At 45.9% G+C, this 576,716-nt stretch overlaps 3 protein-coding genes and 1 long non-coding RNA gene across 4 annotated transcripts; 1 reads left to right on the plus strand and 3 right to left on the minus strand.

Moving 5' to 3' along the window:
* Positions 1 to 94,592: 94,592 nt before the first annotated feature.
* CEBPA (CCAAT enhancer binding protein alpha) lies at positions 94,593 to 97,262 on the minus strand. The gene has a single exon (XM_073659769.1). The coding sequence runs from the start codon at positions 97,115 to 97,117 to the stop codon at positions 96,242 to 96,244; it is 876 nt and encodes a 291-aa protein (XP_073515870.1). The 5' UTR covers positions 97,118 to 97,262; the 3' UTR covers positions 94,593 to 96,241.
* A 33,005-nt stretch (positions 97,263 to 130,267) lies between these two features.
* PEPD (peptidase D) lies at positions 130,268 to 420,236 on the minus strand. Its single transcript, XM_073659770.1, has 15 exons — positions 420,105 to 420,236; positions 409,495 to 409,678; positions 408,678 to 408,805; positions 378,782 to 378,845; positions 361,729 to 361,776; positions 352,178 to 352,239; positions 330,373 to 330,417; positions 264,073 to 264,148; positions 263,535 to 263,581; positions 215,880 to 215,948; positions 212,877 to 212,954; positions 159,622 to 159,770; positions 135,436 to 135,620; positions 133,391 to 133,582; positions 130,268 to 130,759 (listed from the first exon to the last, which is right to left on the minus strand). Exons 1-15 carry the CDS (start codon positions 420,119 to 420,121, stop codon positions 130,607 to 130,609), a joined length of 1,497 nt encoding a protein of 498 aa, XP_073515871.1. The 5' UTR covers positions 420,122 to 420,236; the 3' UTR covers positions 130,268 to 130,606.
* Positions 131,574 to 212,080, plus strand: LOC141175826 (uncharacterized). The gene is made up of 3 exons (XR_012253065.1): positions 131,574 to 131,658; positions 210,255 to 210,359; positions 210,813 to 212,080. It is a non-coding gene; the product is annotated as an uncharacterized lncRNA (long non-coding RNA).
* A 71,071-nt stretch (positions 420,237 to 491,307) lies between the features above and the next one.
* On the minus strand, positions 491,308 to 506,714 carry LOC141175950 (uncharacterized). Its single transcript, XM_073659941.1, has 2 exons — positions 505,659 to 506,714; positions 491,308 to 492,700 (listed from the first exon to the last, which is right to left on the minus strand). The coding sequence occupies exons 1-2, from the start codon at positions 506,382 to 506,384 to the stop codon at positions 492,659 to 492,661; spliced, it is 768 nt and encodes a 255-aa protein (XP_073516042.1). The 5' UTR covers positions 506,385 to 506,714; the 3' UTR covers positions 491,308 to 492,658.
* Positions 506,715 to 576,716: the final 70,002 nt, after the last annotated feature.

Consider the following 576,716-nt stretch of genomic DNA (forward strand, 5'->3'; position numbering starts at 1 on the left):
ACAATACCTCCCCTGCATAATAAATACCCCCCTGCACAATACCCCCTGCATAATAAATATCTCCACTGCACAATACCTCCCCTGCATAATAAATACCTCCCCTGCACAAGCCCACCACATAATAAATTCCTCCCTGCACAATACCTCCCCTGCACAATAAATACCCCCCTGCACAATATCCCCCTGCATAATAAATACCCCCTGCACAATACCTCCCTTGCATAATAAGTACCCCCCTGCACAATACCTCCCCTGCACAATACCCCCCCTGCATAATAAATACCCCCCTGCACAATACCCCCCCTGCATAATAAGTACCCCCCTGCACATTGCCTCCCCTGCATAATAAATACCCCCTGCACATTACCACCCCTGCATATTAAATACCCCCCTGCACAATACCCTCCTGCATAATAAATACCCCCTGCACAATACCTCCCCTGTATAATAAATACTCCCCTGCACAATAAATATCTCCCGTGCACAATACGTCCCCTGCATAATAAATGCCCCCCTGCACAATACCCCCCCTGCATAATAAATACCCCCTGCATAATAAATGCCCCCCTGCACATTACCTCCCCTGCATAATAAATACCCCCTGCACAATACCCCCTGCATAATAAATATCTCCACTGCACAATACCTCTCCTGCACAATAAATACCCCCTGCACAATACCCCCCCTGCATAATAAATACCCCCCTGCACAATACCCCCCCTGCATAATAAGTACCCCCCTGCACAATACCCCCCCTGCATAATAAATACCCCCCTGCACAATACCCCCCCTGCATAATAAGTACCCCCCTGCACATTGCCTCCCCTGCATAATAAATACCCCTGCACATTACCACCCCTGCATATTAAATACCCCCCTGCACAATACCCCCCTGCATAATAAATACCCCCTGCACATTACCCCTGCATAATAAATACCCCCCTGCACATTGCCTCCCCTGCATAATATATACCCCCTGCACATTCCCTCCCCTGCATAATAAATACCCCCCTGCACAATAAATACCCCCCTGCACAATAAATACCTCCCCTGCATAATAAATACCTCCCCTGCACAATGCCCCCCCTGCATAATAAATACCCCCCTGAACAATACCTCCCCTGCATAATAAACACCCGCTGCACAATATCTCCCCTGCATAATGCCCCCTGCATCATAAATAACCCCACGCATAATACCTCCCCTGCATAATAAATACCCCCTGCACAATACCTCCCCTGCATAATAAATACCCCCCTGCACAATACCCCCCCTGCATAATAAGTACCCCCCTGCACATTGCCTCCCCTGCATAATAAATACCCCTGCACATTACCACCCCTGCATATTAAATACCCCCCTGCACAATACCCCCCTGCATAATAAATACCCCCTGCACATTACCCCTGCATAATAAATACCCCCCTGCACATTGCCTCCCCTGCATAATATATACCCCCTGCACATTCCCTCCCCTGCATAATAAATACCCCCCTGCACAATAAATACCCCCCTGCACAATAAATACCTCCCCTGCATAATAAATACCTCCCCTGCACAATGCCCCCCCTGCATAATAAATACCCCCCTGAACAATACCTCCCCTGCATAATAAACACCCGCTGCACAATATCTCCCCTGCATAATGCCCCCTGCATCATAAATAACCCCCCGCATAATACCTCCCCTGCATAATAAATACCCCCTGCACAATACCTCCCCTGCACAATACCTCCCCTTCATAATAAATACCTCCCCTGCATAATAAATACCTCCCCTGCACAATGCCCCCCTGCATAATAAATACCCCCCTGAACAATACCTCCCCTGCACAATACCCCCTGCATAATAAATACCCCCCTGAACAATACCTCCCCTGCACAATGCCCCCTGCATCATAAATAACCCCCCGCATAATGCCTCCCCTGCATAATAAATACCCCCTGCACAATACCTTCCCTGCACAATGCCCCCTGCATAATAAATACCCCCTGCACAATACCTCCCCTGTACAATACCTCCCCTGCACAATAAATACCTCCCCTGCATAATAAATACCTCCCCTGCACAATGCCCCCTGCATAATAAATACCCCCTTGCACAATACCTCCCCTGCACAATGCCCCCTGCATAATAAATACCCCCTGCACAATACCTCCCCTGCATAATAAATACCTCCCCTGCATAATAAATACCTCCCCTGCACAATGCCCCCCTGCATAATAAATACCCCCCTGAACAATACCTCCCCTGCACAATACCCCCTGCATAATAAATACCCCCCTAAACAATACCTCCCCTGCACAATAAATACCCCCTGCACAACCCCCCCCGCATAATACATACCCCCCTGCATAATAAATATTTCCACTGCACAATACCTCTCCTGCACAATAAATACCCCCTGCACAATACCCCCCCTGCATAATAAATACCCCCCTGCACATTACCTCCCCTGCATAATAAATACCCCCTGCACAATACCCCCCTGCATAATAAATATCTCCCGTGCAAAATACCTCACCTGCATAATAAATACCCCCTGCGCAATACCCCCCCTGCACAATACCCCCCTGCATAATAAATATCTCCCCTGCACAATGCCACCCTGCATAATAAATACACCCTGCACAAACCCCCCCCTGCATAATAAATACCTCCCCTGCACAATACCTCCCCTGAATAATAAATACCCCCCTGCACAATAAATACCCCCCTGCACAATACCTCCCCTGCATAATAAATACCCCCCTGCACAATAAATACCCTACTGCACAATACCTCCCCTGCACAATAAATACCTCCCTTGCACAATACCCCCTGCACAATAAATACGCCCCTGCACAATACCCCCCTGCATAATAAATACACCCCTGCACAATACCTCCCCAGCACAATAAATACGGCCCTGCACAATACCCCCCTGCATAATAAATACCCCCCTGCACAATACCTCCCCTACATAATAAATACCCCCTGCACAATACCTCCCCTGCACAATAAATACCCCCCTGCACAATACCTCCCCTGCATAATAAATACCGCCCTGCACAATACCTCCCCTGCACAATAAATACCCCCCTGCACAATCCCCCCCGCATAATAAATACCCCCCTGCACAACAAATATCTCCCATGCACAATACCTCCCCTGCATAATAAATACCGCCCTGCACAATACCTCCCCTGCACAATAAATACCACCCTGCACAATCCCCCCCGCATAATAAATACCCCCCTGCACAATCCCCCCCGCATAATAAATACCCCCCCTGCACAATACCTCCCCTGCACAATAAATACCCCCTTGCACAATACCTCCCCTGCATAATAAATACTCCCCTGCACAATAAATATCTCCCGTGCACAATACCTCCCCTGCATAATAAATACCCCCTGCTCATTACCTCCCCTGCATAATAAATACCCCCTGCTCATTACCTCCCCTGCATAATAAATACCCCCCTGCACAATACCCCCCTGCATAATAAATATCTCCACTGCACAATACCTCCCCTGCATAATAAATACCTCCCCTGCACAATGCCCCCCACATAATAAATTCCTCCCTGCACAATACCTCCCCTGCACAATAAATACCCCCCTGCACAATACCTTCCCTGCATAATAAATACTCCCCTGCACAATACCTTCCCTGCATAATAAATACTCCCCTGCACAATAAATATCTCCCGTGCACAATACCTTCCCTGCATAATAAATACCCCCCTGAACAATACCTCCCCTGCACAATGCCCCCCTGCATAATAAATACCCCCCTAAACAATACCTCCCCTGCACAATACCTCCCCTGCATAATAAACACCCGCTGCACAATATCTCCCCTGCACAATGCCCCCGGCATCATAAATAACCCCCCGCATAATACCTCCCCTGCATAATAAATACCTCCTGCACAATACCTCCCCTGCATAATAAATACCCCCTGCACAATACCTCCCCTGCACAATACCCCCCTGCATAATAAACACCCCCTGCACAATATCTCCCCTGCACAATGCCCCCTGCATCATAAATAACCCCCCACATAATACCTCCCCTGCATAATAAATACCCCCTTGCACAATACCTCCCCTGCACAATGCCCCCTGCATAATAAATACCCCCTGCACAATACCTCCCCTGCACAATAAATACCTCCCCTGCATAATAAATACCTCCCCTGCACAATGCCCCCCTGCATAATAAATACCCCCTGAACAATACCTCCCCTGCACAATACCCCCTGCATAATAAACACCCCCTGCACAATATCTCCCCTGCACAATGCCCCCTGCATCATAAATAACCACCCGCATAATGCCTCCCCTGCATAATAAATACCCCCTGCACAATACCTCCCCTGCACAATGCCCCCTGCATAATAAATACCCCCTGCACAATACCTCCCCTGTACAATACCTCCCCTGCACAATACCCCCTGCATAATAAACACCCACTGCACAATATCTCCCCTGCACAGTGCCCCCTGCATCATAAATAACCCCCCGCATAATACCTCCCCTGCATAATAAATACCCCCTGCACAATACCTCCCCTGCATAATAAATACCCCCTTGCACAATACCTCCCCTGCACAATGCCCCCTGCATAATAAATACCCCCTGCACAATACCTCCCCTGCACAATGCCCCCTGCATAATAAATACCCCCTGCACAATACCTCCCCTGCACAGTGCTCCCTGCATCATAAATACCCCCTGCACAATACCCCCCCTGCATACTAAATACCCCCTGCACAATAACTCTCCTGCATAATAAATACCCCCTTGCACAATACCTCCCCTGCACAATGCCCCCTGCATAATAAATACCCCCTGCACAATACCTCCCCTGCACAATACCTCCCCTGCATAATAAATACCCCCTGCACAATATCTCCCCTGCACAATACCTCCCCTGCATAATAAATACCCCCTTGCACAATACATCCCCTGCACAATAAATACCCCCCTGCACAATACCTCCCCTGCACAATGCCCTCTGCATAATAAATACCCCCTGCACAATACCCCCCCTGCATAATAAATACCTCCCCTGCACAATACCTCCCCTGCATAATAAATACCCCCCTGCACAATAAATACCCCCCTGCACAATACCTCCCCTGCATAATAAATACCCCCCTGCACAATAAATATCCCCCTGCACAATACCTCCCCTGCACAATAAATACCCCCCTGCACGATACCTCCCCTGCACAATAAATACCCCCTGCACAATAAATACCTCCCTTGCACAATACCCCCCTGCACAATAAATACGCCCCTGCACAATACCCCCCTGCATAATAAATACCCCCCTGCACAATACCTCCCCAGCACAATAAATACGCCCCTGCACAATACCCCCCTGCATAATAAATACCCCCCTGCACAATACCTCCCCTACATAATAAATACCCCCCTGCACAATACCTCTCCTGCACAAAAAATACCAACCTGCACAATACCTCCCCTGCACAATAAATACCCCCCTGCACGATACCTCTCCTGCACAATAAATACCCCCCTGCACAATACCTCCCCTGCACAATAAATACCCCCCTGCACGATACCTCCCCTGCACAATAAATACCCCCTGCACAATAAATACCTCCCTTGCACAATACCCCCCTGCACAATAAATACGCCCCTGCACAATACCCCCCTGCATAATATATACCCCCCTGCACAATACCTCCCCTACATAATAAATACCCCCCTGCACAATACCTCTCCTGCACAAAAAATACCAACCTGCACAATACCTCCCCTGCACAATAAATACCCCCCTGCACGATACCTCTCCTGCACAATAAATACCCCCCTGCACAATACCTCCCCTGCACAATAAATACCCCCCTGCACGATACCTCCCCTGCACAATAAATACCCCCTGCACAATAAATACCCCCCCTGCACAATACCTCCCCAGCACAATAAATACGCCCCTGCACAATACCCCCCTGCATAATAAATACCCCCCTGCACAATACCTCTCCTGCACAAAAAATACCCCCCTGCACAATACCTCCCCTGCACAATAAATACCCCCCTGCACAATACCTCCCCTGCATAATAAATACCCCCCTGCACAATACCTCCCCTGCATAATAAATACCCCCCTGCACAATACCTCCCCTGCACAATAAATACCACCCTGCACAATCCCCCCCGCATAATAAATACCCCCCTGCACAATCCCCCCCGCATAATAAATACCCCCCCTGCACAATACCTCCTCTGCACAATAAATACCACCCTGCACAATACCTCCCCTGCATAATAAATACTCCCCTGCACAATAAATATCTCCCGTGCACAATACCTCCCCTGCATAATAAATACCCCCTGCACAATACCCCCCTGCACAATAAATATCTCCACTGCACAATACCTCCCCTGCATAATAAATACCTACCCTGCACAATCCCCTCCGCATAATAAATTCCTCCCCTGCACAATACCTCCCCTGCACAATAAATACCCCCCTGCACAATACCTTCCCTGCATAATAAATACCCCCCTGCACAATAAATATCTCCCGTGCACAATACCTCCCCTGCATAATAAATACCCCCCTGCACAATACCCCCCCTGCATAATAAATACCCCCTGCACAATACCCTCCTGCATAATAAATACCCCCCCTGCACAATACCTCCCCTGCACAATAAATACCCCCTGCACAATACCCCCCTGCATAATAAATACCCCCCCTGCACAATAAATATCTCCACTGCACAATACCTCCCCTGCATAATAAATACCCCCCCTGCACAATACCCCCCCTGCATAATAAATACCCCCTGCACATTACCTACCCTGCATAATAAATACCCCCTGCACAATACCCCCCTGCATAATAAATACCCCCCCTGCACAATACCTCCCCTGCACAATAAATACCCCCTGCACAATACCCCCCTGCATAATAAATACCCCCCCTGCACAATACCTCCCCTGCATAATAAATATCTCCACTGCACAATACCTCCCCTGCATAATAAATACCGCCCTGCACAATACCTCCCCTGCACAATAAATACCAACCTGCACAACAAATATCTCCTGTGCACAATGCCCCCCCTGCATAATAAATACCGCCCTGCACAATACCTCCCCTGCATAATAAATACCCCCTGCACAATACCTCCCCTGCATAATAAATACCCCCCTGCACAATACCTCCCCTGCACAATAAATACCACCCTGCACAATCCCCCCCGCATAATAAATACCCCCCTGCACAATCCCCCCCGCATAATAAATACCCCCCCTGCACAATACCTCCCCTGCACAATAAATACCCCCCTGCACAATACCTCCCCTGCACAATAAATATCTCCCGTGCACAATACCTCCCCTGCATAATAAATACCCCCTGCACAATACCCCCCCTGCATAATAAATACCCCCTGCACATTACCTCCCCTGCATAATAAATACCCCCTGCACAATACCCCCCTGCATAATAAATACCCCCCCTGCACAATACCCCCTGCATAATAAATATCTCCACTGCACAATACCTCCCCTGCACAATAAATACTCCCTGCACAATACCTCCCCTGCATAATAAATACCCCCCTGCACAATACCCCCTGCATAATAAATATCTCCACTGCACAATACCTCCCCTGCATAATAAATACCTCCCCTGCACAATGCCCACCACATAATAAATTCCTCCCTGCACAATACCTCCCCTGCACAATAAATACCCCCCTGCACAATATCCCCCTGCATAATAAATACCCCCTGCACAATACCTCCCTTGCATAATAAGTACCCCCCTGCACAATACCTCCCCTGCACAATACCCCCCCTGCATAATAAATACCCCCCTGCACAATACCCCCCCTGCATAATAAGTACCCCCCTGCACATTGCCTCCCCTGCATAATAAATACCCCCTGCACATTACCACCCCTGCATATTAAATACCCCCCTGCACAATACCCTCCTGCATAATAAATACCCCCTGCACAATACCTCCCCTGTATAATAAATACTCCCCTGCACAATAAATATCTCCCGTGCACAATACGTCCCCTGCATAATAAATGCCCCCCTGCACAGTACCCCCCCTGCATAATAAATACCCCCTGCATAATAAATGCCCCCCTGCACATTACCTCCCCTGCATAATAAATACCCCCTGCACAATACCCCCTGCATAATAAATATCTCCACTGCACAATACCTCTCCTGCACAATAAATACCCCCTGCACAATACCCCCCCTGCATAATAAATACCCCCCTGCACAATACCCCCCCTGCATAATAAGTACCCCCCTGCACAATACCCCCCCTGCATAATAAATACCCCCCTGCACAATACCCCCCCTGCATAATAAGTACCCCCCTGCACATTGCCTCCCCTGCATAATAAATACCCCTGCACATTACCACCCCTGCATATTAAATACCCCCCTGCACAATACCCCCCTGCATAATAAATACCCCCTGCACATTACCCCTGCATAATAAATACCCCCCTGCACATTGCCTCCCCTGCATAATATATACCCCCTGCACATTCCCTCCCCTGCATAATAAATACCCCCCTGCACAATAAATACCCCCCTGCACAATAAATACCTCCCCTGCATAATAAATACCTCCCCTGCACAATGCCCCCCCTGCATAATAAATACCCCCCTGAACAATACCTCCCCTGCATAATAAACACCCGCTGCACAATATCTCCCCTGCATAATGCCCCCTGCATCATAAATAACCCCACGCATAATACCTCCCCTGCATAATAAATACCCCCTGCACAATACCTCCCCTGCATAATAAATACCCCCCTGCACAATACCCCCCCTGCATAATAAGTACCCCCCTGCACATTGCCTCCCCTGCATAATAAATACCCCTGCACATTACCACCCCTGCATATTAAATACCCCCCTGCACAATACCCCCCTGCATAATAAATACCCCCTGCACATTACCCCTGCATAATAAATACCCCCCTGCACATTGCCTCCCCTGCATAATATATACCCCCTGCACATTCCCTCCCCTGCATAATAAATACCCCCCTGCACAATAAATACCCCCCTGCACAATAAATACCTCCCCTGCATAATAAATACCTCCCCTGCACAATGCCCCCCCTGCATAATAAATACCCCCCTGAACAATACCTCCCCTGCATAATAAACACCCGCTGCACAATATCTCCCCTGCATAATGCCCCCTGCATCATAAATAACCCCCCGCATAATACCTCCCCTGCATAATAAATACCCCCTGCACAATACCTCCCCTGCACAATACCTCCCCTTCATAATAAATACCTCCCCTGCATAATAAATACCTCCCCTGCACAATGCCCCCCTGCATAATAAATACCCCCCTGAACAATACCTCCCCTGCACAATACCCCCTGCATAATAAATACCCCCCTGAACAATACCTCCCCTGCACAATGCCCCCTGCATCATAAATAACCCCCCGCATAATGCCTCCCCTGCATAATAAATACCCCCTGCACAATACCTTCCCTGCACAATGCCCCCTGCATAATAAATACCCCCTGCACAATACCTCCCCTGTACAATACCTCCCCTGCACAATAAATACCTCCCCTGCATAATAAATACCTCCCCTGCACAATGCCCCCTGCATAATAAATACCCCCTTGCACAATACCTCCCCTGCACAATGCCCCCTGCATAATAAATACCCCCTGCACAATACCTCCCCTGCACAATACCTCCCCTGCATAATAAATACCTCCCCTGCATAATAAATACCTCCCCTGCACAATGCCCCCCTGCATAATAAATACCCCCCTGAACAATACCTCCCCTGCACAATACCCCCTGCATAATAAATACCCCCCTAAACAATACCTCCCCTGCACAATGCCCCCTGCATCATAAATAACCCCCCGCATAATGCCTCCCCTGCATAATAAATACCCCCTGCACAATACCTTCCCTGCACAATGCCCCCTGCATAATAAATACCCCCTGCACAATACCTCCCCTGTACAATACCTCCCCTGCACAATAAATACCTCCCCTGCATAATAAATACCTCCCCTGCAAAATGCCCCCCTGCATAATAAATACCCCCCTGAACAATACCTCCCCTGCACAATACCCCCTGCATAATAAACACCCCCTGCACAATATCTCCCCTGCACAATGCCCCCTGCATCATAAATAACCCCCCGCATAATGCCTCCCCTGCATAATAAATACCCCCTGCACAATACCTCCCCTGCACAATGCCCCCTGCATAATAAATACCCCCTGCACAATACCTCCCCTGTACAATACCTCCCCTGCACAATACCCCCTGCATAATAAACACCCCCTGCACAATATCTCCCCTGCACAGTGCCCCCTGCATCATAAATAACCCCCCGCATAATACCTCCCCTGCATAATAAATACCCCCTTGCACAATACCTCCCCTGCACAATGCCCCCTGCATAATAAATACCCCCTGCACAATACCTCCCCTGCACAATGCCCCCTGCATAATAAATACCCCCTTGCACAATACCTCCCCTGCACAATGCCCCCTGCATAATAAATACCCCCTGCACAATACCTCTCCTGCATAATAAATACCCCCTTGCACAATACCTCCCCTGCACAATGCCCCCTGCATAATAAATACCCCCTGCACAATACCTCCCCTGCACAATACCTCCCCTGCATAATAAATACCCCCTGCACAATACCTCCCCTGCACAATACCCCCCCTGCATAATAAACACCCCCTTGCACAATATTCCCCTGCACAGTTAATATGGCCCCCCATCTTCGGTGTCTTCAGCTCCACATGAGCACTTATCACCATTGCAGTTCCCTCCTGTGGGCGCCGGCTAGTGACCTGATCATGCTGCTGACATTGCGGTCAGAGCTTTAGTTTGCAAGTACAATGACTGGGAGCTGTCACCTTGACGCCCGCTCAGAGAACGTCCGAATCCCGGTTCGGGGGCGGCAGAACGCTGCTGCCAGGGGAGACACCTCGGACCGCCGCATTAGGCGGCCCGACAGCACCCCCCTGCCGGCCGCGCCCGGGGAACATGCGCCGCCTGCCCCCCCCCCCTAGATACGCCCTTGGTCGTGTGACCACATAAATGTGATCTGCATATGTGACACCCCAGGGGTCTGGTTGCCACAGTGATAGAGATATTACGTCTGAGAGCAGGTGGGAGGTCTCTTGGTCAGGGATCCTATGCATGCCACACCTCCTGCCCAGTCCTGGGAGGGGAAGAACTTCCCCTATATAAACCTAGGGCTGAGGCAGGGTTAGTGAGTAGAGAAGAAGTAGAGACAGAGAAAAGAAGCAAATATAGGAACAGAACATCAGGAGCTCTGTGGGAGCAGTGTTACAAGGAGTCAGGGGCTGGCAGCTGCAGAGCTCGCCCTTACTGAGAAGATTTCTTACCGGACCCGGAGTCCGAGGCTGTGGGGACTAACTCCTACCCAGCAGCAGAATCCGTCAGGCAGGGGATTCCAGCTCCTCTGGCCAAGAAACCCGAAGGCACGGTCACACGCGTGGGACCAGCACCGCCATCGTGGAGCGGAAGCCATTAGAAGGCCCCGAGTCACCGGCCATACGGGTGAGCACCACACGGTACACTCAGGGACGTGGGCTACTTTTACCCGCCTCTAGCAAGGTAGCCAGAAGAGTACAGTTAGTTGGGAAGGCCTACAACTCCGCCTGGCCAGGGGAGATCCCATCTGCTCAAGGACTGACCAGGCCCCGATTGCTAGCAGGTACTCCGGGAGGGTCTATCTTTGTCACCAGTAAAAACCCTGAACTACACCGCATCGTCTCTGAGTGGTTCCTGCTACCCCCATCATCCACGTCGGCTGCCCTGAGGCCATACCCCTCCCGTTGGGGGTTATACCATCCACGCTGCACCATCCTTCCACCGGCCTCAGCGGTCTGCCCTGCAGCGGCAGCTCCATAGCTGCATTCAACGGGTGGCGTAGTCATCCACCATCTACTGCTAATAGACTGCCACTTAGTCTGACTCCCTGGGCACGGACCGGGTCACCGCCACGAGACTACTACCCCCATCTGATCCGGCTCCGGGTAGGCTCCCGCGTGCTCAACGCTGCGCGACTCAGGCCCAGGGGCGCGTCAACTTTTGGCGTAGTCGGCAGGATTTCGTGCCCGCAACCACCGGGTACTGCGTGCCTGAAAAAGAGACTTTTAAAACTTACCATCCGTGAAGTTTTCCCGCCATCCGGCGCCATCTTCAGCCTTCTTCCCGCCATCCGTGAAGATTCCCGCCATCCGGCGCCATCTTCCGCCTTCTTCCCGCCATCCGTGAGGTTTTCCCGCCATCCGGCGCCATCTTCAGCCTTCTTCCCGCCATCCGTGGAGTTTTCCCGCCGTTGGCCGCCATCTTGAAGACGCCGCGCGGGAAGAAGAGGGGCGTGGACTCCGAAAGCGCGCGAGAACTGAAGCCCCGCCTCACGTTCGGACGTTGCGTAAGGTCCTGGAAGGAGCCCAGCAGACGCCGACGCAACGGAAGGTCCTCAACCCTGACGATCCACTGCGGAGCCGCGGCCTACGGAAGAGGATCATCGCAAGGTAGGCTACGGTCCACTAGGGGGGAGAAGGATGTCAGATACGGAGGAGAGCTTCACCGCTTCAACCCCCGCCAGCGCCACCGCTGTTGCGGTCATGCCTTTCACCATGCCCTATATCCCGGGGGCAGCCTGACTACCCCAGTACTCAGGGGAGTCACATACCCTGCAGGACTTTAGAGAAAAACTGGATAGCCTCTTCCAGGTGTACCCCCTCACAGAAGAGCAAAAAGTAAGCATCCTGGTGGCCCAATTAACCGGGGCAGCCCAAAGGGAGGTAAAGTCCTGGCCACCTGGGGGGAGGACTGTCGCAGGGATACTAACCCGGCTGAGGGACACCTTTGATACCCGCACCTCAGCCGAGATCAAGCTTAGATTCTACGGGTGCAAACAGCGGGCACATGAGAGTATAAGGGACTATGCCCTGAACCTACAAGAGGCCCTGAGAGCCATTAAGCAGACCGACCCTGACGGCGTGGGAGACGAGGACAGGCTGTTAACTGAACAATTTATAGAGGGTTTATATTGCAATGCCCACCGAACCCAGTTGCGGGCAATGGCCTTACAGGACCCTCATCTGGGATTTGCACAGTTCAAGGACAGAGCCATCCGGGTGCTCCGAGAACCGGCACCAGGTGGCGTTGTGACCCACAGACGCCCCACTACCACTTACCACCAGGAGGCGGCGCCCTTGTCGGCAGGGCCTGTGGGAGCTGATGCGCAGGCTTTGAGCAATGACCCGGCTCCAGACCTGCACCATCAGGTCCAAGAGCTAGCTAAAAGCGTTGCTGCGCTAATCCGAACTGTGCAGTCTTTACAGGTTTCTACTCCAGGGAAGATCCAGCTGGCATCCGGACCGGAGGACATCCCGTGGCGTCGACCAAGGAGGACCCCACCGGCCAGAGGAAGACCCAGCGACCGATACAACGAGGACGGACGACCCATCTGCCGCCGCTGCAATCAACCCGGACATATGGCAAGGTACTGTCCTTTAAACTGGCACAACCTAGGGTAGAGGGCCAACCCCTAGGAAAAAGATCACCAGGCCCATCGAACTGGCGCGACAAATATGTGGGAGGACGTCCAGTCTTACCCGTGGTACTGGATGGCATTCCTATGAGTGCCCTGCTGGACACCGGGTCACAGGTCACCACCATCCCGTACGTGCTCTTCAAGCAGTACTGGAATGACTCGGATATCACCCGCTACCCTGACGACGACTTGAGTATCATCGCCAGCAATGGTCAGCCCGTGCCACAGATCGGATTTAAAGAGGTGACCATTAAAATTGGTAGAGTTGAACTGGCAGCACAGGGACTGATCATTGTAGACATTGACAAACACGAGAGTCACCCAAAGATAACTCTAGGAACTAATGTAATTGAAAATTGTCTTGCAGAGGTGATTTTCCTTTTACAGCAGGTTGCCAAGAACGCCAGCTCCGGCGAGCAGCGAGTGCTCCAAAAAGAGATCCGGGCACTGATGCGACGGCAACAGGTGGAACTCTCCGGCGGTGAGATTGGTAGCGTGAGAATGTGTGACCCTTTCCCTATTGCCATGCCCCCAAAAAGTGAAATGATGATTTGGTGCCGGGCAGCTATTGGTCTGAGAGGTAGAGATTACCAGGCAATGGTAGAACCAGTTTACTCAGACAGTAGGCCCACCATCTTGACAGCACGGGGGGTGGTTAATGTACGCCATGGGAGGGTGCCCGTTCGCATAATCAATATCGGGAAGAGGGAAGTGTACCTGCCCCGGTATGCCACGCTAGCCAAATTATATACCATTAACTAAAATGCTATACAATCTGTGGAACCCTTGCCTCCATCTCACCCGGAGGAAGGTAACGGCTCTAAGAAAACAATGGAGGACTGGTGTCAGCAACTACATTTGGGTACTGACTCCACTCCCTCACACCAGAAACAGGGAGTCTATCGGGTGGTTCAAGAGTACGAGAGAGTGTTTAGTAAACACCCGTTAGACTTCGGGCGAGTCAAGGGGGTAGAACACCACATCCCCACGGGAGACCATCCTCCCATAAAAGAGAGGTATCGACCCGTACCCCCTGCACACTACCAACACGCCAAGGGGATGCTTAGAGACATGAAGGAGGCTGGGGTGATCAGGGATAGCTGTAGCCCCTGGGCAGCTCCACTAGTCTTAGTCAAAAAGAAAGACAACACCATGAGGATGTGTGTAGATTACCGGAAAATCAACCGTATCACACACAAGGATGCGTACCCCTTACCAAGGATAGAGGAGTCTTTGGCTGCTTTAAGATCTGCTAACTTCTTCTCTACCTTGGATCTCACTAGTGGGTACTGGCAGGTTCCTGTAGCAGAGGCGGACTGGGAGAAGACCGCATTCACCACCCCGATGGGACTTAGCGAGTTTACCTGTATGCCGTTCGGACTCTGCAACGCACCAGGAACCTTCCAACGATTAATGGAGTGCTGTCTGGGCCACAGAAACTTCGAGACGGTCCTGTTGTACCTGGACGATGTCATCGTATATTCTAAGACTTATGAGGACCACCTGAAACACCTGGCGGAAGTGTTCGAAGCTCTGGCAAGCTACGGCCTAAAGGTGAAACCCTCCAAGTGTCACCTCCTGAAACCAAAGGTGCAGTACCTGGGACACGTGGTGAGCGCTGACGGAGTGGCTCCCGACCCGGATAAGATCACCGCAATTAAGGAATGGCCAAGTCCCTCCAGTGTAAAGGAAGTGCGGCAGTTCCTCGGGTTGGTAGGCTACTACCGCAGGTTCATCCCCGGTTTCACCAAAAAGGCAGCTCCTATGCAGGACCTCCTGATAGGCCAGTCCCGGAAGGCCAAGAACCAGAAGCCGCCCTTCAGATGGGAGAAGTTGGAAGAAGAGTCCTTCCGCCAGCTGAAGATGGCCCTCACGGGGGATGAAATCCTGGCGTACCCGGATTACAGCCAGCCCTTTATCCTCTACACCGACGCAAGTAACATCGGGCTAGGAGCCGTGCTGTCCCAGATCCAGCAGGGGAAAGAACGAGTAATCGCTTACGCTAGCCGAAAACTGCGACCCACCGAGAGAAACCCTGAGAATTACAGCTCATTTAAGCTAGAGTTCCTGGCAGTGGTGTGGGCAGTCACCGAACGCTTTAAGCACTACCTCGCTTCTTCCCGGTTCATCGTGTACACGGATAACAACCCGTTGACACACCTGGACACGGCAAGACTCGGTGCCCTAGAGCAGAGATGGATGGCCCGTCTGTCCAACTACGAGTTCACAATCAAATACCGGGCAGGACGCTCCAATACCAACGCGGACGCCCTGTCCAGGATGCCAAACCTACCGGACGTAGGAGAAGATCCAGAGGGACTGGAAGAAGTTGAACTCCCCGCGTTCCACCGTCATGGGACTATCCAGTATTCCCATCGGGTAAAGAGTAAGCAAGCCGCTACGTTTAACCCCTTGCCTCACTACAACTGGGAGGAAACGCAAGACAGTGACCCTGCCGTCCGACTGGTGAAGGAGATGCTGACTCGGCCAGAGGCTCGCCTTGACCCAGACGCTCCGGAGGAAGCCAAGCAACTATGGGCTGAGAAGAGTCGACTGTTCCTTTACAAGGGGAAGTTGTGCCGCAGAATGGTTAACTCCCGGACGCATGAACTAATCTGGCAAGTAGTGGTGCCACGAAGAGACGCAGCCATGGTGATGGAATCATACCACGACGGGGCTGGACACTTCGGATGGAAGAAGCTGGAGTTCCTGTTGCGCGAGCGGTTTCACTGGGTAGGCATGAGGGGAACCATCGAGAGGTGGTGCAGAGACTGTGGCCCGTGCAACCTAAGAAGGAAGGACCGTGCCAGCCAGAAGACTCCCCTGCAGTCCATCGTCACCCGGCAGCCGTTGGAACTGGTAGCCTTGGATCATGTAAAACTGACCCCAAGCAGAAGTGGCTACGTCTACGCACTAACCATCGTGGATCACTACTCCCGGTTCTTGGTTGTCGTCCCCGTCAAGGACTTAACAGCTCGAACAGCAGCTAGAGCCTTCCAGCAGCATTTCTGCCGTCCACACGGGTACCCGGACCAAGTGGTGACAGACCAGGGACCTGCCTTTGAAGCGGAGGTCTTCCAAGAATTCTGCACTCTGTATGGCTGCCGGAAGATAAGGACAACACCCTATCATCCGCAAACTAATGGACTTTGTGAGAAAATGAACAAGGTGGTAATGGATCTTCTGAAAACGTTGCCCTTGGAAGAACGCAGTCTGTGGCCTGAGAAGCTGCCCGATCTGGTGGACCTATACAACCACATCCCGGTAGGTTCCACCAACTGTACCCCGGCTTACCTAATGAGGGCGAGACCTGGTAAGTTACCTGTTGACCTGGAAATGGGAGTCCTGACACCCGAGGACACTTCACCAGAAGCAGACTGGGACACAGAGAGGCAGCAGCAGTACCGGAGAGTACAGGAGAGTGTGGAGCGAAGTCTCTGTCAGGCTAGGGAAAGACAAGAGAAAACTTACAACCAGTATGCTCCCGCTGTTCCCCTGGTACCCGGAGAGCAGGTCTTGAAGAGAAAAAGACGGCTCCACAAGTTGGACGACCAGTGGGAGAAGGACCCGTACACCGTACTGCCCTCAAGCCACGACAACCCAAAGGTCTGTACCATCAGTAAAGACGGAGGGGAAACCACAACCATTGTATCCCGGGATCACCTGAAGAAGTGTCCCGAACAGCTACGGAACCCTGAAGAGGAACAAGAAGACCCTCGACCCGTAGAGGAAAGGGAAGACATGGTTAGTACTGTGCTCGGAGACTTCCCTCGGTCTTGGACTCAAGTCAATGGCGCAGTTGTGGTACCCGTACTCACCTTCCTCCAACCAGCATCCCAAGCACCTACGGAGCGACAGGTAGAGCTGGAAGAGCAGCCGGTCCAGGAGGCAGAAGACTCCACACAAGCAGAACAGGAGGATCAACCCTCTGCTTATAGTGAGCCTGCCGTACCCCTAGTGAGCCAAAGAGCCGGTAGACAGCTGCCCAGTTTACCCTTGACAGTTCCTACACCCTGTAGTTCAGGGCTAGACAGTCAGCTCCGTAGGTCCACTAGGGCCACTAGAGGCCAGTTACCCGCAGGTTGGAGGATTTGAAATGTATAAATTGTTTTATTTGTGGTTACCTGTTTTTCTTGTTGCTTGTGTATAATTATGTGTTTCTAGTTGTTTATAGGAGTCTTTGGTGGATTTACCGGGAATCCTGTGTACATAGTTGGAGCGTAACCCAGGACGGACTAAAGACTGTTAAGGACTCGGGGTAGGACAGACCCCTACCTGGTTACGTCTCCCTGTTTTGGTGAAATGGACACCTTGCTTTTCTTCAAAAACTGCACCCGGTTGCGGACACGCCGTGACCATCTTTATATGTTTTTCTTATTGTACTATTATTGTTTATACCTTGTTATGTTTTTCCAAAAATATGTTTAGTCCCGGAGTACTAAATTTCACTAGGGGGGAATGTGACACCCCAGGGGTCTGGTTGCCACAGTGATAGAGATATTACGTCTGAGAGCAGGTGGGAGGTCTCTTGGTCAGTGATCCTATGCATGCCACACCTCCTGCCCAGTCCTGGGAGGGGAAGAACTTCCCCTATATAAACCTAGGGCTGAGGCAGGGTTAGTGAGTAGAGAAGAAGTAGAGACAGAGAAAAGAAGCAAATATAGGAACAGAACATCAGGAGCTCTGTGGGAGCAGTGTTATAAGGAGTCAGGGGCTGGCAGCTGCAGAGCTCGCCCTGACTGAGAAGATTTCTTACCGGACCCGGAGTCCGAGGCTGTGGGGACTAACTCCTACCCAGCAGCAGAATCCGTCAGGCAGGGGATTCCAGGTCCTCTGGCCAAGAAACCCGAAGGCACGGTCACACGCGTGGGACCAGCACCGCCATCGTGGAGCGGAAGCCATTAGAAGGCCCCGAGTCACCGGCCATACGGGTGAGCACCACACGGTACACTCAAGGACGTGGGCTACTTTTACCCGCCTCTAGCAAGGTAGCCAGAAGAGTACAGTTAGTTGGGAAGGCCTACAACTCCGCCTGGCCAGGGGAGATCCCATCTGCTCAAGGACTGACCAGGCCCCGATTGCTAGCAGGTACTCCGGGAGGGTCTATCTTTGTCACCAGTAAAGACCCTGAACTACACCGCATCGTCTCTGAGTGGTTCCTGCTACCCCCATCATCCACGTCGGCTGCCCTGAGGCCATACCCCTCCCGTTGGGGGTTATACCATCCACGCTGCACCATCCTTCCACCGGCCTCAGCGGTCTGCCCTGCAGCGGCAGCTCCATAGCTGCATTCAACGGGTGGCGTAGTCATCCACCATCTACTGCTAATAGACTGCCACTTAGTCTGACTCCCTGGGCACGGACCGGGTCACCGCCACGAGACTACTACCCCCATCTGATCCGGCTCCGGGTAGGCTCCCGCGTGCGCAACGCTGCGCGACTCAGGCCCAGGGGCGCGTCACATACTTGTGGTCACGTGCTGACTAGACTCTTGCACTTCTCTCAATTCTTCGCTTTTGTTAGAGAGAAGTCAGATAAGACTAGTCAGCACTCGCCAATGAGGACGAGGAATACAGGGGAATCGTGACAGTGTGCGCATCACACACTATCACAATTCACATTGAGTGACTGCAGACTTTTCTTCGTAGACCGGACCATGTATCCTACAGATAGTACAACAGTATAATAAGACTGGAAAAGTAAAGATGTCAATGATCAACAAATCCCTTATCTTCATATAATAAACAGGGAAAATAAATGAATATGACACCAATCCAGACTATACATGGGGCTCATCTTGTACTTGTTCTGGAACTAAACATTTTTGGCTGTGCCCAGTGCTTTCTGCGCAGCTCCTGTAATATTTGGGCAGACTGATGACCCTCCGACCTAGCTAAATATTTAAACACTTACCAAGATAACATGTCAAGGTCGGTGAACCAGGAAACTCACGTCTCCTCATTTTTTTTGTGTTTTCTGTACCAAATGTGTTTCAGATGAACTGCGTTTATAAACGGGTGAGCAGGGTAACGATCCAAGTCCTCAATATCCACCGGAAGTCCTATATTAATTTTTTATTAAAACTAAGAAAAGTTTTATCTGTTTGAAATTCAATGAGGGTCTGACCACACCCATGATGACATCATTCATATGTATAGACCACTCCTACGATGACATCACACAGCTACATAAACCACACACCCAAAGTTTTTTCACAATGAATATGGAAGAGCGTTGCGGACAGACTTTATAGGGGGGGGGGGCTGCACTTTTTTTTGTTTTGAGCACAAAATGAGTTTGCGAGTGACATTATCTGTCCACAGAGATCGGATACTCTGTAGCCCTATGGACACCATATTATATGAGCATTATATCCTGCAGTGGAACCTATGGCCACGCTCTGCACACTGGCTTACAGGCTTGTCTGCAAATATATATTGTTACCCGTGCACAGACTCAATGTATCAATAACCAGAAAAAATACAAAATATTTCCTATGTTCTGTCAATTTATGACTCACACTAGTTAGTATGTTCCAGGAAGATGCCTGCACCTGAAAACATAATATATATTGTTCTTTCACACAAAACTCCTGACTACACGTTACTTTATCCTCGGTTCACCTGGGCAGCCATTTTTAATTGTTTTTGAATGGAGCCAAAAGCCCCTTAGACAGTAAACAGGAGCATGCACTGAGGAGTGGGGGTCATTGCAAAATCAGGAGACACCGCTCCTGGTGCAGCTGCACTAGCACATGGCAGCGCTCCCTCCTGTTTGATTTCAATAATTGTGAATATACCCTAAGTCTACAAGGACTATATTGACCGCAACCCAATGTTCGCTGGGTGTCGTTGCTACATTGCAGTGCAATACAGGTGAATTGGTTCGGAATTTTTGCAAATTGCTTGTTGCAGTCGCTCTACCCACTGGGTCGCAATACGACCTTATTCTCTTGTATTGCGCTACGGTGCAGCAGTGACATTTACAGTGGCATGTAAAAGTTTGGACACCCCTGGTCAAAATTATTGTTATCATGAACAGTTAAGCAAGTTGAAGATGAAATGATCTCTAAAAGGCCAAAAGTTAAAGATGACACATTTCCTTTGTATTTTAGGCAAAAAAAATATATATATTTTCATATTTTATATTTTAAAAATTACAAAAAGGAAAATGGGCTGATGCAAAAGTTTGGGCACCCTGCATGGTTGGTGTGATGTTCTTTTCCTAATATTCTGTGCCCTATTTTCTCCACACATACCTTTGATCATTGTGGCCAAAGAGTTCTAGTTTAACCTCATCGGTCCACAGGACTTGTTTCCAAAATGTATCAGGCTTGTTTAGATGTTCTTTTCATACTTCTGATGCTGAATTTTACGGTGAGGATGCAGGAGAGGTTTTATTTTGATGGGTCTTCCATGAATGCCATATTTGTGCAGGTGTCTCTGAATAGTAGAACAATGTGTTAGGCATCAGGTGTGTGCTGGATCTGAAATTGGGTCAGAATCATCATTGGATTCTGTGGTCTCCCATTCATCTCCAGCTGGGCCAGACACTGCTCAGCATTGCTGTCGGTCCCATCGCCTAACTAGTGCACAAGATCTACAGGTTGTCTCTTGGGTCCTTGTTCCTAGTAGCATTAAGCATCGGCTGCGGGAAGGAACAGGGCTGCTACAGCCTAAGTCCAGGGTGCACTGCACTGAGCATGCCTGTGACATGGCGGACCGTGATTGGTGGTTTGGTGTCAGCTGATCCGGTGACCTGTCACCGCCTGATTGGTCGCGGGTGAGATCATCAGTAGTGCGACCAATAATGCGACTGTGGGCAGGGCTTAGTCTTTAAATAGCCCGCCCACAAGTATGGCGGCGCGCTCTGATCATTGAGCTAAGGTTGTGTTCATGTGTGGACGCTTGTATGTTTGAGCTCCACGTGCTCTCTTGCTGCTTTAGCTTCGAACAGGCAGGTTTAGCTGGGGATAGGCAGTCTTAGCTGGAGGGAGGCAGGTAGTTCCGCTTGACAGTCTGGTTCCGACAAGGGGGTCGCTATACACCCCGAGCAGACTGCAGACTCCGTATTCCTGGCACCGCTTGTTAGTCACGTGGAGAGTTACTCCGCAGTCCGGTCGCACACCGGCTGGGAGCACGTATACGCCGGCGTGAGCCCCACACACTTCTTAGCGCCTGCTGCGTAGCCTCTGTGCAGTAAACAGGGCTACGGCTACGTTATTTGTCGCACATCTCTCGTGCAGTTAACGGAGATAGTGCGAATCCCTTTTCCAGTCTCGGTGTGCAGTAACACTGGAGGGATTTATATATTAGTTGGTTGTTTTACCTTCTTACCCGGAAGGTGTTCGGCCGCAGTCTTCTAGGCTGCATCGCGGACCCCGGGTTCGGTTGCTTTCCGTTATTAATAATGTTGTTTGCAACCGTCCCCATAACACAATGTACCACAACTTCAGAGTCTGCTAAATCTTTCTGAAGGTTTTTTGCAGTGAAGCAGGGGTTCTTATTTGTCTCTCTAGCAATCCTACGAGCAGCTCTCACTGAAATTTTGCCTGGTCTTCCAGACATTGTCTTGACCTCCACTGTTCCTGTTAACTGCCATTTCTTAATTACATTTCTTCTTATAGCCTTCTCCTGCTTTGTGGGCCTCCACCATTTTAATTTTCAGTGTGCTAGGCGGCTGCTTAGAAGATCATTTCATCTTCAATTTGCTCAACTGTTCACAATAACAGTGATTTTGACCACCAGGGGTGCCCAAACTTTTATAAGCCACTGTAGCAAACTTTAGTCACAACATCCAAAGGCAAAATCACCATGTAGCTGCAGCCTAAAAGTAAAATTGTGCATTTGGTTCATGCAGTCAGATTTGCTGAAAAAAAAATTGTGTTTTGGCTGCTTCCTTCCAAAAATCAGCACTGCCCCTGTCTGACTGTGCCCCACGGGGGTCTCACTGAGCCCCACAGGGGCCTGACTGCACTCCACAGGGGCCTGACTGCGCTCCACAGGGGCCTGAGTGAGCTCCACAGGGGTCTGACTGCGCTCCACAGGGGCCTGAGTGAGCTCCACAGGGGTCTGACTGCGCCCACAGGGGTCTGACTGCGCCCCACAGGGGTCTGACTGCGCCTCACAGGGGTCTGACTGCGCCCCACAGGAGCCTGACTGAGCCCCACAGGGGCCTGACTGTGCTCCACAAGGGCCTGACTGCACCCCACAGGGGTCTGACTGCGCCCCACAGGGGTCTGACTGCACCCCACAGGAGTCTGACTGCGCCCCACAGGGGCCTGACTGCGCCCCACAGGGGTCTGACTGCGCCCCACAGGGGTCTGACTGCGCTCCACAGGGGTCTGACTGCACCCACAGGGGTCTGACTGCGCCCCACAGGAGTCTGACTGAGCCCCACAGGGGCCTGACTGTGCTCCACAAGGGCCTGACTGCGCTCCACAGGGGTCTGACTGCGCCCCACAGGGGTCTGGCTGCACCCCACAGGAGTCTGACTGCCCTCCACAAGGGCCTGACTGCGCCCCACAGGGGTCTGACTGCACCCCACAGGGGCCTGACTGAGCTCCACAGAGATCTGAATGCGCCCAACAGGGGCCTGACTGCGCTCCACAGGGGCCTGACTGCGCTCCACAGGGGCCTGAGTGAGCTCCACAGGGGTCTGACTGCGCCCACAGGGGTCTGACTGCGCCCCACAGGGGTCTGACTGCGCCTCACAGGGGTCTGACTGCGCCCCACAGGAGCCTGACTGAGCCCCACAGGGGCCTGACTGTGCTCCACAAGGGCCTGACTGCGCCCCACAGGGGTCTGACTGCGCCCCACAGGGGTCTGACTGCACCCCACAGGAGTCTGACTGCGCCCCACAGGGGCCTGACTGCGCCCCACAGGGGTCTGACTGCGCCCCACAGGGGTCTGACTGCGCTCCACAGGGGTCTGACTGCACCCACAGGGGTCTGACTGCGCCCCACAGGAGTCTGACTGAGCCCCACAAGGGCCTGACTGCGCTCCACAGGGGTCTGACTGCGCCCCACAGGGGTCTGGCTGCACCCCACAGGAGTCTGACTGCGCCCCACAGGGGCCTGACTGCGCTCCACAAGGGCCTGACTGCGCCCCACAGGGGTCTGACTGCACCCCACAGGGGCCTGACTGAGCTCCACAGAGATCTGAATGCGCCCAACAGGGGCCTGACTGCGCTCCACAGGAGCCTGACTGCGCTCCACAGGGGCCTGACTGCGCTCCACAGGGGCCTGACTGCGCTCCACATGGGCCTGAATGCGCCCCACAGAGGCCTGACTACACTCAAAAGGGGCCTGACTGCGCTCCACAGGGGCCTGACTGCGCTCCACAGGGGTCTGGCTGCGCTCCACAGGGGTCTGGACTGCGCCCGACAGGGGCCTGACTGCACTCCACAGGGGCCTGACTGCGCTGCACATGGGCCTGAATGCGCCCCACAGGGGTCTGACTGCGCCCCACAGGGGTCTGACTACACTCCACAGGGGTCTGACTGCGTCCCACAGGGGTCTGACTGCGCCCCACAGGGGCCTGACTGCTCTCCACAGGGGCCTGAATGCGCCCCACAGGGGCCTGACTGCGCTCCACAGAGGTCTGAATGCGCCCCACAGGGGCCTGACTACACTCCACAGGGGTCTGACTGCGCCCCACAGGGGTCTGACTGCGCCCCACAGGGGTCTGACTGAGCCCCACAGGGGCCTGACTGCGCTCCACAGAGGTCTCAATGCGCCTCACAGGGGTCTGGACTGCGCCCCACAGGGGCCTGACTGCGCTCCACAGGGGCCTGACTGAGCTCCACAGAGCTGTCACTGCGCCCCACAGGGGTCTGACTGCGCCCCACAGGGGTCTGACTGTGCCCAACAGGGGTCTGACTGTGCTCCACAAGGGCCTGACTGCGCCCCACAGGGGTCTGACTGCGCCCCACAGGGGTCTGACTGCGCTCCACAGGGGCCTGACTACACTCCACAGGGGTCTGACTGCGCCCCACGGGGGTCTGACTGTGCTCCACAAGGGCCTGACTGCGCCCCACAGGGGTCTGACTGCGTCCCACAGGAGTCTGACTGCGCCCCACAGGGGCCTGACTGCGCTCCACAAGGGCCTGACTGCGCCCCACAGGAGTCTGACTGCGCCCCACAGGGGCCTGACTGAGCTCCACAGAGATCTGAATGCGCCCCACAGGGGCCTGACTGCGCTCCATAGGGGCTTGACTGCGCTCCACATGGGCCTGATTGCGCCCCACAGAGGCCAGACTACACTCCACGGGGGCCTGACTGCGCAACACAGGGGCCTGACTGCGCTCCACAGGGGCCTGACTGCGCTCCACAAGGGCCTGACTGCGCCCCACAGGGGCCTGACTGAGCTCCACAGAGATCTGAATGCGCCCAACAGGGGCCTGACTGCGCTCCACATGGGCCTGAATGCGCCCCACAGAGGCCTGACTACACTCCACAGGGGCCTGACAGCGCTCCACAGGGGCCTGACTGCGCTCCACAGGGGTCTGACTGCGCTCCACAGGGGTCTGGACTGCGCCCGACAGGGGCCTGACTGCGCTGCACATGGGCTTGAATGCGCCCCACAGGGGTCTGACTGCGCCCCACAGGGGTCTGACTACACTCCACAGGGGTCTGACTGTGCTCCACAGGGGTCTGACTGCGCTCCACAGGGGCCTGACAGCTCTCCACAGGGGTCTGACTGCGCCCCACAGGGGCCTGACTGAGCTCCACAGAGTTGTCACTGCGCCCCACAGGGGTCTGACTGTGCTCCACAGGGGTCTGACTACACTCCACAGGGGTCTGACTGCGCTCCACAGGGGCCTGACTGTGCCCCACGGGGGTCTGACTGCGCTCCACAGGGGCCTGACTACACTCCACAGGGGTCTGACTACGCTCCACAGGGGTCTGACTACGCTCCACAGGGGTCTGACTGCGCTCCACAGGGGCCTGACTGCGCTCCACAGGGGTCTGACTGCGCTCCACAGGGGTCTGGACTACACTCCACAGGGGCCTGACTGCGCCCCACAGGGGTCTGACTGCGCCCCACAGGGGTCTGACTACACTCCACAGGGGTCTGACTGCGCTCCACAGGGGTCTGACTACACTCCACCGGGGTCTGACTGCGCTCCACAGGGGTCTGACTACACTCCACAGGGGTCTGACTGCGCTCCACAGGGGCCTGACTGCGCTCCACAGGGGTCTGACTGCGCTCCACAGGGGTCTGGACTACACTCCACAGGGGCCTGACTGCGCCCCACAGGGGTCTGACTGCGCCCCACAGGGGTCTGACTACACTCCACAGGGGTCTGACTGCGCCCCACAGGGGTCTGGACTGCACTCCACAGGGGTCTGACTGCGCTCCACAGGGGCCTGACAGCTCTCCACAGGGGTCTGACTGCGCCCCACAGGGGTCTGACTGCGCCCCACAGGGGCCTGACTGAGCTCCACAGAGTTGTCACTGCGCCCCACAGGGGTCTGACTGCGCCCCACAGGGGCCTGACTGCGCTCCACAGGGGTCTGACTACACTCCACAGGGGTCTGACTGCGCTCCACAGGGGCCTGACTGCGCTCCACAGTGGTCTGACTGCGCTCCACAGGAGTCTGACTGAGCCCCACAGTGGTCTGACTGCGCCCCACAGGGGCCTGACTGCGCTCCACAGGGGCCTGACTGCGCTCCACAGGGGCCTGACTGCGCCCCACAGGGGTCTGACTACACTCCACAGGGGTCTGACTACACTCCACAGGGGTCTGACTACACTCCACAGGGGTGTGACTGCGCCCCACAGGGGTCTGACTACACTCCACAGGGGTCTGACTACACTCCACAGGGGTCTGGCTGCGCTCCACAGGGGCCTGACTGCGCTCCACAGTGGTCTAACTGCGCCCCACAGGAGTCTGACTGAGCCCCACAGTGGTCTGACTGCGCCCCACAGGGCCTGACTGCGCTCCACAGGGGCCTGACTGCGCCCCACAGGGGCCTGACTGCGCTCCACAGGGGCCTGACTGCGCTCCACAGGGGCCTGACTGCGCCCCACAGGGGCCTGACTGCGCTCCACAGGGGCCTGACTGAGCCCCACAGTGGTCTGACTGCGCTCCACAGGGGCCTGACTGCGCCCCACAGGGGCCTGACTGAGCCCCACAGTGGTCTGACTGCGCTCCACAGGGGCCTGACTGCGCTCCACAGGGGCCTGACTGCGCTCCACAGGGGCCTGACTGCGCCCCACAGGGGCCTGACTGAGCCCCACAGTGGTCTGACTGCGCCCCACAGGGGCCTGACTGCGCTCCACAGGGGCCTGACCGCGCTCCACAGGGGCCTGACTGCGCTCCACAGGGGCCTGACTGCGCCCCACAGGCGCCTGACTGCGCTCCACAGGGGCCTGACTGCGCTCCACAGGAGTCTGACTGCGCTCCACAGGGGCCTGACCGCGCTCCACAGGGGCCTGACTGATCTTAAAGCAGCCAATGACTCCTCTATCCTTGGTAAGGGGTACGCATCCTTGTGTGTGATACGGTTGATTTTCCGGTAATCTACACACATCCTCATGGTGTTGTCTTTTTTTCTGACTAAGACTAGTGGAGCTGCCCAGGGGCTACAGCTATCCCTGATCACCCCAGCCTCCTTCATGTCTCTAAGCATCCCCTTGGCGTGTTGGTAGTGGGCAGGGGGTACGGGTCGATACCTCTCTTTTATAGGAGGATGTGGTGTTCTACCCCCTTGACTCGCCCGAAGTCTAACGGGTGTTTACTGAACACTCTCTCGTACTCTTGAACCACCCGATAGACTCCTTGTTTCTGGTCTGCGGGAGTGGAGTCAGTACCCAGATGTAGTTGCTGACACCAGTCCTCCATGCGCATCACACACTATCACAATTCACATTGAGTGACTGCAGACTTTTCTTCGTAGACCGGACCATGTATCCTACAGATAGTACAACAGTATAATAAGACTGGAAAAGTAAAGATGTCAATGATCAACAAATCCCTTATCTTCATATAATAAACAGGGAAAATAAATGAATATGACACCAATCCAGACTATACATGGGGCTCATCTTGTACTTGTTCTGGAACTAAACATTTTTGGCTGTGCCCAGTGCTTTCTGCGCAGCTCCTGTAATATTTGGGCAGACTGATGACCCTCCGACCTAGCTAAATATTTAAACACTTACCAAGATAACATGTCAAGGTCGGTGAACCAGGAAACTCACGTCTCCTCATTTTTTTTGTGTTTTCTGTACCAAATGTGTTTCAGATGAACTGCGTTTATAAACGGGTGAGCAGGGTAACGATCCAAGTCCTCAATATCCACCGGAAGTCCTATATTAATTTTTTATTAAAACTAAGAAAAGTTTTATCTGTTTGAAATTCAATGAGGGTCTGACCACACCCATGATGACATCATTCATATGTATAGACCACTCCTACGATGACATCACACAGCTACATAAACCACACCCCCAAAGTTTTTTCACAATGAATATGGAAGAGCGTTGCGGACAGACTTTATAGGGGGGGGGGGCTGCACTTTTTTTTGTTTTGAGCACAAAATGAGTTTGCGAGTGACATTATCTGTCCACAGAGATCGGATACTCTGTAGCCCTATGGACACCATATTATATGAGCATTATATCCTGCAGTGGAACCTATGGCCACGCTCTGCACACTGGCTTACAGGCTTGTCTGCAAATATATATTGTTACCCGTGCACAGACTCAATGTATCAATAACCAGAAAAAATACAAAATATTTCCTATGTTCTGTCAATTTATGACTCACACTAGTTAGTATGTTCCAGGAAGATGCCTGCACCTGAAAACATAATATATATTGTTCTTTCACACAAAACTCCTGACTACACGTTACTTTATCCTCGGTTCACCTGGGCAGCCATTTTTAATTGTTTTTGAATGGAGCCAAAAGCCCCTTAGACAGTAAACAGGAGCATGCACTGAGGAGTGGGGGTCATTGCAAAATCAGGAGACACCGCTCCTGGTGCAGCTGCACTAGCACATGGCAGCGCTCCCTCCTGTTTGATTTCAATAATTGTGAATATACCCTAAGTCTACAAGGACTATATTGACCGCAACCCAATGTTCGCTGGGTGTCGTTGCTACATTGCAGTGCAATACAGGTGAATTGGTTCGGAATTTTTGCAAATTGCTTGTTGCAGTCGCTCTACCCACTGGGTCGCAATACGACCTTATTCTCTTGTATTGCGCTACGGTGCAGCAGTGACATTTACAGTGGCATGTAAAAGTTTGGACACCCCTGGTCAAAATTATTGTTATCATGAACAGTTAAGCAAGTTGAAGATGAAATGATCTCTAAAAGGCCAAAAGTTAAAGATGACACATTTCCTTTGTATTTTAGGCAAAAAAAATATATATATTTTCATATTTTATATTTTAAAAATTACAAAAAGGAAAATGGGCTGATGCAAAAGTTTGGGCACCCTGCATGGTTGGTGTGATGTTCTTTTCCTAATATTCTGTGCCCTATTTTCTCCACACATACCTTTGATCATTGTGGCCAAAGAGTTCTAGTTTAACCTCATCGGTCCACAGGACTTGTTTCCAAAATGTATCAGGCTTGTTTAGATGTTCTTTTCATACTTCTGATGCTGAATTTTACGGTGAGGATGCAGGAGAGGTTTTATTTTGATGGGTCTTCCATGAATGCCATATTTGTGCAGGTGTCTCTGAATAGTAGAACAATGTGTTAGGCATCAGGTGTGTGCTGGATCTGAAATTGGGTCAGAATCATCATTGGATTCTGTGGTCTCCCATTCATCTCCAGCTGGGCCAGACACTGCTCAGCATTGCTGTCGGTCCCATCGCCTAACTAGTGCACAAGATCTACAGGTTGTCTCTTGGGTCCTTGTTCCTAGTAGCATTAAGCATCGGCTGCGGGAAGGAACAGGGCTGCTACAGCCTAAGTCCAGGGTGCACTGCACTGAGCATGCCTGTGACATGGCGGACCGTGATTGGTGGTTTGGTGTCAGCTGATCCGGTGACCTGTCACCGCCTGATTGGTCGCGGGTGAGATCATCAGTAGTGCGACCAATAATGCGACTGTGGGCAGGGCTTAGTCTTTAAATAGCCCGCCCACAAGTATGGCGGCGCGCTCTGATCATTGAGCTAAGGTTGTGTTCATGTGTGGACGCTTGTATGTTTGAGCTCCACGTGCTCTCTTGCTGCTTTAGCTTCGAACAGGCAGGTTTAGCTGGGGATAGGCAGTCTTAGCTGGAGGGAGGCAGGTAGTTCCGCTTGACAGTCTGGTTCCGACAAGGGGGTCGCTATACACCCCGAGCAGACTGCAGACTCCGTATTCCTGGCACCGCTTGTTAGTCACGTGGAGAGTTACTCCGCAGTCCGGTCGCACACCGGCTGGGAGCACGTATACGCCGGCGTGAGCCCCACACACTTCTTAGCGCCTGCTGCGTAGCCTCTGTGCAGTAAACAGGGCTACGGCTACGTTATTTGTCGCACATCTCTCGTGCAGTTAACGGAGATAGTGCGAATCCCTTTTCCAGTCTCGGTGTGCAGTAACACTGGAGGGATTTATATATTAGTTGGTTGTTTTACCTTCTTACCCGGAAGGTGTTCGGCCGCAGTCTTCTAGGCTGCATCGCGGACCCCGGGTTCGGTTGCTTTCCGTTATTAATAATGTTGTTTGCAACCGTTCCCATAACACAATGTACCACAACTTCAGAGTCTGCTAAATCTTTCTGAAGGTTTTTTGCAGTGAAGCAGGGGTTCTTATTTGTCTCTCTAGCAATCCTACGAGCAGCTCTCACTGAAATTTTGCCTGGTCTTCCAGACATTGTCTTGACCTCCACTGTTCCTGTTAACTGCCATTTCTTAATTACATTTCTTCTTATAGCCTTCTCCTGCTTTGTGGGCCTCCACCATTTTAATTTTCAGTGTGCTAGGCGGCTGCTTAGAAGATCATTTCATCTTCAATTTGCTCAACTGTTCACAATAACAGTGATTTTGACCACCAGGGGTGCCCAAACTTTTATAAGCCACTGTAGCAAACTTTAGTCACAACATCCAAAGGCAAAATCACCATGTAGCTGCAGCCTAAAAGTAAAATTGTGCATTTGGTTCATGCAGTCAGATTTGCTGAAAAAAAAATTGTGTTTTGGCTGCTTCCTTCCAAAAATCAGCACTGCCCCTGTCTGACTGTGCCCCACGGGGGTCTCACTGAGCCCCACAGGGGCCTGACTGCACTCCACAGGGGCCTGACTGCGCTCCACAGGGGCCTGAGTGAGCTCCACAGGGGTCTGACTGCGCTCCACAGGGGCCTGAGTGAGCTCCACAGGGGTCTGACTGCGCCCACAGGGGTCTGACTGCGCCCCACAGGGGTCTGACTGCGCCTCACAGGGGTCTGACTGCGCCCCACAGGAGCCTGACTGAGCCCCACAGGGGCCTGACTGTGCTCCACAAGGGCCTGACTGCGCCCCACAGGGGTCTGACTGCGCCCCACAGGGGTCTGACTGCACCCCACAGGAGTCTGACTGCGCCCCACAGGGGCCTGACTGCGCCCCACAGGGGTCTGACTGCGCCCCACAGGGGTCTGACTGCGCTCCACAGGGGTCTGACTGCACCCACAGGGGTCTGACTGCGCCCCACAGGAGTCTGACTGAGCCCCACAGGGGCCTGACTGTGCTCCACAAGGGCCTGACTGCGCTCCACAGGGGTCTGACTGCGCCCCACAGGGGTCTGGCTGCACCCCACAGGAGTCTGACTGCGCCCCACAGGGGCCTGACTGCCCTCCACAAGGGCCTGACTGCGCCCCACAGGGGTCTGACTGCACCCCACAGGGGCCTGACTGAGCTCCACAGAGATCTGAATGCGCCCAACAGGGGCCTGACTGCGCTCCACAGGGGCCTGACTGCGCTCCACAGGGGCCTGAGTGAGCTCCACAGGGGTCTGACTGCGCCCACAGGGGTCTGACTGCGCCCCACAGGGGTCTGACTGCGCCTCACAGGGGTCTGACTGCGCCCCACAGGAGCCTGACTGAGCCCCACAGGGGCCTGACTGTGCTCCACAAGGGCCTGACTGCGCCCCACAGGGGTCTGACTGCGCCCCACAGGGGTCTGACTGCACCCCACAGGAGTCTGACTGCGCCCCACAGGGGCCTGACTGCGCCCCACAGGGGTCTGACTGCGCCCCACAGGGGTCTGACTGCGCTCCACAGGGGTCTGACTGCACCCACAGGGGTCTGACTGCGCCCCACAGGAGTCTGACTGAGCCCCACAGGGGCCTGACTGTGCTCCACAAGGGCCTGACTGCGCTCCACAGGGGTCTGACTGCGCCCCACAGGGGTCTGGCTGCACCCCACAGGAGTCTGACTGCGCCCCACAGGGGCCTGACTGCGCTCCACAAGGGCCTGACTGCGCCCCACAGGGGTCTGACTGCACCCCACAGGGGCCTGACTGAGCTCCACAGAGATCTGAATGCGCCCAACAGGGGCCTGACTGCGCTCCACAGGAGCCTGACTGCGCTCCACAGGGGCCTGACTGCGCTCCACAGGGGCCTGACTGCGCTCCACATGGGCCTGAATGCGCCCCACAGAGGCCTGACTACACTCAAAAGGGGCCTGACTGCGCTCCACAGGGGCCTGACTGCGCTCCACAGGGGTCTGACTGCGCTCCACAGGGGTCTGGACTGCGCCCGACAGGGGCCTGACTGCACTCCACAGGGGCCTGACTGCGCTGCACATGGGCCTGAATGCGCCCCACAGGGGTCTGACTGCGCCCCACAGGGGTCTGACTACACTCCACAGGGGTCTGACTGCGTCCCACAGGGGTCTGACTGCGCCCCACAGGGGCCTGACTGCTCTCCACAGGGGCCTGAATGCGCCCCACAGGGGCCTGACTGCGCTCCACAGAGGTCTGAATGCGCCCCACAGGGGCCTGACTACACTCCACAGGGGTCTGACTGCGCCCCACAGGGGTCTGACTGCGCCCCACAGGGGTCTGACTGAGCCCCACAGGGGCCTGACTGCGCTCCACAGAGGTCTCAATGCGCCTCACAGGGGTCTGGACTGCGCCCCACAGGGGCCTGACTGCGCTCCACAGGGGCCTGACTGAGCTCCACAGAGCTGTCACTGCGCCCCACAGGGGTCTGACTGCGCCCCACAGGGGTCTGACTGCGCTCCACAGGGGTCTGACTGTGCCCAACAGGGGTCTGACTGTGCTCCACAAGGGCCTGACTGCGCCCCACAGGGGTCTGACTGCGCCCCACAGGGGTCTGACTGCGCTCCACAGGGGCCTGACTACACTCCACAGGGGTCTGACTGCGCCCCACGGGGGTCTGACTGTGCTCCACAAGGGCCTGACTGCGCCCCACAGGGGCCTGACTACACTCCACAGGGGTCTGACTGCGCCCCACAGGGGTCTGACTGCGCCCCACAGGGGTCTGACTGAGCCCCACAGGGGCCTGACTGCGCTCCACAGAGGTCTCAATGCGCCTCACAGGGGTCTGGACTGCGCCCCACAGGGGCCTGACTGCGCTCCACAGGGGCCTGACTGAGCTCCACAGAGCTGTCACTGCGCCCCACAGGGGTCTGACTGCGCCCCACAGGGGTCTGACTGCGCTCCACAGGGGTCTGACTGTGCCCAACAGGGGTCTGACTGTGCTCCACAAGGGCCTGACTGCGCCCCACAGGGGTCTGACTGCGCCCCACAGGGGTCTGACTGCGCTCCACAGGGGCCTGACTACACTCCACAGGGGTCTGACTGCGCCCCACGGGGGTCTGACTGTGCTCCACAAGGGCCTGACTGCGCCCCACAGGGGTCTGACTGCGTCCCACAGGAGTCTGACTGCGCCCCACAGGGGCCTGACTGCGCTCCACAAGGGCCTGACTGCGCCCCACAGGAGTCTGACTGCGCCCCACAGGGGCCTGACTGAGCTCCACAGAGATCTGAATGCGCCCCACAGGGGCCTGACTGCGCTCCATAGGGGCTTGACTGCGCTCCACATGGGCCTGATTGCGCCCCACAGAGGCCAGACTACACTCCACGGGGGCCTGACTGCGCAACACAGGGGCCTGACTGCGCTCCACAGGGGCCTGACTGCGCTCCACAAGGGCCTGACTGCGCCCCACAGGGGCCTGACTGAGCTCCACAGAGATCTGAATGCGCCCAACAGGGGCCTGACTGCGCTCCACATGGGCCTGAATGCGCCCCACAGAGGCCTGACTACACTCCACAGGGGCCTGACAGCGCTCCACAGGGGCCTGACTGCGCTCCACAGGGGTCTGACTGCGCTCCACAGGGGTCTGGACTGCGCCCGACAGGGGCCTGACTGCGCTGCACATGGGCTTGAATGCGCCCCACAGGGGTCTGACTGCGCCCCACAGGGGTCTGACTACACTCCACAGGGGTCTGACTGTGCTCCACAGGGGTCTGACTGCGCTCCACAGGGGCCTGACAGCTCTCCACAGGGGTCTGACTGCGCCCCACAGGGGCCTGACTGAGCTCCACAGAGTTGTCACTGCGCCCCACAGGGGTCTGACTGTGCTCCACAGGGGTCTGACTACACTCCACAGGGGTCTGACTGCGCTCCACAGGGGCCTGACTGTGCCCCACGGGGGTCTGACTGCGCTCCACAGGGGCCTGACTACACTCCACAGGGGTCTGACTACGCTCCACAGGGGTCTGACTACGCTCCACAGGGGTCTGACTGCGCTCCACAGGGGCCTGACTGCGCTCCACAGGGGTCTGACTGCGCTCCACAGGGGTCTGGACTACACTCCACAGGGGCCTGACTGCGCCCCACAGGGGTCTGACTACACTCCACAGGGGTCTGACTGCGCTCCACAGGGGTCTGACTACACTCCACCGGGGTCTGACTGCGCTCCACAGGGGTCTGACTACACTCCACAGGGGTCTGACTGCGCTCCACAGGGGCCTGACTGCGCTCCACAGGGGTCTGACTGCGCTCCACAGGGGTCTGGACTACACTCCACAGGGGCCTGACTGCGCCCCACAGGGGTCTGACTGCGCCCCACAGGGGTCTGACTACACTCCACAGGGGTCTGACTGCGCCCCACAGGGGTCTGGACTGCACTCCACAGGGGTCTGACTGCGCTCCACAGGTGCCTGACAGCTCTCCACAGGGGTCTGACTGCGCCCCACAGGGGTCTGACTGCGCCCCACAGGGGCCTGACTGAGCTCCACAGAGTTGTCACTGCGCCCCACAGGGGTCTGACTGCGCCCCACAGGGGCCTGACTGCGCTCCACAGGGGTCTGACTACACTCCACAGGGGTCTGACTGCGCTCCACAGGGGCCTGACTGCGCTCCACAGTGGTCTGACTGCGCTCCACAGGAGTCTGACTGAGCCCCACAGTGGTCTGACTGCGCCCCACAGGGGCCTGACTGCGCTCCACAGGGGCCTGACTGCGCTCCACAGGGGCCTGACTGCGCCCCACAGGGGTCTGACTACACTCCACAGGGGTCTGACTACACTCCACAGGGGTCTGACTACACTCCACAGGGGTGTGACTGCGCCCCACAGGGGTCTGACTACACTCCACAGGGGTCTGACTACACTCCACAGGGGTCTGGCTGCGCTCCACAGGGGCCTGACTGCGCTCCACAGTGGTCTAACTGCGCCCCACAGGAGTCTGACTGAGCCCCACAGTGGTCTGACTGCGCCCCACAGGGCCTGACTGCGCTCCACAGGGGCCTGACTGCGCCCCACAGGGGCCTGACTGCGCTCCACAGGGGCCTGACTGCGTCCCACAGGGGCCTGACTGCGCCCCACAGGGGCCTGACTGAGCCCCACAGTGGTCTGACTGCGCTCCACAGGGGCCTGACTGCGCTCCACAGGGGCCTGACTGCGCCCCACAGGGGCCTGACTGAGCCCCACAGTGGTCTGACTGCGCCCCACAGGGGCCTGACTGCGCTCCACAGGGGCCTGACCGCGCTCCACAGGGGCCTGACTGCGCTCCACAGGGGCCTGACTGCGCCCCACAGGCGCCTGACTGCGCTCCACAGGGGCCTGACTGCGCTCCACAGGAGTCTGACTGCGCTCCACAGGGGCCTGACCGCGCTCCACAGGGGCCTGACTGCGCTCCACAGGGGCCTGACTGCGCTCCACAGGGGCCTGACTACACTCCACAGGGGTGTGATTGTACCGCAGAGGACTGTCCGTTCACCATACTCCACATCATACACCACATACTCCACGTCCTATGTGTGATACTGTGCAGCAATGATGGAGGTGTCTGTACCTCTGTGTAACATCGTATGTTTTTGTGGAGGTGTTTTAGTATGCGTTGTGAGTGCACCGAGCTCTGACATTATAGCTGACGGCCTTTTATCTATTTATATATTTAAGAATGAGGCTAAAATAACACTGGTAACAATACGAGATTTGGGACTGTTTGTCTTCAGGAATGTGAAACCTTTCAACCACAAAATTGCAAGACGAGCTGTTTACCAACTTGGCAGAAGTTGCAGCAGAGCAGCTTAGACTGACACACGGGGATCAGGCGTCCAAGTCTCTGCTGCCGCCCTCTGTGGTATGGAGGAGCTCTACCTTTAGAATTATTACCCTGTTTTCATGCCTGTCCCCCTAATAGTAATAGTAATAATGTGGCACCCCAGGGGTCTGGTTTCCACAGTAATGTAGTGTTATGTCTGAGAGCAGGTGGGAGGGTCCTTTGGTCAGGGATCCTGTGCATGCCACACCTCCTGCCCAGTCTTGGGAGGGGAAGAACTTCCCCTATAAAAACCTAGGGCTGAGGCAGGGTTAGTGAGTAGAGAAGAAGTAGAGACGAGAAACAGTCATAGGAAGAAACAGCAGACGCTCAGTGGGAGCAATACTACTACGAGTCAGGGGCTGGCAGCTGCAGAGCTCGCCCTGACTGAGAAGCTTTCTTACCGGACCCGGCGTCCGAGGCTGTGGGGACTAACTCTTACCCAGCAGCAGAAGCCGACCGGCAGGGGATTTCAGGTCCTCAGGCCCAGAAACCCGAAGGCACGGTCACACGCGTGGGACCAGCACCGCCATCGTGGAGCGGAAGCCATTAGAAGGCCCCGAGTCACCGGCCATACGGGTGAGCACCACACGGTACACTCAGGGACGTGGGCTACTTATATCCGCTTCTAGCAAGGTAGCCAGAAGAGTATAGTCAGTTTGGGAGGCCTACAACTCCGCCTGGCCAGGGGAGATCCCATCTGCTCAAGGACTGACCAGGCCCCGTTCGCTAGCAAGTACTCCGGGAGGGTCTATCGTTGTTACCAGTAAAGACCCTGAATTACACCGCACCGTCTCTGAGTGGTTCCTGCTACCCCCATCTTCCACGTCGGCTGCCCTGAGGCCATACCCCTCCCGTTGGGGGTTATACTATCACGCTGCACAATTCTACACCGGCCTCAGCGGTCTGCCCTGCAGCAGCAGCTCCTTAGCTGTACTCAACGGGTGGCGTAGTCGTCCAACATCTACCGCTGATACAGCGCCACTTAGTCTGACTCCCTGGGCACGGACCGGGTCACCGCCACGAGACTACAACCCTCAACAGATCCGGCTCCGGGTAAGCTCCCGCGTGCGCAACGCTGCGCGACACAGGCCCAGGGGTGCGTCAACTTTTGGCGTGTCCAGGTGTGTCAACGGGTTGTTATCCGTGTACACGGTGAACCGGGAAGAAGCGAGGTAATGCTTAAAGCGCTCGGTGACTGCCCATACTACGGCCAGGAACTCTAGCTTAAATGAGCTGTAATTCTCGGGGTTCCTTTCGGTGGGTCGCAGTTTTTGGCTGGCGTAGGCGATTACTCGTTCCTTCCCCTGCTGGATCTGGGACAGTACGGCTCCTAGCCCGATGTTACTGGCGTCGGTGTAGAGGATAAAGGGCTGGCTATAATCCGGGTACGCCAGGATTTCGTCCCCCGTGAGGGCCATCTTCAGCTGGCGGAAGGACTCTTCTTCCAGCTCCTCCCATTTGAAGGGCGGCTTCTGGTTCTTGGCCTTCCGGGACTGGCCTATCACGAGGTCCTGCATAGGTGCTGCCTTTTTGGTGAAACCGGGAATAAACCTTCGGTAGTAGCCTACCAACCCGAGGAACTGCCGCACTTCTTTTACGCTGGAGGGGCTTGGCCATTCCTTAATTGCGGTGATCTTATCAGGGTCGGGAGCCACTCCGTCAGCGCTCACCACGTGTCCCAGGTACTGCACCTTTGGTTTCAGGAGGTGACACTTGGAGGGTTTCACCTTTAGGCCGTAACTCGCCAGAGCTTCGAACACTTCCGCCAGGTGTTTCAGGTGGTCCTCATATGTCTTGGAATATACGATGACATCGTCCAGGTACAACAGGACCGTCTCGAAGTTTCTGTGGCCCAGACAACACTCCATTAGTCGTTGGAAGGTTCCTGGTGCGTTGCAGAGTCCGAACGGCATGCAGGTGAACTCGCTAAGTCCCATCGGGGTGGTGAATGCGGTCTTCTCCCGGTCCGCCTCTGCTACAGGAACCTGCCAGTACCCGCTAGTGAGATCCAAGGTAGAGAAGAAGTTAGCAGATCTTAAAGCAGCCAATGACTCCTCTATCCTTGGTAAGGGGTACGCATCCTTGTGTGTGATACGGTTGATTTTCCGGTAATCTACACACATCCTCATGGTGTTGTCTTTTTTTCTGACTAAGACTAGTGGAGCTGCCCAGGGGCTACAGCTATCCCTGATCACCCCAGCCTCCTTCATGTCTCTAAGCATCCCCTTGGCGTGTTGGTAGTGGGCAGGGGGTACGGGTCGATACCTCTCTTTTATAGGAGGATGTGGTGTTCTACCCCCTTGACTCGCCCGAAGTCTAACGGGTGTTTACTGAACACTCTCTCGTACTCTTGAACCACCCGATAGACTCCTTGTTTCTGGTGTGCGGGAGTGGAGTCAGTACCCAGATGTAGTTGCTGACACCAGTCCTCCATGTTTTTCTTAGAGCCGTTACCTTCCTCCGGGTGAGATGGAGGCAAGGGTTCCACAGATTGTATAGAATTTTGGTTAATGGTATATAATTTGGCTAGCGTGGCATACCGGGGCAGGTACACTTCCCTCTCCCCGATATTTATTATGCGAACGGGCACCCTCCCATGGCGTACATCAACCACCCCCCGTGCTGTCAAAATGGTGGGCCTACTGTCCGAGTAAACTGGTTCTACCATTGCCTGGTAATCCCTACCTCTCAGACCAATAGCTGCCCGGCACCAAATCATCATTTCACTTTTTGGGGGCATGGCAATAGGAAAAGGGTCACACATTCTTACGCTACCAATCTCACCGCCGGAGAGTTCCACCTGTTGCCGTCGCATCAGTGCCCGGATCTCTTTCTGGAGCACCCGCTGCTCGCCGGAGCTGGCGTTCTTGGCAACCTGTTGTAAAAGGAAAATCACCTCTGCAAGACAATTTTCAATTACATTAGTTCCTAGCGTTATCTTTGGGTGACTCTCGTGTTTGTCAATGTCTACAATAATCAGTCCCTGTGCTGCTAGTTCGACTCTACCAATTTTAATGGTCGCCTCTTTAAATCCGATCTGTGGCACGGGCTGACCATTGCTGGCGATGATACTCAAGTCGTCGTCAGGGTAGCGGGTTATATCCGAGTCATTCCAGTACTGCTTGAAGAGCACGTACGGGATGGTGGTGACCTGTGACCCGGTGTCTAGTAGGGCACTCATAGGGATGCCATCCAGTACCACAGGCAAGACTGGACGTCCTCCGACATATTTGTCGCGCCAGTTCGATGGGCCTGGTGATCTTTTTCCTGGGGGTTGGCCCTCTACCCCCAGGTTGTGCCAGTTTAAAGGACAGTACCTTGCCATATGTCCGGGTTGATTGCAGCGGCGGCAGATGGGTCGTCCGTCCTCGTTGTACCGGTCACTGGGTCTTCCTCTGGCCGGTGGGGTCCTCCTTGGTCGACGCCACAGGATGTTCTCCGGTCCGGATGCCAGCTGGATCTTCCCTGGAGTGGAAGCCTGTAAAGACTGCACAGTTCGGGTTAACGCAGCAACGCTTTTAGCTAGCTCTTGGACCTGATGGTGCAGGTCTGGAGCCGGGTCATTGTTCAAAGCCTGCGCATCAGCCCCTACAGGCCCTGCCGACAAGGGCGCCGCCTCCTGGTGGTAAGTGATAGCTGGGCGCCTGTGGGTCACAACGCCATCCGGTGCCGGTTCTCGGAGCACCCGGATGGCTCTGTCCTTGAACTGTGCAAATCCCAGATGAGGGTCCTGTAGGGCCATTGCCCGCAACTGGGTTCGGTGGGCATTGCAATATAAACCCTCTATAAATTGTTCAGTCAACAGCCTGTCCTCGTCTCCCACGCCGTCAGGGTCGGTCTGCTTAACGGCTCTCAGGGCCTCTTGTAGGTTCAGGGCATAGTCCCTTATACTCTCATGGGCCCGCTGTTTGCACCCGTAGAATCTAAGCTTGATCTCGGCTGAGGTGCGGGTATCAAAGGTGTCCCTCAGCCGGGTTAGTATCCCTGCGACAGTCCTCCCCCCAGGTGGCCAGGACTTTACCTCCCTTCGGGCTGCTCCGGTTAATTGGGCCACCAGGATGCTCACTTTTTGCTCCTCTGTGAGGGGGTACACCTGGAAGAGGCTATCCAGCCTTTCTCTAAAGTCCTGCAGGGTATGTGACTCCCCTGAGTACTGGGGTAGCCAGGCTGCCCCCGGGATATAGGGCATGGTGAAAGGCATGACCGCGACAGCGGTGGCGCTGGCGGGGGTTGAAGCGGTGAAGCTCTCCTCCGTATCCGACATCCTTCTCCCCCCTAGTGGACCGTGGCCTACCTTGCGATGATCCTCTTCCGTAGGCCGCGGCTCCGCAGTGGATCGTCAGGGTTGAGGACCTTCCGTCGCGCTCCGGTGACGTCGGGGTCTGCTGGGCTCCTTCCAGGACCTTACGCAACGTCCGGACGTGAGGCGGGGCTTCAGTTCTCCCGGGCTTTTCGGAGTCCACGCCCCTCTTCTTCCCGCGCGGCGTCCTCAAGATGGCGTCCAACGGCGGGAAAACTCCACGGATGGCGGGAAGAAGGCTGAAGATGGCGCCGGATGGCGGGAATCTTCACAGATGGCGGGAAGAAGGCTGAAAATGGCGCCGGATGGCGGGAATCTTCACCGATGGTAAGTTTTAAAAGTCTCTTTTTCAGGCACGCAGTACCCGGTGGTTGCGGGCACGAAATCCTGCCGACTACGCCAAAGTTGACGCACCCCTGGGCCTGTGTCGCGCAGCGTTGCGCACGCGGGAGCTTACCCGGAGCCGGATCTGTTGAGGGTTGTAGTCTCGTGGCAGTGACCCGGTCCGTGCCCAGGGAGTCAGACTAAGTGGCGCTGTATCAGCGGTAGATGTTGGACGACTACGCCACCCGTTGAGTACAGCTAAGGAGCTGCTGCTGCAGGGCAGACCGCTGAGGCCGGTGTAGAATTGTGCAGCGTGATAGTATAACCCCCAACGGGAGGGGTATGGCCTCAGGGCAGCCGACGTGGAAGATGGGGGTAGCAGGAACCACTCAGAGACGGTGCGGTGTAATTCAGGGTCTTTACTGGTAACGATAGACCCTCCCGGAGTACTTGCTAGCGAACGGGGCCTGGTCAGTCCTTGAGCAGATGGGATCTCCCCTGGCCAGGCGGAGTTGTAGGCCTCCCAAACTGACTGTACTCTTCTGGCTACCTTGCTAGAAGCGGATATAAGTAGCCCACGTCCCTGAGTGTACCGTGTGGTGCTCACCCGTATGGCCGGTGACTCGGGGCCTTCTAATGGCTTCCGCTCCACGATGGCGGTGCTGGTCCCACGCGTGTGACCGTGCCTTCGGGTTTCTGGGCCTGAGGACCTGAAATCCCCTGCCGGTCGGCTTCTGCTGCTGGGTAAGAGTTAGTCCCCACAGCCTCGGACGCCGGGTCCGGTAAGAAAGCTTCTCAGTCAGGGCGAGCTCTGCAGCTGCCAGCCCCTGACTCGTAGTAGTATTGCTCCCACTGAGCTTCTGCTGTTTCTTCCTATGACTGTTTCTCGTCTCTACTTCTTCTCTACTCACTAACCCTGCCTCAGCCCTAGGTTTTTAAAGGGGAAGTTCTTCCCCTCCCAAGACTGGGCAGGAGGTGTGGCATGCACAGGATCCCTGACCAAAGGACCTCCCACCTGCTCTCAGACATAACACTACATTACTGTGGAAACCAGACCCCTGGGGTGCCACAATAACATTATACTATCACCAGTAAATATAATTCTGTTATACATTATTGGGAAGCTTGGTGACAACTCGTATGGCCACCAGTAAAGTTCAGCTCAACTTTCCTAGACTTCTAATTTACAATTTTACCACGTTTTTCATTGTATCCTCTGTGTTGCACTTACCAACATTTACATGCCAAATCGCAAGTGATTTTAAGCTTTTCACCGCTTTGTCGAGGAATGTTCCTAAAGTTTGAACCGATTGCTATTTTAATGCCAGCTAGCCCAACCCTAATCAATTTGGCTGGATGTGAGCTTTGTATGTCTCTCCCAGTAATATAGGCTGGATGTGAGCTTTGTATGTCTCTCCTAGTAATATAGGCTGATGTGAGGTCTGTGTGTCTCTCCTAGTAATATAGGCTGGATGTGAGCTTTGTATGTCTCTCCCAGTAATATAGGCTGATGTGAGGTCTGTGTGTCTCTCCTAGTAATATAAGCTGGATGTGAGCTTTGTATGTCTCTCCCAGTAATATAGGCTGGATGTGAGCTTTGTATGTCTCTCCTAGTAATATAGGCTGATGTGAGGTCTGTGTGTCTCTCCCAGTAATATAGGCTGGATGTGAGCTTTGTATGTCTCTCCTAGTAATATAGGCTGGATGTGAGGTCTGTGTGTTTCTCCCAGTAATATAGGCTGGATGTGAGCTCTGTGTGTCTCTCCCAGTAATATAGGCTGGATGTGAGGTCTGTGTGTCTCTCCTAGTAATATAGGCTGGATGTGAGGTCTGTGTGCCTCTCCCAGAAACATAGGCTGGATGTTAGACGTGTGTCTCTCAGTAACATAGGCTGGATGTGAAATCTGTATGTCTTCCAGTATTATAGGTTGGATGTGAGATATTTGTGCCTTCCAGTAATGTAGGCTGGATGTGAGATTTGTGTGTCTCCCAGTATTATAAGCTGTGTGTGAGGTCTGTATGTCCCTCTCAGTAATATAGGCTGGATGTGAGGTCTGTGTGTCTCTCCCAGTAATACAGGCTGGATGTGAGGTATGTGTGCCTCTCTCAGTAATATAGGCTGGATGTGAGATCTGTGTGTCTCTCCCAGTAATATAGGCTGGATGTGAGATCTGTGTGCCTCTCCCAGTAATACAGGCTCGATGTGAGCTCTGCGTGTCTCCCAGGTGCTGTTTGTAAGACAGTAAAATTGCAAGTGTTCCCTAAATATCCTATATATAAATGCAATTCAATAAGCCTAATTTTCATTCCTTCACTCCAGAGAGATGCCCTCAGATCACTAGTTCAGTTACATGACAATTAAAGAATAAAAGCCCCTTTTATACTTTGCACTTCTTTACCCCAGGGTATTAGTCTGCAGAGACCTCAGGTTCCCGCTGTCTCCCTGCCAGGGCGTGATACCCTTCCTGAACGATACTGAAGTGATTCACTCATAGGAATTAGCCCAGATTTGTTTAATTGCCGCAAATCTGTCATGAAGGATCAATGTTAGAAGAATACTTTTATTTTTAGAGGACATGGAGCTCAGAAGAACACAATAGGGAAAAGAATAAGGAAATAAATACAGTTTTTATGAGTAGATGCGGTTTTAGTGTCAGACGAGGCTGTTACCTGATTTAATGTGCAGGTCCCATCACGTCTGTTGTCTATGAGTTATATTTAGTGTTGTTATTTTCAGCCTATAATGCCATTATTAGGCTGTTGTGGAACTACAGGTTTCTGTATAGAGTGCCCATACATATATAATATATAATGCAACCTCCTTACTACTATATTATATCCTACAAATCTGGACTTTTTTAAAGGCTCTATAGTCATTATTTGACATTGGAAAAAAATATATATATTTACATATTTTGATTCCTTCATTCATTTTCAGACCTCCTGATATTTAGTTTGCAGGTTCAGATTTTTATTTTGTGGGAATGCCTCTCCCAGTAATATAGGTTGAATGTGAGCTTTGTGTGTCTCTCCGTAATATAAGCTGGATATGAGCTCTGTATGTCTCTCCATAATATAGGCTGGATGTGAGCTCTGTGTGTCTCTTAGTAATATAACCTGGATGTGAGCTCTGTGTGTCCTTCCCAGTAATATAGGCTGGATGTGAGATCGGTGTGTCTCCCAGTATTATAGGCTGGAAGCGAGTTCTGAGTGTCTCTCCAAATAATATATGCTGAATGGGAGGACTGTGTGTCTCTCCCAGTAATATAGGCTGGATGTGAGCCATGTGCGTCTCTCCCAGAAATATAAGCTGGATGTGATGTGTGTCTCTCAGTAATGTAGGCTGAGTGTTGGGTATGTGTGTTTCTCCCAGCAATATAGGCTGGATGTGAGGTCTGTGTTTCTCTACCAGTAATATAGGCTGGATGTGAGTTCTGTTTGTCTCTCTCAGTAATATAGGCTTGATGTGAGCTCTTTAATTCGCTCTCAGTAATATAGTATGGATGTGATTTCTGTTTGTCTCCCAGTAATATGGGCTGGATGTGATGTTTGTATGTCTCTCCCAGAGATATAAGCTGGATGTGAGATATGTTTCTCCCAATAATGTAGGTTGGATGTCAGATATGTGTCTCTCCCAGTAATGTAGGCTGGATATGAAATCAGTGTGTCTCCCAGTATTATAGGCCGTGTGTGAGATCTGTATGTCCTTTTCAGTCATTTAGGTTGGATGTGATTTCTGTGTGTCTCTCCCAGAAATATAAGCTGGATGTGAACTCTGTGCATCTCCCAAAAATATAAGCTGGATATGAACTCTGTGCATCTCTCAGAAATATAGGCTGGATGTGAACTCTGTGCATCTCCCAGAAATATAAGCTGGATGTGAACTCTGTGCATCTCCTAGAAATATAGGATGGATGTAAACTCTGTGCATCTCCCAGAAATATAGGCTGGATGTGAGCCATATGCGTCTCTCCCAGAAATATAAGCTGGATGTGATGTGTATCTCTCAGTAATGTAGGCTGAGTGTTGGATATGTGTGTTTCTCCCAGTAACATAGGCTGGATGTGAGTTCTGTGTTTCTCTACCAGTAATATAGGCTGGATGTTAGCTCTATTTGCCTCTCCCAGTAATATAGGCTGGATGTGAGGTTGTATTTCTCTCCCAGAGATATAAGCTGGATGTGAGATATGTTTCTCCCAGTAATGTAGGCTGGATGTCAGATATGTGTCTCTCCCAGTAATATAGGCTGGATGTGAAATCAGTGTGTCTCCCAGTATTATAGGCTGTGTGTGAGATCTGTATGTCCCTTTCAATAATATAGGCTGGATGTGATTTCTGTGTGTCTCTCCCAGAAATATAAACTGAATGTGAGCGCTGTGCGTCTCCCAGAAATATCAGCTGGACGTAAGCTCTGTGCGTCTCCCAGAAATATAGGCTGGATGTGAACTCTATGTGTCTCCAAGAAATATAGGCTGCATGTGAGCCTAATGTGTCTCTCGCAGAAATATAAGCTGGATGTGATGTGTATGTGTGACTCTCAGTAATGTAGGCTGAGTGTTGGGTATGTGTGTTTCTCCCAGTAATATAGGCTGGATGTGACTTCCCAGTTTTTCTCCCAGTAATATAGGCTGGATGTGAGGTCTGTGTGTCTCTCCCAGAAATATAAACTGAATGTGAGCGCTGTGCGTCTCCCAGAAATATAAGCTGGACGTAAGCTCTGTGCGTCTCCCAGAAATATAGGCTGGATGTGAACTCTGTGTGTCTCCCAGAAATATAGGCTGGATGTGAGCCTAATGTGTCTCTCCCAGAAATATAAGCTGGATGTGATGTGTATGTGTAACTCTCAGTAATGTAGGCTGAGTGTTGGGTATGTGTGTTTCTCCCAGTAATATAGGCTGGATGTGACTTCCTAGTTTTTCTCCCAGTAATATAGGCTGGATGTGAGGTCTGTGTCTCTTCCAGTAATATAGGCTGGATGTAAGATCTGTGTTTCTCTCCCAGTAATATAGGCTGGATGTGAGGTCTGTGTATCCAAGGTCCTTGTGTTTTTTTGTAGCTTGTATAATCTCAGCTTTTATCCTGCATTTATTTCCTCTTCATTTGCTTTCCTCCTTTTCTGTAGTGTTTCACTGCTTCCCCCCTATCCTCACCCTGAAATGATAGATGGTTTTCCTCACACCACTCTGCAAATCTGTGTACAATCGCCCCTTCTCCTTCTCTAACACTGAAAGGAGGAATGCAGAGAGAGCTGGCAGAGCCAGGAGTAGAGTTCTGACAGATTTGTAACATTTTTTTGCAGATCACTCAGCTACACTTATAGACACTCTGCAGCAGCAATAGATAGGTAATGTTAATGAAGACTATTTTAAGTCCTAGAATGACTGTATGAATGTGCCCTTTGCCTTTAAAGGGGATTCCCTTGAACTTAAAGGGAACTTGTCAAGACTATTTTACTACTGAAACTAGCAGTATGGCTGCATAGGTTGTAGAAGAACAATAAAACCCCTGGCAAAAATTATGGAATCACCGGGCTCGGAAGATGTTCATTCAGTTGTTTAATGTTGTTGAAAAAAAGCAGATCACAGACATGGCACAAAACTAAAGTCATTTCAAATGGCAACTTTATGGCTTTAAGAAACACTAAAAGAAGTCAAGATAAAAAATGTGGTACTTATTAAGGGTAATTTTTTTCAGACCAAGCAGAGGGAAAAAATTATGGAATCACTCAATTCTGAGGAAAAAATTATGGAATCATGAAAAACAAACACACAAAAGAACACTCCAATACATCACTAGTATTTTGTTGCACCACCTCTGGCTTTAATAACAGCTTGCAGTCTCTGAGGCATGGACTTAATGAGTGACAAACAGTACTCTTCATCAATCTGGCTCCAACTTTCTCCGATTGCTGTTGCCAGATCAGCTTTGCAGGTTGGAGCCTTGTCATGGACCATTTTCTTCAACTTCCACCAAAGATTTTCAATTGGATTGAGATCCGGACTATTTGCAGGCCATAACATTGACCTTATGTGTCATCTTTCAAGGAATGTTTTCACAGTTTTTGCTCTATGGCAGGAAGCATTGTCATCTGGAAAAATGATGTCATCATCCCCAAACATCCTTTCAATTAATGGGATAAGAAAACTGTCCACAATATCAATGTACACTTGGGCATTTATTGAAGATGTAATGACAGCCATCTCCCCAGTGCCTTTACCTGACATGCAGCCCCATATCATCAATGACTGTGGAAATTTGCATGTTCTCTTCATGCAGTCATCTTTATAAATCTCATTGGAACGGCACCAAACAAAAGTTCCAGGATCATCACCTTGCCCAATGCAGATTCGCGATTCATCACTGAATATGACTTTCATCCAGTCATCCACAGTCCTCGATTGCTTTTCCTTAGCCCATTGTAACCTTGTTTTTTTCTGTTTAGGTGTTAATGATGGCTTATGTTTAGCTTTTCTGTATGTAAATCCCATTTCCTTTAGGCGGTTTCTTACAGTTCGGTCACAGACATTGACTCCAGTTTCCTACCATTCGTTCCTCTTTTGTTTTGTTGTGCATTTCCTGTTTTGGAGACATATTGCTTTAAGTTTCCGGTCTTGAATCTTTGATGTCTTCCTTGGTCTACCAGTATGTTTGCCTTTAACAACCTTCCCATGTTGTTTGTATTTGGTCCAGATTTTAGACACAGCTGACTGTAAACAACCAACATCTTTTGCAACATTGTGTGATGATTTACCTTCTTTTAGGAGTTTGATAATCCTCTCCTTTGTTTCAATTGACATCTCTCGTGTTGGAGTCATGATTCATGTTAGTCCACTTGGTGCAACATCTCTCCAAGGTGTGATCACTCCTTTTTAGATGCAGACTAACGAGCAGATCTAATTTGATGCAGGTGTTAGTTTTGGAAATGAAAATTTACAGGGTGATTCCATATTTTTTTTCCTCAGAATTGAGTTATTCCATAATTTTTTCCCTCTGCTTGGTCTGAAAAATTTACCCTTACTGAGTACCACATTTTTAATCTTGATTTCTTTTAGTGTTTCTTAAAGCCCTAAAGTTGCCATTTGAAATGACTTTAGATTTGTGCCATGTCTGTGATCTGCTTTTTTTCAACAACATTTAACAACTGAATGAACATCCTCCGAGCCCGGTGATTCCATAATTTTTGCCAGGGGTTGTAATAAAGATACATGTTTTATGGTAATCTGAAGAGCTAGTGTTGAGAAAAAAAGGTTTGGTTTGGAGGCACAAGCAACGTTGCCTGGAATTGCATTGGAGACATGGTGATGCACTCGGAAGACCATGAGAAGCCTCCATTGCAATGAGTCCGTGCAATATTGCAACTTAGATAGATAAGCGCAACTGCTCACCTTTAACCGTTGTGTTAACAACAGGCACAACACCCAGCAAAGTATGTGTGAGATACTGGAGACTTGCTCAAGCCGGTGCGGTTATCCTCTGTATCCTTCCAAATGGAACCTCATAGTTAGTGGAAAATCGACCATGGTAACAGAAAACACCTTTGGTGCTGCAAGTCTAATACTTTACCCTCTTGGAAATACTTTTTTTGATATCCAGTACGAACGTGGAGTACCGAAGGTGTGTTCTGATACCACGGTCAATCACTGGGTATAGCACAATATTTCAGTTGTGCCCGGAGTACTCCTTATAAAATATTATTCTGCTACCTTCATAAACATAATCACACACCTCAGAACAATCTAGAGTACATGTTTATGAAGATCATTGAAAAGAACTGATCCCATGTATAACTAATCGGCCACAGATTGGACAAATCTCCGCTTTATAGAGAGATATCTGCAATTTAGGTTAAACCTGTCCATGTTCCCATCTGTATTGTTATATCATGTTCATGTTATAGACATAATGATGATAATAAGATTATCACCTGCTGATCATTACTTGCCCTAGGGGTTGATACATTGTATCCTTGCATTATAGATTGCGCTGATACTTTATAAATTAGAAATAAACATCTAATTTATAGAGATTTGAAGGTGTATTTACATCTTAAAAGTACGTTCTTTTAGTTTTTTAATCCTATAGACACGTGTGTTTGCCCACTATTTAATGATGTCCCTCGTCCTGGATTTTTCCTGTAATAATCTCTCCCATCGTGGCCCCCCATCCTGTAATAATGTCGCTCATCCTAGGCCTCTTCTTGGTATAATGTCTCCCATCCTGGCCCCTCCTGTAACAGTGTCCCCCACCCTGGTATAATGTCCCCCTTCCTGGGCCCCTTACAGGTATAGTGCCCCACATCCTGGGCCCCAGTCTGGTATAAATAACCCCTTTCCTGGGCCCCTTCCTGGTGTAATGTCCTCCATCCTGGGCCACTTCCTGGTATAATAACCCCCATCCTGGTATAATAAAGCCCCCGATCCTGGGCCTTTTCTTTATATAATGCTCCTTATCCTAGGCACTTTTCTTCTATAATGACCCCCATCATGAACCACTCTTTATATAATGTTCCCAATCCTGAGACTCTTCCTTGCATAATGCCCCCCATCCTGGGCCCCTTGTTTTAATAATGCCCCCTATTCTGGGAAAATCCTTGTATAATGACCCTTAATCCTGGTAATTCCTTATTTAATATCCCCCATCCAGGGCCAATCCTTGTATAATGCCCCCCTCCTGGCAATTCCTTGTATAATGCCCCCCATCCTGGGCCAGTCCTTGTATAATGCCCTCCATCCTGGGCTAGTCCTTGTGTAATGTCCCCCATCCTGGCCAGTCCTTGTATAATGCCCTCCATCCTGGGCCAGTGCTTGTATAATGCCCTCCATCCTGGGCTAGTCCTTTTATAATGCCCCCCATCTTGGGCCAGTCCTTGTATAATGCCCCCCATCCTGGGCCTGTCCTTGTATAATGATCTACCGCTATTTTTCAAATCAATAAATAAAAACTAGACAATTTTTCAGCTGCCCATCTCTGCTTGTCTGGCGGCATGTATTGCAGAGCAGGAAGCCGTTGGGTCTCTGCGCAGCAATAAACTTCAACTAAATATTCGCCCTCGGACACGCATTCAGCTGAAGTAGTCACTGGCGTCGGTGGTCCACCTCCTGCATGGGCCAGGTCACGGTTGCCTCCTCTGCGACTGCCCCTGGATATAACCCAGTCTACAGTAGTATACAGAGGTGGTCCGCGTATAGAGCATTACTGTGTGGTTTGAGAATGCACATAGTTTGGCAATGGATGGATTCAGTGGTCTCGTTATAAGACCACTAATAGTATGCAGCAGAGGTCAACATGGAGTTCAGTCCCTGTGGACCTGATCCATTTCCTCCCATCGTCTGGGAAGTCACCTCAGTTCTTGTATTCACCAACTAAGATAAATCTTTTTCTTTCACCACCCAAGAAAAACACACATTAAACTGTTTTCTTCTCATTAAAACATAATCAGCGTAAAGATCGAGACTCTGTGTGGGGCGGCGGAGACATTATAAAGCCACAAGACGTAAAGTTAAACTTCTGGTGTACCATGTCAGAAGATCACTTGGGGGCACATGAGGTGAGACCCTATAAATGATACCCAAGGGACCGAAGCATTTCTCCTTGAAAGTGTCCTTGATGTTCTCTTTATTGGTAAATCAGTGGATGGTTCCTCTAAAACGTCTGCATCTTCTGATTCCCTCAGTTCGCTGTTGATCGGACCACAACTATTACCCGTGATACAAATTCTGAGCTTACATGTTATGTCTGTATGTACCGCTGACTGACCAGACTGCCGAGGACTGAATACATGTAACTGGACATGCTGGCAGTTGTAGGAGAGGCACTTATATATATTTTTTTAGAATTATTACCAAATACTGATAAAGGGAGTTAGTCAGTAAGATCTACCCACCCAAACTGAAAATATAGGCATGCAGGTCTTTAATATGTAAATCCATTGACACCTTTATATCTTTTATCTGTTGCTGCATACCGGAGAAATTTGTGTTTCACTTCATATGCAAATAAGGAGTTAAGATCTATGGGTAAGACAAAGCACTTAACAAGCCTGCCTCCCCAGGTTGTTTCCCCTCCCAGTGCCAGCCTCTTTAGCTTGATTTTTGCATAATGTCTATGCGAAGTCAATCGCCAGGTAAGGAAATCAGACAATGAGCTATCAATAATGTTAGAGGCTGGTGCTGGTCAAAGAAACAACCTTGGCAATCGGTGGCTCTGTCACACCCAGAGCTCTTACCAAATCATTTGCATTTGAAATAGAACGCTAATTTCTTGTGACTACAACAACAGATAGGAGATGTACAAGTGGTGATGTATTTACATTGCAAAGACCTTCATGCTCATATATGCGGTTTTAGAGGGCGGGGGGGGGGTGATCTTACTGACAGATTCAGCTCAGTCTCTTTTTATTTATTTAGTAGATATTTTTATTTTATATACAAGATTATTGGGGTGGCCATCTTGCCTGAGCTTGTTAACAGCAGCCACGTGGACCATGGGCAGCAATTAACAGGAGATGACGCACTGACTTATAAGGGAGAATATTTTGGGCATGATCTATGTCCTGTGCAGATATCATGGGAGGAGGTGAGCTGTGACATCACTTATTGTGAATGGTGGATCCTGTGTTATCTACTGTATATAGAGGTGTTATCAGTCATTGTACAGGAGGAGGAGGTGAGCTGTGACATCACCTATTGTGAATGGTGGATCCTGTGTTATCTACTGTATATAGAGGTGTTATCAGTCTGTACAGGAGGAGGAGGTGAGCTGTGACATCGCCAATTGTGAATGGTGGATCGTGTGTTATCTACTGTATATAGAGGTGTTTTCAGTCATTGTACAGGAGGAGGAGGTGAGCTGTGACATTACCTATTGTGAATGGTGGATCCTGTGTTATCTACTGAATATAGAGGTGTTATCAGTCATTGTGGAGGAGGAGGAGGTGGTGGGCTGTGACATCACCTATTGTGAATGGTGGATCCTGTGTTATCTACTGTATATAGAGGTGTTTTCAGTCATTGTACCGGAGGAGGTGAGCTGTAACATTACCTATTGTGAATGGTGGATCCTGTGTTATCTACTGTATATAGAGGTGTTTTCAGTCATTGTACCGGAGGAGGTGAGCTGTGACATTACCTATTGTGAATGGTGGATCCTGTGTTATCTACTGTATATAGAGGTGTTTTCAGTCATTGTACAGGAGGAGGAGGTGGTGAGCTGTGACATCACCTATTGTGAATGGTGGATCCTGTGTTATCTCCTGTATATAGAGGTGTTTTCAGTCATTGTACAGGAGGGGGAGGTTAGCTGTGACATTACCTATTGTGAATGGTGGATCCTGTGTTATCTACTGTATATAGAGGTGTTATCAGTCATTGTACAGGAGGAGGAGGTGGTGAGCTGTGACATCACCTATTGTGAATGGTGGATCCTGTGTTATCTCCTGTATGTAGAGATGTTATCAGTCATTGTACAGGAGGGGGAGGTTAGCTGTGACATTACCTATTGTGAATGGTGGATCCTGTGTTATCTACTGTATATAGAGGTGTTATCAGTCATTGTACAGGAGGAGGAGGTGGTGAGCTGTGACATCACCTATTGTGAATGGTGGATCCTGTGTTATCTTCTGTATATAGACGTGTTTTCAGTCATTGTACAGGAGGAGGTGAGCTGTGACATTACCTATTGTGAATGGTGGATCCTGTGTTATCTACTGTATATAGAGGTGTTATCAGTCATTGTACAGGAGGAGGAGGAGGTGAGCTGTGACATCACCTATTGTGAATGGTGGATCCTGTGTTATCTCCTGTATGTAGAGATGTTATCAGTCATTGTGCAGGAGGAGGATGAAGTGAGCTGTGACATAACCTAATATGAATGGGCGGATCATGAATTTTCAACTGAATATAGACATGTTACTTGGTTGCAATCTTGTCTGTGATGATTATGAGACTGCGGAGAACAGGAAGCTCAGCCCACAATGAGACTCAGTAGTCAGAGTGAAAATTGCTAAACATCTGGATTTTATTTAATATAGATAGTGACTTGGAAAATGAAAAAAAACAAACAATTAAACCAATATTCTTGAAAATATGTTTAATGTAAAAACTTGACTTAAAGTAAACTTGTCATCAGGTTTCTGGTTATTAAACTGCGGCCAGTGCATTATGTCCTTCCTAATTAGGATCCTAATTGATTCCATGCGCCCCTACACTCCGGCATACCGATAATGATCTTTTTTCCCTGCTTGGTACTCGGCACTGATCATTTTTAGAGGCATGCTGTGATATAGGGGAATCCATCGTTAGGATCCTAGGACTTAAAAGATCATTTTCTGATGACACACCAGGAACTAACAGAATAATATTGGTGAAGAAAGTAGCTCTGCGTTACTGCTGCAGTTTCCAGGATGTCCCTAAAACGTGACAGTTCGACAGAAACCTTCAGATCTACGTCAGACGCTCCGAGATCTGAAAGGAAAGATTGAGCACCGAGCGCGTTGGAAATCCTCTTGTACGTCAGACAGTGGATTTTCTCTACATTCTCTCCAGCGCTGTGTAAATCTTTGCTACGTCAAGTTGAAAATTGAAACTTTTATGCAAAAAAAGTAAAAAATAAACCTTCTCCATTCATGGTTCAGTTAGATAATCTGCAGCGCTGGAAGAGGGCAAAATCGTCCGCGGCATTGTTCACACACGCTTCTTACTAGAAGTAAATGTAGATTGCTTCTGCATGCACCAAGCTTCAAGTATATGTTATCCCTTCTCAAATAGAAATTCAGGGGCATTTCTGTGGCTGACCTCCCAAAGAAAAATCCGTTATGAATATTTTTGCCAAAAATGGTTCACTTAAACCCTTACATTGCAAAAATTAAAAGCCGCGGTAACATCCGTGCAGGAAACAGGCGCCGACATATCACAGGTGTCCAAGAGGTATTGTGCATTATGAGGAGGTATAAAACTGGAAAGGACCTATATATTGTTTTTGCACAGAAGCCCTCTTCTGCCTGTGCCCCCCAGTGGCAGGAGATGTTCTCCTCAGCGTGTTCACGTGACTTCTTAAAATCCCGTACACTTCTTTGCTACTGTAAAATGCAGCAGACGAAATATTCGCAGAGTTTGTTCCTTGACTAAATACAAGTTCTTCCTTAATTTGCGCCAAAAACTTGTGTACATGCCTCGTACCAGATCTATGAGGTGGGGTGACTTATACTCTGGTATGTGCCAAAATTGCACCAAAAATATCGGTGCCAAGTAAGCCAACTAAGAAATGGATCCAACTGTGTGCGTCATCCTCTACCTGCCTGCTCTGGCTAAGTTCAAGATTCTTATAAATCTCCTCCATTGTAGAAGACTTGCATTATTACATGTCCTTGCAATGACTGATATACTTAAAGGCGCACTCTTCAAAACTGTCCCAATCTGCTTGTGCAGAATCCATTTCAGCTATGGATACGTCATACATTTCTCCGATGAGAATACCCTTTAATTTGCGTGTCATGATGAGCGGGAAAACGTCCAAAACAGAAGCAGATCCAAATCATGAAAAGTACAGCGGGTTGACAAGCGGGCATTATTCGGGAAGTCACGTGATCCCTCCAGCGTCACCGGTGTAGTAGAGCAGTAACTTTCCATCTCCTGTCTTAATTGTTGGCCTGATAAAGAATAATAAGAAGGGCTGATTATAGCAAGTTCTACCTGGCTCCGAGCGGCGGTAAATATTGACCGAGAAATGATGCTCGACCAATCCTGGAAGCTGCCCAGCTAGTGTCAGAGATTCTTTTGTGTGCCGTGATCTCCTTCCCCGTGTCAGCCGGAGAACACAATCACAGGTGTGTCTTGACTTCCTGGTGAGGCGAGAGACCTGCAGACAAGGGATGAGAACAGGACGTTCCGCAGATCAACCAGAGATTTAAAGGAATGTTTGCTAAGCTGAGCATCAGCCGCATGGCCGTTTCCATATCACTGCTTCACTTCTTGGAGTCGGGTTGCTAGGAACCTCTGTAAATACACCAGCAAAATACCAACTGGAGCCAAACTGTAGACCCTCGTGAAGTTCAGAGTCCACCACATGACCACCAATGGGTTACGGTTGTAGCCTAGTTGAACGCATCATTAAAATCTTCCTGCAGAACATATTTGCCAACTCTTCAGAGACTCCTTTAAAAAGGGTTGATCCCCAGCAAAAACACTAAAGCCCCCCTCATACTCGACCCTCTCGTTTCTTTCCTCTGCTCACAGGCAACGTCCTGGCACCAAACGGTGTCATGATGTCGATTGTGGAGGTTCCTGGGAGCAGAAATGGGGAGCGGTGAATAGGCAAACATCGGGACTGAGGCCTGTTGTTAGGCTCACCAGGTGAGGTGGATCCTCTAAGCCTCAGGTGCAGGTGACCATGTGTACCCCAGGCGTTGATGCAGGAAGGCACTTGGACAGCGAGGACTTGGCACACACAGGAATCTTAGGAGCAGCAGGACAGATGGAGTGGAACCCAAACCCAAAAAGCACAAATGGTGGAGCACACAAAACATAGGACTAGAGTCTCAATCCCAAGACACAAGTGTGTGTCTGAATGGGCCTTAAACAGATCTAGTGAGATGATGTCATTGATCCACTCCGGGTAACTTGCAAAACCCAACGTGGAGCACAACAGAGGGCAGCGGACTAAGGGGAAGGAAGTGGAGCCCGGGATACCCAGGGACAGTGGGGGTTGGCCTGGGTCTGATTATAGTGGGGTCCGGGCTGAGATCATTAGGAGTCTGGTTTGGGGTCTATATCATTAGTTATTCATTTTTGGGATGTCCTGAAGGGTGCCATATGTATTTATTGTGATATTATTTGCAGTGCCCTTTTTAAGGCCTGTGTAATAGGTGGCGTTGCTTTGGATCATATTCCTTTTTTATAGTTTTGTGCAGGTTGATGTGTCTTTACGGTGCTTTAATACCCTCCTCCGTATGGCGTACGCTGCCATGTTGTAGGCTCACGTGTTATGGGATCGTCGTCACATCACATTATGTTGCAGTTTGAACGGAATCGGACTACTCTACTGAGTTGTCTGTTTAAGCAATTACTTCTATTGCAGTCATATTACAATTTTCTTAGAAGTCTGCATTGTATTGTTCTTCTGTAATTCCTGGCAGAAGTAAATAAATATGAATAAATTGACAGCGAGATGTTACTAGTTGGGAGGATGTCTCTGCGGACTCTGGCACTATCCAATCAGTGCAGGCTGTGTATGGAAACAACCATTTGACAAAGGGAATGGTAACACCCAGTTGTCAATTGGTTTGGAGATGAACAAATCTTTTGAAACTCAAATTCGCCGACTTTGATGAAGTTTCCCCAAAAATGTGAATTGTGGCAATTAAATTTGTGTTAATCTCAATTCTGGAAAGCTTGTAATTGCTCGGAAAACACACATGGGGGATAGAGAGAGACAGTGCATAAGAATTTAGACTCTGCTGAAGAGAGAGAGAGAGAGAGGACCCCGCTGACCATAAGAGCTTACACTCTACAGGATAGAGAGAGAGAGGACCCCACTGACCATAGAAGCTTACACTCTACAGGAGAGAGAGAGAGAGGACCCCGCTGACCATAAGAGCTTACACTCTACAGGATAGAGAGAGCGAGGACCCTGCTGTCCATAAGAGCTTACACTCTACAGGAGAGAGAGAGCGAGGACCCCGCTGACCATAAGAGCTTACACTCTACAGGATAGAGAGAGCGAGGACCCCGCTGACCATAAGAGCTTACACTCTACAGGATAGAGAGAGAGAGGACCCCACTGACCATAAGAGCTTACACTCTACAGGAGAGAGAGAGGACCCGACTGACCATAAGAGCTTACACTATACAGGATAGAGAGAGAGAGGACCCCACTGATCATAAGGGCTTACACTCTACAGGAGAGAGAGGACTCCACTGATCATAACAGCTTATACTCTACAGGATAGAGAGAGAGAGAGGACCCCACTGACCATAAGAGCTTACACTATACAGGATAGAGAGAATGAGAGGACCCCACTGACCATAAGGGCTTACACTCTACAGCAGAGAGAGGACTCCACTGACCATAAGAGCTTACACTCTACAGGAGAGAGAGGACTCCACTGATCATAACAGCTTATACTCTACAGGATAGAGAGAGAGAGAGGACCCCACTGACCATAAGAGCTTACACTATACAGGATAGAGAGAGAGAGGACCCCACTGACCATAAGGGCTTACACTCTACAGGAGAGAGAGGACTCCACTGACCATAAGAGCTTACACTCTACAGGATAGAGAGAGAGAGGACCCCACTGACCATAAGAGCTTACACTCTACAGGAGAGAGAGAGGACCCCACTGACCATAAGAGCTTACACTATACAGGATAGAGAGAGAGAGGACCGCAATGACCATAAGGGCTTACACTCTACAGCAGAGAGAGGACTCCACTGACCATAAGAGCTTACACTCTACAGGAGAGAGAGGACTCCACTGAGCATAAGAGCTTACACTCTACAGGATAGAGAGAGAGAGAACCCCACAACCATAAGGGCTTACACTCTACAGGAGAGAGAGGACTCCACTGATCATAACAGCTTATACTCTACAGGATAGAGAGAGAGAGGACCCCGCTAACCATAAGAGCTTACACTCTGCAGGAGACAGAGAGGACCCCACTGACCATAAGAGCTTACACTCTACAGGAGAGAGAGGACTCCACTGACCATAAGAGCTTACACTCTACAGGATAGAGAGAGAGAGAGAACCCCACAACCATAAGGGCTTACACTCTACAGGAGAGAGAGGACTCCACTGATCATAACAGCTTATACTCTACAGGATAGAGAGAGAGGACCCCGCTGACCATAAGAGCTTACACTCTGCAGGAGACAGAGAGGACCCCACTGACCATAAGAGCTTACACTCTACAGGAGAGAGAGGACTCCACTGACCATAAGAGCTTACACTCTACAGGATAGAGAGAGAGAGAGAACCCCACAACCATAAGGGCTTACACTCTACAGGAGAGAGAGGACTCCACTGATCATAATAGCTTATACTCTACAGGATAGAGAGAGAGGACCCCGCTGACCATAAGAGCTTACACTCTACAGGAGAGAGAGAGGGCCCCACTGACCATAAGAGCTTACGTAGCGCCCCGAGGGTTCGGCCGCTACAGGGGTATTGCACCTCAACCAGAGGTGTGGTATTCCACTCCCAGGTAAGGATGGAGTATGGACCAGGGCTCAGTTAGCTGCACACATATACACTCCTCATTTCCGGGGGACAGCTCTACGGTGCTCCCATTAGTATGCAGGCACGACCGACTATATCCCTGGCTGGAGTGGGGAGGGGGGGGAACCCTAGTGATGTGGGAGCAGATAGGGGCTGGTTCCTGGGCACAGGAAGGAGCTCATTGGTTGCAGGTCACCTGGGCTCAGACACGGAGGAGGAGGTATATAAGGTGGGCACCATCTTAGTTCAGAAAAAGAGAGGAGAGAAGTTCAGTTTGTGAGGCGAAAGTGAGAGTGGAGGAGGAGGGGAGCAGAGGCTCCGCTGGAGTTCTGCTCCAGAGCCAGGCCAAGGGACACGGGCTGGGCGAGAGGGAGAGAAGGAAAGGAACAGAACAGAAAGAGAAATGAACAGAAAGAGAAAGGCCCAGGAATACGAAGGAAGAAGGGACCCTAAGGACCCAGGAAATTACGGGTGACGGGTCAGGCAAGGAAAGGGTACCGGATCCCAAGTTGGTGGAGGCAAATAATCCTCAGCCAAGAACCGGAGGTCGTGATCATATATTGGTGCGACCCCTCGCTAAACCTGCTAGGAAGGCACCATATAGGATAGCGGGAAACGGGGCCCACGTTTGCCCGCATAAATCCGCGGCAGCTGGACAGAAGTTTGGTCACTGGTGGGGCACGAGCCAGAGAAAGGACAGAAGGAGGTCCTGTACCATACTCCTGAATTGCCTGGGAGTTGACCGAGCCCCTCACCTGGTGGACGCAGCACGGCTTGGGCAGTCACTACCTGTACAGAAGTGGCTTGGAGTATACGAACTGTGAGTAAAAGACCCTGGACTGCAACACGTTGTCTTTGTGCTTCTTACTTCGCCAGCACTAACGGTACTGGGACTCCCTGCACCATCACCCCCACCATCTACCCCTCGCTGCCCTGAGGCTACACTCCTCCCGTGGGGAGTCGTACTGTTCCCTGCTGCACCCACAACACCAGCCTCAGCGGTCTGCACTGCAGCGGCGGTTAACCCTGACCGCAATCCATGGGTGGCGTAGTCGGACACTGCAAAACATAGTAGACTACCACTGGTCTGACCACCCTGAGCCACGGACTGGGTTGCCACTACTACCCCCATCATCACACTGAAGCCCGGTTCCGAGTGCCCCACGGCCCAGGGGGCGAGTCACTTACACTCTACAGGATAGAGAGAGAGGACCCCACTGACCATAAGAACTTATGTGGCGCCCCTGAGAGTTCAGTCGCCACAGAGGTACTGCACCTCACCCAGAGGTGTGGTATCTCCTTCTCTCAGGTAAGGAGGGAGTGCTGCCCGGAACCCCAACACCTGCATCCAACACTACACTACTCCAGGCCGGCTGGAGGGGCAAGATGCAATGTGTTTTCTGCTGAGCCCTGACCCTGCGTGGAGTGGGGGGAACCCAGAGGTAGGGGGAACCAGTAGTGGGTGTGGGTGGAGGAAGTAGTTAGGGGGAGCACTTTGGTAGGAGTATATATAGGGAAGCCATCTTAGGGTGGCAGATCAGTTAGTAGAGGAGAGCAGTTCAGAAGAACAGCTCAGGACAGTTCAGAGGAACAGTCCGGGAGCAGAGTCTCAGTAGGAGTTCTGCTCCACAACTAGGGCCTAGTGTAGAGGTCCGAGAGGGGAGCAGGGAGTAGGCTCCGTTCTGTGGAAGGGATCCTAGGGGGTACGGCGAGTGCGGGACGGCACCCGTACGCCCCGAATCTGTCAGAAGACAGAGGGATCGTAGGCCGCAAGAAGGGGACCGGCCCCTGGCCCAGTCGTGTACTTCAAGTCTCGGCTGGAAAAAACGGAGGCTTCTGGCTTATATAGTCAGTTGGCGAAACCGCATTCTAATCCTCGTGTGGGTCAAGCAGGTCTGTGAACTCCGACGTACAGCAGCACCCGAGCAGGATTCAGAGTGGGAAGCGCAGGGCAGGAGGGAGAGAGACCCAGCGTGAAGACGGTCTAGCTAGGAACATGAGAAAGTGGGGTTCTGTCAGGTACGCCTAACCTGCCTGAGGAAGAACTGAGCCCTTGCCTGGTGAACGCAGCGCGACGTGGGAGGCTAGCACCCTTACGGTGCACCCGTGAAACCATCATAATAACTGTGAGTAAAGACTCAGATGACTGCACCGTGCTGCCTCTGTCCATTCTTTGATCTGCGCCATCTCTCCCCCTGCACTACAACGCCCAGCGCAACCACCATCTTCCTACACTGCCCTGGAGCTTGCTCTACCTGTGGAGAGCCACACCATCCCTGCTGCCGTAACACCAGCTCCAGAGGACTGCTCCGCAGCGGCGGCTCCCTTTAGCCGCAATCCACAGGTGGCGTCACGAACACTTAAAATCCCCTATAAATATTCCCATATTTACTGACCGCCCTGGGTCACGGACCGGGTCAGCCACTGTGATATCCCCCAACCGTCATCCAGAGGCCCGGCTGCCGAGTACCCCACGGCCCTGGGGGTGCGTCACTTACACTCTACAGGAGAAAGCGGACCTCCCTGACCGTAAGAGCTTACACTCTACAGGAGAGAGAGAACCCCGCTGACCATAAGAGCTTACGCTCTACAGGAGAGAGAGGACCCTGCTTATCATAAGAGCTTACACTCTACAGGAGAGCGAAGACCCCACTGACCATAAGAGCTTACACTCTACAGGAGAGAGAGGACCCCACTGACCATAAGAGCTTACACTCTACAGGGGAGAGAGGACCCCGCTGATCATAAGAGCTTACACTCTACAGGAGAGAGAGGACCCCGCTGACCTCTTCAGCAGACTTACCCATCGACTCTGGAGGTTGAAAACGACTCTGTCGTACAAACTGTGCTCCACTGGGAACCACTGATCTCTGATGGCCGCGGTGCTGAGGTGTACAAGGTATGATAATCCGCTAGATGTCATAGCTGCAGGGCATTATGGGGAAGCCGCTTCCCACACGTCAATGCAAAATGACATTCGCCTGCTCTTCGACGCTTCAGCGGTCTGAGGAGAAATCGTCCCAGGAAACAATTTTTCTTTTTTTTGCAAATCGAATCTCAAAATGTTCAAAATTGCGTAAAACGGTGAATTTCAGCATTGATCCGCTTATCTCTACAATTGATTTATGTAAATTTTGCAGGAGAAGTAACAGAGGAATGGCACAATGTGTAGCTCCAAGAAATGCTTCAGAATTGTTATATTATGGCCAATACATATATTTTACTAAATTAGACATGTCAGGAGAGTGGATAAGTCGAATATCGTAGATCTGCGTCTGAAGTGCTCCATCCCTATATGGAGTGGGCTGAGGAGCTGAGCCTGCTCCATACAGTGCGGGTACCAGCTGTGCTACACAGCCAGAACCCAAAAGTAACTTTTGCAATCAGAGCAAAATCACAATTACTCCAATCGCAATAGTCAAACATCTCAAATGCTGCAGTCAAGGGCTTGAGAAGGTCCCCCATGTCTGAGGCCGGGTTCCATAGGAGAAGGGTAATTTCACAATACACTGCAATATTACAGTATTAAAGTGAATTGTATAAGTGATTGCAAGCTCAAGTCCCCTAAGAGGACTAATCAGAAATGTAGAAAAAATATTTGTACATAAATCTAAAAAAAAATATTGAAAATTAAATCGCCCTATTTTTCCCCAAAAAAATAAACAGCGAAATATTATTATTATTTATTATTATAGCGCCATTTATTCCATGGCGCTTTACATGTGAAAAAGGGGGTATACGTACAATAATCTTAACAAAACGAGTCAGTGACTGGTACAGGAGGAGCGAGGACCCTGCCGGCAAGGGCTCACAATCTACAAGGGATGGGTGAAGATACAGTAGGTGAGGGCAGGGCTGGTCGTGCAGTAATGTGGTGGAGCGGTGGTTACTGCAGGTTGTAGGCTTGTCGGAAGAGGTGGGTCTTCAGGTTTCTTTTGAAGGTTTCCGTGGTAGGCGAGAGTCTGATATATTGGGGTAGAGTTCCAGAGTAGGGAGGATGCATGGGAGAAGTCTTGTATGTGATTGTGGGAAGAGGAGATAAGAGGGGAGTAGAGCAGGAGATCTTGTGAGGAAGTACCGGGAGACTAGGTCACAGATGTATGGAGGAGACAGGTTGTGAATGGCTTTGTATGTCATGGTTAGGGTTTTGAACTGGATTCTCTGGGCAATGGGGAGCCAGTGAAGGGACTGACAGAGAGGAGAGGCCGGGGAATAGCAGGGGGACAGGTGGATTAGTCGGGCAGCAGAGTTTAGGATAGATTGGAGGGGTGCGAGAGTGTTGGAAGGGAGGCCACAGAGCAGGAGGTTGCAGTAGTCAAGGCGGGAGATGATGAGGGCATGCACTAGTGTTTTTGCAGAGTCTTTGCTGAGGAATGCGCTTATGCGGGAGGTATTTTTGAGTTGGAGTCGGCAGGAAGTGGAAAGGGCTTGGATATGTGGTTTGAAGGAGAGATTAGTGTCCAGGGTTACCCCGAGGCAGCGAGCTTGAGGGACTGGGGAGAGTGAACAGCCATTGACGTTGATGGATAGGTCAAATGGGGAGGATGAATGAGAAGGTGGAAAGATGATGAATTCTGTTTTATCTATGCTAAATTTTAGAAATCTGTCAGAGAAGAAGGATGAGATGGCGGATAGACATTGTGGGATTCTGGTTAGTAGGGAGGAGATATCGGGTCCAGAGAGGTAGATCTGTGTGTCATCAGCGTAGAAGTGATACTGAAGCAGTGAGACTCTGTGAGCTGTCCCAGGCCAAAGGTGTAGATGGAGAAGAGCAGAGGTCCTAGAACTAAACCTTGGGTGACACCGACAGATAGGGGCGAGATGAGGAGGTGGTGTGCGAGTGGGAGATGCTGAAAGTCCTGTCTGTTAGGTATGAGGAGATGCAAGATAGGGCCAAATCCATGGTACCAAGACATGAGAGGGTCTGTAGTAAGAGGGAATGGTCGACTGTGTCAAAGGCAGATTACAGGTCTAGGAGGAGGAGGACGGAGTAGTGTCGCTTGGATTTGGCGGTTAGTAGGTCATTGGTGACTTTGGTCAGGGCAGTTTCAGTCGAATGATGTGGTCGGAAGCCAGATTGTAAGCGGTCGAAGAGGGAATATGAGGAGAGGTGGGAGGACAGTTCAAGGTGGACATGTTATTCCAGCAGTTTTAAGGCATAGGGGAGAAGTGATATGGAGCGGTAGCTGGTCAGAGAGGATGGGTCAAGGGAGGGCTTTTTGAGGATGGATGTGATTGAGGCGTGTTTGAAACATGAGGGGAAGACACCAGTTGTTAGTGACAGGTTGAAAAGGTGGGTTAGGGTTGGGATGAAGACTGTGGTAATGTTAGGGATGAGGTGGGACGGGATTGGATCAAGTTCGCAGGCGGTGAGGTGTGACTTGGAGAGTAAAGAAGAGACTTGGTCTTCAGCAATGGTGGAGAAGTGGGGTTTAGAGGAGGAAGGTTGAGTAGATATGAGGAGGGGCTGTGGGGACTTTAGGGAAAAGCTTTGTCTGATGGTGTCAATCTTATGCTTGAAGAATGAGGCAAAGTCTTCGGCTGAGATGAGAGGAGAGAGAAGGCGCTGGGGGACGGAGGAGAGAATTGAAAGTGTTGAATAGCTGTTTAGGGTTGTGAGACAGGGAGGACATGAGAGATGAGAAGTAGGTTTGTTTTGCTGTAGTGAATGTGGACTTGAAAATAGTGAGACATTTTTTGAATGCGATGAAGTGCTCGATGGAGTGGGACCTTTTCCATCTCCGCTCAGCAACCCTGGAGGCCCGTTGCAGTTCTTTAGTAAGGTTGGTGTTCCAGGATTGTCTATTGATTATGCGAGAAATATAAAAAAATAACATATTTGGTAATGCCAAGTAAGTAAAAAAAATGAGAATAATACAATATTTAAATATTTATCCAATAAAGTGAAGCCTAAACAAAAGAAAACTGCCATTTTTTCAGTCTCGGAACTTGCAGAAGCTCAAGCAAAAAGCAAGCCCTCACACAGGTCTATCGACAGAATCGTAAAAATGCTATTGATCTCAAAAAGTCAAAATCCTGTTAACCCCTTAACGACCGCTGTAACGCATTTTCACGGCGGCAGTTAAGGGTACTTATTCCTCAGCCCTGTAAAAATGTGTCGCTGAGGAATAAGGCTGTATCGCCCCCCAGAGTCAGAAATTCCCTGGGGTCTCAGCTACCTGGAGAATATGATCAGGGACAGTTTTTACGGTCCCCTGTCACGTGATCGCTGTTATTTACGGAATATCGTCAATCACAAAAAAAAAAGTGTGCCCATGGTTGGCATGATATACATGTCAGAGGAGAGAGAAATGAAGCCCCCCGAACCACCCGTTACCTCCGCCATCCTCTGATCACCCCCTGGATCTTCCCCAACTCTCCAGCATCTTGCCGCAGAAAAAAAATGGTGGGTGCATGCGCAGTGCGCCCGCCGAGATCTGCCGGCCGGTGGCCGGCAACAACAGGGATTTTTCCCTATTGGTTAATTTTGATCACTGTGATCAATCCTATCACAGTGATAAAAATAAAATAAATAATAAATCAAACCCCCTTTTGTCCCCCCTTAGGTAAATAAAAATTATAAAATAAAAAATATACAGTACAGACCAAAAGTTTGGACACACCTTCTCACTTAAAGATTTTTCTGTATTTTCATGACTTTGAAAATTGTACATTCACACTGAAGGCATCAAAACTATGAATTAACCCATGTGGAATTATATACTTAACAAAAAAGTGTGAAACAACTGAAAATATGTCTTATATTCTAGGTTCTTCAAAGTAGCCACCTTTTGCTTTGATGACTGCTTTGCACACTCTTGGCATTCTCTTGATGCGCTTCAAGAGGTAGTCACCGGAAATTGTTGTCACTTCACAGGTGTGCCCTGTCAGGTTTAATAAGTGGGATTTCTTGCCTTACAAATGGGGTTGGGACCATCAGTCGTGTTGTGCAGAAGTCTGGTGGATACACAGCTGATAGTCCTACTGAATAGACTGTTAGAATTTGTATTATGGCAAGAAAAAAGAAGCTAAATAAAGAAAAACGAGTGGCCATCATTACTTTAATAAATGAAGGTCAGTCAGTCCGAAAAATTGGTAAAACTTTGAAAGTGTCCCCAAGTGCAGTTGCAAAAACCATCAAGAGCTACAAAGAAACTGGCTCACATGAGGACCGCCCCAGGAAAGGAAGACCAAGAGTCACCTCTGCTTCTGAGGATAAGTTTATCCGAGTCACCAGCCTCAGAAATCGCAGGTTAACAGCAGTTCAGATTAGAGACCAGGTCAATGCCACACAGAGTTCTAGCAGCAGATGTTAGAACTCTCCTGTTAGGTTTTTTCTATTATGCTGGTCACATGACCGTTTTTGCCTATTTAATCCTGCTCCGCCCTTCTGGCCTTGCTGGACTTCATTGTAATTTCTACTCTTAAGCTAGCCAGGTGCTTTGTTACCTTTCTCAGTCAGTTTAGCTAGGTCTTTTGACCTCTATGTTCTATGTTGTTTGTTTGTCTTTTGACTGCTACAATTTCTGCTTGGAGGTGTCCATCTTTCTCCCAGTCCCTAGTTCTTGTAGGGATCCCTCCCTCACATCTATAGGTCTTCGTTCAGACTAGCTGAGGACTTTAGCGGGTCTGATCGCAGGATCAGGTTCCCCGTTACATCGTAGGGATCTAGCTTAGTTCTATTGTAGGGACAGATCTCCTGTCTTTCCTTAGTGCTTGTAGCAGATCATAACAGCAGACACATCTCTACAACAACTGTTAAGAGGAGACTTTGTGCAGCAGGCCTTCATGGTAAAATAGCTGCTAGGAAACCACTGCTAAGGACAGGCAACAAGCAGAAGAGACTTGTTTGGGCTAAAGAACACAAGGAATGGACATTAGACCAGTGGAAATCTGTGCTTTGGTCTGATGAGTCCAAATTTGAGATCTTTGGTTCCAACCACCGTGTCTTTGTGCGACGCAGAAAAGGTGAACGGATGGACTCTACATGCCTGGTTCCCACCGTGAAGCATGGAGGAGGAGGTGTGATGGTGTGGGGGGCTTTGCTGGTGACACTGTTGGGGATTTATTCAAAATTGAAGGCATACTGAACCAGCATGGCTACCACAGCATCTTGCAGCGGCATGCTATTCCATCCGGTTTGCGTTTAGTTGGACCATCATTTATTTTTCAACAGGACAATGACTCCAAACACACCTCCAGGCTGTGTAAGGGCTATTTGACCAAGAGGTAGAGTGATGGGGTGCTACGCCAGATGACCTGGCCTCCACAGTCACCAGACCTGAACCCAATCGAGATGGTTTGGGGTGAGCTGGACTACAGAGTGAAGGCAAAAGGGCCAACAAGTGCTAAGCGTCTCTGGGAACTCCTTCAAGATTGTTGGAAGACCATTTCCGGTGACTACCTCTTGAAGCTCATCAAGAGAATGCCAAGAGTGTGCAAAGCAGTCATCAAAGCAAAAGGTGGCTACTTTGAAGAACCTAGAATATAAGACATATTTTCAGTTGTTTCACACTTTTTTCTTAAGTATATAATTCCACATGTGGTAATTCATAGTTTTGATGCCTTCAGTGTGAATGTACAATTTTCATAGTCATGAAAATACAGAAAAATCTTTAAATGAGAAGGTGTGTCCAAACTTTTGGTCTGTACTGTATATTTTTGGTTAGGGTTAGCCCAGGGTTAAGTTTAGCCCGGGTTAGGGTTAGCCTGGGGTTAGGATAAGCCCAGTGTTAGGGTTATGGTTAGCCCGCGATTAGGTTTAGGGGTTAGCCCAGGGTTAGGGTTAGGGTTAGCCCAGTGTTAGGGTTAGGGTTGTGTTAGGGTTACGGTTAGGATTAGGGCTAGGGTTTTGTTACGATTGTGTTGGGGTTGAGATTTTATCATAAGTAAAGAAAAAAAATGATGACGATATGGCGACTAGTGTTGAGCGCAAGTGCTTGCTACTTGAGTTTGCATTTTCTCCTGTTACCTTTATGAAAACGCAAAATTTGGGGCTGAAAAACATTTTTGTGTTTAAAAATGTGAAAATTTTATTTTTACGACTCAATGTTATAAACTTCTGTGAAGCACCTGGGGGTTCAAGGTGCTCACCACACATCTAGATAAGTTCCCTGAGGGGTCTAGTTTCCAAAATGGGGTCACTTGTGGGGGGTTTCCACTGTTTATGCACATCAGGGGCTCCCCAAACGCAATATGGCGTCCCGCTAATTATTCAAGCAAATTTTACATTCAAAAAGTCAAATGGCACTCCTTCCCTACCTATCCCTGCCGTGCGCCTAAACAGTGGTTTTACCCCACATATGGGGTATCAGCTTACTCAGGAGAAATTGCGCAACAAATTTTATGGTGCAATATTTTCCTGTTACCCTTGAGAAAATTTAAAATTTGGGGCCTGAAGTAAAATTTGTATGAAAAAAAGTTAAATGTTAATTTTTTCCTTCCACGTTGCTTCAGTTCCTGTGAAGCACCTGAAGGGTTAATAAAGTTCTTGAATGTGGTTTTGAACACCTTGAGGGGTGCAGTTTTTAGAATGGTGTCACTTTTGAGTATTTTCTGTCATAAAGACCCCTCAAAGTCACTTCAAGTGTGATGTGGTCCCTAAAAATATGGTTTTGTAAATTTTGTTGGAAAATGAGAAATCGCTGGTCAACTTTTAACCCTTATAGCTCCCTAACAAAAAAAAATTTTGGTTCCAAAATTGTGCTGATGTAACGTAGACAGGGCCGGCTCCAGGCTTTTCTGGGCCCCGGGCGAAAGAGTCTCAGTGGGCCCCTTTAACACATACCACGATTCATGATGCAGAGATACGGCGGAGAAAAAAAAATATATATATATATAGTACAATGCAAAGATTTCACTTCTTACATTACATGAGTGATATCTATTGTAAATTCCACAATAGCTCAGAAACCGGTGAATCGCTCCACACAGAAGACTGGCCCCTATATAAGGCCCCATACGGAATACTGGCCCCCATATAACGCTTTATACGGAATACTGGCCCCCATATAAGGCCCCATACGGAATACTGGCCCCCATATAAGGCCCCATAAGGAATACTGGCCCCCATATAAGGCCCCATATGGAATACTGACCCCCATATAAGGCTCCATGCGGAATACTGACCCCCATATAAGGCCCCATACGGAATACTGGCCCCCATATAAGACTCCATACAGAATACTGGCCTCCATATAAGGCTCCATACGGAATACTGGCCCCCATATAAGGCTCCATACAGAATACTGGCCCCCATATAAGGCTCCATACGGAATACTGGCCCCCATATAAGGCTCCATACAGGATACTGGTCCCCTTATAAAACTCCATACAGGATACTGGCCCCCATATAACGCTCCATACAGGATACTGGTCCCCTTATAAAACTCCATACAGGATACTGGCCCCCATATAACGCTCCATACAGGATACCGGTCCCCTTATAACGCTCCATACAGGATACTGGCCCCCATATAATGCTGCATGCAGGCTGTTACCCCCCACATAATGCCCCATACAGTCTGTCCCCCCCTTATAATGCTCCATGCAGGCTGTTACCCCCCACATAATGCCCCATACAGGCCCCCCCTTTTAATGCTCCATGCAGGCTGTTACCCCCCACATAATGCCCCATACAGGCTGCCCCCCTTATAATGCTCCATGTAGGCTGTTCTCCCCCACATAATGCACTATGCAGGCTGCCCCCCCCCCTTTATAATGCCCCATGCAGGCTGTTCCCCACCTTATAATGCCCCATGCAGGATGTCACCCCCCCTCTTTATAATGCCCCATGCAAGATGCCCCCCCTCTCTTTATAATGCCCCATGCAGGATGCCCCCCCTCTCTTTATAATGCCCCATGCAGGATGCCCCCCCCTCTCTTTATAACGCTCCATGGAGGATATGCCCCGTGCAAAATGCCCCCCCTCTCTTTATAATGCCCCATGCAGGATGCCCCCCCCTCTCTTTATAATGCCCCATGCAGGATGCCCCCCCCTCTCTTTATAATGCCCCATGCAGGATGCCCCCCCCTCTCTTTATAATGCTCCATGCAGGATGCCCCCCCCCCCCTCTCTTTATAATGCCGCATGCAGGATGCCCCCCCCTCTCTTTATAATGCCCCATGCAGGATGCCTCCCCCTCTCATTATAATGCCCCATGCAGGATGTCACCCCCTCTCTTTATAATGCCCCATGCAGGATGTCCCCCCCCCCTCTTTATAATGCTCCATGGAGGATGCCACCCCCCCCCTTCTCTTTATACAGCCCCATGCCTCCATACATTAAAAAAAAATAATCAAATACTCACCTCCCTTCTCATCACCTGCTGCCTGCTGCCCACTGCTCGGGTCCGGACTCCAGCGCTGTCAGCGTCTTCCCGCTCTGCGCTGTGACGGCTCAGGGGAGGGCGCGGTGTAAAGACGTCACAGGGAGCACACAGCAGGAAGACAGCGGATCTGCGGAGGCACGGGGAGAGGTAAGTATCCAGCTGTCGGGGCCCTGAGCAAGCGGCGGAGAAGGGCGGGCACTGACACCGCTCTCCTCCACCCATAGCCCAGCGGGGTGCGCGACCGCCAGTGGGCCCCTCTGCCTGCTCAGGGCCCCGGCATTTGCCCGGGTGCGCCGGGTGCTGACGCCGGCCCTGAACGTAGACACGTGGGAAATGTTATTTATTAACTATTTTGTGTGACTTATCTCTCTGATTTAACCCCTTCAGGACCAAGCCACTTTGTAGGTTAATGACCGGGTCAATTTTTTCAATTCTGACCTCTGTCATTTTATGAGGTAATAACTCTGGAACACTTCAACGGATCCTACTGATTCTGAGATTGTTTTTTCATGACATATTGTACTTCATGATTGTGGTAAAATTTCTTCGATATGACTTGCGTTTATTTATAAAAAAAAAAACGGAAATTTCGCAAAAATTTCAAAAATTGTGCAATTTTCAAACTTTGAATTTTTATGCCCTGAAATCAGAGGGATATGTCACACAAAAGAGTTAATAAATAACATTTCTCACATGTCTACTTTACATCAGCACAATTTTGGGGAAAAAAAAATTGTTAGAAAGTTATAAGGGTTAAAAGTTGACCAGCGATTTCTAATTTTTCCAACAAAATTTACAAAACCATTTTTATTAGGGACCACATCACACTTCAAGTGACTTTGAGGGGCCTTCATGACAGAAAATACCCAAAAGTGACACCATTCTAAAAACTGCACCCCTCAAGGTGCTCAAAACCACATTCACGAACTTTATTAACCCTTCAGGTGCTTCACAGGAACTGACGCAATGAGAAAGAAATAAATTAGCATTTAAATTTTTTCACAAAAAATTTAATTTAGACCCAATTTTTTTTATTTTCACCAGGGTAACAGATAAAAATGGACCCCAAAATGTATTGTGCAATTTCTCCTGAGCATGCGGATACCCAATATTTGGCGGAAAACCACTGTTTGGGCGCACGGCAGGGTTCAGAAGGGACAGAGCGCCATTTGACTTTTTGAATTCAAAATTTGCTTCAATAATTAGCGGACGCAATGTCTCTTTTGAGGAGCCCCTGTTGTGCCTAAACAGCGAAAACCCTCCACAAGTTGCCCCATTTTGGAAACTAGACGCCTCAGGGAACTTATCTAGATGTGTGGTGAGCACCCCGAACCCCCAAATAAAAAAAATCACAAAAATGTTCTTTTAGCCCCAAATTTTTTATTTTCTCCATTGTAACAGGAGAAAATGGACCTCTCCTTTTGTTGTGCAATTTCTCCTGAGTACGCCAATACCCTACATGTAATTGGGAACTACTTTTGAGGCACAGTGCAAAGGTCAGAAGGGAAGGGGCACCATAGTATAGTGCAGATTTTACCGTTGTGGTTTGCAGGTGCCATGACCCACTGGGAGAACCCCTGAGGTGCCAGAATGGCAGAATCTCCCCATAAATGACCCCATTTTACAAACTACACCTCTCAATGAATTCATCTAGGGGAGCAGTGAGCATGCTGACACCACATATGCCTCAAAGAATTTTACACCATTGGGCGGTGAGGAAAAAATAATTAAATTTTTACCGTCATATAAGGGCTTGTTTTCTTGCGGGACAAGTTTACGTTTTTATTGGTACCATTTTCGGGCAAATTACATTTCTGACCGCTTTTTATTCTGATTTTTGGGAGGCAGAATGAACAAAAACCAGCAATTCTGGAATTTTTTTCCTTAGTTTTTTTTTTGTTGTTACTTGTATGGTAAAATTGATAAGGCAGCTTTATTCTTCGGGTCAGTATGTTTACAGCGGTGCCACATTTATGTAATTTTTTATGTTTTTGCGTTATTACATAATAAAAACTTTTATAGAAAAAATAATTACCTTTGCATCGCTGTACCTTTTTGGCTGATGGAGCTGTATGGTGGCTTGATTTTTGTGGGACAAGATGACGTTTTCAGCGGTACCATTTTTATTTAAATCCGTCTTTTTGATCGCGTTTTATTCCACTTTTTTCCAGCGGTATGATGAAAAGGCATAGTTTCCCATGTATTTTTTCCTTTTATGCTGTTCACTGAAGGGGTTAACTACTGTGACACGTTTATAGGTTGGGTCGTTCCGGACGCAGCGATACCAAATATGTGTACTTTTTTTTGTTTTTTTTTAAGTTTTTTACATAAAAATTTGTATTTATTAGTGTAATATATTTTATTATTTTTAAAAATTTTTTTTAGAGTTTTACAATTTTTTTTTTTTACTTTTTTAAACTTTTTTACTTAGTCCCTTTATGGGACTTTAACTTTTTTCCCTCTTTCCACAGATATAATGTATTGCAATGCACTAGCGTTGCAGTACATTATACCTATGGTGAAAGCTTCTGAGACCATGCTGTGCATTGATCTCAGGAACTTTCGGTATCTTGGTGACCCGAGGGTTCGTCAGGACGACCCCGGGTCACCATTGCAACGGTTGGGCCCCCACGATGACGTCGCGGGGGCGCCGATCTGAAGGCAGAGGGAGCTCCCGTCCTGGCTGTTTAATGCCGGAGCTCAGCCACTGGCAGCGCTGAGCTCTGGCACTGATCGGGCGGGAGATGCTGAAATTTCTTTCACCTTCTCCTGCGCGATCATGTTGTGATTGACTGACCGATCACAGCGATCTGGGTGAAGGGACCGACAGCATGGGTCCTTGCACTTCTGCCCCTGCCGCTCAGCTGTCTGTGACAGCTGTCGGCACTGAACTGTCACTGCGTGTTTACATGCAGTGATAGATCAAGGCAGGGCCGGCTCCAGGTTTTTGTGCACCCCGAGCGAAAGAGTCTATGTGGGCCCCTTTAACACATACCACGATTCATGATGCACAGATACCGCAGAAAAATATATATATATAGTACAATGCCAAAGATTTCACTTCTTACATTACATGACCGATATCTATTGTAAATTCCACAACAGCTCAGAAACCGGTGAATCGCTCCATACAGAATAATGTCCCCCATAAAATGCTCCATACAGGATACTGGCCCCCTTATAATGCTACATACAGAATACTGGCCCCCAAATAATGCTCCATGCAGGATACTGACCCTCATATTACGCTCTGTACAGAACACTTGCCCCCTTATAATGCTCCATACAGAATACTGACCCTCAAATAATTCTCCATGCAGGATACTGGCCCTCATATTACGCTCAGTACAGGATACTGGCCCCCTTATAATGCTCCATACAGAATACTGGCCCCAAAATAATGCCCCATGCAGGATACTGGCCCCCATATAACGCTCTGTACAGGATACTGTTCCCCTTATAATGCTCCATACAGAATACTGGCCCCCAAATAATGCTCCATGCAGGATACTGGCCCCCATATTATGCTCTGTACAGGATACTGACCCCCTTATAATGCTCCATACAGAATACTGGCCCCCAAATAATGCTCCATGCAGGATACTGACCCCCATATTACACTCTGTACAAAATACTGGCCCCCTTATAATGCTCCATACAGAATACTGGCCCCCAAATAATTCTCCATGCAGGATACTGGCCCCCATATTACGCTCTGCACAGGATACTGGCCTCCTTATAATGCTCCATACAGAATACTGGCCCCAAAATAATGCCCCATGTAGTCTGTTCCCCCACATAATGCCCCATGCTGGCTGTTCCCCCCACATAATGCCCCATGCTGGCTGTTCCCCCCACATAATGCCCCATGAAGGATGTCACCTCTCCCCACCCTTATAATGCCCCATGCAGGATGTCACCCCCTTATAATGCCCCATGCAGGATGTCACCCCCCCTTATAATGCCCCATGCAGGATGTCACCCCCTTATAATGCCCCATGCAGGCTGTTCCCCCCACATAATGCCCCATGCAGGATGTCACCCCCTCTTATAATGCCCCATGCAGGATGTCACCCCCCTTATAATGCCCCATGCAGGATGTCACCCCCTTATAATGCCCCATGCAGTCATGTCACCCCCCCTTAAAATGCCCCATGCAGGATGTCACCCCCTTATAATGCCCCATGCAGGATGTCACCCCCCTTATAATGCCCCATGCAGGCTGTTCCCCCCACATAATGCCCCATGCAGGATGTCACCCCCTCTTATAATGCCCCATGCAGGATGTCACCCCACTTATAATGCCCCATGCAGGATGTCACCCCCTCCCCTTATAATTCCCCATGCAGGATGTCACCCTCTCTTATAATGCCCCATGCAGGATGTCTTCCCTCATTTAATGCCCCATGCAGGATGTCTTCCCTCATTTAATGCCCCATGCAGGATGTCACCCCTCATATAAATGCCCCATGCAGGATGTCACCTCTCCCCCTATATAATGCCCCATGCAGGATGTCACCCCCTCTTATAATATTATAATACCCCATGCAGGATGTCACCCCCCCCCCTTATAATGCCCCATTCAGGATGTCGCCCCGTCCTACAATGCCCCACGCAGGATGTCACCCCCTCTTATAATCCCCCATGCAAGATGTCACCCCCCCCTTAAATTGCCCCATGCAGGATGTCATCTCTCCCCCCCTTAAATTGCCCCATGCAGGATGTCACCCCCCCCCCTTAAATTGCCCCACGCCTCCATATATTAAAAAACAAAAAAACAAACACTCACCTCGCTTCTCACCTGCTGCCGCTGCTCCTGGCTCCAGCATCGCCGGCATCTTCCCGCTCTGCGCTGTGACGGCTCAGGAGAGAGCGCGGTGTAAAGACGTCACCGCGCCCTCTGACCTGAGACGTCACTGTGCAGCAGCCGCGGAAGACACCAGACCTGCTGCGGAGGCACGGGGAGAGGTAAGTATTGTAGTATTGTGCCGGGGCCCTGAGCAAGCTGGGGGGAGCGGGCGCTGGCACCGCACCGCTCACGGGTCTCATAGCGCGCAGGGGTCCCCGACAGTGAGTGGGCCCCTCCGCCTGCTCAGGGCCCCGGCACTTGCCCGGGTGCATCGGGTGCTGACGTTTGCCCTGGATCAAGGTCATGACGGGGATAACCCGTCATAGTCCGCGAACTGACATCCTGCCATGACGGGTTATCCCCGTCATTGGGCGTTAAGGGGTTAAGGGCATAAAAATTTAAAGTTTGAAAATTGCAAAATTTTCGTCAAATTTCCATTTTTTTCACAAATAAACGTAATTCATATCGAAGAAATTTTACCACTATCATGAAGTACAATCGCAGAATCAGGGGGATCCGTTGAAGCGTTCCGGAGGTATTACCTCATAAATTGACAGTGGTCAGAATTGTAAAATTTGGCTTGCTCATTAGTTACATAATTGGCTCCGTCCTAAAGGGGTTTAAAAAAACTTGGTTTGTTTTGCCGTTTTCTCACTAATATGTCAATATTTACAGAAGATATAAAAAGTCTACACACCCCTGTTAAAATGGCAGGTTTTTGTCATGTAAAAAAATATAACAAGAAGAAGCATTTCAGAATTTTTTCTATCTTTAATGTCACCCGTAATCTGCACAAATCCATTGAGTAATGTCACCCGTAATCTGCACAAATCCATTGAGTAATGTCACCCGTAATCTGCACAAATCCATTGATAAACAAACTGAAATGATTTTGGGGGGGGGGGGAATAAAAATAACAAAACAAAAATAGTGTGGTTACATAAGTGTGAACACCCTCTTATGATTGGAGATGTGGTTGTGTTCAGAATTAGTGCAATATCCAAGAAGAAAGAAAACAGCACTCACCAGCGGATGCCGGCGTAAAATCCTTTAATCCGAATTCAACATACAAAGGGTGGACAGTGGCTGGCTAGGGAGTGTGGGGGTGAGGGTTGGACGACGGCCATTTCGTCCCCTGACTGCGCTTCTAAGGGTCCAATCCAATTCAGAATTAGCCAATCAGATTTACCCTCATAAATAGTTAAATAGTAGTAAGTGCACAGCCGCCATCATTTACAGGGATTCTGATTAACCCCATAGAAAGTTTTGCTGTTCTTGGAGGATTTTCCTGACATCTTCTGAGTTGCATATTACAGTAGAAACCATGGTCCTTCAGCAGCTGACAACACAGCAAAGGGATCTCATTGCTGAAAATTATCTGTTAGGTGAAGAGTACAACATTTTTTCCAAGACATTAGATTTACCATGGAAGAGATCATCAAAAAGGGGTTCAAATTTGGCACAACTATGACATTACCTAGAACTGGACATCCCTCATCGATTGATGAAAAGACAAAAAATAAATTGGTCTGGGAGTCTGCCAAGAGGCTTACCGCAACTTTAAAGAAGCTGCAAGAATTTCTGGCAAGTCCTGGTTGTGTGCTGCCTGCCACAACAATCTCCAGTATTCTTCATACATGAGTCCTGTGGCGTCGGATGGCAAGACGGAAGTATTTTCTTACAAAGAAAAACATCTAAGTTGGCTTTGTTTTGCCATGAAATACATCAAGTCTGCCTGAAGCATGTGGGAAAACATGTTATGTCTGATGACACCAAGGTGGAACTTTTGGCCAAAATTCCAAAGCAAACACTGTGCATCACCAAACGAACACCATCCCCACAGTGAGGCAAAGCGGAGGCAGCATTATACTCTGAGGCTGTTTTTCAGCAGCTGGAACTGGGGCTTTAGTCAAGGTGGAAGGAATTATGAACAGTTAGAAAGCTCAGTCAATTTTGCAACAAAACCTTCAGACCTCTGCTAAAAAGCTGATGAAGGAGGAATTTCACCTTTCAGTACGACAACAAATCTAAGCGACCTCCAAATCAGCAAAAAAAATGGCTTCACCAGAAGAAGGTCAAATGTTTTCCGTTTTCCAGCCAGAGCTCAGACCTGATTGTAAGTGACTATCATCTGTGAGTGACCTGAAGAGGGCGCTGTACACATGAGATGCCCCTGCAATCGGACAGAGAGGGCAAAGCTCGCCAGTTCTAGATGTGCCATGCTGATAGACTCCGACCCAAAAAGTCTGAATGCTGCTAGAAGTTCAAAGGTGACTTCTACAAAGTATTAGTTTAAGGGTCTGCAGATTTATGCAACCACATTACTTTAGGTATTTATTTTTCTTTTTCCAGACTTTTTTCAGTTGAATTGTACAGATTATGGGTGACATTAAAGGTGGGAAAAGTTCTGAAAAAAACAAACCATCAATCTCTCCTTCGGCTATGTCAATGAGAAAATAAAGATGTTATAGCTCTTGAAAGTAGGGGAGGAAAAAAATAGATTTGCCTTCAAGGGGGGTCAAATGCATGTATTTGGGATTAAAGATTTTGCAATAGGGTTTCATTAAACATTTTGCAGTTTGGCTTTCATAGGCTCTTTGTTTCTATTTGCTCTTTATACATTAGTGTCTGCAGAATGAGTTAACTGAGAATCTGTTAGTGAGCTTAGTCAGTGAGCTGCTTTTGATGCTAAGTTCACACACGCATATAAAAAAATTGTCTTATTTTCATCCTGAAAAAAAGTACTGTTTTAACTGTATTGTCATCCATCTGCAATCTGTTTTTATATTAAAAGTTACAAGGCGAAATACAGTTACATTTGCAAAGTAAAAATTGCACGCTACACAGTAGATCCGTAGGGATCCGATTTTTTTTTTTTGTGCACCCATAGACGAAATATGGAGAATACAAGTGCATGCTGCGATTTTTTTTCAAGCAAACATTCAGGCCTAAAATACATTTGCAACTCATTGATGTGGTCATAAATGTGCACAAAGGAGGACAGAAAAAAACACAGATAAGAGTTTGGCCTAATTCAGATGTCGGTGATTTTTCTCGTCTGCGTTTCATTAATGGAGTGTGATCAGAGTGTGGTCAGAGTATGGTCAGAGTATGGTCAGAGTGTGATCAGAGTGTGATCAGAGTGTGGTCAGAGTGTGATCAGAGTGTCGTCAGAGTGTGATCAGAGTGTGGTCAGAGTGTGATCATTGTGTGGTCAGAGTGTGGTCAGAGTGTGGTCAGAGTGTGGTCAGAGTGTGATCAGAGTGTGGTCAGAGTATGGTCAGAGTGTGATCAGAGTGTGATCAGAGTGTGGTCAGAGTGTGGTCAGAGTGTGATCAGAGTGTGGTCAGAGTATGGTCAGAGTGTGATCAGAGTGTGATCAGAGTGTGGTCAGAGTGTGATCAGAGTGTCGTCAGAGTGTGTTCAGAGTGTGTTCAGAGTGTGGTCAGAGTGTGATCAGAGTGTGGTCAGAGTGTGGTCAGAGTGTGGTCAGAGTGTGATCAGAGTGTGGTCAGAGTATGGTCAGAGTGTGATCAGAGTGTGATCAGAGTGTGGTCAGAGTGTGATCAGAGTGTCGTCAGAGTGTGGTCAGAGTGTGGTCAGAGTGTGGTCAGAGTGTGGTCAGAGTGTGGTCAGAGTGTGATCAGAGTGTGGTCAGAGTGTGATCAGTGTGATCAGAGTGTGATCAGTGTGATCAGAGTGTGGTCAGAGTGTGGTCAGAGTGTGGTCAGAGTGTGGTCAGAGTGTGGTCAGAGTGTGATCAGAGTGTGGTCAGAGTGTGGTCAGAGTGTGATCAGAGTGTGGTCAGAGTATGATCAGAGTGTGGTCAGAGTGTGATCAGAGTGTGGTCAGAGTGTGGTCAGAGTGTGGTCAGAGTGTGATCAGAGTGTGGTCAGAGTGTGGTCAGAGTGTGATCAGAGTGTGGTCAGAGTGTGATCAGAGTGTGATCAGAGTGTGGTCAGAGTGTGGTCAGAGTGTGATCAGAGTGTGGTCAGAGTGTGGTCAGAGTGTGGTCAGAGTGTGGTCAGAGTGTGATCAGAGTGTGGTCAGAGTGTGATCAGAGTGTGGTCAGAGTGTGGTCAGAGTGTGGTCAGAGTGTGGTCAGAGTGTGGTCATTGTGTGATCAGAGTGTGGTCATTGTGTGATCAGAGTGTGGTCAGAGTGTGGTCAGAGTGTGGTCAGAGTGTGGTCAGAGTGTGATCAGAGTGTGATCAGAGTGTGGTCAGAGTGTGGTCAGAGTGTGATCAGAGTGTGGTCAGAGTGTGGTCAGAGTGTGATCAGAGTGTGGTCAGAGTGTGGTCAGAGTGTGGTCAGAGTGTGATCAGAGTGTGGTCAGAGTATGGTCAGAGTGTGATCAGAGTGTGATCAGAGTGTGGTCAGAGTGTGATCAGAGTGTGTTCAGAGTGTGGTCAGAGTGTGGTCAGAGTGTGTTCAGAGTGTGGTCAGAGTGTGGTCAGAGTGTGGTCAGAGTGTGGTCAGAGTGTGGTCAGAGTGTGATCAGAGTGTGGTCAGAGTGTGATCAGTGTGATCAGAGTGTGATCAGAGTGTGGTCAGAGTGTGGTCAGAGTGTGGTCAGAGTGTGATCAGAGTGTGGTCAGAGTGTGGTCAGAGTGTGATCAGAGTGTGGTCAGAGTGTGGTCAGAGTGTGATCAGAGTGTGGTCAGAGTATGATCAGAGTGTGGTCAGAGTGTGGTCAGAGTGTGATCAGAGTGTGGTCAGAGTGTGGTCAGAGTGTGATCAGAGTGTGGTCAGAGTGTGGTCAGAGTGTGATCAGAGTGGTCAGAGTGTGGTCAGAGTGTGGTCAGAGTGTGGTCAGAGTGTGATCAGAGTGTGATCAGAGTGTGGTCAGAGTGTGGTCAGAGTGTGATCAGAGTGTGGTCAGAGTGTGGTCAGAGTGTGATCAGAGTGTGATCAGAGTGTGGTCAGAGTGTGGTCAGAGTGTGATCAGAGTGTGATCAGAGTGTGGTCAGAGTGTGATCAGAGTGTGGTCAGAGTGTGGTCAGAGTGTGATCAGAGTGTGGTCAGAGTGTGATCAGAGTGTGATCAGAGTGTGGTCAGAGTGTGATCAGAGTGTGGTCAGAGTGTGGTCAGAGTGTGGTCAGAGTGTGATCAGAGTGTGGTCAGAGTGTGATCAGAGTGTGGTCAGAGTGTGGTCAGAGTGTGGTCAGAGTGTGGTCAGAGTGTGGTCATTGTGTGATCAGAGTGTGGTCATTGTGTGATCAGAGTGTGGTCAGAGTGTGGTCAGAGTGTGGTCAGAGTGTGGTCAGAGTGTGATCAGAGTGTGGTCAGAGTGTGGTCAGAGTGTGATCAGAGTGTGGTCAGAGTGTGGTCAGAGTGTGGTCAGAGTGTGGTCAGAGTGTGGTCAGAGTGTGATCAGAGTGTGGTCAGAGTATGGTCAGAGTGTGATCAGAGTGTGATCAGAGTGTGGTCAGAGTGTGATCAGAGTGTGTTCAGAGTGTGGTCAGAGTGTGGTCAGAGTGTGTTCAGAGTGTGGTCAGAGTGTGGTCAGAGTGTGGTCAGAGTGTGGTCAGAGTGTGGTCAGAGTGTGATCAGAGTGTGGTCAGAGTGTGATCAGTGTGATCAGAGTGTGATCAGAGTGTGGTCAGAGTGTGATCAGAGTGTGGTCAGAGTGTGGTCAGAGTGTGGTCAGAGTGTGGTCAGAGTGTGATCAGAGTGTGGTCAGAGTATGATCAGAGTGTGGTCAGAGTGTGGTCAGAGTGTGATCAGAGTGTGGTCAGAGTGTGGTCAGAGTGTGATCAGAGTGTGGTCAGAGTGTGGTCAGAGTGTGATCAGAGTGGTCAGAGTGTGGTCAGAGTGTGGTCAGAGTGTGGTCAGAGTGTGATCAGAGTGTGATCAGAGTGTGGTCAGAGTGTGGTCAGAGTGTGATCAGAGTGTGGTCAGAGTGTGGTCAGAGTGTGGTCAGAGTGTGATCAGAGTGTGGTCAGAGTGTGGTCAGAGTGTGATCAGAGTGTGGTCAGAGTGTGGTCATTGTGTGGTCAGAGTGTGGTCAGAGTGTGGTCAGAGTGTGGTCAGAGTGTGATCAGAGTGTGATCAGAGTGTGGTCAGAGTGTGGTCAGAGTGTGATCAGAGTGTGATCAGAGTGTGGTCAGAGTGTGATCAGAGTGTGATCAGAGTGTGGTCAGAGTGTGGTCAGAGTCCGTTTTTACTATCGGAGTTTGGTCCGAGTTTCATCAGTTTTTCTCAGATGAAAAAAATGAACCGATGGAGGTTTCTTAACCTTCTCATATCAAACTTTTTTTTTTTTCGACGGAACCATAAAGTTGCATTGGCGATCTTGATCTGAGAATCGTTTTCAGACCAGACATGTTTCCGTGATTTTGTGCCGACCCCTCGTCCGTGTGATCAGCCCCTCAGACACGAGCTCAATCCGTCAAAAAATTCCGGATCGAAATCATATGTGAAAAACTGCCGTCTGAATGAGCCCAGCAGATCAACGATTCTCATTGACCATGGTCCAGAAGCCTCACCGGTATCGGACCGCTGGGCACTAATGATTGATAATTATCGATTGATATTCTATTGACTATTAAAGGTCCTTTTCATGTGAGCTGTTGGAACTGGAAAGTTTACGACTGCAGCGCTGGGAGTTGTAGTTCTGCACAGGGCGCCCCCAGTCGAGTGCCGAGCTATGCGGCATAGATTTGAATTGTGGAGATTGAGATTGAATAACCACTTAGCCGTACAGTAGGAGGCCGCGTCGCACTTCCCGTTAATCATTACCCCGTCCTGAGTGGACTTTTCCCTTCACCCTTCTTTCCCTGTTTAAACAAATATACTTTTCTCCAAACTGTCACATTCCATTTTGCGGCATGGAGAGTCCACGTCTGGTGTGTGATCAGCGAGTGATCGCTGGGTAATCTTCCATGAACCCTCATCTACTCTCGCTTAACCTTTTCACTGCCAAGAAGAATAATATCCAAGGCATCCCCCCTACTACAGATCATCACAACTGCCTGCATAACCAAAGTGAAAAAAAATAGTAAATCGTCCATCCCGGTCCAGACAGGGATCTTCCTAAATGACTTCTTATAACCTGATGAAGATCCCAGTCCGGGATTGAAAACGCGTTAGGATTTTATTCCTTTTGTAATAAAAAAAACAAACAAACAATCTGTGTAACCATTTGGAAGGTTTATTTGTCAAAGAGGCAGCAAAGATGTTTCCTTCTATAAACAGAAGACTGAGCAATGGCAACTATTAACTGACGGCAATTTTTCCTAGAAAAATTGGGGGCCCCGACTAGTAAACACAGGACTTGCTAATTTAATCACAAAGGGGGGGACACAAGTTTCTTCAACTCAACATTTGGACTTCCCATAGAGAGGAGCGGCACATGTTCATTCTGGCTGAGAGGGGGGTCCTGAAGCCCCTTATCCTGGTGGGAGTCACACAGGTCATAACCCCACCCGTTACAAAAATGAAACTTAAAGTTGTGGAAAAGATAATAATGAATTTTGTAAAGACTTTTGCCTCCATTGTGGCCAGCAGAGACTTTCTGGATGTAGTTAATTTCGTAGCCGGTTATTAGCAATAAATTCTGACTAAACATCATATCAGTTACCCAGTAAACAAAAATGAAAGATTTTCTATCTCCATCGCAGACCAAGATTGTTCATATAGATAGGGGTAATTAAACGTATTAATTACAGTCTTTTCTAAAGGTACATTATGTCATTTTATACTGCTGGGTTGGGTGTTTTGGCCGACCGACTTGTTTTTCCTGTTTCCTTGATCTATAAAACGTTTTATTTAGGTTGGTATCACTGCCAGCGCTGAATCACGCCGACCTGTGCGTGTGAATCAGTGGGCACTAATACCCAAGGCCTCCTGCAGAGAAAAGGCTGCGAGACATGGAGATGGCTATTCAAAATGGCCGTGTGGTGGAAAAGAAACGGGTCAAGCACTTGGCCCCCGGTGTGGTCGGGTGGCGGACGGTGCCTTAGGGAATACACCAAAAATCAGGGGAGCAGTGCACAGCGTGTGCGCCAAGATGTATACAAACATGGAATATATGAATTTTAAACAGCATTACAGTCATATAGACCATAGTTATAAAATAGTTCTACTTTGCGCACAAATTGGCCAACTAATGTGCGCCCAGCAGCCACGACAAGGAGAACTTACTATGATGGGGTCCTGACTTTATCAGACTTTCTAAAAGTCTATAGATTAAAAGGGCAGGTAGGACTAAGCACCAAGAAAAACGGTCTTATACTATATCGATCAATTGATCTCGTATCTCTTTCTTTTATCTATCTATCTAATTTTTCTCTTTATTTTTTCTCTTCTCTTTTTCTTTCTTTTTTCTTTCTTCTTTTTCTTTCTCATCTTTTTCTGTCTTCTTTATTTTTTTCTCTTTTCCTCTTTCTTTTCTCTTTTTCGTTTTCTTTTTCCTTTCTCTTTTACTTTCTTTTTTCTTTCTTTCTTCTCTTTCTTTTGTACTTATTTCTTTTTTTTTTTTCCTTCCTTCTTCTTTCGATCATTCTGGAATATTTATCTATTGATTGCTCCGTCTAGTGGTTCGCGCACATAGCCGTATTTTCGGCCTGAGTGTGACCCGACAAAGCATCGCATCGCAATCGGACCAATGTTATTCTATGGGGTCGGATCTTTTCCTCGGACCAAGCCAGTCAGAGATAAAAAAATCACAGCATACCCGAGTTTGATCTGATATTCGGATGGCACTCAGCCATGCAAGTCAATGAGTCAGTGGAAACCATTGGACTGCACTCAGATGACATCTGAATGCAGTCCGATTTACACAGACTGACAAAATGGAGAAGATGGAGAATTTTTTTTCTCCATCTTCTACTCATCCAGAAGAGAATCGGATCACACTCTGATCCAACTGTGATCAGAGGGTGATTAGCATAATCGGACCGATTCTCTCGGATGAGAGAATATACGGTCGTCTATGCCAAGCCTAGAAATGAGCAATTGCAAAACAATTTCATCTTTTCGGTATTCTGTTTTACTTTATGGACCAGTATAGTGCAAGTAATAGCTGCAGTCCTTGCACCAGGTAACAATGTGGAGAAGCACAAAGAACTGCACACGGAGCCTGACTTTTCAGGCTCCTGTCTGAACTCCACCTTATATGCAGTATTGTGGGAAAAGATTTAATATTAATTATTTCATTCATCTCTTTTCTTTCTATCATTGAAAGTCCAGTGGGTGGCTCCATTCAATGACAGCTATGTTGTATGCGCAGACAAAGAAGTCTGTTAATCGCCAAGTAGGACCGCCCACTGGACTCCTAAATGTAGAAGGAGACAGAATGAATAAAATGCAAGTTAGGGAAGAGTCAGATGGCGTCGGACGAGGATCACAACGTAATGCTCGGACTGGCCATCTACTCTCCCGACCTGAGCGGGACAGCTGCATAGTAATACATGCTATCACGCTCTGGTCGGGAGAGCCACCAGCTAGTCCGAGCATTACGCTGCAATCCTCGTCCGAGTTATAGGTCAGTCAGACGCTTACCTTATACTGAATCTTTTCCTATTAAGCTATATATTAGTGTTGAGCGAGCATGCTCGCCACTGCTCGATACTCACCCGAGCATCTCAGTACTCGAGATGCTCGGAGCTCGCCGAGTACTTGCACGATGCACGGGCGGGAACTCGGGTCCCCGTCCTTCGTGTCTGGAGCTATTTAGAGCACCAATCATGCAGGGATTGTCCGTCACTCACTGTAAGGTCACAGCCATGGTGGTTATGGCATTACAGTGATTGCCCAAATCGATGGGAACAGTGCTCACAGTGAAACATGAAAAGCCGGCAATTCATCAGCGGCACACACCGGTACCCGACAATTTAGAACCGAAAGACTAAAGCATCACACATAGATTAGATAGATGGAAACATGTCAGTCACATATATAAGAAGTACAGTGACAGTGTTGATTACTGTACTTGTCATTTAGTGTTAAAATAAAGGATTTATTAAAAAAAATTGGCGTGGGGTTCCCCGTAATTTTAGTCTCTAGCGGATGTCAAGCAGACGGCTGGGGCAGATGTTTGAAGCCTGGGAAGGGGGTAATACCCACGGAGCTTCCCAGGCTACTAATATCAGCCTCCAGCTGAATACCTAGCCTTTACTAGCTATTAAAATGGGGGACCCCCAAAAAAAATGACGTGGGGTCCCCCCTATTTTAATAGCTAGCAAAGGCTAGGCAGACAGCTGGGGGCTGATATTAATAGCCCAGGAAGGGTGCCATGAATATTGGCCCCCTCCCAGGCTAGAAACACCAGCCGTCAGCCGCCCCAGAAATGGCGCATCCATAGGATGCGCCAATTCTGGCACTTAGCCTCGCTCTTCCCACTGCCCTGTAGCGGTGGCAGTGGGGTAATAGGGCTGGGGTTGATGTCAGCTTATAATGCCAGCTGACATCAAGCCCAGGTTAGTAATGGAGAGGCGTCTATAAGACACCCCCATTACTAACCCCATAGTCAAAGTTAAAAAAAAACACAAACACCCAGAATAAAGTCCTTTAATTGAAATAAAGACACAATTCTTTAATGTTCTAAATTAAACCATACTTACCATCACGCCCATTCCAGCTGAAGCCAACGATCTCCTGCAATGAAAGTAAAATAATAAAGCAACCTCAACCTTACCTTTCCATGGTTCCCAGGACAGCTCCAGCTCTGCTACATTGACATGACAGGCTGGATCGCAGCAGAACACTGCCATCCAGCTTGCCATGCCGCAGACACTGAGAAGCTCCTTAGTGAAGCTCCTCAGTGTCTGGCTGTGACGGCATCCAGATGAGCCGAGTTCATGTCCAATGAACTCAGCTCACCTCATGCACGTCACTGACAGCGTGGGAGAATTCTCCTGCGCATGCGGTGTCGGCAAATGACGTCACCGCTTGAGCAGGAGAATTTTCCCACGCTGGGACGGCATTGAGATGGCAGGCTGGATGGTAGCAGAACGCTGCCATCCAGCTTGTCATCCTTCAGAGACACTGCGGAGCGCAAGCATTGCGTCTCTGAAGGATGACAAGCTGGATGGCAGCGTTCTGCTACCATCCAGCCTGCCATCTCAGTGCCATCCCAGCGTGGGAGAAGACATTGGCTTCAGCTGGAATGGGCGTGATGATAAGTAGAGTTTAATTTAGAACATTAAAGAATTGTGTCTTTATTTCAATTAAAGGACTTTATTCTGGGTGTTTGTGTTTTTTTTAACTTTCACTATGGGGTTAGTAATGGGGGTGTCTTATAGACGCCTCTCCATTACTAACCTAGGCTTGATGTCAGCTGGCATTATAAGCTGACATCAACCCCAGCCCTATTACCCCTCTGCCACCGCTACAGGGCAGTGGGAAGAGCGAGGCTAAGTGCCAGAATTGGCGCATCCTATGGATGCGCCATTTTTGGGGCGGCTGACGGCTGGTGTTTCTAGCCTGGGAGGGGGCCAATATTCATGGCACCCTTCCTGGGCTATTAATATCAGCCCCCAGCTGTCTGCCTAGCCTTTGTTAGCTATTAAAATAGGGGGGACCCTACATCATTTTTTTGGGGGGTCTCCCATTTTAATAGTTAGTAAAGGCTAAGTTTTCAGCTGGGGGCTGATATTAGTAGCCTGGGAAGCTCCGTGGGTATTACCCCCTTCCCAGGCTTCAAACATCTGCCCCAGTCGTCTGCTTAACCTCCGCTAGAGACTAAAATTATGGGGAACCCCATGCCAATTTTTTTTTAATAAATCCTTTATTTTAACACTAAATGACAAGTACAGTAACCAACACTGTCACTGTACTTATTATATATGTGACTGACATGTTCCTATTAGAGTTGAGCGAGCATGCTCGACACTGCTCGGTACTTGCTACTCGGGATGTTTGGCGAGCACCGAGCATTTCCGGGTTACTCGGGCGGGAGCTCGGGTCTCCGCCCTGCACGTTTGGCGCTCTTTACAGAGCCAATGAACATGCAGGGATTGCCAGCCAGTCACTGTAATGCCGCAGCCATGTTGTTTGTGGGCATTACAGTGATTGGCTGGCCGCACAGCGTCACCTCGAGTATTTAAAACCGGGCGCCGCCATCTTGGACACAGTCGCTCTGGATCAGACGGTTTAGAGAGAGTGCTGCTGAGCTAGGGAGAGATTTATACTGCGAAATAGTTAGTGTAGGGTCTGTAAAGCCTGCCAAATCAAACAAACAGTCCTTCTGAGGACTAATATCCATCCCAGATAGACAAGGCCTTGCACGGGGATAGTTACAAGTCTGCATCTTCTGATACGGCAGGGATGACTTCTGATGGGCACACTTTTAGGCAGTGACCTGGGAGTCAGAGATGCTTCCAGGGGTCTTCCCCATGCTGGTACCATGTCTTTTCAGCACTGTATGCATGTGTCACACAGCACATGACCAGATAAGGTTGTAAAATGTTAAAATAACATTTCCCGGTGAATGCATTTGTCATGGTTGAAAGCAATACAAAAGTGCAAAAAAGCATAAAAATTGCTACTTGTGAACATAGCCCAAGGTGTGGAGGAGTATTTTTGCTTTTGGTTATTTATTTTACCTTATACACAAGTCTTTACCCTGGAAAGGAAGTTCCTTAACATATTTCACAGGAAAGCAGTTTCAGTTTCGTTTTTGAACGTTTTATTGTGAGCCTGTAAAAGTGGCTTAATACCTCTGATCACGTTGTTGACAGCAGTGACCTGGGGGTCAGAAATGCTTCCAGGGGCGATCCCCATGCTGTCCCCATGTCATTTGAGCACTGTCACTATCGTTTTGGGCACTTGTTAGGCTTTCTATAGACTGCCGGGGGTGCCGCCGCAAAAATGCTCGGGTCTCCCATAGACTAACATTGGGCTCGTTGCTCGGGTCGAGCACCCGAGTATCACGGCGAGCTCGTCCCGAGCTTCGAGCATTTTAGTGCTCGATCAGCACTACTATATATCAATCTGCTCAGCTTCTGGTGCTGTAAAACCTGCTGCCCGCAGATCAGGCGATGAGGCAAATTCCCTGTCACAGGGTAGTTGCCCATTTTATGAGAAGCTTTTAGTATGGGGTGATTATAGGACCAAAATTTACAAGAAAAAAAACTATAGGTGCAAAGTTGCAAATGAAAATCCATTCCAATAATGTGGACGGAGTTGCTTTTGCAGAATGTGCATAGAAAACACCCATGTAGTCACAAAAGTGACTGCAACCAATCTGCATCGTGTGAACAGACCCAAATTCACTTTTTCACATTGTACTGAATGATCTGTTATTTCTCCAAGTGAAGGTGTTAATAAGAACATGTTCCTTGACTACAAGCTCTTTGGAAAAGGTTTTTTATTTTATTTTGGTTCAGATGGAAGGTGATGGAGAAAGGTTGAACCTGATGGACCAAAGTCTTTTTTCAACCTATGTAACTAAATAGGTAATAACTTCTAAGTTGGCAGGGGGTCTGACCGCTGAGACCCCCACTGATTGCCAGTAGCTCCATTCACTCTTTATGGAAGTGCAGTGCTCAGCTATCTCTGGCAGAGCCATAGCTCGTTCTGGCGATCGGTGGGGTTCTGACTACTGAGACCCCTCTTTGGGTAAGTGATAATTTTTAAAGGGAAGAGGACGTTATCAGAAAAATTACACCCATAATGATGCAAAAATGAAATTTAGAGATCTCCCACCCTGATGTGCGCAGTGACAACCTCTCTATAACTAAACTATGTGCAGAATAGTTGTCGTCCGTCGATCTCTACATGGTGCAGACCGTGTAGTGGGATAATAACCACAGAATGAACATGTCAAATTTTCATAATCATTGGCCTCATTATTTCCCTATGTTGTTCCTGGAAGTGGCAGACGTCCGCTTTGTTCTCACATTCTCTGGATCTTTCTGGTAAGGACAGGTCTCGTAAAAAGGGAAATAGCACCAAGTCACGTTCTAGGCACAAGGGATATCCTGTACCACGATGAGAAGTTTATTGGGCAACTTTAAAGTGGACTTTTTTTTTGTAACCTGAGTGACCAAGCTTCCGATGTCCTCACTCCTTGTGTTATATGGTCAGTGGCCCTGGACTATGACCTGTCCAGTCTTCTGTACGCCAGTAACATCCTCTGTGTCCAGTGCTGCCACCAAGAATATCAGGGCCCCATACTGGCAAAATTTTCGGGCCCCCTTAAAACTCCGCCCAGGCTTCACCCCAGCTCCGCCTCCACCCCTCAAACCTTCCACAGTCCCATCTCTTGGAAAAACTCCACTTCTGCACCACGTCCTCACCAATCACACATTAAGAGTTCCCATTGAACACCAGATCACATACATAGCCAGCACGTTTTGTTTTATTAAGCTGCCACCACGAAAAGGTAGACTCTTCTGACCGGGCCCTACTCTACTATAACATATTAAACATTTCTTAAAATACCCAATACTCTTTTTAGGTATATATATATATTTTCTTTAAGGGAATATGTCACATACATTTTTTAAAAAAAATTACCAATAATCTCACATACAAGGGACAAATACCGCCACACCATGACCAGACCACATATTACTACCACATAGTGACCGAATATTACAATACTGATCATTAATAAAAAAAAAACACAATACTAAGGGCCATTATACACAGAAGCTCTGTTTATAGTATACAGGTAATACAGTGATTATCAGTGACATTATACACAGGAGCTATGTATATAGTGTCAGTGTACAGGTAATACAGTGATCACCAGTGCCATACACAGGAGCTATGTATATAGTGTCAGTGTACAGATAATACAGTGATCACCAGTGACATACACAGGAGCTCTGTATATAGTGTCAGTGTACAGGTAATAAAGGGATCACCAGTGACATTATACACAGGAGCTCTGTATAGAGTGTACAGGTAATACAGTGATCACTGGTGATATTATACACAGAAGCTCTGTATATAGCGTCAGTGTACAGGTAATACAGTGATCACTGGTGATATTATACACAGAAGCTCTGTATATAGTGTCAATGTACAGGTAATACAGTGATCACTGGTGATATTATACACAGAAGCTCTGTATATAGCGTCAGTGTACAGGTAATACAGGTATCACCAGTGACATTATATACTATGTACAGAGCTCCTGTGTATAGTGTATGGAATCAGTGTTCAGTTAACACACTGACTCACCAGTGACGTCTCTAATTTTAATATATTCATCTTTGCTTTTCATCCAGCGCAGGCTGACATCACTTTTTCCAGCCAGGACTCTTCTCTGCATAAAATAACATACAGTTATCTAGAGCAGCTTCCAGAGCACATTCCCCAACCTCTACACTACACAGTTGAATACAGATGTGCACCCACCATTAATATATAATTAGTTATTATGCAACACCATTTCAAATATAAATTGTAATCCACCACTGGGCCCCCACTAACTATAAATAGTCACTTTTTCCACCTAATAAATATATAAATTAATTATCACCTGTACTCTTTCCCCCAATTCATTACCAGTCACTGCATCCTCAACGCCCCCACTCTGTACCTCCCGCTCCGACGATTCATTAGATTTACATACCCCCCTGCACCCCAATTCATTGTCATTTAATGTCCTCTCTCCCACCCACTTCCTCTATTCATTATCAACTGCTCTCCCCCACATGCAATACATCATTTACTCTCCTCCACCCCGATTCCTCTTCATTTGCTCTTCCCCAACCTCAATTCATCAACATTTACTGTCCCCTACCCCCAGTATCAATACATCATCATTTAATCCCCCCACCCTCAAAATCCATCATTTTTTGCTCTCCCCCAGGCCCCTCCAAGTCATCATTTGCTCTCCCCACCCCCACCTTCTATTAAATTGCTGTTCCCCATTCCCCAACCTCACTTCATCATTTGCAGTCCACCATCCCCCTCACTTCATCATTTGCAGTCCCCTGTCCTCCTCCCCCTCTCACTTCATCATTTGCAGTCCTCTGTCCCCCCTCACTTCATTTGCAGTCCCCCCCACTTCATCATTCACAGCCCCCTCCTCCCCCTCTCACTCCATCATTTGCAGTCCCCTGTCCCCCTCACTTCATCATTTGCAGTCCCCCGTCTCATCATCATTTGCAGTCCCCCTCACTATCATTTGCAGTCCCCTGTCGCCCTCCCCCTCACTTCATCAATTGCAGTCCTCGCCCCCTCTCACTCCATCATTTGCAGTCCCCTGTCCCCCTCTCACATCATTTGCAGTCCCCTGTCCCCCTTTCACTTCATCATTTGCAGTCTTCTGTTCCCTCACTTCATCATTCGCAGCCCCCCTCCTCCCCTCACTCCATCATTTGCAGTCCCCTGTCCTCCTCCCCCTCTCACTTCATCATTTGCAGTCCCCCATCCCCCTCACTTCATCATTTGCAGTCCCCCGTCTCATCATCATTTGCAGTCCCCCTCACTATCATTTGCAGTCCCCTGTCGCCCTCCCCCTCACTTCATCAATTGCAGTCCTCGCCCCCTCTCACTTCGTCATTTGCAGTCCCCCTTCCCCTTCATCATTTGCTCTCCCCCCTCCCCTCACTCCATCATTTTCAGTCGCCCCCATCCCCCTCTCACGTCATCATTTACAGTCCCCCCTCTCACGTCATCATTTACAGTCCCCCTCCCCCTTCATCATTTGCAGTCCCCCCTCACCTCACTCCATCATTTGCAGTCCCCCTTTCCTTCCTCACTTTATCATTTGCAGTCCTCTGCCCCCCTCACTTCATCATTTGCAGTCCCCCCTCTCACTTAATCATTCGCAGCCCCCCCTCCTCCCCTCACTCCATCATTTGTAGTCCCCTCGCCCCCCTCACTTCATTAGTTGCAGTCCCCTGTCCCCCTCACTTCATCATTCGCAGCCCCCCTCCTCTCCTCACTCCATCATTTGTAGTCCCCTCGCCCCCCTCACTTCATTAGTTGCAGTCCCCTGTCCCCCTCACTTCATCATTCGCAGCCCCCCTCCTCTCCTCACTCCATCATTTGCAGTCCCCTGTCCTCCTCCCCCTCTCACTTCATCATTTGCAGTCCCCTGTCCCCCCTCACTTCATCATTTGCAGTCCCCCCCACTTCATCATTCACAGCCCCCTCCTCCCCCTCTCACTCCATCATTTGCAGTCCCCTGTACTCCTCTCACATCATTTGCAGTCCCCTGTCCCCCTTTCACTTCATCATTTGCAGTCTTCTGTTCCCTCACTTCATCATTCGCAGCCCCCCTCCTCCCCTCACTCCATCATTTGCAGTCCCCTGTCCTCCTCCCCCTCTCACTTCATCATTTGCAGTCCCCTGTCCCCCCTCACTTCATCATTTGCAGACCCCCCCCACTTCATCATTCACAGCCCCCTCCTCCCCCTCTCACTCCATCATTTGCAGTCCCCTGTCCCCCTCTCACATCATTTTTAGTTCCTCCCCCCTCACTCATTCAATCCATTTTATAAAGAAAAAAAAAGGTTTTCATACCTCACTTACGATCCCCTGCAGGCACAGCTCCGCTTCTGCTGTCCTGGCAACGGCCAGTGGCGCACGTACATGATGGCACGTATTCGATGACGTCATCGCGTATGCACCGTCATCTGACCAGAAGTCCGGAAAAGGCGGAGGGTGCTGGAACTTCGCAGCCGTTCAGGTACTTTGACGGCTGCGGAGCTCCGGGAAAGCTCCCAGTGCCGAGGTGTTCGCCGATGAAGGCAGCGCCCCGGCTCACAGCACCTTGTTATATCCTGGGGCCCAGTAAGCAGAAGCACAAGCGGAGGGGCCCTAACTGGGCCTGGGCCCCCTCCGCTCACCGGGCCCCATACAGCAGTAAGGGCAGTAATGCCCTGATGACGGCCCTGTCTGTGTCCACTGGATAGATGATAATTGTTCGGTTTGTGGAACCACCTCCAAGTACCGGAACAGAGGAATTGTGTCCCCCTTGTCCTCCTAGTTCTGTGATGGTCGCTAGTTCAAGACTAGAAGGAGGTGACTGGAGCGTCAGGATGCCAATGTGTCCCCTGTGCCATCCTAAGCTACAAAGACACCTGCATTTGGCTTTCTTCGCCAGTACCAAAGACATAAAATGTGCCGGCTAGGTCACATTCGTGACTTTCAACTCCATGCAATTCAAGAACAGGGATACAAGTCTGGCGATCAATCGCGGTCTCAATCACGTAATCCAACAGATCTAGCAATTATCACTTATCCGGTGGATCATATAGGGAGTCAGCTGCTGCTGATCCTGTAGAAAGGCAATGGTCGATATGTGACCAGAACATGGACCAAGATCACAGACAGAGCATTATAAAACTGTAAAATTGTGCAGTAGCGCAGAGTATTTCAGGAGAGGATTGTGTTGATCATGTAGTTGGCTGTCCATTCATGTAATAATGGTGGGATTTGCTTTGTGGCTTCAGTTTATAATGGAAGCCACGGTGCTGTGACAGATCCTGTCACAAAGTGGACATTGTGGCGCCCAGCGGATCCCACTGAATTATCAATTTAAGAAGACCCCAATTTTAATGGGAAGGAAATCTCTGCATCATGTACAGCAGACGCTGCACCAGGGACTCAAGTGTAAACAGAGACTTAGTGAGGAAAGGATTGTAGAGGGGGCTGGTAACAAGAGAACAGGAGAGGGAGATAAACAGAGAAAAAGTCTAATGTATCTCCTGCATGTTATGATGCAAATTACAGACGATATTGGCAGCTGTTTAGTCCAGGACGTTTCAAGCATGTGATGCTCATTCAAACTCACCTGTGGCAAGTAACAGGTGTGGGCAATATGAAAATCACACCTGAAACCAGATAAAAGGGGAGAAGTTGACTCAATCTTTGCATTGTGCGTCTGTGTGTGCCACACTAAGCATAGAGAACAGAAAGAGGTGAAGAGAACTGTCTGAGGACTTGAGAACCAAAATTGTTGGACAATATCAACAATCTCAAGTTTACAAGTTCATCTCCAGAGATCTTGTTGCCATTCTTTAGGCGCCTTCCACTGTACTTTATAATGCAAATCAGCAGGAAGGCTTAAAAAACGCCCAGAAGATGCCCAGACTTCTTTTTGAGTGTTTTTGCTTTAGAAACCCATAGCGGTTTCTTTATTGTTGACTGAAGAAAGAAATGACAGTAAAAAATATACCCAAAAACCATGGAAAAATGCTTGAAAAAACTCCAGCGGTCAAAATAATGAAGCAAGCGCTAAAGAACTACAAAAAAGCTTCCAAAAAGACACTTTAGGACAAAAAATGCTAACGTGTCCTACAGCGTCTTCCTTATGGAAAACTCTGTGGGTTCGCCCAAGCTTAAAAGAGGTCGTGTGCACATACCCTGAGGGGGGAGGTCCATGTCCACCATTTATTATTTGTCTGCATGAAATGCTCTTCTTATACCCTTAGTGTGCAGCAGCTGAGGTGTATTATGATGTTCTGCAGCAACTGAGGTGTATTATGAGGTTCTGCAGCAGCAGAGGCTTATTATGAGGTTCTGCAGCAGCAGACGTGTATGATGAGGTTCTGCAGCAGCAGAGGTGTCTAATATGAGGTTCTGCAACAGCAGAGGTGTATGATGAGGTTTTGCAGCAGCTGAGGTGTATTATGAGGATCCGCACAGCTGTGGCGTATATTATGAGATTGTGCAGCAGCTGAGGTGTATTATGATGTTATACAGTAGCTGAGGTGTATTATGAGGTTCTGCAGCAGCTGAGGTGCATTATGAGGTTTTGCAGCAGCTGAGGTGTACAATGAGTTTTTGCAGCAGCTGAGGTGTATTATGAGCTTCTGCAGCAGCTGAGGTGTGTATTTTAAGGTTATGCAGTAGCTGAGGTGTATTATGAAGTTCTGCAGCAGCTGAGGTGTGTATTATGAGGTTCTGCAGCAACTGTGATGTTTAGCATGTGATTTTGCAACAGCTGAACTGCGTGTACTACGAGGTTCTGCAGCAGCTAAAATGTGTATAATTACGTTTTGCAACAGCTGAGGTGTGTATTATGAGGTTCTGCAGCAGCTGAGGTGTGTACTCTGACGTTCAGCAGCTGGACCACAGACCTGTATAATATACACTGCCGCTGCTGCAGAACCCCTTCTCGTCCTGCGGTTTTATCCTTTAAACACTTTAAAAAAATGTTTAAATCTCCCGAAGAGAAAGCTTGTTGGTTAAGTGGTCGAGTCCTATAATGTCAAGACACTTCTAAGCACCTTACAGGAATATATGAGATATTCACCTACAGGTGCTGCAGGCAGAGTCTTCCAGAAGAGTTACACTGTTGAATCTAGCAGAGCTGAAAGTGTGACTTAGCAGAGCTGGATTTGTCAGATGCAAATAAGCAGAGTTTTGCAAAAGTGAAAATCCAATCCAATGTAGCAGGGTGAAATTTGTCATTTGCAATAGCTCAGTGATGTGACAATGTTTTATTCAATGTTTCCTATATAATTGGGGGAGTTATCACAATGCACAAAATAAATATCAATATTATTATGTAATATTTCATGTGTGCAGGTCTGAAAAGAAACCATCAGATGATTTATTTGACAACGTATATTCTTTATTTAGTTTGCAAATAAAAACAGATACGTAGTTGTGTTTCCACAGCATAATTAATAACAAATAGGTGAATTCTCCAATACTTTTTTTTTTTTATATATATATACAGAACTTTTTTAAAAATAAGATTAGAAATTAAAACTTTTTTTTTTTTAGGGTCTTTTTACACAGATTGTAATACTTTAGCACTACGGACCTGGTCAGCTAAGCAGCGCTAGATATAGACTGACCACTAAAGTTTAGATGACTGGTTTGCAACCTGTGGATCTCCAGCAGTGGCGGAGAGACAACTCCTAGCGCCTCCTGACAATCCTGCACGATAGGAGTTGCAGTTCCACCACTGCTGGCAAGCCACAGGTTGCAGATCACAAATGGGAGATGCATAAATTAAAAACTCAAGTGCACCATCTGTCAATCATCCTATATATAAAATCTATATTTTTGCAGCCAGTTACACTGAAATTTTTGTTATTTTAATGGCAAGATATAGCGAAAAAAAAAAGAAATGTATAAAGCTTAAAAACCAACAAAAGTTTCACATTCCACTGGGTCCACTTAATTTTTTTTTTTTGCAAAGGGAAGGGAGTTAGAGGCCATATTTACAGCTCCAGACGATACACTTGCCAGCAAATAGCAGCTATAGAATATTATTCAAGATTAAAATCAATCTCTGTGAGATTTGCAAAAGTAACCAAGAAATGAGAACAGTAAATAACATATATATCCAATGCAAAGTGTGGCTCTTGCATAGCATTGACTACGACATGGCCAAGGCTTGGGACCCTCATAAAGTCATTGTGCGTTTGCATTTCTATGGCACACAGGGTCAAGGCTGTAAGTATTTAGCAACAGACCCTTATGGTGGGCATGCGATGGAACTGAATACAGGGGCGGATTAATCACTGGTGCAACCTGCGCGGCCGCACAGGGGCCCATTTCCACCTCCAAAACAGGTGGAATTTTGCATTATTGGACTGCAAAGAGCCCATTGTTCTTGCACAGGGACCCTCACCTATCTGTGTCCGCCAATGACTGAATACATGTTGCATAAGTCCGAGTGGTCTCCTATGAAATGGTACCCGAAGAACATACAGCCGGGGGGCTCTGTAAGGCAGCAGGGCTCAAGGTGACATTTCTACAGTAACAGATACAGCAAATATTGGTTCTTTATAAGGCACAATAAAGGTATAAGGTGCACGCAGTATAGACCCTGTTCATACATTCAAACCCAGTCTGGCCCCGGTCATGTTAGCATCTAGGGGCCCCAAAGGCTTCCAAGCACACAAGCCATATAATATAGAAAAAAAAGTTACCGCGGTATATAAACATTTGGCCACATCCACAGCATATTCGATACAGATCAGCTCATAAAAATAGTACAAAAATATGGACAAAAAAAAATAGAAATCTATGCTGAAAATGGGAAGTTTAATAAGGGCTCTAGATTGTGCTAGCACCACATCACATCCTATAAGTTGGTTTGCAAAAGTCTGAGAAGTTGGAATCCAGGTGTGTCAGGTATAAAAAGGGGGAAGGATGGTATCCAAGTTCAAAGGAGTGTCTCTGTCACTCTTGGTTAAGGTCCATCTTGGATGGAAGAAGTGTGGACAAGTCTTTTTTTTTGGACATTATGCACAGTTGCCCATGACTTTGACCAGAGAGCTCTCTGGAAGTTGTCTGAAGATGCCCCTGAGGGTCTCCAGCTCTCTGCTCAGCTGTTCCACCCTCTTCCTCAGCTTGTCATTCTCACTGGACAGCTCCATGACCTTCTGCTGGGTCTCCACATTGCGCATCTTTGCCTTGTCCCTGCTCTTCCTCACCGCAATGTTATTCCTCTCCCTCCTCACCCTGTACTCATTACTGTTCTTGTCCACCCACTTTTTGGACTTGCCTCTGGTCTCTGAAGAAGATGAAGATGTGGAAGAAGCAGAAGACATGCCCTTGGCTGAAGAAGTCTGCAGATGATGGTGGTGGTGGTGAGGGTGGTGGTGAGGACTTGGCACAGGGGTGGGTGGTGGAGTTGGGTGGCCAGGTTGCAGGTGCATGGTGGTCTGCGCACAGTGGGCTACCTGGTATTGCAGGTGGGATGGGTGTTGGGGGGCATGGTGAGGGTACAGGGCTGCCAGGGATGCCCTGTTGGCTTCCTCCTCCTCCCTGGGCTCCTGTTTGATGACCAGAGGTCTTAAGCCAGCACTGTCCAGCTTGTTGTCCATATAGTTGGCCATGCAGCCATACATTTGGGGGTGCCCAGGTCCCTGCTGGTAGTCAATCACCCCCTTGCTTCTGTCCTGCTTGCTGCTATGGAAGAGGTCAGCCAGAAACTCGTCGTTGAAGGCTGCAGGGTCGATGTAGGCGCTGATGTCTATGGAGTTCTCGTTCTCGCACAGCTCGTTCAGCTCTCCGGTGGTCGGGGGCTCCCTGTAGGGGTATGCACCGTGCTGAGGATGGGGCTGGGCACTCATGGATGGCCGGGACTCGACCTCGTAGAAGTTGGCTAGCTCCATGGAGCTCCTATAGCCAGCCAAGCATGGTGACGAGCTCCGGGAATCCAGGGTGAGCTCGGGCAGCCTCTCGCTGTGTTGCACCCTGCGCCCCTTCCTGCTGCTGCTAATGACTGACTGCACAGTGCGCACAGCGCGGTATATATATAGTGAGCGGCCGCCGCAGCGACACCTGCTGGACACTGAACATGCCTGCTACCTGCCGCTGCGGGCACTCACTGCTGGGCTCCTAGGTTTCGTGTAGTGCACGTTTTTCTGTTTGCCCAATGCCAGTTCACACCAGTCGCATGTGCAGCTTGCACCAGTATGCCTGTACTTTGCACCAGCAGGGCTGTAGATGGATTATACATCTGCACCAGGATCGGCCGGACAGTCCGAAACTAGCAAAACTGCAGCAGAGATGCACAGTATGTCTGGGGGCAGAGAAGCCATGCGGCTCCGAGGGCGACCAGGTCGGGACAATATATATTGGAAGTGATCTTATTATGCGGCTTTTGTCCCCATAGATGAGAATAGGGATTAGCTAATAATCTATCTATCCATATCTATGTATATATCTCTCATCTATCTATCTATCCATCTATCTAATATCTATCTATCTATCTATCCATCTATCTAATATCTATCTATCATCTATCTATCTATCCATCTATTATCTAATATATATCTCTTTATGCATGTATCCATCTATTACCTATCTATATAGATATTATAAAAAGAAGGCTGCACTCCAATACAAACGTAAAAAAATTGAAAAAAAATGGACTTTATTAAGCCCAAATGGCAATGTTTTGGTTCATAGAATCTTTTTCAAGCCTTAAGAAAGGTGCTAAGAACCGAAAGATTGCTATTTGGGCTTAATAAAGTCCATTTTTTTTCAATTTTTTTACGTTTGTATTGGAGTGCAGCCTTCTTTTTATAATATCTATTATGGAACTAATTTTGAGACTTGTCTGGAGGCCTGGCCCCCACTGTGAGCAGATACTAAGTGCTGCTGTTCCACAACCCCCTATTTCTCTATCTATCTATCTATCTATCTATCTATCTATCTATCTATCATCTATCTATCTATTATCTATCATCTATCTATCATCTATCTATTATCTATCTATCTATCTATCATCTATCTATTATCTATCTATCTATCTATCATCTATCTATCTATCTATCTATCTATCTATCTATCTATCATCTATCTATCTATCTATCTGTCTATCTATCTATCATCTATCTATTATCTATCTATCTATCTATCATCTATCTATTATCTATCTATCTATCATCTATCTATCTATCTATCTATCTATCTATCATCTATCTATCATATATATTATCTGTCTATTATCTATCTATCTATTATCTAACTATCTATCATCTATCTATCTATCATATATATTATCTATCTATCTATCTATATTATCTATTATCTATCTATGATCTATTATCTATCTATCTATCTATCAATCATCTATCATCTATCTATCTCTATCCCTCTATCTATCTATCTATCATCTATCCCTCTATCTATCTATCGCGCTACCTATTTCCTTATACCTTACAATGCCATTCTTCCTCTGACACTCATCTCTATCTCTCTCCGGTTCTGTATGCCCCATTGATCAATATCAGATGCAGTTTATGACAGTTTGTTGCAGGATCATTTTAGTGACTTTAGTAATTTCAGAAGCTTCTGCCTATAAATCGTATAAGCTGATGAGGAGCCCAGAGCAGGAGCAGCTCCTGAGGGTGGATGCCGCTCAGTGTGTGATTAGTTATTATTTATAGTGCAGCAGATCATTTCACACGGTCCCTGCTCTACAACTACATTTCCATCATCCAGCAACTTCTCCTATCCTGCACTGTCCCCTGTACCAGCCTCCACCAGTAACTGCTCCCCTTTCACTGGGTGCCCCAATAACTTCTGAAAAATATTAGAAATTGAAAATCATTATTGGTTAACTGTAAAGATGGTAACAAATTGCAGCTTTCTAGACTGCGCAAGACTCTTCATCAGGATCAGTAATAACTACTGCAACAAGTTGCTGATTATAGTAATAGAACAAACTATTATTTTATCTATCTATCTATGAAAAGGAAAACAATAAATCGGCCTACTAATGCGGGTTTAGACCTCTGGATCCTCTGGCAATTAGACCCGCAAATGCCAGTACAAAAACACCTAATTCAATAAAACTTAGACAGTCCTGGCATGGAATATCTATCCCTCTATCTATCCCTCTATCTATCTATCTATCTATCTATCTATCTATCTATCTATCTATCTATCTATCTATCTATCTATCTTCTCTATCTATCTATCTATCTATTATATATATCCTCTATCTATCTATCTATCTATCTATCATCTATCTATCTATCATCTATCTATCTATTATATATATCCACTATCTATCTATCTATCTATCTATCTATCTATCTATCTATCTATCTATCTATCATCTATCTATCTATTATATATATCCACTATCTATCTATCTATCTATCTATCTATCATCTATCTATCTATCTATCTATCATCTATCTATCTATCTATCTATTATCTTTTATCTATCCATATATCTATATCTATCTATCCATCTATTATCTATCTATTATCTATCCATCTAATATCTATCTATCTCCATCTATTATCCATCTATTATCTATTATCCATCTATTATCTATCTATCTATGTATTATCTATCTATCCATATATCTATCATCTATCTATTATCTATCTATCATTGACCTATTTTCTATCCTATAGCTATCTATTTATCTATCTCCATCTATTATCTATCTATTATTTATCTATCTATCTATTATCTATCTCTATCTATTATCTATCTATCAATCATCTATCTATCTATCTATCTATCTATCTCCATCTATTATCTATCTATCTATCTATTATCTATCTATCTATTATCTATCTATCTATCCCTCTATCTATCTATCTATCTATCTATCTATTTATCTATCTATCATCTATCTATCATCTATCTATTATCTATCTATCTATCTATCATCTATCTATCATCTATCTATTATCTATCTATCTATTATCTATTATCTATCATCTATCTATTATCTATCTATCTATCTATCTATCATCTATCTATCCATCTATTATCTATCTATTATCTATCCATTTAATATCTATCTATCTCCATCTATTATCTATCTATTATCTATCTATCCATCTATCTATCTATCTCCCATTCATCCTTCTATAGAATAAGCCTTCATGTATTTGATCAGATCATTGTATATTTCTCTGCCATCTTGCTCGCTTCTTCCTTGTCTTGTGCTTTGGGTGGACATGTGTGTGATTTACAGGATCAGCCGTCTTTATATTTGATAGATGTTAAATGTAACAGGGAAATTATTTCCCCAGAGGCATAATATATATTTAAGGGGAAACTTGTTTTCCGTTCTAATCCTAATTTATAATAGAGTAATTGATTAGAGAATGTTATTCATCCATTATAGAGCGGCTGTTGGAGGGGACAATCCCAAATCCAAGCGTCTGTGTTCAGTGTGGTCTAACCAGTGTGCCATCAATGCTTATGGAGACCCCTGAGTCTTATGCTGTATGGAATTTAATGCTTTGTACAGGCTTCCTGCATATGCCAAATAATAATAAAAGTTAAATATACAAGCCCCCCACCCCCTTCGTCGCCTTCACACCACAGATATTTGTATTAGGTTTGGTGCCATGGTCTCAGCCCCCCTATCCTCCGTTTGCAGGGTTACGCAATCATTGCACCTCCTTGCAAAAGTGATGATCTAATCTTTCCCTGGTTTTACCACAGAGGGGTAAGAGAGGAAGCATTGGCTGAATGAGGGGCGTAAATAGAATTTTCTCTCTCTTGGAGTCATAGGAACAGGATATGAGAGAAATGAGATCTGTCATTCTAGGACAGGGTGAAATTACGATGCTGTGCTCCAGTGTGCGCCATTGCACCCTCATGTGTGTTCTGGGGGTGAGACCCCAATTGATCACTCACTAAAGGCCTATCCTAAGAATATTCTCCACTCCATTCCACTCTAAAAACAAAACAATAAAACCCACCTTTTTGGTTGTTTTAAAAAGCCAATTTTGCAACAATCCATTAGGGAAATCTGATTAATAGAGAAAAGTCCCCTATTAAGGACTTTAATTTTTAGGCACAATGACAAAGAGCATCCTCCCACCTTATAAAATGCCTAGAAGTGGTGGGTCCTCCAGACAGTCCATTGATTTTACTGTGCAATGCCTCATTTCTCCTATGGGTGTGCTGCAGGGGAATTAAACATCTACTGCCAGGTTCTCCTCCTACACATTATAATTGATTGCTGGGGACCGGAGGAGGGGAATATGTTTTCATTTGCTTTTTTTGGGGAATGCTTTAAAAACAACAAAAAAAAACATTATCCAAAGTGAACAGTCCCTTTAAATATTCCCAAAAGTGAACCCTCTTCAGATCTTAAAGGGGACCGTTTAGTAGAAATAATGGGAAAGCTGTGAAACAATACGTTTTTTGTTTGGATCCGATGATCCACTCATGAGTAATCTAGCATATGCAAATCAGTATGAAAGTGCACTGGGGGCGTGCAAGGAAGAAGCAAACCATGTGCACTGACACGCCCCCAGTGCACGTCCTGTTTGATTTGCATATGACTTCTAGACTAGTTTTCTGATAACTGGCACATTGGAGCTCTACAAAATAGGCCATGTTTTCACTGGGTGACAAGCGCTCATACAGCCGTACCGCTACTGCCATATGTAAAAAAGTGGTGACATGTTCCCTTTAATTATCATCCAGGAGCTCAGAGGCTGGGTCGTTAGACTAAGCCTTCACATCTATTGCTGTTTTTCATACATATTATATGTCCAGCCATAGATATGTGGTTTGGGGACTGTGCAGCCATAGATATGTGGTTTGGGGACTGTGCAGCCATAGATGTGTGGTTTGGGGACTGTGCAGCCATAGATGTGTGGTTTGGAGACTGTGCAGCCATAGATATGTGGTTTTGGGACTGTGCAGCCATAGATATGTGGTTTGGGGACTGTGCAGCCATAGATATGTGGTTTGGGGACTGTGCCATAGATATGTGGTTTGGGGACTGTGCAGCCATAGATATGTGGTTTGGGGACTGTGCAGCCATAGATATGTGGTTTGGGGACTGTGCAGCCATAGATGTGTGGTTTGGAGACTGTGCAGCCATAGATATGTGGTTTTGGGACTGTGCAGCCATAGATATGTGGTTTGGGGACTGTGCAGCCATAGATATGTGGTTTGGGGACTGTGCCATAGATATGTGGTTTGGGGACTGTGCAGCCATAGATATGTGGTTTGGAGACTGTGCAGCCATAGATATGTGGTTTGGGGACTGTGCAGCCATAGATATGTGGTTTGGGGACTGTGCAGCCATAGATATGTGGTTTGGGGACTGTGCCATAGATATGTGGTTTGGGGACTGTGCAGCCATAGATATGTGGTTTGGAGACTGTGCAGCCATAGATATGTGGTTTGGGGACTGTGCAGCCATAGATATGTGGTTTGGGGACTGTGCAGCCATAGATATGTGGTTTGGAGACTGTGCAGCCATAGATATGTGGTTTGGGGACTGTGCAGCCTTAGATATGTGGTTTGGGGACTGTGCAGCCATAGATATGTGGTTTGGGGACTGTGCAGCCTTAGATATGTGGTTTGGGGACTGTGCAGCCATAGATATGTGGTTTGGGGACTGTGCAGCCATAGATATGTGGTTTGGGGACTGTGCAGCCATAGATATGTGGTTTGGGGACTGTGCAGCCATAGATATGTGGTTTTGGGACCGTGCAGCCATAGATATGTGGTTTGGGGACCGTGCAGCCATAGATATGTGGTTTGGGGACCGTGCAGCCATAGATATGTGGTTTGGGGACTGTGCAGCCATAGATATGTGGTTTGGGGACTGTGCAGCCATAGATATGTGGTTTGGGGACTGTGCAGCCATAGATATGTGGTTTGGAGACTGTGCAGCCATAGATATGTGGTTTGGGGACTGTGCAGCCATAGATATGTGGTTTGGGGACTGTGCAGCCATAGATATGTGGTTTGGGGACTGTGCAGCCATAGATATGTGGTTTGGGGACTGTGCAGCCTTAGATATGTGGTTTGGGGACTGTGCAGCCATAGATATGTGGTTTGGAGACTGTGCAGCCATAGATATGTGGTTTGGGGACTGTGCAGCCATAGATATGTGGTTTGGGGACTGTGCAGCCATAGATATGTGGTTTGGGGACTGTGCAGCCATAGATATGTGGTTTGGGGACTGTGCAGCCATAGATATGTGGTTTGGGGACTGTGCAGCTTTAGATATGTGGTTTGGGGACTGTGCAGCCATAGATATGTGGTTTGGGGACTGTGCAGCCATAGATATGTGGTTTGGAGACTGTGCAGCCATAGATATGTGGTTTGGGGACTGTGCAGCCATAGATATGTGGTTTGGGGACTGTGCAGCCATAGATATGTGGTTTGGGGACTGTGCAGCCTTAGATATGTGGTTTGGGGACTGTGCAGCCATAGATATGTGGTTTGGGGACTGTGCAGCCATAGATATGTGGTTTGGGGACTGTGCAGCCATAGATATGTGGTTTGGGGACTGTGCAACCATAGATATGTGGTTTGGGGACTGTGCAGCCATAGATATGTGGTTTGGGGACTGTGCAGCCATAGATATGTGGTTTGGGGACTGTGCAGCCATAGATATGTGGTTTGGGGACTGTGCAGCCATAGATATGTGGTTTGGGGACTGTGCAGCCATAGATATGTGGTTTGGGGACTGTGCAGCCATAGATATGTGGTTTGGGGACTGTGCAGCCATAGATATGTAGTTTGGGGACTGTGCAGCCATAGATGTGTGGTTTGGGGACTGTGCAGCCATAGATATGTGGTTTGGGGACCGTGCAACCATAGATATGTGGTTTGGAGACTGTGCAGCCATAGATATGTGGTTTGGAGACTGTGCAGCCATAGATATGTGGTTTGGGGACTGTGCAGCCATAGATGTGTGGTTTGGGGACTGTGCAGCAATAGATATGTGGTTTGGGGACCGTGCAACCATCTGCTGCTAAATGTGAAATAAAGCAAAAAAATACCCTGATAGCTGGAGACTAGGAGTTGTAGTTCCAGCTGGAAAGCCACAGTTTAGACATAACTATAATTATTGTGGATCCCATCACTGAAAAATCCCTTTAAGGAGTCGTACACGTAAGCTAATAGTGAAAAATATCTGACAGATCTGGACAAATCTTTCCATTGATAGACGTCCATGATTGAGATGTTGTCCTAATGTCTTCTCTGCTGTCACGGAGATGATTATCTGCACAGGATGGGAATGTATCAGCGCTGACGATCATTAACACCTATGATTGCTGTGTAGATTGGGATGGAGATCCCACGTACCCCCTCTGGTCCTGCAGACAGGGGGAGAAGACCCTCTTAGTACAGAGGAGACCGGACTCCAGGGGGTGACCTAATCCTTAGTCCTGATGCACTACCTTCCTAATCTGCACTCAACAGAATCTGACCTAATTGGTGTTTGGATTAATATTATATAGGATTTAGTTTTGTCTCGTGACATTGTATAGAGGAGCAGACAATCTGTTGTATAATATAGTGGGATGCAATGACCCCATAATGGAAGCCTGCGGTAAGGTGGGAGAAAGACCGCAGCGCAAAAGTTTCATCTTTAAAACGTTTTTATTCTATTTCTTGATCTATTTGTCTGAGAAAGGGGTTTATACCCCCAAACAAGTATCTAATCTTCTGAATAAAAGATATCAAATGTATTGATGACCATTGCCTTTTCTACATCCTGGAGCGTGGTCCTACATGAAGGTCTCCATTATTCCTTATCCTCCCAAGAAGATGTATAGAGACAAATGCAAGCGCTCCCTTTTCCCCCTTTTCCTATTATTTATGTATTAATGGCACAAGAAAATTCCAGATAGTCGGGAGTTTCATTATGTGGCAGATGGGTCTTTTGAATGCATAAAGTTGGCCGTATAAATAAGAAAGCTGTTAGCGGAACGCTGGTTTGGCCGTCTATTATCTTCCCTGATCTCTCAATAAACATGCACGCTCAAATTATCTGAGTATGCATCTTCAATGTAATAGGGGTGGCAATCCAATTCCCAACACAACTGTCATCAGCTCCCAATAATCCTGTTCAGAATGCTTGTTTCCTTTGACATCTGCTATCAGGGAACAGTTAGGAGGCCCTTGCATCCATAGATCATGGATAGATCCTGCTGGACGCCCATCTAGTTTGCATGGTCTGCTTAAAGGCTATGGACACCTTTGACATAGAAGAAATTATGTTAGTGATCAGCTTTTGTTAAGAAATTACTACTATAATTGCAATCTTCGTTCATTTTCAGTCCACATTACTTGCAGTTTCCCACCTAATCCAATTTTCAGATTTTTCTCTTGTGGGAGTGTCTCTCTCAGCAATACAGTCTGGATTTTATTTATGTGTGTATCCAGGGTGCTGCTGCCTTCATTAGCTTATATAACAGCACTGTTAGTCTCACCTAATGAGGTTGATCCTCCAAGTTCAAGCTCCAGGAGGGCACACGGGCCGCGGGCATCAGTGCAGCAGATGGTTGAGGCACATAAGACACTGACAATGGAAGTCGCAGGCAGACAGGTGACATCCTGGAGACCACAGACAGGGAGCAGGGTTACAGGAAGCTGTAGGCAAACAGGAGCAGTGTCTTAGGAACACTTGGTGATCCTTATATAGGGGCAGATAATCACATGAGATCACGCCTGGATATCTGCTTATCCCGACGTGGAGCACAACAGAGTTTAACAGACCCGGGTGAGGGAAACAAAGCACAGATCCGAGACAGGTAAACAACAAGTACAGCTTCTATCCTGCATTTATTTCCTCTTTATGGGCTTTCCTCTTTACCTACAGCTTGTTTCCTCTGCCCTCCCTGTGACTGTAGCTGCTTTCTCTCCCTTTGGACATCAGTGTATAAATCTCTTCCTTGCTGCTATCTCTAATACTGATACAAGCGAGGAGGGGGCAGAGATAGCCATCAGAACCAGGAGCAAGGTTTGTTACACTTTTGCAAAAAAAAAAAAATGATTTCCTGATGACTGCGGCAGCAAAATGGTAGAATATATACAGTACAGACCAAAAGTTTGGACACACCTTCTCATTTAAAGATTTTTCTGTATTTTCATGACTTTGAAAATTGTACATTCACACTAAAGGCATCAAAACTATGAATTACCACATGTGGAATTATATACTTAACAAAAAAGTGTGAAACAACAGAAAATATGTCTTATATTCTAGGTTCTTCAAAGTAGCCACCTTTTGCTTTGATGATTGCTTTGCACACTCTTGGCATTCTCTTGATGAGCTTCAAGAGGTAGTCACCGGAAATGGTCTTCCAACAATCTTGAAGGAGTTCCCAGAGATGCTTAGCACTTGTTGGCCCTTTTGCCTTCACTCTGCGGTCCAGCTCACCCCAAACCATCTCGATTGGGTTCAGGTCTGGTAACTGTGGAGGCCAGGTCATCTGGCGTAGCCCCCCATCACTCTGCTTCTTGGTCAAATAGCCCTTACACAGCCTGGAGGTGTGTTTGGGGTCATTGTCCTGTTGAAAAATAAATGATGGTCCAACTAAATGCAAACCGGATGGAATAGCATGCCGCTGCAAGATGCTGTGGTAGCCATGCTGGTTCAGTATGCCTTCAATTTTGAATAAATCCCCAACAGTGTCACCAGCTAAGCCCCCCCACACCATCACACCTCCTCCTCCATGCTTCACGGTGGGAACCAGGCATGTAGAGTCCATCCGTTCACCTTTTCTGCATCGCACAAAGACACGGTGGTTGGAACCAAAGATCTCAAATTTGGACTCATCAGACCAAAGCACAGATTTCCACTGGTCTAATGTCCATTCCTTGTGTTCTTTAGCCCAAACAAGTCTCTTCTGCTTGTTGCCTGTCCTTAGCAGTAATTTCCTAGCAGCTATTTTACCATGAAGGCCTGCTGCACAAAGTCTCCTCTTAACAGTTGTTGTAGAGATGTGTCTGCTGCTAGAACTCTGTGTGGCATTGACCTGGTCTCTAATCTGAGCTGCGGTTAACCTGCGATTTCTGAGGCTGGTGACTCGGATAAACTTATCCTCAGAAGCAGAGGTGACTCTTGGTCTTCCTTTCCTGTGGCGGTCCTCATGTGAGCCAGTTTCTTTGTAGCGCTTGATGGTTTTTGCAACTGCACTTGGGGACACTTTCAAAGTTTGCCCAATTTTTCGGACTGACTGACCTTCATTTCTTAAAGTAATGATGGCCACTCGTTTTTCTTTACTTAGCTGCTTTTTTCTTGCCATAATGCAAATTCTAACAGTCTATTCAGTAGGACTATCAGCTGCGTATCCACCAGACTTCTGCACAACACAACTGATGGTCCCAACCTCATTTATAAGGCAAGAAATCCCACTTATTAAACCTGACAGGGCACACCTGTGAAGTGAAGATCATTTCCGGTGACTACCTCTTGAAGCTCATCAAGAGAATGCCAAGAGTGTGCAGAGCAGTCATCAAAGCAAAAGGTGGCTACTTTGAAGAACCTAGAATATAAGACATATTTTCAGTTGTTTCACACTTTTTTGTTAAGTATATAATTCCACATGTGGTAATTCATAGTTTTGATGCCTTCAGTGTGAATGTACAATTTTCATAGTCAGGAAAATACAGAAAAATCTTTAAATGAGAAGGTGTGTCCAAACTTTTGGTCTGTATTATATATATATATTTTCTTTATTGAAGTCTGTTTAGAAACTTGCTCATTTTTGCATCTAGAAATCAAATGAACAGTAAAAAAAAATCTGTGTAAAAGTGATTATAGCCGTTAAGGCCTCCGCACCCAGGTGCAGCTTGGCTCTCTGTATACTGTCGCCCTTGGCTCTCTGTATACTGTCGCCCTTGGCTCTCTGTATACTATCGCCCTTGGCTCTCTGTATACTATCGCCCTTGGCTCTCTGTATACTATCGCCCTTGGCTCTCTGTATACTGTCGCCCTTGGCTCTCTGTATACTGTCGCCCTTGGCTCTCTGTATACTGTCGCCCTTGGCTCTCTGTATACTGTCGCCCTTGGCTCTCTGTATACTGTCGCCCTTGGCTCTCTGTATACTGTCGCCCTTGGCTCTCTGTATACTGTCGCCCTTGGCTCTCTGTATACTGTCGCCCTTGGCTCTCTGTATACTGTCGCCCTTGGCTCTCTGTATACTGTCGCCCTTGGCTCTCTGTATACTGTCGCCCTTGGCTCTCTGTATACTGTCGCCCTTGGCTCTCTGTATACTGTCGCCCTTGGCTCTCTGTATACTGTCGCCCTTGGCTCTCTGTATACTATCGCCCTTGGCTCTCTGTATACTGTCGCCCTTGGCTCTCTGTATACTGTCGCCCTTGGCTCTCTGTATACTGTCGCCCTTGGCTCTCTGTATACTATCGCCCTTGGCTCTCTGTATACTATCGCCCTTGGCTCTCTGTATACTATCGCCCTTGGCTCTCTGTATACTGTCGCCCTTGGCTCTCTGTATACTGTCGCCCTTGGCTCTCTGTATACTGTCGCCCTTGGCTCTCTGTATACTATCGCCCTTGGCTCTCTGTATACTGTCGCCCTTGGCTCTCTGTATACTGTCGCCCTTGGCTCTCTGTATACTGTCGCCCTTGGCTCTCTGTATACTGTCGCCCTTGGCTCTCTGTATACTGTCGCCCTTGGCTCTCTGTATACTGTCGCCCTTGGCTCTCTGTATACTGTCGCCCTTGGCTCTCTGTATACTGTCGCCCTTGGCTCTCTGTATACTGTCGCCCTTGGCTCTCTGTATACTGTCGCCCTTGGCTCTCTGTATACTGTCGCCCTTGGCTCTCTGTATACTGTCGCCCTTGGCTCTCTGTATACTATCGCCCTTGGCTCTCTGTATACTGTCGCCCTTGGCTCTCTGTATACTGTCGCCCTTGGCTCTCTGTATACTGTCGCCCTTGGCTCTCTGTATACTGTCGCCCTTGGCTCTCTGTATACTATCGCCCTTGGCTCTCTGTATACTGTCGCCCTTGGCTCTCTGTATACTGTCGCCCTTGGCTCTCTGTATACTGTCGCCCTTGGCTCTCTGTATACTGTCGCCCTTGGCTCTCTGTATACTGTCGCCCTTGGCTCTCTGTATACTGTCGCCCTTGGCTCTCTGTATACTGTCGCCCTTAGCTCTCTGTATACTGTCGCCCTTGGCTCTCTGTATACTGTCGCCCTTGGCTCTCTGTATACTGTCGCCCTTGGCTCTCTGTATACTGTCGCCCTTGGCTCTCTGTATACTGTCGCCCTTGGCTCTCTGTATACTGTCGCCCTTGGCTCTCTGTATACTGTCGCCCTTGGCTCTCTGTATACTGTCGCCCTTGGCTCTCTGTATACTGTCGCCCTTGGCTCTCTGTATACTGTCGCCCTTGGCTCTCTGTATACTGTCGCCCTTGGCTCTCTGTATACTGTCGCCCTTGGCTCTCTGTATACTGTCGCCATTGGCTCTCTGTATACTGTCGCCCTTGGCTCTCTGTATACTATCGCCCTTGGCTCTCTGTATACTATCGCCCTTGGCTCTCTGTATACTATCGCCCTTGGCTCTCTGTATACTATCGCCCTTAGCTCTCTGTATACTATCGCCCTTAGCTCTCTGTATACTATCGCCCTTGGCTCTCTGTATACTGTCGCCCTTGGCTCTCTGTATACTGTCGCCCTTGGCTCTCTGTATACTGTCGCCCTTGGCTCTCTGTATACTGTCGCCCTGGGCTCTCTGTATACTGTCGCCCTGGGCTCTCTGTATACTGTCGCCCTTGGCTCTCTGTATACTATCGCCCTTGGCTCTCTGTATACTATCGCCCTTGGCTCTCTGTATACTATCGCCCTTGGCTCTCTGTATACTGTCGCCATTGGCTCTCTGTATACTGTCGCCCTTGGCTCTCTGTATACTATCGCCCTTGGCTCTCTGTATACTATCGCCCTTGGCTCTCTGTATACTATCGCCCTTAGCTCTCTGTATACTGTCGCCCTTAGCTCTCTGTATACTGTCGCCCTTGGCTCTCTGTATACTGTCGCCCTTGGCTCTCTGTATACTGTCGCCCTTGGCTCTCTGTATACTGTCGCCCTTGGCTCTCTGTATACTGTCGCCCTTGGCTCTCTGTATACTGTCGCCCTTGGCTCTCTGTATACTGTCGCCCTTGGCTCTCTGTATACTGTCGCCCTTGGCTCTCTGTATACTGTCGCCCTTGGCTCTCTGTATACTGTCGCCCTTGGCTCTCTGTATACTGTCGCCCTTGGCTCTCTGTATACTGTCGCCATTGGCTCTCTGTATACTGTCGCCCTTGGCTCTCTGTATACTGTCGCCCTTGGCTCTCTGTATACTGTCGCCCTTGGCTCTCTGTATACTGTCGCCCTTGGCTCTCTGTATACTGTCGCCCTTGGCTCTCTGTATACTGTCGCCATTGGCTCTCTGTATACTGTCGCCCTTGGCTCTCTGTATACTATCGCCCTTGGCTCTCTGTATACTATCGCCCTTGGCTCTCTGTATACTATCGCCCTTGGCTCTCTGTATACTATCGCCCTTGGCTCTCTGTATACTGTCGCCCTTGGCTCTCTGTATACTGTCGCCCTTGGCTCTCTGTATACTGTCGCCCTTGGCTCTCTGTATACTGTCGCCCTTGGCTCTCTGTATACTGTCGCCCTTGGCTCTCTGTATACTATCGCCCTTGGCTCTCTGTATACTATCGCCCTTGGCTCTCTGTATACTATCGCCCTTGGCTCTCTGTATACTGTCGCCCTTGGATCTCTGTATACTGTCGCCATTGGCTCTCTGTATACTGTCGCCCTTGGCTCTCTGTATACTATCGCCCTTGGCTCTCTGTATACTATCGCCCTTAGCTCTCTGTATACTGTCGCCCTTGGCTCTCTGTATACTGTCGCCCTTGGCTCTCTGTATACTGTCGCCCTTGGCTCTCTGTATACTATCGCCCTTGGCTCTCTGTATACTATCGCCCTTGGCTCTCTGTATACTATCGCCCTTGGCTCTCTGTATACTATCGCCATTGGCTCTCTGTATACTGTCGCCCTTGGCTCTCTGTATACTATCGCCCTTGGCTCTCTGTATACTATCGCCCTTGGCTCTCTGTATACTATCGCCCTTGGCTCTCTGTATACTATCGCCCTTGGCTCTCTGTATACTATCGCCCTTGGCTCTCTGTATACTGTCGCCCTTGGCTCTCTGTATACTGTCGCCCTTGGCTCTCTGTATACTGTCGCCCTTGGATCTCTGTATACTGTCGCCATTGGCTCTCTGTATACTGTCGCCCTTGGCTCTCTGTATACTGTCGCCCTTGGCTCTCTGTATACTATCGCCCTTAGCTCTCTGTATACTATCGCCCTTGGCTCTCTGTATACTGTCGCCCTTGGCTCTCTGTATACTGTCGCCCTTGGCTCTCTGTATACTATCGCCCTTGGCTCTCTGTATACTATCGCCCTTGGCTCTCTGTATACTATCGCCCTTGGCTCTCTGTATACTATCGCCCTTGGCTCTCTGTATACTATCGCCATTGGCTCTCTGTATACTGTCGCCCTTGGCTCTCTGTATACTATCGCCCTTGGCTCTCTGTATACTATCGCCCTTGGCTCTCTGTATACTATCGCCCTTGGCTCTCTGTATACTATCGCCCTTGGCTCTCTGTATACTATCGCCCTTGGCTCTCTGTATACTGTCGCCCTTGGCTCTCTGTATACTGTCGCCCTTGGCTCTCTGTATACTGTCGCCCTTGGCTCTCTGTATACTGTCGCCCTTGGCTCTCTGTATACTGTCGCCCTTGGCTCTCTGTATACTGTCACCCTTGGCTCTCTGTATACTATTGCCCTTGGCTCTCTGTATACTATCGCCCTTGGCTCTGTGTATACTATCGCCCTTGGCTCTCTGTATACTGTCGCCCTTGGCTCTCTGTATACTGTCACCCTTGGCTCTCTGTATACTATCGCCCTTGGCTCTCTGTATACTATCGCCCTTGGCTCTCTGTATACTATCGCCCTTAGCTCTCTGTATACTATCGCCCTTGGCTCTCTGTATACTATCGCCCTTGGCTCTCTGTATACTATCGCCCTTGGCTCTCTGTATACTATCGCCCTTGGCTCTCTGTATACTGTCGCCCTTGGCTCTCTGTATACTATCGCCCTTAGCTCTCTGTATACTATCGCCCTTGGCTCTCTGTATACTATCGCCCTTGGCTCTCTGTATACTATCGCCCTTGGCTCTCTGTATACTATCGCCCTTGGCTCTCTGTATACTGTCGCCCTTGGCTCTCTGTATACTATCGCCCTTGGCTCTCTGTATACTATCGCCCTTGGCTCTGTGTATACTATCGCCCTTGGCTCTCTGTATACTATCGCCCTTGGCTCTGTGTATACTATCGCCCTTGGCTCTCTGTATACTGTCGCCCTTGGCTCTCTGTATACTGTCGCCCTTAGCTCTCTGTATACTGTTGCCCTTAGCTATATGCAGTTGGAGGCTGCTACTTCTGCACCTCTAGTCTATGCATAGAGGGAGCTGCGCAGACCGAGAGTCCATTGCATAGCAGTCAGGTTATATACTACTATTTGTGTAGCTCTCAGCGAGGGGACCTTGTAGTTGAAGAGTGTCAACATCTTAAGAAGTCTACTTCTGTCCATTATAACCATTCAGTGTTGCACAACTTTGCAATGGCTAATTGAGCAAGGATAATTATTGACCTCTCGGTAATAATGCGTCTTAAGTGGATGAGTGGGCAGAACGTGGAGGTGAAACGTCCTTAGAGCGGAGCTGAATATACTCAGCCGTCCACGGCACAACTCTCCTATTGTTACTGTGTTTCCAATTCTCGTAACTGTATCCAAGAGCCCAAACCATTACAAAACACAGCTCCATAGGGATTCAACAGAAGAAAAGGCCGCCATAATGCCTCCTGTGACACAAATAACGACCAGTAGGGGGCTCCGTACTAAGATCTCCCCCTCTGCGTTATCTGCTCCCCTCCATTCATTTCTGTGGTCAGATAATAAGGGAAGGAGATAATGGAAAGAGGATATCTCTGCTGCCTCTTTACCACCAGATCAGGTGATGGAATCTGGTCTTGCACCAGTTGCAGGTGTAATTATCCTATATTTAAGCCACTACCAGCAAGGATATTACCACACACACAGGGGGTCTTGTTTTAATCTTCCTTATCAGCGCTAGTAACCAGCAACAGTTAGTATACTATGACAGGAGCAATGGGGGGAGTTCCAGATCCCTGGACTAATGTTCTGCCATTGCAACAGCGCCACCTAGCTAAATATATCCGGGTAATGTCATGCAATGCAGATGATAATTTTGGGGCTGGGAGAATAATTGGTTTTAGGCTTTCTGCACATTGTATAATCCAGAATATTTAATAATCTCACTCTTATTAATGAGTCGTAGCCAAAGGCTTGGTGAAATGGTGTCGCCAATGGTCTCATTTAATCTGAGGTTTGCTCAGTGTAAATAGGAGCTGATGTTCAGCTTCTTATCAGCGGATTCATGATCGTCTCATCGTATTTTTCCAGTTACCAGGAGACTCCAGACCGGCTCGTAATTGTGTTTGCCCAGCAAGTGGCCGTGTTGTCCTGCAGGTATCAGGTGACCCTCCAAAATTGTATATATCTCTAAGGCCAAGTTCACATGACCGTATGTGCTGTCCGTAGAAAAACAGACAGAAGACGGACAGCACTGAGCGCATTCACCCTCCAAAGTCTTGTCAAGATATTGAAATTATACGCCATCCTTCATGATCTTCGGGCTCAGCCTTCAGAAGTGGACGGCCATCTCCGGTATAATCACTGGAAGAGGCAGACACTAGGATTGTTTGCTCAGTATTTGCACATTTGTAATGACCCCCTATCAGCTGTTATCATGTCGGCTACTGGATAAGTGATGTGCGATCTGCATCCTCCTGGACTCGCTGCAATATCCTGAGTATTCCTGGAACAGGTTAATTCCTCCTTTAATTACCAGAAATGGAGCTAGTAGATTAGAAACCACAGACCTTCCATCAGATATATGGGCACGTGTCATTTTGGGATTTCTGACAGTATCTTAGAGAGGTTTTATGGCCTGGGTATATCAAATAAGGGTGCTTTCACATGGCGTTCTTGCCCACGGTCAGTGGCCCCGTCGGTGCTTGCATCCGAACCCCTTGCAAAACGGAATTCATCCGGATGCATGACTCTGTCGGCACCATTATAGTCAATGGCCCCGTGAGCGCATTCGCCTGAATCCCAATTTTTGGATGCAAGCACCGACGTGGGCAAGAACGCAAGATAAAAGGAGCCTCAGAATCATTGTAGTGACGTTTTCTTCTTTAACGGAATTTTCTACTTTCATCAAAGTGGACACCGAACACTTGCAGCGAACTAAAAAAAATAAAGCCAGATGGTACTAACCCTCCCCTGGATCATCCAGATCTTCACTGCTCCAATATTTGGGCTTTGGCTGCAGTTGTAATGTCACGACTACAGTCAATCATTCAGATCATTGGCTCATGCCATCTTTATCAGCAAAGCTGGTGACCTCAGTGATTGCCTGCAGCGGTCATGGGCAATGTAGTTGTGACATTAATACTGTAACTAAAACACAGCCCGAAGCCATTGCGGAGATCCAGCGTTGGAGCCAGGTAGGGCTAGTACCATCTCGCTTTATTTTACTTCACTCCAAGCATTTGGGGTCTATTTTATTGGCAAAGGAAACCCCTTTTATCTTCCTTGCATTGCAAACTAGACAATTTGGCATTGTACCAATTCACATCTGTTTGTAGGAAGGGCATATCTGCGATTGCGAGTGGGCACAACAAAGCTTACTGCTCACTTTTAGTACAGAAGTGGCTGCACTTTTCCATCTAAACTAATAATGGAGCCAAGTTCACTCCCGGTCGAGCACATGCGCTAACTATTCATCCACCATCTTGGAGTTGTCATTATGCCATTTTATTCAAAGTTCGTGGTCCGGTATCAATCTCTAGCCATTGACCAGTGTCACCAGTATCGATGTGAATAATCTCCTTCTCTGTATAATCAGATAATAAACAGATTACTCTCAAGAACCGTATCTTATATCAGCACCGTGTAAAGTATACTAATCAAAAATATGTTATATTCAGCCTCTTACGTGAGCAGAGAAGAATGGAGAGGGGCGGGGGGTATGTACTTCAATTCGATTCTCTGGAAATGTTGAGTTACCTGTTTGACTTGTTTCCTTCATCTGTTCATGTTCAGAAGTATAAAATGGTGCCAAAAAATGTGTGGAAGAAGGAAAATAAGGAAAAGGAGTCAACATTAACTCCTTCACTTCCAGCTTTCACTTTTCTCCAACGTCCGATGACACGTTACCTTTCCTCAGTCAAGCCAATCACTCATTATATACCTTTACGATACAAGGCTTTTCACTCGTTTATTTTTCTTTTCTTGATTTTTTTACTTATGTTTCCAAAAAGTTTAAGAAGTAAAGTTTCTACTTGTAGAGAGTGCCAAGTTGGCAAAGGAAGATTTATAGGCCATGCAATGCTTACCTGGGAAATTAACTATGCAAATAGACTATTCACGGAGGAAGTCTCCTATATGATGTATATACTGCTGTCTCAATGTTTCCTATGTGATGTAAACATCAGGCTCAGTGTCTCCTATGTGATCTATACAACACTTTTGGTGTCTCCTATGAGATGAATACAGTGCATTCAGTGTCTACTATAAGATACTATAAGATATAAGATATCCCTGGGTTCTCCGGTTTCATCCCACACTCCAAAGACATACTGGAATGTAGATTGTGGGACCCAATGGGGACAGTGCCGATAATGTCTGTAAATTGTCTGAATTGTAAAGCGCTGCAGAATATGTTGGCGCTGTATAAATAAAAACATTATTAATATTATTATATAGAGCAGTCTGTGTCTCCTCCTATGTGTTGTATATACAGTAGTGTTGCTATTTCGTAGGAGACACCGAGACTGCTGTGTATATTACTAAGAGACACCAAGACTACTGTATATAGGAGACACTGAGACTGCTTTATATACAACACAGACACCGAGAATGCTGTATACATCACATGGGAGACACTGAGACTGCTGTACATACGTCTCATAGGAGACACTGAAAGTGCTATATACATCTCATATGAGACACCAAAAGTGCTGTATACATCACATAGGAGACACTGAGACTGCTGTATACATTAAAGAAGAGACACCAAGACTGCTGTATACATCACATAGGAGACATCGAGACTGCTGTGTATATTACTATGTGATGTGTAATATAAAGCAGTCTCGGTGTGTCTCCTATGTGTTGTATATACAGAAGTATCGATGTCTCCTATGTAATGTAAACAGCAGTCTCAGCGTCTCCTATGTTTAGAAAAATGGAAGAACATGGAGCATGTATACCCCCAATAATGAGAAAATAATAATGAAGAAACCTAAATTATGTAAAATATATTTTATTAAGGCTAGTAAAAATAGGTATCAATAACACAAAAAGTACTGACAATAGTAGACTGTTGAACCGGTGAAGACACAAAATGTGACAACACAACAATGTGTTGTATATACAGAAGTCTCTGTGTCTCCTATGTGTTGCATAGACAGCAGTCTCGATGTCTCCTATGTGATGTATACATTTACAAGCGAAAGGGTAACAATATTTTGCACTTTTAACTTTCAGGCTCCATATCTTACCCTCATCTACTGCTTCGAACGTGAGACTACCATCATTTTATAGACAATCATTTTGGCTATCTCATACATAAATTTGGCTTCAAACTATTTAGCATATAATTAATAATGCAGATTATTGTCATGTCACTGCACTGTTACTGTTTTGCTCCTAAAAATCTAAATTTTACTTTTTATTATTTTGTTAGTATTTTGTAAATCTACCTTCTGAATCCTTCTGGGCATGCTCACGATCAGATTCTACACTTTCCCAAAGTTGGTGCATACTGGTTGACTTACTTGAGTATGTATACAGCTTTTCCTTCAACTCTACCCACAAGTGTTTGATTGGGTTGAGGTCTGGGGACTGTAGGGCCAATCCAGCACCTCTTCTTCATTGTCATTGAACCATTTCTTCGCCAATCTTGACATATGCTTCGGGTCTAGTCCTGCTGAAACACTATGTCGTCCTTTTCATACCCATAGTCATCGAGTATACAAAGTCTTGTAGGATACTCACAAATAGCACAGCATTGAGTACACCATCGATCCTGGTCAAGTATCCAACGTCTTTGGCCATTATCAGGCTTCCTCCACCAAACTTAACAGAGTCTTAAATTTCTCGATCTGTTAGCCCCTTTTTTCCCTTGTTTCTTCCAGACCCATTTGCACCCATCAGATCATAGTCTATTGACTTTCGTCTCATTGCTCCAAATCACCCATTTCCAATCTTCTACTGTCCACTTTTCGTACATTTTTGAAAACTAGAGCCGACGCTTCTTATGACTATATAGGAGTTGAGGCTTCTTCACCTTTTTTCAGGCCACCATTCCAGACTTGTGTAACGTGTGTCACACAGTGCTTGCATATACGACTGTGATCTCACTATTACGAAGCATAAGAATCACCTCCACTGCCGTGTTTGTTGCTCCACAACTGATAGACCTTGTGATGAGCCGACATATTCATTCTGATATTTTCCCTGGACATCCACCTCTTGGCTTTTGAATGGACGGACTTCATTTCGTATTCTTCCAGCTGTCATGGCACTCACATGATGCAGTTTGGCAATTTTCTTGGCCGAGAGTCCGCTATTGATAAGCTGGATGGTTCTGTTTCTCTTTTCTTGGGAAATCTTCATCATGGCGGCTCCTCAATTTGAACCAGTAACCTTTCACTTGTGAATCTACCAGATAACACACTGAGCTATTAGGGGATGTGAGAACAGGGTGTAATTTGTAGTATACAGGAAGAAAAAGATTTTTACACCACCAGAAGCGAAACAGTAACAATGCAGTGACATGACAAGGATCTGCATAACTAATCATATGCTAAATAGTTGCAAGTCAAATTTATGTATGATATAGCCAAGATGATTGTCTATAAAATGATGTGAGTCTCACTTTCAAAACAGTAGTGGATAGTGTGCTATGGAGCCTGAAAGTCAAACGTTCAAAACATTGTCACCCTTTTACTCATCAGTGTATACAGCAATCTCGGTGTCTCCTATGTTTTGCATATAAAGCAGTCTTGGTGTCTCCTGTGTTTTGTATATAAAGCAGTTGTAATGGGTCTGGGAGGCGGAACCTCTGAGCTACTATACAAGGGGGCGGTCCTTGTAAGGGAGCGGGTGGCGACCAGGGTAGACGGGCAGGCAGTCACAGCAGGTGACTGGGACAGTCTCTGAAAGAACGGACAGGAGGTCACGGCAAGTGACCGGGGCAGTCTCTGGATGAACGGGCAGGAGGTCACAGCAAGTGACCGGGGCAGTCTCTGGATGAACGGGCAGGAGGTCACGGCAAGTGACCGGGGCAGTCTCTGGATGAGCGGGCAGGAGGTCACGGCAGGTGACCGGGGCAGTCTCTGGGTAAATGATTGGTACGACCTGTGGCGGCAGATGATAGACGTGAGCTCCCAGGTGAGCAGGCGAGAGTCTCTGGATAATCGGGTGGTCACAGCATGTGACGGCGGAGCCTCCAGGAAGTCCAACAGACAGGTAGCAGATGAGCGCTCCCAGGTGAGCGGGCAAGAGTCTCTGGAATAGCAGGTGGTCACAGCACGTGACGGCGGAGCCTCCAGGTAGGCAAGCAGGCAGGTAGCGGAGGAGCGCTCCCAGGTGAGCGGGCAGGAGTCTCTGGAATAGCAGGTGGTCACAGCACGTGACGGCGGAGCCTCCAGGAAGGCTAGCAGGCAGGTAGCAGATGTGCGCTCCCAGGTGAGCGGCCAAGCTGGTCCATAGACAGACTGACAGGAGTAGGAAGGCAGACCGTCGGACCTCAGGCTAGCAAGCAGGTAGCAGGAATATCAGGCAGGAAACAGACAGCAAACTGGCAGGAATCAGGCAGGTAACTGGCAACGGGACCTGAGGGCTGAAGCAGAGTAGTGAACAGTGCAACAACATTGCTCGGGCACCTCCATTTTGGAGGAGGTGCCTTATATATGGTGAAGTCCTCCGGCCATTGGCCGGGGACTCCTTAGGACGGCGCGCGCGGCCCCTTTAAGAGGGAGGGAGCGCGCGCGCCCTAAGCACAGTGGCCGGGAAGGAGCGCGCGCTGCCAGCAGAGCGGGAGGAGGACGCCGGGCTCGGAGCAGAGAGGTGAGGGGAACAGCGTCCCTGCCTAGCAGAGGGCAGGGACGCCGACGCTACAGCAGTCTTGGTGTCTCCTATGTGATGTATATAGAGCAGTCTCGGTGTCTCCTATGTGATGTATATAGAGCAGTCTCGGTGTCTCCTATGTGATGTATATACAGCGGTCTCAGTGGTTTTTATGTGTTGTATATACAGCAGTCTCGGTGTCTCCTATTTGATGTGTACAGCAGTGTTGGTGTCTCCTATATGATGTATATAGAGCAAGTCTCTGATTCTCCAATGTGATGTATTTACAGCAGTCCCAGTGTCTCCTTGGTGATGTACAGTGGGGAAAATAAGTATTTGATACCCTGTCGATTTTGCAAGTTTTTCTGTGCTCCAGACTGATGCCAACCTGGAAAAGCAGTTGTGAGTAGCAACATCATCCATACGACATAACATCACACATCTCACCAAAAAGAAGCAGCTCCACCATCACATTAGGGTCTATAATAATATATAATATAAAAATATTTGATCAAATCTAGTAAGATAATTTTGAAGTTTGATAATTTTGTTCAACCCATGAATGATGTTATAAATATCCAAATGGCCTTTGGAAGAAAAAAGATTCCCGACCTGTGGTTTAGATCCCCTGGCCTCTCGCCCATCCAAATCTGTTCCCCTACTTTGCACTGATGAGGGGAAAGCACCCAAACATTTTCAATTTACCAGCAAATGTAGGTTCTGGTTTGGCTGTATATCCCAAGTCATGATCATGGCACTTTAAAGCGTTAATATTGACTTGCTGCTTCCAATAGCCGGCACTAGAGACCCAGTTATTTTTCTCTATGAAAAGGGTATTTCCGAAAAAAAAAAGTTTTGGAGAGTAGTATCTCTGGCTGATGAACGTAACAGATTAACAAGGTGTTTGCAAATGGAGAGACCTAAGAATAAAGCAATCTGTACACGTCCAATAGCTGTCGTTCTTCCAACCCCTACATACAGATATGCACTCAGTTCGGCTGAGCGTGCCCGCATTTTCAATGGGGATGTGGTGCCCCTGAGGGTTCGACCGCCACAGGGATGCTGCACTTCTGTAGTGGAGTGTAGTGTTCCTCCTCTGAGGTAAGAACAGTGTGATGGTCAGGACCCAACCTCCACATCCAACACCACACTTCTCCACCAGAGGGGGTTAGAATGCGCTAGGTGCTGCCCCTACTGGAATCGGGAGACTGGGGAACCAAGAGATAGGGGAACCATGAGATAGGGGAACCATTTAGTGGGTGAGGGTGGAGGACTCACATTTTAGTGACACTTTAAATTTCATATTTAATACAAAGCCATTTTGGTCCTTGGGTTCTTTTGACTGTCTTTGAACTGTGAAGCACTGTGATCTCCCACCCTGAGTGTGGATCCTGTGTGGACCTGCAGAGGATGGAGGCACGGCCCTCGTACCTTGGCTTTGGGTCGAGGGGCAGGCTGCAGAAGATGAACGTCTCAGCCCGGTCAAGGACCATGACCAAGAAGGCCCGGAGCTTAAGAGTGTAGCTCCACCGCAAATGGATCCCGGGGAGGATGCAGACGGAGTGGTGTACGCCACCTGTCCTCGCTAGCCTGATATATTCAGAGGGAGTCCGGCTGCAAGAGGGGTACCGGCCCCTGACACCCAACCTTGCTACTCCACGTCCTGGTCGGGAAAGCCCGGTAGGCCCTGAGGATCCCACCGGGTAACGGAAGGAGCGGAGCTGCCACCCGTGCCTTTTTTCTGAGTGAAGTTCAGAGGGAGACCCGGCCTATCTACACACACACAGACAGGAAAGGACTCGGTCTGTAGTTTAGGAACACTCTGGTGCGGGGTCCTGATCGAACACTGGACTTACTCGGAGGTTGTCGGACCTTTACTACTACTCCCCCCCTCCATCCTGCCTCTCTGCCCTGAGGCCTTGCTCCGCCTGTGGGGAGTAGTAACAACGATGGCCGCCATACCACCCTGCCTCGGCGGACTGCAGCAGCGCTGGTGGCCTTCACCAGGTGCCACAGGTGGCGTAGTCTAAATCAGCTACTCAACCCGAATAAGCCCACACTATCCTTTTAATTGTGACGGCCCTGGGCACGGAGCGGGTCCGGTCCACGGCTGCACCCCAACTCTCCATCACAGGACCCGACTCCGAATCCCCCATCTCCCAGGGTAAAAAGGGGCTTTCGAGTAGAGGCGTCACAGGAGCAGGGCAGTAAGTGTCTGCAAAGCATCTCTGATGGCAGCTTATATCCCCTACGAACAAAAAGGAGATCAGATGTTGAGTTGGCACATCCCTACATATAACATAGTGGGAAAGTTTAGCGACTTATAGACAATTCTTAGTGCCTGATAACCTTCAGAGTACAAGTGAGCGTCAAGTACAAATCCACTGGAACCAGTTTCCTTAAGAGTTATTTTAAGTTCTTATGTAGTCGACCTGAATCTCTTCCCCCATGTTTGCTTTCTTACTTTTGACTCTTCTTTCTTTTTTTGACTTTTTATATACAGATATTATATCTCTTCTATTACCTGACCATTTTGATGAGTCCTTGGTCTTTTAACAGTTCATGAAGGCCCACCTCCACCGTACCTGGTGGCGCAGTCACATTATCCTCGGTAGACATGGCCCAAAGGACACAACACCTGTAGGAATGTTTATCTTGGTCTGCTATCAGATAAGTCCTCATGTGAACTGCGCACATCACAGAGTCCTCTTCTAGAACATAGAATATCTAATAATCATTCACTTCTCAGGCATTAAAATACCTGCACATTACAACCATCAGCTTATACATTTACCAAAACAGAGAGTCGCTTTATTTTCTTGCTGCATTTTTCAGTAGTGTTTTTGCACGTGGGAAAAAGCGAAAATCCGGCCATACACATTAGATAGCTGTCTGCTGAACGATACTTCGGCCGGCAGCCATCTCTGCCTTTTCTCCTCTGTTCTCTATGATAAAGCCTCCAACGGACATCTCTTGACGGCGGCTTATCTCTCGGAGAACAAAGCAATCAGTAGTCCGAAATCTAACATGCCCCATCGACATCTCGCCAGATGATCAGTCGGCCGGTGCCCCCATACACATTAATGTCAGCCGGTATGGTCGGTTCGGCCAACATTAGTCTGTCTATGGGGGCCTTAATTCTGCTAATCAGTGGGGATCCCGGGAATAAGGACTTTAGGAAACTTTAGAAAATATAAAGCTATAGAAAACTTTTTGGAAAAAGTGTGTTAAAATATTCTCCTTTTGCAGAAGATCTCAGCCAGCACCTTGTAACTTGCCTCAGACGAGTCGCCACCAACAGCAACAAATAATAATGACTTTATTTTGTGTCTGTAGGATTTCAGTAATCTATTAAATTGTAACCAAGGTGTTGTAGTGATCGGGCAGTGACGATGACTTGGATTGCTATGTGGAAGGTGAGGCACTGTCATGGAGGCATTTCCACATGTTCTGCAGCCTCATACACAGGTAGCAGCGCTGAGCTGGTCGGATGCAGTGGACATTCAGTAGTTGGCCGAGAATACATCTTTATTTCAATAGAGAGACACGAATAAGACCTTCCAGCAATGGCTCATCTCATTCTAGAGAACATCCAACGTATCTTATCCCTCTCCAAACCCATTCTGCTGGGGAGGGGGGAGTCCAGAGGATGTGTTTTACATGATGTGTTTGGACAATTTTAGCCTTCTGTTCCAGTGAATATGTCCTTTTATTCTTCTATTGAAACCACACCGAAATGTAGTGGCCGACAGCCACACGATTATGAAAGTGACAACTATGTTTTACTGGCAAAATCATGCCGCCAGTGGATGCTACAATCATGCGGCAGCCACAATGTGTGTCCATTCGGTAAGGTGGCAGCTAGACAGGTCCGGGACAGGAGGTATGTGTCACCGAGGTGGCAAGCCTCGGCGATGTAAGATCAGGAGAAGCGGGCTCCAGCACTTATAGGGTTAAGAGGAGTTTTTTTAATGGGTCCAGGTTTTAGGAACGGCCAAAGAGTTGAGTGGGACTGACCGCTCCCTTACCTCCAGTTCAAGGACTCTGAATGGGCTACTTAAGGCAGTTCAGCTGCCTCATTAAGTGTCTGTGTGGAAGGCGGAAAAGACCTGTTATACTGGGCAGTCTATTGGGAGAGACTGACCAGAAGTTACTGTGCTTTAAACGGGTGAGCCCGTGTCTGGTGTACAGTTGACTGTTTTATTTTTACCCCCATGCCAAGGAAAGGCTGTTTTCTTTTCTGTGAAGATTCATGGACTTTAATTAATCTATCAAGTTTTGCACCAAGCTACTTTGTACCTGTACCTACCTCAGCCGCTGCCAGAGTGTCACAGGTGTGTCAGAAGTGACAGACAGTCGCCCTGCAGTTGGTTGCAGGAGATCTCTACATTTGGCATTACAGACATCTTCTTAGAGGCTGTCTCTAGGACCCAGCGGCTACCTTCCTCTGGCTAATTAACACCCTGCCTGGGTGTATAAATACCTGCTGTGTTTCAGAGGGAGGTGCCGGAGATATTCATTACTACTTGTGAAAGCTTTAGCAAGAGAAGTACTTAGTCCTCTCTGGAGCTTGAGAATGTGTGCATATTTGTCTGGAGCTTGTCTAAAGCTAAGCAATTTCCCCGTTTGTCCACCCCTGTAGTGTTTAGTGGAGACCGACCAGTGCTCATCTCCTCCCTTCCCTAGCCTTAGCCACGCGCCAGGGCGAGGCACGCGTGCGGCGATTGGTGAAGAGCCAATACAGGTACGTTAGGGGAGACAGGGTGACGCTAGATCAACCTAGGAGGTCTCCACTTCCCCCCTTTCCCTCTTCCCTTTGTGTTGCACTAAGTGTTTCCCACACCTTGTGTGACAGAGGGAGGAATCCTTAAGGTGCCGGAAGTTCGGTCTCACTGGTTTTGTATAAATTTATGTAGATCTCGTAGATGATCTAAAAGTAATTTTACTTGATTACTGACCTTTATAAACAGGCTGGCAGACACCCGACAAATGAGCTTATTCTTTGGGTGCGATACATTTGCCATTGCATTTTACCGCTTATGAAAAATCCTCGTCATTTTTAGGAATGGAAGGATTTTTAATTTGATCATTTATTTACCCATTTATCGCCCCATGTAAATAGGTGATGTGCTGCCGATACCATGATATTCTATGGGGGGCAGAATGACCATCAACGATGACTCCGTTGTGCATAGAATGTCTGTCCGCTTCTGCAAACTGACCTGGAATCGACCGCCCATCAGTTTGTATACAGCCGATTGTCTGGATCATACCGTGTGAACCCATCATTTCTCTTCTTCGACTGAATTGCTGCCATTCCATTGTGGTTTTCTGAAATTTTTTTGAAAATAATTTCCCCTTAGGAGGTAGATCTAAGAGGTAATGTTTCTTCTTGTGAAGAGTGACAAGCCAGGCCTGGCATGACAGTGTGAGGAGACTTATACGCCATGCCTTAGGAATTAGAATGGTTGTTGGAGACTTTACTAGAGAAATCTTGTCTTGGATGTTATCTTATTATTAGTGATGGATCCATGTCGCTAAAATCTCAGCGTTATCTCTTTATTCTTCGCTTGTACTCTTGTCAGATCCTAGGATTGACAGAGTGGTTACAAGATGTCCCAAGAGAACAAAGACCAAGTCATCAACGTCACAGGCTGCCTGGATGTCACCAGCGCCCACCCAGCTGTGGTCAGGTGACGTCCATTACTGCATGTTATTGTCACGTTCCAGGAGTCAACACTTTTTTTTTTGGGCAACGTAGTCGTATAAGAGGTTGTTTTTTTTAGGGGGGGGGGGGGTAGTATTTGGCCGTGATTTTTGGGTACATGTAACCTATTTAAACTTTTTTTTTTTAATTTCTGTAGTTTTATCACTCGTATACGATAATTATGGACATTGAGAAAAAAAAAAAACGTGTTTTTGGAAGTTTTGCAATTTTCTACCAGCGGCTTATTTTTTTTTCTTTTGTACTAGGCAGAAAGGAAAAAAAATGTAGATCTGAAATTTTTTTTTTTATTTATTTTCTTGTTCATCACAAGAAAATCACTTAAGAAAATAATCTTTTTATTTTTTTCTGATCGTCATATTCTGAGAGCCCTAAACTTTTTAATTTTTCTCTCTTACAGAGTAATTTTTGTATCATTATCTGTAGTTTTTATTGGCACAATTTTGGGATATATACGGTACAACTTTGTGATCACTTTTTAATTAATTTTTTCGGAGAGGAGATGAACTAAAACAGCTACTATGACATGGTTTGTATTATAGTTTTTTGTTACAGCTTTCACCGTGCGGGATGAATAATGATATAGTTGCATAGTATGTGCCGATACGAATGCGGAAACATCAAATGCGTCGTTTTTGCAGGATTGTTCCCCCCCCCCCCCCCAGACATAAACCATGTTTTTTAATTATTAAACCTTGGATTTTTATTTGCTTTACAATACTTATTAATCTACAAGGGGACTTGAAAAGTTCAGTGCATTTTGCCTAGCATGTCAGCGTTTGACTGAAAGGTAGCCTGTTAGACCCTGCCTCCATATGGATCCAATAGGCTGAGGTATGTGGCAGACACGAGAGTCAATGTTAGGCCACGGCCCCACTATCAGTATTCGGTCAGCATTTTTTCTCAGGAGTGGGAGCCAAAACCAGGAGTGGGTGATAAATGCAAAATTGGTGACTTGTTTCTATTATACCTTTTCTCTGATTGTTCCTCACCGGGTTTTGTCTCCCACTCCTGAGAAAAAATACTGACCGAATACTGATAGTTGGGGCCATGGCCTTAGGCTTCCAGTTAACATAGTAACCCATCACAGGCTGGCTCTCTTGGGGGAGTGATGGACCGACAGAAGGAGCAATCTCCCTCTGTCAATCTACTCACATGTTGCTGTCACTATTGACAATGACGCATGAAGATTTAAAGTGCTGGGATCGGAGCTAGTTCTGGTTCTAGAAGCTCCTATAGTCTGTGGCCCAGTTTTGTCAAAAAATTTTTGCAAACATTTTTGCATGCATCTTAATGAATTTGGTGCATTTTACTCCGGCGAGACCTTCATCAAGACTACTGTGCAGAACGCCAGTCTCTATGCATCAGGAGGACCTGTCTCTTTCTTTGGAGGACCCCTACACATCAGTGTGTTCATTTCAGTGAGCACTATATAAAGCTTGATTTTGGCAGCGCATTCTGAACTTTGGTGGTCCTGAGGGATACCTGATAAATAAGATGATTCACTTATAGACAGTTTAATGTTCTGAATACAACTTCTGAGCAAGTAACTAAAGCTTAGAGAAGACGTGTGGATGTCTACAAGTGTAAACCAGTTTTTGGCTGTGGGTAGAGTCCTCTGATATAATCTGTGTGTTCAGGACAGAGGTAACCTTTGACCATCCTTGTGGTTCTCCGCAGCTTAGATAGTCCTGTGTGATCTGGTCAGACTTAATGGAGGTGTGTGTGTTGCTGGCTCCCTGCCGTCCAATCCGGCCATTTCTGCTGCAATCAGCAAATGTCCTGCCAATAAACTACTTAAAAAGTTTTTTTTTTTTCCGTTTTCAAAGCAACAATCTTCCTCAAGAGATAACACTTTTGGGCTCAGGATGTCGGTGGGCGGCCATACTCTGTAATGAGAGGTCTCGGAGAATTCAGCAATGATTGTGGAGTATTCGGGGCTTCCAGAGAATGTGTCTATTTGTAGGAAACTGGAAAATTCATTTGCGGACAATGCGGTTTTATTTTTCATGTTTTCGCTCAGTTGGGTTGAATTTATTATTGGGGTTATGTAATAAAGCTGAATAGCCCCAGTCATGGGGGGTCCGTGTGGAAACGCCAGTCTGCCAAAGTCTTCTGTGAATGTTTGCCATGTAGAACATATTAAAACATCATCCCCTCTGAAAAGTAAAGATTTAAGGGTCAAGAAGCAGAAACTAAAGCTATGGAAGGAGCCGGGATAACGAGAGAGGAGTATGAAACCTATTAATGATATAGCTATAAGGTATTTTCTCACATGGTGGATTTTTAATTCAGATTTTGTATTATGGGTATAGATTAGCGGCTATGATGTCTCCCATACACAGCACACACAGACATGAGGGATTCTTAATCTCCTATCCCTATGTAGCACATGCTCCACAGCAGCGATTACATTAGACAGCAGTACTGAGCAGTGTAGCTGTGAATCCAGCACTGGAGGAGTGAGGTACTGAGCAGTGCAGCTGTGAATCCAGCACTGGAGGAGTGAGGTACTGAGCAGTGCAGCTGTGAATCCAGCACTGGAAGAGTGAGGTTCTGAGCAGTGTAGCTGTGAATCCAGCACTGGAGGAGTGCGGTACTGAGCAGCGTAGTTGTGAATCCAGCACTGGAGGAGTGAGGTTCTGAGCAGCGTAGTTGTGAATCCAGCACTGGAGGAGTGAGGTTCTGAGCAGTGCAGCTGTGAATCCAGCACTGGAGGAGTGAGGTTCTGAGCAGTGCAGCTGTGAATCCAGCACTGGAGGAGTGAGGTTCTGAGCAGTGCAGCTGTGAATCCAGCACTGGAGGAGTGAGGTACTGAGCAGTGCAGCTGTGAATCCAGCACTGGAGGAGTGAGGTTCTGAGCAGTGCAGCTGTGAATCCAGCACTGGAGGAGTGAGGTACTGAGCAGTGCAGCTGTGAATCCAGACCTGGAAGAGTGAGGTACTGAGCAGCGTAGTTGTGAATCCAGCACTGGAGGAGTGAGGTACTGAGCAGTGTAGTTGTGAATCCAGCACTGGAGGAGTGAGGTACTGAGCAGTGCAGCTGTGAATCCAGCACTGGTGGAGTGAGGTTCTGAGCAGTGTAGCTGTGAATCCAGCACTGGAGGAGTGAGGTTCTGAGCAGTGCAGCTGTGAATCCAAGACTGGAGGAGTGAGGTACTGAGCAGTGTAGTTGTGAATCCAGCACTGGAGGAGTAAGGTCCTGAGCAGTGTAGCTGTGAATCCAGCACTGGAGGAGTGAAGTTCTGAGCAGTGTAGCTGTGAATCCAGCACTGGGGTGAGGTAAACACAATAGAAAGTAGCACACCACTTGTCTAGTGTCTGTGCCTCTCTCGCCCCCCCCCCCCTCAATAGACATTAGTAAGAAGCTGTAATCTGATCCCTAAGTGAAATGGCCATCAGTTTTGATTTATGAAGGAAAGAGCCGAGCAGTTTTTCAGAATCAATGCGAAATTGAGGAAGAAGTCGCTTATAAGTGAAGAAAGAAGGCAATGTCTCTCACTTGTACGATTGATCGTTTAGTAATGAGCAGTGCGAGATCACTCAAAGTGGGTGCCACCGTGATTAATGGGGCTGACCAACAAAATCTTCAGACAAATGGATCAGACTTTAGGTCCTGTAGATTTCTGCAACAAATCTGTCGCAATCGGCCTTCCCCAATGTGTAGTGGGCAACATTTTCTGGAAAGTTGTGAGTAGTAACTGGTTTATACACTATCTGCGACACGTGTGATATAGGGAGGGTGTGTAAAGGCACAGAATAAGCGGAAGGAGGGTGTGAGCAATGGAAGATTTATTTATGGCCATTAATGACTTTCCAAGCAGTATTGCCACTTTCACCTTGATTGCTGGGGGGTCCTCCAGAGAATGACTTTCCATGTACAGGTGGGTGGCCAGGAGCACCGCAGTGCTGGGAGAAACAAAAGATGGCTAAAGCAATGCTGCAGCCCCTTCATTCCCATAAGTCGGACCCCCAGAGATCATTAAAGCCTTATTCCCATCCTCATAGATGGATATTGTCGGGATAATGAGCACTCGTGCAATTTACTACTTATTAAGATCTGTCGCCGTTCTTGAGATAGTAACACTTTTCTTTTGTTGTTTACAGCTGGTTGCCTAGGAGACCGCCCACCGCTGCTGTGTAGGTTGTAAGCTCTGCGCTGAAGCTGGCAGGGATTAGGGGGTAACAACACGCTCCAGCGATCCTGATCAGCTTCAAAACAACAGTGCTCTCAAGCTCAATATAAAAGAGCTTGTAAGCATTGTGAGTGTTCGGCTGTCTAGCACCAGTGGTCGGTCTCCTAGGCAACAGGCTGTAAACAAAAGAAAAGTGTTACTATCTCAAGAACGGCTGAGAATTGTAATAAGCAGTAAATTGCAAAATCGCTTGTATTTACAAGAACTATCCGACAAGACCCCATTTATGACCATGGGAATAACCCTTTAAGTTGGGTATAAACTGCAGTTGGCTCCATTGGCATTTTCTAATGATCTCCTACTGAGCTGTGAATAACCCTTTATAATATTTATGGGGGAATCCTGATGGTAGATGTCCTTATAAAGAAAGATCAGGCATATTGGATTTTAACATGCCTGGTTTTTTTTTAGATAGATGAGCCGCCACCAAATTATCGGCAGAAAAGTCGTATCCTCTCCCTTTAGAGAACAAATGCCTGTGTATGGAGGAACGACAGTCGGATACCCGTTATCTAAGGTGTATGATCACCTCCATATTAATAAGCTTGAGCATTTATCTGGAGACCCCCTGTAACATCCCCCCCTACTCATGGTGCAGCGGTAACGGTAATTCTGGGCGGAGTGGCTCTTTATGTGCCACGTTTGGCTCTCTGACTACAACGCCGCAGAGACCGAGGCTGAATCCTGTGTCCTGTGTCTGCGTCCAACAAACATTATGGCTCCGCGTCAGGTCTGGAACTCGCAGCGGAGAAGTCAGATCTGTCAGGGAGCATTTTTCTGTTCTTTTTTTCCTCCAGGGTAATAGACAAAAACTGAATCTATAAGGAAAAAAACCAACGGAGCCCCTTCCATATTCTCGTATTGTTTAAATGCATTTATTTGGTAACCGATATGTTAATATATCTGAGAAGCAATAACATGGACGAATTGCCAAGATTCCCAAACTGTTCCGCCAAGAAACTGCATCCACTTAGCGAACACTGCGGCTCGTTGTACTTCACATTATTGATTGTTCAATCTCTACAAAAAGCAGAATTATTAGAAACAGGATTGGAATTGTGGCGTTTTGCTTTTTTTTTTTTTTTTTCACTTAGTGATTTGCTAAATAGAAAATGATTATTTCTTGCAGATTACAAAAGTTTATCAACAAAAAAGGCACGAGGAATAATCTGGTGGCGGAGGTTTTCCCGGAAATCGCTCACATCTCCTGGCTGGAAACCACCTTGCTGAAAGCTTTGCCCGGGTCCTTGGAGTTTGCCATGAAAGCTTCGATCTCGTCCACGGTCCGAGGAACGCAGGTCAGTAATTCCATGCCGTTGGCGGTGACGGCGATGTCGTCTTCTATGCGCACCTACGGAAGGAAAGAGGCAAATATTCCTTTACCCTCCGTACTGAAATAGAAGCAGCTGTCTGCTACAATTACCATCCAAAATCCTACTTTTAGAAGCTAGCCTACATAGTAGCCAAAGAAATCCCCCTCGAATACATTGCTTCTAAGCTTACAAATCAAATTTATGAATTTTTGCCAAAAACTTGGATTGCTAAATTCTGAATTTTTAAGGACTCTATGTGCACACATCCACCAAAATGATGACATGACACATGGGTCTTGATGTGATGATAGAGGGGCACAGGTCAGTGACCTATGTAGGACCCACCGTGAACACGAGACCAAGAGAACGCCGGAAGACTGAAGAAGAGAAGACTTACCGAACGGAAGAGGAGGACTAGACCGGGAGCGGCGACGGCGGCAGGATAAGTGAGGGGCGAGTGTGTATAATTATTTTTTTTTAACTCTTTTCTGATCCTGTGTATCAGAGAATAATAAATGGATTTTCGATTCAGGCTGAATCTGCCCAAAACGAATCTTGGGAGATTTGTTTTAACTGCTTAGATGCCATGTCTGCTACTGATTGTGGCATCTAATGGGGTGAACGGGCAGCACTGGAATTATCTCCGATCCCTGATGTATATTACAGCTAGATCCTTCTGTGCTCCTGAGAATGCAACATACAATTCCTTCCGACTTGGGAAGGTGTATAAAGTATATAGTAAAGTCATGTGTTTCATCAGGGCACACAGACGTCATGGATCCCTAAAGGCCAGAGCTGAAAGTCTCAGCTGGACCCGACCGTCCTTGTACGTTACAATTGCTTTTTCATCTACAGATACCAGTGAACACGATTTGCTTCATGCACGGTGTTGTCGTGAACCTCTCTAGGAGAGCGCTACCGAACATCTAGACTGCAGGTATTCACTTTTTATTAGGATTAAGCTTTGTTCAAAAGACTTTTATGAAACAAGAATCGTGCACTGACTCTGCAGGCGTATACCGACCTGTCCCGTCCTGCCCCGCAATATACGACTCCCCTCCAGGATACGTTATTTAGTATTAATTAGTATAACTATGTTAATTGGTAGCCAAATATTTCTTTCAGAAGAGGATTTTCTGGCAGCGGATTGTCCTCGTTACCCATTAAATAAGGTTACTGCAGGGTGGGAGCCTCCTGTTTGCCTGTAGGATGTAACATTCTGTAGAGAAGCCAACGATTGACTGAATGATTGACGCCTACACAGGGCAGAAGCCAACGTGCGCACAGGAGAAGTCAAGATCATCAGAGGTGCGAGGTCTTGCACTCTCTGGACATCTCTATTGGGTCCCTTGTGGTAATCACGTGCCGTACGTCATTCACGTGACAAGTGACTGTCTGCAACAGTCACGTGAATGATGTACGGCGCGTGATGGAAACAATAGAAGTGGATACTTTGGAGCAGCGAGGTGGGAATGCTTAAAAAAGTGCAGTTACTCTTTAAAAATGGGTTTACATGGGTCCACACGGGTGTCAATTAAAGAGTTAAATGACAGAGTTCTCCGGAGTCTTTTCACTTCAGCATCTAGAGGTGAACAGAGTTCATCGTTCTAATGAATCAGATAGGGATCATGCCCATCCAGATGATGCAATGTCACAGGACCCCTTTAAGCATGATCAAGGATTCTTGCCCCGTTTCCACTCTAAACTGAGTGTAAACTTGGTCTAGGCGTTAGACTTGATTGGTGCATGTGAACATACCCGAGCAGTTTCTATATTAGAAGGAGGTTTGCGGAAATCTCTCCAGTCACACGTATGGATTGGATGTGTAAGAAATCTTCAGCAGGTGACTATACGGCAGGAGCGGCTGTTGTTAGGTTACTGGGTAAAGCGATGCATCGCCCGCTGAATAATTCATGGTGTAGGATGTAAGAGCCAAGATCCTTCACTCCATAAAGCCGTCGCTGAGTAAAGGAGGTCAGAGCTTTTTACGAGATAAAACATTGACTTCTCGGTGGAAGAGCCAACTCCCTACAACTCATTAACTTCCCAAAGATACATTTTCCTAAACTAATTAACTCGCGGCTTGTAACTAAAAGAAGCATTTACGACACCCGCTGTGCCAAATCTCGCCAGGAAATATGCCGATGGTGGAATTCTCTATCTTATCAGCAGAATATGGTCCTGGCCGTTCTGCCCCTCGCTCTGATGAATCACAGAGCAGCTGCTCCTGATCGACTCTGACCTTGTTTCACGTAAAATGAGTCACAAACCATAAAACGACTGGACTTAAGCAAGATGTTATCAGCGTGGAGATAAGTGGACTGACAGCGCGAAGCGGGCACATCCCCCTGCCTCTCCGTAGGGCACGAGTAAGAGAAGAGGTAGCTCGCTGCCTTTCCTCCAGGTGCAGAATTTATTTGCCCCCTAATGAAAGTATCACTGACCCCGCAAGTCAGAATCGGCACTGAAAGAAGTGAAAAAACCCTTCTCCATTTTTTGATCGGTTTACATGATCCCAAACAAACGCTACTTGCCTTGTCATTGAGGGCGTCTTACACTGCCTAAGCCAACTACCAATTCTTGGCCCATGTAAATACACCCCGTACGATATCGCTGATTCCTTATACATTGCTACTGGCGATATGAAGATCACTAATTTGGTCGCTCACCCCGCCGAATGCCCTGAAGCGCTGCAGAACCTGAGCGTTGATGAAGCAGGACTGAGCGGGATTCGCCAGCGCCTGATCCAGGACGTGGTCAATGAAGTAGATCCCAGGCTCGATGGTGAGGACCATCCTCTCCTGCAGGGCCCGGGCGGTGCGGAGACTTTTCAGACCAGGCAAATCGATGCGATCAACACCCTGAAAACCAAGCAGAATATTATTGGCAAGGTACAAACGTCATGAAGTTACGCGACCCCCATTTAACATCTGATGTACATGGCCTACATAGTGCTTATCCTGATATCATGTGTGAGGCCTTCAGGGGTTAATAATCCACATCGTCTACCTATCCCATCAAATGTATTTTGTCGCAGATTTGCTGTGGATTTTACTCTCTGTACAGGAGAGCGCGGTCTGGGCGCGTTCCACGTCCCGCAGGACAATCTGAGTGTAAACAGGTTTCCTGGAAGGCGAGCGCCGCGGACATCGGAAGATGTGAACGACTGTCCAGATTGTACTCTAAATAATCCGAGCAGCCAAATGGCGGCCAGCAGGACTATCACAATATGTTCTCTTGTCACAGAGACGTCCTGGAATCCGCCGCGCAGCCCGGCTCCAAGTCCTAACAAGCAGTAAAGTATACTTTGGCCATCGGAAGAAGAACTAATCAGAGAGCGCAAACACAAAACAGAATCAGCTGTTGTGCGGAGCGGCCGGAGGCATCGCCGGCTGACAGTATTAGGGCGACTCGCGGTGACCGATGTGACGCCGCGCTGCACGCCCGACACCAGTATTAACCCACTCTGATCTCATGGAGGAGATGCTAAAGGATCTTACAGGGGTTTTCCACGGTAACTGTACCCCATGCGCTTTTATATACAGTTGTGCTCAAAAGTTTACATACCCCGGCAGAATTTTTCCTTTCTTGGCCTTGTTTCAGAGAATATAAATGATAACAAAAAAACTTTCTCCACTCATGGTTATTGGTTGGGTGAAGCCATTTATTGTCAAACTACTGTGTTTTCTCCTTTTAAACCTGACAACCAGTTGAGCACAACTGTATGTAACATAAGAAACAGAGCAGCTCCACGCCACTCCTCCGCGTTCAGTTATCCGGCTGTAGCAGTGACGTCAGGTCGACATTGCGCATCACTGCTGCAGACAATCACAGCGTTCAGTAGTTCATGGCGTCTAAATAAACACAGCGACTAAGCTCAGTGATTGGCTGCAGCAATGATGGAAGCTGTGGACATTATATCGCCGCTGCAACCAAAACAAGAGACCAGGGCTTCGGAGGAGCACTGGACCCAGCGAGGGCGAGTGCCTGCTCTGTATAAAAATGTTTGGGGTCCATTTTTCTAAAAGAGAAAAACCCATGAAGAGACTTCATTCAAGATACAGGTGTAATCAAAATTATTTAACCAATTTGCAAAAGAGCTTTTTTTTAGCGTTTCCTGAGCGTTATTTCAATGTTTTTTTAGCGTTTTTTTCCAGCGTTTTTGGAACGTCTCTTGAATAAAAAATTAACTCGAACAATGAAGAAACAGGCTGGAGAGTTTTCAAGCAAAAACACAGGAAAAATGCTTCCAGATGCCTTCTGAGTCTTCCATTGACTTCTATTATTAAGTAGAGAGCGTCTGCAGAATGGAAAACTCCTGAACGATGGTCGGATCACTGCTTTAAACGTTATTCACCCCCTGCGTAGAATCACTACTCACAGGAGTGCAAATTTGCAAATAATCCAGAGACTGACCAATCAAGAGAGAAAGCATCAAATACCTGGACTGGCTGGGGGTTTGCTGACTGTGATAAATATGGCCAGCAAAAAAGGTTGGTGGACCAACATCCGGAGCGCAGTAACAATTCTGCAAGCTGCCATTCAAAAATTGCTTGTGGTTAAAGTGGTGGACGAGTCGCTAACAGTATCTTGAGATTGCAGCTCTGGATGTGACATGATGTAATGTAAGACCGGAACTGAAAGACTTAATCTTCGCTTTTGGTTTGTCGCCATTTTTTCTTTATAAAGTGGCCGCGTTACACAAGGCACTGACCTCTGGGTAGCCTCCAACATCATGGACGTCGATGCCAAGGAAGTGACCCAATCCGTGCGGCATGAAGACCGCTCCCATGTGAGCCTTGATCATGTCCTCAACGTTGCCCTTCAGGATGCCAATCTTTGCCAGCTCCTCCAGATGGACGCGGTCGGCCAGACGATGCATATCCGGCCATGCCACACCTGCGGGGACGACACGGATCATTAGTGTTTATTCTGTATGGCTGTACACTGTGACCACAATGTCCGGGCATCTTCCCACGTGTGGACAATAAACCAATCTGTGACAATTCAGATTGCATAGGGTTGAATACTCAGACAGACATGTCAGCAGAGGCAGACAGACTCTTTTTAAAAGGTTTGTCCTCTTTGCAATAGCAATTTTTCTTAGTGTGGCCCCCCCTGAAACCTGGGAGCAAGTGTCCACTGGGGGCTTAATAATGACCTCCAGTGAAAAAGCTAGTGTTGAAGACACATGTGGAAGACAAGGGGGTGTGTCAGGAAGAAGCAAGCTAAGTGCATTGACACGCCCCCAGTGCACTTACAGCCTGATTTGCATATGGCTTCTACACCAGGTTTCTCATGACTGCCACATCGGATCTCTACTAAAAAAAAAGGTATTATTTTAATTGGCGAACAAGCGCCTACACAGTTGTACCGCTACTCTATATGGAAAGTTTCTTTTAAGAAGTTAAAGAAGTCCTGCAAGCTTGCTTCAATCAGCTTATTGGAGGGAGACCCCCTTCTCAAAAACAAAAGTTGCTATGACCCTTATGCAGTTATAATTTCACCCCCCCCCCCATCCTATAGAGAAATAATCCTACATAATCATCATCATCTGCAGTTTGGCCGGGGAGCTCTCGCCTTGTGCGTCGTCTGTAATCCATTAGGACCGGCTGCCCGCAGTTTTCAGCCTTTGACACACACAAAGTCTACAGAAGAATAAACTTTGCTCAGTAGGTGAAGGATTATTAATTTTTTTTTTCCTCTAGCATTTTCATATCTGCTCCATCAAATGGTGGCGTATAAAACGGAGGAGGCGGCGGCTGTTACGCAGCCCCCGGGTTTGGCTCCCTGTACATCTCCTAATATGTCTCAGGCTCGTTTATAAGGATATTGGGCAAGTGACTGATCATCTACACCGTGAATACGGCATTAAAAAAAAAAAAAAAGTTGAATAAAAAACAACTATGTCCGAACGTGCGGTTTTCGCTCACACATTGTGAATGGGACTCCACAACTCAGTAATGGCCATCCTCACTTTTTTTTTTCTTTACTCAGGAATTGATGTGATTTGTATTAATGTCACCGATTACGGACGTCTCCGATAAGAGCCAATATTCAGGGCGTCACGTGTTAAATTGTGAAAGGTCTCACAATGGTTTTTACTTAGTGCCCCCCATCATTATCCATGACTCTGACTACAATGAGCGATGACCCTCTCGGCTAGAGGCATGATGGGGTCGTTCCAGGGGCTTTGTGTCTCCAGACACGTCTCATAGGCCAAGTGCTGGGTTTTGGATGATTGTGCACACCGCCTTCCCCCCTGTGACTCCGCAGCATAGGAAGTGTCCTTGTACTATGGAAGGTATCTGCCCAGTCGCAGAAAAAAAATCTGCTGATGGTATGTCTGGTTAATCCCCAGCTCGCTGCCAAATGATATCGTGTGTAATGCAGGTCAGTGAACCAATGGCCGGGCCAGGGATTGTAGCTATTATTAATACTGGCCGCCAATGCAACCAGACCACCTTACCCAACACTAATCACTGGGGGGACGCGTGCTTCTCCTATACATCATGCACCGGGAACCTTTCCCACAGATCGGGAACATACGGGATTGTCACACAGTTTATAGAAGTAGAGAACATGAAATAGTCACATCTGCTGTCAGAGACCCCCATACATCTTATTTTATTGGGGAATTAGCTAATAAATTTACAGAGGGAATACAGAGTAAAGGGGGACACGGAGCGAAGGAATATGCAGTAAGGGGATGCGGAGTAAAGGGGGATGCGGAGTAGATACGAAGTAAGGGAGAATACGGAGTAAAGGGGGATATGGAGAAAGGGGGAATACGGAGTAAGGGGGATACAGAGTAGATACGAAGTAAGGGGGATACGCAGTAGATACAGAGTAAGGGGGCTACAGAGTAAGGGAGATACGGAGTAAGGGGGATACGCAGTAGATACGGAGTAAGGGGGATACGCAGTAGATACGGAGTAAGGGGGATACGCAGTAGATACGAAGTAAGGGGGAATATGGAGTAGATACGGAGTAAGGGGGATGCGAAGTAGATACGGAGTAAGGGGGCTACGGAGTAAGGGGGCTACGGAGTAAAGGGGGATATGGAGAAAGGGGGAATACGGAGTAAGGGGGATATGCAGTAGATACGAAGTAAGGGGGAATACAGAGTAAGAGGGATACGAAGTAGATACAGAGTAAGGGGGCTACAGAGTAAGGGAGATACGCAGTAAGGGGGATACGCAGTAAGGGGGATACGCAGTAAGGGGGATACGCAGTAGATACGAAGTAAGGGGGGATATGCAGTAGATACAGAGTAAGGGGGCTACAGAGTAAGGGAGATACGGAGTAAGGGGGATACGCAGTAAGGGGGATACGCAGTAAGGGGGATACGCAGTAAGGGGGATACGCAGTAGATACGAAGTAAGGGGGAATACGGAGTAGATATGGAGTAAGGGGGATGCGAAGTAGATACGGAGTAAGGGGGCTACGGAGTAAGAGGGAATACGGAGTAAAGGGGGATATGGAGAAAGGGGGATACGCAGTAGATACGGACTAAGGGTGAATATGGAGTAAGGGGGGATGCGGAGAAAGGGGGGGATGCGGAGTAAGGAGGATATGCAGTAGATACAGAGTAAGGTGGTATACGGAGTAAGGGGGAATATGGAGTAAAGGGGGAATACAGAGTAAAGGGGATACGCAGTAGATACGGAGGAAGGGGGAATACGGAGTAAAGGGGGTATACGGAGTACTGAGATACGGAGTAAGGTGGATACACAGTAGATATGGAGTAAGGGGGAATATGGAGTAAGGGGGAATACGGAGTAAAGGGGGAATACGGAGTAAATACGGAGTAAGGGGTATACGGAGTAAGGGGGATATGCAGTAGATACGAAGTAAGGGGGAATACAGAGTAAGAGGGATACGAAGTAGATACAGAGTAAGGGGGCTACAGAGTAAGGGAGATACGGAGTAAGGGAGATACGGAGTAAGGGGGATACGCAGTAAGGGGGATACGCAGTAGATACGAAGTAAGGGGGATATGCAGTAGATACAGAGTAAGGGGGCTACAGAGTAAGGGAGATACGGAGTAAGGGAGATACGGAGTAAGGGGGATACGCAGTAAGGGGGATACGCAGTAGATACGAAGTAAGGGGGAATACGGAGTAGATATGGAGTAAGGGGGATGCGAAGTAGATACGGAGTAAGGGGGCTACGGAGTAAGGGGGCTACGGAGTAAAGGGGGATACGCAGTAGATACGGACTAAGGGTGAATATGGAGTAAGGGGGGATGCGGAGTAAGGAGGATACAAAGCAAATACGGAGTAAGAGGGAATATGGAGTAAAGGGGATACGCAGTAGATACGGAGGAAGGGGGAATACAGAGAAAAGGGGGAATATGGAGTAAGGGGGAATACGGAGTAAAGGTGGTATACGGAGTACTGAGATACGGAGTAAGGTGGATACACAGTAGATATGGAGTAAGGGGGAATATGGAGTAAGGGGGAATATGGAGTAAGGGGGAATATGGAGTAAGGGGGAATATGGAGTAAAGGGGAATATGGAGTAAAGGGGGAATACGGAGTAAATACGGAGTAAGGGGGATATGCAGTAGATACTAAGTAAGGGGGAATACAGAGTAAGAGGGATACGAAATAGATACAGAGTAAGGGGGCTACAGAGTAAGGGAGATACGTAGTAAGGGGGAATACGGAGTAAGGGGGATACGCAGTAGATACGAAGTAAGGGGGAATACGGAGTAAAGGGGGATATGGAGAAAGGGGGAATACGGAGTAAAGGGGATATGCAGTAGATACAGGGTAAGAGGGATACGAAATAGATACAGAGTAAGGGGGCTACAGAGTAAGGGAGATACGGAGTAAGGGGGAATACGGAGTAAGGGGGATACGGAGTAAGGGGGATACGGAGTAAGGGGGATACGGAGTAAGGGGGATACGGAGTAGATACGAAGTAAGGGGGATACGCAGTAGATACGAAGTAAGGGGGAATACGGAGTAGATACGGAGTAAGGGGGATGCGAAGTAGATACGGAGTAAGGGGGCTACGGAGTAAGGTGGCTACGGAGTAAGGGGGAATACGGAGTAAAGGGGGATATGGAGAAAGGGGGAATACGGAGTAAGGGGGATATGCAGTAGATACGAAGTAAGGGGGAATACGGAGTAGATATGGAGTAAGGGGGATGCGAAGTAGATACAGAGTAAGGGGGCTACAGAGTAAGGGAGGTACGGAGTAAGGGGGATACGCAGTAAGGGGGATATGCAGTAAGGGGGATACGCAGTAAGGGGGATACGCAGTAAGGGGGATACGCAGTAGATACGAAGTAAGGGGGATATGCAGTAGATACAGAGTAAGGGGGCTACAGAGTAAGGGAGATACGGAGTAAGGGGGATACGCAGTAAGGGGGATACGCAGTAAGGGGGATACGCAGTAGATACGAAGTAAGGGGGAATACGGAGTAGATATGGAGTAAGGGGGATGCGAAGTAGATACGGAGTAAGGGGGCTACGGAGTAAGGGGGCTACGGAGTAAGAGGGAATACGGAGTAAAGGGGGATATGGAGAAAGGGGGATACGCAGTAGATACGGACTAAGGGTGAATATGGAGTAAGGGGGGATGCGGAGAAAGGGGGGGATGCGGAGTAAGGAGGATATGCAGTAGATACAGAGTAAGGTGGTATACGGAGTAAGGGGGAATACAGAGTAAAGGGGATACGCAGTAGATACGGAGGAAGGGGGAATACGGAGTAAAGGGGGTATACGGAGTACTGAGATACGGAGTAAGGTGGATACACAGTAGATATGGAGTAAGGTGGAATATGGAGTAAGGGGGAATACGGAGTAAAGGGGGAATACGGAGTAAAGGGGGAATACGGAGTAAAGGGGGAATACGGAGTAAAGGGGGAATACGGAGTAAATACGGAGTAAGGGGGATATGCAGTAGATACGAAGTAAGGGGGAATACAGAGTAAGAGGGATACGAAGTAGATACAGAGTAAGGGGGCTACAGAGTAAAGGAGATACGGAGTAAGGGGGATACGCAGTAGATACGAAGTAAGGGGGATATGCAGTAGATACAGAGTAAGGGGGCTACAGAGTAAGGGAGATACGGAGTAAGGGGGATACGCAGTAAGGGGGATACGCAGTAAGGGGGATACGCAGTAAGGGGGATACGCAGTAAGGGGGATACGCAGTAAGGGGGATACGCAGTAGATACGAAGTAAGGGGGATGCGAAGTAGATAAGGAGTAAGGGGGCTACGGAGTAAAGGGGGATACGCAGTAGATACGGACTAAGGGTGAATATGGAGTAAGGGGGGATGCGGAGTAAGGAGGATACGAAGCAAATACGGAGTAAGAGGGAATATGGAGTAAAGGGGATACGCAGTAGATACGGAGGAAGGGTGAATACAGAGAAAAGGGGGAATATGGAGTAAGGGGGAATACGGAGTAAAGGTGGTATACGGAGTACTGAGATACGGAGTAAGGTGGATACACAGTAGATATGGAGTAAGGGGGAATATGGAGTAAGGGGGAATATGGAGTAAGGGGGAATATGGAGTAAGGGGGAATATGGAGTAAGGGGGAATAAGGAGTAAAGGGGAATACGGAGTAAAGGGGGAATACGGAGTAAATACGGAGTAAGGGGGATATGCAGTAGATACTAAGTAAGGGGAAATACAGAGTAAGAGGGATACGAAATAGATACAGAGTAAGGGGGCTACAGAGTAAGGGAGATACGTAGTAAGGGGGAATACGGAGTAAGGGGGATACGCAGTAGATACGAAGTAAGGGGGAATACGGAGTAGATACGGAGTAGATACGGAGTAAGGGGGATGCGAAGTAGATACGAGTAAGGGGGCTACGGAGTAAGGGAGATACGGAGTAAGAGGGAATACGGAATAAAGTGGGATATGGAGAAAGGGGGATACGCAGTAGATAAGGATTAAGGGTGAATATGAAGTAAGGGGGGATGCGGAGTAAGAGGGGGATGCGGAGTAAGGAGGATATGCAGTAGATACAGAGTAAGAGGGGGATGCGGAGTAAGGGGGAATACGTAGTAAGGGGGAATACGGAGTAAGGGGGATACGCAGTAGATACAGAGTAAGGGGGATACGCAGTAGATACGAACTAAGGGGGAATACGGAGTAGATACGGAGTAAGGGGGATGCGAAGTAGATACGGAGTAAGGGGGCTACGGAGTAAGGGGGCTACGGAGTAAGGGGGCTACGGAGTAAGGGAGATACGGAGTAAGAGGGAATACGGAGTAAAGGGGGATATGGAGAAAGGGGGATACGCAGTAGATACGGACTAAGGATGAATATGGAGTAAGGGGGGATGCGGAGTAAGGAGGATATGCAGTAGATACAGAGTAAGGTGGAATACGGAGTAAAGGGGGAATACGGAGGAAAGGGGATACGCAGTAGATACGGAGGAAGGGGGAATACGGAGTAAAGGGGGAATACGGAGTAAAGGGGGTATACGGAGTACTGAGATATGGAGTAAGGTGGATACAAAGTAGCTATGGAGTAAGGGGGAATATGGAGTAAGGGGGAATACGGAGTAAAGGGGGAATACGGAGTAAATACGGAGTAAGGGGGATGCGGAGTAGATACGAAGTAAGGGGGAATACAGAGTAAGAGGGATACGAAGTAGATACGGAGTAAGGGGGCTACAGAGTAAGGGAGATACGTAGTAAGGGGGAATACGGAGTAAGGGGGATACACAGTAGATACAGAGTAAGGGGGATACGCAGTAGATACGAAGTAAGGGGGAATACGGAGTAGATACGGAGTAAGGGGGATGCGAAGTAGATACGGAGTAAGGGGGCTACGGAGTAAGGGGGCTACGGAGTAAGGGAGATACGGAGTAAGGGAGATACGGAGTAAGGGAGATACGGAGTAAGGGAGATACGGAGTAAGAGGGAATACGGAGTAAAGGGGGATATGGAGAAAGGGGGATACGCAGTAGATACGGACTAAGGGTGAATATGGAGTAAGGGGGGATGCGGAGTAAGGGGGGGAAGCGGAGTAAGGAGGATATGCAGTAGATACAGAGTAAGGTAGAATACGGAGTAAGGTGGAATACGGAGTAAGGGGGATACGAAGCAGATACGGAGTAAGGGGGAATATGGAGTAAAGGGGATACGCAGTAGATACGGAGGAAGGGGAAATACGGAGTAGTGAGATACGGAGAAAGGGGGATACACAGTAGATATGGAGTAAGGGGGAATATGGAGTAAGGGGGGAAGCGGAGTAAGGAGGATATGCAGTAGATACAGAGTAAGGTGGAATACGGAGTAAGGGGGAATACGGAGTAAGGGGGATACGGAGTAAGGGGGATACGGAGTAAGGGGGATACGGAGTAAGGGGGATACGAAGCAGATACGGAGTAAGGGGGAATATGGAGTAAGGGGGAATATGGAGTAAGGGGGGATGCGGAGTAAGGGGGGATGCGGAGTAAGGGGGGGGGAAGCGGAGTAAGGAGGATATGCAGTAGATACAGAGTAAGGGGGAATACGGAGTAAGGGGGATACGAAGCAGATACGGAGTAAGGGGGAATATGGAGTAAGGGGGATACGAAGCAGATACGGAGTAAGGGGGAATATGGAGTAAAGGGGGAATACGGAGTAAAGGGGAATACGGAGTAAAGGGGAATACGGAGTAGTGAGATACGGAGAAAGGGGGATACACAGTAGATATGGAGTAAGGGGGAATATGGAGTAAGGGGGAATACGGAGTAAGGGGGAATACGGAGTAAGGAGGATATGCAGTAGATACAGAGTAAGGGGGAATACGGAGTAAGGGGGATACGAAGCAGATAAGGACTAAGGGTGAATATGGAGTAAGGGGGGATGCGGAGTAAGGGGGGGAAGCGGAGTAAGGAGGATATGCAGTAGATACGGAGTAAGGTGGAATACAGAGTAAGGGGAATACGGAGTAAGGGGGAATACGGAGTAAGGGGGATACGAAGCAGATACGGAGTAAGGGGGAATATGGAGTAAAGGGGGAATACGGAGTAAAGGTGATACGCAGTAGATACGGAGAAAGGGGGAATACGGAGTAAAGGGGAATACGGAGTAGTGAGATACGGAGAAAGGGGGATACACAGTAGATATAGAGTAAGGGGGAATATGGAGTAAGGGGGAATACGGAGTAAGGGGGATACGAAGTAGATACGGAGTAAGGGGGAATATGGAGTAAGGGGGAATACGGAGTAAAGGGGGAATACGGAGTAAAGGGGGAATACGGAGGAAAGGGGGAATACGGAGGAAAGGGGATACGCAGTAGATACGGAGGAAGGGGGAATACGGAGTAAAGGGGGAATACGGAGTAAAGGGGGTATACGGAGTACTGAGATACGGAGTAAGGTGGATACAAAGTAGCTATGGAGTAAGGGGGAATATGGAGTAAGGGGGAATACGGAGTAAAGGAGGAATACGGAGTAAATACGGAGTAAGGGGGATGCGGAGTAGATACGAAGTAAGGGGGAATACAGAGTAAGAGGGATACGAAGTAGATACGGAGTAAGGGGGCTACAGAGTAAGGGAGATACGTAGTAAGGGGGAATACGGAGTAAGGGGGATACACAGTAGATACAGAGTAAGGGGGATACGCAGTAGATACGAAGTAAGGGGGAATACGGAGTAGATACGGAGTAAGGGGGATGCGAAGTAGATACGGAGTAAGGGGGCTACGGAGTAAGGGGGCTACGGAGTAAGAGGGAATACGGAGTAAAGGGGGATACGCAGTAGATACGGACTAAGGGTGAATATGGAGTAAGGGGGGATGCGGAGTAAGGGGGGGAAGCGGAGTAAGGAGGATATGCAGTAGATACAGAGTAAGGTAGAATACGGAGTAAGGTGGAATACGGAGTAAGGGGGATACGAAGCAGATACGGAGTAAGGGGGAATATGGAGTAAAGGGGATACGCAGTAGATACGGAGGAAGGGGAAATACGGAGTAGTGAGATACGGAGAAAGGGGGATACACAGTAGATATGGAGTAAGGGGGAATATGGAGTAAGGGGGGAAGCGGAGTAAGGAGGATATGCAGTAGATACAGAGTAAGGTGGAATACGGAGTAAGGGGGAATACGGAGTAAGGGGGATACGAAGCAGATACGGAGTAAGGGGGAATATGGAGTAAGGGGGAATATGGAGTAAGGGGGGATGCGGAGTAAGGGGGGGAAGCGGAGTAAGGAGGATATGCAGTAGATACAGAGTAAGGGGGAATACGGAGTAAGGGGGATACGAAGCAGATACGGAGTAAGGGGGAATATGGAGTAAGGGGGATACGAAGCAGATACGGAGTAAGGGGGAATATGGAGTAAAGGGGGAATACGGAGTAAAGGGGAATACGGAGTAAAGGGGAATACGGAGTAGTGAGATACGGAGAAAGGGGGATACACAGTAGATATGGAGTCAGGGGGAATATGGAGTAAGGGGGAATACGGAGTAAGGGGGAATACGGAGTAAGGAGGATATGCAGTAGATACAGAGTAAGGGGGAATACGGAGTAAGGGGGATACGAAGCAGATAAGGACTAAGGGTGAATATGGAGTAAGGGGGGATGCGGAGTAAGGGGGGGAAGCGGAGTAAGGAGGATATGCAGTAAATACGGTGTAAGGTGGAATACGGAGTAAGGGGGAATACGGAGTAAGGGGGATACGAAGCAGATACGGAGTAAGGGGGAATATGGAGTAAAGGGGGAATACGGAGTAAAGGTGATACGCAGTAGATACGGAGAAAGGGGGAATACGGAGTAAAGGGGAATACGGAGTAGTGAGATACGGAGAAAGGGGGATACACAGTAGATATGGAGTAAGGGGGAATATGGAGTAAGGGGGAATACGGAGTAAGGGGGATACGAAGTAGATACGGAGTAAGGGGGAATATGGAGTAAGGGGGAATACGGAGTAAAGGGGGAATACGGAGTAAAGGGGGAATACGGAGTAAATAAGGAGTAAGGGGTATACGGAGTAAATATGGAGTAAGGGGTATACAGAGTAAGGGGGATACGCAGTAGATACGGAATAAGGGGGCTACGGAGTAAGGGAGATAAGGAGTAAGAGGGAATACGGAGTAAAGGGGGATATGGAGAAAGGGGGATACGCAGTAGATAAGGACTAAGGGTGAATATGGAGTAAGGGGGGATGCAGAGTAAGGGGGGGATGCGGAGTAAGGAGGATATGCAGTAGATACAGAGTAAGGTGGAATACGGAGTAAAGGGGAATATGGAGTAAAGGGGAATACGGAGTAAAGGGGATACGCAGTAGATACGGAGGAAGGGGGAATACGGAGAAAAGGGGGAATATGGAGTAAGGGGGAATACGGAGAAAAGGGGGTATTCGGAGTACTGAGATACGGAGTAAGGTGGATACACAGTAGATATGGAGTAAGGGGGAATACGGAGTAAGGGGGAATACGGAGTAAGGGGGAATACGGAGTAAGGGGGAATACGGAGTAAATACAGAGTAAGGGGTTTACGGAGTAAGGGGGATATGCAGTAGATACGAAGTAAGGCGGAATACAGAGTAAGAGGGATAAGAAGTAGATACAGAGTAAGGGGACTACAGAGTAAGGGAGATACGGAGTAAGGGGGAATACGGAGTAAGGGGGATACGCAGTAGATACGAAGTAAGGGGGATACGCAGTAGATACGAAGTAAGGGGGAATACGGAGTAGATACGGAGTAAGGGGGATGCGAAGTAGATATGGAGTAAGGGGGCTACGGAATAAGGGAGATACGGAGTAAGAGGGAATACGGAGTAAAGGGGGATATGGAGAAAGGGGGATACGCAGTAGATACGGACTAAGGGTGAATATGGAGTAAGGGGGGATGCGGAGTAAGGGGGGGAAGTGGAGTAAGGAGGATATGCAGTAGATACAGAGTAAGGTGGAACACGGAGTAAGGGGGAATACGGAGTAAGGGGGATACGAAGCAGATACGGAGTAAGGGGGAATATGGAGTAAAGGGGGAATATGGAGTAAAGGGGGAATACGGAGTAAAGGGGATACGCAGTAGATACGGAGGAAGGGGCAATACGGCGTAAAGGGGAATATGGAGTAGTGAGATACGGAGAAAGAGGGATACACAGTAGATATGGAGTAAGGGGGAATATGGAGTAAGGGGGAATACGGAGTAAGGGGGAATATGGAGTAAGGGGGAATATGGAGTAAGGGGGAATATGGAGTAAGGGGGAATACAGAGTAAAGAGGGAATACAGAGTAAAGAGGGAATACAGAGTAAAGGGGGAATACGGAGTAAAGGGGGAATACGGAGTAAAGGGGGAATACGGAGTAAATACGGAGTAAGGGGTATACGGAGTAACGGGTATACGGAGTAAGGGGGATACGCAGTAGATACGGAGTAAGGGGGCTACGGAGTAAGGGAGATACGGAGTAAGAGGGAATATGGAGTAAAGGGGGATATGGAGAAAGGGGGATACGCAGTAGATAAGGACTAAGGGTGAATATGGAGTAAGGGGGGATGCGGAGTAAGGGGGGGATGCGGAGTAAGGAGGATATGCAGTAGATACAGAGTAAGGTGGAATACGAAGTAAGGGGGAATACGGAGTAAAGGGGATACGCAGTAGATACGGAGGAAGGGGGAATACGGAGTAAAGGGGGAATATGGAGTAGGGGAATACGGAGTAAAGGGGGAATACGGAGTAAAGGTGGTATACGGAGTAGTGAGATACGGAGTAAGGTGGATACACAGATATGGAGTAAGGGGGAATACGGAGTAAAGGGGGATATGGAGAAAGGGGGATACGCAGTAGATACGGACTAAGGGTGAATATGGAGTAAGGAGGATATGCAGTAGATACAGAGTAAGGGGGAATATGGAGTAAGGGGGATACGCAGTAGATATGGAGGAAGGTGGAATACGGAGTAAGGGGGATACGAAGTAGATACGGAGTAAGGGGGAATATGGAGTAAAGAGGGAATACGGAGTAAAGGGGATAAGCAGTAGATATGGAGGAAGGGGGAATACGGAGTAAAGAGGAATACGGAGTAGTGAGATACGGAGAAAGAGGGAATATGGAGTAAGGGGGAATACGGAGTAAAGGGGAATACGGAGTAGTGAGATAAGGAGAAAGAGGGAATACGGAGTAAAGGGGGAATACGGAGTAAAGGGGGAATACGGAGTAAATACAGAGTAAGGGGAATACGGAGTAAGAGGGATACAAAGTAGATACGGAGTAAGGTAGATACGGAGTAAGGGGGAATACGGAGTAAGGGGGATACGCAGTAGATATGGATTAAGGGTGAATATGGAGTAAGGGGAGATGCGGAGTAAAGGGGGATGCGGAGTAAGGAGGATATGCAGTAGATACAGAGTAAGGGGAATACACAGTAGATACAAAATAAGGGGGAATACGGAGTAGATACGGAGTAAGGGGGATGCGAAGTAGATATGGAGTAAGGGGGCTACGCAGTAAGGGGGAATACGGAGTAAGGGGGAATACGGAGTAAGGGGGGAATACGGAGTAAAGGGGGATATGGAGAAAGGGGGATACGCAGTAGATACGGACTAAGGGTGAATATGGAGTAAGGGGGGATGCGGAGTAAGGGGGGGGTGCGGAGAAAAGGGGGATGCGGAGTAAGGAGGATATGCAGTAGATACAGAGTAAGGGGGAATACGGAGTAAGGGGGATACGAAGTAGATACGGAGTAAGGGGGAATACGGAGTAAGGGAGATACGGAGTAAGAGGGAATACGGAGTAAGGGGGAATACGGAGTAAGGGGGAATACGCAGTAGATACGGAGTAAGGGGGAATATGGAGTAGTGGGATACGGAGAACGGGGGATATGCAGTAGATACGGAGTAAGGGGGAATACGGAGTAAGGGGGATATGAAGTAGATACGGAGTAAGGGGGATACGAAGTAGATACAGAGTAAGGGGGATACGAAGTAGATACGGAGTAAGGGGGATACAAAGTAGATACGGAGTAAGGGGGAATACGGAGTAAGGGGGAATACGGAGTAAGGGGGAATGCGGAGTAAGGGGGAATGCGGAGTAAGGGGGAATGCGGAGTAAGGAGGATACGCGGCAGATACAGAGTAAGGGGGAATACGGAATAAAGTGGGATGCTGAGTAAAGGGAGATACGGAGTAAGGGGGAATATGGAGTAGTGGGATACGCAGTAGACACAGAGTAAGGGGGAATATGGAGTAAGGGGGATATGCAGTAGATACGGAGTAAGGGGGAATACGGAGTAGTGGGATACGGAGTAAGGGGGATACGCAGTAGATACGGAGTAAGGGGGAATATGGAGTAAAGGGGGAATACAGAGTAAAGGGGACACGCAGTAGATACGGAGGAAGGTGGAATACGGAGGAAGGGGGAATACGGAGTAGATACGGAGTAAGGGGGATACGCAGCAGATAAGGTGTAAGGGGGAATACGGAGTAGTGGGATACGGAGTAATGGGGAAACGCGGTAGATACGGAGTAAGGGGGAATACGGAGTAGTGGGATACGGAGTAAGGGGGATACGCGGTAGATACAGAGTAAGGGGGAATATGGAGTAAAGGGGATACGCAGTAGATTCGGAGTAAGGTGGAATACGGAGTAAGGGGGAATACGGAGTAAGGGGGAATACGGAGTAGATACGGAGTAAGGGGGAATATGGAGTAAAGAGGGAATACGGAGTAAAGGGGATAAGCAGTAGATATGGAGGAAGGGGGAATACGGAGTAAAGGGGAATACGGAGTAGTGAGATACGGAGAAAGAGGGAATATGGAGTAAGGGGGAATACGGAGTAAAGGGGAATACGGAGTAGTGAGATAAGGAGAAAGAGGAAATACGGAGTAAAGGGGGAATACGGAGTAAAGGGGGTATACGGAGTAAATACGGAGTAAGGGGAATACGGAGTAAGAGGGATACAAAGTAGATACGGAGTAAGGTAGATACGGAGTAAGGGGGAATACGGAGTAAGGGGGATACGCAGTAGATATGGATTAAGGGTGAATATGGAGTAAGGGGAGATGCAGAGTAAAGGGGGATGCGGAGTAAGGAGGATATGCAGTAGATACAGAGTAAGGGGAATACACAGTAGATACAAAATAAGGGGGAATACGGAGTAGATACGGAGTAAGGGGGATGCGAAGTAGATACGGAGTAAGGGGGCTACGCAGTAAGGGGGAATACGGAGTAAGGGGGAATACGGAGTAAGGGGGGAATACGGAGTAAAGGGGGATATGGAGAAAGGGGGATACGCAGTAGATACGGACTAAGGGTGAATATGGAGTAAGGGGGGATGCGGAGTAAGGGGGGGGGTGCGGAGAAAAGGGGGATGCGGAGTAAGGAGGATATGCAGTAGATACAGAGTAAGGGGGAATACTGAGTAAGGGGGATACGAAGTAGATACGGAGTAAGGGGGAATACGGAGTAAGAGGGAATACGGAGTAAGGGGGAATACGGAGTAAGGGGGAATACGCAGTAGATACGGAGTAAGGGGGAATATGGAGTAGTGGGATACGGAGAACGGGGGATATGCAGTAGATACGGAGTAAGGGGGAATACGGAGTAAGGGGGATACGAAGTAGATACGGAGTAAGGGGGATACGAAGTAGATACAGAGTAAGGGGGATACGAAGTAGATACGGAGTAAGGGGGATACAAAGTAGATACGGAGTAAGGGGGATACAAAGTAGATACGGAGTAAGGGGGAATACGGAGTAAGGGGGAATACGGAGTAAGGGGGAATACGGAGTAAGGGGGAATACGGAGTAAGGGGGAATACGGAGTAAGGGGGAATGCGGAGTAAGGGGGAATGCGGAGTAAGGGGGAATGCGGAGTAAGGAGGATACGCGGCAGATACAGAGTAAGGGGGAATACGGAATAAAGTGGGATGCTGAGTAAAGGGAGATACGGAGTAAGGGGGAATATGGAGTAGTGGGATACGCAGTAGACACAGAGTAAGAGGGAATATGGAGTAAGGGGGATATGCAGTAGATACGGAGTAAGGGGGAATACGGAGTAGTGGGATACGGAGTAAGGGGGATACGCAGTAGATACGGAGTAAGGGGGAATATGGAGTAAAGGGGATACGCAGTAGATTCGGAGTAAGGTGGAATACGGAGTAAGGGGGAATATGGAATAAAGGGGGAATACAGAGTAAAGGGGACACGCAGTAGATACGGAGGAAGGTGGAATACGGAGGAAGGGGGAATACGGAGTAGATACGGAGTAAGGGGGATACGCAGTAGATAAGGTGTAAGGGGGAATACGGAGTAGTGGGATACGGAGTAAGGGGGAAACGCGGTAGATACGGAGTAAGGGGGAATACGGAGTAGTGGGATACGGAGTAAGGGGGATACGCGGTAGATACAGAGTAAGGGGGAATATGGAGTAAAGGGGATACGCAGTAGATTCGGAGTAAGGTGGAATACGGAGTAAGGGGGATACGAAGTAGATACGGAGTAAGGGGGATACGCAGTAGATACGGAGTAAGGGGGATACGCAGTAGATACGGAGTAAGGGGGAATACGGAGTAAAGGGGGATACGGAGTAAAGGGAGATACGGAGTAAGGAGGATATGCAGTAGATACGGAGTAAGGGGAAATATGGAGTAAGGGGGAATACAGAGTAGTGGGATAGGGAGTAAGGGGAATACACACTAGATACGGAGTAAGGGGGAATACGGAGTAAAGTGGGATGCTGAGTAAAGGGAGATACGGAGTAAGGGAGATATGCATTAGATACGGAGTAAGGGGGAATACGGAGTAAGGGGGATACGGAGTAAGGGGGAATACGGAGTAAGGGGGAATACGGAGTAAGGGGGAATACGGAGTAAGGGGGAATACGGAGTAAGCGGGAATACGGAGTAAGCGGGAATACGGAATAAGGGGGAATACAGAATAAGGGGGAATACGGAGTAAGGGGGAATACGGAGTAGATACGGAGTAAGGGGGAATACGGAGTAAGGGGGATACGCAGTAGATACGGAGTAGGGGGAATACAGAGTAGATAAGGAGTAAGGGGGAATACGGAGTAAAGTGGGATGCTGAGTAAAGGGAGATACGGAGTAAGGGAGATATGCAGTAGATACGGAGTAAGGGGGAATACGGAGTAAGGGGGAATACAGAATAAGGGGGAATACGGAGTAAGGGGGAATACGGAGTAAGGGGGAATACGGAGTAAGGGGGATATGCAGTAGATACGGAGTAAGGAGGAATACGGAGTAAGGGGGATACGCAGTAGATACGGAGTAAGGGGGAATACGGAGTAAGGGGTATACGCAGTAGATACGGAGTAAGGAGGAATACGGAGTAAGGGGGATACGCAGTAGATACGGAGTAAGGGGGAATACGGAGTAAGGGGGATATGCAGTAGATACGGAGTAAGGGGGAATACGGAGTAAGGGGGATACGCAGTAGATACGGAGTAAGGGGGAATACGGAGTAAGGGGGATACGCAGTAGATACGGAGTAAGGGGGAATACGGAGTAAGGGGGATGTGCAGTAGATACGGAGTAAGGGGGAATACGGTGTAATGGGGATACGTAAAAGGGGAATATGGAGTAAGGGGGATATATAGTCGATACGGAGTAAGAGGGATATGCAGTAGATACCAGGGCTGTGGAGTTGGAGTTGGTATAAAATGGACCAACTCAAACTCCTAAAATATATAATAAATTGGGTACAGTAGTTCAATGCAGTTTGTGGGGAATATTTTTTCATAAGAATTTGGGATAGTTATGAAATGTCCTATAAATGTCTGTCCTATTCCTGATCTAAGGGTCTGGACTTTTAGCTGAGATGAATCTGCGCTACAGTAAATTGATCACTTAAACATGAGCCGTGTATGAGGGAGTTGGAATCGGTGTCATGGAAATTGAGGAGTCGAAGTCAGAGGTTTGTCTTACCGACTCCACAGCCCTGGTAGATACGGAGTAAGGGGGATATGCAGTAGATACGGAGTAGGGGGATACGGAGTAAGGGGGATGCATCCTGTGCAGAATTTAGTCAGCAAAAAAAGACTTGGAATTAGTTGCGGAATGGCTGCACATTCCAAGATCGGAGCGCGGTGCACGGACTGGCCGGCGGCTCTCCCGACCAGAGTGTGACAGCTTCATGTGTTTCCATGATCCAGGGACATGTATGAAGAACAATGTGAACCAGCTCCTACCCTGATGTCTCTTCCAATTAGCTCGCGTTACACCACAACGATGATGCTGAGCCGGGTCTACTGATCAGATGAGGCACCAGGGAGGCCGGCAGATAGGAGCAGGTTCATGTGGTTCTTCATACGTGGCGGCTGGACCACGGTGTCTATCAAAATGCTTTGCTTAACTCTGGAAGAATCTTCTCCGCTCTCCTGCTACTACTATAATGCGCAGTGAATTTACCGTCTGGTATTTCATATGGGACTGATTTGTTCTCGTGGATTTCACCAGATTTGTCACAGATTTTACCCGAAATCCGGGCTGAATCCCACTCCCCCACGCGTTGCAGATGTCTATGTCCGTGCAGAACATTTCTCACTTGGTGCCGTATCACTCAGTGACGACCGCTCAGCTCCCGCTTTTTACATTGTCACCACAAAAATGACAAACTTTTACCTTGAGTAATGGCTGCCGGAGTCCGGCTTAGCGGCGGTGGGAATCCATGCTCCGAGGCCTTTCCTGACTGTAATCTTTGCATTGTTTGTCACTGACCACAAGCCACATTTCAGCTGCTGGTCACAAAAGTCGTGGTGGTGTCAGACTCATATTTCTTCTTACAATACAAATGGCGGCAGAATTTATGTTCTCATTAGTGTCAGGTCTGCAGACAGAAGGTGAGAGGTCGGGGACGCAGACAGCCTTCAAGTCTTGTCTCAAACCTTCAGCCACTGGTGTGAGATAAGGACTGGAACGTGGAGCTTTCCAGCTGTCACAGGGCGTTAAAGGGCCATACGCTGATCTCAAATAATGACATGGGAGCAGCGGCGGTAAATCATTGACACTCCTCCAAAAGCACATTACCTGTGCACGAGGTCAAGTGAGCTGCAAGCGGACAATTGTAGGGTGCAGGTATTGCCATATGCATCTTCCTGATTCATGAACATAAAGCCTAATGATTCATCAATGACTTGGTGCATTTTTCTAACAGCATTTGCGCCTATTTCTGTCTACTTTTTGCACCTTTATTCTTTTAATTTGCGACTTTTTTAAAGTCTATTTTATATATATTCGCTTGTTGGTTTTTTTTTTTTATGTTTGCAAAGTTTGGGGTTTCCAGATGTTTTCAGCTGAATCATCAATTGCAATTTTTTACAAAGTCGCAAAATGTATGCACAAATGTCCTCCAGTCGCCTCTCTTCGCACCCCCCCCGGAGTGATTTTATGCACGGCTGAAAATTTTTATCAACTTTTGTAACAAAAACTTGGACGTTTTTGCGCTAAAAAAAGTTGCAAAAAAGATTTTGCGCCAAATTCATGAGCCGTTTTGAAGACTTTGATGCAAAAAAGGTCATTGAAGACCACAAAAAAGAAAAAGAACATTGACTTAAAAAAAAAAAACAAAAAAAATTGCCCAAATGATGAATCGGGTCATTTGTGTTTCAAATCCTCATCATTTTGAAGAACTCTTCTTGCTCTCTTGTCAATGAAATTTTTTTTATTAAAGGGATTTTCCAGTTTAGGAAAACCCCTGTCCCTCAGCTGCAGTTTGGACCCAGTGATGGTGATAAAAGCACAGTCTCCTCCTCTGCTCAAGCTACCAGCGCTGCAGTCAATCGGTGAGCTCACTGGCTATCAATTTGGTGCAGCTCAGTTATTAACTGCCGACGTGACGTCACCACAGCAGACAATAAAAGACACCGGGAGCAGCGGTGGAGACTCAGCAACGGACCTGGGAAGGGTGATTAAAGCGCAGTCTGTTTTTTTTTTTCAAAAAGCAAACAGCTTATGATGGACCAGGGTTTTCTGAACAGGAAAACCCCTTTAACATGCAGAGCTAATACATCTCAGAAGTGGGTATAATTGTTTTGTTTCTTCTGTGAACAACCCCCCACCATCAACAGCATTTTGTTTGTTACAATGTGTCAGCCTGGCATGTCCTGAGCTGTTCTGCTTAGTTTGATTCAATTGCAGCAAATTCTCAGCTGTAACGAGGTCAGAACTGTTTTAAGAAGACCGGTTGCATTCACTGTCAGCAAGCGGAGATCTTTACACGGCAAAAAACAGACACAAAGGAGGGAATCTTTCACTTCCTCGGTCAGAAAATTGGTGTAAAAGTCTCTAAATCTGTCAACTCCTGGTGGGATAAATTTTATTCTCTGGGGCACGTGCTGCCCCTCTTCTTCCAGGTGCCAAAAAATTACTCCAAGACCGACGTAGAATAAATCCCCCCAAAAGTGTATTAGAAACCTCCAGCACATCTCATTTAATGATGCTTGATGTTGTAGCCTCCCTCTTGTTCAGCACTTTTGGTATAGGGGGTCCTGGTTCCCCGCCCACCAACGATTGCTCCAAGCAAGTGGTGTCCGGCCCTATCGACTATAAATGGAGCCATTCTACCACTGGGTTAAAAGGATCAGTGGGGGGTCTCAGGATTTGGACCCCAACAAATTAAAAGGGGGCATAACTTGTGTGTTATCCTTTATCTTCAACAGCTCCTTAAGATTTTTGATGGTCTGAATGTGGTCTGACCGTATTTACAATGACGTAGTCGCCGAGGTTGCGCTGCGACGCTCAGCGTCCCGAGGACGGTGCCGGCTGTCGGTCCCTGGCGTCGTTCTTCTATAGAGATATCCATGTCCTGACGTAAACTCTCGCTTTGGGTTTAATTCCCCAGACTTCCTCATACACAAGGTAAAGCCGAGAGCGGGGTCATATCAGGTCACACATATATTACCTTGACAAGCACATAAAGCCGAGGTCTCGCTGCGGAGCAGGAGGAGGCACAACTCTGATCTGTGCATATAATCCACTGCTTGGGGGGTCGCCCGAGGGAAGGGGCGCAGGTCAGGTACAGACACCATCACAAATTCCCAGCGGCCGAGCTTCTATTGATATCAGCCTGATAAATATATCGTTTCCCCCACCATCAAATCTTCTTGTAATTTGCAATGTTTGCAGGGCAAAGCTACAGGGGGCTCAGATATGGCAACAGCGCCCCTGCAGGTAAAATAATGCATAACAGTCCGTAGACTAATTGGAGACCACACTCAATGCTAATTTGTTCTTAAAGGGCATTTTTAGAGAACCCCTTTACGACGAGGACAGTAAAGGATTATTCGGGGCCACTGGGAAGGGATGGACATTTTCCAGTCTTTCACAATGGGAAGGGTGTGCTCCATCTGTCAATGCCCAGATCCGTCTGTCAGCTGGAAAACTTGTTGCAAAACTCAACCGAGGACCAAGAAGCGAAAGATCTGCCAGACAATCCCCCTTTCGCTGCTCCCTCAAGACCGAAGAAAACAAATGGCCGTGTCAGCTCGAGACAACGAACGGTACAAAAATAAATATACAAAAAATGAACACAAAAGTGAATAACCACAAAGTATTCAGGATCCGACTAGTAGCAAAAAGCAGCTGACGGTGGAGAAATCGTGAAAAATTCCCCTGTTTCCCTCACTGGGTCTGTGGCAGCGAAGCACAAAGAGTCTCTGAGGTCTTTATTCCTCTTGGACCTCGGCAACGGTTGCGACATAGCCGTCTTGACCACCGAGAGAGAATGGATTTTTTATGGGATTTGTAAGACAATAAATAAGTTATGAACATGAAAAAAAGCAAAAGAAAAGGCAGGATTTCTGCGAGACTAAAATTAAAGATGTAAAGCGGTTATTATGGATGACAAGTGGTCGCGTCATTATCTACGGAGGGAATCAGGGGTGGTGGGATGAGTCCCACAAGAACACTACGGAAGGGGTAATGTCATGCAGACTTCCACGTCACGTCTGAACTTTACCCATGTGGTTGACCACCAATAAGGAGTCGATCTCTGGGATCCATTTGTGATGAGCACAATAAAGAGGCTGCAATCTGAAATCCAAGAGTTCAGACCACTTTTATTAAAGTTATATGGGGGTCTCCACCATCATTGTTGGTAGAAAGGCCCCTAATGTTCCCCTGAAAGACCAAGGCCTGTCCAGAGGGGCCGCTATGGACAACTCCACCCTTCCTTCTCTCTAGGAGAGACGTTAGTAGACTTTGCAGGAGGCGGCTGGTGGTAATAAGGTTAAACTTCCATTAGGATGAATCATGGTCTCAGAACACAAAAGACCCCATTATTATTAACATTATAAGATGTCTAGCTCTGATCACTGCTATTTTCCACATGGCCTTTTCGCATTGGCACTATCAGAGTGCATTAAATATATAACGCTTACACAATAAATTTAGGAATGTTGTGCCGCCCTTATATCCACACCAAAAAGTTTCACAAAGTTAAAGTGACAGATCTATCTGTATAATGCACATACTGGCACTACAGAAATGCAGTCAAAACCATGGTGCCAACATCCGCTCCATGGAATGATGGAAATGACAGGATGGAGACAAGTTACTGATCTATAAATGATGGAAAAATGGAAACCACATTCTGAAAACCTCTCACCGTTTCTTCAGTCAGCCTTGTGCAGAAATCCCGGCACTTACAGCCTCGGCTGCTATCACTGAGGTTATTAATGGTCGTCTGAGGAAGGTTCTGCCGCTTAATGCACTTGGGCAAATCATCAAGATCCGCAGCTGGCAGCTCCTGTCTAATCACCGACCAAGGATGTCCCAGATGTGGAGACAAGTCTGGAGACGCTGCAGCCATGGGAGCATATTTAGGCCACACAGGCTGCTCACAGTAGCACCAGCAACATGGGGCTTGGGACACTTTGGAGAAACGGCCGTACCACTGTTCCACCACCAAATCAATGTAACACTGAGCTGTTAGTGCACCTGGAATGAAGAGTAGAGGGGTCTGTTCATGTTCCTTCATGAAGGCCTCTGCATGGCGTTGCCAACGTGGTCTCCAGGTCCATCTCTATCATTGATTCCAAGACAAAAGTGGGACTTATCACCGAAGAGGACAGACTTCAATTTCAGCCTCCATTGCCGTCTTGCTCTGCACCATGATAGCCTTTGAGAGCGGTGGCTTGAAGTCAATGAAGTCTCCTTTACGAGGGAATGACACACCAGTCCTACTCCCGGGATTATGGTGCGGAGGAGAATAATGTACAGTAACCAGGCCCCTCTAGTCTTCATACCAGGTGCACTAACAGCTCGGAGTTATATTGATTTGATGGTGGAAACAGTACTATGGCCTTTTATCAACATGACAAGGCTAGACCGCATGTTGCTCATGCTCCTGTGAGCAGCTGGAGTGGCTTAAATCTGCTCCCATGGCTGCAGCGTCTTTGGACTTGTCTCCCATCGCGCACATCTGGAACGTAATGGTCATTAATTGCAAAGGAAGCTGCCAGCAGAGCATCTTGATGATTTGCCTTTCTCAGATGACCATTATTAACCTCATTAATAGCAGCCAAGGCTGAAAGTGTCGGGATTTCTACGTGTGGCGCTCATACTCCACACAGAATAAATCGAGATGACCTGTCACCATTAGGTCATCATTTGCAGATCATTACTATGTCTCCATCCTGTGATTTCCATCATTCCATGATATTTCCTTCTTGGTGTTGCGACTTCAATGTTGTCGATGAGGGAGCCCATGAATGAGACCAGGACATTCGTGTGATCACACGGAGGGACGTACTATGATCGGAGTGTCACACGCCACGACTATTACAGACCCGTCTGACAAATCACAGTACATCCGTCGATCTGCGGTTGCTCCCACCTCCCGCTGTTCCTTGCCCGCTGCGTAAAATTGAAAAAAGCTGGAAATATTATTTGCACAGAGCAGACATTTGCCAAAATCTGTACATTTTTTACTCCCAGTTTAAATTGCATCTACTGTGTAAACTCTTAAATCGTGTCCTGCTCTATCAGAACTAAAGAGAAAAAAGGCAAATATATATATTTTTCAATCTTAAAAAAAAAATTGAAAAAACTACAAATGTCAATTATAAAATAAAATCTAAAACTATATCATTAGTATTAGATGAGAGCCCAAAACAGGAGATGATAATAACGAGGCCTTTACCTGCTGCTGTTGGTCGGGGTGGACTTGTTTTTCCATATAACGACCACTCACATCTACGTAGAGGAGCCATTCATCAACCGGTAATCAAAAGAAACTGGTGACAGCCACATCCTCACCCCGAGAGTTAAGAGAGCGGCGAGGACTCTATCAGAGGCTACATGTATGTTGTCTCCATCGGCCAGGCGGTGGCCTGTTTCCTGTGACGGGCCCGCCAGCCCCACTGACAGGGCCACAAAATTTATAGCAATGGTAATCTGCACAAGACGAGTTTTCCAGCATTTTGTGTGAAGAATGGGACGACGTGTGAACAGCCGGCAGGAATCCTGCAGCGGGGAGGTAAAGCGGATCGGAAGTCACCAGCGAGAAGGATGTGCGGTCTACAGAGCAGGACGCCGAGAGAGAATTAGCTCAGAAGCGGAGGGGACACATCAGGACCCCAGTATGGGGAGCCAACGGGGTCACAGCCGCAGATATGGCAGCTCCTGCTAAAGGAACAGTCCATATTAAATATCAAAAGAGAGAAGGGCCACAAGCAACGTACAACGGTGCTGGAAAAGTGACAACCAAAATGGCTGCAAATCCAGCTGCCGCTCCTATAAAATTGGAAGATGTTATGGAAGTGGAGACGATTAAAGTGACTTTTAATTGCCGTGTATTTTATAGGCGTTGTATGAGATTACAAAAAACACAAATCTGCTTTTCACTCTTCCACAAACAGCGCCACTCCTGTCCATGGCTGTGCCTGGTACTGCAGCTGGATTTTATGCTTTACACGACGCCTTTGAGGTGATATTTTTGGGTTGTTCATTTGGGTTACACAGAGGTGCTCGGGACTCACCGGGTTTCACGGCGTTCATGATGGCACGGGAGGACTTCAGCACGGCCTCGTAGATCGCTCTCTGGTCGGCGGTGAACTTCCCGCTGGCTGGAAACGAGCAGGTAATGTCCGAGCTGTAGCAGTAATATTCTCCCCCCATATCAAACAGGCTGCAAGACAAGAAGCAAGGCCGAAACATCAGTCCTGTACATGTAATACTGGGAGACCACAAGATAGGTGATCACAAGAGATCTATTATACTGGTAATGTCATGTAATCTATTATACTACAGGTAATCCCATGTGATCTGTTATACGGGTAATACCGGGTAATCACAAGATATTATACGAGTAATACCGGGTAATCACAAGACATTATACGGGTAATGCCGGGTGATCACAAGATATTATACAGGTAATACCGGGTAATCACAAGATATTATACGGGTAATGCCGGGTGATCACAAGATATTATACGGGTAATGCCGGGTGATCACAAGACATTATACGGGTAATACCGGGTAATCACAAGACATTATACGGGTAATACCGGGTAATCACAAGACATTATACGGGTAATGCCGGGTGATCACAAGACATTATACGGGTAATACCGGGTAATCACAAGACATTATACGGGTAATACCGGGTAATCACAAGACATTATACGGGTAATGCCGGGTGATCACAAGATATTATATGGGTAATGCCGGGTGATCACAAGATATTATATGGGTAATACCGGGTAATCACAAGATATTATATGGGTAATGCCGGGTGATCACAAGATATTATATGGGTAATACCGGGTGATCACAAGATATTATACGAGTAATACCGGGTAATCACAAGACATTATACGGGTAATGCCGGGTAATCACAAGACATTATACGGGTAATGCCGGGTGATCACAAGATATTATACGGGTAATGCCAGGTGATCACAAGACATTATACGGGTAATACCGGGTAATCACAAGACATTATACGGGTAATGCCGGGTGATCACAAGATATTATATGGGTAATACCGGGTAATCACAAGATATTATACGGGTAATGCCGGGTGATCACAAGATATTATATGGGTAATACCGGGTAATCACAAGACATTATACGGGTAATGCCGGGTGATCACAAGATATTATATGGGTAATACCGGGTAATCACAAGACATTATACGGGTAATGCCGGGTGATCACAAGATATTATATGGGTAATACCGGGTAATCACAAGATATTATACGAGTAATGCCAGGTGATCACAAGATATTATATGGGTAATGCCAGGTGATCACAAGACATTATACGGGTAATGCCGGGTGATCACAAGATATTATATGGGTAATACCGGGTAATCACAAGACATTATACGGGTAATGCCGGGTGATCACAAGACATTATACGGGTAATGCCGGGTGATCACAAGATATTATACGGGTAATGCCGGGTGATCACAAGATATTATACGGGTAATGCCAGGTGATCACAAGACATTATACGGGTAATGCCGGGTGATCACAAGATATTATACGGGTAATGCCGGGTGATCACAAGATATTATATGGGTAATACCGGGTAATCACAAGACATTATACGGGTAATGCCGGGTGATCACAAGATATTATATGGGTAATACCGGGTAATCACAAGATATTATACGAGTAATGCCAGGTGATCACAAGATATTATATGGGTAATGCCAGGTGATCACAAGACATTATACGGGTAATGCCGGGTGATCACAAGATATTATATGGGTAATACCGGGTAATCACAAGACATTATACGGGTAATGCCGGGTGATCACAAGACATTATACGGGTAATGCCGGGTGATCACAAGATATTATACGGGTAATGCCGGGTGATCACAAGATATTATACGGGTAATGCCAGGTGATCACAAGACATTATACGGGTAATGCCGGGTGATCACAAGATATTATACGGGTAATGCCGGGTGATCACAAGATATTATACGGGTAATGCCGGGTGATCACAAGATATTATATGGGTAATACCGGGTAATCACAAGACATTATACGGGTAATGCCAGGTGATCACAAGACATTATACGGGTAATGCCAGGTGATCACAAGACATTATACGGGTAATGCCAGGTGACCACAAGATATTATACGGGTAATGCCAGGTGATCACAAGACATTATACGGGTAATGCCGGGTGATCACAAGATATTATACGGGTAATGCCGGGTGATCACAAGATATTATACGGGTAATGCCAGGTGATCACAAGACATTATACGGGTAATGCCGGGTGATCACAAGATATTATACGGGTAATGCCGGGTGATCACAAGATATTATACGGGTAATGCCAGGTGACCACAAGATATTATACGGGTAATGCCAGGTGATCACAAGACATTATACGGGTAATGCCGGGTGATCACAAGATATTATATGGGTAATACCGGGTAATCACAAGACATTATACGGGTAATGCCAGGTGATCACAAGACATTATACGGGTAATGCCGGGTGATCACAAGATATTATACGGGTAATGCCGGGTGATCACAAGATATTATACGGGTAATGCCAGGTGACCACAAGATATTATACGGGTAATGCCAGGTGATCACAAGACATTATACGGGTAATGCCGGGTGATCACAAGATATTATATGGGTAATGTCGGGTGATCACAAGATATTATACGGGTAATACCGGGTAATCACAAGATATTATATGGGTAATGCCAGGTGATCACAAGACATTATACGGGTAATGCCGGGTGATCACAAGATATTATATGGGTAATACCGGGTAATCACAAGACATTATACGGGTAATGCCAGGTGATCACAAGACATTATACGGGTAATGCCGGGTGATCACAAGATATTATACGGGTAATGCCGGGTGATCACAAGATATTATACGGGTAATGCCGGGTGATCACAAGATATTATACGGGTAATGCCAGGTGACCACAAGATATTATACGGGTAATCACAAGATATTATATGGGTAATACCGGGTAATCACAAGACATTATACGGGTAATGCCAGGTGATCACAAGACATTATACGGGTAATGCCGGGTGATCACAAGATATTATACGGGTAATGCCGGGTGATCACAAGATATTATACGGGTAATGCCAGGTGACCACAAGATATTATACGGGTAATGCCAGGTGATCACAAGACATTATACGGGTAATGCCGGGTGATCACAAGATATTATATGGGTAATGCCGGGTGATCACAAGATATTATACGGGTAATACCGGGTAATCACAAGATATTATATGGGTAATGCCAGGTGATCACAAGACATTATACGGGTAATGCCGGGTGATCACAAGATATTATATGGGTAATACCGGGTAATCACAAGACATTATACGGGTAATGCCAGGTGATCACAAGACATTATACGAGTAATGCCAGGTGATCACAAGATATTATACGGGTAATGCCAGGTGATCACAAGACATTATACGGGTAATGCCGGGTGATCACAAGATATTATACGGGTAATGCCGGGTGATCACAAGATATTATACGGGTAATGCCAGGTGACCACAAGATATTATACGGGTAATGCCAGGTGATCACAAGACATTATACGGGTAATGCCGGGTGATCACAAGATATTATATGGGTAATGCCGGGTGATCACAAGATATTATACGGGTAATGCCGGGTGATCACAAGATATTATACGGGTAATGCCAGGTGACCACAAGATATTATACAGGTAATGCCAGGTGATCACAAGACATTATACGGGTAATGCCGGGTGATCACAAGATATTATACGGGTAATACCGGGTAATCACAAGATATTATATGGGTAATGCCAGGTGATCACAAGATATTATACGAGTAATACCGGGTAATCACAAGATATTATATGGGTAATGCCAGGTGACCACAAGATATTATACAGGTAATGCCAGGTGATCACAAGACATTATACGGGTAATGCCGGGTAATCACAAGATATTATACGGGTAATGCCGGGTAATCACAAGATATTATATGGGTAATGCCAGGTGATCACAAGATATTATACGAGTAATACCGGGTAATCACAAGATATTATATGGGTAATGCCAGGTGATCACAAGATATTATACGGGTAATGCCAGGTGACCACAAGATATTATACAGGTAATGCCAGGTGATCACAAGACATTATACGGGTAATGCCGGGTAATCACAAGATATTATACGGGTAATGCCGGGTAATCACAAGATATTATATGGGTAATGCCAGGTGATCACAAGATATTATACGAGTAATACCGGGTAATCACAAGATATTATATGGGTAATGCCGGGTGATCACAAGATATTATACGGGTAATACCGGGTAATCACAAGATATTATATGGGTAATACCGGGTAATCACAAGACATTATACGGGTAATGCCGGGTGATCACAAGATATTATACGGGTAATACCGGGTGATCACAAGATATTATACGGGTAATACCGGGTAATCACAAGATATTATACGGGTAATACCGGGTAATCACAAGACATTATACGGGTAATGCCGGGTGATCACAAGATATTATACGGGTAATACCGGGTAATCACAAGATATTATACGGGTAATGCCGGGTGATCACAAGATATTATACGGGTAATACCGGGTAATCACAAGATATTATACGGGTAATGCCGGGTGATCACAAGATATTATACGGGTAATACCGGGTAATCACAAGATATTATATGGGTAATGCCAGGTGATCACAAGATATTATACGGGTAATGCCAGGTGATCACAAGATATTATACGGGTAATGCCAGGTGATCACAAGATATTATACGGGTAATGCCGGGTGATCACAAGATATTATACGGGTAATGCCGGGTAATCACAAGACATTATACGGGTAATGCCGGGTGATCACAAGATATTATACGGGTAATACCGGGTAATCACAAGGTATTATACGGGTAATGCCAGGTGATCACAAGATATTATACGGGTAATACCGGGTAATCACAAGATATTATACGAGTAATACCGGGTAATCACAAGATATTATATGGGTAATGCCAGGTGATCACAAGATATTATACGGGTAATGCCAGGTGATCACAAGATATTATACGGGTAATGCCAGGTGATCACAAGACATTATACGGGTAATGCCGGGTGATCACAAGATATTATACGGGTAATCACAAGATATTATACGGGTAATGCCGGGTGATCAGAAGATATTATACGGGTAATACCGGGTAATCACAAGATATTATACGAGTAATACCGGGTAATCACAAGATATTATACGGGTAATACCGGGTGATCACAAGATATTATACAGGTAATACCGGGTAATCACAAGATATTATACGGGTAATGCCGGGTGATCACAAGATATTATACGGGTAATACCGGGTAATCACAAGATATTATACGGGTAATGCCGGGTGATCACAAGATATTATACGGGTAATACCGGGTAATCACAAGATATTATACGAGTAATACCGGGTAATCACAAGATATTATATGGGTAATGCCAGGTGATCACAAGATATTATACGGGTAATCACAAGATATTATACGGGTAATGCCGGGTGATCACAAGATATTATACGGGTAATCACAAGATATTATACGGGTAATGCCGGGTGATCACAAGATATTATATGGGTAATCACAAGATATTATACGGGTAATGCCGGGTAATCACAAGATATTATACGGGTAATGCCAGGTGATCACAAGATATTATATGGGTAATGCCGGGTAATCACAAGATATTATACGGATAATGCCGGGTGATCACAAGATATTATACGGGTAATGCCGGGTGATCACAAGATATTATAAAGGTAATGCCGGGTAATCACAAGATATTATACGGGTAATGCCGGGTAATCACAAGATATTATACGGGTAATGCCAGGTGATCACAAGATATTATACGGGTAATCACAAGATATTATACGGGTAATGCCGGGTGATCACAAGATATTATACGGGTAATCACAAGATATTATACGGGTAATGCCAGGTGATCACAAGATATTATACGGGTAATGCCGGGTGATCACAAGATATTATACGGGTAATCACAAGATATTATACGGGTAATGCCGGGTGATCACAAGATATTATACGGGTAATGCCGGGTGATCACAAGATATTATACGGGTAATGCCGGGTGATCACAAGATATTATACGGGTAATCACAAGATATTATACGGGTAATGCTGGGTAATCACAAGATATTATACGGGTAATGCCAGGTGATCACAAGATATTATACGGATAATGCCGGGTGATCACAAGATATTATACGGGTAATGCCGGGTGATCACAAGATATTATAAGGGTAATGCCGGGTAATCACAAGATATTATACGGGTAATGCCAGGTGATCACAAGATATTATACGGGTAATGCCAGGTGATCACAAGATATTATACGGGTAATGCCGGGTGATCACAAGATATTATACGGGTAATGCTGGGTGATCACAAGATATTATACGGGTAATGCCGGGTGATCACAAGATATTATACGGGTAATGCCGGGTGATCACAAGATATTATACGGGTAATGCCGGGTGATCACAAGATATTATACGAGTAATACCGGGTAATCACAAGATATTATACGGGTAATGCCGGGTGATCACAAGATATTATACGAGTAATGCCAGGTGATCACAAGATATTATACGAGTAATACCGGGTAATCACAAGATATTATACGGGTAATGCCGGGTGATCACAAGATATTATACGAGTAATACCGGGTAATCACAAGATATTATATGGGTAATGCCGGGTGATCACAAGATATTATACGGGTAATGCCGGGTGATCACAAGATATTATACGGGTAATGCCGGGTGATCACAAGATATTATACGAGTAATACCGGGTAATCACAAGATATTATACGGGTAATGCCGGGTGATCACAAGATATTATACGGGTAATGCCGGGTGATCACAAGATATTATACGGGTAATGCCGGTTGATCAGAAGATATTATACGGGTAATGACGGGTGATCACAAGATATTATAGGGGTAATATCGGGAGACCACGAGATATTATACGGGTGATCACAAGAGATCTATTATACGGGTAATGTCATGTAATCTATTATACTACAGGTGATCACATGTGATCTATTATATGGGTAATGCTGGGTGATCGCATGTGATCTATTATACAGGTAATGACGGATGATCATGTGATCTATTATACAGGGAATGCCGGGTGATCACATGTGATCTATTATACAGGTAATGGCGGGTGATCATGTGATCTATTATACAGGTAATGCATGGTGATCACGTGATCTATTATATGGGTAATGCTGGGTGATCACATGTGATCTTTTATACAGGTAATGCTGGGTGATCACATGTGATCTATTATACAGGTAATACCATGTGATCTATTATATGGGTAATGCCGGGTGATCACGTGATCTATTATACAGGTAATGCATGGTGATCACGTGATCTATTATACGGGCACTGGTGAGTGATCACATGTGATCTATTATACAGGTAATGACGGGTGATCACATGTGATCTTTTATACAGGTAATGACGGGTGATCACATGTGATCTATTATACGGGTACTGCTGAGTGATCACATGTGATCTATTATACAGGTAATGACGGGTGATCACATGTGATCTATTATACAGGTAATGACGGGTGATCACATGTGATCTTTTATACAGGTAATGACGGGTGATCACATGTGCTCTATTATACGGGTACTGCTGAGTGATCACATGTGATCTATTATACAGGTAATGACGGGTGATCACATGTGATCTATTATACAGGTAATGACGAGTGATCACATGTGGTGTATTGTATGCTATGATATTTCTATCTGGGGGGCCTATACGGGGGCTTCTACCTGAACATCTCCTATCTCCTGGCCTCGGTGCATTGCGCTCTCAGCTCTGCTACATGGAGGATGTACAGGAGAATCACTGCCTGGGAGAAAAGGGCCCGGATTTTACATGAAGTATTTCATGGTCCAGTGCGATCCATGACTATAATAAGGCAGACACAATATACAGAGGTGGCAGATTTAATAATCGGCTTGTTAGTGGAGCTTGGGGGGAAAGGTACAGAAACTTAGTGCATTTTAACGCATAATGTTGCATCAAGTTTTTAACTATTTATTGTGCTTAGGAAACTTTTTACATCTCATTCGACATGGAGATGTTAAAGTGCGACAGCTGTGATAGCATGCCCCAAATAGCTGGGATTTAGGTGCAAAAAAGTCACAAAATCAACCAAGAAATGTAAGGTCATACATAGGAAAAGATGGGCCCAATTCCCCCTCCACCTCGGGCTGCTGTGATCAATTTGGATCACGTTTTAGTCTAAATATTGGACAAGATTAGGAGATCATCCCCATTACCTTATATCAGTGGACTGCAACTGATGTCTGTTAGGAAACTACAAATCCCAGAATGCCCCCACAGTTGCTGGCCCCCCCGATCCTGGTAACTGCAGTCTGCCCTTGGATGATCGGTGTCATCTCCTATTGACAGGAGCGAGTAACGTCCGCTCCGCACGACGCCTCCATCCCTGATTATCATATGAATACAGAGCCGTATCCATCGCTGTCAGCCGGCAATTATCCGGAGTGGACGTGGAGAGGTTCGCCCTTACCTTTCTGTCTGCCTCCTAAAATATCTCAGTGCCAGACTATAAAAGGAGCCGTCACCTGCTGACAATCCCATCACCGCCTACAAAGAGCTCAGCGTCCAGGATGGATGGGTGACATCAGACGACGGCTTTCTCAGAGTCGCTCCTGTTGGTTCAGCGCAACGTTATAAAGACCCCGATTTGGTGCTTCAATATTTGAGACCGATGATATTTAATCGTAATTAAATGATAACCGGTTGATATTCGGCACAGACGCTCGCTGATAAGCAGATGTGCCGGCAGTTATGAGCAGAATGAATGAGCAGTAATTGGGAAATCATTCATTGACAGCTAATGAATGGGCGAGCGGCCGGCGGAGGCGTCTGTTTAATGCCGCCACGTGCTGGCACCGTCCTCTCTGCTGTTACTAACCACAGCAAATAATGAGATCTGGAGCTGCAGCCGCTTCACCATAGAAGGTCCCAGGCAGGGTCGTTACCCTGCTATCACGGAGGCCATATATATTGCAACATGTAGCCTGGTCTTGCAGGCAAAAAAAAAAACCCAAAACGATTAATTCCTGTCTACGATAATCTGAAAGGTGTGTAAGACACATGCCAATTTTTGGGCACAAATTGGGCCAGAATTCTGCAGCCTCACGTGACGACCCACCTATAGTAAAATCATGGCGTGCTGTGAGTTATAGTTCGCCTCCAAATGTTGATTTAGATATAAAAGCAGAGTATTACAGGGATGCTATAACCAGAGAGGACTGCGCCCCCTGCTGTCGGGAGACATATATAGAAGGAGGGTGGTGACATTACTCCGTCCCGTACGTCAATCACCGCAGACAGATCGTAGATGAAAGTTACAATAAGATCCTGGCGTGAGTCACGTGACAGATGAGACGGAGCGTGAGTCACGGGCCGATGTGCTCCAAGGTGACACCACGGCACACAGGAATATCCGTGACCTGTGGGTAAGAAGTCAGCGGATCAGTCAGCGGGATTCATCCTGATACAGTGTACAATCACAGGATCCGCAGGTAGTCACTAACATTAGGGATCAGCCTCATAGATCCCATAGGAACATATCACCGTACACACCGCTCCCTACTGAGGAGTGCTGTGCCGAGAAAGGGGAAAGTTACACAGCACAGTACATGAGGAAATGGCCATTATAGCATCTCCCCAGTACACCCATCAGCAAGAACATTAAAACCACTCGCCCAATGCTGTGTAGGTCCCCCGTCTATACCGAAAAAGCTTGGATATCCCCACCCTCACCAAGACCTCTGAAAGTGTCGTGTGGTACCTGATACATATCAGTCACAGCTGTGATGCTCTGCAAGTTCTGACACCTTTCTATCATAGCTGCGATGATTTGCATGCTCTGACCCCTTTCTATCATAGCTGCAATGATTTGCATGCTCTGACCCCTTTCTATCATAGCTGCGATGATTTGCATGCTCTGACCCCTTTCTAGCATAGCTGCGATGATTTGCATGCTCTGACACCTCTCTATCATAGCTGCGATGATTTGCATGCTCTGACCCCTTTCTAGCATAGCTGCGATGATTTGCATGCTCTGACACCTTTCTATCATAGCAGCGATGATTTGCATGCTCTGACACCTTTCTATCATAGCTGCGATGATTTGCATGCTCTGACACCTTTCTATCATAGCTGCGATGATTTGCATGCTCTGACACCTTTCTATCATAGCTGCGATGATTTGCACGCTCTGACCCCTTTCTATCATAGCTGCGATGATTTGCATGCTCTGACACCTTTCTATCATAGCTGCGATGATTTGCATGCTCTGTCACGTTTCTATCATAGCTGCGATGATTTGCATACTCTGACCCCTTTGTATCATAGCTGCGATGATTTGCATGCTCTGTCACGTTTCTATCATAGCTGCGATGATTTGCATGCTCTGACACCTCTCTATCATATCTGCGATGATTTGCATACTCTGAAAACTTTCTATCATAGCTGCGATGATTTGCATGCTCTGACACCTCTCTATCATAGCTGCGATGATTTGCATACCCTGACACCTTTCTATCATAGCTGCGATGATTTGCATGCTCTGACACCTTTCTATCATAACTGCGATGATTTGCATGCTCTGACACCTTTCTATCATAGCTGCGATGATTTGCATGCTCTGACACCTTTCTATCATAGCTGCGATGATTTGCATGCTCTGACACCTTTCTATCATAGCTATGATGCATGATCTGACTTCTTCCAATCAAATGTCAAAAGATGTCTCCCAATGTGAACACATATATATATATACACGAGAGCTGGGACAACTCGGATCTGTTTTGCAGCGTTGAGTGGATTAGTTGCATCTGACAGCTTGGTTGCTATGCATTTGTGCATTACGGATTCCATAACAACCAGTCTGGCTTTCAGGGGAAGACCTAACACCCCAGCAGAATCCGAAAACCTCGGCAGTAGCTCCATGGTTCTTTATGGAGACCACCTTTAAGACACAAAATGAGTGACACAGGTGATTATTTAGATGGATATTCACAGGGTTCTTTTCATTACTTGTGACAAGACCTGTTCTGACCCGGGGCTGCTGTTTGCCGGGAGCCCCACTCGCACCCACATTTCGCCATGCACACAATGTACTTTACAGGTTTGTTTCCTATGTAACAGGACGCGGGAGCGCAGCCCTCATAATCTGCTGTACCAGATCTAAGCTTCAAGCAGAAATAACCCCGGAATGTGGTCGCTCCGGTCCGGACTCATGACCTCCTTTAACCCCACCAAAATCTCCGAGATGCGACTGTACTGAGCGAGTCTCTCCTCCGCAGAATCAAATATTAATCTGCATCCCACATCACATTCTGCAGGAACAAGACGAAAATAATCCGCTTACAATATTGATGAGGACGGCGAGCGACGGAGCCACTAATACTAGGACAACGGTAAGGCAGGGAGAAAAATGGTTTTACTACACTGGCCACCGTCTCTCAAGAAAGTCCACCCTTCATATGAAACTAATGAATACCATCGGTCAGAGGCTTAGGAGGCCTACACTACATAAAGCTGGCCTGCCCAGAATCATAATACCCTATGTACATATCTGTCAGTACAAGATATCAATCATTGTCAGTAAACTAATAGGAAATACAGCTGCTTTCACCCATGTATATTAAGGGAACTGAGTCCAGTAATTGACAGATCATTAATCTACACCCTCAAACAAAAACTTTTCGCTTTATGTCTCTTGGGTAGCTGCCCCATAGGCATGGGCGGACTATCAGTGGGATCAGCCAGCCTTCTAATGTGCATAGTGCCTCCCGACTTTCCATCAGAAGATTATGTCACAAAAAAATGTTCCCTTGAAGATAAGCCGCTGCCAGGGGAGTCTAGGAGCAGCTTTCTCCTCTCTCTCCCCATTGAAAACACCTTGGAGCCGATCACTCATCTGTATGGGGCAGTCGGGTGAGATAACAGTCGGCCCTCACATATGTATGGTCAGTTCTAGTCTCTGCCTGCATGACCCCTTTTAGGGTAAGTGCACACAACGCTGTTTAAACCCAGGCAATCCCACCGACTCTTCCTTGCTTCAGGACATGTTGGTGTTTTTTGTCCTGATTGTCTTTTTGGTCATTTCCTGAGAGCTTCCTTTGTTGTTTGTGACCATGGGGTGTTTTTTTTTTTTTTTTAGCACTTTTCCATTATTTTTAGTTAGTCTTTTTTGTTCATTTTTTTTTCCTCCACTCAACAATGAAGAAACCAATAGCAAAATGTTCCAAAAGACGCCCGGGCGTCACTCCAGCCTCCCGCTGACTTGTATTGTACAGTACGGAGGAAGAATGGACCGGTCACTTCTTTTAGCCGCATGGCGTCTTTAGAAAAACCTGAAAATAGTTTTTACCTTGCTAAAGCTTTTTCATAAAATGTCTTTTCCCTGACGAGCGCCATTAGAGCAAAACCCCCTGGTACTTTCTGGGGACCCCGAACCCTGCACCAAAAGATCTGAACTTTAATTCAAAGATAGTTTCCTCCCCCAATCTATCCCATCCCGTCTCTCCATCAGATTGCCATGTACCACCTTGTCCCCATCCTAATTACACTATCACCATACTCGCTGCTTAATCTTAATGACCATCTGTAATTAACTTTCATGTAGACAGTGGAGATCGTCACAAACATTGCCGCTAATTGGATTACACCGTGTAATCACTGATCCTTTTATTAATGAAACACAAGGTTTATATATATATATAAAAAAGTCCCTGGTATAAAATCTGTAGGTCTATGACACCAGCAAAGTGGTGGAAAATCAGTCTTTCCGGATTACTGGATGCCAGATTAAAGGAAATTAATGGAGTAAAGGAAGAGTTTGATGGTTCTCAAAGCAGCAGAACCATCAAACTCTTTCTTATATAGAAGTACTGTGGCCCTCGGCCATTATAGCGACTGCATCAGGGACTTCACCATGACCTTATGGATTTACTAAGCACAACCCAGATGAGAAAACTGCTTATAGTGCAATCCCTCCATGTAATATTCACTGTACATCAGCCGCATACAGCGATAAATCTGAACTCAGTCCCCGTCTTCTCCTACAAATGCAATCAGTCATCAGTCGCCGCGCTGTGCACACACCGAGGATTTGTAGTAATTATCCCAGTACAAGAAAATGTAACGTTTTAAAGCACTCGCTGAACAATTAGACACTACGCCAGTAATCTACGCACAAAGGAAATCTGTACAAACACTGCTCCCCTGTGGACGAACACGTGTACTGACTGAGTGTAACCGGAGTGCTGGAAGTCACACACTGTAATAGACGGCGTGTACGTATGACCGGAGCTTGTGTAATTTCACTATAACTAGGAAATATGAAGCAAGAAAAAGGCCAATATATTAAATATGAACTCTTTCTGTGTTATCATTCAAGGTGGAAGATCACTTATAAAAAACAGATGCATCCTCAGCCCTGAAACAAACAGCATTCACCCTAGTATACTAAGGAAACGGAGTTAAGTAATCAACAGACCATTATTATACAGTGCTGGCCAAAAGTATTGGCACCCCTGCAATTCTGTCAGATAATACTCAGTTTCTTCCTGAAAATGATTGCAATCACAAATTCTTTGGTATTATTATCTTCATTTAATTTGCTTGCAAGGAAAAAACACAAAAGAGAATGAAGCAAAAATCAAATCATTGATCATTTCACACAAAACTCCAAAAATGGGCCAGACAAAAGTATTGGCACCCTCAGCCTAATACTTGGTTGCACAACCTTTAGCCAACATAACTGCGAACAACCGCTTCCGGTAACCATCAATGAGTTTCTTACAATGCTCTGCTGGACTTCTAGACCATTCTTCTTTGGCAAACTGCTCCAGGTCCCTGATATTTGAAGGGTGCCTTCTCCAAACTGCCATTTTGAGATCTCTCCACAGGTGTTCTCTGGGATTCAGGTCTGGACTCATTGCTGGCCACCTTAGAAGTCTCCAGTGCTTTCTCTCAAACCATTTTATAGTGCTTTTGGAAGTGTGTTTTGGGTCATTGTCCTGCTGGAAGACCCATGACCTCTGAGGGAGACCCAGCTTTCTCACACTGGGCCCTACATTATGCTGCAAAATTTGTTGGTAGTCTTCAGACTTCATAATGCCATGCACACGGTCAAGCAGTCCAGTGCCAGAGGCAGCAAAGCAACCCCAAAACATCAGGGAACCTCCGCCATGTTTGACTGTAGGGACCGTGTTCTTTTCTTTGAATGCCTCTTTTATTTTCCTATACACTCTATGTTGATGCTTTTTCCCAAAATGCTCTACTTTTGTCTCATCTGAACAGAGAACATTCTTCCAAAAACGTTTTAGGCTTTCTCAGGTAAGTTTTGGCAAACTCCAGCCTGGCTTTTTTATGTCTCGGGGTAAGAAGTGGGGTCTTCCTGGGTATCCTACCATACAGTCCCTTTTCATTCAGACGCCGACAGATAGTACGGGTTGACACTGTTGTACCCTCGGACTGCAGGGCAGCTTGAACTTGTTTGGATGTTAGTTGAGGTTCTTTATCCACCATCCGCACAATCTTGCGTTGAAATCTCTCGTCAATTTTTCTTTTCCGTCCACATCTAGGGAGGTTAGCCACAGTGCCATGGGCTTTACACTTCTTGATGACACTGCACACGGAAGACACAGGAACATTCAGGTCTTTGGAGATGGACTTGTAGCCTTGAGATTGCTCATGCTTCCTCACAATTTGGTTTCTCAAGTCCTCAGACAGTTCTTTGGTCTTCTTTCTTTTCTCCATGCTCAATGTGGTACACACAAGGACACAGGACAGAGGTTGAGTCAACTTTAATCCATGTTAACTGGCTGCAAGTGTGATTTAGTTATTGCCAACACCTGTTAGGTGCCACAGGTAAGTTACAGGTGCTGTTAATTACACAAATTAGAGAAGCATCACATGATTTTTCAAACAGTGTCAATACTTTTGTCCACCCCCTTTTTTTAGGTTTGGTGTGGAATTATATCCAATTTGGCTTTAGGACAATTCTTTTTGTGTTTTTTTCATTGAAGACAAATTAAATGAAGAGAATAAGACCAAAGAATTTGTGATTGCAATCATTTTCAGGAAGAAACTGAGTATTATCTGACAGAATTGCAGGGGTGCCAATACTTTTGGCCAGCACTGTATACTGTCCTCAAAAAACAAACAGCATTCACCCTAGTATATTAAGGGAAGCGAGTTAAGTAATTGACAGACCATTATAAATCATCCAATATAAAAACATATCACCTATCCACAGGATGAAGGTAATAAAAGTATGATTGCAGGGGGTCTGAATGCTGGAACCCCACTGATCAAGGGTCCCAGAGTCCCCTGCGTGAATGAAGCCTTAGTGAGCATGTGAGACCACAGCTGCAGTATCTATTTATTTAGCTTAATTGAAAAATATTACAGAAAAACATTAGTAAGCGAACAGCCCAGGAAAGAAAAGGGCAGATGGAATTTAGTGTGAAAGGCATTGTCTACTAATTTGAAAAAGAGCTCCTTCGTACTGCTGCTGGGGTCCCCTGCCAGTCTTCTGGTGACCACTGCAGTCAGTCAGAAGCTGCTGATCAGTTGCAGCTGTCACCTGTCTTCTACGCTGGTAGAGATTGGAGATTGTTTTTTTGGTCTTACATGAAATGTGACCGCTGCAGCCAATCAGCAGCTGCTGATAAAATACAGTGGTCACCTGATGCCCCCCAACCAGTTGAAAAAAACTAGGAAAACGGTGGGGGCACTGGCTGCAGTCCAGAGAAGTGTAGGGGAGCTATTAGGGAAGTATTTTTTTTTCTTATTTTACATCACTATCGATTATAATCAATGCTGATGTTAAAATAAGAAAAAAAATATATATATATATTAAAAAATAATAAAAAGAAAATTACTAAAATGTTTGTAAGTAGCGGACCACCCCTTTAGTAAATGTCACTGAAGCACCTAACCACAACAGTAGAATTACCACATGTACAGTGGATATAAAAAAGTCTACACACCCTTGTAAAATGCCAGGTGTGTTATGTAAAAATCCTACAAAGAACAATAATTTCAGAACTTTTTCCCCCTTAAATGTCGCCCAGAATCTGTACAAATCCAGGGAAAAATCAACTGAAATATTTGAGTGGAAAAAGAAATAACTAAAATAATGTGGTTGCATAAATATTTGCACCTTTATTAAGGTGAGTCAGAACAAGCAAGGCATCGCAGCTATGATAGAAAGGGGTCAGGACAGGCAGAGCGTCGCAGCTATGATAGAAAGGGGTCAGAACACGCAGAGCATCGCAGCTATGATAGAAAGGGGTCAGGACACGCAGAGCGTCGCAGCTATGATAGAAAGGGGTCAGGACACGCAGAGCGTCGCAGCTATGATAGAAAGGGGTCAGGACACGCAGAGCGTCGCAGCTATGATAGAAAGGGGTCAGGACAGGCAGAGCGTCGCAGCTATGATAGAAAGGGGTCAGAACACGCAGAGCATCGCAGCTATGATAGAAAGGGGTCAGGACACGCAGAGCGTCGCAGCTATGATAGAAAGGGGTCAGGACACACAGAGCATCGCAGCTATGATAGAAAGGGGTCAGGACAAGCAGAGCGTCGCCGCTATGATAGAAAAGGGTCAGGACACGCAGAGCGTCGCAGCTATGATAGAAAGGGGTCAGGACACGCAGAGCGTCGCAGCTATGATAGAAAGGGGTCAGGACACGCAGAGCGTAGCAATTATGATAGAAAGGGGTCAGGACACGCAGAGAATCGCAACTACAATAGAAAAGGGTCAGGACATGCAGAGCATTGCATCTATGAAAGAAAGGAGTCAGGACATGCAGAGCATTGCATCTATGAAAGAAAGGAGTCAGGACAAGCAGAGCATCGCAGCTATGATAGAAAGGGGTCAGAACACGCAGAGCATCGCAGCTATGATAAAAAGGAGTCAGAACATGCAGAGCATCGCAGCTACGATAGAAAGGTGTCAGAAAATGCAGAGCATCACAGATCTAAAAGAAAGGGGTCAGAACACGCAGCTCATTGCAGCTATGATATAAAGGGGTTTTGACATGCAGAGCATCACAGCTAGGATAGAAAGTTGTCAGAACACTCAGAGCATTGCAGATATGATACAAAGAAGTCAGGACTCGCAGAGCATCACAGCTGAGACTGAAAGGTATCAGGTACCACAGGACACTTTCAAAGCATTGCAAATCCGATAAAAAAAAAGTCAGGACTCGCAGAACATCGCAGCTATGATAGAAAAGTGTTATGACACACAGAGCATTGATCAGTGTTAGAGTGATAAGAGAAGTACAAAGGACCAGGGGCCATTAATTCATATTAATATCATTGTGGTGGAATTCTTACTTTCTCCTAAATACAATCCATCTCCTGACGAGGATCAGGATCATATCTGTAAATAGAGGGAAAATGCATCTGATTTATATCCTAAACATTAACCTATGGAGAGGACTAGTGCAGATTATTAATCTATGGAGAGGACTGGTGCAGATTATTAATCTATGGAGAGGACTGGTGCAGATTATTAATCTATGGAGAGGGACTGGTGCAGATTTTTAATCTATGGAGAGGACTGGTGCAGATTTTTAATCTATGGAGAGGGACTGGTGCAGATTTTTAATCTATGGAGAGGACTGGTGCAGATTATTAATCTATGGAGAGGGACTGGTGCAGATTATTAATCTATGGAGAGGACTGGTGCAGATTATTAATCTATGGAGAGGGACTGGTGCAGATTTTTAATCTATGGAGAGGACTGGTGCAGATTATTAATCTATGGAGAGGACTGGTGCAGATTATTAATCTATGGAGAGGACTGGCGCAGATTATTAATCTATGGAGAGGACTGGTGCAGATTTTTAATCTATGGAGAGGACTGGTGCAGATTATTAATCTATGGAGAGGACTGGTGCAGATTTTTAATCTATGGAGAGGACTGGTGCAGATTATTAATCTATGGAGAGGACTGGCGCAGATTATTAATCTATGGAGAGGACTGGCGCAGATTATTAATCTATGGAGAGGACGGGCGCAGATTATTAATCTATGTAGAGGACTGGCGCAGATTATTAATCTATGGAGAGGACTGGCGCAGATTATTAATCTATGGAGAGGACGGGCGCAGATTATTAATCTATGGAGAGGACTGGTGCAGATTATTAATCTATGGAGAGGACTGGTGCAGATTATTAATCTATGGAGAGGACTGGCGCAGATTATTAATCTATGGAGAGGACTGGCGCAGATTATTAATCTATGGAGAGGACGGGCGCAGATTATTAATCTATGGAGAGGACGGGCGCAGATTATTAATCTATGGAGAGGACTGCTGCAGATTATTAATCTATGGAGAGGACTGGCGCAGATTATTAATCTATGGAGAGGACTGGCGCAGATTATTAATCTATGGAGAGGACTGGTGCAGATTATTAATCTATGGAGAGGACTGGTGCAGATTATTAATCTATGGAGAGGACTGGTGCAGATTATTAATCTATGGAGAGGACTGGTGCAGATTATTAATCTATGGAGAGGACTGGTACAGATTATTAATCTATGGAGAGGACTGGTGCAGATTATTAATCTATGGAGAGGACTGGTGCAGATTATTAATCTATGGAGAGGACTGCTGCAGATTATTAATCTATGGAGAGGACTGCTGCAGATTATTAATCTATGGAGAGGGACTGGTGCAGATTTTTAATCTATGGAGAGGACTGCTGCAGATTATTAATCTATGGAGAGGACTGGCGCAGATAATTAATCTATGGAGAGGACTGGCGCAGATTATTAATCCAAGGAGAGGACTGGTGCAGATTATTAATCTATGGAGAGGACTGGTACAGATTATTAATCTATGGAGAGGACTGGTGCAGATTATTAATCTATGGAGAGGACTGGTGCAGATTATTAATCTATGCAGAGGATTGGTGCAGATTATTAATCTAAGGAAAGGACTGCTGCAGATTATTAATCTAAGGAGAGGACTGCTGCAGATTATTAATCTATGGAGAGGACTGGTGCAGATTATTAATCTAAGGAGAGGACTGGTGCAGATTATTAATCTATGGAGAGGACTGCTGCAGATTATTAATCTATGGAGAGGACTGGTGCAGATTATTAATCTATGGAGAGGACTGGTACAGATTATTAATCTATGGAGAGGACTGGTACAGATTATTAATCTATAGAGAGGACTGGTGCAGATTATTAATCTATGGAGAGGACTGGTGCAGATTATTAATCTATGCAGAGGACTGGTGCAGATTATTAATCTAAGGAAAGGACTGCTGCAGATTATTAATCTAAGGAGAGGACTGCTGCAGATTATTAATCTATGGAGAGGACTGCTGCAGATTATTAATCTAAGGAGAGGACTGGTGCAGATTATTAATCTATGGAGAGCGTGCTGCAGATTATTAATCTATGGAGAGGACTGGTGCAGATTATTAATCTATGGAGAGGACTGGTGCAGATTATTAATCTATGCAGAGGACTGGTGCAGATTATTAATCTAAGGAAAGGACTGCTGCAGATTATTAATCTAAGGAGAGGACTGCTGCAGATTATTAATCTATGGAGAGGACTGCTGCAGATTATTAATCTAAGGAGAGGACTGGTGCAGATTATTAATCTAAGGAGAGGACTGGTGCAGATTATTAATCTATGGAGAGGACTGCTGCAGATTATTAATCTATGGAGAGGACTGGTGCAGATTATTAATCTATGGAGAGGACTGGTGCAGATTATTAATCTATGGAGAGGACGGGTGCAGATTATTAATCTATGGAGAGGAGGGGTGCAGATTATTAATCTATGGAGAGGACTGGTGCAGATTATTAATCTATGGAGAGGACTGGTGCAGATTATTAATCTATGGAGAGGACTGGCGCAGATTATTAATCTATGGAGAGGACTGGTGCAGATTATTAATCTAAGGAGAGGACTGGTGCAGATTATTAATCTATGGAGAGGACTGGTGCAGATTATTAATCTATGGAGAGGACTGGTGCAGATTATTAATCTATGGAGAGGACTGGTGCAGATTATTAATCTATGGAGAGGACTGGTGCAGATTATTAATCTATGGAGAGGACTGGTGCAGATTATTAATCTAAGGAGAGGACTGGTGCAGATTATTAATCTATGGAGAGGACTGGTGCAGATTATTAATCTATGGAGAGGACTGGTGCAGATTATTAATCTAAGGAGAGGACTGGTGCAGATTATTAATCTATGGAGAGGACTGGTGCAGATTATTAATCTATGGAGAGGACTGGTGCAGATTATTAATCTATGGATAGGACTGGTGCAGATTAATAATCTATGGAGAGGACTGGCGCAGATTGTTAATCTATGGAGAGCGTGCTGCAGATTATTAATCTATGGAGAGCGTGCTGCAGATTATTAATCTATGGAGAGGACTGGCGCAGATTATTAATCTATGGAGAGGACTGGCGCAGATTATTAATCTATGGAGAGGACTGGCGCAGATTATTAATCTATGGAGAGGACTGGTGCAGATTATTAATCTATGGAGAGGACTGGCGCAGATTATTAATCTATGGAGAGGACGGGTGCAGATTATTAATCTATGGAGAGGACGGGTGCAGATTATTAATCTATGGAGAGGAGGGGTGCAGATTATTAATCTATGGAGAGGAGGGGTGCAGATTATTAATCTATGGAGAGGACGGGTGCAGATTATTAATCTATGGAGAGGACTGGTGCAGATTATTAATCTATGGAGAGGACTGGTGCAGATTATTAATCTATGGAGAGGACGGGTGCAGATTATTAATCTATGGAGAGGACTGGTGCAGATTATTAATCTATGGAGAGGACTGGTGCAGATTATTAATCTATGGAGAGGACTGGTGCAGATTATTAATCTAAGGAGAGGACTGGTGCAGATTATTAATCTATGGAGAGGACTGGTGCAGATTATTAATCTATGGAGAGGACTGGTGCAGATTATTAATCTATGCAGAGGACTGGTGCAGATTATTAATCTAAGGAAAGGACTGCTGCAGATTATTAATCTAAGGAGAGGACAGCTGCAGATTATTAATCTATGGAGAGGACTGCTGCAGATTATTAATCTAAGGAGAGGACTGGTGCAGATTATTAATCTATGGAGAGGACTGCTGCAGATTATTAATCTATGGAGAGGACTGCTGCAGATTATTAATCTAAGGAGAGGACTGGTGAAGATTATTAATCTATGCAGAGGACTGGTGAAGATTATTAATCTATGCAGAGGACTGGTGCAGATTATTAATCTATGCAGAGGACTGGTGCAGATTATTAATCTATGGAGAGGACGGAGGCAGATTATTAATCTATGGAGAGGACTGGGGCAGATTATTAATCTATGGAGAGGACTGGTGCACATTATTAATCTATGGAGAGGACTGGTGCAGATTATTAATCTATGGAGAGGACGGGTGCAGATTATTAATCTATGGAGAGGACTGGTGCACATTATTAATCTATGGAGAGGACTAGTGCAGATTATTAATCTATGGAGAGGACGGGTGCAGATTATTAATCTAAGGAGAGGAATGGTGCAGATTATTAATCGAAGGAGAGAACTGGCGCAGATTATTAATCTATGGAGAGGACTGGTGCAGATTATTAATCTATGGAGAGCGTGCTGCAGATTATTACTCTATGGAGAGGACTGGTGCAGATTATTAATCTATGGAGAGGACTGCTGCAGATTATTAATCTATGGAGAGGGTGCTGCAGATTATTAATCTATGAAGAGGACTGGTGCAAATTATTAATCTATGGAGAGGACTGGTGCAGATTATTAATCTATGGAGAGGACTGGTGCAGATTATTAATCTATGGAGAGGACTGGTGCAGATTATTAATCTATGGAGAGCGTGCTGCAGATTATTAATCTATGGAGAGGACGGGTGCAGATTATTAATCTATGGAGAGCGTGCTGCAGATTATTAATCTATGGAGAGGACGGGTGCAGATTATTAATCTATGGAGAGGACTGCTGCAGATTATTAATCTATGCAGAGGACTGGTGAAGATTATTAATCTATGCAGAGGACTAGTGCAGATTATTAATCTATGGAGAGGACTGAGGCAGATTATTAATCTATGGAGAGGACTGGTGCAGATTATTAATCTATGCAGAGGACTGGTGCAGATTATTAATCTATGCAGAGGACTGGTGCAGATTATTAATCTATGGAGAGGACTGAGGCAGATTATTAATCTATGGAGAGGACTGGGGCAGATTATTAATCTATGGAGAGGACTGGCGCAGATTATTAATCTATGGAGAGGACTGGCGCAGATTATTAATCTATGGAGAGGACTGGTGCACATTATTAATCTATGGAGAGGACTGGTGCAGATTATTAATCTATGGAGAGGACGGGTGCAGATTATTAATCTATGGAGAGGACTGGTGCACATTATTAATCTATGGAGAGGACTAGTGCAGATTATTAATCTATGGAGAGGACGGGTGCAGATTATTAATCTATGGAGAGGACTGGTGCAGATTATTAATCTAAGGAGAGGAATGGTGCAGATTATTAATCGAAGGAGAGGACTGGCGCAGATTATTAATCTATGGAGAGGACTGGTGCAGATTATTAATCTATGGAGAGCGTGCTGCAGATTATTAATCTATGGAGAGGACTGGTGCAGATTATTAATCTATGGAGAGGACTGCTGCAGATTATTAATCTATGGAGAGGGTGCTGCAGATTATTAATCTATGAAGAGGACTGGTGCAAATTATTAATCTATGGAGAGGACTGGTGCAGATTATTAATCTATGGAGAGGACTGGTGCAGATTATTAATCTATGGAGAGCGTGCTGCAGATTATTAATCTATGGAGAGGACTGGTGCAGATTATTAATCTATGGAGAGCGTGCTGCAGATTATTAATCTATGGAGAGGACGGGTGCAGATTATAAATCTATGGAGAGGACCGGTGCAGATTATTAATCTATGGAGAGGACGGGCGCAGATTATTAATCTATGGAGAGCGTGCTGCAGATTATTAATCTATGGAGAGGACGGGTGCAGATTATAAATCTATGGAGAGGACCGGTGCAGATTATTAATCTATGGAGAGGACTGAGGCAGATTACCACCACCACCAACATCGCTCCACTGAATCATTCAGACGCAGAATGTGGATTGGTTATTTACATTGGAGAAAACTGCAAAATTCTCTTCTCAGTCACTTACACACAACTTGTATCACACACAACATGTACAACTAGAGAAGACTCTATGTGCAGACACAAGTCCACACGAGGTGCCAGCATCACTCAAAGTCTGATGACAACGTCACTGCCAACATCCTTTTGGGGGATATCAGGCCAACCAGATGTCCTCGAAATCACAAAGCCAGAAGAGCTGCTGAACGTACAGTCCATGACATAAGGCCTGAGAGAGAGGAGCTAATGAATATACATAGAGCACTGGCACCGTGGGCAAATCTAGATTCACCATGACATTTTACAGTGGCATTTAAGGCGATGTGTTACCCATCCAAAGAGAGAAACACAGCACAAATATTGTTAGAAAGACGTGAGAATTATATGCTTATATACAAGGGCAGTATAAAAGCAGTTATATTCTTGTACATAGGGGCAGTATTATAGTAGTTATATTCTTGTACATAGGGGGCAGTATTATAGTAGTTATATTCTTGTACATAGGGGCATTATTCTAGTAGTTATATTCTTGTACATAGGGGGCAGTATTATAGTAGTTATATTCTTGTACATAGGGGCAGTATTATAGTAGTTATATTCTTGTACATAGGGGGTAGTATTATAGTAGTTATATTCTTGCACATAGGGGGCAGTATTCTAGTAGTTATATTCTTGCACATAGGGGGCAGTATTCTAGTAGTTATATTCTTGCACATAGGGGGCAGTATTATAGTAGTTATATTCTTGCACATAGGGGGCAGTATTATAGTAGTTATATTCTTGCACATAGGGGCAGTATTATAGTAGTTATATTCTTGTACATGGGAGCAGTATTATAGTAGTTATATTCTTGCACATAGGGTCAGTATTATAGTAGTTATATTCTTGTACATAGGGGGCAGTATTATAGTAGTTATATTCTTGTACATACGAGCAGTATTATAGTAGTTATATTCTTGCACATAGGGGGCAGTATTATAGTAGTTATATTCTTGCACATAGGAGCAGTATTATAGTAGTTATATTCTTGTACATAGGAGCAGTATTATAGTAGTTATATTCTTGCACATAGGGGGCAGTATTATAGTAGTTATATTCTTGCACATAGGGGGCAGTATTATAGTAGTTATATTCTTGTACATAGGGGACAGTATTATAGTAGTTATATTCTTGTACATAGGGGGCAGTATTATAGTAGTTATATTCTTGTACATAGGGGCAGTATTATAGTAGTTATATTCTTGTACAGAGGAGCAGTAATATAGTAGTTATATTCTTGTACAGGGGAGCAGTAATATAGTAGTTATATTCTTGTACATAGGGGGTAGTATTATAGTAGTTATATTCTTGTACATAGGAGCAGTATTATAGTAGTTATATTCTTGCACATAGGGGGCAGTATTCTAGTAGTTATATTCTTGCACATAGGGGGCAGTATTATAGTAGTTATATTCTTGCACATAGGGGGCAGTATTATAGTAGTTATATTCTTGCACATAGGAGCAGTATTATAGTAGTTATATTCTTGTACATAGGAGCAGTATTATAGTAGTTATATTCTTGCACATAGGGGGCAGTATTATAGTAGTTATATTCTTGTACATAGGGGGCAGTATTATAGTAGTTATATTCTTGTACAGAGGAGCAGTAATATAGTAGTTATATTCTTGTACATAGGAGGCAGTATTATAGTAGTTATATTCTTGCACATAGGAGCAGTATTATAGTAGTTATATTCTTGTACATAGGAGCAGTATTATAGTAGTTATATTCTTGCACATAGGGGGCAGTATTATAGTAGTTATATTCTTGCACATAGGGGGCAGTATTATAGTAGTTATATTCTTGTACATAGGGGACAGTATTATAGTAGTTATATTCTTGTACATAGGGGGCAGTATTATAGTAGTTATATTCTTGTACATAGGGGCAGTATTATAGTAGTTATATTCTTGTACAGAGGAGCAGTAATATAGTAGTTATATTCTTGTACAGGGGAGCAGTAATATAGTAGTTATATTCTTGTACATAGGGGGTAGTATTATAGTAGTTATATTCTTGTACATAGGAGCAGTATTATAGTAGTTATATTCTTGCACATAGGGGGCAGTATTCTAGTAGTTATATTCTTGCACATAGGGGGCAGTATTATAGTAGTTATATTCTTGCACATAGGGGGCAGTATTATAGTAGTTATATTCTTGCACATAGGAGCAGTATTATAGTAGTTATATTCTTGTACATAGGGGGCAGTATTATAGTAGTTATATTCTTGTACGTAGGAGCAATATTATAGTAGTTATATTCTTGTACATAGGGGGCAGTAATATAGTAGTTATATTCTTGTACATAGGGGGCAGTATTATAGTAGTTATATTCTTGTACGTAGGAGCAATATTATAGTAGTTATATTCTTGTACATAGGGGGCAGTAATATAGTAGTTATATTCTTGTACATAGGGGCAGTATGATAGTAGTTATATTTTTGTACATAGGAGCAGTATTATAGTATTTATATTCTTGTACATAGGGGGCAGTATTATAGTAGTTATATTCTTGTACATAGGGGGCAGTATTATAGTAGTTATATTCTTGCACATAGGAGCACTATTATAGTAGTTATATTCTTGTACATAGGGGGCAGTATTATAGTAGTTATATTCTTGAACATAGGAGCACTATTATAGTAGTTATATTCTTGTACATAGGGGCAGTATTATAGTAGTTATATTCTTGTACATAGGGGCAGTATTATAGTAGTTATATTCTTGTACATAGGGGCAGTATTATAGTAGTTATATTCTTGTACATAGGGGGCAGTATTATAGTAGTTATATTCTTGCACATAGGAGCACTATTATAGTAGTTATATTCTTGTACATAGGGGCAGTATTATAGTAGTTATATTCTTGCACATAGGGGCACTATTATAGTAGTTATATTCTTGTACATAGGGGCAGTATTATAGTAGCTATATTCTTGTACATACGAGCAGTATTATAGTAGTTATATTCTTGTACATAGGGGCAGTATTATAGTAGTTATATTCTTGTATATAGGGGCAGTATTATAGTAGTTATATTCTTGTACATAGGATCAGTATTATAGTAGTTATATTCTTGTACATAGGGGGCAGTATTATAGTAGTTATATTCTTATACATAGGGGGCAGTATTATAGTAGTTATATTCTTATACATAGGGGGCAGTATTATAGTAGTTATATTCTTGTACATAGGAGCAGTATTATAGTAGTTATATTCTCGTACATATTGGGCAGTATTATAATAGTTATATTCTTGTACATAGGGGGCAGTATTATAGTAGTTATATTGTTTTACATAGGGGCAGTATTATAGTAGCTATATTCTTGTACATAGGAGCAGTATTATAGTAGTTATATTCTTGTAGATAGGAGCAGTGTTATAGTAGTTATATTCTTGTACATAGGGGGCAGTATTATAGTAGTTATATTCTTATACATAGGGGGCAGTATTATAGTAGTTATATTCTTATACATAGGGGGCAGTATTATAGTAGTTATATTCTTGGACATAGGAGCAGTATTATAGTAGTTATATTCTTGTATATAGGGGCAGTATTATAGTAGTTATATTCTTGTACATAGGAGCAGTATTATAGTAGTTATATTCCTGTACATAGGGGCAGTAATATAGTAGTTATATTCTTGTACATAGGGAGCAGTATTATAGTAGTTATATTCTTGTACATAGGGGGCAGTATTATAGTAGTTATATTCTCGTACATATTGGGCAGTATTATAATAGTTATATTCTTGTACATAGGGAGCAGTATTATAGTAGTTATATTCTTGTACATACGAGCAGTATTATAGTAGTTATATTCTTGTACAGAGGAGCAGTAATATAGTAGTTATATTCTTGTACATAGGAGCAGTATTATAGTAGTTATATTCTTGTACATATGGGACAGTATTATAGTAGTTATATTCTTGTACATAGGGGGCAGTATTATAGCAGTTATATTCTTATACACAGGAGCAGTATTATAGTAGTTATATTCTTGTACATAGAGACAGTATTATAGTAGTTATATTCTTGCACATAGGGGGCAGTATTATAGTAGTTATATTCTTGTACATAGGAGCAGTATTATAGTAGTTATATTCTTGTACAAAGGGAGCAGTATTATAGTAGTTATATTCTTGTACATATGAGCAGTATTATAGTAGTTATATTCTTGTACATACGAGCAGTATTATAGTAGTTATATTCTTGTACATAGGAGCAGTATTATAGTAGTTATATTCTTGTACATAGGAGCAGTAATATAGTAGTTATATTCTTGTACATAGGGGCAGTATTATAGTAGTTATATTCTTGTACATAGGGAGCAGTATTATAGTAGTTATATTCTTGTACATACGAGCAGTATTATAGTAGTTATATTCTTGTACATAGGAGCAGTAATATAGTAGTTATATTCTTGTACATAGGGGCAGTATTATAGTAGTTATATTCTTGTACATAGGGGCAGTATTATAGTAGTTATATTCTTGCACATAGGGAGCAGTATTATAGTAGTTATATTCTTGTACATACGAGCAGTATTATAGTAGTTATATTCTTGTACATAGGAGCAGTATTATAGTAGTTATATTCTTGTACATAGGGGCAGTATTATAGTAGTTATATTCTTGTACATACGAGCAGTATTATAGTACTTATATTCTTGTATGTAGGGATGTATTATAGTGGTTATAGTCATTCTGCAGCTCTTTATAGACATCCCCTATCAGTATGTCTTTGGAGTGTGGAAGGAAATGCGAAAACCCGTTTTTGAACCCAGGACCCCAGCCCCGCAAAGCAACAGTGCTAACCACTGAGCCACCTTGCTGCCCAGGTAATCACTGTGCGCCATTAGATATAATTGGCTTTGCTATTTGGTACCCTGAAAAAAATTTGATTTTCAATAAAATATATATTTACAATATTTTACTGACAACTCAAAACATTGTCGCCATTGCATCTCCCCAAGCGTAACTTAGATACAATTATATTACATATCAGCAATCGTCGCCAAGTCTCTAAAACGGATTTTCATTAAACGCAGGTGGCAAAAAAAAAAAAATCAAATAAATGTAAAACTGAAACTGAAGAGAGATAAAGGTCTGGGTCCTGGAGACCGCCGCTCACATTCCACTGCTCACATTTAAATACAACATCTAAATAATCTCATTAGAAGCTGCGGCTGAGATACCTGCCAAAAATAGCTTGGCAGACTCAGAACCAGGGCCTTTTCCAGGCACATTTGTCAAAAGCAATAAAAAGTCTGTGACCCAGAGCTACAAACGCACTGGAGAAGGCAGCGGCACAAAATAAAACCAGCTCCCTCCAAGAGGGTTTAGCTCTGGTTACATCGTCACAACCAGTGTTGACATTGTGATCTCATGGCGACTGAGCGGGGCCGGGGGGAGACGGGGGTCCGAATTGGAAACACTCCCGTTGTGGCATACAGTGAAAACAGATTTATGCATCGCAAGACCAAGCTTTCATTATCCATAAAACGAGTGTTTTATTTTGCAGATTGCCGACAAAAGGAGAAGGATAATGTTCTACCTGAATAATGTAAAGTGTAATAAGAAATCACAGCTGATCAGCAGCTGCCGCAAAAATCCGCAGCGCCAGCGGCGGCAAGAAGAGTTATTAAAGGGCCGTTACCCTGGATGTTAATCATGACACAGCAGAAGAGAGGAAATAAAGGTTAATATTGGTTCATTAATACGGACAGAGAATAGCAACACTGGACATAAAGTACTGGCCTCATCCATAGCAGACAGCAGACGCCGCTTCTAAAGAGTAAAGTATTTAATGCGGAAAAAGTAGGAATTTTATCCCCTAGATCTGACCAAAAAACTTTTTCGCCCATAACTGTCCATGTCAAATTGAAGTACAGAACTACCAAGAAAACCATATAACTGCAAATATTCTGAGCAAATATCTGACAAAGGTGTAACTTTTATAATCAATTCAGCTGAACATTTTCACAAGCCATAACCACTCCAATAATACGTCTTCAATAAAACTACTATAATACTACCTCCTGAGTACAAAAATATAAAATATAACTACTATAATACTGCTCCTAAGTAAAAAAAATATAACTACTATAATACTGATCCTATGTATAAGAATATAACTACTATAAATACTGCTCCCTATGTACAAAAATATAACTACTATAATACTGCTCCTATGTACAAGAATATAACTACTATAATACTGCCCCCTATGTACAAGAATATAACTACTATAATACTGCCCCCAATGTACAAGATTATAACTACTATAATACTGCTCCCTATGTACAAGAATATAACTACTATAATACTGCCCCCCATGTACAAGATTATAACTACTATAATACTGCTCCCTATATACAAGAATATAACTACTATAATACTGCCCCCTATATACAAGAATATAACTACTATAATACTGCTCCTATATACAAGAATATAACTACTATAACACTGCCCCCTATGTACAAGAGAATAACTACTATAATACTGCCCCCTAAGTACAAGAATATAACTACTATAATACTGCTCCTATGTACAAGAATATAACTACTATAATACTGCCCCTATGTACAAGAATAGAACTACTATAATACTGCCCCTATATATAAGAATATAACTACTATAATACTGCCCCTATGTACAAGAATATAACTACTATAATACTGCCCCCCATGTACAAGATTATAACTACTATAATACTGCCCCCTATGTACAAGAATATAACTACTATAATACTTCCCCCTATATACAAGAATATAAGTACTATAACACTGCCCCCTATGTACAAGAGAATAACTACTATAACACTGCCCCCTATGTACAAGAGAATAACTACTATAATACTGCCCCCTATGTACAAGAATATAACTACTATAATACTGCCCCTATGTACAAGAATATAACTACTATAATACTGCCCCTATATACAAGAATATAACTACTATAATACTGCCCCTATGTACAAGAATATAACTACTATAATACTGCTCCCTATGTACAAGAATATAACTACTATAATATTGCCCCCCATGTACAAGATTATAACTACTATAATACTGCCCCCTATGTACAAGAATATAACTACTATAATACTTCCCCCTATATACAAGAATATAACTACTATAACACTGCCCCCTATGTACAAGAATATAACTACTATAATACTGCCCCCTATGTACAAGAATATAACTACTATAAATACTGCTCCCTATGTACAAGAATATAACTACTATAATATTGCCCCCCATGTACAAGATTATAACTACTATAATACTGCCCCCTATGTACAAGAATATAACTACTATAATACTTCCCCCTATATACAAGAATATAACTACTATAACACTGCCCCCTATGTACAAGAATATAACTACTATAATACTGCTCCTATGAACAAGAATATTACTACTATAATACTGCCCCTATATACAAGAATATAACTACTATAATACTGCCCCTATGTACAAGAATATAACTACTATAATACTGCCCCCCATGTACAAGATTATAACTACAATAATACTGCCCCCTATGTACAAGAATATAACGACTATAATACTTCCCCCTATATACAAGAATATAACTACTATAATACTGCTCCAATGTACAAGAATATAACTACTATAATACTGCTCCTATGTACAAGAATATAACTACTATAACACTGCCCCCTATGTACAAGAATATAACTACTATAAATACTGCTCCCTATGTACAAGAATATAACTACTATAATACTGCCCCTATGTACAAGAATATAACTACTATAATACTGCCCCTATATACAAGAATATAACTACTATAATACTGCCCCCTATGTACAAGAATATAACTACTATAAATACTGCTCCCTATGTACAAGAATATAACTACTATAATACTGCCCCTATGTACAAGAATATAACTACTATAATACTGCCCCTATATACAAGAATATAACTACTATAATACTGCTCCCTATGTACAAGAATATAACTACTATAATACTGCCTCCTATGTACAAGAATATAACTACTATAATACTGCTCTCTATGTACAAGAATATTACTATAATACTGCTCTCTATGTACAAGAATATAACTGCTATAATACTGCCCTTACGTACAAGAATATAACTGCTATAATACTGCCCCCTACGTACAAGAATATAACTACTATAATACTGCTCTCTATGTACAAGAATATAACTACTATAATACTGCCCCTATGTACAAGAATATAACTACTATAATACTGCCCCTATGTACAAGAATATAACTACTATAATACTGCTCCTATGTACAAGAATATAACTACTATAATACTGCTCCCTATGTGCAAGAATATAACTACTATAATACTGTCTCTATGTACAAGAATATAACTACTATAATACTGCTCCTGTGTATAAGAATACAACTGCTATAATATTGCCCCCTATGTACAAGAATATAACTACTATAATACTGTCCCATATGTACAAGAATATAACTACTATAATACTGCTCCTATGTACAAGAATATAACTGCTATAATACTGCCCCCTATGTACAAGAATATAACTACTATAATACTGTCCCATATGTACAAGAATATAACTACTATAATACTAACCCTATGTACAATAATATAACTACTATAATGCTGCCCCCTATATACAAGAATATAACTACTATGATACTGCCCCTATGTACAAGAATATAACTACTATAATACTTCTATGAACAAGAATATAACTACTATAATATTGCCCCCTGTATACAAGAATATAACTACTATAATACTGCCCCCTATGTACAAGAATATACTATAATACTGCTCCCTATGTACAAGAATATAACTGCTATAATACTGCCCTCATGTACAAGAATATAACTGCTATAATACTGCCCCTATGTAAAAGTAAATAACTACTACAATACTGCCCCTATGTACAAGAATATAACTACTATAATTCTGCCCTCATGTACAAGAATATAACTGCTATAATACTGCCCCTATGTAAAAGTAAATAACTACTACAATACTGCCCCTATGTACAAGAATATAACCACTATAATACTGCTCCCTATGTACAAGAATATAACTACTATAATACTGCCCCTATGTACAAGAATATAACTACTATAATACTGCCCCTATGTACAAGAATATAACTACTATAATAATGCACCCTATGTACAAGAATATAACTACTATAATACTGCTCCTATCTACAAGAATATAACTAATATAATACTGCCCCTATGTACAATAATATAACTACTATAATACTGCTCCTGTGTACAATAATATAACTACTAGAATACTGTCCCCTATATACAAGAATATAACTACTATAATACTGCCCCCTATGTACAAGAATATAACTACTATAATACTGCCCCCTACAGTGGTGGCCAAAAGTATTGGCACCCTGCAATTCTGTCAGATAATACTCAGTTTCTTCCTGGAAATGATTGCAATCACAAATTCTTTGGTATTATTCTCTTCATTTAATTTGTCTTCAATGAAAAAACACAAAAAGAATTGTCCTAAAGCCAAATTGGATATAATTCCACACCAAACCTAAAAAAGGGGGTGGACAAAAGTATTGGCACCCTTTGAAAAATCATGTGATGCTTCTCTAATTCGTGTAATTAACAGCACCTGTAACTTACCTGTGGCACCTAACAGGTGTTGGCAATAACTAAATCACACTTGCAGCCAGTTAACATGGATTAAAGTTGACTCAACCTCTGTCCTGTGTCCTTGTGTGTACCACATTGAGCATGGAGAAAAGAAAGAAGACCAAAGAACTGTCTGAGGACTTGAGAAACCAAATTGTGAGGAAGCATGAGCAATCTCAAGGCTACAAGTCCATCTCCAAAGACCTGAATGTTCCTGTGTCTTCCGTGCGCAGTGTCATCAAGAAGTGTAAAGCCCATGGCACTGTGGCTAACCTCCCTAGATGTGGACGGAAAAGAAAAATTGACGAGAGATTTCAACGCAAGATTGTGCGGATGGTGGATAAAGATCCTCTACTAACAGCCAAACAAGTTCAAGCTGCCCTGCAGTCCGAGGGTACTACAGTGTCAACCCGTACTATCCGTTGACGTCTGAATGAAAAGGGACTGTATGGTAGGATACCCAGGAAGACCCCACTTCTTACCCCGAGACATAAAAAAGCCAGGCTGGAGTTTGCCAAAACTTACCTGAGAAAGCCTAAAACGTTTTGGAAGAATGTTCTCTGGTCAGATGAGACAAAGGTAGAGCTTTTGGGCAAAAAGCATCAACATAGAGTGTATAGGAAAAAAAAAGTGTCATTCAAAGAAAAGAACACGGTCCCTACAGTTAAACATGGCGGAGGTTCCCTGATGTTTTGGGGTTGCTTTGCTGCCTCTGGCACTGGACTGCTTGACCGTGTGCATGGCATTATGAAGTCTGAAGACTACCAACAAATTTTGCAGCATAATGTAGGGCCCAGTGTGAGAAAGCTGGGTCTCCCTCAGAGGTCATGGGTCTTCCAGCAGCACAATGACCCAAAACACACTTCCAAAAGCACTATAAAATGGTTTGAGAGAAAGCACTGGAGACTTCTAAGGTGGCCAGCAATGAGTCCTGACCTGAATCCCATAGAACAGTGGTCGGCAAACTTTTTTGCACCAGGGACCGGCTTTAAGCAAGACCAGTTTTCAATGGCCCGGTGGGGGTGGGGGCGGGGCTTTGGTCATATGTGGGTGGGGTTATGGAGGGGTGGAGCTTAGTGCATACTTATCATATAATTATGACATTTATAATGAGAATGTGATTCAACTTACCATAGGTTGAGAATGAGTGGGAGCACCAGGCTTGTTTCCCTGGATCAGTGGGAGCACTGGGCTTGTTTTCCTGCAACAAGACGGTCCCATCTAGGTCCCATCTGATGATGATGACCACTACTGCTGCTACGAATTTTCACTGTTATTTGCTTTTTTCACTTTAACCAGAAAATCTGCTGCTAGGCCGCACGACACCAGAACACAGCTACAGGAGTCATAAGGGTGGGACACCTGACGTCATATCTAGCTGCCCATTAGCATCCAGAGCCCCTCCCCCTCCAACTCGCAGCTAGCAGGAGGGGAAGGAGCGCTGGACACACATGACCTGCTTGTCCCTGCTCCTGCCTGAGCACATTCTGCGAGTAGGGCCGCATGGCTAATTATCTATTCACTGCCAGCCCCTCCTCCTCTTTTCTTATAGGCTACTGATCACATGCTGGCTTTCTCCCTGCTGATCCTCTACAACTGTCAGCGGCGCCCGCGGACCGGCTGAAAAACCCCAACGGCCCGGTCCTGGTCCGCGGACCGGCGGTTGGGGACCTCTGCCATAGAACACCTGTGGAGAGATCTCAAAATGGCAGTTTGGAGAAGGCACCCTTCAAATATCAGGGACCTGGAGCAGTTTACCAAAGAAGAATGGTCTACAATTCCAGCAGAGCATTGTAAGAAACTCATTGATGGTTACCGGAAGCGGTTGTTCACAGTTATTTTGGCTAAAGGTTGTGCAACCAAGTATTAGGCTGAGGGTGCCAATACTTTTGTCTGGCCCATTTTTGGAGTTTTGTGTGAAATGATCAATGATTTGATTTTTGCTTCATTCACTTTTGTGTTTTTTCCTTGCAAGCAAATTAAATGAAGAGAATAAGACCAAAGAATTTGTGATTGCAATCATTTTCAGGAAGAAACTGAGTATTATCTGACAGAATTGAAGGGGTGCCAATACTTTTGGCCACCACTGTATGTACAAGAATATACTATAATACTGCTCCTATGTACAAGAATATAACTACTATAATACTGCTCCCTATGTACAAGAATATAACTACTATAATACTGCCCCTATGTACAAGAATATAACTACTATAATACTGCCCCTATGTAGAAGAATATAACTACTATAATACTGCCCCTATGTACAATAATATAACTACTATAATACTGCCCCTATGTACAATAATATAACTACTATAATACTGCTCCAATGTACAAGAATATAACTACTATAATACTGCTCCTATGTACAAGAATATAACTACTATAATACTGCCACTATGTACAAGAATATAACTACTATAATACTGCCCCTATGTACAAGAATATAACTACTATAATACTGCTCCTTTGTACAATAATATAACTACTATAATACTGCCCCCTATGTACAAGAATATAACTACTATAATACTGCTCCTATGTACAAGAATATAACTACTATAATACTGCTCCTATGTACACGAATATAACTACTATAATACTGCTCCTTTCTACAATAATATAACTACTATAATACTGCCCCCTATGTACAAGAATATAACTACTATAATACTGCTCCTATGTACAAGAATATAACTACTATAATACTGCTCCTATGTACAAGAATATAACTACTATAATACTGCTCCTATGTACAAGAATATAACTACTATAATACTGCCCCATATGTACAAGTATATAACTACTATAATACTGCCTCCTATGTACAAGAATATAACTACTATAATACTGTCTCTATGTACAAGAATATAACTACTATAATACTGCCCCATATGTACAAGAATATAGCTACTATAATACTGCCCCTATGTACAAGAATATAGCTACTATAATACTGCTCCTATGTACAAGAATATAACTACTATAATACTGCCCCTATGTACAATAATATAACTACTATAATACTGCCCCCTATGTACAAGAATATAACTACTATAATACTGCTCCTATGTACAAGAATATAACTACTATAATACTGCTCCTATGTACAAGAATATAACTACTATAATACTGCTCCTATGTACAACAATATAACTACTATAATACTGCCCCATATGTACAAGTATATAACTACTATAATACTGCCTCCTATGTACAAGAATATAACTACTATAATACTGCTCCCTATGTAAAAGAATATAACTACTATAATACTTCTATGAACAAGAATACAACTACTATAATGCTGCTCCTATGTACAAGAATATAACTACTAGAATACTGCCCCATATATACAAGAATATAACTACTATAATACTGCCCCCTATGTACAAGAATATGCTTTAATACTGCTCCCTATGTACAAGATTATAACTACTATAATACTGCCCCCTATGTACAAGAATATACTATAATACTGCTCCCTATGTACAAGAATATAACTGCTATAATACTGCCCCTATGTAAAAGAATATAACTATTATAATACTGCTTGTATGTACAAGAATTTAACTACTATAATACTGCCCCCTATGTACAAGAATATAACTACTATAATACTGCCTTCTATGTACAATATTATAACTACTATAATACTGTTTGTATGTACAAGAATATAACTACTATAATACTGCCCCCTATGTACAAGAATATAACTACTATAATACTGCTCCTATGTACAAGAATATAACTACTATAATACTGCTCCTATGTACAATAATATAACTACTATAATACTGCCCCTATGTACAATAATATAACTACTATAATACTGCCCCTATGTACAATAATATAACTACTATAATACTGCCCCTATGTACAATAATATAACTACTATAATACTGCCCCTATGTACAATAATATAACTACTATAATACTGCCCCTATGTACAATAATATAACTACTATAATACTCCCCCTATGTACAAGAATATAACTACTATAATACTCCCCCTATGTACAAGAATATAACTACTGTAATACTGCCCCTATGTACAATAATATAACTACTAGAATACTCCCCCCTATGTACAAGAATATAACTACTATAATACTGCCCCCTATGTACAAGAATATAACTACTATAATACTGCCCCATATGTACAAGAATATAACTACTATAATACTGCTCCTATGTACAAGAATATAACTACTATAATACTGCCTCTATGTACAAGAATATAACTACAATAATACTGCCCCATATGTACAAGAATATAACTACTATAATACTGCTCCTATGTACAAGAATATAACTACTATAATACTGCCTCCTATGTACAATATTATAACTACTATAATACTGCCCCTATGTACAAGAATATAGCTACTATAATACTGCTCCTATGTACAAGAATATAACTACTATAATACTGCCCCTATGTACAATAATATAACTACTATAATACTGCTCCTATGTACAAGAATATAACTACTATAATACTGCTCCTATGTACAAGAATATAACTACTATAATACTGCTCCTATGTACAAGAATATAACTACTATAATACTGCCTCTATGTACAAGAATATAACTACAATAATACTGCCCCATATGTACAAGAATATAACTACTATAATACTACTCCTATGTACAAGAATATAACTACTATAATACTGCCTCCTATGTACAAAATTAACTACTATAATACTGCCCCTATGTACAAGAATATAGCTACTATAATACTGCTCCTATGTACACGAATATAACTACTATAATACTGCCCCCTATGTACAAGAATATAACTACTATAATACTGCTCCCTATGTACAAGAATATAACTACTATAATACTGCTCCTATGTACAAGAATATAACTACTATAATACTGCTCCTATGTACAAGAATATAACTACTATAATACTGCTCCTATGTACAAGAATATAACTACTATAATACTGCCCCATATGTACAAGTATATAACTACTATAATACTGCCTCCTATGTACAAGAATATAACTACTATAATACTGTCTCTATGTACAAGAATATAACTACTATAATACTGCCCCATATGTACAAGAATATAGCTACTATAATACTGCCCCTATGTACAAGAATATAGCTACTATAATACTGCTCCTATGTACAAGAATATAACTACTATAATACTGCCCCTATGTACAATAATATAACTACTATAATACTGCCCCCTATGTACAAGAATATAACTACTATAATACTGCTCCTATGTACAAGAAAATAACTACTATAATACAGCTCCTATGTACAAGAATATAACTACTATAATACTGCTCCTATGTACAAGAATATAACTACTATAATACTGCCCCATATGTACAAGTATATAACTACTATAATACTGCCTCCTATGTACAAGAATATAACTACTATAATACTGTCTCTATGTACAAGAATATAACTACTATAATACTGCCCCATATGTACAAGAATATAACTACTATAATACTGCTCCTATGTACAAGACTATAACTACTATAATACTGCTCCTATGTACAAGAATATAACTACTATAATACTGCCCCCTATGTACAAGAATATAACTACTATAATACTGCTCCTATGTACAAGAATATAACTACTATAATTCTGCCCCTATGTACAAGAATATAACTACTATAATACTGCCCCCTATGTACAAGAATATAACTACTATAACTCTGCCCCTATGTACAAGAATATAACTACTATAATACTGCCCCCTATGTACAAGAATATAACTACTATAATACTGCTCCTATGTACAAGAATATAACTACTATAATACTGCTCCCTATGTACAAGAATATAACTACTATAATACTTCTATGAACAAGAATACAACTACTATAATGCTGCTCCTATGTACAAGAATATAACTACTAGAATACTGCCCCATATATACAAGAATATAACTACTATAATACTGCCCCCTATGTACAAGAATATGCTATAATACTGCTCCCTATGTACAAGATTATAACTACTATAATACTGCCCCCTATGTACAAGAATATACTATAATACTGCTCCCTATGTACAAGAATATAACTGCTATAATACTGCCCCTATGTAAAAGAATATAACTATTACAATACTGCTTGTATGTACAAGAATTTAACTACTATAATACTGCCCCCTATGTACAAAAATATAACTACTATAATACTGCCTTCTATGTACAATATTATAACTACTATAATACTGTTTGTATGTACAAGAATATAACTACTATAATACTGCCCCCTATGTACAAGAATATAACTACTATAATACTGCTCCTATGTACAAGAATATAACTACTATAATACTGCTCCTATGTACAATAATATAACTACTATAATACTGCCCCTATGTACAATAATATAACTACTATAATACTGCCCCTATGTACAATAATATAACTACTATAATACTGCCCCTATGTACAATAATATAACTACTATAATACTGCCCCTATGTACAATAATATAACTACTATAATACTGCCCCTATGTACAATAATATAACTACTATAATACTCCCCCTATGTACAAGAATATAACTACTATAATACTCCCCCTATGTACAAGAATATAACTACTGTAATACTGCCCCTATGTACAATAATATAACTACTAGAATACTCCCCCCTATGTACAAGAATATAACTACTATAATACTGCCCCCTATGTACAAGAATATAACTACTATAATACTGCCCCATATGTACAAGAATATAACTACTATAATACTGCCTCTATGTACAAGAATATAACTACAATAATACTGCCCCATATGTACAAGAATATAACTACTATAACACTGCTCCTATGTACAAGAATATAACTACTATAATACTGCCTCCTATGTACAATATTATAACTACTATAATACTGCCCATATGTACAAGAATATAGCTACTATAATACTGCTCCTATGTACAAGAATATAACTACTATAATACTGCTCCTAGGTACAAGAATATAACTACTATAATACTGCCTCTATGTACAAGAATATAACTACAATAATACTGCCCCATATGTACAAGAATATAATTACTATAATACTGCTCCTATGTACAAGAATATAACTACTGTAATACTGCCTCCTATGTACAATATTATAACTACTATAATACTGCCCCTATGTACAAGAATATAGCTACTATAATACTGCTCCTATGTACACGAATATAACTACTATAATACTGCCCCTATGTACAATAATATAACTACTATAATACTGCCCCCTATGTACAAGAATATAACTACTATAATACTGCTCCTATGTACAAGAATATAACTACTATAATACTGCTCCTATGTACAAGAATATAACTACTATAATACTGCTCCTATGTACAAGAATATAACTACTATAATACTGCCCCATATGTACAAGTATATAACTACTATAATACTGCCTCCTATGTACAAGAATATAACTACTATAATACTGTCTCTATGTACAAGAATATAACTACTATAATACTGCCCCATATGTACAAGAATATAACTACTATAACACTGCTCCTATGTACAAGAATATAACTACTATAATACTGCCTCCTATGTACAATATTATAACTACTATAATACTGCCCCTATGTACAAGAATATAGCTACTATAATACTGCTCCTATGTACAAGAATATAACTACTATAATACTGCCCCTATGTACAATAATATAACTACTATAATACTGCTCCTATGTAAAAGAATATAACTACTATAATACTGCTCCTATGTACAAGAATATAACTACTATAATACTGCTCCTATGTACAAGAATATAACTACTATAATACTGCCTCTATGTACAAGAATATAACTACAATAATACTGCCCCATATGTACAAGAATATAACTACTATAATACTGCTCCTATGTACAAGAATATAACTACTGTAATACTGCCTCCTATGTACAATATTATAACTACTATAATACTGCCCCTATGTACAAGAATATAGCTACTATAATACTGCTCCTATGTACACGAATATAACTACTATAATACTGCCCCTATGTACAATAATATAACTACTATAATACTGCCCCCTATGTACAAGAATATAACTACTATAATACTGCTCCTATGTACAAGAATATAACTACTATAATACTGCTCCTATGTACAAGAATATAACTACTATATTACTGCTCCTATGTACAAGAATATAACTACTATAATACTGCCCCATATGTACAAGTATATAACTACTATAATACTGCCTCCTATGTACAAGAATATAACTACTATAATACTGTCTCTATGTACAAGAATATAACTACTATAATACTGCCCCATATGTACAAGAATATAGCTACTATAATACTGCCCCTATGTACAAGAATATAGCTACTATAATACTGCTCCTATGTACAAGAATATAACTACTATAATACTGCCCCTATGTACAATAATATAACTACTATAATACTGCCCCCTATGTACAAGAATATAACTACTATAATACTGCTCCTATGTACAAGAATATAACTACTATAATACTGCTCCTATGTACAAGAATATAACTACTATAATACTGCTCCTATGTACAAGAATATAACTACTATAATACTGCCCCATATGTACAAGTATATAACTACTATAATACTGCCTCCTATGTACAAGAATATAACTACTATAATACTGTCTCTATGTACAAGAATATAACTACTATAATACTGCCCCATATGTACAAGAATATAACTACTATAATACTGTCTCTATGTACAAGAATATAACTACTATAATACTGCCCCATATGTACAAGAATATAACTACTATAATACTGCTCCTATGTACAAGACTATAACTACTATAATACTGCCTCCTATGTACAATATTATAACTACTATAATACTGCCCCTATGTACAAGAATATAACTACTATAATACTGCTCCTATGTACAAGAATATAACTACTATAATACTGCCCCATATGTACAAGTATATAACTACTATAATACTGCCTCCTATGTACAAGAATATAACTACTATAATACTGTCTCTAGGTACAAGAATATAACTACTATAATACTGCCCCCTATGTACAAGAATATAACTACTATAATACTGCCCCCTATGTACAAGAATATAACTACTATAATACTGCTCCTATGTACAAGAATATAACTACTATAATACTGCCCCCTATGTACAAGAATATAACTACTATAATACTGCTCCTATGTAAAAGAATATAACTACTATAATTCTGCCCCTATGTACAAGAATATAACTACTATAATACTGCCCCCTATGTACAAGAATATAACTACTATAATTCTGCCCCTATGTACAAGAATATAACTACTATAATACTGCCCCCTATGTACAAGAATATAACTACTATAATACTGCTCCTATGTACAAGAATATAACTACTATAATACTGCTCCCTATGTACAAGAATATAACTACTATAATACTTCTATGAACAAGAATACAACTACTATAATGCTGCTCCTATGTACAAGAATATAACTACTAGAATACTGCCCCATATATACAAGAATATAACTACTATAATACTGCCCCCTATGTACAAGAATATGCTATAATACTGCTCCCTATGTACAAGATTATAACTACTATAATACTGCCCCCTATGTACAAGAATATACTATAATACTGCTCCCTATGTACAAGAATATAACTGCTATAATACTGTCCCTATGTAAAAGAATATAACTACTATAATACTGCTTGTATGTACAAGAATTTAACTACTATAATACTGCCCCTATGTACAAGAATATAACTACTATAATACTGTCTTCTATGTACAATATTATAACTACTATAATACTGTTTGTATGTACAAGAATATAACTACTATAATACTGCCCCCTATGTACAAGAATATAACTACTATAATACTGCTCCTATGTACAAGAATATAACTACTATAATACTGCTCCTATGTACAATAATATAACTACTATAATACTGCCCCTATGTACAATAATATAACTACTATAATATTGCCCCTATGTACAATAATATAACTACTATAATACTGCCCCTATGTACAATAATATAACTACTATAATACTGCCCCTATGTACAATAATATAACTACTATAATACTGCCCCTATGTACAATAATATAACTACTATAATACTGCCCCTATGTACAATAATATAACTACTATAATACTCCCCCTATGTACAAGAATATAACTACTATAATACTCCCCCTATGTACAAGAATATAACTACTGTAATACTGCCCCTATGTACAATAATATAACTACTAGAATACTCCCCCCTATGTAGAAGAATATAACTACTATAATACTGCCCCCTATGTGCAAGAATATAACTACTATAATACTGCCCCATATGTACAAGAATATAACTACTATAATACTGCTCCTATGTACAAGAATATAACTACTATAATACTGCCTCTATGTACAAGAATATAACTACAATAATACTGCCCCATATGTACAAGAATATAACTACTATAATACTGCTCCTATGTACAAGAATATAACTACTATAATACTGTCTCCTATGTACAATATTATAACTACTATAATACTGCCCTATGTACAAGAATATAGCTACTATAATACTGCTCCTATGTACAAGAATATAACTACTATAATACTGCCCCTATGTACAATAATATAACTACTATAATACTGCTCTATGTACAAGAATATAACTACTATAATACTGCTCCTATGTACAAGAATATAACTACTATAATACTGCTCCTATGTACAAGAATATAACTACTATAATACTGCTCCTATGTACAAGAATATAACTACTATAATACTGCCCCATATGTACAAGTATATAACTACTATAATACTGCCTCCTATGTACAAGAATATAACTACTATAATACTGTCTCTATGTACAAGAATATAACTACTATAATACTGCCCCATATGTACAAGAATATAGCTACTATAATACTGCCCCTATGTACAAGAATATAGCTACTATAATACTGCTCCTATGTACAAGAATATAACTACTATAATACTGCCCCTATGTACAATAATATAACTACTATAATATTGCCCCCTATGTACAAGAATATAACTACTATAATACTGCTCCTATGTACAAGAATATAACTACTATAATACTGCTCCTATGTACAAGAATATAACTATTATAATACTGCTCCTATGTACAAGAATATAACTACTATAATACTGCCCCATATGTACAAGTATATAACTACTATAATACTGCCTCCTATGTACAAGAATATAACTACTATAATACTGTCTCTATGTACAAGAATATAACTACTATAATACTGCCCCATATGTACAAGAATATAACTACTATAATACTGCTCCTATGTACAAGACTATAACTACTATAATACTGCCTCCTATGTACAATATTATAACTACTATAATACTGCCCCTATGTACAAGAATATAACTACTATAATACTGCTCCTATGTACAAGAATATAACTACTACAATACTGCTCCTATGTACAAGAATATAACTACTATAATTCTGCCCCTAGGTACAAGAATATAACTACTATAATACTGCCCCCTATGTACAAGAATATAACTACTATAATACTGCCCCCTATGTACAAGAATATAACTACTATAATACTGCTCCTATGTACAAGAATATAACTACTATAATACTGCCCCCTATGTACAAGAATATAACTACTATAATACTGCTCCTATGTACAAGAATATAACTACTATAATTCTGCCCCTATGTACAAGAATATAACTACTATAATACTGCCCCCTATGTACAAGAATATAACTACTATAATTCTGCCCCTATGTACAAGAATATAACTACTATAATACTGCCCCCTATGTACAAGAATATAACTACTATAATACTGCTCCTATGTACAAGAATATAACTACTATAATACTGCTCCCTATGTACAAGAATATAACTACTATAATACTTCTATGACTACTAGAATACTGCCCCATATATACAAGAATATAACTACTATAATACTGCCCCCTATGTACAAGAATATGCTATAATACTGCTCCCTATGTACAAGATTATAACTACTATAATACTGCCCCCTATGTACAAGAATATACTATAATACTGCTCCCTATGTACAAGAATATAACTGCTATAATACTGCCCCTATGTAAAAGAATATAACTACTATAATACTGCTTGTATGTACAAGAATTTAACTACTATAATACTGCCCCCTATGTACAAGAATATAACTACTATAATACTGCCTTCTATGTACAATATTATAACTACTATAATACTGTTTGTATGTACAAGAATATAACTACTATAATACTGCCCCCTATGTACAAGAATATAACTACTATAATACTGCTCCTATGTACAAGAATATAACTACTATAATACTGCTCCTATGTACAATAATATAACTACTATAATACTGCCCCTATGTACAATAATATAACTACTATAATACTGCCCCTATGTACAATAATATAACTACTATAATACTGCCCCTATGTACAATAATATAACTACTATAATACTGCCCCTATGTACAATAATATAACTACTATAATACTGCCCCTATGTACAATAATATAACTACTATAATACTCCCCCTATGTACAAGAATATAACTACTATAATACTCCCCCTATGTACAAGAATATAACTACTGTAATACTGCCCCTATGTACAATAATATAACTACTAGAATACTCCCCCTATGTACAAGAATATAACTACTATAATACTGCCCCCTATGTACAAGAATATAACTACTATAATACTGCCCCATATGTACAAGAATATAACTACTATAATACTGCTCCTATGTAAAAGAATATAACTACTATAATACTGCCTCTATGTACAAGAATATAACTACAATAATACTGCCCCATATGTACAAGAATATAACTACTATAATACTGCTCCTATGTACAAGAATATAACTACTATAATACTGCCTCCTATGTACAATATTATAACTACTATAATACTGCCCCTATGTACAAGAATATAGCTACTATAATACTGCTCCTATGTACAAGAATATAACTACTATAATACTGCCCCTATGTACAATAATATAACTACTATAATACTGCTCCTATGTACAAGAATATAACTACTATAATACTGCTCCTATGTACAAGAATATAACTACTATAATACTGCTCCTATGTACAAGAATATAACTACTATAATACTGCCTCTATGTACAAGAATATAACTACAATAATACTGCCTCCTATGTACAATATTATAACTACTATAATACTGCTCCTATGTACAAGAATATAACTACTATAATACTGCCTCCTATGTACAATATTATAACTACTATAATACTGCCCCTATGTACAAGAATATAGCTACTATAATACTGCTCCTATGTACAAGAATATAACTACTATAATACTGCCCCTATGTACAATAATATAACTACTATAATACTGCCCCCTATGTACAAGAATATAACTACTATAATACTGCTCCTATGTACAAGAATATAACTACTATAATACTGCTCCTATGTACAAGAATATAACTACTATAATACTGCTCCTATGTACAAGAATATAACTACTATAATACTGCCCCATATGTACAAGTATATAACTACTATAATACTGCCTCCTATGTACAAGAATATAACTACTATAATACTGTCTCTATGTACAAGAATATAACTACTATAATACTGCCCCATATGTACAAGAATATAACTACTATAATACTGCTCCTATGTACAAGACTATAACTACTATAATACTGCCTCCTATGTACAAGAATATAACTACTATAATACTGCCCCTATGTACAAGAATATAACTACTATAATACTGCTCCTATGTACAAGAATATAACTACTATAATACTGCTCCTATGTACAAGAATATAACTACTATAATTCTGCCCCTAGGTACAAGAATATAACTACTATAATACTGCCCCCTATGTACAAGAATATAACTACTATAATACTGCCCCCTATGTACAAGAATATAACTACTATAATACTGCTCCTATGTACAAGAATATAACTACTATAATACTGCCCCCTATGTACAAGAATATAACTACTATAATACTGCTCCTATGTACAAGAATATAACTACTATAATTCTGCCCCTATGTACAAGAATATAACTACTATAATACTGCCCCCTATGTACAAGAATATAACTACTATAATTCTGCCCCTATGTACAAGAATATAACTACTATAATACTGCCCCCTATGTACAAGAATATAACTACTATAATACTGCTCCTATGTACAAGAATATAACTACTATAATACTGCTCCCTATGTACAAGAATATAACTACTATAATACTTCTATGAACAAGAATACAACTACTATAATGCTGCTCCTATGTACAAGAATATAACTACTAGAATACTGCCCCATATATACAAGAATATAACTACTATAATACTGCCCCCTATGTACAAGAATATGCTATAATACTGCTCCCTATGTACAAGATTATAACTACTATAATACTGCCCCCTATGTACAAGAATATACTATAATACTGCTCCCTATGTACAAGAATATAACTGCTATAATACTGCCCCCTATGTACAAGAATATAACTACTATAATTCTGCCCCTATGTACAAGAATATAACTACTATAATACTGCCCCCTATGTACAAGAATATAACTACTATAATACTGCTCCTATGTACAAGAATATAACTACTATAATACTGCTCCCTATGTACAAGAATATAACTACTATAATACTTCTATGAACAAGAATACAACTACTATAATGCTGCTCCTATGTACAAGAATATAACTACTAGAATACTGCCCCATATATACAAGAATATAACTAATATAATACTGCCCCCTATGTACAAGAATATGCTATAATACTGCTCCCTATGTACAAGATTATAACTACTATAATACTGCCCCCTATGTACAAGAATATACTATAATACTGCTCCCTATGTACAAGATTATAACTACTATAATACTGCCCCCTATGTACAAGAATATACTATAATACTGCTCCCTATGTAAAAGAATATAACTACTATAATACTGCTTGTATGTACAAGAATTTAACTACTATAATACTGCCCCCTATGTACAAGAATATAACTACTATAATACTGCCTTCTATGTACAATATTATAACTACTATAATACTGTTTGTATGTACAAGAATATAACTACTATAATACTGCCCCCTATGTACAAGAATATAACTACTATAATACTGCTCCTATGTACAAGAATATAACTACTATAATACTGCTCCTATGTACAATAATATAACTACTATAATACTGCCCCTATGTACAATAATATAACTACTATAATACTGCCCCTATGTACAATAATATAACTACTATAATACTGCCCCTATGTACAATAATATAACTACTATAATACTGCCCCTATGTACAATAATATAACTACTATAATACTGCCCCTATGTACAATAATATAACTACTATAATACTCCCCCTATGTACAAGAATATAACTACTATAATACTCCCCCTATGTACAAGAATATAACTACTGTAATACTGCCCCTATGTACAATAATATAACTACTATAATACTGCCCCTATGTACAATAATATAACTACTATAATACTGCCCCTATGTACAATAATATAACTACTAGAATACTCCCCCCTATGTACAAGAATATAACTACTATAATACTGCCCCCTATGTACAAGAATATAACTACTATAATACTGCCCCTATGTACAATAATATAACTACTATAATACTCCCCCCTATGTACAAGAATATAACTACTATAATACTCCCCCCTATGTACAAGAATATAACTACTATAATACAGCTCCTATGTACAAGAATATAACTACTATAATACTGCCCCTATGTACAATAATATAACTAATATAACTACTATAATACTGCCCCTATGTACAATAATATAACTACTATAATACTGCCCCTATGTACAAGAATATAACTACTATAATACTGCCCCTATGTACAAGAATATAACTACTATAATACTGCCCCCTATGTACAAGAATATAACTATTATAATACTGCTATGTACAAGAATATAACTACTATAATACTGCCCCTATGTACAAGAATATAACTACTATAATACTGCTCCCTATGTACAAGAATATAACTACTATAATACTGCTCCTATGTACAAGAATATAACTACTATAATACTGCCCCTATGTACAAGAATATAACTACTATAATACTTCCCCCTTTGTACAAGAATTTAAGAACTATGGTGCTGTTACATCAAACACATCTCTCCTATCACCGCGCTGTCAGCTCTGCTGCAGAGCTGTGTCTCATTTCAACTAACACTTTTTCAGATTCCACCTTGCAGGCAGTCAGTGTGAGGGGAGGGGCAGTACAGCAGAGCTGACAACACTGAGAGGAGAGCTGCAGCTGTGTTTGTAAAAACACAGAGCTCAGCTCTGCTATACTGTGTTAGCTATGCCCGCATTGACCTCTGCAGTGAGATCAGTCATTACGTCTCACAATGTTCATTTAAAATTAGCTTTGGAGGCAGATTTTCAGGAAGATCTATCTCCAGACCATAGATCTGAACAGCTCATTAATAAACTAAGAAAAATGTCATCAGATCGCAGATATGAAGGTATCATTTTATTCAGCTTTCTATGGTCTGCGTGCCCATATAGACAGCTTAGGAGAGCTGGTCCTCCTGACACATTCCCTTTAATGAATCGAGGTCTTATCAGTTTCTACCTCTTAGGTTTTGTCTCAGCTCCAGTCCCTGCTCTATAGGGGATTACGTAAATATGAAATATTCCATTTCCTCATCATAACCATCAGATGGACATCACAGGGACATAACTGACATAAGGAGGGATCCGGATCCATCAGGGGGATACGGAGCTGGCCTGGGAATCATCGAGTCATTCAGCAGAGAAAAATAGAAGAGGAGATATTCTGTCACAGAACTGTGTCTATATTAATACAGCAGAGTCCTGGGGCGCGTGGCTGCACAGACACGTTCCCTCCAGGGACGACAGCACCACAGGTACAATGCAATGTACTGCAGAGCGAGGGACTGCTGGCGTAACTCAAGGAGCGGAAACTAAAGGAAAATCTAAATTCTTACCAGGAGCACTGTCACTGTACAATTTGGGGAAGACGATGGCAGGAGAAATGTCTGCAGGGGTGTACATAAAAGGAAGCTCCAGCACATATAGCGCTGGCAGAATGCTGAAAAAAAAACGATGAACTATGAGAAGCAGGACAAATTTAGACAGGTATGTGCACCAAAAGCAGTTTTTCCTTTGTTTGGGGAGGGAGAATGCTTTACTACAGGTAAGTATTAAGGCCTCCTGAATCCTGATACATATGGGATTGTCTAGACTGGATGCTGCTGTGAGAAGTGTTAGGTTTGTACAGGTCTCCATCTTTAGGATGGAAACATGCTCCTTTAAACTGACCGCAAGCAGAGGTACTGATATGTTAAGAGTTCAATTGCAGAAAGTATTAGAAAGTTGCCTAACTTTATGAAACTTTGTCAAAACTTTTTTTTACTATTTTACCCTGTCTCCCTAGTGTTCCTGCATATTTAGATCTGCCTGGTGGGTTTCTTCTGTAGGACCCCGACGATTCTCAGAATGGCCTCCTGCCCGGAGTGGAGCAGTGGCCGCATATACGATGGTAAAGTCCAAGTGTAAAGTGAATTCATAGAAAATCCCTTTACATATTTGTAAAGCAAACCCCCCCATCCAGTGATTACGTGTCTGAAGGCGATAATTACAGTCAGATGGTTGTAGGATTGTGCGCCGGTCTCTCCATTCATAACGACGGGGGCACAACGTGGAGAAGAGGAAACGTCTCGGGGTGGAGGATATTTGCTGAGATCTTGCAGTAGAGGGCTCTCAATTACTGTGGAAAATGACGAAGGACTGATAACAAGGCGTCTTCAGACAGCAGCACAAACAAAGGAGCGCGCCGAAATCTGAGCGTAATAAGGCGGCTCTGTAATTAGACAAGTGCTGACAGCTGCCTATAGACAGCATAGACAATGGCGGGACGGGGGATTCACGGTCGGACACTTAACTGCTCTCCGTTTCCTCACTGATCACATCTCTGCTCTTCTCCTTCTTACAGACACCTGCGGAGATATCTACTTACTGACCAGCAAAGCTCAGAAGAACAGACGAAACTTTACTCCTCTAATTACAGGACTGAATGACTGCAGACAGCGCGGAGATTGTGTGATACCAGCAGAAAGCCCAGAGACGGAGAGACTAAGTGGGAAACCAATGTAGACGATCTCCTGAGTGGTTTCCTGCCTTGCTCCCAAATCTGCTCCGAACTGCAGCAATATCAGCAGCGGATTTATCACTACATGAATGGGTGCCACCAATTTGTCACAACTCCGCTTCCTCCAATCGTCAGGATAATTACGCAATTGATGGACGAGGCCGTGGCTACTTCCACTACTAGGCCGGTTATTGGGGAACTCACAGTGAGCGTATGGTATATACACATTTGATTCCAACACATGGAACATATATAGACCTCTATGCGGTCACAGCCAACTCCTCAACAACAAAAAGAACTACTAGCTGCAGCCACCCATCGTTTTTAGAGGCCGATTGGAAACCGGTTACAGGTAGCGTATGGCTTCAGGGGTGCGGTTTACAGAGATATTACATTTTATATTTAATCCAGAAAGGTAGGCAGTGTTTATAAAAAAATATAAAAGATGATACAAAATGGGAACAAAGCAATACGGTATATACAATTACATGTCATAAAAAGAAAGAACAAAAGAAAATGACTAAACCTGATGTTGAAGGAATGGCTCTTATCTTTATGGAGGGAAGTGCTCAGATTAGGAAAATGGACCATGCTCACAGAGAACTGTGTCTTCCCGAATGAACAATGACAGATGCCCAAACTCTGATTTTTATTAGATCAAATGTGACAAAGTCACTGGCAAAGTTTTGGAGGGGAGATATGTAGCACTGAGAAGAAAAGTTGCAGTAATTATACATAGCAAAAAGGTTCCAGCACACGAGCGGGTTAATCAGCCATCTTAGTGCTAGGGTGATTAAACATCTGTAGAAAGGGAGGAACTCAGAGGATAAAATCACAGCCTTTCAGAGCATTTGGTGTGGGGAGGGCCTGGAGGCGCAAGCTCTGGAGCTGTGGTGTGCATGTCAAGGAAAGCTAAACTTAAAGCGGGCGGTTACCCGTAGCAACAAGGACTCTGCCATATGACAGTATTTTTTGTTTTCCTGTTAGGCCAGGAAGGCCGTGTTTGTGTTGCTAATAATGCTATGGCTTATGCAGTGCTCTTAATAAACCGCAGAAGATTTAAAGAGACAGTGTTCCTGTGTACAACCAAGTGACCCGATCTACCACACAAGGTTACGTCCACATACTTCCCTTGGTGAGCTCATATGGGGGCTGGTTGTGAGATGTGCTAGTTCGTTCAGAATTTTAGAGGATCCCTAACTTAGAGGATATCTTCACCCCTAGAGTTCCTCGGTGGTAGATATTGTCGTCATGTTTCTTACCGCAATTATACCTGTCTATAGAGATGAAACATGGCATGTATAGCATCATCCATCGGACAAATATTAAGTCAGAGGGCTTAGAATGGCCTTACAGTGATGTGAATGAATGCGTTATACAAGTCCCATCACTACAACGCCGAAAATACATCTCCCATAAATATCGGATTGATGCAAACCCCAATATTCATCACTGACAACTGGTTCCAAAATGTCTCAGGACAGTGCTTTGATCAGAGGAAGCTCTATCCATTGAACTTGTACTTCCCCGCCTCTGCATACATGGATCCCAGTCTTAGTGTTTTCTTTTAGACCAGATCTTGCTGTCATTACCTGGTTAATCCAGGAGGTCCATACTTCAATGGGGGTTTAATTGTAAGCTCCCTCAAACTTCCCCAGTTATAATTAGTTTTTCTCTTCCCCTGCTATAATTAATCCCATATGTTCAACGTAGAATCCTACTTCAATGGAGGTGGAAATGTTAGCTATTTCTGTATTCCCCAGCTATAATTAATCCCATATGTTCAATGTGAGGGTGATATGTCTCCTCTTCGGAGAGATCTTATAGATTTTAATTTTACTCTATGACTAAACTACAAAACGACCGGCATAATAGTAATATACAAATACGAACATATTCACAACTCACCACATGTCACCATCCTCGAGGGTCTTATCATTGGGGGCTCCAGCATGTCCATAATGAAGGACGGAGGAGTTATCACCACTGTAGGGAGGAAACACAAGGAAGAGATAATAAGCAAGAACTACTAGGATCAGCAAAATAATAAAAAAAAAAAAAAAAAAGTACACGCCTGTTCCTCCATCCCTGACCAATGGGGGCACTGTTACATTACAAACTATGGAAGGATTGTCACAGGTCAACAAGTCAATGCAAAAAGTATCATATTATAAAAGTATATACAAAAAAGGGTAAATAGATTAGTTACAGTTTACACAATATTTAACACTTGCGAAAAAAGCCACAAAACTTGACCTTCAATTTTACAGTGTTAACCCTTCGAGCGCTAGGAAGCAGCGTGCATTAGTATTAACTCCCTGGCTGCCGGAGAGCAGTGTGTTTTCGGGCGTTCAGACATGCTCCAGGGGTTTACATGTGCAAAGATAACCGGTCCCTGCGAGAGGCAGAGCCATCTATAGATACCAGACGGGTATGAATACGGCTTTACTGCTCTCTGCTCAACAGAAAGGATTCCCTTCCCTTTGTTTTTAATCTATGGAGTGCAAAAAAAAAGAAAAGAAATGAAAAAGAGATCAGTCCTGTCTCAGCGGTTACATGTCTGCGTCTATAACCTTTAAAGAGACAAGATAAAGGAGCCGTCACCGCTTTACAGCAGAGGGCTGGGAGCCTCGGATAGATGCAGAGCAATACAGGCCAGCACCGCAGGGCATCGCTCTCGTCCCTGTGTATATATTTACACCTGTAATGATAGCGGGGTATTACAATGTGCACACGCACCGCAGAGCAGCGTACAGGAGGCGGCCGCTGGGGTGAAGGGTCAGAGACACAATTACTAGATTATAATAATGGGAGGATGAGGACACCGCCGCCGCAGCTAAATATATTCTCTTTAGTGTATAAATACTGTATATACAATGTAGCAGAGCTGAGATTGTCACTTGTCCCATGTAACAGAGATTTCTCATTACAACAAAAAAAATAAAACCCCAATCTCAATCAGTGCTGAACAGTTCATGCAGCTTGTACTGAGCAGTGTGAGATCTCTGCAGACGCAAAGAGGAGGGGCGCTGAGGAGCTCTCTATCAGGCTAGGCAGGCAGACATTAGGCAGCAGCAGGGAGGTGGGACACTGAGGAGCTGTCATTCAGGTTAGGCAGACAGACATTAGGCAGCAGCAGGGAGGAGGGACACCGAGGAGCTGTCAATCAGGCTAGGCAGGCAGACATTAGGCAGCAGCAGAGAGGAGGGACACTGAGGAGCTGTCAATCAGGCTAGGCAGGCAGACATTAGGCATCAGCAGAGAGGAGGGACACTGAGGAGCTGTCAATCAGGCTAGGCAGGCAGACATTAGGCATCAGCAGAGAGGAGGGACACTGAGGAGCTGTCAATCAGGCTAGCCAGGCAGACATTAGGCAGCAGCAGGGAGGAGGGACACTGAGGAGCTGTCATTCAGGTTAGGCAGGCAGGCAGACATTAGACAACAGCAGGGAGGAGGGATACTAAGGAGCTCTCTATCAGGCTAGGCAGGCAGACATTAGGCAGCAGCAGGGAGGAGGGACACTGAGGAACTGTCATTCAGGTTAGGCAGACAGACATTAGACAGGGAGGAGAGACACTGAGGAGCTGTCAAGCCTATTCAGGCAGACAGACAGCAGCAGGGAGGAGGGATACTAAGGAGCTGTCAATGAGGCTAGGCTGGCAGACATTAGGCAGCAGCAGGGAGGAGGGACACTGAGAGGCTGCCTATTGGGCTAGGTAGACAGATATTAAGCAGCGGCAGATAAGAGGGACACTGAGGAGCTGTCAATCAAGTTTGTTGGGTTGAGAATGAGTTATAGAGGTTTTCCTGTTTTAACGCTTTATCATCCTTAGTCTAGCAGAGGGTTAAAACAATAAACTCAGATGGCACTTGCTTTTCCCTGCTGCTTATTGCTGCTTTCCATCATGGCTCTGGTCTTTGCTGACAGGCTGCAGCGGTGCCATGCACAGCACCGGTGAAATAACAGTCTGTCATCAGAGACCAAAGCTGTGGCGGAGGTCCGCTTCAGCGGTGGGGAATGGAGAGTAACATTTTGGTTTATTGTTTTAACCCTCTGCTAGCCTATGGATGATAAAAAGCTAAAACTGGGGAAAACCCCTTTAAACTATCCAAGGGTTACACAGACGTTTTGCCATGGATTTTTAAAATGAGTAAGTACACCAGCCTCATCCATTTAGTAATATATCCAGCCTATATTGTAAAGCTGGTGACCAATCCCTTTAAGAGTCAAGGTGTGGTTAAAGATAAGGGGGAAAAAAAGTACAAGTAAAAGTCAGCAAGTTAAACCAACACTTGGCTATTGAGGTCTGTAATAATTCTGGATTCACGGCTGCAGCGCTGAGAAAAGCTGGTTTTTAATCATAGGTAAAAATGAGTGATGTCTGCAATAAATCAGATTGTCTTTGTACTTTCACCTCTTAGAATCAAGTCTAATTTGTTTATCCCCTGGAAATGTCAGCGACGTCAATCTTGCAGTCAATGTACACAGCTCCTGCCCGGAGCCATGTGCGTATTCGCCGCGCGCTCCTGTGGGTGAGGCTCCTCCGTGCGCTTTGTGACTCGACGTTCGCAAATTAATCTCTCCCCAACCGGCGGTGGCACGGCTGATTTATTGAGCATCGTCCGGGCGCTGCTGGATAATCAAGAGACGTTACCGATCGGCATGGCCGGCTAATACCGCTGGAAAATGCCAGAGCCGTACCCGCTCACATGGCCAGAAGAACTGTGACCAAGCCAGTCTTAACAGGTCGTCTTTTATAATTATATAAGTATTAATTTTATAATGGGTTCAATGCAAAAAATAAAAAGCACCAAACCGTGCATTTGCCGCAATCTGGTGTGTGATATGACCGGATACAACCCAGCGTCTATATAATGCAGTATACCTGGTGTACCCCCCCCCATACATACCTGCCACATATACAGGTGTACGATGTGTGCCTCATTCCTCCACGTGCGTAGCAATAGTTTAGGAACACGCTGCAAGAGAAAGAAACCTATGATGAGAGGCGAATATAATATATACATCAAAGTATACAGGATTAATGGTGCCCATGACCCGGCCGGAGACATGGCGCCACCTCGCCGAACACTGGTGGTCAGACAATGGCTGAAAATGGGAACCCCACCGTCCACCTGTCTATGCCCCCCATATGCAGTAAAAGGGCACGTGACTCCGGGATGTCCTTCTTTAGTCCTATAACACTATAATCCGCTAATTTATCGGGAAGAAGTAAAGCGGCTGTCAGTCTCTCCCTGACGGGGGCGCTGTTTAGTCTTCACAGATAACGAGCTTTACTCTGATCCATTGTGTCATAGGTTTTCCTGCGAGCGATAGTAAATATGTGCGGAGAGTAATTAGTGTGAGATTACAGAGCGCTCTGCGGACGCCGGCTCCGAGCTGCGCACATTCATTCTTCACTGTTAATTTTGCTAAAATAAATAGCCGTGGCGAGTCCGTGTTTTGGCTGCTAATCAAAGCGGGCCAGAAGATTTCATGGAGACGATCCCGGAGGAGACGGTGGTATTGTCTTATCTGAGCACCAACCAGTAGGATTAAAATGGAGAATTTCACAGCGTTTGCTGCTCCGAGTAACAGCAGAAAGTGCAGAGCGTCGGCCGGAACTCCACCTATTCTACAGCTAGGAGCGCAGCTCTGGAGATGTAATGGGGCAGAGATGGGGCCTGGTGGTTAGAAACCCCTCAGTAACAAAAGAGGAGAGCAGCCCCCATACTGAGGAGTAACAGCAGGTGCAAAGTAAGACACCATGGCAATAGAAGAACGGACCGAGAGCCCAGGAAGGAGGAGGGTTCATGAAACAAGTCTGCAAATATCCAGACCCCAAAAAGGAGAAGGCGAAAGCCAGAATCTTACAGAAAAGGTGAAAACTATTGTGCATTGTAATCTAAAGAGATCCAAAAATGTGTACTGATAAATGTCTTCCTATATACAGTAGATAACACAGGATCCACAATTCACAATAGGTGATGTCACAGCTCACCTCCTCCCCCTCCTGTACAATGACTGATAAATGTCTTCCTATATACAGCAGATAACACAGGACCCACCAATCACAATAGGTGATAGCACAGCTCACCTCCTCCTCCTCCTGTACAATGACTGATAACACCTCTATATACAGTAGATAACACACAATCCACCACTCACAATAGGTGATATCACAGCTCACCTCCTCCTCCTGTACAATGACTGATAACACCTCTATATACAGCAGATAACACAGGATCCACCATTCACAATAGGTGATGTCGCAGCTCACCTCCTCCTCCTCCTGTACAATGACTGATAACACCTCTATATACAGTAGATAACACAGGATCCACCATTCACAATAGGTGATATCACAGCTCACCTCCTCCTCCTGTACAATGACTGATAACACCTCTATATACAGTAGATAACACAGGATCCACCATTCACAATAGGTGATATCACAGCTCACCTCCTCCTGTACAATGACTGATAACACCTCTATATACAGTAGATAACACAGGATCCACCATTTACAATAGGTGATGTCACAGCTCACCTCCTCCCTCTCCTGCACAATGACTAATAACATCTCTATATACAGTAGATAACACAGGATCCACCATTCACAATAGGTGATGTCACAGCTCACCTCCTCCTCCTGTACAATGACTGATAACACCTCTATATACAGTAGATAACACAGGATCCACCGTTCACAATAGGTGATGTCACAGCTCACCTCCTCCCCCTCCTGTACAATGACTAATAACATCTCTATATACAGTAGATAACACAGGATCCACCATTCACAATAGGTGATGTCACAGCTCACCTCCTCCTCCTCCTGTACAATGACTGATAACACCTCTATATACAGTAGATAACACAGGATCCACCATTCACAATAGGCGATGTCACAGCTCACCTCCTCCTCCTCCTGTACAATGACTAATAACATCTCTATATACAGTAGATAACACAGGATCCACCATTCACAATAGGTGATGTCACAGCTCACCTCCTCCTCCTTCTGTACAATGACTGATAACATCTCTATATACAGTAGATAACACAAGATCCACCATTCACAATAGGTGATGTCACAGCTCACCTCCTCCTCCTGTATAATGACTGATAACACCTCTATATACAGCAGGTAACACAGGATCCACCATTCACAATAGGTGATGTCACAGCTCACCTCCTCTTCCTGTACAATGACTGATAACACCTCTATATACAGTAGATAACACAGGACCAAGCATTCACAATAGATGATGTCACAGCTCACCTCCTCCTCCTCCTGTACAATGACTGATAACACCTCTATATACAGTAGATAACACAGGATCCACCATTCACAATAGGCGATGTCACAGCTCACCTCCTCCTCCTCCTGTACAATGACTAATAACATGTCTATATACAGTAGATAACACAGGATCCACCATTCACAATAGGTGATGTCACAGCTCACCTCCTCCTCCTGTATAATGACTGATAACACCTCTATATACAGCAGGTAACACAGGATCCACCATTCACAATAGGTGGTATCACAGCTCACCTCCTCTTCCTGTACAATGACTGATAACACCTCTATATACAGTAGATAACTGTTAGAACCTTGCTCTTGGGTTTTTTCCTTTGCTGGTCACATGACCTTGTTGGCCTATTTAATCCTGCTCCGCCCTTCTGGCTTTGCTGGACTTCATTGTATAACAACTTTCTAGCTAGCCTGTGCTCTGTTTCTAACTCTGTTAGTTTGCTTGGTCTACGGACCTCTATGTTCTATATATTTTGTTTGTTCGTCTGTCTGCTACTATTTCTGTTAGGAGGTGTCCCATTTTCCTCCCAGTCCTTAGTACTTGTAGGGATTCCTTCCCCACATCTATAGGTCTCCGTACAGACTAGCTTAGGACTTTAGCAGGTCTGATCGCAGGATCAGGTTCCCTGTTACATCGTAGGGATTCAGCTGAGTTCTATCGTAGGGACAGATCTCCCCTCTTTCCTTAGCTCGGGTAGCAGAACATAACAGTAAGTCCAGCCTGCAAATTCTCTAAGGAAAGATTTTTCTGTTCCATCATGGTGTCGGTTCAGGATTTGGCTCATCGCCTGCAGGGACTCTCTCTGGAGGTGGCCGAGCTCCGTCAGCACGTGAGTAACTGTCCTGGAGCACATTTCTTGGAGCCTAAGGTATGTTTGCCGGATTTATTTTTTGGTGAACACCGAGAATTTTTTTCATTTAAAAATTCTTGCTTATTGTATTTTCGTTTGAGACCCAAGTCCTCTGGGGATGAATCCCAGCGCATAGGGTTCATAATGTCACTTTTGCGCAAAGAGCCTCAGGAGTGGGCCTTTTCTTTGCAACCTATTGATACATGCTTCAGATCAGTGGATAGTTTTTTTTCTGCTTTGGGACTATTATATGATGATCCTGACCGTGTCTCATCAGCTGAGACTGAGTTGAGACGTTTGAAACAGGGATCAGGTAATGTGGAAAAATATTGTACTCATTTCCGTCGTTGGTCTACTCAAACAGGGTGGAACGATTCTGCTCTGAAAAGTCTATTTCTTGCTGGGCTCAATGAAAGGGTTAAAGACCTGCTAATTGCTTATCCTACACCTGAAGATTTGCAACAGGCTATGCAATTAGCTATACGGGTGGATAGGAGACTGCGTGCAAGGGTTAATGAGAGCAAATCCTCTGCTATGTCAGTTTCTGGTTATGAGAATGTGTGTACTAACAGTGGTGAATCGATGGAGATTGGAGCGATGGCACCTCGCTCTCAAGAAAAAGATCGCAGATTTTCTGAAGGCTTGTGTTTCTATTGCGGAAAATCTGGTCATTTGATTAAAGGCTGTGAGCTTCGTATGAAGAAAGAAAAAAAAAATGGTCAGTCATGCCCGTATTGCCTGTTTAAATTCCAAGGGTGTATTTTTAGCTGCTTCCACGATTGCTCAGGAAAAATTAATGGAATTTCGGGTGTTTGTTGATTGCGGGTCTACTCTGAATGTAATTGATGGGGGATTCTTGGAAAGACTCAATTTAAAACCCGAACCTTTATCATCCCCCATTGCTGTGGTTTCTGTGGATGGCTCCCCTTTGAAGAATATTACTCTCAAGGTCTGTGAATTTCCTCTCACTATTAATGGTGTTCACCATGAGAAATTGGATTTGGTAGTTTTGAATAACTTGCCTTCTCCAGTAATATTGGGATTGCCCTGGTTAAAATTTCACAATCCTGTACTGGATTGGTCTACCAGTGAAATTAAATCCTGGAGCCATAAATGTTATGACAAGTGTTGTAACGGGCGTATTGCAGCTTTGGATAGGGGAGAATTGCCTGTTCCTATTCAGGATTTTTGGCGAGTTTTTTCTGAGAAGGAATCGCAGGTTTTGCCTCCCCATAGAGACTATGATTGTTCTATTGAATTTGTCCCTGGAGCGACTCTTCCTAAAAGTCGTTTATTTAACCTTACTATTCCTGAGAGGAAGGCTTTGGAGGAATACATACAGACAAGTTTGGCCGCCGGTCACATTAGGCCCTCTAAGTCTCCTGTGGCGGTTGGATTTTTTTTTCTTAAAAAAAAGGACGGCGGTTTACGTCCTTGTCTGGATTTTCGTGAGATTAACAAAATTACTGTACGCAATCCTTACCCACTGCCATTGATTCCTGATCTGTTTAACCAGTTAATGGGGGCCAAGTGGTTCTCTAAAATTGACCTTAAGGGGGCATACAATCTGTTGCGCATGAAGGAGGGTGACGAATGGAAGACTGCTTTTAACACTCCTGTGGGTCATTTTGAGAATCTGGTTATGCCTTTTGGTCTTACTAATGCTCCTGCATTTTTTCAGAATCTTATTAATGACATCCTTAGACCTTTGATCGGCAAAAATGTGGTTGTGTATTTGGATGACATTTTGATTTATTTGCCGGATCTGGAGTCTCATTGGCGGAGCGTACGTGAGGTATTACAGTTATTAATGGACAATTCGCTTTTTGCTAAGCTGGAGAAATGTGAGTTCGCTGTACAGAGAATTAGTTTTTTGGGCTACATTATCTCCAGCGAAGGTTTTGAGATGGATCCGGTTAAGGTTCAGGCTGTGCAGGAATGGCCTAGACCTATTGGTTTGAAATCGATACAGAGGTTTTTAGGTTTCGCCAATTATTACAGAAAATTCATAAAAATTTTTTCTAGTATTGTCAAACCTCTGACCGATCTCACCAGGAAAGGTGCTGATGCGGTTCAGTGGTCTTCTGAGGCCATTGAAGCTTTTGTGTATCTCAAGGAGAGGTTCACCTCTGCTCCCATCCTTATGCAGCCTGATGTTACTAGGCCGTTTTTGGTTGAGGTTGATGCTTCCTCTGTGGGGGTTGGCGCAGTATTGTCTCAGGATAACGGGGATGGATTACATCCCTGTGCCTTTTTTTCAAAAAATTTTTCGGAGACTGAACTGAATTACGATATTGGTAATCGGGAATTATTGGCTATTAAACTCGCATTTGAACACTGGCGCCACTTCTTGGAAGGTGCGGAGTTTCCCGTTCAGGTTCTTACGGATCATAAAAATCTGATATATCTTGATGCTGCCAAGCGCCTGAATGCCCGTCAGGCTAGGTGGGCACTGTTTTTCTCGCGGTTTAATTTCTCCGTTACTTACATCCCTGGTACTAAGAATGTTAAGGCGGATGCCTTGTCTCGCAGTTTTTGTCCCATAGTCGGTGCTGAGAAAGAGGAGAACATCTTACAAGAAGGGGTTGTGATAGCTGCTTTGGACTCCGTTTTGGAAGATGAGATTCTTAAAGCACAGGAGAATGCCCCATCTAACACTCCTCATGGGAGGTTGTTTGTGCCTGGGACCTTTAGGAGAGATTTGTTTGTTGAGTGTCACGAATCTCGGTTGGCAGGTCATCCCGGAATCTCTGAGACCAAGAGACTGGTGGGTCGCAGTTTTTGGTGGCCTGGATGGCAGAAGGAAGTCATTAAGTGGGTGCGTCAATGTACTATATGTGCTAGATCTAAGTCCTCTCATACTCCTGCTGCGGGGTTGCTTTGTCCTTTGGAGGTTCCCAGTGCTCCTTGGACACATTTGGCTATGGACTTTATAACTGACCTTCCCCCCTCTGAGGGTTTTACTGTCATCTGGGTGGTCGTGGACCGTTTTAGCAAGATGTGTCACTTGGTTCCCTTCGTCAAACTGCCCTGCGCTAAAACTCTCGCTAAGGCCTTTGTCAAGGAAATTGTCAGACTTCATGGCGTTCCTACTGACATTGTTTCTGATAGGGGTCCTCAGTTCGTGGCTCGTTTTTGGCGTGCCTTTTGTGACAGGTTGGGTGTTCATTTGTCGTTCTCGTCCGGATATCATCCTGAATCTAATAGCCAGACAGAAAGGAAAAACCAGGATGTTGAGCAGTTCTTACGTTGTTTTGTGGCAGACAATCAAGAGGGGTGGTCTGAGTTTCTGCCACTTGCTGAATTTGCTCTGAACAATCATACATCTTCTTCTGCTGGTTGTTCGCCTTTTTTTTGTTGTTCTGGGAGACATCCGTCGTTTGGGTCGTTCTCCAAGTTGGGATCTGCCGTGCCTGAGGAGGAGAATTTTTCCGGTGATTTGGAGAGAGTTTGGACGGATGTGCGTGGTAATCTTCAGGAGGCTAACAGAAAATCTAAAGACTACTTTGATAGGAAACGACAGGAGGTTTTGTTCGCTGTTGGTGACATGGTTTGGTTGTCCTCTAGGAATCTGCGGTTGAGGATTCCTTCTAAGAAATTGGGTCCCAAGTTTGTAGGGCTATTTAAGGTGCTTCAGGTTGTCAACCAATCTGCTGTTAGGTTGGAGGTTCCTACCTCCTGGAGAATTAATCCGGTATTTCATGTCTCTCTGTTGAAAAAAGCTGTTGTATCGGATTGTGACGCCTCTGCCTCTGTTCCCCCGGTGGTGGAGGACGGGGAATATGAAATTTCTCGCATCCTTAACTCTAGACGGTATAGAGGTAGTTTGCAGTATCTTGTGGCCTGGAAAGGTTTCGGACCCGAGGATAACTCTTGGGTGAGGTCGGATGATGTTTCCGCGTCCAGACTTATCAGAGCGTTTCACAGGAGATTTCCTGATAAGCCTGGTCCTAGGGGATCCGGAGGATCCTCTTAGAAGGGGGGGTACTGTTAGAACCTTGCTCTTAGGTTTTTTCCTTTGCTGGTCACATGACCTTGTTGGCCTATTTAATCCTGCTCCGCCCTTCTGGCTTTGCTGGACTTCATTGTATATCTACTTTCTAGCTAGCCTGTGCTCTGTATCTAACTCTGTTAGCTTGCTTGGTCTACGGACCTCTATGTTCTATATATTTTGTTTGTTCGTCTGTCTGCTACTATTTCTGTTAGGAGGTGTCCAATTTTCCTCCCAGTCCTTAGTACTTGTAGGGATTCCTTCCCCACATCTATAGGTCTCCGTACAGACTAGCTTAGGACTTTAGCAGGTCTGATCGCAGGATCAGGTCCCCTGTTACATCGTAGGGATTTAGCTGAGTTCTATCGTAGGGACAGATCTCCTCTCTTTCCTTAGCTCTGGTAGCAGAACATAACAATAACACAGGACCAAGCATTCACAATAGATGATGTCACAGCTCACCTCCTCCTCCTCCTGTACAATGACTGATAACACCTCTATATACAGTAGATAACACAGGATCCACCATTCACAATAGGTGATATCACAGCTCACCTCCTCCTCCTGTACAATGACTGATAACATCTATATATACAGTAGATAACACAGGATCCACCATTCACAATAGGTGATGTCACAGCTCACCTCCTCCTCCTGAACTATGACCTTTGCTCACGCTCATTAGCTGTGTCAATACTAAACATAAGGTCTGGTTCAGCCTATTGATGCTAATGTACATTAGGATTTCCTGAAGGGACATGAAGTATGACTTTAAAATAGCCCCAGTGGACAGTGTGGAAATTGTAAGATTTACATTTTTTTTTTTTACTACAAATCTTTATTCGAAAAAAAAAAACCTTAACAAAAAAAAAATAAATGTAACATAAAAACATGATTTAAACAGTTGGCAATTTTTTTATGACATGTTTCTTAAACGATACAATTCCTGCACCACTAGAGGGAGCAAAGGAGCTTCATTATATAAAACAGTCTTCAGTGAGCTCCCCCTAGTGGAGGCTGCAGGTAGCCAAGTTTTTTTTTCATTTAAGAGCTTGTTTGAGAGTTAGAAGATCCCTACTAGGCAATTAAGAACCATGTACTAATGAAATAAAGATATTTTACTCCACCTGATCCAGGACGACACGATTCCTTTTTTACTTAAAAATAATAATAATAATTAAAATATCCTGGACAAAAACTTGAACTGTAGACAATGTATAAGAAAATTAGAGCTCGGATTGCTATAAAGACGTATAAAAAAAATGGCAGAAAATATGAAACTCCCTTTAATGAAATGACTGTGTGCTGGGCGGGAGGGAGCAGGATGCGCACAGCCTTCTGCACCAGGACGGCGCTCAGCAGCAGACGTGATATCACAGCCTTCTGCACCAGGACGGCGCTCAGCAGCAGACGTGATATCACAGCCTTCTGCACCAGGACGGCGCTCAGCAGCAAACGTGATATCACAGCCTTCTGCACCAGGACGGCGCTCAGCAGCAGACGTGATATCACAGCCTTCTTCACCAGGACAGCGCTCAGCAGCAGACGTGATATCACAGCCTTCTGCACCAGGACGGCGCTCAGCAGCAGACGTAATATCACAGCCTTCTGCACCAGGACGGCGCTCAGCAGCAGACGTGATATCACAGCCTTCTGCACCAGGACGGCGCTCAGCAGCAGACGTGATATCACAGCCTTCTGCACCAGGACGGCGCTCAGCAGCAGACGTGATATCACAGCCTTCTGCACCAGGACGGCGCTCAGCAGCAGACGTGATATCACAGCCTTCTGCACCAGGACGGCGCTCAGCAGCAGACGTGATATCACAGCCTTCTGCACCAGGACGGCGCTCAGCAGCAGACGTGATATCACAGCCTTCTGCACCAGGACGGCGCTCAGCAGCAGACGTGATATCACAGCCTTCTGCACCAGGACGGCGCTCAGCAGCAGACGTGATATCACAGCCTTCTGCACCAGGACGGCGCTCAGCAGCAGACGTGATATCACAGCCTTCTGCACCAGGACGGCGCTCAGCAGCAGACGTGATATCACAGCCTTCTGCACCAGGACGGCGCTCAGCAGCAGACGTGATATCACAGCCTTCTTCACCAGGACGGCGCTCAGCAGCAGACGTGATATCACAGCCTTCTTCACCAGGACGGCGCTCAGCAGCAGACGTGATATCACAGCCTTCTGCACCAGGACGGCGCTCAGCAGCAGACGTGATATCACAGCCTTCTGCACCAGGACGGCGCTCAGCAGCAGACGTGATATCACAGCCTTCTGCACCAGGACGGCGCTCAGCAGCAGACGTGATATCACAGCCTTCTGCACCAGGACGGCGCTCAGCAGCAGACGTGATATCACAGCCTTCTTCACCAGGACGGCGCTCAGCAGCAGACGTGATATCACAGCCTTCTTCACCAGGACGGCGCTCAGCAGCAGACGTGATATCACAGCCTTCTGCACCAGGACGGCGCTCAGCAGCAGATGTGATATCACAGCCTTCTGCACCAGGACGGCGCTCAGAAGCAGACGTGATATCACAGCCTTCTGCACCAGGACTGCGCTCAGCAGCAGACGTGATATCACAGCCTTCTTCACCAGGACGGCGCTCAGCAGCAGATGTGATATCACAGCCTTCTGCACCAGGACGGCGCTCAGCAGCAGACGTGATATCACAGCCTTCTTCACCAGGACGGCGCTCAGCAGCAGATGTGATATCACAGCCTTCTGCACCAGGACGGCGCTCAGCAGCAGACGTGATATCACAGCCTTCTGCACCAGGACGGCGCTCAGCAGCAGATGTGATATCACAGCCTTCTGCACCAGGACGGCGCTCAGCAGCAGATGTGATATCACAGCCTTCTGCACCAGGACGGCGCTCAGCAGCAGACGTGATATCACAGCCTTCTGCACCAGGACGGCGCTCAGCAGCAGATGTGATATCACAGCCTTCTGCACCAGGACGGCGCTCAGCAGCAGACGTGATACCACAGCCTTCTGGACTCCCCGTCTATAAAACCTTCATGAGCGATGACAGGCGACGCGGAGGATCAAAACCTCTACCAGGTTTTTATTTTCTTTGGAGAGTTTGGACAAGTTTCTTGCTGCAGTCGTGTCTAGGACTCGTGTAATACCGCGTGTATTATGCCGTGTGCGCCATTCTCATAAATCTTATATAGGGGTCGCGCGCAAAGCTCGGTGTTTCCTTTACAGAGTCTGTTATAATTTCCTAATAAAACATCTGAAGGTCAATTATCTTCACGGACATGTTAAATTATTATTATGTGCTGTGCCAACAGCAGCGAGCGCAGCGGGGACGATCACATTCACAGCTCGGCATCTGGATCAGCAGAATTCAAGCTGAGGGTATTCGGAGAGGAAGAAGCAATCTGCTGATGTGATGAGGATGCACCGCGGTGGCAGATGAAGGTTACCACTAATACGGAGGAATCAGGCTGGATCATGTGTGCGGCTTTTACGTTGCATCATTGGACCGGTCGCTATAGGATGAAAATGATCCGAATAGTATCAAAACAGCGACACTGCGGGCTCTCAGTCTGTCTGTAGACAATCCTGGCAATCAGCTTTTCCTCTTTCTACAGGAGAAGGTGGTGAGCTGTGACACATCACCTATTGTGAATGGTGGATCCTGTGTTATCTACTGTATATAGAGGTGTTATCAGTCATTGTACAGGAGGAGGAGGGGAGCTGTGACATCACCTATTGTGAATGGTGATCCTGTGTTATCTATTGTATATAGAGGTGTTATCAGTCATTGTACAGGAGGAGGAGGAGGTGAGCTGTGACATCACCTATAGTGAACTGAGGATCCAGTGTTATCTACTGTATATAGAGGTGTTATCAGTCATTGTACAGGAGGAGGAGGTGAGCTGTGACATCACCTACTGTGAATGGTGAATCCTGTATTACCTACTGTATATAGAGGTGTTATCAGTCATTTTTTCCTGCCTGTGATGATAATGAGACTGCCAAAAATGCTTCCTGAAAGGAACATTGAGTCTAAAAAAGCCCTAGCGACCAATGTAAAAATTGCAAGAATATTAATTTTGTATTTAATAAAGATCATGATATGAAGGGGAAAAAAAAGCCAAAAACACAAAAATCTGAATTCAACAATAGATAATTTTCTGATTCCCTTTAGGTGCTTTTTGGATATTTTATCATGCGATACATCCAGTGGTAACATACATTACACGTCAGCCCACCACGCAGCGCCTATAACTGGTTACAAGAAGATCATTGTTCCTCCAGATTCATGTCTGACACAGTACGAGACACGGAGAGAAGAGCAGCAGACGTGGACGATAACGAGATTATTGCTTAAGAAAACCCTGAAGATATAAACCTGTCACCTCGTCTGCACATCGGTGGTCTTGAGACCAGCGCGATCCTGGCATTAGGCCTCATTAGTGCAATCTATATTCCACGTCGGCGGGTCCCAGGCCGATCATCATTTACCTTCAGCAGCACTTGGATTTAAGGAGAGCATCATTAATTTATGGAGGTGATTAAAATCTTGGCATAGCACCGGTGAGGTGCGGGACCAGAGGCTTTGTAGACTATCCTCAATATAAGATCTGACTGACAGCCCTGAAGCCCCGGAGCCCCGGAGAGATGTCCCGCAATATCCAGTCCTCAGGAAAAGTAGGGAAGGGCCGTACAACCCAGCAGAAATCAAAATAAAAAAGAACAGGCGAAAAAAAACGGAGATACAATATTATCAGCCTGCGATGGATGGGACAAGTGCAGGAGCTGGAGCTACAGACGTTACTGACCGGAGCTGTCTGCCCTGGACCGAGGATTTACAGGACGCAACATCATAGGAGGCTGTCCGAGATCATTACCCACAGCGAATAAATCTATCATCAGTGCTGACAGCACAGTATGTACAGCATTCAGAAGCCGAAAAACAAGAGGGAGCCGCAGAGTAATTCTGCTCTTACATTACTGATCCTGAGTTACATCCTGTATTAAACCCCAGAGCTGCACTCACTATTCTGCTGGTGCAGTCACTGTGCACATACATTACATTACTGATCCTGAGTTACATCCTGTATTATACTCCAGAGCTGCACTCACTATTCTACTGGTGCAGTCACTGTGTACATACATTACATTACTGATCCTGAGTTACATCCTGTATTATACTCCAGAGCTGCACTCACTATTCTGCTGGTGCAGTCACTGTGTACATGCATTACATTACTGATCCTGAGTTACCTCCTGTATTATACTCCAGAGCTGCACTCACTATCTGCTGGTGCAGTCACTGTGTACATACATTACATTACTGATCCTGAGTTACCTCCTGTATTATACTCCAGAGCTGCACTCGCTATTCTGCTGGTGCAGTCACTGTGTACATACATTACATTACTGATCCTGAGTTACATCCTGTATTATACTCCAGAGCTGCACTCACTATTCTACTGGTGCAGTCACTGTGTACATACATTACATTAATGATCCTGAGTTACATCCTGTATTATACTGCAGAGCTGCACTCACTATTCTGCTGGTGCAGTCACTGTGTACATACATTACATTACTGATCCTGAGTTACATTCTGTATTATATCCCAGAGCTGCACTCACTATTCTGCTGGTGCAGCCACTGTGTACATACATTACATTACTGATCCTGAGTTACATTCTGTATTATATCCCAGAGCTGCACTCACTATTCTGCTGGTGCAGTCACTGTGTACATACATTACATTACTGATCCTGAGTTACATCCTGTATTATACTCCAGAGCTGCACTCACTATTCTGCTGGTGCAGTCACTGTGTACATACATTACATTACTGATCCTGAGTTACATCCTGTATTATACTCCAGAGCTGCACTCACTATCTGCTGGTGCAGTCACTGTGTACATACATTACATTACTGATCCTGTACGGATCCTGAGTTATATCCTATATTATCTTCCAGAGCTGCACTCACTATTCTGCTGGTGCAGTCACTGTGTACAGACATAACATTACTGATCCTGAGTTACATCCTGTATTATACTCCAGAGCTGCACTCACTATTCTGCTGGAGCAGTCACTGTGTACATACATTACATTACTGATCCTGAGTTACCTCCTGTATTATACTCCAGAGCTGCACTCACTATTCTGCTGGTGCAGTCACTGTGTACATACATTACATTACTGATCCTGAGTTACATCCTGTATTATACTGCAGAGCTGCACTCACTATTCTGCTGGTGCAGTCACTGTGTACATACATTACATTACTGATCCTGAGTTACATTCTGTATTATATCCCAGAGCTGCACTCACTATTCTGCTGGTGCAGTGACTGTGTACATACATTACATTACTGATCCTGTACTGATCCTGAGTTACATCCTATATTATCTTCCAGAGCTGCACTCACTATTCTGCTGGTGCAGTCACTGTGTACATACATTACATTGCTGATCCTGAGTTACATCCTGTATTATACCCCAGAGCTGCACTCAATATTCTGCTGGTGCAGTCACTGTGTACATACATTACATTACTGATCCTGTACTGATCCTGAGTTACATCCTGTATTATACCCCAAAGCTGCACTCACTATTCTGCTGGTGCAGTCACTGTGTACATACATTACATTACTGATCCTGTACTGATCCTGAGTTACATCCTGTATTATACTCCAGAGCTGCACTCACTATTCTGCTGGTGCAGTCACTGTGTACATACATTACATTACTGATCCTGAGTTACATCCTGCATTATACTCCAGAGCGGCACTCACTATTCTGCTGGTGCAGTCACTGTGTACACACATTACATTACTGATCCTGAGTTACATCCTGTATTATACTCCAGAGCTGCACTCACTATTCTGCTGGTGCAGTCACTGTGTACATACATTACATTACTGATTCTGTACTGATCCTGAGTTACATCCTGTATTATACTCCAGAGCGGCACTCACTATTCTGCTGGTGCAGTCACTGTGTACACACATTACATTACTGATCCTGAGTTACATCCTGTATTATACTCCAGAGCTGCACTCACTATTCTGCTGGTGCAGTCACTGTGTACATACATTACATTACTGATTCTGTACTGATCCTGAGTTACATCCTGTATTATACTCCAGAGCTGCACTCACTATTCTGCTGGTGCAGTCACTGTGTACAACATTACATTACTGATTCTGTACTGATCCTGAGTTACATTCTGTATTATATCCCAGAGCTGCACTCACTATTCTGCTGGTGCAGCCACTGTGTACATACATTACATTACTGATCCTGAGTTACATTCTGTATTATATCCCAGAGCTGCACTCACTATTCTGCTGGTGCAGTCACTGTGTACATACATTACATTACTGATCCTGAGTTACATCCTGTATTATACTCCAGAGCTGCACTCACTATTCTGCTGGTGCAGTCACTGTGTACATACATTACATTACTGATCCTGAGTTACATCCTGTATTATACTCCAGAGCTGCACTCACTATCTGCTGGTGCAGTCACTGTGTACATACATTACATTACTGATCCTGTACGGATCCTGAGTTATATCCTATATTATCTTCCAGAGCTGCACTCACTATTCTGCTGGTGCAGTCACTGTGTACATACATAACATTACTGATCCTGAGTTACATCCTGTATTATACTCCAGAGCTGCACTCACTATTCTGCTGGTGCAGTCACTGTGTACATACATTACATTACTGATCCTGAGTTACATCCTGTATTATACTGCAGAGCTGCACTCACTATTCTGCTGGTGCAGTCACTGTGTACATACATTAAATTACTGATCCTGAGTTACATTCTGTATTATATCCCAGAGCTGCACTCACTATTCTGCTGGCGCAGTGACTGTGTACATACATTACATTACTGATCCTGTACTGATCCTGAGTTACATCCTATATTATCTTCCAGAGCTGCACTCACTATTCTGCTGGTGCAGTCACTGTGTACATACATTACATTGCTGATCCTGAGTTACATCCTGTATTATACCCCAGAGCTGCACTCAATATTCTGCTGGTGCAGTCACTGTGTACATACATTACATTACTGATCCTGTACTGATCCTGAGTTACATCCTGTATTATACCCCAAAGCTGCACTCACTATTCTGCTGGTGCAGTCACTGTGTACATACATTACATTACTGATCCTGTACTGATCCTGAGTTACATCCTGTATTATACTCCAGAGCTGCACTCACTATTCTGCTGGTGCAGTCACTGTGTACATACATTACATTACTGATCCTGAGTTACATCCTGCATTATACTCCAGAGCGGCACTCACTATTCTGCTGGTGCAGTCACTGTGTACACACATTACATTACTGATCCTGAGTTACATCCTGTATTATACTCCAGAGCTGCACTCACTATTCTGCTGGTGCAGTCACTGTGTACATACATTACATTACTGATTCTGTACTGATCCTGAGTTACATCCTGTATTATACTCCAGAGCGGTACTCACTATTCTGCTGGTGCAGTCACTGTGTACACACATTACATCACTGATCCTGAGTTACATCCTGTATTATACTCCAGAGCTGCACTCACTATTCTGCTGGTGCAGTCACTGTGTACATACATTACATTACTGATTCTGTACTGATCCTGAGTTACATCCTGTATTATACTCCAGAGCTGCACTCACTATTCTGCTGGTGCAGTCACTGTGTACAACATTACATTACTGATTCTGTACTGATCCTGAGTTACATCCTGTATTATACTCCAGAGCTGCACTCACTATTCTGCTGGTGCAGTCACTGTGTACACACATTACATTACTGATCCTGAGTTACATCCTGTATTATACTCCAGAGCTGCACTCACTATTCTGCTGGTGCAGTCACTGTGTACATACATTACATTACTTATCCTGTACTGATCCTGAGCTACATCCTGCATTATAATCCAGAGCTGCACTCACTATTCTGCTGGTGCAGTCACTGTGTACATACATTACATTACTGATCCCGAGTTACATCATGTATTATACTCCAGAGCTGCACTCACTATTCTGCTGGAGCAGTCACTGTGTACATACATTACATTACTGATCCTGTACTGATCCTGAGTTACATCCTGTATTATACCCCAGAGCTGCACTCACTATTATGCTGGTGCAGTCACTGTGTACATACATTACATTACTGATCCTGAGTTACATCCTGTATTATACTCCAGAGCTGCACTCACTATTCTGCTGGAGCAGTCACTGTGTACATACATTACATTACTGATCCTGTACTGATCCTGAGTTACATCCTGTATTATACTCCAGAGCTGCACTCACTATTCTGCTGGTGCAGTCACTGTGTACATACATTACATTACTGATCCTGAGTTACATCCTGTATTATACTCCAGAGCTGCACTCACTATTATGCTGGTGCAGTCACTGTGTACATACATTAGATTACTGATCCTGAGTTACATCCTGCATTATACTCCAGAGCGGCACTCACTATTCTGCTGGTGCAGTCATTGTGTACACACATTACATTACTGATCCTGAGTTACATCCTGTATTATACTCCAGAGCTGCACTCACTATTCTGCTGGTGCAGTCACTGTGTACAACATTACATTACTGATTCTGTACTGATCCTGAGTTACATCCTGTATTATACTCCAGAGCTGCACTCACTATTCTGCTGGTGCAGTCACTGTGTACAACATTACATTACTGATTCTGTACTGATCCTGAGTTACATCCTGTATTATACTCCAGAGCTGCACTCACTATTCTGCTGGTGCAGTCACTGTGTACACACATTACATTACTGATCCTGAGTTACATCCTGTATTATACTCCAGAGCTGCACTCACTATTCTGCTGGTGCTGTCACTGTGTACATACATTACATTACTTATCCTGTACTGATCCTGAGCTACATCCTGCATTATACTCCAGAGCTGCACTCACTATTCTGCTGGTGCAGTCACTGTGTACATACATTACATTACTGATCCTGAGTTACATCCTGTATTATACTCCAGAGCTGCACTCACTATTCTGCTGGAGCAGTCACTGTGTACATACATTACATTACTGATCCTGAGTTACATCCTGTATTATACCCCAGAGCTGCACTCACTATTATGCTGGTGCAGTCACTGTGTACATACATTACATTACTGATCCTGAGTTACATCCTGTATTATACTCCAGAGCTGCACTCACTATTCTGCTGGAGCAGTCACTGTGTACATACATTACATTACTGATCCTGTACTGATCCTGAGTTACATCCTGTATTATACTCCAGAGCTGCACTCACTATTCTGCTGGTGCAGTCACTGTGTACATACATTACATTACTGATCCTGAGTTACATCCTGTATTATAATCCAGAGCTGCACTCACTATTCTCCAGTCACTGTGTACATACATTAGATTACTGATCCTGAGTTACATCCTGTATTATACTCCAGAGCTGCACTCACTATTCTGCTGGTGCAGTCACTGTGTACAACATTACATTACTGATTCTGTACTGATCCTGAGTTACATCCTGTATTATACTCCAGAGCTGCACTCACTATTCTGCTGGTGCAGTCACTGTGTACACACATTACATTACTGATCCTGAGTTACATCCTGTATTATACTCCAGAGCTGCACTCACTATTCTGCTGGTGCTGTCACTGTGTACATACATTACATTACTTATCCTGTACTGATCCTGAGCTACATCCTGCATTATACTCCAGAGCTGCACTCACTATTCTGCTGGTGCAGTCACTGTGTACATACATTACATTACTGATCCTGAGTTACATCCTGTATTATACTCCAGAGCTGCACTCACTATTCTGCTGGAGCAGTCACTGTGTACATACATTACATTACTGATCCTGAGTTACATCCTGTATTATACCCCAGAGCTGCACTCACTATTATGCTGGTGCAGTCACTGTGTACATACATTACATTACTGATCCTGAGTTACATCCTGTATTATACTCCAGAGCTGCACTCACTATTCTGCTGGAGCAGTCACTGTGTACATACATTACATTACTGATCCTGTACTGATCCTGAGTTACATCCTGTATTATACTCCAGAGCTGCACTCACTATTCTGCTGGTGCAGTCACTGTGTACATACATTACATTACTGATCCTGAGTTACATCCTGTATTATAATCCAGAGCTGCACTCACTATTCTCCAGTCACTGTGTACATACATTAGATTACTGATCCTGAGTTACATCCTGTATTATACTCCAGAGCTGCACTCACTATTCTCCAGTCACTGTGTACATACATTAGATTACTGATCCTGAGTTACATCCTGTATTATACTCCAGAGCTGCACTCACTATTCTCCAGTCACTGTGTACATACAGTGGGTACGGAAAGTATTCAGACGCCTTTAAATTTTTCACTCTTTGGTTCATTGCAGCCATTTGGTAAATTCTAAAAAGTTCATTTTTTTCTCATTAAAGTACACTCTGGACCCCATCTACACTGAAAAAAACAGAAATGTAGAAATTTTTGCAAATTTATTAAAAAAGAAAAACTGAAATATCACATGGTCATAAGTATTCAGACTCTTTGCTCAGTATTGAGTAGAAGCCCCCTTTTGAGCTAGTACAGCCATGAGTCTTCTTGGGAATGATGCAACAAGTCTTTCACCCCTGGATTTGGGGATCCTCTGCCATTCTTCCTTGCAGATCCTCTCCAGTTCCATCAGGTTGGATGGTGAACGTTGGTGGACAGCCATTTTCAGGTCTCTCCAGAGATGCTCAATTGGGTTTAGGTCAGGGCTCTGGCTGGGCCAGTCAAGAATGGTCAGAGTTGTTCTGAAGCCACTCCTTTGTTATTTTAGCTGTGTGCTTAGGGTCATTGTCTTGTTGGAAGGTGAACCTTCGGCCAAATCTGAGTTCCAGAGCACTCTGGAAGAAGTTTTCATCCAGGATATCTCTGTACTTGGCTGAATTCATGTTTCCTTCAATTGCAACCAGTCGTCCTGTCCCTGCCGCTGAAAAACACCCCCATAGCATGATGCTGCCACCACCATGTTTCACTGTTGGGATTGTATTGGGCAGGTGATGAGCAGTGCATGGTTTTCTCCACACATACCGCTTAGAATTATCACCAAAAAGTTCTATTTTTGTCTCATCAGACCAGAGAATCTTATTTCTCATAGTCTGGGGGTCCTTCATGTATTTTTGAGAAAACTCTATGCGGGCTTTCATATGTCTTGCACTGAGGAGAGGCTTCCGTCGGGCCACTCTGCCATAAAGGCCCGACTGGTGGAGGGCTGCAGTGATGGTTGACTTTGTGGAACTTTCTCCCATCTCCCTACTGCATCTCTGGAGCTCAGCCACAGTGATCTTGGGGTTCTTCTTTACCTCTCTCACCAATGCTCTTCTCCCACGATTGGTCAGTTTGGCTGGATGCCCAGGTCTAGGAAGACTTCTGGTGGTCCCAAACTTCTTCCATTTAAGGATTATGGAGGCCACTGTGCTCTTAGGAACCTTGAGTAATGCAGAAATTCTTTTGTAACCTTGGCCAGATCTGTGCCTTGCCACAATTCTGTCTCTGAGCTCCTTGGGCAGTTCCTTTGAGCTCATGGTTCTCATTTGGTCTGACATGCACTGTGAGCTGTGAGGTCTTATATAGACAGGTGTGTGCCTTTCCAAATCAAGTCCTATCAGTTTAATTAAACACAGCTGGACTCCAATGAAGGAGTAGAACCATCTCAAGAAGGATCACAAGGAAATGGACAGCATGTGACTTAAATATGAGTGTCTGAGCAAAGGGTCTGAATACTTATCACCATGTGATATTTCAGTTTTTATTTTTTAATAAATGTGCAAAAATGTCTACATTTCTGGGTTTTTTTCAGTCAAGATGGGGTGCAGAGTGGACTTTAATGAGAAAAAAATGAACTTTTTAGAATTTACCAAATGGCTGCAATGAAATAAAGAGTGAAAAATTTAAAGGGGTCTGATTACTTTCCGTACCGACTGTACATTACATTACTGATCCTGAGTTACATCCTGTCTTATACCCCAGAGCTGCACTCACTATTCTGCTGGTGCAGTCACTGTGCAAATACCTCCTATAATGTAAGGCCTCCTCATTCCCAGGACATGGCTGCTGAGGGTCTCCGTGATCCTCCTTGCTGTCTCCATTACATCTCAGGAGATACAGTGGAGTTCTCTTTGATTAGACAGTAATGGTTAAACTGAAAATAAAATAGTCATTCCTGCAGGTGAGGACGACGGTGAACAGAGAAATAATAGCAGCGCCCTCTCCTCCGCTGACCCGCTATATACCTGTCCTCTCACAATAACGCGTCCAAACATTTCCCAGAGAAGAAGTAATCCGTCTGGAGAAACGCTCCCTCGGCTCCTATAAATCAGAGGTGCGTTATGGTCAGATAAGATCATGTGCGGCCAGATCTGGATACAAGGAACACTACAACAACCTAAAGGGGGAAAATAAAGAAGCAAATAAAAAAAAGAAACTGAACAAACTTAGAAATGTGCAGTACAGAGTCTCTGGTGGGATTGTCGCACACACGTCCGGTGTACAACAACCGTTATAACACGAACCCAGTAGAAGGTAACAACAATGATTATGTCCTGACAACGAACACGAGGCAGCAAACAAAAAAGGGCCACATTGTTATTAAGTCTAGAAGACTGGGTCAGAGCGTCTCCAGAAAGGCAGATCTTGCAGGTTGCTCCTGGTACATGGTACATCTTTTGGGGTGTTCCCGGTATACGGCGGGTCTTGTGGGGTGTTCCCGGTTTATGGCAGGTCTTTTGGGGTGTTCCCAGTTTACGGCAGGTCTTGCGGGGTGTTCCCGGTATACGGCAGGTCTTGCTGGGTGTTCCCGGTATACGGCTGCTCTTGCGGGGTGTTCCCGGTATACGGCAGCTCTTGCGGGGTGTTCCCGGTATACAGCAGGTCTTTTGGGGTGTTCCCGGTTTACGGCAGGTCTTGTGGGGTGTTCCCGATATACGGCAGGTCTTGCGGGGTGTTCCCGGTATACGGCAGCTCTTGCGGGGTGCTCCCGGTATACGGCAGGTCTTGTGGGGTGTTCCCGGTATACGGCAGGTCTTGTGGGGTGTTCCCAGTATACGGCAGGTCTTGAGGGGTGCTCCCGGTATACGGCAGCTCTTGCGGGGTGCTCCCGGTATACGGCAGCTCTTGCGGGGTGTTCCCGGTATACGACAGCTCTTGCGGGGTGTTCCCGGTATACGACAGCTCTTGCAGGGTGTTCCCGGTATACGACAGCTCTTGCGGGGTGTTCCCGGTATACGGCAGCTCTTGCGGGGTGTTCCCGGTATACGGCAGCTCTTGTGTGGTGTTCCCGGTATACGGCAGCTCTTGCGGGGTGTTCCCGGTATACGGCAGCTCTTGCGGGGTGTTCCCGGTATACGGCAGCTCTTGCGGGGTGTTCCCGGTATACGGCAGCTCTTGCGGGGTATTCCCGGTATACGGCGGGTCTTGCGGGGTGTTCCCGGTATACGGCAGCTCTTGCGGGGTGTTCCCGATATACGGCAGCTCTTGAGGTGTGTTCCCGGTATATGGCAGGTCTTGTGGGGTGTTCCCAATATACGGCGGGTCTTGTGGGGTGTTCCCGGTATACGCCGGGTCTTGTGGGGTGATCCAAATATAAATGCATGTCTTGTGGGGTGTTCCTGGAATATGATAGGTCTTGTGGGGTGTTCCCAATATACGGCAGGTCTTGTGGGGTATTCCCGGTATAGGGCAGGTCTTGTGGGGTGTTCCCAATATACGGCAGTTCTTGTGGGGTGTTCTCGGTATACGCCGGGTCTTGTGGGGTGATCCCAATATAAATGCATGTCTTGTGGGGTGTTCCTGGAATATTATAGGTCTTGTAGGGTGTTTTCAGCATACAGCAGGTCAAGTGGGACGTTTGCAGTGTGCAGTTGTTAGCACCTAACCAAAGTGGTCAAAGGAAGGACAACAGGTGAACCGGCGATAGGTTTATGGACGCCTAGGACACTTTGAAGTACGTGATGATTAAAATCTCGTTCCACCCCACTGTAGAGTTACTGTATTCCAAGTTACTGAATATGTCATTTCTGATTAAGACTGAAGCACGACAGAAAAGCGCCTACAATAGACATAAGTATTAAAACTGGACCGCGGAGTAATGGAAGGCGGCGTCCTGGTCTGATGAATCACATTTTACATCAGCAGGACGGCGGAGCGTATTTGCATCACTTATGTGGTGAAGTGGTCTCCTACCCATTCAAGCATGGGAGCGCTTGAACGGAAGGAGCATAACAAATAACAGAAAGAGAACAGTCAAACACAGCCTGTGCAGCAGCTTTCTAGTAAGTGTTTAATCTCACCCAGAGCTGGATTCACAACTACACTGCTCAGTACTGCCGTATAATGTCCTCCATGCTGCTGCTGCTTCTGAACATGTACTACATAGAGACAGGAATCTCTCTTATCTATGTGTGGGAGACATCATAGCAGCTAGTCTCTAATTCATAGCTCAAATGTAAAGCCAGTAGGGGCAAAAACTGCTTAAAAATGCAGGAAACAAGCCAAAAAAATGACTGAAATACTGTCTTAATGTATACAACTTCCATGTTTCAGCGTGACATGGAGCAACAGAGCGGTATTATTTATGAATAACGGCAGAACAGACCAGGTTACATGAAGCCTCAATTTCCTTGCAATTTTACTCTACGTCCCCGGGGGCAAAAATATTTAAGCAACACAAATTAATGAGCGCGGGATGAAAGCAACAGGAGAACATTTGCAAATAGGCCGTGTCCGATTCTTACAATTACAGCAGATGAGACGCCAAAGGAACAAACGGGACAACTTAATATATATATAAAAAAAGAACCGAGACAGAAATGAGAGGCTCGGCGCAGCCAAGATGGCGTGAAGACAACCCGCAAAAGTGACGCTGTGCAACAAAACAGAAAGAGCCTGATTACCGACTTAATTAGTCAGCGAATAACAGCAAAAAAATCACAGAAATCCTAAAAGCTAAAGCTCAGCAAATCTCAAACTGCGCGTATGCAGCAATGGCGTCAGGTGTGGGATCAGAGCCAAGAATTATGCAGATGTCATATAAGCAAGGAAAAGGGGATAAAAAGGAGTAAAAAAATAATAATCTGCAAATGTGACGGCAGCCCGGAGAGGTGTATCGAGCACCAGTCTGCAAAATAACTAATTACAGCGCCGATGCCCGTCAGCGCTGACACTCCCGTCTCCGCACATCGGAGAGCTGCTCTATTACCAACAGGAGATCACGAAAAACAAAGTGACAACACGTAACAAAATGTATCAGTCCTATGTAACGGGCTGTAAAAAAGGAAAATGTAACCGCAAAACTCTGTAAAATGGCAACTAAAGCCCTGGAAGAAACAAAAAGTACTCAACGTGGGAAAGTTGTGCATGCTCGGCCCTAAGGATCACGCACACTAACGTATAGTACACCGACCGTACCGCTGGGTTCATACAAAGGCGTATTGAGTATTTCAGATTAGCAGGCCATGCTCCATGGGAAACCATATTACATAGGTCATCTCTCCTGATCGTTCAGGGATTGGCCATGTTGGATTTCAATATGTCTGATCCTTTGTTCACATGGAAGCGTTTAGGTTTTGTGTAATCGAGATGGAAGACTAACAAAAACAAAGATAATAAATAGTATAGGGGCCCTGAAACTATGGATTGTCCGGCACAGGACACCTAGTCCTGCACTGATAATTTCCTGCTCATAAAACACTGATTGTAATTAAACTACAGCAGGCAGCCAAGTAAGTGAAACATCCTAGGAATCAGGGTCTCTGCCCCGAAATTATCCGGCTGACAGATTCCCTTTAAATTGCCCTTCAATAACGCTTGGGTCAATGCTTGCTTTGATGACTGCTCATTCTCGAGCCCCTCCACACATATACATTCTCAGTTTTGAATGCGGAGAGGAGAATAAATCACTGCCAAATGAGTTTGGCGGAGGTTTATCTCCGAAAAGGAAAGGACCGGGAGCTAAAGGGGATGTCCAGTGAAATCATATCACCTATCCTTGATACCCATGTTACTGATCAGTCGATGTCCGACCACTGGGACCAGCACCGATTCGCAGAACGGAGAATTTTTATCCCAAATTGGACACTTTTATCTCCTTTTTAGATGCCTGACTGCCACTTCATTCATTCTCTATGGGGCTGCCGGAAAAAGTCAAGTGAAGCCCCGAAGGGAATGAATGGAACGGCAGTCGAGAATGTACACCTTAAGGCCACCTTCACACATCCTGATATTAAGGGTACGGGAAAAACCAGTGCTATCCGTGTCCGTATGGAACATACGTGTGGCATCCGTGTGCCGCATCAGTATGAGACATACCGGTGCCTGGGAAATAGCTGTACAGTCAGCGCTGTTCCCAGGCGCTGGATGCTGAATCCTACTGTCATCATTGTCACCTGGTCTCCCTGCAATCAGCGAGACCAGGCGAGTCTGATGACAGTTGTAGTCACCGGCTGTCCTCTGTGTATAGCGCTAACTACAACTGTCATTATTGTTGGCTGGCCTCCCTGCAATCAACGAGACCAGGCTACGCTGATGATAGTTGTAGTCAGCAGCCACCATCTTTGTCTAGCGCGTAATAAATAAATAAATAATTATCTTTAGAAATGGTGGGGGTCCCCCATCATTTTCCTAAACAGCTGAGGGCTGATGTTAATATTCTGGGAAGGGGCCATTAGCCATAAAGGTTCCCAGGCTATTCATAACAGCTTACAGCTGTTTGCTTAGCCTTTACTGGTTAGTAAAAGGGGTACCCCCTCAAAAAAGTGACGTGGGGTCCCCCTATTATTACTAACCAGCAAAGGCTAAACAGACAGCTGTGGGCTGATATTCATAGCCTGGGAAGGGTCCATGGATATTGGCCCCCTCCCAGATTAATAACACCGGCTCTCAGCTGCCCCAGAAATGGCGCATCCATAAAATGCGCCAAATCTGGCGCTTAGCTTCGGCTCTTTGCACTGGTGGCGCTGTTACGGTGGCAAGTGGGGTAATATTTGTGGGGTTGATGTCAGCTGACATGAAGCTCATGGGTTAGTAATGGAGATAAAAGCGCTCCATTTTGCCAATCGGTGCTGTCTCAGCGGTCGGACCCCCACCGATCAATAATATCCTGTAATAGATGATAGCTTGTTTTCACCGGACAACCCCTTTAAATTCAAGGTGCCCGATCGGAAGGCCACAAACACACATTTTCCGATCCCACCGAAATCAGAGGGTTCTGGGCGACTTTAACAGCTCACATAGACTTCTAAAACCTACAGCACATTGATCATGGCCTCAGTTTTCTGCACAGAGGGATTCTGCCACCAGTCGGGGGTCAATATTGGTAATATCTGGCCATGTATGATCTTTACTATGGATCTGTGCACACACGATCACAGCAGCTCCGAGACGTCTCGCTACTCCGTCACCTCTCAGACTCTCACCTTACGCCATCGCTCAAAAAAAGGAACAAAAAAGTGTAAAAAAAAAAAAATGTGTGGAGCTGCATATATACATCATCCCCGCTCCGCCTAGATTCCACCATACTAGATTTATGAAACTCTTGAGCCTGAACCCGGCCGCAACACAGGGAAATATTTCATCTACACGGATAATAATTCTCCGCTATGACGGCAGCACCGGAACAAAATTCTGATATTTTGATATTTTCCTCCCAGAATTTACAACAGAAATGAACAGTAATAAAAAAATAAACAAAAAACTTTCTATGCACAAAAAGGATTAAATCTACATCAAATTTAAAGGGGTCAACCGCAGATTCTTTATTTTAGAAACAGCGCCACATCTGTCCATGGGTTGTTTTCGGTACTGCAGTTCAGCTCCATTGCAGTGACTAGGTTGAGCTGCAATTCTTTCTATTACCTCTGGACAGGGATGGTGCCGCTTTTTTGGAAAAAAAATTGCCACATTTTCCCAATCCTTGAGAACCCCTTTCATGGGAAAGCAGTAAATTAAAGTTTTGTTTTCCCCAAAAAAGTATGCAAAAAAAACCCAAAACTTAAATTTATTGTTTTCCCATCATCTAAAGTCCTCCCAATCCCCACCTACCCAAAAAAAAGTACGCAAAAAGAGAGCTATAAATAGTAAGTCTGATAGACCTGGTTGGACTTTTTTTTTTTATATATGATTCATACTAATTTTACCACTAGGGGGAGCTGACATCTTGCCACGCTTCATTCAGAAAGAAAAAAAAAATTGAATAAATAATTAGGAAAAAATAAATAAAAAAAGTTTTACAAATTTGCATAGCAGTAAACAGCAAAGAAATTAATGATATTCTCTTTTATTTTATCCCACGCACACACCGCCACATTGACAGCAGTCAGTCTGGTGCAGTTTTGTACCACAAACCTTCCTTTACCACGAGTTATTAATGAGATTGCTGCTCTTCCATGGCAGATTGATCGGCTCGCTGTCTTATTAGCTAATCCATCTTTAATTAAAAAGCTGGCAAGAATATTTTTTTTCTTTCCTTAAGAAAGCAGAAAAACAAGGAGACAGTCTAAGACAGGAACGAAATAAATCTGCATTAAATAAGAGCAATAATTAGGATAACTTCTAATTTCGATTATGTCTTAATTGCATGGATGTTATTGGTATGAAGCGGGGAAAAAAAAAATGCTGTAATTTTTCAAATCAGCCGCATGAAGATCGTCATGTTGCAAAAATGCGGCAGATTTTCAGAGCAGATTTTATCTGTTAGAAAAATCCCTGAGATCTATGTCCAAAAACTGTACAAATCTCAAAACTGCTCAAAAACTTGGGAGTTTCTGTTCCAAAAACTCAGCAAAAAGAGTTGGTGTGCACATAAACAAAGGCTATGTTCACACGCAGCGCTTTTTTTTTTTTCTGGTGTATTTTTGCTGCTTTTTTTGGTGTGCATTACATGCAAGTTGACACTGTCAATCTAAAAGACTTAATAAAATAAATAAGTAAAAAATCAGCTTCAAAAACCACATCAGATCTGAAAACCTCATCAAAAACCACATGGATTCTTGATGTGCATTTCTCCTGAAAATCACATTAGATTTGACTGCATAGAAAAAAAAAACCTACTGAACTAAGAAAAAAATATGAGTTTGCATAAAGCAAAATCTGCCGATTTTGCAACAGATTTTTCACCGATTTCAGTGCTGAAATATCCCTACAAAAAAACAATTTTCAAGCGGAAATTTTCAGCAAGGTATAAACTTTTTGGAATCGCATCTACTTAGTTGGCACTGCATTACGGTGTGAATGCGCCAAGTACAAACCAGAACCTGTGGCCCCAATGGGAAAAAAAAAATCTACGCTGCACCATATATGATTTTTGGCGGTGCAGTCAATCTAGAAACAGAAGCCCGAGCCCAGAAGACTTTTCCAGTGTGAGGCTGTCCCATTGGTTAAACCCTGACAGCGTCTTCGTCTTTCTAAGTAACGTCTTAATCTTATATACTCTTCCAGCCAGAAGGTCATTGACCGAGTGGAACATTATCACGAGAAAAACCTGCAATCACACAACAGCTCGGCTTCCTAACATTATCTCCAGCGGTAATTTACAGCGGCGCCTGGACGCCAAATCTGCCGTGTCTGCTCTGCAAAATGTGAGAAGGCAGCAACAAATAAAAGCAGAGAATCTTTCCCTCTGGGGTCACAAAACTGCACCAAAAAAAGAGGCGAGAACAATGGACTTCCGAAACGAGAGATTTGGGGAAGACTGATTTTCCCAAAATGGACGGGATGACTATTACGGGGCCAAAAGCATTATTTATTTTTTCTTCTGTCTCAATCTTGAATTTTCCCATATTTTAAATTACGGCTAACTTTTTTTTAGCTTCCGTTTCTTACTTTTACATTATCTCATTCTTTTTTCTTTTTTTTTTGCAGTTTCCTTTAATTTTCCTGATTTTTTTCCCCCCAAAAGCCATAACTTTTTATTTTTATTTTTCCAACCACATAGCTGTAGGATTGCTTATTCCCTACAGGACGAGTTATAGTCACTGAAAAATAGGGGAAAATTCGAAGGGAAATGAAATAGTAAAAGAAAAAAAAAAAAGACATGTAAACCTGATTCTCCGGATCAGACTGATTACGTCACTATAAAACTTTCATAGGTTTTTTTTTTTTATCTTCAGTGGTAAAAATAAATTTAGAAATTTGTAAAAAAAAAAAAATAAATAAATAGGTTTGTGTCGGCATTTTCTGAGAGCGGTAATGTTTTTTATCTTCCCGCTAATAGAGCTTTGTGAGGGCTCGTTGAGCTGACATTTATATTATTATCGATTAGTGGTACATATAATGTTTTGATTACTTTTTATTGTACTTTTAGGGAGGAGTGATGATGGGAAGACAGCGATTTTCGAGTTCAGATTTTTTTGATCGGGTTAATTAATTTTATATTTTGATAGATCGTACTTACAATGAGGTGATGGCAAATACAATGATCCCTTCACTAACATCTACTAACGAATTCTCCAAGATAGGAGACGCTCAGTTGATTTATTGTTTTATGGAGATCTGAGTTAGGAGGGATGTGAGATTTCAACCTGCCACTAACAACTGGTGTCTTCCCCTCATGCTTCAAATATGCCTCTATCACACCCATCCTCAAAAAGCCCTCCCTTGACCCATCCTCTCTATCTAGCTATCGCCTCATATCACTTCTCCCCTATGCCTCAAAACTACTGGAACAACACGTCCATTCTGAACTGTCCTCCCACCTCTCCTCCTGCTCCCTCTTTGACCGCCTCCAATCTGGCTTCTGACAGCACCATTCTACCGAAACTGCACTGACTAAAGTCACCAACGACCGACTAAAGTCACCAACGACCTACTAACCGCCAAATCCAAGCGACACTACTCCGTCCTCCTCCTCCTGGACCTGTCATCTGTCTTTGACACAGTGGACCATTCCCTCTTACTACAAACTCTCTCATCTCTCGGCATCAGACTTGGCCCTATCCTGGATCTCCTCATACCTAACAGACCGGACATTCAGCGTCTCCCACTCACACACCACCTCCTCATCTCACCCCCTATATGTCAGTATCCCCCAAGGCTCAGTTCTAGGACCTCTGCTCTTCTCCATCTACACCCTCTGCCTGGGACAACTCAGAGTCCCACGGCTTTCATTATCACCTCTATGCTGATGACACACAGATCTACCTCTGTGGACCCGATATCACCTCCCTACTAACCAGAATCCCACAATGTCTGTCCGCTATATCATCTTTATTATATGACAGATTTCTAAAACTTAACATGGATAAAACTGAATTCATCATCTTTTTACGTCTCACTCATCTGACCTATCCATCAAAGTCAATGGCTGCCCACTTTCCCCAGTCCCGCAAGCTCGCTGCCTCGGGGTAACCCTGGACTCTGAACTCCCCTTCAAACCACATATCCAAGCCTTTTCCACTTCCTGCCCACTCCAACTCAAAAATATCTCCCGGATCCGTGCATTCCTCAACCACGAATCTGCAAAAACACTAGTGCACGCCCTCATCATCTCCCGCCTTGACTACTGCAACCTCCTGCTCTGTGGCCTCCCTTCCAACACTCTCGCACCCCTCCAATCTATCTTAAACTCTGCTGCCCGACTAATCCACCTGTCCCCCCGCTATTCCCCGGCCTCTCCTCTCTGTCAATCTCTTCACTGGCTCCCCATTGCTCAGAGACTCCAGTTCAAAACCCTAAACACGGCATACAGAGCCATTCACAACCTGTCTCCTCCATATATCTCTGACCTAGTCTCCCAGTACTTACCCGCACGCAACCTCCGATCCTCACAAGATTTCCTTCTCTACTCCCCTCTTATCTCCTCTTCCTACAATCGTATACAAGATTTCTCCTGTGCATCCCCCCTACTCTGGAACTCTCTACCCCAACATATCAGACTATCGTCTACCACGGAAACGTTTAAAAGAAACCTAAAGATCCACCTCTTCCAACAAGCCTACAACCTGCAGTAACCACCACTCCACCATACCACTGTACGACCAGCTCTCCCCTCACCTACTGTATCCTCACCCATCCCCTGTAGATTGTGAGCCCTCGTGGGCAGGGTCCTCGCTCCTCCTGTACCAGTCGCCGACTTGTATTGTTCAAAATTTACTGTAAGTGTTTTTGCTATGTATATCCCTTTCACATGTAAAGAGCCATGGAATAAATGGCGCTATAATAATAAAATAATAATAATGTCGTTATCCTGCCGTCCAAGTATCTGTCATTGCTGTTGCACTTTTGACCTTTTCTTGTGAATCATTTTCCTGGCGTGCACTCTATTTTTAGCACTGCCTGCTGGATGCATTTTACATGGGGCTGTACATAGAATAATGGTTCTTTTTTGGTTTATGCTTCTGCTATTTTTTCTGTGGCAGTACTGTATGTTATTTCACATGTGCAGCAAGGTACAGTATACTGCACTACTATGCGCACTGTGACTCTTTGGACTGTTGTCCTTAGGGTTCAATATTTGCTATATTTATATGTGAAGATAATTAAGTGAAGTTAAAAAAACAAAAAAAACAAATAAACCCCTAAAAAAAAATAAGAATAAAAAAAAAAAAAGAATTAAAAAAAAAAAAGTACAGTACAATAGTTTTACACTTTTAATAGTTGTTCATACTGTAAATTACTGTATTTATTAATGAAGTTAATTTTTCTTATTTAAAAACACCTAACAAAAAAAATTGGTGTGGTTTTTGGGGGTCTGGAACAGATGAATTCATTTAATGGGGAAATTTACTTTGATATAAGGGCAAATTGAGCAAATTAAACTCGTAAGTCAAAGTATTACTGTATTCTTTTTTTATTTTTAAACCGGAAAAAGGCAGGGGGAATTTTAATTTTAAGATTTTTTATATTTTAAAAACTTTATTTTTCTTACTAAACTCTAGTGGAATTGAACCTGATCACCTGGATCCTGAAATATATAGAAAGAATGATGTTCTCCTCTGAAGCCCATCAGTTTTCTCCATGAAAAGCCCATCAGTTTTCTCCACAGTCGCATTCTGCCTCTCATAGACTTACAATAAAAAGTGACGTCCAGCCCACACAGTAGACGCGGAGTGAGTTTGCAGGTCACAAATGCAGTCACGTGATGCCGGAGTGTACTGGAGAAGTGTTGGAAGCGATGAGTATATTAATGCACTCATCAAACCCACACATATGATTGCTAACAAAGGGGGAAATAAAGAAAAATACCCCACAGAAGTGGTCCTTTAAGGGAGTCTTCTGTCATCGCTAACTTACATAGGGAGGGGAGTCATGTCTACACATACTTGCCAGGAAAAGTGCACAGTACCTTTAAAGCGTGCTTGCGGCATCGTCGGGGCTCCTGAAAAAAATATCCTGGCATTTTGCGCTTGTGCTTACATATTCCTCCCTGACAAGCGCGGTATACAATGGTCTAATTGCTACAAACATTAAGTATCAGCGGGTATAATTATCTCTATTTGCAGTAATTATTATACGGCGGATTCCTGATCTGTTTCTTCAGAGTATTCCCCGCATTTATTAGTGCAGGCTGTATCCCCCTCCATTAGCATGTGATTACTCTGCAATGTTATGCCTTGTTTGTTTTCACGCGTTTCATTTCTCCGATACGTTACATAACAAGATTTTTTTTTTTGGAGTCTGCAGATTAAAATTAATTTGCATGTCTGTACAAATATAAATGTAATGGTGGTACGGAGCGCTCGCTGCTGGATTCAATGGATTAAAATCTCATTATTTTCAATAAATAAGATGTAAAACTTTTAATTACCATTTTTTTTTTTATAATATGGTTATTTTAACCTCTAAAACGCAGGAGAAAAGGAATATGTATGCCAAGACGAGAACTGCTAATATCTGCCACAGGTGTCTAGCCCCCGATATTGATATTGCCCCTCATTATGGGGAAGGGGAAGCAAGGATGGCACACAGTGGCAGGACTTTGTCAGGGGTACAGTGCACATAAATGGCATTGTCTGGGGTACAGTGCATATAAAAGGCTTTGCCTGGGATGCAGTGCATATATAAATGTCATTGTTTGGGGTACACTGTGTATAAACAGCATTGTCTGGGGTACAGTGCGTATAAATGGCTTTGTCTGGGGTACAGTGCATATAAAAGGCTTTGTCAGGGGTACAGTGAGTATAAATGGCTTTGTCTGGGTTACAATGCGTATAAATGGTTTTGTCAAGGGTACAGTGCGTATAAACTGCTTTGTCAGAGGTACAGTGCATAGAAACGGCTTTGTCTGGGGTACAGTGCGTATAAACGGCTTTGTCTGGGGTACAGTGCGTATAAACGGCTTTGTCAGGGGTACAGTACGTATAAACGGCTTTGTCAGGGGTACAGTACGTATAAACGGCTTTGTCAGGGGTACAGTACGTATAAACGGCTTTGTCAGGGGTACAGTACGTATAAACGGCTTTGTCTGGGGTACAGTGCATATAAAAGGCTTTGTCAGGGGTACAGTGCATATAAACGGCTTTGTCAGGGGTACAGTGCATATAAACGGCTTTGTCAGGGGTACAGTGCATATAAACGGCTTTGTCAGGGGTACAGTGCATATAAACGGCTTTGTCAGGTGTACAGTGCATATAAACTGCTTTGTCATGGGTACATGGAATATAAATGGTTTGTCAGAGGTACAGTGCATAGAAAGTGCTTTGTCAGGAATACAGTGCATAGAAACGGCTTTGTCTGGGGTACAGTGCATATAAATGGCTTTGTCATGGGTACAGTGAGTATAAACAACTTTGTTTAGGGTACAGTGCATATAAACGTCTTTGTCAGGGGTACAGTGTGTATTAACGTTTTTTTCAGGGGTACAGTGCATATAAACGGCTTTGGGGTAGAGTGCATATAATCGGATTTGTCTGTGGTACAGAGCGTATAAACGGCTTTGTCAAGGGTACAGTGCGTATAAACGCCTTTGTCTGGGGTACAGTGCGTATAAATGGTTTTGTCTGGGGTATAGCGATTATAAACAAGGGGGCAGTGCTCAGATGGAAAGTGGTAAAGTGGCACGGCTCTGTTGACTAACAGGGCAGGGATAGTGGTCAGGCAGGAGTACTTTCGGGGGAACAAGGAGACACAAGGTAGCAGGATTCTGTGGGGTGCGGCACTGGGGAAATGGAAAATGATAGGTGTTAGAAAGGAGGCAGGATTATGATGCATTCCGACAGGGGTTCTACTGAAGGGCCAAGAAACATTAGGTGGATAGGGGCTTTGTAAAAAAAAAATAAATAAATAAAATATTAAGTGCAAAGCTATGAGGGAAAGAAAGGGTTTCACTAGGAAAAGTGGCAGGAGGGCATCTGCCAGGGGATCTTTAAAAGGTAAAGAGCAGAGACATGGCATGGAAGAATAAAAAAACTGCTCTGTAGAGAAAGTAGGCAGGTGAGGGGACACGTATTGGCAAGGGCTCTAAGGTACCAAGAGAAAGGAGGGTCTCTGTTAAAAAAGGAGGGGCCCTGTTAAAAAAGGAGGGGCCCTGTTAAAAAAGGAGGGGCCCTGTTAAAAAAAGGAGGGGCCCTGTTACAAAAGGAGGGGCCCTGTTACAAAAGGAGGGGCCCTGTTACAAAAGGAGGGGCTCTGTTACAAAAGGAGGGGCTCTGTTACAAAAGGAGGGGCTCTGTTACAAAAGGAGGGGCTCTGTTACAAAAGGAGGGGCTCTGTTACAAAAGGAGGGGCTCTCTTACAAAAGGAGGGGCTCTAATAAAAAAGGAGGGGCTCTAATAAAAAAAGGAGGGGCTCTAATAAAAAAAGGAGGGGCTCTAATAAAAAAAGGAGGGGCTCTAATAAAAAAAGGAGGGGCTCTAATAAAAAAGGAGAGAGAATGAGAAAAACAGCTATCCTGGCATGGGCACTGTTATGCAGGAGTGGATTAAAGATACTATGGGTTCTGAACCCAGTGAACTGAATCTTTGTTATTTCTTGGCCAGAGGTGACAATATCAACTCTACAAAAAAAGTCTCCTGAATGATTTGAAATCAGGTTTCCTGCACAATGTCAGATGAGAATACACCCATTTCCACCATGTGGTGCTGGCTTGGTATTAAAGGTAAATACCTACAAGAGGTTTCTCAGAACCTCTTCCTATACATCACAAATCCTAAATCACAAACGACTCACACCCTAACCCTAAAACACTGCAACCTCAATGAAGTAGCAGGTTGCAGACAAATTTCTCATGTTTCTTTATCACCCTGGCCTTAATCGCACAGGAGTTTTACTATGCTTACATGTCTAAAGAACCAGGAAGATCAGGATGAACATTACTATATTTCTTAATATCCAGATATGGGATTGCTGTACGAAAGGCAAAAAAACCTTTTTGCCCATCATATGACTTGTATCCTGCATTTTCCCATCTGCAGGCTCTGCCTCTAATTTTTAGTGGTCTCTGAGCTAGTGGGTGTAGATTGGTGCTACGAGGTCTCCCATACACAACACACACAGGGAAGGACTCCTGCTCTCCTCTCTCTGGGTAGTGCCTGTTCAGAGGCAGCAGAAACATGGAGGACATTATACAGGAGAGCTGTGTGGCTATGAATCCTGCATTGGGGTAAGAGAGAACACTTACAAGAAAACAGCACTATTGATGACATTATTACTCAGTAGTAATAAGTAGTGTAGCTGTGAATCCAGCTCTGGGACTAAGATAAAACCATTGCTATAAAGCTGAATCACTATCTACGTATGTCCATTTGAGTTTTCCACTCAGCTATACTCCTTTCAATAGACTTCAACAGGCAGCTGTAATCTGACTACTCAGTGAACTGAGCAGGACAAATCTTAGCAGTTTTTCAAAGTGAATGCTGAATTCAACAGACAGCTGTAATCTGACCGCTCCGTGAACTCAGCAGGCTAAATCTTAGCAGTTTTTCAGAGTGAATGAGTTGAGGAGACAGAGAGGAAAAGGAGGAGAAGTGGCTCATAAATGGAGAAAGAATTAGCTGATATAGTGACTACATTACAAAGGTTTACTAATTCACTTTTTGGTAAAGTTTCTGTGACAATAATGGGTTGGAATAGGGTCACCTCTCCCTTTTTTTTTTTTTGATGAGTCTCGGCACTATTAAATATGTGAAAATGTCACAAAACTGATGGTATTCTGTGGGTTTATATCATCAGTTGCTTTTCATTACAAACCATCAATGTCGACAACGTTCCCTCTTCCCCTTCAAGGAAATTGCAGGAGCTTGGAACAAACGGTCGTCGATTTGCAGCTAAATGCACATAAGTGGTTTTGATAATTCTGCAAAAAACAAATGACTGGCCCCTTTCATCTTCTGCGTCTTATGCTCGGATCCGTCCCCGAGCTGCTGACAGGGACCAGTGACATAAATAAAACATGCCAATTCTGATATTCCTCGTGAGATTGCAGGGGCCTGTGATGGATTTCCACTCGGCAGTCAGGGCGACGGGAACAGATGTTATTGATGGTCATTAGAGACTTGCGGGCGGACGCTTACGTTCCGATCGGATTAAGTGGCTACGGAAAGGAGGAAGGGTCTGAAAAATGTCATAAATAACCTCATTTCTTAAGATGTAAGTGGAGCCGTCTGCCGTCCAAAATCACTTTTGTTCCCGTTATTTTCACGCGGAGCTTTTAATATCTTGCGTCGGCTGTCGCTAAAGTGTTTCTCAAGGTCAGTGGGCTAAGAAGTGACCGTAGGAGGCGAAGCCAAGTCCCAAAAGAGATTACAGATCTTAACGGGATGTTAATGGCACGGATAAACAAATCGGATCACATGTACTCGACCTGACGGAACCATTAGCGGCTGACGGGGAAAATTTGTTTAAAGTCCGGGTTGATGGATGGTTCTCCAAAGGAAACTGGACACAAATTAGTCGTTGGGATCGTTTGTACAAAAAAAAAAAAAAAAAAAAGGTAAATTAAAAGCCTTGTTTCCCTTTGATACCTCTCGTCAAGTACAGAAAAAAAAAAATTGGAAGAACGGATGAAAATGAAGCCGATGAAAAAGAAAAAAAAAAAAACGCAATAAATCCTCGTGCGGAGTTCTTCTTTAAGACAATTTTGTTTACAGGAGAGAAGGTTTCTTTTCTCAGTATTCTCAGCCATGTAAGTAATTTAATAGTCTGCCTTTTACATAAGAAAAAAGAAAAATATAACTAAAGCTTTCTTCTCTTTGTGACATTAACAGACCCCGGGAAATAAAAACTGAAGGTAATACATGATTTTTTCAGATGTGACTTTGTGCATAAACTGTTCTTGGCAGCGCCGGAGAGTAGGAGATTGGAACAAACAGCAGGTGTTACTATATTAAAATAAAACTGTAGCGTCGATTCAACTGTATTTAAATAAATGTTTTACATCCTCCGCAGAGACACACGTCAGGCCAAAGTCTCATTTTACATTCTGGAAAGGTCAAAAATAAATTAAGGTTTTGGAGGTAGATCCTGGAGATGTACGTGTCCTCGCACAACACCCGGCAAAATCGGGACAAAACGGCCAACGGTGCAGCCGCTTAACAGCGCTTTTTTGTTTCAGATGACTGCAGCTGCACCGGGGCAGCGAGTTACAGAAGAGGATCATTTTACAATCTGCTGCCACTAACATAAAACTTTTCTCTAAGGCTATGTGCGCACATTCAGGATTAGAAGCAGAAATTTCCGCAGCGTTTCTGCATCTCCTTTACAGGAAAAACGCTGCGCAACAATCGCACGTTTTTTACGCGTTTCTGTACATCAATGAATGGTTTTTGGAGCTAAATAAAGTTATTTGGTGGGATATTGCTTAAACCCTTGGATTACTGTCAAAACTGGGGAGAGAATATTGGTTAATTTAAATGATTAAAGAATGTGTCTGTTGTATTTCAAATAAAGTGTTTGCTCTGTGTCTGTGTGTTTATTTAACTCTTTACTTTAATTAGGTTTGGTGATGAAAGGGTCTGATTGACACCTTGTCATCACCAAACAAAAGAGCTAGGTGTCAGCTAATCCCATTCACCCAATCTTCATTAGCATTTCTATCCATGTAATTTCTAGGGCAGCTGTGAGCTGCTATTTTTAGCCTAGGAAGGTGCCATTAGGCAAACATGGTCCCTGGCTATTATTAACAGCTCACAGCTGTTTCGTTAGCCGCTACGTCCCCCCGATCAGCAGTCAGCAGCACTTTGGACGTAGCGTCTTTTTGCTGCGTCCAAAAGGCGGTGTACGCGGTGTTCTAATGCCGCACTTTATTGTCGGGTGAGACCTTCGTAATAAAACATTTCATCAACTGTAGGTCTAAAGGGATAATATACAAGGCCACGTGCTTCTGTGGTGCTGAATATGTAGGAAAAACCAAAAGGGAACTTAGGAGAAGGGTGAGGGAGCACCAGCGAGATATTATTCTAAAGAGAGATACCCCCATAGCAAGGCATGTCAATACCCTGCATCCAGATCATCCGGAAATCATGAGATTTATGGGCATCGATAAAATTCCTACCCCTCCCAGGGGAGGCGATTGGGATAAAATGATCCTACAGAGAGAAACCAAATGGATCTTTAAGTTACAGACTGTTACCCCTCATGGCCTGAACGAACAACTGTCCAATAGGTCTTTTCTTTAGCCATAGGGACAACATAGGGAGAGGAGTGTAGGGACAGCCGCCGTGGAGTGGGGGCGCCAACTTGCGCAGGTTATTTAGGGTGCCAACCTCCACTGTTAGGTAGGGATCATCGTGCTTAGGGCATCGACAGGGTCCGTTTAGATCTCCTTTCTCTTTCCTGTCATCACCTGCGGTCCCGATAGTCGTTCTCCCTGTACCTCATTTTCCTGCCCCTCAAGTCCTCTCATCCATCTCTACTTTTTCATAACTCTCTACCCATCCTTCATTTTGGGAGGTCTGTGCATCTGTTTTTGTGCACCATTTGCCTCCATCCCACTGACTTTTTGTGACCCCGTGACAGACTTTTCAATGCCATCCACTATTAGGGTGCTGTGTGATGTTAATGGGAGGTGCTGTGTGATGTTAATGGGATATATGTCATCACATCCAGCCTTTCTATCTTCAGCCTTGGTGACCACAAAGGGCTGTAGTGGGAACCCTGCCCACTCCCTTTCACCATAGCGTTGACCGTTTGGTTTAGCTTGTTGGTTGCCATCACGACTGTAGTAAGCGTCCTGCCCGATCTGTTAGCGCTGTAGTACTCGCATACCGGAAGTGACGTTTGCGTGCCACCGCCAGTTGATGCGGTCCATGCGTCGAAAGTAATGGGGCCGCAACTGGAAGTGACGTATCGGCCGCACAGGAGCGCGGCTTAATATAAAAAGGTTATACGCTGTCTATGAGCTGCGCCGCACGCCAGAACCGATGACAGACTTTGACACACCAACATTTAACTCACCTGATGATCCACTTATGTGAGGAAATGCGTCGGGAATGTGTCTTTTGCACTGCTGGAGGCTGAGTATGCTAAGGAGCCCTGGTCTGTGAGCTGATGAGAACACTGGAGGTTATTGACATCAAAGTGGTGAGACTGTTCCATTGCTATAGTGACTCTCTAAATTAACCATTATATGTCATACTCCGTTTGTTGCTTCTCTCAGCTGGTTTATTTCTATTGACCACCCATGTGTTAGTGAATTCAGTGCGTTAGTTGTTTATTAATATTTACCTGTGTCATTCAACACTCCTAACACTTAGTGAGGTGTATGTCCTATGACAGGTTGGCAAATAGTTCTTGCACTCATGGTCCCTGTGAATTTTTTATTAAGTCTCTGAGTTATTTTAGCTGTAATAATAAAAGTTATATTTTAACTTTTCTCACTACTTTCTTGCTGTATTGCACAGAGCCTAAAATTAAAAAAAAAAAAAAAAAAAAAATGGCGTGGGCTCCAGCGTCATTTTTATAACCAGCAGAGGGAAAGCCGACTGCTGTTTGTTTAGCCTTTACTGGCTAGATTACAGGGGGACCCCAGAAAAAAATTGATGTGGGGTCCCCCTATAAAATCTAACCAGAAAAGGCTAAACAGACAGCCGAGGGCTGATATTAATAGCCAGGGAAGGGGCCATGAAAACCAGCCTCTTCCGCGGCTATTAATATCACCCCTCAGCAGTCCCAGAAATGGCACATCCATAAGGTGCCCCAAATATGGCGCTTAGCCTCCGCTCTTCCCACTGCCCTGTAGTGGTGGCGAGTGGGGTTCACGTCAGCCTTGTATTGGCGGATGACGTGAAGCCCACGTTAGTAATGGAGGATGTCTATAAGACGCCCCCATTACTAATTGCGTAGTGAAGTTGTTGCCGCTTTTTCAATAAATACACAGCCAGAATAAAGTATTTTAATGAAATAAAAAACACACGGTTTTAATTTTTTTTTTATTGTACTCTCAGTTCCCGAATCACTTGATCTTCTGAAAAAAACGTAAAATAAAAAACAACCATATCCCTTACCTGTCCGCTGTCACGACGTAGTCCACGATTACCGCCAACGATTGTCCCTCGGCGATCCGTGTCACTTCTACAGCAGTGACATCAGCAATCACAGCAATGTAAAATCACTCCTGTCAGTATACATTGCTACTGCAGGAGTGAGGTTACTGGGGTTCATCAGCTGAAGATCAGCTGATCAGCCCCGGTGAGCTCACCAACAGTACTGGTGGGAACATTATTGAGAATGTTCCCACAGTGAGGTCACGTGAGCGCAGGCCCTTGTAGCACAGTACACTGCTAGGAGCGAGCATGCTCCCGGCAGTGTTACGCCAGCCAACGACCTGATCAGATCGTCAGGGACCGAGGACACCAGGGGTGCCAGACAGGTGAGTATAGTGGGGTTTTTTTTTTACTTTTTTTCTTTTCTTTTTTTACACCGCGTGGTACCTTGCTCGGCTGAGGAGACTACTGCTCCCCCAGCCACGCCGCTCTCGCTGTTATCAGCGAGAGAGGCGGTCGGATGAGAGCCCATTGGCTTTAATTGAAACACAGCAAATCCGCATGTATAGATATTATACCTGCAGATTTGTTGCGGTTCAATTAAAGTTAATGTGCGCGAATTCACGACGGAAACGCGAGCACAATGGTCATGCTGCATTTTTTTACGCAATGGTAATCCTGAGTGGAAATTCCTGCATCATGTGCACAGCACATCAGGATTACCATTGCAATACCTGGCAGATGGATTACATAGAGTTTCCGCAGCGAAAACGCATGAAAAACGCTACGTGTGCACATAACCTAAAGTAAATGCAGTCATGGAAAGTGACTACAAAACGCAGAAAGAAAAACTAACGTTTATTTACTCTAAGGGAAGCTATCAGCAGGTTTTTGCTATTTAATCCGAGAGCAGCACAATGTAGGGACAGAGACCCTGATTCCAGCGATGTGTCACTTACCGGGCTGCTTGGTGCAGTTTTAATACAATCCCAGTTTACTCTGCAGTAGATTTAGCAGAGCTATAAATGTTGAGTTTTGTATAACCCCGCCCACATCACTGATTGGCAGCTTCCTTTGTACACTATCAGCAAGCTGCCAATCAGTGGTGGGGGTGTGATTACATAGATTAGCTGGACCGCCTGGCATGGGACACCTAGTCCTGCAGGGATAATCTCCTGCTGATAAAACACTCATTCTATTGAAATTGCAACAAGCTGCTGAGCAAGTAACACATCCCTGGAATCAGGGTCTTTAAAGGGTTATTCCCAACATTGCCAGGACATCTACAGGGTAGGTGATAACTTGCTGATTGGTGGTGGTGGACAGCTAGGACCTTCACAAATCTTGAGAACCGAGCGTCGGCCATGCATACGTTCTGCCACTCCATTCATTCCCCTAGATAGCAGAGTACAGGTTAGACTGCCATAGAGAACGCCGGAAATTCCATAAAGAATAAATGGAGTGGATGTGCACAAGACCAGCCACCGCTCCATTCCGTCAAAGCATTTCAAAACTCTGTTCCTGAGATCTGTAGAGGTCCCAGTGGGCAGACCCCCACTCCAGGGTGACAGACTACAAACCCTACGTTGTCTGATCAACAAACACTAAGGGCGCAGTCAGACAGTCGTATAAATCGGACTACAATTAATGGACTGGCAAGCAGCTCTCTCGACCAGACTGTGACAGTAGCATAGAAATATATGAAGCTGTCAGGCTTGGGTCATGGTTCATAAATTGCATATTTGACAGCCGATCAGAACCACTCTCAGCTTTTCACCGGACCAGAGTATGCACTGTCCTTACATTGGACTGGAGCGTTATCTCCATGATGAAACGCGACTCAATTGGGAGCTTGGTATCGTCTGGCTTCAAAGCCCCGCAGATTGCCTGCCCGGCTCTAAATCAGGAAACTCCACTTGTTATCGAGTTACAATTTCCTGGACTCACACTGAGAAGCCATTACTTTGCCGTTTGATGTTCCGGCCACCGGCAATGTCTTCCAGCGCGTTAACTACCATACCGGTTTCTCCTCATTTCTTGGCTTTAAGTGCATAAATACATTTCCCTTTTTATTTTTTATTCAGATTCTTTGAAGGCCGATGATTTACAAAGTCCAGCTCTTAAAAAAAATACACTCAGAAAATGAAAAAGGTCAAAACTTTGGAAAACTGAAAAGTTTACAGTGATGCTTAACCTATAACCATGTGGCCACCATAGAGACATAGTCCTCAGTAGTGCCACAATGGGGGTTCCCAATTACAGAATACCCCCCTGACTAACTCACAAACAAGTGCAAGTGTCAACTAATCGTCATTTCTCCTTACACTGCAATGTGTCTGATCCTTATTTTCATAGAAAATCTGGAATTGGGAGAAAGACTGTTGGCAGATACCTCTGAATTCAGCAGATATGGTGATATGGCCAGTCTAAAGGGGGATCTCAGGCTATATAAGTCATCAACTAATCACTGAATAGCTGATAACTGTTGCATGATTGTAAGTCCCAGTACTGGGACCAACACAATATAGCTAGAACAGGAGACTTGTTTCCCCTATTCTCCCTGGCCACAATGTCGCAGCAAGGAAAAGTTGGAAGGACCATTTCAAATCTGTGTCGCTGACAATACTTTGGTAAAACTAGGATGAAACTGCATGGCGCATGCGCAACCAGACTCTCCACTCCATTCAATTCCTCCTGGCTGCGGGAGAAGGGGGAGAAGAATTAGGGACACAAGTCTCCTGTTCTGGCAATTGGTGAGGGCACAATTATGGATAGGTGATAACTTCTGTCCACCAGATCACCCTTAGAGCTTGTCTACAAAATCAAACCCTTTGATTGACATTAGCTGTATGGTGTCGTAAATGCAAAAGCTGTCTCCAGTGTTGGGCTCTCTGTCCTCGACGGTCCTCTAATGTCACACTCTAAGGCCATATAATCCACCTGAGTATTCAAGAAGATGGTGCACATGACACTACTATCATATCTTAGGACTTAGCAGACTCTGCAGTAAAGATGCAGCAGAGCCCAGCAAACATACCAGCTCTGCTTTACTGCTGGGCTCTGCTGCATTACCACTTGAGAGTTTTTTTGACATGCCCAGCTCTGCTATTCCACTGAGCTCTGCTACATCACTACAAGTGATTCCCCTGTCATGCTCTGCTTTTCCACCAGACTCTGCTACATTGCTGCAAGTTCATCTTCTGTTATACCAAGCTTTACTGTTCCACAGGGCTCTACTACATCGCTACAAGTGGATCTCCTGTTACTAGAGTCTCCGTTACTTTTTCTGGTCCACCTCGCTGCACCAACGCTTCCAGTCCGTGCTACACATCCAAAAATTCAGATTGGAGAGCCCAGCTCTGCTTTTCTACTAGACTCTGCTACATTGCTACAAATGGATCTCCAGTTATACCTAGCTCTGCTGTTCCACTGGGCTCTGCTACATAGCTACAAGTGAACCTTATGCCATATCCAGCTATGCTGTTCCACCAGACTCTGCTACATTGCTGCAAGTGAATATCTTGTCATACCCAGCTCTGCTGTTCCACTAGGCTCTGCTACATTGCTGCAAGTGGATCTTCTATTATACCAATCTCTGCTGCTCCACTGGGCTCTGCTACATTGCCACAAGTGGATCTCCTGTTACTAGAGTCTCCGTTACTTTTTCTGGTCCACCTCGCTGCACCAACGCTTCCAGTCTGTGCTGCACAACCAAAAATTCAGATTGGAGCGCCCATCTCTTTAGGCAAGGCTGTAACACTTATGTTGTGTTGTAATATTTTCTTACAGTCTAGTATATTATACTTTAGTTCGACTTTTAAAAGAGAAAGTGTTAATGCATTTATTTGAAAGCCCAAAGAGGAAGCGGTCTGTAGAGAAGTGTGTGCCTGCTATGTAAACACGCTGCTAGCTGTGAAGAACATTAATAACGCGAGATGAATCGGCGGCTCCGGTACACAGCCGCGTGGCATCTTATAAATGACGGCTCCCTGCACTCAATTACTGATCAGTAAATAAAGGCCTGGCATCTCGCAGCCGTTTACACTGTCTTTATCAAATTCTCAGAAGACTGAGGCCAGCACCCCCCTCCTCGCCCCCCTGCACCAGACGAGCTCGATTAAAGTCTAAAAGGGGTTAAATTCAGCATTGACATTGTAATATTAAGTGTGTGTGGGGGGGGGGGGGGGGGGGGGGGGGGCGTATCATCAGAAATAATTGCTCCCATCGGGACCTACACGGGTCACAGTTACTTGCACTGACTACAGTAAGGATCTGAATACGATTTTCCTGCAAACCCGGAGATGATGTCTCAGAAGTCGGGCGCTATCTGCGGAGTACGCTCGTCCCCGCCACGCGCTCCAATTATTCAACAGATGTTGTCTGGTCCTGGGGGGGGAAATTTTATTATTCAAAGATGGGTTTTGTCGTCGGTAAATATTTTTTTTTCCTTCTTTTCGCGGGTTGCAGGAATACATTCACAGCTTTCTGACCTAAATAATACACAATTAGGAAAAGCAAAGTCGTGCTGGAAGAGATGTGGTGTCCTTCATTGGAAGGCTCTGTCTTCTATTAGAGCTGCAAGCCTTAATAGGGCCTAGAGAAAGGGATTATCTGATGGGGACCCTTTAAATGTGAAGAGTAGCTTCCCCTAAAGATCTCATAGATTAACTCCCTGTATATTTAAATGGTCCCCACACTTTAAGACAACTAGAGCTCATATCATAATATGATAAATAGAAAATCTGCAAATCATTTTGTATATCATAATGTGTTACACCTAAAAAATCCCTTTCAAGCACTGGCCACTAGGTGTCTCCCTTCTGTGTTACTTGCTGTCCACTGTTGTCAAATGTAATCCATCTCTAGCAGGAGGCAATGAAAACACTTACAGGAAGTGGGAGGGGAGGTCTGTGTCTCACTACAGGAAGTGGGAGGGGAGGTCTGTGTCTCCCCACAGGAAGTGGGAGGGGAGGTCTGTGTCTCCCCACAGGAAGTGGGAGGGGAGGTCTGTGTCTCCCCACAGGAAGTGGGGGGGGGGGGTCTGTGTCTTCCCACAGGAAGTGGGAGGGGAGGTCTGTGTCTCCCCACAGGAAGTGGGAGGGGAGGTCTGTGTCTCCCCACAGGAAGTGGGAGGGGAGGTCTGTGTCTCCCTACAGGAAGTGGGAGGGGAGGTCTGTGTCTCCCTACAGGAAGTGGGAGGAGAGGTCTGTGTCTCCCTACAGGAAGTGGGAGGGGAGGTCTGTGTCTCACTACAGGAAGTGGGAGGGGAGATCTGTGTCTCCCTACAGGAAGTGGGAGGGGAGGTCTGTGTCTCACTACAGGAAGTGGGAGGGGAGATCTGTGTCTCACTACAGGAAGTAGGAGGGAAGGTCTGTGTCTCACTACAGGAAGTGGGAGGGGAGGTCTGTGTCTCACTACAGGAAGTGGAGGTCTGTGTCTCACTACAGGAAGTGGAGGTCTTTGTCTTACTACAGGAAGTGGAGGTCTTTGTCTTACTACAGGAAGTGGGAGGGGAGGTCTAGGTCTTGTTACAGGAAGTATGAGGGGAGGTCTGTCTCCCTAGAGGATGTGTGAGGGGAAATCTTTGTTTCGCTAAAGTGTTTCACAAGTGGGAGGGGAGGTCTTTGTCTTACTACAGGAAGTGGGAGTGGAGGTCTTTGTCTTACTACAGGAAGTGGGAGTGGAGGTCTTTGTCTTACTACAGGAAGTGGGAGTGGAGGTCTTTGTCTCACTACAGGAAGTGGAGGTCTTTGTCTTACTGCAGGAAGTGGGAGGGGAGGTCTTTGTCTCCCTACAGGAAGTGGGAGGGGAGGTCTTTGTCTCGCTACAGGAAGTGGAGGTCTTTGTCTTACTACAGGAAGTGGGAGGGGAGGTCTTTGTCTCGCTACAGGAAGTGGAGGTCTTTGTCTTACTACAGGAAGTGGGAGGGGAGGTCTTTGTCTCGCTATAAGAAGTGGGAGGGGAGGTCTTTGTCTCGCTATAGGAAGTGGGAGGGGAGGTCTTTGTCTCCCTACAGGAAGTGGGAGGGGAGGTCTTTGTCTCGCTATAAGAAGTGGGAGGGGAGGTCTTTGTCTCGCTATAGGAAGTGGGAGGGGAGGTCTTTGTCTCCCTACAGGAAGTGGGAGGGGAGGTCTTTGTCTCCCTACAGGAAGTGGGAGGGGAGGTCTTTGTCTCACTACAGGAAGTGGAGGTCTTTGTCTTACTACAGGAAGTGGGAGGGTAGGTCTTTGTCTCGCTACAGGAAGTGGGAGGGGAGGTCTTTGTCTTGCTACAGGAAGTGGGAGGGGTGGTCTTTGTCTCCCTACAGAAGTGGGAGGGGAGGTCTTTGTCTCCCTACAAGAAGTGGGAGGGGAGGTCTTTGTCTCCCTACAGGAAGTGGGAGGGGAGGTCTGTGTCTCCCTACAGGAAGTGGGAGGGGAGGTCTGTGTCTCCCTACAGGAAGTGGGAGGGGAGGTCTGTGTCTCCCTACAGGAAGTGGGAGGGGAGGTCTGTGTCTCCCTACCAGGAGTGGGGGTGTAGGACCTTTGCTACACTACTTGAAGTGGGGGGCAGAATGGTCTTAGTCTCACTACAGGGAGAGGGGTGGAACAGTCTTTGCTTCGCTAAAGAAATAAATGTGGAGGATCGTTGCCTTGTTACAGGAAATGTGGGAGCAGTGGTGTTTGCCTCAATACAAGAAATGGAGACAGGTCTTTATCTATCAGCTCCCGATTTCTGGTCTGTAGACCTTCATACAGGCGTAAAATAAAGGTCCGCTTATTTAGTTCCGGGTATACAAGTCATTGGACATTGTCAGGAGCAATGCATGCTGGACATTGACTGGCACGTGCACCAAAAACTGTTTTAATTTGTGGGGAATTAATGCAGCAAATCCATGCTTTTACTCTGGTTTTGGATGAAAACACAGTAACAATTTAAGGATTGTCGCTGCCTCAGTCTCAATTTCCTTATTTAAAGTCTCTTATATTTTATTTAACGTGAAATGACTTTCAGTTACTATAGTTGTATGCAATCGAGAACCCTTAAATCTATTTTTTTTCACGACTGTTTTTCCCCATGTTCAGGATTTTTAACCCTTTTTGGTGCTGATCTGAAAGTCATATTGGTTGTCAATTATTATACCGAAATCTGGATATCACTGGGAAAGTGATAAAAAAATTTTTTTAACAATAATAAAAAAAAGTAAAAACCTCATTTTCCGGAGTAAATGCTCAGGTCAATACTAACTTATCTGAATAGTTTTGTTTTTGCCGTTCATCAGCACAAAAACTGCAGTTCAGATTGTTCATAAGATTCTTTCCTGTCCATAAAGCTGGCGTCCGTAAACACTTATCTGCGCGGTAAATACGCCGTCTGTCACGTTCTCGCGCTTCAATTACATCACAAGCAGCCATTTTAATTAGAGGATCATTCAGAAACCCTTGTGAAAGGAGTCGTTGAAAAAAAAAAAAAAAGCGACGAGGCAGAGCAATGCCGCCATGGCCAATTGAGCACGATTTTTTTTCCAGATAATTGGTTCGGATATTTACTGCGCTGTTAACCAGATGCACGTGGAGAATGGCACTTACAATGCAAGCGGGACGACAAAAGAAAAAAAAAAAAAGATTGGGTAAGGCGATTGCTGGGAAAAATCAAATAAATAGTCAAAAAGTATAAAAAAAAAAAATCATATCAACAGCCATTCGTATGAGTAGATCCGAATCTTAGAGGTCTATACTTACAAAAAGGCAAATCGAGACACTGACTTAGGCTCCTGTTCACAGAGTAAGGCGTATATCGGGTCTTTACGATCAGTGAAGCCGTAATTTACTGGACATTTTAGAAGAAATGCCAAATAATCCTCACAGTGGGAGTAAGAAGTGTGAAGGGACTTGTATTGTGTGGCCAGGGTAAGGCCGCTGGTGTGTCCTAACACATACCGGAAGTATATACCCAACGCTAAAAGCATCATCCGTACCTTTCCAGCTCGTACTCCTTCATCCCGATTCTTGCTGCCTTCATAACCTGCGGACAAATAATAAGAAAAAAGTGACGCTGATGTCTCCCGCTAGTGAAATAAATCACGAAGAGGATTAAGGTTAATAAATCACGAAGAGGATTAAGGTTAATAAATCACGAAGAGGATTAAGGTTCCAACATAGTTGGAACTAAAAAAAAAAAAAAAAAAAAAAGAGGGCGATCAACACTGACCCTGCGTCAGGAGCGCTGCTCCGGCCTACAAAGTGATATATGCAACACATACTGAATGCAACATCAGTCATCGCGGCAGACAACGCGTTAGGATATCTAATGATCTCAACAGCTGCTGTACATAGAAATGAGGTATGCTGGGACAATCCTATTACCAACACATAGAAGCAACATTATAATCGATAGTCACATTTCCCCCACAGTCAATACAATTAACTAAGAAGCGGCAGACTACAAAGAGAAAGACACGGCGGGACGCGAAACGTGCCTCCCGAACAAGAAAGAAATGAGATAAGGAGCCTTACTTCTTTATGCGCCTCGCTGGAGACTCGGTTTGTGTAGCGCAGCACCTCCAGCTCCATGTCTGTCTTGAAGACGCGACTGTAAGAGAAACAGGCAAATATTAAGAAGCAGATAATAAACTTCTTGTGAAAGAGTTACTGAGGTATTGCCAGAATCACAATTCATGGAGTTTGGAGTCCTACAATTGTCACCTATTCACAAGATCGATAACGATTAGATCGGTGGAAATCAGACCGCTAAGGGCTCGTTCACACTGACTGACCAGCGGCTGTAAACGACCAATAATCTGTTACGTGTTTGCTGATCGGCGGTCGTTTAATAGCCTGTTTGGACAGGTTGCACGCGCTTCGGATCTATAGGCTACCATCATGCTTGGCAACACATGTCCTGTTTATGTCAGATTAAGTGCTGCCGAGAAGGATTATTTTTTCAGCAACGCAAAAATTAGCTTCACCAGACGAATAAGCGTTTTGCTCGTTCCTCTAGTGATTGGCCACCTGTTTACACTTCACGATTATTCGGAGTCGAGCGCTCCTAGAAACTGTAACGCGGATGGTTGAAGACCATTTATAGCCTCTGAAGGTGAGGATAGGCTTGATGCAGTTAGTTACCCGATGGCACTCCAGGGCAATCCCCGAGTCTGCAGCAGCCGACCGAAGAGTCAAAGGCATGGGTACGAAGAACAGGGGGGCGAAGGCAAAGACGTGATCAGGCAATCTGGGGTCAGGGCAGGCAGCATGGGATCAAAGAATAAAGCTGAGGTCAGACAGGATGAGTATACAAGCCAGGTAGATAATGGGAGACACAGAACAAACATACACCCACAGGATCTAGAGACAAGCAACTGGGAACCAACGATTGGGCAAAGAGTGGTGGGAGGAGCTGCCTAATAAAACCACTGCTGCCTAGGGATAGGCTGAGGAAGACAAACCCTGCAGGACACAGCAGGGTTAAATTCCTGCAGGATCTGGCCGCTCCTCCCTATAGTCAGGTGGAGACTCTCTAGGACCAGAGTGGCAGTGAGCACAAGGCAGCTCAGGGAGATGGTCTGACGCTGGGGAAGCAGAGCGGTGAACACAGTGAGTGGGGCGGCGGTGAGAAGGCGTGTGAAACCCTGGCGTGACAAATGCTTGATTACAATGATCATGCAGAGTAGATGCACCCCAAGACCCATGAAGCGGGGCACTTGTGTGTCCTCGTACCAATGGAGTGCAGTGCAAATGCGAAACTGCAGCTGCATTTATGCTCTAGGGTACCTTGGAGAATGCCAAACGCTGTACTGGACAATCTCCATAGAAAATAAATGGAGTGGCAGCCGAGCATGCGCACAGGGCTCCATTCAGACAGGATCAAAAAAGTGCCCAGTTCTTGTGATCGTTCAGACCTTAGACAATCTAGAATATGAATCGGTGATAACGTTCTCTTAGCAGAATACCCCTTTAAGTCGTCCTCATTTTGGTTTCCAATTAACTATTTAAAATGTCTGATCTTCTGGATCCCTGATCCAATAATGCAGCTCTGCGATACCAGAGTACTGAAGTTGTATATTGCATTTGTCCATTATGACCCCTGATCTCGATGTCTATGACCCTTGTACAGAAGTGGCCCCCCAGTCGGCCTAATACCATTTCCCCATTAGCCGCAGGCTACTGTGCGCGCTCTTCCCGCTCCAGCAATCTCTTTCACATTTAAGGAGCGCGAGGATGAGATTCCCAGCTCCTCTTGTGCTCTTCAAACTCAATTATTATCTGCATTCACAGCTATCAGCCGCTCCATCTCATGTCTGAGCGGCGGCGGCGGCGGCCACCCTGCAGATTACAATTGTTTTGTGTCTGAGATACGGCGGTCGGCGCCCTGATCTTCACAGTGATACATCTACGTCTCCAGCGATAGGACTTGTATCAATACCGCTGGCCTTTAATAATGGCAGATAGCAGGCTTCGTCGCTCCAGTCTATCTCAACCTGGGATTATTCTTTCTTGGAGATTTGCAGGAAGCTTCGAGCAGGTTACAGATGATATGTCGAGATTAGATGCTAACAGGATCTCCAGAAATTACCGCTATAGTCTAAATCATTTTTTTATACGACCTCTAAATCCTACATAATGCAGGAGAAGGGGGTGAGCGACCTGCAGCACTCCGGCTGATGTGTAACTACAACTCCCAGCAGGCTGACAGCCTGAAGCTGTTCTGAAACTACAACTTCGGGGTCAGCAATCTTAGGTACATGGGTCATATATTTGCGTACCTATAGGTAAGGCCAAACAGGGCGGGTTATGGGAATTGTAATGGGTGTGTGTATAGAGATTGCAGAGGTCGTCAGCTGTGTCGCACCTTGATCATCACACATGGATCCCAAACATCACTATGGGGGGGAAGAATATGATCCTGCTGTAATGAATGCAAGTCACCACTAGGGGGAGGATATGATCATACTCTAGTGAATGCAAGTCACCACTACAGGGAGGATATGATCATACTGTAGTGAATGCAACTCACCACTAGAGGGAGGATATGATCCTACTGTAGTGAATGCAAGTCACCACTAAAGGGAGGATATGATCCTACTGTAGTGAATGCAAGTCACCACTAGAGGGAGGATATGATCATACTGTAGTGAATGCAAGTCACCACTAGAGGGAGGATATGATCCTGCTGTAATGAATGCAAGTCACCACTAGGGGGAGGATATGATCCTACTGTAGTGAATGCAAGTCACCACTAGGGGAGGATATGATCCTACTGTACTGAATGCAAGTCACCACTAGGGGGAGGATATGATCCTACTGTACTGAATGCAAGTCACCACTAGGGGGAGGATATGATCCTACTGTAGTGAATGCAAGTCACCACTAGGGGAGGATATGATCCTACTGTAGTGAATACAAGCCACCACTAGGGGGAGGATATGATCCTACTGTAGTGAATGCAAGTCACCACTAAAGGGAGGATATGATCCTACTGTAGTGAATGCAAGTCACCACTAGAGGGAGGATATGATCATACTGTAGTGAATGCAAGTCACCACTAGAGGGAGGATATGATCCTGCTGTAATGAATGCAAGTCACCACTAGGGGGAGGATATGATCCTACTGTAGTGAATGCAAGTCACCACTAGGGGAGGATATGATCCTACTGTACTGAATGCAAGTCACCACTAGGGGGAGGATATGATCCTACTGTACTGAATGCAAGTCACCACTAGGGGGAGGATATGATCCTACTGTAGTGAATGCAAGTCACCACTAGGGGAGGATATGATCCTACTGTAGTGAATACAAGCCACCACTAGGGGAGGATATGATCCTACTGTAGTGAATACAAGCCACCACTAGGGGGAGGATATGATCCTACTGTAGTGAATGCAAGTCACCACTAGGGGGAGGATATGATCCTACTGTACTGAATGCAAGTCACCACTAGGGGGAGGATATGATCCTACTGTACTGAATGCAAGTCACCACTAGGGGGGGGAGGATATGATCCTACTGTACTGAATGCAAGTCACCACTAGGGGGAGGATATGATCCTACTGTAGTGATTGCAAGTCACCACTAGAGGGAGGATATGATCATACTGTAGTGAATGCAAGCCACCACTAGGGAAGGATATGATCCTACTGCAGTGAATGCAAGTCACCACTAGAGGGAGGATATGATCCTACTGTAGTGAATGCAATCCACCACTAGGGGGTGGATATGATCCTACTGTAGTGAATGCAAGCCACCACTAGGGGGTGGATATGATCCTACTGTAGTGAATGCAAGCCACGACTAGGGGGTGGATATGATCCTACTGTAGTGAATACAAGCCACCACTAGGGGGTGGATATGATCCTACTGTAATGAATGCAAGCCACCACTAGGGAGAGGATATGATCCTACTGTAGTGAATGCAAGTCACCACTAGAGGGAGGATATGATCTTACTGTTGTGAATCCAAGCAACCACTAGGGGGTGGATATGATCCTACTGTAGTGAATGCAAGCCACCACTAGGGGAGGATATGATCCTACTGTAGTGAATGCAAGCCACCACTAGGGGAGGATATGATCCTACTGTAGTAAATGCAAGCCACCACTAGGGGGTGGATATGATCCTACTGTAGTGATTGCAAGCCACCACTAGGGGGTGGATATGATCCTACTGTAGTGAATGCAAGCCACCACTAGGGGAGGATATGATCCTACTGTAGTGAATACAAGCCACCACTAGGGGGTGGATATGATCCTACTGTAGTAAATGCAAGCCACCACTAGGGGAGGATATGATCCTACTGTAGTGAATGCAAGCCACCACTAGGGGAGGATATGATCCTACTGTAGTGAATGCAAACCACCACTAGGGGAGGATATGATCCTACTGTAGTAAATGCAAGTCACCACTAGGGGGTGGATATGATCCTACAGTAGTGAATGCAAGCCACCACTAGGGGGTGGATATGATCCTACAGTAGTGAATGCAAGCCACCACTAGGGGGTGGATATGATCCTACTGTAGTGAATGCAAGCCAAAACTAGGGGAGGATATGATCCTACTGTAGTGAATGCAAGCCACCACTAGGGGGTGGATATGATCCTACAGTAGTGAATGCAAGTCAAAACTAGGGGAGGATATGATCCTACTGTAGTGAATGCAAGCCACCACTAGGGGAGGATATGATCCTACTGCAGTGAATGCAAGCCACCACTAGGGGAGGATATGATCCTACTGTAGTGAATGCAAGCCACCACTAGGGGGTGGATATGATCCTACTGTAGTGAATGCAAGCCACCACTAGGGGAGGATATGATCCTACTGTAGTGAATGCAAGTCACCACTAGAGGGAGAATATGATCCTACTGTAGTGAATGCAAGCCACCACTATAGGGGGGGATATGATCCTACTGCAGTGAATGCAAGCCACCACTAGGGGGTGGATATGATCCTACTGTAGTGAATGCAAGCCACCACTAGGGGGTGGGTGGATATGATCCTACTGTAGTGAATGCAAGCCACCACTAGGGGGTGGATATGATCCTACTGTAGTGAATACAAGCCACCACTAGGGGAGGATATGATCCTACTGTAGTGAACGCAAGCCACCACTAGGGGGAGGATATGATCCTACTATAGTGAATGCAAGCCACCACTAAAGGAGGATATGATCCTACTGTAGTGAATGCAAGCCACCACTAGGGGAGGATATGATCCTACTGTAGTGAATGCAAGCCACCACTAGGGGGAGGATATGATCCTACTGTAGTGAATGCAAGCCACCACTAGGGGAGGATATGATCCTACTGTAGTGAATGCAAGCCACCACTAGGGGAGGATATGATCCTACTGTAGTGAATGCAAGCCACCACTAGGGGGAGGATATGATCCTACTGTAGTGAATGCAAGCCACCACTAGGGGAGGATATGATCCTACTGTAGTGAATGCAAGCCACCACTAGGGGAGGATATGATCCTACTGTAGTGAATGCAAGCCACCACTAGGGGGAGGATATGATCCTACTGTAGTGAATGCAAGCCACCACTAGGGGAGGATATGATCCTACTGTACTGAATGCAAGCCACCACTAGGGGGAGGATATGATCCTACTATAGTGAATGCAAGCCACCACTAAAGGAGGATATGATCCTACTGTAGTGAATGCAAGCCACCACTAGGGGGAGGATATGATCCTACTGTAGTGAATGCAAGCCACCACTAGGGGGAGGATATGATCCTACTATAGTGAATGCAAGCCACCACTAAAGGAGGATATGATCCTACTATAGTGAATGCAAGCCACCACTAAAGGAGGATATGATCCTACTGTAGTGAATGCAAGCCACCACTAGAGGGAGGATATGATCATACTGTAGTGAATGCAAGTCACCACTAGGGGAGGATATGATCCTACTGTAGTGAATGCAAGCCACCACTAGGGGGAGGATATGATCCTACTATAGTGAATGCAAGCCACCACTAAAGGAGGATATGATCCTACTGTAGTGAATGCAAGCCACCACTAGGGGAGGATATGATCCTACTGTAGTGAATGCAAGCCACCACTAGGGGGAGGATATGATCCTACTATAGTGAATGCAAGCCACCACTAAAGGAGGATATGATCCTACTGTAGTGAATGCAAGCCACCACTAGGGGGAGGATATGATCCTACTGTAGTGAATGCAAGCCACCACTAGGGGAGGATATGATCCTACTGTAGTGAATGCAAGCCACCACTAGGGGGAGGATATGATCCTACTATAGTGAATGCAAGCCACCACTAAAGGAGGATATGATCCTACTGTAGTGAATGCAAGCCACCACTAGGGGGAGGATATGATCCTACTGTAGTGAATGCAAGCCACCACTAGGGGGAGGATATGATCCTACTGTAGTGAATGCAAGCCACCACTAGGGGAGGATATGATCCTACTGTAGTGAATGCAAGCCACCACTAGGGGAGGATATGATCCTACTGTAGTGAATGCAAGCCACCACTAGGGGGAGGATATGATCCTACTGTAGTGAATGCAAGCCACCACTAGGGGAGGATATGATCCTACTGTACTGAATGCAAGCCACCACTAGGGGGAGGATATGATCCTACTATAGTGAATGCAAGCCACCACTAAAGGAGGATATGATCCTACTGTAGTGAATGCAAGCCACCACTAGGGGGAGGATATGATCCTACTGTAGTGAATGCAAGCCACCACTAGGGGGAGGATATGATCCTACTATAGTGAATGCAAGCCACCACTAAAGGAGGATATGATCCTACTATAGTGAATGCAAGCCACCACTAAAGGAGGATATGATCCTACTGTAGTGAATGCAAGCCACCACTAGAGGGAGGATATGATCATACTGTAGTGAATGCAAGTCACCACTAGGGGAGGATATGATCCTACTGTAGTGAATGCAAGCCACCACTAGGGGGAGGATATGATCCTACTATAGTGAATGCAAGCCACCACTAAAGGAGGATATGATCCTACTGTAGTGAATGCAAGCCACCACTAGGGGAGGATATGATCCTACTGTAGTGAATGCAAGCCACCACTAGGGGGAGGATATGATCCTACTATAGTGAATGCAAGCCACCACTAAAGGAGGATATGATCCTACTGTAGTGAATGCAAGCCACCACTAGGGGGAGGATATGATCCTACTGTAGTGAATGCAAGCCACCACTAGGGGAGGATATGATCCTACTGTAGTGAATGCAAGCCACCACTAGGGGGAGGATATGATCCTACTATAGTGAATGCAAGCCACCACTAAAGGAGGATATGATCCTACTGTAGTGAATGCAAGCCTGTGTCCATTTTGGTAGAGTCAAGAGTTTAAAATCATAAAACGGATCGACTCAGACTCCTAAGATATATAATAAATTGAGTACAGTAGTACAATGCAGGATGGGCTGTAAATGTTTTCATAAGAATTTGGTAAAGTTATGAAATGTCCTATAAATGTCTGTTCTGCTTCTGATCTAAGGATCTCGGCTTTTAGTTGAGGTGAATCTGTGCTGCACTTTATGGACATGCTCAGTAGTGAGGCAGGGCTGTGGAGTAGCAGTTGTGGAGTCAGAAGTCAGGGAAATTAAGGAGTCGGAGGTTTGGCTTACCGACTCAACAGCCCTGCCACTAGGGGAAGGATATAATCCAACTGTAATGAATGCAAGCCACCACAAGTGAGAGCATATAATTCAATAGTAATAACTGCAAGCCACCACTAGGTGGAGCTTATGATCCAATTGTAATGAATGCAAGCCACCACTAGGGAGAGGATATGATCCTACAGCAATGGAAGCCAAGGGAAAATATAATTCAACTGTAATGAATGCAAGATACCAATGGGAGGAGCTTATGAGCTAATTGTAATACATGCCACCACTAGGGAAGCTTGTGATCCAACTGTAATAAATGCAAGCCACCACTAGGGTGAGCTTATGATTAGAATGTAATAAATGCAAGCCACCACTAGGGAGAGGATATAATTCAATTGCAATAAATTCAAGCCACCACTAGGAGGAGTTTATGATTTAATAGTAATGCCAGCCACTACTAGAGGGGAGGCTTGTGATTCAACTGTAATGAATGTAAGCCACCACTAGAGGGAGCTTATGATCTTACTGTAATATATGTATACCCAGCTCCTCCTAGTGGTGGCTTCAAGACCCATCATTGTAAATCTCTGCTTGCTGTCATTGAACTGGACTATACATTCCTTATACAATCAAATAACTAAAAGAAGAAATGTAGTGTTTATTGTTTGTTATAGAAAGTAGAAACCAGAGCCAGCTTAATGGACTCCAAGGGATTGGAAACTTCATCTATAAGCGCTGGAAACAGATTTCCACCCAATTCACACTCAGCTGTGTAATCTGTTTAATGCAGCAAGCGAAGACTTGGGGGAATTTATATAATAATGTAAGTTTGCAGCCAGGACGTGAACATCACATACAGACCCAAGGGATTCTTCCATAACATACAAAGGGCAGACAAATACGTCAGTCCGGGAGCAATCCCCAACATATATTGATATTTGGAATCACTTCCTCCCCACAGAATGAGCCAAGGGCTTATAACACAATAAAAGTTACCAAACACGCTAATCTCCCACCCAACCTTCACATCATCAACACGTGCGACTGACACCACTCCGGTCTTAACACGGCAGGAATTATTTCACAGTCTTTTAATTAAAAAGAAGGAAAATGATCTCACAGCCCATAATGAGCAGCAGAGGTTTGGAGGAACTCTGTAATGTGACCTTCTGTATGAGCTTTAATTGTGAGCGCGCACAGTCCACTGATCCGGACCTGGGCTCACACCTCTGACGTCCGCTGCCGGCCCCCAGATGCCAATTACACTGCTTCCTGACACCGCTCACATCTTGATTGGAAATGAGAGAGAATATATGTCACTATCTAAAAATAATTCTGGGCTTGTAAGTGTGAAATAAAGAGAGGAGATAGGACTTTGAAATGGAACGACTAATGACCGGAAATTACACAGAAGAGAAATGCTACAGCGGAATTCTTATGTACAAAGATGTGCTACTATAATACTGCCCCTATATACAAGAATATAACTACTATAACACTGCCCCCTATGTACAAGAATCTAACTACTATAATACTGCTCCTATGTACAAGAATATAACTACTATAATACTGTTCCTATATACAGGAATATAACTACTATAATACTGCTCCTATGTACAAGAATATAACTACTATAATACTGCCCCTATGTACAAGAATATAACTACTATAATACTGCCCCTATATACAGGAATATAACTACTATAATACTGTCCCCTATGTACAAGAATATAACTACTATAATACTGCTCCTATGTACAAGAATATAACTACTATAATACTGCCCCTATATACAGGAATATAACTACTATAATACTGTCCCCTATGTACAAGAATATAACTACTATAATACTGCTCCTATGTACAAGAATATAACTACTATAACACTGCTCCTATGTACAAGAATATAACTACTATAATACTGCCCCTATATACAGGAATATAACTACTATAATACTGTCCCCTATGTACAAGAATATAACTACTATAATACTGCTCCTATGTACAAGAATATAACTACTATAACACTGCTCCTATGTACAAGAATATAACTACTATAACACTGCTCCTATGTACAAGAATATAACTACTATAATACTGCCCCTATGTACAAGAATATAACTACTATAACACTGCCCCCTATGTACAAGAATATAACTACTATAATACTGCCCCTATGTACAAGAATATAACTACTATAACACTGCTCCTATGTACAAGAATATAACTACTATAATACTGCTCCCTATGTACAAGAATATAACTACTATAATACTGCTCCCTATGTACAAGAATATAACTACTATAACACTGCCCCCTATGTACAAGAATATAACTACTATAATACTGCCCCTATGTACAAGAATATAACTACTATAACACTGCCCCCTATGTACAAGAAAATAACTACTATAATACTGCTCCTATGTACAAGAATATAACTACTATAACACTGCCCAATATGTACAAGAATATAACTACTATAATACTGCCCCTATGTACAAGAATATAACTACTATAACACTGCCCCCTATGTACAAGAATATAACTACTATAATACTGCCCCTATGTACAAGAATATAACTACTATAATACTGTCCCTATGTACAAGAATATAACTACTATAATACTGCCCCTATGTACAAGAATATAACTACTATAATACTGCTCCTATGTACAAGAATATAACTACTATAATACTGCCCCTATGTACAAGAATATAACTACTATAACACTGCCCCCTATGTACAAGAATATAACTACTATAATACTGCCCCTATGTACAAGAATATAACTACTATAACACTGCCCCCTATGTACAAGAATATAACTACTATAATACTGCCCCTATGTACAAGAATATAACTACTATAATACTGTCCCTATGTACAAGAATATAACTACTATAATACTGTCCCTATGTACAAGAATATAACTACTATAATACTGCTCCTATGTACAAGAATATAACTACTATAACACTGCCCCCTATGTACAAGAATATAACTACTATAATACTGCCCCTATGTACAAGAATATAACTACTATAATACTGTCCCTATGTACAAGAATATAACTACTATAATACTGCTCCCTATGAACAAGAATATAACTACTATAATACTGCCCCTATGTACAAGAATATAACTACTATAATACTGCTCCCTATGTACAAGAATATAACTACTATAACACTGCCCCCTATGTACAAGAATATAACTACTATAATACTGCCCCTATGTACAAGAATATAACTACTATAATACTGCTCCTATGTACAAGAATATAACTACTATAATACTGCTCCTATGTACAAGAATATAACTACTATAATACTGCTCCTATGTACAAGAATATAACTACTATAAGACTGCTCCTATGTACAAGAATATAACTACTAAAATACTGCTCCCTATGTACAAGAATATAACTAAAATAACACTGCCCCCTATGTACAAGAATATAACTACTATAATACTGCCCCTATGTACAAGAATATAACTACTATAATACTGCCCCCTATGTACAAGAATATAACTACTATAATACTGCCCCTATGTACAAGAATATAACTACTATAATACTGCCCCTATGTACAAGAATATAACTACAATACTGCTCCTATGTACAAGGATATAACTACTATAATACTGCTCCTATGTACAAGAATATAACTACTATAATACTGCCCTTATATACAAGAATACAACTACTATAACACTGCCCCCTATGTACAAGAATATAACTACTATAATACTGCCCCCTATGTACAAGAATATAACTACTAAAATACTGCCCCTATGTACAAGAATATAACTACTATAATACTGCTCCTATGTACAAGGATATAACTACTATAATACTGCCCTCTATGTACAAGAATGTAACTACTATAATACTGCCCCCTATGTACAAGAATATAACTACTATAATACTGCTCCTATGTACAGGAATATAACTACTATAATACTGACCCCTATGTACAAGAATATACCTACTATAATACTGCTCCTATGTACAAGGATATAACTACTATAATACTGCCCCTATATACAAGAATATAACTACTATAACACTGCCCCCTATGTACAAGAATATAACTACTATAACACTGCCCCCTATGTACAACAATATAACTACTATAATACTGCCCCTATATACAAGAACATAACTACTATAACACTGCCCCCTATGTACAAGAATATAACTACTATAATACTGCCCCTATATACAAGAATATAACTACTATAATACTGCCCCCTATGTACAAGAATATAACTTCTATAATACTGCCCCTATATACAAGAATATAACTACTATAATACTGCCCCCTATGTACAAGAATATAACTACTATAATACTGCTCCTATGTACAAGAATATAACTACTATAATACTGCCCCCTATGTACAAGAATATAACTACTATAATACTGCCCCTATATACAAGAATATAACTACTATAATACTGCCCCGTATGTACAAGAATATAACTACTATAATACTGCCCCTATATACAAGAATATAACTACTATAATACTGCCTCCTATGTACAAGAATATAACTACTATAATACTGCCCCCTATGTACAAGAATATAACTACTATAATACTGCCCCTATATACAAGAATATAACTACTATAATACTGCCCCCTATGTACAAGAATATAACTACTATAATACTGCTCCTATGTACAAGAATATAACTACTATAATACTGCCCCCTATGTACAAGAATATAACTACTATAATACTGCCCCTATATACAAGAATATAACTACTATAATACTGCCCCCTATGTACAAGAATATAACTACTATAATACTGCTCCTATGTACAATAATATATCTACTATAATACTGCCCCTATATACAAGAATATAACTACTATAATACTGCCCCCTATGTACAAGAATATAACTACTATAATACTGCCACCTATGTACAAGAATATAACTACTATAATACTGCCCCTATATACAAGAATATAACTACTATAATACTGCTCCTATGTACAAGAATATAACTACTATAATACTGCCCCTATATACAAGAATATAACTACTATAATACGCACCCTATGTACAAGAATATAACTACTATAATACTGCCCCGATATACAAGAATATAAATACTATAATACTGCTCCTATGTACAATAATATATCTACTATAATACTGCCCCTATATACAAGAATATAACTACTATAATACTGCCCCCTATGTAAAAGAATATAACTACTATAATACTGCCCCCTATGTACAAGAATATAACTACTATAATACTGCCCCTATATACAAGAATATACCTACTATAATACTGCTCCTATGTACAAGAATATAACTACTATAATACTGCCCCTATATACAAGAATATAACTACTATAATACTGCCCCCTATGTACAAGAATATAACTACTATAATACTGCCCCTATATACAAGAATATAACTACTATAATACTGCTCCTATGTACAAGAATATAACTACTATAATAATGCCCTTATATACAAGAATGTAACTACTATAATACTGCTGCTATGTACAAGAATATAACTACTATAATACTGCTCCTATGTACAAGAATATAACTACTATAATACAGCTCCTATGTACAATAATACTGCCCCCTATGTGCAAGAATATAACTACTATAATACTGCTCCTATGTACAAGAATATAACTACTATAATACTGCCCCCTATGTACAAGAATATAACTACTATAATACTGCCCCCTATGTACAAGAATATAACTACTATAATACTGCCCCTATATACAAGAATATAACTACTATAACACTGGCCCTATGTACAAGAATATAACTACTATAATACTGCCCCCTATGTGCAAGAATATAACTACTATAATACTGCTCCAATGTACAAGAATATAACTACTATAATACTGCCCCCTATGTGCAAGAATATAACTACTATAATACTGCTCCTATGTACAAGAATATAACTACTATAATACTGCCCTCTATGTACAAGAATACAACTACTATAATACTGCCCCCTATGTACAAGAATATAACTATTATAATACTGCCCCCTATGTGCAAGAATATAACTACTATAATACTGTTCCAATGTACAAGAATATAACTGCTATAATACTGCCCCCTGTGTACAAGAATATAACTACTATAATACTGCCCCTTATGTACAAGTATATAACTACTATAATACTGCCCCCAATGTGCAAGAATATAACTACTATAAAACTGCCCCCTATGTACAAGAATATAACTACTATAATACTGCCCCTATGTACAAGAATATAACTACTATAATACTGCTCCTATATACAAGAATATAACTACTATAATACTGCTCCTATGTACAAGAATATAACTACTATAATACTGCCCCCTATGTACAAGAATATAACTACTATAATACTGCTCCAATGTACAAGAATATAACTACTATATACTGCCCCTATATACAAGAATATAACTAATATAATACTGCCCTCTATGTACAAGAATATAACTACTATAATACTGCCCCTATATACAAGAATATAACTACTATAATACTGCCCCCTATGTAGAAGAATATAACTACTATAATACTGCCCCTATAAACAAGAATATAACTACTATAATACTGCCCCCTATGTACAAGAATATAACTACTATAATACTGCCCCTATATACAAGAATATAACTACTATAATACTGCCCCTATGTACAAGAATATAACTACTATAATACTGCCCCTATGTACAAGAATATAACTACTATAATACTGCCCCTATGTACAAGAATATAACTACTATAATACTGCCCGTATATACAAGAATATAACTACTATAATACTGCCCCTATGTACAAGAATATAACTACTATAATACTGCCCCTATATACAAGAATATAACTACTATAATACTGCCCCTATGTACAAGAATATAACTACTATTATATTGCCTCCTATGTACAAGAGTATAACTACTATAATACTGCCCCTATATACAAGAATATAACTACTATAATACTGCTCCTATGTACAAGAATATAACTACTATAATACTGCCCCCTATGTACAAGAATATAACTACTATAATACTGCCCCTATATACAAGAATATAACTACAATAATACTGGCCCTATGTACAAGAATATAACTACTATAATACTGCCCCCTATGTGCAAGAATATAACTACTATAATACTGCTCCAATGTACAAGAATATATCTACTATAATACTGCCCCCTATGTACAAGAAAATAACTACTATAATACTTCCCCTTATGTACAAGAATATAACTACTATAATACTGCCCCCTATGTGCAAGAATATAACTACTATAATACTGCTCCTATGTACAAGAATATAACTACTATAATAATGCCCTTATATACAAGAATATAACTACTATAATACTGCTGCTATGTACAAGAATATAACTACTATAATACTGCTCCTATGTACAAGAATATAACTACTATAATACTGCTCCTATGTACAATAATACTGCCCCCTATGTGCAAGAATATAACTACTATAATACTGCTCCTATGTACAAGAATATAACTACTATAATACTGCCCCCTATGTACAAGAATATAACTACTATAATACTGCCCCCTATGTACAAGAATATAACTACTATAATACTGCCCCTATATACAAGAATATAACTACTATAACACTGGCCCTATGTACAAGAATATAACTACTATAATACTGCCCCCTATGTGCAAGAATATAACTACTATAATACTGCTCCAATGTACAAGAATATAACTACTATAATACTGCCCCCTATGTACAAGAATATAACTACTATAATACTGCCCCTTATGTACAAGAATATAACTACTATAATACTGCCCCCTATGTGCAAGAATATAACTACTATAATACTGCTCCTATGTACAAGAATATAACTACTATAATACTGCCCTCTATGTACAAGAAAACAACTACTATAATACTGCCCCCTATGTACAAGAATATAACTATTATAATACTGCCCCCTATGTGCAAGAATATAACTACTATAATACTGTTCCAATGTACAAGAATATAACTGCTATAATACTGCCCCCTGTGTACAAGAATATAACTACTATAATACTGCCCCTTATGTACAAGTATATAACTACTATAATACTGCCCCCAATGTGCAAGAATATAACTACTATAAAACTGCCCCCTATGTACAAGAATATAACTACTATAATACTGCCCCTATGTACAAGAATATAACTACTATAATACTGCTCCTATATACAAGAATATAACTACTATAATACTGCTCCTATGTACAAGAATATAACTACTATAATACTGCCCCCTATGTACAAGAATATAACTACTATAATACTGCTCCAATGTACAAGAATATAACTACTATATACTGCCCCTATATACAAGAATATAACTAATATAATACTGCCCTCTATGTACAAGAATATAACTACTATAATACTGCCCCTATATACAAGAATATAACTACTATAATACTGCCCCCTATGTAGAAGAATATAACTACTATAATACTGCCCCTATAAACAAGAATATAACTACTATAATACTGCCCCCTATGTACAAGAATATAACTACTATAATACTGCCCCTATATACAAGAATATAACTACTATAATACTGCCCCTATGTACAAGAATATAACTACTATAATACTGCCCTTATGTACAAGAATATAACTACTATAATACTGCCCCTATGTACAAGAATATAACTACTATAATACTGCCCCTATATACAAGAATATAACTACTATAATACTGCCCCTATGTACAAGAATATAACTACTATAATACTGCCCCTATATACAAGAATATAACTACTATAATACTGCCCCTATGTACAAGAATATAACTACTATTATACTGCCTCCTATGTACAAGAGTATAACTACTATAATACTGCCCCTATATACAAGAATATAACTACTATAATACTGCTCCTATGTACAAGAATATAACTACTATAATACTGCCCCCTATGTACAAGAATATAACTACTATAATACTGCTCCTATGTACAAGAATATAACTACTATAATACTGCCCCCTATGTACAAGAATATAACTACTATAATACTGCCCCTATATACAAGAATATAACTACTATAATACTGACCCCTATGTACAAGAATATACCTACTATAATACTGCTCCTATGTACAAGAATATAACTACTATAATACTGCCCCTATATACAAGAATATAACTACTATAACACTGCCCCCTATGTACAAGAATATAACTACTATAACACTGCCCCCTATGTACAACAATATAACTACTATAATACTGCCCCTATATACAAGAACATAACTACTATAACACTGCCCCCTATGTACAAGAATATAACTACTATAATACTGCCCCTATATACAAGAATATAACTACTATAATACTGCCCCCTATGTACAAGAATATAACTTCTATAATACTGCCCCTATATACAAGAATATAACTACTATAATACTGCCCCCTATGTACAAGAATATAACTACTATAATACTGCTCCTATGTACAAGAATATAACTACTATAATACTGCCCCCTATGTACAAGAATATAACTACTATAATACTGCCCCTATATACAAGAATATAACTACTATAATACTGCCCCGTATGTACAAGAATATAACTACTATAATACTGCCCCTATATACAAGAATATAACTACTATAATACTGCCTCCTATGTACAAGAATATAACTACTATAATACTGCCCCCTATGTACAAGAATATAACTACTATAATACTGCCCCTATATACAAGAATATAACTACTATAATACTGCCCCCTATGTACAAGAATATAACTACTATAATACTGCTCCTATGTACAAGAATATAACTACTATAATACTGCCCCCTATGTACAAGAATATAACTACTATAATACTGCCCCTATATACAAGAATATAACTACTATAATACTGCCCCCTATGTACAAGAATATAACTACTATAATACTGCTCCTATGTACAATAATATATCTACTATAATACTGCCCCTATATACAAGAATATAACTACTATAATACTGCCCCCTATGTACAAGAATATAACTACTATAATACTGCCACCTATGTACAAGAATATAACTACTATAATACTGCCCCTATATACAAGAATATAACTACTATAATACTGCTCCTATGTACAAGAATATAACTACTATAATACTGCCCCTATATACAAGAATATAACTACTATAATACGCACCCTATGTACAAGAATATAACTACTATAATACTGCCCCGATATACAAGAATATAAATACTATAATACTGCTCCTATGTACAATAATATATCTACTATAATACTGCCCCTATATACAAGAATATAACTACTATAATACTGCCCCCTATGTAAAAGAATATAACTACTATAATACTGCCCCCTATGTACAAGAATATAACTACTATAATACTGCCCCTATATACAAGAATATACCTACTATAATACTGCTCCTATGTACAAGAATATAACTACTATAATACTGCCCCTATATACAAGAATATAACTACTATAATACTGCCCCCTATGTACAAGAATATAACTACTATAATACTGCCCCTATATACAAGAATATAACTACTATAATACTGCTCCTATGTACAAGAATATAACTACTATAATAATGCCCTTATATACAAGAATGTAACTACTATAATACTGCTGCTATGTACAAGAATATAACTACTATAATACTGCTCCTATGTACAAGAATATAACTACTATAATACAGCTCCTATGTACAATAATACTGCCCCCTATGTGCAAGAATATAACTACTATAATACTGCTCCTATGTACAAGAATATAACTACTATAATACTGCCCCCTATGTACAAGAATATAACTACTATAATACTGCCCCCTATGTACAAGAATATAACTACTATAATACTGCCCCTATATACAAGAATATAACTACTATAACACTGGCCCTATGTACAAGAATATAACTACTATAATACTGCCCCCTATGTGCAAGAATATAACTACTATAATACTGCTCCAATGTACAAGAATATAACTACTATAATACTGCCCCCTATGTGCAAGAATATAACTACTATAATACTGCTCCTATGTACAAGAATATAACTACTATAATACTGCCCTCTATGTACAAGAATACAACTACTATAATACTGCCCCCTATGTACAAGAATATAACTATTATAATACTGCCCCCTATGTGCAAGAATATAACTACTATAATACTGTTCCAATGTACAAGAATATAACTGCTATAATACTGCCCCCTGTGTACAAGAATATAACTACTATAATACTGCCCCTTATGTACAAGTATATAACTACTATAATACTGCCCCCAATGTGCAAGAATATAACTACTATAAAACTGCCCCCTATGTACAAGAATATAACTACTATAATACTGCCCCTATGTACAAGAATATAACTACTATAATACTGCTCCTATATACAAGAATATAACTACTATAATACTGCTCCTATGTACAAGAATATAACTACTATAATACTGCCCCCTATGTACAAGAATATAACTACTATAATACTGCTCCAATGTACAAGAATATAACTACTATATACTGCCCCTATATACAAGAATATAACTAATATAATACTGCCCTCTATGTACAAGAATATAACTACTATAATACTGCCCCTATATACAAGAATATAACTACTATAATACTGCCCCCTATGTAGAAGAATATAACTACTATAATACTGCCCCTATAAACAAGAATATAACTACTATAATACTGCCCCCTATGTACAAGAATATAACTACTATAATACTGCCCCTATATACAAGAATATAACTACTATAATACTGCCCCTATGTACAAGAATATAACTACTATAATACTGCCCCTATGTACAAGAATATAACTACTATAATACTGCCCCTATGTACAAGAATATAACTACTATAATACTGCCCGTATATACAAGAATATAACTACTATAATACTGCCCCTATGTACAAGAATATAACTACTATAATACTGCCCCTATATACAAGAATATAACTACTATAATACTGCCCCTATGTACAAGAATATAACTACTATTATATTGCCTCCTATGTACAAGAGTATAACTACTATAATACTGCCCCTATATACAAGAATATAACTACTATAATACTGCTCCTATGTACAAGAATATAACTACTATAATACTGCCCCCTATGTACAAGAATATAACTACTATAATACTGCCCCTATATACAAGAATATAACTACAATAATACTGGCCCTATGTACAAGAATATAACTACTATAATACTGCCCCCTATGTGCAAGAATATAACTACTATAATACTGCTCCAATGTACAAGAATATATCTACTATAATACTGCCCCCTATGTACAAGAATATAACTACTATAATACTTCCCCTTATGTACAAGAATATAACTACTATAATACTGCCCCCTATGTGCAAGAATATAACTACTATAATACTGCTCCTATGTACAAGAATATAACTACTATAATAATGCCCTTATATACAAGAATATAACTACTATAATACTGCTGCTATGTACAAGAATATAACTACTATAATACTGCTCCTATGTACAAGAATATAACTACTATAATACTGCTCCTATGTACAATAATACTGCCCCCTATGTGCAAGAATATAACTACTATAATACTGCTCCTATGTACAAGAATATAACTACTATAATACTGCCCCCTATGTACAAGAATATAACTACTATAATACTGCCCCCTATGTACAAGAATATAACTACTATAATACTGCCCCTATATACAAGAATATAACTACTATAACACTGGCCCTATGTACAAGAATATAACTACTATAATACTGCCCCCTATGTGCAAGAATATAACTACTATAATACTGCTCCAATGTACAAGAATATAACTACTATAATACTGCCCCCTATGTACAAGAATATAACTACTATAATACTGCCCCTTATGTACAAGAATATAACTACTATAATACTGCCCCCTATGTGCAAGAATATAACTACTATAATACTGCTCCTATGTACAAGAATATAACTACTATAATACTGCCCTCTATGTACAAGAAAACAACTACTATAATACTGCCCCCTATGTACAAGAATATAACTATTATAATACTGCCCCCTATGTGCAAGAATATAACTACTATAATACTGTTCCAATGTACAAGAATATAACTGCTATAATACTGCCCCCTGTGTACAAGAATATAACTACTATAATACTGCCCCTTATGTACAAGTATATAACTACTATAATACTGCCCCCAATGTGCAAGAATATAACTACTATAAAACTGCCCCCTATGTACAAGAATATAACTACTATAATACTGCCCCTATGTACAAGAATATAACTACTATAATACTGCTCCTATATACAAGAATATAACTACTATAATACTGCTCCTATGTACAAGAATATAACTACTATAATACTGCCCCCTATGTACAAGAATATAACTACTATAATACTGCTCCAATGTACAAGAATATAACTACTATATACTGCCCCTATATACAAGAATATAACTAATATAATACTGCCCTCTATGTACAAGAATATAACTACTATAATACTGCCCCTATATACAAGAATATAACTACTATAATACTGCCCCCTATGTAGAAGAATATAACTACTATAATACTGCCCCTATAAACAAGAATATAACTACTATAATACTGCCCCCTATGTACAAGAATATAACTACTATAATACTGCCCCTATATACAAGAATATAACTACTATAATACTGCCCCTATGTACAAGAATATAACTACTATAATACTGCCCTTATGTACAAGAATATAACTACTATAATACTGCCCCTATGTACAAGAATATAACTACTATAATACTGCCCCTATATACAAGAATATAACTACTATAATACTGCCCCTATGTACAAGAATATAACTACTATAATACTGCCCCTATATACAAGAATATAACTACTATAATACTGCCCCTATGTACAAGAATATAACTACTATTATACTGCCTCCTATGTACAAGAGTATAACTACTATAATACTGCCCCTATATACAAGAATATAACTACTATAATACTGCTCCTATGTACAAGAATATAACTACTATAATACTGCCCCCTATGTACAAGAATATAACTACTATAATACTGCCCCTATATACAAGAATATAACTACAATAATACTGGCCCTATGTACAAGAATATAACTACTATAATACTGCCCCCTATGTGCAAGAATATAACTACTATAATACTGCTCCAATGTACAAGAATATAACTACTATAATACTGCCCCCTATGTACAAGAATATAACTACTATAATACTTCCCCTTATGTACAAGAATATAACTACTATAATACTGCCCCCTATGTGCAAGAATATAACTACTATAATACTGCTCCTATGTACAAGAATATAACTACTATAATACTGCCCTTTATGTACAAGAATATAACTACTATAATACTGCCCCCTATTTACAAGAATATAACTATTATAATACTGCCACCTATGTGCAAGAATATAACTACTATAATACTGCCCCCTATGTGCAAAAATATAACTACTATAATACTGTTCCAATGTACAAGAATATAACTGCTATAATACTGCCCCCTATGTACAAGCATATAACTACTATAATACTGCCCCTTATGTACAAGTATATAACTACTATAATAATGCCCCCAATGTGCAAGAATATAACTACTATAAAACTGCCCCCTATGTACAAGAATATAACTACTATAATACTGCCCCTATGTACAAGAATATAACTACTATAATACTGCTCCTATATACAAGAATATAACTACTATAATACTGCTCCTATGTACAAGAATATAACTACTATAATACTGCCCCCTATGTACAAGAATATAACTACTATAATACTGCTCCAATGTACAAGAATATAACTACTATATACTGCCCCTATATACAAGAATATAACTAATATAATACTGCCCTCTATGTACAAGAATATAATTACTATAATACTGCCCCTATATACAAGAATATAACTACTATAATACTGCCCCCTATGTAGAAGAATATAACTACTATAATACTGCCCCTATAAACAAGAATATAACTACTATAATACTGCCCCCTATGTACAAAAATATAACTACTATAATACTGCCCCTATATACAAGAATATAACTACTATAATACTGCCCCTATGTACAAGAATATAACTACTATAATACTGCCCCTATATACAAGAATATAACTACTATAATACTGCCCCTATGTACAAGAATATAACTACTATAATACTGCCCCTATATACAAGAATATAACTACTATAATACTGCCCCTATGTACAAGAATATAACTACTATTATACTGCCTCCTATGTACAAGAGTATAACTACTATAATACTGCCCCTATATACAAGAATATAACTACTATAATACTGCTCCTATGTACAAGAATATAACTACTATAATACTGTCCCTATGTAGAAGAATATAACTACTATAATACTGCCCCCTATGTACAAGAATATAACTACTATAATACCGCCCCTATGTACAAGAATATAACTACTATAATACTGCCCCTATGTACAAGAATATAACTACTATAATACTGCCCCCTACGTCCAATAATATAACTACTATAATACTGCCCTCTATGTACCAGAATATAACTACTATAATACTGCTCCTATATACAAGAATATAACTACTATATCACTGCCCCCTATGTACAAGAATATAACTACTATAATAGTGCCCCTATGTACAAGAATATAACTACTATAATACTGCTCCCTATGTACAAGAATATAACTACTATAATACTGCTCCCTATGTACAAGAATATAACTACTATAACACTGCCCCCTATGTACAAGAATATAACTACTATAATACTGCCCCTATGTACAAGAATATAACTACTATAACACTGCCCCCTATGTACAAGAAAATAACTACTATAATACTGCTCCTATGTACAAGAATATAACTACTATAACACTGCCCCCTATGTACAAGAATATAACTACTATAACACTGCCCCCTATGTACAAGAATATAACTACTATAATACTGCCCCTATGTACAAGAATATAACTACTATAATACTGCCCCTATGTACAAGAATATAACTACTATAATACTGCTCCCTATGTACAAGAATATAACTACTATAATACTGCCCCTATGTACAAGAATATAACTACTATAATACTGCCCCTATATACAAGAATATAACTACTATAACACTGCCCCCTATGTACAAGAATATAACTACTATAATACTGCTCCTATGTACAAGAATATAACCACTATAATACTGCACCTATGTACAAGAAAATAACTACTATAATACTGCTCCTATGTACAAGAATATAACTACTATATCACTGCCCCCTATGTACAAGAATATAACTACTATAATAGTGCCCCTATGTACAAGAATATAACTACTATAATACTGCTCCCTATGTACAAGAATATAACTACTATAATACTGCTCCCTATGTACAAGAATATAACTACTATAACACTGCCCCTATGTACAAGAATATAACTACTATAATACTGCCCCTATATACAAGAATATAACTAATATAATACTGCCCTCTATGTACAAGAATATAACTACTATAATACTGCCCCTATATACAAGAATATAACTACTATAATACTGCCCCCTATGTAGAAGAATATAACTACTATAATACTGCCCCTATAAACAAGAATATAACTACTATAATACTGCCCCCTATGTACAAGAATATAACTACTATAATACTGCCCCTATATACAAGAATATAACTACTATAATACTGCCCCTATGTACAAGAATATAACTACTATAATACTGCCCTTATGTACAAGAATATAACTACTATAATACTGCCCCTATGTACAAGAATATAACTACTATAATACTGCCCCTATATACAAGAATATAACTACTATAATACTGCCCCTATGTACAAGAATATAACTACTATAATACTGCCCCTATATACAAGAATATAACTACTATAATACTGCCCCTATGTACAAGAATATAACTACTATTATACTGCCTCCTATGTACAAGAGTATAACTACTATAATACTGCCCCTATATACAAGAATATAACTACTATAATACTGCTCCTATGTACAAGAATATAACTACTATAATACTGCCCCCTATGTACAAGAATATAACTACTATAATACTGCCCCTATATACAAGAATATAACTACAATAATACTGGCCCTATGTACAAGAATATAACTACTATAATACTGCCCCCTATGTGCAAGAATATAACTACTATAATACTGCTCCAATGTACAAGAATATAACTACTATAATACTGCCCCCTATGTACAAGAATATAACTACTATAATACTTCCCCTTATGTACAAGAATATAACTACTATAATACTGCCCCCTATGTGCAAGAATATAACTACTATAATACTGCTCCTATGTACAAGAATATAACTACTATAATACTGCCCTCTATGTACAAGAATATAACTACTATAATACTGCCCCCTATTTACAAGAATATAACTATTATAATACTGCCACCTATGTGCAAGAATATAACTACTATAATACTGCCCCCTATGTGCAAAAATATAACTACTATAATACTGTTCCAATGTACAAGAATATAACTGCTATAATACTGCCCCCTATGTACAAGCATATAACTACTATAATACTGCCCCTTATGTACAAGTATATAACTACTATAATACTGCCCCCAATGTGCAAGAATATAACTACTATAAAACTGCCCCCTATGTACAAGAATATAACTACTATAATACTGCCCCTATGTACAAGAATATAACTACTATAATACTGCTCCTATATACAAGAATATAACTACTATAATACTGCTCCTATGTACAAGAATATAACTACTATAATACTGCCCCCTATGTACAAGAATATAACTACTATAATACTGCTCCAATGTACAAGAATATAACTACTATATACTGCCCCTATATACAAGAATATAACTAATATAATACTGCCCTCTATGTACAAGAATATAATTACTATAATACTGCCCCTATATACAAGAATATAACTACTATAATACTGCCCCCTATGTAGAAGAATATAACTACTATAATACTGCCCCTATAAACAAGAATATAACTACTATAATACTGCCCCCTATGTACAAAAATATAACTACTATAATACTGCCCCTATATACAAGAATATAACTACTATAATACTGCCCCTATGTACAAGAATATAACTACTATAATACTGCCCCTATATACAAGAATATAACTACTATAATACTGCCCCTATGTACAAGAATATAACTACTATAATACTGCCCCTATATACAAGAATATAACTACTATAATACTGCCCCTATGTACAAGAATATAACTACTATTATACTGCCTCCTATGTACAAGAGTATAACTACTATAATACTGCCCCTATATACAAGAATATAACTACTATAATACTGCTCCTATGTACAAGAATATAACTACTATAATACTGTCCCTATGTAGAAGAATATAACTACTATAATACTGCCCCCTATGTACAAGAATATAACTACTATAATACCGCCCCTATGTACAAGAATATAACTACTATAATACTGCCCCTATGTACAAGAATATAACTACTATAATACTGCCCCCTACGTCCAATAATATAACTACTATAATACTGCCCTCTATGTACCAGAATATAACTACTATAATACTGCTCCTATATACAAGAATATAACTACTATATCACTGCCCCCTATGTACAAGAATATAACTACTATAATAGTGCCCCTATGTACAAGAATATAACTACTATAATACTGCTCCCTATGTACAAGAATATAACTACTATAATACTGCTCCCTATGTACAAGAATATAACTACTATAACACTGCCCCCTATGTACAAGAATATAACTACTATAATACTGCCCCTATGTACAAGAATATAACTACTATAACACTGCCCCCTATGTACAAGAAAATAACTACTATAATACTGCTCCTATGTACAAGAATATAACTACTATAACACTGCCCCCTATGTACAAGAATATAACTACTATAACACTGCCCCCTATGTACAAGAATATAACTACTATAATACTGCCCCTATGTACAAGAATATAACTACTATAATACTGCCCCTATGTACAAGAATATAACTACTATAATACTGCTCCCTATGTACAAGAATATAACTACTATAATACTGCCCCTATGTACAAGAATATAACTACTATAATACTGCCCCTATATACAAGAATATAACTACTATAACACTGCCCCCTATGTACAAGAATATAACTACTATAATACTGCTCCTATGTACAAGAATATAACCACTATAATACTGCACCTATGTACAAGAAAATAACTACTATAATACTGCTCCTATGTACAAGAATATAACTACTATATCACTGCCCCCTATGTACAAGAATATAACTACTATAATAGTGCCCCTATGTACAAGAATATAACTACTATAATACTGCTCCCTATGTACAAGAATATAACTACTATAATACTGCTCCCTATGTACAAGAATATAACTACTATAACACTGCCCCTATGTACAAGAATATAACTACTATAATACTGCCCCTATGTACAAGAATACAACTACTATAACACTGCCCCCTATGTACAAGAAAATAACTACTATAATACTGCTCCTATGTACAAGAATATAACTACTATAACACTGCCCCCTATGTACAAGAATATAACTACTATAACACTGCTCCTATGTACAAGAATATAACTACTATAATACTGCCCCTATGTACAAGAATATAACTACTATAATACTGCCCCTATGTACAAGAATATAACTACTATAATACTGCTCCCTATGTACAAGAATATAACTACTATAACACTGCCCCCTATGTACAAGAATATAACTACTATAATACTGCCCCTATGTACAAGAATATAACTACTATAATACTGCTCCTATGTACAAGAATATAACTACTATAATACTGCTCCTATGTACAAGAATATAACTACTATAATACTGCTCCTATGTACAAGAATATAACTACTATAAGACTGCTCCTATGTACAAGAATATAACTACTATAATACTGCTCCCTATGTACAAGAATATAACTACTATAACACTGCCCCCTATGTACAAGAATATAACTACTATAATACTGCCCCTATGTACAAGAATATAACTACTATAATATTGCCCCCTATGTACAAGAATATAACTACTATAATACTGCCCCTATGTACAAGAATATAACTACTATAATACTGCTCCTATGTACAAGGATATAACTACTATAATACTGCTCCTATGTACAAGAATATAACTACTATAATACTGCCCTTATATACAAGAATACAACTACTATAACACTGCCCCCTATGTACAAGAATATAACTACTATAACACTGCCCCCTATGTACAAGAATATAACTACTATAATACTGCCCATATGTACAAGAATATAGCTACTAAAATACTGCCCCTATGTACAAGAATATAACTACTATAATACTGCTCCTATGTACAAGGATATAACTACTATAATACTGCCCTCTATGTACAAGAATGTAACTACTATAATACTGCCCCCTATGTACAAGAATATAACTACTATAATACTGCTCCTATGTACAGGAATATAACTACTATAATACTGACCCCTATGTACAAGAATATACCTACTATAATACTGCTCCTATGTACAAGGATATAACTACTATAATACTGCCCCTATATACAAGAATATAACTACTATAACACTGCCCCCTATGTACAAGAATATAACTACTATAACACTGCCCCCTATGTACAACAATATAACTACTATAATACTGCCCCTATATACAAGAATATAACTACTATAACACTGCCCCCTATGTACAAGAATATTAATACTATAATACTGCCCCTATATACAAGAATATAACTACTATAATACTGCCCCCTATGTACAAGAATATAACTTCTATAATACTGCCCCTATATACAAGAATATAACTACTATAATACTGCCCCCTATGTACAAGAATATAACTACTATAATACTGCTCCTATGTACAAAAATATAACTACTATAATACTACCCCCTATGTACAAGAATATAACGACTATAATACTGCTCCTATGTACAAGAATATAACTACTATAATACTGCCCCCTATGTACAAGAATATAACTACTATAATACTGCCCCTATATACAAGAATATAACTACTATAATACTGCCTCCTATGTACAAGAATATAACTACTATAATACTGCCCCCTATGTACAAGAATATAACTACTATAATACTGCCCCTATATACAAGAATATAACTACTATAATACTGCCCCCTATGTACAAGAATATAACTACTATAATACTGCTCCTATGTACAAGAATATAACTACTATAATACTGCCCCCATGTACAAGAATATAACTACTATAATACTGCCGCTATATACAAGAATATAACTACTATAATACTGCCCCTATGTACAAGAATATAACTACTATAATACTGCTCCTATGTACAATAATATATCTACTATAATACTGCCCCTATATACAAGAATATAACTACTATAATACTGCCCCCTATGTACAAGAATATAACTACTATAATACTGCCACCTATGTACAAGAATATAACTACTATAATACTGCCCCTATATACAAGAATATAACTACTATAATACTGCTCCTATGTACAAGAATATAACTACTATAATACTGCCCCTATATACAAGAATATAACTACTATAATACGCCCCCTATGTACAAGAATATAACTACTATAATACTGCCCCGATATACAAGAATATAACTACTATAATACTGCTCCTATGTACAAGAATATAACTACTATAATAATGCTCCTATATACAAGAATATAACTACTATAATACTGCTCCTATGTACAAGAATATAACTACTATAATAATGCTCCTATATACAAGAATATAACTACTATAATACTGCTCCTATGTACAAGAATATAACTACTATAATACTGCTCCTATGTACAAGAATATAACTACTATAATACTGCTCCTATGTACAAGAATATAACTACTATAATACTGCTCCTATGTACAAGAATATAACTATTATAATACTGCTCCTATGTACAAGAATATAACTACTATAATACTACTCCCTATGTACAAGAATATAACTACTATAATACTGTCCCTATGTACAAGAATATAACTACTATAATACGGCCCGTATATACAAGAATATAACTGCTATAATACGGCTCCTATGTACAAGAATATAACTACTATAATACTGCTCCTATGTACAAGAATATAACTATTATAATACTGCTCCTATGTACAAGAATATAACTACTATAATACTGCTCCTATGTACAAGAATATAACTACTATAATACTGCCCCCTATGTACAAGAATATAACTACTATAATACTGCTCCTATGTACAAAAATATAACTACTATAATACTACCCCCTATGTACAAGAATATAACGACTATAATACTGCTCCTATGTACAGTCATGGCCAAAAGTTTTGAGAATGACACCAAAAGTATATTTTCACATGATCTGCTGGCCTCTGGTTTTTATTAGTGTTTATCTGATGTTTATATCACATACAGAAATATAATTGCAATCATATTATGAGTACCAATAGGTTATATTGACAGTTAGAATGAGTTAATGCAGCAAGTCAATATTTGCAGTGTTGCCCCTTCTTCTTCAAGACCTCTGTAATTCTCCCTGGCATGCTCTCAATCAACTTTTGGACCAAATCCTGACTGATAGTAGTCCATTCTTGCATAATCAATGCTTGCATTTTGCCAGAATTTGTTGGTTTTTGTTTGTCCACCCGTCTCTTGATGATTGACCACAAGTTTTCAATGGGATTAAGATCTGGGGAGTTTCCAGGCCATGGACCCAAAATCTCTATGTTTTGTTCCATGAGCCATTTAGTTATCACCTTTGCTTTATGGCAAGGTGCTCCATCATGCTGGAAAAGGCATTGTTGGGCGCCAAACTGCTCTTGGACGGTTGGGAGAAGTTGCTCTTGGAGGACATTCTGGTACCATTCTTTATTCATGGCTGTGTTTTTAGGCAAGACTGTGAGTGAGCCGATTCCCTTGGCTGAGAAGCAACCCCACACATGAATGGTTTCAGGATGCTTTACAGTTGGCATGAGACAAGACTGGTGGTAGCGCTCACCTCTTCTTCTCCGAATAAGCTGTTTTCCAGATGTCCCAAACAATCGAAAAGGGGATTCATCAGAGAAAATGACTTTGCCCCAGTCCTCAGCAGTCCACTCCCTGTACCTTTTGCAGAATATCAGTCGGTCCCTGATGTTTTTTCTGGAGAGAAGTGGCTTCTTTGCTGCCCTCCTTGAAACTAGCCCTTGCTCAAAGAGTCTCCGCCTCACAGTGCGTGCAGAAGCACTCACACCAGCCTGCTGCCATTCCTGAGCAAGCTCGGCACTGCTGGTAGTCCGATCCCGCAGCTGAAACAGTTTTAAGATACGGTCCTGGTGCTTGCTGGTCTTTCTTGGGGGCCCTGGAGCCTTTTTGACAACAATGGAAGCTCTCTCCTTGAAGTTCTTGATGATGCGATAGATTGTTGACTGAGGTGCAATCTTTGTAGCTGCGATACTCTTCCCTGTTAGGCCATTTTTGTGCAGTGAAATGATGGCTGCACGTGTTTCTTTAGAGATAACCATGGTTAACTGAAGAGAAACAATGATACCAAGAACCAGCCTCCTTTTAAAGTGTCCAGTGATGTCATTTTTACTTAATCATGACTGATTGATCGCCAGCCCTGTCCTCATCAACACCCACACCTGTGTTAATGGATCAATCACTAAAACGATGTTAGCTGTTCCTTTTAAGGCTGGACTGCAATGATGTTGAAATGTGTTTTGGGGGTTAAAGTTCATTTTCTGGGCAAATATTGACTTTGCAAGTACAGTAATTGCTGTTAAGCTGATCACTCATTGATATTCAGGAGTATATGCAAATTGCCATTACAAAAAATGAAGCAGTAAACTTTGGAAAAATTACTATTTGTCTCATTCTCAATACTTTTGGCCATGACTGTACAAGAATATAACTACTATAATACTGCCCCCTATGTACAAGAATATAACTACTAAAATACTGCCCCTATATACAAGAATATAACTACTATAATACTGCCCCCTATGTACAAGAATATAACTACTATAATACTGCCCCTATATACAAGAATATAACTACTATAATACTGCCTCCTATGTACAAGAATATAACTACTATAATACTGCCCCCTATGTACAAGAATATAACTACTATAATACTGCCCCTATATACAAGAATATAACTACTATAATACTGCCCCCTATGTACAAGAATATAACTACTATAATACTGCTCCTATGTACAAGAATATAACTACTATAATACTGCCCCCTATGTACAAGAATATAACTACTATAATACTGCTCCTATGTACAAGAATATAACTACTATAATACTGCTCCTATGTACAAGAATATAACTACTATAATACTGCCTCCAAGCTGTGAGGTTGTGTTTTGTAGTTCTCCTCATGTCTGGAGCAAGCCCAGGGTGGGGAAGCTCCCCAGGCAAGGCCCAGGCTTCTCGTCCTACACTGGGACAAGGCTCCCAGGCTACTTCCAATGGGAATAATACACCCAGAGTCACTGTGAGGCTAAGTGCCCACGATGCAGAAATGCTCAGGATTTTTTCCTGAGCTTTTCTGCATCTCTCTGGCAGAAAAAAACGCATGCGGATTGTACATGCGTTTTCCTGCCAGGGACATGCGGAAATGAAGCGGATATTCACTGACATTTCCGCATGCGGATTGGCAAGCGCTTTCCAAGCGATTTTAGCATCACTTGGAAAGTGCTTGTGACAACTAGGTCACACTATATAAATCCATGCAAACGGCATGGATTTATATAGTGTGACCCGAGAGAGTGGTTAAAAATAAAAAAATAAATGTATACTTACCCTCCGATGGCCCCCGGTGTCCTGCTCACTCCGTTGTCCCTTGCCGGCAGCGGTGGATTGAAAGACCTGCCGGTCAGCGCAGGTCCTTCAATCCACCGCGAAGTGCCCGGGAAGCAAGGAGGAGCGCAGCTCGGGCCGCCGGAAGGTAAATATACGTTTATTTTTTATTTTATTCTTTTTTTTACAGATTTTTTAATGGTACCTGGGTGTGGATGAGACTCTCCTCTCCTTTACACCCGGGTACCATCCGCACATTAGAACGCGCCAATTACGCAAGTACAAATGCAGTCTTGTGGAATTGGCGGCGAAAACGCAGCGCTTCCGCAAAATAATTGGTAGTGCTGCGTTTTTTTCTGCAATGATAATCCGCAGCGGAAATTTCCGCAGTATGTGCACAGCACATGCGGATTATCATTGGGGAACATGGCAGGCCTTCTACCATGCGTTTTTAATGCGTTTCCGTAGCGTTTCCGCAGCTGCAAAAACGCTGCAGAAACGTATTAAAAACGCATTGTGGGCACACAGCCTGAGACCTGTGACTGCAGCACAAAACTCCAGTAAGAAAGAAGAGGAAAAAGAATCTGTGTGTAAAGTTTTGGGAGGAAAACAAGCTCCAAGTGCAGCAAAGAAGCCAGAATTGAGTAAAGAAATGCAGCAAAGTGTGAAGCTTTGTAATTCACCTAGTGGAAGTCCAGTCAGTGCACAGCCCCAGCCGGCAGCTCAGCCTCCATCACCATCAGGTGTGCAGCTCAGCTCTCCAGTCAGTGCACAGCCTCAGCCAGCAGCTCAGCCTCCATCACCATCAGGTGTGCAGCTCAGCTCTCCAGTCAGTGCACAGCCTCAGCTGGCAGCTCAGCCTCCATCACCCTCAGGTGTGCAGCTCAGCTCTCCAGTCAGTGCACAGCCCCAGCCAGCAGCTCAGCCTCCATCACCCTCAGGTGTGCAGCTCAGCTCTCCAGTCAGTGCACAGCCCCAGCCGGCAGCTCAGCCTCCATCACCCTCAGGTGTGCAGCTCAGCTCTCCAGTCAGTGCACAGCCCCAGCCAGCAGCTCAGCCTCCATCACCATCAGGTGTGCAGCTCAGCTCTCCAGTCCGCAGACAGAGAAGGACGTCTCTGGAGAAACAAACCCTCCAGGAAAATGTCCAACAACAGCATATGGTGTCCGGCATGGAGAATTCAGGTCGCACGAGGTCGCAGTCTGGTGTCAGCGGTAAACTTGCCGCAGTGCCTGAATCCAGCAAGGTAGCCACAAATCTGTGGTGGAGGCAAGTGACAAGTCAGTATTCAGAGTCCCTGAACCTGTGGCCAAGCCTAAATCTGCGGAGACGCTGCGTGCACCCGAGCAGCAGCTGGCGGAGGAGATACCCGGACTGGTCAGAAAGATGGGTGAGTTGCAGCAGCACAAACAACTGCTGCAAATGCAGATAGACTTTATCTATAATCTGAAAGCAACTAACTCTGACAGTAACGCTGTATGTGACATGAAACTGAACTCACTTGGTGTAGAGCTGGCGAGTGTGGTGCAGGACATGGACAGTGTGCTGGAAAGTATGGGGGCCCTGAAGGAGACCTACGCAAACCGGGAACACTTCGCCTCCTATAAGCAGGACTGTGCTGTGGAGTCCAGAACCCCTTATGTGAAGTCAGAGCCCCCCCCCCAGCTGCCGGCACGACCGGTGTTACATGCTGCCCGATTCTGTTTCCAGGTCGGAAAAACACTGCAGCAGCAGGAACAGCAGGCGGCTGAGTGTGAAAGGGAGTGTACACCTCAGATTCCTGCAGAGGCACCACATGTCCTAGAGTGCCCCACACAGGAGCAGGACATTGCATATGAGACTGTTTGTGCTGATGAGACTGAGGCACAGACTGGCGCTAATGATGCTGTGCCTATGGGGTCGGGGGCTGGGGGGGATTTACAGGCTGTGATGTACGTTGTACTGTCTGATGATAATAATGCTGTTCATGATAATGTGCATGATATGGGTGATTGTCTCCCTTTACCATCTAGTGCACAAGGTGTGACAGCCCCACCTGCTGCAGACCCTATCCCTGTCAGCCAGCCCAGTGTGACCCGGCCGGTGCCCCTCAGGAATGCCTGGAGCCGCAGCGCTCCGTCCTTCACCTCCGGAGCAGGGTATACGGGCCAGACATTTAGGCGCATAAATGTAGTGCGTTTTCAGTACTTAGGTGCCAAGGAGGATCTCCCACAGCGCAGGTATGTGGTGAGAGAGCTACTATGCCGCCAGATGGGGTTTGTGCTGAATGAAATCCTGGCGGTATCTAATCTGCAGGACAGGCAGGGCTATGATGTCAGCTTTAAGCTCATGCCTGACCTGGATAGATTCTGGGCCAATTACCCCAAGTTCAGAGACACTGAGGGCTGGAATAAGTTTATATTGGTTCCCATTTCCAGGCCAGATACCGTCACTGTGAATATCACCTTCTGGAATGAGGCCGTTCCCCCACAGGACATCCAGGTGAGGCTCCAGAGACATTGTGACCTCGTCTCTGGACTCACCAAGATCAGAGATGAGGATGGTATCTGGACAACGGGGTGGAAGGTCCAGGTGAAGCTGCGGCAGCATAACAACATCACTGCCCACCTACCCAACTCCTTCTTCATTGGGAGGGAGAAGGGGGCATGTTAGTATCCCGAGCAGCCCAGAAAGTGCTTTAAATGTGGTAAAACAGGTCATCTGGCTAATGCCTGTACTGTAGTAAAGTGCAGCCTGTGTGGGGTAATTGGCCATGTCGCTGCAGACTGCCGGGACGTTAGGTGCAACCTCTGTGCTAAGATGGGCCACCCTCACAGGGACTGTCCAGACGCCTGGCACAATATCTGCAAAGCCTTCCCTGATGAGGATGTGATGGCAGGGGCAGAGGCTCAGGAGGTGGTGGCAGGGGCAGAGGCTCAGGAGGTGGTGGCAGGGGTGCAGGAGGAGGAGGATTTAACTTCAGCAGGGATACTGAACAGCTCAGGTGCCCGCCAGGTGTCCACCCATGTAACACCGGAGCAGCGGGGTACAGAGGGTGCAGAGGGGAACATGGAGGTCGTGCCTCAGGTAGCCCCCCCCTCAGCATCAATGTCTGTATCTGATGACTGGAGCGTTAATCATAATTAAAGGAAGAAAAAGAACACGTCCTCCCGTAAACCTGAGGCAGAATATGACTCTGGTCAGAGTGCTAGTAAGAAGGTCCAGAGTTCTGCAGATGTGATGGTCGTATTCCAACAAATATGGAGTTTTATCTGAGTATAATAATGATGACTATGAGAAAGAGTTGAGGAAAGTTAATGCTGAATGTGACAGGGACACAGAGGACCATCCCCCGCCAAAGTGGAAGCCCTTATCTGTGGACCCTCAGGTAGAGACTGACATGGACACCGGTGGTGGACAGAACATCTCTGATTCATGATGATGGCTGTTATTCTGCTCCTTCTATATTGTGTTGTGATGGCGGGGTTCTCATTAACACTGACATCGAGTAACGTGAATAGTATTAAGGTGAGGAGGACGAGACACGCAGTGTATGAACATCTCAGATACCTGGACACAGATGTCATCTTCCTGCAGGAGACACGACTGACATCTCTGGGGCTTTTGAGAGAGGCAGAGAGGGAATGGCGGTCCGGTCCATCTTTCTGGTCACTGGCTGTGGAGCCTTACGTCGGGGTTGCTGTGCTGTTTAACACCCATGATGTGACTGTACATAGGATGACAGAAGTGGTCATGGGAAGGTGTCTGGTCCTGGAAGTCACTATCCATGGTAGGCGACTACGGCTTATTAACATCTATGGGCCACAAACGGTGACTGACAGGATCCAGCTGTTTAATGACGTCAAGCCTTTCCTCTTCACTTCTCTTCCGGTGGTGATGGCGGGAGACTTTAATGCCATACTGACATCAGGTGACAGCTCCTCAGGTAGGACAGTGACCAGCGACGGCAAGGTCCTACATAACATCATAATGCAGGCAGGACTGACTGACGTTTTCACACAGGGAGGTCGTCAGCCAAAATTCACGTATTCTTGTTCCAACAGGAGCAGTAGGATAGATTTTGTTTTTGTGAGTCCTACTGAGGCTGTCAGCACCCTGAGTGAGAAGGTCGTCCCTTACTCTGATCACCTCGCCTTGTGCTTCTGTCTGGGGACCTCTAACCGCTCGGACATTGGTAGAGGGTTGTGGAAGCTTAATTCCAGTCTCCTAGGTGATGCCTATGTCCAGAGTCGTGTCCACTCCCTAATTCAGGTCCATCTAGACAGGGTTGATTTTTATGACAACATGGCCGACTGGTGGGAGGACGTCAAGGATGATATCAGATCCCTCTTAAAGAGACTGTCAGTTAATAAAGGGAGGAACAAGTACAGCCAGTACCTAAAGCTGCGTAAAGAATTGGAGTCACTGTTAGAACCTTGCTGTTAGGTTTTTTTTCCTTTGCTGGTCACATGACCTTGTTGGCCTATTTAATCCTGCTCCGCCCTTCTGGCTTTGCTGGACTTCATTGTATATCTACTTTCTAGCTAGCCTGTGCTCTGTATCTAACTCTGTTAGTTTGCTTGGTCTACGGACCTCTATGTTCTATCTATTTTGTTTGTTCGTCTGTCTGCTACTATTTCTGTTAGGAGGTGTCCCATATTCCTCCCAGTCCTTAGTACTTGTAGGGATTCCCTCCCCACATCTATAGGTCTCCGTACAGACTAGATTAGGACTTTAGCAGGTCTGATCGCAGGATCAGGTTCCCTGTTACATCGTAGGGATTCAGCTGAGTCCTATAGTAGGGACAGATCTCCTCTCTTTCCTTAGCTTTGGTAGCAGAATATAACAGTAAGTCCAGCCAGCAAATTCTCTAAGGAAAGATTTTTCTGTTCCATCATGGTGTCGGTTCAGGATTTGGCTCATCGCCTGCAGGGACTCTCTCTGGAGGTGGCCGAGCTCCGTCAGCACGTGAGTAACTGTCCTGGAGCACATTTCTTGGAGCCTAAGGTATGTTTGCCGGATTTATTTTTTGGTGGACACCGAGAATTTTTTTCATTTAAAAATGCTTGCTTATTGTATTTTCGTTTGAGACCTAAGTCCTCTGGGGATGAATCCCAGCGCGTAGGGTTCATAATGTCACTTTTGCGCAAAGAGCCTCAGGAGTGGGCCTTTTCTTTGCAACCTAGTGATTCATGCTTCAGATCAGTGGATAGTTTTTTTTCTGCTTTGGGACTATTATATGATGATCCTGACCGTGTGGCATCAGCTGAGACTGAGTTGAGACGTTTAAAACAAGGATCAGGTAATGTGGAAAAATATTGTACACATTTTCGTCGTTGGTCCACTCAAACAGGGTGGAACGATTCTGCTCTGAAAAGTCTATTTCTTGCTGGGCTCAGTGAAAGGGTTAAAGACCTGCTAATTGCTTATCCTACACCTGAGGATTTGCAACAGGCTATGCAATTAGCTATACGGGTGGATAGAAGACTGCGTGCTAGGGTTAATGAGAGCAAATCCTCTGCTATGTCAGTTTCTGGTTATGATAATGTGTGTACTAACAGTGGTGAACCGATGGAGATTGGATCGGTGGCACCTCGCTCTCAAGAAAAAGACCGTCGTTTTTCGGAAGGCTTGTGTTTCTATTGAGGAAAATCTGGTCATTTGATTAAAGGCTGTGAGCTTCGTATGAAGAAAGAAAAAAAAATGGTCAGTCACGCCCGTATTGCCTGTTTAAATTCCAAGGGTGTATTTTTAGCTGCTTCCACGATTGCTCAGGAAAAATTAATGGAATTTCGGGTGTTTGTTGATTGCGGGTCTACATTGAATGTAATTGATGGGGGATTCGTGGAAAAACTCAATTTAAAACCTGAACCTTTATCATCCCCCATTGCTGTGGTTTCTGTGGATGGCTCCCCTTTGAAGAATATTACTCTCAAGGTCAGTGAATTTCCTCTCACTATTAATGGTGTTCACCATGAGAAATTGGATTTGGTAGTGTTGAATAACTTGCCTTCTCCAGTAATATTGGGTTTGCCCTGGTTAAAATTTCACAATCCTGTACTGGATTGGTCTACCAGTGAAATTAAATCCTGGAGCCATAAATGTTATGACAAGTGTTGTAACGGGCGTATTGCAGCTTTGGATAGGGGAGAATTGCCTGTTCCTATTCAGGATTTTTGGAGAGTTTTTTCTGAGAAAGAATCGCAGGTTTTGCCTCCCCATAGAGACTATGATTGTTCTATTGAATTTGTCCCTGGAGCGACTCTTCCTAAGAGTCGTTTATTTAACCTTACTATTCCTGAGAGGAAGGCTTTGGAGGAGTACATACAGACAAGTTTGGCCGCCGGTCACATTAGGCCCTCTAAGTCTCCTGTGGCGGTTGGATTTTTTTTTGTAAAAAAAAAGGACGGCGGTTTACGTCCTTGTCTGGATTTTCGTGAGATTAACAAAATTACGGTACGCAATCCTTACCCACTGCCATTGATTCCTGATCTGTTTAACCAGTTATTGGGGGCCAAGTGGTTCTCTAAAATTGACCTTAAGGGGGCATACAATCTGTTGCGCATGAAGGAGGGTGATGAATGGAAGACTGCTTTTAACACTCCTGTGGGTCATTTTGAGAATCTGGTTATGCCTTTTGGTCTTACTAATGCTCCTGCATTTTTTCAGAATCTTATTAATGACATCCTTAGACCTTTGATCGGTAAAAATGTGGTTGTGTATTTGGATGACATTTTGATTTATTCGCCGGATCTGGAGTCTCATTGGCGGAGCGTGCGTGAGGTATTACAGTTATTAATGGACAATTCGCTTTTTGCTAAGCTGGAGAAATGTGAGTTCGCTGTACAGAGAATTAGTTTTTTGGGCTACATTATCTTCAGCAAAGGTTTTGAGATGGATCCGGTTAAGGTTCAGGCTGTGCAGGAATGGCCTAGGCCTATTGGTTTGAAATCGATACAGAGGTTTTTGGGTTTCGCCAATTACTATAGAAAATTCATAAAAAAATTTTCTAGTATTGTCAAACCTCTGACTGATCTCACCAGGAAAGGTGCTGATGCGGTTCAGTGGTCTTCTGAGGCCATTGAAGCTTTTGTGTATCTCAAGGAGAGGTTCACCTCTGCTCCCATCCTTATGCAGCCTGATGTTACTAGGCCGTTTTTGGTTGAGGTTGATGCTTCCTCTGTGGGGGTTGGCGCAGTATTGTCTCAGGATAACGGGGATGGATTACATCCCTGTGCCTTTTTTTCAAAAAAATTTTCGGAGACTGAATTGAATTACGATATTGGTAATCGGGAATTATTGGCTATTAAACTCGCATTTGAACACTGGCGCCACTTCTTGGAAGGTGCGGAGTTTCCCGTTCAGGTTCTTACGGATCATAAAAATCTGATATATCTTGATGCTGCCAAGCGCCTGAATGCCCGTCAGGCTAGGTGGGCACTGTTTTTCTCGCGGTTTAATTTCTCCGTTACTTACATCCCTGGTACTAAGAATGTTAAGGCGGATGCCTTGTCTCGCAGTTTTTCTCCCATAGTCGGTGCTGAGAAAGAGGAGAACATCTTACAAGAAGGGGTTGTGATAGCTGCTTTGGACTCCGTTTTGGAAGATGAGATTCTTAAAGCTCAGGAGAATGCCCCATCTAACACTCCTCATGGGAGGTTGTTTGTGCCTGGGACCTTTAGGAGAGATTTGTTTGTTGAGTGTCACGAATCTCGGTTGGCAGGTCATCCCGGAATCTCTGAGACCAAGAGACTGGTGGGTCGCAGTTTTTGGTGGCCTGGATGGCAGAAGGAAGTCATTAAGTGGGTGCGTCAATGTACTATATGTGCTAGATCTAAGTCCTCACATACTCCTGCTGCGGGGTTGCTTTGTCCTTTGGAGGTTCCCAGTGCTCCTTGGACACATTTGGCTATGGACTTTATAACTGACCTTCCCCCCTCTGAGGGTTTTACTGTCATCTGGGTGGTCGTGGACCGTTTTAGCAAGATGTGTCACTTGGTTCCCTTCGTCAAACTGCCCTGCGCTAAAACTCTCGCTAAGGCCTTTGTCAAGGAAATTGTCAGACTTCATGGCGTTCCTACTGACATTGTTTCTGATAGGGGTCCTCAGTTCGTGGCTCGTTTTTGGCGTGCCTTTTGTGACAGGTTGGGAATTCATTTGTCGTTTTCGTCCGGATATCATCCTGAATCTAATGGCCAGACAGAAAGGAAAAACCAGGATGTTGAGCAGTTCTTGCGTTGTTTTGTGGCAGACAATCAAGAGGGGTGGTCTGAGTTTCTGCCACTTGCCGAATTTGCTCTGAACAATCATACATCTTCTTCTGCTGGTTGTTCGCCTTTTTTTTGTTGTTCTGGGAGACATCCGTCGTTTGGGTCGTTCTCCAAGTTGGGATCTGCCGTGCCTGAGGAGGAGAATTTTTCCGGTGATTTGGAAAGAGTTTGGACGGATGTGCGTGGTAATCTTCAGGAGGCCAACAGAAAATCTAAAGACTACTTTGATAGGAAACGACAGGAGGTTTTGTTTGCTGTTGGTGACATGGTTTGGTTGTCCTCTAGGAATCTGCGGTTGAGGATTCCTTCTAAGAAATTGGGTCCCAAGTTTGTAGGGCCCTTTAAGGTGCTTCAGGTTGTCAACCAATCTGCTGTTAGGTTGGAGGTTCCTACCTTCTGGAGAATTAATCCGGTCTTTCATGTCTCTCTGTTAAAAAAAAGCTGTTGTGTCGGATGGTGACGCCTCTGCCTCTGTTCCTCCGGTGGTGGAGGACGGGGAATATGAAATTTCTCGCATCCTTGACTCTAGACGGTATAGAGGTAGTTTGCAGTATCTTGTGGCCTGGAAAGGTTTCGGACCCGAGGATAACTCTTGGGTGAGGTCAGATGATGTTTCCGCGTCCAGACTTATCAGAGCGTTTCACAGGAGATTTCCTGATAAGCCTGGTCCTAGGGGATCCGGAGGATCCTCTTAGAAGGGGGGGTACTGTTAGAACCTTGCTGTTAGGTTTTTTTTCCTTTGCTGGTCACATGACCTTGTTGGCCTATTTAATCCTGCTCCGCCCTTCTGGCTTTGCTGGACTTCATTGTATATCTACTTTCTAGCTAGCCTGTGCTCTGTATCTAACTCTGTTAGTTTGCTTGGTCTACGGACCTCTATGTTCTATCTATTTTGTTTGTTCGTCTGTCTGCTACTATTTCTGTTAGGAGGTGTCCCATATTCCTCCCAGTCCTTAGTACTTGTAGGGATTCCCTCCCCACATCTATAGGTCTCCGTACAGACTAGATTAGGACTTTAGCAGGTCTGATCGCAGGATCAGGTTCCCTGTTACATCGTAGGGATTCAGCTGAGTCCTATAGTAGGGACAGATCTCCTCTCTTTCCTTAGCTTTGGTAGCAGAATATAACAGTCACTGTATTCGGCAGGCGGGGATGACAAAGTGAAGATCGACCGGCTGAAATCTGAGATAAGGCAGTATCAGTACAGCGGGTATACCTCCCTGGTTCTTGAACGGGATTATGGGCCCTTAGGCGCACCTGATCCCTTTGAGAATTACAGGGAGAGGGTGGCCAAAAAAATGGTCCCAGGTCTCACTGACTCCCAGGGTGTATTGCAGGAATCTCGGGAGGGTATCCTGGGGCTGGTGAGATCTTACTATGCTGACTTGTTTCAGAGGAAAGTTTTGGATAAAGATAAGATGGCTCAATTCTTGGAGGCAACTCCAGTGCCTGATACCAATGATCTGGACTTTTCTCCTTTGATAGCAGAATTAACGGCAGAGGAAGTTAAGGCGGCTATTGATAAATTATATCTGAAGAAGGCACCAGGCCCAGATGGTATAACAGCAGAATTTTATAAGGAATTCAGAGACCTTCTGGCTCCAATCCTCGTGGATGTGTATAGGAATTGTCTAGAAAATCACCTGATGCCTCCATCCATGAGAGTGTCCTCGTTAATTCTGCTGTCTAAGGGTAAAGAGCCGAGCGACATCAAGAACTGGAGGCCGATTGCCCTCTTGAATGTAGACAGGAAGATTCTGGCAAAGATCCAGTTTTCTACGTTAGTTTGTTTGTCCCCGGCACTGTTGGCAGGCTCTCAGTTTGGCACAGTAATAGGGCGGAACATCTCTGGAGCAGTCATCTCGATACGGGAGATGTTTGAGAGATGTAAAGCTCTGCGGTGTGGGAGATATGTGGTCAGTCTGGACCAAGCAAAAGCCTTTGACAGGGTTGATCATGACTATCTGAGGGCCACTTCAGAGCAGTGAGAGTGTCGGCAGCAGAGCGGGACCCAGCGCTGGATGAGAGAGGAGGTGAGTATGATTGTTTATTTTTTTGTGGGCAGCGTGATGGGGATCAGGGGGTGCTATGCATACCAGGATGGAGGGGTGCCAAGCATACCAGGATGGCGGAATCAAGGGGTGCAATGCATACTAGGATGAGGGATCAAGGGGTGCCATGCATGCCAGGATCAAGGGGTGCCATGCATGCTAGGATGGGGATGGGGCCAAGTATACCAGGATGGGGATGAGGCCACATATACCAGGATGGGGATGAGGCCACATATACCAGGATGGGGATGAGGCCACATATACCAGGATGGGGATGAGGGCCACATATACCAGGATGGGGATGAGGCCACATATACCAGGATGGGGATGAGGGCCACATATACCAGGATGGGGATGAGGGCCACATATACCAGGATGGGGATGAGGGCCACATATACCAGGATGGGGATGAGGCCACATATACCAGGATGGGGATGAGGGCCACATATACCAGGATGGGGATGAGGCCACATATACCAGGATGGGGATGAGGCCACATATACCAGGATGGGGTTGAGGGCCACGTATACCAGGAAGGAGGGGCCATACATACCAGGATGTTTGATATTAACATAATTGGGGGACATTACCTTAATACCAGTGTCAGCTGCAGACCCCCTCCCCAATAACAGTGCATCATGACCACATTATTTGTTTACATTTTTTTTTCTATTTTCCACGTCTAAAACTTAGGTGTGTCTTATAGTCCGAAAAATATCGTAACTAGTATAATAAAGCTCCCTATGTACAATAATAAGCTCATTTTTCCAGGCTGGAGGTAACAGATGAATATCCACGTTATTGGTACCGCTCTTATACAATGCACATGCCTATATTGCTATTTTTACACCTATTACTAAAATAATGGCCACTCACGTCAGCTCCTCACTGCGATGTTGGCAGGTACTAGGAGTCTTTCCATTCTGCTTGAGTCGAACAGCCTGATAGTTTATTTATTAATATGATTTATTTAATACACTCGTTGCACAATGTATAGTCCGTCCCCCAGACACATGGAAAAGCAGCCTGCACTCCGGTACACAGCGGAAATAATTGGAACGCTTCATCTTATTTTTTGGCAAGAAACACCAGCAAGTATGAAAGGTGGGAGTTAGATAAACATGAACTATTAATTACCCCCGATCAGCTCCGGGGCTGGTTATGAAAGGTTCAGGGTCTTATAATAAATGGCACCGCCAACTGGAAATCATCAGTGTTTATGGGGTTATCAGACAGTTTTTGTATAAAGATATATAAGTAACGCCGACGTTTTCTGGATTTTGTGCATCGCCGACGTTTGATTACGGTGGGCGGTCTTGCAGCGCTCGGGACCCCCACATACTTCCAAATGCCAGGATTAGGGTACAGAATGCTAGCTCTGCACTGGTGACATCACTGGGACCTGATTGGCTCAGGTCCCAAAGAGGTTAACCCTGTGTTATCTTCTAGATGCGGCAATCAATAGCGATCGTGGCATTTCGAAGATTGTGAGAGGGAGTGGGTCCCCTCTCTCACCTCTCCGGCACCCCCCGTGACGTGATCACCCCGGGGTTTCCATGTAAATCTCTGAAATACGTGATTCAGACGGAATCCCCAGTGGAGGATTCCCTGTAATGAGGCAGATGAAGGGACCCGTGGATGCCGTCTGGCCTGTGATCCAGCGCTGTCCTTTTCAAGTGTGCATAAAAGTACCGTTGGCCACAGTTTTGTGCACTTCTGAAAAAAAGGATGACGCTGAACAGAGGCCAGACAGAGTCAAGAATAACTCTGCTGCCTCATTATAGTGAATGGATCCCACAGGGGTCTTATCTGAATCCCGTCATTCGGAGATTTAGATGGAAACCCTGATGTAAGTGCTCAGTGTAGAGCACAGGATAAATGTTATCCCAAACGTTATGTAAAATGTTCCCAATAAAAGCTTCAACTCAATCCACAAAAAAGCCTCCTACTCAGGTCCGTCATCTGTTAACAGAAATATAGGGGGCTTCCACGTTACCAGTAGTACAAAGGCTCTGGAAAAGCACTGTTTTCTCGCCCCCCAAAAGAAATCCAGTGAATTCTGACCTCCCAAATCCAAATGCCCCTCTCCCTTCTGAGCCTCAGTGTGCAGAAACCTCAGTTAGTGTCCACATGTTTGCCATTTCTGTAGTGATGAGAGCCTGCCTAATTTACAGGTGCCTGTCTCCAGAAGCACGAGCTGGGCACAATGTATGAATGTACTGGCCACTACAACGCACTGGTCACTACAACGTACTGGTCACTACAATAGCAAATTTGCAATTTTCACTCATCAGCATAAACTGCTGCTTGTTTCTGGAAAACAGCCAGAATGTCAAAATCATCATTACACCTGTAGATAAATTCCAGGGGTCACATGAGTGGGGATTCTGCTCTTGTGACACTTAGGGGCTCTGTTTATGTAGTCCGCAAACTATTCTACGATAATATTTTCTCCAAGAGTCAAATAGCGCCCCATTCCTCCCTCCCGAGTCTTGCGGTGTGGCTAAGCAGTGCTGTACAGCCACATATGGGGTATTGCCACGTTAAGCAGAAATTGTGGGACAAATTTTAGAGCCATTTTTACCCATTTCGCTGTGTGAAAATGTAAAATCTGGGGCTAAAACAAAATTTTTGTGGTAAAAATGTAATTATTTTTTCTTCAACAGTCAATGGTATAAAATTCTGTGACCCACCTGTTATGTCAATATGATGACTGCACCCCTAGATGAATTCATTGAGAGGTATAGTTTGTAAAATGGGGTCAGTTATGATGGGGGGGGGTGGGGGTTCTGCTATTCTGGCTCCTCAGGGACTTTGCCAATGTGACATAGCACCCTCAAACCAATCCAGCAAAATCTGCATTCCAATATGGTGCTTCTTCCCTTCTGAGCTTTGCACTGTACCTCAAAAGTAGTTTTCAACCACTTAATGTGACTTTGTATACTTTAGGAGAAAATGAGTAGTACAATTTGTTACGCAATTTCTTCTACTACCCTATTATTTTAAAAGTGAAAAATTTGGGCCAAACCGAGATTTTAGCGGAAAAATGGTAATTTTTAATTTACACAGCCCAATGTTATACAATTCTTTGAAATGCCTGAGGGTAAAAAATGCTCACTGCACCCCTAGATGAATTCCTCAAAAGGTTTGTTGCCAAAATGGGGTTTTTCAAATGTGACATGGCTTCCGCAATCTGATCAATCCAAAATGGCGCTCCTTCCCTTCAAAGCCCTGCCATGCGCTTAAACAGTAGTTTTCCACCACATATGGGGTATCTGCGTATATGTGGGGTAAATTCTGAGGTCCATTTTCTCTTATTACCCTTGTGGGAAAATGTGATTTTTTATTTTCACAGTTTAACGTTATAAAATTCTGTGAAGCACCAGCGAGTTGAAGGTGCTCATCACACCTCTAGATAAGTTCCTTGAGGGGTGTAGTTCCCAAAATGGGATCACTTGTGGGGGGTTTCCATTTTTTAGGCCAATCATGGGCTCTGCAAACGTGACATGGCGTCTGCTCTCCATTATAATTTTGCGCTCCAAAAGGCAAATGGCGCTCCTTCCCTTCCGAGCCCTGCTGTGTGCCCAAAAAGTAGTTTTCCCCCACATATCGGCATACTCAGGAGAAATTGCACAACAAATTGTATGGTCCATTTTCTTCCGATACCCTTGTGGAAATTTAAAATGTGGGTTTAAAGCAACATTTTTGTGAGAAAAAAGTTACACATTTTTCATTTTTTTCTGTTCCTATTGCTTTAATTCCTGTGAAGCACCTGTAGGATTAATAAACTTCTTGAATGTGGGTTTGGGCACTTTGAAGTGTGCAGTTTTTAAAATGGTGTCACTTTTGGGTATTTTCAGTCATATAATCCCCTCAAAGTCACTTCAAATGTGAGGTGGTCTCTAAAAAAAATTGGTTTTGTAAATTTTGTTGGAAAAATGAGAAATTATGAATTAATTTTTAACCCTTCTAACTTCCTAAAAAATATATATACAGTACAGACCAAAAGTTTGGACACACCTTCTCATTTAAAGATTTTTCTGTATTTTCATGACTATGAAAATTGTACATTCACACTGAAGGCATCAAAACTATGAATTAACACATGTGGAATTATATACTTAACAAAAAAGTGTGAAACAACTGAAAATATGTCTTATATTCTAGGTTCTTCAAAGTAGCCACCTTTTGCTTTGATGACTGCTTTGCACACTCTTGGCATTCTCTTGATGAGCTTCAAGAGGTAGTCACCGGAAATGGTTTTCACTTCACAGGTGTGCCCTGTCAGGTTTAATAAGTGGCATTTCTTGCCTTATAAATGGGGTTGGGACCATCAGTTGTGTTGTGCAGAAGTCTGGTGGATACACAGCTGATAGTCCTACTGAATAGACTGTTAGAATTTGTATTATGGCAAGAAAAAAGCAGCTAAGTAAAGAAAAACGAGTGGCCATCATTACTTTAAGAAATGAAGGTCAGTCAGTCCGCAAAAATTGAGCAAACTTTGAAAGTGTCCCCAAGTGCAGTTGCAAAAACCATCAAGCGCTTACAAAGAAACTGGCTCACATGAGGACTGCCCCAGGAAAGGAAGACCAAGAGTCACCTCTGCTTCTGAGGATAAGTTTATCCGAGTCACCAGCCTCAGAAATCTCAGGTTAACAGCAGCTCAGATTAGAGACCAAGTCAATGCCACACAGAGTTCTAGCAGCAGACACATCTCTTCTAAAACTGTTAAGAGGAGACTTTGTGCAGCAGGCCTTCATGGTAAAATAGCTGCTAGGAAACCACTGCTAAGGACAGGCAACAAGCAGAAGAGACTTGTTTGGGCTAAAGAACACAAGGAATGGACATTAGACCAGTGGAAATCTGTACTTTGGTCTGATGAGTCCAAACTTGAGATCTTTGGTTCCAACCACCGTGTCTTTGTGCGACGCAGAAAAGGTGAACGGATGGACGCTACATGCCTGGTTCCCACCGTGAAGCATGGAGGAGGAGGTGTGATGGTGTGGGGGGGCTTTGCTGGTGACACTGTTGGGGATTTATTCAAAATTGAAGGCACACTGAACCAGCATGGCTACCACAGCATCTTGCAGCGGCATGCTATTCCATCCGGTTTGCGTTTAGTTGGACCATCATTTATTTTTCAACAGGACAATGACCCCAAACACACCTCCCGGCTGTGTAAGGGCTATTTGACCAAGAGGGAGAGTGATGGGGTGCTACGCCAGATGACCTGACCTCCACAGTCACCAGACCTGAACCCCATCGAGATGGTTTGGGGTGAGCTGGACCGCAGAGTGAAGGCAAAAGGGCCAACAAGTGCTAAGCATCTCTGGGAACTCCTTCAAGATTGTTGGAAGACCATTTCCGGTGACTACCTCTTGAAGCTCATCAAGAGAATGCCAAGAGTGTGCAAAGCAATCATCAAAGCAAAAGGTGGCTACTTTGAAGAACCTAGAATATAAGACATATTTTCAGTTGTTTCACACTTTTTTGTTAAGTATATAATTCCACATGTGGTAATTCATAGTTTTGATGCCTTCAGTGTGAATGTACAATTTTCATAGTCATGAAAATACAGAAAAATCTTTAAATGAGAAGGTGTGTCCAAACTTTTGGTCTGTACTGTATATCTTTCAAAAATGTTTCTTATCTAAAGTAGACATGTGGTAAATGTTATTTATTCACCATTTTGGGTGATATCATCTGGTTTAAGGGCATAAAAATTAAAAGCTTGAAAATTGAGAAATTTTTGGCCAAAATTCCGATATTTTCACAAATAAACGCAAACAATATTGGCCTTAATTTATGATTTACAAAGTAGAATGTGTCACGATAAAACAAGCTTAGAATCATGGATACATTGAAGCGTTCCAGAGTTATTACCGCATAAAGTAACACTGGTCAGAATTGGAAAAATTGGCCTGGTCAGGAAGGTGAAAACAGGCTCTGGCGCGAAAGTGTTAAGAAAAGGCTGTAAAGTGGTATTTTATTATTACCATGTGTATGCAATCTATACGGGAGACAAGCAGCAGGGCTGTGTAATGCTGCGGAGCACGCACACACCGGATATATATATTGTCTACATTTATACAGCCAGAGTCCAGTCTATCTAGAGAAAAGCCGGGGGTCTGGAGGCTTTAAACTAATTATGTGCTAATTACCCGACTGATATGAGCACCCACGAATATCTCATTACTATGACAGCCAAAGGTGACACTTCGGACTTGGAAAGCCCGGCTTTGTCATTACTGATCGTGAGCTAATCCTGCTTGAAAAAAAAGAAATGGCAAAGGAGAAAAAAAAAAAAGACCCGTCTATCAGGATTTGAGGGATTAGATACATTACAATCCATTTTCACAGCAGAAATGTTAATCCCTCCAGATCTCTATGGCCCCTGGGACTATAAGACTTGGCCATAGTATGCAAGTCAGGTCCGTGGGAGACTGTGAATCGTCTTATAGGCCCTGAGACTTGGCATTGTCCATTACAAAGTATTACAACACTCGCATCACCAGTCAGCTCTTCCTCGAAAGTCATATTGGCGGTTTTGCACATTGCTACAATGGTGCAGGAAAATACGTAATTTTTTAAAAACTAGAATAACAGTGGTTCAGGCACTTTATAGGTGGCCGAAGCCCCTTCATTGGGGTCATTGTCACTCTAAGAAATCACACATTTTTATTCTTTTACTTGTCTCTGCAGGTTGCCTTAAATAGTAACTAAAAGTTGCTTTTTTTACTTATTGATCAGCGTTTGCAAAACTATAAATCTTTGTAATACACTTCATTACTTTATTTTTGCATCATTCGCTCCCAAATGCCATGCTGAAAGTGCTGTTTTAACTACCTAATTTATGTTCCTTTAGAAGCTGCTTTGAACTGCAGTTCTACAAAGAGCCTGTACTCAAACATTATGTAAAACCACTCTCCCTGTGAGAGTTTTTCTGTTCGCCATGCTCGTGCTCTGGCAGTGAAGTGTTTGTAAATTTGTTTCAGAAGTGTTTGAGTAAGGGATTCTTGCAAGAGAGGCAGTTTAAAGCAGCTTCTAAAGGAGTAAGAAATAAGCAGTTAAATCAGCACCTTAAGCACGATGTTTAGGATATAAGGAAGAATAATGAAGTAAAGGAGAGAAAGACAGAGAAAGATGCATATTAAAAAAGTTCCTGAGGAGAGGTTTTTCTTACAGCTACAGTTCAAAGCAGCTTCTAAAGAAGCAAGAACTAAACAGTTAAAAAAGCACCTTAGTCATGATGTTTAGGATATTAGGAAGAATGATAAAGTAAAGTAGAGAGAGATAAAGAGAGAAAGACATATAAAGAAGTGTTTAAAAAGATTTTTTGAAAAGTGTTTGAGTAGAGTTTTTTTGCTAAAGCTGCAGTTCAAAGCAGCTTCTAAAGGAGCAAGAGCTAGGCAGTTACATCAGCACCTTAAGCAGGGTGTTTAGGATACAAGGAAGCAAAATGAGGTAAAAGGAGAGAGACACACATATAAAAAATGTTTAGTTACTTTTTAAGGTGGCCCAGGTAAAGTGGACATAAACACAGTTGACAATATGCTAAGTCGATCAGTATTCGTTCAAGTTCATTTTACTTGGATCGATGCAATGGACAGAGAAAAATTACCATTATTACATTTATTTCACCCTCATACAGTTTGCATATTGTCAGCAACACGTTCTCAGTTTACAAGAGATGAGCTGTTGACAAGTTTTTTAGGCCACCAAAAATGATTTGATCAGCTGATTGCTGCCATGTACACACAGGCCAACGATAGGCAAAGGGGCCTTTAAACATTACATCACCATTTTTTCCCCCAAGCCATTACGATCCCCTACAACCAAGGTAATATCCAATGTTGGTTTTGTCAATTCTATTTATTATTTTGACAGCAGATTAGGTAGGATAATTATCTCAGTATCCCAAATGTCATGCTGAAAATGCTGTTTCAACTGCCCAGTTTATGTTTCTTTAGAAGCTGCTTTGAACTGCTGTCTAGAAAGAATCTGTACTCAAACATTATTTACAACCACTCTCCCTGAAAGAGCTCCTCTGCTCGCTACACCTGTACTCTGGTAGGGAAGTGTTTGTAAATACTGTCTGAGTAGGTGCTCCAGCTATGGTAGCAGTTCAAAGCAGTTTCTAAAAGGAGCATGACCTAGGCAGTTAAATCAGCACATTATGTATTGTGTTCAGGATTTAAGAAAGCAAAATAAGGTAAAGTAGAGAGAGCCAGAGCCACACACATTATAGTATATTATAATATTATATGTATATATATATATATATGTATATATATATATATATATATATATATATATATATATATATATATATATATATATATATATACACAATACAGACCAAAAGTTTGGACACACCTTCTCAATTAAAGATTTTTCTGTATTTTCATGACTATGAAAATTGTACATTCACACTGAAGGCATCAAAACTATGAATTAACACATGTGGAATTATATACTTAACAAAAAAGTGTGAAACAACTGAAAATATGTCTTATATTCTAGGTTCTTCAAAGTAGCCACCTTTTGCTTTGATGACTGCTCTGCACACTCTTGGCATTCTCTTGATGAGCTTCAAGAGGTAGTCACCGGAAATGGTTTTCACTTCACAGGTGTGCCCTGTCAGGTTTAATAAGTGGGATTTCTTGCCTTATAAATAGGATTGGGACCATCAGTTGTGTTGTGCAGAAGTCTGGTGGATACACAGCTGATAGTCCTACTGAATAGACTGTTAGAATTTGTATTATGGCAAGAAAAAAGCAGCCAAGTAAAGAAAAACGAGTGGCCATCATTACTTTAAGAAATGAAGGTCAGTCAGTCCGAAAAATTGGGAAAACTTTGAAAGTGTCCCCAAGTGCAGTTGCAAAAACCATCAAGCGCTACAAAGAAACTGGCTCACATGAGGACCGCCCCAGGAAAGGAAGACCAAGAGTCACCTCTGCTTCTGAGGATAAGTTTATCCGAGTCACCAGCCTCAGAAATCGCAGGTTAACAGCAGCTCAGATTAGAGACCAGGTCAATGCCACACAGAGTTCTAGCAGCAGACACATCTCTTCAACAACTGTTAAGAGGAGACTTTGTGCAGCAGGCCTTCATGGTAAAATAGCTGCTAGGAAACCACTGCTAAGGACAGGCAACAAGCAGAAGAGACTTGTTTGGGCTAAAGAACACAAGGAATGGACATTAGACCAGTGGAAATCTGTGCTTTGGTCTGATGAGTCCAAATATGAGATCTTTGGTTCCAACCACCGTGTCTTTGTGCGACGCAGAAAAGGTGAACGGATGGACTCTACATGCCTGGTTCCCATCGTGAAGCATGGAGGAGGAGGTATGATGGTGTGGGGGTGCTTTGCTGGTGACACTGTTGGGGATTTATTCAAAATTGAAGGCATACTGAACCAGCATGGCTACCACAGCATCTTGCAGCGGCATGCTATTCCATCCGGTTTGCGTTTAGTTGGACCATCATTTATTTTTCAACAGGACAATGACCCCAAACACACCTCCAGGCTGTGTAAGGGCTATTTGACCAAGAAGAAGAGTGATGGGGTGCTACGCCAGATGACCTGACCTCCACAGTCACCAGACCTGAACCCAATCGAGATGGTTTGGGGTGAGCTGGACCGCAGAGTGAAGGCAAAAGGGCCAACAAGTGCTAAGCATCTCTGGGAACTCCTTCAAGATTGTTGGAAGTCCATTTCTGGTGACTACCTCTTGAAGCTCATCAAGAGAATGCCAAGAGTGTGCAAAGCAGTCACCAAAGCAAAAGGTGCCTACTTTGAAGAACCTAGAATATAAGACATATTTTCAGTTGTTTCACACTTTTTTGTTAAGTATATAATTCCACATGTGTTAATTCATAGTTTTGATGCTTTCAGTGTGAATGTACAATTTTCATAGTCATGAAAATACAGAAAAATCTATAAATGAGAAGGTGTGTCCAAACTTTTGGTCTGTACTGTATTATATATATATATATATACAGTGCTGGCCAAAAGTATTGGCACCCCTGCAATTCTGTCAGATAATACTCAGTTTCTTCCTGAAAATGATTGCAATCACAAATTCTTTGGTATTATTCTCTTCATTTAATTTGTCTTCAATGAAAAAAACACAAAAAGAATTGTCCTAAAGCCAAATTGGATATAATTCCACACCAAACCTAAAAAAGGGGGTGGACAAAAGTATTGGCACCCTTTGAAAAATCATGTGATGCTCCTCTAATTCGTGTAATTACCAGCACCTGTAACTTACCTGTGGCACCTAACAGGTGTTGGCAATAACTAAATCACACTTGCAGCCAGTTAACATGGATTAAAGTTGACTCAACCTCTGTCCTGTGTCCTTGTGTGTACCACATTGAGCATGGAGAAAAGAAAGAAGACCAAAGAACTGTCTGAGGACTTGAGAAACCAAATTGTGAGGAAGCATGAGCAATCTCAAGGCTACAAGTCCATCTCCAAAGACCTGAATGTTCCTGTGTCTTCCGTGCGCAGTGTCATCAAGAAGTGTAAAGCCCATGGCACTGTGGCTAACCTCCCTAGATGTGGACGGAAAAGAAAAACTGACGAGAGATTTCAACGCAAGATTGTGCGGATGGTGGATAAAGAACCTCGACTAACATCCAAACAAGTTCAAGCTGCCCTGCAGTCCGAGGGTACAACAGTGCCAACCTGTACTATCCGTCGGCGTCTGAATGAAAAGGGACTGTATGGTAGGATACACAGGAAGACCCCACTTCTTACCCCGAGACATAAAAAAGCCAGGCTGGAGTTTGCCAAAACTTACCTGAGAAAGCCTAAAACGTTTTGGAAGAATGTTCTCTGGTCAGATGAGACAAAGGTAGAGCTTTTTGGGAAAAAGCTTCAACATAGAGTGTACAGGAAAAAAAAAAGAGGCATTCAAAGAAAAGAACACGGTCCCTACAGTCAAACATGGCGGAGGTTCCCTGATGTTTTGGGGTTGCTTTGCTGCCTCTGGCACTGGACTGCTTGACCGTGTGCATGGCATTATGAAGTCTGAAGACTACCAACAAATTTTTCAGCATAATGTAGGGCCCAGTGTGAGAAAGCTGGGTCTCTCTCAAAGGTCATGGGTCTTCCAGCAGGACAATGACCCAAAACACACTTCCAAAAGCACTATAAAATGGTTTGAGAGAAAGCACTGGAGACTTCTAAGGTGGCCAGCAATGAGTCCAGACCTAAATCCCATAGAACACCTGTGGAGAGATCTCAAAATGGCAGTTTGGAGAAGGCACCCTTCAAATATCAGGGACCTGGAGCAGTTTACCAAAGAAGAATGGTCTACAATTCCAGCAGAGCATTGTAAGAAACTCATTGATGGTTACCGGAAGCGGTTGTTCGCAGTTATTTTGGCTAAAGGTTGTGCAACCAAGTATTAGGCTGAGGGTGCCAATACTTTTGTCTGGCCCTTTTTTGGAGTTTTGTGTGAAATGATCAATGATTTGATTTTTGCTTCATTCTCTTTTGTGTTTTTTCCTTGCAAGCAAATTAAATGAAGAGAATAAGACCAAAGAATTTGTGATTGCAATCATTTTCAGGAAGAAAAGGAGTATTATCTGACAGAATTGCAGGGGTGCCATTACTTTTGGCCAGCACTGTATATATATAAAAGTTTAGTTACATTTTAAGGTGGCCCAGGTAAATTGGACTTAAACTAGCGCAATTGACAATATGCTAAGTCGATCTGAGCTCGTTTAAGTCTACTTTACCTGGACTGATGGAAAGTGGACAGAAAAATTACCATTACTACATTTGTTCTGCCCTCATACAGTTTGCATTTTGTCGGAACCAAGTTCCCAATTTACTTGGGGAGATGGGCTGTACACAATAATGATTTTTTAGCATACCGTAAACGATCCAATCAACTGATCGCCCCCATGCATAAACCGGCCAACGATCGGGAAAGGGGCCTTAAGATATTACATCACTATTTTCTTCCCAGCCCCTTTCGATCCCCTACATCCTAAGTATGTATTATTTTGACAGTGGATAAGCTGACAGACATAGTTATATAGGTTGCAAGACAAATCAATAGTGATCATCCCAGGGTCCATAGGCATTACCATTTTTAGATGATCCTATAGAATTTGATGGAATATGCTTGCAAAATCAAATTTGGCAATATGATATTAGTATGCAGTCCCTATGTAGCACATGTTCAGAAGCAGCAACATGGAGAATACTATACAGCAGTAGTTAGGAGTGTAGCTGTGATTCCAGCTAAGGGGTGTGATCAAATACTATACAGCTGTACTGAGCAGTGTAGCTGTGAATTCAGCACTGGTGCGAGAAAAAAAAAAAAAAAAAGTAAAAGCGGACAATTTCCATATTGACCTCTACATTTTGATACTGAATATACATTAGAATATTCTTACATTATTTAAGCATGGTGGCTGAAGGGATATTTGTTAAAACACAACTTGCAGTGATATTTTTCCTTTTTTTTTTCCCCACAAGTAAGCAGCCATCTATTCTAATTTTAATCAGATTTCGAAATCAAAAGGAAATTTCAGACAGAATGGAAAAGATTTAATTAATAGCTCCTGAAAAGCTTATTCAAATGAAGTCAATGTTTGCAAGCGACAGACAAAGGACCGGATCAAGTCGTTTATTTAACCCTTTCTCCATCAGCATTTTTTTTTTTTTTTTAGGGGGGGGGGGGGGATGAATAGTAATTAATTTGCAATCTTATGAATATGTATACACAGGTCTTAGGGGGAAGCGGATCATTTATTAAATAAGGTGCATGGAAATGCAATGCAATTTGCATAATAATAAAAAGTATGCAGAGTTTTATGTAAATGATTTTAGTCAAACTCTCGACGGGGGCAGAGCGATATACAATTTATTGCTGACATTTTTAAGCCTATAGCGTTTAATGAACCATTTTGAGGGCCTAAAATATTCATCGTTGTAATATTGTGTAATCTATAGGAGACATTATTCACACAACTGTCCGTATCTAAATGCAGATGGCTCGGTGGATTCTGCGAAGATTGTAAACTTAAGGCTGTAGTTGAAAATGTCACTAACGTACTAAATTACTTCTGCAGCCGAATATTGGAAATTCTGCATAATGAAGACTTTGCATCTTGGCTGATGGGAGCGAAAACACTGCGATCTGGAAACACTTGTCACAGTCTGAAGGATCCGGACAAACGCGATGCCGAGATTAGGCTTTATTGGTTTCTACCTAAAAATCTAAAAATGTATTTATACAGAGATAAACTCACACACAATGTAACCCAAACGTAACGACGGGCTCTCAATCGGCGATTTTATCGTCTGTGAAAGGATCTTAATTAAATTTGGCTGGGTCCGAAAATCTCGAAAACATCAGCCCATGTGCGGTGTTCTCGTAATATGTTGGGTCTTGTGTGGTGTTCCCTGTATACGGCAGGTCTTATGAGGTGTTCCCTGTATAAGGCAGGTCTTGTGAGGTGTTCCCTGTATACGGCAGGTCTTGTGGGGTGTTCCCGGTATACGGCAGGTCTTGTGAGGTGTTCCTTGTATACGGCAGGTCTTGTGGGGTGTTCCCGGTATACGGCAGGTCTTGTGGGGCGTTCCCGGTACACGGCAGGTCTTGTGAGGTGTTCCCTATATATGGCAGGTCTTGTGAGGTGTTCCCGGTATACAGCAAGTCTAGTGAGTTGTTCCTGATATAAGACAGATATCGTGGAGTGATCCTGGTATATGGTTGGTTTTATGGGGTGTTCCTGGTAAATGGCAGGTCTTGTGGGGTGTTCCTGGAACACGGTGGAACTTGTATGGTGTTTATGGTATATGGCTAGCTTTGTAGGTTGTTCCTGGTTAACAGCGGGTCTTTTCGCTTTATAAGAAAGGTCTGGAGGGGTGTTCCAAATATACAGCAGGTCTCAGGGATGTGCTCCCCATGTCTGATGGAGTGATCCTGAAATGCTATTAGACTTGCGTGGTGATCACGGTATAAGGTGGGTCATCTCGGGTGTTCCTGGAATACTGCAGGTTTCATTGGGTGATCACGGTATACAGTGGGTCATCTCGGGTGTTCCTGGAATACCGCAGGTTTCATTGGGTGATCACGGTATACAGTGGGTCATCTCGGGTGTTCCTGGAATACCGCAGGTTTCATTGGGTGATCACGGTATACAGTGGGTCATCTCGGGTGTTCCTGGAATACCGCAGGTTTCATTGGGTGATCACGGTATACGGTGGGTCATCTTGGGTGTTCCTGATATACCGCAGGTTTCATTGGGTGATCACGGTATACGGTGGGTCATCTTGGGTGTTCCTGATATACCGCAGGTTTCATTGGGTGATCACGGTATACGGTGGGTCATCTCGGGTGTTCCTGGAATACCGCAAGTTTCATTGGGTGATCACGGTATACAGTGGGTCATCTCGGGTGTTCATGGTATACAGTGGGTCATCTCGGGTGTTCCTGGAATACCGCAGGTTTCATTGGGTGATCACAGTATACAGTGGGTCATCTCGGGTGTTCCTGGAATACCGCAGGTTTCATTGGGTGATCACGGTATACGGTGGGTCATCTCGGGTGTTCCTGATATACCGCAGGTTTCATTGGGTGATCACGGTATACGGTGGGTCATCTTGGGTGTTCCTGATATACCGCAGGTTTCATTGGGTGATCACGGTATACGGTGGGTCATCTCGGGTGTTTCCTGATATACCACAGGTTTCATTGGGTGATCACGGTATACGGTGGGTCATCTCGGGTGTTCCTGGAATACCGCAGGTTTCATTGGGTGATCACGGTATACAGTGGGTCATCTTGGGTGTTTCCTGATATACCACAGGTTTCATTGGGTGATCACGGTATACGGTGGGTCATCTCGGGTGTTCCTGATATACCGCAGGTTTCATTGGGTGATCACGGTATACGGTGGGTCATCTCGGGTGTTCCTGGAATACCGCAGGTTTCATTGGGTGATCACGGTATACAGTGGGTCATCTTGGGTGTTTCCTGATATACCACAGGTTTCATTGGGTGTTCACAGTATACGGTGGGTCATCTCAAGTGTTCCTGGAAGACTGCAGGTTTCATTGGGTGATCACGGTAAACGGTGGGTCTTCTGGGATGTTCTTGGTATATGCCGGGTCTTGTGGAGTGTTCACGGTATACAGCGGATATTGTGGGGTGTTGCCGTAAGTGGAGGCTAGCCCATCTGATCCAATCAAAAAGGAGGGTTGTACATTTTGCTGAGAAGTTAAACCTCCTTAATGGGACATTTCTCATGTATAGTCACTCTACCTGGTGTCCTCTCTTTGCATCCCACGGGCAGATGTAGATCTGAGCCGAGAAGGCAACAAGGGGAAAAATGAAGGACATGAGGTAGGGTAACTATACAATAGTCATTTTTGGAGTCCCAATGTGGAGGTCGCTTTAACACTGGCTATAATAGAAAGGTGTCAAGACCAGCAAAGTATCAAAGACAAGATAGAAAGGTGTCGGGAAATGCAGGCCATCTCAGCTTGCCATGTATGAGGCTATGTCATAGTGACCATGCTGAAGGAACCAAAACAGGCACACGAGCATCAGAACTGGACCAGGAGCAGTAGTAGAAGACAGCCTGGTCTGATGGATCACGTCTTACATCATGTGGATGGCGGGGTGCATCACCTACTTGGGGAAGACATGGTACCACCATGCACTAAAGGTAAAAGACAAGCCGATGGAGGCAGTGTGATGATCTGCTGAGACACATTTGGTCCTAACATCATGAGGATGTGTCACGTATCACCGACCTAAACATTTTACTCCCCCCTTCCATGGCAGAATATTCCCTAATGGCCGTTGCCTCCTTCAGCAGTTTAATGCTTCTGCCGCACTTAAGGAGTTGTCTTAGGAATACGACAAAAAGTTTAAGGTGATGATTTGTCTCCAAATTCCCCAGATCTCAATCTAATTGATCATCTATGGGATGTGCTGGAGACCCAATGTAGGCCGCACCGTGCAACTTATAAGATCTGCAGCTAGCGCCTTGGTGGCGGATGCTGCAGGAAAACCATCAGAGGATTGGAGGACTTCATGCCTTGATTGGTTTTGGCTACACAATATTAGAAGGATGTCATGGCTGATCGGAGGATGTAGGGCAACAAAGAGCACTTTAAGGGATTATAAGCAATCATGACTAATCGGATGGTCGTTTCAAGATTGTTGTTTGGTAGTGAGATCCTAATAAAAGTCAGCATTAGCACGTAAACCCTGATCTACAGAGGAAAACCGGTGAAATCTGTAACAACGTAAAATATCACATAAGTTGAATCCGAACCTTGGGCATGCTGGGAGTCGACATGTTATACACCACCCAATGCTCTACCCCTCAGGCACTGCTGGATTTTTAATGAAAACCTGGTGTTTAAATGAAGCAGAAAAAAAGTATGATCAAAAGTAGAGAAAAATACAGATTGAGTAGGATGAGGAGCAGAGACATAATACCATCTACAGGATCAGATCACAACTCTGGGCGCAAGGAAGAGGCAAAAAAAAGTACGGACGCCAAGCAGCGTGGAGGCAGTGCCCTAGGATACACCATGTATACAGCAGAGAGGGTGATTTTATGGGACGATACAACAGTAATTAGAAAAAATATATATTTTGGAAAGAATAAAATTACTGATTATTAAATTATAATTACATCATATACACAGGTAACCAGGGTATTCATAGTGAATGACATCACTGAGACATGTAGCCAATTACCTAATGAGGAAGCAATGACATCACCAAGGTATGTAGCCAATTACCTAATGAGGAAGCAATGACATCACCAAGGTATGTAGCCAATTACCTAATGAGGAAGCAATGACATCACCAAGGTATGTAGCCAATTACCTAATGAGGAAGCAATGACATCACCAAGGTATGTAGCCAATTACCTAATGAGGAAGCAATGACAACACCAAGGTATGTAGCCAATTACCTAATGAGGAAGCAATGACATCACCAAGGTATGTAGCCAATTACCTAATGAGGAAGCAATGACATCACCAAGGTATGTAGCCAATTACCTAATGAGGAAGCAATGACATCACCAAGGTATGTAGCCAATTACCTAATGAGGAAGCAATGACATCACCAAGGCATGTAGCCAATTACCTAATGAGGAAGCAATGACATCACCAAGGTATGTAGCCAATTACCTAATGAGGAAGCAATGACATCACCAAGGTATGTAGCCAATTACCTAATGAGGAAGCAATGACATCACCAAGGTATGTAGCCAATTACCTAATGAGGAAGCAATGACATCACCAAGGTATGTAGCCAATTACCTAATGAGGAAGCAATGACATCACCAAGGCATGTAGCCAATCTTCTCGTGTTCAAACAATGACATCACTGAGACATGTGGCCAATCAACTAATAAGGAAGCAATGACATCTTGGGCATAAATCTGAAATAACCCAAAAGAATGAAGTAATGACATCACTAACCAATCAACTAATGACTAAACTATGACATCACCGAGGCATGCAGCAAGAGGTGGCAATGACATCATGAATTGAGTAATTATTAATAATGAAATTACTGAGCGATGTAACCAGTAGAAAATGGCGTTAATTGGTTACTCCCAAAATCACAATGTGGTCTTATAATAATGCACACGTGTTTATTCATTTGTGCCAATACAGGTCAATTTTACGTCTGCCCTGATTTGCAAATACCACTCTAGAATGGATGCCCCTCTGGGCTCTATTTACCCTCCAGTTGCCATTGAAACTTTCCTTTGCAGGATGGGGCTCTACACAGATGCTGAGAAGAGAGATATATTATAGGATGGACTATATACATCGGTCTCAGAGGAGAGATGTACTACAGAATGGGCTGTATATAGAAGGGACAAAAAGGAAAGATATACTGCAGGATGGGCTGTATATAGAGGGGACAAAAAGGAGATATATACTGCAGGATGAGCTGTATATAGAGGGGACAAAAAAGGAGAGACAGTGCAGGATGGGCTGTATACAAAGGGGACAAAAAGGAAAGATATACTGCAGGATGGACTGTATATAGAGGGAACAAAAAAGGAGAGTGAGCAGGATGGGCTGTATATAGAGGGGACAAAAAGGGAGATATATACTGCAGGATGGGCTGTATATAGAGGGGACAAAAAAGGAGATATATACTGCAGGATGGGCTGTATATAGAGGGGACAAAAAAAGAGATATATACTGCAGGATGGGCTGTATACAGAGGGGACAAAAAAGGAGATATATACTGAAGGATGGGCTGTATATAGAGGGGACAAAAAGGAAAGGTATACTGCAGGATGGGCTGTATATAGAGGAGACTAAAAAGAAGATATATACTGCAGGATGGGCTGTATAAAAAGAGGACAGAAATGAGAAATATGTTTCAGGATGGGCTGTACACAGGAAGCTGAGAGGAGAGCTATACTGCTGTATGAGGCTCTGTGTACCAGGGCTGAAATTATTTGAGCTGTGTTTGATGCCTGCAGCTCAGCACTGTTGTTGTGGAGAAGTGCAGGAGAGTTGAGCTCTGCTATAACCAGCTGTAGCTAACAATTATGGAAAACCTCAGAGGCAGCTATAGCGATGTAGATGACAGAAGATAAAATCAGCTGTATAGCTGTATAGGAGCAGAGAGTGTGAAGAAGCACAAGGTGAATTCTATAGTTAGATTAGCTTGATGATAACTCAGAGAGGTGGAGGAGGTCAGGAGCACACAGGAAGGGGGATGGGTCTGCAGCACTAAGGAGAAGCAAGAGCTGCTGGGAAATGTAGTTTCAGCAGATAAGAGACCACACATTCAACTATGTGACACTGGTTGCACAGAGGGGCAGACAGAAATTAAAAAATACAGAAAAGTACTAAAAAAAAATAAAAAAAATTAGCAAGAAAAACAAAACCCCACCACAGTGACTTCAGGCATGTGGCCCTCTGTGCCCCACGCCCCGGTGGTGTTACAGAGTGTATGAGTCAATATCCATACCTGCCACTTATTATCGATGCACGCTGACTGAATTCTCTACTCAATGAAATATATATTTTTGGAATACAAAAAAATGCAGAATCCAGCAACTCTGACAATAAAGAGCGGGAGACTCCGCAGAGTCGAGATGTGATCAAGGCTTTCGGGGTTATGGTGCAAAAATGACAGATCTGTTGACTGTGAGCGGATGTGTCATAGGGAAATCAGGGATGATTTGTGAGAGGGAGCGGAGCCTGACGGCAGGATGCAGCCGCCGTTCCCAGTAAGTAGCAGGAGACATGCCTCTGACATAGGTTACCACTAGGAATAATCTGTCAGCTGCCGTCAAACCTCTCCAACAGATTTCCCTTCCCAAGTGCATTTGCAAGGTAGTCACATAACATCTGCTTTCTTCACCTGGGACAGGAGTAGACATGAGAAATAATGTTTGATCTTTGCAATAGAAAAAAAACCAGAATATCTCAATGCTTTGCTGAAAATGATAAAAGCAGCGACCTGGAAGGTGCTGCCAAAAAAGATGCGAAAAAATGGCATTTCAGGGATCACATGGGACCCTCTCAATCTAAACAATTAGCACATTAAATGCACACTAATGAAAACCATTAGGCACCTCAATGAAAGTAAATTAATACAGTGGCTTGAGAAAGTATTCACCCCCCTTAGCATTTTTCATGTTTCGATACCTCACAACCTGGAATTTCACGTTTTTTTTTTTTTTGGGGGGGGGGGGGGGGTTGCATCAGTTCAGATAAAGAACATGCCTACCGGCACACTGGGGTCGCTCCCCTCACCCAGCAGGCTTGGGTCGCTATTTCCTGGTGCCACATTTGGATCCCTCCCCCTCCAGGCACGGTTGGGTCTAGAACACCTGCAGGCACATTTGGCTCTTTCCCGTCTGCCGGCATGCTTGGGACGCTCCCTCCTTCATGCACGCTTGGGATGTTCCCCCTAGCCAACACGCTCGGGTCACTTCCCCTATAGGCACGGTTGGGTCTAGAACACCTGCAGGCACATTTGGGTCTCCCCACCTGCCGGTATCCTTTGTTCGCTCCCCCCTGCAGGCACACTTGGGTCACTCTTCCCCCTGCCAACATGCTTGGGTCATTCCACCTCCAATCCCCTCAGCCACCATGCTTGGGTCACTAGCCCTCCAGGCATGTTTGGGTCTAACTCATCTGCCGGCAAACTTGGGCCGCTCCCTCCTTTTTGTATGCTTGTGACATTCCCCTAGTCCGCACGCTTGGGTCACTCACACTCCAGGCATAGTTAGGTCTAGCTCACCTGCCGAGATGCTTGGGTCACTCCCCCAACCTCACGACATGCTTGGAACGCTTTACTGCCTGCAAGCTTGGGTCGCTATTTCCTGGTGCCACTTTTGTATCCCTCCCCCTGCGGGCACGCTTTGGTATCTACCCCCCCCCCCCTGCCAGCACGCTTGGGTCGCTCCTCACTGCCAGCATGTTCCCCCTTACAGGCACGCTTGAGTCGCTCCTCCTGCTGGCACGCTTGAGCCGCTCCTCCTGCCGGCACGTTCCCCCTTACAGGCACGCTTGAGTCGCTCCTCCTGCTGGCACGCTTGAGCCGCTCCTCCTGCCGGCACGTTCCCCCTTACAGGCACGCTTGAGTCGCTCCTCCTGCTGGCACGCTTGAGCCGCTCCTCCTGCCGGCATGTTCCCCCTTACAGGCACGCTTGAGTCGCTCCTCCTGCCGGCACGCTTGAGCCGCTCCTCCTGCCGGCACGTTCCCCCTTACAGGCACGCTTGAGTCGCTCCTCCTGCTGGCACGCTTGAGCCGCTCCTCCTGCCGGCACGTTCCCCCTTACAGGCACGCTTGAGCTGCTCCTCCTGCCGGCACGTTCCCCCTTACAGGCACGCTTGAGTCGCTCCTCCTGCCGGCACGTTCCCCCTTACAGGCACGCTTGAGTCGCTCCTCCTGCTGGCACGCTTGAGCCGCTCCTCCTGCCGGCACGTTCCCCCTTACAGGCACGGTTGAGTCGCTCCTCCTGCTGGCACGCTTGAGCCGCTCCTCCTGCCGGCACGTTCCCCCTTACAGGCACGCTTGAGTCGCTCCTCCTGCCGGCACGTTCCCCCTTACAGGCACGCTTGAGTCGCTCCTCCTGCTGGCACGCTTGAGCCGCTCCTCCTGCCGGCACGTTCCCCCTTACAGGCACGCTTGAGCCGCTCCTCCTGCCGGCACGCTTGGGTAACTCCCAGAGCAGGTTCTCTGTTGCAGCAACGGTGATCGCCATGTAGTGCTGCACCCAACAGTAGCGACCCCACTAAATACAGGTCGCCATGACGTGGTAAGGGGCTCATATAGTCAGGAAATAGAGGTCTTATAACATAAAAATAAATAACTGCCTCAAGCCCCCTCTAAAGCTAAAATTATAAAAAGAACGAGAAAAAAAATATTAAAAGAAAAGTAAACTCTTCCTAGGATCGGTCCATGAATATTGGTATTTGCTGCAGTAAAATCCTCACTAACAATCCATGATCTCATTTACAGGAAACTAACCTCCTCACATTTTCTATATTTTCAGTTGGATGACGGAGAAGCCCCCAGAGGTGGGCGCCAGCCGCTCATCGCAATTAGCCTTTAAACTGATGACACTGCTGCAGCTCGGCAGACACGAATCCCAATTATACAACAGTATTCTGGTTCAGGAGGAATCATGGCGGTTTAATGGTCGCGGGTCGCGCAGATGACCTTCTGTTCAGCCAGACGTTATCTCACCCATCTATCTGCAGAATTACACCATAATAAAAAATAAAATAATTGTCATTCTCCTTATTTCCTTACGTGCACAGAGATATGAAATGACTCCGGGGAAGATGTCTGATAATGAAACATTTTTATCAAGCAAATAAAAGAAAATTCAGGCGGGCGGCTGCGGCTACACGGCCGGGGTTTCATTTTTTTTTTTACCGTGGATCATGTATTTTGAAATGTGGTCATATGGAAGGAAAGGTGCCAATATATTCAGTGCCATGTCCCCTGGTGGGCATCTGCTCTAAGACCCCCCCAATGGATACACGTTATTGCACAACTTTTCTTCTGCAGTGATTTTTGCAAATTTCTCATCATGCTTTATATAGAGCATGCTGAGACTAGTAGTTCCACATGCTCATATAAAAGACGACATCTATCCTTCCTCCCAACATGATCACAATGGTGGCGATAGGTTTAATTTGATCAGGGGCTTGTAAAACAGACAGCTTCAGAACGAGCCTTGGCGGGTGTGAGATTAATGGAAGTGATTACAAGGACTAGGTAATTCTACTTTTAATGAATAAACTTTTTTTTTGTTTTAATAATTTTCCCCATTATGAAACAGAACATGAAAGGTGCGGAGCCGATCACTCCGCCAGACGTTAACAGTCCCCTTGTTTGCCCTCTCGAGTTTTATCCGTTCCTCGATATCGACGCGGCTTCGTGTCCCCACGCGAGTCATTTCATATTTATTGTTCTCGTTTGTCATTTGCCAGATGGGGAGATTGTCGTGAAAACACATTAACGTGGTAAATGATTCAAAGAGCAAAAAGAAGAAAAAAAAGAAAAAAAAGTCAATGAAAAAAAAACGTGTTGGGGTATGTCACTTGTGTGCAAAAACTGCAATAAAAACTACTGCCATAGGGATGAGATGGCAGCGATGGGATGTATGACATTATACCATGATCCCTGGGGGCTAAGAAACACCCCCTGACCAGCTATATCTATTAAATGTACCCCAATAATTAACATAAAGCCACATAATTGCTTTGAATTTACATTCATGGTAGTCAATTACGATGGGAAAGTTGCAATCAAGCGATTTCCCATTCCCTGATTTGCAATTTCTAAGGCGATACAATTATGGAATTGTTTCAGCAATAATATACACACCAAAAACAACGCTTTTTAGGGTAGGTGCACGAAGGACACTTCTGCTGTAGACTCTTGAATAAGCGGCAAATTACGAAAATTGCAAAGGGTGAAATTCGCAGCGCAAACTGACAGTCAATTTACGGAGCGGACGTTCTCCGCAACGAGTGAACTATTTGTCTTACGGCCTCAGGCACAGCTTAGATGCTGTAATATGCAGGAAATTCGCCAATTAACAATGTATTCACCTCCTATTGTAGTGGATAGGAGCTGAGCTGCAGTAAAAGAGAACGGCTACTACAGCCAATTAACAATGTATTCACCTCCTATTGTAGTGGATAGGAGCTGAGCTGCAGTAAAAGAGAACGGCTACTACAGCTGTGCAACCGGCTGCGTATACGACAGGCATCCGGCTGCAGAGGGGGCTGAAAATAGCTGATCGCTGGCGGCGCCAGGATCCGATATTGGTGACTTATCCTAATGAAAAGCCATCAATATATAATATAAACAGTAAGACACGAGACGAGACTGCTATGGACAAAAGAGGACGTCAGTGGCATACCATTCCACGATCTCGGGGTGGAGAAGGGTGTTGTTCACGCTGAAGCTACAAAAAAAGAAATAGAAGTTGAGACTTCGACATTCACATAATAATAATAATAGCAATAATAATAATAAAATTTAAAAAAGACAAAAAAATTGGGGGGAAAAAAAAAGTTTCAGAATGTAGGACATCTGGAAATAAAGGGGAAACAGAAAAGTTGGCGGCTTGGTCCTTGTATGGAGCAACATTGACCTGTACCCAAACCAAGATAAGAGCCTATGCCATCCCTAGAGGGTACGACTCCACAAACACTAGAATAAGAGAGCGTAAATGTACCTCCCCTTTCTTCAACTAGGGTTAAAAAACAAAGTGATGGCATGAACCATACTGAAAAATTGGGCTTTAGTTTGATTTCTGCTGTGAAGCACACACTCAGCTATATGTGGAATAATAAAATGCATAATAATGGTTTTTGAAATGATAAATGGCCTTGCATCTTCCAACTCGACACGTTATTTTGGGACACTGGTTGAGATCCCGACCTATCATTCCGACCATATCTTATTGATCTACCAAATGACGGCAGCGAGAAAATCCCTTAAAGGGTTTTTTCAAGGTCATAAAAAATTTGGCTAAAGGCAGGTAATGTGATAAACTATTAAAAAAAAAATCTATACTGCCCCCTCTGGTGGACTTTGTGCACTTTGTATACACATGTGACCTCTGCAGCCAATCACTGCAGAAAGGTAAACAAGCATTGAGTGGCAATGTTGGAGCTGCACTTTGATAATGGGTGAGCAAGGGTTTTTTTTGGGGGTGGGGGGTGGATTACCCCTTTAAATGAAAGGTTGCAGCACTGATATGTAAAAATAATTTTCTCGCAGTCACCACTAGAGGGTGCAATCCTTGTACAGCCATTTATGGATAAGGCTGGCTAATGGTTGGTATTGTATTGAGATTGTTGCATGCAAGTTCCTAAGAGTGCTGCTAATTTAATGAGGTGTCAGTAAAATAGATTTTGGGGACTCCAATAAATGCATTCTCTCGAGAATCCGCAAACGTTCCTTTGTTCGCTAGGAGTGGTGACAGGTCCCCTTTAAACCTTAAAATTAGAACTTTCTGCTGCTTAAACCGTCAACTCAAAGAAAGCAGACAATGGGAAAATTAATATCACGGCAGGCACCGCTGTGATCCAATTTTTGAAGCTGTATTTACTCAAATCTGTCAGGCTTCAAAGAGCCGCGATGGCATTAATTACAGCACAACAACGTAGCTAAAGAGAGCCGGGCACAACCTTTATGCTGCTACCAAAATTACCCAGACCCTGTGAAAAGTGTCATTTTGTGAAGAAGCCTTATTAGGAAAAAAACACAAGGAGGATAAAAAGAAAAAGCAAAATCTGCGATTGGCGAATGATTGGCAGAGCCTGGAACGGATCAGCGGAAGGACACAGATGGTGAAGGATGGAGAAGAAATGTTTTGGATGGAGAACAGCACAGAAGTGGAATAACAGCCTGGAATGAAACGCGACGGCTAATGACAAGAGATGATTGTACGGCAGGAGAGATGATGAGGAGGATGATGAGGGTTTTCTATCTGGAGGTTCTGGCCAAGATAACATCCAGGATAATTAAAAATGTTGGAAATATTGTTCTGGGACTTGGATAAAATAATCATTTTCGGCACTTAAATCTTGCTTTTCTGATAAGGTTTCAACTCCGCTGCTCCTTGGTTACATCAAAGGAAAGCTGGACAGTGTATGGATGGAAAGCTGGGGGGCTTATCGAGGGGGAAGCTGGGCGGGGTACCGAGGGGAAAGCTGGGCGGGGTACCGAGGGGAAAGCTGGGCGGGGTACCGAGGGGAAAGCTGGGCGGGGTACCGAGGGGAAAGCTGGGCGGCGTACCGAGGGGAAAGCTGGGCGGCGTACCGAGGGGAAAGCTGGGCGGCGTACCGAGGGGAAAGCTGGGCGGCGTATCGAGGGGAAAGCTGGGCGGCGTATCGAGGGGAAAGCTGGGCGGCGTATCGAGGGGAAAGCTGGGCGGCGTATCGAGGGGAAAGCTGGGCGGCGTATCGAGGGGAAAGCTGGGCGGCGTATCGAGGGGAAAGCTGGGCGGCGTATCGAGGGGAAAGCTGGGCGGCGTATCGAGGGGAAAGCTGGGCGGCGTATCGAGGGGAAAGCTGGGCGGCGTATCGAGGGGAAAGCTGGGCGGCGTATAGAGAGGAAAGCTGGGCGGCGTATAGAGAGGAAAGCTGGGCGGCGTATCGAGGGGAAAGCTGGGCGGCGTATCGAGGGGAAAGCTGGGCGGCGTATCGAGGGGAAAGCTGGGCGGCGTATCGAGGGGAAAGCTGGGCGGCGTATCGAGGGGAAAGCTGGGCGGCGTATCGAGAGGAAAGCTGGGCGGCGTATCGAGGGGAAAGCTGGGTGGCGTATCGAGAGGAAAGCTGGGCGGCGTATCGTGGGGGACGCTGGGCGGCGTATCGAGGGGAAAGCTGGGCGGCGTATTGTGGGGGACGCTGGGCGGCGTATCGAGGGGAAAGCTGGGCGGTGTATCGAGGGGAAAGCTGGGCGGTGTATCGAGGGGAAAGCTGGGCGGTGTATCGAGGGGAAAGCTGGGCGGCGTATTGTGGGGGACGCTGGGCGGCGTATCGAGGGGAAAGCTGGAAGGTATATTTAGGGAAAGTTGGCAGGTATATCGAGGGGAAACTGGACGGCATATCAAGGGAAAACTGGGCGGGGTATCGAAGGAAAACTGGGCGGCGTATCGAGGGAAAACTGGGCGGCGTATCGAGGGAAAACTGGGCGGCGTATCGAGGGAAAATTGGGCGGCGTATCGAGGGAAAACTGGGCGGCACGGCTTCAGAACACTATTAACCTGCAGATTAATCCCATATCTGCAGATTAATATTTTTTCACGTTACAGGTTTCCTTAAATAGTTGGAACAGGGTAATTAAGGTCTACCATTGTGTCTTCTTGTTACAACAGTCTATGAACGTCTGGGAAGTGAGGAGATAATAGCTGGAGTTTTGGGATAGGAACATTGTCCCATGTCTGATATCGGATTCTTGCTGATCCTCAGTTCGGGGTGTTTGCCTGATTTTTCATTTCATAATGTGCCAAATGTTTTCTAATGGAAAAAAGGTCTGGACTGCAGGCGGCCGGTTCACACCCTGAACTCTTCTTCTGCGGAGCTGTGCTGCTGTGATGGATGTTGTATATGGTTTACCATTATCTTGCTGAAATCCTTCCCTTAAACAGACGTTGTCAGGATGGAGCAGATGTCGTTCTAGAACCTCTAGAAAGCCACAAATAAGACATGCTGACATTACTTGGAATCCTGAGCAGCCCATCTCTGCTCCATATATATCTATCTATAGAGATAACAGCATAGCCAGCAATACATCAGTATACACCTCAGATAAGATATATATCTAGAGCACAACAGAGTTCATCGCGACTTAAGGTGATGTCATCATCATGTGTTATCGATAGATTTGCATAGGACTGCAGGTAAACCTAATGAATTATTCTGCCTTACTGACTTAGCATGGCGGAAATAATGTAACTGTGGAATATCCAGCTCTGCTACACCTGCATCTACTTCCATGTGACAAAGTCAGCTCTGCTACATCTTCTCAAAAACCAAGAGAACAATAACCTGTCGGAAATGTAAATCCAATACTTGCAATCTTTGTCTTTTTCGGAGGAGTCCAGGATTATGTCTCTTGCGCTTCCGTAAAAAAAAAAAAAAAAAAAAGAGCGCGCGTCGGGCAGAAGCTTGAGACGACAGCGTTATTTCTGTACGATTCCCTCTCAATTTACTCTTCCTATTTACAGCCTCCGTATCAATACATATTTATGGGACTGTCAGCACGCGACTGTGGTCACAAGTCACTGTTATACATATTGAGTGTTACGGCGCAGGGACGGCGCGCGCTGCTCGTGTGGATTTTTTATGTATTTATTCTGACAATGTGTGAAGGATTGTCAGAGCTCCTGCTGCTCGGGACCGTGATTGACTCCGGAGCGCGGCTGTACATCACAATAATGGGATGATATCTTAATACCGGAGGTGGGGGTGGGGGGGAAATACATTAACTTAGCTTAATTTGACACGAGCAAATGTAGATGAGAACCTGCTGGGGCGCGGGATGGAGGGAAGAATCGCAATGTCTCCAATCTGTATAATGTGGCTTTGTTTGTCCTCTTCCCACCTCCCTCCTGTCCGCATGTTATATCAGGGAACATGGAAAAAAAAAACAGATGGAGACCCCATAATCAGCACAGGCGCAAAGTGGGGTGTGCAGGAAAGTTGAGCGATAACTTTGGGAAAGGTAAAGGTTGTCACCCATATACCTAAATTAGAAAACCAACTATTACCTTAATTACCTAGACACTTTAAAGGAGTATTCTGATCTTACATATATATGGCATTTCTACAGGATGTGCGATAAATGACCTGCACCTACATCTGGAGCAACAGGACTTAGTGACTGCACCAGCAGAATAGTGAGTGCAGCTCTGGAGTATAATACAGGATGTAACTCAGGATCAGTAATGTAATGTATGTACACAGTGACTCCACCAACAGAATAGTGAGTGCAGCTCTGGAGTATAATACAGGATGTAACTCAGGATCAGTAATGTAATGTATGTACACAGTGACTGCACCAGCAGAATAGTGAGTGCAGCTCTGGAGTATAATACAGGATGTAACTCAGAATCAGTAATGTAATGTATGTACACAGTGAATGCACAAGCAGAATAGTGAGTGCAGCTCTGGAGTATAATACAGGATATAACTCAGGATCAGTACAGGATCAGTAATGTAATGTATGTACACAGTGACTGCACCAGCAGAATAGTGAGTGCAGCTCTGGAGTATAATACAGGATGTAACTCAGGATCAGTAATGTAATGTATGTACAGAGTGACTGCACCAGCACAATAGTGAGTGCAGCTCTGGAGTATAATACAGGATGTAACGGAGGATCAGTAATGTAATGTATGTACACAGTGACTGCACCAGCAGAATAGTGAGAGCAGCTCTGAAGTATAATACAGGATGTAACTCAGGATCAGTAATGTAATGTAATGTAATGTAATGTATGTACACAGTGACTGCACCAGCAGAATAGTGAGTGCAGCTCTGGAGTATAATACAGGAGGTAACTCAGGATCAGTACAGGATCAGTAATGTAATGTATGTACACAGTGACTGCACCAGCAGAATAGTGAGTGCAGCTCTGGAGTATAATACAGGATGTAACTCAGGATCAGTACAGGATCAGTAATGTAATATATGTACACAAGGACTGCACCAGCAGAATAGTGAGTGCAGCTCTGGGGTATAATACAGGATGTAACTCAGGATCAGTAATGTAATGTATGTACACAGTGACTGCACCAGAAGAATAGTGAGTGCAGCTCTGGAGTATAATACAGGATGTAACTCAGGATCAGTACAGGATCAGTAATGCAATGTATGTACACAGTGACTGCACCAGCAGAATAGAGAGTGCAGCTCTGGAGTATAATACAGGATGTAACTCAGGATCAGTAATGTAATGTATGTACACAGTGACTGCACCAGCAGAATAGTGAGTGCAGCTCTGGAGTATAATACAGGATGTAACTCAGGATCAGTAATGTAATATATGTACACAGTGACTGCACCAGCAGAATAGTGAGTGCAGCTCTGGAGTATAATACAGGGTGTAACTCAGGATAAGTAATGTAATATATGTACACAGTGACTGCACCAGCAGAATAGTGAGTGCTGCTCTGGAGTATAATACAGGATGTAACTCAGGATCAGTAATGTAAAGTATGTACACAGTGACTGCACCAGCAGAATAGTGAGTGCAGCTCTGGAGTATAATACAGGATGTAACTCAGGATCAGAACAGGACGAGTAATGTAATGTATGTACACAGTGACTGCACCAGCAGAATAGTGAGTGCTGCTCTGGAGTATAATACAGGATGTAACTCAGGATCAGTAATGTAAAGTATGTACACAGTGACTGCACCAGCAGAATAGTGAGTGCAGCTCTGGAGTATAATACAGGATGTAACTCAGGATCAGAACAGGACGAGTAATGTAATGTATGTACACAGTGACTGCACCAGCAGAATAGTGAGTGCAGCTCTGGAGTATAATACAGGATGTAACTCAGGATCAGTAATGTAATATATGTACACAGTGACTGCACCAGCAGAATAGTGAGTGCAGCTCTGGAGTATAATACAGGGTGTAACTCAGGATAAGTAATGTAATGTATGTACACAGTGACTGCACCAGCAGAATAGTGAGTGCAGCTCTGGAGTATAATACAGGATGTAACTCAGGATCAGTAATGTAATATATGTACACAGTGACTGCACCAGCAGAATAGTGAGTGCAGCTCTGGAGTATAATACAGGGTGTAACTCAGGATAAGTAATGTAATGTATGTACACAGTGACTGCACCAGCAGAATAGTGAGTGCAGCTCTGGAGTATAATACAGGATGTAACTCAGGATCAGAACAGGACGAGTAATGTAATGTATGTACACAGTGACTGCACCAGCAGAATAGTGAGTGCTGCTCTGGAGTATAATACAGGATGTAACTCAGGATCAGTAATGTAAAGTATGTACACAGTGACTGCACCAGCAGAATAGTGAGTGCAGCTCTGGAGTATAATACAGGATGTAACTCAGGATCAGAACAGGACGAGTAATGTAATGTATGTACACAGTGACTGCACCAGCAGAATAGTGAGTGCAGCTCTGGGGTATAATACAGGATGTAACTCAGGATCAGTAATGTAATGTATGTATACAGTGACTGCACCAGCAGAATAGTGAGTGCAGCTCTGGAGTATAATACAGGATGTAACTCAGGATCAGTACAGGATGAGTAATGTAATGTATGTACACAGTGACTGCACCAGCAGAATAGTGAGTGCAGCTCTGGGGTATAATACAGGATGTAACTCAAGATAAGTAATGTAATGTATGTATACAGTGACTGCACCAGCAGAATAGTGAGTGCAGCTTTGGGGTATAATACAGGATGTAACTCAGGATCAGAACAGGATGAGTAATGTAATGTATGTATACAGTGACTGCAAAAGCAGAATAGTGAGTGCAGCTCTGGGGTATAATACAGGATGTAACTCAGGATCAGTAATGTAAAGTATGTACACAGTGACTGCACCAGCAGAATAGTGAGTGCAGCTCTGGAGTATAATACAGGATGTAACTCAGGATCAGAACAGGATGAGTAATGTAATGTATGTACACAGTGACTGCACCAGCAGAATAGTGAGTGCAGCTCTGGGGTATAATACAGGATGTAACTCAGGATCAGTAATGTAATGTATGTATACAGTGACTGCACCAGCAGAATAGTGAGTGCAGCTCTGGAGTATAATACAGGATGTAACTCAGGATCAGTACAGGATGAGTAATGTAATGTATGTACACAGTGACTGCACCAGCAGAATAGTGAGTGCAGCTCTGGGGTATAATACAGGATGTAACTGAGGATCAGTAATGTAATGTATGTACACAGTGACTGCACCAGCAGAATAGTGAGTGCAGCTCTGGAGTATAATACAGGATGTAACTCAGAATCAGTAATGTAATGTTTGTACACAGTGACTGCACCAGCAGAATAGTGAGTGCAGCTCTGGGGTATAATCCAGGATATAACTCAGGATCAGTACAGGATCAGTAATGTAATGTATGTACACAGTGACTGCAGCAGCAGAATAGTGAGTGCAGCTCTGGGGTATAATACAGGATGTAACTCAGGATCAGTAATGTAATGTATGTACACAGTGACAGCACCAGCAGAATAGTGAGTACAGCTCTGGGGTATAATACAGGATATAACTCAGGATCAGTACAGGATCAGTAATGTAATGTATGTACACAGTGACTGCACCAGCAGAATAGTGAGTGCAGCTCTGGAGTATAATACAGGATGTAACTCAGGATCAGTAATGTAATGTACGTACACAAGGACTGCACTAGCCGAATAGTGAGTGCAGCTCTGGAGTATAATACAGGATGTAACTCAGGATCAGTACAGGATCAGTAATGTAATGTATATACACAGTGACTGCACGAGCAGAATAGTGAGTGCAGCTCTGGGGTATAATACAGGATGTAACTCAGGATCAGTAATGTAATGTAAGTACACAGTGACTGCACCAGCAGAATATTGAGTGCAGCTCTGGAGTATAATACAGGATGTAACTCAGGATCAGTAATGTAATGTATGTACACAGTGACTGCACCAGCAGAATAGTGAGTGCAGCTCTGGAGTATAATACAGGACGTAACTCAGGATCAGTAATGTAGTGTAATGTATGTACACAGTGACTGCACCAGTAGAATAGTGAGTGCAGCTCTGGAAGACAAAACAGGATGTAACTCAGGATCATTAATGTAATGTATGTACACAGTGTCTGCACCAGCAGAATAGTGAGTGCAGCTCTGGAGTATAATACAGGATGGAACTCAGGATCAGTAATGTAGTGTAATGTATGTACACAGTGACTGCACCAGCAGAATAGTGAGTGCAGCTCTGGAGTATAATGCAGGATGTAACTCAGGATCAGTAATGTAATGTATGTACACAGTGACTGCACCAGCAGAATAGTGAGTGCAGCTCTGGAGTATAATACAGGATGTAACTCAGAATCAGTACAGGATCAGTAATGTAATGTTTGTACACAGTGACTGCACCAGCAGAATAGTGAGTGCAGCTCTGGGGTATAATCCAGGATGTAACTCAGGATCAGTACAGGATCAGTAATGTAATGTATGTACACAGTGACTGCAGCAGCAGAATAGTGAGTGCAGCTCTGGGGTATAATACAGGGTGTAACTCAGGATCAGTACAGGATCAGTAATGTAATGTATGTACACAGTGACTGCACCAGCAGAATAGTGAGTGCAGCTCTGGGGTATAATACAGGATGTAACTCAGGATCAGTAATGTAATGTACGTACACAGTGACTGCACCAGCAGAATAGTGAGTGCAGCTCTGGGGTATAATACAGGATATAACTCAGGATCAGTACAGGATCAGTAATGTAATGTATGTACACAGCGACTGCACCAGCAGAATAGTGAGTGCAGCTCTGGGGTATAATACAGGGTGTAACTCAGGATCAGTAATGTAATGTATGTACACAGTGACTGCACCAGCAGAATAGTGAGTGCAGCTCTGGAGTATAATACAGGAGGTAACTCAGGATCAGTAATGTAATGTATGTACACAGTGACTGCACCAGCAGAATATTGAGTGCAGCTCTGGAAGATAATACAGGATGTAACTCAGGATCAGTACAGGATCAGTAATGTAATGTATGTACACAGTGACTGCACCAGCAGAATAGTGAGTGCAGCTCTGGAATATAATACAGGATGTAACTCAGGATCAGTACAGGATCAGTAATGTAATGTATGTACACAAGGACTGCAATAGCAGAATAGTGAGTGCAGCTCTGGAGTATAATACAGGATGTAACTCAGGATCAGTACAGGATCAGTAATGTAATGTATGTACACAGTGACTGCACGAGCAGAATAGTGAGTGCAGCTCTGGGGTATAATACAGGATGTAACTCAGGATCAGTAATGTAATGTAAGTACACAGTGACTGCACCAGCAGAATATTGAGTGCAGCTCTGGAGTATAATACAGGATGTAACTCAGGATCAGTAATGTAATGTATCTACACAGTGACTGCACCAGCAGAATAGTGAGTGCAGCTCTGGAAGACAATACAGGATGTAACTCAGGATCAGTAATGTAATGTATGTACACAGTGTCTGCACCAGCAGAATAGTGAGTGCAGCTCTGTAGTATAATACAGGATGTGATTCAGGATCAGTAATGTAACGTATGTACACAGTGACTGCTCCAGCAGAATAGTGAGTGCAGCTCTGGAGTATAATGCAGGATGTAACTCAGGATCAGTAATGTAATGTATGTAAACAGTGGCTGCACCAGCAGAATAGTGAGTGCAGCTCTGGAGGATAATACAGGATGTAACTCAGAATCAGTAATGTAATGTATGTACACAGTGACTGCTCCAGCAGAATAGTGAGTGCAGCTCTGGAGTATAATGCAGGATGTAACTCAGGATCAGTAATGCAATGTATGTACACAGTGACTGCACCAGCAGAAAAGTGAGTGCAGCTCTGGAGGATAATACAGGATGTAACTCAGGATCAGTAATGTAATGTATGTACACAGTGACTGCACCAGCAGAATAGTGAGTGCAGCTCTGGAGTATAATACAGGATGTAACTCAGGATCAGTACAGGATCAGTAATGTAATATATGTACACAGTGACTGCACCAGCAGAATAGTGAGCGCAGCTCTGGAGTATAATACAGGATGTAACTCAGGATCAGTACAGAATCAGTAATGTAATGTATGTACACAGTGACTGCACCAGCAGAATAGTGAGTGCAGCTCTGGAGTATAATACAGGATGTAAGTCAGGATCAGTAGAGGATCAGTAATGTAATGTATGTACACAGTGACTGCACCAGCAGAATAGTGAGTGCAGCTCTGGAAGAAAATACAGGATGTAACTCAGGATCAGTACAGGATCAGTAATGTAATATATGTACACAGTGACTGCACAAGCAGAATAGTGAGTGCAGCTCTGGAGGATAATACAGGATGTAACTCAGGATCAGTAATGTAATGTATGTACACAGTAACTGCACCAGCAGAATAGTGAGTGCAGCTCTGGAGTATAATACAGGATGTAACTCAGGATCAGTAATGTAATGTATCTACACAGTGACTGCACCAGCAGAATAGTGAGTTCAGCTCTGGAAGACAATACAGGATGTAACTCAGGATCAGTAATGTAATGTATGTACACAGTGACTGCACCAGCAGAATAGTGAGTGCAGCTCTGGAGTATAATACAGGATGTAACTCAGGATCAGTACAGGATCAGTAATGTAATGTATGTACACAGTGACTGCACCAGCAGAATAGTGAGTGCAGCTCTGGAGTATAATACAGGATGTGATTCAGGATCAGTAATGTAATGTATGTACACAGTGACTGCTCCAGCAGAAAAGTGAGTGCAGCTCTGGAGTATAATGCAGGATGTAACTCAGGATCAGTAATGTAATGTATGTACACAGTGACTGCACCAGCAGAATAGTGAGTGCAGCTCTGGGGTATAATACAGGATGTAACTCACGATCAGTACAGGATCAGTAATGTAATGTATGTACACAGTGACTGCTCCAGCAGAATAGTGAGTGCAGCTCTGCAGTATAATGCAGGATGTAACTCAGGATCAGTAATGTAATGTATGTACACAGTGACTGCAACAGCAGAAAAGTGAGTGCAGCTCTGGAGGATAATACAGGATGTAACTCAGGATCAGTAATGTAATGTATGTAAACAGTGACTGCATCAGCAGAATAGTGAGTGCAGCTCTGGAGGATAATACAGGATGTAACTCAGGATCAGTAATGTAATGTATGTACACAGTGACTGCTCCAGCAGAATAGTGAGTGCAGCTCTGCAGTATAATGCAGGATGTAACTCAGGATCAGTAATGTAATGTATTTACACAGTGACTGCACCAGCAGAAAAGTGAGTGCAGCTCTGGAGCATAATACAGGATGTAACTCAGGATCAGTAATGTAATGTATGTACACAGTGACTGCACCAGCAGAATAGTGAGTGCAGCTCTGGAGTATAATACAGGATGTAACTCAGGATCAGTACAGGATCAGTAATGTAATGTATGTACACAGTGACTGCACCAGCAGAATAGTGAGCGCAGCTCTGGAGTATAATACAGGATGTAACTCAGGATCAGTACAGAATCAGTAATGTAATGTATGTACACAGTGACTGCACCAGCAGAGTAGTGAGTGCAGCTCTGGAGTATAATACAGCATGTAACTCAAGACCAGTAATATAATGTATGTACACAGTGACTGCACCAGCAGAATAGTGAGTGCAGCTCCGGAAGATAATACAGGATGTAACTCAGGATCAGTACAGGATCAGTAATGTAATGTATGTACACAGTGACTGCACAAGCAGTATAGTGAGTGAAGCTCTGGGATAAAATGCAGGATGTAACTCAGGATCAGTACAGGATCAGTAATGTAATGTATGTACACAGTGTCTGCACCAGCAGAATAGTGAGTGCAGCTCTGGAGTATAATACAGGATGTAACTTAGGATCAGTACACGATAAGTAATGTAATGTATGTACACACTGACTGCACCAGCAGAATAGTGAGTGCAGCTCTGGAGGATAATACAGGATGTAACTCAGGATCAGTAATGTATGTACACAGTGACAGCACCAGCAGAATAGTGAGTGCAGCTCTGGAGTATAATACAGGATGTAACTCAGGATCAGTAATGTAATGTATGTACACAGTGACTGCTCCAGCAGAATAGTGAGTGCAGCTCTGGAGTATAATACAGGATGTACCTCAGGATCAGTAATGTAATGTATGTACACAGTGACTGCACCAGCAGAATAGTGTGCGCAGCTCTGGAGTATAATACAGCATAAAACTCAGGATCAGTACTGTAAAGTATGTACACAGTGACTGCACCAGCAGAATAGTGAGTGCAGCTCTGGAGTATAATACAGGATGTAACTCAGGATCAGTAATGTATGTACACAGTGACTGCACCAGAAGAATAGTGAGTGCAGCTCTGGAGTATAATACAGGATGTAACTCAGGATCAGTACAGGATCAGTAATGTAATGTATGTACACAGTGACTGCACCAGCAGAATAGTGAGTGCAGCTCTGGAGTATAATACAGGATGTAACTCAGGATCAGTACAGGATCAGTAATGTAATGTATGTACACAGTGACTGCACCAGCAGAATAGTGAGTGTAGCTCTGGAGTATAATACAGGGGTAAATCAGGATCAGTAATGTAATGTTTGTACACAGTGACTGCACCAGCAGAATAGTGTGCGCAGCTCTGGAGTATAATACAGGATGTAACTCAGGATCAGTACAGGATCAGTAATGTAATGTATGTACACAGTGACTGCACCAGAAGAATAGTGAGTGCAGCTCTGGAGTATAATACAGGATGTAACTCAGGATCAGTACAGGATCAGTAATGTAATGTATGTACACAGTGACTGCACCAGCAGAAAAGTGTGCGCAGCTCTGGAGTATAATACAGCATGTAACTCAGGATCAGTACAGGATCAGTAATGTAATGTATGTACACAGTGACTGCACCAGCAGAATAGTGAGTGCAGCTCTGGACTATAATACAGGGGTAACTCAGGATCAGTAATGTAATGTATGTACACAGTGACTGCACCAGCAGAATAGTGTGCGCAGCTCTGGAGTATAATACAGGATGCAACTCAGGATCAGTAATGTAATGTATGTACACAGTGACTGCACCAGCAGAATAGTGAGTGCAGCTCTGGAGTATAATACAGGATGTAACTCAGGATCAGTAATGTAATGTATGTACACAGTGACTGCACCGGCAGAATAGTGTGCGCAGCTCTGGAGTATAATACAGGATGTAACGCAGGATCAGTAATGTAATGTATGTACACAGTGACTGCACCGGCAGAATAGTGAGCGCAGCTCTGGAGTATAATACAGGATGTAACTCAGGATCAGTAATGTAATGTATGTACATAGTGACTGCACCAGCAGAATAGTTAGTGCAGCTCTGGAGTATAATACAGGATGTAACTCAGGATCAGTAATGTAATGTATGTACACAGTGACTGCACAAGCAGAATAGTGTGCGCAGCTCTGGAGTATAATACAGGATGTAACTCAGGATCAGTACAGGAAAAGTAATGTATGTACACAGTGACTGCACCAGCAGAATAGTGAGTGCAGCTCTGGAGTATAATACAGGATGTAACTCAGGATCAGTAATGTAATGTATGTACACAGTGACTGCACCAGCAGAATAGTGAGTGCAGCTCTGGAGTATAATGCAGGATGTAACTCAGGATCAGTACAGGATCAGTAATGTAATGTATGTACACGGTGACTCCACCAGCAGAATAGTGAGTGCAGCTCTGGAGTATAATACAGGATGTAACTCAGGATCAGTAATGTAATGTATGTTCACAGTGACTGCACCAGCAGAATAGTGAGTGCAGCTCTGGAGCATAATACAGGATGTAACTCAGGATCAGTAATGTAATGTATGTACACAGTGACTGCACCAGCAGAATAGTGAGTGCAGCTCCGGAGTATAATACAGGATGTAACTCAGGATCAGTAATGTAATGTATGTATACAGTGACTGCACCAGCAGAATAGTGTGCGCAGCTCTGGAGTATAATACAGGATGTAACTCAGGATCAGTAATGTATGTACACAGTGACTGCACCAGAAGAATAGTGAGTGTAGCTCTGGAGTATAATACAGGGGTAAATCAGGATCAGTAATGTAATGTATGTACACAGTGACTGCACCAGCAGAATAGTGTGTGCAGCTCTGGAGTATAATACAGGATGTAACTCAGGATCAGTAATGTAATGTATGTACACAGTGACTCCACCAGCAGAATAGTGAGTGCAGCTCTGGAGTATAATACAGGATGTAACTCAGGATCAGTAATGTATGTACACAGTGACTGCACCAGCAGAATAGTGAGTGCAGCTCTGGAGCATAATAAAGGATGTAACTCAGGATCAGTACTGTAATGTATGTACACAGTGACTGCACCAGCAGAATAGTGAGTGCAGCTCCGGAGTATAATACAGGATGTAACTCAGGATCAGTAATGTAATGTATGTACACAGTGACTGCACCAGCAGAATAGTGTGTGCAGCTCTGGAGTATAATACAGGATGTAACTCAGGATCAGTAATGTAATGTATGTACACAGTGACTGCACCAGCAGAATAGTGTGCACAGCTCTGGAGTATAATACAGGATGTAACTCAGGATCAGTACAGGAAAAGTAATGTATGTACACAGTGACTGCACCAGCAGAATAGTGAGTGCAGCTCTGGAGTATAATACAGGATCAGTAATGTAATGTATGTACACAGTGACTGCACCAGAAGAATAGTGAGTGCAGCTCTGGAGTATAATACAGGATGTAACTCAGGATCAGTACAGGAAAAGTAATGTAATGTATGTACACAGTGACTGCACCTGCAGAATAGTGAGTGCAGCTCTGGAGTATAATACAGGATGTAACTCAGGATCAGTACAGGAAAAGTAATGTAATGTATGTACACAGTGACTGCGCCAGCAGAATAGTGAGTGCAGCTCTGGGGTATAATACAGGATGTAACTCAGGATCAGTAATGTAATGTATGTACACAGTGACTCCACCAGCAGAATAGTGAGTGCAGCTCTGGAGTATAATACAGGATGTAACTCAGGATCAGTAATGTAATGTATGTACACAGTGACTGCACCAGAAGAATAGTGAGTGCAGCTCTGGAGTATAATACAGGATGTAACTCAGGATCAGTACAGGAAAAGTAATGTATGTACACAGTGACTGCACCAGCAGAATAGTGTGCGCAGCTCTGGAGTATAATACAGGATGTAACTCAGGATCAGTAATGTAATGTATGTACACAGTGACTGCACCAGAAGAATAGTGAGTGCAGCTCTGGAGTATAATACAGGATGTAACTCAGGATCAGTAATGTAATGTATGTACACAGTGACTGCACCGGCAGAATAGTGAGTGCAGCTCTGGAGTATAATACAGGATGTAACTCAGGATCAGTACAGGATCAGTAATGTAATGTATGTACACAGTGACTGCACCATCAGAATAGTGAGCGCAGCTCTGGGGTATAATACAGGATGTAACTCAGGATCAGTACAGAATCAGTAATGTAATGTATGTACACAGTGACTGCACCAGCAGAGTAGTGAGTGCAGCTCTGGAGTATAATACAGCATGTAACTCAAGACCAGTAATATAATGTATGTACACAGTGACTGCACCAGCAGAATAGTGAGTGCAGCTCCGGAAGATAATACAGGATGTAACTCAGGATCAGTACAGGATCAGTAATGTAATGTATGTACACAGTGACTGCACAAGCAGTATAGTGAGTGAAGCTCTGGGATAAAATGCAGGATGTAACTCAGGATCAGTACAGGATCAGTAATGTAATGTATGTACACAGTGTCTGCACCAGCAGAATAGTGAGTGCAGCTCTGGAGTATAATACAGGATGTAACTTAGGATCAGTACACGATAAGTAATGTAATGTATGTACACACTGACTGCACCAGCAGAATAGTGAGTGCAGCTCTGGAGGATAATACAGGATGTAACTCAGGATCAGTAATGTATGTACACAGTGACAGCACCAGCAGAATAGTGAGTGCAGCTCTGGAGTATAATACAGGATGTAACTCAGGATCAGTAATGTAATGTATGTACACAGTGACTGCTCCAGCAGAATAGTGAGTGCAGCTCTGGAGTATAATACAGGATGTAATTCAGGATCAGTAATGTAATGTATGTACACAGTGACTGCACCAGCAGAATAGTGTGCGCAGCTCTGGAGTATAATACAGCATAAAACTCAGGATCAGTAATGTAATGTATGTACACAGTGACTGCACCAGCAGAATAGTAAGTGCAGGTCTGGAGTATAATACAGGATGTAACTCAGGATCAGTAATGTATGTACACAGTGACTGCACCAGAAGAATAGTGAGTGTAGCTCTGGAGTATAATACAGGGGTAAATCAGGATCAGTAATGTAATGTATGTACACAGTGACTGCACCAGCAGAATAGTGAGTGCAGCTCTGGAGTATAATACAGGATGTAACTCAGGATCAGTACAGGATCAGTAATGTAATGTATGTACACAGTGACTGCACCAGCAGAATAGTGAGTGTAGCTCTGGAGTATAATACAGGGGTAAATCAGGATCAGTAATGTAATGTATGTACACAGTGACTGCACCAGCAGAATAGTGAGTGCAGCTCTGGAGTATAATACAGGATGTAACTCAGGATCAGTACAGGATCAGTAATGTAATGTATGTACACAGTGACTGCACCAGCAGAATAGTGAGTGTAGCTCTGGAGTATAATACAGGGGTAAATCAGGATCAGTAATGTAATGTTTGTACACAGTGACTGCACCAGCAGAAAAGTGTGCGCAGCTCTGGAGTATAATACAGCATGTAACTCAGGATCAGTACAGGATCAGTAATGTAATGTATGTACACAGTGACTGCACCAGCAGAATAGTGAGTGCAGCTCTGGAGTATAATACAGGGGTAACTCAGGATCAGTAATGTAATGTATGTACACAGTGACTGCACCAGCAGAATAGTGTGCGCAGCTCTGGAGTATAATACAGGATGTAACTCAGGATCAGTAATGTAATGTATGTACACAGTGACTGCACCAGCAGAATAGTGAGTGCAGCTCTGGAGTATAATACAGGATGTAACTCAGGATCAGTAATGTAATGTATGTACACAGTGACTGCACCGGCAGAATAGTGTGCGCAGCTCTGGAGTATAATACAGGATGTAACTCAGGATCAGTAATGTAATGTATGTACACAGTGACTGCACCGGCAGAATAGTGAGCGCAGCTCTGGAGTATAATACAGGATGTAACTCAGGATCAGTAATGTAATGTATGTACATAGTGAATGCACCAGCAGAATAGTGAGTGCAGCTCTGGAGTATAATACAGGATGTAACTCAGGATCAGTAATGTAATGTATGTACACAGTGACTGCACAAGCAGAATAGTGTGCGCAGCTCTGGAGTATAATACAGGATGTAACTCAGGATCAGTACAGGAAAAGTAATGTATGTACACAGTGACTGCACCAGCAGAATAGTGAGTGCAGCTCTGGAGTATAATACAGGATGTAACTCAGGATCAGTAATGTAATGTATGTACACAGTGACTGCACCAGAAGAATAGTGAGTGCAGCTCTGGAGTATAATGCAGGATGTAACTTAGGATCAGTAATGTAATGTATGTACACAGTGACTGCACCAGCAGAATAGTGAGTGCAGCTCTGGAGTATAATGCAGGATGTAACTCAGGATCAGTACAGGATCAGTAATGTAATGTATGTACACGGTGACTCCACCAGCAGAATAGTGAGTGCAGCTCTGGAGTATAATACAGGATGTAACTCAGGATCAGTAATGTAATGTATGTTCACAGTGACTGCAGCAGCAGAATAGTGAGTGCAGCTCTGGAGCATAATACAGGATGTAACTCAGGATCAGTAATGTAATGTATGTACACAGTGACTGCACCAGCAGAATAGTGAGTGCAGCTCCGGAGTATAATACAGGATGTAACTCAGGATCAGTAATGTAATGTATGTACACAGTGACTGCACCAGCAGAATAGTGTGCACAGCTCTGGAGTATAATACAGGATGTAACTCAGGATCAGTACAGGAAAAGTAATGTATGTACACAGTGACTGCACCAGCAGAATAGTGAGTGCAGCTCTGGAGGATAATACAGGATCAGTACAGGATCAGTAATGTAATGTATGTACACAGTGACTGCACCAGAAGAATAGTGAGTGCAGCTCTGGAGTATAATACAGGATGTAACTCAGGATCAGTACAGGAAATGTAATGTATGTACACAGTGACTGCACCTGCAGAATAGTGAGTGCAGCTCTGGAGTATATAACAGGATGTAACTCAGGATCAGTACAGGAAAAGTAATGTAATGTATGTACACAGTGACTGCACCAGCAGAATAGTGAGTGCAGCTCTGGAAGATAATACAGGATGTAACTCAGGATCAGTAATGTAATGTATGTACACAGTGACTCCACCAGCAGAATAGTGAGTGCAGCTCTGGAGTATAATACAGGATGTAACTCAGGATCAGTAATGTAATGTATGTACACAGTGACTGCACCAGCAGAATAGTGAGTGCAGCTCTGGAGCATAATACAGGATGTAACTCAGGATCAGTACTGTAATGTATGTACACAGTGACTGCACCAGCAGAATAGTGAGTGGAGCTCCGGAGTATAATACAGGATGTAACTCAGGATCAGTAATGTAATGTATGTACACAGTGACTGCACCAGCAGAATAGTGTGCGCAGCTCTGGAGTATAATACAGGATGTAACTCAGGATCAGTAATGTAATGTATGTACACAGTGACTGCACCAGCAGAATAGTGTGCACAGCTCTGGAGTATAATACAGGATGTAACTCAGGATCAGTACAGGAAAAGTAATGTATGTACACAGTGACTGCACCAGCAGAATAGTGAGTGCAGCTCTGGAGGATAATACAGGATCAGTAATGTAATGTATGTACACAGTGACTGCACCAGAAGAATAGTGAGTGCAGCTCTGGAGTATAATACAGGATGTAACTCAGGATCAGTACAGGAAAAGTAATGTAATGTATGTACACAGTGACTGCACCTGCAGAATAGTGAGTGCAGCTCTGGAGTATAATACAGGATGTAACTCAGGATCAGTACAGGAAAAGTAATGTAATGTATGTACACAGTGACTGCACCAGCAGAATAGTGAGTGCAGCTCTGGGGTATAATACAGGATGTAACTCAGGATCAGTAATATAATGTATGTACACAGTGACTCCACCAGCAGAATAGTGAGTGCAGCTCTGGAGTATAATACAGGATGTAACTCAGGATCAGTAATGTAATGTATGTACACAGTGACTGCACAAGAAGAATAGTGAGTGCAGCTCTGGAGTATAATACAGGATGTAACTCAGGATCAGTACAGGAAAAGTAATGTATGTACACAGTGACTGCACCAGCAGAATAGTGTGCGCAGCGCTGGAGTATAATACAGGATGTAACTCAGGATCAGTAATGTAATGTATGTACACAGTGACTGCACCAGAAGAATAGTGAGTGCAGCTCTGGAGTATAATACAGGATGTAACTCAGGATCAGTAATGTAATGTATGTACACAGTGACTGCACCAGAAGAATAGTGAGTGCAGCTCTGGAGTATAATGCAGGATGTAACTTAGGATCAGTAATGTAATGTATGTACACAGTGACTGCACCAGCAGAATAGTGAGTGCAGCTCTGGAGTATAATGCAGGATGTAACTCAGGATCAGTACAGGATCAGTAATGTAATGTATGTACACAGTGACTCCACCAGCAGAATAGTGAGTGCAGCTCTGGAGTATAATACAGGATGTAACTCAGGATCAGTAATGTAATGTATGTACACAGTGACTGCACCAGCAGAATAGTGAGTGCAGCTCTGGAGCATAATACAGGATGTAACTCAGGATCAGTAATGTAATGTATGTACACAGTGACTGCACCAGCAGAATAGTGAGTGCAGCTCCGGAGTATAATACAGGATGTAACTCAGGATCAGTAATGTAATGTATGTACACAGTGACTGCACCAGCAGAATAGTGTGCGCAGCTCTGGAGTAGAATACAGGATGTAACTCAGGATCAGTAATGTATGTACACAGTGACTGCACCAGCAGAATAGTGAGTGCAGCTCTGGAGGATAATACAGGATGTAACTCAGGATCAGTAATGTAATGTATGTACACAGTGACTGCACCAGAAGAATAGTGAGTGCAGCTCTGGAGTATAATACAGGATGTAACTCAGGATCAGTACAGGAAAAGTAATGTAATGTATGTACACAGTGACTGCACCTGCAGAATAGTGAGTGCAGCTCTGGAGTATAATACAGGATGTAACTCAGGATCAGTACAGGAAAAGTAATGTAATGTATGTACACAGTGACTGCACCAGCAGAATAGTGAGTGCAGCTCTGGGGTATAATACAGGATGTAACTCAGGATCAGTAATGTAATGTATGTACACAGTGACTCCACCAGCAGAATAGTGAGTGCAGCTCTGGAGTATAATACAGGATGAAACTCAGGATCAGTAATGTAATGTATGTACACAGTGACTGCACCAGAAGAATAGTGAGTGCAGCTCTGGAGTATAATACAGGATGTAACTCAGGATCAGTACAGGAAAAGTAAATGTATGTACACAGTGACTGCACCAGCAGAATAGTGTGCACAGCTCTGGAGTATAATACAGGATGTAACTCAGGATCAGTAATGTAATGTATGTACACAGTGACTGCACCAGAAGAATAGTGAGTGCAGCTCTGGAGTATAATACAGGATGTAACTCAGGATCAGTACAGGAAAAGTAATGTATGTACACAGTGACTGCACCAGCAGAATAGTGTGCGCAGCTCTGGAGTATAATACAGGATGTAACTCAGGATCAGTATTGTAATGTATGTACACAGTGACTGCACCAGCAGAATAGTGAGTGCAGCTCTGGGGTATAATACAGGATGTAACTCAGGATCAGTACAGGATCAGTAATGTAATGTATGTACACAGTGACTACCCCAGCAGAATAGTGAGTGCAGCTCTGGGGTATAATACAGGATGTAACTCAGGATCAGTAATGTAATGTATGTACACAGTGACTGCACCAGAAGAATAGTGAGTGCAGCTCTGGAGTATAATACAGGATGCAACTCAGGATCAGTAATGTAATGTATGTACACAGTGACTGCCTACATTTTGCATATATTGACTACTTATGTGGCTCCTTTATTCGTACATCGCTTGTATGTATTATGCCTGCAGGAGGATTTGTATATTTTCATTCAGGATGCGCAGCCTCCGTATTTTCTTGTGAGTGTGAAGATAGGCGATTATTTTCTAACTGCCCTGAGTGACGCGGTATTACAGATGTTGATGCTTAGGAAGGAGTCTTGGGTTTTGTTTTCGCCCGAAGAACAGACAGGGTAAGACGATTTTCACTTACTGACTAATTCCTTCAAACGAGGCCTCTCTGCAAACACTTCCGCTGTCAGTATTAACACCGCGCTGCAAAGAAGAAGAAACAAGATATAAATAAAAGGAAACAACTCAAGAAAGAAGAATAATTGATTAAGCGGTATTATAAAACAGACAAAAGAAGCAGGGTGTCCTGGGGGAACTTCGTATCATTGTACATGTCACAAAACAGTGGAAGCAACAACAGAATTCTCCTGGGTTAGGCCAAACTCAGCAACGACCTTATACTAAAAATGGAATGAGTATGTCAGCTAGTGGAACAAAATGTTATTTATTGCAACGCATTTAAATAGAAAATGCAAAATCTTTGCAAATAATCTTAATTAGAAATCTTCTCTTTGGTATATTGAGCTGTAATTAATCTCAGTAGTAGTAACAGACCTCATACTATGAAATATGATCCTACGGCCATATTGCCATCCACCTATTCCGAGGAATCCGGTGTTCTCCTGATGATGTACGCCAACTCTTCTTGGGGACAAGCGCCAGCCCAGGAAGGGCCCCTCTCGGCGACGAGCGCCGGCCCAGGAAGGGCTCCTCTCGGCGACGAGCGCCGGCCCAGGAAGGGCTCCTCTCGGCGACGAGCGCCGGCCCAGGAAGGGCTCCTCTCGGCGACGAGCGCCGGCCCAGGAAGGACTCCTCTCGGCGACGAGCGCCGGCCCAGGAAGGACTCCTCTCGGCGACGAGCGCCGGCCCAGGAAGGACTCCTCTCGGCGACGAGCGCCGGCCCAGGAAGGACTCCTCTCGGCGACGAGCGCCGGCCCAGGAAGGACTCCTCTCGGCGACGAGCGCCGGCCCAGGAAGGACTCCTCTCGGCGACGAGCGCCGGCCCAGGAAGGACTCCTCTCGGCGACGAGCGCCGGCCCAGGAAGGACTCCTCTCGGCGACGAGCGCCGGCCCAGGAAGGACTCCTCTCGGCGACGAGCGCCGGCCCAGGAAGGACTCCTCTCGGCGACGAGCGCCGGCCCAGGAAGGACTCCTCTCGGCGACGAGCGCCGGCCCAGGAAGGACTCCTCTCGGCGACGAGCGCCGGCCCAGGAAGGACTCCTCTCGGCGACGAGCGCCGGCCCAGGAAGGACTCCTCTCGGCGACGAGCGCCGGCCCAGGAAGGACTCCTCTCGGCGACGAGCGCCGGCCCAGGAAGGACTCCTCTCGGCGACGAGCGCCGGCCCAGGAAGGACTCCTCTCGGCGACGAGCGCCGGCCCAGGAAGGACTCCTCTCGGCGACGAGCGCCGGCCCAGGAAGGACTCCTCTCGGCGACGAGCGCCGGCCCAGGAAGGACTCCTCTCGGCGACGAGCGCCGGCCCAGGAAGGACTCCTCTCGGCGACGAGCGCCGGCCCAGGAAGGACTCCTCTCGGCGACGAGCGCCGGCCCAGGAAGGACTCCTCTCGGCGACGAGCGCCGGCCCAGGAAGGACTCCTCTCGGCGACGAGCGCCGGCCCAGGAAGGACTCCTCTCGGCGACGAGCGCCGGCCCAGGAAGGACTCCTCTCGGCGACGAGCGCCGGCCCAGGAAGGACTCCTCTCGGCGACGAGCGCCGGCCCAGGAAGGACTCCTCTCGGCGACGAGCGCCGGCCCAGGAAGGACTCCTCTCGGCGACGAGCGCCGGCCCAGGAAGGACTCCTCTCGGCGACGAGCGCCGGCCCAGGAAGGACTCCTCTCGGCGACGAGCGCCGGCCCAGGAAGGACTCCTCTCGGCGACGAGCGCCGGCCCAGGAAGGACTCCTCTCGGCGACGAGCGCCGGCCCAGGAAGGACTCCTCTCGGCGACGAGCGCCGGCCCAGGAAGGACTCCTCTCGGCGACGAGCGCCGGCCCAGGAAGGACTCCTCTCGGCGACGAGCGCCGGCCCAGGAAGGACTCCTCTCGGCGACGAGCGCCGGCCCAGGAAGGACTCCTCTCGGCGACGAGCGCCGGCCCAGGAAGGACTCCTCTCGGCGACGAGCGCCGGCCCAGGAAGGACTCCTCTCGGCGACGAGCGCCGGCCCAGGAAGGACTCCTCTCGGCGACGAGCGCCGGCTCAGGAGTCCTCTCGGTGAGGAGCACAAGCTCAGGGTCCTCTAATTGGTGTGAGCATTTCAGGAGTCCTCAGTATCCATGATATTGGGTTCTTTGCCCACCTGCTGAGAACCGACATCTTTCGTACTACGTATAGTGGTAGGAAGATAGTTGTCAATCAGTGGCATCCTCAAGGTGACGGGCACCAGCACATGCTTCCTCCCGATGACATGCACCAATTCAGAAGTCTTCTTGATGACGTGGACCTGCTCAAGAGTCCTCTCTGTGACCGGAACAAGTTCAAGCCTCTTTTCAGTGACCAGCACCAGCTCAGGTGTCCTCTCGGTGATGACCACCAGCTCAGGAGTCCTTAGTATCCATGATGTGGTTTTCTCTGTCCACCTGCTGAGAATTGACAGCTTTCATCCTATGCACAGTAAAAGAAAGATAGTGGTCATTCAGGGGCATCCTCTCAGTGACCGGCACCAGCTCAGACAGCCTCCCGGTGACGTGCACCAGCTCATGAATCCTCTCGCTGAAGTACACCAGCTCAGACATACTCTCGGTAACCTGAACCAATTAAGAATCCTCTGGGTGACGTGGACCTGCTGAGGAGTCCTTTAGGTGACAAGCACCGGCTCAAGTGTCTTCTCGGTGATAAGAACGAGCTATGGCGTCCTCTCGGTAATGTGCACTAGTTCAGAGTCCTCGGGATGATGTGCAGCAGCTCAGGAGTCCTCAGTATTCATGACCTGGGGTTCTTTGTCCACCTTCTCAGAATTGACAGCTTTCTTCAAATGCACAGTAGTAGATAGATTGAAAACTATCAGTGGCATCCTCTCGGTGATGGGCTTAGAAGTCCTCCCGATGACATACCAGCTCAGGCATATTATCAGTAATGTGCACCAATTTAGAAGCCCAGTCGGTGAGGTGGACCTGCTCAGAAGTCCTCTCTGTGATTGGCCCCAGCTCAAGAGTCTTTTTGGTGACGAGCACCAGCTCAAATGTCCTCAGTATCCATGATTTGGGGTTCTTTATCCACCTGCTGAGAATTGATGGCTTTCTTTCTATGCAAAGTGGTAGGAAGATAGTTGTCAGAGGCATGATGGTAGGGAGAGAGGACCTCATGAACACCGAAGGCTCCTTTGCTCACAGTCCTGGGCTCATACAGCACCATGATGACAAGCAAGTGACAGTGCTGAGAACAGGATCTTTGTCACTACTCAGACAGGACAGCATAAACTCGGTAAGAGTTTAACTTGAAAGAGCCTCTTCAATGGCAACTTCTGACTGTTACAGGACAATATTTATTTTTTTCCTCTTTTTGTTTGGCTAATGTAAGAATATAACAATTTCCAATGTTCGGTGTAAATGTCAGAGTTTTTGTATAAATGCCACTTCAGGATTTCAAAACTTGTTCAAGGTGTTGTACCCGGGAATGGAAAATGTCACAGGATGAAGAACAAATATTGCTTTGTGTGGATGCTGCTACCGTGTGCAGACAATATAGAGGTTACAAGCGAGAAAAATACTAAAATGATTGCATCACACTGAGCACAATTACAGTACTTTATCACAGGCTTTCTATGGAGCGTGCAGCTTTTCAGCACCATGGACGGCTCCATTTTTCCCCAGGACTAATTATAAAGAGGTTTCCTGGTTTTCTATTCTGTGGATAATGGGAGTCCAGAAACTTTTTTAACTTTCTTTATGCTTCAATTACTCAGCTTTTTTTAAGATCTCTGTCTGCTGTCTGTTGCACTCAGAGGCTGAAAAACTGTCCTGCTCTTGTCGCAATGTATCAGCACCCCGATATTGTAACAAACCCTGCACCTACGCCCCCCGATTGGGACAAGTTTTCAGACTCCGGATGAAAACAAGAACATTTCGATTCACTGATGGTAAAACAGACTGGAAAAAGCTTTTGTACATTTTACAATTGCAGTAAATACAATTTACGTGTAGCTGGAAACCAGTGTAAACTATTTAGTGGGGGAAGGTTTAGACTTTAAATTAGCAAAATTGGCGCAGTTAAAAAAACGCCAACTAGAATGGCCAAAAATATATGGTGTGGAAAAAATTCTGCAAAGTAAGAAGCTTTCAAAAATTGAAGTGTTAATAGTTTCTTTTTTATTAATTAACAAAATGCAAAATGAATGAACAAAATCTCATCAATATTTGGTGACCACTCGTTGCCTTCATCACTTCTTCTTGGTCACTTGCACACAGTTTTTGAAGCGAATCGGCAGGAGGTTGTTCCAAACATCTTGGAGAACTGACCCCAGATCTTCTGTGTATGAGGCTTGTGCAGATCCTTCATGTGATCCCAGATAGACTGGATGATGTGAGATCAGGGATCTGTGGGACCGGATCATCACCCCCCAGGTCTCCTCATTCTTAATGACATTGGCCGGATGTTTGGGGCTTTTGTCCATCTGCAGAATAAATTTGGAGCCAATCTGAAGCCTCCCTGATGAAATTACATGATGGATAAGTCTCTGCCTGTATTTCTCAGCACTGAGGACACCATTGATCCTGACCAAATTCCCAACTCCATATATCGAAATGCAGCACAAGACTTGCAGGACCCTCCCAACGCACGTCACTCATACTGCAGACCATCATTATTCTGCCGCTCTCCACATATTTGGGAACAATCTGCCTTCTGTTAAGCCCAAATATTTCACATTGTGACTCCTCAGTCCACAGCACAGCACCTGCTGCTATTCTTTGCATCCTAGCTCCTATTTATTCATGCTTAGTTGAGTTACTTGGCTTTGTTTCTGTATCGAAATTATAGCTTTTTAGACGTCGTTCTTCCATGAAGACCAATTCTGGCCAGACTTTTCCTAAGTAAATGGATGTAGCTGTTCACACAGGTTGCTGCCACTTCTGAGTTGATGGCACTGCTGGACATCTTTCGATTTCAAAAGGGATGAATGATGTGTCTTTTATCTGCTGCACTAAGTTTTACTGGCCAACCACCACGTCTCCGGTCCTCAACGTTGTCCATTTCTTGAACAGCACATCTTGAAAACCCAGTCTCCTTTGAAGAGACCTTGCTAATGCAGTATAACTACCTGGTATCTTATGCTGTGCTCACTCTAGACAAGGTGACCAGAGACATGAAACTGTCTTCCGCAACCTCACCTTTTTAACAAAGTTTGACTGTTCCTCACCCAGTTTAAAGCCTCCCACACATCTGTTTCTGTTTCAGTTAATGAATGTTTTTTTTTAAACCTATGACATTTATGATCATTAACTCATACAACTGATTACAATCCTTGACTGTGCAAGTATACCAAGAAGAGCTGATGCTGTTTTAAAGGCAAAGAGTGGTCACCAAATATTGATGTGATTTACGTTTCCCTTTTGTTCACCGACTTGGAAGTTTTAATTTTTTTTATTTTAAAATGCAATTTTTGAAAGCTTCTTACTGTGCAGCATTTTTTATCCATGACTGCCTAAAACTTTTGCACAGTACTGTATAACTTTATCTGCCATTTTTTTCCTCTGATCGGTACCCCGCCGGTGTCAAAGCCTTTCTTTCCAACTGGGAAATTACAATTTCGCGGCAGGGATTGGTTTCATCGTTCACAAGTCCATACCATGGGAAACAGATATATAGACACACAATCATTGGCATCTCTGAATTTGCCCCGGACTCTGGTTTCTGATTGCATTTTGATCCACTTTCTGCTTTTTTTGATCTTTAGTCCAGAGGTAGAGATGTAGAGGAAGAGGAGCAATGTGCTGTCCTAGTGATTTCTCCACAAACAGAATTTTTTAAGAAAAGACCGGCCTGACCCCAGACTGTATATATACATAAAATACATGTCCGTACTGGAATAAAAGATGAGCCGGGACTGCTGCCGAGGCTGCGCTGCAAGCAAGCGTTAAGCAGCTGTGTACATCTATGACTTATGTGTGTGAGGGATATGTCCCCCATCGCCTGGGGGGTGACAGTCGGCTTTATTATCGAGAGCCTCTCATCTCTGACGAGTGTCAGAAACCTGTCCCAGCTGTAATATCGTATAAGCGCGGACTAATGTAACACACACCCTGCTGTCCTCCTCAGATGGAAAATCATCAGGCTCAACCAGAAAAATATAAACTATAAAAAAAGATAGTAAAATTCATAAATCTTGATTGCAAGTTCTTCATTTGAATGGTTTCTGCTCAGTTCCCTGCAAAGGCTGGGAGCGCTGCTCTGCAGGAGAAAGTGATAAATGAAGAAAGTGTGGCCCTATTATTTGTAGGATTGGAGGCTGGACTTCCAAAAAGCAATCACATATCCTAGCAATGTCGCATTCATAAATTAGATGGGAATAACCCTTAAAGGGAATCTGTCAGCAGGCATGTAAACTGAGAGCAGCATGATGTAGGGAAAAAGACCCGGATTCCAGCGATGTGTCACTTACTGGGCTGTTTCAATATGATTAGCGTTTTATCAGCAGGAGATTATCATCACAGGACTAGGTATCTTGTGCCTCTAGTCCAACTCCACCCCCAGCAAGGATTAGCAAAAATCAGCCAATCAGTGATGTGGGCGGGGTTATACAGGGCTCAGCATTCCGACCTGTACTAGATCTGCAGAGGAGAAAACTGTGATTGTATCACAACTGCTGCACCCAGTAAACTAAGTGACACATTGCTGGAATCAGTTTATCTGTCCCTGCATCATACTGCTGTCAGATTACATAGCAAAAACCTGCAGACAGATTCCCTTTTAAGAAACACTAAACACAAAAAATGAGCAAAAAAAAAAAAATTGAAAATAGAATTTTTAAGAATTCCTCCTTTAATTTTCTCGTGTTTCATGTAAATATATGAGTGTTCCAAGAGCTTAGAAATGTTCCCCTCCTTACTGCCTGCAGCAGGAGCCTCCCCCCACTGCCTGCAGCAGGAAACAAAGATCTTTAACACAGATCCCACCCACAGATCAACTGGAAATTAACCTCTATGGATTCTCTACAGGATTTCTACAATACCGTTTCAGGATCAGATAGAAAATATGGCTGGTTAACAAACAGTGAGGGCAACTATGTCTTCTTTAACCCCTTCACCCCCGGGGCCATTTTCTATTTTTGCGCTTTCGTTTTTTGCTCCCCTTCTTCCCCAAGCCATAACTTTTTTTATTTTTAGGTCAATATGGCCATGTGAGGGCTTATTTTGTGCGGGAGAAGTTGTACTTTTGAACACCACCATTGGTTTTACCATACCGTGTACTGGAAAAGGGGGAAAAAAAATCCAAGTGCGGTGAAATTGCCAAAAAAAAGTGCAATTCCACAGTTGTTTTTTAGGTTTTTTTTTACCACGTTCACTAAATGCTAACACTGACCTGCCATTATGATTCCCTAGGTCAATACGAGTTTGTAGACACCAAACATGTGTAGGTTCATTTTTTTTTAAATGGTGAAAAAAAATCCAAAGTCTGTTACAAAAAAAAAAAAAAAGTTACTATTTTCCAAGACCCGTAGCGTCTCCATTTTTCGTGATTTGGTTCTGGGTGACGGCTTATTTTTTGCGCGCCGAGCTGACGTTTTTATTGATACCATTTTGTGGTAGATACGATGTTTTGATTGCCCATTATTGCATTTTGTTGAAACGTTGCGGCTAACAAAAAAAAGTAATTCTGGCGTTTTGATTTTTTTTCTCATTACGCCGTTTACCGATCGGATTAATTCTTTTTTTATATTGATAGATTGGGCGATTCTTAATGTAGTGATGCCAAATATGTGCAAATTAGATTTTTTTTTATTGTTTTATTTTGAATGGGGTTAAAGGGGGGTGATTTAAACTTTTATATTTTTTTTTATTTTTTTAAATACATTTTTTTTTTTACTTTGTACTGGCTTCAATAGTCTCCATGAGAGACTAGAAGCTGCGATGTTCTGATAGCCTGGGCGTAGCAGAAACGCTCACTGGCTATGAGCGCCAACCGCTGGGCTGCGCTCATAGCCTCCCGGTCATGCCAACCCATCGGCGACCGACTTATGACATCCTTCAGCCGCAGCCATATTAAATGCCGCTGTCAGAGATTGACAGCAGCATTTAACATGTTAACAGCCGCGGCTGTTAGGGGCACATGACCGCTGATCAAACCAGCTGTCATGTCCCCGGAAAGGTGCGGGCTCTGGCACTGAGGGAGAGACCCGACATGTGACGTACATGTATGGAACATGTTGGAAAGGGGTAGCATAAATATTAATTTCTAGGTTTAGTGCTCCTTTAAGTCATCCGGACCTGCCTAATTGATAAAAATTACATTAGGCTGCAACTGGGAAAGCTGGGTCAGCAACATGGGATGTCTCAGCTTTCCTAGTATCCTCAACAACCTATGCTTTCGCAGAAGATAGCCTTAAACCTTTCAACACTTCCCTAAAATTATTCCCCTCCATCAGTTTTCTCCTCCATGTAAAATTAAAAATAAGCAGCCCGCCATAAAAACTGCAGAAAGTAATTACTTACCTGACTTTCCTCTCTTTTGAGAAAGCAGCGGAGGAACCAACCCCCTCCTCCTCACCCCAATACGATGAGAGGCGTTTTCATTAAAAACCGTAATGGCAAGAGAGCCATACCGGGTGTCGCTGGCAGTCATTTCATCAACATGATTTTAATAAAACGGATTTAACTACACACACTAAAAGTCATATTCACCCTGCACGCCATTTGATTGGAAATAAAAAAAAAAAAATCTTTCTGCCACCTCACTCCCCCGGCGAGGCCACAAATATCTCAAGAACACTCACTTCACGATAAAGGAAGCGGAACGAAGAGTCAGGGCTGGCAACTTCCATCAGACCCGCTTTTTTTTAGTAGCCAATTATTTAGAATAACCCTAAAATAATGTTTGTTTTCAACTTTTTCATGGGCAACATATACCATTATATGCTCCTCTAGGGCAGGATGGAGCTAGACTACAATGCCAGCCACTCAAAAACTTTAATAAGTTGCACCAAAGTTCTTTGTTTTTTAAAGAAAAAAAAAAACCTTAAACTTCGCAGTGCTAATTCATGAATTATTTGCCACCGAGTTCTTTAAAACAGAAGCTGGAGAACCACCTTTAAGACATTTCGTTCTTCAAGGCGGTCACTGACAGATTATTTTAAGAACCTTTTTAGATGATCCCGACAAAGTTACATTACTGCTGTAGACCATAATAGACACAGGGCAGCAGTGGCAGAGACTCCACACTAGACCTGGGGAGGGTGAGTAAGGCAGTTTGTATTTTTTAAAGCAAACTGCAGCCAGGAGAAAGCGGTTTTCCAAAAGCCAAAAAATGCCTTTAAAAGGACAGTACGAAACCTGTTAAAGCTGCTGAAGTACATGAGACGTGGCCTTTATCACACCCATAAAAGCTTCAGGAAGGAAAGTAAAGGCTGTGGGTTTGACCCATGGTTTCTTTCCTGAGCTTGCAAATTTATGATAAGACGATGGGACCTTTCCACCCCGTGATAGAAGCAGATTATGGAGGTAAGAAGTTAATGGTGTCAGTGTATTCCAAGGAGGTTATCTTACCAGAGTGAGCAGGACTGACAGGCTCTTGGCACTCAAGACTTTAGCAATCTGATGGAAGGAAAGGAAAATGTTAATCGATGCAAACAGCCGTCACGTAGCATTCCTTTTTAACCCGATAATACATAACGGTCCTACAATGGGCTTATAGAAGGGGGGAATGGCTCAGAGCCTGAAATAAATGTCAGACTGGTGGGGTACGACTGCTGCTACCTCCAACCATCCAGGCAATAAGATTACCAGACACCCTTTACCTATCAGAGAGGTTCAGAAATCAACATAGGTGACAAATGTTACCTCAGACATAAGATGGACTGAATATACAGCGGACAAAAAAAGAGATATACTGCAGGATGGGCTGTATATAAAAGGGACAAAAGTAGATATATACTGCAGGATGGGCTTTATACAGAGTGGACAGAAAGGAGATATATACTGCAGGATGGGCTGTATATAGAGGGGATAAAAAGGAGAGATATACTACAGGATGGGCTGTATATAGAGGGGACAAAAGGAGAGATATACTGCAGGATGAGCTGTATATAGAGGAGACAAAATTAGATATATACTGCAGGATGGGCTGTATATAGTGTGGACAGAAAGGAGATATATACTGCAGGATGGGCTGTATATAGAGGGGACAAAAAGGAGAGATATACTACAGGATGGGCTGTATATAGAGGGGAGAAAAAGGAGAGAGACTACATGATGGGCTGTATATAGAGGGAACAAAAAGGAGATATATACTGCAGGATGGGCTGTATATAGAGGGGAGAAAAAGGAGAGATATACTACAGGATGGGCTGTATATAGAGGGAACAATAAGGAGAGATACTACAGGATGGGCTGTATATAGAGGGAACAAAAAGGAGAGATATACCACAGGATGGGCTGTATATAGAGGAGACAAAATTAGAGATATACTGCAGGATGGGCTGTATATAGAGGAGACAAAATTAGATATACTGCAGGGTGGGCTGTATATAAAAGGGACAAAAGTAGATATATACTGCAGGATGGGCTTTATACAGAGTGGACAGAAAGGAGATATATACTGCAGGATGGGCTGTATATAGAGGGGATAAAAAGGAGAGATATACTACAGGATGGGCTGTATATAGAGGGGACAAAAGGAGAGATATACTGCAGGATGGGCTGTATATAGAGGAGACAAAATTAGATATATACTGCAGGATGGGCTGTATATAGCGTGGACAGAAAGGAGATATATACTGCAGGATGGGCTGTATATAGAGGGGAGAAAAAGGAGAGATAGACTGCAGGATGGGCTGTATATAGAGGGGACAAAGGAGAGATATACTACAGGATGGGCTGTATATAGAGGGGAGAAAAAGGAGAGAGACTACATGATGGGCTGTATATAGAGGGAACAAAAAGGAGATATATACTGCAGGATGGGCTGTATATAGAGGGGAGAAAAAGGAGAGATAGACTACAGGATGGGCTGTATATAGAGGGAACAATAAGGAGAGATATACTACAGGATGGGCTGTATATAGAGGGAACAAAAAGGAGAGATATACTACAGGATGGGCTGTATATAGAGGAGACAAAATTAGAGATATACTGCAGGATGGGCTGTATATAGAGGAGACAAAATTAGAGATATACTGCAGGGTGGGCTGTATATAAAAGGGACAAAAGTAGATATATACTGCAGGATGGGCTTTATACAGAGTGGACAGAAAGGAGATATATACTGCAGGATGGGCTGTATATAGAGGGGATAAAAAGGAGAGATATACTACAAGATGGGCTGTATATAGAGGGGACAAAAGGAGAGATATACTGCAGGATGGGCTGTATATAGAGGAGACAAAATTAGAGATATACTGCAGGGTGGGCTGTATATAGCGTGGACAGAAAGGAGATATATACTGCAGGATGGGCTGTATATAGAGGGGAGAAAAAGGAGAGATAGACTGCAGGATGGGCTGTATATAGAGGGGACAAAAAGGAGAGATATACTACAGGATGGGCTGTATATAGAGGGGAGAAAAAGGAGAGAGACTACATGATGGGCTGTATATAGAGGGAACAAAAAGGAGATATATACTGCAGGATGGGCTGTATATAGAGGGGAGAAAAAGGAGAGATATACTACAGGATGGGCTGTATATAGAGAGAACAATAAGGAGAGATATACTACAGGATAGGCTGTATATAGAGGGAACAAAAAGGAGAGATATACTACAGGATGGGCTGTATATAGAGGAGACAAAATTAGAGATATACTGCAGGGTGGACTGTATATAAAGTGGACAGAAAGGAGAGATATACTGCAGGAAGGGCTGTATATAGAGGGGACAAAAGTAGAGATATACTGCAGGATGGGATAAATATACTGCAGGATGGGCTGTATAGAGGTGATTGATGGATAGCTCCCGGCCAAAGATTAATTTAGTTGACAGATATCTCTCCCAATTCCCTTTAGCACAGAACACCCAGCTTTGCCGAGCACTCCTGGGTTCTCCAAGCGCTACCTGCCGAAAAAAAAAGGATAGGGTGATTGATTTCCAACCACCGGATCCTTATGTCCCCTTAATAATCTGTCGGGAAGCCCCCACACACATTATATGGCTGGCTGATCCTGCCTAAAAAGTGTGTTTGGCCGACAATTATCTAATGTGTGGGAGACCCCCGCAGATCCAGTTCATATGTGATCATTGGGTTTATGGTCGGAATATCCCTAATTCTTTCATGACAATTATTTTTCAGTGTAATTTTTTTTTCTAGTATTTTTAATTCTTTTTTTTTCTTTACACGCATTTTGGGTGGTGTGTTTTTTTTATTTTGCTACTTTCATAACATGTCTTTTTGCCATTTCTCAAGTCCACTAAAGAAGCTTATGCAAAAACGCCACCCCCGGGGAATGCTGGAGCTAAAAGTCCCAGCATGCCCTATCACGTGAAATAATGATTGCAGAAGTTTGGACCTGATTTTATATGAGAAGGGAAAATCTTTTCTCCCTGAACAGCCCATAAATAAATCGAGATGTAGGACGCACGGTGTGCTGGAGATACACGGGCCGTGCGGACTGTGCCGTGAATGCAGAGGCAGCGTCACATTAACGTCTCCATTTCCCTTTATTTACAGACTTGCTTATTGATGAAGAAATTATTGATTGACACTGCAGCAATAATGAAGCGCTTTGCCTCTCAGTAGTCGCTTGTCAGCCGACACATGTAACACACGATGAGTGATAAATCCTGCCAACGAGAGGGATATAGCTTGTAACAGAGCGGGTTATAAGAGGCCAACACCGAACGGAGTCAGAGAGCGTTTCCTGCAAGTACCGCTCAATCAAGTGGAGAAATGGAATTAAACTGGGAGAGAAAGCTGGATGATAATTTACTTGTTTCCTAAGAGGTCAATAACCATCTCTCCTAAACTCCAGAAAGGCAAGGCAATAATACAGCATTGAAACTTAGGATTGTAGTCTTGTAGTGGCCTATCCCAAGTCCCGTAGTGGCCTGTCCCAAGTCCCGTAGTGGCCTGTCCCAAGTCCTGTAGTCCTGTAGTGGCCTGTCCTAAGTCCCGTAGTGGCCTGTCCCAAGTCCCGTAGTCCAGTAGTGGCCTGTCCCAAGTCCCGTAGTGGCCTGTCCCAAGTCCTGTAGCCCTGTAGTGGCCTGTCCTAAGTCCTGTAGTGACCTATCCTAAGTCCCGTAGTGGCCTGTCCCAAGTCCTGTAGTCCAGTAGTGGCCTGTCCCAAGTCCCGTAGTGGCCTGTCCCAAGTCCTGTAGTCCTGTAGTGGCCTGTCCTAAGTCCTGTAGTGACCTATCCTAAGTCCCGTAGTGGCCTGTCCCAAGTCCTGTAGTCCAGTAGTGGCCTGTCCCAAGTCCCGTAGTGGCCTGTCCCAAGTCCTGTAGTTCTGTAGTGGCCTGTCCTAAGTCCTGTAGTGACCTATCCTAAGTCCCGTAGTGGCCTGTCCCAAGTCCTGTAGTCCAGTAGTGGCCTGTCCCAAGTCCCGTAGTGGCCTGTCCCAAGTCCTGTAGTCCTGTAGTGGCCTGTCCTAAGTCCTGTAGTGACCTATCCTAAGTCCCGTAGTGGCCTGTCCCAAGTCCTGTAGTCCAGTAGTGGCCTGTCCCAAGTCCCGTAGTGGCCTGTCCCAAGTCCTGTAGTCCTGTAGTGGCCTGTCCTAAGTCCTGTAGTGACCTATCCTAAGTCCCGTAGTGGCCTGTCCCAAGTCCTGTAGTCCAGTAGTGGCCTGTCCCAAGTCCCGTAGTGGCCTGTCCCAAGTCCTGTAGTCCTGTAGTGGCCTGTCCTAAGTCCTGTAGTGACCTATCCTAAGTCCCGTAGTGGCCTGTCCCAAGTCCTGTAGTCCAGTAGTGGCCTGTCCCAAGTCCCGTAGTGGCCTGTCCCAAGTCCTGTAGTCCTGTAGTGGCCTGTCCTAAGTCCTGTAGTGACCTATCCTAAGTCCCGTAGTGGCCTGTCCCAAGTCCTGTAGTCCTGTAGTGGCCTGTCCCAAGTCCCGTAGTGGCCTGTCCCAAGTCCCGTAGTGGCCTGTCCCAAGTCCCGTAGTGGCCTGTCCCAAGTCCCGTAGTGGCCTGTCCCAAGTCCCGTAGTGGCCTGTCCCAAGTCCCGTAGTGGCCTGTCCCAAGTCCCGTAGTGGCCTGTCCCAAGTCCCGTAGTGGCCTGTCCCAAGTCCCGTAGTGGCCTGTCCCAAGTCCCGTAGTGGCCTGTCCCAAGTCCCGTAGTGGCCTGTCCCAAGTCCCGTAGTGGCCTGTCCCAAGTCCCGTAGTGGCCTGTCCCAAGTCCCGTAGTGGCCTGTCCCAAGTCCCGTAGTGGCCTGTCCCAAGTCCCGTAGTGGCCTGTCCCAAGTCCCGTAGTGGCCTGTCCCAAGTCCCGTAGTGGCCTGTCCCAAGTCCCGTAGTGGCCTGTCCCAAGTCCCGTAGTGGCCTGTCCCAAGTCCCGTAGTGACCTATCCTAAGTCCCGTAGTGGCCTGTCCCAAGTCCTGTAGTCCAGTAGTGGCCCGTCCCAAGTCCCGTAGTGGCCTGTCCCAAGTCCTGTAGTGGCCTGTCCTAAGTCCTGTAGTGACCTATCCTAAGTCCCGTAGTGGCCTGTCCCAAGTCCTGTAGTCCTGTAGTGGCCTGTCCTAGTCCCGTAGTGGCCTGTCCCAAGTCCCGTAGTGGCCTGTCCCAAGTCCCGTAGTGGCCTGTCCCAAGTCCCGTAGTGGCCTGTCCCAAGTCCCGTAGTGGCCTGTCCCAAGTCCCGTAGTGGCCTGTCCCAAGTCCCGTAGTGGCCTGTCCCAAGTCCCGTAGTGGCCTGTCCCAAGTCCTGTAGTGACCTATCCTAAGTCCCGTAGTGGCCTGTCCCAAGTCCAGTAGTGGCCTGTCCCAAGTCCCGTAGTGGCCTGTCCCAAGTCCCGTAGTGGCCTGTCCCAAGTCCCGTAGTGGCCTATCCCAAGTCCCGTAGTGGCCTGTCCCAAGTCCCGTAGTGGCCTGTCCCAAGTCCCATAGTGGCCTGTCCCAAGTCCCGTAGTGGCCTGTCCCAAGTCCCGTACTGGCCTGTCCCAAGTCCCGTACTGGCCTGTCCCAAGTCCCGTAGTGGCCTATCCCAAGTCCCGTACTGGCCTGTCCCAAGTCCCGTACTGGCCTGTCCCAAGTCCCGTACTGGCCTGTCCCAAGTCCCGTACTGGCCTGTCCCAAGTCCCGTAGTGGCCTGTCCCAAGTCCCGTAGTGGCCTGTCCCAAGTCCCGTAGTGGCCTGTCCCAAGTCCTGTAGTCCTGTAGTGGCCTGTACTACACTCCCTGACAGAAGTTATGTGGCTTATCCATGTTATGTAAATAAAAGCTTATAACCTGACGTTAAGTTCATCCATTGGTTTTATAAATTACTCTTTTGAAAGCTGAAACCCTCCCAAATTTGGTTTCAGTTAAGAAAATAAATTGGCATCAAGGCTGAAATATTCATCATTTAATGAACACAGAATGGTCAGATTTTGGCAAGACAAAAGTATTGTCGTCTGGTCATATAATGCACCCAATCCTAGTTTACATCCTCACCAGTGCTCAGTAAATGATCGGTTAATTAGTGGGTGTGTATAAAAAGAAACTCAGCATCCCAGACCTTCACTTGAACTGCAACTTGACAACATGCCAAAAATCCACCCTGCGACTGAAGCCTTGATTATCAAGAGGCTGAAGACCAGATCCACTGCAGAGGTGGCTGGCACCTTTAATGTGTCTCAGCGTCAAGTACAAAGTATTAAAAAAAGATTTGAAGAGACTGGAGATGTGTTTGACAAGCCCAGGTCCGGCAGACCCCGCAAGACAATTGCTCAGGAGGAACATTTGTTGGTTAGAAAATCCACAGCAAGACCCTCTTCCACTACAGCAGAGCTCTAAAGGCCCCGTCACACTTAGCGACGCTGCAACGATCCCGACAACGATACGACCTGTCAGGGATCGTTGCTGCGTCGCTATGTGGTCGCTGGTGAGCTGTGAAACAGGCAGGCTCACCAACGATCAGGGGAGCAGCGACATCGTGGAAAGAATCTTTCCACGATGTCCTGCTCCTGGTTACGAGCCTGCTGAAGCAGGAGCAGGCTGGTAACCATGATAAACAACGGGTTACTAGGTGCGCGTGTGCCCCTAGTAACCCGATGTTTATCATGGTTACCAGCCTGATCGCTGCTCCCGCTGGTCACACACAGCGATGTGTGCTGACCAGCGGGAGAGCAACGACCAAAAAATGGTCTAGGACACTTTGCAGCGATCTCACAGCAGGGGCCTGATCGCTGCAAAGTGTCACACATAGCGACATCGCTGGTGAGGTCGCTGTTGCGTCACCAAAACCGTGACACAGCAGCGATCTCGCTAGCGATCTCGCTGTGAGACGGGGGCTCAACAGGCCTGGTCACCTCGAACAGTTTGTAGGATTCTGTCTCGAAATGGCCTCCATGGTCGAATCAGTGCCCAGAAGCCAGCACTAAACAAAAGGCAAATAAAAAACCGTGTGGCATTTGCAAAGTCCCACAGAAGGCTAAACAGATGGACGCTGGAAAAGTGTCAGAAGGTGGATTTCTCTGATGAATCTTCAGTAGAATTACACCACAGCCGCCGCAAATACTGCAGGAGACCTACTGGAGCCCGTATGGATCCAAAATACACCCAGAAAACAGTTACATTTGGTGGTGGAAAGATCATGGTCTGGGGTTTCATTCAGTTTTGGGGTGTGCGAAACATTTGCAAGGTGGAAGGCAATATCAATAGACTAAAATATCAAGAAGTATTAGCTACCTCTTACATTCCAAATCATAAAAGGGGTCAAATTCTGCAGCAGGATGGTGCTCCATCTCATACATCCATCTCTACAACAAAGGTCCTCCAGGTAAAAAAGATCAAGGTGCTCAAGGACTGGCCGGCCCAGCCACCAGACATGAACATCATTGAGCGTGTTTGGGGTAGGATGAAAGAGGAAGCTTGGAAGACAAAACCAAAGAATCTAGATGACCTCTGGGAGGCATGTAAGACTGCATTCTCTGCTATTCCTGATGACTTCATTAATAAATTGTATGAATCATTGTTGAACCGCATGGAAGCTCATGGAAGTCACACAAAATATTAAATATGACTAACAGCACCACAACTTCATTCACCAATGTTATGCAACATACAGTCATGGCCAAAAGTATTGAGAATGAGACAAATAGTAATTTTTCCAAAGTTTACTGCTTCATTTTTTGTAATGGCAATTTGCATATACTCCTGAATGTCAAAGAGTGATCAGCTTAACAGCAATTACTGTACTTGCAAAGTCAATATTTGCCCAGAAAATGAACTTTAACCTCCAAACACTTTTCAACATCATTGCAGTCCTGCCTTAAAAGTAGCAGCTAACATCGTTTTAGTGATTGATCCATTAACACAGGTGTGGGTGTTGATGAGGACAGGGCTGGCGATCAATCAGTCATGATTAAGTAAGAATGACATCACTGGACACTTTAAAAGGAGGCTGGTTCTTGGTATCATTGTTTCTCTTCAGTTAACCATGGTTATCTCTAAAGAAACACGTGCAGCCATCATTGCACTGCACAAAAATGGCCTAACAGGGAAGAGTATCGCAGCTACAAAGATTGCACCTCAGTCAACAATCTATCGCATCATCAAGAACTTCAAGGAGAGAGCTTCCATTGTTGTCAAAAAGGCTCCAGGGCGCCCAAGAAAGACCAGCAAGCGCCAGGACCGTATCTTAAAACTGTTTCAGCTGCGGGATCGGACTACCAGCAGTGCCGAGCTTGCTCAGGAATGGCAGCAGGCTGGTGTGAGTGCTTCTGCACGCACTGTGAGGCGGAGACTCTTTGAGCAAGGGCTGGTTTCAAGGAGGGCAGCAAAGAAGCCACTTCTCTCCAGAAAAAACATCAGGGACCGACTGATATTCTGCAAAAGGTACAGGGAGTGGACTGCTGAGGACTGGGGCAAAGTCATTTTCTCTGATGAATCCCCTTTTCGATTGTTTGAGACATCTGGAAAACAGCTTATTCGGAGAAGAAGAGGTGAGCGCTACCACCAGTCTTGTCTCATGCCAACTGTAAAGCATCCTGAAACCATTCATGTGTGGGGTTGCTTCTCAGCCAAGGGAATCGGCTCACTCACAGTCTTGCCTAAAAACACAGCCATGAATAAAGAATGGTACCAGAATGTCCTCCAAGAGCAACTTCTCCCAACCGTCCAAGAGCAGTTTGGCGCCCAACAATGCCTTTTCCAGCATGATGGAGCACCTTGCCATAAAGCAAAGGTGATGACTAAATGGCTCATGGAACAAAACATAGAGATTTTGGGTCCATGGCCTGGAAACTCCCCAGATCTTAATCCCATTGAGAACTTGTGGTCAATCATCAAGAGACGGGTGGACAAACAAAAACCAACAAATTCTGGCAAAATGCAAGCATTGATTATGCAAGAATGGACTGCTATCAGTCAGGATTTGGTCCAAAAGTTGATTGAGAGCATGCCAGGGAGAATTACAGAGGTCTTGAAGAAGAAGGGGCAACACTGCAAATATTGACTTGCTGCATTAACTCATTCTAACTGTCAATATAACCTATTGGTACTCATAATATTATTGCAATTATATTTCTGTAGGTGATATAAACATCAGACAAACACTAATAAAAACCAGAGGCCAGCAGATCATGTGAAAATATAATTTTGGTGTCATTCTCAAAACTTTTGGCCATGACTGTATATTTGCATTTTAAGATAATTATTTGTTTGAATATCACATTACTTTCTGTGGGCGACAAAACTTTTGTCTTGCCAAAATCTGACCATTCTGTGTTCATTAAATGATCAATATTTCAGCATTGATGCCAATTTATTTTCTTAACCTAAACCAAATTTGGGAGGGTTTCAGCTTTCAAAAGAGTAATTTATAAAACCAAAGGATGAATTTAACGTCAGGTTATAAGCTTTTATTTACATAACATGGATAAGCGACATAACTTCTGTCAGGGAGTGTAAGTCCTGTGGTGGCCTGTACTAAGTCCTGTAGTGGCCTGTACTAAGTCCTGTAGTGGCCTGTACTAAGTCCTGTAGTGGCCTGTACTAAGTCCTGTAGTGGCCTGTCCTAAGTCCTGTAGTGGCAGTCTTCAAATATTCTCAGAATCAACTGGACAGGAGGACGAGACGAGAGATTACATTTACGTGAGATTTTAAAAGGATATGCCGAATTTCCTTTCTAAGGACGGCAGTTAATAGAGCAAGAGACACAGAGTTGGGGAATATATAGTTTTATATGACTTGGTTCAGTATTTTCATGTAAAATGCTGCTGAAAAAAAAGACTTATAAAAAGCCTGTGAGTCCTGCTGACCCCGCCCATGCACAGTGAGTGGGCAGGGAAAGGACTCTCAAGTCCTGGCAGCATTTCATCATCTTTTACCTAAAAACACTGAACAAAACCAAAGTGAATGATATATCGCCGAACCCAGGGTCTTTTTCTCTATTACATACTGATCCTATATAAAAGACATGACAGAGTCACTTTAAGCAAGAAAGCTTTTGACAATGTAATGGTTTCCTGAGGGGTCATTACCCATCTCTCTTAGACTCCTGAAATGCAAATCAATAACATAGCATTGAAACTTAGGACTGTAATAGTGGCCGTCATCCAATCTTCTCAGAATCAACAGGACAGGAGGACGAGACAAGAGATTACATTTATGGGAGATTTTAAAAGAATATGCCGAATTTCTTTTCTAAGAATGGTATGTAATAGAGCAGGAGACACAAAGTTTGAGAATATATAGTTTTATATGATTTGGTTCAGTATTTTCATGTGTAACATACCTGGCGGCGTCCTTGCATAGTGGTCCATCTCCCACTGTGCAAGAGCGCGCACTTGATCTCCAGTCCAGAATGTCTCTCTGGCTTCCCTCCATGCTGTCTGTTTGTGTCTGTTTCTGCTGCTTAAGGGCGGCGCCCGATCACTTCCTGCTTTTTGTACCTGCTGTGGGTCACACCCCTTGTGCGTCCTCAGCCTATTGCTGTCTGTCACCTGGTATATAACCCAGCTGCTCCAATCAATCCCTGCCTGAGCATTGTGCTTCATTCAGTGTGTGCTTGCACTCTGAAGGTGCCAGGTCCCGTTCTGTGTTTCTCTTGTCTGCCTATCCTGGAGGCTGTATTTCCAGGCCTGTCTGAACATGCTCCTAGCCTGTTCCCCCCGCCTTCTAGGGGCTGATTACCTAGACCCGCTCCTGTATCTTGTCTGTCCTGTCTGAACACGTTCCTAGCCTGTTCCTCCCGCCTTCTAGGGGCCGATTACCTAGACCCGCTCCTGTATCTTGTCTGTCCTGTCTGAACACGCTCCTTGCCTGTTCGTCCCGCCTCTCTGGGGCCGTATTCCCAGACCCGCTCCTGTATCCCGCTGCAGTGTCGGTCTCTTCCGTACACTCAGTTCCAGTCTGAACTCTCTCCTATCCTTTACCTGTTTTGCCTCTATGTCCGTTCCTTTTTCTGCAGAGTCTGAACTCGTACCTAACTCCTGCTTGTTGTCTCTGTACTCCCGTTTGTGAGTTTGTGGTCCACTCGCTGCTTCACTGCGGGTGCCCTGTGGGTGTCTGGCTCTGCCTTTCCCTTCCTGTCTGTTCCGTGTGAACAGAGCCCTGTCCGTCCTGCTCTGACTCCTTGCTCACTGCTCCGGCAGCCTTGCTCCGCTCTGACCCTTTTGCTCACTGCTCCGGCAGCCTTGCTCCGCTCTGACCCTTTTGCTCACTGCTCCGGCAGCCTTGCTCCGCTCTGACCCTTTTGCTCACTGCTCCGGCAGTCTCGCTCCGCTCTTATCCTTTTGCTCACTGCTCCGGCAGTCTTGCTCTGACTCCTTGCTCACTGCTCCAGGCAGCCTCGTCCTGCTCTGACTCCTTGCTCACTGCTCCGGCAGTCTCGCTCATCTCTGACCCTTTGCTCACCGCTCCAGGCGGTCTCGTCCTGCTCTGCTCTTGCTCACCGCTCCAGGCGGTCTCGTCCTGCTCTGCTCTTGCTCACCGCTCCAGGCGGTCTCGTCCTGCTCTGCTCTTGCTCACCGCTCCAGGAGGTCTCGTCCTGCCCTGCTCTTGCTCACCGCTCCAGGCGGTCTCGTCCTGCCCTGCTCTTGCTCACCGCTCCAGGCGGTCTCGTCCTGCCCTGCTCTTGCTCACTGCTCCAGGCGGTCTCGTCCACCTCTCTGGGCGGCCTCACTCTGCTGTGTTTGTCCGCCACATCTGTGGTTCTGTTCCAGAGTCCCAGTGTGTACTGGGTCCTATCCCGCCTGTGTTCCTACCTGCTAGTGCCTTCCTGTCTGCACTCTAGCCGTGCTTGCCTGTACCCCCCTGCCTGCATACCCGCCTGCCTGCATACCAGTCGTGCCTGCCTATTCCCACCAGTCTGTGTGCCAGCCTAACCAGTCTGTTCCTGTATTCCCCTGTGTGGGTCAACAGCCGTGTCCGGGGTCTGTCCTGGAGTAGCACCTGGTCCCTCTGCTCGGTTCCTCCTTGGTGCACTGGCGTCGTATGCCGTCGTGCGACCCTGGTCGGATCGGGTGAATACCTAGTTACGCCCCTCCAGGCATTCACTCTCCGGCACGGTCCAGTGGAATCACACGCACACGCCGCTCAGCCCGGGAGTGTGCATTACAGCATGCTCAGGCCATGGTTCCCGTTGAGCCCCACGGCCTTCGCTCTCTGAGATGTTTTCCAGCGAATACGTGCATTAAAAATAAATAAATAAATTTTTTTTTTCCTTAGCTGAGTTCCAGGCGAATTACGCACCCGTCCAGATGGATCTATCAGCTCTCGTTCCTGCGGATCCGCCACGTTACTATGGGGATCCAAGACAGAGTCGTGCATTTGTGGAGCAATGCATGCTACACTTCAAGTTCTACCCTCTATGTTTTCCCACAGATCGGGTTAAGGTGGGATTCATGATGTCTTACCTAGCGGGTGATGCCTTGAATTGGATCATTCCCCTATGGGACGCACAGGATCCTATCGTCCTAGACATAATGGCCTTCCTGGTGGCCTTTCTAATGGTCTTCGATGATCCTAACCCGGAGGCTCCTGCTGAAGCTTCACTTCCCAGTATCCCGGAGCAGCCCCGATGGGTAATGTGTGTGGGTAGCGCAATAGTCCTCCAGCCCAATGAGACTACTGCCCACCCAGAATCCTCACAGGGTGACTACACTCTCCGGAATACTTCTCCCAACCTCAAGAGGCAGTCCAGACGTGCTAGACGTAGAGGCAAGCCGTCACACCAGGGTCTGTCCTCCCTGAGACCTCCTGACCCCAACCTTGAAGTCCCTACTGAAGCTTCATCTCCCTGTATCCCGGAGAAGCCCCAACGGGTAATGTGCGTGGGTAGTGCACCAGTTCTCCTGCCCGAAGAGACTGCTGCCCACCCAGAATTCACACCGGAGGACCCCCTGTTGCCTCCTGAATCCCCCGAGATACCACTTGAGGACAATTGGAGAGAGACTTCCCTATACCCTGCACCTGATACCTCGCCCGCTTCGTCCAGTGAGTCCGACCTAGTGTTCTCCGAAGCAGAGGTTACCCCTGAGTCTCTACACCCTTCCGATCAGGCGGAGGATCTCCAGTTGTCTCCTGAACCCTTCGGGGTGCTACCTGGTAGCGAATGGACAGAGATTTTCCTATACTCGGTACCTGATACCTCGGCAGCTTCATCCAACGAGTCCGACATAGTGTACTCTGAAGCAGAGGTTACCCATGAGTCTCTTCACCCCTCCGACCTGGCGGAGGACATCCAGTTGTCTCCTGAGCCCTTCGGGGTGCTACCTGGTAGCGAAAGGACAGAGATGCTCCTATACTCTGTACCTGATACCTTGCTCGCTTCGTCCAGTGAGTCCCACCTAGTGTACTCCGAAGCAGAGGTTATTCCCGAGTCTCTACACCCCTCCGACCAGGCGGAGGACCTCCAGTTGTCTCCAAAACCCTTCGGGGTGCCACCTGGTGGTGAATGGACAGAGACTTTCCTATATCCTGGATCTGATACCTCGCTTGCTTCGTCCAGTGAGTCCGACCTAGTGTACTCTGAAGCAGAGGTTACCCATGAGTCTCTACACCCCTCTGACCAGGCGGAGGACCTCCAGTTGTCTCCAGAACCCTTCGGGGTGCCACCTGGTGGTGAATGGACAGAGACTTTCCAATACTCAGTACCCGATACCTCGCCTGCTTCGTCCAGTGAGTCCGATCTAGTGTACTCTGAAGCAGATGTTTTCCCTGAGCCTCTGCACTCTTCTGACCCGGCAGAGGACCTCCAGTTGTTTCCTGACTCCTCCGGGGTACCACCAGATAACAAAGAGACAGTGACTTTTTCTCACCCTGTACCTGATAACCCGTCTATTTCTTCCTGTGAATTTGACAAGATGTACCTCGAAGCAGAGATTACCCCCAAGTCTCTGCTCCCCTCCAACCCGGTGGAGGACTTCCAGTTGTCTCCTGTACCCTCTGGGGTGCCACCTGAAAATATGTGGAGAGAGACTTCCTTGTGTGCTGTTCCTGGTACTCCACCCGTTTCGTCTGTTGCTGAGGATGGCTGGATAGGAGGTAGCATCCTAGCTAACCAGATGAGACCAGTTTTTCCTGTGGACAGTGGAAGTGATTTCCTTGAAGTGAAGGATTGGCCCTCGAATTCCCTGCGGAAGATTCTGGCAGGCCTGAAGAAGAGGGGGCGTAAGGCGGGGGGTACTGTAACATACCTGGCGGCGTCCTTGCATAGTGGTCCATCTCCCACTGTGCAAGAGCGCGCACTTGATCTCCAGTCCAGAATGTCTCTCTGGCTTCCCTCCATGCTGTCTGTTTGTGTCTGTTTCTGCTGCTTAAGGGCGGCGCCCGATCACTTACTGCTTTTTGTACCTGCTGTGGGTCACACCCCTTGTGCGTCCTCAGCCTATTGCTGTCTGTCACCTGGTATATAACCCAGCTGCTCCAATCAATCCCTGCCTGAGCATTGTGCTTCATTCAGTGTGTGCTTGCACTCTGAAGGTGCCAGGTCCCATTCTGTGTTTCTTTTGTCTGCCTATCCTGGAGGCTGTATTTCCAGGCCTGTCTGAACACGCTCCTAGCCTGTTCCCCCCACCTTCTAGGGGCTGATTACCTAGACCCGCTCCTGTATCTTGTCTGTCCTGTCTGAACACGCTCCTAGCCTGTTCCTCCCGCCTTCTAGGGGCCGATTACCTAGACCCGCTCCTGTATCTTGTCTGTCCTGTCTAAACACGCTCCTTGCCTGTTCGTCCCGCCTCTCTGGGGGCCGTATTCCCAGACCCGCTCCTGTATCCCGCTGCAGTGTCGGTCTCTTCCGTACACTCAGTTCCAGTCTGAACTCTCTCCTATCCTTTACCTGTTTTGCCTCTATGTCCGTTCCTTTCCTTTTTCTGCAGAGTCTGAACTCGTACCTAACTCCTGCTTGTTGTCTCTGTACTCCCGTTTGTGAGTTTGTGGTCCACTCGCTGCTTCACTGCGGGTGCCCTGTGGGTGTCTGGCTCTGCCTTTCCCTTCCTGTCTGTTCCGTGTGAACAGAGCCCTGTCCGTCCTGCTCTGACTCCTTGCTCACTGCTCCGGCAGCCTTGCTCCGCTCTGACCCTTTTGCTCACTGCTCCGGCAGCCTTGCTCCGCTCTGACCCTTTTGCTCACTGCTCCGGCAGCCTTGCTCCGCTCTGACCCTTTTGCTCACTGCTCCGGCAGCCTTGCTCCGCTCTGACCCTTTTGCTCACTGCTCCGGCAGTCTCGCTCCGCTCTTATCCTTTTGCTCACTGCTCCAGGCGGCCTCGTCCTGCTCTGACTCCTTGCTCACTGCTCCGGCAGTCTCGCTCAGCTCTGACCCTTTGCTCACCGCTCCTGGCGGCCTCGTCCTGCTCTGCTCTTGCTCACCGCTCCAGGCGGCCTCGTCCTGCTCTGACTCCTTGCTCACTGCTCCGGCAGTCTCGCTCAGCTCTGACCCTTTGCTCACCACTCCAGGCGGTCTCGTCCTGCTCTGCTCTTGCTCACCGCTCCAGGCGGTCTCGTCCTGCTCTGCTCTTGCTCACCGCTCCAGGCGGTCTCGTCCTGCTCTGCTCTTGCTCACCGCTCCAGGCGGTCTCGTCCTGCTCTGCTCTTGCTCACCGCTCCAGGCGGTCTCGTCCTGCTCTGCTCTTGCTCACCGCTCCAGGCGGTCTCGTCCTGCTCTGCTCTTGCTCACCGCTCCAGGCGGTCTCGTCCTGCTCTGCTCTTGCTCACCGCTCCAGGCGGTCTCGTCCTGCTCTGCTCTTGCTCACCGCTCCAGGAGGTCTCGCTCACCGCTCCAGGCGGTCTCGTCCTGCCCTGCTCTTGCTCACCGCTCCAGGCGGTCTCGTCCTGCCCTGCTCTTGCTCACCGCTCCAGGCGGTCTCGTCCTGCCCTGCTCTTGCTCACCGCTCCAGGCGGTCTCGTCCTGCCCTGCTCTCGCTCACCTCTCTGGGCGGCCTCACTCTGCTGTGTTTGTCCGCCACATCTGTGGTTCTGTTCCAGAGTCCCAGTGTGTACTGGGTCCTATCCTGCCTGTGTTCCTACCTGCTAGTGCCTTCCTGTCTGCACTCTAGCCGTGCTTGCCTGTACCCCCCTGCCTGCATACCCGCCTGCCTGCATACCAGTCGTGCCTGCCTAGTCCCACCAGTCTGTGTGCCAGCCTAACCAGTCTGTTCCTGTATTCCCCTGTGTGGGTCAACAGCCGTGTCCGGGGTCTGTCCTGGAGTAGCACCTGGTCCCTCTGCTCGGTACCTCCTTGGTGCACTGGCGTCGTATGCCGTCGTGCGACCCTGGTCGGATCGGGTGAATACCTAGTTACGCCCCTCCAGGCATTCACTCTCCGGCACGGTCCAGTGGAATCACACGCACACGCCGCTCAGCCCGGGCGTGTGCATTACATCATGTAAAATGCTGCTGAAAAGAAAGACTAAAAAAACAAAGCCTGTGAGTCCTGCTGACCCCGCCCATGCACAGTGTGTGGGAGGAGAGAAGAAGGACTCTCAAGTCCTTGTAGCATTTCACCAGATTTTACCTAAGAACTTGAACAAAACAAAAGAAAACTATAAAACTATATATCCCCAAGCTCAGGGTCTCCTTCTCGATAACATAAGGCTACTATAAAAGACATCTGGCAAAGTCCCTTTAAGTGGGAAATTTTATTCACGGCTTTTTATTTCAACCCATTTGCATCAATGAGAGAGAAGATTCTGGATTTTATTTAAATACATATTGGTGGATACAAAACTTACAGTTCATATAAAAATTATTCACCCCCAGGACTTAATATGAATTGGTTTTCCCTGTCCTAAATTATATGTCATAATAATATAATTAAAAAAAAATAATAGACTGCTTTTATTAAAAATAAATGACTGTAAAATATATATTAGTGAGGAAATCCTGTTGGAAAGGCGTTCTCAGGACTTGGAAGTAAAATCTCCGGACAGCAGGTATGCAAAGGGATTGCTGGAGTTTTGCCAAATGTCTAATTGCAACCCTGTCGTGAAAACTTGAATAAACTATAGACAGGCGACATAAACTTTACCAGAAACACTTACATCACATGCGTAATGAACTTCATCAACTGCATATTTCTGTTTAAAGTGCTCTGGAGGATGAATCCTAGGGAGCAAAGGAAAAAAAAAATCAATGAAAAATGTACTATTAAATTCTCATACTTTTTTGGAGAAAAGTGGGGGTTGTGTCTTATAATCCGATATGTATGTATGTATATATATACAGTGCCTACAAGTAGTATTCAACCCCCTGCAGATTTAGCTGGTTTGATAAGATGCAAATAAGTTAGAGCCTTCAAACTGCAAACGAGAGTAGGTTTTATGAACAGAAGCATAAATCTTACAAACCAAAAAGTTATGTTGCTCAGTTGAATTTTATTAAATTTTAAACATAAAAGTGTGGGTCAATTATTATACAACCCCTATGTTTAATATTTTGTGGAATAACCCTTGTTTGCAATTACAGCTAATAATCGTCTTTTATAAGACCTGATCAGGCCGGCACAGGTCTGTGGAGTTATCTTGGCCCACTCCTCCATGCAGATCTTCTCCAAGTTATCTAGGTTCTTTGGGTGTCTCATGTGGACTTTATTCTTGAGCTCCTTCCACAAGTTTTCAATTGGGTTAAGGTCAGGAGACTGACTAGGCCACTTCAACACCTTGACTTTTTCCCTCTTGAACCAGGCCTTGGTTTTCTTGGCTGTGTGCTTTGGGTCGTTGTCTTGTTGGAAGATGAAATTACGACCCATCTTAAGATCCTTGATGGAGGAGCGGAGGTTCTTGGCCAAAATCTCCAGGTAGGCCGTGCTATCCATCTTCCCATGGATGCGGACCAGATGGCCAGGCCCCTTGGCAGAGAAACAGCCCCCCAGGATGATGCTGCCACCACCATGCTTGACTGTAGGGATGGTATTCTTGGGGTCGTATGCAGTGCCATCCAGTCTCCAAACGTCACGTGTGTGGTTGGCACCAAAGATCTCGATCTTGGTCTCATCAGACCATAGAACCTTGAACCAGTCAGTCTCAGAGTCCTCCAAGTGATCATGAGCAAACTGTAGACGAGCCTTGACATGACGCTTTGAAAGTAAAGGTACCTTACGGGCTCGTCTGGAACGGAGACCATTGCGGTGGAGTACGTTACTTATGGTATTGACTGAAACCAATGTCCCCACTGCCATGAGATCTTCCCGGAGCTCCTTCCTTGTTGTCCTTGGGTTAGCCTTGACTCTTCGGACAAGCCTGGCCTCGGCACGGGAGGACACTTTCAAAGTCTGTCCTGGCCGTGGAAGGCTAACAGTAGTTCCATAAGCCTTCCACTTACGGATGATGCTCCCAACAGTGGAGACAGGTAGGCCCAACTCCTTGGAAAGGGTTTTGTACCCCTTGCCAGCCTTGTGACCCTCCACGATCTTGTCTCTGATGGCCTTGGAATGCTCCTTTGTCTTTTCCATGTTGACCATGTCTGACTGCTGTTCACAAGTTTGGGAAGGGTCTTAAATAGTCAGAAAAGGCTGGCAAAAGAGATCTTTAATCCACACATGTGAAGCTCATTATTCTTGGTGCCTGAACTACTTCTTAATACTTTTGGGGGACCAAACAGAATTCTTGTGGTTTGAGGGGTTGAATAATAAATGACACTCTGAATTTACTTTTAACGTTTAAAAAAAAAAAAAAAAAAAAACAACAAAAACAAAATTTGCTGCAGTGCATTTCCCACTTCCAGGCTGATCTACAGTACAAATGTCACAATGCCAAGTTAATTCCACATGTGTCAACCAGCTAAATCTGCAGGGGGTTGAATACTACTTGTAGGCACTGTATATATATATATATATATATATATATATATATATATATATATATATATATATATATATATATACACACACAGTACAGACCAAAAGTTTGGACACACGTTCTCATTTAAAGATTTTTCTGTATTTTCATGACTATGAAAATTGTACATTCACACTGAAAGCATCAAAACTATGAATTAACACATGTGGAATTATATACTTAACAAAAAAGTGTGAAACAACTGAAAATATGTCTTATATTCTAGGTTCTTCAAAGTAGCCACCTTTTCCTTTGATGACTGCTTTGCACACTCTTGGCATTCTCTTGATGAGCTTCAAGAGGTAGTTACCGGAAATGGTTTTCACTTCACAGGTGTGCCCTGTCAGGTTTAATAAGTGGGATTTCTTGCCTTATAAATGGGGTTGGGACCATCAGTTGTGTTGTGCAGAAGTCTGGTGGATACACAGCTGATAGTACTACTGAACAGACTGTTAGAATTTGTATTATGGCAACAAAAAAGCAGCTAAGTAAAGAAAAACGAGTGGCCATCATTACTTTAAGAAATGAAGGTCAGTCAGTCCGAAAAATTGGGCAAACTTTGAAAGTGTCCCCAAGTGCAGTTGCAAAAACCATCAAGCGCTACAAAGAAACTGGCTCACATGAGGACCGCCCCAGGAAAGGAAGACCAAGAGTCACCTCTGCTTCTGAGGATAAGTTTATCCGAGTCACCAGCCTCAGAAATCGCAGGTTAACAGCAGCTCAGATTAGAGACCAGGTCAACGCCACACAGAGTTCTAGCAGCAGACACATCTCTACAACAACTGTTAAGAGGAGACTTTGTGCAGCAGGCCTTCATGGTAAAATAGCTGGTAGGAAACCACTGCTAAGGACAGGCAACAAGCAGAAGAGACTTGTTTGGGATAAAGAACACGAGGAATGGACATTAGATCAGTGGAAATCTGTGCTTTGGTCTGATGAGTCCAAATTTGAGATCTCTGGTTCCAACCACTGTGTCTTCGTGCGACGCAGAAAAGGTGAACGGATGGACTCTACATGCCTGGTTCCCACCATGAAGCATGGAGGAGGAGGTATGATGGTGTGGGGGTGCTTTGCTGGTGACACTGTTGGGGATTTATTCAAAATTGAAGGCATACTGAACCAGCATGGCTACCACAGCATCTTGCAGCGGCATGCTATTCCATCCGGTTTGCGTTTAGTTGGACCATCATTTATTTTTCAACAGGACAATGACCCCAAACACACCTCCAGGCTGTGTAAGGGCTATTTGACCAAGAAGGAGAGTGATGGGGTGCTACGCCAGATGACCTGGCCTCCACAGTCACCAGACCTGAACCCAATCGAGATGGTTTGGGGTGAGCTGGACCGCAGAGTGAAGGCAAAAGGGCCAACAAGTGCTAAGCATCTCTGGGAACTCCTTCAAGATTGTTGGAAGACCATTTCCGGTGACTACCTCTTGAAGCTCATCAAAGCAAAAGGTGGCTACTTTGAAGAACCTAGAATATAAGACATATTTTCAGTTGTTTCACATTTTTTTGTTAAGTATATAATTCCACATGTGGTAATTCATAGTTTTGATGCCTTCAGTGTGAATGTACAATTTTCATATTTATGAAAATACACAAAAATCTTTAAATGAGGTGTGTCCAAACTTTTGGTCTGTACTGTACATATATATATATATATATATATATATATATATATATATATATATATATATATATATATATATATACACACCGCTCAAAAAATTAAAGGAAACACTCACATAACACATCCTAGATCTGAATGAATGAAATATTCTCATTGAATACTTTGTTCTGTACAAAGTTGAATGTGCTGACAACAAAACCACACAAAAATCATCAATGGAAATCAAATTTATTAACCAGTGGAGGCCTGGATTTGGAGTCACCCCCAAAATTAAAGTGGGAAAACACACTACAGGCTGATCCAACTTTGATGTAATGTCCTTAAAATAAGTCAAAATGAGGCTCAGTATTGTGCGTGGCCTCCACGTGCCTGTGTGACCTCCCTACAACGCCTGGGCATGCTCCTGATGAGGTTGCGGATGGTCTCCTGTGGGATCTCCTCCCAGACCTGGACTAAAGCATCCGCCAACTCCTGGACAGTCTGTGGTGCAACGTGACGTTGGTGGATGGAGCGAGACATGATGTCCCAGATATGCTCAATCGGATTCACGTCTGGGGAACGGGCGGGCCGTCCATAGCTTCAATGCCTTCATCTTGCAGGAACTGCTGACACACTCCAGCCACATGAGGTCTGGCATTGTCCTGCATTAGGAGGAACCCAGGGCCAACCGCACCAGCATATGGTCTCACAAGGGGTCTGAGGATCTCATCTCAGTACCTAATGGCAGTCAGGCTACCTCTGGCGAGCACATGGAGGGCTCTGCAGCCCTCCAAAGAAATGCCACCCCACACCATTACTGACCCACTGCTAAACCAGTCACGCTGAAGGATGTTGCAGGCGGCAGATCGCTCTCCACGACGTCTCCAGACTCTGTCACGTCTGTCACATGTGCTCAGTGTGAATCTGCTTTCATCTGTGAAGAGCACAGGGCACCAGTGGCGACTTTCCCAATCCTGGTGTTCTGTGGCAAATGCAAAGCGTCCTGCACGGTGTTGGGCTGTGAGCACAACCCCCATCTGTGGACGTCGGGCCCTCATACCACCCTCATGGAGTCGGTTTTTTACCATTTGTGCAGACACATGCACATTTGTGGCCTGCTGGAGGTCATTTTGCAGGGCTCTGGCAGTGCTCCTCCTGTTCCCCCTTGCACAAAGGCGGAGGTAGCGGTCCTGCTGCTGGGTTGTTGCCCTCCTAGGGTCCTTCCACGTCTCCTGGTGTACTGGCCTGTCTCCTGGTAGCGCCTCCAGCCTCTGGACACTACGCTGACAGACTGTTATGTTCTGCTACCAGAGCTAAGGAAAGAGAGGAGATCTGTCCCTACGATAGAACTTAGCTTAATCCCTACGATGTAACAGGGAACCTGATCCTGCGATCAGACCTGCTAAAGTCCTAAGCTAGTCTGTACGGAGACCTATAGATGTGGGGAAGGAATCCCTACAAGTACTAAGGACTGGGAGGAATATGGGACACCTCCTAACAGAAATAGTAGCAGACAGACGAACAAACAAAATATATAGAACATAGAGGTCAGTAGACCAAGCAAACTAACAGAGCAAGACACAGAGCACAGGCTAGCTAGAAAGTAGATATACAATGAAGTCCAGCAAAGCCAGAAGGGCGGAGCAGGATTAAATAGGCCAACAAGGTCATGTGACCAGCAAAGGAAAAAAAACCTAAGAGCAAGGTTCTAACAGTACCCCCCCCTTCTAAGAGGATCCTCCGGATCCCCTAGGACCAGGCTTATCAGGAAATCTCCTGTGAAACGCTCTGATAAGTCTGGACGCGGAAACATCATCTGACCTCACCCAAGAGTTATCCTCGGGTCCGAAACCTTTCCAGGCCACCAGATACTGCAAACTACCTCTATACCGTCTAGAGTTAAGGATGCGAGAAATTTCATATTCCCCGTCCTCCACCACCGGAGGAACAGAGGCAGAGGCGTCACAATCCGATACAACAGCTTTTTTCAACAGAGAGACATGAAATACCGGATTAATTCTCCAGGAGGTAGGAACCTCCAACCTAACAGCAGATTGGTTGACAACCTGAAGCACCTTAAAGGGCCCTACAAACTTGGGACCCAATTTCTTTGAAGGAATCCTCAACCGCAGATTCCTAGAGGACAACCAAACCATGTCACCAACAGCGAACAAAACCTCCTGTCGTTTCCTATCAAAGTAGTCTTTAGATTTTCTGTTGGCCTCCTGAAGATTACCACGCACATCCGTCCAAACTCTCTCCAAATCACCGGAAAAATTCTCCTCCTCAGGCACGGCAGATCCCAACTTGGAGAACGACCCAAACGACGGATGTCTCCCAGAACAACAAAAAAAAGGCGAACAACCAGCAGAAGAAGATGTATGATTGTTCAGAGCAAATTCAGCAAGTGGCAGAAACTCAGACCACCCCTCTTGATTGTCTGCCACAAAACAACGCAAGAACCGCTCAACATCCTGGTTTTTCCTTTCTGTCTGGCCATTAGATTCAGGATGATATCCGGACGAGAACGACAAATGAACTCCCAACCTATCACAAAAGGCACGCCAAAAACGAGCCACGAACTGAGGACCCCTATCAGAAACAATGTCAGTAGGAACGCCATGAAGTCTGACAATTTCCTTGACAAAGGCCTTAGCGAGAGTTTTAGCGCAGGGCAGTTTGACGAAAGGAACCAAGTGACACATCTTGCTAAAACGGTCCACGACCACCCAGATGACAGTAAAACCCTCAGAGGGGGGAAGGTCAGTTATAAAGTCCATAGCCAAATGTGTCCAAGGAGCACTGGGAACCTCCAAAGGACAAAGCAACCCCGCAGCAGGAGTATGTGAGGACTTAGATCTAGCACATATAGTACATTGACGCACCCACTTAATGACTTCCTTCTGCCATCCAGGCCACCAAAAACTGCGACCCACCAGTCTCTTGGTCTCAGAGATTCCGGGATGACCTGCCAACCGAGATTCGTGACACTCAACAAACAAATCTCTCCTAAAGGTCCCAGGCACAAACAACCTCCCATGAGGAGTGTTAGAAGGGGCATTCTCCTGTGCTTTAAGAATCTCATTTTCCAAAACGGAGTCCAAAGCAGCTATCACAACACCTTCTTGTAAAATGTTCTCCTCTTTCTCAGCACCGACTATGGGAGAAAAACTGCGAGACAAGGCATCCGCCTTAACATTCTTAGTACCAGGGATGTAAGTAACGGAGAAATTAAACCGCGAGAAAAACAGTGCCCACCTAGCCTGACGGGCATTCAGGCGCTTGGCAGCATCAAGATATATCAGATTTTTATGATCCGTAAGAACCTGAACGGGAAATTCCGCACCTTCCAAGAAGTGGCGCCAGTGTTCAAATGCGAGTTTAATAGCCAATAATTCCCGATTACCAATATCGTAATTCAGTTCAGTCTCCGAAAATTTTTTTGAAAAAAAGGCACAGGGATGTAATCCATCCCCGTTATCCTGAGACAATACTGCGCCAACCCCCACAGAGGAAGCATCAACCTCAACCAAAAACGGCCTAGTAACATCAGGCTGCATAAGGATGGGAGCAGAGGTGAACCTCTCCTTGAGATACACAAAAGCTTCAATGGCCTCAGAAGACCACTGAACCGCATCAGCACCTTTCCTGGTGAGATCGGTCAGAGGTTTGACAATACTAGAAAAAATTTTTATGAATTTTCTATAGTAATTGGCGAAACCCAAAAACCTCTGTATCGATTTCAAACCAATAGGCCTAGGCCATTCCTGCACAGCCTGAACCTTAACCGGATCCATCTCAAAACCTTTGCTGGAGATAATGTAGCCCAAAAAACTAATTCTCTGTACAGCGAACTCACATTTCTCCAGCTTAGCAAAAAGCGAATTGTCCATTAATAACTGTAATACCTCACGCACGCTCCGCCAATGAGACTCCAGATCCGGCGAATAAATCAAAATGTCATCCAAATACACAACCACATTTTTACCGATCAAAGGTCTAAGGATGTCATTAATAAGATTCTGAAAAAATGCAGGAGCATTAGTAAGACCAAAAGGCATAACCAGATTCTCAAAATGACCCACAGGAGTGTTAAAAGCAGTCTTCCATTCATCACCCTCCTTCATGCGCAACAGATTGTATGCCCCCTTAAGGTCAATTTTAGAGAACCACTTGGCCCCCAATAACTGGTTAAACAAATCAGGAATCAATGGCAGTGGGTAAGGATTGCATACAGTAATTTTGTTAATCTCACGAAAATCCAGACAAGGACGTAAACCGCCGTCCTTTTTTTTTTACAAAAAAAAATCCAACCGCCACAGGAGACTTAGAGGGCCTAATGTGACCGGCGGCCAGACTTGTCTGTATGTATTCCTCCAAAGCCTTCCTCTCAGGAATAGTAAGGTTAAATAAACGACTTTTAGGAAGAGTCGCTCCAGGGACAAATTCAATAGAACAATCATAGTCTCTATGGGGAGGCAAAACCTGCGATTCCTTCTCAGAAAAAACTCTCCAAAAATCCTGAATAGGAACAGGCAATTCTCCCCTATCCAAAGCTGCAATACGCCCGTTACAACACTTGTCATAACATTTATGGCTCCAGGATTTAATTTCACTGGTAGACCAATCCAGTACAGGATTGTGAAATTTTAACCAGGGCAATCCCAATATTACTGGAGAAGGCAAGTTATTCAAAACTACCAAATCCAATTTCTCATGGTGAACACCATTAATAGTGAGAGGAAATTCACAGACCTTGAGAGTAATATTCTTCAAAGGGGAACCATCCACAGAAACCACAGCAATGGGGGATGATAAAGGTTCAGGTTTTAAATTGAGTCTTTCCACGAATCCCCCATCAATTACATTCAGAGTAGACCCACAATCAACAAACACCCGAAATTCCATTAATTTTTCCTGAGCAATCGTGGAAGCAGCTAAAAATACACCCTTGGAATTTAACCCCTTAATAACATCTGACGTACTAATACGCGTCTGTGCCCTGGGACTTAAGAGCCAGACCCGTATTAGTACGTCATCGCGATCGCGCGCGCACACAGGCTGTGCGGGCGCGATCGCCGCCGGGTGTCAGCTGATTGTCACAGCTGACACCCGGTACTATGTGCAGGGAGCGGTCACGCACCGCTCCCAGCACATTAACCCCCGCGATGCTGCGATCGAAGTCGATCGCGGCATTGCGGGGGCAAGGGGAGGTGATCGGCGATACTCACCTCCTCTTCCGGCTTCCAGCGCAGTCTGCAAAGGCTTCCCGGGTGTTGCCATGACGACCCGATGTCGTCATGACAACATCCGGGTCACCAGAGAGCAGGAAGATTGCTTGGACATGCGCAGTGCATCTCCAAGCAATCTTCACACTGTGCACTTCTGACAGCCTTCATGGCATAGGGATGGTGCTCCATTCCTGTGCCATGCAGGCGATCAGAAAAAAAAAAGTGAAAGTCCCAGAGTGGGACAAAGTAATAAAGTGTATAAACTGTGTGAAAGTGGAAAAAAAAAAAAAAAAAAAAAAAAAAAAATGTGCAAAAATATTATAAAAAAATAAAAAAAATAATACACCAAAAATAAAAATATAATGTACCCATCAATAAATATTATTATAAAAAAAATAAAAAAAAACAATAAAAGTACACATATTTGGTATCGCCGCGTCCGGAACAACCTGACCTATAAAACTGTCCCACTAGTTAACCCCTTCAGTGAACACGGTAAAAAAAAAAAAAAAAAAAAAAACAAGCAAAAAACAATGCTTTATCACCATACCGCCAAACAAAAAGTGGAATAACACGCGATCAAAAAGACGCATATAAATAAAAATGATACCGCTGAAAACGTCATCTCGTCCCGCAAAAAACAAGCCGCCATATAGCTCCATCAGCCGAAAAATAAAAAAGTTATAGCTCTCAGAATAAAGCGATACTAAAAAATATTTTTTTCTATAAAATAGCTTTTATTGTGTATAAGCGCCAAAACATAGAAAAATGATACAAATGTGGTACCGCTGTAAACGTACTGACCCGAAGAGTAAAGCTGCCTCATCAATTTTACCACACGCGGAACAGAATAAAAAAAAAAAAAAAAAAAAAAACAATTCCTGAATTGTTGGTTTTTGTTTATTCTGCCTCCCAAAAATCGGAATAGAAAGCGATCAAAAAATGTCACGTGCCTGAAAATGGCACCAATAACAACGTCAAGTCATCCCGCAAAAAACGAGCTGTCACATGACTGTCTGCCAAAATCTGGAAAAATTATAGCTCTCAAAATATGGCGATGCAAAAACTAGATTTTACAAAAAATGCGTCTTTTAGTGTGTGACAGCTGTCAGTCATAAAAACCCCATATGATTCTGGCATTGCTGTAATCACACCGACCCGAAGAATAAAGTCGTCTAATCACTTATACCGCACAAGGAACGGCGTCAAAAATAAACTCTTGAGTTAGGATTGGGCTAGGGTTAGGGCTGGGTTTGGGGCTAGGGTTGTGCTGGGGCTAGGGTTGTGCTAGGGTTAGGGCTGGGGTTGGGATTTTTTTCAAAAGTAAGAAAAAAAGATGACGATATGGCGACTAGTGTTGAGAGCAAGTGCTCGCTACTTCAGTTTGCATCGGCTGCTCTGGTATGCATTTAGTATCGTGGGTATTTGAGTGACATGCTTGAGTCTCTGCCCCATATGCTTCGCGGCCAAAAAACTTTACGGGGATTGCCTGCCATGCACGAGCGATCCCCGCATGTTTTTTTTTGGGTGTATAATAACCGTGAAACATGCGGAGCAGGGACTCGAGCATGTCACTCGAGCACACGCTGTACATGGTGCATACCTGAGTACCCGATGCAAACTCAAGTAGCGAGCACTTGCGCTCAAGAATAATGACAACTTATTCAATATGATGACCTAATGTAAACAAATAATGTGCCGTACCTCTGGGTTCAAAATGTTCACTATACACCTTAATAAAATCTTTGAGGGGTATAGTTTCCAAAATGGGGACACTTGTGGGGGAGCTCCACTGTTTAGGCACATCACGGGCTCTCCAAACGCGACATGGTGTCCGCTAACAAATTGAATGGAAAATCGGCTCAAATTGTTAGCGGACGCCATGTTGCGTTTGGAGAGCCCCTGTGTGCCCAAACATTGGAGCTCCCCCACAAGTGACCCCATTTTGGAAACTAGACCCCCCAAGGCACCTATCTAGATGCAGAGTGAGCACTTAGAACCCCCAGGTGCTTCACAAATTGATTCGTAAAAATGAAAAAGTGAAAATAAAACACTTTTTCATTTTTATGAATCAATTTGTGAAGCACCTGGGGTTCCAAGTGCTCACTATGAATCTAGATAGGTGCCTTGGGGGTCTAGTTTCCAAAATGGGGTCACTTGTGGGGGAGCTCCAATGTTTGGGCACACAGGGACTCTCTAAATGCAACATGGTATCCGCTAACAAATTGAATGGAAAATCGGCTCAAATTGTTAGCGGACACCACATTGCGTTTGGAGAGCCCCTCTGTGCCCAAACTTTGGAGCTCCCCCACAAGTGACCCCATTTTGGAAACTAGACCCCCCAAGGCACCTTTCTAGATGCATAGTGAGCACTTGGAACCCCCAGGTGCTTCACAAATTGATTCGTAAAAATGAAAAAGTGAAAAAAAAAACACTTTTTCATTTTTATGAATCAATTTGTGAAGCACCTGGGGTTCCAAGTGCTCACTATGAATCTAGATAGGTGCCTTGGGGGGTCTAGTTTCCAAAATGGGGTCACTTGTGGGGGAGCTCCAATGTTTGGGCACACAGGGACTCTCCAAATGCAACATGATATCCGCTAACAAATTGTCGGCTCAAATTGTTAGCGGATATCATGTTGCATTTGGAGAGTCCCTGTGTGCCCAAACATTGGAGCTCCTCCACAAGTGACCCCATTTTGGAAACTAGACCCCCCAAGGCACCTATCTAGATGCATAGTGAGCACTTGGAACCCCTAGGTGCTTCACAAATTAATTCGTAAAAATGAAAAAGTGTTTTTTTTTTCACTTTTTCATTATTACGAATCAATTTGTGAAGCACCTGGGGGTTCCAAGTGCTCACTATGCATCTAGAAAGGTGCCTTGGGGGGTCTAGTTTCCAAAATGGGGTCACTTGTGGGGGAGCTCCAAAGTTTGGGCACAGAGGGGCTCTCCAAACGCAATGTGGCGTCCGCTAACAATTTGAGCCGATTTTCCATTCAATTTGTTAGCGGATACCATGTTGCATTTAGAGAGTCCCTGTGTGCCCAAACATTGGAGCTCCCCCACAAGTGACCCCATTTTGGAAACTAGACCCCCCAAGGCACCTATCTAGATGCATAGTGAGCACTTGGAACCCCTAGGTGCTTCACAAATTGATTCGCAAAAATGAAAAAGTGTTTTTTTTTTCACTTTTTCATTATTACGAATCAATTTGTGAAGCACCTAGGGGTTCCAAGTGCTCACTATGCATCTAGATAGGTGCCTTGGGGGGTCTAGTTTCCAAAATGGGGTCACTTGTGGGGGAGCTCCAATGTTTGGGCACACAGCAGCTCTCCAAACGCAACATGGTGTCGCTAACAATTTGAGCCAATTTTGCGTTAAATTTGTTAGCGGACACCATGTTGCATTTAGAGAGCCGCTGTGTGCCCAAATATTGGAGCTCCCCCACAAGTGACCCCATTTTGGAAACTAGACCACCCAAGGCACCTATCTAGATGCATAGTGAGCACTTGGAACCCTCAGGTGCTTCACAAATTGATTCATACAAATGAAAAAGTGTTTTTTTTTTCACTTTTTCATTGTTACGATTTAATTTGTGAAGCACCTGGGGGTTCCAAGTGCTCACTATGCATCTAGAAAGGTGCCTTGGGGGGTCTAGTTTCCAAAATGGGGTCACTTGTGGGGGAGCTCCAAAGTTTGGGCACACATGGGCTCTCCAAACACAACATGGCGTCCGCTAATTATTCAAGCAAATTTTACAATCAAAAAGTCAAATGGCGCTCCTTCCCTTCCGAGCCCTGCCGTGCGCCCAAACAGTATTTTTTCCCCAAATATTGGGTATCTGCGTGCCCAGGGGAAATTGCACAACAAATTTTTGGGTCCATTTTTTCTTGTTACCCCTGTGAAAATAAAAAAAATTGGGTCTAAAGTAACATTTTTGTGAAAAAAGTTAAATGTTCATTTTTTTCTTCCACATTCAAAAAATTCCTGTGAAGCACCTGAAGGGTTAATAAAGTTCTTGAATGTGGTTTTGAGCACCTTGAGGGGTGCAGTTTTTAGAATGGTGTCACTTTTGGGTATTTTCTGTCATAAAGACCTCTCAAAGTGACTTCAAATGTGATGTGGTCCCTAAAAAAATGGTTTTGTAAATTTTGTTGGAAAAATGAGAAATCGCTGGTCAACTTTTAACCCTTATAGCTCCCTAACAAAAAAAAATTTTGGTTCCAAAATTGTGCTGATGTAAAGTAGACATGTGGGAAATGTTATTTATTAACTCTTTTGTGTGACATATCGCTCTGATTTCAGGGCTTAAAAATTCAAATTTTGAAAATTGCAAAATTTTCAAAATTTTCGCCAAATTTCCGTTTTTTTCACAAATAAACGCAAGTGATATCGAAGAAATTTTTCCACAATCATGAAGTACAATATGTCACGAAAAAACAATCTCAGAATCAGGGGGATCCGTTGAAGCGTTCCAGAGTAATTACCTCATAAAGTGACAGTGGTCAGAATTGTAAAAATTGGCCCGGTCATTAACGTGCAAACCACCCGCGGGGCTTAAGGGGTTAAACAGGCAATACGGGCATGACTGACCATTTTTTTTTCTTTCTTCATACGAAGCTCACAGCCTTTAATCAAATGACCAGATTTTCCGCAATAGAAACACAAGCCTTCAAAAAATCGACGGTCTTTTTCTTGAGAGCGAGGTGCCACCAATCCAATCTCCATCGGTTCACCACTGTTAGTACACACATTCTCATAACCAGAAACTGACATAGCAGAGGATTTGCTCTCATTAACCCTTGCACGCAGTCTTCTATCCACCCGTATAGCTAATTGCATAGCCTGTTGCAAATCTTCAGGTGTAGGATAAGCAATTAGCAGGTCTTTAACCCTTTCACTGAGCCCAGCAAGAAATAGACTTTTCAGAGCAGAATCGTTCCACCCTGTTTGAGTAGACCAACGACGGAAATGAGTACAATATTTTTCCACATTACCTGATCCTTGTTTTAAACGTCTCAACTCGGTCTCAGCTGATGTGACACGGTCAGGATCATCATATAATAGTCCCAAAGCAGAAAAAAAACTATCCACTGATCTGAAGCATGTATCACTAGGTTGCAAAGAAAAGGCCCACTCCTGAGGCTCTTTGCGCAAAAGTGACATTATGAACCCTACGCGCTGGGATTCATCCCCAGAGGACTTAGGTCTCAAACGAAAATACAATAAGCAAGCATTTTTGAATGAAAAAAATTCTCGGTGTTCACCAAAAAATAAATCCGGCAAACATACCTTAGGCTCCAAGAAATGTGCTCCAGGACAGTTACTCACGTGCTGACGGAGCTCGGCCACCTCCAGAGAGAGTCCCTGCAGGCGATGAGCCAAATCCTGAACCGACACCATGATGGAACAGAAAAATCTTTCCTTAGAGAATTTGCTGGCTGGACTTACTGTTATGTTCTGCTACCAGAGCTAAGGAAAGAGAGGAGATCTGTCCCTACGATAGAACTCCGCTTAATCCCTACGATGTAACAGGGAACCTGATCCTGCGATCAGACCTGCTAAAGTCCTAAGCTAGTCTGTACGGAGACCTATAGATGTGGGGAAGGAATCCCTACAAGTACTAAGGACTGGGAGGAATATGGGACACCTCCTAACAGAAATAGTAGCAGACAGACGAACAAACAAAATATATAGAACATAGAGGTCAGTAGACCAAGCAAACTAACAGAGCAAGACACAGAGCACAGGCTAGCTAGAAAGTAGATATACAATGAAGTCCAGCAAAGCCAGAAGGGCGGAGCAGGATTAAATAGGCCAACAAGGTCATGTGACCAGCAAAGGAAAAAAAACCTAAGAGCAAGGTTCTAACACAGACACAGCAAACCTTCTTGCCACAGCTCGCATTGATGTGCCATCCTGATGGAGATCCCACAGGAGACCATCCGCAACCTCATCAGTAGCATGCCCAGGCATTGTAGGGAGGTCATACAGGCACGTGGAGGCCACACACAATACTCAACCTCATCAGGAGCATGCCCAGGCATTGTAGGGAGGTCATACAGGCACGTGGAGGCCACACACAATACTGAGCCTCATTTTGACTTGTTTTAAGGACACTACATCAAAGGTGGATCAGCCTGTATTGTGTTTTTCCACTTTAATTTTGGGGGTGACTCCAAATCCAGGCCTCCATTGGTTAATAAATGTGACTTCCATTGATGATTTTTGTGTGATTTTGTTGTCAGCACATTCAACTTTGTACAGAACAAAGTATTCAATGAGAATATTTCATTCATTCAGATCTCGGATGTGTTATTTGAGTGTTCACTTTAATTTTTTGAGCGGTATTTTTATATATATACATATATATATATATATATATATATATATATATATATATATACACATATACACACATATATATATATATATATATATAGCCCCCTTCATCCCTCATCCTGGTATATATGGCCCCCCTCATGCCTCTTCCTGGTAAGCATGGCACCCCTCCATCCTGGTATGCTTGGCACACCCTGGTCCCCATCACGCTGCACACAAAAAAAAAAACAATTATACTCACCTCACCATACATACCAGGAAGAGGGATGAGGGGGGCCATACATACCAGGATGAGGGATGAAGGTTGCCATACATATCAGGATGAGGGATGAAGGGTGCTATAATACCAGGATGAGGGATGAAGGGTGCCATACATACCAGGATGGGGATGAGGGGGCCATACATACAAGGAAGAGGGATGAGGGGGCCATACATACCAGGATAAGGGATGAAGGGGACCATACATACCAGGAAGAGGTATGAGGAGGGCCATACATACCAGGAAGAGGAATGAGGGGGGGCATGCATACCAGGATGGGTATGAGGGGTGCCATGCATATCAGGATGGGGATGAGGGCCACGTATAACAGGAAGGAGAGGGCCATTTATACCAGGATGGGGGATATTAAAAGATTTGGTGGACATTACCCCTATGGACAGTGTCAGCAGCAGACCCCCTCCACGTTAACAGGGCATCATGACCACATTTTTCGCTTAAATTTTTATTTTTTATTTTCCTCCTCTAAAACTTAGGTGCATCTCATGGTCCGGTCCGTCTTATAGTCAAAAAAATACGGTCATTTCTAAGTGATTCAACTGCACTTTGCAGACACTTGACTTATCAGCTGAGCTATAACCGTCATCTACTGTCCCATAATACCGTTAAAAAAAAGCCTCCTCCACTGGCGGTATGCGTGCATGCTCCTTACATGAACTCATGTTTGTTTGCTGAAATATTTTATCATAATTGCTCGCTTTGGAAAAATACAAATTACGCTGTAGATTTCCCACCAGCTGCGTCACCACATTATGCACCGTGCAAGGCAACCGCTTTACAGAAAGGTTCCTAATTATGTGATTGGGAACGGAGAACATTCCCTTTCTCCTCTTGTGGCAGAAGGTGAAGAAAATTGCAAATAGAAAGCAATTCTCTCTCACGGTGTGAAGACGCTGAAAATGAGGACTCAGGATTTCTTAGAATCAACAGGCCAACTACTATGACCGGTGTGAAGAATATGGAGGATATAATTTCATGCCAATTGATTGTATCATATCTGGTCCGAGATTATAGACTTCCATCAAAGTGTGAAGCTGAGACAGGACTCCTGTCTCAGCAGGTGGTCCAGCTTCAAAAGTTCCAAAGTGGGAAAACTCTCACCCCAAGCAGCCTAGCTGGTACCAAGGCCTTTCTGGCAGAACGAATCCCTGCTGAGAGGACAAGCTGCTTAACTGCTTCAAAGATCTCCCTAAGACATATGGGAGCCACAATTTCATAACGAGTTGTGGAGTTATCATACGTCCTAGCCATATACAGGTTACATTTTTGAGATCTCAGGAACGGGCCGAACGCTTGCCGGGGTCTAGACACATTCAACCACCCCAGGGTGGGAAGACCCGTAGAACGGCTAGAAGAAGCCAGGTAGCAAAGCCGTGTTTGATCTACAAGCGTAACGGGGGCCCAGCCAGATCCGATAGCGCAAAAACTGCCTCCCTATGACCTTCCGTTGGGAAGTTATGATCCGTCATAGGTTTTGGAGTTTCAGCTACCAGACATAAGGGAAGGGAAACTAGGGCCATCCCGGGGGCAGGAAAGGGAGTGACGGACCAAGGTGTTATTTTACTTGTGCCAAGCTGTGCCCCTTGTTGTCTTTTAAGGAAAGTCACGCTGTGTGTCGGGTTGGGAGAAACTGGAAACAGCTGGCACCCCACATCTACCATGTGGTTGAGAAACAACCCTGTGCCCATGTGGACAGGGGGTGTCTGTGTAAAACTGTGCCAAGCTGACATTATGTATCCCCCAGGGTGAGTGGAATGTCAAGTTGGTAAAAGTGTGGAGATCGTACCGCGGGACCCCGCCGACGTATTAGTGACGTCAGGTAAGGCTGTGAGGTGCGGTTCTTCACAACCAGCACTAATAAGACTCTAAACTGTTGCTATTCCCATTGTCCCCCTCACCAAATAATCACTGTGCTGTGATTTCCACCATTCAGTGCACGCATCATACAACTGTACACAGCCATGAGAAAATGAAGCACCCAACCTAGAGAGGTGGGAAGAAAAAAACAAAATCCCTACTGATCCCCCCATCAGCTGGCTACCTCTTTACACTGCTGTAATTCTGAACACTTCTCTCAATCTGGCCTCAGATTTTCCCAAGTAAAAAAGACCTTCTGAATTAATATCGCCCGCACAACCATCTCTGCTCTTTCATGCTTCCATACTTATTTTAGCCACTACTCAACTACCTGTAAACTATCCCCCATAGCCACCTTTAAGCCCTGTGCACATACATGGCTCACAGGGCTCCTCATACTGCACCTTTCGCACGAAATATTTACTTGCAGATGTTGAGCTCCATTATGGCTTATACTCGGGTCACATCCGAAGCTACTTCAGAAAAAAGAAAAAATCTGCAACCAAATACTTGCGTGTTCAGTCGCCACAGAGGTACTGCATCTCACCCAGAGGTGTGGTATCTCACTCTCAGGTAAGGATGGAGTTCTGCCCGGGACCCACACACTTGCATCCATTACACTTGAGGAGGGAAGGGCGAGATTGCTCCTAAGGGAGAGCACAGTCCCTGGTCCCTAGCTGGATGGTGGAACCATGTAGTGGGTGTGGGTGGAGGAAGAAGTACAGGGGAGGACTTCAGCAGGAGTATAAAAAGGGGAGCCATCTTGAGAAAGAGAGTTCAGTCTGAGGAGGAGTTCAGTCTGAGGAGAAGGAGTGGGAGCAGGAGCTCTGCTCAGAGAAGCGGGCCTGAGTTGAGAGGGCCAGGAGGAAAGGCTGGAAGAGGAAGGGAGCAGAGGGAAGGTTCCAAGAGGAACAGAGTGGATCCTAGGGGCACGGGATGTGCAGGAAGCCACCCATGCGCCCGAACCTGCAGGAACGTAGAGGGATCAGGCTGGAGAGGGGACCGTCCCCTAACTAGTGGAGAACTACAAAGCTAAGCTAGAAACCGGAGGCTGCTGTACTTGCAAGGTGCAGCTGCCAACAACCACAATTACATCGCCGAAAAGGTGGCCACAGAGGGTCCAGGGGACTGCAGGTCGCCCGACAAGATCCGAGGCTACTGGCTTGGGACACTGATTGTGAGGTGCAGGGCAGGAGGGTGAGAGCCAGAGCAGGAAGACGACAGAGGAAGGCACATAGAACGGGGTCCCGTAATGTACTCCTGAAATACCTGAGGGATTGCTGAACCCATTCCTTGGTGAACACAGGACGACGTGGGCGATTATAATCCGGTAAGTGTAACCTGAGGAACTTAACAACTGTAAGTAAAACCTGAAGACTGCGCCCCACTGTGTCCTAGAATTATTATCTGCGCCATCCCCTGCACTACAGTGCACAGCAACATCTACCTCATTAACCATCACTGCACTGCCCTGGAGCTTAGCTCTACCTGTGGAGAGCTGAACCAACTCTGCTGCGTAACCATCAGCTCCAAGGGATTTGCACCGCAGCGGCGGCTCCTTATAGCCGCATACCACAGGTGGCATCACGAACATTAAACTATAAAATCCCCTTTTATTAACCGCCCTGGGTCACGGACCGGGTCACTGCCACAGTGACATCCCCCAGCACCGACCTGCCCGGCACCGAGTACCCCACAGCCCAGGGGGCGCGTCACTTGGACTCAGCAACACAAACTGCTCAGCCTTTGGAGATGAAATTTTGGGTGAGGATACTTTAAGCATCTAAAGTGGCATTATGGCCTTTACTCCACTCACATCCAAAGCTGCATTAAGATTTCTGTTGGTTACCAAATCAACAGTCTGCTTGCAAAGCCAGCCAATGTACGGAGCATTTGCATTGTACGGATGCACTTCTGCAAATGCTGATCTCAAGTCACAACATGAATTGTGCTCTAGTCACATCCAAAGCTGTCCTGAATTTTAGATACATAATGGAAAATAATTCCACAAAGTTAATACAAGATGAAGCCAAACTGTCAATTTTTAATTTGACCGACAGCATTGCTTATCCAGATCTCCTGCCGGAGGCGCCGAAAGCTGCTCGGACTGGAGAAGGAAAACAATGCTTCCAGTCTTAGATTTTCTTGGGTATTTGCAGATTTTACGAGCAATATGAATTGTAGTCTTGTGGATTGGGGATAAAGCAGAAGTTATCAAGCAAGATGTCGCTGCATTTCTGTTCCTGACATTTAGATTTTCCTGGAAGGAATGATGTAAAAGAGTAAATATTGTCTGAAAGCCGCACATGAAGATGACCCAGGGGAACAGACGCACTCCCACTGTTGCATCTGCCGGGAAAAAAAATGTATTGAGAAGAAGGAGGCGCAGTCGTAAGATATAGAACGGGATAAGGTGACTGAGCGGCCAATTAGAGCCAAGTCAATTAGCGCCAATCAAGCGCTGGATTCCCAGAATGCTCAGAGTTTTGTCAAGTAAACAGATGGACTGTTCCTGAAATCTTCCCTCTTGTTTATATTTTGTAGCAGCAAGAAGAGAAAACAGCAGGAAATGTATACAAATTGTTGTGGAATAATATATTCTGGCCGTCAAGGGACTTTGAGGAGCTGGACCAAAAAACTAAAAACTAATCGAAGAAATTCACAATCCAAAAAGAAGGACAAAGTATGACCTATGAAACTGAACAGGTCTTTAATATTTCATCATCTAACAACTCTGTATGAAAATATACTACTGCCCTATGTACTAGAATATAACTACTATAATACTGCTCCTATGTACAAGAATATAACTACTATAATACTGCCCCTATGTACCAGAATATAACTACTATAATACTGCCCCCTATGTACAAGAATATAACTACTATAATACTGCCCCTATATACAAGAATATAACTACTATAATACTGTCCCCTATATACAGGAATATAACTACTATAATACTGCCCATATGTACCAGAATATAACTACTATAATACTGCCCCCTATGTACAAGAATATAACTACTATAATACTGTCCCCTATATACAGGAATATAACTACTATAATACTGCCCTATGTACTAGAATATAACTACTATAATACTGCCCCTATGCACCAGAATATAACTACTATAATACTGCCCCTATATACAGGAATATAACTACTATAATACTGCCCTATGTACTAGAATATAACTACTATAATACTGCCCCTAAGTACCAGAATATAACTACTATAATACTGCCCCTATGTACTAGAATATAACTACTATAATACTGCCCCTATGTACAAGAATATAACTACTATAATACTGCTCCTATGTACAAGAATATAACTACTATAATACTGTCCCCTATGTACAAGAATATAACTACTATAATACTGTCCCCTATGTACAAGAATATAACTACTATAATACTGCTCCTATGTACAAGAATATAACTACTATAATACTGCTCCTATGTACAAGAATATAACTACTATAATACTGTCCCCTATGTACAAGAATATAACTACTATAATACTGACCTCTATATACAAGAATATAACTACTATAATACTGCCCCCTATGTACAAGAATATAACTACTATAATACTGTCCCCTATGTACTAGAATATAACTACTATAATACTGCCCCTATGTACAAGAATATAACTACTATAATACTGCCCCTATGTACAAGAATATAACTACTATAATACTGCCCCTGAGTACAAGAATATAACTACTATAATACTGCTCCCTATGTACAAGAAAATAACTACTATAATACTGCTCCTATGTACAAGAATATAACTACTATAATACTAAACCCTATGTACCAGAATATAACTACTATAATACTGCCCCTATGTACAAGAATATAACTACTATAATACTGCTCCTATGTACAAGAATATAACTACTATAATACTGCTCCTATGTACAAGAATATAACTACTATAATACTAAACCCTATGTACAAGAATATAACTACTATAATACTGCTCCTATGTACAAGAATATAACTACTATAATACTGCCCCTATGTACAAGAATATAACTACTATAATACTGCTCCTATGTACAAGAATATAACTACTATAATACTGTCCCCTATGTACCAGAATATAACTACTATAATACTGCCCCTATGTACAAGAATATAACTACTATAATACTGCTACTACGTACAAGAATATAACTACTATAATACTGCTCCTATGTACAAGAATATAACTACTATAATACTGCCCCTATGTACAAGAATATAACTACTATAATACTGCCCCCTATGTGCAAGAGTATAACTACTATAAGACTGCTCCTACGTACAAGAATATAACTTCTATAATACTGCCCCCTATGAGCAAGAGTATAACTACTATAATACTGCTCCTATTTACAAGAATATAACTACTATAATACTGCTCCTATGTACAAGAATATAACTACTATAATACTGCTCCTATGTACAAGAATATAACTACTATAATACTGCCCCCTATGTACAAGAGTATAACTACTATAATACTGCTCCTATGTACAAGAATATAACTACTATAATACTGCCCTCTATGTACAACAATATAACTACTATAATACTGCTCCCTATGTACAACAATATAACTACTATAATACTGCTCCTATGTACAACAATATAACTACTATAATACTGCTCCTATATACAAGAATATAACTACTATAATACTGCTCCCTATGTACAAGAATATAACTACTATAATACTGCCCCCTATGTACAAGAATATAACTACTATAATACTGCCCCTATGTACAAGAATATAACTACTATAAAACTACCCCCTATGTACAAGAATATAACTACTATAATACTGCTCCTATGTACAACAATATAACTACTATAATACTGCTCCTATATACAAGAATATAACTACTATAATACTGCCCCCTATGTGCAAGAGTATAACTACTATAATACTGCTCCTACGTCCAAGAATATAACTTCTATAATACTGCCCCCTATGAGCAAGAGTATAACTACTATAATACTGCTCCTATGTACTAGAATATAACTACTATAATACTGACCCCTATGTACCAGAATATAACTACTATAATACTGCCCCTATGTACAAGAATATAACTACTATAATACTGCTCCTATGTACAAGAATATAACTACTATAATACTGCTCCTATGTACAAGAATATAACTACTATAATACTGCCCCCTATGTACAAGAATATAACTACTATAATACTGCCCCTATGTACAAGAATATAACTACTATAATACTGCCCCCTATGTACAAGAATATAACTACTATAATACTGCCCCCTATGTACAAGAATATAACTACTATAATACTGCTCCTATGTACTAGAATATAACTACTATAATACTGCCCCCTATGTACCAGAATATAACTACTATAATACTGCCCCTATGTACAAGAATATAACTACTATAATACAGCTCCTATGTACAAGAATATAACTACTATAATACTGCTCCTATGTACAAGAATAAAACTACTATAATACTGCCCCCTATGTACAAGAATATAACTACTATAATACTGTCCCTATGTACAAGAATATAACTACTATAATACTGCCCCTATGTACCAGAATATAACTACTGTAATACTGCTCCCTATGTACCAGAATATAACTACTGTAATACTGCTCCCTATGTACCAGAATATAACTACTATAATACTGCTCCCTATGTACAAGAATATAACTACTGTAATACTGCTCCTATGTACTAGAATATAACTACTATAATACTGCTCCTATGTACAAGAATATAACTACTGTAGCGCCGGCGTCCCTGCCCTCTGCTAGGCAGGGACGCTGTTCCCCTCACCTCCCTGCTCCGTGCCCGGCGTCCTCCTCCCGCTCTGCTGGCAGCGCGCGCTCCTTCCCGGCCACTGTGCTTAGGGCGCGCGCGCGCGCTCTCCCTCCCTCTTAAAGGGGCCGCGCGCGTCGTCCTAAGGAGTCCCCGGCCAATGGCCGGAGGACTTCACCATATATAAGGCACCTCCTCCAAAATGGAGGTGCCCGAGCAATGTTGTTGCACTGTTCTACTCTGCTTCAGCCCTCAGGTCCCGTTGCCAGTTACCTGCCAGTTACCTGCCTGATTCCTGCCAGAGTCCTGCCAGTTTGCTGTCTGTTTCCTGCCAGTTATTCCTGCTACCTGCTTGCTAGCCTGAGGTCCGACGGTCTGCCTTACAACTCCTGTCAGTCTGTCTAAGGACCAGCTTGCCCGCTCACCTGGGAGCGCACATCAGCTACCTGCCTGCTTGCTAGCCTGAGGTCCGACGGTCTGCCTTTCTACTCCTGTCAGTCTGTCTATGGACCAGCTTGCCCGCTCACCTGGGAGCGCTCCTCCGCTACCTGCCTGCTTGCCTGCCCGGAGGCTCCGCCGTCACGTGCTGTGACCACCAGCTATTCCAGAGACTCTTGCCCGCTCACCTGGGAGCGCTTCTCCGCTACCTGCCTGCTTGCCTGCCCGGAGGCTCCGCCGTCACGTGCTGTGACCACCAGCTATTCCAGAGACTCTTGCCCGCTCACCTGGGAGTGCTTCTCCGCTACCTGCCTGCTTGCCTACCTGGAGGCTTCGCCGTCACGTGCTGTGACCACCTGCTATTCCAGAGACTCTCGCTTGCTCACCTGGGAGCACACATCCTCCATCTGCCTTGCTAGCCTACCTGGAGGTTCAGCCATCACAGGTCGTACCTACCCTTTACCTAGAGACTGCCCCGGTCACTTGCCGTGACCTCCAGCCCGTTCACCCAGAGACTGCCCCGGTCACTTGCCGTGACCTCCAGCCCGTTCGCCCAGAGACTGCCCCGGTCACTTGCCGTGACCTCCAGCCCGTTCACCCAGAGACTGCCCCGGTCACTTGCCGTGACCTCCAGCCCGTTCACCCAGAGACTGCCCCGGTCACTTGCCGTGACCTCCAGCCCGTTCTTCCAGAGACTGTCCCGGTCACTTGCCGTGACCTCCTGCCCGTACACCCAGAGACTGTCCCGGTCACCTGCTGTGACTGCCTGCCTGGTCGGCACCCGCTCTCTTACAAGGACCGCCCCCTTGTATAGTAGCTCAGAGGTTCCGCCTCCTAGACCCGTTACAACTACTATAATACTGCTCCTATGTACAAGAATATAACTACTATAATACTGCCCCTATGTACAAGAATATAACTACTATAATACTGCCCCTATGTACAAGAATATAACTACTATAATACTGACCCTATGTACAAGAATATAACTACTATAATACTGCCCCCTATGTACAAGAATATAACTACTATAATACTGCCCCTATGTACAAGAATATAACTACTCTAATACTGCTCCTATGTACAAGAATATAACTACTATAATACTGCTCCTATGTACAAGAATATAACTACTATAATACTGCCCCTATGTACCAGAATATAACTACTAGAATACTGCCGCTATGTACAAGAATATAACTACTATAATACTGCCCCCTATGTACCAGAATATAACTACTAGAATACTGCCGCTATGTACAAGAATATAACTACTATAATACTGCCCCTATGTACAAGAATATAACTACTAGAATACTGCCCCTATGTACAAGAATATAACTACTAGAATACTGCCCCTATGTACAAGAATATAACTATTATAATAAAATATAGTACAGGATGTGACTCAGGATCAGTAATGTAATGTATGTACACAGTGACTGCACCAGCAGAATAGTGAGTGCAGCTCTATGGGTATAATACAGGATGTGACTCGGGATCAGTACAGCATCAGTAATGTATGTACACAGTGACTGCACCAGCAGAATAGTGAGTGCAGCTCTGGGGTATAATACAGGAGGTAACTCAGGATCAGTAATGTAATGTATGTACACAGTGACTGCACCAGCAGAATAGTGAGTGCAGCTCTGGGGTATAATACAGGAGGTAACTCAGGATCAGTAATGTAATGTATGTACACAGTGACTGCACCAGCAGAATAGTCAGTGCAGCTCTGGGGTATAATACAGGATGTAACTCAGGATCAGTAATGTAATGTATGTACACAGTGACTGCACCAGCAGAATAGTGAGTGCAGCTCTGGAGTATAATACAGGATGTAACTCAGGATCAGTAATGTAATGTATGTACACAGTGACTCCACCAACAGAATAGTGAGTGCAGCTCTGGAGTATAATACAGGATGTAACTCAGGATCAGTACAGGATCAGTAATGTAATGTATGTACACAGTGACTGCACCAGCAGAATAGTGAGTGCAGCTCTGGAGTATAATACAGGATGTAACTCAGGATCAGTAATGTAATGTATGTACACAGTGACTCCACCAACAGAATAGTGAGTGCAGCTCTGGAGTATAATACAGGATGTAACTCAGGATCAGTACAGGATCAGTAATGTAATGTATGTACACAGTGACTGCACCAGCAGAATAGTGAGTGCAGCTCTGGAGTATAATACAGGATGTAACTCGGGATCAGTACAGGGTAAGTAACAGATGCATTTATAGAGTTGATGAAGTATGGTGATTATTTTTGGAGCCATTACACATCTGATAATATCAGTGGTGAATAATCTCTAATCAACACTTCTGTCTGTGCCACCTTCCTCCACAGACTATTCGCAGGGACAGTTCTGTGTTACTCTGGTTACAGTGAGGACCGGCACCTTATTTTCGCATTGACAGAAAATTAACATTTTTAACATGAAGCAAATTAGAGGCTTGTAAACGAGGGTTGACAGCTCCACTTATCAAATGCATAACTCACCCTCATTTTTCCATTAGTGGATTACATGTAAATGCCTATTAATGGGATCACTCGCATGTCTTCATGTTAAAGCGCAGGATGCATTTCCAATCAAGCACTTAAAGATAATGATATTAAGAGCCGCTGAACCGATGCGACGGAGCATCTGTTGCACAATATGTTGCACTTTCTGAATATCTCTGATCAATGTATTGAGTCATTGTGACATTTAGAATTAATGAGAAGTAAATGGCAGCGTTATTTTAATTAGACAAATTGCGGAAAACACGACTAAGTTAATGGTTAATTTAATTATGGAGAATTAGCCCCTTCTCTCCTTACCTGCCGGACCCGGCATAAGAAATCAATCATTTATTAGTGGCAGTAACCAGGAGCGGAGCGAGAGGAATCGAGCGGCACATGCTGTTAATGTAAGTGGAATATGACCACTTCTATAATCCTAGAGAGTCCTGAGGATTAGTATACAAATCCTGCCATGTACTGAGGGCACAGAAAAGTCAGGAGTCTTGTGTGGTCACCCCTCCATTGTATAGGGGATCCGTTCTGCAACCCCCTTAGAATAGTCAGATCAGGGAGGGTTAGACATCCGGCAACCCCACCCATCAGCTGACTGCAGCACCACCGCCAGCCGGGTGTTAGTAGGGAAAGCACACTGTGTAATGGCGCGAGAGGAGAGGAGGGAGAGCGCGAGAGGAGAGGAGGGAGAGAGGAGAGGAGGGAGAGGGAGAGAGGAGAGGAGGGAGAGGGAGAGAGGAGAGGAGGGAGAGTGCGAGAGGAGAGGAGGGAGAGCGCGAGAGGAGAGGAGGGAGAGCGCGAGAGGAGAGGAGGGAGAGGGAGAGAGGAGAGGAGGGAGAGGGAGAGAGGAGGGAGAGCGCGAGAGGAGAGGAGGGAGAGCGCGAGAGGAGAGGAGGGAGAGCGCGAGAGGAGAGGAGGGAGAGCGCGAGAGGAGAGGAGGGAGAGCGCGAGAGGAGAGGAGGGAGAGCGCGAGAGGAGAGGAGGGAGAGCGCGAGAGGAGAGGAGGGAGAGCGCGAGAGGAGAGGAGGGAGAGCGCGAGAGGAGAGGAGGGAGAGCGCGAGAGGAGAGGAGGGAGAGCGCGAGAGGAGAGGAGGGAGAGCGCGAGAGGAGAGGAGGGAGAGAGGAGAGGAGGGAGAGCGCGAGAGGAGAGGAGGGAGAGCGCGAGAGGAGAGGAGGGAGAGGGAGAGAGGAGGGAGAGCGCGAGAGGAGAGGAGGGAGAGCGCGAGAGGAGAGGAGGGAGAGCGCGAGAGGAGAGGAGGGAGAGCGCGAGAGGAGAGGAGGGAGAGCGCGAGAGGAGAGGAGGGAGAGGGAGAGAGGAGAGGAGGGAGAGCGCGAGAGGAGAGGAGGGAGAGCGCGAGAGGAGAGGAGGGAGAGCGCGAGAGGAGAGGAGGGAGAGCGCGAGAGGAGAGGAGGGAGAGCGCGAGAGGAGAGGAGGGAGAGGGAGAGAGGAGAGGAGGGAGAGGGAGAGAGGAGGGAGAGCGCGAGAGGAGAGGAGGGAGAGCGCGAGAGGAGAGGAGGGAGAGCGCGAGAGGAGAGGAGGGAGAGCGCGAGAGGAGAGGAGGGAGAGCGCGAGAGGAGAGGAGGGAGAGCGCGAGAGGAGAGGAGGGAGAGCGCGAGAGGAGAGGAGGGAGAGCGCGAGAGGAGAGGAGGAAGAGAGGAGAGGAGGGAGAGCGCGAGAGGAGAGGAGGGAGAGCGCGAGAGGAGAGGAGGGAGAGGGAGAGAGGAGGGAGAGCGCGAGAGGAGAGGAGGGAGAGCGCGAGAGGAGAGGAGGGAGAGGGAGAGAGGAGGGAGAGCGCGAGAGGAGAGGAGGGAGAGCGCGAGAGGAGAGGAGGGAGAGGGAGAGAGGAGGGAGAGCGCGAGAGGAGAGGAGGGAGAGCGCGAGAGGAGAGGAGGGAGAGCGCGAGAGGAGAGGAGGGAGAGCGCGAGAGGAGAGGAGGGAGAGGGAGAGAGGAGAGGAGGGAGAGCGCGAGAGGAGAGGAGGGAGAGCGCGAGAGGAGAGGAGGGAGAGCGGAGAGGAGGGAGAGAGGAGAGGAGGGAGAGGGAGAGAGGAGAGGAGGGAGAGGGAGAGAGGAGAGGAGGGAGAGGGAGAGAGGAGAGGAGGGAGAGAGGAGAGGAGGGAGAGAGGAGAGGAGGGAGAGAGGAGAGGAGGGAGAGAGGAGAGGAGGGAGAGAGGAGAGGAGGGAGAGAGGAGAGGAGGGAGAGAGGAGAGGAGGGAGAGAGGAGAGGAGGGAGAGAGGAGAGGAGGGAGAGAGGAGAGGAGGGAGAGAGGAGAGGAGGGAGAGAGGAGAGGAGGGAGAGAGGAGAGGAGGGAGAGAGGAGAGGAGGGAGAGAGGAGAGGAGGGAGAGAGGAGAGGAGGGAGAGAGGAGAGGAGGGAGAGAGGAGAGGAGGGAGAGAGGAGAGGAGGGAGAGAGGAGAGGAGGGAGAGAGGAGAGGAGGGAGAGAGGAGAGGAGGGAGAGAGGAGAGGAGGGAGAAAGGAGAGGAGGGAGAAAGGAGAGGAGGGAGAAAGGAGAGGAGGGAGAAAGGAGAGGAGGGAGAAAGGAGAGGAGGGAGAAAGGAGAGGAGGGCGAGAGGGAGAGCGGGCGAGAGGGAGAGCGGGCGAGAGGGAGAGCGGGCGAGAGGGAGAGCGGGCGAGAGGGAGAGCGGGCGAGAGGGAGAGCGGGCGAGAGGGAGAGCGGGCGAGAGGGAGAGCGGGCGAGAGGGAGAGCGGGCGAGAGGGAGAGCGGGCGAGAGGGAGAGCGGGCGAGAGGGAGAGCGGGCGAGAGGGAGAGCGGGCGAGAGGGAGAGCGGGCGAGAGGGAGAGCGGGCGAGAGGGAGAGCGGGCGAGAGGGAGAGCGGGCGAGAGGGAGAGCGGGCGAGAGGGAGAGCGGGCGAGAGGGAGAGCGGGCGAGAGGGAGAGCGGGCGAGAGGGAGAGCGGGAGAGAGGGAGAGAGGGAGAGCGGGTGAGAGGGAGAGCGGGGGAGAGGGAGAGCGGGAGAGCGGAGGAGCGGGAGCGCAAGAGAGGGAGCGCAAGAGAGGGAGAGCAAGAGAGGGAGAGCAAGAGAGGGAGAGCAAGAGAGGGAGAGCAAGAGAGGGAGAGCAAGAGAGGGAGAGCAAGAGAGGGAGAGCAAGAGAGGGAGAGCAAGAGAGGGAGAGCAAGAGAGGGAGAGCAAGAGAGGGAGAGCAAGAGAGGGAGAGCAAGAGAGGGAGAGCAAGAGAGGGAGAGCAAGAGAGGGAGAGCAAGAGAGGGAGAGCAAGAGAGGGAGAGCAAGAGAGGGAGAGCAAGAGAGGGAGAGCAAGAGAGGGAGAGCGGTAGACAAATCTGCAGCAAGTTAATTCTTTCAGTATTATTTCACCCATAGGAAGCAAAGTGAAGCTGCAAAAATAACCTCTTTAAAGTTAATGTGTCATCAGAAAACGACCTATTGTTTAAATTAGGCTCTTTGTGTTACATGCAATGTTGTTTTTCCATATTATATTCTTTGTTAAAATTAAATAAATTAGAAATTTGGCAATTCTCACACCGGCCACTGAGGCTCATTTTACACTAACTTCCTGCTGTTCAGGAAATCCACACACACATTAGTCACAATGGTCAGACTCCGACCCTATCTTTTATACTGAAGCATCTAATGAGCGCGTGCAGTTTACTGTGAAGCGAAGAGGAGCAGGGTCAGCTGAGTCATCGCCTATTGTGATTGGTAGATCTTGGTGTATAGAGGTGTTATAAGTCATTGTAATCCTGCCTCTGATGAGAATAAGATTGCTGAAAACTCTCTAATAGGACAAGAAGTATAAAAAAAAAAAACATTTCTATTTTGCATCCGTGTCCAGACGAGAGGACTTCCCCATTGATGACACGGTCAGTGCCGATATGGGCGACTGTTCTGTCACTGAGGGGGTTATATACCCCTAATAATAAAGACAGACGGTATCGCTATTGATAGCTCCTGCCTTTGTTCTGCACCAGCACCTGCCTGCTCATGAAATACAACCTTATTAGTGGTGGTTAATATTTCTTACTTCCCCATCCACACGGCGTAGCTCTCCGGGAGCTTAGGCACAAAAATGATAGATCTCCCTGTATTGACATCAATGGCTCCATAGCACCCCGACTCGGTCACTCCAAACGCCCAGTGAAAGAAGGACTCCTGAGGGTTAAATGAGGAAAAGCAAACATTGATATCACCAAGTCATAAGTAATACCTAGAAGTATACATATATACTACACAATGTATATATACATATTGCATATGATATCAACTCCGATCATACTATAGTTAATGGATCTGTAAGGCTTTAGTATTTTCGACTGCAAGAGGGATACGACTGGGAGCTGTCAAAAATAGCAGAACCCATTTGGAACCTTGAAAGCCAAGGACTTGCTGATAAGCTATGGAGTGGGTATTTAACATTTACTTACATGGTATGGCGCCACCTAGTGATCAAAGTCTATATCAATGTGCACGTCTAACTTCTGAGCTGAATGCGGATGGTCACACATGCTCAGTCACTCTCCCTATAGCCAGGTGCTTGCATACAGATCGTCTGTTCTCTGCAGAGTAGCCAAGAGTTATCTCTTTCTGCCAGCTTGTCAGATAAGGAGCAGAACCTCTATAGCGCACGGCAGTAGAGCGGAGAAGGCCGCTTCTATGTCAGCTTCCAGAAGGGGAAGGAGACTGATTGAACATAGAGCTCGCCTCCAGCAGTATAGAGGGAGACATGGAATGATAAAATGATTTACACACACACACTATAAATTAGATTACAACAGCTGTTAATCATATAACTACCAGGTATGGATTGACAGTCTCATTACCTACTATATAAGAACACTCACCTGACGGAAGAGGACACCGGTGTCTGTGCAGTATCTATTGGCCTCCTCCCCGCCTTGTAAGACCAGGATGGCGTCTTTGGGGACATCAGAGTTGTTCCTCAGTCTGTCGCAGAGACGTTTTCTGTTCAGGGCGAACAGAGCAGCTGGCACTCTCAGCGTTTCATTCCCCAGCCAATAAGATGGTCTAAGGGAGGAGGACAAAGTGATGCGGATGAATATACCACATTAATTAATGGAAATGAAGGAGCACAGTCATCATTTCAGAAGATTGTACATTGGATACCTTGTCATACAGAGAATTCGGTACATACGCATCATAAACGGGAGCCTTTTTTTATATACAGTACAGACCAAAAGTTTGGACACACCTTCACATTTAAAGATTTTTCGGTATTTTCATGACTATGAAAATTGTACATTCACACTGAAGGCATCAAAACTATGAATTAACACATGTGGAATTATATACTTAACAAAAAAGTGTGAAACAACAGAAAATATGTCTTATATTCTAGGTTCTTCAAAGTAGCCACCTTTTGCTTTGATGATTGCTTTGCACACTCTTGGCATTCTCTTGATGAGCTTCAAGAGGTAGTCACCGGAAATGGTCTTCCAACAATCTTGAAGGAGTTCCCAGAGATGTTTAGCACTTGTTGGCCCTTTTGCCTTCACTCTGCGGTCCAGCTCACCCCAAACCATCTCGATTGGGTTCAGGTCTGGTGACTGTGGAGGCCAGGTCATCTGGCGTAGCACCCCATTACTCTCCTTCTTGGTCAAATAGCCCTTACACAGCCTGGAGGTGTGTTTGGGGTCATTGTCCTGTTGAAAAATAAATGATGGTCCAACTAAATGCAAACCGGATGGAATAGCATGCCGCTGCAAGATGCTGTGGTAGCCATGCTGGTTCAGTATGCCTTCAATTTTGAATAAATCCCCAACAGTGTCACCAGCAAAGCACCCCCACACCATCACACCTCCTCCTCCATGCTTCACGGTGGGAACCAGGCATGTAGAGTCCATCCGTTCACCTTTTCTGCGTCGCACAAAGACACGGTGGTTGGAACCAAAGATCTCATATTTGGACTCATCAGACCAAAGCACAGATTTCCACTGGTCTAATGTCCATTCCTTGTGTTCTTTAGCCCAAACAAGTCTCTTCTGCTTGTTGCCTGTCCTTAGCAGTGGTTTCCTAACAGCTATTTTACCATGAAGGCCTGCTGCACAAAGTCTCCTCTTAACAGTTGTTGAAGAGATGTGTCTGCTGCTAGAACTCTGTGTGGCATTGACTTGATCTCTAATCTGAGCTGCTGTTAACCTGCGATTTCTGAGGCTGGTGACTCGGATAAACTTATCCTCAGAAGCAGAGGTGACTCTTGGTCTTCATTTCCTGGGGCGGTCCTCATATGAGCCAGTTTCTTTGTAGCGCTTGATGGTTTTTGCAACTGCACTTGGGGACACTTTCAAAGTTTGCCCAATTTTTCGGACTGACTGACCTTCATTTCTTAAAGTAATGATGGCCACTCGTTTTTCTTTACTTAGCTGCTTTTTTCTTGCCATAATACAAATTCTAACAGTCGATTCAGTAGGACTATCAGCTGTGTATCCACCAGACTTCTGCACAACACAACTGATGGTCCCAACCCCATTTATAAGGCAAGAAATCCCACTTATTAAACCTGACAGGGCACACCTGTGAAGTGAAAACCATTTCCGGTGACTACCTCTTGAAGCCCATCAAGAGAATGCCAAGAGTGTGCAAAGCAGTCATCAAAGCAAAAGGTGGCTACTTTGAAGAACCTAGAATATATGACATATTTTCAGTTGTTTCACACTTTTCTGTTAAGTATATAATTCCACATGTGTTAATTCATAGTTCTGATGACTTGAGTGTGAATGTACAATTTTCAAAGTCATGAAAATACAGAAAAATCTTTAAATGAGAAGGTGTGTCCAAACTTTTGGTCTGTACTGTAGGTCAGACGTTTCCTGTAGTTCTTGACCAGGTTTGCACACACTGCAGCAGGGATTTTGGCCCCCTCCTCCGTAGAGATCTTCTTCAGATCTTCCAGGTTTCGGGGCTGCCGCTGGACAACATTGAGTTTCAGCTCCCTCCAAAGATTTTCTATTGGCTTCAGGTCTGGAGACTGGCTAGGCCACTCCAGGACTTTGAAATGCTTCTTATGGAGCCACTCCTTAGTTGCCTTGGCTGTGTGCTTCGAGTCATTGTCATGTTGGAAGACCCAGCCACAACCCATCTTCAATGCTCTTATTGAGGGAAGGAGGTTGTTGGCCAAAATCTCACGACACAGGACCCCACCCATCCTCCCTTCAATACGGTGCAGTCGTCCTGTCCCCTTTGCAGAAAAGCACCCCCAAAGTATGATGCTTCCCTCACCATGCTTCACGGTTTGGACGGTGTTTTGGGGATTGTAAGCATCCTTCTTCTTCGTTCAAACACGGCGAGTGGAGTTGATACCAAAAAGTTCTATTTTGCTCTCATCTGACCACATGACCTTCTCCAATGCTTCCTCTGGATCAATCAGATGGTCACTGGCGAACTTCAAACGGGCGTAGACTTGTGCTGGCGTGAGCAGGGGGACCTTGCGTGCCCTGCAGAATTTTAATACATGAAGGCGTAGTGTGTTACTAATGGTAATGTTTGAGACTGTGGTCCCAGCTCTCTTCTGGTCATTTACCAGGTCCTCCTGTGTAGTTCTGGGCTAATACCTGTTTTCTCAGAATCATCCTTACTCCATAAGGCGAGATCGCATGGAGCCCTATACAGAGAAGATTGACAGTCATCTTGTGTTTCTTCTATTTTCTAATAACTGTGCCAACAGTTGTTGCCTTCTCACCAAGCAGCTTTCCTATTGTCCTGTAGCCCATCCCAGCCTTTTGCAGGTCTACAATTTTGTCCCTGATGTCCTTAGACAGCTCTTTGGTCTTGACCATGATAGAGAGGTTGGAGTGTGATTGATTGAGTTGGTGGACAGGTGTCTTTTATACAGCTAACGAGTTCAAACTGGTGCAATTAATACAGGTAATGAGTGCAGACTAGGAGGGCTTCTTATAGAAAAACCTAACAGGTCTGTGACAGCCAGAATTCTTGCTGGTTGGTACGTGATCCAATACTTATTTCATGCAATAAAATACAAATAAATTATGTAAAAATCATACAATGTGATTTACTAGATTTTTTTTTAAGATTCTGTCTCTCACGGTTGAAGTGTACCTACGATAAAAATTATAGACCTCTCCATTCTTTGTAGGTGGGAAAACTTGCAATACTGGCAGTGTATCAAATACTTATTTTCCCCACTATAGTTATTGTTAGTTCATTTCCTCTATGAAGGAAAGTGAGGGCAGTGATTCCCGGCAGGTAATCCCATGAATGGATGACCGAGTGATACCATATGAGGTCTGTCGGGAAATAAAATGCAGCAGCATACAGGCATTAATGGCAGTCTGTACTCTGCACCCCAATACTCTTAAGTCTTTGGGGGCTGGACCATTTCCATTCCCATTAGTTCAGTGGTCTTAACGGCACTAAAAGGGTTGGCAGGGGCATGAACTATGATCTGATGTGGGAGAGCGACAAGGTTAATGTGCAAAGAACCATTTACAATAATTGATAAGAAAACTGATCCCCTTATGTTTGATTTATAAACGTCACTGATTGTGGTTATTTACAATAAGATAATGGAGAATGTACCGAGGTGATAATTACTCTGCCTCCAGCTGTGGCCCGCCATGAGATCCACCGGGAAACCCAACCGGAAGGGCGTAGCGCCATGCACGAACGACGTTACGTAATTTACTATCTCTAACATGTGATTAATCCCTTTAAGCCTGGTGATTTTACAAATAAAAAAAATAAATCACACGTAATCTGCATCTCCACTCCCATCCCACAATGTCACACTAGCAGGGTTCCAGAAAGCTGAGATTTAAAGGAGTTTTCCGGCCCTAAGCTACAAATCTGCAGTCACTGTATGTGACTGAAGACTTCTAAATCCTCACATCGCGCACACTGCATGCTGTCAGGATTCTCTGTTGTGATTTGCATACATGCGGTCACGTGCCGACTAGACGTGCGCGGCCTTGCTCAATGCAAGTGAATTGATTGAGGCCGGACACGTCTAGTCGGAATGTGGCCAGAAGTATGCAAATCGAATATTTGTGGTCACATGATTGCCCACTCCCGGAACTGGAGAATCCTGACAGTGCACAGCGTCCACGATGTGAGGATTCACATAGAGTGACTGCAGACTTGTAGCTTAAGGCCACATAACCCCTTTAAGAAGATGTTTGTTGGCGAATTCTTACACTTTGGAGCGTCTTTCGCTGTGATACCTGTGTCACGGAGATTATCTTGGGGTCTCGCCCCAACTAATGAATGAGCAGTTTTACGGGGTCACCATGAAGTAAAGTAAACTGGCTATGCAGTATGCGGACCTCTGAAGAAGAAACTTATATCTAAAACTTCCTTAAAGGGGTTTTCCATCACTATAATACCGAAGGACTATCTTTAAGAATACGTTGTCAATATCAGAACGTTGAAGGTCCGACACCCGGCAGAAGCACCAATAGTTAGTTAGCAGCTCCGAAAGGGGAAGGATGTAAACAGTGTACGGATAGGAATAGCACAGCGCCGAACATTGTGTAGTGGCCACTCCTGGGTACTGCAGCTCAACGCCCATTCATCCTCAATATTGCAGCACTCGGCAATCTCCAACAGTCGACGTATTCAATCCTGGCGGTAGACATAAAGAATTGGGGATCCCCTGTTCTAGTGATTTGTGGGAACAGACTTTTATTATACAAAGCTGGAGGAAAACTGCAGTTTTCCCCCTTGAGGACTTGGCTTGTCTAATACAAAGGGTTTGACCATTAAAACCTAATTTATTGTGATCCCCACTTACACCAGCTTGACCCCCAAACTAAAGCCAAGTTCCCACGGTGCAAAAATACAGAGAATTTTCTGCTGCATTTGACAGCGATGGAGATTTCTTAAAATCTCATGGAGACGCTGCTAAACATATCCACAGGGTAAACTGAAAGGAGCCGAGGGTCTAAGAGCAGCAAAGTGTCAATGTTGGTTGCAAAATTCACTTATTTTAGGAAGCAAAGGGATAAAATATGCTCCCGATATCTGCCTGTCTGGGTAATGGGGAGGCCCGCAGTGGAGATGCTACGTGGGAACATCCAGGGAGCAAAAAAACTACAGGTGAAAATGCTGATAAATACACATTGAGGAAATGCTCGTTCTGCAACTATCTCATAGCAGAAGTTGAATGGACGCTTTCTGCGATGTGGTCCCCGTCTGCAGTCACACAGAGGTCACGTCTCTGGCTTCATTACAGGAACGCAGTGAAATATAGGAACATTACAAACCGCACAGAAGTTGCAGCCTCGTGCTTTTTATACAGGTCGCGTCAGTGCGGGTTACGCAAGTGTCCATATAGCACGAGGTGCATTGTCTAGGCAAGGGTCGCTCGGGGACACAGAGGTCTTATGTGATGTTCTCATACTGAATCTTATCCCCCCCAGCACATAATATAAAGGGGTCCATCTTACTTTGCTGCATATTGAGTAGATTTGTCATAAATCAGTTTTTATTAGTGCTTCTTTAAGAATTAAATTAAAAAAAAAAAGAAATGAGATAAAATAACTTGGGGTCAGCAGGATGCGATTAGCAGAGAATTACTCTTTATGGAGGAGCGGAGACGTCTTAATGCTCACGCAGCACAATTCAGGCAATAAAGCCGGCACATTGGCATTTTCCACATTTATTGATTTGCACAAAGCAATTCAATTAGTTACTTATTGAAAAAAAACATCCCCAACACTTCTGCTGCTGCCGGGAAGAAGCCGCCACAGCAGCGATGCACCAGACACTGAAGACGACAGTGGTGTAAGCTGCACGGCACCGAGAAGTCAAACATCAGGGAATTGCTCTATATGCACTGGGCTAATCAGAAATCCACAGCAGCTGGCAGGGAATGCTGGGAATTGTAGTTCTGCCACAGCTGGCAGGAGATGCTGGGAATTATAGTTCTGCCACAGCTGGCAGGAGATGCTGGGAATTATAGTTCTGCCACAGCTGGCAGGAGATGCTGGGAATTGTAGTTCTGACAGATGTTGGTGCACAGTGAAAATTGCATTTTTATAGCAGATGTTGGAGGAGCTGGGAGTTGTGGCTCCACGAGAGCTAGGAGGACACGCTGGGAGTTGTGGCTCCACGAGAGCTAGGAGGACACGCTGGGAGTTGTGGCTCCACGAGAGCTAGGAGGACACACTGGGAGTTGTGGCTCCACGAGAGCTAGGAGGACACGCTGGGAGTTGTGGCTCCACGAGAGCTAGGAGGACACGCTGGGAGTTGTGGCTCCACGAGAGCTAGGAGGACACGCTGGGAGTTGTGGCTCCACGAGAGCTAGGAGGACACGCTGGGAGTTGTGGCTCCACGAGAGCTAGGAGGACACGCTGGGAGTTGTGGCTCCACGAGAGCTAGGAGGACACGCTGGGAGTTGTGGCTCCACGAGAGCTAGGAGGACACACTGGGAGTTGTGGCTCCACGAGAGCTAGGAGGACACGCTGGGAGTTGTGGCTCCACGAGAGCTAGGAGGACACGCTGGGAGTTGTGGCTCCACGAGAGCTAGGAGGACACGCTGGAGTTGTGGCTCCACGAGAGCTAGGAGGACACGCTGGGAGTTGTGGCTCCACGAGAGCTAGGAGGACACGCTGGGAGTTGTGGCTCCACGAGAGCTAGGAGGACACGCTGGGAGTTGTGGCTCCACGAGAGCTAGGAGGACACGCTGGGAGTTGTGGCTCCACGAGAGCTAGGAGGACACGCTGGGAGTTGTGGCTCCACAAGAGCTAGGAGGACACGCTGGGAGTTGTGGCTCCACGAGAGCTAGGAGGACACGCTGGGAGTTGTGGCTCCACGAGAGCTAGGAGGACACGCTGGGAGTTGTGGCTCCACGAGAGCTAGGAGGACACGCTGGGAGTTGTGGCTCCACGAGAGCTAGGAGGACACGCTGGGAGTTGTGGCTCCACGAGAGCTAGGAGGACACGCTGGGAGTTGTGGCTCCACGAGAGCTAGGAGGACACGCTGGGAGTTGTGGCTCCACGAGAGCTAGGAGGACACGCTGGGAGTTGTGGCTCCACGAGAGCTAGGAGGACACGCTGGGAGTTGTGGCTCCACGAGAGCTAGGAGGACACGCTGGGAGTTGTGGCTCCACGAGAGCTAGGAGGACACGCTGGGAGTTGTGGCTCCACGAGAGCTAGGAGGACACGCTGGGAGTTGTGGCTCCACGAGAGCTAGGAGGACACGCTGGGAGTTGTGGCTCCACAAGAGCTAGGAGGACACGCTGGGAGTTGTGGCTCCACAAGAGCTAGGAGGACACGCTGGGAGTTGTGGCTCCACAAGAGCTAGGAGGACACGCTGGGAGTTGTGGCTCCACAAGAGCTAGGAGGACACGCTGGGAGTTGTAGCTCCACAAGAGCTAGGAGGACACGCTGGGAGTTGTAGCTCCACAAGAGCTAGGAGGACATGCTGGAAGTTGTAGCTCCACAAGAGCTAGGAGGACATGCTGGGAGTTGTAGCTCCACAAGAGCTAGGAGGACATGCTGGGAGTTGTAGCTCCACAAGAGCTAGGAGGACATGCTGGGAGTTGTGGCTCCACAAAAGCTAGGAGGACATGCTGGGAGCTGTGGCTCCACAAGAGCTAGGAGGACACGCTGGGAGTCGTAGCTCCACAAGAGCTAGGAGGACATGCTGGGAGTTGTGGCTCCACAAAAGCTAGGAGGACATGCTGGGAGCTGTGGCTCCACAAGAGCTAGGAGGACATGCTGGGAGCTGTGGCTCCACAAGAGCTAGGAGGACACGCTGGGAGTTGTGGCTCCACGAGAGCTAGGAGGACATGCTGGGAGCTGTGGCTCCACAAGAGCTAGGAGGACATGCTGGGAGTTGTGGCTCCACGAGAGCTAGGAGGACATGCTGGGAGCTGTGGCTCCACAAGAGCTAGGAGGACATGCTGGGAGTTGTGGCTCCACGAGAGCTAGGAGTACATGCTGGGAGTTGCAGTGGTTCCACTATGAGAAACTCTTCCACAAGTTGACGCCTTTCGGTCCCTGCCTCTTTCTGGTCCGGTCTTGAATAAACACAAGTAAACAAATGGGGAGAGTGTCTGTACAGGGCACAAAGCCTGTGTTAGGGGAAGATGGGGGGCAGCGCCTGTGCTCGAGAGGGGGGTGGTGGGAAAGCATCCGTGCCGGGAAGGGGGCACCACGTTCATTCTGGGAGGGTGGTATAGCGCCTGTGCTGAGGAAAGGGGGGGCAGCGTACGTGCCGGGGATTGGGGACAGTGTCTGTGCAGAGGAAGGGGGGGGTAACGTCCGTATAGCTGAGAGGAGGGGAGACGTCCGTGCAGACGAAAGGAGAGGGGGGCGTCCCGTGCAGACCAAAGAAGAGGGGGGGACGGGGACGTCCGTACTGACCAAAGGAGGAGGGGGGGGGGGGACGTGCAGACCAAAGAAGAGGAGGGGGGTGTCCGTGCACACCAAAGAAGAGGAGGGGGGGCGTCCGTGCACACCAAAGAGGAGGAGGGGGGCGTCCGTGCACACCAAAGAGGAGGAGGGGGGGCGTCCGTGCACACCAAAGAGGAGGAGGGGGGGCGTCCGTGCACACCAAAGAGGAGGAGGGGGGGCGTCCGTGCACACCAAAGAGGAGGAGGGGGGGCGTCCGTGCACACCAAAGAAGAGGAGGGGGGGCGTCCGTGCACACCAAAGAAGAGGAGGGGGCGTCCGTGCACACCAAAGAAGAGGAGGGGGGGCGTCCGTGCACACCAAAGAAGAGGAGGGGGGGCGTCCGTGCACACCAAAGAAGAGGAGGGGGGGCTCCGTGCACACCAAAGAAGAGGAGGGGGGGCGTCCGTGCACACCAAAGAAGAGGAGGGGGGGCGTCCGTGCACACCAAAGAAGAGGAGGGGGGGCGTCCGTGCACACCAAAGGAGGGGGGGGGGACGTCCGTGCACACCAAAGGAGGGGGGGGACGTCCGTGCACACCAAAGGAGGGGGGGGGGACGTCCGTGCACACCAAAGGAGGGGGGGGACGTCCGTGCACACCAAAGAAGAGGAGGGGGGGCGTCCGTGCACACCAAAGAAGAGGAGGGGGGGCGTCCGTGCACACCAAAGAGGAGGAGGGGGGGCGTCCGTGCACACCAAAGAAGAGGAGGGGGGGCGTCCGTGCACACCAAAGAAGAGGAGGGGGGGCGTCCGTGCACACCAAAGAAGAGGAGGGGGGGGCGTCCGTGCACACCAAAGAAGAGGAGGGGGGGCGTCCGTGCACACCAAAGAAGAGGAGGGGGGGCGTCCGTGCACACCAAAGAAGAGGAGGGGGGGCGTCCGTGCACACCAAAGAGGAGGAGGGGGGGCGTCCGTGCACACCAAAGAAGAGGAGGGGTGGCGTCCGTGCACACCAAAGAAGAGGAGGGGGGGCGTCCGTGCACACCAAAGAAGAGGAGGGGGGGCGTCCGTGCACACCAAAGAAGAGGAGGGGGGGCGTCCGTGCACACCAAAGAAGAGGAGGGGGGGCGTCCGTGCACACCAAAGAAGAGGAGGGGGGGCGTCCGTGCACACCAAAGAAGAGGAGGGGGGGCGTCCGTGCACACCAAAGAAGAGGAGGGGGGGCGTCCGTGCACACCAAAGAAGAGGAGGAGGGGCGTCCGTGCACACCAAAGGAGGGGGGGGGACGTCCGTGCACACCAAAGGAGGGGGGGGGGGACGTCCGTGCACACCAAAGGAGGGGGGGGGGACGTCCGTGCACACCAAAGGAGGGGGGGGGACGTCCGTGCACACCAAAGGAGGGGGGGGGGACGTCCGTGCACACCAAAGGAGGGGGGGGGGACATCCGTGCAGACGAAAGGAGGGGGGGGGACATCCGTGCAGACGAAATGGGGGGGGGCAACATCCGTGCAGATGAAAAGGAGGAGGGGGGACATCCGTGCAGAGGAAAATAGGGGGGCAACATCCGTGCAGACGAAAAGGAAGAGGGGGGACATCCGTGCAGAGGAAAATGGGGGGGGCGGACGTCCGTACATACAGAGGGGTGATCTCAGGCGATTAACCCTCCGCTCACTATCTCCTCTCACAACAATCTCATCTCAAAGTTCACTTCATCGCTCGCTGACTCTGCAGTAACCCGTCCTGCACCCGACGCGCTTCTCCCCCGGCCGTATACGGACACATATCCGGGGGTAATGGGGCCCCTCATATCTCAGCTTCTTGCACCTCTGAGCCCAGACAGGCAGGCGGTCCGTACCATATACAGAAGGACTATAAGAACCAGCAGGCATGCAGGAGGCAGGGACCCAGCCAGTAATATCATGAGGGGCTACAAGTCCCAGCATACACAGTAGTATGACTACCAGCAGGCGACATATTGGAGCTGAAGCACTGCAAGTCCCAGCACACCGCTTCTGGTGAACCGGCAGGCGGGGACTGGGGGTTTTCTGACTTTAATGTTCTGCAGAAATAAAATAATTGTCGCTAAATACCGGAGGCTGCGACATTTCTCTCACACGGTACCGCACACGGTCACGGACACTTACCCCTCAGCAGCTGCCATAACGCCGTCCGGACTTTGTCTGTCACGTGACGCGACGCTGTCACATGACCTGATCAGCTGAGCGCTCCCACAGAGGGGGCGGAGCTGGAAAGTGTCAAGCTTCGCTTCTGCTGTCTCCTAGCAACTGGTGTGCAAAGCCCCGCTGTGCTGTTCCTCCAGTGCAGGAGGCTCAATAACAGGCACCAGGAAATATCAGTTTATTTTCCTTGATTTTAAAAGTAAAACTTAAAATTGGTAAAAATAAATAATAAGAAAGCTCCTACAGTCTGCGGCAGAGCTGCGCTCTTTGTCTAGTGCCGCCATTACATTGCTATATGGATACACGTCAATTTCCGCAAATGCTGCTCCAACCACACTTCACAGCGTCATTACAAGCGTCTTTAGTACTTGTAGAGCACCTCCTGACTGTTGTGACCTGCTGCCCCTCTGGCTGTTATAACTGCTGCCCCTCTGGCTGTTATGACCTGCTGCCCCTCTGGCTGTTATGACCTGCTGCCCCTCTGGCTGTTATGACCTGCTGCCCCTCTGGCTGTTGTGACCTGCTGCCCCTCTGGCTGTTATAACTGTTGCCCCTCTGGCTGTTATGACCTGCTGCCCCCCCCTGGCTGTTATGACCTGCTGCCCCTCTAGCTGTTATGACCTGCTGCCCCTCTGGCTGTTATGACCTGCTGCCCCTCTGGCTGTTGTGACCTGCTGCCCCTCTGGCTGTTATAACTGTTGCCCCTCTGGCTGTTATGACCTGCTGCCCCCCCTGGCTGTTATGACCTGCTGCCCCTCTGGCTTCTATAACCTGCTGCCCCTTTGGCTGCTATGACCTTCTGCAAATGTGATATATGGCCAGTCATCAGCTTCGGGCAGCCTTCCTGATAAATCTTAGCCCATTTCTCATTGGTAATTGGTGGGCATTGAGGTATGTTTGGATTATAGTCCTGTTGGAAGCTCCAATGGCATGCAAGCTTTAGCTTCCTCATAGAAGTCATGACGTTTTCTCCTAGGATTTCCTGATATGTGATCAAATCCATCTTGCCTTCCATTTGTTGCAGGTTTCCAGTGTCAGAGAAAGAGAAGTAAGCCCAGAGTATCACCAAGCCCCCACCATGCTTCACTATGGGCATCACCGAGTCACAGTCATGCTTCATAGTAGACCTCACCGAGCAACCACCATGCTTCACTGTAAACATCACAGAGCCTCTGGCGTGCTTCACTGTAGATATCACCAAGCCACCGGCCGCCATTCTTTACTATGGACATCACTGAGTCCCCATCATGCTTCATAGTGGACATCATAGAGTCCGCGTCATGCTTCCTAATAGACCTCACCGAGCCACCACTATGCTTCACTGTAGATATCATCAAGCCACCACAATGCTTCACTGTAGATATCACTGAGCCCCCGCTATGCTTCACTGTAGACATCACAGAGCCACCACCATGCTTCACTGTAGACATCACCGAGTCCCTGTTGTGTCTCATTGTAGATGTCACCAAGCCACCACCATGCTTCATAGTGGACACTACAGAGTCCCCGTCATGCTTCATAATAGACTTCATCGAGCCACCAAGCTTCACTGTAGATATCACCAATCCACCACCATGCTTCACTGTAAATATCACCAAGCCACCACTGTCAGGGTAAAAAAGAATATATATTTTCTCCACTTTTATACTTTTATATGCTTTGCTTATGTACTAACCACCATTTTGTGTCTTATAACAATAAGCTTTCCTTGCTACGTGTTACTTAGATCGAAACTTATGCTAAGATAGCGCCAGTATCAGCCAGCACCTGTTTCAGAGAAATGAAACTGAATCATCAACTGACTGTTACAATATCTGCCCAGAGACTGAGTTAAGGAGACGTGGACCAATCAGGAGTGGCCGGATACTAGACATTTATGGCTTACCCCGCCCAGAACAATCCATTTATGGCTTACCCAGCCCCGAACAACCCCTTTCCCCTCCCCATTATGTAGTGTATTTAAGTTTGTGCATGCGGAAATAAAAGGGGAACATTGCTGAGATCGTGGCTTGCCAGTAGCCTTCTGAGCTGCTCTGAGTTTGAACCAGCTTGTTGTCTGACTCATTCTTTGAATGGTTGACCCATGCTCATAGCCTTAATTTGGAGTGACTGGAGGACGAGTGGAATGTCGCTACCACCCCGACACCACCATGCTTCATTGTAGACATCACTGAGCCACCAACATGCTTCACTGTAGATATCACCAAGCCACCACCATGCTTCACTGTAGACATCACCGAGCCACCACCATGCTTTTCTGTAGACATCACCAAGCCCTCACCATGCATGCTTCACTGTAGATATCACGAAACCCATTCTATGCTTCACTGTAAATATCATTGAGCCACCTTCACTGCTTCACCAAGCCCCTGCCATGCTTCACTGTAGACATTACCGAGCCACCACCATGCTTCATAGTAGACAGCTTACTATAGTGGTAATGTAGAGATAGACTGCTCGCTATAGTGTTAGTGTAGAGATAGACTGCTCACTGTAGTGGTAAGGTAGAGATAGACTGCTCGCTATAGGGGTAGTGTGCAGGTAGACTTCGCTATAGTGGTAATGTAAAGATAGACTGCTCGCTATAGTGGTAGTGTAGAGATAGACTGCTCGCTATAGTGGTAATGTAGAGATAGACTGCTCGCTATAGTGGTAATGTAAAGATAGACTGCTCACTATAGTGGTAGTGTAGAGATAGACTGCTTGCTATAGTGGTAATGTAGAGATAGACTGCTCGCTATAGTGATAATGTAGAGATAGACTGCTCGCTATAGTGGTAATGTAGAGATAGACTGCTCGCTATAGTGGTAGTGTAGAGATAGACTGCTTGCTATAGTGGTGATGTAGAGATAGTGCGCTCGCTGTAGTGGTAATGTAGAGATAGACTGCTCGCTATAGTGGTAGTGTAAGAGATAGTGCGCTCGCTATAGTGGTAATGTAGAGATAGACTGCTCGCTATAGTGGTAATGCAGAGACAGACTGCTCGCTATAGTGGTAATGTAGAGATAGTGCGCTAGCTATAGTGGTAATGTAGAGATAGACTGCTCGCTATAGTGGTAATGCAGAGATAGACTGCTCGCTATAGTGGTAATGTAGAGATAGACTGCTCGCTATAGTGGTAATGTAGAGATAGTGCGCTAGCTATAGTGGTAATGTAGAGATAGACTGCTCGCTATAGTGGTAATGCAGAGATAGACTGCTCGCTATAGTGGTAATGTAGAGATAGACTGCTCGCTATAGTGGTAATGCAGAGACAGACTGCTCGCTATAGTGGTAATGTAGAGATAGACTGCTCGCTATAGTGGTAATGTAGAGATAGTGCGCTAGCTATAGTGGTAATGTAGAGATAGACTGCTCGCTATAGTGGTAATGTAGAGATAGACTGCTCGCTATAGTGGTAATGTAGAGATAGACTGCTCGCTATAGTGGTAATGTAGAGATAGTGCGCTAGCTATAGTGGTAATGTAGAGATAGACTGCTCGCTATAGTGGTAATGCAGAGATAGACTGCTCGCTATAGTGGTAATGTAGAGATAGACTGCTCGCTATAGTGGTAATGCAGAGATAGTGCGCTAGCTATAGTGGTAATGTAGAGATAGACTGCTCGCTATAGTGGTAATGCAGAGATAGACTGCTCGCTATAGTGTTAGTGTAGAGATAGACTGCTCACTGTAGTGGTAAGGTAGAGATAGATTGCTCGCTATAGGGGTAGTGTGCAGGTAGACTTCGCTATAGTGGTGATGTAAAGATAGACTGCTCGCTATAGTGGTAATGTAGAGATAGACTGCTCGCTATAGTGGTAATGTAAAGATAGACTGCTCGCTATAGTGGTAGTGTAGAGATAGACTGCTTGCTATAGTGGTAATGTAGAGATAGACTGCTCGCTATAGTGATAATGTAGAGATAGACTGCTCGCTATAGTGGTAATGTAGAGATAGACTGCTCGCTATAGTGGTAGTGTAGAGATAGACTGCTTGCTATAGTGGTGATGTAGAGATAGTGCGCTCGCTGTAGTGGTAATGTAGAGATAGACTGCTCGCTATAGTGGTAGTGTAAGAGATAGTGCGCTCGCTATAGTGGTAATGTAGAGATAGACTGCTCGCTATAGTGGTAATGCAGAGACAGACTGCTCGCTATAGTGGTAATGTAGAGATAGACTGCTCGCTATAGTGGTAATGTAGAGATAGTGCGCTAGCTATAGTGGTAATGTAGAGATAGACTGCTCGCTATAGTGGTAATGCAGAGATAGACTGCTCGCTATAGTGGTAATGTAGAGATAGACTGCTCGCTATAGTGGTAATGTAGAGATAGTGCGCTAGCTATAGTGGTAATGTAGAGATAGACTGCTCGCTATAGTGGTAATGCAGAGATAGACTGCTCGCTGTAGTGGTAATGTAGAGATAGACTGCTCGCTATAGTGGTAATGCAGAGACAGACTGCTCGCTATAGTGGTAATGTAGAGATAGACTGCTCGCTATAGTGGTAATGTAGAGATAGTGCGCTAGCTATAGTGGTAATGTAGAGATAGACTGCTCGCTATAGTGGTAATGCAGAGATAGACTGCTCGCTATAGTGGAAATGTAGAGATAGACTGCTCGCTATAGTGGTAATGTAGAGATAGTGCGCTAGCTATAGTGGTAATGTAGAGATAGACTGCTCGCTATAGTGGTAATGCAGAGATAGACTGCTCGCTATAGTGGTAATGTAGAGATAGACTGCTCGCTATAGTGGTAATGCAGAGATAGTGCGCTAGCTATAGTGGTAATGTAGAGATAGACTGTTCGCTATAGTGGTAATGCAGAGATAGACTGCTCGCTATATTGGTAATGTAGAGATAGTGCGCTCGCTATAGTGGTAGTGTAGAGATAGACTGCTCGCTATAGTGGTAATGTAGAGATAGACTGCTCGCTATAGTGGAAATGTAGAGATAGACTGCTCGCTATAGTGGTAATGTAGAGATAGACTGCTCGCTATAGTGGTAATGTAGAGATAGTGCGCTCGCTATAGTGGTAATGTAGAGATAGACTGCTCGCTATAGTGGTAATGTAGAGATAGACTGCTCGCTATATTGGTAATGTAGAGATAGTGCACTCGCTATAGTGGTAGTGTAGAGATAGACTGCTCGCTATAGTGGTAATGTAGAGATAGACTGCTCGCTATAGTGGTAATGTAGAGATAGTGCGCTCGCTATAGTGGTAATGTAGAGATAGACTGCTCGCTATAGTGGTAATGTAGAGATAGACTGCTCGCTATATTGGTAATGTAGAGATAGTGCACTCGCTATAGTGGTAGTGTAGAGATAGACTGCTCGCTATAGTGGTAATGTAGAGATAGACTGCTCGCTATAGTGGTAATGTAGAGATAGACTGCTCGCTATAGTGGTAATGTAGAGATAGTGCGCTCGCTATAGTGGTAGTGTAGAGATAGACTGCTCGCTATAGTGGTAATGTAGAGATAGACTGCTCGCTATAGTGGTAATGTAGAGATAGACTGCTCGCTATAGTGGTAATGTAGAGATAGACTGCTCGCTATAGTGGTAATGTAGAGATAGTGCGCTCGCTATAGTGGTAGTGTAGAGATAGACTGCACGCTATAGTGGTAATGTAGAGATACACTGCTCGCTATAGTGGTAATGTAGAGATAGACTGCTCGCTATAGTGGTAATGTAGAGATAGTGCGCTCGCTATAGTGGTAGTGTAGAGATAGTGCGCTAGCTATAGTGGTAATGTAGAGACAGACTGCTCGCTATAGTGGTAATGTACAGGTAGCTGACCAATGTATGATCACTGAGTGTCAAACCGCTGGGACCCCACCAACCACAAAAATAAGAGATCCCATGCCCAAATTTGAAAAGATTTAAGTAAGTGGAGGTCATGCATGTGACTTTCCATTCTGTGTACATGGCTATTGGTCAGTCAGTCCAATAGATAGTTAATGCAGCAAATGTACCTTTGGTCCAATTATATGAGTTTTTTTCCCGTTCTTGGGATCCCGATCCCTGATTTTAGGATCACTGGTGGTCCCTGCGGTTGGGCCCCCAGCCATCAGTAAGTTATCTAACCCTATTGACAGGAAGTAACTTTCAATTCTGGGAATCCCCCTTTAAGGGACCTGTGGTCATGGTTTCTCAGAAGCTAAAAACCTCTGTAATCATCAAGGACCAAATGTCCAACTCTTTGAAGGAAAAGGTGAGATTGAACAAGGTGCCCGATCTTAAGGCAGCAAGGTGCAGAGCAGATTTATATAAAGTTTTACGAAAAAACATTCAATGTAACTTGTACTTATTCATTTAAATCACTACTTGCTTTTTTATGCTGAAGAGTCCAGTGGGCGGTCCTACAGGGAAAGCTGTCACTCACTCATAAGACCACCCACTGGACTCCTAAACATAAAAAAGCAGAGATTTACACTGTGCAATAAAATGCAAGTTAGACTGAATCTTTTCCAATGAACATATATATCAATCTACAATGACATGTTCTCATAAGACATTGGTTTTTTTTGCCTTTCTCCTTGCTTTATGTAACGCTATTGCCAGCTCCCCTGCATGGTTCCCCTTTCCCCTCTATGCAGGGATACCGGCATACATACCGCCCCGGGTGCGCAGTGTGGTCCCTGCTTCCTGGTGTTGTGCGCGCCACAGTTCCCGTGTCTAGTACGCGCGCGCTCCCCTGCTCTTAAAGGGGCAGCGCATGCACATAGTAAAATGCCCGCAACCAATGGCTGGGAGGCATTTAGTATAAAAGGCACCCTCCCCAATAGGAAGGTGCCGAAGAAACATAGAATTATAGTGTGGTAGTCTACTAATGAGTTGTGAGGTCCCCTTGACCTGGTGTGGCGAGTCCTGAGTCCATAGTCCGTGGTCCTTGGTATGGCCAATCCTGAATCCGCAGTCCCAGGTCCTTGGACGGCCAGTCCTGAACCCGTAGCCCCGGGTCCTTCTGCGGCCAGTCCTGAACCCGTAGTCCCTGTTCCTTGTGTGGCCAATTATGAACCTATCGTCCCTGGTCCTTGTCCGGACAGTCCTAAACCTGTAGTACTTGGTCCTTTTGTGGCCAGTCCTGAACCCGTAGTCCCTGGTCCTTGTCTGGACATTCCTGAACCTGTAGTACCAGGTCCTTGTGCGACCAGTCCTGAACCAGTAGCCTCTGGTCCTTGTGCAACCAGTCCTGAACTTGTAGTCCCTGGTCCTTGTGCGGCCAGTCCTGAACCCGTACTCCCGGCCATTGCTAAAAACCTTGTCCTCCGGTTCGTGTGTGGTCAGTCCTTGAATCAATTGTCAGAGACTCCGTGTCAGTAACTGTTCTACCTGCGGATCCTGAATCTAGTAGTCCGAGCAGAGCCCGAGTCCAGTCCTTGTCTGCATACCTGACCCATGGGGTCAGCAGCTACAGTACCGGGGACTGCCTGGGAGTGGTACCTGGCGGGTACCAGGAGCTCCATTGAACACCAGGTGGCCCCGTGGCACAGTGGATCCACAAACCACATGCGCCACCTGCGTACATAATACTTTACACTGCAGCTCTGCTTGATCAGATTAGTTGCTGTATATAAGCAAGTAAAATACCAGTAAAACAGGGAAATTTATTTGGTAATTGACACACATAGACTAAGGCAAAAGAGGCTCAGCGAGGGAGGGGGAAGTCATTGTAATCAGCGGCGCTCAAAAACAGGTCAAGAATATGATCACACTGTGAAATGACTCAGTTTGCCGGTTATAGCGTAATATTTCAGCTAAACCCCAGTGCTTCTATACTGGTGGAACGGTGTAATTTATTCTTAATTACTAAGGTGAGGACGGGTGCTCCGTCACATTTACATATTCCTCGGCCGCAGCTTCTCATATACTTAATTGCAGTCTTGTTACTAAGAAGGAAAGAAGAAAAAAAATCCCAAACATTAAGAATTCAACTTTCTGGTCCAGAGACCCCATGTGCACTGATTTCCATCTCTAGATATTTCCGCTTAATGAATAAAGCAATTTCTGGAGACCTATTTCTCTCGGATACGTTTCATGAAATAACCATAGCATTATCATCACAGGAAGCGCCAATGTTTGCAGATCTCCACAATGGCATTCCTTCAAGGATCATTAAAGGCCCAGTACGCCTCCCTTGCTTCACACTTCATGAACCCACGGCTGGCATTCGGTTACATTAAATAACTGATAAATAATATTGTCCTTCTTGCTACAGTTACTGAGAAGCTTCGGAAAAAAAATTCTTTGTGGTTTTTCTTTCTTCTTTTTTTTTTCATCCCTCAGGTAATAAATCTCCGCTGTGAAAACAGTTATGTGTTTTTGTGATAGATACTTCAGCATTTTTGCCGTCTTTGATATAGAAAAGCCAAATGAGGTCTGTTGACGTGCCAGGCATCGGAAAACATACGCTCCGGCGTTTGGCTGAAACGTTGACATATGGAAGATAATAAGGAACACGGGAAGCCGGAAAGTCAAGACTGTAGATCTGCGGCGGGAATAATGGGGATCGTCATTTTGATCGGAGGTCGTAGAGCTCGGCAGAGCGGGAACATTTAACATTGAAAGTAAAGTGTGGTTGAAATACACAATGTTTACTAAATGCAAACCAGAGGCAGACCATACGGGGTTAATAAAAGTCTATTACCATAGCACGATATTGCTGCCCCCACTGAGGTCATACCCCAGAAAAGCAAAAGAGAGGGAGGTGTCATTGCAAATGTGCCATTCAGATACCTGGTAAAGCTGATCTTCAGTCCTCGTAGCATTGATGATTGCAGCCTGTGGTGTAACTAGAGTCCAATGGGCCCCGATGCAAGAAAGACCCCCCAGTCCCAGGCCTTTCTAGCATTCTAAATCCTATAAGGACATACATATCCCCGCCCCCCCCCATTATGTACTAATGTCTCCCATCGTGAGCCCCTTCATGGTAAAATGTCTCCCATCCTGGACCTCTTCCAGATATATATGTCCCCCAACCTGGGCCCATCCTGGTATATATGTCATTTTTTATCGATCTCATCCTGATATCTATGTCTCCATTCTGGTATACATGTCCCCCATCCTGGTATATATCCTGGTATATTTGTCTCTCATCCTGGTATATATGTCCCTTATCCTGGTACATCCTTGCATATATGCCCCCCATCATGGTATATATGTCCCCATCCTTGTATATATTGTCCCTCATCCTGGGCCCATCCTTGTATATATGTTCCGCATCCTGCGCCCATCCTTGTAGATATGTCCCCCATCCTGGGCCCATCCTTGTAGATATGTCCCCCATCCTGGTATATACATCTCCCATTCTAGTATATGTCTCCCATCCTGGTATACTGTATATGTCCCCATACTTGTATATATGTCTCCCATCCTGGTATATACATCTCCCATTCTAGTATATGTCTCCCATCCTGGTATACTGTATATGTCCCCATACTTGTATATATGTCTCCCATCCTGGTATATATGTCACCATCCTTGAATATATGTCCCTCATCTTGGGCCTGATAAAAGGTCAAGACGAATTCTGATCTTTGTTCCTCTAGAGAGATACACATTGTGTATGCATGAATCCTGTTCACTGAACGTCCCCAATCAAAGTGCTCTCCTTCGGCTAAATTGACTCATCTCTGTGAGCGCCTTAATGATGTACAATACAAAGTTATATTGTGGTACCGTGTTAGCCAGAAAAATCGATGTAAATACTTGTATGCCAAAAATGACAAAAGTATTAGGGTAATACCTTCATTGGCTAACCAGAAAAAATATATATATGCAAGCTTTCAGAGCACAGAGGCTCCTTCTTCAGGCAGGATTACAAAAGGTGACAATAAGTGAGTTGGGGTCCCAGAAGAGCAGATCTCACAACCTTCCAGCCTTTAAATAGTAATTTTCCTCCGGCTGAAGTCCTAGATTTCTCTTTCACTGCCTTATAAAGTGTGATGCCAATAAAAGTGCCCCCCAAACACAGTATGATACCCCCATGGTGAATTCCTCCACATCCACAGTATAATGACCCTACTGTACCCCACTTCAACTCCCAGGGCAAAGTATGCTGACCCCAACATAGTGTGATCCCCCAACTGTGCCCCCTAGAGCTAGGGAGGATGGTACGTAATAAGGGAGGGTGTTATACATAATAAAAGAGGAAACTATATAACTAAGGATGGCGCTATACATAGTAAGTGAGTATACTATATACTAAGGGAGTGTGCTATACATAATAAGTGAGTACACTATATACTAAGGGACTGTGCTATACATAATAAGGCTACATTCCTGCATCTGTGTGCAGTGTCGGTGTGAGCGCCTTAGTAAGTTTCCTTTGTTTTATCCGTTTTATTTCATGTAACTGTATATGCTGTATTGTTTTGTCCCCTTTGTAAAACCTTTTGTATACTTTTCATGAACACTGCCTATCGTGTTGGATTACAAATAAAATGTAATATTTCTGTTCCTTTTGTTCTGTAAGCCACGCCTCAAAGTCATACGCTACCTATCAGGCGTCCAGTCAGCCTGTAAAAATGACTGGAGGTGGCGGTGGCAGCTAATAATTTTTCTTGGGTTATCGTGTGTTATGCACACGCCCGGACTGACTGGCGTGTGCGGGAGTTGTGGTTCCACTGGACCATGGACCGGAGAGTGCCTGGAGGGGCGTGACTAAGTATCTGGCCGATCCGACCAAGGTGGCACGACGGCATACGACGCCAGTGCACCAGGGAGAAACCGGGCAGAGGGACCAGGTGCTACTCCAGGTCAAACTCCGGACACGGGGGTTGACCCACACTGGGATTACTGGAACAGGCAGGTTAGGCTGGCACAGACTGGTGGATGTAAGCAAACACGGCAGGTATGCAGATGGGTGGATACAGGCGAGTATGCAGGCAGGGAGGTACTGGCCGAAAGGACGGGCTGGAGCACAGAAAGGTTAAGACCCAGTACAGACTGGGTCACAGAACCGCAGATGCGGTAGACAACCACAGCAGAGAGGGAACGCCCGAAGCGGTGGGCAAGAACAGAGCAGGACGGGGCTGCAGGAGCAGCGAGCACAAGCAGGGCAGGACAGGACTGCCGGAGCAGCGGGCAGAAGCAGGGCAGGACAGGACTGCCAGAGCAGCGGGCAGAAGCAGGGCAGGACAGGACTGCCAGAGCAGCGGGCAGAAGCAGGGCAGGACAGGACTGCCAGAGCAGCGGGCAGAAGCAGGGCAGGACAGGACTGCCGGAGCAGCGGGCAGAAGCAGGGCAGGACAGGACTGCCGGAGCAGCGGGCAGAAGCAGGGCAGGATAGGACTGCCGGAGCAGCGGGCAGAAGCAGGGCAGGACAGGACTGCCGGAGCAGCGGGCAGAAGCAGGGCAGGACAGGACTGCCGGAGCAGCGGGCAGAAGCAGGGCAGGACAGGACTGCCGGAGCAGCGGGCAGAAGCAGGGCAGGACAGGACTGCCGGAGCAGCAGGCAGAAGGGTCCGAGCGGAGCAAGGCTGCCGGAGCAGTGAGCAAAAGGGTCCGAGCGGAGCAAGGCTGCCGGAGCAGTGAGCAAAAGGGTCCGAGCGGAGCAAGGCTGCCGGAGCAGTGAGCAAAAGGGTCCGAGCGGAGCAAGGCTGCCGGAGCAGTGAGCAAAAGGGTCCGAGCGGAGCAAGGCTGCCGGAGCAGTGAGCAAAAGGGTCCGAGCGGAGCAAGGCTGCGGAGCAGTGAGCAAGGAGTCAGAGCAGGCTAGAACCGCCGGAGCGGTAAGCAAAGGAGTCAGAGCAGGCTAGAACCGCCGGAGCGGTGAGCAAAGGAGTCAGAGCAGGCTAGAACCGCCGGAGCGGTGAGCAAAGGAGTCAGAGCAGGCTAGAACCGCCGGAGCGGTGAGCAAAGGAGTCAGAGCAGGCTAGAACCGCCGGAGCGGTGAGCAAAGGAGTCAGAGCAGGCTAGAACCGCCGGAGCGGTGAGCAAAGGAGTCAGAGCAGGCTAGAACCGCCGGAGCGGTGAGCAAAGGAGTCAGAGCAGGCTAGAACCGCCGGAGCGGTGAGCAAAGGAGTCAGAGCAGGCTAGAACCGCCGGAGCGGTGAGCAAAGGAGTCAGAGCAGGCTAGAACCGCCGGAGCGGTGAGCAAAGGAGTCAGAGCAGGCTAGAACCGCCGGAGCGGTGAGCAAAGGAGTCAGAGCAGGCTAGAACCGCCGGAGCGGTGAGCAAAGGAGTCAGAGCAGGCTAGAACCGCCGGAGCGGTGAGCAAAGGAGTCAGAGCAGGCTAGAACCGCCGGAGCGGTGAGCAAAGGAGTCAGAGCAGGCTAGAACCGCCGGAGCGGTGAGCAAAGGAGTCAGAGCAGGCTAGAACCGCCGGAGCGGTGAGCAAAGGAGTCAGAGCAGGCTAGAACCGCCGGAGCGGTGAGCAAAGGAGTCAGAGCAGGCTAGAACCGCCGGAGCGGTGAGCAAAGGAGTCAGAGCAGGCTAGAACCGCCGGAGCGGTGAGCAAAGGAGTCAGAGCAGGCTAGAACCGCCGGAGCGGTGAGCAAAGGAGTCAGAGCAGGCTAGAACCGCCGGAGCGGTGAGCAAAGGAGTCAGAGCAGGCTAGAACCGCCGGAGCGGTGAGCAAAGGAGTCAGAGCAGGCTAGAACCGCCGGAGCGGTGAGCAAAGGAGTCAGAGCAGGCTAGAACCGCCGGAGCGGTGAGCAAAGGAGTCAGAGCAGGCTAGAACCGCCGGAGCGGTGAGCAAAGGGGTCAGAGCAGGCTAGAACCGCCGGAGCGGTGAGCAAAGGGGTCAGAGCAGGCTAGAACCGCCGGAGCGGTGAGCAAAGGAGTCAGAGCAGGCTAGAACCGCCGGAGCGGTGAGCAAAGAAGTCAGAGCAGGCTAGAACCGCCGGAGCGGTGAGCAAAGGAGTCAGAGCAGGCTAGAACCGCCGGAGCGGTGAGCAAAGGAGTCAGAGCAGGCTAGAACCGCCGGAGCGGTGAGCAAAGGAGTCAGAGCAGGCTAGAACCGCCGGAGCGGTGAGCAAAGGAGTCAGAGCAGGCTAGAACCGCCGGAGCGGTGAGCAAAGGAGTCAGAGCAGGCTAGAACCGCCGGAGCGGTGAGCAAAGGAGTCAGAGCAGGCTAGAACCGCCGGAGCGGTGAGCAAAGGAGTCAGAGCAGGCTAGAACCGCCGGAGCGGTGAGCAAAGGAGTCAGAGCAGGCTAGAACCGCCGGAGCGGTGAGCAAAGGAGTCAGAGCAGGCTAGAACCGCCGGAGCGGTGAGCAAAGGAGTCAGAGCAGGCTAGAACCGCCGGAGCGGTGAGCAAAGGAGTCAGAGCAGGCTAGAACCGCCGGAGCGGTGAGCAAAGGAGTCAGAGCAGGCTAGAACCGCCGGAGCGGTGAGCAAAGGAGTCAGAGCAGGCTAGAACCGCCGGAGCGGTGAGCAAAGGAGTCAGAGCAGGCTAGAACCGCCGGAGCGGTGAGCAAAGGAGTCAGAGCAGGCTAGAACCGCCGGAGCGGTGAGCAAAGGAGTCAGAGCAGGCTAGAACCGCCGGAGCGGTGAGCAAAGGAGTCAGAGCAGGCTAGAACCGCCGGAGCGGTGAGCAAAGGAGTCAGAGCAGGCTAGAACCGCCGGAGCGGTGAGCAAAGGAGTCAGAGCAGGCTAGAACCGCCGGAGCGGTGAGCAAAGGAGTCAGAGCAGGCTAGAACCGCCGGAGCGGTGAGCAAAGGAGTCAGAGCAGGCTAGAACCGCCGGAGCGGTGAGCAAAGGAGTCAGAGCAGGCTAGAACCGCCGGAGCGGTGAGCAAAGGAGTCAGAGCAGGCTAGAACCGCCGGAGCGGTGAGCAAAAGAGTCAGAGCAGGCTAGAACCGCCGGAGCGGTGAGCAAAGGAGTCAGAGCAGGCTAGAACCGCCGGAGCGGTGAGCAAAGGAGTCAGAGCAGGCTAGAACCGCCGGAGCGGTGAGCAAAGGAGTCAGAGCAGGCTAGAACCGCCGGAGCGGTGAGCAAAGGAGTCAGAGCAGGCAAGGCTGAGTAGGGGGGACAGGGCTCTGTTCACACGGAACAGACAGGAAGGGAAAGGCAGAGCCAGACACCCACAGGGTACTTGCAGAGAAGTAGCGAGTGGACCACAAACTCACAAACGGGAGTACAGAGACAACAAGCAGGAGTTAGGTACGAGTTCAGACTCTTCAGAAAAAGGAAGGGAACGGACATAGAGGCAAAACAGGTAAAGGATAGGAGAGAGTTCAGACTGGAACTGAGTGTACGGAGGAGACCGACACTGCAGCGGAATACAGGAGCGGGTCTGGGAATACGGCCCCCAGAGAGGCAGGACGAACAGGCAAGGAGCGTGTTCAGACAGGACAGACAAGATACAGGAGCGGGTCTAGGTAATCGGCCCCTAGAAGGCGGGAGGAACAGGCTAGGAGCGTGTTCAGACAGGTCAGACAAGATACAGGAACGGGTCTAGGTAATCGGCCCCTAGAAGGCAGGAGGAACAGGCTAGGAGCGTGTTCAGACAGGCCTGGAAATACAGCCTCCAGGATAGGCAGACAAGAGAACACAGAACGGGACCTGGCACCTTCAGAGTGCAAGCACACACTGAATGAAACACTATGCTCAGGCAGGGATAGATGGGAGCAGCTGAGCTATATACCAGGTGACAGACAGCAATAGGCTGAGGACGCACAAGGGGTGTGACCCACAGCAGGTACAAAAAGCAGGAAGTGATCGGGCGCCGCCCTTAAGCAGCAGAAACAGACACAAACAGACAGCATGGAGGGAAGCCAGAGAGACATTCTGGACTGGAGATCAAGTGCGCGCTCTTGCACAGTGGGAGATGGACCACCATGCAAGGACGCCGCCAGGTATGTTACATCGTGGAGTTAGCAGTGACTGTACGGGAGTATATACATATTCCATGCATTGGAATCGGAGGTGTATATACCATATGCTCACTGTTAGTTTCCCGATAACCGGCCTATTAGTGGAAACAGCTTGAGGCCTCCTCTGTTAATCGTCGGCCAATTGTGTAATTGTCTGGACAATAGGGGGCAGCAGAGAGCTGTTCGCTCAAAAGATAATAGGGTGCAGGGGTGTACATAGGAATCATGGGGCCCCATAGCAAAAGTTCTGACCCCAACATAGTATGATCCCCCAACTGTGCCCCCTAGAGCTAGGGAGGATGGTACGTAATAAGGGAGGGTGTTATACATAATAAAAGAGGAAACTATATAACTAAGGAAGGCGCTATACATAATAAGCGAGTACACTATATACTAAGGGAGTATGCTATACATAATAAGTGAGTATACTATATACGAAGGGAGTGTGCTATACATAATAAGTGAGTACACTATATAATAAGGGACTGTGCTATACATAATAAGGCTACATTCCTGCATCTGAGTGCAGTGTCGGTGTGCTGGCCGCTTTTACAGACGCATTGAGCATGTTCTATTCTAATCCTCAAAATCGGATCAGAACAGGACATTCTCTGACCCTCACAGATCTCATTCTCAGATCCGTAATTTTCATGGATGTGTGAATGGATCTATAAAATTCTACAAGTCCGTGGACCATCCGATAAAAAAATCTGGCAGCACACGGACATTTCACACAAATATGAGAATGTAGCCTAAGGGATTTTACAGATAAAAATATCACTCCAAGTCACACAGCGCAGATACAAAATAATATTTACATTCAGGCACTTACTGCTGACATCTCATCTGATCACAGTCGGTTTCTGCTGCTTCTTCTCCATCTGGTCAGACCTTCATGTCCACATCTCCCAGCCATGTCTCGTCTTGTCATGATGATCTCCAGCCTAGAAAATAACAAGGTCACATATACTGTATATATACGTGTGTCTCCCCCACACTGCGCGCCTGACTACAGATATGTACCCCCCATTAATATACTATTAGCCACTTGGTAATCAAAATATAAAGTGATAAGCAGCACTGTGACCCCCCCCCCACCTAATAATATAAATTATTCAGTCTCTGTGACTCTCCCCAATTAACTGTAAAGCTAAGTGCACACAGAAAATATACAAGCACCCCCATCATTGCTCTGTCCCAGCACCCCCATCATTGCTCTCTCCCAGGACCCCCATCATTGACCTCTCCCAGCACCCCCATCATTGCTCTCCCAGCACCCCCATCATTGCTCTGTCCCAGCACCCCCATCATTGCTCTCTCAGCACCCCCATCATTGCTCTCTCCCAGCACCCCCATCACTGCTCTCTCCCACCACCCTCATCATTGCTCTCCCAGCACCCCGTCATTGATCTCTCCCAGCAACCCGTCATTGCTCTCCCTTCCCCACCATCCCCATCATTGCTCTCCTCAGCCCCATTATTGCTATTCCCAGCCACATCATTCCCCTCCCCAGCCCCATCATTCCTCTCCCCAGTCCCATCATTACTCTCCCCAGCCCCATCATTGCTCTCCCCAGCCCCGCCATCCCCATCATTGCTCTCCCCAGCCCTACCATCCCCATCTTTGCTCTCCCCAGCCCCACCATCCCCATCATTGCTCTCCCCAGCCCCACCATCCCCATCGTTGCTCTCCCCAGCCCCATCAGCCCCATTATTGCTCTTCCAAGCCCCATCAGCCCCATCATTGCTCTCCCAAGCCCCATCATTGCTCTTCCAAGCCATATTAGCCCCATCATTGCTCTCCCAAGCCCCATCAGCCCCATCATTGCTCTCCCCAGCCCCATCACCCCATCATTGATCTCCCCAGCCCCATCAGCCCCATTATTGCTCTTCCCATTCCCATGAGCCCCATCATTGCTCTCCCCAGCCCCATCATTGCTCTCCCCAGCCCCATCTGCCCCATAATATCTCTCCCCAGCCCCATCATTCCTCTCCCCAGCCCCATTATTGCTCTTCCCAGCCCCATCATTCCTCTCCTCAGCCCCATCAGCCCTATTATTGCTCTCCCCAGCCCGATCATTGCTCTCTCCAGCCCCATCTGCCCCATTATTGCTATCCCCAGCCCCATCATTCCTCTCCCCAGTCCCGTTATTGCTCTTTCCAGCCCCATCAGCCCCATCATTGATCTCCCCAGCCCCATCATTCCTCTCCCCAGCCCCATTATTTCTCTTCCCAGCCCCATCATTCCTCTCCCCAGCCCCATCAGCCCCATTATTGCTCTCCCTAGCCCGATCATTGCTCTCTCCAGCCCCATCTGCCCCATTATTGCTATCCCCAGCCCCATCATTCCTCTCCCCAGTTCCGTTATTGCTCTTTCCAGCCCCATCAGCCCCATCATTGCTCTCCCCAGCCCCATCATTGCTCTCCCCAACCCCATTATTGCTCTTCCCAGCCCCATCATTCCTCTCCCCAGCCCCATCATTGCTCTCCCCAGCCCCACATCCCCATCATTGCTCTCCCCAGCCACATCAGACCCATCATTGCTGTTCCCAGCCACGTCAGCCAAATCATTGCTCTCCAAAGCCCCATCAGTCCCATCATTGCTCTCCCCAGCCCCATCAGCCCCATTATTGCTCTTCCCAGCCCCATCAGCACCATTATTGCTCTTCCCAGCCCCATCATTGCTCTCCCAGCCCCATCAGCCCCATTATTTCTCTTCCCAGCCCCATCATTCCTCTCCCCAGCCCCAATATTGCTGTTCCCAGGCCCATCATTCCTCTCCCCAGCCCCATCAGCCCCATTATTACTCTCCCCAGCCCCATCATTGCTCTCACCAGCCTTACCATCCTCATAATTGCTCTCGCCAGCCCCACCATCACTATCATTGCTCTCCCCAGCACCATCAGCCCATTATTGCTCTTCCCAGCCCCATCAGCCATGTCATTGCTCTCCCAAGCCCCATCATTACTCTCCCAAGCCCCATCAGCCCCATCATTGCTCTCCCAAGCCCCATCAGCCCCATTATTGCTCTCCACAGCCCCATCACCCCATCATTGCTCTCCCCATCCCCATCAGCCCCATCATTGCTCTCCCCAGCTCCATCACCCAATCATTGCTCTCCCCAGCCCCATCAGACCCATCATAGCTCTTCTCAGCCCCATCAGACCCATCATTGCTCTCCCAAGCCCCATCATTACTCTCCCAAGCCCCATCAGCCCCATCATTGCTGTCCCAAGCCCAATCAGCCCCATCATTGCTCTCCACAGCCCCATCACCCCATCATTGCTCTCCCCATCCCCATCAGCCCCATCATTGTTCTCCCCAGCTCCATCACCCAATCATTGCTCTCCCCAGCCCCATCAGCCCTATCATTGCTCTTCTCAGCCCCATCAGCCCCATCATTGTTCTTCCATGCCCCATCATTACTCTCCCAAGCCCCATCAGCCCCATCATTGCTCTCCCAAGCCCCATCAGCCCCATCATTGCTTTCCACAGCCCCATCACCCCATCATTGCTCTCCCCATCCCCATCAGCCCCATCATTGCTCTCCCCTGCCCCATTACCCAAACATTGCTCTCCGCTGCCCCATCAGCCTCATTATTGCTCTTCCCAGCTCCATCAGCCCCATTATTGCTCTCCCAAGCCCCATCATTGCTCTCCGAAGCCCCATCAGCCCCATCATTGCTATCCCCAGCCCAATCATTCCTCTCCCCAGCCCCATCATTGCTCTCCCCAGCCCCACCATACCCATCATTGCTCTCCCCAGCCCCATCAGACCCATCATTGCTCTTCTCAGCCCCATAAGCCCCATCATTGCTCTCCGAAGCCCCATCAGCCCCATTATTGCTCTTCCCAGCCCCATCATTCCTCTCCACAGCCCCATTATTGCTCTTCCAAGCCCCATCATTCATCTCCCCAGCCCTATCAGCCCCATTATTGCTCTCCCCAGCCCCATCATTGCTCTCCGAAGCCCCATCATTGCTATCCCCAGCCCAATCATTCCTCTCCCCAGCCCCACCATTGCTCTCCCCAGCCCCACCATACCCATCATTGCTCTCCCCAGCCCCATCAGACCTATCATTGCTCTTCTCAGCCCCATAAGCCCCATCATTGCTCTCCGAAGCCCCATCAGCCCCATCATTGCTCTTCCAAGCCCCATCAGCCCCATGATTGCTCTTCCCAGCACCATTATCCCATCATTGCTCTCCCCAGCCCCATCAGCCACATTATTGCTCTTCCCAGCTCCATCAGCCCCAGTATTGCTCTCCCCAGCCCCATCATTGCTCTCCCCAGACCCATCAGCCCCATTATTGCTCTTCCCAGCCCCATCATTCCTCTCCACAGCCCCATTATTGCTCTTCCAAGCCCCATCATTCATCTCCCCAGCCCTATCAGCCCCATTATTGCTCTCCCCAGTCCGATCATTGCTCTCCCAGCGCCATCAGCCCCATTATAGCTCTCCACAGCCCCATCAGCCCCATCATTGCCCTTCCCAGCCCCACCATCCCATCATTACTCTCCCCAGCCCCATCAGTCCCATTATTGCTCTCCCCAGTCCCATCATTCCTCTCCCCAGCCCCATCAGCCCCATTACTGCTTTCCCCTGCCCCATCATTGCTCTCCCCAGCCCCATCAGCCCCATTATTGCTCTTCCCAGCCCCATCAACCCCATTATTGCTCTCCCAAGCCCCATTATTGCTCTTCCCAGGCCCATCATTCCTCTCCCCTGTCCCATTGTTGCTCTCCCCAGGCCCATCATTCCTCTCCCCAGCCCCATCATTCCTCTCCCCAGCCCCATCAGCCCCATTATTGCGCTCCCCAGCCCGATCATTGCTATCCCCAGCCCCATCAGCTCCATTATTGCTCTCCCCAGCCCCATCAGCCCCATCATTGCTCTTCCCAGCCCCACCATCCCATCATTCCTCTCCCCAGCCTCATCAGCCCCATTATTGCTCTCGCCAGCCCCATCATTCCTCTCCCCAGCCCCATCAGCCCCATCATTGCTCTCCCCAGCCCCATTATTCCTCTCCCCAGCCCCATCCGCCCCATTATTGCTCTTCCCAGCCCCATCATTGCTCTCCTAAGCCCCATCATTGCTCTCCCAAGTCCCATCAGGCCCATCATTGCTCTCCCAAGCTTCATCAGCCCAATCATTGCTCTCCAATGGCCCCATCACCCCATTATTGCTCTCCCTAGCCCCATCAGCCCCATTATTGCTCTTCCCAGCCCCATCATTCCTCTCCCCAGCCCCATCAGCCCCATCATTGCTCTCCCCAGCCAGATCATTGCTCTCCCAGCGCCATCATTGCTCTCCACAGCCCCATCAGCTCCATCATTGCCCTTCCCAGCCCCACCATCCATCATTCCTCTCCCCAGCCCCATCAGCCTCATTATTGCATTCTCCATCCCCCTAATTGCTCTCCCCAGCCCCATCAGCCCCATTATTGCTCTTCCCAGCCCCATCAGCCCCATTATTGCTCTTCCCAGCCCCATTATTGTTCTTCCTAGCCCTATCATTCCTCTCCCCAGCCCTATCATTCCTCTCCCCAGCCCTATCATTCCTCTCCCCAGCCCCATTATTGCTCTTCCCAGCCCCATCATTCCTCTCCCCAGCCCCATCTGCCCCATTAATGCTATCCCCAGCCCGATCAATGCTCTCCCAAGCCCCATTATTGCTCTCACCAGACCCATCATTGCTCTTCCCAACCCCACCAACCCATCATTCCTCTTCCCAGCCCCATCAGTCCCATTATTGCTCTCCCCAGTCCCATCATTCCTCTCCCCAGCCCCATCAGCCCCATTACTGCTTTCCCCTGCCCCATCATTGCTCTCCCCAGCCCCATCAGCCCCATTATTGCTCTTCCCAGCCCCATCAGCCCCATTATTGCTCTCCCAAGCCCCATCATTGCTCTTCCCAGCCCCATCATTCCTCTCCCCAGTCCCATTGTTGCTCTCCCCAGGCCCATCATTCCTCTCCCCAGCCCCATCAGCCCCATTATTGCGCTCCCCAGCCCGATCATTGCTATCCCCAGCCCCATCAGCTCCATTATTGCTCTCCCCAGCCCCATCATTGCTCTTCCCAGCCCCACCATCCCATCATTCCTCTCCCCAGCCCCATCAGCCCCATTATTGCTCTCCCCAGCCCCACCATTCCTCTCCCCAGCCCCATCAGCCCCATTATTGCTCTCCCCAGCCCCATCATTCCTCTCCCCAGTCCCATCCGCCCCATTATTGCTCTTCCCGGCCCCATCATTGCTCTCCTAAGCCCCATCATTGCTCTCCCAAGTCCCATCAGGCCCATCATTGCTCTCCCAAGCCTTCATCAGCCCAATCATTGCTCTCCAATGGCCCCATCACCCCATTATTGCTCTCCCTAGCCCCATCAGCCCCATTATTGCTCTTCCCAGCCCCATCATTCCTCTCCCCAGCCCCATCAGCCTCATCATTGCTCTCCCCAGCCAGATCATTGCTCTCCCAGCGCCATCATTGCTCTCCACAGCGCCATCAGTTCCATCATTGCCCTTCCCAGCCCCACCATCCTATCATTCCTCTCCCCAGCCCCATCAGCCTCATTATTGCATTCTCCAGCCCCCTCATTGCTCTCCCCAGCCCCATCAGCCCCATTATTGCTCTTCCCAGCCCCATCAGCCCCATTATTGCTCTTCCCAGCCCCATTATTGTTCTTCCCAGCCCTATCATTCCTCTCCCCAGCCCTATCATTCCTCTCCCCAGCCCCATTATTGCTCTTCCCAGCCCCATCATTCCTCTCCCCAGCCACATCCGCCCCATTATTGCTATCCCCAGCCCAATCATTGCTCTCCCAAGCCCCATTATTGCTCTCACCAGCCCCATCATTGCTCTTCCCAGCCTCACCATCTCATCATTCCTCTCCCCAGCCCCATGAGACCCATTATTGCTCTCTCCCCAGCCCCATCATTCCTCTCCCCAGCCACATCAGCCCCATTATTGCTTTCCCCAGCCCCATCATTCCTCTCCCCAGCCCCATCAGCCCCATTTTTGCTCTTCCCAGCCCCATCATTGCTCTCCCAAACCCCATCATTGCTCTCCCAAGCCCTATCACCCCATCATTGTTCTCCCCAGCCCCATAAGCCCCATTATTCCTCTTCCCAGCCCTATTATCCCTCTCCCCAGCCCAATTATTGCTCTTCCCAGCCCCATCATTCCTCTCCCCAGCCCCATTATTGCTTTCCCCAGCCCCATCAGCCCCATCATTGCTCTCCCTAGCCCCACAATCCCATCATTCCTCTGTCCAGCCCCATCATTCCTCTCCCAAGCCCCATCATTCCTCTCCCCAGCCCCATTATTGCTCTCCCCAGCCCCATGAGCCCCATGATCTCCCCAGCCCCACCATACAATCATTGCCCTCCCCAGCCCCATCATTCCTCTCCCCAGCCCCATTATTGCTCTTCTCAGCCCCATCATTCCTCTCCCCAGCCCCATCCGCCCCATTATTGCTATCCCCAGCCTGATCATTGCTCTCCCAAGCCCCATTATTCCTCTCACCAGCCCCATCAGCCCCATCATTGCTCTTCCCAGCCTCACCATCTCATCATTCCTCTCCCCAGCCCCATGAGACCCATTATTGCTCTCTCTCCAGCCCCATCATTCCTCTCCCCAGCCCCATCTGCCCCATTATTGCTATCCCCAGCCTGATCATTGCTCTCCCAAGCCCCATTATTGTTCGAACCAGCCCCATCAGCCCCATCATTGCTCTTCCCAGCCTCACCATCTCATCATTCCTCTCCCCAGCCCCATGAGACCCATTATTGCTCTCTCCCCAGCCCCATCATTTCTCTCCCCAGCCCCATCAGCCCCATTATTGCTTTCCCCAGCCACATCATTCCTCTCCCCAGCCCCATCAGCCCCATTATTGCTCTTCCCAGCCCCATCATTGCTCTCCTAAACCCCATCATTGCTCTCCCAAGCCCTATCACCCCATCATTGTTCTCCCCAGCCCCATAAGCCCCATTATTCCTCTTCCCAGCCCCATTATCCCTCTCCCCAGCCCAATTATTGCTCTACCCAGCCCCATCATTCCTCTCCCCAGCCCCATTATTGCTTTCCCCAGCCCCACAATCCCATCATTCCTCTGCCCAGCCCCATTGTTGCTCTCCCCAGCCCCATTATTGCTCTCCCCAGCCCCATGAGCCCCATGCTCTCCCCAGCCCCACCATACCATCATTGCCCTCCCCAGCCCCATCATTCATCTCCCCAGCCCCATTATTGCTCTTCCCAGTCCCATCATTCCTCTCCCCAGCCCCATCAGCCCCATTATTGCTCTCCCCATCCCAATCATTACTCTCCCCAGCCCCATCAGCCCCATTATTGCTCTCCCGATCCCAATCATTACTCTACCCAGCCCCATCAGTCCCATCATTGCTCTTCCCAGCCCCACCTCCCATCATTCCTCTCCCCAGCCCCATCAGCCTCATTATTACTCTCCCCAGCCCCATCACCACCATTATTGCTCTCCCCAGCTCCATAATTCCTCTCCCCAGCCCCATCAGCCCCATTACTGCTCTCCCCAGCCCCATCAGCCCCATCATTGCTCTTCCCAGCCTCACCATTCCATCATTTCTCTCATCAGCCCCATTATTGCTCTCTCCAGCCCCATCATTACTCTCCCCAGCCCCATCAGCCCCATTATTGATCTTCCCAGCCCCATAATTTCTCTCCCTAGCCCCATCAGCCCCATTATTTCTCTTCCCAGCCCCATCAGCCCCATCATTGCTCTCCCAAGCCCCATCAGGCCCATCATTGGTCTCCTAAGCTCCATCAGCCCCATCATTTCTCTACCCAGCCCCATCACCCCATCATTGCTCTCCCCAGCCCCATCAGCCCCAATATTGCTCTTCCCAGCCCCATCAGCCCCATTATTGCTCTCCCCAGCCCCACCATCCCCATTATTGCTCTTCCCAGCCCCATTATTCCTCTCCCCAGCCCAATTATTGCTCTTCCCAGCCCCATCAGCCCCATTATTGCTCTCCCCAGCCCCATCAACCCCATCATTGCTCTCCCCAGCCCCACCATCCCATCATTCCTCTCCCCAGCCCCATCAGCCCCATTATTGCTCTCCCCAGCCCCATCAGCTGCATCATTGCTCTCCCCAGCCCCCCATCCCAGCATTCCTCCCCCAGCCCCATTATTGCTCTCCCCAGCACCATGAGCCCCATTATTGCTCTCACCAGCCCCATCAGCCCCATTATTGCTCTCCCCAGACCCACCATCCCATCATTGCCCTCCCCAGCCCCCTCATTCCACTCCCCAGCTCCACCATCCCATCATTGCTCTCCTCAGCCCCCTCATTCCTCTCCCCAGTCCCACCATCCCATCATTGCTCTCCCCCAACTCCGCTCTCCAGCGTTTCAGTAAAAAGAAAGCAAAAAAAAAAAACAACAACTTACCTCTCATCTTGCTCCCCTGCAGCATCTTCCTGGTGGTTGCCAGCAGCTTTCTTCGTGACCCAGGGGTGCGCTGCATGATGACGTCATCAAGCTGCACGCGCCTGGGTCAGGGAGGAAGCAGAGGACGGATCCCTCCAGCTCCGCTGCTAGTCTCCTCCTGTTGACAGCGGAGTTGAAGGGATCACTCCCTGCCCGCCGCGTGCAGGGAGCACCGGTATGTCCGCCCCTGGACTGCTATGGGGCCCCCACGGCTCACGAACCTCATAGCAGTCGAGTGGCCTGCCGCCATTGGCAGTACCCACTGTGTGGGTGGTTCAGTGACGACCCCCTGGGTTGCGATCTTTGACAAATTTGTGACAGCGGTTGGATTCTGCGTGATCTCTCCGGTGTCATCTTTGACAAATACAATTACGTTTCAAGGTAATGGAAATGTTAACATTGTAACAGAGAAAGATATCTCAAGACTTAACATATATTGATTTATGGTGGGAAGGGGAGCTGTGCCTCAACTGTAAGGTCATCCCACTGAATGCCACCGGTCTAGTTTAATGATTCCTCGCCTTTCTCTAGCCCTCCCCCCCCCGTAAGGCTTAGACATTTTCAAAGAGCAGAACATTAACTTGCATAATAATCTCGCAATTTTCCATTTCAAAAGAAGCGATTTTTCAGTCAAGGAATTATTACTCCCTTATCAAATTTTCTGCGCCTTCCCCTTCGCGTTTTGTAGATTTTTTTATTTGCAATATGTAACTTTTCAATGATGTTCTCTCTCCTTCTGAACCAGACGCCGCATTAATATCGCCGTAATTGAAGAAAAGTGAGTATGTAATTTATGTCCCTTCGCTATTTTAAGAATATGAAATTCCGATCCATGCGCTGTCCTCCCCCAAAAACCGCTTTACACGCAGCGCTGAGTGGATTATCTGTCTTTTAAAATGTCACGAGATTATTAGATATTGGATTGTTTAGATATTTAGTTTGCTGTGTAAATAGCCAAGATGTAGTGTCTGAGCCTCCACCGCGGGAGGAAGATGAAATGTATTCAGGTTCTCGGGGTACAATTACTCCAAAGATAATGCTGTTTGTCTCCTCCAGATACTCATGACAGCGGAGAAGTAAAGGTAAACCAATCACAAATTACCGACAATTCACGTGTTCTTGTTTGTGGAATAGTGATACAGTATGTCCAGAAATAAAATAAGAAATAACTGGAAGGCACCACAAGTTACATTCTTGTATATAACAGCAGTATTATAGTAGTTATATTCTTGTACATAGGGGCAGTATTATAGTAGTTATATTCTTGTACATAGGGGGCAGTATTATAGTAGTTATATTCTTGTACATAGGAGCAGTATTATAGTAGTTATATTCTTGTACATAGGAGCAGTATTATAGTAGTTATATTCTTGTACATAACAGCAGTATTATAGTAGTTATATTCTTGTACATAGGGGGCAGTGTTGTAGTAGTTATATTCTTGTACATAGGAGCAGTATTATAGTAGTTATATTCTTGTACATAGGAGCAGTATTATAGTAGTTATATTCTTGTACATAACAGCAGTATTATAGTAGTTATATTCTTGTACATAGGGGGCAGTATTATAGTAGTTATATTCTTGTACATACAGGGCAGTATTATAGTAGTTATATTCTTGTACATAGGAGCAGTATTATAGCAGTTATATTATTGTACATAGTGGGCAGTATTATAGTAGTTATATTCTTGTACATAGGAGCAGTATTATAGTAGTTATATTCTTGTACATAGGAGCAGTATTATAGTAGTTATATTCTTGTACATAGGAGCAGTATTATAGTAGTTATATTCTTGTACATAGGAGCAGTATTATAGTAGTTATATTCTTGTACATACAGGGCAGTATTATAGTAGTTATATTCTTGTACATAGGAGCAGTATTATAGTAGTTATATTATTGTACATAGGAGCAGTATTATAGTAGTTATATTCTTGTATATAGGGGCAGTATTATAGTAGTTATATTCTTGTACATGGGGTCAGTATTATAATAGTTATATTCTTGTACATAGGAGCAGTATTATAGTAGTTATATTCTTGCACATAGGGGGCAGTATTATAGTAGTTATAGTCTTGTACATAGGGGCAGTATTATAGTAGTTATATTCTTGTACATAGGGGGCAGTATTATAGTAGTTATATTCTTGTACATAGGAGCAGTATTATAGTAGTTATATTCTTGTACATAGGAGCAGTATTATAGTAGTTATATTCTTGTACATAACAGCAGTATTATAGTAGTTATATTCTTGTACATAGGGGGCAGTGTTATAGTAGTTATATTCTTGTACATAGGAGCAGTATTATAGTAGTTATATTCTTGTACATAGGAGCAGTATTATAGTAGTTATATTCTTGTACATAACAGCAGTATTATAGTAGTTATATTCTTGTACATAGGGGGCAGTATTATAGTAGTTATATTCTTGTACATACAGGGCAGTATTATAGTAGTTATATTCTTGTACATAGGAGCAGTATTATAGCAGTTATATTATTGTACATAGTGGGCAGTATTATAGTAGTTATATTCTTGTACATAGGAGCAGTATTATAGTAGTTATATTCTTGTACATAGGAGCAGTATTATAGTAGTTATATTCTTGTACATAGGAGCAGTATTATAGTAGTTATATTCTTGTACATAGGAGCAGTATTATAGTAGTTATATTCTTGTACATACAGGGCAGTATTATAGTAGTTATATTCTTGTACATAGGAGCAGTATTATAGTAGTTATATTATTGTACATAGGAGCAGTATTATAGTAGTTATATTCTTGTATATAGGGGCAGTATTATAGTAGTTATATTCTTGTACATGGGGTCAGTATTATAATAGTTATATTCTTGTACATAGGAGCAGTATTATAGTAGTTATATTCTTGCACATAGGGGGCAGTATTATAGTAGTTATAGTCTTGTACATAGGAGCAGTATTATAGTAGTTATATTCTTGTACATAGGGGGCAGTATTATAGTAGTTATATTCTTGTACATAGGAGCAGTATTATAGTAGTTATATTCTTGTATATAGGGGCAGTATTATAGTAGTTATATTCTTGTACATAGGAGCAGTATTATAGTAGTTATATTCTTGTACATAACAGCAGTATTATAGTAGTTATATTCTTGTACATAGGGGGCAGTATTATAGCAGTTATATTCTTGTACATAGTGGCCATTATTATAGTAGTTATATTCTTGTACATAGGAGCAGTATTATAGTAGTTATATTCTTGTATATAGGGAGCAGTATTATAGTAGTTATATTCTTGTACATAGGAGCAGTATTATAGTAGTTATATTCTTGTATATAGGGGGCAGCATTATAGTAGTTATATTCTTGTACATAGGGGCAGTATTATAGTAGTTATATTCTTGTACATAACAGCAGTATTATAGTAGCTATATTCTTGTACATAGGGGCAGTATTATAGTAGTTATAATCTTGTACATAGGGGGCAGTATTATAGTAGTTATATTCTTGTATATAAGAGCAGTATTATAGCAGTTATATTCTTGTACATAGGGGGCAGTATTATAGTAGTTATATTCTTGTACATAGGCAGCAGTATTATAGTAGTTATATTCTTGTACATAGGGGGCAGTATTATAGTAGTTATATTCTTGTATATAAGAGCAGTATTATAGCAGTTATATTCTTGTACATAGGGGGCAGTATTATAGTAGTTATATTCTTGTACATAGGCAGCAGTATTATAGTAGTTATATTCTTGTACATAGGGGGCAGTATTATAGTAGTTATATTCTTGTATATAAGAGCAGTATTATAGCAGTTATATTCTTGTACATAGGGGGCAGTATTATAGTAGTTATATTCTTGTACATAGGAGCAGTATTATAGTAGATATATTCTTGTACATAGGAGCAGTATTATAGTAGTCATATTCTTATACATAGGGGTAGTATTATAGTAGATATATTCTTGTACATAGAGGCAGTATTATAGTAGATATATTCTTGTACATAGGAGCAGTATTATAGTAGTCATATTCTTGTACATATGAGCAGTATTATAGTAGTTATATTCTTGTACATAGGGGACAGTATTATAGTAGTCATATTCTTGTACATATGAGCAGTATTATAGTAGTTATATTCTTGTACATGGGGCAGTATTATAGTAGTTATATTCTTGTACATAGGGGGCAGTATTATAGTAGTCATATTCTTGTACATATGAGCAGTATTATAGTAGTTATATTCTTGTACATGAGGGCAGTATTATAGTAGTTATATTCTTGTACATAGGAGCAGTATTATAGTAGTTATATTCTTGTACATAGGAGCAGTATTATAGTAGTTATATTCTTGTACATATGGGCAGTATTATAGTAGTTATATTCTTGTACATAGGGGCAGTATTATAGCAGTTATATTCTTGTACATAGGGAGCAGTATTATAGTAGTTACATTCTTGTATATAGGGGCAGTATTACAGTAGTTATATTATTTGCACAGGGGCAGTATTATAGTAGTTATATTCTTGCATATAGGGGACAGTATTATAGTAGTTATATTCTTGTACATAAGGGACAGTATTACAGTAGTTATATTCTTGTACATAGGGGCAGTATTATAGTAGTTATATTCTTGTACATATGGGGCAGTATTATAGTAGTTATATTCTTGTACATAGGGGCAGTATTATAGTAGTTATATTCTTGTACATAGGGGCAGTATTATAGTAGTTATATTCTTGTACATAGGAGCAGTATTATAGTAGTTATATTCTTGTACATAGGGGCAGTATTACAGTAGTTATATTCTTGTACATAGGGGACAGTATTATAGTACTGTAACTATATTCTTTCTCATAAGGAGCAGTATTATAGCAGTTTTATTCTGGTATGTAGGAGTCCGTATTTTAGTAGTTATATTTTTGTACAGTGATGCATTATTTTAATGGTTCTATATATATAATATGGTATAACAAGCAGATTTTCCATCACGTATACATAACATTTCTTTATTGCCTTTCTTTCACCCCGCTGCCTTTTCTGATTGGACGCTGCTCCATGATTCCATGTTAGGAACCTGCTTTAATCTAATTATTTCGGGTTCACTGGTGCACATGGCTCCACTACATCCCTATTATCCATTAAAAATACCAATTGACATTTTCCTTTCTCATTTTTTCCCCCAGATGACTACCCTGTCATTTATGACCCGGCTGCTTGATGGAAATTTTGTCCGAATTGACATTAAAATTAATCTGCCATGAATTTATTTCCCATCAATTTCAGATCCAGAGAGCGGCAAAAAAATTCCCAGGAGATCACAGAGGTAGAAAACATCTAATTTAGAAACCAATAAGGCTGGATTAAAAAAAAAAAGAGGAATCACAAATCCTTTATTAACTATGACAAATAATGAGGGTGACGTGTCCGGTGATATGCATGCCGGTCCCTGTCAGGATAAATTTGCACTTGAGTTCATTTAATTGGTCACTATGAGCTGTAGAAACCTTTTTTTTTTTATCATTTGTTATTGCATGTCTAATCTGCGAGTGTCATCCATCCTGAAGACGTCCAATGCCAATATTTTATATCATAGTCATTACTAAACATGTCAACCTGTTACCACTGATATTGAGAGAATATAAAACGGTAGATCAGCACATTATAGATGGAGTCAGTGCATGGAGACCTGACATCCATGTATCAATATTAATTGAGTAAATCTTCTTTGCAGGACATGAGATTTCTGCCCAGAAATGAGACATAGAATCCTAGAATGTTAGATTTGGAAGGGACCTCTAGGGTCATCGTGTCCAACCCCCGGCTCAGTGCAGGATTCACTAAACCATCTCAGACAGATGTTTGTCCAGCCATTCATTGAAGGAGAACTCACCACCTCTCGTGGCCGCCTGTTCCACTCATTGATCATCCTCACTGTCAAAAAGTTTTTTCTAATATCTAATCTGTATCTTCCGCCTTTCAGTTTCATCCCATTGCTTCTGGTGTTTCCATGTGCAAATGAGAATAAGGATGATCCCTCTACACTGTGACAGCCCTTCAGATATTTGTAGACAGCTATTAAGTCTCCTATTAGCCTTCTCTTTTGCAAGCTAAACATTCCTAGATTCTCATAGGACATAGTTTACAGTCCGCTCACCATCCTGGTAGGTCTTCTCTGAACTTGCTGCAGTTTTTCGAAGTCTTTTTTTAAAATGAGGTGCCCAAAACTGGACACAGTATTCCAGATTAGATCTGACCAAAGAGGAATAGAGGGGGATAATTATTTCATGTACTGTAGACTCTATGCTTCTTATTATACATCCCATAATTGTGTTTGTCTTTTTTGCTGCTGCATCACACTGTTGACTCCTGTGCGGTCTGTGATCTATTAGTATACCCGAGTCTTTTTCACACGTGCTGTTGCTTAGTTCTATTCCTCCTATTCTGTAGATGTCATTTTCATTTTTCTCGCCCAGATGTAGAATCTTGCATTGTTTCCTGTTAAATACTATTCTATTAGTCGCTGCCCATTGTTTAAGCTTATCTAGATCCTTCAGAATCCTTTCTCTGTCTTCTCTAGTGTTAGCTTTCCCTCCTAGCTTTGCATCGTCTGCAAATTTGATTATTTTACCTTCAGTTCCCTTATCTAGATTATTTACAAAAATGTTGAACAACAATGGAGCCAGGACAGAGCCTTGTGGTACCCCATATGAAACACTCTTCCAATTGGATGTGTAACCATTTATTATCACTCTTTGAGGATGATAACTGGGCCAGCTGTGGTTCCACCTAACAGTTGCCTTGTCAATCCCATACTTGGTCATGTTTTCAATGAAGATAGTGTAAAGGACATATTAATATTCATGCTATCCAAGTGTAAAGGACATATTGATACTCATGCTAGAGCCACTCCATTTTGTCTGCTTGCTTTAAAATCATGTTATTATCACTCCTTGCATAACATACATTCTTTCCTTCTTTTCTCATGGAACTTTCTCACACTAACTTTTTATCTCAAGAACATTTTGTCAGACATCCCGCTCCTGTATCTAACTAGTCTAGGCCAGGATTGACCTTGTAAATTTTCACCATGCACCGAACTAACGATAATATGACCATATGTGTATTTCCGTAATAATTGTACTAACATTGGTTCAAGCCTGTAGTATGGGTGTAGATGATTGGACATTAATAAACTCAAAACAATATAAAATGCTAAGCAAAATAAACGGGATCAGAGATTCTTTGAATCCTCCCAATACAGAGCACGCATGGCCTCCGTTTGGTTTTCTGTGGATTGCGCAATCAACATAATAATTTGACACTCACTTGGTCAATCGTGAAGGGTTATTGCCCTCCCTTAACAATAGCATGAAATACTTTATCAAATGATTTGTCGTCATCTGCCCATCTTTTATGCACTTTTTTTCCTCTGCAGGTCAGACCCTTCCCTTTTCTCTGAGGAACAGTAAGGATTTTACTATGTCTTTGAAACTTTTCACTATCTGCTCAATGCCAGGTGTTTTCCATCAACAGAAAGTCATTTTTTCCTTCCTAAATTCTGACGTGGTCATCAGATTGGGAAATCCATTTTGACCCTTCTATCACCAGGTTAACTAATTTAGCTGCCCATACATAACAGCTGTTGAACCCCCCAATGTAGGTGAGATGAGTTGACAATCGGCACAGCTCTTTCCCAAAATCAACTGTCGGGGTAAAGATCCTTTGGATTTTACATATTGGATCTTGAAGGTCAATTTGGCCAATTTTTACTTCAAAGGAGTCCTCGACAAAAAGCTGGTAACAAGCTATCTCAGTGGTGGCCCCACCAGCGATCAGCTGAAACCTCAGGGGAAACCATAAATATTCAGTTTCCCTGCAGTGCCTTCACAGGTAGTATGACGTATTACACAGTAGCCATTTAAATCAATGGCTTGTATATGTAATGCAAGATTGGACGGGTTCCCCAGAGAGAGACGTTCTTCATAACCACTTTCCAAGAGAAATCCTAAATAAAGCACGGCAATCTATTAAATCTAAACTTCTGATCTGATCATCAAAAACATGACATATTAATCAGGTTTTTGTGTTGCAAGTATTTTGTAAAAAAAAAAAAAAAAAATTGACATAGGTTTTTTTCATATTATTATTATTATTATTAATAAAAGCAAAAATACAAAATTAGAAATCTTGCAATTTTCCTACTGACCACTGGAACACTTTTAGATCCTCCACTTTCAGGAGGTTTCATTGGTAGCATTATTATAACTGATAACACCTCTATATACAGTAGATAACACAGGATCCACCATTCACAATAGGTGATATCACAGCTCACCTCCTCCTCCTCCTGTACAATGACTGATAACACCTCTATATACAGTAGATAACACAGGATCCACCATTCACAATAGATGATGTCACAGCTCACCTTCTCCTCCTTCTGTACAATGACTGATAACACCTCTATATACAGTAGATAACACAGGATCCACCAGTCACAATAGGTGATGTCACAGCTCACCTCCTCCTCCTGTACAATGACTGATAACACCTCTATATACAGTAGATAACACAGGATCCACCATTCACAATAGGTGATGTCACAGCTCACCTCCTCCTCCTCCTGTACAATGACTGATAACACCTCTATATACAGTAGATAACACAGGATCCACCATTCACAATAGGTGATGTCACAGCTCACCTCCTCCTCCTCCTGTACAATGACTGATAACACCTCTATATACAGTAGATAACACAGGATCCACCATTCACAATAGGCGATATCACAGCTCACCTCCTCCTCCTCCTGTACAATGACTGATAACACCTCTATATACAGTAGATAACACAGGATCCACCATTCACAATAGGCGATATCACAGCTCACCTTCTCCTCATTAGAGGATTCAATACAAAAGATGGGGCCTGAGTCATTCATTGCAACTAATTTACATGTATTATTTCCTGAAACAACAGGATGTTGATGTTAGAGTCTATAAAAGCCCTAGTGGCCAGTGCGAGAATTGCAAGATTTCTGTTTTTTTATTTTTAATATGGAAAATAATAATTCCCAAATAAAAAAAAAATACATTTAACACATAAACCTGATCATTTTGTGATGACACATTCTCTTTAAGTTATGAGAAGCGCTCTGAATTATTAGTATAGAAAGTATTCTTTAGATCTCAGCAAACTTTCATTTTAATGGAACTCGGAAGCAATGGGTATAAAAGGGTCAAAATATATTACAAAATATTAGTCTTTTCTGCTTCCCTTCTTAAAAAATGGAAAAAAATTGTGCAGTAGTCAGAGATACATTAATGTTACGTCCTTACAGGACTGATCCGCTGCGGACTTTGAGAACTGGAATTTCTTCAGAGAAATCAGCTGCAAAAAATGCGTTAAATAGGGGCAATTTTTTTTGCAGCGATATTACAGATGTAACAGTCGGTCTGGCTCCTGGGACTGAACGCACAAGGCAGAAACGAGTGTGCATGGCGATATACTGGCTCGATATGGGCTGGAGCGCTTCTGCCCCGTGAACTGAGAGCTGCAACTTTGTATTAAGAAATAGATTTTTATGCATCTATAATAGATCAAAAGACATTTAGAAGTTTATTTAAACCTTAAAGTAAGTTTTTTAAATTTTGGAGGGGTGTATGGTATTATTTTCTGCACAGTGAAAAAATGTGTCAATGTCAATTCTTGATGTGTTTTCAGCATAGGACACTGTTCAAATTTCCTAACAGAAAATGATGTTGCAAAACCCATCCAAGAAAAAAACAATATACGTAGATCTCAAAAAATAGCAGAGAAGCCCTAATCTTTGTATTCCTTTAGGCGTTGATTATATGGTCTTGTTTAGTTACACACTGCAACAAATCTGCAGTTCAATAAAAATCCCATAAGAATATGTCCAAGTGATGTAGTTAATGAGGACGCCTTATTATATGCTCCCACTGACCCATCAATTTCCTATAATGACTGTGGCAAAAAAATTGGTCAACTGGGAATGATTTTTAATCAATAGCCCCGAGACTTATCTAGAGATGTAATCGGTAAAATGCCATTGATGTCTTTATGTGATCTATCTGCGGAATATCCATGGGGATTTACTTTTATTATGTGGATTAAGCTTTTATTTATTTCACATTCATAAGAAGATTACTGATTGTAAAGGGCGGAAAGAAAAAAAGCAAGCAGAAATGGATTTTTAGAAAGTGTTTACTTTTGGGGACTTTGGCCAACTTTAAAAATTTCTTATATCCAATCCAAAATCACTTTTTTTACATCTATCTTCTCTATCTATCTATCTATCTATCTATCTATCTATCTATCTATCTATCTATCTATCTAGCTAGCTAGCTATCCCTCTATCTATCTATCTCATCTCATATCTATCATCTATCTATCTATATTATCTATCTATTTCTATCTATCTATCTCTATTATCTATCTATCTCTCTCTCTCTCTCTCTCTCTCTCTCTATCTATCTACACGTGCTTCTCACAAAATTAGAATATCATCAAAAAGTTAATTTATTTCAATTCTTCAATCCAAAAAGTGAAACTCCTATATTATATAGAGCCATTACACACAGAGTGATCTATTTCAAGTGGTTATTTCTGTTAATGGTGATGATTATGGCTTACAGCCAATGAAATATCAAAAGTCATTATCTCAGTAAATTAGAATACTTTATAACAACAGCTTGAAAAATGATTTTAAAATCCGAAATGTCCTACTGAAATGTCTGTTCAGTAAATGCCCTCAATACTTGGTCGGGCTCCTTGTGCATCAATTACTGCATCAATGCGGCAATGTGACATGGAGGGATCAGCCTGTGGCCCTGCTGAGGTGTTATGGAAGCCCAGGTGGCTTTTATAGCTCCTGTATCTATCCTGTTCTCTAGTAATAGGCACGCCCCTTGAAGGTGCACATAACTTTTAAGAACTGTCAAGTTGGACAGCAGTTGGTTTGAGGACCTGTTCATTAGTGGGATTTAGAGGTTTGAACTATCTACCACATAACGTCTGGACCTGTGAACTAGTGGGACTTTGGAGCTGCGCACTTGTGGGACTGTGGCCCAGCACATTTGAAGGACCGTGGACCTGTGCAATTGTGGGACTGTGGACCTGTGCAATTGTGGGACTGTGGACCTGTGCATTTGTGGGACTGTGGACCTGTGCAATTGTGGGACAGTGGACCTGTGCATTTGTGGGACTGTGGACCTGTGCATTTGTGGGACTGTGGACCTGTGCATTTGTGGGACTGTGGACCTGCTTACTTGCAGGACTGTGGAGCTGTGCACTAGTAAGACTATGAACTTTGGGGATTTTGGAGCTGTGCACTTGTAGGATAGTGGACATGTTCACTTGCAGGACTGTTGATCTGTGCACTTTTGGGACTGTGGAGCTGTGCACCAGTTGTCCAGTTGTGTTTACTGACCTTTGCATCATTTGGAAGTTGAGCTTGCATATTTTTGGAGCTGGGAACCAGTAGAATTTTGTGACTTTTGGACATCAATGGACACTGAAGCTTTGAAAGTGATCGTGGAGCCTCCCACCAGTAAGTCTTTACAGCTATATACTTGTGGGTCCATTCTTTTGTGCACTAGTTGGGTTTTGGATCCATTATCTTCCAGTAATGTGTATCCAAGGGACTTTGCAATTGTTCCCCTATTAAAGGACTGCATAGTAATATAGGAACTTCCACTTTTCCTTAAAGAGACAGTCAATGTATTTTATTTTTTATTGCTTTGCACCTAAATTTATTGTGAATTTTGGGCACTTTTTTAGCCCACACCTAAAACTTGATATAAGTTAATTTCTTTAATATTTAACCTTATTTTTCACTATTTGCCTTTGAGGAATGTCATTATTCACATTTGTATGTTGAAAAACAAAGCCGTCCACATTACCTCCGCGCCATTCTGCGTTATGATTGTTACGCTTGTAATCGATGAAACCCAATTTGCTAAATGGAACATCTGCTTTCCAAATAACTTGTGTGCATTAAATGGAAGGAAGCGGCGGTGATTAGCGCATCATCGCTTACAGAACAAGCTCAGAGCAAGGAAGCAAGATGTGAGGCTCCAGCTAAATGAGAAAATAATAACTGGATCTGGCATCTGCGGCGGTTACATGGCGGAAATGTGCGGAATAAACGTTGATTAACATTGAAATTCTCCGTAAATGATTATGGAAGCAAAGTGTGGATAAATTATTGTCACCAACACTGTAAAAGTCACTATAAAAGTTATCGGAGAGAAGAAGTTATGGATGGGATGATTTTACATTTTGAAGAGGGCCACTTGTATATACAGTACAGACCAAAAGTTTGGACACACCTTCTCATTTAAAGATTTTTCTGTATTTTCATGACTATGAAAATTGTACATTCACACTGAAGGCATCAAAACTATGAATTAACACATGTGGAATTATATACTTAACAAAAAAGTGTGAAACAACTGAAAATATGTCTTATATTCTAGGTTCTTCAAAGTAGCCACCTTTTGCTTTGATGATGAGAGATGATGCTGCATGAGATGTTACGTCATCGCGAAGTCAGGGTTCACCTTTGGTAAGCTTAGGCTAAAATGATCAGGATTCCACTTATTGGCTTCAGAGCTGAAATCTCACAGCACTGCCTCCTTGTTCAGTTCCTGCCCAGAGCTTACTCTGGCCATTTGTATGCTGGTAACAGTTGTCTTTCCAATAGGCATGATAAGATCAACTGGTGTAGAAAAGGCTATCTGATTAGCTAATACATGGAGAATGCCTATTAGGGGTGTCTCTGTTATATGGTTTGTAGACATTTTTGAAAAGTAACCAGCAGAATAGTGAGTGCAGCTCCGGAGTATAAAACAGGATGTAACTCAGGATCAGTAATGTAATGTATGTACACAGTGACTGCACCAGCAGAATAGTGAGTGCAGCTCCGGAGTATAAAACAGGATGTAACTCAGGATCAGTGCAGGATCAGTAATGTAATGTATGTACACAGTGACTGCACCAGCAGAATAGTGAGTGCAGCTCTGGAGTATAATACAGGATGTAACTCAGGATCAGTACAGCATCAGTAATGTGATGTATGTACATTGCACCAGCAGAATAGTGAGTGCAGCTCTGGAGTATAATGCAGGATGTAACTCAGGATCAATAATGTAATGTATGTACACAGTGACTGCACCAGCAGAATAGTGAGTGCAGCACTGGGGTATAATACAGGATGTAACTCAGGATCAGTAATGTATGTACACAGTGACTGCACCAGCAGAATAGTGAGTGCAGCTCTGGGGTATGATACAGGAGGTAACTCAGGATCAGTACAGGATCAGTAATGTAATGTATGTACACAGTGACTGCACCAGCAGAATAGTGAGTGCAGCTCTGGAGTATAATACAGGATGTAACTCAGGATCAGTGCAGGATCAGTAATGTAATGTATGTACACAGTGACTGCACCAGCAGAATAGTGAGTGCAGCTCTGGAGTATAATACAGGATGTAACTCAGGATAAGTAATTTAATATATGTACACAGTGACTGCACCAGCAGAATAGAGAGTGCAGCTCTAGAGTATAATAAAGGATCAGTAATGTAATGTATGTACACAGTGACTGCAACAGCAGAATAGTGAGTGCAGCTCTGGAGTATAATACATGATGTAACTCAGGATCAGTAATGTAATGTATGTACACAGTGAATGCACCAGCAGAATAGAGAGTGCAGCTCTGGAGTATAATAAAGGATCAGTAATGTAATGTATGTACACAGTGACTGCACCAGCAGAATAGAGAGTGCAGCTCTGGAGTATAATAAAGGATCAGTAATGTAATGTATGCACACAGTGACTGCACCAGCAGAATAGTAAGTGCAGCTATGGAGTATAATACAGGATGTAACTCAGGATCAGTAATGTCATGTATGTACACAGTGACTGCACCAGCAGAATAGTGAGAGCAGCTCTGGAGTATAATACAGGATGTAACTCAGGATCAGTAATGTAATGTATGTAACGCGCCCCTGGGCCTGTGTCGCACTGCGTTGCGCACGCGGGAGCTTACCCGGAGCCGGATCTCTTGAGGGTTGTAGTCTCGTGGCGGTGATCCGGTCCGTGCCCAGGGAGTCAGACTAAGTGGCGCTGTATTAGCGGTAGATGTTGGACGACTACGCCACCCGTTGAATGCAGCTATGGAGCTGCCGCTGCAGGGCAGACCGCTGAGGCCGGTGGTAGGATGGTGCAGCGTGATAGTATAACCCCCAACGGGAGGGGTATGGCCTCAGGGCAGCCGACGTGGACGATGGGGGTAGCAGGAACCACTCGGAGACGGTACGGTGTAGTTCAGGGTCTTTACTGGTGACAAAGATAGACCCTCCCGGAGTACTGGCTAGCGATTGGGGCCTGGTCAGTCCTTGAGCAGATGGGATCTCCCCTGGCCAGGCGGAGTTGTAGGCCTCCCAAACTAACTGTACTCTTCTGGCTACCTTGCTAGAGGCGGGTAAAAGTAGCGCACGTCCCTGAGTGTGCCGTGTGGTGCTCACCCGTATGGCCGGTGACTCGGGGCCTTCTAGTAGCTTCCGCTCCACGACGGCGGTGCTGGTCCCATGCGTGTGACCGTGCCTTCGGGTTTCTTGGCCAGAGGACCTGGAATCCCCTGCCTGACGGATTCTGCTGCTGGGTAGGAGTTAGTCCCCACAGCCTCGGACTCCGGGTCCGGTAAGAAATCTTCTCAGTCAGGGCGAGCTCTGCAGCTGCCAGCCCCTGACTCCTTGTAACACTGCTCCCACAGAGCTCCTGATGTTCTGTTCCTATATTTGCTTCTTTTCTATGTCTCTACTTCTTCTCTACTCACTAACCCTGCCTCAGCCCCAGGTTTATATAGGGGAAGTCCTTCCCCTCCCAGGACTGGGCAGGAGGTGTGGCATGCATAGGATTCCTGACCAAGAGACCTCCCACCTGCTCTCAGACATAACATTGCTGTTACTGTGGAAACCAGACCCTGGGGTGCCACATTTGTACATAGTGACTCCACCAGCAGAATAGTGAGCGCAGCTCTGGGGTATAATACAGGATGTAACTCAGGATCAGTAATGTAATGTATGTACATAGTGACTCCACCAGCAGAATAGTGAGTGCAGCTCTGGAGTATAATACAGGATGTAACTCAGGATCAGTAATGTAATGTATGTGTGACACCCCAGGGGTCTGGTTGTCACAGAGATTGAGATATTACGTCTGAGAGCAGGTGGGAGGTCCTTTGGTCAGGGATCCTGTGCATGCCACACCTCCTGCCCAGCCTTGGGAGGGGAAGAACTTCCCCTGTATAAACCCGGGGCTGAGGCAGGGTTAGTGAGTCCAGGAGGAGTAGAGACAAGAGCAGCATAGGAAGCAGCAGAGTCACAAGGAGTCAGGGGCTGGCAGCTAAAGAGCTCGCCCTGACTAAGAAGATTCTTTACCGGACCCGGAGTCCGAGGCTGTGGGGACTAACTTCTACCCAGCAGCAGAATCCGTCAGGCAGGGGATTTCAGGTCCCCTGGCCCAGAAGCCCGAAGGCCCGGTCACACGCGTGGGACCAGCACCGCCATCGTGGAGCGGAAGCCATTAGAAGGCCCCGAGTCACCGGCCATACGGGTGAGCACCACACGGTACACTCAGGGACGTGGGCTACTTACATCAGCTTCTAGCAAGGTAGCCAGAAGAGTACAGTCAGCTTGGGAGGCCTACAACTACGCCTGGCCAGGGGAGATCCCATCTGCTCAAGGACTGACCAGGCCCCGTTCGCTAGCAAGTACTCCGGGAGGGTCTATCGTTGTTACCAGTAAAGACCCTGAACGCTACCATACCGTCTCTGAGTGGTTCCTGCTACCCCCATCATCCACGTCGGCTGCCCTGAGGCCATACCCCTCCCGTTGGGGGTTATACTATCACGCTGCACCATCCTTCCACCGGCCTCAGCGGTCTGCCCTGCAGCAGCAGCCCCCTGGCTGCATTCAACGGGTGGCGTAGTCATCAACCATTTTCTACCGCTAACAGACTGCCGTCCAGTTTGACTCCCTGGGCACGGACCGGGTCACCGCCACGAGACTACAACCCTAAACAGATCCGGCTCCGGGTAAGCTCCCGCGTGCGCAACGCAGCGCGACACAGGCCCAGGGGCGCGTCAACTTTGGCGTAGTCGGCAGGATCACGTGCCCGCAACCACCGGGTACTGCGTGCCTGAAAAGCAAAGACTGTTCAAACTTACCAGTGGTGAAGATTCCCGCCATCGGTGAAGATTCCCGCCATCCGGCGCCATCTTCAGCCTTCTTCCCGCCATCGGTGAAGTTTCCCGCCATCCGGCGCCATCTTCAGCCTTCTTCCCGCCATCCGTGGAGTTTTCCCGCCATTGGACGCCATCTTGAGGACGCCGCGCGGGAAGAAGAGGGGCGTGGACTCCGAAAGCGCGCGAGAACTGAAGCCCCGCCTCACGTCCGGACGTTGCGTAAGGTCCTGGAAGGAGCCCAGCAGACGCCGACGTCACAGGAGCGCGACGGAAGGTCCTCAACCCTGACGATCCACTGCGGAGCCGCGGCCTACGGAACAGGATCATCGCAAGGTAGGCCACGGTCCACTAGGGGGGAGGAAGATGTCGGATACGGAGGAGAGCTCCACTGCCTCAACCCCCGCCAGCGCTACCGCTGTTGCAGTTATGCCCTTCACCATGCCCTATATCCCGGGAGCAGCTTGGCTACCCCAGTACTCAGGGGAGTCACATACCCTGCATGACTTTAGAGAAAAGCTGGATAGCCTCTTCCAGGTGTACCCCCTCACAGAAGAGCAAAAAGTGAGCATGCTGGTGGCCCAACTAACTGGGGCAGCCAAAAGGGAAGTAAAATCCTGGCCACCTGGGAGGAAGACTGTCGCAGGGATACTAACCCGGCTGAAGGACACCTTTGATACCCGCACCTCAGCCGAGATTAAACTTAGATTCTACGGGTGCAAGCAGCGAGCGCATGAGAGTATAAGGGACTATGCACTCAACCTACAAGAGGCCCTGAGGGCCATTAAGCAGACCGACCCTAATGGAGTGGGAAACGAGGACAGGCTGTTGACCGAACAATTTATAGAGGGTTTATATTGCAATGCCCACCGCACCCAGTTGCAGGCAATGGCCTTACAGGACCCTCATCTAGAATTTGCACAGTTCAAGGACAGAGCCATCCGGGTGCTCCGAGAACCGGCACCAGGTGGCGTTGTGACCCACAGACGCCCCACTACCACTTACTACCAGGAGGCGGCGCCCTTGTCAGCAGGGCCTGTGGGAGCTGATGCGCAGGCTTTGGACAATGACCCGGCTCCAGACCTACACCATCAGGTCCAAGAGCTAGCTAAAAGCGTTGCTGCGCTAACCCGAACTGTGCAGTCTTTACAGGTTTCCACTCCAGGGAAGATCCAGCTGGCATCCGGACCGGAGGACATCCCGTGGCGTCGACCAAGGAGGACCCCACCGGCCAGAGGAAGACCCAGTGACCGATACAGCGAGGACGGACGACCCATCTGCCGCCGCTGCAATCAACCCGGACATATGGAAAGGTACTGTTCTTTAAACGGGCACAACCTGGGGTAGAGGGCCAACCCCCAGGAAAAAGATCACCAGGCCCATCGAACTGGCGCGACAGATATGTGGGAGGACGTCCAGTCTTGCCTGTGGTACTGGATGGCATTCCCATGAGTGCCCTACTGGACACCGGGTCACAGGTCACCACCATCCCGTACGTGCTCTTCAAGCAGTACTGGAATGACTCGGATATTACCCGCTACCCTGACGACGACTTGAGTATCATCGCCAGCAATGGTCAGCCCGTGCCACAGATCGGATTTAAAGAGGTGACCATCAAAATTGGTAGAGTCGAACTGGCCGCACAGGGACTGATCATTGTAGATATTGACAAACATGAGAGTCACCCAAAAATAACTCTAGGAACTAATGTAATTGAAAATTGTCTTGCAGAGGTGATTTTCCTTTTACAGCAGGTTGCCAAGAATGCCAGCTCCGGCGAGCAGCGGGTGCTCCAGAAAGAGATCCGGGCACTGATGCAACGGCAACAAGTGGAACTCTCCGGCGGTGAGATTGGTAGCGTAAGAATGTGTGACCCTTTTCCTATTGCCATGCCCCCAAAAAGTGAAATGATGATTTGGTGCCGGGCAGCTATTGGTCTGAGAGGTAGAGATTACCAGGCAATGGTAGAACCAGTTTACTCAGACAGTAGGCCCACCATTTTGACAGCACGGGGGGTGGTCAATGTACGCCATGGGAGGGTGCCCGTTCGCATAATAAATATCGGGGAGAGGGAAGTGTACCTGCCCCGGTATGCCACGCTAGCCAAATTATATACCACTAATCAAAATTCTATACAATCTGTGGAACCCTTGCCTCCATCTCACCCGGAGGAAGGTAACGGCTCTAAGAAAGACATGGAGGACTGGTGTCAGCAACTACATCTGGGTACTGACTCCACTCCCTCACACCAGAAACAAGGAGTCTATCGGGTGGTTCAAGAGTATGAGAGAGTGTTTAGTAAACACCCGTTAGACTTCGGGCGAGTCAAGGGGGTAGAACACCGCATCCCCACGGGAGATCATCCTCCCATAAAAGAGAGGTATCGACCCGTACCCCCTGCACATTACCAACACGCCAAGGGGATGCTTAGAGACATGAAGGAGGCTGGGGTAATCCGGGATAGCTGTAGCCCCTGGGCAGCCCCACTAGTTTTAGTCAAAAAGAAAGACAACACCATGAGGATGTGTGTAGATTACCGGAAAATCAACCGTATCACACACAAGGATGCGTACCCCTTACCAAGGATAGAGGAGTCATTGGCTGCTTTAAGATCTGCTAACTTCTTCTCTACCTTGGATCTCACTAGCGGGTACTGGCAGGTTCCTGTAGCAGAGGCGGACCGGGAGAAGACCGCATTCACCACCCCGATGGGACTTAGCGAGTTCACCTGCATGCCGTTCGGACTCTGCAACGCCCCAGGAACCTTCCAACGATTAATGGAGTGCTGTCTGGGCCACAGAAACTTCGAGACGGTCCTGTTGTACCTGGACGATGTCATTGTATACTCCAAAACTTATGAGGACCACCTGAAACACCTGGCGGAGGTGTTCGAAGCTCTGGCGAGTTACGGCCTAAAGGTGAAACCCTCCAAGTGTCACCTCCTGAAACCAAAGGTGCAATACCTGGGACACGTGGTGAGCGCTGACGGAGTGGCTCCCGACCCCGATAAGATCACCGCAATCAAAGGATGGCCAAGCCCTTCCAGCGTAAAAGAAGTGCGGCAGTTCCTAGGGTTGGTAGGCTACTACCGAAGGTTTATTCCCGGTTTCACCAAAAAGGCGGCGCCTATGCAGGACCTCCTGATAGGCCAGTCCCGGAAGGCCAAGAACCAGAAGCCGCCCTTCAAATGGGAAGAGCTAGAGGAAGAGTCCTTCCGCCAGCTGAAGATGGCCCTCACGGGGGATGAAATCTTGGCGTATCCGGACTATAGCCAGCCCTTCATCCTCTACACCGACGCCAGTAACGTCGGGCTAGGAGCCGTACTGTCCCAGATTCAGCAGGGGAAAGAACGAGTAATCGCCTATGCCAGCCGAAAACTGCGACCCACCGAAAGGAATCCCGAGAATTATAGCTCATTTAAGCTAGAGTTCCTGGCCGTGGTATGGGCAGTCACCGAGCGCTTTAAGCATTACCTCGCTTCTTCCCGGTTCACCGTATACACGGATAACAACCCGCTGACACACCTGGACACGGCAAGACTCGGTGCCCTGGAGCAGAGGTGGATGGCCCGTCTGTCCAACTACGAGTTCACAATTAAATACCGGGCAGGGCGCTCCAATACCAACGCGGACGCCCTGTCCAGGATGCCCAACCTGCCGGACGGAGGAGAAGATCCGGAGGGACTGGAAGAAGTTGAACTCCCTGCGTTCCACCGTCATGGGACTATCCAGTATTCCCACCGGGTAAGGAGTAAGCAGGCTGCTACATTGAACCCCTTACCTCACTACAACTGGGCGGAAACGCAAGACAGCGACCCTGCCGTCCGACTGGTGAAGGAGATGCTGACTCGCCCGGAGGCTAGCCTGGAATCAGACGCTCCAGAGGAAGCCAAACAACTATGGGCAGAGAAGAGTCGACTGTTCCTTTACAAGGGGAAGTTGTGCCGCAGAATGGTTAACTCCAGGACGCATGAACTACTCTGGCAAGTAGTGGTGCCACGAAGAGACGCAGCCATGGTGATGGAGGCATACCACGACGGAGCTGGACACTTCGGGTGGAAAAAGCTGGAGTTCCTGCTGCGCGAGCGGTTCCACTGGGTAGGCATGAGGGGAACCATCGAGAAGTGGTGCAGAGACTGTGGCCCGTGCAATCTGAGAAGGAAGGACCGGGCCAGCCAGAAGACTCCCCTGCAGTCCATCGTCACCCGGCAACCGTTGGAACTGGTAGCCTTGGATCATGTAAAACTGACCCCCAGCAGAAGTGGCTACGTCTACGCGTTAACCATCGTGGATCATTACTCCCGGTTTCTGGTTGTCGTCCCCGTCAAGGACTTAACGGCTCGAACAGCAGCTAGAGCCTTCCAGCAGCACTTTTGCCGTCCACACGGGTACCCGGACCAAGTGCTGACGGACCAGGGACCTGCCTTTGAAGCGGAGGTCTTCCAGGAATTCTGCAATCTGTATGGCTGCCGGAAGATAAGGACGACACCCTACCATCCGCAAACTAATGGACTTTGTGAGAAAATGAACCAGGTGGTAATGGATCTTCTAAAAACGTTGCCCCTGGAAGAACGCAGTCTGTGGCCTGAGAAGTTGCCCGATCTGGTGGACCTATACAACCACATCCCGGTAGGTTCCACCAACTGTACCCCGGCTTACCTAATGAGGGCAAGACCTGGTAAGTTACCTGTTGACCTGGAAATGGGAGTCCTGACGCCCGAGGACACTTCACCAGAAACAGACTGGGACACAGAGAGGCAGCAGCAGTACCGGAAAGTACAGGAGAGCGTGGAGCGAAGTCTCTGTCAGGCTAGGGAAAGACAAGAGAAGACTTACAACCAGTATGCTCCCGCTGTTCCCCTGGTACCCGGAGAGCAGGTCTTGAAGAGGAAGAGACGGCTCCACAAGTTGGACGACCAGTGGGAGAAGGACCCGTACACCGTACTGCCCTCAAGCCACGAGAACCCGAAGGTCTGTACCATCAGTAAAGACGGAGGGGAAACCACAGCCATTGTATCCCGGGACCACCTGAAGAAGTGCCCCGAACAACTGAGGAACCCTGAGGAGGAACAGGAAGACCATCGACCCGTGGAAGAAAGGGAAGATATGGTTAGTACCGTGCTCGGGGACTTCCCTCGGTCTTGGACTCAAGTCAATGGTGCAGTTGTGGTACCCGTACTCACCTTCCTCCAACCATCATCCCAAGAACCTACGGAGCAACGGGTAGAGCTGGAAGAGCAGCCGGTCCAGGAGGCAGAAGACTCCACCCAAGCGGAACAGGAGAATCCACCCTCTGCTTATAGTGAGCCTGCCGTACCCCTAGTGAGACAAAGAGCCGGTAGACAGCTGCCCAGTTTACCCTTGACAGCTCCTACACCCTGTAGTTCAGGGCCAGACAGTCAGCTCCGTAGGTCCACTAGGGCCACTAGAGGCCAGTTACCCGCACGTTGGAGGATCTAAATGTTTAAGTTGTTTTACAATGTTTACCTGTTTATTGTTGCTTGTGTGTAATTTTGTGTTTCTAGTTGTTTTTAGGAGTCTTCGGTGGATTTACCGGGAATCCTTTGTATATAGTTGGAGCGTAACCCAGGATGGACTAGAGACTGTTAAGGACTTGGGGTAGGACAGACCCCTACCTGGTTACGTCTCCCTGTGTTGGTGAAATGGACACCTTTGCTTTTCTTCAAAGACTGCACCCGGTTGCGGACATCCGTGACCATCTTATTGTGTTTCCTTATTGTATTTTATTGTTCTTTGATATACCTTGTTATATTTTTCTTAAAAGTGTTTAGTCCCGGAGTACTAAATTTCACTAGGGGGGAGTGTGACACCCCAGGGGTCTGGTTGTCACAGTGATAGAGATATTACGTCTGAGAGCAGGTGGGAGGTCCTTTGGTCAGGGATCCTGTGCATGCCACACCTCCTGCCCAGCCTTGGGAGGGGAAGAACTTCCCCTGTATAAACCCGGGGCTGAGGCAGGGTTAGTGAGTCCAGGAGGAGTAGAGACAAGAGCAGCATAGGAAGCAGCAGAGTCACAAGGAGTCAGGGGCTGGCAGCTAAAGAGCTCGCCCTGACTAAGAAGATTCTTTACCGGACCCGGAGTCCGAGGCTGTGGGGACTAACTTCTACCCAGCAGCAGAATCCGTCAGGCAGGGGATTTCAGGTCCCCTGGCCCAGAAGCCCGAAGGCCCGGTCACACGCGTGGGACCAGCACCGCCATCGTGGAGCGGAAGCCATTAGAAGGCCCCGAGTCACCGGCCATACGGGTGAGCACCACACGGTACACTCAGGGACGTGGGCTACTTACATCAGCTTCTAGCAAGGTAGCCAGAAGAGTACAGTCAGCTTGGGAGGCCTACAACTACGCCTGGCCAGGGGAGATCCCATCTGCTCAAGGACTGACCAGGCCCCGTTCGCTAGCAAGTACTCCGGGAGGGTCTATCGTTGTTACCAGTAAAGACCCTGAACGCTACCATACCGTCTGAGTGGTTCCTGCTACCCCCATCATCCACGTCGGCTGCCCTGAGGCCATACCCCTCCCGTTGGGGGTTATACTATCACGCTGCACCATCCTTCCACCGGCCTCAGCGGTCTGCCCTGCAGCAGCAGCCCCCTGGCTGCATTCAACGGGTGGCGTAGTCATCAACCATTTTCTACCGCTAACAGACTGCCGTCCAGTTTGACTCCCTGGGCACGGACCGGGTCACCGCCACGAGACTACAACCCTAAACAGATCCGGCTCCGGGTAAGCTCCCGCGTGCGCAACGCAGCGCGACACAGGCCCAGGGGCGCGTCATATGTACACAGTGACTGCACCAGCAGAATAGTGAGTGCAGCTCTGGGGTATAATACAGGATGTAACTCAGGATCAGTACAGGATCAGTAATGTAATGTATGCACACAGTGACTGCACCAGCAGAATAGTGAGTGCAGCTCTGGAGTATAATACAGGATGTAACTCAGGATCAGTAATGTATTGTATGTACACAGTGACTGCACCAGCAGAATAGTGAGTGCAGCTCTGGAGTATAATAAAGGATCAGTAATGTAATGTATGTACACTGTGACTGCACCAGAAGAATAGTGAGTGCAGCTCTGGGGTATAATACAGGATGTAACTTAGGATCAGTACAGGATCAGTAATGTAATGTATGCACACAGTGACTGCACCAGCAGAATAGTGAGTGCAGCTCTGGAGTATAATACAGGATGTAACTCAGGATATGTAATGTAATGTATGTACACAGTGACTGCACCAGCAGAATAGTGAGTGCAGCTCTGGGGTATAATACAGGATGTAACTCAGGATCAGTACAGGATCAGTAATGTAATGTATGTACACAGTGACTGCACCAGCAGAATAGTGAGTGCAGCTCTGGAATATAATACAGGATGTAACTCAGGATCAGTACAGGATCAGTAATGTAATGTATGTACACAGAGACTGCACCAGCAGAATAGTGAGTGCAGCTCTGCAGTATATTACATGTAGCTCAAGCTCTGTACAGAATGAGTAATGTAATGCATTTATAAAGTTACCTAATGTTTTAAGCTGATTAAATCTAAACTTTAAAATATTTTTCAAAGGCGAACATAGCCTTTAAACCTAGAATAATACAAAACAGTAAAATCTACTCTCGGAGTGACATAAAGGCAATCCTCTGATCGCTCCTTCGCCATAGCTTCCATAGGGCACAATATAAAGGGCCGCTGAAGATTCGCTGAGACGATTGTACGGTAAAGGTCATTTTTTTTCATTCATGTCAGCTGGAGCGATATTAACCTCGTTAGCATCGAGCTTTTATAACAAGGACATATTTCATTGTGAGAGCACAAAACAAAACCATTGTTAGGATAAAAGAAAAAGAAAAAAAAACTAAAAAAAACTTCCCGCGAGTCAGAAATATCCTCACATTAAACCCATCAAAGCAAAGTCGATCAATATTTCTTGGACGTCGCCGTCCGCAAAGAAAAGAGACGTTGGTGATACACATCAAGCGCGATACAAGGCCAAAATAAAAGTGGCTTTAATTACTGCGTAAATTGGCTCCAGCCTGAAGTCAGAATCCTTCCCATTAATTTGGTGACGTCGTCGTGTCACATTGCTCCTGATGCTAATCTGGGCATCTGTGTAAAAATAGGTGCGCCCGCAGCCTCCATTGTAACTGACCTTCCATCTTGGCATTGTATGTATCGTTTTACATCATTTTAATTAATCTCCGTCTGGGACGTGAATTTATAGCACCTTGTCTGGTAATATAAGACTTCGGTTTATCTGGATAACCTTGCTCCGGCTTAAATGGTGGAGCCAGTCATCTGCCAACACTGACAAGTTAACTGCACCAAAATGCTCCATATTGGTACTAAGATTCCTCCATAATGACTGTGTAGGTCCTAATAAAACAATAAAAATGACATCTCCCATGTAGTAATCCGATGTGCCAGTCCTGAGAAATCGAGCTTTGAAGCCACATGCAAATTAGCGTGGAAGTGCATTGGGGGCGTGTCAGTTTGCACTCTGAGTGCATTGACACCCCCCCAATGCACTACCACTACTAACTGATTATATGATAAGTATAAACGCACACATATTAGGCATACTTTAATAGCATTTTAGGTTCTGGATTATTAAAGGGATTGTTCAGGATTAGAAAAATACAGCACTACACCTATGGGTTGTATTTGGTATTGCACTTCAGTTCTATAGAAGAAAATGAGGTGCAGCTGCAATTCCAGACACAACCTGCAGACGGGTATGGCACTGTTTGGAAGAAAATAACCATGTGTTTCTAATTCTGGACAGCCATTTCAAAGGTTTAGTTATTTTAGTACCCACATCGTTTTCCAAGCAAATATGGCAGAAGAATGGACTTGTCACTTCTTTTAGCCGTTTCATGGCTTTCTGAGGTTAAAGGAAATTACAAAAGATTGAACATGTGCACAGCCAGCCGTTTTGACATTACTGTGCATATGTTTATTCTTTTTGGTATCTTTTTAGTGCTTTTTCAGGAGGGTTCCAGGTAGAATGCACCTGAAAAAGACATTGTGTGAACAAACCCTTAGTGTTCTGTATCATTGAAGGCTTGTGGGAAAACATACAGTATATATAACATTTCTAGAAAACAGACTCAATTAACTTGGGCTAAAAAAAATCACTTACTAAGTGATAGAATTTCTGAACAGTCATTTTTTTTAAAGGGGTTGTCCTGTTTGAGAAGAAAAGTCTGTAGTCCGGATCATAATGTGGTCATGATTTCCTTGAGTTCCCCAATGCGGATGGGGAATTGTTATCTGTTAAAGCTTGTGGATGTGTGTAGTTCCTCTCTAGACTGTATTGCATCACCTCTCAGTTTTTCTTTGTGTGTGTCACGATTCCACCACTCATTGTGTCCCGGATGAGGTGAGTGACAGCTCAGCCGTCCTATAGAATCAGGCGCGTGCTGAGCTGTCAGTATTGTGAGTGACAGTCCAACCGCCATCAGTGAGTGACAGCTCAGCAGTCCAATGTGGGACAGGCGCGTGCTGAGCTGTCAGTATTGTGAGTGACAGTCCAACCGCCATCAGTGAGTGACAGCTAGCCGTCCAATCTAGGGCAGGGGCGTGCTGAGCTGTCAGTATTGTGAATGACAGCTCAGCCTTCCAATCTGGGGCAGAGGCGTGCTGAGCTATCAGTATTCTGAGTGTCAGCTCAGCCGTCCAATCTGGGACAGGCACGTGCTGAGCTATCAGTATTGTGAGTGCCAGCTCAGCTGCCCAATCAGGGGCAGGGGCGTGCTGAGCTATCAGTATTGTGAGTGCCAGCTCAGCTGCCCAATCAGGGGCAGGGGCATGCTGAGCTGTCAGTATTGTGAGTGCCAGCTCAGCTGCCCAATCAGGGGCAGGGGCGTGCTGAGTTGTCAGTATTGTGAGTGACAGTCCAACCGCCAATCTGGGGCAGAGGTGTGCTGAGCTGTCAGTATTGTGAGTGAAAGTGTGGCGCCCCTGAGGGTTCAGTCGCCACAGAGGTACTGCACCTCACCCAGAGGTGTGGCATCTCCTTCTCTCAGGTAAGGGTGGAGTACTACCCGGGACCCCAACACCTGCACTCAACACTACACTACTCCAGGCCAGCTGGAAGGGCATTATGCACTTCTTTTGCTGCCCCGTCCCTGGCTGGAGTGGGGGGAACCAAAAGTGAGGGGGAACCAGTAGTGGGTGTGGGAGGAGGACGTAGACCAGGGGAGCACTTGAATAGGAGGTGTATAAAAAGGAGGGCCATCTTAGAAACAGGAGAGAGTCAGAAGTGAGTCAGAGGAGGAGAAGTGAGAGGAGCAGGGGCTCTTCAGGAGCTCTGCTCAGGAGGCAGGCTCGGCCTGTCCTGCCCAAGACTGAGAGAGGAGTGGGAGCAAAGAGGGAGGAAGCCTCCAGTAACAGAAGGGAACCCAGGGGGTACAGTGAGTGCAGGACAGCACCCGTACGCCCGAATCTGCCAGGCGTCATAGGGATCAGGCCGCAAAAAGGGCACCGGTCCCTGGACTAGCCGAGTTACTTCAAGTCTCGGCTGGAAAACCGGAGGCTTTTGCACTTTCAGGGTGCAGTTGCCACTTTCGCACCTACGCCGCTGAAAAGGGCACCAAGTCAGGTCCGGGAACTTCAAGTTGCCCAGAGGGATCTCAAGGTACCCGGTCGGGACTTTGTGTGGCGAGGCGCAGTGCAGGAGGGAGAGACCCAGGTCGGGAAGTCGGCTAAGAAAGAAACATACAGAGAGGGGTCCCGTTAAGTGCTCTTGAGATACTTGAGGGAGTGCGGAACCACTGCCTGGTAAACGCAGCGCGACGTGGGAGGCTGACACCTGTACAGTGTCACCTGAAGAACCTAAATAACTGTGAGTAAACTCGGATGACTGCACCCCACTGTTTCTGTCAGTTATTTCTACTGAGCTCTGCCCCAGGGTACGGGCCCGGGAGCTGACTGCCGTGACATCCCACAGAAATTAAAGGCCTGGGTACCGAGTTCCCCCCCATATCCCCCTGGGCGAGTCAAAAGCTCAACCATCCAATCTGGGGCAGGGGCATTCTGAGCTGTCAGTATTGTGAGTGACAGCTCAGCCGTCCAATCTGGGGCAGGGGCGTGCTGAGTTGTCAGCATTGTGAGTGACAGCTCAGCTGTCCAATCTGGGGCAGGGGCTTGCTGAGTTGTCAGTATTGTGAGTGACAGTCCAGCTGCCAATCTGGGCAGGGGTTTGCTGAGCGGTCAGTATTGTGAGTGACAGTCCAACCGCCAATCAGGGCAGAGGCGTGCTGGGTGTCTTTCAGGTGTTTCCCATTCTGGGTGATTACCTGGCTATTTAACTGGCTGTCAGTGTCTGGTTATTGCCAGTCGTAGCGTTAGCTCAGTGGTGTGTGTACCTTGTTTTCCAGTGCTTTGTTTCTGATCTTTTCCTGCCTGACCTTGGACCTTACCTTTGACCATCCGTTTGCCTAGCCCCTTTGTGTTGATCCATTACCTTCCTGGAATTTTGACCTTGAACTGTGACTTGATTATGCCTTTGTCTTACAAGCTCTCTTAGTATCTGACCCTGGACCTCTTGACTACCCTGTCTCAAGGCTTGTCCTTGAGTAGTGACTCAGTGTCACAGTATGTTCTTCTCTGTATCCTACTTATTGTTGATGATTCAGATAATTGTTCATGTATGTCACGAGTAAAACAGTTCATGCTCATGAATGAAACCTGCAACAAGACTCATCCAGAAAAACCACACATGGTATTTGGCTGGGGTCCTACGTTGCAGCTGTCGTATGTGGATGACATTTTTTCCTCCTGCAGCCACAAATCAGCATGTGAACTTGCAGCAATATTAAGGTGTTAATTGCAAACTTGTGCACTTGCTTGGCCCTGCAAGCGGGCATGGCTGGTGGTAGCACAGCATGTCAATGCAGCCTTTGCCATGATTTCATAACCATGTCTGGTGATGCTTATAAAAATCATATAATTCTTCTGTACTTGCCTCGGATCCAGAGGCGTAGCTAGGGGTTCAGCTCAGGGGGGGGGGGGGGGGGGCGAAACATTTGAGTGGGCCCCTAACCAGGTAACTCTGATTACAACTACGATGGTGAACCCTGATCGTGGATATAGAGGAACCTCAGCAGATGACCTCGCTGTTACTGAAAATAAATCTCTACACAAAGACCAACAGTGGTAGATTTCAGTTTTGCAGACCATACAAGTAAAAACAGTACAGGTATATATAGTAACTTACATTTGACATTCTTAGTGGTGGAGTAGTTCATTTTCCGGTCTTTTCTATCTGGCCCAAACCGTCACGACAACTTCTTCCAGCCAGGACTCATCTGCACAGATTACAACGAAAACATATTTGACTTGTCACATTACCAGCCCCTTCCTCATCCATTCCCAACCTGCACAAACTCCTCATCCTGCTGATAACCCAATACTGAGCCGATGCTGCCGTATGTATCCCTATTACTGCACTAGCTGTGTGGTACAATAACAGAGCTCCTCTCACTGCCCCACATAACAATATCCACCACTGTGTCCCTTAAATGTAATAATGCCTCATTTGTGCCCTCTAGATGGTAAAATTGCTCCCTTGAAAAGATGAATGCCCTGTGCAAATACCCTAGAAAAGTGTCCACATTTTGCCCCTTTGATGGTTACAATACTCTGAGTGCCCATATAACAATAATGCTTCTTAAATGCCCACTAGACATTTAATAATGTCCACTTGGTCCCCAATATACAGGTCCACTATATACAGTATGATGGGCCCATAGCTCCCCTATACACAATATAATGCCCCACTGCTCCCCTATATACAGTACGGTGGGCCCACAGCTCCCATATACACAGAACCACCGTCGGTACATGAATGCAGCACCAGAACCACTATTGGTATATTAATGCAGTGCCATAACCACCCCCATAGATGAATACAGCACTACAGCCACACTTTCCCTCCTTTGCATACTGCCCACAAGATACTGTGCCTTCACATTAACATCCCTCATATACAATAAAAGTCCCTATAACCTTTGGCTCTATAAGGCGCTTACCTTTCCCACTTCGGCAACAGGGTGACGGCGGCAGCAGAGTGACAGCCACAGTAGGGAACCAATGGCAGAAAGGTGACCCCCTCAGCCAGGTGACGACCTCTGATCAGTTATGGATTGGTACATTTGTACACGATCAGGACCACGGTCAGTACATGAATCCATTACTAGATCCACTGTCAGTACATGAATCCAACTTCTACATACTGTGCCCCCACTTCTCCATATTGTCCCCAAAGTTCTCACCTCTCCATACTGTCCCGCCACGCTCCCATCTCTAGACTGTTCCCCCACTTCTCCACATTCTCTCCCATGCTCTCACCTCTCCATACTGTCCCCCCGCTCCCCCATCTCTACATACTGTTCCCCACTTCTCCATACAATCCTCACACTCCCACTTCTCCATATGGTCCCCACACACTCCCAGTTCTCCATCCTCCTCCATATTGTCTCTGAGCTCCCACTTCTCCATACTGTACACCCACCTCTCCATACAATCCCCCCACACTCCCACTTATCCATATGGTCCTCAGATGCTCTGAATTCTCCATCCTGTCCCCGCATATTGTACCCTACGCTTCCACCTCTCTATATCGTTAACCCCTACCCCCCCACACCACTTCTTCATAGTGAACACCCATTTCTTCATATGGCCCCCCCCACCTTTCCATAATGTCCCCCACTTCTCCAAATGGTCCCCCCCACTCCTCCATATTATCCCCCATGCTCACTCCTCTCCATACTGTCCCAAAACTCCTCCATATGGCCCACCCACCCCCACGCTGCTCCCTCACACAATTTTCCCCACCCCCATAATATCACAAGCACTGGCGCGTCCTTCCTTTGCCGATCTGTGGCTCACTGATCACAGCAGCAGAGTGATGAGGTCAGCAGTGTGTGACCTCATCACTCCACTGCACATCGGGGTGGTGAGCTGAGAAGCGCTCCCCTACTCCCAGTGCTGCGGAGTTCCTCAGATGTATTCACGTCAAAACGTGAGTACATCTGAACACAGGGAGTGGGGAGCCAGCAGAGAGTCGCACGCTGCGCAGCCCTAGCTTAATTATATTGGAGCGCTGTGCACTCCGATATAGTTAAGGGTAGCGTAGCTTTGGGTGGGCGCCCTGTGGTGGGCCCCCCCTTATCACAAGGCACCCTCTGCCCCCCCCCCCCCCACGGTAGCTACGCTACTGCTCGGATCTGCAGTACAGATGAAGCTCATGATTTTATGTGCTTGAGGGGGACTTGCGGCAGAACCCTGGCAAATCGCGGGTTGTTTTTCCTTGACCGCATTACGACAGTGCCTTAAAATTTAGACCAAAAGAATTAAGAATATTTTTTAACTATTTTTAGATTTTCCTATCTGCAATCTCTACCAGCTGAGGACATGTTTTTCCTTGTCAGATCCCATCTCTTCATGCCAAAAATGAAAAAAAATTGAAATTCTCCAATCTTTATCACATTTGTTCCCGGGAGATGTTAATTGCCTCCTTATTGTTCCGACTCCACCTGAAGAAAGTACTTGAGCCAGGCTGTGCTCAGATAGATGCATCCAGACGCATTACAGTAGCCACTAATCAGATGCTATTAGCCACTTGATAAACTCCATGGACCTGTCATTATTACGCTTTTATTTCCGAAGGATGATGCTTCCTTAATTGGAGCGTCTGATCTTCGTTTTTACACCTAATTAAAATGGTTCCATGTTGTTCTGGCTGAACCTCATTTTCTGACCTTTATCATTTTTCCTGATTTTGGGATCAGGCAAAAAGTAAAATACTCTCAGCCGCGGATTGTCTTTTGGAGTTGGTGTAAGCAGGATTAGCCCGCGGACCTGTCACATCATTAACTCGTAATGGGCATGTCGGAGCTGAAGGGAAAACATTGTACTTTTTCGTCAGGATTTAACATTTTTCGATGTCGCTGCTCAACTTGAATTCACTTTTTTTTTTTCTTTTTCTTCAACATAGAATCATCTTCCCAGCTCCTTCCTGGAGGGTCTGCCCTTCAAATCTGATCTGTGCTCTAAAAATAGTGAAAAAATGGATCATGCAGGATTGTCTTTACCCACAATGGTGGAGATGACAGCAGCTAAGCTGAGGGAGATGGGTGCTTTGAGGTTTAGGAAGAGCTCGCCTTATCTTTAAAAAAAAAAAAAAGTTCTGGTTGATACCAGGTAAAAAAAAAAGGCAATGCCATTATGAAGAATTGCAAAACCACCTGCTGATAATTGTAAATGATCACATTTGGGACTTATTCACATGTCCATGTTCATTTTGAGTTTACCAAAAAATTAACCTTTTTCATCCGTGCCATGGTCCTTTTTTTATGCGTTTTTGCCATCCATGTGCCATCTGTTTTTCTTGTAGACAAAAAACAGGTGGAGTTTTTCCAAGTTTCTCCTACAAATTGGTTAAAGAAAAATGTGGGTAACTTCTGCCCTCAAAATGGACAAGAGTAGGGCATGTCCCCTTTTTTTGTAAAAATGTATACTTGTTTGAAGTATCATGAGGTTGGGCTGGCCGTACGTATTCTTGGAGTAGCATAGTTACACCCGGGTGCGTAACTTGTTTATAATAGGCCCTGGTTTCTCGTGCTCACTGTCAGTTGCAGAGGGCAAGTGAGTGGGTGTGAGGAAGCTTCTCATTAATACCTGCGATGGAGCAAGTGGGAGAGAGGAGCATTTGCCCATGGTATACTGCGCAAGGAGCCGGGACCCATCTGTTAGCCAAGTAAGAGATAGACCTAAAACTAAATAAGGTGCCCCCATAGCTGCCCATAGCCGCATATTATAGGTTATAATATTCCCTGGTTTCTCACACTCACTGTCAGTTACAGAGTGCAAGTGAGTGGGTATGAGGTAGCTTCTCATTTACACCTCTGATGAAGCAAGTGGGGGCTTTGGCTTACCACCCAAGGAACGATGATCTATCTGTTACGCAAGTAAGAGATAAACCTAGAAGTAAATAAGCCACCCCATAGCCATATGGGTGCGTAACGTAGATTATAATATTCCCTGGTTTCTCACTCTCACTGTCAGTTACAGAGTAAAAGTGAGTGGGTATGAGGTAGTTTCTCATTTACACCTGTGATGGAGCAAGTGGGGGCTATTGGCGTACCACCCAAGGAGCGAGGATCCATGTTATGTAAGTAAGAGATAAACCTAGAAGTAAATAAGCTACCCCATAACCGTACAGGTGCGTAACGTAGGTTATAATATTCCCTGGTTTCTCGCTCTCACTGTCAGTTGCAGAGGGCAAGCGTGTGGGTGTGAGGAAGCTTCTCATTCATGCCTGCAATGGAGCAAGTGAGGTGAACCTGCCTATAGTATACTGCCCAAAGAGCCGGGAGCCACCTGTTTGCCAACTAAGACATAAACCTAGAAGTACATACTCCAACCCATAGACGTACAGGTGCGTAATGTAGGTTATTGACGCGCCCCCTGGGCCGAGTGTACACGCGTGTGGGTTACCCGGAGCCGGGTCTCTGGGGGTTGCAGTCTCCATGGCGGCGACCCGGTCCCATGGCTCAGGGTGGTCAAACCAGTGGCAGTCTTTATAGGGTTTTTGTGGTTTAATGTCCGACTACGCCACCCGTGGATTGCGGTCAGGGTGTACCGCCGCTGCGAGGCAGTCCGCTGAGGCTGGTGTGGTGTGCGCAGCTAAAGATGGGATAACTCCCTACGGGAAGAGTATGGCCTCAGGGCAGGGAATGTGGATGATGGGAGTGATGGTGCGCGGGCGTCCCAGTACTAGTAGTGCTGTATGCGGTGAGAAAGCAGGAACGACTCAGAGTCTTTGCAGTGCAGTTCAGGGTCTTTACTGATGATATTAAGGCAGACTCTCCTGGGAGTACTGGCTAGCATAAGGGGCCTGGTCAGTCTGTGAGCAAGCAGGAGTTCCCCTGGCCAGGTGGAGTTGTAGGCCTGCCCGTCTATCTGCACTCTTCCTGGCTACCTTGCTGTAAGCGAGTGGAAGTAGCCCACGTCCCTGAGTATACCGTGTGGTGCTCACCCGTATGGCTGGTGACTTGGGGCCTTCTGATAGCCTCCGCTCCTCTATGGCAGTGCTGGTCCCTTCCTTGTGACTGAGCCTCCGGGCTTCTATGGCCAGAGGACCTGGAATCCCCTGCCGGCTGGTTTCTGCTGCTGGACTTAGAGGTTCCCACAGCCTCGGACTCCGTTGTCCGGTCGTAGTCTCTTCAGCCAGGACGAGCAATATCTGCTTCCAGTCCCTGGCACTCAGCTCCTGCTCCTACAGAGCTCCTAGCTGTTTCTCGCCCTGTGTCTGGAACTTCACTCCAGGCTCTGTCTAACTAACCCCGCCCCAGATCCAGTTTATATAGGGCAGGTTCCTCCCCTATCTGGCCTGGGACAGGAGGTGTTGCATGTTTAAGGGCTCCTGACCAGGAAACCTCCCACCTGCTCTCAGATGTAATATTTCTATTACTGTGGTAACCAGACCCCTGGGGTGCCACATTCCCCCCTAGTAAATTTTAGTACACTGGGACTAAACACATTTTTAAGAAAACACAAATACAGGGTATAACAGTAGCATAACATATGTACAAGAAGTTTTAGTCTTTAGAGGTCACGGCGTGTCCGTAACCAGGTGTCCATGTCACCCAACAAGGTGAAGTCTTGGAACAGAGTAGGGGACCTGTCCAAAGCAAACCCCAAACGTTGGTCCTGGGCGTGGCTGCAAGGCTGAGGCTAGCTACTTTGGGCCACAAGGAGGCCACGCCAGACAGGTTTTTCTCTTCCGCGGCCATCTTCGCAAGAGGCACCAAGGTGCAACTATCTACAATGTAGTTCCGGTTACGTCCATAACCTGTCTGTCCAAATAAACCTGCAGGGTAACTAGAGAAACATAATCAATGAACAGGCAACAAAAACATAAACCTTTTTCAGCATTTTACGTATGTACAGGTAAATATATACTTGGCATTAGACTCTCCAGCGAGCGGGCATCTGTCCTCTAGTGCTCCTGGTGGACCTACGTAACCCACTATCTGGTTCTGCACTACAGGGTGTAGAAGGGATTGCGGGTAGGCCTGGCAACTTTCTGCGTACTCTTTGGCTTACTAGGGGCACGGCAGGCTCACTACTAGCAGAGGGTTGATTCTCCTGGGCTGCTGGTATGGATTCTTCTGCCTCCTGGGCCGGCTGCTCTTCTGACACTACCTGTTCTTCTGTAGGTCCTTGAGGGGCTGGCTGGAGAAAGGTGAGGACGGGTACCACGACTGCGTTGTTGATTTGAGTCCAGGACCGGGGAAAGTCTCCGAGTACGGTACTGATCATTTCTTCCCTTTCCTCTGCGGGTTGAGGGTTCTCTCGATCTTCGTCAGGGCTTTGCAGCTGCTCGGGACACTTTTTCAGGTGGTCTCTGGAGACAATGGCTGTGGTCTCTCCTCCATCCTTACTGATTACACAGACTTTTGGATTATCATGGCTTGAGGGCAGTACGGTGTACGGGTCCTTCTCCCACTGGTCGCCCAACTTGTGGAGCCGCCTCTTTCTCTTCAAAACCTGCTCTCCAGGTACCAGGGGAACAGCGGAAGCATGCTGGTTATAAGTCTTCTCTTGCCTTTCTCTTGCTTGAGACAGACTTCGCTCGACGATCTCCTGTACTTTCCGATACTGCTGCTGCCGTTCTGTATCCCAGTCTGCCTCTGGCGCAGTGTCCTCAGGTGTCAGGACTGCCATATCCAGGTCAATAGGCAGCTTACCAGGTCTTGCTCTCATTAGGTAAGTCGCGGTACAGTTGGTGGAACCTACAGGGATGTGATTATATAAGTCCACCAGATCAGGCAGTTTTTCAGGCCAGAGACTGCGTTCTTCCAGGGGCAACGTTTTTAGCAAGTCTATCACCACCTGGTTCATTTTCTCACATAGTCCGTTGGTCTGAGGGTGATAGGGCGTTGTTCTTATCTTCCTGCAGCCATACAGATTGCAGAACTCTTGGATGACCTCCGCTTCGAAGGCTGGCCCTTGGTCAGTCAACACTTGCTCCGGATACCAGTGTGGACGGCAGAAGTGCTGCTGGAAGGCTCTAGCTGCTGTTTGACAGGGACCACCACCAGAAACCGGGAGTAGTGATCTACGATGGTGAGGGCGTAGACGTACCCAGATTTGCTTGGAGCCAGTTTCACATGGTTCAGGGCTACCAGTTCCAGTGGCTGTCTGGTGATGATGGGCTGCAGGGGAGTCTTCTGGCTGGCGCGGTCCTTCCTTCTTAGGTTGCACGGGCCACAGTCTCTACACCACCTCTCGATGGCTCCTCTCATGCCTACCCAGTAGAACTGTCCACGCAACAGGAACTCCAGCGTCTTCCATCCGAAGTGTCCTGCTCCGTCATGGTATGCCTCCAGAACCTTAGCCGCGTCTCGTCTTGGGACCACTACCTGCCAGGTCAGCTCATGTGTTCTAGAGTTGACCATTCTCTGGCACAGCTTCTCCTTGTAAAGAAACAGTCTACTTTTCTCCTTCCACAGTTGCTTGGTCTCCTCCGGAGCGTCTGGGTCAAGACGGGCATCAGCCTGTGTCAGCATTTCCTTCACCAGACGGACTGCGGGATCACTGTCTTGTGTCTCCGCCCAGCTGTAGTGGGGTAAGGGATTGAACGTGGCAGAGCGCCTGTCCCTTACACGGTGGGAATACAGGGTAATCCCATGACGGTGGAACGCAGGGAGTTCGACCTCTTCCAGTTCTTTTGGATCTTCCCCTACGTCCGGTAAGTTTGGCATTCTGGACAGGGCATCCGCGTTGGCATTTGAGCGTCCCGCCCGGTATTTGATGGTGAATTCATAGTTGGACAGGCGGGCCATCCATCTCTGCTCCAGGGCACCAAGTCTTGCAGTGTCCAGGTGTGTCAACGGGTTGTTATCCGTGTACACGGTGAACTTGGAAGAGGCAAGGTAATGCTTGAAACGTTCGGTCACTGCCCACACCACTGCCAGGAACTCTAGCTTGAATGAGCTATAATTCTCAGGGTTTCTCTCTGTAGGCCGTAGTTTTCGGCTGGCGTAAGCGATTACCCATTCTTTCCCCTGCTGGATCTGGGACAGTACGGCTCCTAGCCCGATGTTGCTCGCGTCCGTGTGGAGGATAAAGGGTTGGCTGTAGTCAGGGTACGCCAGGATTTCATCCCCCGTGAGGGCCATCTTCAGCTGGCGGAAGGACTCTTCTTCCAGCTTTTCCCACCTGAAGGGCGGCTTCTGGTTTTTGGCCTTCCTGGATTGACCTATCAGGAGGTCCTGCATGGGAGCTGCCATTTTGGTGAAACCAGGAATGAATCTTCGGTAGTAGCCTACCAACCCGAGAAACTGCCGCACTTCCTTTATGCTGGAGGGTCTTGGCCAGTCTTTAATCACGGTGATCTTATCGGGGTTGGGAGCCACTCCGTCAGCACTCACCACGTGTCCCAGGTACTGCACCTTTGGTTTCAGCAGGTGACACTTGGAGGGTTTCACCTTTAGGCCGTAGCTTGCCAGGGCGTCAAACACTTCTGCCAGGTGTTTCAAATGGTCCTCGTAGGTTTTGGAATAAACGATGACATCGTCCAGGTATAACAGGACCGTCTCGAAATTCCGGTGTCCCAGACAGCATTCCATCAACCGCTGGAAGGTTCCTGGTGCGTTGCAGAGCCCGAATGGCATACAGTTGAATTCTCTGAGACCCATCGGGGTGGTGAATGCAGTCTTCTCCTTGTCTGCCTCTGCTACAGGAACCTGCCAGTACCCGCTAGTAAGATCCAAAGTGGAGAAGAAGTTAGCAGATTTTAATGCAGCTAAAGATTCTTCTATTCTAGGTAACGGGTACTACGCATCTTTGTGTGTTATACGGTTGACCTTTCTGTAGTCTACACACATTCTCATGGTGTTGTCCTTCTTTTTCACTAGAACTAGTGGAGCTGCCCAGGGGCTACAGCTGTCCCTGATTACCCCAGCCTCCTTCATGTCCCGCAACATCTCCTTTGCATGCTGATAGTGTGCAGGGGGACAGGACGGTATCTTTCCTTTATGGGTGGATGGTCTCCTGTGGGGATGTGATGCTCTACCCCCTTTACTCGCCCGAAGTCTAGCGGGTGTTTACTAAAGACTCTTTCATACTCCTGAACCACCCGGTAGACTCCCTGTTTTTGGTGTGAGGGAGTGGAGTCAGTACCCAAATGCAGTTGCTGACACCAGTCCTCCATTTGTTTCTTAGAGCCGTTACCTTCCTCTGGTTGAGATGGAGGCAAGGGTTCTACGGCCTTTACAGAATTTTGGTTTATGGTGAACAATTTGGCTAGCGTGGAATACCGGGGCAGGTGTACTTCTCTCTCCCCGATATTTACGATGCGGACAGGTACCCTCCCATGGCGTACATCGACCACTCCCCGTGCTGTCAAAATGGTGGACCTACTGTCTGAGTAGACGGGCTCTACCATTGCTTGGTAGTCTCTACCTCTTAGACCAATAGCTGCCCGGCACCATATCATCATCTCACTTTTCGGGGGCATGGCAATAGGGAACGGGTCACACATTCTCACGCTAAAAATCTCACCACCAGATAATTCCACCTGCTGCCATTTCATCAGTGCCCGGATTTCTTTTTGGAGGACACGCTGCTGGCTGGAACGGGCGTTCTTGGCAACCTGCTGTAAAATGAGAATCACCTCTGCAAGACAATTTTCAATCACGTTAGTTCCCAAGGTTATTCTAGGGTGACTCTCATGACGGTCAATGTCCACAATAATCAGTCCTTGTGCCGCCAGTTCGACCTTACCGACCTTAATGGTCACCTCTTTGAACCCCACCTGCGGCACTGGCTGACCATTGCTGGCGATGATACTCAGGTCGTCACCTGGGTAGCGGGTTATGTCCGAGTCATTCCAGTACCGCTTAAAGAGCACGTACGGGATGGTAGTCACCTGTGACCCAGTGTCTAGTAGGGCACTCATAGGAATGCCATCCAGTACCACAGGCAAGACCGGACGTCCCCCTACTTATTTATCACGCCAGTTCGATGGGCCTGATGATCTTATGCCTGGGGGTTGGCCCTCTGCCCCAGGTTGTGCCCGTTTAAATGACAGTACCTTGCCATATGTCCGGGTTGATTGCAGCGGCGGCAGATGGGTTGTCCGTCCTCGTATCTGTCGCTGGGTCTTCCTCTGGACGATGGGATCCTCCTCTGTCGGTGCCACGGGACGTCCTCCGGACTGGTGGCCAGCTTGATCCTTCCTGGAGGAGAGACCTGTAAAGACTGCACAGTTCGGGTTAGCGCGGCTACGCTTTTAGTTAGCTCTTGGACCTGATGGTGCAGGTCTGTAGCCGGGTCGTTGTCCAAAGCCTGCGCACCAGCTCCTACAGGCTCTGCAGACAAGGGCGCCGCCTCTTGATGATAGGTAATAGCAGGGCAGCGGTGGGTTACAGCGCTAATCGGTGCCGGTTCTCGGAGCACCCAGATGGCCCTGTCCTTGAACTTTGCAAAGTCTAAACCAGGGTTCTGCAAGGCCATTGCATGCAACTGGGTTCGGTGGGCGTTGGACAGCAGACCCTCAATGAATTGCTCAGTTAACAGTTCATCTGCATTCCGCACACTGTCAGGGTCTGCCTGTTTAATGGCTCCCAGGGCCTCTTGCAAACTCAAAACATAGTCTCTTATACTGTCTTGGGCCCGCTGCTTGCACCCATAAAATCTCATTTTGATCTCGGCTGAGGTGCGGGTATCAAAAGTGTCCTTCAGACGGGCCAAGACCTCCTTTACGGTCTCCTTGTCCCGGACTGACCAGGACTTTACTTCACGCAGGGCTGCGCCGGTTAGCTGGCCTATCAATATGCTCACTTTCTGGCCCCCCGTCAGGGGGTATACCTTAAATAGGCTGTACAGTCTCTCTTTAAAGTCGCTTAGGGTATGTGGCTCCCCTGAGTATTGGGGCAGCCAGGCCGCTCCGGGGATGTAAGGCATTGTAAATGGCATTACTGCGGCAGTGGCCGCACTGGTGGTAGAGGGTCCCTCCGTGTCCGACATCTTCCTCCCCCCTAGTTAAGTGTGGCCTACCTTCCGACGATCCTCTTCTGTAGGCCGCGGCTCCGCTGGTGCTGCTCCGGACGAGGACCTTGCGTCGCGTCCTGGTGACGTCAGCGTCGCTCTCTCTCCCTTCCAGGACCTTGCACAGCGTTGGTGAGTAGGGCGGAGCTTCAGGTCTCGCGCGCTTTCGGCGTCCACGTCCCTCTTCTTTCCGCGCGGCGTCCCGAAGATGGCGCCCGATGGCGGGAAAACGACTGCGGATGGCGGGAAAACAGCTGCGGATGGCGGGAAACTTCTGAAGATGGCGGGAAATGGCCCCGGATGGCGGGAACCCCCACCACGGCAGGTGGTTGCGGGCACGAAATCCTCCTGACTACGCCAAAGTTGACGCGCCCCCTGGGCCGAGTGTACACGCGTGTGGGTTACCCGGAGCCGGGTCTCTGGGGGTTGTAGTCTCCGTGGCGGCGACCCGGTCCCGTGGCTCAGGGTGGTCAAACCAGTGGCAGTCTTTATAGGGTTTTTGTGGTTTAATGTCCGACTACGCCACCTGTGGATTGCGGTCAGGGTGTACTGCCGCTGCGAGGCAGTCCGCTGAGGCTGGTGTGGTGTGCGCAGCTAAAGATGGGATAACTCCCTACGGGAAGAGTATGGCCTCAGGGCAGGGAATGTGGATGATGGGAGTGATGGTGTGCGGGCATCCCAGTACTAGTAGTGCTGTATGCGGTGAGAAAGCAGGAACGACTCAGAGTCTTTGCAGTGCAGTTCAGGGTCTTTACTGATGATATTAAGGCAGACCCTCCCGGGAGTACTGGCTAGCATAAGGGGCCTGGTCAGTCTGTGAGCAAGCAGGAGTTCCCCTGGCCAGGTGGAGTTGTGGGCCTCCCCGTCTATCTGCACTCTTCCTGGCTACCTTGCTGTAAGCGAGTGGAAGTAGCCCACATCCCTGAGTATACCGTGTGGTGCTCACCCGTATGGCTGGTGACTTGGGGCCTTCTGATAGCCTCCGCTCCTCTATGGCGGTGCTGGTCCCTTCCTTGTGACTGAGCCTCCGGGCTTCTATGGCCATAGGACCTGGAATCCCCTGCCAGCTGGTTTCTGCTGCTGGACTTAGAGGTTCCCACAGCCTCGGACTCCGTTGTCCGGTCGTAGTCTCTTCAGCCAGGACGAGCAATATCTGCTTCCAGTCCCTGGCACTCAGCTCCTGCTCCTACAGAGCTCCTAGCTGTTTCTCGCCCTGTGTCTGGAACTTCACTCCAGGCTCTGTCTAACTAACCCCGCCCCAGATCCAGTTTATATAGGGCAGGTTCCTCCCCTATCTGGCCTGGGACAGGAGGTGTTGCATGTTTAAGGGCTCCTGACCAGGAAACCTCCCACCTGCTCTCAGACGTAATATTTCTATTACTGTGGTAACCAGACCCCTGCGGTGCCACATTATAATATTCCCTTGTTTCTCATGCTCACTGTCAGTTGCAGAGGGCAAGTGAGTGAGTATGAGGTAGCTTCTTATTCATGCCTGCGATGGAGCAAGTGAGGGACAGGTGCGCCTGCTGATGGTATACCACCCAAGGAGCCGGGACCCAATTGTTAGGCAAGAGATAGACCTTGAAGTAAATAAGCTGCCCCTTACCTGTCCATAGCCGCACAGGTGCATAAAAAAGGTTGTAATATTCCCTGTTTTCTCACACTTACTGTCAGTTGCAGAGGGCAAGTGAATGGGTATGAGGTAGCTTCTCATTTATGCCTGCTACATAACAAGAGGGGGACAGGTGCACCTTCCCATGGTGTACCGCCCAAGGAGCCGGGGCCCAGCTCTCAGCCAAATAAGAGATAAACTTCGAAGTAAATAAGTTGCCCTCATAGCTGCCCATATCCAAACGGGGGCGTAACATAGGATGTAATAATCCCTGGTTTCTCATGCTCACTGTCAGTTGCAGAGGGCGAATGAGTAGGTATGAAGTAGCTTCTCATTCATGCCTGCGATGGAGGAAGTGCGGGACAGATGCACCTGCCGATGGTGTAGTGACCAAGGAGCTGGGATCCACCTGTTACCCAAGAAAGAAATACACCCTTTACTAAATAAGCCACCACCGTAGCCGTAGAGAACATAGAAAATTACTTCAAGGAAGAAAGAAGGACATCCTAGAAGCATCAGCCGTGTCACCCAGAAAGGGAAGGTGCCGCCTGAAGTCGAGAGTTTGTTTCTCCTGGCTCAAGGCAGCTGCGCCGCGACACCCGAGAGGCCACTGAAATACGTGGACGGTGAAGAGATTGCCACCGAAATCAAGAAGCCTACTGAATGATTGTGTCCAAGAAGCACGGTTAGTAGAAGTGTCACCCTGAAAGAGATGGCAGAAGTGACGGAAAAGAGAGTTAGCGCCAAAGAGTATTCTGGTGTCATGTGACCTACGGTCGTCCTGAGTTATGACAGAGCGGAGATTGTAAATACTCAACTCTTTTGTAACATTCAAGTGGAGGACCCTGCTGATCACTGGGGTACAGTAAAGCTTCGTCAATATTCGACTCTTCTTTGAGAGGGAAATCCAGAGCTAAGGACAGTTGTGGGAATACTAATCACAAGTAATGTCCATTGTCACCTGCTAAGAACTTCTCTATTCTTTGACGGTTTCACAAAATTCAGGGCAGATTTAGGAAACTGTTGAAAAGTAGAACTATCCTTTTCGCCCATAGTAACCAATCAGAATACAGCTTTCATTCTCCAGGAGCAAAATATGAAATGAAAGCTGGGTCGTGATTGGTTGCTATGGGCGACAGAGACAGCTTTTCTTATCGATAGTTGCACAACCTTGATCAAAACCATTAAATAATATTTCTGAGAAACCGTTTTGTTCTAATCATTCTTATATGATCGGGAAGCCTTTCACCTCTAGAATTAATTTTCTGTCTGTTTATGCAGCAATTATGTTTACATCAGTCAATTTACCGTATTGGCAATCTCATTGTGAACTTTAATGGTTGCTATGGACACAACAGGTGTACACATCACGTTTTGCTTGCCTCGTCTCCAAGGGAGCCAGCCACCTTCCGAACATGGGTGAAGGACGCTACTGTCTTGTTACTATGGTGACACAATAAAGCTACGATCCCCTGTGATTCTAGAGAAGACTTATTATGCTACAAGCTGAGAATCCCCTGTCTAAACGACTGTCTGTTCAGCGCGGAAGAGAATAGACTTCAGAACGCCTAATAAAACTCGATAAAGCCTCACAACGGCGTGCAGTATGGAGAAACCGCACACGTACATTTATAAATAAGAGATAAAAAATACATATATATGTATTTATACAGTACAGACCAAAAGTTTGGACACACCTTCTCATTTAAAGATTTTTCTGTATTTTCATGACTATGAAAATTGTACATTCACAGTGAAGGCATCAAAACTATGAATTACCACATGTGGAATTATATACTTAACAAAAAAGTGTGAAACTACTGAAAATATGTCTTATATTCTAGGTTCTTCAAAGTAGCCACCTTTTGCTTTGATGACTTCATGTGTGGCGCCCCTGAGGGTTCGGTCGCCACAGAGGTGTTGCATCTCAGCCAGAGATGTGGCATCTCACTCTCGGGTAAGGAAGGAGTACATCTCAGGACCCTAACACCTGCATCCAACACACCACTCCAGGCCAGCAGGAGGGGCAAGATGCCTCCCACGTACTTGCTGAGCCCCTTTCCTGGCTGGAGTTGGGCGAACCTAGCTGGTAAGGGGAACCACATAGTGGGTGTGGGTGGAGGAAGTAGTTAAGGGGAGCACATAGAAGGAAGATATAAGTAGAGAAGCCATCTTAGAAAGACAGATTAGTCAGAGGAGGAAAGTGACAGGAGCAGAGGCTCTGCAGGACCTCTGCTCCAGAGGCTGGCCTATGCAGTGAGGCCCAAGGCTGAGGAGAAGGAGAGAAGAGAGGAGAGGGAGCAGGAAGGCTCCAGGAACCAGAAGAAAGGACCCTAGGGGTACGGGCCGTGCAGAAGGCCACCCATACGCCCGCATCTACCGGGAGGTGGAGGGGTCAGGCTGCATAAAGGGAACCGGTCCCTCAGCTAGCGGAAGACTGTACGTCTTAACTAGAAACCGGAGGCTGCAGTATTTCATGTCCTGTAGCCAACAGTCCATACCAGGAAGGTAGCTATATAGGACCCAGGGGACGGAACAGACGTTGCCCGCCAAGGCCCGCAGGTACTGGACAGGGACACTTGGTATGAGGTTCAGGGAGACAGCCAGAGAGAAGACACAGAAGGGGGTCTTGCTATGTACTCCGGAGTTACCTGGGGGTGGACTGAGCCCCTCACTGAGTAAACGCAGCACGGCATGGGAAGTTACTTTGATGTCTGTAACTTGGACTGCAATAACCGTGAGTAAAGACCCTGAGGACTGCACTTCCTTGTCTCTGTGTTTCTTGCTGCGCCATCTACCCCTGCACTACAACGCCCAGCACAACCAACATCAACTACACTGCCCTGGAGCTAGCTCTTCCTGTGGAGAGCCACACCATCCCTGCTGCAGTAACATCAGCTTCAGAGGACTGCTCCGCAGCGGCGGCTCCCTTAGCCGCATTCCACAGGTGGCGTCACGAACTCTATAAAAACTCTATAAATCCCCTATACATAACCCTTTTTATTGACCGCCCTGGGTCACGAACCGGGTCAACGCCGCTGTGACATTCCCCCAGCATCTACCGGCCCGGCACCGGGTACCCCACGGCCCAGGGGGCACGTCACATGCACACTCTTGGCATTCTCTTGATGAGCTTCAAGAGGTAGTTACCGGAAATGGTCTTCCAACAATCTTGAAGGAGTTCCCAGGGATGCTTAGCACTTGTTGGCCCTTTTGGCTTCACTCTGCGGTCCAGCTCACCCCAAACCATCTCGATTGGGTTCAGGTCTGGTGACTGTGGAGGCCAGGTCATCTGGCGTAGCACCCCATCACTCTCCTTCTTGGTCAAATAGCCCTTACACAGCCTGGAGGTGTGTTTGGGGCCATTGTCCTGTTGAAAAATAAATGATGGTCCAACTAAACGCAAACCGGATGGAATGGCATGCCGCTGCAAGATGCTGTGGTAGCCATGCTGGTTCAGTATGCCTTCAATTTTGAATAAATCTCCAACAGTGTCACCAGCAAAGCACCCCCACACCATCACACCTCCTCCTCCATGCTTCACGGTGGGAACCAGGCATGTAGAGTCCATCCGTTCACCTTTTCTGTGTCGTACAAAGACACGGTGGTTGGAACCAAAGATCTCAAATTTGGACTCATCAGACCAAAGCACAGATTTCCACTGGTCTAATGTCCATTCCTTGTGTTCTTTAGCCCAAACAAGTCTCTTCTGCTTGTTGCCTGTCCTTAGCAGTGGTTTCCTAGCAGCTATTTTACCATGAAGGCCTGCTGAACAAAGTCTCCTCTTAACAGTTGTTGAAGAGATGTGTCTGCTGCTAGAACTCTGTGTAGCATTGACCTGGTCTCTAATCTGAGCTGCTGTTAACCTGCGATTTCTGAGGCTGGTGACTCGGATAAACTTATCCTCAGAAGCAGAGGTGACTCTTGGTCTTCCTTTCCTTGGGCGGTCCTCATGTGAGCCAGTTTCTTTGTGTGCTTGATGGTTTTTGCAACTGCACTTGGGGACACTTTCTAAGTTTTCCCAATTTTTCGCACTGACTGATCTTCATTTCTTAAAGTAATGATGGCCACTCATTTTTCTTTACTTAGCTGCTTTTTTCTTGCCATAATACAAATTCTAACAGTCTATTCAGTAGGACTATCAACTGTGTATCCACCAGACTTCTGCACAACACAACTGATGGTCCCAACCCCATTTATAAGGCAAGAAATCCCACTTATTAACCCTGACAGGGCACACCTGTGAAGTGAAAACCATTTCCGGTGACTACCTCTTGAAGCTCATCAAGAGAATGCCAAGAGTGTGCAAAGCAGTCATCAAAGCAAAAGGTGGCTACTTTGAAGAACCTAGAATATAAGACATATTTTCAGTTGTTTCACACTTTTTTGTTAAGTATATAATTCCACATGTGTTAATTCATAGTTTTGATGCCTTCAGTGTGAATGTACAATTTTCATAGTCATGAAAATACAGAAAAATATTTAAATGAGAAGGTGTGTCCAAACTTTTGGTCTGTACTGTATATGTACAGTATATATGTATAATATACATATATATTTATGGATATTTATATCCTACATCTATATGTGTGTATATTTATACACACATATATTTTTATGGATATTTATATTATACATATACTGTAAGTCTGGTGAATTGCCAGGCCAGTCCAGCACTTTTACTTTATTTTCTTCCAGGAATTACTTCACACACTTGGAATTGTGTCACGGAGCCAAATCTTGTTGGAATGTCCCTTCAAATTTACGCATGAATGGCACAATAAAAAGTTTTAAAAGGACTATGTATTTGGATGAATTCATCATACCATCAACAGGAAATAAGCTCCCTGTACCATCAGCTGTTAAAAAGCCCCAAAACATCTGAATCACTGACTGGTAACCAACTTACGATTTTACTTAAAATATGCTTTGTCCCAATTAATTTGCACAGCACTGTAAATACTATAGAAAATTTGTGGAGAATTGTGAAGAGACGTCTTGGCAAAATGGACTGTACAACCAAAGAACGCATGATAAACAGTGCCATACAAGTGTGGTTCCATGATGAAGAATTGAAGAATTTATGCAAAAACTTGGTAGAATCAATGCCAAAACACATTGAAAATCTCATATCTGCTAAAGGAGAACATATTTCTTACTAAAATTAGTATGTAACAGTGCATTATAACATTTTATTATTAAATATTCAAAAATATGATTTTTTTTTGCTTTGTCCCAATTAATTTGCACTGCACTGTATATATATTAGCCCAGGAGAGACATGTTTGTAGCCTTGTAGCCCAAAAGTGGCATGTAGTGTAGAACAGTACCCATCAGACGGGAGGTCACCTTGCCGTGGTTGATGGGCACACATGAATTGGCCAATATTTGGGCTAAGATCCTTCATTTTTTGTATGCACATTTTGCTGAGCAATAATACGGTTTAGACTTAAAATTTTCATTGTTATTTTGTATCTCTTGCTGCTGCGCTCTTTGTGTATATTTTGCAGATACAGCAGTTGGCACCAGTTCACACTTAGGAGGTGCTGGTCAGGTTTTTCTGATATATATATATATATATATATATATATATATATATATATATATATATATATATATATATATATATATGTATATCATCAGTGTATATGTTGATGGGAGACAAAAAAGCAGAAAACCTATAGGTTGACATAGGAGTTTGAGTTTTATTAAAATATTTCACATTATCGTGTTGAACATTGTATTTTCAGTCAGCATGTAATAGCAAAGGTGAGGCTGAACAGATTAACTTTGATGGAAAAAAAATATTTTAAATTCCTGCTTCCTAAACTTAGAAGTCCATAGGGTGGTCCTTATTTAGGAACTCCTACTGGACTCCTAAGAACAAAAAGAACATGTTATACTGAACCTTTTCTAATAAAACTATATATCAATCTGCTCAGCTCCTCCCGCTCTAGAACCTGATCAGACACTATGATCAACGTGACATGTTCCCTTTAAATTCGGTAATCAGTAACAAGTGTTCTTATGAGCTAAATGGGGCTTTAAAGAGGATCGATCACCAGGTGAGAAGTCACCAGTTTTGGCTCCTATTTTATTCCCATTTTTTTTTTTCATAACTGCAACAAGCATTTGATATAAATGAGCACTGTCACTGTGTAATACTTAATTTATCCTGTAGTGGCGCTAGAGAGACATTGAATACTTCCTTCTAAGAATTCCTTCCTTTTAAACATTGAATACTTCCTTTCTTCCCATAGTTTACATACAATAGCTGCAGGGTGGTTACTTTGAGAATACCTTATTTCCATCTAACAAAAAAGCATTGATCAAAGAGGAGAACCCGTTTAAAGAGGACCTCTCCCTTGCCATAAATATATAATTTAAAAATAATTTTTTTTTTGGTGTAAAAGCTACTGTTCTCCTGAATCTGGCATAGTTTTCCTTACATTCCTGCGCCTCTCTGTTCCTGAGATATGACTCCATCTTGCCTGAGTGTAAATTAAGTCTTGTTAGCCAAATGGGTGTCTTCTTCAGAACTGCACCCACTTGGCTAATACAAGTAAATGTACATACAAGGAAAAAGTGGTCGTATATCAGGAACAGAGAGGCGCAGGAACAAAAGAGAAACAGCGCCGGATTCAGGAGAACAGCGGCTTTTATACTGGGTAAAAAAGTACATAGTTTTGAAAAGTGAAGGGTATTTTTTAATGAATTTCTGGCTGCTTATTACTAGGTAATGGATTAATTCTCATAGAAAGTCTTCATACTTGTAGTATATTTCAATATTATATGGAAATCATCTGGTCAGTCAGGCGGTCTAAATACCTGAGCTGAAGTCTGCCGGTCTCTAATCGCCATATAAGTGCCGGTGTTGCCTTAATGAAGCGGAACCTGAATTTCTCTAATAGAAGCAGGAAGGATTGCACAGCTCCTATACACAGTGAAGTGGTAATTATGTCGTCCTGATAACAAGCTCACGAGGAAGAACACTGCGCTACATGCAAATTGAGGTTTCTTTTATGGACTACTAAACTTTAAGTACAAATTTCTGCTTTAAACTAATGAGCGAAGATTTATTCCCTGGCAGTTTCCAGAGAAGGCTCTGTAGTAAGTAATGTGTGCGATAAAGCATTGTAAATAGGCTAATCCGGTCACAATACAATGCTGCGCTCCGGAGAATGAAACGAAGCTGAATTTCAACATCTATTTTATTAGAAGTGCCTTCTTTTGTTTCATGTTATTTTTACTGCTTTTATTTGCAGAATATATATCTTCTGTTCATCGATGTTCCTCTTTTGTCCTATTGGGATTATCTCATCAGTACTTCGCCTTTTTTCCGTTTGAAGTTGACCTACAGAGAACAAACAATATCAATGGCGAAGCTAAAATTAGTCATATAATGGCTGCAAGGGAATATCCTATTACATACCAGCTCTAGAAGTCTCAGAAGAAGACACCAATATCGTAAATGGCACATGGTAGGTGGAGGCCCTTTTACAGACTCTGCTTTAAAGGAGTTGTCCGGTCTGAATTGTCAAGTGTGCCGTCACTCTTATGAATCCCCCCAGAGCACGCATGGCTTAAAGTTGCAGCTGCATATGCGATGCACAGGTAATCTAGGTCTGCTAAAGTGACATCCGCTGGCTGCTCTCTACTTTAGCTAATGAAAGAAGATTTTGACTGCTATAACATTACTATACATAATCCATTACATTACTCATACTGTGTTGATCCTGAGTTATATCCTGTATTATACTGCAGAGCTGCACTCACTATTCTGCTGGTGCAGTCACTGTGTACATACATTACATTACTGATCCTGAGTTACATCCTGTACTATACTCCAGAGCTGAACTCACTATTCTGCTGGTGCAGTCACTGTGTGCATACATTACATTACTGATCCTGAGTTACATCCTGTATTATACTCCAGAGCTGCACTCACTATTCTGCTGGTGCAGTCACTGTGTACATACATTACATTACTGATCCTGTACTGATCCTGAGTTACAACCTGTATTATACTCCAGAGCTGCACTCTCTATTCTGCTGGTGCAGTCACTGTGTACATACATTACATTACTGATCCTCAGTTACATCCTGTATTATACTCCAGAGCTGCTCTCTCTATTCTGCTGGTGGAGTCACTGTGTACATTCATTAGATTACTGATCCTGTACTGATCCTGAGTTACAACCTGTATTATACTCCAGAGCTGCACTCTCTATTCTGCTGGTGCAGTCACTGTGTACATACATTACATTACTGATCCTGTACTGATCCTGAGTTACATCCTGTATTATACTCCAGAGCTGCACTCGCTATTCTGCTGGTGCAGTCACTGTGTACATACATTACATTACTGATCCTGAGTTACATCCAGTATTAGACTCCAGAGCTGCACTCACTATTCTGCTGGTGCAGTCACTGTGTACATACATTACATTACTGATCCTGAGTTACATCCTGTATTATACTCCAGAGCTGCACTCACTATTCTGCTGGTGCAGTCACTGTGTACATACATTACATTACTGATCCTGAGTTACATCCTGTATTATACTCCAGAGCTGCACTCACTATTCTGCTGGTGCAGTCACTGTGTACATACATTGCATTACTGATCCTGAGTTACATCCTGTATTATACTCCAGAGCTGCACTCACTATTCTGCTGGTGCTGTCACTGTGTACATACATTAGATTACTGATCCTGAGTTACATCCTGTATTATACTCCAGAGCTGCACTCACTATTCTGCTGGTGCTGTCACTGTGTACATACATTAGATTACTGATCCTGAGTTACATCCTGTAGATCTTTTATTATAAAAATGAAAAACATAACAATAATAATAACAGAAACATAACAAAATTAATAACCAGAAAATAAACAATGTAATGAACTGGTCCAGCCGCTCCCTCTCCTCACACACATATTATACATATATACACAATAATAACTACCTACACCATGACATCTGGTCCGGTTACCAAACAAATAACAACAATATAATAAACAATAACCGACAAATTATATACAAACTAATATATACATTCTTTTTCTTTTTTTTTAATAAAATAAATACTAACTATACAAATATATACAAGACAAAACAAAACCCCCCACACTCGAGCCCACCAGTCCCTCCCCGGCACTGACCTGAGAGCTGGTCCTGCGCCTCATGCCACAGTCCATGTCCAACATCCATAGGACAGATCAGGCAGTGCCAGTTTTTCACCCAAATAACCAGTGTCCCACAAGATGAACCCACCTCCCCCCTTTTCCCACCACCTAACCTAACACCTACACCCAAACCCATATATACAATATATACAGAAACAAACAATAGAATAACCACAACTGACAAAGCCCAAGTTCGGCGCCTGCAGCCCTACATCACTGTCTACTGATCAAAAACAAAAATCTATGGTGTCAGCAGCAGCCCACCACCAGGAGGGGAGATGACCAGACTATGGCACACTAAAAGAAAAGCCCCTCCAGAGGAGAGCGGCCCTCCGTGTTCTCAGTCTCTCATACTCCAGAGAACGCACCTTCACCAGGTCACCGAGTATGGTCCTAAACACATCGTCCACTGGGAGGATTTTCCGCTGCGTCGATACTAAGCACCGTGCGTTCCACGTGTGATACCTAACCACTACGCTAACTAGAAATAAGGTGCAGCGTTCCCGACCACCCAGGTCCCTGAATGCTCCATAGGCCCATTCCGCATAAGAGAGAACGGCCAGCCGGGGCCAGCCAATGGAGGCGCCCACCCTGTTGTACACCTCTGTGTTAAAGGGACAACAAAGCAGGAAGTGGTCCATGCTTTCAAGCATGGTACCACAATGCTCCCGAGGACAGTTCCTGTCCTCAGAGCTCCTACACTTCAGATTGTCCCTCACACACAGTTTCCCATGGAAGCAGCGCCAAGCCAAGTCCCAAACCTTCGAGGGGATCCTGATAGAATTCAAAAGATGCAGACCCACCCCAAGATCCTGACTTGGGCAATCCCTGAGCGCCAGAGGCCTCTGAAAATGGGTCAACAGAACCCTTTTGTCAAGGAGCTTCCTTGGCAGAGTCCTGACCTCCCACATTCCCAGACCCCACCAGCGAATTACCTTCAGAACCACGGTAGCGTAAGCCGGGAGATGTCCATGCGGTGTGCGTAGATCCTTCACTTGCCCTCCTGTCTCCCATTCCTGGAAGAAAGGCTGAAACAATCCCTTACAGGAGAATACCCACGGAGGAGCCCTCTCTTTCCAGAGGTTTGCAATATTGATCTTAATGAAGGTATTCACAAGGAATACCACAGGGTTGACCATACCCAACCCTCCTAGTCTCCTCGTACGGTAAGTAACCTCCCTCTTGACCAGGTTCAGTCTATTCCCCCATAACAGTTGGAAGAACAAACTGTAGACCCGAGTCCAGAGAGGCTCCGGCAAGATGCACATACTGCCCAGATAGATCAGCAAAGGGAGCAGGTAAGTTTTGATCAGGTTTATCCTTTCCCTTAGGGTCAAAGACCAAGCCTTCCATTGGTTCACCTTCTGAGTGGCGATCTCTAGCCTGCTGTCCCAATTTTGTTTGGGGTAATCCCCCTGGCCAAATTCGATGCCAAGAACTTTTACAGAGACTTTGGGTTCTGGAAGGGTGTCCGGGAGATCAAAACCAGGATCTCCTCCTCCCAGCCAGAGACTCTCACACTTATCCCAGTTGATCTTAGACCCGGATGCCTCCGAGTAGCGATTTACCTCTGACATCAGCCATTCTGCCTCCCCATCAGAGGAAACAAAAACGGTGATGTCATCGGCATACGCCACCACTCTCAGAGTGGCTTCTGGTGCTGCCCGGTCCATCCCGATCCCAGCCAACGGTCCACGCTCCACCCTCCTAAGAAGTGGGTCAATCGCAAACACGTACAGTAGCGGGCTCAAGGGACAACCCTGGCGAACACCACACCCAACCTCAAAAGAGCTGCCAATCCAACCGTTCACAAGCGGGAAACTCTCTGCCCCAGCGTACAAGGTCTTAAGCCAATCAACAAACCCCCCCGGTAGGCCATACCTCAGAAGGACAGACCAGAGGTACTCATGGTTAACCCGATCAAACGCTTTTGCCTGGTCCAATGACAGCATGTACCCCTTCCAGTGACCAGCCCTACCCTGCTCCACGGCCTCTCGGACACAGAGTACAGCACTAATTGTACTGCGGCCCGGAACAGAGCAATGCTGGGCCCCCGAAAGGAGCTGGGGTGCAAATTTCACCAGCCGATTAAACAGCACCTTTGCCAAAACCTTCCTGTTTGCATTGAGAAGCGCTATGGGACGCCAATTCTCAATGCAAGATGGGTCCTTACCCTTTGACAAGATGATCAGGGCAGACCTCCTCATTGACTTTGGCAGAGTGCCCGAGGAAAGACACTCGTTGAATACCTCAGTCAAGAGGGGAACCAAGGCGTCCTTAAAGGTCTTATAGAATTCAGATGTTAAGCCATCTGGACCGGGAGATTTCTTTAGGGCAAGCCCTTCAATCGCCAACTTAACTTCCTCTTCCCTGATCATCTCTGTCAAAACACCAAGAGAGGGGTCTACCCCTGGTTCGGGGACGGCTTCAGCCAGAAAAGCCGACATCTCATCCCAATCCAGATCCCTCTTCCCCAAGAGGTGCGAGTAGAAGGATCTGACGACCTCCAGGATCCCTGATCTGGATCTTTTCAGGGACCCCGCAGTGTCAACCAGTCCTGTAACAACTTTACTATTCACTGACATCTTGCAGTTTCTGTAAGGGTCGGGCGAGCGGTACTTCCCGTAATCCCTCTCAAAAACCAAAGATGCGTGTCTATCATACTGACACCTCATTAGCAAAGATTTCACTCTGGAGATCTCCTCGCGGCTACCTCCAGTTGAGACAAGATGCTCGAGTTTCCTCCTCAGGCCCTGATACAGGCGATACCTGTCCAGGCTCTTGAGGCTCGAGAGCTGGCGGAAGAATCTCGCCACCCTTTTCTTAAACATCTCCCACCACTCTGACTTACTACTACAAAGATCCAGTAAGGGTACCTGGCTCTGAAGAAAATCTTCAAAGGACTGTCTTATCTCCGCTTCTTCCAAGAGAGACGAATTGAGCCTCCAAAAGCCTCTTCCCATCCGGAGGGTCTCTGTAACATTCAAGGAAAACAAAATCAAACAGTGATCGGAGAACTCCACCTCAACAACAGATACTGCTGAAGAGATGGCTTCCTCCTTTAAATAAAACCTGTCTATCCTGGACCTACAGTTACCTCTATGATAAGTGAACCCCTCGTGGCCTGCGGTGTGCCGGATGTGGACATCCACCAGGCGAGCCTCACTAGCTATACTATTAAGGGCGACGCTATCATAAGTCAGCTTGTCTCTGGAACCTCCTCTATCCCGGGGCCTCGCGACAGTGTTGAAGTCCCCTCCAAAGACGACCTGCCGACTCGTAAAAAGGTAGGGCTTGATCCTCATAAAGAGACACTTCCGGTCCCACTTAGATTGGGGACCATAGATGTTAATGAGCCGGAGCTCTTGTCCCTTCATGAGGACATCTAATATCAGGCACCTCCCCATTTCTAACTCAATAACCCGTCGGCATTCTATCGGTGCGGTAAAAAGGACTGCCACTCCGCTATACGGCTCGGCCGCAAGAGACCAATAGGAGGGCCCGAGTCTCCACTCCCTCTTAGCTATAAACACCTCTGCCATATTTGGCAGCCTGGTCTCTTGCAAAAAGAAAATGTCAGCTTCAACCCTGCTGAGAAAATCAAAGGCCGCAAATCTAGCCATATTTGACTTAATGCTGGCGACATTAATGGACGCCAGCGTCAATGGAGTGGGTACCGCCATCATTGGTGATTGAGTTAGATGGCTTTCCTCTTCCCACTCCCCTTATTCTCTGCCTCAGAGGAGGAATCCTTCCCCCTATTTAATGACACAGAGGTGTCCATTCCAGCATTTTTCCTTCTTTTCTCGTCCTCGTCTCTGGACTCAGGGCCAGTCCCTCCCCCCAAGGACCTTGCATCCCGAGGAGAAGGAGACTCGGCGCCCCCTGTAAGCTCCGCTGAAGCCGGAACCTCACCCTCAGCCTCCTCCTCAGAGGAAGAGATGTTATCAAGGGCTTGGAACTGGTTAGAAAGACCAACCAGAGGGGAGTCAGTTTTACCTTCCTTGGTCAGAGCGGGAGAAGATGTTTTATCTCCCTTCTTTTTCTACTTTTTGGTGCCGAGCTTACGCTTGTTCTCTAGCCACCGCTTATTATCCTCATCCATACTTTCATAATGGGAGGATTTTGAGGCAGAGGCAGTTTCCTCCCTGTGGATCCTCCTGACCTCCTCATCCAACTCATCATCCCTCGGGGCCTCAGCAGCAAGACTGGCATCCAGGACAGGGGCTGCCCCAGTAGCCCGGGGCTCGCCTCGCTCCCTCTGTAGTCTGCGCTTGTCTAGACGCCTCAGCTGGGCAGGCGTCTTTTTATTGCTTTTCTTCCCTGGCCCCTCAGCTCCCTCACCCCTGCTAGTCCCCTCCCCATCAGAATCGGCCTCATGGCTTTCTCCCACCGGGGTCTCGACTGCATTAGCGAAGGAGCGAGGACAACGGCTGAATGGGTGACCTAACTCACCACACAGGTGGCACCTAATCTCCACACAAGAGGCAGCAAGATGGCCGACACCCCCACACAACGCGCATTTCTGCACAGTGCAGTTTGCACTGAAGTGTGTGGGGTCGCCGCACCTGTGACAGAGCTTCGGTTGCCCCTGGTAGAAGACCAGGATACGATCCCTACCCAGGAAGGCAGATGATGGAATGTGGGCAACCGTACCACCTGAACGCTTAAGTTTTACCATAAACGTCCAGGCCCCTGACCAGATACCAAACTCGTCGCGGTTTTTCTTTGGCATCTCCACCACATCTCCATACCGACCAGGCCACGTCATGATGTCATAGCAAGAAATCGACTCGTTACGAGTCATCACGGTCACTTTCTTGATCTGGTTTTGGCGAGACACTGCCTGAACGGCAAAGTCTCGCCAGCCGGGCTCATTTTTTGCCAACTCATAATTCGCCCAGAAGAGCTCAAGCCCCTCCGGCCGAACAAAGTTGACATCAAACTCAGGCGTGGAATAGGGATGTATCAAGGCGTAGATGTCAATCGCCTTGAAGCCCATCCTCAGCAGGAGCTCCACAACTTTAGACCTTGGCGGACATGCATCACTGCCCCTCCACCGAAGACGAACCACATTCCTACGCACACTGCCTGGCCCGGCTGTTGGGAGGGACCACACTGTATCCCCCCCTTTTTGCTCTCGGAAGGCCCCAAGGCCATGCCTCTCTATCCAGAAAGATAGATCAACTTCTCGACCCTCTACAATTATTGATCTCTCCCCCTTCTTTAGAGCCTCCAGAAGGCGCCGTTGCAACATGCCGTCCCCAAAGCCCGGAGATGAGGAGGATGCCCTATTTGCCCCGGAGGTGACACTGGCATAACTCTGGACAGGTGTTGCCACCCCCGGGGGGGCAACCGGACCAGTGACCACATCAGCCCCAACAGCATCACGATTACCCACCTCCATCTCACCCTCCACCAAACCAGCAACCACACCACTAGACAATGAATTAGTGTTATGTTCTGCTACCAGAGCTAAGGAAAGAGAGGAGATCTGTCCCTACGATAGAACTCAGCTTTATCCCTACGATGTAACAGGGGACCTGATCCTGCGATCAGACCTGCTAAAGTCCTAAGCTAGTCTGTACGGAGACCTATAGATGTGGGGAAGGAATCCCTACAAGTACTAAGGACTGGGAGGAAAATGGGACACCTCCTAACAGAAATAGTAGCAGACAGACGAACAAACAAAATATATAGAACATAGAGGTCCGTAGACCAAGCAAACTAACAGAGTTAGATACAGAGCACAGGCTAGCTAGAAAGTAGTTATACAATGAAGTCCAGCAAAGCCAGAAGGGCGGAGCAGGATTAAATAGGCCAACAAGGTCATGTGACCAGCAAAGGAAAAAACCTAAGAGCAAGGTTCTAACAGTACCCCCCCTTCTAAGAGGATCCTCCGGATCCCCTAGGACCAGGCTTATCAGGAAATCTCCTGTGAAACGCTCTGATAAGTCTGGACGCAGAAACATCATCTGACCTCACCCAAGAGTTATCCTCGGGTCCGAAACCTTTCCAGGCCACAAGATACTGCAAACTACCTCTATACCGTCTAGAGTTAAGGATGCGAGAAATTTCATATTCCCCGTCCTCCACCACCGGAGGAACAGAGGCAGAGGCGTCACCATCCGACACAACAGCTTTTTTTAACAGAGAGACATGAAATACCGGATTAATTCTCCAGGAGGTAGGAACCTCCAACCTAACAGCAGATTGGTTGACAACCTGAAGCACCTTAAAGGGCCCTACAAACTTGGGACCCAATTTCTTAGAAGGAATCCTCAACCGCAGATTCCTAGAGGACAACCAAACCATGTCACCAACAGCGAACAAAACCTCCTGTCGTTTCCTATCAAAGTAGTCTTTAGATTTTCTGTTGGCCTCCTGAAGATTACCACGCACATCCGTCCAAACTCTCTCCAAATCACCGGAAAAATTCTCCTCCTCAGGCACGGCAGATCCCAACTTGGAGAACGACCCAAACGACGGATGTCTCCCAGAACAACAAAAAAAAGGCGAACAACCAGCAGAAGAAGATGTATGATTGTTCAGAGCAAATTCAGCAAGTGGCAGAAACTCAGACCACCCCTCTTGATTGTCTGCCACAAAACAACGCAAGAACTGCTCAACATCCTGGTTTTTCCTTTCTGTCTGGCCATTAGATTCAGGATGATATCCGGACGAGAACGACAAATGAACTCCCAACCTGTCATAAAAGGCACGCCAAAAACGAGCCACGAACTGAGGACCCCTATCAGAAACAATGTCAGTAGGAACGCCATGAAGTCTGACAATTTCCTTGACAAAGGCCTTAGCGAGAGTTTTAGCGCAGGGCAGTTTGACGAAGGGAACCAAGTGACACATCTTGCTAAAACGGTCCACGACCACCCAGATGACAGTAAAACCCTCAGAGGGGGGAAGGTCAGTTATAAAGTCCATAGCCAAATGTGTCCAAGGAGCACTGGGAACCTCCAAAGGACAAAGCAACCCCGCAGCAGGAGTATGTGAGGACTTAGATCTAGCACATATAGTACATTGACGCACCCACTTAATGACTTCCTTCTGCCATCCAGGCCACCAAAAACTGCGACCCACCAGTCTCTTGGTCTCAGAGATTCCGGGATGACCTGCCAACCGAGATTCGTGACACTCAACAAACAAATCTCTCCTAAAGGTCCCAGGCACAAACAACCTCCCATGAGAAGTGTTAGATGGGGCATTCTCCTGTGCTTTAAGAATCTCATCTTCCAAAACGGAGTCCAAAGCAGCTATCACAACACCTTCTTGTAAAATGTTCTCCTCTTTCTCAGCACCGACTATGGGAGAAAAACTGCGAGACAAGGCATCCGCCTTAACATTCTTAGTACCAGGGATGTAAGTAACGGAGAAATTAAACCGCGAGAAAAACAGTGCCCACCTAGCCTGACGGGCATTCAGGCGCTTGGCAGCATCAAGATAAATCAGATTTTTATGATCCGTAAGAACCTGAACGGGAAATTCCGCACCTTCCAAGAAGTGGCGCCAGTGTTCAAATGCGAGTTTAATAGCCAATAATTCCCGATTACCAATATCGTAATTCAGTTCAGTCTCCGAAAATTTTTTTGAAAAAAAGGCACAGGGATGTACTCCATCCCCGTTATCCTGAGACAATACTGCGCCAACCCCCACAGAGGAAGCATCAACCTCAACCAAAAACGGCCTAGTAACATCAGGCTGCATAAGGATGGGAGCAGAGGTGAACCTCTCCTTGAGATACACAAAAGCTTCAATGGCCTCAGAAGACCACTGAACCGCATCAGCACCTTTCCTGGTGAGATCAGTCAGAGGTTTGACAATACTAGAAAAATTTTTTATGAATTTTCTGTAATAATTGGCGAAACCTAAAAACCTCTGTATCGATTTCAAACCAATAGGCCTAGGCCATTCCTGTACAGCTTGAACTTTAACCGGGTCCATCTCAAAACCTTCGCTGGAGATAATGTAACCCAAAAAACTAATTCTCTGTACAGCGAACTCACATTTCTCCAGCTTAGCAAAGAGCGAATTGTCCATTAACAACTGTAATACCTCACGTACGCTCCGCCAATGAGACTCCAGATCCGGCGAATAAATCAAAATGTCATCCAAATACACAACCACATTTTTGCCGATCAAAGGTCTAAGGATGTCATTAATAAGATTCTGAAAAAATGCAGGAGCATTAGTAAGACCAAAAGGCATAACCAGATTCTCAAAATGACCCACAGGAGTGTTAAAAGCAGTCTTCCATTCGTCACCCTCCTTCATGCGCAACAGATTGTATGCCCCCTTAAGGTCAATTTTAGAGAACCACTTGGCCCCCATTAACTGGTTAAACAGATCAGGAATCAATGGCAGTGGGTAAGGATTGCATACAGTAATTTTGTTAATCTCACGAAAATCCAGACAAGGACGTAAACCGCCGTCCTTTTTTTTAAGAAAAAAAAATCCAACCGCCACAGGAGACTTAGAGGGCCTAATGTGACCGGCGGCCAAACTTGTCTGTATGTATTCCTCCAAAGCCTTCCTCTCAGGAATAGTAAGGTTAAATAAACGACTTTTAGGAAGAGTCGCTCCAGGGACAAATTCAATAGAACAATCATAGTCTCTATGAGGAGGCAAAACCTGCGATTCCTTCTCAGAAAAAACTCTCCAAAAATCCTGAATAGGAACAGGCAATTCTCCCCTATCCAAAGCTGCAATACGCCCATTACAACACTTGTCATAACATTTATGGCTCCAGGATTTAATTTCACTGGTAGACCAATCCAGTACAGGATTGTGAAATTTTAACCAGGGCAATCCCAATATTACTGGAGAAGGCAAGTTATTCAAAACTACCAAATCCAATTTCTCATGGTGAACACCATTAATAGTGAGAGGAAATTCACAGACCTTGAGAGTAATATTCTTCAAAGGGGAACCATCCACAGAAACCACAGCAATGGGGGATGATAAAGGTTCGGGTTTTAAATTGAGTCTTTCCAAGAATCCCCCATCAATTACATTCAGAGTAGACCCACAATCAACAAACACCCGAAATTCCATTAATTTTTCCTGCGCAATCGTGGAAGCAGCTAAAAATACACCCTTGGAATTTAAACAGGCAATACGGGCATGACTGACCATTTTTTTTTCTTTCTTCATACGAAGCTCACAGCCTTTAATCAAATGACCAGATTTTCCGCAATAGAAATACAAGCCTTCAAAAAATCTACGGTCTTTTTCTTGAGAGCGAGGTGCCACCGATCCAATCTCCATCGGTTCACCACTGTTAGTACACACATTCTCATAACCAGAAACTGACATAGCAGAGGATTTGCTCTCATTAACCCTTGCACGCAGTCTCCTATCCACCCGTATAGCTAATTGCATAGCCTGTTGCAAATCTTCAGGTGTAGGATAAGCAATTAGCAGGTCTTTAACCCTTTCATTGAGCCCAGCAAGAAATAGACTTTTCAGAGCAGAATCGTTCCACCCTGTTTGAGTAGACCAACGACGGAAATGAGTACAATATTTTTCCACATTACCTGATCCCTGTTTCAAACGTCTCAACTCAGTCTCAGCTGATGCGACACGGTCAGGATCATCATATAATAGTCCCAAAGCAGAAAAAAAACTATCCACTGATCTGAAGCATGTATCACTAGGTTGCAAAGAAAAGGCCCACTCCTGAGGCTCTTTGCGCAAAAGTGACATTATGAACCCTATGCGCTGGGATTCATCCCCAGAGGACTTGGGTCTCAAACGAAAATACAATAAGCAAGCATTTTTAAATGAAAAAAATTCTCGGTGTTCACCAAAAAATAAATCCGGCAAACATACCTTAGGCTCCAAGAAATGTGCTCCAGGACAGTTACTCACGTGCTGACGGAGCTTGGCCACCTCCAGAGAGAGTCCCTGCAGGCGATGAGCCAAATGCTGAACCGACACCATGATGGAACAGAAAAATCTTTCCTTAGAGAATTTGCAGGCTGGACTTACTGTTATGTTCTGCTACCAGAGCTAAGGAAAGAGAGGAGATCTGTCCCTACGATAGAACTCAGCTTTATCCCTACGATGTAACAGGGAACCTGATCCTGCGATCAGACCTGCTAAAGTCCTAAGCTAGTCTGTACGGAGACCTATAGATGTGGGGAAGGAATCCCTACAAGTACTAAGGACTGGGAGGAAAATGGGACACCTCCTAACAGAAATAGTAGCAGACAGACGAACAAACAAAATATATAGAACATAGAGGTCCGTAGACCAAGCAAACTAACAGAGTTAGATACAGAGCACAGGCTAGCTAGAAAGTAGTTATACAATGAAGTCCAGCAAAGCCAGAAGGGCGGAGCAGGATTAAATAGGCCAACAAGGTCATGTGACCAGCAAAGGAAAAAACCTAAGAGCAAGGTTCCAACAATTAGCCTCATTCACCCCCACCACCACATTCATTCCTGCTGGACCAGTAACAATGGCGGATGACATTTTGACCTCCGCATCAGGCACAAGGGGCTCAGTCACCTCCATGGAACTGGAGGCGACCTCACCCTCGGTCTTATGTATGCCCTCCACATCATCGGTCGGTAATTTCCGCTGTTTGGCATTCGGTATAATGTGCCGCTGATCTTTAGCTGCTGTTAGGTGCCGCTGATCTTTAGCATCAGGATCTTCTGGACCAGCGACGCCAACACAAAATAGCACTTTAGTGGGAGGACCGGAACGCTCAGCCCCGACAGCCCCCTCACACTGCCGCCGCTTCTCAACTAAGTGATCAGCGGCAACAGCATTCAGAGGTGCCGAGGCTACCGGAGCTGCCCCCGACACCGGGCTGCTCCCCCCTCCCACTGAGGAGCGCACCACAGCATTGTGGCCTGACGTAACGCCCGCCGCCGGGCCGCCCTCACTGTCCAGCCTCTCGGCTGATGCACCTCCTGCTGCGTCCCCGCTACTACAAGCAGAGACGGAGCTCTGCGCCTCACTACCGCGCTGTGCAATCTCCCCGCGCCTTTGCACCGGATCCACAGCAGAACCCGGGCTGGGCTGGGCAACGGGGCTTATACAGCGAGCTGAGCCTGCCGCCGACTCAGGGGATACAGGGAGGGGGGCATAGACATAGCTTACCGCTTCCTGCAGCTTTGGCTTGGTCTTCTTTGCCTTTTTTTGGCCCCCAGGTGCCTCTTCTGGAAGATCGTCACCAAGATGGAAGTTTTGGAGGCACACTGGGGACTCCAGGAGCTTAATCTCGGCCATTAGCGCCCCTCCCTGGCCGCTGCTGTCACTGTCCTCCCCTGAGCCGGCAGAACTGCGACCGGATGTCACTGTCGCCTGTCCTGCAGGCAGCTCGCTGCACGTGGCCTGCGGGTGACTTTGCAGGCTGCCAGGTGGGGCTTCCTGCTGGTCATCATCACTCTCATCATCCACCTGGCTCTCAGGCAGCAGCCCCATCTGCCTTTGCTCTCTGGTATCAGCCATTTCTCTAAAGCGGTCTTCATTTATAAGTTTTTCTTTGAATGGACCACTCTGCTCCCTGATGGTGGCTTTCCTAAGTTCCAGGAGATGAATTTCACTGGTCAGTCTTTTTATCTCCGCTTGGAGCTTGGCCTTCCTTGGTTTGGAGGCACCTGCAGCTTTTGCGCTTGTGCAGCGCAGCTCCTCCCAAAGTCTCCTGACCAGCTTACTGGCATCTTCATACTCACGGAGATGGATCATGACCCGGGAGGCATAGGTGGACACAGACTCCTGCAGCGCCCAACCCCCCTCAGGGAGGTCGGCCTCACCTCCGTGAGTACTCAGCTTTCCTCCGGAAGGAGCGCCATCATGCACGTCGCTGTCAGGCTTTTCCTCCATGCTGGAAGCCTTGCGGCTTCTAGGGGTCTCCACAATCCCGGGGGAGTAGGAGCCACATTGCTGCGACTCCTGGTGGAGCGTCTCACCCCCGAGTCCTCTGATGTGCAGGCCGGTTGCTGGTTTCTTCTGCCCCCCGCCGGCCTGATTCGGGAAGCAGAAGCCTGGGGTTGGCTCCTTCACTCATCCCAGAAACCCGCTCCCTCCCTGGGTAAGCGAGAGAGCAGGTCCCCAGGTGGAGAGGTGTTGGTTTCTCAGAGATCAGGAGCACACAGCAGGATCTGCAGCCACCACATCCGCAATCACCACACTGACTAGCAGCTGATCAGAGCTGCACCCAGTATGCTGCTGGTGCAGTCACTGTGTACATACATTACATTACTGATCCTGTACTGATCCTGAGTTACATCCTGTATTATACTCCAGATCTGCACTCATTGTTCTGCTGCTGCAGTCACAGTGTACATACATTACATTACTGATCCTGTACTGATCCTGAGTTACATTCTGTATTATACTCCAGAGCTGTACTCTCTATTCTGCTCGTGCAGTCACTGTGTATATACATTACATTACTGATCCAGTACTGATCCTGAGTTACATCCTGTATTATACTCCAAAGCTGCACTCTCTATTCTGCTGCTGGAGTCACTGTGTACATACATTAGATTACTGATCCTGTACTGATCCTGAGTTACTTCCTGTATTATACTCCAGAGCTGCACTCTCTATTCTGCTGGTACAGTCACTGTGTATATACATTACATTACTGATCCTGAGTTACATCCTGTATTATACTCCAGAGCTGCACTCACTATTCTGCTGGAGCAGTCACTGTGTGCATACATTACATTACTGATCCTGTACTGATCCTGAGTTACATCCTGTATTATACTCCAGAGCTGCACTCTCTATTCTGCTGGTACAGTCACTGTGTATATACATTACATTACTGATCCTGTACTGATCCTGAGTTACATCCTGCATTATACTCCAGAGCGGCACTCACTATTCTGCTGGTGCAGTCACTGTGTACATACATTACATTACTGATCCTGTACTGATCCTGAGTTACATCCTGTATTATACTCCAGAGCTGCACTCACTATTCTGCTGGTGCAGTCACTGTGTACATACATTATATTACTGATCCTGAGTTACATCCTGTATTATACTACAGAGCTGCACTCACTATTCTGCTAGTGCAGTCACTGTGTACATACATTACATTACTGATCCTGAGTTACATCCTGTATTATACTCCAGAGCTGCACTCACTATTCTGCTGGTGCAGTCACTGTGTACATACATTACATTACTGATCCTGTACTGATCCTGAGTTACATCTTGTATTATACCCCAGAGCTGCACTCACTATACTGCTGGTGCAGTCACTGTGTACATACATTACTGATCCTGAGTTACATCCTGTATTATACTCCAGAGTTGCACTCACTATTCTGCTGGTGCAGTCACTGTGTACATACATTACATTACTGATCCTGTAGTGATCCTGAGTTACATCCTGTATTATACTCCCGAGCTGCACTCACGATTCTGCTGGTGCAGTCACTGTGTACATACATTACATTACTGATCCTGAGTTACATCCTGTATTATACTCCAGAGCTGCACTCACTATTCTGCTGGTGCAGTCACTGTGTACATACATTACATTACTGATCCTGTACTGATCCTGAGTTACATCCTGTATTATACTCCAGAGCTGCACTCACTATTCTGCTGGTGCAGTCACTGTGTACATACATTACATTACTGATCCTCTACTGATCCTGAGTTACATCCTGTATTATACTCCAGAGCTGCACTCACTATTCTGCTGGTGCAGTCACTGTGTACATACATTACATTACTGATCCTGAGTTACATCCTGTATTATACTACAGAGCTGCACTCACTATTCTGCTGGTGCAGTCACTGTGTACATACATTACATTACTGATCCTGAGTTACATCCTGTATTATACTCCAGAGCTGCACTCACTATTCTGCTGGTGCAGTCACTGTGTACATACATTACATTACTGATCCTGTACTGATCCTGAGTTACATCTTGTATTATACCCCAGAGCTGCACTCACTATTCTGCTGGTGCAGTCACTGTGTACATACATTACTGATCCTGAGTTACATCCTGTATTATAATCCAGAGCTGCACTCACTATCTGCTGGTGCAGTCACTGTGTACATACATTACATTACTGATCCTGTAGTGATCCTGAGTTACATCCTGTATTATACTCCCGAGCTGCACTCACTATTCTGCTGGTGCAGTCACTGTGTACATACATTACATTACTGATCCTGAGTTACATCCTGTATTATACTCCAGAGCTGCACTCACTATTCTGCTGGTGCAGTCACTGTGTACATACATTACATTACTGATCCTGTACTGATCCTGAGTTACATCCTGTATTATACTCCAGAGCAGCACTCACTATTCTGCTGGTGAAGTCACTGTGTACATACATTACATTACTGATCCTGTACTGATCCTGAGTTACATCCTGTATTATTCTCCAGAGCTGCACTCACTATTCTGCTGGTGCAGTCACTATGTACATACATTACATTACTGATCCTGTACTGATCCTGAGTTACATCCTGCATTATACTCCAGAGCTGCACTCACTATTCTGCTGGTGCAGTCACTGTGTGTAACGGGTCTGGGAGGTGGAACCTCTGAGCTACTATGCTACTGTGCTACTATGCTACTGTGTTGATATACAGTAAGGTTTTTAATATAGGCAGTATAGGTACCGTCCCAATTTAGGGTCACCTTGCCGCTGGTGGGACGGCTTGTATACTTTTTTTGATCAAAAATAGTTCACTAAGTACCCTATATTTATTATGCAATTTTGCTTTACATTTATATATAATTATGGTAGGGTATGAGATATATTTTTGTCTTGCTTCTTTTTTGCTAGTGTGAACATGCCTCTGTTTCTTGTATGTCTGCCATCTTAGACCTCAGTTCACATTGTCTGGTTTTTTGACTTGTTTGCATTCTGTGCAATTTAAGGGTGTGGCATGCCCTTTGTTGAGCTGATTGGTATATATGTAGCTTACCACGGGCCTAGGTGGTCTGGAGTTGGGACCCGGTCCTATTTGTCTACCCTTTTATATGCATTACTTCAACTTTGATATACAGTAAGGTTTTTAATATAGGCAGTATAGGTACCGTCCCAATTTAGGGTCACCTTGCCGCTGGTGGGACGGCTTGTATACTTTTTTTGATCAAAAATAGTTCACTAAGTACCCTATATTTATTATGCAATTTTGCTTTACATTTATATATAATTATGGTAGGGTATGAGATATATTTTTGTCTTGCTTCTTTTTTGCTAGTGTGAACATGCCTCTGTTTCTTGTATGTCTGCCATCTTAGACCTCAGTTCACATTGTCTGGTTTTTTGACTTGTTTGCATTCTGTGCAATTTAAGGGTGTGGCATGCCCTTTGTTGAGCTGATTGGTATATATGTAGCTTACCACGGGCCTAGGTGGTCTGGAGTTGGGACCCGGTCCTATTTGTCTACCCTTTTATATGCATTACTTCAACTTTGATATACAGTAAGGTTTTTAATATAGGCAGTATAGGTACCGTCCCAATTTAGGGTCACCTTGCCGCTGGTGGGACGGCTTGTATACTTTTTTTGATCAAAAATAGTTCACTAAGTACCCTATATTTATTATGCAATTTTGCTTTACATTTATATATAATTATGGTAGGGTATGAGATATATTTTTGTCTTGCTTCTTTTTTGCTAGTGTGAACATGCCTCTGTTTCTTGTATGTCTGCCATCTTAGACCTCAGTTCACATTGTCTGGTTTTTTGACTTGTTTGCATTCTGTGCAATTTAAGGGTGTGGCATGCCCTTTGTTGAGCTGATTGGTATATATGTAGCTTACCACGGGCCTAGGTGGTCTGGAGTTGGGACCCGGTCCTATTTGTCTACCCTTTTATATGCATTACTTCAACTTTGATATACAGTAAGGTTTTTAATATAGGCAGTATAGGTACCGTCCCAATTTAGGGTCACCTTGCCGCTGGTGGGACGGCTTGTATACTTTTTTTGATCAAAAATAGTTCACTAAGTACCCTATATTTATTATGCAATTTTGCTTTACATTTATATATAATTATGGTAGGGTATGAGATATATTTTTGTCTTGCTTCTTTTTTGCTAGTGTGAACATGCCTCTGTTTCTTGTATGTCTGCCATCTTAGACCTCAGTTCACATTGTCTGGTTTTTTGACTTGTTTGCATTCTGTGCAATTTAAGGGTGTGGCATGCCCTTTGTTGAGCTGATTGGTATATATGTAGCTTACCACGGGCCTAGGTGGTCTGGAGTTGGGACCCGGTCCTATTTGTCTACCCTTTTATATGCATTACTTCAACTTTGATATACAGTAAGGTTTTTAATATAGGCAGTATAGGTACCGTCCCAATTTAGGGTCACCTTGCCGCTGGTGGGACGGCTTGTATACTTTTTTTGATCAAAAATAGTTCACTAAGTACCCTATATTTATTATGCAATTTTGCTTTACATTTATATATAATTATGGTAGGGTATGAGATATATTTTTGTCTTGCTTCTTTTTTGCTAGTGTGAACATGCCTCTGTTTCTTGTATGTCTGCCATCTTAGACCTCAGTTCACATTGTCTGGTTTTTTGACTTGTTTGCATTCTGTGCAATTTAAGGGTGTGGCATGCCCTTTGTTGAGCTGATTGGTATATATGTAGCTTACCACGGGCCTAGGTGGTCTGGAGTTGGGACCCGGTCCTATTTGTCTACCCTTTTATATGCATTACTTCAACTTTGATATACAGTAAGGTTTTTAATATAGGCAGTATAGGTACCGTCCCAATTTAGGGTCACCTTGCCGCTGGTGGGACGGCTAGTATACTTTTTTTGATCAAAAATAGTTCACTAAGTACCCTATATTTATTATGCAATTTTGCTTTACATTTATATATAATTATGGTAGGGTATGAGATATATTTTTGTCTTGCTTCTTTTTTGCTAGTGTGAACATGCCTCTGTTTCTTGTATGTCTGCCATCTTAGACCTCAGTTCACATTGTCTGGTTTTTTGACTTGTTTGCATTCTGTGCAATTTAAGGGTGTGGCATGCCCTTTGTTGAGCTGATTGGTATATATGTAGCTTACCACGGGCCTAGGTGGTCTGGAGTTGGGACCCGGTCCTATTTGTCTACCCTTTTATATGCATTACTTCAACTTTGATATACAGTAAGGTTTTTAATATAGGCAGTATAGGTACCGTCCCAATTTAGGGTCACCTTGCCGCTGGTGGGACGGCTTGTATACTTTTTTTGATCAAAAATAGTTCACTAAGTACCCTATATTTATTATGCAATTTTGCTTTACATTTATATATAATTATGGTAGGGTATGAGATATATTTTTGTCTTGCTTCTTTTTTGCTAGTGTGAACATGCCTCTGTTTCTTGTATGTCTGCCATCTTAGACCTCAGTTCACATTGTCTGGTTTTTTGACTTGTTTGCATTCTGTGCAATTTAAGGGTGTGGCATGCCCTTTGTTGAGCTGATTGGTATATATGTAGCTTACCACGGGCCTAGGTGGTCTGGAGTTGGGACCCGGTCCTATTTGTCTACCCTTTTATATGCATTACTTCAACTTTGATATACAGTAAGGTTTTTAATATAGGCAGTATAGGTACCGTCCCAATTTAGGGTCACCTTGCCGCTGGTGGGACGGCTTGTATACTTTTTTTGATCAAAAATAGTTCACTAAGTACCCTATATTTATTATGCAATTTTGCTTTACATTTATATATAATTATGGTAGGGTATGAGATATATTTTTGTCTTGCTTCTTTTTTGCTAGTGTGAACATGCCTCTGTTTCTTGTATGTCTGCCATCTTAGACCTCAGTTCACATTGTCTGGTTTTTTGACTTGTTTGCATTCTGTGCAATTTAAGGGTGTGGCATGCCCTTTGTTGAGCTGATTGGTATATATGTAGCTTACCACGGGCCTAGGTGGTCTGGAGTTGGGACCCGGTCCTATTTGTCTACCCTTTTATATGCATTACTTCAACTTTGATATACAGTAAGGTTTTTAATATAGGCAGTATAGGTACCGTCCCAATTTAGGGTCACCTTGCCGCTGGTGGGACGGCTTGTATACTTTTTTTGATCAAAAATAGTTCACTAAGTACCCTATATTTATTATGCAATTTTGCTTTACATTTATATATAATTATGGTAGGGTATGAGATATATTTTTGTCTTGCTTCTTTTTTGCAAAGGGCAGCCCTTGTAAGGAAGCGGGTGGCTCCCAGGGAAGGCGGGTAGGTAGACACGGCAAGTGACAAGGACAGTCTCAGGGTAGAAGGGCAGGGCGGTCACAGCAAGTGACGGGGACAGTCTCTTGACAGGTGGGTGGTCACGGCAAGTGACAACAGGGTAAGAGTCTCTAGGCAGGCAGGGGGTCACGGCAAGTGACGGCAGAGCCTCCAGGTAGGCTAGCAGGCAGGTAGCAGGTGAGCGCTCCCAGGTGAGCGAGTAAGAGTCTCTGGACAGGCAGGTGGTCACAGCAAGTGACGGCTAAGCCTCCAGGTAGGCTAGCAGGCAGGTAGCAGGAGAGCGCTCCCAGGTGAGCGGGTGAGAGTCTCTGGACAGGCAGGCAGGTATCAGGCAGGTATCTGGCAGGTACTTCCTGGTCCGCGAGCGGACTTATCCATAGACAGACTGGCAGGTGCTGGTAGGCAGACTGTCGGACCACAGGATTGCAAGCAGATAGACAGAAGTCAGGCAGATATCAGGCAGGTATTAGGCAGGTATCAGGCAACGGGACCTGAGGGCTGAAGCAGAGTTGAAAGTCTTTGCAACAACATTGCTCGGGCACCTCCATTTTGGAGGAGGTGCCTTATATATGGTGAGGACCTCCGGCCATTGGCCGGGGACTCCTTAGGACGGCGCGCGCGGCCCCTTTAAGAGAGAGGGAGTGCGCGCGCCCTAAGCACAGTGACCGGGAAGCAGCGCGTGCTGCCAGCAGAGCGGGAGGAAGACGACGGGCACGGAGCGGAGAGGTGAGGGGAACGGCATCCCTGCCTAGCAGGAGGCAGGGACGCCAACGCTACAGTACCCCCCCCTTTAGGCCCCCCCTTTTTTAGGCCAGAGAGAAATTTATCAAGGATGAGAGGGTCATGGATGTTCTCCCGGGGCTCCCATGTTCTCTCCTCAGGACCAAACCCTTTCCAATCCACTAGAAAAAAGGTCTTTCCTCTTACCCTTTTGGTGGCTAGAATGTTCTCTACCTCAGACTCGTCTTCAGCGGAAACCGGAGCAGGAGGCGTACCTGTAGACTTGGAAAAAGAGTTAAGTACCATGGGTTTGAGTAGAGATACATGGAAGGAGTTAGGGATCCGCAAGTTGGCCGGGAGTTTCAATTTATAGGCCACCGGATTGATTTGCTTGATAACTTCCAGTGGGCCGATGAACCGAGGCCCTAACTTGTAGGAAGGAATCTTGAGCCGGAAATATTTGGACGAGAGCCAGACTTTATCTCCAGGACCGAATTGCGGTGGATCCAGATGTCTTTTGTCAGCCTGTTTTTTCATCCGCTCGGACGACTGAAGGAGTGCGGACCTGGTACTCTCCTGTCACGGGTGTGTCGCCACGAAGATCGTCATGATTACACAGCCTGACTTCTCGCAGCTGACTTTTTGGTGCTTTGTGTTTTTCGGCAGTGAGGGAGTTAATTCTCTCTCTCTCTGTGCTAGACGAGGTCCAGCCTCGCCCAGCTGCAATCAATGCTGCTGTAGTGAGACTCCTTCAAATGCCTGCTGGTCTGTTAGGGAAGTGTCGGTGAAAGCATTTCATGCAGACTAACAGAGCGGATCGTGGTATTTGGAGTTTCAGAGATAAGTGTATTTGGAGTGTTTTTTCCCTTCCTCGCTTTATCATTTATCTCCTTTCCCGTTGGTGTTCCCTCTGTTGTAGTTGTGTAGTTTTTGTATGCAAGGTGGTTTTGGTTTTTCCCTTGTACTGTCTCGTTCGTCTAAGTACTGTGTGTGGGCATATTATTACTTGTCCCCTTTTGTTGTGATCGGGGTCCTTCTCAGGACTAGATTACTTAGGTGCAGGGATCCTCAGGAGGTAGGGGTTACGCTGGCGGCCTGGACCTCTGTACCTTTAACAGTACCTCCAGGTTGAGGGATTAGTCAGGGCCCCAGCTTAGGGTCAGCTTAGGCCCCCTACCTCCAGTATACAGAGACAGCGTGACATCTCCCAAATGGAGGATAATTCGCTAACAATAGATTCCGCAGCCGGGTTGTCCACCGAGGTGGAGACGGTAAACGGGATCCGAGGATGCTGACCATAGACTACAAAAAACGGGGATTTGGAGGAAGATTCGCTCTCGTGATTATTGTAGGAAAATTCGGCCCATGGTAAAAGATCCACCCAGTCGGAATGGTGAGCATTAATAAAGTGCCGGAGGTAACTGGTTAAATTTTGGTTGATCCGTTCTACTTGACCATTGGACTGTGGGTGATAAGCAGAAGAAAAGTCCAAGGTGACCCCCAGCAATTTACACATGGCTCGCCAAAAGCGAGAGGTGAACTGAACCCCTCGGTCGGATACAATGTGGAGAGGAAGACCATGAAGACGGAAAATATGATGTATAAAGTCTTTAGCCAACTCAGATGCAGACGGGAGGCCCGGTAGGGGAATGAAGTGAGCCATCTTAGAAAAGCGGTCAGCGACCACCCAAATGACCGTACAACCGGCAGAGACAGGGAGGTCCGTTATAAAGTCCATAGCTATATGCTGCCACGGGGCAGCAGGTACAGGAAGAGGAAGGAGGCGGCCGGCTGGCAGGTGTCTCGGAACCTTGTTGCGGGCGCACGACACACAGGCTGAAACAAAGTATATTACGTCCTTGTGCAGGGTAGGCCACCAGTAATGCCGGGTAATAAGCTGGAGGGTCTTTTTCTGACCAGCGTGGCCAGCTAGCTTAGACGAGTGTCCCCAGTGTAGGACCTTCTCACGATCAGGAACTGTTACAAACGTCTTACCGGGTGGAAGACGATTTAGATTCACGGGGGCCACCTGCATTACTTTGGCGGGGTCGATGATGTGCTTAGGCTCCTCCTCTAGATCAGAGACCAAAAAGGATCGGGACAAGGCATCAGCTTTGATGTTTTTGTCTGCCGGACGAAAATGAAGAATGAAATCAAAGCGGGCGAAGAACAAGGACCACCGGGCTTGGCGCGGGTTAAGTCTCTGGGCACTCTGGAGGTAAGCCAAGTTCTTGTGGTCCGTGTAAATTATTACCGGGTGAAGAGCCCCTTCGAGCAGATAACGCCACTCCTCCAGCGCCAGCTTGATGGCCAATAATTCTCGGTCTCCTATAGAATAATTGCGCTCAGAAGAGGAGAAGAGTTTGGAGAAGAAGCTGCAGGTTGCCTTTCTTCCGGAAGACGACTTTTGGGTGAGTACCGCTCCGGCTCCGGAGGAGGAAGCGTCAACTTCTAGGAAGAATTGTTTGTTGCTGTCCGGACGATGCAGCACAGGGGCGGAGGAGAAAGCTTGTTTCAAAGAAAGGAAGGCCTCCTCTGCTTCGGGCGGCCATTCTCTGGGATTAGCGCCCTTACAGGTGAACGCAGAGATAGGAGAAGTCCGGGAAGAGAAGTGCGGAATGAAAAGGCGGTAGTAGTTGGCGAAGCCCAGGAACCGCTGAATAGCCTTCAACCCCTCCGGTCGGGGCCACTTCTGGATGGCAGACAGCTTCTCAGGATCCATTCGTAGGCCGGTCTGAGAGATTATGTAGCCTAGAAACGGAAGCTAGGTCTGCTCAAAGAGGCACTTCTCATATTTTGCGTAGAGGTGGTTCTGCCTGAGCCTGAGCAGAACCTGACGAACGTCCCTCCGGTGAGTGAGAAGATCCGGAGAGAAGACCAAGATGTCGTCCAGGTATACCACCACGCATGAGTAGAGAAGGTCACGGAAGATGTCATTGACCAACTCTTGAAAGACGGCGGGAGCGTTACAGAGACCGAACGGCATTACAAGGTATTCATAGTGGCCGTCCCGGGTGTTGAATGCCATCTTCCATTCATCCCCCTGATGGATACGGACCAGGTTATACGCCCCACGGAGGTCCAGCTTGGTGAAGATTCTAGCACCCCTCAGACGGTCAAATAATTCGGGAATGAGCGGAAGAGGGTATTTATTTTTCACCGTGATCTGGTTAAGACCTCTATAGTCTATACAAGGACGGAGTGAGCCGTCTTTCTTTTTGACGAAGAAGAAGCCTGCTCCCGCCGGGGAGGTAGATTTCCGGATAAATCCCCGGGCCAGATTCTCCTCAATATATTCAGACATGGACCGGGTCTCAGCAGCGGACAAAGGGTAAATACGCCCACGGGGAGGAGTAGCGCCGGGTATCAGGTCGATTGGGCAATCGTATGGTCTATGAGGGGGTAATGTCTCTGCTTCTCTTTTATTAAAGACGTCCGCATAAGACCAATAGGGAACCGGTAGGCCGGGTAGATTGGCTGGGGTAGGAGAAGGACAGGCAGGATGAACGGGAACTAAACAAGTCTTATGGCAGTCCTGTCCCCAGCGAAGGACTTCTCCGGTCTGCCAATCAAGCACGGATGCATGTTTCTGGAGCCAAGGTAGGCCTAGCAAGAGGACGTGAGAGAGTCCAGGCAGAACATGGAAGAAGATGCTCTCAGAGTGCAGCATTCCCACCTGCAGAGTTATGGATTCGGTGATGAGTTGAATGGGATGCGGTAAGAGAACCCCATCCACGGAGGCGACAGATAAGGGTACAGCCAGGGGTTTGGTGGGAATGCGGTATTTCTCTACCAGGGATTGAGAAATGAGATTTCCAGCAGCTCCAGAGTCAAGTTGAGCCAGTTCACAGAACCGGTTCTCCCCGCAGACGATAGAGACCGACAGCATCAGAGATGGAGAGGGTTTACTCTTGTCTAGGACGACCTCTCTGAGCGATCCTAGACACAGGCGTTTCCCGACCTCTCCAGGCAGGAACGGATCCGGTGCTCCTTACTGCCACAGTAGAAGCAGCTCCCCTCGGCACGGCGTAATTCTTGACGGGTTTTGACCATCTTGGTCTGGTCAACCTGCATAGGCTCGGGTGAGTGCGCCTGAGGAGTAACGGAGGAAGAGACGGGTTTCTGAAAGGTAGGGGCAAGGCGTGGAAACCTCCTCTCACGGGTGACCTCTTTGGTGCGCTCCTGGAGTGTTATTAAGTCGTCGAGAGTGGTAGGAATGTCCCGACCGGCGAGTTCATCTTTAATACGGCCGGACAGACCCTCCCAGAAGACGGACACCAGGGCGTCGTTATCCCAGGCAAGCTCCGAAGCAAGGGTACGGAACCGTATGGCATATTGGCCCACGGTGAGACTTCCTTGACGGAGGCGTAGCAGAGATGAGGCGGATGAGGTTGTTATGCACACGCCCGGGCTAAGCGGCGTGTGCGTGTGATTGTAGTGATTCCACTGGACCGTGCCGGAGAGTGAATGCCTGGAGGGGCGTGACTAAGTATTCACCCGATCCGACCAGGGTCGCACGACGGCATACGACGCCAGTGCACCAAGGAGGAACCGAGCAGAGGGACCAGGTGCTACTCCAGGACAGACCCCGGACACGGCTGTTGACCCACACAGGGGAATACAGGAACAGGCTGGTAGGCTGGCACACAGACTGGTGGGTATAGGCAGGCACGACTGGTATGCAGGCAGGCGGGTATGCAGGCAGGGGGGTAAAGGCAAGCACAGCTAGAGTGCAGACAGGGAGGCACTAGCAGGTAGGAACACAGGCGGGATAGGACCCAGTACACACCGGGACTCAGGAACAATACAGGCAGAGGGTTACAGGCAAGCACAGCTAGAGTGCAGACAAGGCTGAGCAGGGCAGGACAGGACTGCCGGAGCAGCGGGCAGAAGCAGGGCAGGAGAGGACTGCCGGAGCAGCGGGCAGAAGCAGGGCAGGACAGGACTGCCAGAGCAGCGGGCAGAAGCAGGGCAGGACAGGACTGCCGGAGCAGCGGGCAGAAGCAGGGCCGGACAGGACTGCCAGAGCAGCGGGCAGAAGCAGGGCAGGACAGGACTCTGTTCACACGGAACAGACAGGAAGGGAAAGACAGAGCCAGACACCCACAGGGTACTTGCAGTGAAGTAGCGAGTGGACCACAAACTCACAAACGGGAGTACAGAGACAACAGGCAGGAGTTAGGTACGAGTTCAGACTCTGCAGAAAAAGGAAGGGAACGGACATAGAGGCAAAACAGGTAAAGGATAGGAGAGAGTTCAGACTGGAACTGAGTGTACGGAGGAGACCGACACTGCAGCGGGATACAGGAGCGGGTCTGGGAATACTGCCCCCAGAGAGGCGGGACGAACAGGCAAGGAGCGTGTTCAGACAGGACAGACAAGATACAGGAGCGGGTCTAGGTAATCGGCCCCTAGAAGGCGGGAGGAACAGGCTAGGAGCGTGTTCAGACAGGACAGACAAGATACACAGAAAGGACTCAGTTCAGACACGGGAACTAATACCGCAAAGCAGGAGACATACAGGACTCAGTTCAGACACGGGAGCTGATACCGCAAAGCAGGAGACATACAGGACACAGTTCAGACACGGGAGCTGATACCGCAAAGCAGGAGACATACAGGACTAAGTTCAGACAGGCCTGGAAATACAGCCTCCAGGAAAGGCAGACAAGGAAACAAAGACGGGACCTGGCACCTTCAGAATGCAAGCACACACTGAAGGAAACACTATGCTCAGGCAGGGATAGAAGGGAGCTGCTGAGCTATATACCAAGTGTCAGACAGCAATAGGCTGAGGACGCACAAGGGGTGTGACCCACAGCAGGTACAAAAAGCAGGAAGTGATCGGGCGCCGCCCTTAAGCAGCAGAGACAGACACAAACAGACAGCATGGAGGGAAGCCAGAGAGACACTCTGGACAGGAGATCAAGTGCGCTCTCTTGCACAGTGGGAGATGGACCACCATGCAAGGACGCCGCCAGGTATGTTACAGTACCTCCCCCCTTACGTCCCCTCTTCTTCAGGCCTGCCAGAATCTTCCGCAGGGAATTCGAGGACCAGTCGTTCACTGGGTTGGAGGGGGACAAAGACTTGAGGGTAATCTCTGCTTCGAGGTACATCTTGTCAAGCTCACAGGAAAAAATAGACGGGTTATCAGGTACATAATGAGGAAAAGTCACTGTCTCTTTGTTATCTGGTGGTACCCCGGAGGATTCAGGAAACAACTGGAGGTCCTCCGCCGGGTCAGAAGAGTGCAGAGGCTCAGAGAAAACAACTGCTTCAGAGTACACTAGGTCGGACTCACTGGAGGAAGCAGGCGAGGTATCGGGTACCGAGTATAGGAAAGTCTCTGTCCATTCACCACCAGGTGGCACCCCGAAGGGTTCTGAACACAACTGGAGGTCCTCCGCCTGGTCGGAGGGGTGTAGAGACTCGGGAGTAACCTCTGCTTCGGAGTACACTAGGTTGGACTCACTGGACGAAGCGAGCGAGGTATCAGGTACAGGATATAGGAAAGTCTCTGTCCATTCACCACCAGGTGGCACCCCGAAGGATTCTGAACACAACTGGAGGTCCTCCGCCTGGTCGGAGGGGTGTAGAGACTCAGGAGTAACCTCTGCTTCGGAGTACACTAGGTTGGACTCACTGGACGAAGCGAGCGAGGTATCAGGTACAGAGTATAGGAAAGTCTCTGTCCATTCACCACCAGGTGGCACCCCGAAGGATTCTGAACACAACTGGAGGTCCTCCGCCTGGTCGGAGGGGTGTAGAGACTCAGGAGTAACCTCTGCTTCGGAGTACACTAGGTTGGACTCACTGGACGAAGCGAGCGAGGTATCAGGTACAGAGTATAGGAGAGTCTCTGTCCTTTCGCTACCAGGTAGCACCCCGAAGGGTTCAGGAGACAACTGGAGATCCTCCGCCTGGTCGGAGGGGTGTAGAGACTCGGAGGTAACTACCACTTTGGGGTACCCATTGTCAGGCTCACAGGACGAAGCGGACAAAGTATTGAGTACCGGGTGTAGAGAAGTCTCTCTCCATTTGTCATCGAGTGGTATCCCGGAGGATTCAGGAGGCAACAGGGGATCCTCCGCCAGGTAGTAGAGGTGCACAGACTCAGAGGTAACCACAGCTTTGGAGCATCCTTGGACATGCACACCGGTTAAAGAGAGAGAAGCATCTGATGCCGGGTGCAGGAAGTTCTCCTGTGTGGAGTCTGGATGGGCAGAAGTCTCTTCGGGCAGGAGAACTGGTGCACTACCCACGCACACTACCCATTGGGGTTTCTCCGGGATACAGGGAGATGAAGCTTCAGTAGGGACTTCAAGGTTGGGGTCAGGAGGTCTCAGGGAGGACAGGCCCTGGCGTGACGGCTTGCCTCTAAGTCTAGCACGTGTGGACTGCCTCTTGAGGTTGAGAGAAGTATTCCGGAAAGCGTAGTCACCCTGAGAGGATTCTGGGTGGGCAGTAGTCTCATTGGGCTGGAGGACTATTGCGCTACCCACACACATTACCCATTGGGGCTGCTCCGGGATATTGGGAAGTGAAGCTTCAGCAGGAGCCTCCGGGTTAGGATCATCGAAGACCATTAGAAAGGCCACCAGGAAGGCCATTAGGTCCCGGAGGATCGGATCCTGTGTTTCATATAGGGGGTTGATCCATTCCAAGGCATCACCCGCCAGGTAAGACATCATAAAGGCCACTTTAGCCCAATCGGAAGGAAAATAAAGAGGGTAGGCCTTAAAGTGTAGCATGCATTGCTCCACAAATGCACGACACTGTCTTGGATCCCCATAGTAACGTGGCGGATCCGCAGGAACGAGAGCTGATAGATCCATCTGGACGGTGCGTAATTCGCCTGGAACTCAGCTAAGGGGAAAAAAATTTATTTATTTATTTTAATGCATATATTCGCTGGAAAACTTCTCAGAGGGCGAAGGCCGTGGGGCTCAACGGGAACCATGGCCTGAGCATGCTGTTATGCACACGCCCGGGCTAAGCGGCGTGTGCGTGTGATTGTAGTGATTCCACTGGACCGTGCCGGAGAGTGAATGCCTGGAGGGGCGTGACTAAGTATTCACCCGATCCGACCAGGGTCGCACGACGGCATACGACGCCAGTGCACCAAGGAGGAACCGAGCAGAGGGACCAGGTGCTACTCCAGGACAGACCCCGGACACGGCTGTTGACCCACACAGGGGAATACAGGAACAGGCTGGTAGGCTGGCACACAGACTGGTGGGTATAGGCAGGCACGACTGGTATGCAGGCAGGCGGGTATGCAGGCAGGGGGGTAAAGGCAAGCACAGCTAGAGTGCAGACAGGGAGGCACTAGCAGGTAGGAACACAGGCGGGATAGGACCCAGTACACACCGGGACTCAGGAACAATACAGGCAGAGGGTTACAGGCAAGCACAGCTAGAGTGCAGACAAGGCTGAGCAGGGCAGGACAGGACTGCCGGAGCAGCGGGCAGAAGCAGGGCAGGACAGGACTGCCGGAGCAGCGGGCAGAAGCAGGGCAGGACAGGACTGCCAGAGCAGCGGGCAGAAGCAGGGCAGGACAGGACTGCCGGAGCAGCGGGCAGAAGCAGGGCAGGACAGGACTGCCAGAGCAGCGGGCAGAAGCAGGGCAGGACAGGACTCTGTTCACACGGAACAGACAGGAAGGGAAAGACAGAGCCAGACACCCACAGGGTACTTGCAGTGAAGTAGCGAGTGGACCACAAACTCACAAACGGGAGTACAGAGACAACAGGCAGGAGTTAGGTACGAGTTCAGACTCTGCAGAAAAAGGAAGGGAACGGACATAGAGGCAAAACAGGTAAAGGATAGGAGAGAGTTCAGACTGGAACTGAGTGTACGGAGGAGACCGACACTGCAGCGGGATACAGGAGCGGGTCTGGGAATACTGCCCCCAGAGAGGCGGGACGAACAGACAAGGAGCGTGTTCAGACAGGACAGACAAGATACAGGAGCGGGTCTAGGTAATCGGCCCCTAGAAGGCGGGAGGAACAGGCTAGGAGCGTGTTCAGACAGGACAGACAAGATACACAGAAAGGACTCAGTTCAGACACGGGAACTAATACCGGAAAGCAGGAGACATACAGGACTCAGTTCAGACACGGGAGCTGATACCGCAAAGCAGGAGACATACAGGACACAGTTCAGACACGGGAGCTGATACCGCAAAGCAGGAGACATACAGGACTAAGTTCAGACAGGCCTGGAAATACAGCCTCCAGGAAAGGCAGACAAGGAAACAAAGACGGGACCTGGCACCTTCAGAATGCAAGCACACACTGAAGGAAACACTATGCTCAGGCAGGGATAGAAGGGAGCTGCTGAGCTATATACCAAGTGTCAGACAGCAATAGGCTGAGGACGCACAAGGGGTGTGACCCACAGCAGGTACAAAAAGCAGGAAGTGATCGGGCGCCGCCCTTAAGCAGCAGAGACAGACACAAACAGACAGCATGGAGGGAAGCCAGAGAGACACTCTGGACAGGAGATCAAGTGCGCTCTCTTGCACAGTGGGAGATGGACCACCATGCAAGGACGCCGCCAGGTATGTTACAGAGGTCTTCCGTCCTGGTTCGTCGAAGACTTTCCGGAAAGCCGTGAGAAAGGCTGGCAGGTTGGACACCAGGGGATCTCCTCTCTCCCATAGAGGATTTAGCCAAGCCAGCGCCTCCCCCGTGAGATGGGACATGATGAAGGCTACTTTGGCTCGGTCGGTGGAAAACTGGTGTGCCAAAAGTTCGAAGTGCAGAGTGCACTGGTTAATGAAGCCCCGTGCCTGACCGGGATCTCCACTAAAACGAGGCGGGGCAGAAAGGCGAGGACCAGGAAGGGATGCCATGGTATTGATGGGCAGCGACGCTGCCGGGGTTGGAGTCGTGCGGCTGGAACCAGGTCCCGAAGAGGTAGTCAGTGTGTCCAGGCGGGAGTTAACACTACGCAGGTGGCTCAGGATGGACTCCTGTTGGGCCCTCTGACGGGATAGTTCATGGCATAGGTCCGAGAGCGAGGGAGCTTGGGTGCCACCGGGTTCCATGGCCCGAGCAAACTGTAACGGGTCTGGGAGGTGGAACCTCTGAGCTACTATACAAAGGGCAGTCCTTGTAAGGAAGCGGGTGGCTCCCAGGGAAGGCGGGTAGGTAGACACGGCAAGTGACAATGACAGTCTCAGGGTAGAAGGGCAGGGCGGTCACAGCAAGTGACGGGAACAGTCTCTTGACAGGCGGGTGGTCACGGCAAGTGACGGGAACAGTCTCTTGACAGGCGGGTGGTCACGGCAAGTGACAACAGGGTAAGAGTCTCTAGGCAGGCAAGGGGTCACGGCAAGTGACGGCAGAGCCTCCAGGTAGGCTAGCAGGCAGGTAGCAGGTGAGCGCTCCCAGGTGAGCGAGTAAGAGTCTCTGGACAGGCAGGTGGTCACAGCAAGTGACGGCTAAGCCTCCAGGTAGGCTAGTAGGCAGGTAGCAGGTGAGCGCTCCCAGGTGAGCGAGTAAGAGTCTCTGGACAAGCAGGTGGTCACAGCAAGTGACGGCTAAGCCTCCAGGTAGGCTAGCAGGCAGGTAGCAGGAGAGCGCTCCCAGGTGAGCGGGTGAGAGTCTCTGGACAGGCAGGCAGGTATCAGGCAGGTATCTGGCAGGTACTTCCTGGTCCGCGGGCGGACTGATCCATAGACAGACTGGCAGGTGCTGGTAGGCAGACTGTCGGACCACAGGATTGCAAGCAGATAGACTGAAATCAGGCCGATATCAGGCAGGTATCAGGCAGGTATCAGGCAACGGGACCTGAGGGCTGAAGCAGAGTTGAAAGGCTGTGCAACAACATTGCTCGGGCACCTCCATTTTGGAGGAGGTGCCTTATATATGGTGAGGTCCTCCGGCCATTGGCCGGGAACTCCTTAGGACGGAGCGCGCGGCCCCTTTAAGAGAGAGGGAGCGCGCGCGCGCCCTAAGCACAGTGACCGGGAAGCAGCGCGCGCTGCCAGCAGAGCGGGAGGAAGACGCCGGGCACGGAGCGGAGAGGTGAGGGGAACGGCGTCCCTGCCTAGCAGGAGGCAGGGACGCCGACGCTACACTGTGTACATACATTACATTACTGATCCTGTACTGATCCTGAGTTACATCCTGTATTATACTCCAGAGCTGCACTCACTATTCTGCTGGTGCAGTCACTGTGTACATACATTACATTACTGATCCTGTACTGTCCTGAGTTACATCCTGTATTATACTCCAGAGCTGCACTCACTATTCTGCTGGTGCAGTCACTGTGTACATACATTACATTACTGATCCTGTACTGATCCTGAGTTACATCGAGTATTATACTCCAGAGCTGCACTCACTATTCTGCTGGTGCAGTCACTATGCACATACATTACATTTCTTATCCTGTACTGATCCTGAGTTACATCCTGTATTATACTCCAGAGCTGCACTCACTATTCTGCTGGTGCAGTCACTATGTACATGCATTACATTACTGATCCTGTACTGATCCTGAGTTACATCCTGTATTATACTCCAGAGCTGCACTCACTATTCTGCTGGTGCAGTCACTGTGTACATACATTACATTACTGATCCTGAATCACATCCTGTATTATACTCCAGAGCTGCACTCATTATTCTGCTGGTGCAGTCACTGTGTACATACATTACATTACTGATCCTGAGTTACATCCTGTATTATACTCCAGAGCTGCACTCACTATTCTGCTGGTGCAGTCACTGTGTACATACATTACATTACTGATCCTGTACTGATCCTGAGTTACATCTTGTATTATACCCCAGAGCTGCACTCACTATTCTGCTGGTGCAGTCACTGTGTACATCCATTACATTACTGATCCTGTATTGATCCTGAGTTACATCCTGTATTATACTCCAGAGCTGCACTCACTATTCTGCTGGTGCAGTCACTGTGTACATACATTACATTACTGATCCTGTACTGATCCTGAGTTACATCGAGTATTATACTCCAGAGCTGCACTCACTATTCTGCTGGTGCAGTCACTATGCACATACATTACATTTCTTATCCTGTACTGATCCTGAGTTACATCCTGTATTATACTCCAGAGCTGCACTCACTATTCTGCTGGTGCAGTCACTATGTACATGCATTACATTACTGATCCTGTACTGATCCTGAGTTACATCCTGTATTATACTCCAGAGCTGCACTCACTATTCTGCTGGTGCAGTCACTGTGTACATACATTACATTACTGATCCTGAGTTACATCCTGTATTATTCTCCAGAGCTGCACTCACTATTCTGCTGGTGCAGTCACTGTGTACATACATTACATTACTGATCCTGAGTTACATCCTGCATTATACTCCAGAGCTGCACTCACTATTCTGCTGGTGCAGTCACTGTGTACATACATTACATTACTGATCCTGAGTTACCTCCTGTATTATACTCCAGAGCTGCACTCACTATTCTGCTGGTGCAGTCACTGTGTACATACATTACATTACTGATCCTGAGTTACATCCTGCATTATACTCCAGAGCTGCACTCACTATTCTGCTGGTGCAGTCACTGTGCACATACATTACATTACTGATCCTGAGTTACATCCTGTATTATACTCCAGAGCTGCACTCACTATTCTGCTGGTGCAGTCACTGTGTACATACATTACATTACTGATCGTGAGTTACATCCTGTAGATCTTTTATTATAAAAATGAAAAACATAACAATAATAATAACAGAAACATAACAAAATTAACAACCACAAAATAAATAATGTAGTGAAACTGGTCCAGCCGCTCCCTCTCCCCTCACACACATATTATACATACTAGATGGTGGCCTGATTCTAACGCATCGGGTATTCTAGAATATGTATGCGGTACACTGGGCGCAATCAGCAGAGCGGTGTTTAAATTTGGCGCCAATGAGCACAGCGGGGTTTAAATTTGGCGCCAATATCGCTGATTGGTCGCGGCCGTCGGCAGCGACCAATCAGCGTCGTATTAGTGTGGGCCCGGGAGTGGCGCTGCTTGTGCGGGTACTTCCGCTGCGAGCAGCTGGGAGATGACCGGCTGCTCGCAGCAGAAGCACCCCGACCGGCGGCGCCGCCGGTCCCCGGTCCTCCCTTCACACTTACCGTCGGGAGATCAGCGGTCCTAGCCGCTGATCTCCCGACGGTAGCCGCATGGAGGTCAGCAGCGCCGCCGGTCGGGGTAGTTCTGCTGCGATCAGCCGGGAGATGCGCCGCTGACCTCCGTGCGGCAGATGAGACGCTAATGGCCGCCATCTTTTTTCTGAAATCCCGCGTCGCTGATTGACCGCGGCCGGACCAATCAGAGACGCGGGATTTCCTGGACAGACAGACAGACAGACAGACGGGATAAGACAATTATATATATTAGATATACACAATAATAACTACTCATATTACAGACTTCTGGTCCGGTTACCAAAGAAAATAATAACCACAAACAATAAATAAAATAAACATAAAATAAACAATGGCTGACAAAATATATACAAACTTCTTTTTTTTTAAACTAATATAAAATAAATACTAACTATACAAATATATACAAGACTAAACAAAACCCCCCACACTCAGCCCACCATTCCCAACCCCGGCACTGACCTGAGAGCTGGTCCTGCGTCTCATGCCTCAGTCCATATTCAACGTCCATAGGCCAGATCAGGCAGTGCCAGTTCTTCCCCCAAATAACCAGTGTCCCAAAGCCCCACAAGATGAACCCACCCCACCCCCTTTTCCCACCACCAAACCTAACACCTACACCCAAATCCATATCCTTATATACAATATATAAAGAAACAAACAATACAATAACAAACAATCCAATAACCACAACTAACAGCCTGCAGCCCTACATCACTTTCTACTTATCAAAACAAAACAAAAATCTACGGTGTCATTAGCAGCCCCCCACCAAAAAGGAGATGACCAGACTAGGGCACACTAAAAGAAAAGCCCCTCCAGAGGCGAGTGTCCCTTCGTGTACCCAGTCTCTCATACTCCAGAGAACGCACCTTCACCAGGTCGAGTATGGTCCTAAACACATTGTCCACTGGGAGGATTTTCCGCTGCGTCGATACTAAGCACCGTGCATTCCACGTGTGATACCTAACCACTGTGCTAACTAGAAATAAGGTGCTGCGATCCCGACCACCCAGGTCTCCGAATGCTCCATAGGCCCATTCCGCATAAGAGAGAATGGCCAGCCGGGGCCAGCCAATGGAGGCGCCCACCCTGTTTTACACCTCTGTGTTAAAGGGACAACAAAGCAGGAAGTGGTCCAGCATGGTGCCACAATGCTCCCAAGGACAGTTCCTGTCCTCAGAGCTCCTACACTTCAGATTGCCCCTCACACACAGTTTCATGGAAGCAGTGCCAAGCCAAGTCCCAAAACTTCAAGGAGATCCTGATAGAATTCAAAAGATGTAGACCCACCCCAAGATCCCGACTTGGGCAATCCCTGAGCGCCTAAGGCCTCTGAAAATGGGCAACAGAACCCTTTTGTCAAGGAGCTTCCTCGGAAGAGTTCTGACCTCCCACATTCCCAGACCCCACAGGCACATTACCATCAGAACCAGGGTAGCGTAATCTGGGAGATGTCCATGCGGTGTGCGTAGATCCTTCACTTTCCCTCCTGTCTCCCATTCCTGGAAGAAAGGCTGAAAGCATCCCTTACAGGAGAATACCCACGGAGGAGCCCTCTCTTTCCAGAGGTTTGCAATATTGATCTTAATGAAGGTATTCACAAGGAATACCACAGGGTTGACCATACCCAACCCTCCTAGTCTCCTCGTACGGTAAGTAACCTCCCTCTTGACCAGGTTCAGTCTGTTCCCCCATAACAGTTGGAAGAACAAACTGTAGACCCGAGTCCAGAGAGGCTCCGGCAAGATGCACACACTGCCCAGATAGATCAGCAAAGGGAGTAGGTAAGTTTTGATCAGGTTTACCCTTTCCCTTAGGGTCAAAGACCAACCCTTCCATTGGTTCATCTTCTGAGTGGCGATCTCTATCTTGCTGTCCCAATTTTGTTCGGGGTAATCCCCCTGGCCAAATTCAATGCCAATAACTTTTGCAGAGACTTTGGGTCCTGGAAGGGTGTCCGGGAGATCAAAACCAGGATCTCCTCCTATCAGCCAGAGACTCTCACTCTTACCCCGGTTGATCTTAGACCCGGATGCCTCCGAGTAGCGATTTACCTCTGACATCAGCCATTCTGCCTCCCCATCTGAGGAAACAAAAACAGTGATGTCATCAGCATATGCCACCACTCTCAGAGTGGCTTCCGGTGCTGCCCGGTCCATCCCGATCATGACATTCCAGTCAACGGTCCACGCTCCACCCTCCTACGAAATGGGTAAATCGCAAACAAGTACAGCAGCGGACTCAAGGGACAACCTTGGCGAACACCACACCCAACCTCAAAAGAGCTGCCAATCCAACCGTTCACAAGCGGGAAACTCTCTGCCCCAGTGTACAAGGTCTTAAGCCAATCAACAAACCCCCCCTCCCCGGCAGGCCATACCTCATAAGGACAGACCAGAGGTACTCATGATTAACCTGATCAAATGCTTTTGCCTGGTCCAGTGACAGCATGTACCCCTTCCAGTGGCCAGCCCTACCCTGCTCCACCGCCTCTCGGACACAGAGTACAGCACTAATTGCACTGCAGCCCGGAACAGAGCAATGCTGGGCCCCCGAAATGAGCTGGGGCGCAAATTTCACCAGCCGATTAAACAGCACCTTTGCCAAAACCTTCCTGTCTGCATTGAGAAGCGCTATGGGACGCCAATTCTCAAAGCAAGATGGGTCCTTACCCTTTAACGAGATGATCAGGGCAGACCTCCTCATTGAGTTTGGCAGAGTGCCCGAGGAAAGACACTCACTGAAAACCTCAGTCAACAGGGGAACCAAGGCGTCCTTAAAGGTCTTATAGAATTCAGATGTTAAGCCATCTGGACCGGGAGATTTCTTTAGGGCAAGCCCTTCAATCGCCAACTTAACTACCTCTTCCCTGATTATCTCTGTCAAGACGCCAAGAGAGGGGTCTACCCCTGGTTCGGGGATGGCTTCAGCCAGAAAAGCCGACATCTCATCCCAATCCAGATCACTCTTCCCCAAGAGGTGCGAGTAGAAGGACCTGACGATCTCCAGGATCCCTGATCTGGATCTTTTCAGGGAACCCGTAGTGTCAACCAGTCCTGTAACAACTTTACTATTCACTGATATCTAGCAGTTTCTGTAAGGGTCGGGCCAGCGGTACTTCCCATAATCCCTCTCAAAAAACCAAAGATACATGTCCATCATACTGACACCTCATTAGCAAAGATTTCACTCTGGAGATCTCCTCGCGGCTACCTCCCGTTGAGACAAGATGCTCGAATTTCCTCCTCAGGCCCAGATACCGGTGGTGCCTGTCCGGAAAAATCTCGCCACCCTTTTCTTGAACATCTCCCACCACTCTGACTTACTAGTACAGAGATCCAGTAAGGGTACCTGGCTCTGAAGAAAATCCTCAAAGGACTGTCTTATCTCCGCTTCTTCCAAGAGAGACGAATTGAGCCTCCAAGAAGCCTCTTCCCATCCGGGGAATCTCTGTAACATTCAGAGAAAGAGAAAACAAAATCAAACAGTGATCGGAGAACGCCACCTCAACAACAGATACTGCTGAAGAGACTACTTCCTACTTTAAATAAAACTTTCTATCCTGGACCTACAGTTACCTCTATGATAGGTGAACCCCTCGTGGCCTAGGGTGTGCCGGATGTGGACATTCACCAGGCGAGCCTCACTAGCTATACTATTAAGGGTGACGCTATCATAAGTCAGCTTGTCTCTGGAACCTCCTCTATCCCGGGGCCTCATGACAGTGTTGAAGTCCCCTCCAAAGACGACCTGCCGACTAGTAAAAAGGTAGGGCTTGATCCTCATAAAGAGACACTTCTGGACCCACTTAGATTCGGGACCATAAATGTTAATGAGCCGAAGCTCCTGTCTCTTCATGAGGACATCTAATATCAGGCACCTCCCCATTTCTAACTCAATAACCCGTCGGCATTCTACCGGTGCGGTAAAAAGGACCGCCACTCCGCTATACGGCTCGGCCGCAAGAGACCAATAGGAGGGCCCGAGTCTCTACTCCCTCTTAGCTATAAACACCTCTGCCATATTTGGCAGCCTGGTCTCTTGCAAAAAGAAAATGTCAGCTTCAACCCTGCTGAGAAAATCAAAGGCCGCAAATCTAGCCATATTTGACTTAATGCTGGCGACATTAATGGATGCCAGCGTCAATGGAGTGGGTACCGCCATCATTGGTGATTGAGTTAGATGGCTTTCTTCTTCCCACTTCCCTTATCCTCTGCCTCAGACGAGGAATTCTTCACCTTCTTTAACGACACAGAGGTGTCCAATCCCGCATTTTTCCTTTTTTTGTCCTTGTCTCCAGACTCTGGGCCAGTACCTCGCCCAAAGGACCCTGCATCCCCAGGAGAAGAAGACTGGGCACCCCCTGTAAGCTCACCGAAGCCAGAACCACAACGTCGGCCTCCTCCTTAGAGGAAGAGATATTCTCAAGGGCTTGGAACAAGTTAGAAAGACCAACCAGAAGGGAGACAGTCTTACCTTCCTTAGATACCTTGGTCAGAGCGGGAGAAGATGTTTTATCTCCCTTCTTTCACTTTAATTTGGTGCCGAGCTTACGCTTGTCCTCTAGCCACCGCTTATTATCCTCATCCATACTTTTATAATGGGAGGATTTTGAGGCAGAGGCGGTTTCCTCCCTGTGGATCCTCCTGACCTCCTCATCCAATTCATCATCCCATGGGGCCACAGCAGCAAGACTGGCATACAGGACAGGGGGTGCCCCAGTTGCCCGGGGCTTGCCCCGCTCCCTCTTCTGTCTACGCTTGTCTAGACGCCTCAGCTGGGCAGGCATCTTTTTATTGCTTTTCTTCCCTGGCCCCTCAGCTACCCCACCCCTGCTAGTCCCCTCCCCAGCAGAATCAGCCTCATGGCTTTCTTCCACCGGGGTCTCGACTGCATTAGCGAAGGAGCGAGGACAAAGGCTGAATGGGTGACCTAACTCACCACACAGGTGGCACCTAATCTCCACACAAGAGGCAGCAAGATGGCCGACACCCCCACACAACGCACATTTCTGCACAGTGCAGTTTACACTTCTCCATCATCTCTCCATACTGACCAAGCCACGTTATGATGTCATAACAAGAAAGCGACTCGTTACGAGTCATCACGGTCACTTTCTTGATTTGGTTTTGGCGAGACACTGCCTGAACGGCAAAAAGTCTCGCTAGCAGGGCTCATTTTTTGCCAACTCATAATTCATCCAGAAGAGCTCAAGCCCCTCAAGCCGAACAAAGCTGACATCAAACTCAGGCGTGGAATAGGCATGTATCAAGGCGTAGATGTCAATCTCCTTGAAGCCCATCCTCAGCAGGAGCTCCACAACTTTAGACCTTGGAGGACATGCATCACTGCCACTCCACCGAAGACAGACCACATTCCTACGCACACTGCCTGGCCGGCTGTTGGGAGGGACCACACTGTATTTCCCCCTTTTTGCTCTCGGAAGGCACCGAGGCCATACCTCTCTATCCAGAAGGATAGATCATCCTCTCGACCCTCTACTATTAGTGATCTCTCCCCCTTCTTTAGAGCCTCAAGAAGGCGCCGTTGCAACGTGCCGTCCCCAGAGCCCGGAGACGAGGAGGAGGAGGATACCCTATTTGCCCCGGAGGTGACACTGGCATAACTCTGGACAGGCGTTGCCACCGCCAGGGGGGCAACCGGACCAGTGACTACATCAGCCCCAACAGCATCACCATTACCCACCTCCATCTCACCCTCCACCAAACCAGCAACCTCACCGTTAGACAATGAATTGGCATCATTCACACCCACCACCACATTCAATCCTCCTGGATCAGTAATAATGGTGGATGACATTTTGACCTCAGCATCATCAGGCACAAGGGGCTCAGTCACCTCCATAGAACTGGAGGCGACTTCACCCCTGGTCTTATATGTGCCCTCTTCATCAACAGTAGGTAATATCCGCTGTTTTACATTTGTAGCAATGTGCCGCTGATCCTTAGCTGTTGTGAGGCGCTGATCTTTAGCATCAGGATCTTCCTGACCAGCGGCGCCAACACAAAATAACACTTTGGTGGGAGGACCGGAACTCTCATCCCCGACATCCCCCTCACGCTGCCGCCGCTCCTCAACTAAGTGATCAGCGGCAACAGCATTCAAAGGCGCTGAGGCTACCGGAGCTGCCCCCGACACCGGGCTGCTCCCCCCTCCCACTGAGGAGTGCACCACAGCTTCGTGGCCTGACCGAACGCATGCTGCCGGGCTGCCCTCACTATCCACCCTCTCGGCTGATGCACCTCCTGCTACGTTTCCGCTACTAGAAGCAGAGACCGAGCTCTGCACCTCACTACCACGCTGTGTAATCTCCCCGCGTCTTTGCACAGGATCCACAACAGAACCAGGGCTGGGATGGACAACAGGGCCTACACAGCGAGGTGATCCTGCTGCCGACTCATGGGGTACAGGGAGGGGGGCATATACATAGCTTAGCGCTTCCTGCAGCTTTGACTTGGTCTTCTTAGCCTTTTTCTGGCCCCCAGGTGCCTCTTCTGGTAGATTGTCACCAAGATGGAAGTTCTGGAGGCACACTGGGGACTCCAGTAGCTTTATTTCCTCCATTAGCGCCCTTCCCTGGCCGCTGCTGCCACTGACCTCCCCAGAGCCGGCAGAACTGCGACCGGATGTCATTGTCGCCTGTCCTGCAGGGAGCTCGCTGCACGTGGCCTGCGAGTGGCTTTGCAGGCTGCCAGGTGGGACGTTCTGCCTGGGTAGGAGAGAGAGCAAGTCCCCAGGTGGAGAGGTGTTGGTTCTCAGAGCTCCGGAGCACACAGCAGGATCGGCAGCCACCACACCCACAATCAGCACAGTGAGCTGATCAGAGCTGCACTCACTATTCTGCTGGTGCAGTCACTATGTACATACATTACATTACTTATCCTGTAATGACCCTGAGTTACATCCTGCATTATGCTCCAGAGCTGCACTCAATATTCTGCTGATGCAGTCACTCTATACATACATTACTTATCCTGGGGATCCTCTGTCCTTCTTCCTTGCAGACCCTCTCCAGTACCGTCAGGTTGGATGATGAAGATTTGTGTACAGCCATTTTCAGGTCTCTCCAGAGATGCTCAATTGGGTTTAGGTCAGGGCTCTGGCTGGGCCAGTCAAGAATGGTCACAGAGTTATTCTGAAGCCACTCCTTTGTTGAACTTTTGGCCAAGTCTGAGGTCCAGAGCACTCTGGAAGAGGTTTTCATGCAGGATATCTCTGTACTTGGCCACATTCATGTTTCCTTCAATTGCAACCAGTCGTCCTGTCCCTGCAGCTGAAAAATACCCCCATAGCATGATGCTGCCACCACCATGTTTCACTGTTGGGATTGTATTGGGCAGGTCATGAGCAGTGCCTGGTTTTCTCCACACATGCCGCTTAGAATTATTACCAAAAAGTTCTATCTTCGTCTCATCAGACCAGAGAATCTTATTTCTCATAGTCTGGGAGTCCTTCATGTGTTTTTGAGCAAACTCTATGCGGGCTTTCATATGTCTAGCACTGAGGAGAGGCTTCCGTTGGGCCACTCTGCCATAAAGGCCCGACTGGTGGAGGGCTGCAGTGATAGTTGACTTTGTGAAACTTTCTCCCATCTCCCTACTGCATCTCTTGAACTCAGCCACAGTGATCTTGGGGTTCTTCTTTACCTCTTTCACCAAGGCTCTTCTCCCATGATTACTCAGGTTGGCTGGATGGCCAGGTCTAGGAAGACTTCTGGTGGTCCCAAACTTCTTCCATTTAAGGAATACGGAGGCAACTGTGCTCTTAGGAACCTTAAGTAATTCAGAAATTCTTTTGTAACCTTGGTCAGATCTGTGCCTTGCCACAATTCTGTCTCTGAGCTTCTTGGGCAGTTTCTTTGAGCTCATGATTCTCATTTGGTCTGACATGCACTGTGAGCTGTGAGGTCTTATATAGACAGGTGTGTGCCTTTCCAAATCAAGTCCTATCAGTTTAATTAAACACAGCTGGACTCCAATGAAGGAGTAGAACCATCTCAAGGAGGATCACAAGGAAATGGACAGCATGTGACTTAAATATGAGTGTCTGAGCAAAGGGTCTGAATACTTATGACCATGTGATATTTCAGTTTTTCTTTTTTAATAAATTTACAAAAATTTCTAAATTTCTTTTTTTTTCAGTCAAGATGGGGTGCAGAGTGTACATTAATGAGAAAAAAAATGAACTTTTTAGAATTTACCAAATGACTGCAATGAAACAAAGAGTGAAAAATTTAAAGGGGTCTGAATACTTTCCGTACCCACTGTACATACATTACATTACTTATCATGTACTGATCCTGAGTTGCATCCTGTATTATACTCCAGAGCTGCACTCACTATTCTGCTGGTGTAGTCACAATGGACATACATGTCAGGGAAATATTGAGAAAAATTGAAAATATTCTTTCTCCCGCTGCGCTGTCATAGATAATAAGAAGTCTATATATATATATATAAGTTCCATATATCTGATGATGATGGGACCCCTATTTTTAGTGACAGGGTCAGCTAGGGAACGAGAGGGATATTTTTCTGTCACTGTAAACCCCTCCGTGGAGCTGTAGCACAAAAGCACCAGAATAAAGGGTCGCAAATACGCCATTCGTGGTCTCTAAATGAAGGTAAAATCATAATGGAAAAAATGTCATCGTTTGCAAGCTTCTGCGATCAACAAGCGATAAGTTATCCCAGAAGTTAGAGTTTTTAATAAAGACATGAAGGGTTGAGCCCAGCCCCTGTGATGTACGCACAGGGGGGGTGTGGGCAGAACTCTCCTTAGACATAAAAGAGTCCACGGAGGATAGAGGAGCATTCATTGCAGGAGTATATAGTTATTATATGCAATGGATCCTATTTGATAACAGTCAAATCAGAGGAGAGCTCCCCTCCAGCAATATTGAATCGTCTCAGCAATCGTATAGTAAGTTTCTGCTTTAATCCTTATTATTTTGTGTAACTGCTTATGTATTGTATTGTCTCCTTTTGTAAAATTTGTTATATATTTTTCCTAAACACTGCCTCCCTTTTGGATGAAATATAACATTTAATAGTTCTATTTCTTTTGTCCTGTAATCGTTCCTTTCCCCGAAGCCATACGCTACCAGAACACAGGCGTCCGGCCAGGCCTGTATTATATTTCAAACTCGGCCGGTGGTGGCAGCGAATAATATTAATATTCGGTCTATCGTGAAGCTGACAGTGACCCTACAGAGGGCGTAAACACATTCCATGCGTTGGAATCTAGAGGTGTGACGCCATACGCTCACTGGTCGCTTGCAAATACTTCCGTAGGGAGTAATGGGGACCGTGTGCTCGCGGATCAGACAGAGTGACGGCGCAGTGAGATATTGTGTGATCTCCCCGGTGTCGTCTCTGTGGAATCTCTGACAATACATTACTTACATTACTGATCCTGAGCTACATTCTTTGTGCGTGCATTTATCTTTTCTTCATCTAATAATATTAACAACTCAACCTTAATTTTTTATAATGACAATCAGCAGAATTTTGAATATAGCTCTGAAGCACAAAACAATATCAGTTATACAATGTACAGTATTTCCAAAGAGATTTTGAAGATTACTTCAACATATGTAAAAGCTTTCAAAGGGTCATATAAGCCTTCCATGAAATACATATCTAAATGGTATCATGTAAATCTATTCCTGAGAGGGGGAATCCTCATTACAACATCATTACAGATAGTAAAACTGTCACATAAATTAGAGAATAGACTTGGATACAAAAGAGTTTTTGACAGGAGCTGAGCGGCTAACTCCGGCAGGATAACACTGATGTTAGTAGCCCCCTTGTAACATTTAATCACCAGGCTTACATTTTATAGAGGGAGACTACTTGGTATGCAGACAGGAGCCCCCACAGTCCTGACAAGAACATAAAAGATCATTATGTCAGTTTAGGAAAAATAATGATCTCTCTATTCCGCTCATTCTGTATGGACTGTCTCTTAAATGACTTATAATGTTGTGTTATTTCTCAGTATTTCCATTTTTTATACAGAGATTGACAAATTCTTCTACAGCAGGACACCCCGGCGCATAAGACGAAGGTCATGTGGAAACCAAACTTTTCCAAGTCGATGACACTAGGTAAAAAAATAAACTCTTCCCAGAGTAAATAATACGATACTATTGCATTACTAATTTCAGCCTGGGGAACTTCAAAGGAGAAAATCCGCAACTGTATAGAAATGAAATAAACAAGGTTCTGTAATATCTGCCCACTTCCTTCCACCATGAAATTCCAAGCAAGCCTGATGGACGGACGTATTGTGCCGTGACGTCTCTGAATACTTGGAACACTTGGAAGTTATCAGAACGTAAGAGGATTACAGCGAACACGCTTCTCCGCCCACCAGGGAAAGATTGGGTTGGAGAATTAAAATTGGTTACAGTTTTATTTTTGCAGATACCGCAATTTGCAAGTCAAATTATAAAGTGGATATAAAGTGTTTGGATTGAAGGAATGTTGATACTTGGGTTTTACACCCTCAGATTTATTGCACTTGAGGAAGATCAAAGATTTCTTATTCCTTCAAAATGCAGAAGAAGTCAACATAGCCCCTACTTCTCCAGACTGAATAGAAAATTGCCCAACATGTGCAAGAACGAACAAGCACAGCATATTGTACATAGCAGTTATATTCTTGTACATAGGTGCAGTATTATAGTAGTTATTTTCTTGTATATAGGAGCAGTATTATAGTAGTTATATTCTTGTACATAGGGGGCAGTATTATAGTAGTTATATTCTTGTACATAGTGGCAGTATTATAGTAGTTATATTCTTGTACATAGGGGCAGTATTATAGTAGTTATATTCTTGTACATAGGAGCAGTATTATAGCAGTTATATTCTTGTACATAGGTGCAGTATTATAGTAGTTATTTTCTTGTAAATAGGGGCAGTATTATAGTAGTTATATTCTTGTACATAGTGGCAGTATTATAGTAGTTATATTCTTGTACATAGGTGCAGTATTATAGTAGTTATTTTCTTGTATATAGGGGCAGTATTATAGTAGTTATATTCTTGTACAAAGGAGCAGTATTATAGTAGTTATATTCTTGTACATAGGAGCAGTATTATAGTAGTTATTTTCTTGTATATAGGGGCAGTATTATAGTAGTTATATTCTTGTACAAAGGAGCAGTATTATAGTAGTTATTTTCTTGTACATAGGAGCAGTATTATAGTAGTTATATTCTTGTATATAGGAGCAGTATTATAGTAGATATATTCTTTTATATAGGGGCAGTATTATAGTAGTTATATTGTACATATGAGCAGTATTATAGCAGTTATATTCTTGTACATGGGGCAGTATTATAGTAGTTATATTCTTGTACATAGGGAGCAGTATTATAGTAGTTATATTCTTGTACATAGGAGCAGTATTATAGTAGCTATATTCTTGTACATAGGGGCAGTATTATAGTAGATATATTCTTGTACATAGGGGGCAATATTATAGTAGTTATATTCTTGTACATAGGGGGCAATATTATAGTAGTTATATTCTTGTACATAGGAGACGTATTACAGTAGTTATATTCCTGTATATAGGGGGCAGTATTATAGTAGGTATATTCTTGTACATAGGGAGCAGTATTATAGTAGATATACTCTTGTACATAGGGGCAGTATTATAGTAGTTATATTCTTGTACATAGGAGCAGTATTATAGTAGTTATATTCTTGTACATAGGAGCAGTATTATAGTAGTTATATTCTTGTATATAGGAGCAGTATTATAGTAGATATATTCTTTTATATAGGGGCAGTATTATAGTAGTTATATTGTACATATGAGCAGTATTATAGCAGTTATATTCTTGTACATGGGGCAGTATTATAGTAGTTATATTCTTGTACATAGGGAGCAGTATTATAGTAGTTATATTCTTGTACATAGGAGCAGTATTATAGTAGCTATATTCTTGTACATAGGGGCAGTATTATAGTAGATATATTCTTGTACATAGGGGGCAATATTATAGTAGTTATATTCTTGTACATAGGGGGCAATATTATAGTAGTTATATTCTTGTACATAGGAGACGTATTACAGTAGTTATATTCCTGTATATAGGGGGCAGTATTATAGTAGGTATATTCTTGTACATAGGGAGCAGTATTATAGTTGGTATATTTTTGTACATAGGCGGCAGTATTATAGTAGTTATATTCTTGTACATAGGGGCAGTATTATAGTAGTTATATTCTTGTACATAGGAGCAGTATTATAGTAGTTATATTCTTGTGCATAGGGGGCAGTATTATAGTAGTTATATTCTTGTACATGGGGGGCAGTATTATAGTAGTTATATTCTTGTACACAGGGCAGTATTATAGTAGTTATATTTTTGTACATGGGGCAGTATTATAGTAATTATATTCTTTTACATAGGAGCAACATAGGAGCAGTATTATAGCAGTTATATTCCTGTACTTAGGAGCAGTATTATAGTAGCTATATTCTTGTACATAGGGGCAGTATTATAGTAGTTATATTCTTGTACATAGGGGGCAGTATTATAGCAGTTATATTCTTGTACATAGGAGCAGTATTATAGTAAATATATTCTTTTATATAGGGGCAGTATTATAGTAGTTATATTCTTGTACATATGAGCAGTATTATAGTAGTTATATTCTTGTACATAGGGGCAGTATTATAGTAGTTATATTCTTGTACACAGGGGCAGTATTATAGTTATATTCTTGTACATAGGGGGCAGTATTATAGTAATTATATTCTTGTACATAGGAGCAGTATTATAGTAGTTATATTCTTGTACAGAGGAGCTGTATTATAGTAGTTATATTCTTGTACATAGGGGGCAGTATTATAGTAGTTATATTCTTGTATATTGGGGCAGTATTATAGTAGTTATATTCTTGTACATAGGAGCAGTATTATAGTAGTTATATTCTTGTACATAGGAGCAGTATTATAGTAACTATATTCTTGTACATAGGGGCAGTATTATAGTAGTTATATTCTTGTACATGGGGGCAGTATTATAGTAGCTATATTCTTGTACATAGGGGCAGTATTATAGTAGTTATATTCTTGTACATAGGAGCCGTATTACAGTAGTTGTATTCCTGTATATAGGGGGCAGTATTATAGTAGGTATATTCTTGTACATAGGGAGCAGTATTATAGTTTGTATATTTTGTACATAGGCGGCAGTATTATAGTAGTTATATTCTTGTACATAGGGGGCAGTATTATAGTAGTTATATTCTTGTACATAGGGCAGTATTATAGTAGTTATATTTTTGTACATAAGGGGCAGTATTATAGTAGTTATGTTCTTGTACTTAGGAGCAGTATTATAGTAGTTATATTCTTGTACATAGGAGCAGTATTATAGTAGTTATATTCTTGTACATAGGAGCAGTATTATAGTAATTCTATTCTTGTACATAGGAGCAATATTATAGTAGTTATATTCTTGTACATAGGGGGCAGTATTATAGTAGTTATGTTCTTGTACATAGGAGCAATGTTATAGTAGTTATATATTTGTTGTAACGGGTCTGGGAGGTGGAACCTCTGAGCTATTATACAAAGGGGCAGTCTTTGTAAGGAGGCAGGTGGCTCCCAGGGAAGGCGGGAAGGTAGACACGGCAGGTGACAAGAACAGTCTCAGGGTAGAAGGACAGAACGGACACGGCAAGTGAAGGGAACAGTCTCTTGACAGGCGGGTGGTCACGGCAAGTGACAGTAGAGCCTCCAGGTAGGCTAGCAGGCAGGTAACAGGTGAGCGCTCCCAGGTGAGCGGGCAAGAGTCTCTGGACAGGCAGGTGGTCACAGCAAGTGACGGCAGAGCCTCCAGGTAGGCTAGCAGGCGGGTAGCAGGTGGGCGCTCCCAGGTGAGCGGGCAAGAGTCTCTGGACAGGCAGGTGGTCACAGCAAGTGACGGCTAAGCCTCCAGGTAGGCTAGCAGGCGGGTAGCAGGTGAGCGCTCCCAGGTGAGCGGGTAAGAGTCTCACGGCTGGCTGGCAGGTGGTCACTGCAAGTGACGGCAGAGCCTCCAGGTAGGCTAGCAGGCAGGTAGCAGGTGGGCGCTCCCAGGTGAGCGGGCAGACTGATCCATAGACAGACTGGCAGGTGCTGGTAGGCAGACTGTCGGACCGCAGGAATGCAAGCAGGTAGACAGGTATCAGGCAGGTATCAAGCAGGAATCTGGCAGGTAACTGGCAGGTATCTGGTAACGGGACCTGAGGGCTGAAGCAGAGTTGATAGGCTTTGCAACAACATTGCTCGGGCACCTCCATTTTGGAGGAGGTGCCTTATATATGGTGAGATCCTCCGGCCATTGGCCGGGGACTCCTTAGGGTGGCGCTCGCGGCCCCTTTAAGAGAGGGGGAGCGCGCGCGCGCCCTAAGCACAGTGGCCGGGAAGCAGCGCGCACTGCCAGCAGAGCGGGAGGAAGACGCCGGACACGGAGCGGAGAGGTGAGGGGAACGGCGTCCCTGCCTAGCAGGAGGCAGGGACGCCGACGCTACAGTACGCCCCCCCTTTATGCCCCCCCTTTTTTAGGCCAGAGAGAAATTTATCAAGGATGAGCGGGGCATGGATGTTCTCCCGGGGCTCCCACGTTCTCTCCTCAGGACCAACCCCCTTCCAATCCACTAGAAAAAAGGACTTTCCTCTTACCCTTTTGGTGGCCTGAATGTTCTCTACCTTAAAACTCGTTTTCAGCGGAAACCGGAGCAGGAGGCGTACCTGTAGACTTGGAAAAAGAGTTAAGTACCACGGGTTTGAGTAGAGATACATGGAAGGAGTTAGGAATCCGCAAGTTGGCCGGGAGTTTCAATTTATAGGCCACCGAGTTGATTTGTTTGATAACTTCCAGTGGGCCGATGAACCGAGGCCCTAACTTGTAGGAAGGAATCTTGAGCCGGACATATTTGGACGAGAGCCAGACTTTATCTCCAGGACGGAATTGTGGTGGATCCAGACGTCTTTTGTCAGCCTGTTTTTTCATCCGCTCGGATGACCGTATTGGGTACTCTCCCAAATGGAGGAAAATTCGCTAACAAGAGATTCCGCAGCCGGGTTGTCCACCGAGGTGGAGATGGGAAACGAGATCCGAGGATGCTGACCGAAGACTACAAAAAATGGGGATTTGGTGGAAGATTCGCTCTCGTGATTATTGTAGGAAAATTCGGCCCACGGTAAAAGATCCACCCAATCGGAATGATGAGCATTAACAAAGTGCCGGAGGAAACTGGTTAAAATTTGGTTGATCCGCTCTACTTGGCCATTGGACTGTGGGTGATAAGCAGAAGAAAAGTCCAAGGTGACCCCAAGCAATTTACACATGGCTCGCCAAAAGCGAGAGGTGAACTGAACCCCTCGATCAGATACAATGTGGAGAGGAAGACCATGAAGACGGAAAACATGATGGATAAAGTCTTTAGCTAACTCAGATGCAGACGGGAGACCCGGCAGGGGAATGAAGTGAGCCATCTTGGAAAAGCGGTCAGCGACCACCCAAATGACCGTACAACCGGCAGAGACAGGGAGGTCCGTTATAAAGTCCATAGCTATATGCTGCCACGGGGCAGCAGGTACAGGAAGAGGAAGGAGGCGGCCGGCTGGCAGGTGTCTCGGAACCTTGTTGCGGGCACAGGACACACAGGCTGAAACAAAATCTATTACGTCCTTGTCCAGGGTAGGCCACCAGTAATGCCGGTTAATAAGCTGGAGGGTCTTCTTCTGACCAGCGTGGCCAGCTAGCTTAGACGAGTATCCCCAGTGTAGGACCTTCTCACGATCAGGTACTGTTACGAACGTCTTTCCGGGTGGAAGACGATTTAGATTCACGGGGGCCACCTGCATTACTCAGGCGGGGTCGATGATGTGCTTAGGCTCCTCCTCAAGATCAGAGACCAAAAAGGATCGGGACAAGGCATCAGCTTTGATGTTTTTGTCTGCCGGGCGAAAATGAAGAATGAAATCAAAGCTGGCGAAGAACAAGGACCACCGGGCTTGGCGCGGGTTAAGTCTCCGGGCGCTCTGGAGGTAAGCCAAGTTCTTGTGGTCCGTGTAAATTATTACCGGGTGAAGAGCCCCCTCGAGCAGGTAACGCCACTCCTCCAGTGCTAGCTTAATGGCCAATAATTCTCGGTCTCCTATAGAATAATTGCGCACAGAAGAGGAGAAGAGTTTGGAGAAGAAGCTGCAGGTTACCATTCTTCCGGAAGACGACTTTTGGGTAAGTACCGCTCCGGCTCCGGAGGAGGAAGCGTCTACCTCTAGGAAGAATTGTTTGTTGCCGTCCGGACGATGCAGCACAGAAGCGGAGGAGAAAGCTTGTTTTAAGGAAAGGAAGGCCTCCTCTGCTTCGGGCGACCATTCTCTGGGATTAGTGCCCTTACGGGTGAGCGCAGAGATAGGGGCAGTCCGGGAAGAGAAGTGCGGAATGAAGAGGCGGTAGTAGTTGGCGAAGCCCAGGAACCGCTGAATAGCCTTCAACCCCTCTGGTCGGGGCCACTTCTGGATGGCAGACAGTTTCTCAGGATCCATTCGTAGGCCGGTCTGAGAGATTATGTAGCCCAGAAACGGAAGCGAGGTCTACTCAAAGAGGCACTTCTCATATTTAGCGTAGAGGTTGTTCTGCCTGAGTCTGAGCAGGACCTGACGAACGTCCCTCCGGTGAGTGAGAAGATCAGGAGAGAAGACCAAGATGTCGTCCAGGTACACCACCACGCAGGAGTAGAGAAGGTCACGGAAGATGTCATTGACCAAATCTTGAAAGACGGCGGGAGCGTTACAGAGACCGAAGGGCATTACAAGGTATTCATAGTGGCCATCCCGGGTGTTGAATGCCGTCTTCCATTCATCCCCCTGACGGATACGGACCAGGTTATACGCCCCACGGAGGTCCAGCTTGGTGCAGATTCTAGCCCCCCTCAGATGGTCAAATAATTCAGGAATGAGCGGAAGGGGGTATTTATTTTTCACTGTGATCTGGTTAAGGCCTCTATAGTCTATACAGGGACGGATTGAGCCGTCTTTCTTTTTGACGAAGAAGAAGCCTGCTCCCGCCGGGGAGGTAAATTTCCGGATAAATCCCCGGGCCAGATTCTCCTCAATATATTCAGACATGGACCGGGTCTCAGCAGCAGACAAAGGGTAAATACGCCCACGGGGAGGAGTAGCGCCGGGCATCAGGTCGATTGGGCAGTCGTATGGTCTATGAGGGGGTAATGTCTCTGCTTCTCTTTTATTAAAGACGTCCGCATAAGACCAATAGGGAACCGGTAGGCCAGGTAGATTGGCTGGAGTAGGAGAAGGACGAGCAGGATGAACGGGAACTAAACAAGTCTTATGGCCGTCCTGTCCCCAGCGAAGGACTTCATCCGGTCTGCCAATCAAGCACCGGTGTATGTCTCTGGAGCCAAGGTAGGCCTAGTAAGAGGGCGTGAGAGAGTCCAGGCAGAACATGGAAGAAGATGCTCTCAGAGTGCAGCATTCCCACCTGCAGAGTTATGGATTCGGTGATGAGTGGGATGGGATGTGGTAAGAGACCCCCATCCACGGTGGCGACAGATAAGGGTACAGCCAGAGGTTTGGTGGGAATGCGGTATTTCTCTACCAGGGACTGAGAAATGAGATTTCCGGCAGCTCCAGAGTCAAGTTGAGCCAGTTCAAACTAACGGTTCTCCCCGCAGATGATAGAGACCGACAGCATCAGAGATGGAGAGGGTTTACTTTTGTCTAGGGCGACCTCTCTGAGCGATCCTAGACACAGGCGTTTCCCGACCTCTCCAGGCAGGAACGGATCCGGTGCTCCTTACTGCCACAGTAGAAGCAGCTCCCCTCGGCACGGCGTAATTCTTGACGGGTTTTGACCATCTTGGTCTGGTCGACCTGCATAGGCTCGGGTGAGTGCACCTGGGGAGTAATGGAGGAAGTGACGGGTCTCTGGAAGGTAGGGGCAAGGCGTGGAAACCTCCTCTCACGGGTGGCCTCTTTGGTGCGCTCCTGGAACCGGATGTCAATCCGGGTGGCAAGTGTTATTAAGTCGTCAAGAGTGGTAGGAATGTCCCGACCGGCGAGTTCATCTTTAATACGGCCGGACAGACCCTCCCAGAAGACGGACACCAGGGCGTCGTTATCCCAGGCAAGCTCCGAAGCAAGGGTACGGAACCGTATGGCATATTGGCCCACGGTGAGACTTCCTTGGCGGAGGCGTAGCAGAGATGAGGCGGATGAGGTCTTCTGTCCTGGTTCGTCGAAGACTTTCCGGAAAGCCGTGAGAAAGGCTGGCAGGTTGGACACCAGGGAGTCTCCTCTCTCCCATAGAGGATTTAGCCAAGCCTGCGCCTCCCCCGTGAGATGGGACATGATGAAGGCTACTTTGGCTCGGTCGGTGGAAAACTGGTGTGCCAACAGTTCGAAGTGCAGAGTGCACTGGTTAATGAAGCCCCGTGCCTGGCCGGGATCTCTGCCAAAACGAGGCGGAGCGGAGAGGCGGGGACCGGGAAGAGATGCCATAGTATTGATGGGCAGCGACGCTGCCGGGGTAGGAGTCGTGCGAGTGGAAGCAGGTCCCGAAGAGGTAGTCAGTGTGTCCAGGCGGGAGTTAACACTACGCAGGTGGCTCAGGATAGACTCCTGTTGGGACCTCTGACGGGACAGTTCATGGCATAGGTCCGAGAGCGAGGGGGTTTGGGTGCCACCGGGTTCCATGGCCCGAGCAAACTGTAACGGGTCTGGGAGGTGGAACCTCTGAGCTATTATACAAAGGGGCAGTTTTTGTAAGGAGGCAGGTGGCTCCCAGGGAAGGCGGGAAGGTAGACACGGCAGGTGACAAGAACAGTCTCAGGGTAGAAGGACAGAACGGACACGGCAAGTGACGGGAACAGTCTCTTGACAGGCGGGTGGTCACGGCAAGTGACAGTAGAGCCTCCAGGTAGGCTAGCAGGCAGGTAACAGGTGAGCGCTCCCAGGTGAGCGGGCAAGAGTCTCTGGACAGGCAGGTGGTCACAGCAAGTGATGGCAGAGCCTCCTTGTAGGCTAGCAGGCAGGTAGCAGGTGGGCGCTCCAGGTGGGTGGGCAAGAGTCTCTGGACAGGCAGGTGGTCACAGCAAGTGACGGCTAAGCCTCCAGGTAGGCTAGCAGGCGGGTAGCAGGTGAGCGCTCCCAGGTGAGCGGGCAAGAGTCTCTGGACAGGCAGGTGGTCACAGCAAGTGACGGCAGAGCCTCCAGGTAGGCTAGCAGGCAGGTAGCAGGTGGGCGCTCCCAGGTGAGCGGGCAAGAGTCTCTGGACAGGCAGGTGGTCACGGCAAGTGACGGCAGAGCCTCCAGGTAGGCTAGCAGGCAGGTAGCAGGTGGGCACTCCCAGGTGAGCGGGCAGACTGATCCATAGACAGACTGGCAGGTGCTGGTAGGCAGACTGTCGGACCGCAGGAATGCAAGCAGGTAGACAGGTATCAGGCAGGTATCAAGCAGGAATCTGGCAGGTAACTGGCAGGTATCTGGTAACGGGACCTGAGGGCTGAAGCAGAGTTGATAGGCTTTGCAACAACATTGCTCGGGCACCTCCATTTTGGAGGAGGTGCCTTATATATGGTGAGATCCTCCGGCCATTGGCCGGGGACTCCTTAGGGCAGCGTGCGCGGCCCCTTTAAGAGAGAGGGAGCGCACGCGCGCCCTAAGCACAGTGGTCGGGAAGCAGCGCGAGCTGCCAGCAGAGCGGGAGGAAGACGCCGGACACGGAGCGGAGAGGTGAGGGGAACGGCGTCCCTGCCTAGCAGGAGGCAGGGACGCCGACGCAACACTTGTACATAGGAGCAGTATTATAGTAATCATATTCTTGTACATAGGAGCGGTATTATAGTAGTTATATTCTTGTACATAGGGGGCAATATTATAGTAGTTATATTCTTGTACATAGGGGGCAATATTATAGTAGTTATATTCTTGTACATAGGGGCTGTATTATAGTAGTTATATTCTTGTACATAGGAGGCAGTATTATAGTAGTTATATTCTTGTACATAGGGGCAGTATTATAGTAGTTATATTCTTGTACATAGGGAGCAGTATTATAGTTGGTATTTTTTTGTACATAGGGGCAGTATTATAGCAGCTATATTATTGTACATAGGGGCAGTATTATAGTAGTTATATTCTTGTACATAGGGGGCAGTATTATAGTAGTTATATTCTTGTACATAGGAGCCGTATTACAGTAGTTATATTCCTGTATATAGGGGGCAGTATTATAGTAGGTATATTCTTGTACATAGGGAGCAGTATTATAGTTGGTATATTTTTGTACATAGGAGCAGTATTACAGTAGTTATATTCTTGTACATAGGAACAGTATTATAGTAGTTATATTCTTGTACATAGGGGCAGTATTATAGTAGTTATATTCTTGTACATAGGGGGCAGTATTATAGTAGTTATATTCTTGTACATAGGAGTAGTATTATAGTAGTTATATTCTTGTACATAGGGGGCAATATTATAGTAGTTACATTCTTATACATAGGGGGCAGTATTAAAGTAGTTATATTCTTGGACATAGGAGCAGTATTATAGTAGTTATATTCTTGTATATAGGGGCAGTATTATAGTAGTTATATTCTTGTACATAGGGGGCAGTATTATAGTAGTTATATTATTGTACATACAGGGCAGTATTATAGTAGTTATATTCTTGTGCATAGGAGCAGTATTATAGTAGTTATATTCTTGTACATAGGGGGCAGTATTATAGTAGTTATATTCTTGTACATACAGGGCAGTATTATAGTAGTTATATTCTTGTATATAGGGGCAGTATTATAGTAGTTATATTCTTGGATATAGGGGCAGTATGATTGTAGTTATATTCTTGTACATAGGGGGCAGTATTATAGTAGTTATATTCTTGTATATAGGGGGCAGTATTATAGTAGTTATATTCTTGTACATAGGGGCAGTATTATTGTAGTTATTTTTCTGGGGGCAGTATTGCAGTAAGTTATATTATTATGTAAGCTGTATTATTACTACTAGGAGGCAGCATGATCATGATGCACTTTTGACTATATTAAGTTATATTACTGTGTTTAGGAGATTTATTTCCTCATATTAACTGCATTAACCAGCAGGGTGTGGAAATGAGCGAAAGAATATTGGAAAAGTAACCCCCTCACTTCCACAATAACGTTTTCTACTCCATAATTCTGCCCTCCAGCAGCCCCTTTACCGTATATCTTGTTTTTTTTGCTAAATGACATTTATTTTGTAATTTCTTTTTGAATTTTTTTTCTCACTTGCTTAATTTGTTTTCTCCTACAAATCCTCCCTCTTGGGTCTTCTTAGCTCTTCTGCAAAAAATAGATTACCAATATCTTTTTTACTAGGAAGTTTATAAGACAAAAGCTGTCTGTAATGTTCCTGACTGTTAAACATTATAGCGGTTTTATTTATACATATTTACAAGCTATCTCCCACCAGTAACTCACAAGCTTCCTAAAAGTAAGGAGGGAGTGTTACATTGCTGCCATCATTTCAGGGAGGAAACAGAGACGCTACAAAGTGATTGTCGACTTTTGGAGCTATGTTGGAAAAGTTTTAGGAATTTGCTTAATTTGCAATTCCATGATAATATCCAAATCACAACCATTACATGAAGAATATGATAATATTATATTTGGACGTTAAAGAAGAAGATGAAACTTATGGGAAAATCCCAACTCTAACTCAAACTATTCTATTTTACAACTCATTAAAAACTATTATTGATATGTTTTTTGCATTAATCATTTGCATTGAATTTTGTAAAAAAAATGTTTTGGGGTTGTGTCGCCATTTTTCGAGACTCGCAACACTTTTATTTTTCTGTTGATGAAGCTGTGTGATGGCTTATTTTTTTTGCGGGGCGAGACTACATTTTTATTAACTCCATTTTGGGATTGATGTGAGTTTTTGATCGTTTCTTACAGCCTTTTTTTGAGGAATTGCATGGACGAAAAAAACCTTTCTTTTGGCATTCTTTCATTTTTTTGTGCTTACTGTTCGGGTTAATTGTTTTTAGATATTGATAGATCGGATTTTTTCTAAACGCGGCAATATCAAATATGTGTATTTTTAACTGTCTTTATTTTCAAAGGGGAGTAATTTGAACTTTTAGGTTTTTTCATATTTTTTATATATTTTTTTCCATATATATATTTTTTTCATATTTTTTAAAACATTTTTTTGTTCTTTTTACTGTTCTTGTTAATTCCCTTAGGGGACTTGAAGTTGCAATCATCCGATCGCTTGTGCTATATACAGCAATGCCTAGGCTTTGCTGCATATAGCAAAAATCACGGTTTCCTTCAAAGCCCGGCCACAGGCAGAGTTTCAAAGGAGGTCCATAACGACAGGCACCGAGGTCATCAGCTGACCCCCGGCTATCATAAAAACCCATTGGTGACCTGCGATCACGTCACAGGCGCGCCGATAGGTGGAGACAATGACGCGCACGCATGCTGGGTGTTCCGCTCCTAGGCAAGGATTGCAGAACTTGAATGCTCTTTGTTAAAGGGCGCTGCTTCGAAGAGCTGCTGTGAAGTTGGTCGAATTGTTGTATCTAGCCAGCTTCCGTGCAACTGTTTTCCTCTGCTTTCAGCACTGAAGGGTGCACAGTTTGGGCCAGTGGTACAACCATGATATTAGTCCGAAATTTTAACCTACATAATAAAAAAAAAATCCACATAATAAAGGGACACACACCCATATAAACTTTTTCAAAAATACTGTTTTTAGTTTTTTTTCAAAAATTGTATACATGTAAAAAATTCCAGTTCAAAGACTAATCCCTTAATATGAAGTCAAAAACTTGCTGGATAAATATCTCCTTCTAGGCCATTTTATAAGAAAGTCCTTCATATCATTTGGGATGGGAAAGTCTGGAATCCATGGAGCAACTCAGCTGTGTTCACAAACATCAATTTCATGGAGACATCGTAAAGTGGAGTCGGTGTCAAGGTGCAACAGAAACTGCAACGTTTTGAGGCGGACCATTTTTTAAGCATCAAAAAAGCTTGTATATTCTTAAGAACGTGAGAACATCCCTTTAAGTAATTCTTATGTAGGTTGTTGATGTCTGGTTTGCAAACTGATAGCTTACTACTTTTTCAGATGTAGTAAGTCAACCCTTTCCTTGGTAAAAAATAATATACAGTACATATTCCCCTTTCTCCACTTTTCAGGTACTGTTTTATTTTTACATAACTCCTGCGCTGATTTCTCTCTCTGAATTACAGGATGAAATCTGTCTACAGAAGTCGGAGCACAGGATGATTACATTACATTCTGCAGCCGACAGTAGGAAAAAGAAGCAACAGAGGCAGGAACATACAAAGAACATAGACACTGCTGCAACTTCTAGTGAGCGATGTACCTTACACCAGAGCTGTATTCACAGCTGCGCTACTCAGTACTGCCCTTACACCACTCCTGGTTTCACAGCTACGCTACTCAGTACTGCCCTTACACCAGTGCTGGAGTCACAGCTACGCTTAGTACTGCCCTTACACCAGTGATGGATTCACATCTACGCTACTCAGTACTGTCCTTAAACCAGTGCTGGATTTACATCTACACTACTCAGTACTGCCCTTACACCAGTTCTGGATTCACATCTACGCTGCTCAGTACTGCCCTTACACCAGTGCTGGATTCACATTTACGCTACTCAGTACTGCCTTTACACCAATGCTGGATTCACAGCTACGCTACTCAGTACTGCCCTTACACCAGTGCTGAATTCACAGCTACGCTACTCAGTACTTCCCTTACACCAGTTCTTGATTCACATCTATGCTACTCAGTACTACCCTTACACCAGTGCTGGATTCACAGCTATGCTACTCAGTACTACCCTTACACCAGTGCTGGATTCACAGCTATGCTACTCAGTACTGCCCCTACATCAGTGCTGGACTCACAGCTACGCTACTCAATGTTGTGTAATGACCTCCATGCAGCTGCAGCTTTTGAGAACAAAAAAGAACAAGCCTAAAAATGCAGCCTAAAAAAATGCTTAAAAATTCATATAATAGCCAGGAATAGTGCTAATCCTCAAAATAGCTATTCTTGAAAAGTCACCTGATATAGATAATCTTTGCAAATCTTCCAAACTCATCTTAGGTGAGCATTTCGTGCCTTGCACATTCCATTGCCTTTGCTTGGATTTTTGTTGTTTTGAGCAGGAATTTCATAATGCAACCGAGAACAGTAAATTGTCAGTGTGAATTATGTTCTAACGTCAGATAAATATCCCAGTGTAACAAACTACCTCTAACAAAATAATCCCTGTTTTACGAATGGTAATAAACCAGTCATTGACTTTGCCTATAAACCTGTGGGGTAGATTGGTTGTTTCTGTTATAAGAAGGGATGGCTTGCAACTCCAACATTGAACTATAAATCATGTGTAGCTGGTGGGCTTGAAAATACTAGCTGAGTGTATCTAAAAGTGACAGAGGTCCATTCTGATTTAGTCACTAGTCTTTATTTGTCTTCTGATTTTCATCAGATATATTGATAAACTACAAGGGTCAACAATTGGGGATTCTTGGAGATGTTCTATGTAAAAATCTGATTAGTAGTGCAGGTGTAGATGGGGTACAATACTTGGCTATAGCTATGCTATTTGGCAATTGTTTTGTGCATCAAAATCCAGAGCAGATTCCCTATGCATTTCAGGTGGGAAAAAACTGCAGCATGTGAAGCTGCCTTTACTACAGAAACTTGTAAGTAGGTATGAGACACTTTTCTCCAGCTCTGCCTTAGTAAATCAGATTTTTTAAGAAAATACATTTAGGTAAGGAAACTCTTGAAAAATAAGCACTCCATATACCTTTATGTGTAATCAGGTTCATTGAATTGTTACAATATCAACACGTTAATTAAAGTGTCCATACACCTTAGATAACTGTCAGCTGAATACTCGTTACCTGATAGGTATTTCTTCCAAGAGATGATAGAGTGGAGTCGATAATCAGTGAACTCTTGTTCTGGACTGTCAGCCTGTGTACATATCCTGTGGATCACTTCTGAATCAGGAGAACACTTGGGGATGGATTCTTGGATGGGACAAGTCTCAGTAACAGAAATGAATTCCAAAATTCCAGCACACAACAAAACTATTTGGACTTCACTTTAGAGTCAATTACTTATTATCTATGAATGATCAACAAATAAACTGTAAGATTTTATTGATGAAACGTCCTGTGTGTTTTAGGTCTTATCTGTTGAGATCTGATCCGGAAGAACAGTTCTTAAGAAACGCGGAGAGATGGAGATGATACAACAGGGTAGATAACTTGAGCAGAGGAGATAAAGAGGAAGCTGAACTGGTGTAAAGATGGACCTGAGCACCAGTGATGGAATAATAAGGAAACTAGATGAACCAGACTGGAACAGCTAGAACAGTGATGTCTGATCTAGAAGTGCTTGAAAAGAAGAGCTGGAACAGAAAAGACTGATGTAATAGAGCTGGAACAGCAGTGACTGATGCAGCACAGCTGAAACAGCAAAGACTGATGTAAAAGAGCTGGAACAACAAAGACTGATGTAGCAGAGCTGGAACAGCAATGACTGATGTAGCAGAGCTGGAACAGCAATGACTGATATTTTGGAGCTGGCACAGGCATAGGCGGATTATAATGAGGGCAATCTGGGCTACTGCCCGGGGCCCGAGGCTCCGGGGGGTGGGGCCATAGCCAGACTGCCCTAATATAATCCTTTGTGCATCGACATCTGCAGCTCGGTAGCGTCTAGAGTGGAGTTGATTTTTTGAGGGGATCATGTCACCGGAAGGGGCGGGGCTTCCTTCAATCCAGTGAAGACCCATAGCAGGAAGCAGCATGGAGCTGGAGCTGTGGCTGCTAAAGCGGACAGAAAGTCTGCATGAAAGAGCTGTGTGCAGGTGGGAATGAGGACACGGCTGAGGATGAATTTTGGGTGCAAAGAAGTGTGGATGATGGTATTGTATGGGGGCCGCATGATGGAGGGTTGCTGTAGCATCGGCGTCTCTGCCTCCTGCCCGGCAGAGACGCCGTCCTCCGTACCGCTGCGGTCCTGCTCCGGCGTCTTCTTGCCTCCCTGCAGCTGCTGCTGGTGCACACAGCTTCCCCGGCTCTGTGCTTAGGGCGCGCACGAGCGCGTTCCCTCCCTCTTAAAGGGGCCGCCCTAAAAAGTCCCCGGCCAATGGCCGGAGGACTTCCCCTATAAAAGGCACCTCCTCCAATATGGAGGTGCCCGTGCAAGGTTGTAGCTTTGTGTGTTAAGCTCTGCTTCAGCCCTCAGGTCCCGCTGCTAGCCTGACTACAAGTCCTGCCAGCCTGACTACCAGTCCTGCCCGCCAGCCTGACTACCAGTCCTATCCGCCAGCTTGTCTACTCTCCAGCCCGACAGTCTGCCTACGGTCCAGTCCGCCAGTCTGTCTATGGGCCCAACCCGCCTGCTTACCTGGAAGCACCTGCCTGTTACCTGCCGTGCCTACTAGCCAGCCTACCTGGAGTCTCCTGCCTGTTACCAGCCGTGCCTACTAGCCTGCCTACCTGGAGGCTCCTGCTTGTTACCTGCTGTGCCTGCCTGTCCGTCTGCCTGGATCACCCGTTAGCCTGCCTTCCGTGCTCATCTGCTGTACCGGTCAGTCCCTGCCTTCTGACCCGTGGGAGTCACCTGCTCTCTTACAAGGTCGGTCCCCAGAGTAGCACCTGGTCCCTCTGCTCGGTCCTTCCCTGGTCACGGAGTCGATTGAGCCACCGTACGACCTTGGTCGGTCCGAGTTGATACCTAGTTACGCCCCTCTGGTCCCTCCTTGCACCGCAGCACAGATGTTCCACCACCCGGACTCGTAACAGTTTGCACGGGCCATGGAACCCGGTTGCCCCCAGGCCCCTTTGCTTGCTGACATGTACCAGGAGGTTTCCCGTCAGAGATCCCAGCAGGAAACCATCCTGACCTTCCTGCGGTCTGTCAACTCTCGCCTGGAGACGCTGTCTGTCCCACCTGTGTCCGCCTCAAGTCGAGTGACACCCTCTCCGGCAGCACCGCTGCCTGCTAGTACCACAGCATCCAGCCTAGGACCCCGGCTTTCTGCGCCTCCTCATTTTGGAGGTGACCCCATCCTATGTTGGGGTTTTCTGAACCAGTGCACGCTGCACTTTGAACTTCTGCCACATCAGTTTCCCTCCGACCGGGCCAAGGTGGCGTTCATCATGTCTCACCTCACCGGGGAAGCATTGGTATGGCTTAACCCTCTATGGGAGAGAGGGGACTCCCTGGTGTACGATCTTCCAGCTTTCCTCACTGCCTTCCGGAAGGTCTTTGATGAACCTGGACGAAGGATCTCTACTGCCTCCTCATTGCTCCGTCTCCGCCAAGGGAGCCTTACCGTGGCCCAGTATGCCATACAGTTCCGTACCCTCGCTTCTGAGCTTGCCTGGGACAACGAGGCCCTGGTGTCCACCTTCTGGGACGGTCTTTCCGGTCGGATTAAGGATGAGCTAGCCGGCCGGGACATTCCTACCACCCAGGATGACCTGGTGTCACTAGCAACCCGGATTGACATCTGTTTCCTAGAACGTGCGAAGGAGACTACCCGGGAGAGAAGATTTCCTCGTCTTGCTCCTGCTTTCCAGAACCCTGCTTCCCAACCTGCAACTCCCCGGGCACGCTCGCCCGAGCCTATGCAGATTGACCAGACCAAGATGGTCAAATCTCGCCGAGAGACACGCCGAGCCGAGGGGAGCTGTTTCTACTGTGGCAGTAAGGAGCACCTGATTCGTTCCTGCCCGGTGAAGCCGGTAAACTCCAGTGTCTATGACCGCTCGGTGAGGACGTCCTAGGCAAAAGTAAATCCTCTCCGTTCTTGACTTTATCCGTCTCCATTTCCTGTGGAGAGAACCGCTTCTTTGAAACCGCACATCTGGATTCCGGAGCCGCTGGGAATCTCATATCCCAGGCCCTTGTAGAGAAGTATCAGATTCCTACCAAACCTCTGGCCGAACCATTGGCAGTCGCTTCCGTGGATGGAAGACTCCTTCCAGTGACCATCTTGCTCGTCACAGAGCCCGTAACCCTGCAGGTGGAAATGCTGCACTCAGAGAGGATTTCCCTCCATGTGCTTTCCGGACTCTCTCACCCCCTTTTGCTAGGTCTACCCTGGCTACAGAGACATGAACCCGTTCTGAATTGGCAATCCGGTGAGGTGCTCCGTTGGGGGCAGGATTGCCATGAGACCTGCCTGGTTCCGGTTCGCCTGGCTCGACCCCCATCTACTCCGACTAATTTACCCAGTCTACCGGCACCCTACTGGTCCTATGCTGATGTCTTCGACAAGAAGGAGGCAGAGACTCTGCCACGCCATAGGCCATATGATTGCCCTATAGACATGATACCCGGTGCCACTCCACCACATGGGCGTATCTACCCGTTGTCGTTGGCCGAAACCCGGGCCATGTCGGAGTACATCGAAGAAAATCTGTCTAGGGGATTCATCCGGAAATCTTCCTACCCGGCTGGAGCCGGATTCTTCTTCATTAAAAAGAAAGACGGTTCACTACGTCCATGTATCGATTATAGAGGACTCAACCAAATCACTGTCAAAAACAAATACCCCCTGCCGCTCATCTCTGAGCTGTTCGACCGCCTTAAAGGCACGAAGATCTTCACCAAGCTCGATCTTCGTGGGGCGTATAACCTGGTCCGGATCCGCCAAGGAGACGAGTGGAAGACGGCATTCAATACCCGGGACGGTCACTATGAATACCATGTGATGCCCTTTGGTCTTTGTATTGCTCCCGCCGTACTTCAAGAATTACAGTTAGGTCCATATATATTTGGACAGAGACAACATTTTTCTAATTTTGGTTCTAGACATTACCACAATGAATTTTAAACAAAACAATTCAGATGCAGTTGAAGTTCAGACTTTCAGCTTTCATTTGAGGGTATCCACATTAAAATTGGATGAAGGGTTTAGGAGTTTCAGCTCCTTAACATGTGCCACCCTGTTTTTAAAGGGACCAAAAGTAATTGGACAATTGACTCCAAGGATATTTCATGGACAGGTGTGGGCAATCCCTTCGTTATGTCATTCTTAATTAAGCAGATAAAAGGCCTGGAGTTGATTTGAGGTGTGGTGCTTGCATTTGGAAGGTTTTGCTGTGAAGTAAACATGCGGTCAAAGGAGCTCTCCATACAGGTGAAACAAGCCATCCTTAAGCTGCAAAAACAGAAAAAACCCACCCGAGAAATTGCTACAATATTAGGAGTGGCAAAAGCTACAGTTTGGTACATCCTGAGAAAGAAAGAAAGCACTGGTGAACTCATCAATGCAAAAAGACCTGGGCGCCCATGGAAGACAACAGTGGTGGATGATCGCAGAATAATCTCCATGGTGAAGAGAAACCCCTTCACAACAGCCAACCAAGTGAACAACACTCTCCAGGAGGTAGGCGTATCAATATCCAAATCTACCATAAAGAGAAGACTGCATGAGAGTAAATACAGAGGGTTCACTGCACGGTACAAGCCACTCATAAGCATCAAGAATAAAAAGGCTAGACTGGACTTTGCTAAAAAACATCTAAAAAAGCCAGCACAGTTCTGGAAGAACATTCTTTGGACAGATGAAACCAAGATCAACTCCTACCAGAATGATGGAAAGAGAAAAGTATGGCGAAGGCGTGGTACAGCTCATGATCCAAAGCATACCACATCATCTGTAAAACACGGCGGAGGCAGTGTGATGGCTTGGGCATGCATGGCTGCCAGTGGCACTGGGTCACTAGTGTTTATTGATGATGTGACACAGGACAGAAGCAGCCGAATGAATTCTGATGTATTCAGAGCCATGCTGTGTGCTCAGATCCAGCCAAATGCAGCCAAACTGATTGGTCGTCGTTTCATACTACAGATGGACAATGACCCAAAACATAAAGCCAAAGCAACCCAGGAGTTTATTAAAGCAAAGAAGTGGAATATTCTTGAATGGCCAAGTCAGTCACCTGATCTCAACCCAATTGAGCATGAATTTCACTTGTTAAAGACTAAACTTCAGACAGAAAGGCCCACAAACAAACAGCAACTGAAAACCACCGCAGTGAAGGCCTGGCAGAGCATCAAAAAGGAGGAAACACAGCGTCTGGTGATGTCCATGAGTTCAAGACTTCAGGCAGTCATTGCCAACAAAGGGGTTTCAACCAAGTACTAGAAATGAACATTTTATTTACAATTATTTAATTTGTCCAATTACTTTTGGTCCCTTTAAAAACAGGGTGGCACATCTTAAGGAGCTGAAACTCCTAAACCCTTCATCCAATTTTAATGTGGATACCCTCAAATGAAAGCTGAAAGTCTGAACTTCAACTGCATCTGAATTGTTTTGTTTAAAATTCATTGTGGTAATGTCTATAACCAAAATTAGAAAAATGTTGTCTCTGTCCAAATATATATGGACCTAACTGTAGTTAATGACATCTTCGGTGACCTCTTATATTCTTGCGTGGTGGTGTACCTGGACGACATCTTGGTCTTCTCTCCGGATCTTCCCTCACATCGGAGGGATGTTCGTCAGGTCCTGCTTAGGCTCAGGCAGAATCACCTATCTTCGAGCAGTCCTCTCTTCCGTTCCTGGGCTATATTATCTCTAAGACAGGTCTACGGATGGACCCCGAGAAGGTCTCTGCCGTCTTAAAGTGGCCCCGTCCGGAGGGGTTGAAGGCGATTCAGCGATTCCTGGGCTTCACCAACTATTACCGCCTCTTCATCCCGCATTTCTCTTCCCAGACTGCTCCCATCTCTGTGCTCACCCGAAAGGGAGCAAATCCTAAGGAATGGCCATCCGAAGCGGAGGAGGCCTTCCTCTCTTTAAAACAAGCCTTCTCTTCTGCCCCTGTGCTGCACCGTCCGGATAACAACAAACAATTCTTTCTGGAAGTTGATGCTTCCTCTTCCAGAGCCGGAGCGGTGCTCACCCAGAAATCTCCATCCGGGAGAATGGTAACCTGCGGCTTCTTCTCCAAGCTCTTCTCCTCGGCTAAGCGCAACTACTCCATAGGAGACCGAGAACTGCTAGCCATCAAATTGGCGCTGGAGGAGTGGCGTTACCTGCTCAAGGGGACTCTGCACCCAGTGGTCATTTATACTGACCACAAAAACTTGGCTTATCTTCAGAATGCCCAAAGACTCAGGCCCAGTGGTCTTTGTTCTTCGACCGCTTTAACTTTACCCTACATTACCGCCCGGCGGACAAGAACATTAAAGCCGACGCCTTGTCCCGATCCTTCCAGTCTTCCAATCAAGAGGAGGAGCCTATTGTAACGGGTCTGGGAGGCGGAACCTCTGAGCAACTTATACAAGGGGGCGGTCCTTGTAAGGAAGCGGGTGGCGACCAGGGAAGACAGGCAGGCAGTCACAGCAGGTGACCGGGACAGTCTATGGGTAAACGGGCAGGAGGTCACGGCAAGTGACCGGGACAGTCTCTGGGTAAATGGGCAGGAGGTCACGGCAAGTGACTGGGACAGTCTCTGGGTAAACGGGCAGGAGGTCACAGCAAGTGACCGGGACAGTCTCTGGGTAAACGGGCAGGAGGTCACGGCAAGTGACCGGGTCAGTCTCTGGGTAAACGGGCAGGAGGTCACAGCAAGTGACCGGGACAGTCTCTGGGTAAACGGGCAGGAGGTCACAGCAAGTGACCGGGACAGTCTCTGGGTAAACGGGCAGGTACGACCTGTGACGGCTGAGCCTCCAGGTAGGCTAGCAGGCAGATGGCAGATGAGTGCTCCCAGGTCAGCAGGCGAGAGTCTCTGGATAAGCAGGTGGTCACAGCATGTGACGGCGGAGCCTCCACATAGGCTAACAGGCAGGTAGCAGATGAGCGCTCCCAGGTGAGCGGGCAAGAGTCTCTGGACTGGCAGGTGGTCACGGCATGTGACGGCGGAGCCTCCATGTACGCTAACATGCAGGTAGCAGATGAGCGCTCCCAGGTGAGCGGGCAAGAGTCTCTGGACTGGCAGGTGGTCACAGCACGTGACGGCGGAGCCTCCAGGTAGGCTAACAGGCAGGTAGCAGATGAGCGCTCCAGGTGAGCGGGCAAGAGTCTCTGGACTGGCAGGTGGTCACAGCACGTGACGGCGGAGCCTCCAGGTAGGCTAACAGGCAGGTAGCAGATGAGCGCTCCCAGGTGAGCGGGTTAGCTGGTCCATAGACAGACTGACAGGAGTCAGAAGGCAGACCGTCGGACCTCAGGCTAGCAAACGGGCAAGCGGATAACAGGCAGGAATCAGACAGCAAACTGGCAGGAAACTGGCAGGTAACTGGCAGGTAACTGGAAACGGGACCTGAGGGCTGAAGCAGAGTAGTGAACAGTGCAACAACATTGCTCGGGCACCTCCATTTTGGAGGAGGTGCCTTATATATGGAGGGATCCTCCGGCCATTGGCCGGGGACTCCTTAGGGCGACGCGCGCGGCCCCTTTAAGAGGGGGGAGCGCGCGCGCGCCCTAAGCACAGTGACCGGGGGAGAGCGGGCGCTGCAGGCAGAGCGGGAGGAAGCCGCCGGGCACGGAGCAGAGAGGTGAGGGGAACAGCGTCCCTGCCTAGCAGGAGGCAGGGACGCCGACGCTACACCTATGCATATCAGCGATCCCTCCAAAGTGATTAATGTGGCCCCCTTGGATCTGTCTCGTCTCCCACCCGGTAAGATGTTTGTAGCGGTTCCGGATCGTAAGAAGGTTCTTCACTGGGGTCATTCATCTAAACTAGCCGGCCATGCTGGCCAGAGGAAAACCTTCCTGCTCATCGCCCGGCATTACTGGTGGCCTACCCTGCGCCAGGATGTGGTAGACTTCGTCACGGCCTGTTCGTCCTGTGCCTGCAACAAGATTCCCAGACATCTTCCTGCCGGCCGTCTCCTGCCTCTTCCCGTACCTGCTGCCCCGTGGCAACACATTGCTATGGACTTTATTACTGATCTTCCTGTTTCTGCCGGTTGTACTATCATTTGGGTGGTTGCTGACTGCTTTTCTAAAATGGCCCAATTCATCCCTCTGCCTGGTCTCCCGTCTGCATCTGTGCTGGCTAAGGACTTCATCCATCATATCTTTCGTCTCCACGGCCTTCCCCTCCACATTGTGTCTGATCGAGGGGTCCAGTTCACTTCGCGCTTCTGGAGAGCTACGTGTAAGCTGCTGGATGTTACCCTGGATTTCTCCTCCGCTTATCATCCGCAGTCCAATGGCCAAGTGGAGCGTATCAACCAGATCCTTACTACCAGCTACCTTCAGCATTTCGTCAATGCTCACCATACCGATTGGGTGGAGCTCCTACCATGGGCCGAGTTCTCCTACAACAACCATGAGAGCGAATCTTCTTCCAAGTCCCCGTTCTTTGTGGTCTACGGTCAACATCCCCGGATTCCATTTCCTGTTTCCGCTTCAGTGGACAACCTGGTCGCGGAGTCTCTGGTCAGCGAATTTTCCACTATTTGGGAGGACACTAGATCCGCACTTCTTCAATCCTCCGAGTGGATGAAGAAGCATGCTGATAAGAGACGTCTGGATCCACCTCTATTCCGTCCGGGAGACAAGGTTTGGCTCTCCTCCAACATGTTCGTCTCAAAATACCCTCCTATAAGTTGGGTCCACGGTTCATCGGCCCATTTGAAGTCCTCAAGCAAATCAATTAAAGTAGCCTACAAGTTAAAACTCCCGGCCACCTTACGGATTCCCAACTCCTTCCAAGTATCTCTCCTCAAACCAGTTGTGCTTAATTCTTTTTCCGACAATTCAGGTACCTCCCCAGCTCCGGTCTCCACTGAGGACGTCTATGAGGTAGAGAACATTCAGGTCATCAAGAGGGTAAGAGGGAAAACCTTTTTTCAGGTGGATTGGAAGGGGTTTGGCCAAGAGGAGACAACGTGGGAACCCAGGGAGAACATCCACGCCCCTCTTCTCCTTAAAAAATTTCTTGCTGGGCTAAAAAAGAGGGGGCGTAAAGGGGGTGGGTACTGTAGCATCGGCGTCTCTGCCTCCTGCCCGGCAGAGACGCCATCCTCCTTACCGCCGCGGTCCTGCTGCGGCGTCTTCTGGCCTCCCTGCAGCTGCTGCTGGTGCACACAGCTTCCCCGGCTCTGTGCTTAGGGCATGCGCGAGCGCGCTCCCTCCCTCTTAAAGGGGCCGCGCGTGCCGTCCTAAAAAGTCCCCGGTCAATGGCCGGAGGACTTCCCCTATAAAAGGCACCTCCTCCAATATGGAGGTGCCTGTACAAGGTTGTAGCTTTGTGTGTTAAACTCTGCTTCAGCTCTCAGGTCTTGCTGCTAGCCTGACTACAAGTCCTGCCTGCCTGCCAGCCTGACTACCAGTCCTGCCCGCCAGCCTGACTACCAGTCCTGTCCGCCAGCTTGTCTACTATCCAGCCCGACAGTCTGCCTACGGTCCAGTCCGCCAGTCTGTCTATGGGCCCAACCCGCCTGCTTACCTGTAAGCACCTGCCTGTTACCTGCCGTGCCTACTAGCCAGCCTACCTGGAGGCTCCTGCTTGTTACCTGTCGTGCCTACCAGCCAGCCTACCTGGAGGCTCCTGCCTGTTACTAGCCGTGCCTACTAGCCTGCCTACCTGGAGGCTCCTGCTTGTTACCAGCCGTGCCTACCAGCCAGCCTACCTGGAGGTTCCTGCTTGTTACCTGCCGTGCCTACCTGTCAGCCTACCTGGAGGCTCCTACTTGTTACCTGCCGTGCCTGCCTGTCTGTCTGCCTGGATCACCCGTCAGCCTGCCTACCGTGCTCATCTGCTGTACCAGTCAGTCCCTGCCTTCTGACCCATGGGAGTCACCTGCTCTCTTACAAGGTCGGTCCCCAGAGTAGCACCTGGTCCCTCTGCTCGGTCCTTCCCTGGTCACGGAGTCGATTGAGCCTCCGTACGACCTTGGTCGGTCCGAGTTGATACCTAGTTGTGCCCCTCTGGTCCCTCCTTTCACCGCAGCACAGAGGTTCCACCACCCGGACTCGTAACAGTTGCATGGGGAAATGGCCACTGCTACTTGTGTAAGGCTGCTTATGGGGGGCGCTTTCACAGGAAAAGTGTTTATGTTATATGCGTAATGATGGGCTGTATAGAGAAGAGGGAGATGATGAGGGTCTGTGTGGAGAGGGGGGATGATGATAAGGGGCTGTGAGGAGGGAGATGATGATGATGTTGGGCTGTGAGGAGGGGGATGATGATGATGGGCTGTGAGGAGGTTGATGATGATTGGGGCTGTGAGAAGGGGGGATGATGATGATGGGGACAGTGAGGAGGGGGATGATGATGAGGAGGACTGTGAGGAGGGGGGATGATGATGCTGATGAGGACTGTGAGGAGGGGGGATGATGATGATGGGGACTGTGAGGAGGGGGGGTGATGATGATGGGGACTGTGAGGAGGGGGGGAGATGATGATGGGGACTGTGAGGAGGGGGGGATGATGATGGGGGCTGTGAGGAGGGGGAATGATGATGATGGGGCTGTGAAGAGGGGGGATGATGATGATGGGGGCTGTGAGGAGGGGTGATGATGATGATGGGGGCTGTGAGGAGGGGGGATGATGATGATGGGGGCTGTGAGGAGGGGGGATGATGATGATGGGGGCTGTGAGGAGGGGGGATGATGATGATGGGGGCTGTGAGGAGGGGGGATGATGATGATGGGGGCTGTGAGGAGGGGGGATGATGATGATGGAGGCTGTGAGGAGGGGGATGATGATGATGGGGGCTGTGAGGAGGGGAGATGATGATGATGGGGGCTGTGATGAGAGAGGATGATGATGATGGGGGCTGTGAGGAGGGGGGATGATGATGATGGGGGCTGTGAGGAGGGGGGATGATGATGATGGGGGCTGTGAGAAGGGGGGATGATGATGGTGAGGGGCATTGTGGAGATGGGGGCTGTGAGGAGGGGGGATGATGATGATGATGAGGGGCATTGTGGAGAAGGGGGCAGTGGAGGGGGGATGATGTGGGGCTGTGCGGGGAAGGGTGGTTGATGCTGGATGGCTGCAAGGGAAAATGAGTAATGTCACTCTTCTGAGGCTGCATGCAAGGTGGCTGTGTGGGCCAGCGGGATGTGTTGTGAAGGGAGTGATGCTACTCACATGGGGCTGCATAGTGAAGGGGATAATGTCACTCATGTAGGGCTGCATGCTGAGTGCCTGTGTGGAGAAGGGGGTGATGTTACTTGTGTGGGGATGCATGCTGGGGCTGTGCAGGGAGCTATGTGGGACTTATGCTTCTCATATGGATGTTTTGTGACTTAATTACTCTGCCACTTAACTGGCCACTTATGATCTGAAGGGATACTAGTATCTATATTTTATAAATGTTCATTAAATATTATCTGATCACCTATTGAGCATGCCTGGTCAGTTAGAGTAGTGGTCGGGCTACAGAGGGGCAGTCGACGAGGAGCAGGGGCGCCATACCGTGTAAACTTAGGGTGCCAACCTCCACTGTCAGGAAGGGAATTGTGTAGGGCAAAACTAGTCCCCAACTCCCTGTGTTTCTGCTTTTTTATATCACTGTTTTTCTGTGCTATGTGTGTGTATTTATGTCTGTATGTTTCGGGGTTTTTAAACTAAATAAAAAGAGAATTTTTCAATTTTTTTTTTGTTATGACTTTACATGTATAAGGGCCCCATACGTTGATCACTTTGGTTGTTGATTGAGGGGGCTATGTGGGGGCTCATATTGTATATAGGGGGAATGTCAAGATACTTAATTCTGCTCAATATTAAGTCATATAATTATGAATAATAATTATTTTTTACTAGACGGAGGCCCGATGCTATTGCATCGGGAGGGCGGTAATGTCACGATGGGGGCAGACTTTGCAGCATTGAGAATCTCTCCCCCCCTGTGCTCACCCACCTATCCACTCTCTCTCCCCCCAATGTGCTGACTTCCCCCGTCTGTGCTCTCTTCTTTGACCTGCCTACCCCATTTGCTATCCCTCTTGTCTGCTGTCTCTCTCCTTCCTGTGCTGTGTTCTCCCCTCATGTGCTGTCCCATTTGAGCTGTCTCTCCCCCCTGTGCGCTGTCTCTCTCCCCACCATGTGCTTTCTCTCTCCCCCATCTGTCTTCTCTCATGTGATCTCTTCTTTGACCTGTGTACCCCATGTGCTCTCCCCCTTGTCTGCTCTCTCTCGCCACCCCTGTGTTGTCTTCTTCCCTCATGTGTTCTCTCGTTTGAGCTGTCTCCCCGCGCAGTAAATCAGACCTTAAAACTGCGCATGTGTAGCACCCTGAGGATTCGGCTGCTACAGGAGTATTGCACCTCAACCCAGAGGTGTGATATTCCACTCCCGGGTAAGGAAGGAGTGTGGAACTGGGCTCAGATAGACTGCATGCACTACACACATCCCATTCCAGAGGAGCAGGCCGACGGCACTCCCACTTAGAAATGTGCAGGTGCGACCGAGCCTGTTCCTGGCTGGAGTGGGAGGGGGGAGGAACATCCCATGTAGTGTAGGGGCAGATAGGGGGAGCAGTCTGGGTAGTGGTAGGAGCTCATTGGGTGCTGGTCACCTGAGCTCACACATAGAGGGCTATATAAGGTGGGCACCATCTAGAATCAGGGTCAGACGCAGAGAGGAAGTCAGATGCAGAGGACAAGCCTGCAGCAAGAGAGAGAAAGAAACAACAGCCCTGGAGAGAGAGTGGAGTGCAGAAAGACCCAGAGGGGGACAAAGAAGGGACCCAAGAACCCAAATCAGATCACCGGGTGAGGAGTCAGCACTAGGGTACCGGAACCCAAACTGGTAGGGGCAGAAAACACATCCCTAGCCAGAGACCGGAGGCTGTGGGCAGCATCTGCCACAGCCACCCACTACATCCACCCTGAAGGCTTACCACATGGAGGGTCAGGGAACCTGAGGCCAAAGGTTGCCCCGCAGAAGGCCCGAGGGAGCTGGACCTAGGTGGACCACTGGTGGGGAAGGCAGAAGAAAGGACAGAGGGAGAGCTCAGGGCCACGCTCCGGACTTGTTTGGGGGTTGGCTGGATCCAGGACCTGGTGGACGCAGCACGGCTCGGGTGGTCACTTGGAGCTAGAGTGACCCGTATAACAACTGCAGTAAGTAAAGACCCTTAACTGCACTACCCGACTCTGTCATCATTACCGGCTGCACCGCACCACCACAACCCCCATCCTCTGCGCCTGTCCCCTCTGAGGCTATACCCCTCCCGTTGGGGGTTATTCCACCAAGCTGCGCACCCACCATCAGCCTCAGCGGACCCTGCAGCAGCGGCGGCCACAGTGACCGCATCACAACGGGTGGCGTAGTCGACACACGAACTTTAATAACATCAGTAAGGACTGCCACATAACACTGAGCTTGACGCCCTGGGCACGGGACCGGGTCACAGCCGCTCGGAGACTACAACCCCCCCCCCATCTGACCCGGTGCCGGGTATTCCCCTCAAAAAGGAATATGTCCCAGGGGGCGCGTCAACTTTGGCGTAGTCGGCAGGATTACGTGCCCGCAACACCCGGGTACTGCGTGCCTGAAGAAAAGTGCAAGTTTACCTCAGAAAGAAGACTCCTGCCGGTTCCGGAGGGTCCACGCCATCGGACTCCATCACCAGTCGTTTCCCGCCGATTGTCCGCCATTTCCAGCTTGTTCCCGCCATCTGCAGAGTTTCCCGCCACTGGGAAGCGATTCCCGCCAAAACCGCAGATTTCCCGCCTTGGAAGAGCAGCGGACGCCATTATGGGCGTGCCAAAGGAGGGCAGGAGGCCACCTCCCATCGTGGGCCAGGACAGAAAATGGCGCCAAAAGTGGAAACCGCCCCCACCAACAGAGACTGTGATGCTGGAGGTGTCTGTCAGCGTGAAAGAACTCCCCCTGGAGCTGACAGTCACCGAGTTGCCCCGGGACCGCCCTCGAAGTGGGAGGAGACGAAAGAAAAGAGCAAAGATGGGTGTCGCCTGGAGCAGTGTAGAGCGAGCGCACCCGGAGGCAAGGTGTCTAGAGCGAGAGCACCCGGAGTCGAGGAGAGAAAGAGTAGACCCGGGAATGGAGCGGCAGCAGAGCAGCACCGGCCCGCTGGCCAGGAGCCTGCTGGAAAAAGAAGGAGGAGAGCAGAGCAGCACCGGCCCGCTGGCCAGGAGCCTGCCGGAAGCAGAGCAGAGCAGCACCGACCCGATGGTCAGGAGCCTGCTAGAGTCCACAACCCCGCTAGGTCTAGCGGAGATCCTAGCGCAGCTCCCCCGAGATCGGGAGTGCGCGCGGAGTGCCCTGGAGGGCCTCGCGGGAAGGATGGCCCGAGTGCAGAGGGAGATCCTGGCGGAGTGGGGCCGGGAGATGGCCCAGCAAGCTGGAACCCGTCCACGGAGCCCGCTCCCTTGGAAGAAAACATCAACTGCCTCTGCGGAAGACGCGGGAGGACCCAAGGCCGGAGACGGCGCAGAAGAGGGAGCGAGACGCATGGCAGCAGGTAAGGGGGACGCCTATACCCCATACCGGAAGACCGCTTACCTGCCCCAGCTCCCCGTCGCAGAGCCCGAAGGTCCCCCAGCCGTACCCGAAACCGCCACGACACCGCCACAAACTAGGCCCCGACCGGAAGCCGCCGCCGCGACCCCCGTGACGTCACGCGCCTCGACCCGGAGTGTGACTAAACAGGAAGAGCCTCCGGCCTGGTCGCAAGGCCTAGCGTTTCAGGGCGCCGCGTCACCAACAGCGCCATCTACCTCTGCGGAGCCTCCGGCCTGGTCGCAAGGCCAGGTAGCTCAGGGCGCCGCCGTACTGACAGTTCCTTTCACCTTCCAGATGCCCCCGGCCTGGCCGCAAGGCCTGGGTAACCTGGGCGCCCCCACCATCGCGCCCGCACCCGTAACACCAAGGGTGCCACATCTGGGAGAGGACCCCTTCAGCCAGCTAACGTGGCCGGACGGTCGGCCTTTCATCTGGCCCGAAGGATTCTTGGAGCTGGAGCGGCGGAAGCGACTAGGGCCCTTGTGTGAGCCCCTAATCCCGACTCCGAAGCCCGTGACTCGGGTCTCGCCTCCACTCGAGGAAGCCCAGTTTGCGTGGGACCCCACGGGAGAAGACTTAATGGGGTTCACCGGAGAGACTCGGGCCGCTGCAGCAGAGCGCACAGAGTGTTGCCGTCAACAGCTGGCAGAGTTCAAGAGAGAGCGGGAGGAGAGGCAGGCCAAAGAGCAATGGGCCCAGACCCGCAGCGCGGAGCAAAAGAGTCGGACCAGAAGGGACCCCCGTGCAGCAGATCGTCCCCGTACCATCGGGACGGTAATAAAGTTTAATGCGCAGCATGGGTGGGGCTTCATAAGGGACCGGAACACCATGGGTGACGTCTTCGTTACTCGACGGGACGTCGAGTCCCACCTGCCAGAGGGTCACAAAGGCCGTGACCTCTACGTCGGTGATGAGGTAACGTTCACCCGGCACAAGTGTGCCAAGGGACCTTACGCCCTCCACGTGCATCGCTTGACGGAGGAGGAGTTGCGGTGCGAGGAGGAGGAGCAAGAGGACCCGGACGGGTCTGAAGAAACCACCAGCCGTAAGATAAGAGCAGGAGGCAGACGCCGTTGAGTGCGGCAGAGCAGGAGACTGTATATAGTTGCCCGTCGGGGCACAGTAAATCGAAACTGAAACTGGAACTGTTGTTGCTGCTAAAATAGTCCCCGTTGGGACCAGTGAGCTGTTACCTGTGTGACCCCTTCCATACCAGGCTGAGGACTGTGAGCAGCCATCCCTTTCCCTTTACCTGGCCGGGGACTGAGAACGGCCAAAATTTCCCTGTATATAGTTGCGCTTCCTAAAGCGCCCCCTACCGGTTTTATATGAGAAACTGTTTTTCAAAAGACTGTCGCACTTTACCTGGTCACGAGTTGCACGGTGACCAGAGGAGGAAGAAAGAAAAAGACGACGAGAAAGTTTTATATATATATGTTTTATATGTTTTACATGTTTATAAAAATTTGTATGTTTTGGTGTTTTATGTCTTTGCAGCCCGAGGACGTGCTGTGGTTTACCAGGGGGGAATGTAGCACCCTGAGGATTCGGCTGCTACAGGAGTATTGCACCTCAACCCAGAGGTGTGATATTCCACTCCCGGGTAAGGAAGGAGTGTGGAACTGGGCTCAGATAGACTGCATGCACTACACACATCCCATTCCAGAGGAGCAGGCCGACGGCACTCCCACTTAGAAATGTGCAGGTGCGACCGAGCCTGTTCCTGGCTGGAGTGGGAGGGGGGAGGAACATCCCATGTAGTGTAGGGGCAGATAGGGGGAGCAGTCTGGGTAGTGGTAGGAGCTCATTGGGTGCTGGTCACCTGAGCTCACACATAGAGGGCTATATAAGGTGGGCACCATCTAGAATCAGGGTCAGACGCAGAGAGGAAGTCAGATGCAGAGGACAAGCCTGCAGCAAGAGAGAGAAAGAAACAACAGCCCTGGAGAGAGAGTGGAGTGCAGAAAGACCCAGAGGGGGACAAAGAAGGGACCCAAGAACCCAAATCAGATCACCGGGTGAGGAGTCAGCACTAGGGTACCGGAACCCAAACTGGTAGGGGCAGAAAACACATCCCTAGCCAGAGACCGGAGGCTGTGGGCAGCATCTGCCACAGCCACCCACTACATCCACCCTGAAGGCTTACCACATGGAGGGTCAGGGAACCTGAGGCCAAAGGTTGCCCCGCAGAAGGCCCGAGGGAGCTGGACCTAGGTGGACCACTGGTGGGGAAGGCAGAAGAAAGGACAGAGGGAGAGCTCAGGGCCACGCTCCGGACTTGTTTGGGGGTTGGCTGGATCCAGGACCTGGTGGACGCAGCACGGCTCGGGTGGTCACTTGGAGCTAGAGTGACCCGTATAACAACTGCAGTAAGTAAAGACCCTTAACTGCACTACCCGACTCTGTCATCATTACCGGCTGCACCGCACCACCACAACCCCCATCCTCTGCGCCTGTCCCCTCTGAGGCTATACCCCTCCCGTTGGGGGTTATTCCACCAAGCTGCGCACCCACCATCAGCCTCAGCGGACCCTGCAGCAGCGGCGGCCACAGTGACCGCATCACAACGGGTGGCGTAGTCGACACACGAACTTTAATAACATCAGTAAGGACTGCCACATAACACTGAGCTTGACGCCCTGGGCACGGGACCGGGTCACAGCCGCTCGGAGACTACAACCCCCCCCCCATCTGACCCGGTGCCGGGTATTCCCCTCAAAAAGGAATATGTCCCAGGGGGCGCGTCACATGTGCTCCTCCTGTGCAAAGATGGCGGCAGTAAGTGAATCATTCGGCTGATCCTGGAGGCGGCGTGTGCGGCGTGTACGGCATGTTCGCGACGTTGTTCCGCTGGTGGTACCGCACAGCACGAGAAGCTGGTACCACCAGCGGTTTCCATATTGAGACAGCCATCACTTGGGTGTCCCAATATGGCGGTTGACGAACTTCCGCCGATTGGAATTCTGGGATCCGGATACATCTGGACGGAACAGGATGTGAAGACATTACAAGGTAAGTATATATTAGATACTATGGTAATATTGAGCAGAATTAATTTCAGCCTATTGGTTCAGCCTCCAGAACAGTCACGGTCTCTCACCCCTGCTCTATTATGTATGGCGCTGTACATAAGAGAAAAATTTGCGTGTGTTACTAACATGACCTATCACATGATCTATCAAATGGGACCATGTAACATGTCACGTGATACATACGGTATATGGAGGGTACCACGCCTTCTAAACTGCCCAGGGTCCTGGCTACTCTTAATCCACCCCTGGGCACTGGGATGACTGATGTAGAACCGCTGGAACAGATTGACTGATGTAGCAGAGCTGGAAAACCAATGGCTTATGTAGCAATAGTAGTAGGGAGGAGGGAGAGGGAGGTTTAGAAGCTTACCACATTGTAAATCTCTTGATCAGTATTTCAACTGGAGTTGATCCAGAGGGTGCCGCACCTGCTGGTGATCACAGACAAATAGTAGAGAAATGGGAAGTTCATCAGCACATCCAACCAGGATATATACAGTACAGACCAAAAGTTTGGACACACCTGCTCATTTAAAGATTTTTCTGTATTTTCATGACTTTGAAAATTGTACATTCACACTGAAGGCATCAAAACTATGAATTAACACATGTGGAATTATATACTTAATAAAAAAAAGTGTGAAACAACTGAAAATATCTCTTATATTCTAGGTTCTTCAAAGTAGCCACCTCTTGCTTTGATGACTGCTTTGCACACTCTTGGCATTCTCTTGATGAGCTTCAAGAGGTAGTCACCGGAAATGGTTTTCACTTCACAGGTGTGCCCTGTCAGGTTTAATAAGTGGGATTTCTTGGCTTATAAATGGGGCTGGGACCATCAGTTGTGTTGTGCAGAAGTCTGGTGGATACACAGCTGATAGTCCTACTGAATAGACTGTTAGAATTTGTATTATGGCAAGAAAAAAGCAGCTAAGTAAAGAAAAACGAGTGGCCATCATTACTTTAAGAAATGAAGGTCAGTCAGTCCAAAAAATTGGGAAAACTTTGAAAGTGTCCCCAAGTGCAGTTGCAAAAACCATCAAGCGCTACAAAGAAACTGGCTCACATGAGGACTGCCCCACGAAAGGAAGACCAAGAGTCACCTCTGCTTCTGAGGATAAGTTTATCCGAGTCACCAATCTCAGAAATTGCTGGTTAACAGCAGCTTATATTAGAGACCAGGTCAATGCCACACAGAGTTCTAGCAGCAGACACATCTCTACAACAACTGTTAAGAGGAGACTTTGTGCAGCAGGCCTTCATGGTAAAATAGCTGCTAGGAAACCACTGCTAAGGACAGGCAACAAGCAGAAGAGCCTTGTTTGGGCTAAAGAACACAAGGAATGGACATTAGACCAGTGGAAATCTGTGCTTTGGTCTGATGAGTCCAAATTTGAGATCTTTAGTTCCAACCACCGTGTCTTTGTGCGACGCAGAAAAGGTGAACGGATGGACTCTAGATGCCTGGTTCCCACCGTGAAGCATGGAGGAGGAGGTATGATGGTGTGGGGTGCTTAGCTGGTGACACTGTTGGGGATTTATTCAAAATTGAAGGCATACTGAACCAGCATGGCTACCACAGCATCTTGCAGCGGCATGCTATTCCCTCCAGTTTGCGCTTAGTTGGACCATCATTTATTTTTCAACAGGACAATGACCCCAAACACACCTCCAGGCTGTGTAAGGGCTATTTGACCAAGAGGGAGAGTGATGGGGTGCTACGCTAGATGACCTGGCCTCCACAGTCACCAGACCTGAACCCAATCGAGATGGTTTGGGGTGAGCTGGACTGCAGAGTGAAGACAAAAGGGCCAACAAGTGCTAAGAATCTCTGGGAATTCCTTCAAGATTGTTGGAAGACCATTTCCGGTGACTAAAGCAAAAGGTGGCTACTTTGAAGAACCTAGAATATAAGACATATTTTCAGTTGTTTCACACTTTTTTGTTACGTATATAATTCCACATGTGTTAATTCATAGTTTTGATGCCTTCAGTGTGAATGTACAATTTTCATAGTCAAGAAAATACAGAAAAATCTTTAAATGAGAAGGTGTGTCCAAACTTTTGGTCTGTACTGTATAAAACTTGTCTTTTATTGGAAAAATTAATTAAAAATACTAAAAGTGAAACCTCAAGAAACTGGATGTGTTTCTGGGGTATGAAAAAACCCTTATTCATAGGGCAACGGAATGTAGAAATGCTAGAACAGTGATGACTGATCTAGAAGTGCTTGAAAAGAAGAGCTGGAACAGCAAAGCCTGATGATAAAGCACAGCTGGAACAGCAGTGACTGATGTAACAGGGCTGGCACAGCAATGACTGATGTAGCAGAGCTGGAACAGCAAAGACTGATGTAGCAGAGGTGGAACATAAAAGACTGATGTAGCAGAGCTGGAACAGCAATGACTGATGTAGTTGAGCTGTAACAACAATGACTGATGTAGCAGAGCCCTGCACAGGGATGACTGACGTAGAACCGCTGGCACAGTACACACAGGTACATCAGAGTTGGAACAGATTGACTGATGTAGCAGAGCTGAAAAAGCAATGGCTTATGTAGCAGAGCTGGAACAGTGATGACCAATATAGCGGAGCTGGAACAGTGATGATTGATGTAGCAGTGCTAATAGAATGGAGCTGAAGCAACACTGAGCCTCCAGCACAGAGTAGCAGACAGATGCTAACTAAATTAAAACTTAGGTGACATCCTTTAAATTTTCTGGCAGTATAACTTCATGGAAGTGCATCACTTAGCCATGGTAACTAGAGATGAGCGTTGTTCTACTCGAACTGTTCGCCAATCTCAAATTCGAGCTGTTTTGGGCGGTGTTCGAGCCGTTCGGCGAACACGAACGATTTGAGGAAAATTCGGCTGTTCGAGGTTATGTTCGATAACTGTTCGTGCACCAAAATCATAACTGGATTTTTTCTCAGTAATGATGAAAATTAATGTTAATACGCAGTTTGAGTGTACAGCGGGGCGGGGGGAGGGGCAGGGGATGGATCTCTGCAGAAATAATGAAGATCTCCATTTTTTTTTCTCTTTCCCGCATTTACAGTGGGGAGGTGCAATCTGTCAGCCTATCAGCAGCGCACACACGGAGCGAAGTGCTTTTTTTTCACACAAGCAAGGGCATGTGTCATTGGCAGTGTATGTCACATGTCCTTGCCCTATAAGACCCAGCCATTTTCCCCGTCGCCACCATTTTCTCACTGCTGCAGCTGCGTGTTAGATGGCACCGCTGTTGCTGTGTGCGCTATACCTTGTTAATTTCAAGCCAATTTTCGCACAAATCTACAGATAGCTTGGGAGTAGGGAATAGTTGTGATTGCAGTCCTTTTAAGGACTACGTTACATCATTTCCTACGACTTTTATCAGGCAGGTCTGTGCTCTTAAATAGATAGGTTGTGGGAGTAAAGACTAATTGTAATTGCAGTCCTTTTCAGGACTAAGTTACATCAGTTCCTATCAGTTTTTGCCAGGCAGGTCTGTGCCAGTGCTGTGCAAGTTTTTTTCACAGCATTTGGCTGAATCTAGCAAAGCTAATCCTTTTTGGCCTATTGCAGAGAGTGTTAGTCAGTGGAGTAGCCTATCTGTGTTGCAAGATATACCACCTGTGTATAGAATACCAATTTTTTTACTGCACCTAGTGAAGTAAAATCTTTTGGGCATAGCACCATTCTATTAGTCCATCTATACTGACCTCCATCAGGTTGCAAATTGAATATAATTTTTTGTCTGCATCTAGCTCCGAAAAAATATTTGGCCTTCTAGCTGTGTGTGGGACTTTCTCTATTAGTCCATCTATACTGACCTCCATCAGGTTGCAAATTAAAAATATTTTTTTGTCTGCATCTAGCTCTTAAAAACTATTTGCCCTTCTAGCAGTGTGTGGGACTTTCTCTATTAGTCCATCTATACTGACCTCCATCAGGTTGCAAATTGAATATAATTTTTTTCTGCATCTAGCTCTGAAAAAATATTTGGCCTTCTAGCAGTGTGTGGGACTTGTTCTATTAGTCCATCTATACTGACCTCCATCAGGTTGCAAATTGAAAATAATTTTTTGTCTGCATCTAGCTCTGAAAAAATATTTGGCCTTCTAGCAGTGTGTGGGACTTGTTCTATTAGTCCATCTATACTGACCTCCATCAGGTTGCAAATTAAAAATAATTTTTATCTGCATCTACCTCTGAAAAAATATTTGGGCTTCTAGCAGTGTGTGGGACTTGGTCTATTAGTCCATCTATACTGACCTCCATCAGGTTGCAAATTAAAAATAATTTTTATCTGCATCTACCTCTGAAAAAATATTTGGCCTTCTAGCAGTGTGTGGGACTTGGTCTATTAGTCCATCTATACTGACCTCCATCAGGTTGCAAACTGAATATAATTTTTTTCTGCATCTAGCTCTGAAAAAATATTTGGCCTTCTAGCAGTGTGTGGGACTTTCTCTATTAGTCCATCTATACTGACCTCTATCAGGTTGCAAACTGAATATAATTTTTTTCTGCATCTAGCTCTGAAAAAATATTTGGCCTTCTAGCAGTGTGTGGGACTTTCTCTATTAGTCCATCTATACTGACCTCCATCAGGTTGCAAACTGAATACAATTTTTTTCTGCATCTAGCTCTGAAAAAATATTGGGCTTCTAGCTGTGTGTGGGACTTGTTCTATTAGTCCATCTATACTGACCTCCATCAGGTTGCAAATAGTGTAGAGCCACCCCCGTAGTGTTCGAGTTCGGTTCGGTTCGTCGAACACCTTCGAACACCGTTAAAACCAATGGCAGGCAAACAAAAACACATAGAAACACATAGAAAACACCTTCAAAGGTGTCCAAAAGCTGACAAACTGCTCAGAAGACACAACTAACACATGGAAAAGTGACAAGTACATATAGTCATGCGAAAATAAAAGAGGTGGAGGAGTAAAAGGAGGGGGAGACACAGATATAGGCATGTCATGCCCTTCTAAAATCCAAAAAGTGAGAAGCCGACACGGCCAGTCCGCTCCTGCCCGTGCCACCTCCGTGTCGCCGGGTTTGTGCCAGAGCCGCGGTGAACCCTGATGGCCAGCCCCCCTCTCCCAATACTGGTGCCTGTCCGCTGGTGGGTCGAGCGAGCCCCCCTGTGGTGGAGGCAGCTCTAAGCTTTTTAATTTAAATTGTCTCTCTAATTTGAATGAATACACTTTAAATCCATTTACAAGGATCTATTGGAGGGCAAGTCTCATGCCAGCAGCCGCGTAATTCCAGCTCCAGTAGCGTCCACTAAAGCTGCTGCAGTTAAAAAGCTTTTATAAGGATCGAGCTCGGCTGTCCACCGCAAGGCATCCTACTGCCAGTCCCAGCCCCTATGCCTTGGGGTGCCTCCTGATGCTCTTCACTGAGTATCCCATGGTCCCGAAGCATTTCCTTTGAAAAAATTAAGTGTCTAAACTACAGGTGGTGTAGCTTGCTTAACAGCCGGGATAATCCGCTGACTAGCAGACACTGCTACTAGGCACAAAGTATTTCCTGGGCTAGATGCAGTTAAAAATTTGTAATTAGATACTCTCGTTGGATGCTGAGAAAGCATTCCATAGAGTCTCCTGGCACGCCATATATGATTCTCTTAAAAAGCTTGGGGTAGGGGTCTAGGGGACCCTTTTATAGCCAAAATCACGGCCCTGTATCGCAATACGTCACCTAGGCTGAAGATAAATGGAACTGTAGCACCCTGAGGGCTCGGTTGCTACAGACGTATTGCACCTCACCCAGAGGTGTGATATCTCACTCTCAGGTAAGGCTGGAGTGTGGATCAGGACCCGACACCTGCATGCATTACACCACATTGCCGTGGGGCAGGGCGACCAATATGCCCCTGAGATGGGCACGACAGTCCCTGTCCCTGGCTGGAGTGGGGGGAGGGAACACTGAGGAAGGGGAACCCTGTAGTGCAGGAGCAGGGAGGAAGCAGTTCCTGGGTGCATTGAGAAGGGAGTATAAAAGGTGGGCACCATCTTAGTTCAGTGCAGAGAAGTCTGAGCAGAAGTGGCAGGGAGCAGGGGCTCTGCATGAGCTCTGCTCCGGAGGCGGGACTAGTAACAGAGGCCCAGGCCTGGAAGAGGGAGAAGGAAGGAAGAGGAGCGGAGAAGGCTCCAGGAACGAGGAATGAAGGGATCCCAGGGGTGCGGACGGGCGAGTCGCCACCGCACGCCCGAATCCACCTGCGTGGAGGGGTCAGGCCAAAGGGGGAGACCGGTCCCCGAACTAGTGGAGGCAGAAAACGACCCTCAGCTAGAAACCGGAGGCTCTGACATTTTATGTGGCGCAGCCCCTCGCTACACCCGCTAGGAAGGCACCACATAGGGTCAGGGAAACTGGCGCCAAGTTTACCAAGAGGAGGCCCGAGGCAGCCGGACAGAAGTGTTGGTAAGAAAGGCCAGACAAAGGACACACAAAGGGGGTCCTGTGAAGTGCTCCAAAGTTATCTGGGAGTTGTCTGAGCCCCTCACCTGGTGAGCACAGTACGACGTGGGCAGCCGTTACCTGCAGACGTGGTCTGGATAATAAGAACTGTGAGTAAAGGCCCTGGACTGCATCACTGACTCCGTGTCGTTACTGCTGCTGCCCTGCACCATCACCCCCATCCTCCGCATACACTGCCCTGAGGCTATACTCCTCCCGTGGGGAGTTATGCTACGCTCTGCTGCACCCACAACACCAGCCTCAGCGGTCTGCCCTGTAGCGGCGGTTCACTCTGACCGCAATCCACGGGTGGCGTAGTCGGACATTTAAACATCAAAACCACATAAATAGTTCCGCCACTGGTTTGACCGCCCTGAGCCACAGAACCGGGTCGCCGCCACGAAGACTACAACCACCAGCATCCATCAAAAAGGGTCCGGCTCCGGGTGTCCCAAGGCCCAGGGGGTGCGTCAGAACATTTTCATCACCTTTCACAATCACCAATGGAACAAGGCAGGGATGTCCTCTGTCCCCTCTCTTATACATCCTAGTGACGGAGCACCTGCTCTCATCAATTCGCCATAACCCCAATATTAGGTGGATTGAGGTGGGAGGCACCGAGTACAAGTGCTCTCTATTTGCTGATGATGTCCTAGTATATATCACTCAATCACATATATCCATCCATGCTGTTATGGCTGAAATAGATCACTTTGTTACATGGTAAAATTTTAAAATCAATGCAGCGAAGTCTGAGGCCCTCGATGTCTCCCTCCCCAAATCCATATAGGATTCCATCCAGTCCAACTTTCCCTTTGCCTGGCCCTCACAGGGTATCAAATACTTAGGAATTCCTATTCATAGAGACCTCTCCCATCTATGTTATCTTAATTTTGGGCCCTTTATTGAACAATACCATACAGACCACGGTTGGCAAGTTAGAACTGTAAGATTCACTACGTGAACCGCTGGTGTTTTGTGGAAAAGCACATG

Source organism: Phyllobates terribilis, unplaced genomic scaffold, assembly GCF_046119375.1.
Source record: "Phyllobates terribilis strain yellow unplaced genomic scaffold, ASM4611937v1 Scaffold_14__1_contigs__length_39327217, whole genome shotgun sequence".
NCBI classification, from domain to species: domain Eukaryota; kingdom Metazoa; phylum Chordata; class Amphibia; order Anura; family Dendrobatidae; genus Phyllobates; species Phyllobates terribilis.

Bases quoted from the DNA above. Each gene is read 5' to 3' on its own strand.
- PEPD (XM_073659770.1), bottom strand. The intron at 263,582-264,072 runs GTAAGGCTCCTT...ATTTGTCCGCAG, and splicing joins CCAGCGAGGCGCATAAAGAA to GTTATGAAGGCAGCAAGAAT. The intron at 130,760-133,390 runs GTGAGCGACCAA...TTCCTTCCGTAG, and splicing joins GCTTCAGGGCATTCGGCGGG to GTGCGCATAGAAGACGACAT.
- CEBPA (XM_073659769.1), bottom strand. From the start codon at position 97,117: ATGGAGCTAGCCAACTTCTACGAGGTCGAGTCCCGGCCATCCATGAGT.
- LOC141175950 (XM_073659941.1), bottom strand. From the start codon at position 506,384: ATGGAGGAAAAGCCTGACAGCGACGTGCATGATGGCGCTCCTTCCGGA. The intron at 492,701-505,658 runs GTAAGCTATGTC...TGTTCTCTGTAG, and splicing joins AGCCAAAGCTGCAGGAAGCG to GTCAACTTCAAACGGAAAAA.